Source organism: Pongo pygmaeus, chromosome 19 (genome assembly GCF_028885625.2).
Source record: "Pongo pygmaeus isolate AG05252 chromosome 19, NHGRI_mPonPyg2-v2.0_pri, whole genome shotgun sequence".
Lineage (NCBI taxonomy): Eukaryota > Metazoa > Chordata > Mammalia > Primates > Hominidae > Pongo > Pongo pygmaeus.
In genome coordinates, this window is record NC_072392.2 from 100,875,476 (window position 1) to 101,441,182 (window position 565,707).

The 565,707-nt window shown below is 52.8% G+C and overlaps 8 protein-coding genes and 5 long non-coding RNA genes across 47 annotated transcripts; 8 read left to right on the forward strand and 5 right to left on the reverse strand.

Moving 5' to 3' along the window:
- Window positions 1-7,902: 7,902 nt before the first annotated feature.
- On the reverse strand, window positions 7,903-42,781 carry WDR45B (WD repeat domain 45B). Of its 3 annotated transcripts, XM_054459890.2 has the most exons (10): window positions 42,288-42,781; window positions 37,765-37,839; window positions 24,317-24,418; window positions 20,610-20,697; window positions 18,805-18,899; window positions 14,973-15,163; window positions 12,417-12,502; window positions 10,677-10,778; window positions 9,862-9,983; window positions 7,903-9,364 (listed from the first exon to the last, which is right to left on the reverse strand). In XM_054459890.2, exons 1-10 carry the CDS (start codon window positions 42,352-42,354, stop codon window positions 9,258-9,260), a joined length of 1,035 nt encoding a protein of 344 aa, XP_054315865.1. In that variant the 5' UTR covers window positions 42,355-42,781; the 3' UTR covers window positions 7,903-9,257. The 3 variants fall into 3 exon arrangements, with proteins under 3 accessions (XP_054315865.1, XP_063512459.1, XP_063512460.1); XM_063656389.1 differs by lacking the exon at window positions 24,317-24,418 and having other exon boundaries at window positions 42,288-42,598; XM_063656390.1 differs by lacking the exons at window positions 37,765-37,839; window positions 42,288-42,781 and adding an exon at window positions 28,633-28,752.
- Window positions 42,782-43,086: 305 nt separating this feature from the next.
- On the forward strand, window positions 43,087-50,188 carry LOC134738730 (uncharacterized). The gene is made up of 3 exons (XR_010124696.1): window positions 43,087-44,697; window positions 47,077-47,467; window positions 49,675-50,188. It is a non-coding gene; the product is annotated as an uncharacterized LOC134738730 (long non-coding RNA).
- Window positions 50,189-51,326: 1,138 nt separating this feature from the next.
- RAB40B (RAB40B, member RAS oncogene family) lies at window positions 51,327-91,444 on the reverse strand. 2 transcript variants are annotated; one of them, XM_054459891.2, is made up of 6 exons: window positions 91,199-91,444; window positions 58,552-58,612; window positions 55,313-55,373; window positions 53,843-53,920; window positions 52,744-52,966; window positions 51,327-52,390 (listed from the first exon to the last, which is right to left on the reverse strand). In XM_054459891.2, the coding sequence occupies exons 1-6, from the start codon at window positions 91,338-91,340 to the stop codon at window positions 52,119-52,121; spliced, it is 837 nt and encodes a 278-aa protein (XP_054315866.1). In that variant the 5' UTR covers window positions 91,341-91,444; the 3' UTR covers window positions 51,327-52,118. The 2 variants fall into 2 exon arrangements, with proteins under 2 accessions (XP_054315866.1, XP_063512461.1); XM_063656391.1 differs by having other exon boundaries at window positions 52,604-52,966.
- A 3,573-nt stretch (window positions 91,445-95,017) lies between these two features.
- On the forward strand, window positions 95,018-97,879 carry LOC134738660 (uncharacterized). The gene is made up of 2 exons (XR_010124578.1): window positions 95,018-95,178; window positions 95,300-97,879. It is a non-coding gene; the product is annotated as an uncharacterized LOC134738660 (long non-coding RNA).
- A 10,775-nt stretch (window positions 97,880-108,654) lies between these two features.
- FN3KRP (fructosamine 3 kinase related protein) lies at window positions 108,655-123,732 on the forward strand. The gene is made up of 6 exons (XM_054458250.2): window positions 108,655-108,892; window positions 114,515-114,666; window positions 115,950-116,041; window positions 118,450-118,532; window positions 122,198-122,320; window positions 122,548-123,732. Exons 1-6 carry the CDS (start codon window positions 108,680-108,682, stop codon window positions 122,884-122,886), a joined length of 1,002 nt encoding a protein of 333 aa, XP_054314225.1. The 5' UTR covers window positions 108,655-108,679; the 3' UTR covers window positions 122,887-123,732.
- An 8,036-nt stretch (window positions 123,733-131,768) lies between these two features.
- On the forward strand, window positions 131,769-146,782 carry FN3K (fructosamine 3 kinase). 2 transcript variants are annotated; one of them, XM_054456071.2, is made up of 7 exons: window positions 132,095-132,227; window positions 134,682-134,882; window positions 135,230-135,381; window positions 137,513-137,604; window positions 138,061-138,143; window positions 144,596-144,718; window positions 146,159-146,782. In XM_054456071.2, the coding sequence occupies exons 3-7, from the start codon at window positions 135,239-135,241 to the stop codon at window positions 146,495-146,497; spliced, it is 780 nt and encodes a 259-aa protein (XP_054312046.1). In that variant the 5' UTR covers window positions 132,095-132,227; window positions 134,682-134,882; window positions 135,230-135,238; the 3' UTR covers window positions 146,498-146,782. The 2 variants fall into 2 exon arrangements, with proteins under 2 accessions (XP_054312045.1, XP_054312046.1); XM_054456070.2 differs by lacking the exon at window positions 134,682-134,882 and having other exon boundaries at window positions 131,769-132,227.
- A 522-nt stretch (window positions 146,783-147,304) lies between these two features.
- On the forward strand, window positions 147,305-338,074 carry TBCD (tubulin folding cofactor D). 16 transcript variants are annotated; one of them, XM_054456073.2, is made up of 40 exons: window positions 147,305-147,892; window positions 151,667-151,717; window positions 159,464-159,561; window positions 161,108-161,209; window positions 163,270-163,416; window positions 167,310-167,365; window positions 175,336-175,468; window positions 192,410-192,455; window positions 195,953-196,085; window positions 200,640-200,776; window positions 202,377-202,437; window positions 204,313-204,387; window positions 210,531-210,625; window positions 266,279-266,435; window positions 280,589-280,646; window positions 286,047-286,076; window positions 289,906-289,991; window positions 296,610-296,690; window positions 299,126-299,199; window positions 300,777-300,894; window positions 302,674-302,734; window positions 304,347-304,369; window positions 306,615-306,646; window positions 316,244-316,306; window positions 317,212-317,288; window positions 319,531-319,612; window positions 320,931-321,049; window positions 322,386-322,477; window positions 323,171-323,308; window positions 324,088-324,171; window positions 325,517-325,675; window positions 325,804-325,942; window positions 326,949-327,070; window positions 327,670-327,747; window positions 332,971-333,060; window positions 333,746-333,833; window positions 334,749-334,858; window positions 336,773-336,857; window positions 337,168-337,286; window positions 337,556-337,697. In XM_054456073.2, the coding sequence occupies exons 1-39, from the start codon at window positions 147,709-147,711 to the stop codon at window positions 337,213-337,215; spliced, it is 3,612 nt and encodes a 1,203-aa protein (XP_054312048.1). In that variant the 5' UTR covers window positions 147,305-147,708; the 3' UTR covers window positions 337,216-337,286; window positions 337,556-337,697. The 16 variants fall into 16 exon arrangements, with proteins under 16 accessions (XP_054312048.1, XP_054312051.1, XP_054312052.1 ...); XM_063655860.1 differs by lacking the exons at window positions 147,305-147,892; window positions 337,556-337,697 and adding exons at window positions 148,259-148,474; window positions 337,848-338,074; XM_054456072.2 differs by lacking the exon at window positions 147,305-147,892 and adding an exon at window positions 148,259-148,474.
- On the reverse strand, window positions 228,275-238,807 carry ZNF750 (zinc finger protein 750). The gene is made up of 3 exons (XM_054456078.1): window positions 238,712-238,807; window positions 229,873-231,490; window positions 228,275-229,731 (listed from the first exon to the last, which is right to left on the reverse strand). The coding sequence occupies exons 2-3, from the start codon at window positions 231,306-231,308 to the stop codon at window positions 228,996-228,998; spliced, it is 2,172 nt and encodes a 723-aa protein (XP_054312053.1). The 5' UTR covers window positions 231,309-231,490; window positions 238,712-238,807; the 3' UTR covers window positions 228,275-228,995.
- Window positions 337,528-434,039, reverse strand: B3GNTL1 (UDP-GlcNAc:betaGal beta-1,3-N-acetylglucosaminyltransferase like 1). 16 transcript variants are annotated; one of them, XR_008494923.2, is made up of 14 exons: window positions 433,954-434,039; window positions 430,823-430,939; window positions 430,625-430,724; window positions 417,769-417,833; window positions 399,521-399,586; window positions 388,646-388,741; window positions 360,185-360,280; window positions 356,219-356,343; window positions 352,702-352,837; window positions 352,524-352,592; window positions 352,045-352,119; window positions 342,264-342,368; window positions 339,211-339,464; window positions 337,528-338,480 (listed from the first exon to the last, which is right to left on the reverse strand). XR_008494923.2 is itself a non-coding variant. In XM_063655876.1 (14 exons), exons 3-13 carry the CDS (start codon window positions 430,853-430,855, stop codon window positions 342,288-342,290), a joined length of 942 nt encoding a protein of 313 aa, XP_063511946.1. In that variant the 5' UTR covers window positions 430,856-430,939; window positions 432,376-432,493; window positions 433,954-433,992; the 3' UTR covers window positions 337,528-339,464; window positions 342,264-342,287. The 16 variants fall into 16 exon arrangements, 8 of the variants coding, with proteins under 8 accessions (XP_063511946.1, XP_063511944.1, XP_063511942.1 ...); XR_010124589.1 differs by having other exon boundaries at window positions 337,528-338,477; window positions 339,211-341,134; XR_010124588.1 differs by having other exon boundaries at window positions 339,211-341,134.
- LOC134738673 (uncharacterized) lies at window positions 372,951-375,204 on the reverse strand. Its single transcript, XR_010124595.1, has 2 exons — window positions 375,112-375,204; window positions 372,951-373,945 (listed from the first exon to the last, which is right to left on the reverse strand). It is a non-coding gene; the product is annotated as an uncharacterized LOC134738673 (long non-coding RNA).
- A 25,915-nt stretch (window positions 434,040-459,954) lies between the features above and the next one.
- Window positions 459,955-475,606, forward strand: METRNL (meteorin like, glial cell differentiation regulator). Its single transcript, XM_054458251.2, has 4 exons — window positions 459,955-460,335; window positions 465,329-465,714; window positions 473,631-473,690; window positions 474,739-475,606. The coding sequence occupies exons 1-4, from the start codon at window positions 460,166-460,168 to the stop codon at window positions 475,056-475,058; spliced, it is 936 nt and encodes a 311-aa protein (XP_054314226.1). The 5' UTR covers window positions 459,955-460,165; the 3' UTR covers window positions 475,059-475,606.
- Window positions 475,607-494,238: 18,632 nt separating this feature from the next.
- Window positions 494,239-503,256, forward strand: LOC134738670 (uncharacterized). Its single transcript, XR_010124585.1, has 3 exons — window positions 494,239-494,961; window positions 495,204-495,288; window positions 502,402-503,256. It is a non-coding gene; the product is annotated as an uncharacterized LOC134738670 (long non-coding RNA).
- Window positions 503,257-525,505: 22,249 nt separating this feature from the next.
- Window positions 525,506-534,478, forward strand: LOC134738623 (uncharacterized). Its single transcript, XR_010124493.1, has 2 exons — window positions 525,506-526,303; window positions 532,109-534,478. It is a non-coding gene; the product is annotated as an uncharacterized LOC134738623 (long non-coding RNA).
- The last annotated feature ends 31,229 nt before the right edge of the window (window positions 534,479-565,707 follow it).

The window sequence follows — 565,707 nt, forward strand, 5'->3', positions numbered from 1 at the left end:
ACTTGGAAAACTAGCCTGACACCAGAGTCACAGCTCCAGGAGGCAGGTTGGTACATGCAGTCAGAACATAGCTGGGTTACTTGCCTGCTGAGACAAAACTCAGCATCCTGCAGAGGGTTTTCATGGACTTGGAGTCTCAAGGTATGCCAAATGTCTAGAATACAAGATTACTACACGTAAAAAGAGCCAGAAAAATCCCAGCCCTAAAATGAAAAGACCGAATGCCAACTCTCACATGACCCGAATATTGGAAATATCAGATAAAGAACAGTTATTATAACCATGCTCTGTGAAATAGGGGCAAATGCTCTTGAATCAAAGAAATGAAAAAATTCTGTGAATGAACAGAAAAACATTTGGAAACAAAAATGAACTGGGACTTGTAGGACAAGATTGAAGGGTCTACTGTGTATGTCACTAGATTCCTAGAAAACAGAAACAGCCTATACAATTTTTTTTAAAGAAATATTTTAGTCTGGGCGGGCGTGGTGGCTCATGACTAATCCCAGCACTTTGGGAGGCCAAGGCGGGTGGATCACGAGGTCAGGAGATCAAAACCAGCCCGGCCGACATGGTGAAACCCCATCTCTACTAAAAATACAAAAATTAGCCGGGCGTGGTGGCACGCACCTGTAATCCCAGCTACTCGGGAGACTGAGGCAGGAGAATCGCTTGAGCCCAGGAGGCGGAGGTTGCAGTGAGCCCAGACTGCACCACTGCACTCCAGCCTGGGCGACAGAGAGACTGTCTCATTAAAAAAAAAAAACTACATATATATATATTTTTTTAAATTAAATTAAATTTATTTATTTTTTGAGACGGGAGTCTTGCTCTGTCGCCCAGGCTGGAGTACAGTGGCGCGATCTTGGCTCACTGCAAGCTCTGCCTCCTGGGTTCCCGCCATTCTCCTGCCTCAGCCTCCTGAGTAGCTGGGACTACAGGCGCCCACCACCACGCCCGGCTAATTTTTCGTATTTTTAGTAGAGACGGGGTTTCACCGTGTTAGCCAGGATGGTCTTGATCTCCTGACCTCATGATCCGCCTGTCTTGGCCTCCCAAAGTGCTGGGATTACAGGCGTGAGCCACCGCGCCTGGCCTGTGTGTGTGTGTGTGTGTATATATGTATGTGTGTATATATATATATATATATTTAAATAAATACTTTAAAGATTCATGAAGGTCAGTGAATTCCAGTAAGATCATCTCAAGGAAAACCATGTTGAGGCAATAAACTAAAGAAAACACATTTTTTTTTTACCTGGAAAGCAGCCAAAGAAAACTGACTTATCCAGGTTGAGTATTCCTAATCTGAAAATTCAGTAATCTAAAATGCAAAACTTTCTGAGTGTTGACACGATGCTCAAAGGAAATATTCATTGGAGCATTTTGGACTTCAAGTTTTTGAATTAGGAATGCAGGTCGGGGCACGGTGTCCCATCCCAACAGTTTGGGGGGCCGAAGTGGGAGGATCACTTGAGCCCAGGAGTTGGAGACCAGCCTAGGCAACTTGGCAAAATCCTGTCTCTACTAAAAATAAACCAAGTGTGGTGGTGTGCACCTGTAGTCCCAGCTACTCAGGAGGCCCAGGTGGGAGGATCACCTGAACCCAGGAAGCTGAAACTGGACTGAGCCGTGACTGCACCACCACACTCCAGCTTGGGCAATAGGAGTGAGACCTTGTCTCAAAAAACAGACAAACAAGGATGCTGAAATGGAAAGTACATTGCAAATATTCAAAAATAAAAAAAAAATTGCATTCTGAGGCCGGGCACAGTGGCTCACGCCTGTAATCCCAGCACTTGGGGAGGCCAAGGTGGGCGAATCACGAGGTCAGGAGATCGAGACCATCCTGGCTAACACGGTGAAACCCCGTCTCTACTAAAAATACAAAAAAATTAGTGTGGTGGCGGGCGCCTGTAGTCCCAGCTACTCAGGAGGCTGAGGCAGGAGAATGGCGTGAACTTGGGAGGCGGAGCTTGAAGTGAGCCGAGATCGTGCCACTGCACTCCAGCCTGGGTGACAGAGCGAGACTCCGTCTCAAAAAGAACAACAACAAAGTAAATGTAAGGCAAGCAGGCAACAAATTGAAAAAAATCAAAATTGAGGGGAAAAAATAAAACTTTTTTTTATTTGTAGAGACGCGTCTTGCTATGTTGCCCAGGATGGTCTCGAACTCCTGGACTCAAGCTATTCTCCTGCCTTGGCCTCCCAAAGTACTGGGATTACAAGCATGAGCCACCATGGTTGGCCAGTTCTAATTAAAAAAAAAAAAAAAAATAGAAAACAGGCTGGGTGTGGTGACTCACACCTGAAATCCCAGCACTTTGGGAGGCCAAGGTGGGTGGATCACCTGAGGTCAGGAGTTGAAGACCAGCCTGACCAAGATGGTGAAACCCCATCTCTACCAAAAATACAAAAACTAGCCAGGTGTGATGGCACGCATCTGTGATCCCAGCTACTCAGGAGGCTGAGGCGGGAGAACCGCTTTGAAGCCAGGAGGCAGAGGTTGCAGTGAGCTGAGACCTCACCATTGCACTCCAGCCTGGGTGATAAGAGCAAAACCCTGTCTCAAAACAGAACAAAACGAAACACACAAAGGAATAGGAACAATGAGCCATTCATGAGGTTGGGGCAGGGGACATAGTGACAGAAACCATCCTTGAAGAAGCCTGGAAATTGGAATTACTAGACAAACCCTTTGTCTTAAATATGCTCAAGGAGCTGAAGGGAACCAGGGACAAAGAAGTAAAATAAGAATAAAGCCAGGTGTGGTGGCTCACGCCTATAGTCTCAGCACTTTGGGAGGCTAAAGTGGGGAGACAGCTTGAGCTGAAGAGCTCAAGACCAGGCTGGGCAACATAGTGGGACTCTGTCTCTACAAAAAAAAAAAAAAAAAAATTAGCTAGGCATGGTGGCATGTGTCTGAGGTCCCAGCTACTCCAAAGGTTCAGGTGGGAAGATTGCTTGAACCTGGAAAGTTAAGGCCTCGGTACACCGTGATCACACCACTGCAGTTCAGCCTGAACAACAGAGCCAGACACTGCCCCTCCCCCCGCCCCAAAAAGAAAGAAATATGAATGATGTGTGAAAAATGTGGAAATAGCAGAAAATAGAAATTAACTAAAAAGAAAGTCTAGGCCTGAAAAGTAAAATAGCTAAAATAAGAAATTCACTAGAGGAATGTGGATTTCAGCAGGCATCAGAAAGCAGCCGTGAACCTGAAGGCAGGTCAGTGAAATTACCCAGTCTAAGCAGCAGAGAAGAAAAATGCAGGGAAAGTGAAAAATAAGGGGCCTATGGGATACCATCGAGCAGAACAACACAGGCATTATGAAATTCCAGAAGTAGAGAAAGAGAAGAAGAAACACTTCAGGAAATAATCAATGAAAACTTCCCTGATCTGATAAAGACATGAATCTGCACATCCAATAAGCTCAACAAAATCCAAGCAGGAAAAATGCAAAGAGACCCAGAGCTAACTGTATACATACTCAACAGTAAAAGACTGAAAGCTTTTCCTTTCAGATCAGGAACAAGAATACCTGCCTTCACTACTGCTGCTCAGCACTGTACTGGAAGTCTTAGCCAGAGCCATTCAGCAAGAAAGGCAGGCATGTAAATTGGAAGGGGTGAAAACGCTACTTGCAGATGGAATGATTATGTATAGAAACTTGCACAGAATATACACACACTCAACCTACTAGAGCCTGACACATGAATTCAGCAGTGTGGTAGTGTACGAGATCAAGACAAAAATAAGTTGTATTTATATGCACCAGCAACGAACAATCAAAAAGGAAATTAAGGCCGGGCGTGGTGACTCACGCCTGTAACAGTTTGGGAGGGCAAGGCAGGAGGATCGCTTCTGCCCAGGAGTTTTTGTGTGTGTGTGTGTTTTTGTTTTTGTTTTTTTTTTTGAGACGGAGTTTCGCTCTTGTTGCCCAGGCTGGAGTGCAGTGGCGCGATCTCGGCTCACTGCAACCTCCGCCCCCTGGGTTCAAGCGATTCTCCTGCCTCAGCCTCCCAAGTAGCTGGGATTACAGTCATGCACCACCACGCCCGGCTTATTTTGTATTTTTTTAGTAGAGACGGGGTTTCTCCATGTCGGTCAGGCTAGTCCCGAACTCCTGACCTCAGGTCACCCGCCCACCTCGGCCTCCCACGGTGCTGGGATTACAGGTGTGAGCCACCACGCCCAGCCCCACCCAGGAGTTTGAGACGAAGCTGGGCAACATAGGGTGACCCCCACCTCTAAAACAAAATTATAAAATTAAGAATTAGCCAGGTAGGCTGAGTGCAGTAGCCCACACCTGTAATCCTAGCACTTTGGAAGACAGAGGCAGGCGGATCACCTGAGGTCAAGAGTTTGAGACCAGCCTGGCCAACATGGTGAAACCCCATCTCTACTAAAAATACAAAAAATTAGCCAGGCCTGGTGCACACCTGTAATCCTAGCTACTCGAGAGGCAGAGGCAGGAGAATTTCTTGAACCCGGGAGGCAGAAGTTGCAGTGAGCCGAGGTTGAGCCACTGCACTCCAGCCTGGGAGACAAAGTGAGACTCCAATTCAAAAACAAACAAAAAAAACCATAAAGAAATTAGCCAGGCATGGTGGTGCATGCCTATGGTCCTAGCTATTTGGGAAACTAAAGCAGAAGGATCACTTGAGCCCAGGAGGTCGAGGCTGCAGTGAGCCTTGATTGCACCCCGGCACTCCAGCCTGGGTGACAGAGCCAAAAAAGAAAAAGAAGCATGGCTGGGCATGGTGGCTCACACCTGTAATCCCGATACTTTGGGAGGCTGAGGTGGGAGGACTGCTTCAGGCCAGGTGTTCAAGACCAGCCTGGAGAACATAGACACCGTCTCTACAAAACAGTAACAAAAATTAGCCGGGCGTGGTGGTGCACACCTGTAGTCCCGGCTACTCAGGAGGCTGAGGTGGGAGGATCACTTGAATCCAGGAGACAGAGGGTGCAGTGACCTGAGATCGCATCACCACACTCCAGCCTGGAGTGAGAACCTGTCTCAAAAAATAAAAAATAAAAAAGGATAGGCAACTGTCGTATATGCTGATAATGGTAAAAATAATGTGAGACATGAAGTTCAAGTCCCTTGTGCAAATACTGAAACTGAGGTAGAAAAATGCTGATTTTCTGGAGTTACACTCTGCTATCAAGGTCAGGAAGACCCTTTTCCACAGTATCTGGCCAGATCCTTGCCTGTTTTTTTCCACATACCCATGAGAGACTACGAGATAATTAGCCCTCAGCTCGCATGCCCCAGAAGCGTCGTCAGACTCACCATCTGAAACATCTTACACAGATGACAGGATTCTGGCTGGCAGCCAGCATGGACAACTCAAGATGGGGCCGCAGGTGTCTGTGGGAGGCTCAGAGCAAATGTCGGGGAATTCACGGCCTCTACAGATGGTGGCGTTTCTCTTGAACAGAGCTATAAAAGAAATGACATTTCACTAGGTGCCGCCTCAGTCTCAAGTCTACATTTGCTTTTGTTAAAACCCATTGTATGTCTACATTTTGGTGGATGTTGCGTAAGACAAATCATTTTAAAATTAATGCCAAAACCACAAAATCACTAACCTGATCCGAAATTCCAGAATGCGGCAAGAATATTACAAGCAAAATTAGAAATAAGAATCCTCTATACATATACGTCCAAAAATCCTCTATACATATACATCCAAAAACAATCCCCAAGTATTAGTAGAATTCTTTTTTTTTTTTTTTTCCTGAGATAGAGTTTCTGTCACCCAGGCGGGCGTGCAGTGCTGCAATCTCGGCTCACTGCAGCCTCCATCTGCCCGGTTCAAGTGATTCTCCTGCCTCACCCTCCCGAGTAGCTGGGATTACAGGCACGCGCCACCATGCCTGGTTAATTTTTGTATTTTTACTAGAGACGGTTTCGCCACGTTGGCCAGGCTGGCCTCGAGCTCCTGACCTCAGGTGATCCACCCACCTCAGCCTCCCAACGTGCTGGGATTACAGGCGTGGGCCACTGCGTCTGGCGAATTCAGCAGTATTTAAGGATAACACACTATGACCAAGTGGGCTTTCCCGCAGGACAGCAAGGTTGGCTGAACATTCAAAAATCAACGTGATGCTCCACGTTAACAGAGTAAAAGATACGTGTGATCATCACAACAGATGCAGAAAAGTCACTTAACAAAATTAAACAGCCATTCCTAGAGGCAGGCAGGGTCACCCCCAAGTCCCGGCCCCACCCATCCCTGCCCCAGGGGAGACTCGGAATGCAGAGTTCAGTCTCAGCACCTGCCTAAAACAAAAAGCCCATATTCCTCAGATGTACAGAATCCGTATCGACAACATACCATCTGCAGTGTTCCCTGTAGAACCCATAGTTAGTAGACAGTGAGGCAAGTGTGTCCCCACTCAGAATAAAGGAAAATCAGCAGACGAGGATTTCAAAGCGTAGAGTGCGTACAAATGGGCAGACATAAGTCATCAGCCACGAATTAGAAACCAACTTTAGAACTGACAAATGTATCTGAAATAAAAGTGGCCAGGTGTGGCGGCTGCAATCCAGCACTTTGGGAGGCCAAAGTGGGAAGATCGCTTGAGCCCAGCGGGGACGAGAAACCCCGTCTCTACCAAAACAATTTTTTAAATAAAAATAGATGTTACATTCAGGTGTGGGGTTGTCCAGGAGTGATCTTCTCTGGAGGTGGAAACATGGGGCAATTCTGCTTACAAATTTATATTTTTCTATTATGTTATTTTACAAGGAACATTTTTTTTCATTGTATTCTCTGATCCATCTGGAAGATAAAAATTTTGGTTCAAGTTCAACAATGTCATCAACCAAATGCCTCTGACACAACACAAGAGAGGTGAGGACTAAGTCACGTGAAAGAGCTCTGGCATTCAGGGGCTTGGTTTGGTTGCAGAAAGAAAACACAAATATAAAACTCTGATCACAGAAGGCTGCAGATGGCCAGCGCCACCGACTACAGTGGTGGGAGGGGGAGGGGGCCAGGGGTTCACACAGGCATCACCGCCAAACACAGGGTGGGTATGGGTATGGGTCAGGGCTGCGTTCCACAGGGCACAAGCTGCCTGTCCCCACAAGACATCCCAGGGCCACGGGCAAGGGCAGGCAGACCAGAAACGCAGCCGGAATCATCCGTGCCCACGCACCTGTAAGATCAGACAGGAAAGCTGCTGAGTAGGCACCGTCTGAGGCAGTCGCTCTGGAGTCCCTTCACACCCACGTCCAGGGCGCAGGAGGTTCGTGGGGGAGGCAGCAGCCCGGCCTTGTTTCCCACACACTGCGCGTCCCATCAGTTCCATTTGAAAAGCAGCTGCGCTCCCGACAGTCCGCCGGCACTAGGGACACCGCGTCCTTGCCGCTCTACAGTGATTTTTAAAAAGCACATGCCCGGGGAGGGCCGGTGCCACCAGGCACGTTTATCAACTGGTAATTACGCTCCTACTCCCCCACCCAGAGTCAGATCTCAAGTGTTAGACAAGCCAAGGTGACCCCGGCTCACTTGAAGCTGCCACTTCAACATGCAGGGACATTGCTGCTGACAGCCACTCTCCACCTCTGCAGGCCAACAGGAGCCTCAGACCTCCCAGAGCCACACAGGCTTCCTACAGATGCATTTCCTCCCTCCCTCCTCCAGAAGTGCCCTTGGGGTACAGGGAGTGAGGAGGGCAGGCCGCCCCGTCCCCGACACAGGGAGTGAAGCTCCAGGCTCCGCACCCAGTGGCCCTGGCTTCCACCTTGTCCTGTCACAGGCCGGCCCCCCCTTCAGTCCCACAGACTGCTCTGAAGCCTACAGTCCAACCAGATTCTCACAACAAGGGGGGAAGAGTGTTTGGCTTCATAAGACACAATTCTACTTCCCATTACAGGTCCAGAGTACAACAAAATCAGTCACTTTTATTTAAAAGAAACATTACAAATAAGTGTGCAAAATTAAACATGATTAAATACACATAAAAGGAACATGCATACTTTACATCAAAATCCACATACAAAGTTAGTTGATTACATGACAGTGACAGTAAAGGAACTGAAGGAACCGGAAAAACCAAGAACTCGCTGCTACGCAGGTTTTATATGTTTGCGATCTGAAATCAAAACCATAAAATAGAGTTTCTTTAACGGGAATTTAAGAAAATTAAATATATACCCCAAGTAGCTGACAATGTAGAGCCCATAACCTATTTTAGTTACCAAATGTTAAAAAAAGTTATGTGCCTTTCCTTCCCAAAATGTTAGTGTGTAGCTATTCTTATAAATGAGGCGAGGGGAGGGGAGACGGTGCACTTGGGGGCTTGGAGGCCAGACCAAGGCATTTCCCTCCACACCAGCGGGAACTGCATGGCCCCTCCCAGACCCTGCTCTGGCAGACGACCCCGAAGTTAAAGGATGTTTTCCCCCATAACGAATGTTCAAAGTTCGTGCATCACTCTGCTGTTCCCTACACATAACCGGGAAACAGATTTAACCCAGAACGTAACCAGGAGACCCCCCGTCCCTGTCCCGCACACGCCTGAGGTGTGACGGCTCGGCTTCTAGAGTGGCCTGGTGTCTGCCTCATTCTAATGGCCCCAACAGAGATGGGGACGCCACGCACGGGCACAGGTGACGTTATGGGCACAGATGACCACGTTGCGGGTATGGAGAAGACCACAGGCTGGGCTCACACGAGGGGAAACATTCACGCTTTGTTCTCTCTACAGGGTCAGGTCGTTTTTCTTCATGTTCGGGTGGGAGAAGGAATTCCTTTCTCCTTTTCTAAGGCAGGCTGCTGGTGTTCTATTAAATCTGCTTATCATGTTAAGAACTTACATTTGCACACTTGTTCACTTCTCCGGTGCAGACTCAGTAAGAACGATGGAATCTGTTGCAAAAACAAACTTGAACTCGTCCACCCTGTCAGCCCAGTCCCCAGGTCTGTATGGAGCCCCCGTCAGTGTGAAGATGCGGTGGAGCCACTGAAGCTAACGTCACAGCTGAACTCAAGGGAACAGCCAGTGGCCACTCGAGCTGGTCACAGCCACTGAGTACCTACGGTGCCTTGATGATGATTCTCTCTTTAATACTGGAAATGGGAGTCCTTAGGAAAGCAGACAACCACGTATGGCTTCGAGACCAAGGTCCCTGGGCAGCCCCTCCAGCCCGTGGCCCAGGAGGCCCCTGGGGCACTGGCACCAGCCCCGAGAGCCTGAAGGCGGCAGGTGGTGGGTGCTGTGGCGCCCCCAGCTGGAGTCACAGCTTGTCATCGGTCATCTCTAGAAACTGCGCGTAGACATCTCGGATGCACTCCCCCTTGGGGTTGAACAGGAATTTGTAGTAGCTGCCGTCTGCACAAATTGCTGGGGTAGAAGGAGACCATTTTACCTGTGTGTTTCTTTCCCTCAAGTTAAAAGCAATGAGTCCCACTGAGCTGAACTGCAAAGGGCCTCTTGGAGCCAGGCAGCTGCTCTGAAAGCCCTGAAAGGCCCCAGGTCCCCACTGAGTGCACTCGGTCGGCACCGTAGCCGGGAATCCTGACTGTCTTGGGGTGAACATCTAATCACCCAGTGTTGGCTACAGGGTTAAGAAACACTCTTGGTCATCTATACAAACACTGGAAGACCTGTCCCAGTGATTTCCTGGGGGAAACTGGAGGGATGGGGGCTGAAGACATCCCAAATGGCCGTGCAGACCATAAGCGGGACACACTGAGTCCACAGGAGAAATAAGGGGAACTGGGCGGCCATCGGTGCCACAGCATGGTGGTGGGACGTCTATGGGAAGTTGGGTCCGACGCTCAGTGGATGGAGCCCAGGTGGGGTGGGTGGGGACGTTCTCTCCAGGAAGGACCACTCACCAATGACGGCGTTTGGCTCTGTTCCAAAGGCACAAATGCATGGAGAGCCTGAGGGAACCTGAAACTTGGAGAAACTCCACTTGGAACTGAAGTATTTTGGAAGGAAACTGGCTGAGGCCAAACTGTGAAGACAAGAAAAGAAAGTGGTTCAAAGTTTACAGGAAAAAAAAATCACCTGCGTAAGCTCAGAATATGCTGCTGAAAATACTAAAATGCTCCTTCATATGGTTTGAGCTTTAATGAATTTTTTTTTGCCATGCATGACAAAGCCTCTTGTACAATTTTATTTTTTTATTTTTTTATTTTTTTTTGAGACGGAGTCTCACTCTGTAGCCCAGGATGGAGTGCAGTGGTGCAATCTCAGCTCACTGCAGCCTCCACCTCCCAGGTTCAAGCGATTCTCCTGCCTCAGCCTCCCGAGTAGCTGGGACTACAGGCGCCCACCACCACGCCTGGCCAGTTTTTGTATTTTTAGTAGAGATGGGGTTTCACCATGTTAGCCAGGATGGTCTTGAACTCCTGACCTCAGGTGATCTGCCCACCTCGGCCTCCTAAAGTGCTGGGATTACAGGCATGAGCCACTGTGCCCAGCCTGCACTGATTTTTAAACCCCAACAAATATCAAATTAAATGAAAAAGATTTCAGCACTGATAGCATATGAGGTCTGTCCACACCGCCCTGATGGCATGGGGGGGTCCGTCCTGGGTCCATCCACACCGCCCTGCTGGCGTGGGGGGTCTGTCCTGTCCACACTGAAACACTGGGGACTCCTCTCATCCCTCAGCTTTTCCCCAGCAGGCATCCTAACACCTACCTGGACTGTTTATTCCTTTTTGGATCTTCAGCTGCAAAAATATGCACTGTGCCGTGGTCGCTGGATACGCAGATGAGGGACGCATCCTGATTGAAGTTAATGCTGCAGAGAAAACCAGCACAGCTCAGGCCTTGTGTGGATGTGGAGAAGTTCAGAGACTTAACCCACAGCACTTGTCAACACTGTGGAAGACCTCAACATTCCCACTCTGGAGGTGCCAATCCTGAATACTGCCCTTTCTTTAACAAGCTGACAGCCATCCCCACAGCACCACAGGTTGAAGCCACAAAGCCACAGCCACAATCCAGTGTATCACGGCAAGAGTCTTCCTCGGGTGCAGCACAAATGCAGCTGATGAGCTGTGTGTCTGGGAGAGGGAAGGGGCTTCCTGCAGACCACCCCCTACATGCCACTCAGGGCTGCTCTCACAAGACTCGGGTGAGAAACACACATTCTCTCCAACGATCCTGGCCTCAGGAGGTGCAGGCTGCCCCTCTGGAGGTCAGCTGGGCTGTGGCAGCCATTGGCCGCGTGCTGTCTGTTCTAGGAGCAGACAGGGGTGTGCTATGCACACCACAAGGCCCAGGACCTCACGGGTAAAGCTGCCGTATTTATAAATTAATTACATTTTCTTTCTTTCTTTCTTTCTTTTTTTTTTTGAGATAGAGTCTTGCTCTGTTGCCCAGGCTGGAGTGCAGTAGCATGACCTTGGCTCACTGCAACCTCCACCTCCTGGGTTCAAGCGATCCTCCTGCCTCAGCCCTCCCTAGTAGCTGGGATTACAGGCATGCGCCACCACGCCCAGCTAATTTTTGTATTTTTAGTAGAGACGGGGTTTCGCCATGTTGGCCAGGCTGGTCTCGAACTCCTCAGCCTCCCAAAGTGCTGGAATTACAGGCAGGAGCCACTGCGCCCGGCTATATTAATTACATTTTCACCTCAAAGACCCAAATGCTGCTCAACACTAGCCAAGGAGGAGGCACCAGGCCTCCTGGCCTTGGCCACAGGGCATGAGATCCTACCCAAGTAGGGCTTCAGCACTAGGCACCTGGGGGCTGTAGGGACACCACTGTGGGGTGGCAGTGTGGCCTCTCAGACTGTATAACAGGCTGGAATCAGACAAACCAACATGGTCTCCAGCATTGCCTTAAACACACGCCAGAGCGCTGGTGACGAGATGAAACTGGCAAAAACACCAGAAAGACTAAAAATAAACAGGGATGAACCCAAGCCTGCCAGCCAGGGCCAGCAGCGAGACCCCTCTACAAAAACACAACAATTAGCCGGGCGTGGTGGTGCACAACTGTGGTCCCAGCTACTCAGGAGGCTGAGGCAGGAGAATCGCTTGAGCCCAGGAGGTTAAGGCTGTAGCGAACTGAGATAGCGTCACTGCACTCCAGCCTGGGCGACAGAGCAAGACCGTCCCTCAAAATAAAAATCCCAAAAAAACAACAAAAAAAAACCCACCAACAACAAAAACCATCAAATACTGATACATGCTGAAGCAGGGTTAATTATGATATTCTTTCTACTTCTGTGTAATTTCCCACGATAAAAACTTAAAATTAATCACAATTTAAAAAGTGGAAACCCAACTCCCTAGCAGCCCAACCTCTCCCTCCTCTGGCCTTACAGGGGGGAGGAGGGTGGCTGCTCCTACCCCCTCTCCCAAATCCCAAAGGCCCACTTCCGTGCCGTCAGCCCAAAGCTCTTGTCCGGTGAAGTTGGAGGTGCCCTTACCAGTAAATATTGGCTGCTTGAGATCCTCTTCGCAGTTCCTGGATTAAATGCCCTGATGAAGTATCAAATATTCTTATAAGGGTCCCCTTTGAAAAACAGTGAAGTGTTTCATTATCAAAGATTCAAAACTTTTTCGTTAGTTTTTTGAAATGATTTACATTCACAAATCCATTAGTCCACACAAGCCTTTCTCAAACTCACCCACATCATTTAATACTTAACTTTCTCCTCCAACTGCCAGCACACAGCCGTGCCCCTGAGAACGACTTGGTTGGTGGCTCCTGGTCCCATGGCACTGGGCACAAGTCAAGAGAGGCTTCCAGAGACAACCTCCTGACCGGGCAGGGTGGACTGACCCTGGACGCCTGCATCCCTGGCTGAGACCCAGGAGGAACACCCAGGCCCAGGCTCCCTGCTCCTGCTACACAGGGAGCTCATCTGAGAAGCATTGTCCAAACCCTAACTCCCTCAGACAGCTAGGAAAAGCAGCACGGGAATCTGGCCATCAAAAAGGTGAGGCAAAAAAAAAAAAGTGAAAGGACTGAAAACCATCCATGTCAGCTATGCTGGCTTTCCCAAGAAAGAGGCGCCCAAGACCCCAGGGGAAGTTTTTAACATCTCCTCCAGAACGAGGAGGACTCTTCAGCTGATTCTGACAGCTGGGAAAACGAGAACTGCTGCATCTTTTGTCAAACACTCTGACAACATCCAGCAAAAAATCTTTATATCCTTCAACCCAGCAGCCCCTACTCCTAGGGGTGCAGTAAGGAGCTAGCTTGTGGGGGACAAGGCAGGAGCAGCCTCACGGGGTGACCGCCGACAGCACGGGATGGGTCGCAGGTGTTGCAAGGCTCTGCGTAATCCCATCTACCTGGCTAACCCGGAGGGCACTGCTGAGCTAAGAAAGCGGGAAGCAGAGAAGCATCCACATTCGTAATGGGGATTCTATCTAAAGAAGAAAAGTTGCAGGGAGGTGGGAATGGAGAATCTGAAGATAAAAAGGATAAGAAAAAATGTACCAAAAATACAGAAGAACCATATTTCCAATTCATACAAAATTATATCTGTTTTGTTGCTAATATAATACCATTCTAAAAAATACTACCCAAAGGGCTGGGTGCGGTGGCTCACGCCTGTAATCCCAACACTCTGGGAGGCCGAGGCGGGCGGATCACCTGAGGTCAGGAGTTCGAAACCAGACTGACCAACATGGTGAAACCTCGTCTCTACTAAAAATACAAAAATTAGCCAGGCATGGCGGTGGGTGCCTGTCACCCAGCTACTTGGGAGGTGGAGGCAGGAGAATCGCTGGCACCCAGGAGGCAGAGGTGGCAGTGAGCCGAGATCACGCCACTGCACTCCAGTCTGGGTGACAGAGCAAAACTCAATCTCAAAAACCAAAACAAAACAAAAACTACCTAGAAATAACTAAAGCTGTTCTCACCTGAGTCCCAGGAGTGAGCAGGACACGCCCCAAGCCGCGTGTCCCCACGTGCTGAGGAGTGACCCTGGCACTGGCACCGTGTGAAAGGGCAGGAGCAGGGCCGCCGCACTGAACCTCAGTGCACTGTGCCCACAAAAGGATACCATCACTGGCTTCTGGTCTCACCTCCTTAACAATTTATAATTTCCCACAAAGTAACACTGGGTTTGCAGTCTTCAATGAAAACTGTAGTAAAAGATACCAATTTTCTTTGTAAAAATCTGAATTCAGGCAAAAGGAAGTATAAAGAACCCCAGATTTAAAATTATTTTAAAAAATTAACAGTTCTTCTGACCTCGCAAATTAAAGGACAATGTGTCCAATATGTCAATATTTTCAGTTACAATCTGGTGGTAATTCAATGAAGACATGTAACTAAGCAGGTAAAAAAGGGTTTTGAGCTGTTTGTTATCAGGCTGTGAAGACAGGAGCACAGAAATTGAGTGGTTCTGCAAAATCTATGACAATATGACAAAGCTGTCATATCTGATTACTGTAATAAACTTGGGTGTGTATGTATTTTTGTTTTTTTTTTTTGAGACGGAGTCTCACTCTGTCACCGGGCTGGAGTGTAGTGGCATGATCTCGGCTCACTGAAACCTCCACCTCCTGGGTTCAAGTGATTCTCCTGCCTTAGCCTTCCGAGTAGCTGGGATTACAGGCACACACCACCATGCCTGGCTAATTTTTGTATTTTTAGTAGAGACGGGGTTTCACCATCTTGGCCAGGCTGGTTTCGAACTCCTGACCTCAAGTGATCCGCCTGCCTTGGCCTCCCAAATTGCTGGGATTACAGGTTGAGCCACTGCCCCTGGCCCTGTTTCTTTGGCTTATCATATTTTACAAGACACTGCTTTGTAAATAATTGGAAATAAAACCAGTCCCTGGGCACAAGACGACCTGTGAAGACTTCAACCTCTCTGGTGACATGACCAGCCAAGTCCACAGGCCCCTGAGGGGCTCCAGGTTGGGGCAGGCCCACTGCCTTTTGAGTCTTGATACAGGGAATGGCCATTTTGCTGAACCTGCTGCTCCAGGAGGCACGACGCCAACAAGGTGAGGGGCACACTTACTTTCTCGGATGCAGTTGCAATTCTTGTTCCCTGCAGGTTGAGTGCAATGCAGCTCAGGACACCCTCGTGTGCAGGAATGTCCACGGGTGGCTTCTCCGTGCTGGCCAGGTCCACGAGCTGCACATGGCCCGTGTGCGTGCCCGGAAAGGCCAGGAGGGAGTTGTTACTATTGGGACAAAGGACACAGAGGCCTGCGTGGAGACAGAGGACACCAATCAAGAACTACCTTTGATTTCTCACAGCCAAAGTCCACTTTCTGCCCCCAAGTTCTCCGAAAAAATAGATGTATATCATTTATAAATATGAGAACCACAAATTCAATTTAAAGACTTTTCATTGTAAAGAAAGAGTATGAGAGGGCTAAGCAAAGCTACCTTACATGAGACCTCCTCATAATCAAGACATGTGCTGAACAACTTTACCAACTGTCCATCCATCAAGGTACGCGCTACCGAAAATACAATGCAAAATTAACGACTTTACCAACTGTCCGTCCGTCAGGGTACGCGCCACCGAAAATGCAATGCAAAATTATAAAATTTAAAAGCAGGTCCATCAGCAACAGTGTAAAAATATTAAAAAACTGAGGAATAAGTTAACAGATGTACAAGACCTATCCATGGACTATAACATCTTGCAAAGGAAGACCACAGAAGATCTGAGACAGAGCTGGTCTGTGATCGTGGGCCGGAAGATTGGCTATTACTCTCTAACTCATCTACAGTCAGTGATCACAGCTAACCTCTCAGAAAGGGTTCTTGAAGAAAGACAAGCTGATACTAAGAATTATAAGGAAAAATAAAGGCACTAGAACAGCCCAAATTTTTTATTTTTTTGAGACGGAGTCTGGCTCTGTCACCCAGGCTGGAGTGCAGTGGCACGATCTCCGCTCACTGCAAGCTCCGCCTCCCGGGTTCACGCCATTCTCCTGCCTCAGCCTCCCAAGTAGCTGGGACTACAGGCACCTGCCACCATGCCCAACTAATTTTTTGTATTTTTAGTAGAGATGGGATTTCACCGTATTAGCCAGGATGGTCTCAATCTCCTGACCTTGTGATCCACCTGCCTCGGCCTCCCAAAGTGCTGGTAGATTACAGGCGTGACCAGATATATATATGGTTTTTTTTGTAAAGTAAGAACAAGATTGCAAAACTTATATTACCTAATTTCAGATTTACTTTAAACCTCTCATCAAGGCAGGAAGGTACTGGGATAAAGATAGAAACACAGATCAATGGAAGAGAACAGAAAGTCCAGAAAAAAACCTTGTATTTATTTAATCAAAACAAAGGTACCAAGTTTAGATATCCACATAGAAAAGAAAGGAACCCAGGCTTCTGCCTCACACTGAATACAAAAATGTACTTGAAATGGATCAAAGACTTAACTTTAGGTGAAAAGCTACTAAATGTGTAGAAGAAAACATAAAAGAAATCTTTTAGCAATACTTGCAAAAGCGTGCCAGGGAAAAGGCTAAATCTGCAACATATAAAGAATTCTTACGGCCAGGCGCAGTGGCTCACGCCTGTAATCCCAGCACTTTGGGAGGCCAAGGAAGGCAGATCACCTGAGGTCAGGAGTTTGAGACCAGCCTGGCCAACATAATGAAACCCCGTCTCTACTAAAAATAGAAAAATTAGCCGGGTCTGGTGGTGCCTGTAGTCCCAGCTACTCAGGAGGCTGAGGTGGGAGAATTGCTTGAACCTGGGAGGCGGAGGCTACAGTGAGCCGAGATCACGCCACTGCACTCCAGCCTGGGCAACAGAGCAAGACCCTGTCTCATAAAAAAAAAAAAAAAAAAAAGAATTCTTACATCTCATTCTAAGATAAACAACCAGCTAAAAAATGGGCAAAACATCTGGGGCACTTCCCAAAAGATCTCGAAAGGGAAGAACCACAGGGAAAGATGTCGCCACTGCCAGTCCTCAGAGAAATGCAAACCAAAACCACAAGGAGATGCCGTTACCAGTGAGATATCATCACACATGCACGGAACGGCTACAGCTAGAAAGACCGACGATGCTGGAACACTCATAAATCATGGATGAGACGCAAGAGGACACAGTCACTCTGGAAAATAAATGGCCGCATTTTATAGAGTCAGACACAACCACAACATGGTTGTGACCGGGCAGTCGAACCCTCAGTATCGATGCAAGAGAAATAAAACTACCCACACAAAGGCTGCTATGGGAACATGCATGACACTCCTTCTTCATAATAGCCAAAAAATGGCCGAAGGGACCAACAAAGTAACACACAAACACACACAGAGGACAAATACATGTAAAAAAAAAAAAACCTGAGGGTTGAGTGGGGAGGGGACTGTCCCAAGAAAGTTTTCCAGGAGATGAGACTGTTCTTTTTTTCTTTAGAGTCTCACTCTGTCACCCAGGCTGGAGTGCAGTGGCACAATCTCGGCTCACTGCAAGCTCCGCCTCCCGGGTTCAAGCGATTCTCCTGCCTCAGCCTCCCAAGTAGCTGGGACTATGGGCACCTACCACCACACCCAGCTAAGTTTTGTATGTTTAGTAGAAATGAGGTTTCACCATGTTGACCAGGATGCTCTCAATTTCCTGACCTCGTGATCTGCCCGCCTTGGCCTCCTAAAGTGCTGGGATTACAGGCGTGAGCCACCGCACCCGGCCGACTGTTCTGTCTTGACTGTGACGGTGGTTACACAACTGTTTACAATGACTGAAATTTATCAAATTTTTTTTTTTTTGAGATAGAGTCTTGCTCTATCGCCCAGGCTGGAGTTCAATGGCGTGATCTTGGCTCACTGCAACCTCCACCTGCTGGGTTCAAGTGATTCTCCTGCCTCAGCCTCCCAAGTAGCTAGGATTATAGGCACCTGCCACCACCCCTGGCTAATTTTTTGTATTTTTAGTAAAGACAGGGTTTCACTATGTTGGCCAGGCTGGTCTCAAACTCCTGACCTTGTGATCCGTCCGCCTCAGCCTCCCAAAGTGCTGGGATTACAGGCGTGAGCCACCAAGCCTGGCCACAAATGGTATTCTCTCTCTCTTTTTTTTTTTTTTTTGAGACAGAGTCTCGCTCTATCGCCCAGGCTGGCGTGCAGTGGCATGATCTCTGCCCACTGCAAGCACCACCTCCCAGGTTCATGCCATTCTCCTGCCTCAGCCTCCCTAGTAGCTGGGACTACAGGTGCCCGCCCCCACGCCCGGCTGATTTTTTGTATTTTTAGTAGAGACAGGGTTTCACCGTGTTAGCCAGGATGGTCTCGATCTCTTGACCTTGTGATCCGCCCGCCTTGGCCTCCCACAGTGCTGGGATTACAGGAGTGAGCCACCGCGCCCAGCCACAAATGGTATTCTTAAAACGAGTGAGTTTTATGTAAATTTTACCCTAACAAAGCCAGAAGCAAAACCCCCAAATTTAAAAAGATACGAAGATGGTACAATAAATGACAAAGTCAAACACAATCAATCCTCCAATTCAGAAGACAAGGGAAGGAAATGCTTGAGTCCAGAACTCAGTGGCTCCCAATGTGGTGAAAACGTAGGTTCCTGGTTCACTGTGGAGGTTCTGAGAGGCCACAGTCACTGGGTGGGAGGGGACAGGGGCCCCACTCTGTGACTCTGGTCAGAAGGTAGTTTTGGGATGCTGAGCTGTGGGTCCTGGAAGGTCCTGGGATGCTGAGCTGTGGGTCCTGGAAGGTGCATCTCCTCTGGAGGCCCCTCTGTGCTCAGGACTGCTCTCGCCAAGGCACCCTGCTCAGACAGAGACCTGCCTAGAGAAGGGAGTGCCCAGGACAGGCATCTCCACGTGGACCCATTTCCCATCGCCACCCATCTGCTCAATCTCTCACCTTTGGGGTTATAGCAGGTTTCGAAGACGTGCAACTGATGGGGATTGTGTGTGAATGTGAACACCTTAATCATGGAGTCCAAAACCACCACAATTCTGGAAAGAAAAACATGATCAGTTGCTTTCCTCAAAAGTCAAACCCAAACATTTTATGCTTCTGTTCTTATCATACTGAAACTGAGAAACACTGAAAATACCACACACAAAAGGAGCGTTCCTGAAGAAAAAGCTCTGGAGGCAGGTAGCCAGCGCCAGGCCTGGAGCTCGGCGAGTGCACGTGGGCTGGCTCTGCCGAGGGAGTGTTTCTCGCCTGGGTGAAGGTCAGCCTAAGAGACGTCTCTGAGGTTTAGAGAGACATCATCAAACACTCCATCTAGGTTCAGAACTGAGCAAAACACACAGAAGTGATATTTTTATGCTACTGTGTCTGGAAAAAATAAGAAAAGTCTGAAAGTAGAAGATCCTCGATCTGGCTCAAGCGTTTGCATTATTATTATTACTTTTTTTTTTTTTAATAGATGGAGTCTCACTCTGTCGCTCAGGCTGGAGTGCAGTGGAACAACCTCGGCTCACTGCAACCTCCACCTCTTGAGTTCAAGCGATTCTCCTGCCTCAGCCTCCTGAGTAGGTGGCATTACAGGCATGCACCACCATGCCCAGCTAATTTTTGTATTTTTAGTAGAGATGGGGTTTCACTAGGTTGGCCAGGCTGGTCTCTAACTCCTGACCTTGTGATCCGCCTGCCTTGGCCTCCCAAAGTGCTGGGATTACAGGCATGAGCCACGGTGCCCAGCCGCATTTGCATTACTAAGGGCCTTTAAATATTGACGTTATTAAAATGACAAACCCACACAAAAATGCAGGAAAGCTGGCCGGGCGCAGTGGCTCACACCTGTAATCCCAGCACTTTGGGAGGCCGAGGCGGGTGGATCATGAGGTCAAGGGATGGAGACCATTCTGGCCAACATGGTGAAACTCTGTCTCTACTAAAGATACAAAAATCAGCTGGGCTTGGTGGTATGCGCCTGTAGTCCCAGCTACTCTGGAGGCTGAGGCAGGAATTGCTTGAACCCGGGAGGCAGAGGTTGCAGTGAACTGAGATTGTGCCACTGCACTCCAGTCTGGCAACAGAGCAAGACTCTATCTCCAAAAACAAAAAAAAGGCAGGGAGGTGAAATGACCTCTGTTTACATCCAACTTGCTCGGCTGCTGTCCTCCCACAGCTGACAGAGATGGAAATCTTAGAGTAAAATATGCAAATCGTATTAAATAAAAACCCAAATGAACGAACTCTGCGCTATCTTGCTCAACGTACTAGGACAAACTTCCATATTCCCCCTAAACGCCCCTGAGGCCATGGCTGACAGAGCCACCTGCTACTTTCAACACAGAAAATTCAATTTTCCTTTACTTTCAAACCGAAAACCTTTATTGAGAGGCAGCATTTGGCAAAGCATGGGCTAAAAGCCCAGGGTAATTCAAGGCTCAAAACTCATGTCCTCAGCTCTGCACATGTCGGAATGGGACAGAACTCACCATGGTGAGACCCATTGGCTGGTCCACTGTGGCGCACGTCATCCACGCCACCACCTACTTACCTCCAGCGGAGCCCTGGAAACAAATACAATTCGCTGCCTTTCTTGCAGCAATATAAATAATCCTTATATCCTTATGGTCATAAAAACCAGGGCCAACATTTTAATACATCATTTCCTAAACATTTTTCTGCCAAAAATAGGAAAGTATTTCAGCCATCTTTAGACACAGTGAAATACCACTTTAAAAAATTACTGACACCAAACCCACCTATCTCGCCGCAGTTTGACTGCCTTGACTTCTGTAGAAAATTCTATTTCAATAACAGTCTTCTTCTTCAGGTCATCCCAGATCATTACTGAAATATCAGAAAGAACAGATGAGTGCAGTCATAAACAGGCCGTGGTGCTGGGATGCAGCGATGCCAGCTTGACGCCTAAGGTGTTTTCTCTTTCCACTGTTACAGCTGCACCCACCCTCAGGCCTCAGACACACACCCGCACCTGGGAGGAGGCCTTGGGGTCCAACTCAAACCGTGAGCTGTGCCGGGGATTCGCCCTCGGGCCCCTTCCCCACTCAAAGCGTCTCCCCTTCTTGGTAGCTGGCTGCCCACTTGCTCCCTCCCCGCCCGTTCCTCTCTCAGTGTGCACAGCCCGGTCCCGGTCTCAGGCGACCCGCTGGCCTCGCACACAGGCACGCTAAGCGCGTTCATCTCTCTCTGCCAACCCTTGCCCTTGCCTGGTTACCTTCCTCTCCCTGACCTTCCTTGATTCCACCCGACTGAGCCCACAGGCAAAGCCCGACCACAGGCAAAGCCCGACCATAGGCAAGCCTGACCACAGGCAAAGCCTGACCATAGGCAAGCCTGACCACAGGCAAGCCTGACCATAGGTACTGATGTTAAAAGTGCTGGAGATAAACCCGCATCAGGAAGGGAGGTTTCAGTTTTAAAGTGAAATCAGAGGGACACAAATCAGGGCCAACGAGTTCTTCACTCCACTGAAGATCCTGAGTTGTTTTTGCTCTTTTTTCGTTTTTTTGAGACAGGGTCTTATTCTCTCGCCCAGACTGGAGTGCAGTGGCGCGATCTTGGCTCACTACAGCCTTGACCTCCCAGGCTCAACAGATTCTCCCACGTCAGCTTCCCAAATGGCTGGGCTCCCCAAATGGCATGCACTACCATGCCCAGCTAAGTTTTGTATTTTTGGTAGAGATGGGGTTTTACCATGTTGCCCAGGCTGGTCTCGAACTTCTGGGCTGAAGTGATCTGCCCACCTCAACTTCCCAAAGTGCTAGGATTGCACATGTGAGCCACTGCACCCAGCCCCTACTCCTTTTTAAGTTTAAAATTTCTTCTGTCTTGTTTGTCTGCTAACATTGCAACATTCTATTAGGATAAATTAGCAGTTTGTGTTCTAAGGGCTAATGTACTGACAAGCTTCAGGGATGAGAATGCCAACCAGCACCGTGCTTCTGAAGAACCACAGGAGGGATGAGTGCAGTGGCTCACGCCTGTAATCCCAGCACTTTGGGAGGCTGGGGTGTGAGATCGCTTGAGGCCAAGAGTTCAAGACCAGCCTGGGCAACATAGTGAGACTCCCATTTCTGAAAAAAAAAAGTTATTAAAAATTAGTCACAGCCACTCAGGTTGAGTCCAGGAGTTTGAGGCTGCAGTGAGCTATGATCACCCCACTGCACTCCAATGTGGGCAACAAAGGGAGACCCTGTCTCAAAAAAACACACAAAAAGCACAGCTGGGTGTGATGGCTCACACCCGTAATCCCAGCACTTTGAGAGGCAGAGGCAGGCAGATCAATGGAGCTCAGGAGTTTGAGACCAGCATGGGCAACATGTCGAAACACTGTCTCTACTAAAAATACAAAAAGTAGCCGGGTGTGGTGGGTGCTCCTGTAGTCCCAGCTACTTGGGAGGCTGAGGCGGAAGGATCACCTGAGCCTGGGGAGGTAGAAGCTGCAGTGAGCCAGGATTGCACAATTGCATTCCAGCCTGGACAATACAGTGAGACCCTGTCTCAAAACTAAATAAATAAAAATCAAGTTTACTAGTAAAAAAAAGTACCTTTAGACGCTACAAAAAGTACATTTACTCAAAAACCTGCCGAATACTGCTTTCTTCTAAGTCTGTGAAGTTTCTAAGGCTTTTTCACCTCCTAGAAACTTTATAATGAGAATGAGACCTGAGATTATCTCATGCAAATGGCTCCCTTGTTAGCACCTGGGGTCCCCCAGCAGTGCCAGAGGCAGGGCAAGGGAGGCGGCCCTCTAGGCCTCCTGACTTCCATCTATAAGCTTCCTTTCCTCCTTAATGGTCGATGAAGTTCTCCATGACAAGACACAGACCAATTCACCAGCAGGATTTCTGCCCATCCCCAATCAGCCAGGGCAAAGTCATCCTCCTGCAAAGCCTGCCCTGCTCTCTCTGTGGAACCTCCGCTGTCCCTTCTGGGTGGGCTCCTCCAGAGGACTCATAAGCCACAGGCCTCTGACCCTCTGGGCTGTGCTAGCAGCCACTCTCAACTCTGCTTTAAAGCTGGCACAGACAAACCTTGTAAGACTACAGAACCACTCAAAGGCCAAGATCTCAAGCCCTGTCTTCCACTGTTTTTTCCTACCAATAATCTCTTCCCATTTCATTTCTCTGCTCCTAATTCCAAAACAAAAATAAATATCAGGCAGGGCCAGTCCTCACCTGAGTGTGGTCTCTCTTCCGCACATTCATGTTCATGCAGTTCACAGGGCTCTGCTGAGAACTGTGAGCTGGGCCCCAAAGCCTGTCACGAGTCATCTAGAACCTTCTGCCTTTCCACACAATCCCTTTGTGCCTGATCTGGCCTGGGCTATTCTATTCCTAAGTACGTACGTGATCTCACCCAGATCCTAGTTCACCCACTCACTTCCCACTTGGCATGCGGCACCCCCAGAGCCCCATCCTGGTCTTGATTCTGAACTGCCTCCCTCACTGAGCCTCTCCTTCCCTCCTCACCTCCTCCCACCTACCCACCCACCACTGGGTTCCTACTCAGCCACCCTCTGAGACCACCGGCCACCTTCAATGTCACCAGAACCAGACAGCTTTTCTCAGGCCTCCTCCCGCCTGGCACTGGGCTCAGACGAGGATGCTTGCTCCATTTTTCCTGCCTCTCCCCACAAACGGGGGCTTCCCACGCCTGCCTCATCCTCTGGTGTCTCTTCACTCACCTCATGCACTGCGTCTAGACCAGAACTTTCCCCAAACGCAGATCCGACGGCATCTCCTTCCTGGCCACATGTTACCTGGCATTCAAGCCTCCCCCAGCCCTGCCTCCCGCCTCCCGCCCCCAGACCTGCCTCCCACCTCCCACCTCCCACCTCCCGCCTCCCGCCCCCAGCCTCCTGCCTCCCACCTCTTCCCTGTGTTCTGCCCTCCATTCCTGGATCTTTCGCCTTGAGCCCTCTCTCCTCAACCAACAGCGAGGTTAAGCTGGCACGAGGCACACGGCTGTCAGGAAAGCTGTCTACTCCTCCCTCTACTTAAAAGGGCCAGAGCTCTTATGCCGCGTCATCTGCATCCACACGCACGTACTCCCACCCAGACAAATATATCCCGAAACCCAGAGCCAAACTGGTGTTTTGTTCTATGTGGCGATGAAACGAACGTTCCTTTAAGTAAATGGCTCTCAGTAAGGAAAAAAAACCCTTCTACCTTGCTTTAAAATGAATTCATGACATTTACGAGGTCAACCGTTTACTGACTGAAAAGCCCGTGTTCTATGACAATGCAAGCAAGTGATGCACTTTAGGTGCTCCTTATGGGGACAGAGACCTGGCGCCCTCTCCACCTGCTTCCTCCCCAGTGACCAGTCCTGGATATTTCACAGAACTACCAGAGAAAATCACACATGGCCACAAACAAACACATTCAAAAAAAGACTGGGTGGGACATGTGAGGCATGATTCTTAAATACACAATTACAGTACCTTTGTTGGGAGGGTATTTCGGCTTTTTTCCACCACCAACTAAAGCTAAATAGTTGCAGCGAAATAACATTTCAACATGGCCAACTCCTCCTTCTAGAAATTCTGAAATGATAGTTTTAAAAAGACAAATGTTACAATATGTATATTTTACGATAAAAAAGAAAAGAGAAAGTCAAGACAGGTAACTCAGCAATTTTCTATTTTTTTGTAAGAGACAAGATCTCACTGTGTTGCCCAGGCTGGAGTGCAGTAGCTATTCACAGGTACAATCACAGCTCACTGCAGCCTTGAACTCCTGGGCTCACATGATCCTCCTGCCTCAGCTTCCCAAGTAGCTGGGAATACAGGACTCTTTTTTTTTTTTTGAGATGGAGTCTTGCTCTGACACCCAGACTAGAGTGCAGTCACGTGATCTCGGCTTACTGCAACCTCCACCTCTTGGGTTCAAGCCACTCTACTGCCTCAGCCTCCCCAGGTAGCTGGGACTACAGGCATGTGCCACCATGCCCAGCTAATTTTTGTATTTTTAGTAGAGATGCGGTTTCACCATGTTGGCCAGGCTGATCTCAAACTCCTGAACTCAAGCGATCAGTCCGCCTCGGCCTCCCAAAATGCTGGGATTACAGACATAAGCCACTGTGCCCGGCCTACGGGACTCATTTTTAATCAGCAATTTATATCTAACTGTCATCAGAAATGAGAAAGGTGACTGGCTAAAAAATAGTGAGTGCTCGGTTTCCAACTTCTCTCAGTTTACTGTCATCATGTTCACTGTTCCATAAAGGCTGAGCACACAACACCCTAGGAAGCTAACTCAGCAAAATGTATGAAATACTTGAATTCACATTTCAAGAGGTGGCAAAACCTGTCAACTCCAAGAAAGTATACTAAAAGCTTTAATGCTTGGGAGGCTGAGGCGGGCAGATGATGAGGTCAAGAGGTTGAGACCATCCAGGCCAACATGGTGAAACACTGTCTTTACTACAAATACAAAAATCAGCCGGTGTGGTGGCAGGCACCTGTAGTCCCAGCTACTCAGGAGCTGAGGCAGGAGAATCACTTGAACCCAGGCGGCTGAGGTTGCAGCGAGCCGAGATCACACCACTGCACTCCAGTCTGGTGACAGAGTGAGACTCCATTTCAAAATAAATAAATAAAAACAAACAAAAAAAACCCCAAAAACTTTAATGCAAAAGCTGAGTGACTTTTATCATTTCCTTTTTTTTTTTTTTTAAAAAGAAACAGGGTCTTGCTGTGTTGCTCAGGCTGGAATGCAGTGAAGTGATCATAGCTCACTACAGCCTCAAACTCTTGGGCTCAAGGACTCCTCCTGCCTCAGCCTCCTGAGCAGCTGGGACTACAGGCGCACGTCACCGCGCCTGGTTAATTTTTTCAGAAAACTTTTTGTAGAGGCGAGGTCATACTGTATTGCCCAGGCTGGTCTTGAACTCCTGGTCTCAAACAATCCTGCCATCTCAGCCTCCCAAAATGCTGGGATTCTAGGTGTGAGCCACCGAAGTCTGAAATGCTCCAAACTGTTCATGAATTATGTAAGAGGAAAATGTCCACAGATTTTCAGAGGTCTTCCATGACAAAAGGATGAACAATGCTCTCTGAGGGCAGCAACAGGGGAACACTGATGAGAAACTTCCACGTTCTGTATGGTTCACGTACAGACAGTTCATAGGACTGTCCACCCAGCTCTCTGTCTGCAATGACTCCCATGTTCTGTATGGTTCACGTAACTCAGGAGGACCGTCCACCCACCCAGCTCTCTGTCTGCAATGACCATGAGCGCTACCTCTCCAGTCACAGCTGCACAAAATGACTCAAAAGTGCCTCAGCTCGATCTTCGAGATACTTAAAATTCAAGGCAGCCGGGCACAGTGGCTCACACCTGTAATCCCAGCACTTTGGCAGGCAGAGGTGGGAGGACTGCTTGAGTCCAAGAGTTCAAGGCCATCCTGGGCAACATAAGGAGCTCTCTTCTCTACCAAAAATAAAAATTAAAAAATTCGCCGGCCGCGGTGGCTTACGCCTGTAATCTCAGCACTTTGGGAGGCTGAGGCAGGTGGATTACTTGAGGTCAGGAGTTCGAGACCAGCCTGGCCAACATAGTGAAACCCCGTCTCTACTAAAAATATAAAAATTAGCCGGCTGTGGTGGCAGGCGCCTGTAATCCCAGCTATATAGGAGTCTGTGGCAGGAGAATCACTTGAGCCCGGGAGGCAGAGGTTGCAGTGAGCAGGGATTGCACCACTGCACTCCAGCCTGGGCGAAGGAGGGAGACTCCATCTCAAAAAAAAAAAAAAAAACCCCAGCACGGGCAATGTGCTTTTGGGACATCAAACTTTTGTGCACCAAAGGACACAATCAACAGAATGAAAACACAACCTATGGAACGGCAGAGCATATTTGCAAACCACACATCTGATAAGTGCATAATATCCAGAATATATGAAGGACTTTTACAACTCAACAATAAAAAAATTAATAATCTGATTTTAAAATTGGCAAAGGATTTGAGTAGTATTTCTCCAAAGATAATTTACAAATGGCCAACAAGTACAAGAAAAGATGCTCAACATCATTAGGCATCAGAGACATCCAAACCAAAACCACAATGAGATCCCATCACCTCATACCCATCAGGATGACTAATTTTTTTTTCTTTTTTTGAGACAGTGTTGCTCAGGCAAGTGCAGTGATGGGAACAGGGCTCACTGCAGAGGATGGCTAATATTGTTTTTTAACCCAGGAAATAACAAGTTCTGGCCAAGATATGAAGCTATGGGAACTCTCATGCACTGTCTGATGCAGCTGTTCTGGAAAAAAGTATGGCAGGTCCTCAAAAAATTAAAAAGAGGCTGGGCACAGCAGCTCACTCACACCTATAATCCCAGCACTCTAGGAGGCCAAAGCAGGACGATGACTTGAGGCCCAGAGTTTAAGATCAGCCTGCGCAACACAGTAAGACGCTGCCTCAATTAAAAAATAATTAAAAGGCCAGGTGTGGTGGCTCACGCCTGTTATCCCAGCACTTTGGGAGGCGAGGCAGGTAGATCACTTGAGGTCAGGAGTTTGAAATCAGCTTGGCCAACATGGTGAAACCTCATCTCTACTAAAAATTCAAAAAAATCAGCCAGGCGTGGTGGCAGGCGCCTGTAATCCCAGCTACTTGGGAGGCTGAGGCAGGAGAATTGCTTGAACCCAGGAGGCGGACGTTGCAGTGAGCCGAGATTGCGCCACTGCACTCCAGCCTGGGTGACACAGTGAGACTCCATCTCAAAAAAAAAAAAAAAAAAAAAAAAAACACCTAATTTTTATAAATCAAAAAGTTACCCCCGTCTGGGAGGTGAGGAGCACCTCTGCCTGGCTGCCCCGTCTGGGAGGAAGTGAGGAGCGCCTCTGCCCGGACACCCTGTGGACGCCCCGTCTGGGAAGTGAGGAGCGTGTCTACCGGGCTGCCCCCGTCTGGGAAGTGAGGAGCGTCTCTGCCCGGCCGCCCTGTCTGGGAGGAAGTGAGGAGCGCCTCTGCCCGGCCGTCCCGTCTGGGAGGAGAAATTCTTCTGCCTTGGGATGCTGTTGATCTATGGCCTTGCCCCCAGCCCCGTGCTCTCTGAAACATGTGCTGTGTCAACTCAGGGTTAAATGGATTAAGGGTGGTGCAAGATGTGCTTTGTTAAACAGATGCTTGAAGGCAGCATGCTCGCTAAGAGTCATCACCACTCCCTAATCTCAAGTACCCAGGGACACAAACACTGCAGGCTGCAGGGACCTCTGCCTAGGAAAACCAGAGACCTTTGTTCATGTGTTTATCTGCTGACTTTCTCTCCACTATTATCCTATGACCCTGCCATATCCCCCTCTCCGAGAAACACCCAAGGATGATCAATAAATACTTAAAAAAAAAAAAAGTTACCATATGACCAGATGCAGTGGCTCATACCCATAAACCCAGCACCTTGGGAGGCCGAGGCAGGCGAATCACGAGGTCAGGAGATCAAGACCATCCTGGCCAACATGGTGAAACCCTGTCTCTACTAAAAATACAAAACTTAGCCAGGAGTGGCAGTGCACATCTGTAATCCCAGCTACTCGGGAGGCTGAGGCAGGAGAACTGCTTGAACCCGGGAGGCGGAGGCTGCAGTGAGCCGAGATCTCGCCAGTGCACTCCATCCAGCCTGGGCGACAGAGCGAGACTTTGTCTCAAAAAAAAAAAAAGAAAAAAGAAAAAAAAAGTTACCATATGATCCAGCAATCCCACTTCTAGTCATATAAGCAAAAGAACTCAAGACAGGGTCTGGAAGAGATACCTGCACACCCACGCTTACAGCAGCATCATTCATAATAGCAAAGATGCAGAAGGACCCGAGTGTCCACAGATGGAGAAATAAACAAACAGCACATGCTCCATAAGTGCAATGATTTATTATTCAGCCTAAAACAGAAACAATATTTCTCATTTATTATTTTTTCAAGATAAGGTCTCACTATGCTGCCCAGACTGGTCTCAAACTCCTGGTCTCAAGCAATCCTCCTGCCTCAGACTCTGAAAACACTGGGATTACAGGGGTGAGCTGCGGTACCCGGCCTGAAACTCTGACACAGGCTACAACAGAGATCAACCTAGAGGACACTACGCTAAGTGAAATCAGCCAGGCACATATGACGGCGTTCACAGGAAGTCCCTGCAGCAGTCAAGTTCATGGACACAGAAAAGCGGAATGGTGGTTGCCAGGAAACGGGGGAGAGAGAATTGATGGATGCAGAGTTTGGTTTCCCAAGATGAAATTCTAGAGGTCTGTTTAACAACAACGTGAATATATTTAACATTACTGATCTATACGCTTAAAAATGGTTAAGATGGTAAATTTTATTTTACATAATTTTTTACCATAATTAAAAAAAAAAAAAAAATGCTGCCACCAAAGACCTTCTTTGCCCCAAGTGTTAGAAGTGTAACTATTTCCTCAATGTAGGTTCAGTAAGTTTTAGAAACACATCTAAGTGACCTGAGAATTATATCAAGGTCACTAACATATTCTTCAAACACTATTCAACCGAGAGACAATGTTTAGCCCTTTTATAAACTACATGATCTTGCCTTATTAATAAAATTATTAATGCTTGGTTCTGTCTTAAGTCTTTTCAGGTTTTTTTTTTTTTTTGAGATGGAGTTTTGCTCTTGTCGCCCAGGCTGGAGTGCAGTGGTGCGATCTCGGCTCACTGCAACCTCCATCTCCTGGGTTCAAGTGATTCTCCTGCCTCAGCCTCCCAAGTAGCTGGGATTACAGGTGCCCACCATCACACCCAGCTACTTTTTGTATTTTTAGTAGAGATGGGGTTTCACCATGTTGGCCAGGCTGGTCTCGAACTCCTGACCTCAGGAGATCCACCCACCTCGGCCTCCCAAAGTGCTGGGATCACAGGCATTAGCCACTGTGTGCAGCCATCTTTTCAAGTTCTAAAAGCAACAAGTCATTCCCTTAGCAAGATGTGATTCTAGCTAATGGTTAAGTAAAGAAATGTTGGCTGGGTGCAGGGGCTGATACCTATAATCTCAGCACTCTGGGAGGCCAGGCCGAGGCAGGTGGATCCCTCAGGTCGGGAGTTCGAGACCAGCGTGACCAACATGGAAAAACCCCGTCTCTACTAAAAATACAAAATTTGCCAGGCGTGGTGGCGCATGCTTGTTATCCCAGCTACTCGAGAAGTTGGGGCAGGAGAATCGCTTGAACCCAGGAGGCAGAGGGTGCGGTGAGCCGAGATCACGCCATTGCACTCTAGCCTGGGCAACAAGAGTGAAACTCCGTCTCTCAAATAAATACATAAATAAAAAATAAAAATACAAAAATTAGCCAGCTGTGTAGTCCCAGCTACTTGGGAGGCTGAGGCAGGAGAATCACTTGAACCCGGCAGGCAGAGGTTGCAGTGAGCTGAGATCACGCCACTGCACTCAAGCATGGGTGACAGAGCAAGACTCCGTCTCAAAAAAAAAAAAAAAAAAAAAGACAAACACAGTCACTCACAGGCACAGTAGTTAGCTATGCGGTATGCAGTTTCTGGGTTTTAACCATGGAAAGAAAAAAAAGAAAAACAGATTTTTCAGAATCAAGGGAAGAGGCAGAGAAGGAGAGTTAAGGCCTTTCCTGGAATGAGAAGTAATCAAAGATAAGAGCCAAACTTCAGGAATTAGAGAGGACTTCTAAACCCCGCCAAAGAGATTCTCCCACAGTACCTGACCCCCACCTCCTGCAGCTGAAGAGGGGGAAAGGGTCTCCCCACAGAAAGACCAGGGTTACATTCAGAGCCTTCTATGTTCCAGACCCCAAGGGCTGGTACTGAAATATTACAAAGGACATTCCTTGTTACAGAAAAATGTAAGACACAATACATCTTTCTGAGTTTCTCTTCGAAGGGTTTATTTAGCCTGTTAACTTCCTTATCCTTTGTTCTCAAACTCAACTTTCTTGTTCTTCCTTGCCCCTAGTTACTGTAAACAGCTTACCCGCTTCCCGTCAACTCTAATCAATAACTCACACCTGTTCCCTTGGTTACCTGTACCCATTGTTCCCCCGAAACTGCACATCTCACACGCTCCACCTCTGTACCTCATGTCCCCCTCCCCTTCTATATTTAGAAAAATTCGTACAAGTAGCCAATTGGGTCAGCTCAGATTGTGCAGTCCGACCCCAGCCCATAGGGGAGTGACACAGAGATAGGGACTGCGTTCAGGACAAAAACCCCCTGGTCTCCCTTGTTCTCTGTGCTCTTGCCACCTTGGCTGATACGAGTGGCACCCTTCTGCAGAAGTAAATTGCCTTACTGAGAGAATTAAACTTTCGCCTGAGTGCTGGTTTTACTTCACAGCACCGAGCATTTATTCCTGGAACATTTTATATCCACAAAAAGAAGAAATGCCCAAGCCTGCCCAGGATGTCAGCGTCTACATCTCTAAGGGTCCCTGGCGGTCGGACTTGTCTGTAACAGCAACTAAAATTGCAGCAATAGGTTGCGTAGGACACAAAACAGGCTCCTCCTAAACATCAGCTGAGGAAAACTTGAGGTACACCCCAGTTGCTGTGGTGCAGAGAAAAACCCTCTCCTCGAATCATGGTCTCTATACTCACACAATCACCAACACAGAAGACTTCTGTAACTAAAGCAGAAACCGCGCAGCAAACCCCAGCTGGGCTTCCTCTAACTCAGTTCTGACACCATCTACCTGGAGACAGTGTCAGATCCCACAGGTTGAAGGCTCGGTCCCCAAGACTGACCGTACCACACACCAGTCGCAAGTCAGAACCTTCAAAACTTCTGACTGACCAGCTTCAAGTTGGGGTTCCCGTGACCCTTTCTTTGGGTTCAATTTGCTGGCACGGCTCACTGAACTCAGGGAAACACTTCCTTATGTTTACCAGTTCATAACAGACAATATTACAAAGGATACAGATGAAAAGATGCATAGGGCAAGGCATTAGGGGAAGGACGCAAAGCTTCTGTGAAGCTCTCTGAACCCTGTCTCCTCGGGATTTTATGGAAGCTTCATGACCATCAGCATTCCTTCCCCAGGGGCAGAGGGTGCGGCCTTCTCTGAGGAGGGTCTTAAGACCCACAATTAGAAAGGGTGGGGGTGTGGTGGTTAATGTCTGTAATCCCAGCACTCTGGGAGGCCGAGGCAGACAAATAACTTGAAGTCCAAGAGTTCAAGACCAGCCTGGCCAACGTGGTGAAACCCCATCTCTACTAAAAATACAAAACAAACAAACAAACAAAAAAACGTAGCCGGGTGTGGTGGCATGCGCCTGTAATCCCAGCTACTTGGAAGGCTGAGGCACGAGAATCGCTTGAATCCATGAGGTGGAAGTTGCAGTGAGCCAAGATGGAGCCACTGCACTCCAGCCTGGGAGAGATTCTGTCAAAGAAGAGGGGAGGGGAGAAGAAGGGAGAAGAGGGGAGGGCAGGACAGGGCAGGGCAGGGGAGGGGAGGGGAGGGGAGGGGAGGGGAGGGGAGGGGAGGGGAGGGGGGAGGAGGAAAAGAAAGAAAAAAGAAAAGGAAGGAAGGTGGGGTGGCGGTGGGGAGACAGGACACGTTAGGGTGAAAGGGGGGTAGGAGGTCAGAGGCCTCCCCTGAGGGCCAATATTGTAACAAAAAGACTAACCAGGTCTGTGGGAGTTACTGGCCAGGGTGAAAACCAAAATATATAATTACACCACACCTTGACAGGCCCAGACTCTCCCAACAGAGCCTGCTGCAAAACACAAGAAACTAATAAAAGAAAATGGGGAAAGGGGATGTCTGAATACTGGCATAATTTCTATTCCATTAAGAGATGCCTGAAAAATGAATCACTTTATACAAATGAGTGAAAATCAACCATTCTAGCACTTGAGGCTAATAAGCTTTTTATTTTTGCCTCTGTCCTGTCGTGCAGTCCGTTTCTCCTTCCTATTGCTGTGGAGTTTTATTTTTAAAGAAAACCTTATTTCCCATTATGAAAATTATGCATCATTTCTATAAAACAACACAGAAAAGCATAAAGTAGAAAACACTGTGAAACAACATCATGTACGTACTTTTTTTGAGACGGAGTCTTGCTCTGTTGCCCAGGCTGGAGTGCAATGGCACTATCTCGGCTCACTGTAACTTCCGCCTCCCGGGTTCAAGTGATTCTCCTGCCTCAGCCTTCCAAGTAGCTGGGACTACAGGCACCCGCCACCATGCCTGGCTAATTTTTGTATTTTTAGTAGAGATGGGGTTTCACCACGTTGGCCAGGATGGTCTCGATCTCCTGACCTCGTGATCCACCTGCCTCGGCCTCCCAAAGTGCTGGGATTACAGGCGTGGGCCACTCTGCCCGGCCACGTATGTTCTAAACTTTGCGCATAGATATCTTGTTCCTATAACACCATCTATGCTATTCTCTACGTTCTTTTTCCTTTAACAGTGCCATGGCCATCTCTCCACATGAGGACTCAGATTGGTCTCGGCATTCTTGCCGCATGAGGCACCATTTTGAGGATGTGCCACAACCACAGTAATCAACCCCTTCAGGACAGTCATTCGGGTTCTCCAATTTTCCACTCTTGGAAACAGTGTTGCAAGTAATATTGGTATGCCGGCACCAAACAGTACATCTATAATGAACACAGCTTGCCAAATTACTCCACAAGACTCTACCAATTTAACCTTCTACCACCAGGTTACGAAACTTCCCCTTTCCACCTCCTTCCCAAAGCTACCCACCACCTCTGTATCCTCCCTGTATCCTCCCCACCTGCAGGGACCACCTGCTACCTACACATTGCAGGCCTCCCATTTCTCTAGCACCTTCACCTGGCACGCTAGATGAGCACACAGCACCAAGCCTGCAAGACCTGTTGTGAAGCCAGATGTGCTGAGGCTGCTGGGCTGTGTGTGTGTCGGGTCGGGCGGGCTGCTGGGCTGTGTGTGTGGAAAGAACAAACCTGGGTGTACAATGGATACAGGACCTATGTCGTGGAGCAGGGTGGGAGAACGCTGCCCCCAAGACTGAAGGAGCAGGGATCCCCAAGAAGGCTTCCCTGAACTACCAGCTTCCTGTTCCTGCCAAGTGGCAGAAGGCGTATCTGGAAGAGGCAGCCTGCTCAGAGCCCATAGTCTCCTTATTCAATGCCAGAGTCACACTGGACAGAACCATGCCACAAGCCCAGATCCAGGACACACTGTAATGCAGGCTTCCTTCCCCATCACTCAGGAAAGCAAACTGCTACAATTAAAAAAGAACAAGGGCAAGTCTGCTGCTGCTCTTCACTGGGATTTTTTTCTTTTTTTTTTTTTTTGAGACAGAGTCTCACTCTGCCATCAGGCTGCAGTGCAATGGCGAGATCTCGGCTCACTGCAACCTCCGACTCCCTGGTTCAAGCAATTCTCCTGCCTCAGCCTCCCGAGTAGCTGGGATTACAGGCACGCACCACCAGGCCCAGCTAATTTTTCTATTTTTAGTAGAGAGGGGGTTTCACCATGCCGGCCAGGATGGTCTCAATCTCCTGACCTTGTGGTCTGCCCACCTTGGCCTCCCAAAGTGCTGGGATTAGAGGCCTGGCCTGCTCTTCACTGTTAAACTGTAAGCTGCCAGACGCAGAGCAGCAGATGAGTCTGTAAGTGCAGAGCCAAACTGTTTAAATGTGCCATCAAAAAGACAGTGTGGCCCTACTGTACCCATTTCACATTAGGGCCTATCTACTCACGTAAGCTGGAAACGGGAGCACACCACACACGCACATGTGAGAACTCACTGCATGCTAAGCTCAGGGACAGCCTGCCCCAGACACGGCCGAGCTGGCAGACGCACAGGACCGGGTACAGCCTGCCCCAGACACTGCAGAGCTGGCAGACGCACAGGACCGGGTATGTGTGTGATGCGCTAAACCATGACAATGGTATACTTTTCTGGAATTTAGAAGTTTTAGATGTTTCTCGTCTTTTTTTTTTTTTTTTTTTTGTTGAGACGGAGTCTTGCTCTGTTGCCCAGGATGGAGTGCAGTGGCGCAATCTCGGCTCACTGCAACCTTGGCCTCCCGGGTTTAAGTGATTCTCGTGCCTCAACCTCCCCAGTAATTTGAATTACAGGCACGCGCCACCACGCCTGGCTAACTTTTTGTATTTGTAGTAGGGATGGGGTTTCACCATGTTGCCCAGGCTGGTCTCGAACTCCTGAGCTCAGGCCATCTGCTCGCCTCAGCCTCCCAAAGTGCTGGGATTACAGGCGAGAGCCACAGTGCAGGCCGTCAAACTCATTTTTATAAGAAATGTTGAATTTACTGTAAACACCTTATTAATTAGGAAGCAGTTGTTAATATGCTGTTGTGGTGTTATGAGAGAGACACAGGTTTTCACCCACGGTTCCTGGCTCGTAACTCCCAGACCTTGTTACAATCTTTTGTTATAATATTGGGTGTGTTAGCCCTCAGGAACCAGAATCTCTCTCCTGCCCTCCTTTCACCTGCTAAGAACTCAAATCTTCTCCACCTGATTGTGGGTCTGAAGACCCTCCATAGAGACGGTCCCACCCTGCACACTGGGAGAAGCAATGCAGATACTATGAAGCTTCCTTAAAAATCCAAGAGGTGGCCGGGGCGCGGTGGCTCATGCCTGTAATCCCAGCACTTTGGGGAGGCCGAGGTGGGCGGATCACGAGGTCAGGAGATCAAGACCATCCTGGCTAACACAGTGAAACCCCGTCTCTACCAAAAATACAAAAAAAATTAGCCAAGCGTGGCGGCAGGCACCTGTAGTCCCAGCTACTCGGGAGGCTGAAGCAGGAGAAAGGCCTGAACCCGGGAGGCGGAGCTTGCAGTGAGCCGAGATCATACCACTGCACTCCAGCCTGGGCAGCAGAGCGAGACAATGTCAGAGATCTATATATATATATCTCCAAGAGGTATTTTCTGTAACACATGTGGAAAAAAAGAGAAAAAAATAAAAGAAAAATGAATTTTGAAGTAAAAAAATAAAAAACATAAAAATCCAAGAGGTCAGCTGAACACATGGAAGGTCCTGGAGGGTGGCAGCCCAGGGAGGGCTTGGAAACTCCACAGCCCATCCCCCTACACCTTGTCCCGTGCTTGCCCTCATCTATATTCTTGGCAATATCCTTTACAATGGGTCTGCAACCCCGGGGCAGTACTGGTCCGTGGCCTGTTAGGAACCAGGCTGCACAGCAGGACGCAAGCAGCAGGCGAACAAGGCTCCCCACCGAGCTCTGCCCCGTCAGATCAGCGGCAGCGTACGATTCTCACAGAAGCATGAACCCCACTGTGAACAGCACACGCGAGGGATGGAGGCTGCACGCTCCTCCTGAGACTCTAATGCCTGATGATCTGAGTGGGAACAGTTTCATCCGGAAACTATCCCCCCCATGAAAAAAACTGTCTTCCATGAAACCAGTCCCCGGTGCCAAAAAGGCTGCAGACCGCTGCTTTATAATAAATTGGTAAATGTGCTTCCCCAAGTTCTGGGAGCCGCTCCAGCACACTAATTGAATCCAAGGAGGGGGCTGTGGGAACCCCAACTTGAAGCCAGTCAGTCTGAAGTTTAGGAGGCCCAGACTCATGCATGGTGGGGACTGGGGCAGTCTTGGGGACTGAGCCCTCAACGTGTGGGATCTGACTCTATCTCTAGGTAGATGGCGTCAGAAATGAAAGGACACCCAGCTGGTGTCCACTGCTTGGTGTGTGGGGAAAAATCCCCCACATTCAGTCACAGAAGTCTTCTGTGCTGATGACTGTCGTGCTGTTAAGAGTGAAGAGAAAACATGGTTGGGGGGTTTTTCCCACACAGCTGCTAATGATTCAACTTGGACACCAAAGTCTACAACTCTTCTGTAAGCTTCTGGGTCAATTTAGTAAAAAGTATCCTGAGATTTGCAAGTCCAGCTGTTTTAAAATGTTTTGCAACTACTTATCGGCATAAATCCCATCATTATCCCATCATACATTTATCTGCATAAATCCCATCATACAGTGTATGTGGCATCATATACTCCACAGCACCTAATGTGTGTGCAGGCATTAATCTGCGTGTCTTACGCACCCTGACTCATTTTTACGATAACTCTGAGGCAGGCACTGTTATCAACCTTATTTCACATATAAAGAAAGTGAGGTGGCCGGGCATGTTGGCTCATGCCTGTAATCCCAGCACTCTGAAAGGCCGAGGCGCATGGATCATGAGGTCAGGAGTTCGAGACCAGCCTGGCCAAAATGGTGAAACCCCGTCTCTACTAAAAATACAAAATTTAGCCCGTTGTGGTGGTGGGTGTCTGTAATCCCAGCTACTCGGGAGGCTGAGGCAGGAGAACCGCTTGAACCCGGGAGGCGGAGGTTGCAATGAGCCGAGGTCATGCCATTGCACTCCAGCCTGGGCGACAGAGCAAGATTCCGTCTCGGAAGAAAAAAAAAAAAATAGAGGCCCAAAGAGGCTGAGAAATTTGCCCAAGGTCGCACAGCAACCTGGTAAAGGGCAGAACCAGGACTCAAATGTACACAGCATGGATGCAGGCTGAGGAAATGCACCCTGACTTACAAAATAAACTCCCAGACATAAAGCACCACTTACTGTTCTACATCCCAGAGTTACAGGTAAGACTTTACTTGAAAAGAGGTTTCTGCTGCCAAAAATCCCTGACGTGACAGGGGAAAAGGCACAAGAAGTTCATGCTGATCAATAATTCACTAGAGAAATCAGGCCAGTGAACAAACCTGCTCAACACACTCCTGTATCCCTCAGCACCTGCAGAAGCTCAACGAAAGAAAGAGGACAGCTCCCTCCAAGTTTATGAGGGGCCATGAACCCTACTTACTTCTCGAAAACAGCCATCCCCTCCCTGCTCCACCTGCAAGGTTAAATTTAGACTCTGAGGGTTGGAAAGGGGAGAAACCAGGAAATGTCCGTTAATTCTTACCTTGTTTCTCTTTTTCTTTTAGTGGATCAGTGTTATAGACTCGGAATCCATTTTCCATCCCACACGCAAAGCATCCTAAAGCAGAAGTGTAAAAGAGACATTAATCCCCAGGCCTGGAGTAGGTAAAAGTAAGAGGTCTGGAGAAATGACAACTACTGAGAACTCTTGCAGATGCTCAAACCACACAGACATGACAGGTGCTAAGTCACAACTCCTGTCCTTGTAGAAATGTTACTAAGTGACAAGCACATCCATGCGGGACATTTTGTTTGTCCTTTAGCAAAGGAGTCTTGGAGTTGTTCATGCAATTTCTCCACTGCAGGGTCCTTCTGTGGCATCCCTGTGGCCCAGGCTTGGAGGACGATGAGTAACAAATGCGAAGGACACATCTAGAGGAAAGCCACCAAGCAGGCCATCCCGCCCACTGTGGACACCAGGTGAAGGGAAGGGCAGGGTGCTGGGGAGACAAGAGGTAGTCCTAGACTCCCGGAACCGGGAAGGTGAGGAAAGGATGCTCTTTCCCATTTACAGGGTGGTCTCCCGTGACTTTGCTCCCACCTATAAATCATCCTAACTCCTTAAAACCCTGTCAGAGTCTCAATGAGTTACCCAGGTCACTCATCCTGGTCACTAGACAGTGACCAAGTCACACAGCAGGCTGTTAATGGTCCAAATAAACAGCACTGTCAGAAACTGAACAAAGCACTTAAGTGCGCAGATGATAGTGTGTTAATGCTTGTGTGTGACCCAAGGACTACATCCATCTCCTTAAATGCCATGTCCAACTGTTGGCTCTATGAAGCTGTGGCTGGAAAGAGAAAAAAAAAAAAAAAAACCCAATTATTTTTCACATGAAATGTTGCCAAGTCTGGATCCTTCCAATGACTGCACAAGTGGTGTGAAAGCCCAGCACAAAGGCCTCTAAAACTCCCATTCGAGGCCGGGCGCAGCAGCTCACGCCTCAAAACACGAGACAAAACACGAGACAAACACGAGACAAAACACGAGACAAAACAGGCCAGGAGCAGCGGCTCACGCCTGCAAACCCAGCTCAAAACACAAGACAAAACAGGCCAGGAGCAGTGGCTCACGCCTGCAATCCCAGTTCAAAACACAAGACAAAACAGGCAAGGCGTGATGGCGGCTCACGCCTGCAATCCCAGCACTTTGGGAGGCCAAGGTGGGCGGATCACCTGAGGTCAGAAGTTCGAGACCACCCTGGCCAACATGGTGAAACCTACTCTCCACTAAAAATACAAAAATTAGCCAGGCATGGTGGCGTGTGCCTGTAATCCCAGCACTCTGGGAGGCCAAGGCAGGTGGATCACCTGAGATCAGGAGTTCGAGACCAGCCTGACCAACATGATGAAACCCCGTCTCTACTAGAAATACCAAAAAATTAGCCAGTCGTGGTGGTGAGCACCTGTAATCCCAGCTACTCAGGAGGCCGAGACAGGAGAGTCACTTGAACCCGGTAGGGGGAGGCTGCAGTGAGCTGAGATCACGCCATTGCACTCCAACCTGGGCAACACAGCAAGACTCCCTCTCAAAAAAAAAAAAATAAATAAAAAATAAAAATAGAAATACCCAAACCACCTCCTAGAAATCCACAAGAAAAAGGCAAACTCCTCAATAGAAAAATGGGCAAAAGACTTAGACATGTCACAAGAGGATATCCAAGTAGTCAAGAAACACAAAATCAGGAAAATGCAAATAAACAAGAGAGAGATGTACACAGCCACCAAAATGACCAAAAATAAGAGAAAACATCAAATGTGAGCTGGGTGTAGAGCCACGGGAACTCTCAGACCTGCTAGTTGAGGGCAAAGTGGTACAACCACTTTGGAACACTATTGGTACTATCTACCATACTCTCAATTCTACTCCTAGGTATACAGAAGTACATGCCTGTGGAAATGTGAACATACGGTCACTGAGAGACATCTTCTAGCATAAGCATTACTCTTATTACTCATATTATGCTTATGGTAGCCAAGAACTGGAACGTGCCCAAATGCCCAACCATGGCAGCATGGATATATGCATTGCTATATGTCTGCACAAAAGAACACTATACATCAAGAATGATCTGGCCGGGCATGGTGGCTCACACCTGTAATCCCAGCATTTTGGGTGGCCGAGGTGGGCGGATCACGGGGTCAGGAGATCGAGACCATCCTGGCTAACACGGTGAAACCCCGTCTCTACTTAAAATACAAAAATTAGCCGGGAGCGGTGGCGGGCGCCTGTAATCCCAGCTACTCAGGAGCCTGAGGCAGGAGAATCGCTTGAACCCAGGACGCAGAGGTTGCAGTGAGCTGAGATCCTGCCACAGCACTCCAGCCTGGGCAAGAGCAAGACTCCGTCTCGGAAAAAGAAAAAAAAAAAAAAAAAGATCTACAACTACACTCAACAATACGGAAAAAAAATCACAAACATGACGTTGAGTAAGAAACCTAGAAACAGCCTGGCGTCGTGGCTCACGCCTGTAACCCCAGCACTTTGGGAGGCCGAGGTGGGCGGATCACCTGAGGTCAGGAGTTCAAGACCGGACTCAACATGGAGAAACCCAGTCTCTACTAAAAATACAAAATTAGCCAGGCATGGTGGTGCATGCCTGTAATCCCAGCTACTCGGGAGGCTGCAACAGGAGAATTGCTTGAACCTGAGAGGCAGAGTTTGCAGTGAGCCTATAACGCGCCATTGCACTCCAGCCTGGGCAACAAGAGGGAAACTCCGTCTCAAAAAAAAAAAAAGCTAGAAACAAAAATAAGTACAAAAATAAAGTACAGAAGTAGGCAAAACTAATCTATGACGTCACAAGTCAAGTAGGGAGCATTCACTGGGCTCAAGGGTGGCCAGGTATATTCAATTTCTTAATTGTTAGTGACAGGTGTGTTCAGTTTAGAAAATTCATCACCTGAACACTTATGATATATCCACCCTTCTACAGGTATAGCACACTTCACTAAAAAGGAGGCATTACAAACACCAGATGGTTGGAAACCACCCTCTGAGAAGGCTAGGCATTTCCCTTACCATCTCAGCAAAACTTTCTTCCAGAGAAACCCCAGCACACAACCCTGGGTAAACTGGCAGCACCCAGGAAGCCTGACTGGCCCCAGGGCATCAGGCATCAGAATCACTGAGAAGGAGTTCTTTTAAATATGTGTAATCCGGCCGGGCACAGTGGCTCACGCCTGTAATCCCAGCACTTTGGGAGGCCGAGGCGGGCGGATCACCTGAGGTCAGGAGATTGAGACCAGCCTGGCCAACATGGTGAAACCCCGTCTCTACTAAAAATACAAAAATTAGCCGGGCATGGTAGCCGGGCGTGGAGGCAGGCACCTGTAATCCCAGCTACTCGGGAGCCTGAGGCAGGAGAATGGCTTGAACCCGGGAGGAGGAGGTTGCAGTGAGTCGAGATCGCAACAGCCCGGGCGATAGAATGAGACTCCGTCTCAAAATGAAATAAATAAATAAATAAAATTGTCTTCACAAATACGGGATCATACAGCACCTGCCTGGATTCTCTTCAAAAACAAAACTTCCAAAGCCAACATGTAAAGCCTCGCAGAAGTCTGTCTCGGAATAACGAACATTCCTTTTCTTCCCCATCATGACTTTTGGCAAGTGCGCTCTTCAAACGGGAGGTGAGGAGGCGACTATCCGAATCCAGGTCCCGCCCGCCTCCCGAGGGAATCCGACCGCGCCGCCCCGGCCGCATCCCCGGCAGCTCTGAAGCACCTGCGGGGAAGGAGGTCGCCTTCCCTGGGCACTTTAAATCATCCAGTGCTTACACCTGGATTCCGACGTGGGAAAAGAAGTAAGATTTCCCTCAAAGGCCTCCCTTAAGTCCTTTACTCCACCAAACACGAAGAAAAATCCCGGGGAGTGGGGGTGGGAAGAGTGACATTTTCCGATGGAAACCGACGGGAAAGGTGAGACCCGCACCCCACCCGCGCCACTCGCCACCAGAGGCGTCGGAGACGCCGGCTCCGCGGCTCCAGTGAACCCAAACGAATTCAGCTCAGCCACGGGCTACCTGCTAAAGACCCTGAAAAGAATAGGGGGCAAAACGGGGTTCTGGGCAGGGCGTCAATCACGCTGCGAGGAAAATCCGATAACCGTGGAGCCCACAAGGAGCCAGGGGACCCGAGTGGGCGTGGCGCGCGGGGAGGGGCCGCCGCGCAGGAGGCTGGGGTTCTGCGCCGTCTCCCACCGACCTCGACCTCGGCCCGGGACCGCTGGCTGGGAGCGGTCACAACCCGGGGGGTGGGGGGGCGCGAAAGGCCGGGAGGGTGGGAGCCGGTTCGGGCCTGGTCCGGACCCCGGCTCGGGCTGGGAGCAGCGGCGAGGGCCGGGGCCGGGGGCTTCGGAGGGGAGCTCGGGCGGGGCTGGGGTCCCGGGTGGAAGGCCTGGCCGGAAAGGGGCGCCCAGGAGAGGCCTGAGAGTCAGGGACTCTGGGCTGCGGGAAGGCCCGGCCGAACAGGGCGACAGGGCCGCGCCTCGCGCCTCCTCACCGTGGTCCTGGTTGAAGCCGGCGTAGAGCAGCCCGTTGCCGTGAGGGTTACACGGCAGGAGGTTCATGGCGCTGCCGTGCTGGGTCGCCGCTCCTCAGCGCTGCATGCCGCTCGCGGGGGCCGGCGGTTTGGTTCCTTCGGGCCGGCGCTGAGGCCGCCGCGGCCGGAAGTGCCGGACGTACCTGCGTGCGTGCTGGACGTGCGTGCGTGCTGGATGTGCGTGCGTGCTGGACGTCCGTGCGTGCGTGCGCGCGCGCCCCACCAGGGAGCCTATGGAGCGCCGAGCGCATCTAACCGAAGCGAGGCGAGGCAAGGCAGGGTAGGGCGGGGCGAGGCAAGGCAAGGCAAGGCGGGGAGGGGCGGGGAGAGGCGAGGAAAGGCGGGGAGAGGCGGGGAGGGCGGGGCGGGATGAGGCGGGGCGAGGCGGAGCGAGGCGGGGCGGGGAGGGGGTGGGGACGAGGCGGGGAGGGTCGGGGCGGAGGCGGGGCGGAGGCGGGGCGGGGCGCGGAGGGGCGGGGAAGAGGCGGGGAGGGGCGGGGAAGAGGCGGGGAGGGTCGGGGCGGAGGCGAGGCGGGGCGGGGCGCGGAGGGGGCGGGGAGGGGGCGGGGAGGCGGGGAGGGGGCGGGGAGGGGGCGGGGGGTGGAGGGGGCGGGGAGGGGCGGGGGGGCGGGGAGGGGCGGGGGGGCGGGGGGGGCGGGGAGGGGCGGGGGGCGGGGGGGGCGGGGGGGCGGGGGGGGCGGGAGCGCCGAGCACGTTCGCGGGAGGGCCTGGCTTTGTCATGCACGGGGTCGCCGCGGGAAGGAGGATGGCTCCTTGAGGGCTTGGCACGGATACCTGACGGTCAGAGGAAGGTGGGAGAGCCTGTAAGGGAGGCTGACCCAAAACTGAGGCCCAGTGCATCATCCCTCATGAGAGGCAAGCCCAGAAGCGCCACAATACTGCCCCCTTCAGGAGACAGAGACCCCCAGGACACGGAGGCCCTCCAAGTCACTCAGCCCCCGCCAGGACACGCAGCTCCTGCAGGACACAGAGGGCGCCCAAGACACACAGTCCCCAGGACAGAGACCCCCCAGGACACAGAGGACCCCCAAGACACGCAGTCTCCAGGACACAGAGCCCCCTACCCCAGGACACACAGTGCCCCCAGGACACAGAGGTCCCCCAGGACACAGCACTCCTAGGACACACAGCCCCCCCGTGACACAGAAACCCCCCCAGGACACAGCCTCCCCCAGTACACAGAGTCCTTTCCAGGACACATAGCCCCCCAGAGAACACACAGCTCCTCAGGACACAGAGGCCCCCCCTAAGACACAGCCCCCCCACGACACACAGCCCATAGAGGACACAGCCCCTTAGTACCCCACCTAAAGGACAGGTGGCCCTCACACAGCACAGTCCCCGCAGGACTCCGGGGTCCTCAGGTCACATTGTCCATGAGACACAGCCCCCCCAAGACACGCAGCCTCCCCAGGACACAGAGCCCCCCCCAATACACGCAGACCCCCAGGACACAGAGGCCTCCCAGGACACAGGACCCCCAGGACACGCACCCCCAAGACAGACCCCCAGGACACAGTGGCCTTCCAGGACACAGAAGCACCACCGAGGACACGTGCCCCTCCCCCCAGGACAGAGGCCCCCCTCCAGGTCATAAAGGCCCCCCCCCGGACATAGGGGCCCCCTAGGACACACAGCCCCTTAGGACCCCACCTAAAGGACAAGGTGGCCCTCACACAGCACAGCCCCCGCAGGACTCCGGGCCCCTCAGGTCACGTTGCTCACAGGGCACTGTTCTCCTCCACTCTTAGGGTCAGGCTGCTGGGGGCATCTTGGTCACAGAGCTTTGTCCCTGGGCTTGGCTCATGCAGTGGATGGCTGTGGAGGCCTGAGTGCTGGCCTTCGTGTCTCCTGCCCAGGGAGTCCTCTCCACCCCCCCTCCTCACTTTCCTGACCCCTCTTGGGCTCTCCCTGTTCCCTGCAGCACACCTGATCTCCTAGGAGGTTCTGACACCGTCCCCTCGCAGCCACCTGCCTCCACCCCTGTCTGTCATCCTCATTCCACCCTCGCCACTTGCCTGAGCTGGTGCTGACCTCTCAGCCATGGGGAGAAAGGAGCTGGACTGTAAGCTGAGATCACTGGCCCACTTGGGCCAGGCGGTCCCTGCGTCGTGGGCATTGAACACCTCGATTCCCATACAAGAGGGGCTCCTCCCTGAGAGTGACCAGGAGCCTTCCGATGGCGGAGCGAGTTGGGCCGCCCGGGTCCAAATCACAGAGCTGGGGAGAGACCTAAGTGCGGTCCAGGGGCTCAGCACCGTCTTCCCTGGAGGGCACTGGGTTCTCCTCTCTGCACACGTACCGGTACCTGCTGTGAGAAGTGTCACGTGGGGGAAGGAGAGAGGCGTGGGTAAGGGACATTTCCCTTCATTTTTCTGCTTGCCACCCTTGGGGCCTCCCTCAGTTCACATTTTACTCAGTCTCCCAGTGGCTGTACAGCCGGGGGCGGGGGCGTGTGTGGACATCCACACACAGCGCTGGTTGTGTCCTAACCAGGAAACTCAAAGCAGCCTTGCCCACCACAGTGGGTTAAATGGTGGCCTCAAAACATGTGTCCTGGGGGGCTGAGGAGGGAGGATGGCTTGAGCCCAGGAGGTTGAGGCTGAGGCCGCACTGAACTGAGATTGTGCCACTACACTCCAGCCTGGGCAACACAGCGAGACTCTGTCTCAAAAAAAAAAAAAGATAGGTCCACCTAGAACCTGAGAATAGGGGCTTCTTTAGGTAAAGAGTCATTGCAGAAGTAATTAAGGATCTCGAGATAAGATCATCCTGGATTTGGGGTGGGCCTTAAAGCTGAGGACCGGCACCCTTGGAAGAGACAGGAAGGGAGGAGATACAGGGGGAAGGCCACCGGCGGCAGCCAGTGGGACTGGAGTACTCAGCCCTAAGTCAGCAAGTGCAGGAATCGTGGGGCCACCAGGAGCCAGGAGAGGCATGAACGGTTCTTCCCCAGAGCCTCCGAGCCTGGGAAGGAACACCGGCTGTTGTCCAAGCCACCAGCCTGTGGGGCTTTGTTCCAGCAGCGCCAGGAATCCTGCCGTCCACTGATAGCTCAGAGGTCTCCACATGGAAGACCTGAAGTGCGACTCAGAGTGAGGGACACGGCTCATCTCGCCCACCCTTCTCTAAGGCAGGCAGAAAGCAGAGTCTCGCCTCTGGGGGTGGAGAGAATAGAAATTACACACACACACACACACACACACATATATGTATTTTTATATATATATGTATATATCTCCTGGGCTCAGGTGATCCTCCCACCTCAGCCTCCTGAGTAGCTGGAACTACAGGTCCACACCACTATGCCAGCTTAATTTTTGTATTTTTAGTAGAGACAGGGTTTCATCATGTTGCCCAGGCTGGTCTTGAACTCCTAGGCTCAAAGGATATGCCTGCCTCAGCCTCCCAAAGTGCTGGGATTCCAGGTGTGAGCCGCTGTACCTGGCCTAACGATGTAGTGTTTAAAGATACAACATATTTGGACAGAAACATATAAAGAAAACCAGGAGGATGGTTTGCACGGAATTGGAGATGGTGGTGACTGCTCGGGGCAAGAGAAGAATCTACAGTCGGCCGGGCGTGGCGGCTCACTCCTGTAATCCCAGCACTTTGGGAGGCCAAGGCGGGCTGATTGCCTGAGGTCAGCAGTTTGAGACCAGCCTGGCTAACACAGTGAAACCCCATCTCTACTAAAAATAGAAAAATTAGCTGGGTGTGGTGGCGGGCTTCTGTAGTCTCAGTCTCAGTTACCTGGGAGGCTGAGCCAGGAGAATCGCTTGAACCCAGGAGGCGGAGGCTGCTGTGAGCTGAGATGGCACCACTGCACTCCAGCCTGGGTGACAAGAGCGAGACTGTCTCAACAACAACAAAAAAAGAATCTGCAACAGGGGAAGGGCGTGTGGTTGACCCTGAAGAACAGCCCCCAACGACACCCCATCCCCGTGCTCAGAGCTTGTGCATGTGTTGCCGTATATGGCAGCGGGGACTTTGCAGATGTGACTACCTCAAGGACCTTGAGATGGGGAGGTTAACCTGGATGATCCAGGTGGGATCACGAGGGTCCTTACAGGAAAGAGGGAAGAGAGTCGTTGAGAGAGAGGGGTGTAGTGTGACCACAGAGGCAGACTGGAGGGATGCAGCCAGGAGCCCAGGAATGCTGCTGTCTAGAGGCTCAGGAGGCCAGAGATTGACTCCTCCTGGAGATTCCAGAAGGAACCACCCCTACGAATACCTTTATTTTAGCCCATTCCTCCAGAACTGTAAGAGAATAAATGTGTGTTCCTTTAAGTCACTAACTTTGTGTTACTTTGTGATAGTTTGTATTAGACTGAAGAATGGCCCTCAAAGATACCAGGTTGTCATCTCTGGAACCTTTAAATGTGTTATTCCTGGCTGGGCACAGTGACTCACACCTGTAATCCCAGCACTTTGGGAGGCCGAGGTGGGTGGATCATGAGGTCAGGAGTTCAAGACCAGCCTGACCAACATGGCAAAAACCTGTCTACTAAAAATACAAAAATTAGCCAGGCATGGTGGCAGACGGACACCTGTAATCCCAGCTACTTGGGAGGCTGAGGCAGGAGAATCGCTTGAACCCGGAAGGCAGAGGTTGCAGTGAGCAGAGATCGGGCCATTGCACTCCAGCCTCAGCAAGAGAGAGACTCCGTCTCAAAAAAAATTAATAAAATAAATACTTAAAGAAGGTATTCTCTTATTTTGGAAAAAGGGTCTCTGCAGATGTGATAAAGCGAGAAGCCCTGAGACAGGAAGACTGTCCCGAATTGTCTGGACGTCCCCAAGTGCCATCACATGCTTCTTCAGGCAGAGGAAGGATTGACCAACAGAAAACACCACATGGGGACGGAGGTGGAGACTGCAGTGATGTGGCCACAAGCCCAGGAATGCCCAGGGCCCCCAGAAGCTGGAAGAGGCCGGAAGGACCCTGCCAGAGCCTCCAGAGGGCGCCATGCCTTGATCTCAGCCCAGTGATGCTGATTTTGGACTTGGACTCCAGAACAGTGACGGAACACACTTCTGTTGTTTCAGGCCCCCGGGGCTGTGGTAGTTTATTACAGCAACAGTAACAGACCTTGAAACCCACGCCGAGGGCTTGGCAGGTAAGACTCTACTTCTCCTTCCGCTTCAGCTGCTGCGTGTTGGGCACACAGGTGTTGATATTCATAACAGTACTACTGTTCATTCAGATAGACACACATGAGCTGTTACATGTAGGATCCATTTCACAAATAGAACCATTAGAGGACCTTTTAAGAAACCCATCTCCCTTATCCCCATTTCTGTAGTGGAATGTGGAGCAATGTTAAGATTTCAGCCTGGGCACTCTGGAACCTTTAATCCTCATGCCTGTAATCTCAGCACTTTGGGAGGCTGAGGTGGGAGGATCACTTGAGCCCAGGAATTTGAGACCAGCCTGGGCAACTTATGAAGACCCTGTCGCCAAAAAAAAAAAAAAAAAAAAAAAAAAAGGCCTGGTGTAATGGTGCACACCTGCAGTCAGCTACTCCGGAGGGTGAGGTGGGAGGACCACTGAGCCCAGGATTCAAGGCTGCAGTGAACTGTGATTGCGCCGCTGCACTCCAGCCTGAGCAACAGAGTGAGACCCTGTCTCTAAAAGAAAGAAAGAAAAACATTCAAGGCAAGGAATCAAGAAACCAGCAGATGGTGGCGATTGGCTTTGAGCAACACACGGATTCTTCCTCCAGCTGAATTGGAAGGTCAGCGTCTGTCCGGTCAAAGGCATGGAGACCGGTATGCCTGCACCAAGGAAGAGCAAGGCAGCCCCTGGCCACAGCGAGGCCTGGAAGGCTCCTGTTGGACCTGGCCCCGCGGACAAGGCTGCCCTGTGACTGAGGAGGCAGGACAAGAGCAGGGTCCCCTCTGCACACAGGTGGGAGCAGTACCCACCTGCCCAACGACCAACACTCCCCATCCTGCTGGATGTGAGTGACTGCCACTTTTCACCAATGACACCTTGCACCTTGCTCCACTTTTCTCACCTTATAGATAAGAATTATTAACATAGTAAGTCCCAGAGTCACCCCTGCTTCCTGACAGCCTCAAACAGGGTGTAGCAGTTGCCGTGAATGCTCCCCAAAACCTCCATGAAGCTGCCCAAGTCCCGCCCATCCTCCCCGACTCCCCAGCACCCTCTCGATGGTCGGGGGCTCCGTGCTACAGCAAGTCAGGGGCGTTCACGGTGGCCTTTGGCTCAAAGCCTTGACAGCACCTCTGGGCTGCTGGGAAGCAGCCGGTCACCTCGCCTAGAAGAGGGTGAAGGCTGGAGCAACAGAACTGCTTTGAGACTAGGTGGAGTTTGGAATCCCTCTCCACAGTGGCTCGGGACCCCTGTGCTCCAGCAGGGTTTGCTGTCCTCATGGGAATGTAGAGGAGAAGAAACAGTATCAGCTCGAGTTCAGCACTGCGGCAGGGTAGGGACAGTGGTTTTATTTTTATTTGAGATGGAGCCTCACTCTGTCACTCAGGCTGGAGTGCAGTGGTGCAATCTCAGCTCACTGCAACCTCCACCTCCCAGGTCCAAGCAATTTTCATGCCTCAGCCTCCTCAGTAGCTGGGACTATAGACATGCACCACCATGCTCGGCTAGTGTTTTGTATTTTTAGTAGAGACGGGGTTTCGCCATGTTGCCCAGGCTGGTCTTGAACTCCTAAGCTCAGGCAGTCCACCTACCTCAGCCTCCCAAAGTGTTAGGATTACAGACATGAGCCACCGCACCCTGCCAGGACAGTGGTTTCAAAAGGCAGGTGCCAGCCTTTCTTAAGAGAAGAAAGGTGTGTAAAAATCTGTAGATCTAAAGCAACAGGCCACACCTCTGAACATGACAAGAAAATGACAAAGTTTCTCTAAGATTTAATTTATATTTATGTTTTGTGTATATTCACCACCCAAACACACAGTTTTCTACTTAGTCCGGTCTGTATTAGGTTTCTTCTGTTTTTGATCCGCCTTGGTTTGCTGTGGCACTTTCTGCTGTGAGCGTAACTCACTTCCTTGTAGGAGTTTCCTGAGGCTGCCATAACAATCGCCACAAACCTTATGGCTTAAATAACAAATACTTATTTTCTCGTAGCTCTGGAAGCCGGAAGTCCAAAACCAATACCTTGGCAGGGCTGTGCTCCCTCTGGGAGATCTCGGGGAGCCTCCTTGCTGCCTGTTCTGCTTCTGGGGACTTCTGGTGGTGTTTCCCTGGAGGGCCAAGGCCTCCGGGCGGCCCGTGTGTTTCGTGAACACCTCCAAAGGGCTCTGAGTCACAAAGCCTTGGGAAACTTGATTTTATTCCTTCTAGGACATTCTTGGTAGTCCTGAGGAGCCGTCAATTACAAAACAAGAAAAAGGAAGGAAGAGAAAAATACAGGTTTGGCCTGGTTTAATGTTGCAAAGGGAGGATCCGTTTCCTTACCCTCCACCATCACCGAGCCGGGAACAGAGGGAGAAGAGGCCCCTCAACGTGGGTTTCTTCAACGTGGACTCTCCTTTCTTTGCATCTCAGTGTCCTTGTGTTTGCAGCTGGGAGGTCAGCCCTGTCGTCCTCACCCCGACCTGTGGCACAGCAGAGAGAAGGCTGCAGAGGTCTTCACAGTGTGTCTGCACAAGGCTGGCCACCCTCTCCAGACACTGTCCCCTCAGGGTTCACCTTCTGTTCACAGACCACACCCCTGCCTCCCCATGCACTTTGTCCCCGTGGCTGCCGTGCCCAGGTGGCCACACACCCCCCAGCCTGGCTCCACCCGCAGGGACCAGTGCTCCTCTCTCCTGCCTGGGCCTCAGTTCCACCATCTCTGAATACAGGCTTTGCCCCTATTCTAGGGTCCCTTAAATTTCTTTTTTTTTTTTTTGACGGAGTTTCACTTGTCGCCCGGGCTGGGGTGCAGTGGTGTGATCTCGGCTCACTGCAACCCCCGCCTCCCAGGTTCAAGCGATTCTCCTGCTTCAGCCTCCTGAGTAGCTGGCATTACAGGTGTGTGCTGCCATGCCAAGCCAATTTTTGTAATTTTATTAGAGACGGGGTTGCATCACGTTGGCCAGGCTGGTCTTGAACTCCTGACCTCTGATCCGGCCGCCTCGGCCTCCTGAAGTGCTGGGATTACAGGTGTGAGCCATCACGCCCAGCCAGGTCCCTTAAGTTTCTAAGAATCTACAGATCATCAGCAGGAACTAGGAACATCTGGGCATTTTCTCACTTTGTTTTTTTGGTTTAGTCCCTCATTTGCAACCCCCAGCCACAGAGAAACGTTCAACAGCGTGACCAGGGAAGAGCGCGGCCCCGGAGGTCTTTGGGGTCAGCCCTGCTCTGAAGCAGTCGGTGTCAGGGGCTGCATCTTCATGGGGAATCTCCAACAGCCCCTCGGAGCTCCTTACCGAGGCTCAGGAGCACGGCTCTGATTTCTCAGACAGGCACATGCCTGGGTGCCAGCTTTTAACTCTTCCCTCTCTCCTCCTCTGCACTTCTGTTCCGGAAAAGGAATCCTTTCTCAACAGGCGACAACAGTTCAAGGATTCAGCCTTGTTGCCAGTGTCGTGTATTAGCTCCGATATGTGATGTCTACACCAGGCAGTGGCACGGTGAAGTAAAGGGCTATAATAAATACACACAATCTGGCCGGGCGCAGTGGCTCATGCCTGTAATCCCAGCATTTTGGTAGGCCGAGGTGGGTGGATCACCTGAGGTTAGGAGTTCAAGACCAGCCTGACCAACATGGTGAAACCCCATCTCTACTAAAAATACAAAAATTAGCCGGGCATGGTGGCAAACCCCTGTAATCCCAGCTACTCGGGAGGCTGAGGCAGGAGAATCGCTTGAACCCGGAAGGCAGAGGTTGCGGTGAGCCCAGATCGTGCCATTGCACTCCACCCTGGGCAACAAGAGCGAAACTCTATCTCAAAAATAAATAAATAAAATAAATAAATACAAAATTCGAAAGAACCGGCCGCCAACTCTACCAACAGAGAAACAACTATACATTTTATTGTTGAGAAACATTTTCTTAGTAAGTGTTTTCACTTCATTCTTTACTGAAACAGCTCTTCCTTGACCTGTCGAAACTGCGTTGTCTGTGTTCAACATAACTAGAGGTATCTTTGGCATTTTCTTCCCTTAGCTTCATAACTTGTAGAATATCTTGTACAAAAAACTGTAGATTTACAGAAAAATATGCATATAAATGACTTATTAATCCCAAAGTGTAGTAAATAACTAGCAAAAACTTTATCAAATCCATTTCATACACAAACTGGACAGATCAGTTGCACATAACCTCTACATCTGCAGCGTTTTATAAATTGGTGCTTTGACATTAAAAAGGAGGTTTACAAAAAGACCCCTCTCATAATATCAGTGACTCTAAATTATCCCACTACCATTGCTTCTCAAATTCCACTGAATTTATACTAATCACTCCAATATCACCGTTCTTACAAAAGCAGTTATTTTAAGGAAAAAGTTGCAGTGCAATCATGATAAAGTAACATTCAGAATTTCATGTTACCAAGAGTTGAGCAGAGTACTAATTTTCCCTTTATAAACACATCGAAAACAAGAGCTTCATGCACATCCACGTAGAAATTCGAAGTCTGATGGTGTAGTGTGTTTCCATCACACGGAAGGCGTCGCACACATTTGCAAGCAGCATTCGCCGAGAGAAACCGGAATCTGAGATGCATCCGCCAGCTGCCGGGGTAACGCCGAGTTTCTCCTGGAGAGATTCCGCCGTGTTTCTTTCAGTGCCTTCCTTAAGAAATTTTGCAGCTGTTTCTGGTGCAGTTTTTGGGGGGGCTCTGGGGGGGGCGGACGAGCTTCACTTTACGGAGGCTGCTCCTTTTGTGGGTGGAGCTGGTGGTGAGGGAGTAGGAACGGCCGTGCATCATCCTGGCGTTCAGGCCGTTGGCCATCGAGAAGGACTTGAGGTGGCTTCTTAAGGCAATGGGGAGCGGGAGCTTGTCCACCAGGTGCACCGGCGTGCAGGACACGACCGCCCGGCAGCAGAGGTCTTGCAAGCTCAGCACTTGGGAGAGAAAAGATAAACCATGCTTAGTGGATGTCCCCACCTGGGCTGGCCATGAGGGGTGGTGCCCACACCTGTTTTCCCGCCTTCCCAAGGCTTGGATACCCGTGGCCCTGGCTTGTACATGCAGCAAGCCCCGCCACGACGTCCCCTCTGCCCCTACAGATCCCAGGAGCTCCCTCATGAGCTTTCTGACAAAGCTGTAGTAATTACTTCTCTCAAATGCCTTGCTCTGAGAACGGACACAGTGGCCTTGAGACGGGTCCCGGGAGGCAGACACTTATCCAGGGGGCCGCTGAACCACCTCGGCATCCGAGGGCAGAGGTGGCGCCCGGAATAGCCCCTGGGCCTACCCTTGCTCGGCCGCCAGAGCCGGTCCATCCCATGCCGCAGCAGCACGATCCTGGCCAGCTCCGTGAACGACTCCGTGATGTTGAAATTGCACAGAGGGCTGACCTCAAAGAAGGTCACGCCCAGGCGCTCGGCGTAGGCCTGGGCCTGCTCCGTGGGCACCTGCCGCTTGAACGCCAGGTGCAGGCGGTTCCCCACCAGGATCTTGGGGACTCCGGGGGCATGCTAGTGGGCAGGAGAAAGGCGAGGAGCATGGGTTACTTGAGTGAGATTTTGTTGTCGTCGTAATGTGGGTGCTTTGGGTCGAGGAACACCCCACGAGTTCATGTCCACCCAGAACCTCAGCACGGGACCTCGTTTGGAAAGACAGTCTTTGCAGACGTAAATCTTTAGGGTGCGGCCGCGCTGAATTAGCGCCCTCATCTAATGACTGGTGTTCTTGGGAGAAGAGAAGACACAGACACTCGGAGGAGGCCACATGACGTGAAGGCAGAGGCTGGAGCGGTGCAGCCACAAAGCAGGGGGGGCCCAGGGTTTCCGGCACCACCGAGAGCTGGGAGAGGCGGCTGTAGGGAAGCAGCCCTGCCAACACCTTGGTTTTGGGCTCTGGCCTCCAGAACTGTGAGAGAATGCATTTCTGTTGTTCAGGACGCCCAGGTTGTGGTTGTCGGTTCTAGCAGCCCCGGGACACTCATACAGTGGGCTTAGTGTTGACCACGCCATGTTGCCATTGCCAGGCGGGCTGGTCTGCGTGCCAGGAGGCACAAGTGCCGGTCACTGCTGGTCAGCCCAGCCCGACCACAGCAGGGAGTGAAGCAGGCCAAACCTGACCCCACGCACAGCCGAGGTACACCGTGGACGCTCGTTTCGTCTGGACCAGCTTCCTGAGCTTTGGTGATTCTCTGTAGCTACACTCGTGAGCCCAGCCCTATCCAGTGCTGTGCCGAGGTGAGGCACCCTCCTTCCTGCCGGAGCCCCATCCAGTGCCCTGGCCCGTGATCCATGGGTACCCATGAGCCCTGGAGGGCCCGGCCCTAACTCCTGGCCTGACGTCCTCCCAAGCTCACAGGGATCTTGGGCAGTGGCATTTCTACAACATACCTCATCGATCTCCTTAATCCATCGATCAATGCCGTCGAAAGACCAGCGGTTCGCAATGTCATAGACCAGGATCACACCCTGGGGGAGAGGTCACAGGCTCAGCACGCAGAACACAGATGCAGGCACAGCTGTGGCCATGCACACAGAGACATACAACTAACTCAATAACCACTTTCCTTATTTTAACACAAAGTACATAATTTTGATTTATCAACTGAATGTAGCAGTTTTATGATCATTTCCAATGATATTTCATAAGCTCAATGATAAACCCTCAAATGTCACGATGAGCTGGGGACTAGAACTCACACCCATGAGCCACTCCAGGAACACAGGATGCAGGGGCACTGCAGTAATTGCCACCTCTCGAGGAGTGTGGCCCACTCACCTGGATGGATTGCATGCATACACGTGCACATACACATACAGCTCACGCACACACAGGCACTCATGCACAGATGCATGCACACACAGTGCACGTGCCTGCACACGTTGCATACACACACGCAGGCACTCATGCACAGACGCATACACAGTGCACATACCTGCACACGTGTACACACATGTACTCATGCACAGACGCACACAGTGCATACCTGCACACATGTTGCATACACATACACGTAGGCACTCATGCACAGATGCACGCACACACAGTGCACACACGCAGTTCATGTGTGCACATGCATGCACAAACAGGCAAGCACACACGTACACGTTACACACAAGCAGGCACTCATGCACAGACTCATACACGGCACATACCTGCACACATGTACACACACATGCACAGGCACTCATGCACAGATGCACGCATACACAGGGCATGTACCTTCACTCACGTGTAAACACACACATGCACAGGCACTCACGCACAGATGCATACACAGTGCAAGTACCTGCACACATGTGTACACATGCACGTGCAGGCACTCATGCACAGACGCATACACAGTGCACGTACCTGCACACACATGTACACACATGCACAGGCACTCATGCACAGATGCACATACACAGTGCATGTACCTACACACGTGTACACACACGCACAGGCACTCATGCACAGATGCACACATACGCTGCACATACCTGCACACGTGTACACACACACACACACACAGGCACTCATGCAGACATATGCACAGTGCACGTACCTGCACACACGTGCACACACACACACATGCACAGGCACTCATGCACAGATGCACGCATACACAGTGCACGTACCTGCACACATGTGTACATGCACACACACTCCCGTAAATGCATGCTTACATCCCTAATACTGATGAAGTCTTTCAAACAACCAACCACTCTACAGCACGTTTTTAGACTCTCAGCACCAATTTATACGTCAGCTTAACCACCTTGTCCTCCAATCACCCATTGAAGGATGGTAAGTTAGGCATTGTAAATGTTATTATTCCAAGTCGGTTTGATCTCCCAGCTCGGGGGATGCTGTGTTACCTGTGCACCCCGGGAGTAGGAGCGGAATATGGTACAAAATCTTCCCTGGCCCGAAGTATCCCTGGAAAAGATGTTGGAGACCGTTAAGAAGAAACCAGTGCTTCTTCCTGACAACAGGTTCTGGGACTTCAGAGCCACAGCGAGTGCACCACACACCCGCCAGTCAGCGGCCACCACGCCGCCAGCGTGAGACCCCAACAAAACTGTCCCATGTCCCCGACGGGATCCAGGTGTTGGGATGTCCTCCCAGGCTCATGCTCTTCTCTGTCATTTAAAAATTCAAATTAGAAAAAATAGTGACGGTTTTAACATAATTCTCAGATATTTAAATACATTCAATGTAGGCTTTAAAAAACTTGTTGAATCTGGAGATAAATCTATGCAGTAAGGAGTGTGGGTCTACACCGGGGAGAGAGGCCAGTGGGATCCCCGCTCTTCCAGTTCAACTGTAAGAGCTCATGTGGAGTCAGCCCTTCCAATGTGCCCCTAGAAGGGGAGGGATACAGGGAACTGCGTGGCGTGAGCTGAAGACAGGGCTTGAGTTCTCAGATGATGGCACACACAGCAGGTACTGCGACCCACAAAGACCAGAACGGAGCTCCAAGAAACAAATGAAAGGCTGGGCTTGGCGGCTCACGCCGGTAATCCCAGCGCTTTGGGAGGCCAAGGCAGGCTGATCACCCGAGGTCAGGAGTTGGAGACCAGCCTGGCCAACATAGTGAAACCCCATCTCTACTAAAAATACAAAGATTAGCTGGACATGGTGGTGTGCTCCTGTAGTCCCAGCTACTCGGAAGGCTGAGGCAGGAGAATTGTTTGAACCCGGCAGGCGGAGGTTGCAGTGAGCTGATATCGTGCCACCTCACTCCAGGCTGGGAAACAGAGTGAGACTCTGTCTCAAAAAAAAAAAAAAAAAAAAAAGGAAACAAATGAGGGTGGAAAGAGTGCTCCCCAGGCATCAGTTCCCAGAGGAGGCGGCCTTGGGACAGCCAGCACTGTTTCCCGGAGTCTGCACGCGCAATTAACACACCTACATCAATGGGAGATTCCCCAGTGGGCCGGGGGCTGGCCCCGCACACAAGACACAGCCTCACGGATGAGCGGTGGGACATGGCATGGTTTTGCTGTTTGTGTTACATGCACCTGTGGTTGGTGACCACCCTCAGCACCAGAGAGAAGGGCTTGGGGCTCCAGAGGGGACCAGAGACACTGGCCATTACCAAAGCCTAGGAGTGAGTGCCTCATTTCCTGAGAAGCAAATTGATCTAGAATTCAAGCCTCAGCAGGACCTCAGGTGCTCAGGCTTTGCACACAGTGGGAGTTGCCCAAAAGCTATGGTCGAGGAGGCAGCGGGCCAGGTCTATCTGCCAGCTTTGCAGGGAGGCCAAAGGGCCAGCACGTGCTGTCAGAGTGCCCCATTGTGAAGTGGGAGCACTCCCTCCTCAGGTGGGACAACATGCCGGCCTCCTGGGCCGCCGCCACTCTGAAGGAGCGGAGCAGAGCCCAACCCCAGCCCCAGTGGGTGTGGGGAGGGAGGTGAGGGCAGGTGGGGGCAGGCAGAACACCCAGCTGTGGGCACCAAAAAGGACCACACTCTGGGGTCCACACTCTGGGGTCCACACTCCGGGGTCCACGGTGGGAGCGTGACCTTGCTCAGACGACAGCGTGGACAGAGCTGGCGCCGGCACCACATGCGAGCAGCCTCAGGGTCCTGCTGGGGCCTGGGGTGATTCTGAGCTTGGCAGAAGCCCCCTGGGATCTCACTCCTGAGGTGAGAGAGAGAAAAGTGTGAGGGTGACTCTTCGGCCCGCTGGGCAGCTGGAGTCAGGGAGGTGTTCGCTAAGGTGAGCAGCCAGACCCGGGGTGGAGCTGGGAGAGGGCACGCGCCAGCCCTGATGCCAAGCACATCTTTAGGAAGGCACTGAGCTCAGGGGCAGGCGTGGGGCCGTGTGCGGCCTTCGGGTGGTCTTGGCACCTCAGGAAGGAGTGGTCTCGGGGAGGGAGGGAGAGACTTGAGAACAAGGCCCTGGACCTGCAAGGCTCAGGGCCAGGAGGAGGCAGCAAAGGCCCAGCTGGCGGAGGGTGGGGAGCAGGATAGGGGCTGACAGCAACCGCAACACGAGCCTAGCGAGGGCATGGCCCCGGGGGAGTGGGGACCTGAGAGGAGACCGGGCGGGAGGCCTGAAGCTGTGCAGCAGGAAGGGTCGGGGCGCTCGGGGACACTGTGGAGACAGGCTCCCCCGGACTGGCCACTACTGGATGGGGCAGGGGTAGGAAGGGGACAGGTAAGAGAAGGGGGTCCCAGTTGCTGGAGGCACACGTGGCTCAGGAGTGGCCCAGCAGGCAGGAAGGGCCAGGAGGCTCGGGCGAGGGTCACCCAGGAGTGGCAGCAGTGCGGGAGGGATGCCCAAGAGGGAGGCAGCCCCAGGATGAGGCACCGCAGGAGCCGCCCATCCCCACCGCCCCAGAGCTGGAACCGCAGGAGCCCCCCATCCCCACTGCCCCACAGAGCTGGAACCGCAGGAGCCCCCCATCCCCACTGCCGGTCAGAGCTGGAAATGCAGGAGCCCCCCATCCCAAGCCAAGAGCTGGTGGAGGGAGAGGTGTTCCAAGCTGGACCCAAGGTGGGGGTGCTGGGGGAGGGAGAGGTGCCCCGGGCTTGCCCCAAGGTGAGGAGCTGGGATTCTCACAGCTGAGAGAGCGGAGCCAGGACCCCCAGGCTGGCCAGCAAGTCCTCACCTCCCCACGTCTGGCTCCTCCACCCACAGGTCCGACCACAGCCCTGCTGGCACCAAGACGCTCTGAGCTCCCTGCTGGGCGCTCAGTGGCATCACTGAGCCCAGCGTGGGGGACCCAGGAGCCCCGGGCTGCCTCAACCACACTGCATTGGTCCCCTCTTGGCATCTTCCCGCAGACACCAGGCCACAGGTTCTGACCCCAAAAGCCGATTCCCAGCCACAGCGCTATGTCCATTCTGGGGTCCCCTACTCTGGATGACGAGGGCACAGACAACCGGACCACCACCTCCTTCAGAGGAGCCCCGGTGCAGCTGGGGCTGGGGCTGCTCCCCGGGGCACTGTGCCGACGGTGGTGGGGCTGGGGGTGCTCCCCGGGGCATTGTACCGACGGTGGTGGGGCTGGGGGTGCTCCCCGGGGCGCTGTGCTGACAGGGGGTGCTGTGCCAGCCAGGAGGGTTACTCCCCGGGGGTGCGGGACGCTCGCACCTCCTCCAGACTCACCAGAGCTGCAGCTTCACCCGCCGCCCGTCCAGCAGGATGGTGGTCGTCTTGTAGTCGATGCCTGCGGAAAGGTTAGAGACGGCTTAGGCCTGAGGCTGCCGCTAACAGGGCGCTGGAAGTCTCACGTTCGGGGAAGAAAAGGGTTTCTCATCAGTGCAACTTTCAGGTTTACAAGGCAGGCGGATGGGACCCCCTCCCTGTGTCTGCCCGAGCTCCCGCCCCGGCCTCCCGCACCTGGGCCCCTCCTGTCCTCAGCCGCCTCGGCCTCTGTGGGGGTCAGGCTCGCATCGCCCTGGCCCAGGGGGCTCCCCGACAGGCACTGCAGGGCCCACGTGTGACCTGGAGGCCGGTGGTTTGCTGCGGGGCTGTGGCCGCTGGGTGTGCCCCCGTCTGGGCTGGTCCTTTCCTCCCCACCTCCTCCCCAAGCCTGCAGGCCTGAGAGCTCCGACTCAGCTGTTTCCAAGGGAACGGGGCTAAGGCAGCGGCTCTGCAGACGCTGAGACTGCGTCCCCCAGTATCACACTAGGAAAGTACAGTAAAGACAGACGTGACGCTGCGTGGGACGCCCGCTCTCAGCTGTGTACGTGTGCATGTGAACTATGCGTGTGCAGGGACACGGGGCTGCACGCCCATCCCAGCCACCTCTGGGGCGCAGATTACATACAGGTAGGCTGGAACCTTCTTTCCACATTTCTATTTTTTCAAGTTAAAAAAAAAACAAAAAACGAGAATGTGTTTCTTCTTCTTCTTTTTTTTTATTTTTTTTTTTTGAGACAGGGTTTCTCTCTGTCGCCCCGGCTGGAGTGCAGTGGCGCCATCAAGGCTCACTGCAGCCTCCACAGCCCAGGCTCAAGTGATCCTCCTACCTCAGCCCCCCTGAGTAGCCGGGACTACCGGTGTGTGCCACTGTGGCCAGAAAATTTTTGTATTTTTTTGTAGAGACGGGGTTTCGCTATGTTGCCCAGGCTGGTCTCGAACTCCTGAGTTCACACAATCCGCCCAGCTCAGCCTCCCAAAGTGCTGGCATGACAGGCATGAGCCACCATGCTGGAACACTTCTTCTAAAGTAAAAAGGTAAAATTAAAGGCCGGACGTGGTGGCTCACGCCTGTCATCCCAGCACTTTGGGAGGCCGAGGCAGGTGGATCCCTTGAGGTCAGGAGTTCAAGACCAGCCTGACCAATATGATGAAACCCCATCTCTACTAAAAATTCAAAAATTAGCCGGGTGTGGTGGTGGGCTCCTGTAATCCTAGCTACTTGGGAGGCTGAGGCAAGAGAATTGCTTGAACCCAGGAGGTAGAGGTTGCAGTGAACTGAGATTGTGCCACTGCACTCAGCCTGGGGGACAGAGTGAGACTCTGTATCAAAACAAAACAAAACAAAACAAAACTACCCTTAAAAAAATCTTTTTTTGAGACAGGGTCTCTCCCATCACCCAGGCTGGAGTACAGTAGCGTGATCACCGCTCACTGCAGTCTCTACCTCCTGGGCTCATAGGCACACCACCACATCTGCCACCACACCTGCCACCGCACCTGCCACCACACCTGCCACCGCACCTGCCACACCTGCCACCGCACCTGCCACCGCACCTGCCACACCTGCCACTGCACCTGCCACCGCACCTGCCACCACACCTGCCACCGCACCTGGCTAATTGACAGGGCATTGCTGTGTTGTCCAGGCTGGTCAACCTCGTGCATTCAAGTGATCCTCCCACTTCAGCCTCCCAAAGTGCTGGGATTACAGGCATGAGCCACCACGCCTGGCCACAATACATTTTTTTTTTGAGATGGAATTTTGCTCTTGTTGCCCAGGCTGGAATGCAGTGGCGCGATCTTGGTTCACTGCAACCTCGGCCTCCTGAATTCAAGCGATTCTCCTGCCTCAGCCTCCTGAGTAGCTGGAATTACAAGCATACACCACCATGCCCGGCTAATTTTTGTATTTTTAGTAGAGATGGGGTTTCATCATATCGGTCAGGCTGGTCTTGAACTCCTGACTTCAGGCGATCCACTTGTCTCGGCCTCCTAAAGTGCTGGGATTACAGGCATGAGCCGCTGCGCCCGGCCAATAAATATTTTTAAAAGGGAAATATATGTTTCTCTGTCCCCGTCCCCCCAGACACCAATGTTTTGCTTCTTTAGGAAACATCTCCTGTGTTCACTTCTAGTGCTTCTGGATGAGCGCAAGGTCTGTCACTGAGAACATGGAAAGACAGGGTTTGAGTTAAGGGGCTGGAGAAGACCGGGTAGGAGCACTGCCTTCCTAAAACTAGGTACAATGACACGTACAATCACAGGAGCCCAAACTGCTTAGTAACAAGACATGACGAGCCTTTGTGGAATTTGCTTGATTTATTTCATGTATAGGATTTACCTGAGAGTATCTCTCAAAGCACTAAACCTAGAAGAGACAAGCCCCGGCCTCACTCTTGGCTATGATCGGGCGTTGAGTGCTTTGACAAGTATGGCTGATGGCTGAATAGGGAATCAGAATTCTAAAGGGAAGCGTGCTGCCGAGAGGCTGAGGGGAGAAGCAGCGCTGAGGCTCATACCAGACCTCGCCCTGGAGACCATCGCGGAGCACACGGCCTCTGCAGCTCTCCTTCCAGAGAAGCCTGCGATGTAGCCAGTGAGCGCCCAGAAACAGGCTCCTCTAAAAATGTGAGGCTGCGCAGGCTATGGTTCTCAAGCAGCTTCTGCCCCCTCGAAGGGTCTAGAACCCTTCGACTTGGCCACAAGCCCCCCGCGTCCCAGGAGGCAGTGTGCCACGTTCCTGGTCTCCTTTCGGGCAGAGCGAGGTGTGCGGTGCCGGTGCCGCCGGTGGCCTCCCGCTCGGCTTGGAGAGCTGGTCGCCCACGTCTTCAGGCAGGCCTGGGCGTTGCAGCAGCTCTGGGCCTCTGTCCTCCACTTTCCACTGATGCAGCCGTGAGCGCGTGCATGGCACACCTGCCTGATCTGAGCACACCTGTGCAGCGCCTTCCATGAGATCCCGAGCACCCCTCCCTCCCGCAGCTGATGTGTCCAGCCTGTCCCCTACCCTCTGCTTCCTCCTCCGGGCCCTGCCCCCTTCCTGGACTCCAGAGGCTCTTCCTGCCGTGCCCCCACCAGAGCCCCAGAGACATGGAGTCCAGGCTTCCCGCATCCTCCTCTGTCTCCTGCTAAACTGCACACTCTGTCCACAGAGACTGCCCATCACGCCACCAGATAGATTAGACCGAGCAACACCAGAGCAAACTCCCCCCGTCAGAGGAGAGTGATTCAGAGGACAAAAGATGCAGCAGCATTGAGAACGCCTGAAGCACCCGCTTTGCAGACGCCACTTGCCCCATGATGAGGCTCACACAGAGCGGCCAAGCAGGCCTCTGACCCACCCAGTACAAGGCTTTCCTGGGCTGGCCAAATGTTTGCCACCGAGCCCAGTGGGCACACTGAGTGCACCATCTGTCTCTCTCTCCTTGGCATGGGCACTGATGGGGCACTGTTATGGGACCTTTGGGATGTTGCTCTACTGGCTGGAAACCGGTATGCAGACAAGTGGAGGGTGAGCGAGATGAGGAGGAGCTTTACTGAGTGTTAGAACAGCTCAGGGGAGACCCACAGTGGGTGGCTTCTCTCTGCAGGCAGGTCGTCCTGACAAGTGTTCAGCTCTCAGCAGACAGGGTAGCTCTCCGCAGCTGGTCATCCCGACGTCCGCGTTGCTCTGAGTCTGGGGTTTCTGTGGTCTTCAGGGTGGGGAAGTGCATGCTGACTGGTCCACAGGCAGCCCACACCAACCAGCATGCACAACCCCCTCCCACAAAAGCACCATGAGTCCTCCTTCCAGTCCGCAGGACTGGCAGTCCGGGCCCCAGGCCCCCTTGAAGCTTCAAGGTGTGGCTTCACCAGGTACCTGCCCCCTTCCACCCAGAAGCCTGTCTGCCTCCCACAGCTGTTCATGGCACCAGCTTGTTCATGCCAAGGGGCGCCTGCAGGCCAGCACGGAGCCACCCTCAGCCCCCCCTGAGCTTCAACAGCGCCCAAAGTCCCGAGGGGGCTGAGGTGGCAGGGGGCTGGCATGTCAGTGCTGCCCCAAGTGTGGACCCACCCGGATGGTCTGCAGCAGCACCTGGGCTCAGCCCCAACTGTGCTCCACGACTGGAGCAGGCGTGGGGGTGAGGAGAGGCCAGGCATTTGGAGCAGGCACTTCTAAGCCTGCAGGGGGCAGGGGTGGCCTTCCCGGGCCTCCAAGAGCACAGAGATGCCCGCATCTAGAGCTGCCCCAGGGCAGCGGGCGGCCGCACACAGGGAAGGCGGAGCTCCTGCCTGATCCATGGAGTGCGAGGCCCAGCCATGCCTCCCCGCTGCAGCCGGCATCTTGGCAGCAGCCACTCTAGATGGGCCACTGCTACCATCAGCATCCTGGCACCAGGAGCTTTACCTCACCACTGTGGGGTACGCAGTGTAGCCTCCATTGCTCTCAGACCAAAACAACACTGCTGCGGTTTTCCCAGGTGACCAAGTGAGCGTCGAGGAAATAGTGCTTTTATAGAAAGGAAAATGCTCAGCCAGGCACGGTGGCTCCCGCCTGTAATCCCAGGAGGGCAAGGTGGGAGGATCGCTTGAGCCCAGGAATTCGAAACCAGCCTGGGCAACATGGTGAGACCTCATCTCTACAAAAAATTTAAAAATTAGGGCCTGGGCGCGGTGGCTGACGCCTGTAATCCCAGCACTTTGGGAGGCCGAGCGGGGTGGATCACCTGAGGTCAGGAGTTCAAGACCAGCCTGACCAACATGGAGAAACCTTGTCTCTACTACAAATACAAAATTAGCTGGGCGTGGTGGCGGGTGCCTGTAATCCCAGCTACTCGGGAGGCTGAGGCAGGAGAATCGCTTGAACCCAGGGGGCGGAGGTTGCAGTGAGCCGAGATCGCACCACTGCACTCCAGCCTGGGCAACAAGAGCGAAACTCCGTCTCAATAAAATAAAAATAAAAAATAAAAAAATTAGCCAATCATGGTGGTGCACACCTGTCGTTCCAGCTTCTTAGGAGGCTGAGGTGGAAAGATCTCTTGAACCCGGGAGTTGGAGACTACAGTCAACTATGATCGTGCCACTGCGCTCCAGCCTGGGTGACAGAGTGAGAATCTGTCTCTAAAAAAAAAAAAACATAAAAGGAGACAAAAACACTTTTCTGGAACCTCCCAAATAGATAGTTCTACTAGCCCCAGCGCGGGAGCTTCAGGCCCTGTGAAATTACGCTTTGAGCGACAACCAAAAATCTCTCCAGTCCTTTAAAACCCTACTGAGCTCTCCGGAAGGCACCGTCACGTGCCAAGTCCTGCAGCCGTCAGCACTGAACACACTGAGCGTGAAATACACACAATAAATTAAAAAAGAACATACATATTTGCTCCATAATAGCAATCCTCAAAGAGAATTTTGGAAATATTTATTTTCCCTTGGCAGGCACGAGGCAATGAATGAATACACTTGGGAATCTATTTTTGAATGCGGAGATAACTCCAGCCTTGACATGTCTGTCTCCAGACGAAGGGACACTCACCCCCACAGGCTGAGAGGCTCATTTTTGTCCTTCCGGAGATTAATCCACTGCCTGGGCTTGGCTGGGTCCTCTGACTCAGAAAGTAGTATCCTCTTGTCCTGTCCTTGAGGGCCAACAATCTTTTTTTTTTTTTTTTTTTTTTGAGAGAGTCTCGCTCTCTTGCTCAGGCTGGAGTGAGTGACATGATCTCACTCACTGCAATGTCCGCCTCCCGGGTTCAAGCAATTCTCGTGCCTCAGCCTCCCGTGTAGCTGGAATTACAGGCACATGCCAGCAAGCCCAGCTAATTTGTGTATTTTTAGTAGAGACGGGGTTTCACCATGTTATCCAGGTTGGTCACAAACTCCTGACCTCAGGTGATCCACCCGCCTTGGCCTCCCAAAGTGCTAGGATTATAGGCATGAGCCGCCGCGCTCAGCCAAGGACCAAACAACTTTAAAATGTGTTCATAAATGTAAGAGAATTCCTGATTTTTTTTTTTTTTTTTTTTTTTTGAGGCGGAGTCTTGCTCTGTCGCCCAGGCTGGAGTGCAGTGGCGCGATCTCAGCTCACTGTAACCTCCGCCTCCTGGGTTCAAGCGATTCTCCTGTCTCAGCCTCCCGAGTAGCTGGGATTATAGGCGCCCGCCACCACGCCCAGCTCATTTTTGTATTTTTAGTAGAGACTGGGTTTTACCATATTGGCCAGGCTGGTCTCGAACTCCTGACCTTGTAATCTGCACGCTTTGGCCTCCCAAAGTGCTGGGATTACAGGCGTGAGGTACCGCCCCCGGCTTCCTGATGGTCTTTTTAAGCGCCCTATGAGTTTCAAAACCATCTTTCGTTTCTGTTTTCATGGAGTCATGGATGCTCACAGTCTGAAGTGCTGTCACGCTCCACGATGTTGGACCCAGGCCCACCTGAACCCCTGTCTCCCCCTCCCCATTTTAATCCTTTAAAATAATTTCTTTTGCTATGCATCTCCAAATTGATAAAGAACATACTTACATTCCTGCTTCCTGACATTTCAGTTTTAGGCATCCACTGACTTTCCACTATAGACGGTGAAAATGTAGCTCTCGGTCACTGACACACCGCACCCCTGTAACTCCAACACACAGTCACACGATCCCGGTACTCACTGACACACCCCACCCCTGTAACTCTCACACACACACTCACACACTCCCTGTAAAGTTTTGTTGCTTTTTAAGCTAGATGGGTATTCAGTTCTATACTGTCATAACCAGGTGCTATGGTTTGAATGTGTCCGCTAAACTTCACGTTAGAAACGTAAACCCCCAGTTCGTATGTTGATTGGAGGTGGGGCCTTTGCGAAGTAATTAGGATTAGGTAGGGTCAGCGGGGTGGGGCCCTGATGATGGTACTGGTGGCGTTACAAGGAGAGGAAGACACCTGACCTGACGGGCTCGCGCAATGCCCTCTGCCAGGTTATGACGCAGCAGGAGGCCCTCCCCAGATGCAGCCCCTCAACCTTGGACTTCCCAGCCTCCAGAACTGTAAGAAATGCATTTATTTTCTTTATAAATTACCCAGTTTGTGGTATTCTGTTACAGCAACAGAAAATGATACCAGGTAGACGCCATCCCCAGCTGAACCACGATATGGTATACAATGTTTATTTTTCCTTCATGTACGAATTTTTGTTTTTACTGGAGTTAAAAATTGCCTCATTGTACCAGGCATGGTGGCTTATGCCTGTAATCCCAGCACTTTGGGAGGCCAAGGCAGGTGGATCATCTGAGGTCAGGAGTTCGAGACCAGCCTGACCAACATGGTGAAACCTCACCTCTACTAAAAATACAAAAACTAGACAGGCGTGGTGGCGGGTGCCTGTCCCAGCTACTTGGGAGGCTGAGGCAGAAAAATCGCTTGAACCCAGTAGGCAGAGGTTGCAGTGAGCTGAGATCACGCTGCTGTACTCCAGCCTGGGTGATGGAGTGAGACTCTTGTCAAAAAAAAAAAAAAAAAAAAATTGCCCCATGTTTACTTGCTCAGTTTTCTCTGCATTTATTACTAATTCATCACTATAATTTTCCCCAACTATCTAAATCTGCTCTCGGTACCTGCAAACATTCAAGAATTTCACTTTCTTTGGGGCAACTTTCCAGACCTTCCGTCCTGCTCCCATCTGGACCGGGAGGACGGTTGCCCTGGGGCCCTCACTCGCTTACTGCTGGATTCCATCCTTCCCTCTCTTAGCTGACTCCTCTTTTCAATTCCTGAGAAAGGTGCATGGAAGAAGGTAGTATCTGAGACTTTGCACGTCTGAAAATGTCTTTAGGCTGCCCTCACTCTTCCTTGTGTTTGGACAGGCATGTCATTGAGGGAGAAGATGCTTTTCCCTTAAACACGTTCACGTCATTCCAGAGTTCCTTTTGAGATCGGCCGTAAACTCATTCTTGACCCTCTGAATGCAACCTGGTTTTCCTCCTGGTGGGCACGGAGGGGCTTCTCTGAAACCGCACGCCTTGTGGGTCTTGCTGTAGGGATCTCCGTGGCCAGGCTGACCACTCCGTGGGCCTTTCAATCTGGAGACACAAATCTCAATTTTGGGGAACCTTCTGGGATAATTTGTTCTCTCCTTCTGGGATGTGATTAATCAGATACTGGGCCTCCTGAGCCTGTTTCCTGCCTTTCTTGTCTGATTTTGCATCTCTCTCTCTTTTTCTCAGCATTCTGGGAATTCATCTCGTTTTAACTTTAATCCCTTGTTTGAAATTATTGTTTTCAATGTCCAAGATCTTTCTTATTTTGTGACTATCAACACTGGACAAACTAGAAAATGCAACAACCTGGCCGGGCGCAGTGGCTCGCACCTGTAATCCCAGCACTTTGGGAGGCTGAGGCGGGCAGATCACCTGAGGTCAGGAGTTTGAGACCAGCCTGGCCAACATGGTCAAAGCCCAACTCTACTAAAAATACAAAATTAGCCGAGTGTGGTGGCAGGTGCCTGTAGTCCCAGCTACTCAGGAGGCTGAGGCAGGAGAGTCACTTGAGCCTGGGAGGCGGAGGTTGCAGTGAGCCGAGATCACACCATTGCACTCCAGCCTGGGCAAAAAAGAGCAAAACTCCATCTCAGAAGAAAAGACCGGGTGCGGTGGCTCATGCTTGTAACCCCAGCACTTTGGGAGGCCGAGGCGGGTGGATCACGAGGTCAGAAGATTGAGACCATCCTGGCTAACACGGTGAAACCCCGTCTCTACTAAAAATACAAAAAAAAAAAAATAATTAGCCGAGTGTGGTGGCGGATGCCTGTAGTCCCAGCTACTCGGGAGGCTGAGGCAGGAGAATGGCGTGAACCCAGGAGGCGTAGCTTGCAGTGAGCCGAGATCACGCCACTGCACTCCAGCCTGGGCGACAGAGCAAGACTCGTCTTAAAAAAAGAAAAAGAAAAGAAAAAGCAACAACCTAAAACACTTGGGGAATGACTGACTGAACGGGGGAGGGGGGGCCTCCTTGTCACCTGCCTCACTCTGGCATCACAGGCAACGTTGTATAGTTTGGAGTTGCTGCCGGCCAGCTTCCTCCCCAGGTGGGAAGAACGAACCCAAGAATGAACCTAACACAGAAGAAAGCAGGGCCAGGGTGTGTGCAGGGAGTAGGCAGAGGAGAAAGAACAACACGAGATAATCCTGACGGCATCGTTCAGGCACCAGGATCCAGCCATGCCTGAAACTACACCTGCCCCTCAACCTGCCAGCTGTGTGAGGCAACACATTCCTCTGTGCTTAAGCTATTTTGAGTTCATTTTCTTGTTTGCACCAAAATGTCTGATAGATAAACCCACAAAGCACAATGACTGGAGAGAGAGACAGAGAACATCTGACCCCCCAAACTGGGAAAAGCTACAAAGGATGCATTTTCACATCTTCCCCAAGCAAAGTACAATGACCTCCACATCCCGGAATTTCACTAACAATAAACAAGAACTGGAAATAAAATCGAACTCAATGATAATGATTTCATTATTCACCATCATGACCAAAACTGAACTCAGTGACTTCTTCAGCTGGCAGTTCCCATTAGCACAGCCCGGATGCATAACCCACACCCACAACCTGCCCTGGCAAGTGACCAGCTTTGAAAGGACAATGACAGCCGCCTGTCTGACATGGTCTCCACCAAGCGCTGGCTTCCATCAGAGCAGCACTTGGCCCTTCTCCCGAATCTGTTCTGCTGCCATGGATGGCACTCTCTTTACCCCATAATTCAGAACTGGGGGTGGAGCAAGGCAGGGGTAGTGCCTTAGCCAGTGGGGTTGCCATAATGAAAATACCATAAACTAGGCAGCTCCTAAACAACAGAAACTCGTCATCACAGTTCTGGGGGCTGGAAGTTCTAGATGAAGGTCCAGGCAGAGCCAGTATCTGACGAGGGCTCCTGGTTCATGGAGGTGTCTTTTCCCCATGTCCTCCCCTAGCTGGAGGGGCGAGGGAGCTCTTAGACGCTTCACTCATCCCATCCACAAAGCCCCACGTGACCTAATCACCTTCCAATAGCCCCATCTTCTAACACCATCACCTTGGGATTAGGTTTCAGCACCCGAATTTGGGGGGTCACAAACATTCACTCTCTTGCAGACAGGTGGGGAGATAAAACCTTGAAAACACGTGGGTCCTTCTCACCGGCGGGGAGAGGCGGCAACGGCGACAACCTGAAGCCCCTGGTACCCTGAGTCTCCTGGTACGAGACGGTGAGGACCCCACAGGGCTGGTAAAGCACAGACGCTGCAGCCTGAGGCCTGGGATAAAATCCAGTCCCAACACCAGCGTCTTCCTCCATCTCCCCTGGGTCTCCGTTTCCTTGGCTACGAATGGGGAACCGACCGCCTCGTGGGATGCACTCACCACAGCTCCTCAAAGTCTGTGCACCTGCTGCCAGCAGTCCACGTCGGCTCAGCAAAGGCTCCAACTCCTCCCCAAACATCTGGGGTCCCACACAGTGAGGGCACCCCTCACCTTCAACAGCCTCTCCCCCCCACACAGTGAGGGCACCCCTCTCCTTCAACAGCCTCTCCCCCCCACACAGTGAGGGCACCCCTCACCTTCAACAGCTTCTCCCCCCCACACAGTGAGGGCACCCCTCTCCTTCAACAGCCTCTCCCCCCCACACAGTGAGGGCACCCCTCTCCTTCAACAGCCTCTCCCCCCCACACAGTGAGGGCACCCCTCACCTTCAACAGCTTCTCCCCCCCACACAGTGAGGGCACCCCTCTCCTTCAACAGCCTCTCCCCCCCACACAGTGAGGGCACCCCTCTCCTTCAACAGCCTCTCCCCCCCACACAGTGAGGGCACCCCTCTCCTTCAACAGCCTCTCCCCCCCACACAGTGAGGGCACCCCTCTCCTTCAACAGCCTCTCCCCCCCACACAGTGAGGGCACCCCTCACCTTCAACAGCCTCTCCCCACCCCACACAGTGAGGGCACCCCTCTCCTTCAACAGCCTCTCCCCCCCACACAGTGAGGGCACCCCTCACCTTCAACAGCCTCTCCCCCCCACACAGTGAGGGCACCCCTCTCCTTCAACAGCCTCTCCCCCCCACACAGTGAGGGCACCCCTCACCTTCAACAGCCTCTCCCCACCCCACACCAATTCCGAGGCGAGTCGCTCAGCTCTTCCCAGCCACCCCCACAAAGCACCATTCCCTTTGCATTCGGTTGGGTCCTATTTTGAGGCTTACCCCCGCCAGTTTGACATCTCTGCTTCAGTGGCCTACTGATTTTTCTTTTTCGAGATGGAGTCTTGCTCTGTCGCCCAGGCTGGAATGCAATGGCGTGATCTCAACTCATTGCAACCTCCGCCTCCTGGATTCAAGCGATTCTCCTGTCTCAGCCTCTCCAGTAGTTGGGATTACAGGTGCCTGCCATCACACCTGGATAATTTTTTATTTTAGTACAGATGAGATTTCACCATATTGGTCAGGCTGGTCTCAAACTCCTGACCTCAGGTGATCCACCTGCCTCAGCCTCCCAAAGTGCTGGGATTACAGGCGTGAGCTACCGCGCCCGGCCGGCAGCCTACTAATTTATTTATTTTTTTATTTTTTCTGAGATGGAGTCTCACTCTGTCGCCCAGGCTGGAGTGCAGTGGTGTGATCTTGGCTCACCGCAAGCTCCACCTCCTGGGGTTCAAGCAATTCTCCTGCCTCAGCCTCCTGAGTAGCTGGGACTACAGGCGCCCGCCAGCACGCCCAGCTAATTTTTGTATTTTTAGTAGAGACGGGGTTTCACCATGTTGGTCAGGCTGGTCTCGAACCCCTGACCTCGTGATCCACCCGCCTCGGCCTCCCAAAGTGCTGGGATTACAGGCGTGAGCCACCGCACCCGGCCAGCCTACTAATTTAAACAATTAATGTTCAAGCTATCTTTGAATTAATACCTTAACTAAAAGTTGAATTTCTTCCAAGTCCCAGGTTCTCAGCCCGTCGTAAAAGCTAATTACAATGAGATTCCCCACAGAAAAAGCTAAAACCAATGACTGGTTTCTCCTGTCCCAGCAGGGCAGAAAGCATTACAAGCCAAGCTGCTTCCAGGAGGTGGCCCGTCCTGCAGTGGCCAGCTCAGCCCACTCTGGCCCTTCCCTGATGCATCCCCCTTGCCACAGGTCCGAGGCCCAGAGGCGGCCTGTGTTGTGGCTCTCCATCAGCCCTGATGCTGCGTCTCTGTCCCTGTGGACTCGGCCTTTCCCATTGGGAACCTGCCTTCCCGTGTCCACCTTCCAATCCTCGTCCACCACCCATCTCCAGGGCCAGCACCCAAGCGTTTGGGGTTTCCAGGCACAGGTGGCCTGGCTCTACAGAGAGCCCGCATCCTCTTTGTGGAGGACACTTGAAGTCTGCTGGAACCCCCAGATTTGGGGTCCTCTGACCCCAGATGAGGGCGTCAGTGATGCTGTGGTGCTGCACCTGCCCGACCCCTGCACCTGACCCAGGGCCTCTTCTCCACCCCTCAGCAACGGCCCACAACGTCTGGACACTGGGCCCAGCGAGCAACGACCAATCTCATTTCAAGTCTCTCTTTTTTTCTCTAAAATCAATGCTGTTCCAAAGATAAACCCTCTAACGCAGCCATGTCTGCCTAGAGAAATCCTCAAACCATATCCTTTCATAGCTATGTTCAAATTCAATTTGTGAGAAGACTCTTCTTTTCATAAACCCATTGATGGAGCCATTTTGTTTCATTCTCTGCAGTGTCTTTTTTTTTTTTTTTTTTTTTAACCTTATCTCCCATCTGTGTGTTTGCTCTTTCGTTATTTACCGTTTCTCCTTCTCTGTGTTACCTTACATTTTGGTCCACAAGAAACTAACAAACATTTTTGACATCAGCAGTGTTAGCGTTAGGATAAAACAATTCAAGCTCACTGCACTTAGCTGATTAACTTACCACGTACTCTGTCCATCAAAATATAATAAAGATATACAAAGCTTTTAGAACAAAGCCCGTCAGAATGTTCACTGAGTGAGTCAGAAAACAGGGACAAAAAGATAATTTTAACCTTCTAAAAAAAAAGAACAAAAAAGGGGGAAGTCAAATGCCACACCATTCTCTACACTTGTAGCTGCATAATGAGTAAATATTTTAGGAATCCGTTTTAAGTCATCTACCACCTGCTTAATTCTATTTTAGTAAGTGGCATAACTCTGCCTTCACAAGCGAGGATCTGTTGATGGTGCAAATATTGATTCAATACAATGTACAGACGTATTCATCTCTCAGCCCAGCTTTTGAGAAATCTGTAACACCGGAAAGCCAGAAAGCAGACTGGCGGTCTCCGGCACAGAGGGCGGGGCAGGGCGAATGGCCACTGGACAGCACAGGGCTCCTGGAAGCGGCCGGTGCTGATGCTGCAGTGTGGTGGTGATTAAACGCCACTTTACACCTGCACTGTAAAATGCTCACATCTGACTTTACGTGTGTGGTTTTCGTGAAAGCAGCTCCCTTTCTGTGTTTTTTGGTTTGTTTGTTTGTTTTGAGCCGGAGTCTCACTCTGTCGCCCAGGCTGGAGTGCAGTGGCACGATCTCGGCTCACTGCAAGCTCCGCCTCCTGGGTTCATGCCATTCTCCTGCCTCAGCCTCCGGAGTAGCTGGGACTACAGGCGCCCGCCACCACGCCCGGCTAATTTTTTGTATTTTTAGTAGAGACGGGGTTTCACCGTGTTAGCCAGGATGGTCTCGATCTCCTGACCTCGTGATCCGCCCGCCTTGGCCTCCCAAAGTGCTAGGATTACAGGTGTGAGCCACCGTGCCCGGCTGCCACAAGCCTTATTTATTTTAAATCACCTTTGTCTTAGGACACTAAACTCCCAAAAGGTGAGGCCTGGGACCAGCATCAGGCTGGACAAGTGCTGCAGAGGCCACGCCAACCCTGTGCGGCCACCACTGCCCCACCCGGTCACTAAGCACCTGCAGGTCACAGTGCACAGGGCATGGGCCAGCCTCCACCAAGCACAGGGCATGGGCCAGCCTCCACCAAGCACAGGGCATGGGGCAGCCTCCACCGAGCACAGGGCAGGGGGCAGCCTCCACCGAGCACAGGGCAGGGGGCAGCCTCCATTGAGCACAGGGCAGGGGGCAGCCTCCATTGAGCTGTCACCACCACAGGACACCTGGAAACACGAAGGAACACGGCCCAGAAGCAGTGTCCTGGAGCGTGGCAGCTGCTGCGGAGTGAACGCAGTGGTGGGAGGCTCACAAAGGGACATCGTCTTGGGGAAGGGGGATCAAGGCAGCCACAGTGGCTCTGGGAGGGACAGAGGGGCCAGATCCCAGAGCTCCCCTCACAACCCATCAGAGTGCTGGATTCCCTGAGGATGGTTGTGGGGCTGGACATCTTGTGACCATAACTCCCAGGGCCTGAGAAGGGGGCAGCTGTCCTCGGGCTGGCCCATCCTGCTCAGACTGGAGGCCTGGCAGGGTTCGAGGGCTCAACTCAGGCAGGCCTGGGCTCTCAGGGTGGGGTGACCTCTCTCACGGAGGTCTCATGCAGCCTTGGATCCCACACTAGGGCCTGGGTCTCTCCTAAGTTCCCATACACCCAGGGGAGTGGCCATACGATCCAGTCTTGCCCTGGCCCTGGGTCGCAGGCAGGAGCCCCATCCGCCATGGCCACCACCTGCCAAAGAGGGGTGTGAGCTCTGGGCGGGGCCACTCAGGGGATGGGATGGCAGTTCCTCCACATGTGTGAGCTTCTCAACTCAAAGGCCTGGCTGGAGGCTGGAGGGTTCCAGGAGGCCACCCCACCAAGGCTGCCTGACACTCTTTGCTTCTGAAGTTAAAAAAATATTGTATATGAAAAAGCTTATTTAAAATCAAGTCATTCATGCTTGGCACTAAATATTTACCACTACAATCTTATCACCCATGGACAACCACAATTAATATTTCAGTGTAGTTCATTTCACTGTTTATGTATATATATGATTTTCTTTCTACATAATAGTAATACATACAATGATATATGTAATTTTAACATTTTTCATATGAAGTATTGATACAAATGTTTTAATTCTAAAATATAATTTCTGGGCCAGGCACGGTGGCTCATGCCTTTAATCCCAGCACTCTGGAAGGCCGAGGCAGGCGCATCACAAGGTCAGGGGTTTGAGACCAGCCTGGCCAACATGGTGAAACCCCGTCTGTACTAAAAATACAAAAATTAGCCGGGCTTGGTGGCATGTGCCTGTAGTCCCAGCTACTCAGGAGGCTGAGGCAGGAGAATCACTTCAACCCGGGAGGCAGAGGCTGCAGTGAGCTGAGATTGTGCCACTGCACTCCAGCCTGGGCAACAGAGCAAGACTCTGTCTCAAAAAAAAAAAAAAAAGAAAGAAAAAAGAAAATGATGTTTGAGAGAAAATTAGCTAAAAATGAAGGCAAATATATCTGCTTCATATACATTGAACACAGTTGCCAAAACACTACATGTGATAATATATTAACTCAAAAAACATGAGTTTTTGGTAGGTAAGCAGTAAATGAGCTCCCCCACCCCCAACTCCTTAGTGAAGATTTGGCTAAAAATCAATTTATATAACTCAAAGATTGCTGGCTCTCCTAGGGAACATAACTTACCTATGGTAGGAAATATTACATTTCTAGACAAAAAGGCAAACGAGAGTAATACCTCTGAACAGTTAGAAGCAGCCGTGTGGCAGAAGTCTCCTAATACAGGAAGCAGTAGTTAACCAGTGCAGTCGGACACCGTGTAGGGAAAAAAGCCCCTCTGCTTGGATGAGCACAGCCTCACCCAGCGACCCAGGCCCTGAGTGTGAGACAAACAACCCTGAAGCAAAGCATCTCAAGGCTCTGTGTGGAGGCTTTGGAGCCACCAGAACTGGGTTCAGATGGGGGATTTCTCTAGCACTGTGATTCCAATCATTAAAATAACTTACTATACAATAAATTAAAAGTAAAAATATAAAGTAAAAGAGATGAATCCGTCAATAAAAAATATACCAAATTCAGCAATCTGTTATCGTAGGAATGCAAAGTTGGTTCGACCTTTGAAAATCTATCAGTGCAATTTATCACGTCAATAAATCAAAAAAGAAAAACCCACGTGATCTCAGTGAGGCAGCATTTGACAAAATCCAACGCCTGTTCATGACAAAAGCTCTCAGCAAACTAGGAATAGAACTCCCTTAACCTGATAAAGTCCATCTTAAAAAAAGAACCTCAAAGCTAACATTTTACTTAATGGTAAAAAACAGAACGCTTTCCCCATGAAAATGAGAAAATATTTTCCCCATGAAAATATCCACTCTTACCACTCCAATTCAATGTCATTTTGGAAGTTCTAACCAGGGCAATAAGGCAACAAAAAGAAAGAAAAGGCATGCAGATTAAACCATCTCGATTACCAGATGACATTACTGTACACACACACACACATGCACGCACGCACACACAGGCACGCACGCACGCACATACACCTCTCCAAAAACCAATAAGAAAGCTATTAGAACTAATAAGTGAATTTAGTAAGATCACAATATACAAGGCCAACATGGAAAAAAACAGTTGTATTTTTAAATACTAGCAGTAAACAATCAGAAATTGAAATTAAATAGCACTAGGTACAGTAGCCCCCAAACCATGAAATACTTGAGTATAAATCTAAAAAAAAGTGCAAGATCTATATATTAAAAGCTACAAACCACTAATAAAAGGAATCAAAGACGACCTAAATAAATGGAGAGACATACCATGTTCATGATTGACAGAATCAGTATTGTTAAGATGACAAGTCTCCCCAATTGATCTATAGTTTTAGTCCCAACCAAAAATCCTAGCAGGACTTTTCTTGGTAGAAATCAACAAAGCCAACATTTAAAAGGAAAGTCAGAAGAGCAAAGCTGGAAGACTCAGACTCCTCAAACTGAAGACTTACTATATATTTAATCAACACAGTATGGTACTGGTATAAAAAATACATGAATAGAAAAATGGAACAGAATTGAGTCTAGAAATAGGTCCACACAAAAATGGCCAATTGATGTTTGACCGAAGTGCAAAGGCCATACAATAAAGAATAGTCTTTTCAACAAATGCTGCTGGAACAATTAGACATCCCTGTGCAAAAGTAACGAATCTCAATCTGTACCTCACACTATATTAAAAAACGAACCCGGCTGGGCACGGTGACCCATGCCTGTAATCCCAGCACTTTGGGAGACTGAGGCAGGCAGATCACGAGGTCAGGATATCGAGACCATCCTGGCCAACAAGGTGAAACCCCGTCTCTACTAAAAATACAAAAATTAGCCGGGCGTGGTGGCACACGCCTGTAATCCCAGGTACTCGGGAGGCTGAGGCAGGAGAATCGCTTGAATCCGGGAGGTGGAGCTTGCAGTGAGCCAAGATGGTGCCACTGCACTCCAGCCTGGGTTAGAGTGAGACTCCATCTCAAAAAACAAAACAAAAAAAACCCCAAATTGGACCATAGTCATAAATGTAAAATCTAAAATTATAAAATTTCTAGAAGAAAATCTTTGTGACTTTGGCTTAGGCAAAGATTTCTTAGATATGACATTAAAAGGATGGTCTATAAAAGAAAAAAATTGATCAACTGGATTTCTTCAAAAGTAAAAACTCTTATTCTTTAAAAGATACTAAATGGAAAGGAAAGGCACAGACTGGGTGAAAATACTTGAAAACACATTTCTGGGTAAAGACTTACATCCAGAACATATTTAAATATTCTCAAAATTCAATAAAAAAAATAAACAATTCAGGTTTTTCAAAATAAGCAAAAGAGGCCAGACATAGTGGCTCACAACTGTAATCCCACCACTTTGGGAGGCCGAGGTCGGAGGATCTCTTGAGCCCAGGATCTCTTGAGGATCTCTCAAGGCTAGTCTGGACAATATAGTGAGACCTTCATCTCTACAAAACTTTTCTTTGTTCAATTAGCCAGGCCTGGTGGTGTGCACTTGGAGTCCAGCTACTGGGGAAACACGGGGGAGGATCACTTGAGCCCAGTAGGTGGAGGCTGCAGTGAGCTATGACTGCACCACTGCACTCCAGCCTGGGCAACAGAGCAAGACACCGTTTCCAAAAAAAAAGAAAAGAAAAGAAAAATTGGGCAAAAGATCTGAAAAAAACACTTCACCAAAGAGAATACGAGGATGGTATATGAGCACAGGAAATGCAAATTAAAATTACAATAAAATACTGGCCAGGCGCAGCAGCTAACCCCTGTAATCCCAGCACTTTAGGAGGCCGAGGCAGGTGGATCACCTGAAGTCAGGAGTTCGAGACCACCCTGGCCAACGTGGTGAAACCCTGTCTCTACTAAAAATACAAAAATTAGCTGGGTGTAGTAGCAGGCACCTGTAATCCCAGCTACTCGGGAGGCTGAGGCAGGAGAATCACTTGAACCCGGGAGGCAGGGGTTGCAGTGAGCCAAGATCGCGCCTTTGCACTCTAGCCTGGGTGAGAGAGAGAGAGACTCTGTCTCAAAAAAAAAAAAAAAAAAAAAAAAAAAATTACAATGAGATACCACTGCACACCTATGAGTGGCTAACATTTAAAAAAACAAAACCAAAGAATGTTGACAATTGAAACACTCACACACTGCTGACAGGGATGCAAACGGTGTGGTCAGTGTGGAAAAGGGTTTGGCAGTTTCTTGTAAAGTTAGTCATTCATTTATCATATGACCCAGCAACTCCACCCCTGGATATTTTACCCAAGTGAAATAAAAACAAGTTTGCACAAAAACGAGTACATAAACGTGTACAGTGGCTTTCTTCATAGATCGCCAAAAGCTGGAAATCACCCAAACCCTCCTCAGAGGGTGGGTGGGTGACGGACTGTGGTTCATCTCTACTGTCCCACAATCAAAAGCAATGAGCTCTTGGCGCACCTGACAAGTCAGATGGCCTCAGAGGCTCAGGGCTGCTGAGTGACGGGAGCCAGGCTCAAAGGCCTCTGGGATGCAGGCACATTGGAGGCTGAGGAGCTGGGGCTGGGGAGGGGTTGCCTACAAAGAGGCTGCGGAAACTTCTGCATGGTGGAGGTGTTCTCCATCCTGACTGTGATGGTGATCACACAACTGTCTTTGTCAAAACTCAAGAAGGGGCCAGGCATGGTGGCCCACGCCTGTAATCCTAGAACTCTGGGAGGTCGAGGCGGGCGGATCACCTGAGGTCAGGAGTTCGAGACCAGCCTGGCCAATATGGCAAAACCCCATCTCTACTAAAAATAGAAAAATTACCTGGGCGTGGTGGCGGGCACCTATAATCCCAGCTACTCAGGAGGCTGAGGCAGGAGAATTGCTTGAATCCAAAGGCAGGGGTTGCAGTGAGCCGAGATCACGCCATTGCACTCCAGCCTGGGTGACAAGAGTGAAACTCTGTCTCAAAAAAGGAAAAAAAAAAAACTCAAGAAGGCAGAAATTTTACTGTAAGTAAACTATATCTCAATAAAACCAGAGAGGAAGCGGGAGAGGAAAGGAATGGGGAGGGGGCGGGAGGAGGGAGGGGGAGGGAGGGGGAGGGAGGGGAAGGGAGGGGGAGGGAGGGGGAGGGAGGGGGAGGGAGGGGGAAGGAGGGGGAGGGGGGAGGGAGGGGGGCGGGAGGAGGGAGGGGGCGGGAGGGGGAGGGGGAAATGGGCCAGAAGGGAAAAGGAGGATGGGGAGGGAGGAGGAGGAGAAACACCGTGGAAAGAGACAGCACACGCAGTGGTTCTCAAATGTGGCCGTGCACTTAAATGCACATTCCTGGGGCCTCCTTAGAGTCACCAACTCCTTCGCCGCACACAGGGACAAAGCTTCAGTGCTCCAACCCCAAGCATGGACGACCGGCAGAATGAGCTATGTAGCCCGTAGGGTCCCACGGAGACAGCCCAGCAGTGAAACACTCAGATGGGGCGGGCCCCAGGCACCCAGCCTGCCTCCGGGGCAGGTCCTAGGGGCCCATCCAGGGCCCCAGCCAACAGGAGCGAACAGGGCCAGGGGCTCCAGTGCTGAAACTCCAAGAAGAGGGGACCCACAGGGTCCCTGGGTGCCCAGCTCTTCCTTCATGAGAATGAAACTGTCCTCTCAGGTTTCACCATCTATCTATACTGGGTTGAAGTGTCCCCCAAAGGCTCACATTCACCCAGAACTTCAGAATGTGACCTGATTTGGAAACAGGATCTCTTCTCCTCTTTTTTTTTTTGAGACGGAGTCTCGCCCGGTCACCCAGGCTGGAGTGTGATGGTGCAATCTCAGCTCACTGCAACCTCCGCCTCCTGGATTCAAACGATTCTCCTACCTCAGCCTCCCAAGTAGCTGGGATTACAGGCGCCCACCACCACACCCAGCCAATTTTTGTATTTTTAGTAGAGATGGGGTTTCACCATGTTGGCCAGGCTGGTCTCGAACTGCTAACCTCGTGATCTGCCTGCCTCAGACTCCCAAAGTGCTGGGATTACAGGCATGAGCCACCGCACCCAGCCTTCTTTTTTTTGTTTTTTGAGACAAAGTCTCACTCTGTCATCCAGGCTGGAGGCTGGAGTGCAGTGGCACGATCTCAGCTCACTGAAACCTCCACCTCCCGGGTTCAAGTGATTCTCCTGCCTCAGCCTCCTAAGTAGCTGAGATTACAGGCACCTGCCATCACACCCAGCTAATTTTTGTATTTTTAGTAGAGATGGGATTTCACCATGTTGGCCAGGCTGGTCTCGAACTCCTGATCTCAAGTGATCCACCTGCCTCGGCCTCCGAAAGTGATGGGATTATAGGCATGAGCCACTGTGCCTGGCCAAGGGTCTTTTCAGATGTAATCAAGTTAAGATGAGGTCATACTGAGTTAGGTGGACCCTAAATCCAATGGCTAGTGTTCTTATAAGCACAGAGAGATTTGGGGACACAGACACCCAGGAGAGAAGGCTCTGTGATGACAGACAGCAGGGACTGCAACGGTGCTGCCACGGAATGCTGAAGGCTGCCAGCAGCACCCCAGAAGTTGGGGGAGTCAGGAAGGGTCTCTGCTTAGAGCCTGCCGAGGGAGCATGGCCCAGGCAACACCTTCATTCTGGGCTTCTGGTCTCTAGAACTGTGAGAGAGTAAATCTCTGTTTCAATTTGTCCAAAAACCCCTTCACTCGGCAGCTCTTTTCCATTAGTCACAGCAGCCCATCCAAAAGCCACTTCACTCAGCAGCTCTGGAGCCCCCCACCTTCCTCCACGCTCCTCCCGTCCAGTGCTGGGGGGAAGGGTGCTCAGAGCTCAGGGGCGTGGAAGACCCTCCCGTCCAGTGCTGGGGGGAAGGATGCTCAGAGCTCAGGGGCGTGGAAGACCCTCCCGTCCAGTGCTGGGGGGAAGGGTGCTCAGAGCTCAGAAGCATGGAAGACTCTCCTGTCCAGTGCTGGGGGGAAGGGTGCTCAGAGGTCAAGGGCATGGAAGACTCTTGTTTGTGGGCCCCTCCCACACCCCCAATGATGCCCAGATCTGATGATGCTGGCCTCTGTGTCTCTCCAACGTCAAACCAACACGACGGGATTTGAACCCGCGAGTGTACTACAGCGTTCTCTCCTCAAACATACATGGCATCCTGGGCTGGAAGAAACAGACTTTATTTCCAGAAGGATGTTATTAATCTAAGAGAAAATTTCATACTCTTCATACTTATCTATTTACTCTTTCTTATTAAGATAATAACTTCTGGCCTTATGTATTAGGGTCACTAGAGTTTAATATGTATATTTACGCCTCTGTAAACTTGTTTTTACTTTTATTTTTAGTCAAACAAAATGCCAGTTCTATCACAAGTCACAAATATAAATAACACACCAGTTGATTCAAATTCATGAGCAAACTTCGCTGAGTCACATTTCGGGGAGGGTAATTAATTAATTATCAGCTGCAAGAGGTCGGGATACATAACCCACATAAAGTAAAAACAGCCTGAGGCTCATTCCTAGCTGAGAAAACCCCAAGATCTGTTACAATGGCCTTGTTGTTCTCCACTGACAGCTTTCTGGGGCTCTCTCTCCAGGACATGGCCGCCAGCTTCTGTGAGAGGTGCTGGCATCCTCGGAGAGACTGAGAAGTGAAGCACAGGGTTCCCGGATAACCAGCTCTCCTGACTGGCTGCCGATCACGCAGGGCAGGTGCCTTCAAGACTTTACGCCTCCAGCCAGGCGCGGTGGCTCATGCCTGTAATCTCAACACTTTGGGAAGCCAAGGCAGGAGGATCGCTTGAGCCCAGAAATTCAAGACAAGCCTGGGTGGCATAGCAAGACCCTCTCTCTACTAAAAATAAAATAATTAGCCGGGCATGGTGGCATGCACCTATAGTCCCAGCCAACTGTGGGGCTGAGGTGAGAGGACTGCTTGAGCCCAGGAGGTCAAAGCTCCATTAAGCTGTGATCGCACCACTGCACTCCAGCCTGGGCAATAAGCCAGACCTGCTTTCAAAAAAGACTTTACATCCCTGAAAGTTTTTGTTTCCTGGTGCTGAGCGTCCATCAGTCCATCCTTCTCTCTGCCAGCTGGGGCCCAAAACACACTAAGTCACCATCACGCCCAGCTAATTTTTAAACTTTCTGTAGAGATGAGGTTTCCCTATGTTTCCCAGGCTGGTCTGAACTCCTGAGCTCAAGCGATACCAAAGTGCTGGGATTACAGGCGTGAGCCACCATGCCTGGCCCTCATGACCACTTTTAAAAATTGTTTTGGGCCGGGCGCGGTGGCTCACGCCTGTGATCCCAGCACTTTGGGAGGCCGAGGCGGGTAGATCACGAGGTCAGGAGTTCGAGACCAGCCTGACCAACATGGTGAAACCCCATCTCCATTAAAAATACCAAAAAATTAGCCAGGCATGGTGGCAGGCGCCTGTAATCCCAGCTACTCAGGAGGCTGAGGCAGAAGAAGTGCTTGAAGCTGGGAGGCGGAGGGTGCAGTGAGCTGAGAACACGCCACAGCACTCCAGCTGGGTGACAAAGCGAGACTCCGTCTCAAAAATAAATAAATAAATAAACAAACAGTTTTGTTTGGGCCGGGTGTGGTGGCTCACGCCTGTAATCCCAGCACTTTGGGAGGCCGTGGCAGGTGGATCACCTGAGGTCAGGAGTTCGAGACCAGCCTGGCCAACATAGTGAAACCCCGTCTTTACTAAAAATACAAAAATTAGCCGGGCATGGTGGTGCATGCCTGTAATCCCAGCTACTCAGGACACTGAGGCAGGAAAATTGCTTGAACCCAGGAGGCAGAGGTTGCAGTGAGCCAAGTCCAGCCTGAGCAACAGAGTGAGACTCTGTCTCAAAAAAAATTTAAAAATTGTTTTGTTTGATAAAGTCTAGATCTCTAATATTTTTATGCCCAAGGCCTTTGGATGCTGTTGCTCTTTTCAGGTTTTGTGTGTATAGAGCTAATTAAGCTGAAGAATCCTGGGAATAATGTTTAAAATAAAGGTTAAAAACATCTCGGAATGTGAACAGTACCCACAGCCAGCACATACCAGCTGATTCCACTGTTGCCTCTGACGCCCCTTGCCGCTGTCTTCACTCCAAATGCACCCAGCGCGGAGCAGCCTGCACTCCTGGGGCAGGAGGAGCAGTGAGCAGGTGCGGCTGGCAGGATGAGGCAGGACTGCGGGTCTGCCTGCTCCAGCGGCGTCCACTCTGCACCACGGCGGTGCCTGGTGCCAGGCTGGTGGACAGCCTGGTGACAGGGGACTCAGGGGCGATGGGTAGGCCGCCAGTCCCCAGAGCTGACCCTCTCTCTGCCTGGAGAAACCTGGCTGGCTTGTTTTGAGCCTCTCCCAGCCCGTCACTGGAAATCAGGTTCACCTGGGGCTGGGGTTCCAGAAGTAACGGGTCATCAGGGCAGGGAGAGGACCCTGCAGGACACAGGCGAGTTGCGGCCGAATTGAGGGCTTCTAATGGGAAAACTTGATACAATGCAATGGTGTTATTTTCAAACGCATAGAAACATTTATGACGCAATTTTTAAAACGCAATGTATTTTAAAAATTAATTTGCTCACAAGTGGTACCGCAGGAGATAAAGAAGTAGAAAACTGGCTGGATGCGGTGGCTCACACCTGTAATCCCAGCACTTTTGGAGGCCAAGGCGGGTGGATCACGAGGTCAGGAGTTCAAGATCAGCCTGGGCAAGACAGTGAAACCCCGTCTCCACTAAAAATACAAAAAACTAGCTGGATGTGGTGGTGGGCGCCTGTAATCCCAGCTACTCAGGAGGCTGAGGCAGGAGAATCGCTTGAACCCAGGAGGTGGAGGTTGCAGTGAACCGAGATCGTGCCACTGCACTCCAGCCTGGGCGACAGAGCAAAACTTCATCTCAAAAAAAAAAAAGAAGTAGAAAACCATCTCCTCCTTAAGAATTGCACTATAAAGAAGCAGGATAAAATATGATTTGACTTTCAGTTCAAACTTGAAAGCGATGACTTTAAAAACCGTGTTTTAAATCTCGAGGTGGTTGCCAAGGGAAACCAGAAGAGTAGCTGTATCAAGCGGCATATCTACCTCTGTCTGCAGAATTAGAGGGAGCATGGAGTGTGCATGCGTGTCCAGGGGAGCAGAGAGTGTGCACATGTGTCCAGGGGAAGATCTGCAGAATGGGAGGGAGCACGGAGTGTGCACACGTGTCCCCGGGGACCAGAGAGTGTGCACATGTATCCAGAAGATCTGCAGAATTGGAGGGAGATGGAGTGTGCACACATGTTCCCGGGGAGCAGAGAGTGTGCACACGTGTCCAGGGGAAGATCTGCAGAATTGGAGGGAGATGGAGTGTGCACATGTGTCCCCGGGGGAAGACCTGCAGAATTGGAGGGAGCATGGAATGTGCACGTGTGTTCCCGGGGAGCAGAGTGTGCACGTGTGTCCAGGGGAAGATCTGCAGAATCGGAGGGAGCACGGAGTGTGCACACGTGTCCCCGGGGAGCAGAGAGTGTGCACGTGTGTCCAGGGGAAGATCTGCAGAATTGGAGGAAGCACGGAGTGTGCACGTGTGTTCCCGGGGAGCAGAGTGTGCACGTGTGTCCAGGGGAAGATCTGCAGAATCGGAGGGAGATGGAGTATGCACGTGTGCCCCAGAGGAGCATGGAGTGGGCACGCGTGTCCCAGGGGAACATCTGTCCAAGGTAAAGAGGAAGGAGCAAACCCCAGCAACTGTGTCACTTTCCGTAACAGAGGCTCTGATGCTCCTCTCCGGGAAGAAAAGCTCCCTCAGTGGAGCCTTCTCCCAACATTAAACATTGGAAACAGAGGGGAGGGCCAGGCCCTGCACCTGCACCCCGGTGCGTCCACGTACTGTGTAGTCTTGAGGGAGTGGCTCAGCCTCTCTGGGCCTCACAACATAACCTCTCTCAAGATGATTCCCCCTCTCAGTAAGTGAGGGTTATTATTATTAGCTCTTAGCAAAAATGAAACTAAGAAAGAACAATGGGACTTTCATGCTGGGAAAAGGACACTGAAGAAACAGCCAGGAGAAAGGATTGGAGAAGACAATGAGGGCCTCATGCTGGGGGAAAGGGTGGGAGGCAAGACGTGGTGGCATCTGGTGTAGTTAATCCCCCTCCCTCCCTGTCACTAATAAACATGTGCTGGTGGCATCTGGTGTAGTTAATCCACCCCCCTCCCTGTCACCAATAAACATGTGCAAAAGGCTGGGCGCGCTGGCTCACGCCTGTAATCCCAGCTACTCGGGAGGCCAAGGCGGGCGGATCACCTGAGGTCAGGAGTTTGAGACCAGCCTGACCAACATGGTGAAACCCTTGTCTCTACTAAAAATACAAAAATTAGCTGGGCACGTTACACCTGTAATCCCAGCTACTCGGGGGGCTGAGGCAGGAGAATCACTTGAGCCCAGGAGGCAGAGGTTGCAGTGAGCCGATGTGGCACCATTGCACTCCAGCCAGGGCGACAGAGTGAGACTCTGTCTCAAAAAACAAACAAAAAAAAATGTGCAAAAGGCAGAAAACTCAGCACTCAGAGAAGGGACACAATCCGGTGTTGGAAACACCAGCTGGGATGGCAGAAAGGCAGGGCCCTGCTGTGCCCCGACCGTATCCTGGGCTAGCCTGGTGATGCCTTCCTTCTACCCCTGCCTGGAGAGAAATGGAACTTCCAAGGGGAAAGAGCCTGAACCGGGGACCCAGCTGCCAGACGGAAACGGGGTCCAGGCCACCAGGAAACAGGGGTACCAGCGTGTGTGAAGTGTGCTGCAGAACAGAAGACATTTCCCTGGGTAACCGGCAGAGCAGTGGGGTCCGCATGGTCCATGGACTCAGGTGACAGGCAGAGCAGTGGGGTCTGTCAGGTCTGTGAACTCAGGTGACAGGCAGAGCAGTGGGGTCCGCACGGTCCGTGGACTCAGGTGACAGGCAGAGCAGTGGGGTCCGCACGGTCCGTGGACTCAGGTGACAGGCAGAGCAGTGGGGTCCGCACGGTCCGTGGACTCAGGTGACAGGCAGAGCAGTGGGGTCCGCACGGTCCGTGGACTCAGGTGACAGGCAGAGCAGTGGGGTCCGCACGGTCCGTGGACTCAGGTGACAGGCAGAGCAGTGGGGGTCCGCACGGTCTGTGGACTCAGGTGACAGGCAGAGCAGTGGGGTCCGCACGGTCTGTGGACTCAGGTGACAGGCAGAGCAGTGGGGTCCGCACGGTCCGTGGACTCAGGTTGCCGACAGGGTCCAGGATCCAAGAACTCCACCCTCCAACTACAGACTGAGAGGAAGACAAATGCCCAGGAGGGAGAATCCAGGCCTCGCTGACTGTATCAGAGCAAAGGGAACACCTGGGCACAGCTGCCTGAGCAAGGACAAGATGCACCTGACTGCCCTGGCCAGCACAGGGCACGTCCATCCACAGAAGACAGAGTCTGCCCCGGGGCACACACACGAGAGACAGGCGGGCCAACGGTGCAGACCCAGACCCACAAGCGGGCTCCGGGCTGAGACAACGGTGGCCGTGCAATGCAGGGTGGGGGTGGGGGGCATCCAACTGAAAAAAGTGCGTCTTGATCCCTGCCTCAGGCCTCACCCCAGCTGGAGGCAGCCATTCATGTCAAAGGTAAAACGATGCTTGTAGACAACATTTTTTTTTTATCTGGGAGCAGCAAAGTTTTGTTAAACAGGACCCAAAGTCCTAACCACAAAACACTGATAATTTGGATTATGTTAAAATTAAGAGCTTCTGTTCATCCAAAAATACTATTGAAGGAGTGGAAAGGTAACGTGCAGATGAGAGTGGATATCCAGGATCACACAGCCGACAAAGGACTCACAGCCAGAATCTATATTTTAAACACTCCTAGCAATCATTGAAAGAAATTCAACCTAAATGAAAAAACAGACACAAGATGGGCATTTTTCTTCTTTCTCTTTCTTTTTTTTTTTTGGAGACAGAGTCTCACTCTGTTGCCCAGGCTGGTGTGTGATCTCAGCTCACTGCAACCTCCGCCTCCCGGGTTCAAGTGCTTCTCCTGCCTCAGTCTCCCGAGTAGCTGGGACTACAGGCACCCGCCACCACACCTGGCTATTTTTTTTTGTATTTTTAGTAGAGACAGGGTTTCACCAAGTTAGCCAGGCTGGTCTCGAACTCCTGACCTCTGGTGATCCACTCGCCTCGGCCTCTGAAAGTGCTGGGATTGCAGGTGTGAGCCACCAGGCCAGGCCAACTTGGGCATTTTTCAAAAGAGGAATTTCGCATAGACGTATGACAAAGTGCTCAATTAGTCATCAGAGAAATGCAAACTACACACCACAGAAGGACAGAGACAGCCCCGTGCTGGGAGGGAAGGTGACACAGCCGGGCCTCTGGCTTTGCTGGTGGGAGCACCAAGTGAAAAATGCTTTGGGAGAATCTACTACAGGGAAACCTGTGCAGACATTTGCATGCCTGATACCCAGCGATTCACACGCATAGGTAACTTTCAACACAAATGCAAAGGATATGTACCAGGAATGTTCATGGCAGAACAAGCCATAATAGTCAGAAAACTGAAACCACCCAAATGCCCGTCACCCGCAGGATGGAGAATAAATCATGGTAGAGTCACAAAAGGGATGTCACACACCATGAGAATTAACACCCCACAGCCTCACACAACATGGGAGAGTCTCATTCACATAACGGGGGCCAGAGACACAGTCACATAAGTGCATATAGGCCAGGCGCGGTGGCTCACGCCTGTAATCCCAGCACTTTGGGAGGCCGAGGCAGGCGGATCACCCGAGGTCAGGAGTTCCAGACCATCCTGGCTAACAAAGTGAAACCCCGTCTCTACTAAAAATACAAAAATTAGCCAGGCATGGTGGCACACACCTGTAGTCCCAGCTACTCGGGAGGCTGAGACAGGAGAATTTCTTGAACCTGGGAGGCAGAGGTTGCAGTGAGCTGAGATCGCACCACTGCATTCCAGCCTGGGCAACAGAGCGAGACTCCATCTCAAAAATAAAAAAAAAAAAAAGGAAAACTCCAAAACTAAGAGAAAATTAGGAGATGAAAATAATATCTTTACTAAACTAATCAATAAGTTAGAAACAGCTAGAACAGTTTACTGAAATCAAAATTACCAACAAATAGGAAAGGCATAAGATAATCAGAAAAATTCAGGCCGTGCACTGTGGCTCACACCTGTAATCCCAGCACTTTGGGAGGCTGAGCCGGGCAGATCACCTGAGGTTAGGAGTTCGAGACCACCCTGGCCAACATGGTGAAACTCCGTCTCTACTAAAAATACAAAAACAAATTAGCCCAGCGTGGTGGCAGGCACCTGTAATCCCAGTTACCTGGGAGGTTGAAGCGGGAGAATCACTTGAACCTGGGAGGTGGAGGTTGCAGTGAGCTGAGATCACACCACTGCACTCCAACCTGGGCAACAGATTGAGACTACATTTAAGAAAAAAAAAAAAAAAAAAAATATATATATATATATATACACACACACACACACACACACACCTGGAAACTCAAAGAATACATGCACACTAAAAGTTTAACACAAAACATTCAACTCTGAGACATGGTCTGGTTAAGCAGAAGAACTATGAGACAAAAAGAAAGAATTCCTCAGAAATTCATGAAGGGAAGGACACGCCTCCACAAGGGGAAAAATCAGCCGACCTCAGGCTTCCCCGCAGCACATGTGAGGCAGGGGATGGTGGAACGACAGCTGCAAAGTGTTGGGGAAGAAAATAAACCTAAGAGTATTATACCCAGCCAAGATATCTCTATATTGTTCAAAGATAAAGACCACGGGCAGACATTCTCAGACACAAAAAAAAAACACTCAGGAAATACTCGAGTCCTTCTGAAAAAATGACTGATAATGAAATCTAGCTGATTAAGAGGGACAGCACAATGAACAGACACAGAAATGGTAAAAGGACTTTGGTGAGCACTGACTGTATTTAAATGTTGAATTGATACTAAATTCTTGCGGGCACTACAGCCACGATACAGAAGCAAGGGCTATAAACCTGGACAATATAAAAATAACAGCCTGGGCTACAAAACTCAGGAGGAATTGAGTGGAGGCAAATGGAGTGTGGAGTTACGAACGCCCTCATCTTTCTTTCTTTCTTTTTTTTTTTGAGACGGAGTCTCACTCTGTCGCTGGGCTGGAGTGCAATGGTGCGATCTCAGCTCACTTCACCCTCCACTTCCTGGGTTCCAGCGATTCTCCTGCCTCAGCCTCCTGAGTAGCTGGGATTACAGGCACGTGGCACCATGCCCAGCTAATTTTTGTATTTTTAGTAGAGATAGGGTTTCGCCATGTTGGCCAGGCTGGTCTCAAACTCCTGACCTCATGACCTGCCCACCTCGGCCTCCCCAAGTGCTGGGATTACAGCTGTGAGCCACTGCGCCCGGCTGCCCTCACTTTTCAATAACAAGCACCTATACTGTTTCTCAGTGAAACATGTCATTAAAAAAAAAAAAAAAAACCATGGCCAGGGGCTGTGGCTCAGGCCTATAATCTCAGCATTTGAGGAGGCCAAAACAGGAGGATGGCTTGAACCCAGGAGGGTCAAGGCTGCAGTGATCTGCAGTCACACCACTGCACGCCAGCCTGGGCGACAGAAAAGACCCTGTCTCTGAAAAAATCAAAAACAAAACATAATGATCTCAACTTCTTACTATTTTTCAGAACACCTTTTCTTAACTCTAAAACAAATATTTGGTAAATCAAAAACCTGCAAGGGTTCACCCATGATATCAGTTTTTTTCTACAGCAGCTCATGCCAAGTAGACAACAAAGCTCTTGATAGGATTTTTTTTTTTTTAAGACAGCGTTTCGCTCTTGTTGCCCAGGCTGGAGTACAATGGTGCGATCTCGGCTCACTGCAACCTCCGCCTACCGGGCTCAAGCAATTCTCCTGCCTCAGCCTCCCGAGTAGCTGGGATTACAGGGATGTGACACCACGCTCAGCTAATTTTGTATTTATAGTAGAGACAGGGTTTCTCCATGTTGATTAGGCTGGTCTCGAACCCCTGACCTCAGGTGATCCGCCCGCCTTGGCCTCCCAAAGTTGGGATTACAGGTGTGAGCCACTGCCCCCGGCCCGGTGGGAGGTGTATTTTTAGCCTAAATCCTCCCTCGGTGTCAAGGGAAAGCCTTTATTACAAAGCATTGGTCCATGGTTTTGGGTCGTCCTCAGTTCAGCATGTAGCAACCAAAAGTCATGCAGCAGAAGCATCCCTGAGCCTCCGTTCAAACCAACCAGAAGGAAGTTTCACAAACATTCTGCGCGTGGCCCTTCTCAGACACGCCCCACGGCACTCACCTTCAATCAAACTCAACACTGTCAACCTTCTGCTCCCCCAAAACACGCACAGCTCTTAAAGCGCCACATTCGTCTGGGCGTACACGTTGTTGGGTGCTTTATTCCTGTAGCTCTGGCAGGGTTCATCCCTCACTGAGCCCAGACCCCGAGGGCACCGTGCGGACAAAGCCCTGTCCTCCAGGCGCTCAATCTCCAGCCCTGTCCTCCAGGCGCTCAATCTCCAGGGCAGCGCTGGCCCGCGAACTTTGCCACAGCGACATCCGAACTATCTGGAAATGTGACTAATGGAAGCTTTTTGTTCTCTTTCCTTCTAATTACACTTCCACAGCCACACGTGGCTCATGGCATCCTACTGGACACCACGGTCCTAAAGACCTGCCACCAAGCGGGAAGGGGGGTAGGACATGCGGGGGCAGTAGTGCCTGGGAACAGGTAGAGACGCAGGCTCCCCTCCTGCTCCACGGAGCACACTCTGCACCCACCGGCTGCCAGAGACTCCCCCGCGTGCTGCAGTTTCAGGAGGCCTCCGGGTGCTGGTCGGGAGCCCAAGCCCATCTCAGCTGCTCCCCCAAACTCTGCCCATTTCTCACCCCCTCCCCTAAGCTGAGGTGTGGCCGGGCACCTGAGTCCCACCCCACGCTCCACAGTCTCAGGCCGCCCCCTCCAGCCGTGCCACACTCCCTTAGTGCCCACGCCGCCTGCCTGGAGCTGCCCTTAGGGGATAGCCTGCACCCTCTACCGAGCAGCCTCAGATCCCGCTTCCTCCCACCCTCTCCCGCAAAGTTCATCTCTGGCAGGACCCTGGACCTGGGGCTTCCCAGACCCTTCCCAGGCCCCAGAGCTGACAGGTCCTTCCCACTAAGACTCCATCTCCACGCCCGGCTGCCCTCCTCCGCTCAGGACCCAGAGCAGGTCTCTGTTGGAAGTGTGGGTTCAGCCCCGAGGCGCGGCAGGAAGGTGGGCACAGGCGGGGCTCCTTCCACAGCCTCAGGGTCGGCCTTGTCCAGGCTGTTCCAGGGATGCGGGTGGGTGAAGGCCCCGCCTGCTCCTCACTCCCAGCCGAGGTGTTCGCCTTTGCGCGTTCCCCCTTCTCCTGGGTTCCTGCCCCCGCCTTTCTTTCCCCGGCGCCGTCCACCCCCTCGCCAGGCGCCGGCTTTCAAGCCTCAAACTTGGGGGATCCCCGGGCTGCCTGCCTGGGAGCTCTGGGCGCTCCGGCCTCCCCTCGCCCCAACCCCCTCTCCGGCCGCTGTCGTGGGGGGTCCCCTCTTCCGCACGCGAGTCACCTGTGCTCCTTCCTCTCCCCCGGACACGCGGGACCCCTGGCCTCGGGACCAGACCCTGGTCTCCCCTCCCCTCCGACCCACGCGCAGACCCAGCCCCTGGGCACCTGCTCGCCGCGCTCCGCCCCAGGCGCCCCGGAGCTCGCGTCCCCTCCCGCCCCTCCTGTTCCCGCGACCGAACGCGCACGTGCGGACTCGAGTCCTCCCCGGGTCCCCACAGCGGCGGCCCCAGGTCGGGAGGAGCCCAGCCCCCGGCCCAGCCGCGGGCTCCCGCTGCGCGCAGACTGCGGAGAAGGATGGAGACTGCGCCGCGGGGGCCTCGAGCGGAACCGGGGGTGCAACAGGGACGCCGCCGCACGAGGGCCAGGGCCGGGCGGAGAAAGGCCCGCCCGCGAACAGCGCTCCGCCTCAGCCCCGCGCCCCCGGACCCGGACTCCTACCCTCCCCGGCCACGCGCCCCGGCCTCTTCCCGACCCCCGCCCGGTCTCGCGCCCCCGGACCCGGACCCCCACCCGCACCCCCTCCCCAGCCCCGCGCCCCTCCCCGGCCCCGCGTCCGCACCCCGGCACGCCCTCCGCCCGCGCTCACCCGCCGGGTGGCCGTACGGGGACTCGGCCGCGCCGTCCTGCAGGCTCGCCAGGATCTCGCCCTTGCCCACGTCGCTGTCGCCCACCAGCAAGAACTTGAGCAGAAAGTCGTAGGCCCGGACGGGGCTGCCCAGGGCGCTCATCGTGCCGGCCCGGCGCCTCCACCCATGCCCGGCCTGCGGGGCTGAGCGCAGAGGCGGCGGCCCGGCCCCGAGAGGCGCCGCGCGGGCCCCGAGTCCTTGCTCGCCGCCGGCCCCGCCCCGCCGCCCAGCGCTGACAGCGCGCAGCCCCGCCCGGCCCCGCCATTGGTGGGCCGCAGTTGCTAGGGCAGCTGCGCGCTTTCATTGGCGTGGTTGTCCGTCCATCTTACTCTCGTCACCGCCTCCGGGCTGACGCCCACCCGCCCCTCCTGAAAGGTCGCTGTCGCCACAGCCAATGGAGGCCCGGAGACGGGGCAGGGGCGGAGCCAGAACAAGCAGGAGGCGGGGACTCTGCTTCCGCAGCCAATGGCGGGGCGGGGTGGGGGCGAGCAGGGGGTGGGGCCGGGTGTTTACACTCTCGCGTGCGCCCGTGAGCGCCACCAACTCGCTCCCACGGTCGTCGGGTCTGCACGCCCCGCGTCGGGAGGGGCGAGGGGCGGTGCAGGGTCCCAGCGTGGGGCCTCCCCACCTGCCCACCAGGGAGACCTCGGGCGCCGGGCCGGGTGGGGCTCGGGGTCGGTCCAGTTCGCGGACGCGGCCGGAAGGCCCCCGCAGGCCGCCTCGCCGCAGGAGTCCCTGTCGCCGTAGAATACAGGCTCGCGGTCTCTCCCGACGGTTCATCCAGGGCCTCGTCCTTGCCCCATTTACGCGGCGTGCCTGAATGCCTGTGTGTGCACATGCGCCTGTGTACGTGTGCATGTGTTCGTGGGTGTGCATGTCTGGGTGTGCATGTGCCTCTGCAGGTGTCTGCACATGTATGTGCGTGTGTATGTGTGCCTTTGCAGGTGTCTGCGTGTGCATGTGTCCCTCTGCAGATGTCTGCACATCTGTGTGTCTGCGTATGCATGTGTGCCTCTGCAGGTGTCTGCACATGTATGTGCGTGTGCATGTGTGCCTTTGCAGGCATCTTTGCATGTGTGTGTCTGCGTGTGCTGCTTCTGTCTATGCATGTGCTCCTGTGTGTGCGTGCACTTGCCTGTTTGTGCATCCACGCATGTGTTTGCGTGCGTGCTGAAGGAGAGCATTGGGTGAGACCCTCCAGCCTTTTCGCTTCTCCTCTGCTCTAGAGAGCAAGGGGTGCCAGGCTGAGTCCCGCCCTTCGCTCTGAGGGTCTCACCAGGTGCACATTGGTTTATTTGGTGCAGAATTCAGGCAGCAGGCAAAGGGCTAGCTCCGTCCAAGAAGAAGGATAATGCCCGCACTACTTCATCCCCTCCACCCTGCGCTGTGTAGGGAACTGCTCTAGACCCCATTAGAAATTTTTTTGTGGGGGAGGAACAGAAGAGGGAGCGGAAGAAGAATTACAAAAGAGACTGAAGTCAAGATTATTATATTTGTCATTTGCATTCATTTGGACCTAGAAAATGTTTACTTTGGAATGCCAATTTAGTTTGCAACACCTGTTGTTCATTGGTTGATTAGTTGCTTTAGTTACTAATGCAGCCACTTTTTTTTTTTTTTTTTTTTTTTTGAGACAGAGTCTTGCTCTGTTGCCCAGGCTGGAGTGCAGTGGCGTAATCTTGGCTCACTGCAACTTCCACCTCCTGGGTTCAAGCCTCCCAAGTAGCTAGGATTACAGGCATGTGCCACCACACCCAGCTAATTTTTGCATTTTTAGTAGAGATGGGATTTCGCCATGTTGGCCAGGCTGGTTGGTCTTTAACTCCTGACCTCAAGTGATCCACTTCGGCCTCCCAAAATGCTGGGATTACAGCACTATTTTTTTTAGAAGGAAGGTCAGAGGAAGAAAAGAGGATGGAAGATGGATGCTAGAAAACTATGAGAAAGATGGCATTTAGTCCCCAGCCCCACCACTCTGCCAAAAAGAATTCAGGGGAGTTTGCTTCCCATCCCTAACCCTCAGTCTCCATGTTCCAATCAGCTGTGGGTCACATGGATATTACCTAGTAAGGAAAGGGTACCTTCTTTTGCTCGCTCCCCACCTACACGTCCAGACTCACTGTACAATAGGGGTCAGGAGGCCCCCAGCCCACCCTCGGGGTCACACCCAGCAGTCCAGCAGTGTTCACAGTGGGGCATGGAGAGGGGTGGCCAGACCACTTCCTGCAGAGGACAGGTGATGGGGGAGCCCCTGTCTGCTCTTCTCCTGCCCCACAGAAGGTCCTCACCACCTCCTAGTTGTCACCTCCAAGCTGGCCTTGGCTGAGCTGGAACATGGCCACTCCCACCTGGAGGGCCAGGTAAAATAACCACATCAGAAGAGGGCTGTATTCAGATATGGCATCCATCTTCTTGCCCCAAACATTGCTTTCACCAAACAGAGATGTTTATTTCTAAAGCCAAAGCAGAAGTGTTCCTCCCACCAGGGCCTCCAGCTTCCTGAGGGACAGTCCTGTGGTGGGATACCTCTCCCTCCTCCCCAGTTTCAGTACATGTGTAAAGTCCAGGCAGAGGCTGGAGGTGTCTGGACAGCACTAGCCCACCTTCTGCCCAACTCAGAGCCAGGCTTCCAGACCTGTCCATCTCGGATCATCGGAATAGTCCTCCCTGTGGCCAGGCTGAAATCTCCTTGAACGTCCACCCACCCATGGCCTGGAGCTGCTCTGGAGACTAGGCCTCAGTGGGCAGAAGGAATGAAAGGAACATTTACTGATGCTTCTCCACGGGTAAAATGTCATCAGAAGGTGGAGGTGAGGCCGGGCGTGGTGGCTCATGCCTGTAATCCCAGCACTTTGGGAGGCCAAGGTGGGTGGATCACTCGAGATCAGGAGTTCGAGACCAGCCTGGCCAACGTAGCAAAACGCCATCTCTACTAAAAATACAAAAATTAGCTGAGCATGGTGGCGCTAGCCTGTAGTCCCAGCTACTCAGGAGGCTGAGGCAGGAGAATCACTTGAACCCAGGAAGCAGAGGTTGTAGTGAGCCACTGTCACACCACTGCACTCCAGCCTGGGCAACAGAGTGAGATGCCATCTTTAAAAAAAAAAAAAAAAAAAAAAAAAAAAGGCCGGGCATGGTGGCTCAAGCCTGTAATCCCAGCACTTTGGGAGGCCAAGGCGGGCGGATCACGAGGTCAGGAGATCGAGACCATCCTGGCTAACACGGTGAAACCCCGTCTCTACTAAAAATACAAAAAAATTAGCCGGGCGTGGTGGCGGGCGCCTGTAGTCCCAGCTATTCGGGAGGCTGAGGCAGGAGAATGGCGTGAAACTGGGAGGCGGAGCTTGCAGTGAGCTGAGATCGCGCCACTGCACTCCAGCCTGAGTGACAGAGCGAGACTCCGTCTCAAAAAAGAAAAAAAAAAAAAGTCATCTTATTTAGGCTTGTCTGCAATCGTGAGAAAACAGGAGACAAAGGTTCACCATGTATGAAGTGATGGTTGTCTGGGTTGAACAGAGTCCCTAAAAAGATTTATTGAAATCATACCTTCTGGAAGCTGTGGCTGTGACTTTAGTTGGAAATATTTTGGTCTTTGCAGATGTTATCAGGTTAGGAGGAGGTCAGTAGGGTGGGCTCTAATCCAATAGGACCATGAAAGGGTCTCAGAGACGTGTGGGGGTCCATGGGCCCCACTGTGAAAACTGCTCTGAGCCACGCCCATCTCCTGTGACCACGTAGGTGTGGCCCACGAGGAGACTCCAGCAGTGAGACATGAGGGCGTCTGCTGGGGGTTCGCAAACGGGAACCCCGCACTCCAAGTCCCCTCTCAGCGTCTGGGCACTGTAGGCCCACCCACGAGCCTCCTGTCCTGTGACACAGAGCAGCTCCTTGGTGCCACCTCCAGATGGATTTTCTGTTGCTGGAAGTTAAACCGGCCTCGGTAATTCACATAATATCTATTTCAGCATTTTCCCACGGAGGGGGCACAGGGAGGGGGCATTTTTCTTTTTCTTCTTCCAAATTTAGCTTAAAGGCTAACATGTTTTTCATTTTTAAAATAGTTCCGTCCGTGATGTGCAAACAGTGGAAATACAACTTGAACCAGCCTGAGCATGAGGTCGATGTTATGGAAGGATGGTTGGGAGTGTCTCCTGTGAGCTGGGAAGGGCTGATCGGCTGTGCTGTGGGAAGGGCCAGGTGTGGCCGGGCTGGAAGTAGCTGAGCCAGGGACCCAGTGCCGGCGAGGCCGGCCCACCTGCCCCTTTGTTCCTTCCACGGTGCCTGCCTGTCTTCCTGTCGCTGCAGAGAGGCTCCCTCCTTACAGGAGAAAACATGGCCCCCAGGTTTGAGAGAACGGCCTCACTCACTCTCAGGCCCAAATTCCCATATAAGGGAATTCCCCAGTGGGGATCAGCACCCACCTCCGGGTGAATCAGCTACATTGGGGGTCTCATCATGCTTGGGTCCCCACATCTCTGCATCTCAGTGCGTCCTCTGAGCGCACGCAACCGAAACCCCAGCAGATGACGCAGCTTCCAGCCGGGAGGGCCAGCGGGGGCGGCGGCAACAAGGTCACAGCTGGATGCGGCTGGTGGGCGAGGCAGAGGCCGTCTCCAGGCGCCTCTCTGCTCTCCCCTGCACTACGGGACCCCTGCACCGCTGCCCCTCACACAGTCTCGATTCCCCTCTTCCCTTCAGAAGCAGAGCCCCACGCCGGTGGTTCTCACGCTGGAGCGGCCACACCCAGAGGCTCCCATTCAGCACTGGGGGCCCAGGAATCTGCATTTCCAGTGTGGTTACAGATGGTGCTGATGCTACAGCTCCGGGAACCCCACTTTGAGGACTAAGTGGGGAGGGGACTCTCCAAACACAGCTGCACCAGCGCCCACCCCCAACGGGAGACAGCGCGTGCCTTCCAAATGCTCAGAGGGGAAGCCTGCGTCCGCCTTCCAGCCCTGTGGTCTCCGGTCTTCCCAGCGTGTGAGGGCCCCGGGCACTGGCTCCGCCCTTTGGGCACAGCAGGGAGAGTTCGGGGACGGCTGCTGGCCATGGCTGGGACATAAGAGACCCGGGGTGAGTGCTTGGGGGGCTTCGGGGGCTTCTCCATCCACCCTTGAGACCCCTCAGGCCCCACCTCATTGTCTCGCCTGACTTCCACCCAAACCCCACCTCAAACCTGACCCCCGCTCAACCCCCGCCTCTCACCCAACCCCCACCCAACTCCCACCTCTCACGCAACCCCCACTCGACCCCCACCCAACCCTCACCTGACCTCTTCACACCCCCACCTCTACTGCAGTCCGGCGGAGCCCACGTGCCCTGCTCACGTGCCCTGCTCACGTGCCCTGCTCACACTGGCCGCGCCTCCCGGCAGCGCCGAGCTCATGGCCCTGTTGTGGCTTCTGCTCCTGCCCCATGAGAGGGCACAGCCCACGTCTGCTCTTCTCAGCTGTTTTGCTGAGGACACCAGACGATGTGTTTCTGGAATACTTCGTGCCACTCCAGCACCTGAGCAAACCAGGCCCCCGTGTTGCACGTGCGTGGCCCTTCTCACTGGGTCAGCGCCCCTGGGTCCTTCAGGACTCCACCCGGGGGGGCGACAGCTCCGGCAGGAAGCCCCTCTGCCCTGGTCCCATCAGAACCATCAGTGGACACACCCGTCGCCTCCGGGGCGGGGCTGACCACAGGGCAATGCCACCGCACCTCCCCGGGGAATGACCTTTGACTTCTCCTCCACGCCGACTGCGCAGCCCTGGAAGGTTTGTAGTGAACTTGTAGAAAATGGAAAACGTGACCCTGCCTGGCCCAGCGGTTTTGGTCCTGTGGACCCAGCAGCCTGGCGTCTGACTTAGCAATTCTGGGTCACTGCTGCTTCTACCGGCTGCAGAATCGGAGCTTTCAGGAACGTCTCCAGCCAGCTCCTGAGTCTTTCCGGGCACCCCACTCGTGAGCCGGGTGAACCTAACGTGTGTTCACCTCCCATTTATGTGAGGGTGACGTTCTAACAGCTTGAGACCACGACCACGCCCAGGGGAGTGTGGGCTCTCTGCAGGCATCTGGCGCGTTTCCAGACACAGCTGAGGCCGGACGCGCTGGGTCAGTGAGGGCTGAGAAGTGCAGCCTCGGGCCTTTCCCGGGACCTGGCCGGTCCCTGGATGCCCCCCACCTTGCCTGTCGTCCCGACACTCCCCCTCGGCATTCCTACGCCCATAGGAATGAGTCCCGCACTCATAGGAAATGGGAGGCTCAGGCAGGTGGGTGGTCTGTCCTCAGGACAACCCAAATCCCGGACCCAAACCTCTTCACTCCCGGCTCGTGCTCACCACTGTGCAGCCTCTTAATGAACCACCTCCCACCCCTCGGAGCCAGGCAGGGCGCGCAGTGCACGGGGACATGTCTGAGCTGGTTTTGAGTCGGTGGAACCCTGGAAGAAGTGGCTCCATCATTTTGATTGCCATGGGCCATCTGGCCCTGCAGGTGTGGATTGGGGACAGTGAGGATGCAGGACTGGTCTGCAGCTGCAGAGTCCAAAGACGGGAGCTCAAAGTCCCCATCTTCAAAGACTATCACTTTGCAGGTAGAGTTCCAGTGGATTAATCTGGGGGCACACAAACATTTGGTCCATAAAAGACTATCACTTTGCAGGTGGAGTTCCAGTGGATTAATCTGGGGGCACACAAACATTTGGTCCATAATAGGGCCCATGGTGGGGCGGGGACCTGGGCACCACCGAGGGTGGAAGCAAGTTGTGGAATGTGGAGCCCACCCCATAGAGCCTGAGCAGGGAGGTGGGTGTGGCTGTCCCCTCGGCCTCCAGTCCAGGGGCCCTTGGATGGCCCTCAGCACTAAGCGAGGGTGTCTCCAACCCAGCCCGTGGATGCGTGGGGCCGAGGGTTCTTGGTTGGGGTGCACCCTGAGCACTGTGGGGTGTTGGGCAGTGTCCTCGCCCCCGTACGTTAGATGCCAGCAACACCGCCACCTCCTGCAACAATCAGAAATGCCCCCAGAATTGTCAGAGTGGGGGGTGCTGCCCTTCCCAACAGTTGAAGAGCACTGGTTGACAGAAATGTGATGTCCATGTGGCAGCCTCTCTCCCGAGATCGTCATCCTGTCCCTGCACTGCAAGGCATGTTCCCAAGGTTGGCCTTTGTCCTGGTGGTCGACGGGTAGGGACCACCTCAGGGCATCCGAGGTTCACCCACGTTCGCCTCCCAGAAACCCTGAGAGGTGGAGGTTATCATTCCTGCTGCTGCCTGAGGAAACAGGGACTCAGAGAAACCGTGCTGGTCACTGTCCTGCCTCGGCCTCCCTCACTGGAGCTGGTCAGCACTGCAGCACAGCCCCAGCCTTGTTTGGTTTTTATTTTATTTATTTTGAGATGGAGTCTTGCTCTGTCGCCCAGGCTGGAGTGCAATGGTGCGATCTCGGCCCACTGCAACCTCCGCCTCCCGGGTTCAAGTGATTCTCCTGCCTCGGCCTCCCGAGTAGCTGGGATTACAGGCATGAGCCACCACACGCGGCTAATTTTTGTATTTTTAGTAGAGACAGGTTTTCTCTGTGTTGGCCAGGCTGGTCTCGAACTCCGGACCTCAAGTGATCTACCTGCCTTAGCCTGCCAAAGTGCCGGGATTACAGGCGTGAGCCGCTGTGCCTGGCCTGTTTTGATTTTTACATGGTGGTAAAATGTAGGTGACATGAAACTTACCATCACCCTTTTCCAGTGCAGTGTCCAGGAGCGTTAAGCACATTCACACTGCGGTGCAGCTGTCACCACCTTCCATCTCCAGGTCTTCTCCATCTCCTCAAACAGAACCTTGGTCCCACCGAACATCAGCTCTCCATCCGTCCTCCCTCGACCCCTACAACATCATTTACGTCCCATCTCTACAGATTTGACAACTCTAGGGACCTCGTATAAGTGGAATGACACAGTATTGTCTTTCTGTGGCTGGCTTATTTCACTGAGCATAACGTCCTTCAGTTTCATCCGTGTTGTAGCGTGTGTCAGAAGCGCCTACATTTTGGGGCTGGGCGCAGTGGCTCAGGCCTGTAATCTCAGCACTTTGGGAGGCCAGAGTGGACGGATCACTTGAAGTCAGGAGTTCAAGCCCATCCTGGCCAACATGGTGAAACCCCGTCTCTACAAAAATTAGCTGGGTGTGGTGACACATGCCTGTAATCCCAGCTACTTGGGAGGCTGAGGCAGGAGAATCACTTGAACACAGGAGGCAGAGGTTGCAGTGGGCCGAGATCATGCCATTGCACTCCAGCCTGGGAGACAGAGCAAGACTCTGTCTCAAAAAAAAAAAAAGAAGTCCCCCTTTTTTTTTTTTGAGACAGAGTCTCGCTCTGTTGCCCAGGTTGGAGTGCAATGGCACAATCTTGACTCACTACAGCCTCCATCTCTCGAGTTCAAGCGATTCTCCTGCCTCAGCTTCCCAAGTAGCTGGGATTACAGGCACATGCCACCATGCCCTGGTAATTTTTTGTAATTATTTTTTCTTTCTTTCTTTTTTTCTTTTTTGAGACGGAGTCTCATTCTGTCACTCAGGCTGGAGTGCAGTGGTGTGATCTCGGCTAACTGCAACCTCTGCCTCCCGGGTTCAAGTGATTCTCCTTCCTCAGCCTCCCGAGTAGCTGGGATTAGAGGAACGTGCTACCAGGCCGGGCTAATTTTTGTATTTTTAGTAGAGACGGGGTTTCATCATCTTGGCCAGGCTGGTCTTGAACTCCTGATACCTCGTGATCCACCTGCCTCGGCCTCCCAAAGTGCTGGGATGACAGGCGTGAACCACTGCGCCCGGCCCTGGCTGAATAATATCATCATATGGAAATGCCATATGGTGTCCATCGGTTCTTTCCTCGATGGACACTTGAGTGGCTTCGTCTCTTGGCCACTGCAGGTTGAGCTGCTGTGAACACTGTATACGAGCCTCTGCGTGGATGTGTTTGAATTTCTCCTGGGCACATATGTAGGAGTAAAATTGCTGGATCACGCGGTAGCTCTCCGTTCGATGGTTTGAGGAACGGCCAGACGTGGGTTGTGTTTTTGCAGCAAGAACTCATTCTGCAGTTTGCCCTGCGGTGGGTGTTTTGCGGCATCAGTTGGCGGTCTCTGGCCTAGAGCACGGCTATGGGGCTCGGGGGTCCCTGCTGTGGAAGGTGGAGGGGAGGAGGAATACCTGCCACCTCTAGGCAATACACAAGGAATTTATTTACATAATGTGACATTTTTATACCATCGGACTATTGGAAAGCATTTCTTTCTTAAGTTTCATTCTCTGATGCCTAGATAAAAATAGACTGAGGAACTGTAAAAAGACACTGACCATATTTCCCTGAAAGCCAGGCACTCAAGCATTGCAATTAACTCTTCTTTTTTCTCTCCTCTGCTTCAAGAAGTAAATAGAAACTAACAGCTGAGCAGTTTGGATGTATGTTAGCTGATGACTCACGAAGCATTCACAGCCAGGGGGCCAGCTGCTCTTCTGCTATAGAAAGAAAACCTATTTTGGCCAGGCTTGGTGATTCACGCCCGTCATCCCAGCACTTTCGGAGGCCGAGGCGGGTGGATCACGAGGTCAGGAGTTCAAGACCAGCCTGGCCAAGATGGTGAAACCCCGTCTCTACTAAAAATACAAAAATTAGCTGGCCATGGTGGCAGGTGCCTGTAATCCCAGCTACTTGGGAGGCTGAGGCAGGAGAATCGCTCAAACCCGGGGGATCGAGATCGTGCCACTGCACTCCAGCCTGGGTGACAGAGTGAGACTCTGTCTCAAAAAAAAAAAAAAAAAGGAAAGAAAAGAAAGAAAGAAAACCTATTTTAAGCAAAACTGTAACCTCATGGATGCCCCGGATGTACTAGAGCCCTGAAGACAAAACCCATTTTCACACAGGGCTCCTCCCACAGCCCCGCCCACTGCCCCACCCACTGCCCCCATGCCCTGCCCCTGCTCCATCCCCCACTCCGCCCACTGTCCTGGTGTTCCGCCCCCTGTCTCCTGCCCCCATGCCAGGTCCCTGCTCCACCCACCCCGCCCCCTGTACCATGCCTCACCCCACCCGCTGCCCCCATGCCCCGCCCCCTGTACCACCCCTGACCCCACCCGCTGCCCCATGCCCCGCCCCCTGTACCACCCCTGACCCCACCCGCTGCCCCATGCCCCGCCCCCTGTACCGCCCCTGACCCCACCCGCTGCCCCCATGCCCCGCCCCTTGTACCATGCCTCCCCCCACTGCCCCCGCATTCCACCCGCTGCCCCCATGCCCCGCCCCCTGTACCACCCCTGACCCCACCCGCTGCCCCCATGCCCCGCCCCTGCCCCTGTGTTCCACCCCGTCCCCTGCCCCCGCACCGTGCCTGCCCCCTGCTCCACCTGCCCCACCCACTGCTTCACTCACCCCGCCCACTGCCCCCATTGCCCGCCCTCTGCTCCACCCATTCCGCCTCTGCTCTCCTGCCACGCTCTCCCGGTCCCTCTCTGCACACCCTACCTGCACCTGCTCATCCCCAACCTCAGCAGCCGGAGCTGTAGCTGCTGGACAGGTAGGGGAGGTCTGGGTGGGCCCGGGTGAGCCCATAGGAAGGGTGAGGGAGCAAGGAGACCCCTCAGGTGTGTGTTCACAGACCCTAGGGCGATGAGGCTCCAACAGCCCAGGAGGGCGTGTCCTGCATGGCCGGAGGAGCTGGGGGTGGGGTTGGCGCCGGAGTGGACAGGGCCTCACACAAGGCTGGACACAGATCCCCTTGGCCTGTACCTGGGAAGGGTAGCGCTCATCCCTGGGCAGGCTGTGGCTCGGGCCTGCCCAGCTCCACATGGCTGCTGCGTGTCCTGGACCCCAGGCATCCACACCGCAGGCCAGGTGTTCTCCAGCCTCCAAGGCTCAGACCCTGGGTGTACACACCACACTCCAGTGGACACTTGGAGTGTCCAGCCTCTAAGGCTTGTGTCCTTGAGTTCTTGCCCCACCTCCTGCCAGGTTTCTGCCCCTGACAGTTCACGGCAGGCAGACGCAAGTAGAGAAGATGGGATGGGTCTGGGCTCACATGGGTGCTCTATCGTTTCTGTTCTGGAAAGTTCCAGCAGGACCTCCTCACCTCCCTGTTCCCGCCTGGCTCTACAGTTCAGAGCCGCCAGGGTTCCCACTCAGGCTCTGGGGAGCTTGAAAACCCCGCAGTTGTCAGGGGGAGGGATGCAGGCTAAACATACAAACTTCAGTTGGAGCCGGTGCTGCAGTTGTTGGTGGCCAAAGGCGACCCGTTCTGAGCCCCGTGGCAGCTCTTAACCTGGTCACGGCCCCCGCAGCGGCCTGCATGGGCAGCCTCCCCCATGTGCCTGCTGTGGGGAGAATCTCGGGTTTTGAGTGGGTCAAGCAGGACCAGCTTCAAGGAGGGCGGGGGGAACATTGCTCCCTGGTCTTAGCCCAGGCCCCTGCCTGGGGAGGTCAGCAGGTGCGCCTGAGGGTGAGGTGGGGCTGCCAGAGGAGCAGGATGCTGGAGGGGAGGACACGAAGGAGGTGGACGGGCGGGGACCCTTCAAAAGGTGTCACTTTTCAAAGCCAGAGCAGGCAAAGCCATTCCCCAGGGTACAAGGGGGAACCCATCTGCTCTTCCCAGCACCACAGCAGCTTCACTTAGGATGGAGGTGATGCCGCAGGCTGGTGCGAAGAGATGGCCCCAGGCCCCTGCAGAGGCTCCACCAGCTGCGGGCAGCCCTGAGGCGGCCAGACCGCACACAGGCCGACAGGAGCCACGTGGAGGACACAAAGGCTCCTGCCGGCTCAGCTACGCCCCCTAGTTAGGGCCAACCCCCCTCTTGGGAACACCTGTTTCTGTCCGTTCATGTCTTTAATCCACGTCCCACCTGGTGAGTGTTGTGAGCTTCATTTTGCATACTTGGAGGTCAGAGGGAGTGAGAAATTTGGCTGGGGTGGAATCCTGACTCCACTCCTCCCAGCCAGGTTGCCAAGTTGTTTGGGCAGCAGTGCCCCCTCTGGGTCTCAGTTTCCCTGTGTCTTGGGTGGGAACGGCTCCTTGCACATGTGAGGTGTTTACAGCTGCCAGCACAGGACCTGCCCAGTTATATCAGTTGACGTCGGCTGTTGGGTGGAGCCTCAGTTCTGTGCCCGTTACCCTCCAACACCCAGGGTGTGCATTACCCAAGTCCAACAGAGTTTTGTTTAATTTTGGGGGATTGCAACACAGTAGCCAAACTTATCCTACTCATTAGCATATCCTGCGCATCTCAGGGAGCCACAAGATGAAAATGTGCCACGAGTTCCATGACCACCCTGGGCCATCCTGGGCACAGCAGACACTTTTTTTTTTTTTTTTTTGAGACAGACTCTCGCTCTGTTACCTAGGCTGGAGTGCAGTGGTGTAATCTCAGCTCAGTACAACCTCCACCTCCCGGGTTCAGGTGATTCTCCTGCCTCAGCCTCCTGAGTAGCTGGGACTGCAGGCGCCTGCCACCACACCCAGCTACTTTTTATATTTTTAGTAGAGACGGGGTTTCGCCATGTTGGCCAGGCTGGTCTCGAACTCCTGACCTCAGGTGATCCACCTGCCTCGGCCTCCCAAAGTGCTGGGATTACAAGCACAAGCCACTGCACCCGGCCGGCAGACACTTTCTGAGTGCACCAGGCTCTGTGGCCATGTCACAGGGGTGCCAGGCTACGGGTGCCAGGCTCTGCGGCGGTGTCGTGGGGGTGCCGGGCTCTGGGCGGGGGCACCAGGCGCTGTGGCGATGTCACGAGATCCTTGGGGTGTTGCTTCGCCAGCTGGAAACCTCTGTGGCCAGTCGCGCCTTTGCCCAAGTTTTTACTCAGGCTCACTGGGCTCATTCATGCTCAGCTCATGCATGCTACTGGTATGAATCTCACACCTGCCCGGCATGGAGTGGCAAGGGGTGTGTGAGTGAGAAATCATGAGGTCTGGCCACTGTGCACAGCCAGGCACAGCGGCTATGGTGGAGCAGGCCGTTTCAGGTGCCACTGGGGGCGCCGGCTCCCTGCGAGGCTGCAGCTGGACCAGGTGCACCCCGAGCAGGTTCCATGGCTGGCATGGGGGAATGCGGTGGCACCCAGAAACTTGGAGACACCGGGAGCCGCAGAGCCTCAGAGAGGGTGTCACAGCCCTGGCTGGGGGAGGTCCTAGGTCTGGGCTTCCCGAAGGGCCACAGCTCTTCTCTCCCTCTCTCTTCTCTCCTTCTTGTCACTCACAACATTGTTAGCAAGGGACGTGTTTCAGCCCTGTTTGTATGACAGCTCTTTTAGCCCTGCCATTTGGCGGGTCACGAGTTCTTGTCTTGCATCCAGGAAGAATGAGGTATGGGCACAAGTGGAGGGTGAGCAAGGCCAAGAGGAGATTTACTGAGGAACAGAACAGCTCAGAGGAGACCGCAGTGGGTAGCTCCTCTCCACAGGCAGGGCATCCCAGCTAGTGTTCAGCTCTCAGCAGAGAGGGGGCCCTGGAATGGGTAGTTCCTCTCTGCAGCTGGCAGTCCCAATGTCTGCTCAGCCCTCAGCAGAGAGGGGAGCCTGGAGCAGGTAGCTCCTCTCTACAGCTGGTAGTCCCAGCATCTGCTCAGCTCTCAGCAGAGGGGGGACCCTGGAGCGGGTAGCTCCTCTCTGCAGGCAGGTCGTCCTGTCATCTCCTCAAATCTGGCTGAGTCTGGGGTTTTCATGGGCTTCAGAGGGGAAGAAGTGCATGCTGACTGGTTCATGGGCGGCCATGGGTGGGCCTGGAGAAAGCACCATAAGTTCCCATTCTGGTCCATCAGCCCAGCTCCCAGGATTCAGGCCATCCCTGGCTTCAGGGTGGGCCTTCACTGTGGACCTGCCCTTTGCACCCAAGAGCCTCTCTGCCTCCTGCCATCATCTATGGCGTCCAGGCTGATTGTGCCAAGGAGCTGCCCTCAGCCCCTTCTCAGCCATGGTCGGGAGGCTGCAGCTGCACCCAGGAGGATGGGGTTCCTGCCCACTCCCACCCCCAAGAGCACAGGAATGCGCAGATCTGGAGCCATGGCTGGGCAGCTGCCACTGAACCTGGGGAGCACGAGGGTCTCTCCCTGCTGGCTTGGAAGGTGGGTGGCTTCTGCCTGTTCCTGGCTCCCACCAGCTCCGTGGAGCACACAGCCCCGGCGCCACCTCCCCACTGCTGCGGGCGTCATGACAGTGACTGCTCCAGACAGGCCGCCGCTGCCATCTGTGGGTGCCACATGCAGAGTGACCCAGGGGCTTGCCGCAAGGGGGACAGTCAGGCAGGGACTCCATGTGTGCACATGTATCCAAGCACAAGGCAGGTGTGGGCAGAGAAGTGAGTTGGAGCCATCCTCTGGAGGAGTGAATTACTGGGGATGTTGACCTTGGGATACCGGGAAGAGAGTCCCATTTGCAGAGGAGGAAAAAGCTGCCGGAACGGAAAGTCTGAGAAAGACAGCAAGAGCAGGCCAGAGCAAAGCAGGATGCAGGAGTGAAGGCCTGTAGCGCGGGTGCGTGTGCAAGACCCAGAAATGCGCAGATGTGTGGGGTCAGCAACACCACAGCCACATCCTCAGCCACAGAACAACACAGAACATCTCAAGAATGAACTCATCAACGCACCAACAGTTAGTCTCTCACCTAATAAATAAAGCATATCCCGGTTACAAATAATCAACACAGATGTTTCAATGATCTTGAGTAGAAAGTTGAGAGCTTGTCATTTGAGTCAGGAAATGGGACTCTGCGGAAATGATGGCCTTGAGAGAACCCTCATGTGTTCTTTGCTCAGTTGGCAATTCCATGTGGACAGGAAAAATGGACTGAAAACTTAAACTGAGATGATGAAGATAATATCATTTAATTGAAAATGAAAATGAAAAAGTCATTCATAAACCATTTGAATGGACAAAAAAGAAAATTGGTTAGGAATTAAATTGGCTTGATGAAAGTCACTTTTTTTTCTTTTTTTCTTTTTTTTTTTTGAGATGGAGTCTCACACTCTATCACCCAGGCTGGAGTGCTATGGTGCGATCTCGGCTCACTGCAACCTCCGCCTCCCGGGTTCAAGCGATTCTCCCGCCTCAGCCTCCTGAGTAGCTGGGATTACAGGCGTGAGCCACAGTGCCTGGCCAAAAGTCACTCTTTTTTTTTTTGAGATGGAGTCTCGCTCTGTTGCCCAGGCTGGAGTGCAGTGGAGTGCAGTGGTGAGATCTCGGCTCACTGCAAGCTCTGCCTCCCGGGTTCACACCATTCTCCTGCCTCAGCCTCCCGAGTAGCTGGGACTACAGGCACCCGCTACCATGCCCGGCTAATTTTTTTTTTTTTTTTGTATTTTTAGTAGAAACAGGGTTTCACCGAATTAGCCAGGATGGTCTCGATCTCCTGACCTTGTGATCCACCTGCCTCCGCCTCCCAAAGTGCTGGGATTTCAGGCGTGAGCCACTGCGCCCGGCCCAAAAGTCACTCTTAAAAGTACTTTCTCGGCTGGGCACAGTGGCTCATGCCTGTAATCCCAGCACTTTGGGAGGCTAAGGCGGGCAGATCACCTGAGGTCAGGAGTTCGAGACCAGCCTTGCCAACATGGCAAAACCCCATCTCCACAAAAACACAAAAATTAGCCAGGCATGGTGGATAGTGGTGGACGCCTGTAATCCCAGCTACTCAGGAGGCTAAGGCAGGAGAATCGCTTGAACCCGGGAGGCGGAGGTTGCAGTGAGCCGAGATCACACCACTGCACTCCCACCTGGGCGACAGAGCAAGACTCCATCTCAAAAAAAAAAAAAAAAAAAAAAGTTTCTCAACAAAAACTTAACGGTGGCATGGTTCTGATGAAGATGTTCATGTTCATGGCATGGAGTTAAAATGTCCAAACGGTCAAGGCCACGGATTAATACAGGGACATCCGCAGGCCCTGGCCCGAGGGGAGGAGCATACAGGGAGTGGTTCACCCACTCCACCGCCTTTGGAGCACCTTTTAATTCTCTCACTCTTCTCTAATGTGTTCCTTGATTTATCTATTACCATCTGTAGATTTTCATCTGCTCTTTTTTGCCTTTTTTTTTTTTTTTTTGAGACGGAGTTTTGCTCTTGTCACCCAGGCTGGAGTGCAATGGCGCGATCTCAGCTCACTGCAACCTCCGCCTCCCGGGTTCAAGCGATTCTCCTGCCTCAGACTCCCGAGTATCCGGGATTACAGGCGCCCGCCACCACGCCCCACTAATCTTTTTTGCTTTTTAAAATTGTGAAATGCGGTATACACACAGAAAAGTGCGTGAACACACAGATACGTACCATTTAATAGATAGTTATAAAGTGATCCGCCCGCCTCAGCCTCCCAAAGTGCTGGGATTACAGGCGTGAGCCACCGCGCTTGGCCTCAGGAGAGGATTCGTGTTTGATTCTCCCAATGTCCAGGGAAGCGACAGTTCCTATTTGCTCTAGACTAAAATCTATACTTGAATTTTTTGTTTACTGCAGGTAATATTAATTAGGGTTGCGATCCCTGGAAGGCCCGACTATGCGAACGGTTTCTATGAACCATCCTTTGCTGAAGGCTGAAACCTCTTCGTCCCCTGGGAGAGTTCCTATTCAGGCCGTCTTGTAGTTAGTTCATCCTTGTGTTGACAGCTATATTAGGGTTCTCCAGAGAGACGGATCCAGTAGGATATAGACGTAGATCCAGGACAGGAGATGGACTGGGGGAGCTGGCGTTTGCAATTACGGAGGCCGAGAAGTCTGTGAGGGGGAGACCCCGGGACTCGGGTAGCCGGGCTCAGCCCAGGTCTGAAGGCCTCAGAAGCGGGGAAGCCGATGGTGTGGCCCTCAGCACGACCCACCCCAAATCTATGCCTTGCCAGGTTTCTAGGAATTCCTGGTCCAGCCCAGCTGGCACCTGACACTGGCCGTAACAGCAGGGCCACTGTTAGCTGTTAGCCTCTGGGCCCCAGGTTCAGGGGAGGTGTCTCCGTTGCACGTGCACCCCGAGCGCGCCCGCCACTCCCCACATCAGGAGCTCTGTTCCTCCGGTTCAGCAAACGCCCGGGCAAAAGCAGTCTTAACATTCTGGGCTCCCGGCACCCAGACCTTGGGCTGATGTCCCTTGCTATTGGGTCAGCTGTTTAGAAAATATATTCTAACTATTTCCATCAGCATTTCCACTTGTTTTGTGCAGGAGAGTTGAACCCAAACCGTCCGGGTCGGGTCGGTCAGGCCCCGCCCCCTGACGTCACCTCATCCCCACCCAATCCCCCGCGCCTACCTGCCTCCCGGCCCCTCCCTTTCCCGCCCCTCAATCCCCCGCGCTCATCTATGAGGCCACGCCCCCTCCCGCCACCCAATCCCTGTGCTCGTCTCTGCGGTAAGACCCCGCCCCTTCCCGCTTTTCACCCAATCCTAGCGCTTGTCTCTGCGGCCGGGCCCCGCCCCCATCCGCCCCCGCCCAATCCCCGCGCGGACTCATGTCTGCCTGCTCGGCCGCCGTCTCTCGCGTCTCTGCCAGGCCGGGGCGAGTCCGCGGCTGCGGCGGGAACATGGAGGAGCTGCTGAAGCGCGAGCTGGGCTGCGGCTTTGTCAGGGCCACGGGCCACTCGGGGGGCGGGTGTATCAGCCAGGGCCGGAGCTACGACACGGACCAAGGACGAGTGTTCGTGAAAGTGAACCCCAAGGCGGAGGTCAGGCCGCGGGTCGGGCGGGCCGGGGGACCGGTCTCCTTCCGGAGAGGGGCGCGGGGCGAGGCCTGGGCTTCTCCTGCCGGAGGAGGGGGGTGGCTCTCCCGGAACTGCCGCCGCCGCCCCTTGGGGGGAACCCTTTACGCGGGGCGAGCGGTGAACAGTGAACAGGGGCGGTGGAAGCGTCCGGAGGAGTTTGCACCTGCGGGGAACTGTCCGGAGCAGGAACCGCGGCCGCCCTTCACCTGCTGTTCTCCGTGAACTTTCTCTCGGGGGCGCTGCGTGAAATGGGGCGGGTCTGGCTGCTGCAGTCTTGCTCCCGGGGTTCCTGCCCTGCGGTGCTTGTTAAGTGGGGTCGTTCTAGCCGGGGAAGCTGGTTAAGTCCTCAGCTTAAGTGGCTCTGGAGGTGTCCGTCCCCCGTGAGCCTCGGTCAGTGCGTTGTGAAACGGGCGAAGGTGCTGCCCCCAGGCCAGCTGCTGCGCCTCACCACACCCTGGCATGCTCTGTCCTTCTGTTAGAATCATTCTCGGGCCGGGCGCGGTGGCTCACGCCTGTAATCGCAGCACTTTGGGAGACCGAGGTGGGTGGATCACGAAGTCAGGAGTTCGAGACCAGCCTGGCCAACAAGGTGAAACCCCCATCTCTATTGAAAATACAAAAATTAGCTGGGCGTGGTGGTGGGCGCCTGTAATCCCAGCTACTAGGGAGGCTGAGGCAGGAGAATCGCTTGAACCCAGGAGGCAGAGGTTGCAGTGAGCCGAGATCGCACCACTGCACTCCAGCCTGGGCAACAGAGCGAGACTCTGTCTCAAAATAAAAAATCATTCTCGTAGTGATTTACATTTAATTCCCAGAATTGAATCTCACCTTCCATGATGTGGAATCATCTTATTCTGGAACATGGATGTTCTCTCGAGACTCCCCTTCAAACCTTTGTTCTGGAGAGATCAGCTACGGGTCATCCTGTATGTGGCTTTTCTAGGAATCCGTCAACTGTTTGTCCTTGTCCTTTTTTTTTTTTTTTTTTTTGAGATGGAGTCTTGCCCTGTCACCCAGGCTGGAGAGCAATGGTGCAATCTCTCAACCTCTGCCTCCCTGGTTCAAGTGATTCTCCTGCCGGAGCCTCCCAAGTATCTGGACAAGCGTGCACGTAGCTAATTTTTGTATTTTTAGTAGAGATGGGGTTTCACCATGTTGACTAGGCTGGTCTTGAACTCCTGACCTCAGGTGATCCGCCCGCCTTGGCCTCCCAGAGTGCTGGGATTACAGGTGTGAGCCACTGCGCCCGGCCCATGCCTGGCTAATTTTTAAACTTTTTGTAGACACAGGGTTTCACTATGTTGCCTAGGCTGATCCCAAATTCTTGGCCTCAAGCCTCCCAAAGTGCTGGGATTACAGACGTGGAGCCACCTCGCCTGGCCCGCAGTCCATTCTAAACACTTTATAAATATTATCATCACTCCTTAAGAGAGATAAAGTTACTGAAAAAGAAGATAAGCACTGTGTAAGCAGAATTTTCAAAGCATTATCTTTAGAAAATAAAGGGAAAACTGGGTCTTAGCTGTACTTTTACTAGAGTACTACTTGAGAAGAAAATAAGGGTAGTACTACAAACAAAATGCAGAGAGAGAGGAAGGAGGGTCTGTGAACCAGCTAGAGGCCAAGGCTCCTCCACAGAAATATCCACTTGGATGTAGCCCTGAGTTTAACTACTCTTAACTAAAGCTAAGAGTAGACCCAAGGTAAAATTAAGCATCAGCTGGGGTGTAGTAGTACAAAAGATTAACTTATGGGAGGAGGATGGGAGAAAACCAATTACACAAGGATGCCAGGGACAGATAAAAATAATCAAGAGGAGGTCAGGCACAGTGGCTTACAGTGGCATATAATTCCAGCACTTGGGAGGCCGAGGCGGGCAGATCACCTGAGGTCAGGAGTTTGGGACCAGCCTGGCCAACATGGCAAAACCGCATCTCTACTAAAAATACAAAAATTAGCTGGATGTGGTGGCGCACACCTGTAATTCCAGCTACTTGGGAGGCTGAGGTAGCAGAATTGTTTGAACCCGGGAGGTAGATATTGCGGTGAGCCGAGATTGTGCCATTGCACTCCAGCCTGGGTGACAGAGCAAGACTCTGTCTTAAAAAAAAAAAAAAAAAAAAATGCTGGGCGCGGTGGCTCACGCCTGTAATCCCAGCACTTTTGGCAGCCAAGGTGGGTGGATCATGAGATCAGGAGATTGAGACCATCCTGGCTAACACGATGAAACCCTGTCTCTACTAAAAATACAAAAAAATTAGCTGGGTGTGGTGGCGGGCGCCTGTAGTCCCAGCTACTTGGGAGGCTGAGGCAGGAGAATGGTGTGAACCCGGGAGGCGGAGCTTGCAGTGAGCCGAGATCGTGCCACTGCACTCCAGCCTGGGTGGCAGAGTGAGACTCCATCTCAAAAAAAAAAAAAAAAAAAAAAAAGGCTAGACACGGTGGCTCATGCCTGTAATCTCAGCACTTTGGGAGGCCAAGGTGAGCAGATCACCTGAGGTCGGGAGTTTGAAACCAGCCTGACCAACATGGAGAAACCCCATCTCTATTAAAAATACAAAATTAGCCGGGCATGGTGGCACATGCCTGTAATCCCAGCTACTTGGGAAGGCTAAGGCAGGAGAATTGCTTGAACCTGGGAGGCAGAGGTTGCAGTGAGCTGAGATTGTGCCATTGTACTCCAGCCTGGGCAACAAGAGTGAAACTCCGTCTCAAAATAAAACACACACACACACACACACACACAAATAAAAATACAAACATTGGCCGGGCATGGTGGCACGCACCTATAATCCCAGCTACTCTGGAGGCTGAGGCAGGAGAATCACTTGAACGCAGGAGGTGGAGGTTGCAGTGAGCCGATATTGTGCCACTGCACTCCAGCCTGCTGGGTGACAGAACGAGACTCTGTGTCAAAAAAAAAAAAAAGAGTGTTCTAGCAGCGGTGACATGGCAGCTGTGGTGGGGCTCTGAGGCTGAGGAGGTGGGGACTCTGAAGAACTGAAAGAAGGCTGAAGACAGCTGGAAGTCAGGAGCACAAGGAGAGTGTGTGTGTCTGTGTGTATGTTGTGTGTCTGTACGTTGTATGTGTGTATGTTTGTATGTTGTGTGTATGTATTGTGTGTCTGTGTGTAAAGGTGGAGCCCCAGGTGAGGATGAGAGAGTGGGTAGGGCAGTGGTGTGTGTCTCAGGAGAAAAGGAAAGGCCGCTGGCCCTGACCTCTTCTGCAGGGATCACTGCTGTGTATGTTGTGTGTGTGTGTGTCTGTGTGTTGTTTGTGTATGGTGTGTCTGTATGTCATATGTACGTGTGTCTGTGTATGTTGTGTGTGTTGTGTGTCTGTGTGTAAGGGTGGAGCCCCAGGTGAGGATGGGAGAGCGGGCAGGGCAGTGGTGTGTGTAGCAGGAGGAAAGGAAAGGCTGCTGGCTCTGACCTCTTCTCCAGGGATCACTACTGTGTATGTTGTGTGTGTGTCTGTGTGTTGTTTGTGTATGGTGTGTCTGTATGTCATATGTACGTGTGTCTGTGTATGTTGTGTGTTGTGTGTCTATATGTTGTGTGTATTGTGTGTATGTTGTGTGTGTGTGTTATGTGTCTCTGTGTGTAAAGGTGGAGCCCCAGGTGAGGATGGGAGAGCGGGCAGGGCAGTGGTGTGTGTAGCAGGAGGAAAGGAAAGGCTGCTGGCTCTGACCTCTTCTCCAGGGATCACTGCTGTGTATGTTGTGTGTGTGTGTTTGTGTGTTGTGTGTGTATGGTGTGTCTGTATGTCGTATGTATGTGTGTCTGTGTATGTTGTGTGTTGTGTGTCTATATGTTGTGTGTATTGTGTGTATGTTGTGTGTGTGTGTTATGTGTCTCTGTGTGTAAAGGTGGAGCCCCAGGTGAGGATGGGAGAGCGGGCAGGGCGGTGGTGTGTGTAGCAGGAGGAAAGGAAAGGCTGCTGGCTCTGACCTCTTCTCCAGGGATCACTGCTGTGTATGTTGTGTGTGTGTGTGTCTGTGTGTTGTTTGTGTATGGTGTGTCTGTATGTCATATGTACGTGTGTCTGTGTATGTTGTGTGTGTTGTGTGTCTGTATATGTTGTGTGTGTGTTGTGTGTCTCTGTGTAAGGGTGGAGCCCCAGGTGAGGATGGGAGAGCGGGCAGGGCAGTGGTGTGTGTAGCAGGAGGAAAGGAAAGGCTGCTGGCTCTGACCTCTTCTCCAGGGATCACTGCTGTGTATGTTGTGTGTGTGTGTTTGTGTGTTGTGTGTGTATGGTGTGTCTGTATGTCGTATGTATGTGTGTCTGTGTATGTTGTGTGTTGTGTGTCTATATGTTGTGTGTATTGTGTGTATGTTGTGTGTGTGTGTTATGTGTCTCTGTGTGTAAAGGTGGAGCCCCAGGTGAGGATGGGAGAGCGGGCAGGGCGGTGGTGTGTGTAGCAGGAGGAAAGGAAAGGCTGCTGGCTCTGACCTCTTCTCCAGGGATCACTGCTGTGTATGTTGTGTGTGTGTGTTTGTGTGTTGTGTGTGTATGGTGTGTCTGTATGTCGTATGTATGTGTGTCTGTGTATGTTGTGTGTTGTGTGTCTATATGTTGTGTGTATTGTGTGTATGTTGTGTGTGTGTGTTATGTGTCTCTGTGTGTAAAGGTGGAGCCCCAGGTGAGGATGGGAGAGCGGGCAGGGCGGTGGTGTGTGTAGCAGGAGGAAAGGAAAGGCTGCTGGCTCTGACCTCTTCTCCAGGGATCACTGCTGTGTATGTTGTGTGTGTGTGTTTGTGTGTTGTGTGTGTATGGTGTGTCTGTATGTCGTATGTATGTGTGTCTGTGTATGTTGTGTGTTGTGTGTCTATATGTTGTGTGTATTGTGTGTATGTTGTGTGTGTGTGTTATGTGTCTCTGTGTGTAAAGGTGGAGCCCCAGGTGAGGATGGGAGAGCGGGCAGGGCGGTGGTGTGTGTAGCAGGAGGAAAGGAAAGGCTGCTGGCTCTGACCTCTTCTCCAGGGATCACTGCTGTGCGGTGAGCAGGGGGACCCAAGGGAGGAGTCGCTGTGGTCCCGGGGAGTCAGATGGAAACGGCATCTCAAGATGAGGTGGTTTCCAGTGCTGGGTAGGAGGTGGCGTAGAACTTGGTGGTCTATTCAGGTGAAAAGTGACCCCAGGTCACTGGCATAGGCAGTCAGGGTGCCACCTGCACCTGAGAGGCCGGGTGAGTCTGTGTCCTGTAGGTGGAACAGGACTGCAGTTGAGGTGTTGTCTGAGGACACTGACAGGTAACCCATGTTCACAGTCCCACTGTTGCCGGATCTTAGTGGAATTAGTACCTTCGACTTTCCTCTCTCCAGAGAACCTCCCGATTCCACCATAGCACACAAATATAGTCCAACACTAGAAAGCTCAAGCCCTCTTCTTCCAGTACGGCATCGGAACCTGTAGCCTACCCTGTTGGCAACTGCCTTTGAAAACACTGTCCATGTATATGGAATCCTCAGTCAGGATAGTCTTGGTTTGAAGTTGTAATGGTAGAGGAAAACATGTCTACAGAACCTTTCCGGAAGTAACTTCGCCTGCCTCCATTTCCACTTCCTCTGGTATTTTTCTGACAGGCCAGAAGAATGTTTGAAGGTGAGATGGCAAGTTTAACTGCCATCCTGAAAACAAACACGGTGAAAGTGCCCAAGCCCATCAAGGTTCTGGATGCCCCAGGTGGCGGGAGCGTGCTGGTGATGGAGCACCTGGACATGAGGCATCTGAGCAGGTGTGTCTTCACAACCCCGCCACGCCCCCCCCAGGGTGGCTTTATTATCTGAGCAGGTGCATAGGTGCATCTCCACACCAGCCCCAGGCTGGCTTTATTATCTGAGCAGGTGTGTCTTCACCGCACCGCCCTTCCCCCGCCCCCGGCTTTGTTACCTGAGCAGGTGTGTCTTCACATCACCCCCTGGCCTGGCTGGCTTTATTATCTGAACAGGTGTGTGTTCACACCACCCCCCAGCTGGCTTCATGCCATCCCCTGGCTGGCTTTGTTATCTGAGCGGGTGCGCCTTCACACCAGCCCTCAGCTGGCTTTCTTTTCCACCAAGTGGTTCTCTGATGACTGAAGCTTGTACTGGGGGCATCATTTTGAGGAGTGTAATGCAAAGAACCCGTGACTCCACATACCGTGAGTTCTGCAGAATGAACGGCAGGCACTCTCTGCAACCAAGGGCGGAAGCAAGAGGAATCTCCCAAAGTGAGATGCTGACCGAAGGCCCCGCTGCGGGCCGGGCGCGGTGGCTCACGCCTGGAATCCCAACACTTCGGGAGGCTGAGGCGGGTGGATCACTTGAGGTCAGGAGTTTGAGACCAGCCTGGCCAACATGGTGAAACCCCATCTCTACCAAAAATCCAAAAATTAGCTGGATGTGGTGGCGGCGTGTCTAATTCCAGCTACTCGGGAGGCTGAGGCAGAGGCAGAGGTTGCAGTGAGCTGAGATCGCACCACTGCACTCCAGCCTGGGCAATAGAGCGAGACTCAGTCTCAAAAAAAGAGAAAAAAAAAAAACCCTCTTGCAAACTTGGATGAGGCTGGCAAAGATCGTCAAATAATTAACACCTTTATCCCCCTCTTGCTTCACCAGAACCGACTTTCTGTCCTCAAAATGTCCGACCTATTAGCCGGGTGCGGTGACTCCCGCCTGTAATCCCAGCACTTCGGGAGGCCGAGGTGGGCAGATGACTTGAGGTCAGAGTTTGAGACCAGCCCGGCCAACACAGTGAAAGCCCGCCTCTACTAAAAATACAAAAAATCAGCCGGGCGTGGTGGCAGGCGCCAGTAATCCCAGCTACTCGGGAGGCTGAGCAGGAGAATGGCTTGAACCTGGGAGGCGGAGCTTGCAGTGAGCCGAGATCGTGCCACTGCACTCCAGCCTGGGTGACAGAGCGAGACTCCGTCTCAAAAAAAAAAAAAGTTTGACCCTCTTTATGTGCCCTGAGACTGAGCAGTGGGTGTGTTGCCTTTCTGTGTGTCATCTGTTTAGTTGCTGTCCTTTGATTTGACAGTCATGCTGCAAAGCTTGGAGCCCAGCTGGCCGATTTACACCTTGATAACAAGAAGCATGGAGAGATGCTCCTGAAGGAGGCGGGCACAGTGGGTATGGCACTGCATGGGCCATGGGTGCTCCCGCCTAGAGGAGGACGTTCAGCCAGTGTGGGCTCAGAGGGGGGACCGTGCAGCAGCCGTGGGAGGGTCGGATGTGGGCTGATGCCGGAGCAAGGGAATGTCGACGTTGAGCCACATCTCACAGTGCACTGAACACAGTGAATGTGATGTGTCTGTTGTGTCCTAAATGCATTTGAAAGATGAAAACATTTGCTGGACGCAAGATGCCCCTAGTGTTACGGTTGCTTTTACCTCTTGTTCCCCAGAAGAGTGTAAGCAGAGGCTCTCTGGCTTTCTATAAAAAGCAAGACCTTTAACCACAGGGTCTGTTCCTATAAAACAGTCATACTTGAGGCTCAGAATTACAGCCATCATGTCTGACCTTTCCAGAACGTAACGCGCTGTCAGGATCGAGGGAATTTTCCAGTATTTTAATCTGCTGACATTTGGAATCTGTGCGCAGCCCACATGGTAAATGTGGGGAGATTAGCTGACGATCGGAACAGATCACCAGGGGCCTGCTGTACGAGACACAGACATGCTGTTAGACAGTCTGTTCTGTGAGGGTCCATGACGGATCCCCCCAGGCAGCCTGTGTGGTAAGGATCCACTGAGAGGCCTCCCAAGTCGCCTGTCCTGTCCCTTCCAGTCTTACGGAGTTTAGCCCATTGGGATTTTCCTTGAGTTAGGGAGACTGCAGAGGAGTGAGATTATTTCTTTTCTTTTCTTTTCTTTTTTTTTTTTTTTTTTGAGATGGAGTTTCGCTCTTGTCCCCCAGGCTGGAGGGCAGTGGTGCAATCTCGGCTCACCACAACCTCTGTCTCCTGGGTTCAAGCAATTTTCCTGCCTCAGCCTCCCGAGTAGCTGGGATTAGAGGTGCACGCCACCGCGCCCAGCTAATTTTTGTATTTTTAGTAGAGACGGGGTTTCACCATGTTGGCCAGGCTGGTCTCAATCTCCTGACCTCAGGTGATCCACCCACCTCAGCCTCCCAAAGTGCTGGGATTACAGGCATGAGCCACTGCACCCTGCCTGAGATTATGTCAAAGCACAATAGTTTATCTGACACACATGGCACCAGGTTTGCCACTGAGAGCCATCCTTTCTGATGGACTGGGGGCAGATTCTTTTTCCTCTTTATTTATTTATTTTTATTTTATTTTTTTGAGAAAGAGTCTTGCTTTGTTCCCCAGGCTGGAGTGCAGTGGCGTGATCTCTGCTTACTGCAAGCTCTGCCTCCCAGGTTCACGCCATTCTCCTGCCTCAGCCTCCTAAGTAGCTGGGACTACAGGCTCCTGCCACCACGCCTGGCTAATATTTTGTATTTTTAGTAGAGACGGGGTTTCACTGTGCTAGCCAGGATGGTCTCGACTTCCTGACTTCGTGATCCACCTGCCTCGGCCTCCCAAAGTGCTGGGCTTACAGGCTTGAGCCACCGCGCCTGGCCTGTTTTTTACTTTTTATGTTTTTTATGTTTTGTTTTGTTTTTTTTTTGAAACGGAGTTTTGCTCTTGTTGCCCAGGCTGGAGTGCAGTGGCGCGATCTCAGCTCACCGCAACCGCCGCCTCCTGGATTCAAGTGATTCTCCTGCCTCAGCCTTCTGAGTAGCTGGGATTACAGGCATGTGCCACCATGCCCAGCTAATTTTGTATTTTCAGTAGAGATGGGGTTTCTCCATGTTGGTCAGGCTGGTCTCAAATTCCCAACCTCAGGTGATCCACGTGCCTCGGCCTCCCAAAGTGCTGGGATTACAGGCATGAGCCGCTGTGCCCGGCCATTTTTATGTTTTTTTTTTGAGACGGAGTTTCACTCTTGTTGCCCAGGCTGGAGTGCGATGGAACGATCTCAGCTCGCTGCAACCTCTGCCTCCCGGGTTCAAGTGATTCTCCTGCCTCAACCTCCCGAGTAGCTGGGATTATAGGCGCCTGCCACCATGCCTAGCTAATTTTTATATGTTCAGTAGAGACAGGGTTTCACCACGTTGGGCAGGCTGGTCTCAAACTGCTGACCTCCGGTGATCCGCCCACCTCAGCCTCCCAAAGTGTCTTTCCTCTTTAAGAACATCCTCTTTTTTTTCCTGACACAGTGTGGTCTTCCCCCACACCCCCGCGTGTTGGGATGTGAGACAGGTCCCCTGAGAGGTGCCCGCAGGCTCCCTGTCCTGTGCGTGTCCTCTGGTGCCGCTGCTCGGGAGCAGCTAGTGTCTTTGATGCTGACGTCTGCTGGAGCAGGCTCTGTTCGGGGTGTTGTGTGAGCTGGTGGAGACCCAGGCCCTGTTTGTCTCTGGCAGGGGCCTAAGCTGGTAGGAGCTCGCTGGGGTCGTGTCTGAAGGTGACTCGGTTTCGAGAGTGGGCGCTGGGATCCCTGGAACTGATTTTCCTTCTTTCACTTTGCTTGCAGGGAGAGGAGGCAGGCGGGAGGAGCGGCCCTTTGTGGACCGGTTTGGATTTGACGTGGTGACGTGCTGTGGATACCTCCCCCAGGTGAGTGCACGGTGTTTGCTTCTATTTCACAATCAGGTCAGCTGTTCAGACACAGGGGTCAGGGGGACACACCCCCTTCCTTTTTTTGTGAGCTTTAGTAAAAGTATTTGCACCGTTTTCTCTTTGCTGATGTTTGAGAGGTTGACGTGAGATTGACCCACCTAATATGCTAGGTAAGCATGAAGAAACCGAGGAGGACCAGCAGGTTAGGAGCTGGATTTCAAGGTGGGTAAAAATGAGGGAATTTAACACATATTTTATTTTAGGTATACTAAACTCTCAAAGAGGGTGGAATGGCAAGGGTTTGTCACTTTTGGTTGTGTGATTTTGTGGTGGCTTCCCTCTGCATTTCCGCCTGGGGAGTTCTGCTTGGCGCCCAGCACGTGTGCAGTGGACAGGGCTCCTGTCCTGTCCTCGGGAGGAGGACACAGATGAACCCAGAAAACTTTCCAGGGTTTCCTGGCGGGCGCAGAGGGCAGTAGAAAGACTTGGAAATGTTGAAGGTTGTCCAGAAACCTGCTTAGGAGCGGGGAGTGGCGCCCTCTGGTCCTGCCTACTCCGAGGGGTTTTTCGCCAGCTCCACCCCTTCGTCTTGTGGCTGTACTCACAGTGTGTGTGTGCACGTGTGTGTGTGTGCATATGTGTATGTATGTGCATATGTGTGCATGCACACGTATGCACATCTGCGTGCACGTGTGTGCATGTGTGGGTGCATGGGCGCCTTGTGCATTGTGTATGTGTGCACGTGTGTGTGCGCACGCGTGTGTGCACACGTGTGTGTGCAGGCGTGTGTGCGCATGACTGTGTGCCTGATGCATGATGTTGGCATCGTGTGCTACTCCAGTCTTGTGTGTCTGTCTTGCTTCCCTCCTGAGTGGTAAGCACCTGTGACCTGGATGTCCTTTCTTGGGGTCCTTCTCCATGGGGCTCCATGTGACTTTTCCTGTTATCACTGTCTGGGGAGGGGCTGTCTGGACAGATGTCAGAAGTGAGCCATGGGGTCAAGGCAGGTCAGCCAGCTCTGGCCTCAGTACTCCAGCGTGAGTGTAAATTAAGAGGAACTGTTAGCCAGTTGCTTTAGCAGCAAAAAAAAAATTTTTTTTTTTTTTTAAATAAAAGAGCCCTGGTGGCTCACGCCTGTAATCCCAGCACTTTGGGAGGCCGAGGTGGGAGGATTGCTTGAGCCCAGGAGTTCGAGACCAGCCTGGCCAACGTGGCGAAACCCTCTCTCTAGTAAAAATACAAAAAATTAGCAGGGTGTGGTGGTGCGTGCCTGTAGTTCCAGCCACTTGGAAGGCTGAGGTGGGAGGATTGCTTAAGCTTGGGAATTCAAGGCTGCAGTGAGCTCTGATTGCACCACTGCACTCCAGCTTGGGTAATGGAGCAAGACCTTGTTTCACAAAAATGAGAAAAGAAAGAGAAAATGTTCTGGACCGGGCGCGATGGCTCACGCCTGTAATCCCAGCACTTTGGGAGGCTGAGGCGGGCAGATCACCTGAGATAAGGAGTTTGAGACTAGCCTGACCAACATGGTGAAATCCTGTCTCTACTAAAAATACAAAAATTAGCCGGGCTTGGTGGTGCGCACCTGTAATCCCAGCTACTCTGGGAGCTGAGGCAGGAGAATCGCTTGAACCCGGGAGACGGAGATTGCAGTGAGCTGAAATCACGCCATTGCACTCGAGCCTGGGTGACAAGAGTGAAACTTCATCTCAAAAAAGAAAAAAATAAAAAGTAAAAAGTAAAAAACTAAAAAGTAGTACAGTCAGATACCTTTTGTTACATATGGAACCTGTAAAGACCAAAAAGTGTGCTGCACGTGTGTCAGCCAGAGCACGAGGGAGCAGGCCCCGTGGCACCCTGTGATGCGAGTGTGACTTGGGGCAACAATCTTTACGGACAGCAACGTGGCAATGCCTATCAAAAAAAAATTTTTTTTTTGAGACAGAGTCTCGCTCTGTTGCCCAGGCTGGAGTGCAGTGGTGCAATCTCGGCTCACTGCAAGTTCCGCATCCCAGGTTCACGCCATTCTTCTGCCTCAGCCTCCTGAGTAGCTGGGACTACAGGTGCCCGTCACCATGCCCGGCTAATTTTTTTTTTTGTATTTTTAGTAGAGATGGAGTTCCACCGTGTTAGCCAGGACAGTCTTGATCTCCTGGCCTCGTGATCTGCCTGCCTCGACCTCCCAAAGTGCTGGGATTACAGGCATGAGCCACCGTGCCTGGCCAAAAATTTAAAATTTAGTTTTAATTTTAATTTTAAAAGATAGACTCTCACTCTGTTGCCCAGGCTGGAGAGCAGTGGCACGATCATAGCTCACTGCAGCCTCAAACTTTCTGGGCTCAAGCCATCCTCCTGCCTCAGCCTCCCATGTAGCTGGGACTACAGGCATGCACCACCACACTTGGCTAATTTTTTAATTTTTTTGTAGAGACGGGTCTCACTATGTTGCCCAGGCTGGTCTCAAACTCCTGGCCTCAAGTGATCCTCCCACCTCAGCCACGCAAAGTGCTGGAATTACAGATATTGGTCACCACTCCCAGCCCCCTTTCAAATTTTTAAATTTGTTTATTTTTTTTGAAATGGAGTCTCGCTGTCACCCAGGCTGGAGTGTGGTGGTGCGATCTTGGCTCCCTGCAACCTCCGCTTCTGGGTTCAATCAGTTCTCCTGCCTCAGCCTCCTGTGTGACTGGGATTACAGGCGCCCACCACCATGTCTGGCTAATTTTTGTATTTTTAGTAGAGACGAGGTTTCACCATGTTGGCCAGGCTGGTCTCGAATTCCTGACCTCAAGCAATCTGCCCGCTTCGGCCTCCCAAAGTGCTGGGATTATAGGCATGGGCCACCGCACCTGGCCCCCCTTTCAAAATTTTAAATGGACTTATGCTCTGACCCAGTAATTATCCTTTAGGATTGATACTACAGGCATACTTACATGTATGCAAAATGGCACAGACACAAGGGTATTTGCTGCGCCACTCTTGGTACTATGATAAGGAAAATCCAGAGGACCACTGGGTGAAGTTCTGGTGCATCATCTGATGAACTGTCGTCAGCTGCTACAAAACAACGTAAAGAGAGCGGGAGCAGGGCCGGGCGCGGTGGCCTACACCTGTAATCCCAGCACTTTGAGAGGCCGAAGCGGGCAGATCACCTGAGGTCAGGAGTTTGAGACCAGCCTGACCAACATGGTGAAACCCCGTCTCTACTAAAAATACAAAAAAATTAGCCGGGTGTGGTGGCGCATGCTTGTAATCCCAGCTACTTGGGAGGCTGAGGCAGGAGAATCGCTTGAACCCTGGGGGCAGAGGTTGCAGTGAGCCGAGATCACGACACTGCACTCCAGCCTGGGCGATGAAAGCGAAACTCTATCTCAAAAAGAAAAAAAATGTTCTAGAAGCCTTCATTCTTGGAAGGCTACAGAGTGGGTCCTGAAGCATCCCCATGCTTCCCACTGCTCTTGGGATAGGATCTGAGGTCTCAGCATGTCCATGAGACTCCGGTTCCCCTCGGGATGTGGTTCCCTCCTCAGCCTCCTGTGACTGCCAGCCCTCCCACGTACCGCCCCTGCAGCCCTCTCCACTTTGAGATGCTTGTGGGTAGCTGAGCTCTCCCTCGGTTCTGGCATTTTCCAGTGAACTGTGCTTTTGCTGTTACTGTGCAGGTGAATGACTGGCAGGAGGACTGGGTCGTGTTCTATGCCCGGCAGCGCATTCAGCCCCAGATGGACATGGTGGAGAAGGAGTCTGGGGACAGGGAGGCCCTCCAGCTTTGGTCTGCTCTGCAGGTGAGCGGGGCCCCACTGCATGCCCAGCACCTGCCACACGCCCCACTTGCCTGAGGTAGGGGAGGCACCAAGGCAGGTGAGGCCACCTCTGAGTCTGATTCTGGGTGGGAAGCGGGTGCCCGGCGGTGTCCTATCCGCTGCTGCCTGGGCTGGGGGCGGGCACCTGGAGTGGCGCCCCTCATGCACGCTTTGATCAATTTGCTGAGGCTCCATTTTGCTCCCTGCAGTTGAAGATCCCTGACCTGTTCCGTGACCTGGAGATCATCCCAGCCTTACTCCACGGGGACCTCTGGGGCGGAAACGTGGCAGAGGATTCCTCTGGGCCGGTCATTTTTGACCCAGCTTCTTTCTACGGCCACTCGGAATATGAGCTGGCAATAGCTGGCATGTTTGGGGGCTTTAGCAGCTCCTTTTACTCTGCCTACCACAGCAAAATCCCCAAGGCCCCAGGATTCGAGAAGCGCCTTCAGTTGTATCAGCTCTTTCACTACTTGAACCACTGGAATCATTTTGGATCGGGGTACAGAGGATCCTCCCTGAACATCATGAGGAATCTGGTCAAGTGAGCGGGTCTTGCTCTGGAAGGAGGCTGCAGAGGTTTCTCCACAGTCCTCTTCCGGGCAGATCCTTGCTTCTTCACATGGCCGGAGTAGCTTAAGACCAACGCAGTAGCTGATTTCCAGGCCTTGCAAAGTATATAATATCTAAGAGGAAAGGTTTCGTCATCCCACCGTTGTCCACTTTGTGGGGATTTGTAGGTAGATGGAGCCACGCTACAGGCAGGGTATGAGCAGAGGGATGTATGGAGTGTGGGTGACTCTGAGCCCCACTGCCGCTGCAAGGTGGAGAAACTGTAAGTGAACTCCTGTGGGTGCGGGGGAGGGTATCCGGTGTGTAGGGTGGTGGCCAGCGCCCCTGGGCACTGCTGCTCGCAGGTACCTTGCCGCCGCCTCCTCCTCCCTGCTCTCCTGTGCAGGAATGTCTCTGAGCTGTTCACGTTGATGCTTCTTGGTTGGCAAGACTTGGGTGTAGACATGAAACCGTCTTACTAAAAGCGTCTTAAAGTGACCAATTCCAAAATCAAGCATATTCCCTTTTCCTGCATGATCCTGGGCCCTGCCGCAGGCTGAGCGAGTCTGTAAACTGATTCTGGGAGAGACCAAGCTGCTGGCCGTAGGGTGTCCTTGGGTAAATCCAGGAGTCTTCATTGCTTCTGTTATTACCCCATCTCCTCTGCCATTTTCTAAAGCTTGCTGAGTTGTCATTCCTTTGCAACATTAAAATACATGCTGAACTAATATTTTTCGTTCCTTCAGTGTTGTAGTAATGAGAAATATTTCATGAATGGCATTGATGCTAATAAATCCTTTGCACAAAAATTTGAATAAACTTTCAGTGGTTTCGATAATGTACAAGATTGTATATTTCCCTCGTTTATTGTAATTCAATATTTATCTTAGTTGTTTGCTGAAAAACTTTTGTAATATGGTGTGACAAACAGGTACAACTAGTGTTTTTGTTGTTGTTTTTAGAGACAGGGTCTTGTTCTGTTGCCCAAGCTGCAGTGCGGTCACGTGATCATAGCTCACTGCAGCCTCAAACTCCCAGGTTCTAGCAGTCCTCCCATTTCAGCCTCTCGAGTAGCTGGAACTACAGGTGTGCACCACCACACCCGGCTAATTTTTGTATTTTTAGTAGAGATGAGGTTTTGCCATGTTGCCCAGGCTGGTCTCGAACTCCTGAGCTCAAGCAGTCCTCCTACCTCAGCCTCCCGAGTGCTGGGATTACAGGCCTGAGCCACCATGCCTGACCCAACTGTTCTTTCTTTCTTTTTTTTTTTTTTTTTTTTTTTAAGACAGAGTCTCACTGTTTCCAAGCTAGAGGAGTGCAATGGTGCGATCTTGGCTCCCTGCAACCTCTGCCCTCCGCCTTTTGGGCTCAAGCAGTTCTCATGTCTCAGCCTCCCGAGTAGCTGGAGTAGCCGGTGTGTCACCACGCTGGCTAATTTTTGTATTTTTAGTAGAGACGGGGTTTCACCATGTTGCCCAGGCTGGTCTCCAACTCCTGACTTCAGGCAATCAACCCGCCTCAGCCTCCCAACTGTTTGTTTTTTCTTTTTTTTTTTTTGAGATGGAGTCTTGCTCTGTCACCCAGGCTGGAGTATAGTGGTGCAATCTCAGCTCACTGCAACCTCTGCCTCCTGGGTTCAAGGGATTCTCCTGCCTCAGCCTCCTGATGTAGCTGGGATTACAGGTGTGTGCCGCCACACCTGGCTGATTTTTGTATTTCTAGTAGAGATGGGATTTTGTCATCTTGGCCAGGCTGGTCTTGAACTCCTGGCCTCAAGGAATCTGCCTGCCTCGGCCTCCCAAAGTGCTGGGATTACAGGCCTGAGCCACCATCCCTGGCCCAACTATTGTTTCTTAAAAAAAACTCTTTTTAACCTTGTCTTGTTGTTAGGATAAAAGGATAGCTCAGAGCTTCAAAGTAAGAGCAGGACTAGCCTAAGAACTGTCTGCGATATTTGACCAGAGGTGCAGCCTAGCTGCCATTCTTATTCACCTTGTGGAAGACGTTAAAGGGAGAATGAAAGTAGCTGTAGAATTACCTTTGGGGGAAGAAGCCACTTGGTGAACTTGGCAAACACCCGTGTTTGAGGGGTCACCCAGGGTGTCATGAACCGGGCTGAAGGGGATGGATTGATTACTTGTCTTGTTTGCTTGTTTCTGTTGTAAGTCAGGGCCCCTCAGCAGAAGGCAGAACAGAACCGAGTTCCTTTAGAATGCTGGTTTTTGTGTGGAGTGAGGAAGGACCGCGAGTGTGGTCAGTTTCCAACCTGACAGGTCCTGCTACCATTGGCCAGGACTGCAGCTTGTTACTTTGACCCTGGGAAGAAGGTAAGTGTTCCCAAGAAAAGGGACGTCCCAAAGCGGCGCCATCCCGATGGCACATGTGCTGCTTAACTCCCCACCAGGTAGGTCCATCCCGACAGCACCTGTGCCCCTCAGCTCCCCGCCGGGTAGGTCCATCACGACAGCACCTGTGCCGCTCGACTACCCCCCACCGGGTAGCTCCATCCCGACGGCACCTGTGCCGCTGGGCTCCCCACCGGGTAGGTCCATCCCGACAGCACCTGTGCCGCTCGACTACCCCCCACCGGGTAGCTCCATCCCGACGGCACCTGTGCCGCTTGGCTCCCCACCGGGTAGGTCCTACGGAGCGATGCAGTCGATTTCCAGGAGGGTTTTGGTTTTGGCGGCTGCCAGGCCTGAGGCCTTCCGCAGAGATAATGAGTCCACAACTGAAACCGTCCGGAAAGCACAGCCCAGGCTCCTTCTATCTGTGGTTAGTCACGCAGGGGCAGAATGGCCATCGGGCCAGGAAACAGTCGGTGGAATGTGGATCCGTTCAGCTTTAGGGAATTGGAAGAGACGTCTGGACGTGCGGCTCACACCTGCAATCCCAGCACTTTGGGAGGAGGCCGAGGCGGGAGGATCGCTTGAGCTCAGGAGTTTGAGACCAGCCTGGGCAACATAGTGAGACCTCATCTCTAAAATAAATAAAGAGAATCGGAAAAGAAGAGTCTCCATTTCCTGTTCCTGTATTTTACATAAACTATCAGTGCCTAGAACCCCATAGCCCTGAGAAGGTGAACAGCTTTTGGCTCCGATGCTGCTGCATTTGGAGAGTGTGAGGCAGCTTCCCTGGGTTGTTGGTCAGTGGAGGAGCTGACAGGACGGCCGGCCTGCCCAAGAAGGAGGATGACCCAGACTCCCTCCCCTGACAGAGTCCTCCCGGGGGCTGTGCCAGCCACAAGGAAGGGCTGGTGCTGCAAGGGGCCTGGGGCCCTGGACATGGTTCTGTGTGAGCACAGCATTGAGTGCTCAAGGCCCTGACATCATCCTTCTGCTCAGCACAGCATCAGGTGCCCGGGGCCCTGACATCATCCTTCTGCTCAGCACAGCATCAGGTGCCCGGGGCCCTGGACATCATCGTTTCGCTCAGCACAGCATCAGGTGCCCGGGGCCCTGACATCATCCTTCTTTGTCAGCATATCAGATGCCCGGGACCCTGGACATCATCCTTCTGTATCAGCACATCAGGTGCCTGGGGCCCTGGACATCATCCTTCTTTGTCAGGATATCAAGTGCCCGGGACCCTGGACATCATCCTTCCGTGTCAGCACATCAGGTGCCCGGGGCCCTGGACGTCATTCTGCATCAGCACAACATCACCAGTGACGAGAGCGTCCCCGAGTGGCTGATGGGAAGGATGGTTCGGTACTCCAGAGGCGGTGGCCTTCTCTTCCTCGATGACATTGCAGGGCTGCACCTTGTGAGAGGCCATTGCCGAGAGCACAGCCAAATGGAACCATCAGGAGGGGTGTCTCGGGGGTGTCGAAATGGTAAACAGTAGTGTGGTAGTTTTCAGATTTTGCAATGCTGCGGTATGTGTTAGCTTTTTATTTTTTATTTTCTTATTTAATTTTAATTTTTTTTAGATAGTCTCACTCTGTCACCCAGGCTGGAGTGCAGTGACACGATCTCGGCTCACTGCAGTCTCCGCCTCCCAGGTTCAAGGGATTATCCTGCCTCAGCCTCCCCAGTAGCTGGGATTACAGGCACCTGCCACCATGCCTGGCTAATTTTTATATTTTTAGTAGAAATGGGGTTTCACCATGTTGGTCAGGCTGGTCTCGAACTCCTGACCTCAAGTGATCCACCCACCTTGGCCTCCCAAAGTTCTGGGATTACAGGTGTGAGCTACCACGTCTGTCCCCGTGTCAGCATTTTAAATTTGTAAGTTGATGCAATACTTATTCTAAAATACTAATTTTGTATTATTTTAATATATGCATATTATATATTTATACATATACACACTTTTTTCATAAAGGGCTATCAAAATCCTATAGGCTTCAGGCACAATAGATGCCCCTGCATCTACTCAGACTTGATTTTTCTGGACGATTCTGTCCATGAGAGACCATACACATGTCATCAGAGGATGAACTTCTCATCCAAAGCTGTGCTGTTTTCTGGGCTGGCTCAGCTGGAAGAGATGGGGGAGGGGATAGGTTCTGATTTGGAGGCATAGTTTTTTGTTTTTTGTTTTTGTTTGTTTTTGAGGTGGAGTCTCACTCTGTCACCCAGGACATCTGGGAGTGCAGCGGTGACATCTCGGCTCACTGCAACCTCCACCCTCCGAGTTCAAGCGATTCTCCTGCCTCAGCCTCCCGAGTAACTGGGATTACAGGCACCTGCCACCGTGCCCAGCTAATTTTTTTTTTTTGTATTTTTAGTAGAGACGAGGTTTCACCATCTTGGCCAGGTTGGTCTTGAACTCCTGATCTCGTGATCCACCCACCTCAGCCTCCCAAAGTGCTGGGATTAGAGCCACTGCGCCCAGCCTGGAGACATAGTTTTAAGGGACAGCTGTGTGCTTTGTCCTTGCAGGCTGCTGTGTTGACATCTGAAAGCACAGAGGGAATGGGCTCTGGACACAGCTCCGAGACTCCTCGGTCAAGGGAACAGCTGGAAGAGGTTTGTTCTCTTTGGGCAGCCGTGAGCATTGCTAGGACCTCCGGAGAGGAAGTCCAGGGAAATGGTGGTTGCCCTGAGCTCCCATCCAGGACTCTCAGTTCTCATCTTTGGGATCTTGGGGGCAATGTGGCTCCACTTTTTATTTCTTACTGTAAGTGGGATTATATCAAAACACCTAATCTAACACTGTCAGGGCGTCAGCTTTTCCACAGAAGTGAGTCTTTAGATACCTGAAGTCAAGCCTTCTGTCCCAAAGCGTTTTACTTTTCATCCTTTTAATGAAAGTGCACCTAAAGCGGCCGGGCGCGGTGGCTCACGCCTGTCATCCCAGCACTTTGGGAGGCCGTGGCGGGCGGATTACCTGAGGTCAGGAGTTCGAGACCAGCCTGGCCAACATGGCAAAACCCTGTCTCTACCACAAATATGAAAATTAGCTGGGTGTGGTAACGTGCGCCTGCAATCTCAGCTACTCGGGAGGCTGAGGCAGGAGAATTGCTTAAACTCGGGAGGCGGAGGTTGCAGTGAGCCGAGATCGCGTCACTGCACTCCAACTTGGAGACAGAGCAAGACTCCATCTCGGGGTGGGGAAGACCTGTATCTTGGAAAGATGACGTAGGGGTGCACTGTAAGGGGTAAATTGGAGGGGGAATTCCAGGCGGCAGGGAGAGGCCTTGGTGGGGGGCTTTCCTGTGAGTGGATAAGCAGGATTGTGAGAAGGACAAAGGCCCAGGAGCCATGGAGGGGCCAGGACAGGGTGGTGAGAGAGGGAGCAGTGCCACCGGCTCGTCCACGTATTTCACAGAAGCCTGTGCCACTTCTGCACATCCCACCTCCACCCATCCACACCTCTGCTTGAACCACTCATTAACCAGCTGGCCTCTGCTTGGGGTGGCCCAGGGGAGCCGAGAGGAGATGGGGAGGGTGGATGAGGTTAGGATATTGTTCTCGGACTTCCTTCATCGAGCCCACACCCCAGGCCTGGGTGGCACCGGCTCTGTAGCCAGGCTCAGCTCTGTCCTGTGGTCTCCCCACACCCTGCCCATGTCTGTGCCAGGCCCCTTTCTTGGGTCCTCCTTGATTCCTCCAGCTTGAGGTCCACATCCCACCTCTACTCCGTCCACGCCTCTCCTCTGGGCTGATGGTAGGATCACAAGCATGGGTGGCCCCGAGACCTGACCAGCACCGCAGACCAGGCCCTGTGCTAAGACATCCAGGCGGACGGGGAAAAAGATGGGTGGTACCACTCCCAGAACGGGAAACCGGACAGAGGGCAGGTTCTGTTTTGTTTGCGACGGAGTCTTGTTCTGTCACCCAGGCTGGAATGCAGTGGCGTGATCTTGGCTCAGTACAACCTCCACTCCCAGGCTCAAGCAATTCTCCTGCCTCAGCCTCCCAAGTAGCTGGGATTACAGGTGTGTGCCACCATGCCTGACTAAAATTTTTTTGTATTTTTCGTAGAGATAGGGTTTCACCATGTTGACCAGGCTGGTCTTGAACTCCTGACCTTGTGATCTACCCACCTCGGCCTCCCAAAGAGCTGGGATTACAGGCATGAGCCACTGCAACCAGCCGATACAGGTCGTTTTAAAAACAGTATTATTTGCATACCATACAATTTACACTACTAATTCTCTAAGAAACTTGGGATCACTTAACTGCCCTGCCCTTGAATCTTCAACAGCTCTTAACCCCCCACATAGAGGACTTCCTAGCCTGGTGCCTGCATATCTGTTTCTTCATTCAGGCACCTCTTCTCACTGAGAGACCTGAGCACTCGTACGGTTCTCTGTGTGACGCCTAATATCTGACTGTAGACTCATGAGTTGTATGAAGAAAAATTACAAGGGGCTTTGAGAAGGTAACAGAGAGGACTGACTCTAGACCACAGTGTTGGAATTCCAAAAAAGAGAACCAAGAAAACAGAGGGAGAACGCCATAAAGAGCTAAAAGCTGTCCCACGATTGGAGGACCCACCAGTCCTGTTCAGGGGATGACAGGAGACTCACCCTAACACCTCCCTGGGGAATTTTTCACTGGTGTCACAGAGAAGACCCTAAAAGCCTGCAGAGATAGAACAGTTTCTACACAAAGAATAAGAACCAAAATGACCATAAGCTTCTCAACATCAAAACTGGAGCTGGCACCTTCTCGGTTCCTAAAGAACACGGTCTGATCTCCGAGGTGGAATTTGATACCCAGCCAAACTGTCAACTAGGAATAAAGAAATTTACAGATGTACGAGAGCTCACGTTGGCCTGTCATGAACCTTCTGTCAAGATACAATAGCAGGGTGGGCTTCAGATGAGAAAAAGCCAGGGACTGGCACATGCCCTTTCTGCAGACACCACAGCCATCCTCCTGTCCTACCTGCTGTTCTGTGGCAGCCCTGCCACTCCTGTCACGAGGTGGCTGCTTGGCCGGGTGCCATGGCTCACACCTGTAATCCCAGCACATTGGGAAGCTGAGGCAGGCAGATCACCTGAGGCCAGGAGTTTGAGACCATCCTGGCCAACATGGTGAAACCCCGTCTCTACTAAAAATACAAAAATTAGCGGGGCGTGATGACACGTGCCTGTAATCCCAGCTACTCAGGAAGCTGAGGTAGGAGAATCGCTTGAACCCGGGAGGTGGAGGTTGCAGTGAGCCGAGATTGCACTCCAGCCTGGGTGACAGAGCAAGACCCTGTCTCAAAAAAAAAAAAAAAAAAGGTGGCTGCGGATCCCCCTGCCTTGATTGTGGCTTTGGAGACCAATGGAAGGAGGTGGAAATGATGGTGTGTGGCTTCTGAGACCGGGTCAGAAAAGGCCTTTGCTTCTGCCAGCTGTCTGGGAGCCCTGGCTCTCCCAGTGCTCACTCTTGGAACCTGGCCTCCATGTTCAGGGAAGCTCAGGCCACACCAGGAGGCCACATGGACGTGTCCTGCTTGACAGTGACTGCTAAGCCCAGGTTCCGGTGATCCTGGCCGAGGTGCCAGATGTAGGAGTTAAGGAGCCTTCCGATGACCGCAGCCCAGCTGAGCAAGTGGGCAGGACGGCGGGGATAGGCAGCTCCCAAAGGCTCCCTCCCCGCAGCCGGACCCCTGCATTTCTGTGGGAAAAGACAATTCTTGGGGCCCAAAAAAAACATTTATTGATTAAAACCTCATGCACTGCCGGGCGCAGTGGTTCACGGCCGTAATCCCAGCACTTTGGGAGGCTGAGGCACGCAGGTCACCTGGCCAACATGGGGAAAACCCGTGTCTACTAAAACTACAAAATGTAGCTGGGCAGGCTGGGCGCGGTGGCTGACGCCTGTAATCCCAGCAGTTTGGGAGGCGGAGGCGGGCGGATCACGAGGTCAGGAGATCGAGACCATCCTGGCTCACATGGTGAAACCCTGTCTCTACTAAAACATACAAAAATATTAGCCGGGCGTGGTGGCGGCGCCTGTAGTCCCAGCTACTCGGGAGGCTGAGGCAGGAGAATCCCTTGAATCCAGGAGGCAGAAGTTGCAGTGAGCCGAGATCACGCTACTGCACTCCAGCCTGGGAGACAGAGTGAGACTCCATCTCTTAAAAACACAAAAAACAAACAATAAAAAAACCTCACGTCAAATGACTTCAGCATGGACGGGGCTCAGGTGCGCACCTGCTCGTGTGCACGCGTGTGTACCCACGTGTATGCATGCATGGGCGCGCGTGGGCATTCCTGTCTCAAGTCCCTTTCCCAGGACGTCCTGGAATCAGCGGCCCCACCGTGGGCCGGGTCAGCGCGGGCCATCGGAGCCCCCACGTCAGCCTCTCTCTCCGATTGGCACCTGGCACCCCCGTGCGCAAGCCCCACGTCATCACGGGGGCCGCCGGGCCGGCCTGGTCTGCAGTGTGGGAAGCCGGCCAGGCCTGTGACCCGCGCCCGGTCCGAGGGCCGGACCTGCGTCTGCGGCGGGGCAGGGATACCGGGTCCCTGCAGGAGCTCAAGCCCCAGCGCGCCCGCGAAGAGCTGCGCGGACTCCCCGCTCCTTCCCCCGAATCCCGGGCTCAGGAAGCGGGAAGCCGGACGAACGCAGGGAGCGCGCGGGGGAGCGCGCGGCGAGCCCGCCCAAGGCCGCCCCTCCCGCCGCCCGGGGTCGCGCGTCGCGCGGTCCCGCCGCGCGGTCTCGCCCCGCCGCGCGGTCTCGCCCCGCCCCGCAGCGCCTCGGCCGACCCGGGCTTCCGAGCGAGCAGAGAGTCCCGCGCCCCGCACCCCATGGAGCAGCTGCTGCGCGCCGAGCTGCGCACCGCGACCCTGCGGGCCTTCGGCGGCCCCGGCGCTGGCTGCATCAGCGAGGGCCGAGCCTACGACACGGACGCAGGCCCCGTGTTCGTCAAAGTCAACCGCAGGACGCAGGTGCTGGCCCGTGCGCAGGCGGGGGCTCTGCGGGTCTCTGCGGCGCCTGGGGAGGCGGAGGGGTCGGGGGCAGGCGCATTTCCTGGGGCTGGGCCTGGGGAGGGGTCGGCTTTGGCCCTTAGGAGGTGGCACCTGCTGGGTGAGCCCGGCTCAAGCGTTCTGTGAAGGTTTTGTGTCTGCACGATCCGTGACCTTCCTTTGGCCTCCATGCGCAGCGCGCAGGCTTTTAGGGGTGGTTTTAACTTTTCTATCCAGCAAGCGTCGGGGCATGTGAGGCTTGGGGTCCCTGGCTCAGCTCTGGGCCGCCCCTCTCAGCCCACCGTCCTCCTGCCAGTGGGGAAGAAGCAGAGACATGGCTGGGCCCCTGGCAGGGACCCCACGGGCCAGGCAAGTGTTCTCCTTCCCACAGGCCTTGCCTGTGTTTAGACCTGATTTCTATCTCCTGCTGAAAATAGTTCTATTTAAGAATGTATGGAAGGCCGGGCGCGGTGGTTCGCACCTGTAATCCCATCACTTTGGGAGGCCGAGGTGAGTGGATCCCTGAGGTCAGGAGTTCGAGACCATCCTGGCCAACATGGTGAAACCCCGTCTCTACCAAAAAATGCAATAATTAGCCGGGTGTGGTGGCACGGGCCTGTAATCCCCGATACTGGGAGGCTGAGACAGGAGAATCGCTTGAACCCGGGAGGCAGAGGTTGCAGTGAGCCGAGATCAAGATCATGCCACTGCACTCCAGCCTGGGTGACAGAGTAAGACTCCATCTCAAAAAAAAAAAAAAAAAAAAAAAGCCCGGGCGCGGTGGCTCACGCCTGTAATCTCAGCACTTCGGGAGGCCGAGGCAGGTGGATCACCTGAGGTCGGGAGTTTAAGACCAGCCTGACTAACATGGAGAAACCCCGTCTCTACTAAAAATACAAAATTAGCCGGGGTGGTGGCGCATGCCTGTTATCCCAGCTACTCGGGAGGCTAAGGCAGGAGAATTGCTTGAATCCGGGAGATGGAGGTTGCGGTGAGCCAAGATCTCGCCATTGCACTCCAGCCTGGGCAACAAGAGCGAAACTCCGTCTCAAAAAAAAAAAGTATGGAAAATGTTAACGGAGGAAGTGGAGAAGGTTAGCTTCAGCCTTGAGAGCCAGCAGGTGGGGAAAGGCAAAGGCCCTGCACACTCTGGTGGGGGGGGGGGGGCTCTCTGAGGGGCAGCGGGGGTCCTGGTGGGGAGTGCTGGCAGGAGGAACGCCAGAGCCATGCAGCCTGGGCGTGCGATCGGATCCTCCGGCATCATCTGCTCTGCGGGCTCAGAACCCAAATCCCTCAAAGTGGGGAGTCCCACTCACAGGGAAGCAGTTTTTGGTTCGGGCTTCCCACGGGCCCTGGGAAACTTCCTCGGCTGGTCCTGAAAGCTCTGCAGGGTGAGACCCCTCCTTCCCTCCCACCCCCGCGAGGGGCCTGCACACAGTAGCTGCTGAGTCCATGCATCAGAGCAGATGATGCTGGGGCCCCTGGGGCTTAGCAGCCCCAAGGCCGGGAGTTCCTGGCCTGGTGCATGGGGGGCTCGCCCTGGAGCAGGGCTGGGGTGTGCTAGCCGCCCTCCCACCTGTGGACTCTCACACCCACCCTCGGTGCAGGCTGGCCAGGGCTGCCAGGCTGGGGAGGCTGTGCCTGGGCTTTCCCTGGGGTACTTTGAAGGAAAGGGCGTTCTGTTCCCGTGCACCAGCAGATGCTTTGGTCTCATTCATGAGGTTTGATTTTTTTAAACATGCAATCCTACACTTTGGGAAACTGAGGCATGTGGATTACTTGAGGCCAGGAGTTCGAGACCAGCCTGGCCATCATGGTGAAACTCCATCTCTTTTTTTTTTTTTTGAGATGGAGTCTCGCTCTGTTGCCCAGGCTGGATCTCGGCTCACTGCAAGCTCCGCCTCCCGGGTTCACTCCATTCTCCTGCCTCAGCCTCCCGAGTAGCTGGGACTACAGGCGCCTACCACCTCGCCTGGCTAATTTTTTGTATTTTTAGTAGAGACGAGGTTTCACCATGTTAGCCCGGATGGTCTCGATCTCCTGACCTCGTGATCCGCCCACCTCGGCCTCCCAAAGTGCTGGGATTACAGGTGCGAGCCACTGCGCGTGACGGTGAAACTCCATCTCTAGTAAAAATACAAAAAAACACAGTGGGGTGCGGTGGCCTACACCTGTAATCCCAGCTACTCAGGAGGCTGAAGCAGGAGAATCGTTTGAACCCACGAGGCGGAGGCTGCCGTGAGCTGAGATCATGCCACTGCCCTCCAACCTGGGTGACAGAGTGAGACCGTGTCTCAAAACAAACAAACATGCAATTCTATAGCCCGAGGTATTCACAGACCACGTTCGTCAATGCATGTTTTCAACCAATGTGTAGTGTACGTGAGGTGAGAGTTCACCTAACTGAAAATTGGAATGTTTGTGGGAATATTTCAGAAACAGGAAGGCCCAGGTTCCGTGGGAGGCATTGGGGGCCGGCCGGGTGTGCGGTGCCTTTTACCTTCCCAGCCCCTGCCCTGGAGCTGAGGCCCTGCCTGATGGGCCCATCCCTCTTCTTCCCTGCCCGAAGTGTGTGCCCAAGTCAGCTGCACCGATGCCTCTGCTGTGGCTGCCCCACCCTAAGAGGCAGCAAGGAAGGTGGGTAACCCGGGGGTCCAGCTCTGGACCTTGGTTCACTCACACCTCCCCACGCCCTCAGTGCTCCCTGACACCCACACGTGGCCTGTGCATCCTGCTGTCACAGCAGCCTGCAGACCCCATACCCCTCACACCCCGGGCTCAGCCTCAGCCTTGCAACCTCTCGTCTCCGACGGGGGGGCCCCTCTGCATCCTGCCCTCTGCGGTGGACGCCAGCTCCCAGCCAGAGCCAGCTATCAGTGACTGAAGGTCCTTGTGACTCCCACGTGGTAGCTGCAGTCAAGGGTCCAGTGGGCAGAGGCCCTGGCTGAGTCAACAAGGCCGACAAGGCTGTGTTCTGGATGCAGGCCCGGCAGATGTTTGAGGGGGAGGTGGCCAGCCTGGAGGCCCTCCGGAGCACGGGCCTGGTGCGGGTGCCGAGGCCCATGAAGGTCATCGACCTGCCGGGAGGTGGGGCCGCCTTTGTGATGGAGCATTTGAAGATGAGGAGCTTGAGCAGGTGAGTATGTGTGAGACCCATATGCACACATGTGTACAGGCAGAGAGAGACTCAGAGACACACAGAGAGAGACAGAGAAAGGGATAGAGAGGGGGAGGGAGACAGAAACAGGGAGAAGCCTGTGGCTGAGCCGTCTATACAACTGCCCGGTTATCAGAGGCAGGGCCAAGAGTTCCACCCTGCCATTCTTAATGGAGATAAAAAGTTACTGCTTTCTGGTATATGACTGGTTTTCCTAGATAAGTTTGGCTGTAATGAGGCTGCATTATATATGTGTGTGTGTATATATATATATATATATATTTATTTATTTATTTTATTTTATTTTATTTTTTTTTGAAACACAGTCTCGCTCTGTTGCCCAGGCTAGAGTACAGTGCAGTGGTGCAATCTCGGCTCACTGCAACCTCTGCCCCCAGGGTTCAAATGATTCTCCCACCTCAGCCTCCTGAGTAGCTGGGACTACAGGTGTTGTATTTTTAGTAGAGATGGGGTTTCACTATGTTGGCCGGGTTGGTCTCAAACTTCTGACTTCGAGTGATCCACCCACCTCGGCTTCCCAAAGTGCTGGGGTAACAGGCCTGAGCCACCACACCTGGCCAAAATAAGTATATTTGAACCCATCATTTGCTTTGTACTTTATTTTTATTTTATTTTATTTTTTCTGAGACAGAGTCTTGCTCTGTTTCCCAGGCTGGAGTGCAGTGATGCAATCTCGGCTCACTGCAAACTCCGCCTCCTGGGTTCAAACAATTCTCTTATCTCAGCCTTCCGAGTGGCTGGGATTACAGGCACCCCACCATGTCATGCAGCTAATTTTTTTTTTTTTTTTTTTTTGAGACGGAGTCTCTCTCTGTCATCCAGGCTGGAGTGCAGTGGTGCGATCTCGGCTCACTGCAAACTCTGCCTCCTGGGTTGACACCATTCTCCTGCCTCAGCCTCCCGAGTAGAAGGGACTACAGGCGCCTGCCACCATGCCCGGCTAATTTTTTGTATTTTTAGTAGAGACGGAGTTTCACCGTGTTAGCCAGGATGGTCTCGATCTGCTGACCTCGTGATCCACCCGCCTTGGCCTCCCAAAGTGTTGGGATTACAGGTGTGAGCCACCGCGCCCGGCCTAATTTTTGTATCTTTAGTAGCATGTTAGCCAGGCTGGTCTCAAACTCCTGACCTCAGTGATCCGCCTGCCTTGGCCTCCCAAAGTGTTGGGATTACACAGGCATGAGCCACCACACCCAGTCCAATTTTTTCTTTTGCTTTTTCTTTCCTTTTTTTTTTTTTGAGACAGAGTCTTACTCTGTTGCCCAGGCTGGAGTGCAGTGGCGCGGTCTAGGCTCACTGCAAGCTCTGCCTCCTGGGTTCAAGTGATTCTTCTACCTCAGCCTGCTGAGTAGCTGGGACTACAGGCGCAACACCATGCCCGGCTAATTTTTGTATTTTTAGTAGAGATAGGGTTTCACCATATTGGCCAGGCTGGTCTTGAACTCCTGACCTCATGATCTGCCCGCCTTGGCCTCCGAAAATGCTGGGATTATAGGCATGAGCCACTGTGCCGCTGTGCCTGGCCCTGCATTTTCACTTATCATTACTTTTTCAGCACTCCTCCCTTAATTCCTGGTACCTCCTAAGACTTCTGTTGAAGCTCACTTGGTTAATTCCTCTTTGTGATTACATGATTTTATTTTCTGGAAAGAGTCATTGCCAGTGCTAGGCATGGTGGTTCACACCTGTAATCCCAGTATTTTGGAAAGCCGAGGCAGGAGGAGAACCCATCTCTACAAAAAAAAAAAAAAAAAAAAAAAAAAAATAGCCAGGACTGGTGGCACAGGCGTGTGGTCCCAGCTAGTTGTGAGGCTGAGGTGGGAGGATTGCTTGAGCCCTAGAAGTCAAGGCTGCAGTGAGCCATGATTGTGCCAACCTGGATGACTCCAGCCTGGATGACAGAGCAAGGCCTGGCCCCAGAAAAGAAAGAAAAAGGAAAAGAAAGAGTCATCGCCTGGTGTTCACTTTTTACTGTTTAAAGAATGGAGAGTAGTTTTTAATGTATTTTAAAATTTCTCAAAATGGAACAAACTGGGTGGTGTTATTTATTATTTGTTATTTTAATCAGCTGCATTTCTTCTTTCCTCAGTCAAGCATCAAAACTTGGAGAGCAGATGGCAGATTTGCATCTTTACAACCAGAAGCTCAGGGAGAAGTTGAAGGAGGAGGAGAACACAGTGGGTATGTTCAGATTGCTTTTGGGTACCCTTGACCCAGCCACATTGTCTACCCTAGATTGGTGCTCATGGTACTTCTTGGTGGCATTTCAATAGTAGGTTGAGTTGTATACCGTCTCTCTTTACACTACATTATGAAAATGAGATTATTAAATAAGAATTTTGATGTAGCTGATAAGCTAGTAGAATTGGCACATGATCCCCTTTATACCCAGCCCTCCTGTCTGGTGGGTTTGAGGTAATAATAACCCCTTTTATACCCAGCCCTGCTGTCCGTTGTGCTTGACGTAGGAGTGTCCTGGCAGATCTATATATTGACTAATTGCTACTGTATGTAGTACATCCTCAGACCACCTATATTCTAGCATGCGTAGCCCAGGCTTGTACTGATGCTCTGCTGAGGTCTGGCATTTAAGAGAAAGACAAACAGCTCCTTCAGGCCAAGGATCTCTGTCAACAGGCCGAAGAGGTGAGGGTGCTGAGCCTCAGTACGTGAACAAGTTCGGCTTCCACACAGTGACGTGCTGCGGCTTCATCCCGCAGGTGAGTGCCTGGGTGAGGGTGTTCCCTGATGCCCTAATGCTGGTCACCCACTCTTTATATGTGACAGAATGCCAATCCTCCAGGCACCAGCAAGATTGGCTACTTGATTTCTGAAAGCAGAGTAGAAGCTGTGATACCTGGAATGGGGAGAGCAGATGCTGAGGGTCACTGAGCTGAGCTGGGCAGGCTCATGGGACATGCTCGGGCAGGCAGATCAGCATTCCAAGCAGAGGGGGCCTCGAGTGCAAAGGTTGTGTTGCACAAGGCTTCTGACGAGTATGAGGGACTGGAGACAGTGGGTGATGGGTAGTGTGCAAAGTCAGGGATTAAGTCCTGATTACTCAGCTCCTCTCCTGAGGCCTTTACAAATTATTATTTATTTAGATACAATTGAGATATAATTCACATAACATCCACCATTTTAAAGGATTAGAATTAATTGGTTTTTAGTACATTCACAATGGTGTGCAACCATCACTGCTGTTTAACTGCAGACCATTTTCTTTCTTTCTTTTTTTTTTTTGAGACGGCATTTTGCCCTTGTTGCCCAGGCTGGAGCGCAATGGCGCGATCTCGACCCACCGCAACATCGGCCTCCTGGGTTCAAGCAGTTCTCCTGTCTCAGCCTCTCAAGTAGCTGGGATTACAGGTGTGCACCACCACACCCGGCTAATTTTTGTATTTTTAGTAGAGACGGGGTTTCATGTTGACCAGGCTGGTCTCGAACTCCTGACCTCAGGTGATCTGCCGTCCTCAGCCTCCCAAAGTGCTGGGATTACAGGCATGAGCCACCGTGCCTGGCCTTAATGTTGTATTTTTAGTAGAGACAGGGTTTCTCCGTGTTGGTCAGGCTAGTCTTGAACTCCCGACCTCAGGTGATCCACCCACCTCGGCCTCCCAAAGTGCTGGGATTACAGGTGTGAGCCACCATGCCTGGCCAGAACATTTTCATTATCCTAAAGCAGAACCCATTAGCAGTCACTCCCCATTTCCCCCTTTCCTGGTCCCTGGCAACCTCTAATGTACCTTCTGTCTCTTTGAATTTTCTGGATATTTCATATGAGTGGAAACACATAATATGTGACCTTCTACATCTTTCACTCAGCATCATGTTTTACGGCTCTTCCGTGTTGTAGCAGGTGTTAGAATGTTATTCTTTTATGGCTGAATAATATTCCATTCTATGGCGAGGCCACACGTTTCTTTACATATTCCTTTTTATGGCTGAATAATACCGGGGCCTCTTGAACCATCATCTTTGAAATCTGTGAAGTTCCAAAGAAGGCTTTGGACAGCCCAACTGCCCTGTGCTTCCCTCGAAGAAGCCAATATTGAACCACATTTTGGTTTTGTTAGGAACACAGCACCCATTATATAAGAGCTAGTTCAAAGTCACTGCTTCTTGAAGAGAGAATACTTTCAAATCTGCCTCCTCGTTGACGTCCGTCCTGACTAGTTGGGTCCCTGTGGACAATGACCAAGCTCTCCCTGGTGTGGGTGGAGGGCGATTCTCCCAGCTGGAGGTCACTTGGGGCAAGATCCTCATGAAGCCCAAGCAGATTTAGGGTTCCCAGCCAACAGGCAGTCCTCACATCTGGGCTTGCTAGAATTGCACGTGGAGCTTACCAGATTTACCGAGACCCCCGAGATCTCAGCCACAGCTGGCTCCCTTGGGGTCACACACCTGTCCGCAGCCAGTGAGCAGCACCCTCTTCACCTGTCCAGGTGAGCACGGCTGGGTGCAGCTTGTGGTCCTGCTGTGGATGCTGAGGTCAAGAGCTGCACGTGGCGGGGTCTACAGGACTTGGCTGGCCCAGCAGAGTGGTGTTTCAAAGAAATGAAGTGAAATCTTACCCAGAGCCCCTGTGTGTGAAGCAGACGACAAGGGGGCTAGTCTGTTTGGAGCACAGGGAGCCCCTCAATGCCCCTCGGACTCCAGGATCAAGGAACCCACCCAGATAAGGTGCAGCCTGGCTAGGAAGGGCCAGGGGCCAGGGAGGACAGCTGCCCTGCTTCCTGCTTGTGCCTCGGACAGCACCAGGTTCCGGAGGCTTCCCACTCCTTGGGAGGGCTCAACGGGTCCTGGGGGAGTGTGTGCTGCAGCCACTGGGGGACAGTGCTGAGCGGTGGGCTCCTCAGACACCTGGGCACTAAGGCCCCCTCGGGCTGCCAGCCGGGTCGGCTGTGGTGCTTGCCCCATGCTCTGTACACTGCCACATACAGGCACCCTTCTAAGCACTTCATTGAACTCAACTCACCCACTTGCCCTAGCAGGTAACCAGGCAGATAATGTCATTGATCCGTTTTATAGATGAGGAAAGTGACATGCAGAGTTCACGCCTGGGTCCGTGGAGCTTGTCAGCAGGGCAGCTGGGCTTCGACCCTCAGTCTGGCTTCAGACCACAGGCCCTGACCATGACGCAGCCCCTCTGTCAGGGGAGGCCTGGTCACTGGGACCAGCTGTGTACCCAGGTGGCACCTTCCCTGGGTAGCTTGGAGGATCATAGCCCCTCTATTCAGGTGGCGGGACTGGGCTAGCCCAGGCTGGTCACCTGCTCCCAACACTAAACCTGATTGTCTTCCAGAAAGAGGACAGAGCTCAGACGCTGGGAGCTTGGGCAGGCAAATGGGAAATGACGGGAGGCTGCACGGTGCACCTCTGAGCTGGGGATCTGACAGCCAGGCTATGGGGAGAGGCCTTTCCATCCTGCTCTTGAGGTGCACACAGCACCAAAGGGTGAGCCCGGGGGCCGAGTCACCACAGCACCCATGTGCAGGGAGATTCTTGGTGGGGGCCGCTGACCAGGGCGGTCCTCCCCAAAGGAGTTTTACAAAATAACCCTTTGTATAAAATCAGCTTCGTATTTTTCTCTGCTGAGGTGTAATTTGACATAAATTGCACCCATTTAAAATGTATAATTTGGTACATTTTGACGTTTGAACCTTTTATCACAGTCACGGTGGGTATACTGATTACCCCCAAAAGGTTCCTCGCGCCCTTCCCTGCCCCTGGGCAACCGTTCATCAGTATTGTCACTGTAGATTACTTTGCATCTTGTGGAATTTAATATAAATAGAATCATGTGGTATGTCTTCTGTCTGCTTGTCTCACTCAGCATAATCATGCTGATATTTATCCAAGTCTAAAATCCTTTGATATTCATCCGTGATACACATCCATGTTGCATGTGTCAAAAGCCCATTCCCCTGTATGGATCTAACACAGCCTGTTTATCCATTCACATGTGGATGGATTTCTGGGTCATTTCCAGTTTTCGCTCATACAAATAAAGCCGCTGTGAACCTTTGTGTACAAATCTTGGTCTGGACAAATGCTTCCACTTATCTTGGGTAAATACCTAGGAGGGGGATGACTGTGTCATACGGTAGGTCCATATTTAGCTCTTTAAGAAACTACTGGCCGGGCACGGTGGCTAGCGCCTGTAATCCCAGCACTTTGGGAGGCCGAGGCGGGTGGATCACAAGGTCAGGAGATCGAGACCATCCTGGCTAACACAGTGAAACCCCGTCTCTACTAAAAAATACAAAAAATTAGCTGGGCATGGTGGCGGGTGCCTGTAGTCCCAGCTACTTGGGAGGCTGAGGCAGGAGAATGGAGTGAACTCGGGAGGTGGAGCTTGCAGTGAGCCGAGATCTCGCCACTGCACTCCAGCCTGGGCGACAGAGCAAGACTCTGTCTCAAAAAAAAAAAAAAAAAGAAACTACCAAACTGTTTCTAAAGTGGTTGCACCATGTTACATTCTCACCAGCAGCATATGAGAGTTCCAGTTCCTCCACATCCTTGTCAACACTTGAGATTTTCTGTTTTAAATTACAGCCATCCTAGTGGGCGTGAAATATTATCTCACTGAGGTTCTATTTTGCATTTCCATAATGACTAAAGATGTGGAGCATCTATTCATGTGCCTGTTTGCTGACAAAATATCTTCTTTGGTGAACTATCTGTTCAATTATTTTGTCCAGTTTGTGAATAGGGTTTTTTCTTATTATTGAGTTTTGAGAGTTCTTTGTGTATTTAGGATATGAGTCTTTTACCAGATATATGATTTGTGAATAGTGTCTCCTAGTTTGTTGTTAGTGTATTTTCTTGGAATTGTCCTTCAGAGGCCGGGCACGGTGGCTCACGCCTGTAATCCCAGCACTTTGGGAGGCCGAGGTGGGCAGATCACTTGAGGTCAGGAGTTCGAGACCAGCCTGGCCAACATGGTGAAACCCCATCTCTACTAAAAATACCAAAAAATTAGCCAGGCATGGTGGCGGGCACCTGTAATTCCAGCTACTGGAAAGGCTGAGGCAGGAGAATTGCTTGAACCCGGGAGGCAGGGAGGTTGCAGTGAGCCGAGATCATGCCATTGCCCTCCACCTGGGCAACAAGAACAAAACTCGGTCTCAAAAAAAAAAAAAAATGTCCTTATCCTTTTTTATGTTGTTGAGATAGAGTCTCACTCTGTTGAGCAGGCTAGAGTACAGTGGTGCGATCTTGGCTCACTGCAACCCCTGCCTCCCGGGTTCAAGCGATTCTCCTGTCTCAGTCTCCCAAGCAGCTGGGACTACAGGTACCTGCCACCATGCCAGGCTAATTTTTGTATTTTTAGTAGAGATGGGGTTTCACCATATTGGCCAGGATGGTCTCGAACTCCTGATCTTGTGATCCGCCTGCCTCGGCCTCCCAAAGTGCTGGGATTACAGGCGTGAGCCACCACGCCTGGCCTCTTGCTTACATTAGGTTTAATGTGCTCTTCTTTTTCTGGTTGGTTAAGGTAGCAGCTGAGGTCATTACTGTGAGATCTTTGCTAACACAGACGTTTAGTGCTATACATTTTCCCCAAGTACTGCTTTAGTGGCATCTCACAAATTATAAGTTGTGTTTTTGCTTTCATTCAATTGAAAACACTTTCTAATTTCCCTTTAGACGTCTTCCTTACACAGATTTTAGAAGTGTGTTTAGTTTTAAAATATTTGAGGATTTCCCAGAATTTTTCCTATTGATTTTGTTTTGTTTTTCTGAGATGGAGTCTTGCTCTGTCGCCAGGCTGGAGTGCAATGGCACAATCTCAGCTCACTGCAACCTCTGCCTCCTGGTTTCAGGCGATTCTCCTGCCTCAGCCTCCCGAGTAGCTGGGACTACAGGCATGCACCACCGCGCCCAGCTAATTTTTGTATTTTTAGTAGAGATGGGGTTTCACCATGTTGGTCAGGATGGTCTTGATCTCTTGACCTTGTGATCCGCCCGCCTCGGCCTCCCAAAGTGTTGGGATTACGGGCGTGAGCCACCAGGCCCGGCCTTCCTATTGATTTCTAATTGAATTTCATTATACTTTGCATGCTTAAATTCTTCTCAATTTATTGAGATTTGGGTGCATGGAGAGAGAAATCTTACTCTATTCCTCTTCTTATAGGTCACTAATCCTATTGGATTAATAATTCACCCTTATGATTTTATTTAACCCTAATTACCTCCTAGAGGCCCTTTCTCCAAATACAGGTATATTAGGGGTTTAGGGCTTCAACGTAGGAATGGAGGTGGGCACCATTGAGTCAATAGCAGGATATGGGATTTATCTATTTTTCGTGCAGTTCTTTTATGTATTTTGAAGCTGTTATTAGAGGTGTAGGCATTTAGGATTATTATGTTCATTAGTCGACTCCCTTTGTGAAATGACTATACTTGATTTTCTTTGCTTTGAAATCTACTTTGTCTTGTATTAATGTAGCCACTCTAGCTTTCTTTTTTTTTTTTTTGAGATAGAGTTTCGTTCGTTGCCCAGGCTGGAGTGCAATGGCGAGATCTCAGCTCACTGCAACCTTTGCCTCTGGGTTCAAGCGATTCTCCTACCTCAGCCTCCCAAGTAGCTGGGATTACAGGCCCACACCATCATGCCCAGCTAATTTTGTATTTTTAGTAGAGATGGAGTTTCCCCATGTTGCTTAGACTGGTCTTTAACTCCTGGGCTCAAGGGATCTGCCCCCCTCAGCCTCCCAAAGTGCTGGGAATTGCAGGCGTGAGCCACTGTGCCTGGCCTCCAGCTTTCTTTTGACTAGTGTTAGCATGGTATATCTTTCCTATCCTTTCAAGCTTTTTTTTTTTTTTTAATAATGTCTTTTTGCACATAACTTATTGTTGGATTTGCTTTATTTTTCCAACCTGCCAATCTGTCATTTACCAAGAGTATTTATTTTTGACATTTGTATTTAATGTGCTTAGTCATATGGTTAGTTTTGCGTCTGTCATCTTGCAATTTGTTTTTTGTTTCATCTGCCCTTTGTTCTCTCTTTACCTGCCTTCTTTTGGGTTGAGTATTTTATGTTTCTGTCTTACCTCCTTTGTTGGCTTACTAGGTATCTTTGCTGTGTTTTGAATGGTCCCTCTAGGGTTTAGGCAGCACTTGGCTCTGAATTGCAGCACTGGCCTCTTTTCCCTTGTTGCCCAGGTGAATGAGTGGCAGGATGACTGGCCGACCTTTTTCGCCCGGCACCGGCTCCAGGCGCAGCTGGACCTCATTGAGAAGGACTATGCTGACCGAGAGGCACGAGAACTCTGGTCCCGGCTACAGGTGGGTACGGCAGTGACTTCTCTGGGAAAGAGCTGGTCCTCTCATGATCCCACCGCATTTGTGCGGGGTCCTCTGTAAAACGGAGCTGGAGCAGGGAACACTGAGCCCTGGAGCACACATCAGGGAGGAAGCCGGGGGCAGGGGCAGGGGGTTCCCCCGACAGGGAGTCCGAAAGGGGTGAGGAGTGAAGACACACTTGGCTCCTCGTGCCCCTCTCCACTGCTAGGTCACCAGGTATTTAGCCTCAGACTTTCCTCATGTGAAACACAGGTGCTTGTAAATGGTGGTGTTTACCATGATTACTGTTCTTATTATTAGTAAGACTTGTCCACTCCATCCTGTTCCTCTCCCATGGGAAGATGTGGGTACCAGATGATCCAGAGTGACTGATTTCAAAACATAACTCTCGGCTGGGCGCAGTGGCTCACGCCTTAATCACAGCATTTGGGAGGCCTAGGTGGGCGGATCACTTGAGGTCAGGAGTTTGAGACCAGCCTGGCCAACATGGTGAAACCCTGTCTGTACTAAAAATGCAAAAATTAACCGTGCATGGTGGTGCATGCCTGTAATCCCAGCTACTCGGGAGGCTGAGGCAGGAGAATCACTTGAACCCGGGAGGCAGAGGCTGCAGTGAGGGGAGATTGCACCATTGCACTCCAGCCTGGACGACAGAGTGAGATCCTGTCTCAAAAAGAAAAAAAATCAAAATATAACTCTCAAAATGTTAAAAAAGAATGTGCATGTCAATCTAGAGTGAGTATACATCAAAGAGACTTGAACTCATTAATGAAGAAGCTAGGCTGGGCACGGTGGCTCAAGCCTGCAATCCTAGCACTTTGGGAGGCCGAGGTGGATAGATTACCTGAGGTCAGGATTTCAAGACCAGACTGGCCAATATGGTGAAACCCCATGTCTACTAAAAATACAAAAATTAGCCGGGTGTAGTGGCGGTCACCTGTAATCCCAGCTACTCAGTAGGCTGAGGCAGGAGAATCACTTGAATCCGGGAGGCGGAGGGTGCAGTGAGCCGAGATGGCGCCGCCGCACTCCAGCCTGGGTGACAGAGCGAGACTCCCTCTCAAAGAAAAAAAACAACAAAAACAAACAAAACCTGCAGACATATATGTGTAGAGAAATAAAAGTGGCCAGAGTTTGCTAAGGTAGCGCAACACTGGTTCCTATTCTGTGGGTCGATTAAAACTATAACCTCGGAGGTTCTCCACTGTGTGGAGCTTCTAGACCTAAATCAGGAGGAAATCCTACGTTAGACAAAGCTAGACTCCCCTGAAGTCAGGTGGCCCCTATTTCTGGGCTTGGCAGGCAGTGCTGGGGCTGGACACCGAAGCAGATCGCGAGTGGGCTTTGCCTTATTTCTAAGAACGAGGTGATGAGACGGGGGCTCCCTGAGGCCAGCGATAACTGCAGCCGTTGCTCTCGTAGGTGAAGATCCCGGATCTGTTTTGTGGCCTAGAGATTGTCCCCGCGTTGCTCCACGGGGATCTCTGGTCGGGAAATGTGGCTGAGGACGACGTGGGGCCCATTATTTACGACCCGGCTTCCTTCTATGGCCATTCCGAGTTTGAACTGGCAATCGCCTTGATGTTTGGGGGGTTCCCCAGATCTTTCTTCACCGCCTACCACCGGAAGATCCCCAAGGCTCCGGGCTTCGACCAGCGGCTGCTGCTCTACCAGCTGTTTAACTACCTGAACCACTGGAACCACTTCGGGCGGGAGTACAGGAGCCCTTCGCTGGGCACCATGCGGAGGCTGCTCAAGTAGTGGCCCCTGTCCCCCCTTCCCCTGTCCCTCTGTCCCCGTCTCCGTCCCGCCGACCCCCGTCCCTGTCCCCCCGTCCCCGTCCCCCACCCCCATCCCCCCGTCCCCCCGTCCCCGACCCCCATCCCCATCCCCCCGTCCCTGTCCCCCCGTCCCCCACCCCCATCCCCCCGTCCCCCTGTCCCCGACCCCCATCCCCCCGTCCCCATCCCCCCGTCCCTGTCCCCCTTCCCCCGACCCCTCCCAGATCCTGGGGACCAATAAAGCCCGCAGCGGGCCTCGGCTGGCGCCCTGCGCCTCCTTTCTCCGCGCGTGGGGCTGCTTTCAGGGCCAGACGCACGGCGAGCTGTGCACGGACGTTTTTGCGGCGATTCAGGGGAAACGCACGCGGACCCGGTAGCCAAGGCCAAAGTCGGCGCAGCGCCCCTCGCGGCCTCCGGGCCCTGCTCCCGCTCTGGGGCGCGCCACGACTCGGCGCGGGTCCCAGCGTGGCGCGAATGGGTGTCAGGGCGGTTGGCTCTGAGGGGTGGGTCCCGGGGCTCGCCTCGCGCCCCCCACCGCGTGCTCAGGCCCCGCCCCTCCCCGTCCACGCGTGCTCAGGCTCCACCGTTCCCCGGTCCCACCCGCCCCTGCCCCACCCCCGCCCCGCCCCGCCCCGCCCCGCCCCGCCCCGCTCCGCTCCGCTTTCTCCGGCCCCACCGCAAGCCCCGCCCCTCCTGCCCACGCGTGCTCAGGCCCCGCCCCGGCGGCCCCCGGCCCCATCCCGAAGCCCCGCCCCCTCCCCGCCCACCGCCTGCTCGGGCTCTGCACCGCTGTTCTCCGGTCCCGGCCTCACCCCGCAGCCTGGCCCACCGCGTCTCAGGCCCCACCCCCTGTCCCGCCCCACTTACCGCGTGCTCAGGCCCCGCCGAGCTGTCCCGGCTCCACTCGCTCCCTGTGGGGTCCGCGGCGCGCTCTTCCAGAGCCTTTGGGACCCGTTCCCGCTCGCGTCCTCACGTGCACGGCGCCGTCCCGCGCGCGGTATTTTGGCGGCCGGCGCGTTCCGTAGCGAGGCCGGCGAGCGGGGTCGGAGGTCGCGGGGCGGGGCCAGCGTCGGTTGCCGCCTCAGCGGGTGCCTCCTTTTCATCCCTCATCCTTCATCCCCGGCGTTCGCGCTCTAGCGGAGTGGGAGCTGCGAACACGTGAGGCGGGGGCGCGGTCCCCAGGCTGCCGACATGGCCCTGAGCGACGAGCCGGTCGCGGGCGGCCCCGAGGAGGAGGCGGAGGACGAGACACTGGCTTTTGGCGCGGCGCTGGAAGCGTTCGGCGAGAGCGCGGAGACCCGGGCGCTGCTGGGCCGCCTGCGGGAGGTGCACGGCGGCGGCGCGGAGCGCGAGGTGGCCCTGGAGCGGTTCCGCGGTGCGTGGGCGGCGCCGCGTGCCCGCTTCCTCCCCGGGCTCGGCGCGCTGAGTGCACTTTCCCGGGCGGGGACCGCAGCCCGGCGGCGCCTGCCGCTTTGCGAGGGCTGTGGGTGCGCGGTCCCGCGGGCTGTGGTGGGGCGCGGCCTTCCTAGGCGGGAGAGGGCCACCCCGGCGCGGCGTTATGTGCACGGGGCAGACGCGCGCCTCCCTTGGAGGGACCGTGGCCCGCGGAGCGCCTGCTCTCGCACGGGGTGAAGCCTTTGCGGCCTCCCCGGGAGGCGGGGTGCAGAAACCCTCCGTCCTCCGTCTCCGTCACTGGAGGAGGTGCCTGGGCCGGGGAGACTCGGGCCACACCCCTCCGGACGGATGGTCAGCCCTGCAGTGTGGACTCCCAGGCTTGCCTCCACCGAGCGCGGTTCCTGTGAATGTTGTGTGGACAGGGAGATAGCGAATGAGAGAGGGGGAACGCAGGAAACAAACCTGCTGCAAACAAAGCGCGCTTCGGGTGGGGAGGGCAGTAGCCTGCCCGTTCCATGGACGCCGTGGACAGAGCGGGCTGGCCGAGTCCGTGCCTCTGCAGGTGGGGCGGGGTGTAGGTACTCCTGTGGAGGCCATTCGATGAGTCTAAATTCTCTGAGTTCAGACCCACCTTTACCGCTGTCTATAATGGGTTATTTGCAAACAAGTCCTTAGGAGCTCATAGCTAAATAGTTACATGGGGCTTTGTAATTCAGTAAAATCATCTTTGTAGACCCTTTGAGTAGGAAGAACTTCTGCATTATTTGGCTTTCCTCATTTTAGAATAACGGCACTTTGATTTTAGGAGTCAGGCAGGGTTGGGGGGCCTCGTGTGGGGAGCGCCGGCTTCGGCGTCAGATGCTCCTGCCTGTGAATTCTGGCCCTGTCGCTTGGACCTGATACTTGATTGCCCATTTCTTCGGCTGTAAGCTGGGGCGGATAACGATGCCTCTCGTGCAGAACTGTTCTGAGGGTGAGGGACCCTCATCCAGGGACCAGTGAAGCCAGATTTCTTGTTCCTGGTGTAACAGCCCAATGGCTTCTTCGTTTTTTTTTTTTGAGACGAAGTCTTGCTCTGTTGCCCAGACTGGAGTGCAGTGTGCAGTGGTGCGATCTCGGCTCACTGCAACCTCAACCTCTTGGGTTCAAGCGATTCTCCTATCTTAGCCTCCCGAGTAGCTGGGACTACAGGCGTGCGCCACCACGCCCGGCTAATTTTGTATTTTTAGTGGAGAGGTTTTCACCATGTTGGCCAGGCTGGTCTTAAACTCCTGACCTCAAGTGGTCGCCCGACTCAGCTTCCCAAAGTGTTGAGATTACAGGTGTGAGCCACTGCGCTTGGCCCCAGTGGGTTCTTTCTGCGGGCTGCCCAGATAGAGTTGATTTGTCAGAGCAGGGGAGTTGCCATGGAGAAGGTTTAGTTCACGCAGAGCCGGTTGAAAGGGAGACTAGACTAGAGGTTTTTTTTTTTTTTTTGAGGCGGAGTCTCACTTTGTCCCCCAGGGTGGAGTGCAGTGATGAGATCTCAGCTCACTGCAACCTCCACAACCTCCACCTCCCAGGTTCAAGCGATTCTCCTGCCTCAGCCTCCTGAGTAGCTGGGACTACAGGTGCGCGCCACCACGCCCACCTAATTTTTTGTATTTTTAGTAGTGACGGGTTTCATCGTGTTAGCCAGGATGGTCTCGATCTCCTGACCTCGTGATCCACCTGCCTCAGCCTCCCAAAGTGAGCCACCACGCCCGGCTGGAGTTTTATTATTACTCAAATCAGTCTTCCTGAGAATTTGAGGGCCAGGGTTTTTTAGAGGTAATCTAGGGGAAAGGGTGGGGGGTGGCTGATTGGTTAGGAGTATACAATCATAGGGGAGTCGGAAATGATCCTCCATGATGTGCTGAATCGCGTCTGCGTGGGGTCCCAGGAGCAGTGGGCGGGTCCAGGTGGAGCTATCATGGGTCGGTGGATCCTAGTGTAGGTGTCAGACATGGAAACAATCTGAAAAGATATCTTTAAAGGCCAGTCTCAGGTTCTGCAGTAAGTGGCGTGGTCTGCAGGAGTAACTGGGGAACTCGCATGTCTTGTGATCTCAAGAATAATGGCTGGCAATTATGTTGCACCTTAGCGGAATTCAGGCTCCTCTCCTCCTCCTAGCCTGGCGGCCTCTCATTAACTTTACAGAGGCAGTTGAGTTTTGGGGAAGGGCTCTTAGCATTTAAACTATAAATTAAATGTCTCCCAAAGGTAGCTTGGCAGCTTTAAGACTAAAGGCATGAGGGGGTTGGCTGGATCAGATCTGCCCCATTGCCACAATTTCCTCACTGATCTAACTTTTGCAAAGGCAGTTTTGCTGGTAAGCAGTGGGTGTGGTCAGATGTGGAGGTGGGAGCTGCCGGATTGGACAGAAGCAGTTTCAGCTGCTGAGAGGAGGAGAAAGTGGTGATTCAGGGTCTGGGAGGTTGTGAAGAGCTGGCCGCTGTGTGGAAGGGAGCAGTGCCTGGATATGTCAACCAAAAAGTATCTGAGACAAGTCTCAGTCAGTTTAGAAGGGTAAGGGTGTGCCTGTGAGGCAGCCTCAGGAGGTCACATGTTCCCAAGGAAGTCGGGCTACAGCTTAGTTTTATACGTTTTAGGGAGACATGAGACGTCAATCAATACCTGTAAGATGTACATTGGTCTCGTCAGGGAAGGCGGGACATCTTGGGTGGGAGGGCGTCCAGGGCATTGGTGGATTCAAATATTTCACGATTGGTGATTGGTTGAAAGAGTTTATCTGACGACCTGGAATCCATAGAAGGGATTGTCTAGGTTAAGATAAATTGTGGAGACAAAGGTTCTTCTTACGCAGATGAAGGTTCCAGTTAGCTGGTTTCAGAGAGAATAGATTGTAAATGCTTTTTATCAGACTAAAAAGGTACCAGACTTAGTTAATTTTCTCCTGGATTAGGGAAAAGACCTAGAAAGGGAAGAGATTCTCTACAGAATGTAGCTTTTCCCCACAAGAGACAACTTAACAGGGCCATTTCAAAAGATGTCACATATATTTTAGGGAAAAATATTTTGATTTCATTCGGGGCCTGCTGGCTGTCATGTGATGCTGTACTAGAGTCAGGCTGGAATTTGGTGTCTTATTGCTACTTAAGATCGGTTTGAATGCTAATACTGATCAGCTGTGCCTGAATTCCAGCGGGAGGAGGGTATAGTGAGGCGTACTGGGACCGCTCCCCACAATCCCTTCCCATCAGAGGCCTGAACTAGTTCTTCAGGTTAAGTTTGGAATGCCCTTGGCCAAGAGGAGGGGTCTGTTAGATGGCTAGGGGGCTTAGAATTTTGTTTTTAGTTTACAGGCATGTTTGGCAGGGGAGTGTGAGAGGAGTGCCAGGGATGTGTGTCTCACAAGGACAGAGTTGAGCTTGGCCCTTAACGGCTGGCAGAGGCAGGAGAGAGTGAAGGAAGAGGCGAGGAGGAGACTCTGTTAGGAAGAGTATAGAGGAAGTGGGAAAAGAGGAACAGTGTGCCAAGCAAGTAAACTGCACGAGGCTGGGCCGCAGTGGCCCTCAAAATGCTAGAGGGAGGTGGGGCATTCCCTCCAGGTGGCCTGTGTGGCCTCCGTGAGTGAGAGGGGAGGTGTGCTCTTGAGAGCTGGGGAAGAGGTGGAGCTGCCCTGTGGAAGCTAGCAAGGGAAGACGGGGTTTCTGAGGCTCATGGGTATGTTTGGCCTAGTGATAATTAATTTTCATGTTATATTTGTTTTTAGTAATAATGGACAAATACCAGGAGCAGCCTCATCTGTTGGACCCACACCTTGGTAAGAATAGAAGCTGCTGATTTTGATCATTCAATTACAGATGACCACAGAGGCCTTGGTGTATGGTGCTGGCACATGCATGTGCTTTGCCAGGATCAAATGCAAAGAAGTGTCCCTGTCTTACTTGCTTGCAGGGCCTGGCTGGTTGGTTTTAGCCGACCTGTGATAGTGGCTTGAGTTCCAGATGTCATTCTAGGCTGGGGGGAGATGTGTTTGAGCTACTTAATTCCTTTCTGCTAAGGAAACAACATCTGCTCCTTATGTTTTTTTTTTTTGTTTGTTTGTTTTTTCTGAGACAGAGTCTCGCTCTGTCTCCAGGCTAGAGTGCTGTGGCACGATCTCAGCTCACTGCATCCTCCAGCTCCCTGGTTCAAGGGATTCTCCTGCCTCTGCCTCCCGAGTAGCTGGGATTACAGGCATGCGCCACCATGCCTGGCTAATTTTTGTATTTTTAGTAGAGATGGGGTTTCACTATGTTGGCCAGGATGGTCTCGATCTCCTGACCTCGTGATCCGCCCGCCTCGGCCTCCCAAAGTGCTGGGATTACAGGCGTGAGCCACCGCGCCTGGCCTCCTCATGTGTTTTTAGTTTACATTAGTTTATTTTAGTTTACATCTGGTCACATGATGTCTTTCTGATAATAGTCATACAGGGTCAGGTGTTTTACATGGGTCATCTTTTAATCCTCACAGCAGCTAAGGAGGGCATCTGTTGTCATCTCCAGTTTACAGATGGGGACACTGAGGCTCGGTTTTCTTACTTTAGTGTAAGAGGTGTGGTTTCTTATTGTTTTCTTTATTTTTGATGTATTTCACACTGGTTAAAATTTTCCTTTTTCTACCTACAAATGTAACACATGCTCCTGGCAGTTAACCTGGGAAAGAGGAAGGTAGCAATATTCACCACGTTAAGAGGCAGCACCCTGGGTGGGGGCACCCTGGCTTCACAGCCCGGTTTCACCATTCAGTCTTTGAGCTGCTCTTTGCTGGGGTTTCCTCGCCCCTCTGTGGTGTTGAGATCTGTATGGGAGATGCTAAGGGTCAGCTTTTCGTGTGCGCACATGTGCCTCTTAAAGAGTAGCTGGTGCTGTGCATCCTGTTCTGGTTTTTTTACTTCAAATAACAGATTTTGGCTGGGAGCGGTGGCTCATGCCTGTAATCCCAGCACTTTGGGAGGCGGAGGCGAATGGATCACTTGAGGTCTGGAGTTCGAGACCAGCATGGCTAACACGATGAAACCCTGTCTCTACTAATAATACAAAAAATTAGCTGGGCATGCTGGCAGGTGCCTGTAGTCCCAGCTACTTGGGAGGCTGAGGCAGGAGAATGGCGTGAACCCGGGAGGTGGAGCTTGCAGTGAGCTGAGATCACTTCACTGCACTCCAGCCTGGGTGACAGAGTGAGACTTCATCTCAAAAAAAAAAATACCCTCTAAATTCTGGATTCAAGAATTCATTGGGATCAGCCTTGTCCTTCCGTCCTCTTAGAAAAATTTATAGGCCTTGTGAAGGAGACCAAAGATAGAGGTCCTTGGGAGAGGGTCAGCTGCAGGGAACATGACTGACATCTGGTGGAGGGGCTAGCCGTGCTGGATGGCGTGGCAGGCAGTGGGCTCCCCAGGCCATATCTTGTAGGAGGTCTTGGGTTCCTGGAGTTCCTGTGTGTGAGCGCTGGTTCCCAGGAAACAAATGTGATCACTGCTCACAAGGTAGCAAGTGGTGTTTTTATATCTCTTCAAGTAACAACATTGGACCTGTAGTTAAATGTCTTTATTCTTGCCAGACCTCTTTCCAGAGTGGATCATGGAATAGTCACACTTGTTGTGAGCTGCTTAGAGTGCTGCGAATGATTTTTAGAGTTATTTTCTTTCTTTGCAAAAACTTTTTGGCCGGGCGTGGTGGCTTATGCCTGTAATCCCAGCACTTTGGGAGGCCGGGGCGGGTGGATCACCTGAGGTCGGGAGTTTGAGACTAGCCTGACCAACATGGTGAAACCCCGTATCTACTAAAAATGCAAAAATTAGCCGTGTGTGGTGGTGCACGCCTGTAATCCCAGCTACTCAGGGGACTGAAGCAGGAGAATTGCCCGAACCCGGGAGGCAGAGGTTGCGGGGAGCCAAGATCATGCCATTGTACTCCAGCCTGGGCAACAAGAACGAAAATGTCTCGGAAAAAAAAAATAATAAAAATAAATAAATAAAAAATTTTTTTTTGTAGAGACAGGGTCTTGCCGTGTTGCCCAGGCTGGTCTTATACCTCTGGGCTCAAGCAGTTCACCCACCTTGGCCTCCTAAAGTGCTGGGATTTCAGGTGTGAGCCAGCGTGCCCAGCTGAGTTCATTATTTTCTGGAATTCCCTTTTAGAAAAAGGAAAATGTAGTTGTGGGATGCTGGTCCTTTCTCATTTGTTGCACATTTTTCCAGCCTTTTGCTTCTTTTTTTTTTTTTTTTTTTGAGATGTAGTCTCTCTGTTGCCCAGGCTGGAGTATAGTGGCCCAATCTTGGCTCACTGCAACTTCTGCCTCCCGGGTTCAAGCGATTCTCCTGCCTCAGCCTCCCGAGTAGCTGGGATTAAGGTGTGTGCCACCACGCCTGGCTAATTTTTGTATTTTAGTAGAGATGAGGTTTCATCATGTTGGCCAGGCTGGTCTTGAACTCCTGACCCCTAGGTGATCCGCCCACCTTGGTCCCCCAAAGTGCTGGGATTACAGGCGTGAGCCATTGTGCCTGGCCTGCTTTTGCCTTTTAATATTGTGTCTAGTGTATTTTATCTACTGAAGTTTTTTCGTGTTTGTTTTTTTTAAAGAGATGGGCTCTTGCTCTGTCACCCAGGCTGGAGTGTAGTGGCGCAGTCATAGCTCACTGCAGCCTTAAGTTCCTGGGATTAAGTGATCTTCTCACCTCATCCTCCTGCATAGCTGGGACAACAGGCACAAGCCGCCATGCCTAGTTAATTAAAAAACTTTTTTTTTTTGGCCAGGCACAGTAGCTCATGCCTGTGATCCCAGCACTTTGGGAGGCCGAGGCGGGTGGATTACAAGGTCAGGAGTTCAAGACCAGCCTGACCAACATGGTGAAACCCCGTCTCTACTAAAAATACAAAAATTAGCTGGGCATGGTGGAGCATGCCTGTAATCCCAGCTACTCGAGAGGCTGAGGCAGGAGAATTGCTTGAACTGGGACCCAGGAGGTGGAGGTAGCAGTGAACGAGATCGTGCCACTGCACTCCAGCGTAGGCTACAGAGTGAGACTGTCTCAAAAAAAAAAAAAAAAAAGTGTTTTTGCAGGGTCAGGGTCACGCTATGTTCCTCAGGCTCGTCTCGAACTTCTGGCCCCAAGCGATCCTGCCTTGGCCTCCCACAGTGCTGGGATGGCAGGTGTGAGCCACTGCAGCCAGTCTCTACTGAACTTGTAGAAATATTTAGCTTGTCAAACTATCAGTTTCTTTGTGTTTGGCGTTTGGTAGTACGGTTAGAAAGTTTATTTTTTCCTAATCAGTTATGTAAGCCTCATTTATTGGAAGATTTAGTGGCCTCTCCCCTGCTCGAAATGCCGTTTTAAATCTATATTAAATATTCAAATATATTAGCCTTTGTTTTTAGACTTTTTATCCTGTTCCATTAACCTATCTGTATGCTCTTTTTTCTGGGTCATTTTGTTTTTTTTTTTTTTTTTTGAGATGAAGTCTCACTCTGTCACCCAGGCTGCAGTGCAGTGGCGCGTTCTTGGCTTACTGCAACCTCTGCCTCCCAGGTTCAAGAGATTCTCCTGCCTCAGCCTCCCAAGTAGCACATGCCACCACGCCTGGCTAATTTTTGTATTTTTAGTAGAGAACGGTTTTCATCATGTTGGCCAGGATGGTCTCGAGCTCCTGACCTCAAGCAATCTGCCCGCCTTGGCCTTCCAAAGTGCTGGGATTAGAGGCGTGAGCCACCACGCCTGGCCTGGGTTATTTTGTTTGATGTTACTTTATATTTTGCCTGGCATCCTTTCCTCCTATTTTCTTGATGGGTTTGTAGCCCGTTCATTAATGCGGATGAAATCCAGAATTATTTTATCACTCTCCACCCTTTGGAATTCTATTAAATTCACAAATTCATCTAGGGGAGAAGTCTTTGTAAGATTTAATTTTCCTGTCTAAGATCATGGTATTATGTCTCTAATTATTCACATCTTTTGTGTTCCTCAGTGAAGGTTGGTGATTTTCTTTAGATGATTCTTGGAGACATTTTTTTAGGTTTATTTCTAGGTATGTTTTGTCCTTTATTGCTCTTGTGAAACTCTTTGTTATGTGTTCTAACTGGTTATTGCTGATGTCTAGCGAGGATATGTTTTGTATACTGTTTTTGTAAATGGCAACACTGTAATGGAATATGTATGTGTAAACATACATTTCTTAACATTTTTATAGGGATGTAATTACATACTATAGAGTTCACCCTTCTAAATATACACTTTAGTGTTATTTAGTGTATTTAGTGTATTACAGAGTTGTGTAACTATCACTACCACAATCTAGGCATTTTCATCATCTCCTGAAGCAACCCAACTCCCATCAACAATTCTTCCCATTCTCTGCTTCTGCAGTAACCACTCATCTGGCTCTGGGTTTGTGTGTATTCAGCATTTTGTGTGATGGAATCATACAGCAGGAGGTCTTTTGGGACTGGCTTTTTTCACTTAGCATCCTGTCTACGAGGTTCACTGTGCGATGAAATGTTTACTTCAATAGTTTTTCAGTCGTTTCTTTTTTTTTTTTGGAGACAAAGTCTTGCTCTGTCACCCAGGCTGGAGTGCGATGGCGCGATCTTGGCTCACTGCAACCTCCTTCTCCCGGGTTCAAGAGATTTTCCTGCCTCAGCCTCCTGAGTAGCTGGGATTACAGGCGCCACCTGTAAAATTAGCCTGGCCAATTTTTGTATTGAGTAGAGACAGGGTTTCACCATGATGGCCAGGCTTGTCTTGAACTCCTGACCTCAGGTGATCCACCTGCCTCGGCCTCCCAAAGTGCTGGGATTACAGGCGTTAGCCACTGTGCCCGGCCAGTTGTTTCTTTTGGGTTTTCTTAGCAGGTAAATATTATATAGTTTGTAAATAATGCTACTCTTTATCCACGATTATAAATTTTTATTCTTAGAACATTTTATTGAGTTTTAACTTTATCGAGTTTAAAATTTACCTACTATAAAATGCACCCATTTTAGTAAGATGTTTGAGTTTTGGTAAATGTATACACTCCGCGCTATCAAGATATGGAACATTTCTGTCATCCCAAGGAGTTACCTGATGTCCTTTTGCTGTCAGTCCCCTCACCCCAGCCCTAGGGAACCACGGTTGGTTAATGTTACTGTTCATTAGTTTTGCCTGTTCTAGAATCATTCAGTATGTGCTCTTTTTGTCTTCCGTTGTTAAAATAACATCTCCAGGACTTACCATTGTTGGTGTATCAGTAGTTTGTACCTTTTCTCTCGTGCTGATAAACCACAATTTGTTTCTTCTTCTTCTTTTTTTTTTTTTGAGACAGAGTCTTGGTCTGTTGCCCAGGCTGGAGTGCGGTGGTGCGATCTTGGCTCACTGCAAGCTCTGCCACCCAGGTTCACACCATTCTCTTGCCTCAGCCTCCCGAGTAGCTGGGACTACGGGTGCCCGCCACCACACCTAGCTAATTTTTTAAAATATTTAGTAGAGACGGGGTTTCACCGTGTTAACCAGGATGGTCTTGATCTCCTGACCTCGTGATCCACCCGCCTCAGCCTTCCAAAGTGCTGGGATTGTTTCTTCTTTTATCTGTTGATGGACATTTGAGTTGTTTCCGGTTTTTGGCTTTTATTAATAATGCTACTTTTTGGGAGGCTGAGGCGGACAGATCATGAAGTCAGGAGATCGAGACTATCCTGGCTAACACGGTGAAACCCCATCTCTACTAAAAATACAAAAAATTAGCCCAGCGTGGCGGTGTGCGCGTGTAGTCCCAGCTACTTGGGAGGCTGAGGCAGGAAAATTGCTTGAACCCAGGAGGTGGAGGTTGCAGTGAGCCAAGATCTTGCCACTGCACTCCAGCCTGGGTGACAGAGCGAGACTCCATCTCAAAAAAAAAAAAAAAAAAGTAATGCTACTGTGAAAATATTGATGTACAAGTCTTTAGGTAGAGGTTTTATTTTCTCTTGGGAAAATACGCATGCGTGGAATTGCTGAGTAGCAGAAAGTGTCTTACTCGTAGAAAGTGTATGACTTGGCCAGGTGTGGTGGCTCCTACCTGTAATTCTAGCACTTTGGGAGACTGAGGCAGGTGGATTGCCTGAGCTCAGGAGTTCAAGACCAGCCTGGGCAACATGGTGAAACCCCATCTCTACTAAAATACAAAAAATTAGCCGGCTGTGGTGGCGGGCGCCTGTAGTCCCAGCTACTCAGGAGGCTGAGGCACGAGAATTACTTGAATGTGGGAGGCGGAGGTTGCAGTAAGCTGAGATGACACCACTGCACTCCAGCCTGGGTCACAGAGTGAGACTCTGTCTCCAAAAAAAAAAAAAAAAAAAGTGTATGACTCATCATCACCTGCCATACTGATTCCATGAAGATTGTCCTGTTGACCATTTCTACCCACAAGGTATGAGGATTCCAGCTGCTCTGGGTTCTCTTTAGCACTCAGCGCTGCCAGTCTCTCTCATTTCAGGGAGTGTATCTCGTTGTGTCCTTCTCTGCGTTTCCCGGATGCCAGTTGCAGTTCTTTTCCACGTATGAAGACTTGCAGCCCGGTGTATGGTCTGTTTTGTTGAATGTTCCACATGCACTTGAGAAAAATGTCTGTTCTGTTGTTGGATAGATTGTTCTCTAAATGTCACGAAAGTAAGGTGGTTGATAGTGCTGTTTAGGTTTCAGTGGTTTTCTCTCACTTGTTCTATCAGTTCCTGAAAAAGGAGTGTCGAAGTTTTCAACCGTGTCTCCCTTCATTTCTCTCAGCTTTTTCTTTGCTTATTTTGAAGTTCTGTAGGTTGGTGTGTATACTTACAGAATTGTTAGTCTTCATGATGAATTGATCCTTTTATTATCATGAAACATTCTGTTTATCTCTGATGATAATATACTTGTTCTGACATTTACTTTGTGTGATATTAACAGAGCCACTCCAGCTCTCTTATGATTCGTGATTGGTTGGAATATCTTTTTCCTTCTGCTTACATTTAACCTAGCTATGTCTTTTTGTTTGTTTGTTTTTGTTTTTTAAGAGACAGGGTTTTGGGCCAGGCGCGGTGGGCTCACGCCTGTAATCCCAGCACTTTGGGAGGCCGAGGTGGGTGGATCACCTGAGGTCAGGAGTTCGAGACCATCCTGGCCAACATAGTGAAACCCCGTCTCTACTAAAAATACAAAAATTCGCCAGGTGTGGTGACGCGTGCCTGTAATTCCAGCTACTTGGGAATTCGAGGGAGGAGAATCGTCTGAACCCGGGAGGTGGAGGTTGCAGTGAGCCGAGATCACGCCAGTGCACATCAGCCTGGGGGACAGAGCAAGACTCTGTCTCAAAAAAAAAGAAAAAAAAAAGAGACAGGGTTTTGCTCTGTTGCCCAGGCTGGAGTGCAGTAGTAGGATCATAGCTCATTGCCGCCTTGAAATTCTGGCCTCAAATGATCCTACCACCTTGGTCTCCCAAAGTGCTGGGAAAACAGGCATGAGCCACCACACCTGGCCGGCCGCAGTGTCATGTTGGTGCTCACTTTTATAGTAAATGTTTCATATGTTTTTCCCTAGAATGGATGATGAACTTGTTGTTGGACATAGTACAAGATCAGACATCTCCAGCTTCCCTCGTACATCTGGCTTTTAAATTTCTTTACATCATCACCAAGGTAACATTTCCATAGCACTTCAGAGTTGACAGATACTTTTGTAATATACTTGGTCCAGAGGTTAGCCTCCAAAATGTTATTTCTCAAGAAAGATAGTTCTTAGACACAAGTTGTGGGTTTAATTCTGTCCCTTTTTACTGTATGTTGGGGATCAGAATTTAGTGATGTGGGCCCTTTGGCTGAAACAGTGTCAAGATATTTAGCATCTTGCATTTGAATACATTGAAGCACCGTGTAGATAGGAAGGGAATGGGGTGGAGATGAGACTAAATCAGAAAAATTTCTTACAAGGAAAAAGCAGGCTGGGTGCGGTGGCTCATGCCTGTAATACCAGCAGTTTGGGAGGCTGAGGCAGGTGGATCACCTGTGGTCAGGAGTTTGAGACCAGCCTGGCCAACATGGTGAAACCCCGTCTCTACTAAAAATACAAAAATTAGCTGGGCTGGGTGGCACATGACTCTAATCCCAGCTGCCTGGGAGGCTGAGGCGGGAGAATGGCTTGAACCTGAGAGGCAGAGGTTGCAGTGAGCCGAGATCGCACTGTTGCACTCCAGCCTGAGTGACAGAGCGAGACTCTGGAAATGGAAGTGCTTCTCACACTTTAATGTGCAGATGAATTTCCTGGGAATTTTGCTGTACTATAGATTTTGAGCAAGTAGGTCTAGGCGGGGGTCTCATAGTCTGCTTTTCTTACAAACTTCAGGTGTCTGTGTGCTGGCCCAGAGGCTCTCTGTTGGCAGTTTTGACTATGGGAGTACTCACAGCCATCTCAGGGTGGGGCTTGGGGTTCGTAGTGGCGAGGCAGCATTTCTGTTGTCTGGCGGGAGAGTCCTTGGCCGGCGAGAGGACACTGCGGGTGGGCTGCCAAGGACACGCAGGCCTCTGCAGCTCCGCTGTTTGAGGTTAGGATTTCTCCGGAAGGTGTGGTATCACTGAGCTTCAGGGAAGTGTTAATGAATTTGGGCCCTTGAGGTTTGTAGGCACTTATTCCTCATAAATGTCAGAGGACAGTCATATAAATGAACATATTTAATGACTGATTTCATAAATACAGTAATGAATAACACTAGCCAATTTAGGAAGGAAAGCCTTTTTTTCTTTTTTTTTCTTTTTTTGAGAGATGGGGTCTTGCTCTGTCACTCAGGCTAGAGTGCAGTGGTGCAGTCAGCTCACTGCAGCCTCGAACTCTTGGTCTCAAATGATTCTCCCTCCTGCCTCAGCCTCTCAGAGTACAGCCATGTGCCACCATCCTGTCTAATTTTTAATTTTTTATCTTGCCCAGGCTAGTCTCCAACTCTTGGTCTCAAGCTATTCTTTTGCCTCAGCCTCCCAAAGTGCTGGGATTACAGGTGTGAGCCATCGCTCCTGGCCATGGGTAGCTTTCTTGTGGTGACTATAGTCTTACTAAATTGTGTCACTGTAATGTGACAATTCTCTTTGATCAGTGGGTCGCATAGGTGGTGATTTTTGATGAAAGGGTAGAAAGGCAATTTTGCTGCTCTCTGTATTTTTAAATTGTATAATTCAGCATCTCTTTATTTGATAGGTTCGAGGCTATAAAACATTTCTTCGTTTATTTCCTCACGAAGTTGCTGATGTAGAGCCTGTTTTAGATTTGGTCACAAATCAGAATCCCAAGGACCATGAAGTGAGTGTCTCTACCTCCTCCCTCGTCTCCAGCCCCTCCGTGCCTGTCCTTCCTCCCTGCTTGCCCCACCCTGCTGCACCTTCCCCTTCCTGTTTCTTTCATTTTATCTCCCTTTGTTTTGTGTCACTCCTCTTTTCTTTCTTTTCTTTTGACTTTTCCTTTACTTCTTGTACAAGTTGCTTCAAATTATTTTCGTTTAAAATAGCCCCTTTATAAAAAAAAAAATTATGCCTAGATATAGTTTAACAATAAATCTGTCATTGTTTATATGTTTTTTTAACTTGTGGAAGTATAACTGTGTTGGGTTCCCAAGACCACCCCCAGGTTTGATACTTCCTGAGCAGGACTCACAGCACTCAGCATAGATTCCTCCTTTTGGCTGTCACTTGTTATGGCAAAATAATACACAGCAAAATCAGCAAAGGGAAAAGGCACATGGGTGGGGTCTGGGGAGAACCAGGTGGGAGCTCCCAGGGTCCTCCAATTGGGTCCCACAGGGCCTGTGTCCTTCCCCCAGCAGTGAGATGTGACCACACCTGTGAGGTGTCTATCAGGGAAGCACGTTTGAGACTTGGTGCCCAGAGCTTTCACTGGGGTCTGGCCACGTGGACACCTCTGCCTGGCACGAAACAAAATTCCAGACCCTCAGCAGGAAAGCAGGTGCCAGCATAAAGCACACGGTTTGTGCAGATTGAGCCAGCGAGGGACCTCATCAGGCAGGGCTTGGTGGGAACCCTGCTGGCGTTCAGGTCCCTGGATGCCAGCCCAGGGCCGGCCTCGCCAGGGGCCTTTCCTCAGACAGCAGCGGGGCCTGCTATGCTTGCTGTCGTCTGCGCGGTGTGTATTCGGAAGAGCACACGGTTTATAACCGTGCAGTGCGATGGCTTGTCTTGGCGTGGATGTGACTGATGAGAGCTGGGGGGCATTTCCCTGCTGCCCTGCACTCCGTGCCCTTCTTTCCCTGGTACTTCTAGCGGCCCCCAGTGGAATGATTGCAGGGACAAATTGGAATGTTTTTTACTAATTACTGAAAATAAGGGTACTCCTTTTTTATTAGAAGTTGATAATTGTTTTCTTTTATTTATTTATTTTTTTAAAAACAGAGTTTTGCTCTTGTTGCCCAGGTTGGAGAGCAATGGCACAATCTTGGCTCACTGCAACCTCTGCCTCCCAGGTTCAAGCGATTCTCCTGTGTCAGCCTCCCGAGTAGCTGGGATTACAGGCATGCGTCATCACGCCAGGGTAATTTTGTATTTTTAGTAGAAACGGGGTTTCTCCATGTTGGTCAGGCTGGTTTAGGACTCTTGACCTCGGCCAGGCACGGTGGCTCATGCCTGTAATCCCAGCACTTTGGGAGGCCAAGGTGGGCAGATCACGAGGTCAGGAGATCGAGACCATCCTGGCTAACACGGTGAAACCCTGTCTCTACAAAAAATACAAAAATTAGCCTAGCATGGTGGCACATGCCTGTAGTCCCAGCTACTCAGAAGGCTGAGGCAGGAGAATGGCGTGAATCCGGAAGGCGGAGCTTGCAGTGAGCGAGATTGCACCACTGCACTCCAGCCTCAGCAACAGAGCGAGACTCTGTCTCAAAAAAAAAAAAAAAAGAACTCCTGACCTCAGGTGATCCGCTCTCGTCTCGGCCTCCCAAAGTGCTGGGATTACAGGTGTGAACCACCACGCCCGGACTTTTTTCTTTATTCTTAGGTGTTTTTACTTTGTATCTGTTTTTCACTTTTTCAAAAGGCCAGTTTATATGTGGAGAGGTGCCAGCGAAGAGAAGCAGCTATACTGATGTATTATGATTTTTCTTTGTTCATTTTGATGTCTCTTTTGTCTGCTGAGCTAAGTTAGGGCAGTGAGTGTGTGTGGTGGGCATTCTGGGGGGATGTGGCGAGGAGTTGGTGAATGGCCTGCATTTCTGGCCCTGAGGGTGATGGCATTTGAATGGCTTTAGTAGGCATTGAGTGGGCATGGAGGGCAGTGACTTTAAGTAGATTGTGGCCAGTGGCCTCTGTTTTTCAAACAAGACTCATTCTTACTGTGATTTAATTTTTTAGACTTGGGAAACCCGCTACATGCTTTTGCTATGGCTCTCTGTGACCTGCCTGATCCCTTTTGATTTTTCTCGCCTTGACGGGAACCTCCTCACCCAGCCTGGGCAAACACGCATGTCCATAATGGACCGTATTCTCCAAATAGCAGAGGTAAATATCATGCAGATAATTAGCTGCTAATTAGTACTCACTTTCACACTCATGCTGTCTTGATATTAGTGTTTTACTCGGTAAGTTTTTGATACTTACATATTTATTCAACTGCTGTTTTTTTCAGTGGGGTAAAATCCGATATGATAACTTATTTTGAAATTGTGATAATTCATGTAGGGGTCAGGTTGAGTTAGCAAATCTCATTTCTTTGTAGATGATGCAAATACTCTGTTGAGGGTAATCATGGCAGATAAGGAAGGGTTTACTGGCAATGGTGAGAGAGAATAAGGACCCATTTTACATTTAGTTCTTAACGTTATATAAAAGATGTTCATTTGTAGGAGAACTAGAAAATAAAGATAAGCAAGAAAAATACTAAATTTAAATTTACGAAATTCTAGCGCCAAGAGATAAGTTGTTTATTTTCTTCAAACTTTTCTTGATGTAAATATTATGCATATAAACACAGCTTATTGTATTAGTTATCTATTGGATCATAAGTAATTACCTCAAACTTGAGTGTTTGACACACATTTATCCTCTTGTAGTTTCTGTGGGTTGGGAGTCTGGCATGGCTGAGCTGGGTCCTCTGTGTCAAGCTTGCCCACAGTTGCAGTTAAAACTCGACATGGGCAGGCTTCGCCCCAAGGCCGCTGGATTGAGGCCACCCTCAGTTCTTTGCCACCTGGGCCCCTCCAACTTAGTGGCTTATTCCATCAAAGCCTGCAAGGGGGGACTCTGCTAACGAGAAGGAAGTCATGATAATCTGTTACCCGATCATGGAAGTGACGTCCCGTTCCTCTGCCAGATCCTGTGGTTGGCAGCAAGTCACCGAGTCCAACCCACGCAAGCGAGCACTAGGAGGCTGTCAGGCTCTGAGCCATCTCAGTCGTTTCGGTCTTCCTGCCACGCTGACCGCGACAGCCCTGGTCAGCATTCACTGAGTGCCTGCTGTGTGCCTGGCACTGTTCAAACACTCATAGATTAATCACTTATGGATTAATAATTTAACCTATACATTGGGCTGGGTGTGGTGGGTCACTCCTGTAATCCCAGCACTTTGGGAGCCTGGGGCGGGCAGATCACGTGAGGTTAGGACTTCGTGACCAGCCTGGCCAACATGGTGAAACCCTGTGTCTACTAAAAATACAAAAATTAGCTGGGCCTGGTGACACATACCTATAATCCCAGCTACTCAAGAGGCTGAGGCAGAAGAATCCCTTGAACCTGGGAGGTGGAGATTGTAGTGAGCTGAGATTATGCCACTGCACTCCAGCCTGGGTGACAGAGCAAGAGTCCATCTCAAAAAAAAAAAATTTAACCTATACGTTGATGATTGATAGATCATCAGTGATTAATTAACTGTGATTAATAATCATTTAATTCTCCTTCATGAGGCTGTTGACAATTCTTACCCTCGTTTAACCGAGAAGGCAACAGGCATAAAAATTAATAACTTAGTTTACTTTGCTCATAAATGGTGGATCCATGTTTGAATCCAGGTGGTTTATCTCTGGAGTCTGTGCTCTTCATCAGGGCTCAACACTGCCCCATGACCTGCTGTTCTGAGTCCTTTTTACCCTCAGGAACACGTTCTTAGTGTCTCACGATGTCAGAAAGTGTCCCCCTCATAATCGTTAAGGGAAAAGATACTCCATTGTAATCTAATTTAAAATTCTCTCTGATAGATGGATGTTTTGTTTGTTCTTGTTTTGTTATGTTAGAGGTAGTGTGGTGATGGGCTGGGTGCGGTGGCTCACGCCTGTAATCCCAGCACTCTGGGAGGCCAAGGTGGGCAGATCACCTGAGGTCAGGAGTTCGAGACCAGCCTGACCAACATGGAGAAACCTTGTCTCTACTAAAAATACAACATTAGCTGGGCGTGATGGTGCGTGACTGTAGTCCCCTAGCTACTCAGGAGGCTGAGGCAGGAGAATCGCTTGAACCTGGGAGGCGGAGGTTGTGGTGAGCCGATATCACGCCATTGCACTCCACACTGGGCCACAAGAGTGAAACTCCGTCTCTGGAAGAAAAAAAAAAAAAAGTAGTGTGGTTTGCCCACCCTTGTTTACTTGCCTGTGGAGAGGGACTGCCAGGTCAAGGGAGCATGGTTTGTCAAGACTTGGCACTCTGTGATTGCCGTTAGAAAGCCTGCCCCGGAGGCCGGGCGTGGTGGCTCACGCCTGTAATCCCAGCACTTTGGGAGGCCGAGGCAGGTGGATCACAAGGTCAGAAGTTCAAGACCAGCCTTGACAAGATGGTGAAACCCCATCTCTACTAAAAATACAAAAATTAGCTGGGCATGGTGGCCAGCGCCTGTGATCCTTACATATTTATTCAACTGTTCTCCTACAAATGAACAGCTACTCGGGAGGCTGAGGCAGAGAATTGCTTGAACCCGGGAAGCAGAGGTTGCAGTGAGCCAAGATTGCACCACTGTACTCCAGCCTGGGCAGCAGAGCAAGACTCCGTCTCAAAAAAAAAAAAAACGCCTGCCCCAGAAAAAAAGATCTCTAAGTGTATCGTTTTGGGAAAAAAAAAACAAAAAACACTAGCCTAGACAAGCATTGGAAACATTTTAAGGCAGCCCTCCCAAAAATAAATCTAGCTGGGCATGGAGGTTTCATGCCTGTAATTCCAGCGCTTTGGGAGGCCAGGGCGGGAGGATAGCTTGAGCCCAAGAGTTTGAGAGCAGCCTAGGCAATATAATGTGACTCAGTCTCTACCAAAAAATAGAAGAAAATTAGCCAGGTGTGGTGGTACACACCTTTGGTCCCAGCTATTCTGGAGGCTGAGGTGGGAGGGTCACCTGAGCTGGGGAGGTTGGTGCAGTGAGTTTTTTTTTTTTTGAGATGGAGTCTTGCCCTGTCACCCATGCTGGAGTGCAGTGGTCTAATCTCAACTCACTGCAGCCTCTGCCTTTGAGGCTCCAGCAATCCTCCCACCTCAGCCTCCTGAGTAGCTGGGATTACAGGTGTGCGCCATCATGCCTGGCCAATTTTTGTATCATTAGTAGAGACGGGGTTTTACCATATTGACCAGGCTGGTCTCGAACTCCTGACCTCAGGTGATCCGCCTGCCCCAGCCTCTCAAAGTGCTGGGATTAAGGCGTGAGCCACAGCGCCCATCCTACAGTGAGCTTTGCTCGCACGACTGTACTCCAGCCTGGGTGACAGAGCAAGACCCAGTCTCAAAACAACAGCAAAAAAACCCTAAGACCAGCTACTGGGGAGGCTGAGGCAGGAGAATGGCGTGAACCTGGGAGGCGGAGCTTGCAGTGAGCCGAGATCGCGCCACTGCACTCCAGCCTGGGCGACAGAGCAAGACTCCGTCTCAAAAAAAAAAAAAAAATATATATATATGTATATATATATATATATATATATATATATATATATATATACATCTACTATGTACCCCAAAATTAAACACTAAAAATTAAAAACTAGGCATTTGTAGTAAATCTAGGTGCTCTTCAGTTTGAACAGGGCCTCTTATCTAGTCTGAATACTCCAATACTGATGGTTCCCTTGTGCTGGAAGGCATATTAGGTGCTCAATGAATACTCTCGATTCTTTGTTACAATTGGGTGACTCCTTTGTTTACATTCTCCTGCTCTGTTCTTGCAAATGTGTGTTTCAAGGGGGTGTGAGCAAACGCTCTGTGTAGCTCAGGCACTTACCTGGGTGAGTGTAGCGGTTGGCAGCTGTAGCCCTTGGCTCAGATTGAAGAGAGGTTTTTTTTGCAGCTTTGGACTTAGGCCTGTGCTGCTAAGGTTTGTGAACCTGGGCCCTCCGGGAGCTGGTGAGGGTGGGAATGGCAACCACGTGGGGTCCCCGAGGCTGGCGTGTGCAGGAGTGACTGTATCTGTGCTTCACCCTTTTTTGCAGTCCTACTTGATTGTCAGTGACAAGGCCCGAGATGCAGCTGCCGTCCTTGTGTCCAGGTAAGTTTCCATGGCACATTTCTTGGTGCGTGGCTGGTGCGTTCTGAGAAGGGTTTGTTTGGGTACGTGTTTCATGTGTGTCTTCAATCCTCAGACGAAGGACCCAGGGAAGTCTTTGGACTCTGTGGCTTTCTCTGAGGGAGCGTGCAGCAGTGTTTGGGCACAGAAGACCTCTGACCCTGAAATGACCACCCTCAGTGGTGGTTTGGGGTGCTGGTGGGGGTCACCTGACAGGCCCATCGACAGGAGTGCAGGTCTGGAAGAGGTGTGGCTGTCATCCCTGGGGCGCAGCCCCCCCTCACTGGGATGGGGTGGCAGTTATGAGAAACAGCTCGGGCTGTCTCCCGTAGAGATGATGGGTGGTGGTGGGCCTCTGTGACTGGGGATGAAAATCCCCCAACGTCCTGTGTTAACTGCACCCCCGTGTGCCCCAGACAGGGGAAGGCAGTTTTCTCTGCTGAGCGCAGCAGGCCTGCGGCGTTGGAAAGATACGAAGGATGTGTGTATAGACTGAGCGAACCTGTTTCATGAGATGCAAGAAGGAAGAAAGCAATATTTCTAATCAGTATTTTACATGACACCTGATTTTAAGTACGTATGTAGTTTACTGAGTCAGAACAGTTGATGTTTTCCCCCTCTGCAATGGTGAAAGTTGAAAGCTGGTCCTAAAACCTTTCGGTGGTTGTGGTTGGGAATACGGTCAGTGCCCCACGCAGCGTCACCTTCACTCGGGTGTGTAGCTACAACTTGCACAGCTTCTTTCCCGGAGAAGTGGGAGGAGAGAAACTTCCTTTGTGGGGCAGTTGGAGGTATTGGATGAGGGGTTTGTGATAGCCTGGAGCTGAGGAAGGAATGCCTGAGTCCCCTGGAGCAGGTGAGGCCCCTCCTGAGAGGGCAGAGGCTGCTTCCTGTCTTGTCAAGGACATGAAAAGATGATTGTCTAATTATAAAAGTAATCTGTATGTATTTAGATAATAGAGTATGAAGTACAAAATAAAACCTTTGAGTGCTTTCATCCCATGGGGGTGTGATGGCCCCGTCTCCCTACTGGGTGGCACTAACTCTGTCCATGGTCTCCCCGTGGGGTGGCACCAACTCTGTCCGTGGCTCAGTTGCTGCACTCAATTCTTTGCACCGCGGACCAGGAGATGGGCCTGGTGTGCCATTGTCTTCTTCCAAAACGAGATGACCTGGTGCGAGTGTGTCTTTTCTTTTTCTTTCTTTTTCTTTTTTTTTTTTTTTAATTGAGATGGAGTCTCACTTTGTCGCCCAGGCTGGAGTGCAGTGGTGCAATCTTGGCTCACTGCAAGCTCTGCCTCCCGGTTTCACACCGTTCTCCTGCCTCAGCCTCCCGAGTAGCTGGGACTACAGGCGCCCGCCACCACGCTCAGCTAATTTTTTTTGTATTTTCAGTAGAGATGGGGTTTCACTGTGTTAGCCAGGATGGTCTCCATCTCCTGACATCGTGGTCTGCCCACCTCGGCCTCCCAAAGTGCTGAGATTACAGGCGTGAGCCACCGCGCCCGGCCCGAGTGTGTCTTTTCTACCTGTCGTTTGTGGTGGGACATTTAGACTGCTGCCCTCCCAATTTGGTATTAAAACTCAGTGTTGCAAACGGTCCATGTAAAATTGTGTACCATTCTGAATGATTTCTAGGGATGAGTTTCTACAAGTGGAATGAACATTTTCAGGGTCTGAATGCAATTACTGGAGAGGCTGAACAAATTGAAAGTTCTTTCCCCATATTTACCAGTTGGATCAAACCTTAAGAATGTTTGCCAACTTCGTTCAATGGAAGATAGTATCTGCTTTTATTCGTACTTTTCTTAGCAGCAGTACTGAGGGCTGGGTAGGTTTTTGCCGAGCTTGGCTCTGCGGACTGCGGTGCCTGTGGGTGAGGGGGAGGCACCATCTGAGGACCTCTCCCTCCGTGGGGTCCTCTGGGAAGAGTGAGAGCGCTGGCTCGGGGTCCCGGGCGGACTCCTGGTGAGACACCGCAGCGCCACCTAGTGCCGGGAGAAGCAGGTGCTTCTCGGCCGAGCCAGTTTCAGTTCAGAACACCTGAGCCTGGGATCCAGGAGAGGTGGTGCCTGGGGCCGTGGGTGCCGTGGAGCTTTTTTCCCCTTGGTCTCGCACACTCTCGCACGCTGATTCTCAAGAGCGTTTGAGAGTGGCGGATGCCGTCAGTGGAAGAGCTCTTACAGGTGCTTGGCCGGTTCCCTCGACACCTCCCAGACTCAACCGCAGGTTCTGAGTTTCCTGTACTTCTCAGACCCCTTTTTGGTGAGGATTGTTCAAATAAGGGCAGGGCTGCGAGGGGTCCTGTGCCAGCATTTGTCTGCAGTACAGGTTCGTTTTCTGCTCTCCAGGGAGGAGCAGCCTGCTCTAGCCCACTTTGCTCTCAGGACTGAATGCTTCTCCGTGTCACTGTGGGTGGCTCTACAGCTGCACCCGTCTCCCTTGATTGACTGAGCTTGCCAGCATCCACAGCGTTGTAGGTGATGCTTGGTGTTATATTGTTGCTAGAACATGCAGATTGAGTGCTGCCTTAGAAACCCTTTAATAGAAAATATGCCTTTCGCCAGGCGCGGTGGCTCATGCCTGTAATCTCAGCACTTTGGGAGGCTGAGGTGGGCAGATCACCTGAGGTCAGGAGTTCAAGACCAGCCTGGCCAACATGGTGAAACCCTGTCTCCACTAAAAATACAAAAAAATTAGCTGGGCATTGTGGTGCGTGCCTCTAATTCCAGATACTTGGGAGGCTGAGGCAGGAGAATCGCTTGAGCCCAGGAGGCAGAGGTTGCAGTGAGCAGAGATCGCACCATTGCACTCCAGCCTGGGCAACAGAGCAAGACTCCATCTCAAAAAAAAAAAAAAAAAAGGTATGCTGTATGCAGAAAAGTTGGAAATCTTGGCGTGGCATGGTGGCATGCACCTGTGGTCCCAGCTATTCCGAAGGCTGGGTGGGAGGATTGCTTGAGCCCAGAAGGTTGAGGTTTCAGTGAGCTGTGATTGTCCCACTGCATTCCAGCCTGGACAACAGAGCAAGACCCTGTCTCAAAAAAAAGTTGGAAATCTTGAAACATAGAAGTTGGAAAAAAATATATGGGTAATTCTTATACCCAGTACGTATACCGTGTTTATCTTTTTTGTACCGTTATGACATTTAATGTGCACAGCATGATCTTAACAAGTCAGCATCGTGCTTTTTCACCTAATTTCATGTAACTGCTGATGAATGGCTCCGTCATATTCCGCTGTGTTTCGATACTGCCCTCAGCTCTGTCACTTCCCGCCTCTTACGAGCAGTCATGGATGCCTGGGTTTGGGTACAGACCCGTTCTCGTGTCAGGATTGTTTCGTGAGGATGGGCCCTTAGAGATGGACTTCTGGGTTCCAGGACACGAGAGTGGTGTTGGGGTCTGCACACCTGGTGGCTCTCAGCTGCTCTCTGAGCAGTGCCTTGGTGGCTGAGGCAGCCCCAGAAACACCCCACCCCCAAATTGGATTAAACATGGTGTCACTCGTTGCAGATATTTAATTGGCATCACACTGGTTGCCCTCACCCTAGGTGTTACATACTCCGCTTCGTGACCTGCCTCTGAGTGTCTGTGGGCTCCTTGGGGCCTTCTCTTCTCCACGAGTGTGAGTCTCCTCCAGTGAAGGACGATGGGGATTGCCCCAGGTGGTTGTTGGCCTTTTCCTTTTTTTTTGGACCAAAGTTTTAATTTTAATGTCAAGCCATTTTTTTCTCTTTTATTTAGTTATTTTTACTTTTAAGCCTGAAGTCTTATGAAGAGATTTAACAAGTAGTCATTTATGTTTTTCTCTACCTTTTATTGTTTAAACAGAATTATTGATTCATTTGGGGTTTCTTTTGGTCTACAGTAGAACCCCGCCCTTCCCAGTAGGTAACCAGTTGCTTTAGCGCCATTTTGTGTCTGTAGGGACCAGCGCCACAAGGTCGGTGGGTTTCTCCTCGTGTGTGGAGATGAGAGAGCGTAGAAATAAAGACACAAGACAAAGAGATAAAAGACAGCTGGGCCCGGGGGACCACTACCACCAGGACGCGGAGACTGGTAGTGGCCCCGAATGCCAGGCTGCGCTGATATTTATTGGATACAAGACAAAGGGGCAGGGTAAGGAGTGTGAGCCGTCTCCAGTGATAGGTAAGGTCACGTGGGTCACGTGTCCACTGGACAGGGGGCCCTTCCCTGCCTGGCAGCCGAGAGAGAGAGAGGAGGAGGAGAGAAACAGCTGACATTATTATTTCTGCTTATCAGAGACTTTCAGTACTTTCACTGATTTGCTACTGCTAACTAAACGGCAGAGCCAGGTGTACAGCGTGGAATGTGAAGGCGGACTAGGAGTGTGACCACTGAAGCACAGCATCACAGGGAGATGGTTAGGCCTCCGGATAACTGTGGGCGAGCCTGACTAATGTCAGACCCTCCACAAGAGGTGGAGGAGTAGAGTCTTCTCTGAACTCCCCCGGGGAAAGGGAGACTCCCTTTCCCGGTCTGCTAAGTAGCGGGTGTTTTTCCTTGACATTGATGTTACCGCTTGACCACGGTCCGCTTGGCAATGGGCATCTTCCCAGACGCTGGCGTCACCACTAGACCAAGGAGCCCTCTGGTGGCCCTGTCTGGGCATAACAGAAGGCTTGCACTTGTCTTCTGGTTCGCACTCTTGTCTTCTGGTCACTCCTCACTATGTCCCCTCAGCTCCTCTGTATGGCCTGGTTTTTCCTAGGTTATGATAGAGCGAGGATTATTATAATATTGGAATAAAGAGTAATTGCTACAAATTAATGATTAATGATATTCATATGTAATCATATCTAATATCTATAACAGGTATAACTATTCTTGATTTATATTTTATTATATTGGAACAGCTCGTGTCCTCGGTCTCTTGCCTCGACACCTGGGTGGCTTGCTGCCCACAGTATTCTGCTTTTCCATTCATTTCTAATGCTCTGTAGGAACTCTGTGTTTGTGCGTTTTAAAGGGAATAGGGTTTGTCACCACCTTAATGCTGCTTCCTTCTGCGATGAAGTTAACTGCCCTGGGCCCCTTTTGCAGATCCACTAAAGTTAACTCTCCTGGGGAGGACACATGAGTTTCTTTCTTTTTTCTTTTCTTTCCGAGACAGGGTCTCACTCTGTTGCCCAGGCTGGAGTGCAGTGGTGTGATCACAGTTTACTGCAAACTCCACCTCCTAGGCTCAAGCAGTCCTCCCACCTTAGCCTCCCCAGTAGCTGGGACTGCAGGTGCATGCCATGACACACAGCCAATTTCTTTTTTTTTTTTTTTTTGAGACGGAGCTTTGCTCTTGTTGCCCAGGCTGGAGTGCAGTGGCGTGATTTTGGCTCTACTGGAGTGCAATGGCGTGATCTCAGCTCCACTGCAACCTCCGCCTCCCTGGTTCAAGCGATTATCCTGCCTCAGCCTCCTGCGTAGCTGGGGTTATAGGTTGCACCACCACCCCTGGCTAATTTTTGTATTTTTAGTAGAGACGGGGTTTCACCATAGTGGCCAGGCTGGTCTCAAACTCCTGACCTCAGGTGATCCACTCGCCTTGACCCCCCAAAGTGTTGGGATTACAGGCGTGAGCCACTGCGCCCGGCCACGCCTGGCTAATTTTTGTATTGTTTTCTAGAGATGGGGTTTATTTATTTATTTATTTATTTATTTTTGACGGGGTCTTGCTCTGTTGCCAGGCTGGAGTGCAAAGGCGCGATCTCGGCTCACTGCAACCTCTGCCTCCTGGGTTCAAGTGATTCTCATGCCTCAGCCTCCCGAGTAGCTGGGATTACAGGCATGCGCCACCATGCCCAGCTAATTTTTTAATATTTTTAATAGAGACGGGGTGCAAGACAGGCTGTTCTCGAACTTCTGACGTCGTGATCCACCCACCTTGGCCTCCCAAAGTGCTGGGATTACAGGCTTGAGCCACCGCGCCTGGCCAAGATGGGGTCTTACCATGTTTACCAGGCTGGTCTTGAACTCCTGAGCTCAAGCTATTCACCCACCTTCGCCTCCCAAATTGCTGGGATTACAGGCATGAGCCACTGTGCCCAGCCAAATGACTCTTTACTTTCTGGAAATAGGGACTTCTTTCCCCATTGTTCATGCTGAGCCCCTCCCTAAGCGTGTTCCACACAGGGACAGTGGCGGAGGGGAGAGGTCCTTGCTGTTATGAGCAGTTGGCAGGTGCCAGCCGTCCCGTCAGCTGGGCAGCTCTTCTGTTTTGAGGGCCATGACAGAGTAGGACGGCACGTGCGTGGCTGTCTCCTGTGTGTTAAGTGCCCTGAGAGGGCTTGTCCCCATGGAAGCATGGAGCCGGCTCTCGTGCAGGCCAACTGGATGGATGTGCTGGAACGAGGGCCGGGAAGGTGGGATGGCCAGAGTTGAAGTTGCAGCGGAGATGACATGGGGGCTGGAGGGAGGGTGGGCGTCATAGCCTGGCAGCTCCACCTTCCACGTCTCACCCTGCCTGGGGTCTCCACATAGCTGTCTCGTGGGCGTCGCATGGGGCACTCCCCCACGTGGACTCTTCCACCTCCTGGCCCGCCCAAGTGTCCCTTCCGGGAAGTGGCCCTGTGGCTGAGGGAGCACCTTGTGCCTCCCTCCTGGCATCACTGCCATCTTCTTCCCCCCTCCCCATAAAGGTGTGGCCAGGATGCCAGTCAGACCTGCCGGCATGGCCTAAAGAGGAGGCGGGCAGGCTTGGCCAGTACTGGTCCTGCCCCCAGCACCAGTCCTGCCCCCAGCACCTCTCCCACTCGGCTGCTCTGCTTCCGACCATGTTGCGTTTGCAGTTCTTGAGTTTCTTTGGCTCCCTTCTGCCCTGGGCCCTGGCTCTCCTGCTTCCCTGGGCAGCAGCACTTTCCTACCAGGTTTTGCAGCTACCCTCGTTGAGCTCTGTGGCGTCACGTCCTCTCTTTAACGAGGCCATGCCCTCCCATTTCCTTCGTGACGTTTCTTTGCACTGTGGAAGTCCCCAGCTGTTTGTCATTTCTCTCCAGAGTGTCAGCTGTGGGAGGGAAGGGCCTTGTCTGTTCTCCGTGTGGCAGCACCAGTCTCAATCATGGCGGCAAGCTGGGGGCCTGGCCTGTGAACTGCTGGTGGAGAAATAAGGAGGATCCGGGCTAATTAGCTGGGCATGGTGGTGGGCGCCTATAGTACCAGCTACTCGGGAGGCTGAGGCAGGAGAATTGCTTGAACCTGGGAGGCAGAGGTTGCAGTGAGTCAAGATCACACCACCGCATTCCAGCCTGGGTGATAGCATGAGACTCCATCTCAAAAAAAAAAAAAGGAGGACTTGGGCTTTTGGTTTGGGAGCTCTGTGTGCTCAGGGTGTCCTGCACTGAGGCCGGGCTGCAAGAGGGGTGGGGGAGTGTGAGCACTGCCTGGAACATGAGGCTGAGTCCAACAGGGAAGACTTTCATGGGGCTACACGAGCGGCTGGCTGTGGAAACGGGCCTGTGCACACGACGCATGGCAGGTGTGGGGGAGGGAGGTCCGAGGGGCTGGGGCCAGCTGCTGGGGCCAGGCCTTGCACGTGGGCACGGTGTCCTGAGGTTAAGGGATGAAGAGTTGGGTCCAGGGAGGAGGTAGGGGCTGAGAAGTGGGCAGGGGCTCCCTGGTGGTGATGGGGACAGGTAAAACTGAGGGGTTGGAGGGGGCAGGCAGGAGGGGATGGGCAGTAGGCCTGGGTGCGACCTGAGAGGTTGTGGTGGGGAACCGGCTGCTGAGGGCCCTGGTCACGGCAGTGACTTGGTTTCTAGGGTTGGAGAGAGGAGGAACTAGCTGGAGGAGGACAGGACTCAGTACAGAGCTGGCATCTTGGTGTAAGGGTGCGTGAGGTGGGAGGGCCTGGGGAGGTGGGGGTGTGTGGGGTGGGCTGGTGAGGCGTGGGCGAGGCCTCAGTGTTGAGGCCTTGGTTGAGCTGTATCCTTTTGGCAGATTTATTACACGTCCTGATGTCAAGCAAAGCAAGATGGCTGAGTTCCTGGACTGGAGCCTGTGCAACCTGGCCCGTTCCTCCTTCCAGACCATGCAGGGCGTCATCATCATGGATGGGATGCTGCAGGCCCTGGTAAGTGCTGCCCGCAGGGGCCATGTTACGTGGCGACCACGGAATGATGTTACCTGTGATGCCATCTTGACGTAATTGGAACCCCGTGGGATTGATTTAACCGGACCGGGGTCTTGGGCAGTTTCCTTTTCCCTCTGCTTTGGGTCCTGCCTCAGGCTGGGCTGGTTTCTGCGCCGGTGCTGGTGGATGGGCCTGGAGCCCCACCTGTTGCCAGCAGAGGGCAGTGGTGCCACGCAGCTGGGGCTCCCCGGGGTAGGTTTCTCCGCATCTGGTCTCCTGCTTAGTTTCTGTGTAAAGTGCAGAGATTGAACGAGCTCTAATAAAACAAGGTGGGTGAGTTGAAACTTGATTCTGTTCCTTTGCACTGGGCTCGGGTTGGATGTTCCTGACTGCTTCGTTTGGACACAGACCGTGGCCTCTGCCTGCAGGTGCCTGGTTGGTGCCCTGGCTGCAGCCCTTTGCCAGCCCTTTCCCTGTCCTTTCGCTCTGGTTGTCTCTTGTGTTACCTTTTCTTGTGCTAACGAGGAGGAAAGATCAAGTCTCAGAAGAGAGCAAAGCCTCTTTTGGGTCAGCCTCCTGGAGGCTGCAGCTCCCTGGTCAGCCTTCTGGAGGGGGAGCCGGCAGCCTGCTGTGGCCTTTGGCGTGGTGGGTTCAGCGCCTTCCTCTCTCTTTCTTTAATTACAGTGGGTGAGGCTTTGAGAGCACTTCTCATCCTTGTCTCATGCTGTGGAGCCTGTGGTCCCTTTGAGGAGCAGGGCACTTTGTTCTTGTTTAAAATATATGTTTTATAGAGACAGGGTCTTGCTATGTAGGCCAGCGTGGTCTTGAACTCCTGGCCTCAAGTGATCCTCCTGCCTTTGTGATTATCCCAAAGTGCTGGGATTACAGGCTTGAGCTGCCGCGCCTGGAAGGACACTTTGGAGTGCGTTTTAGGGGAGATGACGAGTGCCACCTTGCTGCGGGGTCTTCCTGTCCGCGGCGTCGTCCTCCTGTCTGCGGCGGCGTCCTCCTGTCCGCGGCGGCGTCCTCCTGTCTGCGGAGGCGTCCTCCTGTCTGTGGCGTCCTCCTGTCCGCGGAGGCGTCTTCATGTCCTCATGTCCGTGGCGTCCTTCTGTCCGCGGTGGCGTCCTCCTGTCCACGGAGGTGTCCTCATGTCCGTGGCGTCCTCATGTCTGTGGCGTCCTCATGTCCACAGTGTCGTCTTCCTGTCCGCGGCGGCGTCCTCCTGTCCGCGGCGGCGTCCTCCTGTCCGCGGCGGCGTCCTCCTGTCCGCGGCGGCGTCCTCCTGTCCACGGAGGCGTCCTCATGTCCGTGGCGTCCTCATGTCCACAGTGTCGTCTTCCTGTCCGCGGCGGCGTCCTCCTGTCCGCGGCGGCGTCCTCCTGTCTGCGGTGGCGGCCTGTCCACGGAGGCGTCCTCATGTCCGTGGTGTCCTCATGTCCACAGTGTCGTCTTCCTGTCCGCGGCGTCGTCTTGCTGTCCGCGGCGTCGTCTTGCTGTCCGCGGTGGCGTCCTCCTGTCCATGGCGTCCTCATGTCCGCAGTGTTGTCTTCTTGTCCACGGCATTGTCTTCCTGTCTGCGGTGTCGTCTTCCTGTCTGCGGCGGCCTCCTGTCCGCTGCGCCCTCTTGTCCACGGCATTGTCTTCCTGTCCGTGGCATGCTGCTGTCTGCGGTGTTGTCTGCCTGTCTGTGGTATTATCTTCCTGTCCGTGGTTTTGTCCTGGCCGTGGCAGGTTCTGCCAGGGAGTGGGAGGCTGTCAGCTGGGTGGAGGGGTGCTGTGGGAGTGATAGCCTGGGGTGGGGGCGTACGTTTCTTGACGGGGAATTGGGAACTGTCCTCAATGTCTGCTGCTTCCCGGTCATGCTGCCGTGGTCTTCAGGAGGGCAGCCCTTCAAATGAGGAAAAGGTTTCAGACGTGTGAGAGAAAACTGCAGACGTGTTTCCTGGAGCCTGTGCTCTGCCCAGGTGATGTCTGTTTTCTTCAGGCCTCCCCTCAACCTCCACATAAATGTGACACATTCAGCAGTTTTCCAAAATCAAGATATAATTCACATACCACAAGTAATTCATCCTTCTAAGGTAAACAATTCTGTAGTTTTTAATATATTCACAAAGCTGTGCAGTCATCACCATTATCTAACTTGAGGACACTGTCATCACCCTGAAAGCAACCTTGATTGCAGCAAGCAGTCTGTCCCTCACCTTCCCCAGCCCCTGTAACTGTGGATCCATGTGCTGTCCCTGTGGACTTACTGGTTGCGGACATCTTACCTCACCAGAGTCGTACACGACATAGCCTTTTGCGTCTGGCCTTCATTGAGCCCGACGTGGCCAAGGTTCATCTGCGCTGTGGTGTTGTCAGTGCCTCGTTCCCTTTATGGCTGAATCATATGCCAGTGTGTGGGTATTTTCCATAAGCCAGCGTGTGGGTATTTTCCGCTGTTACAAATTACGCTGTGAAGAACTTTCATGTGCAAGTTTTTGTTTAAACTTAATGCTTTCAGGCCGGGCACGGTGGCTCATGCCTATAATCCCAGCACTTTGGGAGGCCGAGGCAGGCAAATTACTTGAGGTCAGGAGTTCGAGACCAGCCTGGCCAACATGGTGAAACCCCATCTCTACTAAAAACGCAAAAAATAGCCAGGCATAGTGGCGCGGGCCTGTAATCCCAGCTACTTGGAAGGCTGAGGCGGGAGAATTGCTTGAACCTGGGAGGCGGAGGTTGAGTGAGCTGAGATCATGCCACTGCACCGCAGCCTAGGTGACAGAGCAAGACTCTGCCAGAAAAAAAACAAAAAAAACAAACCCAACTTAATACTTTCAGTACCCTTGGGTACATAACACTAGTTTTTAATAAAATTTTAAGCAAAATTTGGAATGTTTCCATCTTTCTGAAGTCTTTCTGAAAAGATTTTTCTGATGGCATACCTGTCGCACTGATGAAATAGAGGACCTGCTCTTGCCAGGCATTTTTGGGCATTGCAGGTACAGATGTGCCATCTGTGTCCCCAGGTGCCCCTTGTTCCGGCTGTGCTGAGGCAGCGTCCTCAATGCCTAAAGAGGATTCATTGCTATCGTGGAGGTCAGGGCAGGCTGAGGCCTTGAAGGGTACGGGGCTGGAGGGGTAGGGCAGGGAGGACGCAGGTCTCAGATGTGCCCACTGTGCCATTGGTCCGTGGATCCTCAGGGAATGTGTGTTTTATGTTTTAGGCAATTCTGGTAAAGGTGGTGGATTTTGGTGCAATTGGATTCTTCATTTTTTGCCTTGAGTCCCACTGAGGAAATGTGAAGAAGGGGAAGATGGCAGTGGTCAGGGTGGGGGTCCTGGGATTCTGGTAGCTTCACCTTCATGTTTGTGATGCTGGGTGTGCAGACAGCCTCCCACACGACCGAGGACACGCTCTTAGGGCCCTAAGACCCCAGAAGAATGGGCCGCTACTGCCAAGAAGTATGACATGCGTGTGGAAGACCATGAGCCCTACCTGGCTGGTGGCATGGGGTGTGGCAACTGCCGCAGCTCCCCGAACGATTGCAGCGGGAGGGGGTACATGCTGTGACTGGGACCACTGGACCTGACCCATCGCAGCGGGAGGGGGTCCACGCTACGACTGGGACCACTGGATCCGCCGACCCATTGCAGCGGGAGGGGGTCCGTGCTGTGTGACTGGGACCACTGGATCCGGCCCATTGCAGTGGGAAGGGGTCATTGCTGTGTGACTGAGACCACCGACCCCACCCATCGCAGCAGGAGGGGGTCCATGCTGTGACTATGACCACTGGACCTGACCCATTGCAGTGGGAGGGGGTCCATGCTGTGTGACTGGGACCACTGGACCTGACCCATTGCAGTGGGAGGGGGTCCATGCTGTGTGACTGGGACCACTGGATACAGCCCATCGCAGCGAGAGGGGGTCCATGCTGTGACTAAGACCACTGGACCCGAACCATTGCAGCAGGAGGGGGTCCACGCTACGACTGGGACCACTGGACCTGACCCATTGCAGTGGGAGGGGGTCCATGCTGTGTGACTGAGACCACTGGTTACGGCCCATCGCAGTGAGAGGGGGTCCATGCTGTGACTAAGACCACTGGATCTGACCCATCGCAGCAGGAGGGGGTCCATGCTGTGTGACTGAGACCACTGGATCCGACCCATCGCAGTGGGAGGGGGTCCATGCTGTGACTGGGACCACCTGGCCTGAGGTTGGACTGGTGAAATGACAATGTTGGCACCTACATGTGTGTCAGGATCCATGTGGATACGTCCCCTACACCTGTTTCTTGGAATATGGTGTAAGCAGCTCTTCAGCTTCACAGCCTTCATGATCGTGTTCTGGGTGGGGAAGAATTGCCCAGCCTACCAGCCCGTGGGGCCAAAGCAGTGTCCTTATAATCACCTGCACCTGGAACCAGGTGGCGATCCCACCATAGAACCTGTGGCTCACAGGATCTCAGGCGGCTTCCTGGGCTTCTCTCTGCCCTCTAGGATTCCCTCATCCCTAGAGATTTAACCTTAATGAAATCCCTAATAAAACTCAGTGCTGTCTGGGAAAAACGTCTCAGGTCAAGGAGAGCACATGGGAGGTCTAACAGGATGTGACCGGAGCTGGTTGTCTCCAATGGCTCTGCAGGGGAGGCCGTTAGCCCTGAGTGTGGTGAGTGTGGTGCCTCTGCAGGGGAGGCTGTTAGCCCTGCCCCGAGCGTGGGTGCTGCTTTGGGAGGGGAGGCACATTTGATTTCTGTCCAGTCTCTTAACGGGCTTCTAGGGGTCTCCTGCAGCTCTCTTCAGCCTGGCCTGGGAGCCTCCGCTCCTCTCCCCTCCCCACCCCATGCTGTTGGGTCAGCAGGATACCCCAGCCTTGGGGCTGGAGCCAGCTGTGGCTGCCCAGGGACTTGTAGGCAGGTGAGGCGTGCCGGCTCCTGGCCAGGCTGGCTGTGGCAGAGGCAGCCTCCTGGTGAGGGGCCGTGGGCCACTGTGTTCAGGCTGCCTTGGAGGGCTCCACGGTGTCCCCTGGGTGCAGGACTCCGAGTCTTTCTCGGCTTGGGAAGGTCTTGTGGCCACGTGTGTCTAGTTCTGCAGTTTCTTTGTCGTGGGTTCGGTTCTTTACTTTTTTTTTTTTTTTTTGATGATCTTGTTGGTTTTCTCTAGATTGTTCCCAAGTTTTCTGTTCTTCCATCCCAAATGGGAGGCACGTGGTACACAGCCTGCATTTGGAATACCCAGAGGGTGGGCGGGCGGGCCGGCTCGCTGCCCCATTCCCCTGCTAGCTGCTGGGACAGGTGGGAATTCCTGTAGCAAAGTCAAACCAGCCAGGAGTGGGGAAGTGCTTTTTATTTTGACATCTCCAAGTTCCACGTTGAGGTGGAGAGATGTTCGTTTTTCCCCTTCCTCCCGAGGTGTAAAAAGGTCTTCTCAAAGGCTTAGGAGAGCCGAGCCTTGTGCCACCCCCTGGCATGTGCTGGCAAAGAGTGAGGCGTGCTGTCCTGCCGTTCAGGGCAGAGCACCCAGGCAGTTTGGCAGCAGCACCTCAGAACTATTCAGAGATTTGCCCTCAGCAAGAGTGAGCAATTGTCTGACGCAGCCGGCTGAAATCCCTGGGAAGGGAATGAATGAAACTGCCGTGAAGCAACGCCTGGCGGGGCCGGGCTTCTGGCAGCTCCTGGGGCCAGCACGTCCCTTCCAGAGCGTCTGAAGCCCTGGGCGGCTGCTGGAGCATCTCGAGTCTTTCCAGAGCCATGCGTGTTGTTTCCCTTCTGTCTCTTGGAAGGGTCCGTTTGGTCTGATCCAGTTTGCCTCAGCAGGAGGAAGTCGTGCTGGGTGCTGGGCGGGCGGGAGGTTTCACTTTGGGCTTGGCAGAGCTGCAGGCAGAGGCTGGGCGCCCGCTGTACATGATGAAACTTGCAGGTGGATTTTGCTTAGGGTTTCATCTGTTTCCTTTGATGCACTTGGCTTCATTGTCATCCACCTGTTCATTACTGTGGGCGAAACAGGTGAACTCTCAACAAGTACCATCGAAACCAGGATTTGATCTTCATTTCCCTCGAAGCGTAGTTCCCTTGCAGTGAGGGTTTTTAACTCCTGTGGGAGGGAAGCAAGTGTTTGGCAATGTAATTTCCCTGGAAGGCCCCTGTACTCCAGCTTTAAAAACACCCTTTGGTTTAGTCCCAATTTAAGCATTAAGATTAATGCAAATTGAGGAAATTCAAGGAAGGAGAAAAACACATTAAAAATGGAAAATGGGCTGGGTGCAGTGGCTCATGCCAGTAATCCCAGCACTTTGGGAGGCCGAGGCAGGTGGATCACTTGAGGCCAGGAGTTTGATACCAGCCTGGCCAACGTGGTGAAACCCTGTCTCTACTAAAAATACAAAAATTAGTTGGGCGTGGTGGCGGGCGCCTGTAATCCCAACTACTTGGGAGGCTGAGGCAGGAGAATCGCTTGAACCCGGGAGGTGGAGGTTGCAGTGAGCTGACATGGCGCCACTGCACTCCAGCCTGGGCAACAGAGCAAGACTCATCTAAAAAAAAATTTACAAAAAGGAAAATGTCATTTCGTGTGTGACTCTGCTTGCTGATTGATAGTTGTGCTCTCTTGGTTTCTAGCGCTCTGATTGGAAGACTGTCAACTGTGTGGAGTGGGTTTCTCCTTGTGTGTTCTCAAAATGGCTGGGAGGCGGCGGCGGGGCTGGGGGACTTGGACTGCGAGAAGGGGCTGTTGACTATGGAAGTGGTAATAGGGTGCTCTTCCCCTTATCGGCTGTTAGGCTTGAGTCTCCCCTTCATAGTGCAGTTTCTTTTTATTTTTATCATTGACAAAGCACAACTCTTGTTAAAGGATAAAATAGTCACACACAACAGCATTAAAAACCAAGAAAGCCAAAGAACGCTGGCACTGTCAGCCTCACCCCCAGCTCCCGCTCGGCCCTTATGAAGAGAGGTGCTGAAGCCACTCTGCTTTTTTATAGTTAATAAAAGCAGCCAGGTCCCCAAGTAGGAGTGGTTGTGGCCGAGAGTGTGTGGGCCGGGAACCAGAGCTTGAGCTGCTGTGAGCTGTGCCCAGGCCCTTTGCTGACTCCGTCTCTTCTGTGACCCAAGGCCAGGGTGAGCACCAGCGCCCGCCCCACCTGGGAGGGAAGCAGCAGACCTCTCACCGCAGAGGCTGGTGTGAGGCTAATTAGCACAGTCAGTCTTTGAAGATGAAAGAAGACAGCTGATTATCTAAAACATTTCACATTTAGGCTTTGATTTCTCTTCAGATTTAGGGAACAGCACCCTACTGTTCCATTTAGGGTTCAGTGTAGCTAGAGGAAGATGACCCACGTGGTCCTTTTTAGTTGTAGTGCTCTCTTGGGGCAAGGTTTTGGATGGAAAAAATAGGGCAAGAGCAGTTTGAATGTGGGTACTTTCCAGAGATCATGTTCCTGTAGCATTTGGGTGAAACGAGGTACCCCAAGCCACACTGGTTCGGTTTCCTTGTGGCGTTAAGGAAAGATCTGGAGCAGCCAGCTCTTAACACTCATTTCCCATCACTCAGCATTTTATGTGGGGCGGGCACAGTGCTGTGAGTCTTATAGAAACCTGCATGGTGAGCCGCACTCCTTTGAGTTCCTATCAGCCCTGGCCCATCCCTGCTGAGGTGGCACGACCTGCTCGCAGACATGTGCTCACAGGCAGCCCGTCGTGGGGTCATGTGCTAGATGGGGAGGGGGCTTGGTGGGTCACCAGCCTCACCCCCCTCAGTTCTTAGATGAGGAACAGACAGGCAGAGAGCTGGGCTGGGCTGGTGCTGAGTGGGCTAGAGCTGGGTCTCAGTGGCCCATGCCCCAGTTGTCCTGGCCTGTGGCCCCTGTGCAGGTTGGGGTGCCCGTGCCCCCTCACCTGCCCTGCCCTCACCTGGCTCACAGGCCCCTGATGCCTTACTGTCCACGCAGTCACCTCAGAGGCACCTTCCCTCTAAGGTAGATGTCCCTCAGGCTTTGGCCCTGGCTGTTGATATCTCAGCTCTGATTCACCCTTGACCTTTATTTCCTAATTTCTGCCCTTGGTTCTCAAGCCCTCCTTCTGTGGACCCGTTGGGTACACGTGTGACACTTCAGAACCCGCAAGTCCCAGGTAACACCTGTTGTACCGTCACTTTCCCCTCCCGGCCTGTTTACCCGGGAGCCCAGTAACAAACGGGAGCTTCTGTGCTGCTGTCCGTGCATACGGCCCAGGAGCCGGGCTCATCCCTGAGACACCGTATTCCCTCCCGCTGTCCGCTCACACCTGCCTGTGTGGATGTGGCTCTGACATGTCTCCTTTCCTGGTTCATTGCTCATGTGTTCTCATGTGGCTGCGCCGCCACCCTGTCCTGGGGGTCCTCGTCTCAGCACGTGGCTCTGTGCTTCACGTCATCCTGAGTCTGTCCCGCTCTGCCGCCTGGTCCAGGTGGGAGCCATTTCCCTCTGTGAAGTGTTCCTTCTGGAGGCCTGGGCTCCCCGGCTACCCTCCTGTGGCCGTCGGCTGCAGTAAAGGTGCTGGTGGAGGGTGTGAGCCGTCCACTCACAGAGTGCCAGGCTCTGTCCCATCTGCCTCTGTGCTCTTGATCCTGACAGCACACCTGCTGTCCCGTGGCCTGGGTAAAGGGTGGCCTTGGAAGCCTGTGGCCTGGGTAAAGAGTGGCCTCACCTTGGCCTTGGAAGCCTGTGGCCTGGGTAAAGGGTGGCCTCATCTTGGCCTCGGAAGCAGGAGGGCTCAGGCTGTGGCCCACGCCTGGGGCTCCCCATCCCCCCGTGTGTCCTGGTGTCTTTGCTTGGCTCGCCGGCCTCCACGGGCTCCCCAGGCAGCAGGCGGCTCTCAGCCATGCTCTCCGTCCTCACGCTTGTTTCTGCCCTGGCAGAGCTGCTCAGTGGCCATCCCGTGGGCCCCCTGTGCACCGTGCCGCCCCCAGCGTATGTCAGCAGCACTGTCTGGGAGATGTGGCATTAGCACAGTCTTGTCCATGTCTCTGCCCGTTCTTCCTGCCTTGCCTCTATGTGTCTCCTTTTTTCTCTTCCACATGGTGTCCACAGTGGATAACCACATCCACTGGCCTCTTGGTTGGTGGATCCTCCTCCACCTGCTGGGCTCAGAGCTGTGCCACCCCCACCTGCACTGAGAGAAGCTCAGACCCCTCTCTGACATCAGACGCTGGAGCCTGAGCCTCCCGCTTCCCAGACCAATGCCCCTTCAGGTCCCTGCAAAGCCACTGCTCTTTGTGGTCTCTCCTGCCGCCGTCACCCTCTCGCTGCCACTGAGCCCGTGGGCTGCTTGGTGGCTTGGGAGCTACATACGATTCTATTTTGTCTGGTTTGTTTTCAGGCTTTCTGTGGCAGGAATTGTGTCTCTTGCACCTTTTTTTTTTTTTTTTTTTTTTTTTTTTGAGATGGAGTCTCGCTCTGTCGCCCTCGCTGGAGTGCAGTGGCGCGATCTTGGCTCACTGCAAGCTCCGCCTCCTGGGTTCATGCCATTCTCCTGCCTCAGCCTCCCGAGTAGCTGGGACTACAGGCGCCCACCACGATGCCTGGCTAATTTTTTTGTGTTTCAGTAGAGATGGGGTTTCACCGTGTTAGCCAGGATGGTCTTAATCTCCTGACCTCGTGATCTGCCTGCCTTGGCCTCCCAAAGTGCTGGGATTACAGGTGTGAACCACTATGCCCGGCCATGGATCATTAACCTCTTTTCTAGCATCTTACCTCTGGGGGGGTTCACGATTAATAAAGGGCTTTTGCGAGCTTTTGCTGGGCCTTGGGAGGTGCGTGGGCTCACTGCTCCTCTCTTCTGTGAGAACTGTTGCCTTTGGGCAGGGGGCACACCCCAGAGGTGATCACACACACCTGAACGTGAGTGCAGTCATTGGTCCCTGTCATGCAAAGATGGGCTGTGCAGAATGAGCTCGGAATAGCAGCCAGAAGGCTCAGTGATGGGGGAGTTGTTTAAGCTGGAATACTGTAATGCTGCTGGCTGTTTATGGCTGTGACGTCACTACGTGGGCTGCTGAGAACATTTTAAAATGCCGAGTGAGTCATGAAACAGTCATGCGTCCCCTAACAATGGGGGTAGTCCTGAGAACTGCGTCGTTGGGCAGTGTCGTTGTGTGAACACCATAGCATGCACTTAAACATAGATGGTGTGGCCTGCTGCACACCCAGGCCAGGTGGTGTGGCCTGCTGCTCCCAGGCTAGGTGGTGTGGCCTGCTGTACACCCAGGCTAGGTGGTGTGGCCTGCTGCTCCCAGGCTGCAAACCTGTACAGCACCTGACTGTGCTGAATACTGCAGGGAACTGTAACACAGTGGTGTTTGCACATCTAAGCATAGAAAAGGTACAGTAACAATATATTATCAGCTGGGCACGGTGGATCACGCCTGTAATCCCAGCACTTTGGGAGGCCGAGGCGGGTGGATCACGAGGTCAAGAGATCGAGACCATCTTGGCTAACATGGTGAAACCCCATCTCTCCTAAAAATACAAAAATTAGCCAGGCGTGGTGGCGGGCGCCTGTAGTCCCAGTGACTTGGGAAGCCGAGGCAGGAGAATCGCTTGAACCTGGGAGGCGGAGGTTGCAGTGAGCCGAGATTGTGCCACTGCACTCCAGCCTGGGTGACAGAGCGAGACTCCGTCTCAAAAAAAAAAAAAAAATTATATGTATATACACACGTGTATACATGCGTGCGCACGCCCCCCCCCCATATATATGTATATATATAAAATCATTTTATGGGCCCACTATCAATATGTGGTTCCTCATTGACCAGAATGTTCTACGAGGTAGGACTCTAGCGCGATACACTGTCATGAACAGATTGATAAATGAGGCGAAGGATGATGCCTGTGAATGACAGACGTAGGAAGCCACAATCACTCTGTGTTTTCCACACTCTCTTTGAGAGCTGTGTTGCCTTGGTTTATGGATGAGGACATGGACTCAGGTCAGGGGCTGCCAGGTTGGTGCTGGGGTGTGGAGCTGGGCCTTGCGTGGCCCCCACCTGTGAAGGTAATCAGTGTTTACCTTACAGTCCAAGGTTTGGTGAAAAATAACACTTCGTTCTGGAAGGATAAAAGCTAGATGTGATTATTTCGATTATTGAAGCATTTTTGTGTGAAATTACCTTTTTTTTTTTTTGGCGGCAGTGGCATGATCTCAGCTCACTGCAACCTCCACCTTCTGGCCTCAAGTCATCCTCCCACCTCAGCCTCCTGAGTAGCTGGGATAACAGGTGAACGCCACCACACGTGGCTAATTTTTGTATTTTTAGTAGAGATAAGGTCTCGCCATGTTGTCCAGGCTGGTCTCGAACTCTTAGGCTCAAGCAGCCCTCCTGCCTTGGCCTCCCAAAGCGCTAGGATTCTAGGCGTGAGCCACTACACCCAGCCTGAAATTAGTTTTCATTTTGATATTTGTTTTCTTAAAATTCTTTATAATTTGTTAGAAATTTATTTTGTCAGAAACAGTATATTTTTTCACTCTGGGGTTCTGATTGTAATCAGTCATTTACCAATCCAGCAATGAAAATGTTCACTTCTGTCAGTGCCTTTTTTCCTCTGAATGTGTGGTGGTCCTGAGGGGAGTGCATTGTGCTCGCTCCTGGGGGAGGCAGTGGTCTGGCCTGGCCCCACCTGCGCCCCCCGGGCCCCACCTTGAGGACAAGCTCTCTTCTGTTTCCGAGTGCTCTCCCGTCCCGTCTAGGGCAACCGCTGCTCTTTCTAGGGGTGGTAGTGGGGCTCTTTAAGATGTCCCTCGCTTTGGTTTTTGCAGGCCAGCAAATGCACTGGAAGTTGTGATTTTTCTGGGCTCCAGTAGTGGTGTGGTGGGAAGGCTCTTTTCCTGCCCTGCTGCTGAGGGGAGCCTCGAGCGTACCAGAGTTCCTCAGTGAAGCCTTTGCACGTTCTGCAGGGTGCAGGCCAGCGTGGGTTTCACTGCTCTCCAGGAAAGGCCTAGCCGTGGTGGACTCGCTGCAGCACAGGCACGGACCTGGGGCTGTCTGGAGGTTGCTCTCAAGGCATTCCAGCCTGGAAAGGTTGTTTTGGTGTTAAAGATCCTCTTCCGTGCCTGTCCTGTGGCCCCTCAGTGTGGCATGCCCAAGAGTGGCTTTGAACAAGGCGGCCCTCCGTGTGCTGAGCTTGTGGGGGCACGGATGCCCTCCGTGTGCTGAGCCTGTGGGGGCACGGATGCCTTCCGTGTGCTGAGCCTGTGGGGGCACGGATGCCCTCCGTGTGCTGAGCCTGTGGGGGCACGGATGCCCTCCGTGTGCTGAGCCTGTGGGGGCACGGATGCCCTCCGTGTGCTGAGCCTGTGGGGGCACGGATGCCCTCCGTGTGCTGAGCCTGTGGGGGCACGGATGCCCTCCGTGTGCTGAGCCTGTGGGGCTACGGATGCCCTCCGTGTGCTGAGCCTGTGGGGGCACGGATGCGGTTGGTTGCTTCCCAAGGTACCATTTCTTGGTGTCGGAGCAGGACTCGGGATGGCAGAAAGGGGAACAGACTCGCCCTCCTCGTCTGCAGAGTCGGCATGGTTATGTGGGGCCACAGGGTGACCTGCTGGCCTGGAGCTAGCGTGGTCTCAGCCATCTGCCTCAGTGCCAGCCGGCACTTACAGCTTCTCGGAAGCCTGTGTTACCAGCCAGAGCCAAGCCTGAACTGGTGTGGTGTGGGGGGCCCTTCTCCCAGGGCCTCGGGTGGAGTTGCTTTTCTTGGCCTAGATTTGGCAGTGTCTTAAGGGAGCCTCAAACCAGCATCTCCTGCTTGGCAGCGGGTGAGCTTGCTCCCGAGTAGCTCGACAGCCTGTGATTTACTGGGCTTGGAGAACATGCCCCGGGGAGGGGAGCTGGCTGGCACGTTGCAGAGAAGCCAGCCATCGGAAGGTGGGGTTAGGGTTAGGATGATTGCTGAGAAACTCCTTTTGTTTGCACGTTGTGCTGTGCTGGTTTCTAGAACAACAAAAACAGACCTGGCAGTCATTCCTCATTTACCGTGCAGTGGTGTTTTTCTCTAATCCCTGGTGTCATTGCCTCTGTCTAGTGTATGTTTTTCAGCAGGTGGTTTTAATTTGGTTCCCATTATGCTTCCATGAAAGTGGGCTGTGCCCCCCATTTTATGACCTAGCTTATGAGCACTCAAGACCGTTGATGACTAGAGTGCACTCTCTCTGGCTGCGTCCTCCTGCTGACAGGTTCCGCGTCCCACCACCACGCTGAGCACTGGCCACTGCACACTGCACACTTTCTCAGGTGAAGACGGCCTCACTTTTCAGTGAAATAAATGGAAACAAAGCCCTGTCTTCATTGACTCATTCCTTCCCTGTCGTCTCTTTTGCCCTCCTGCGCCAATGCCTGGGAAAGTGGATAACTTTTGGGGCTTTTCTCTGTGTGTGCTGAATGCCCAGGAGGCTGCCTGTGTAATTCAGCTGGAAACTGTCCCCAGGGTAGAGAGAAGTGTGAGGAGAAAAAGAACCTTCAACGTGTAAACATATGGGGTGCTGGTTTCTCCCTTACTGCAGATGGTGGCGGGCCCTGGCCTTGGTGCTGTCTCCTGTGTGTAGCTGGGGACAGTGGAAGCTGGGCTGGGCCTTTCCAGGTGTGGGGCATCCAGGCCAGTTACAAGAGATGATGCTTGCTTTCCCGAGAACTCATCACCACTTGTATCTTAGTCTGCTGTTGATAATGTTGTACTACACTTCGTAGGAATTTAGTAACTAAAGAATGTTCATGTGTGAGGGCACTCTAGGAATTTCACAATGTCTTGGATTCTTTTTATTTAGTGAGAGAAACCAGACGACGTGTTAGCCCGTTGCCAAGTAAGACCGGGGGACACGCTAGCCCGTTGCCGAGAGAGACCGGGGGACACGCTAGCCCGTTGCCGAGAGAGACTGGGGGACACGCTAGCCCGTTGCCGAGAGAGACCGGGGGACACGCTAGCCCGTTGCCGAGAGAGACCGGGGGACATGCTAGCCCGTTGTTGAGAGAGACCGGGGGACACGCTAGCCCGTTGCCCAGAGAGACCGGGGGACACGCTAGCCCGTTGTTGAGAGAGACTGGGGAACATGGTAGCCTGTTGCTGAGAGCGGTTATTTCCCAGATCTTTGTCCTGCATCCACCCACAGCTGCACAGCTGCTCTTCTGGTTTAGGTTCTGGCCTTTCCCACTGGGGTTTTCCAGCAGCCTCTGTAGCGGTCTTCGTTGTTGAGCACTTCACTGTTCATCCCCATGTTCTCCATCCCGCTGCTGTTGGAATCTGGTCATGTGGCTGTGGCTGCAGGTGATATGGTGGTGCCCTTTGCCTGTAGGATGAGATTTCAGCTGCTCCCAGGTTTATTTGTTGTGGAACAATGTACTCCACAGCTGGTGGCATCAGTGACAGCCGCACTCTTGCATGGATCGATTCTGGGGCCTCACAGGGTGGGGTGCAGGGGGTGGTTTGTTACTGCCCTTTGATGCCTAGGCCTCTGCCGAGAAGACCACGTGGCAGATGCCTTGAAGGGCTGGGTGCGGCGGGGGCCCTTGACTGAAGCTGGCTCTTCCTGCATGGCAGCCGGCTTCCCGGAGGAAGTGTCTCAAGGGGAGGTGTCTGGAGAGACCCTGAAAGAGGCCGCCAGGCTTCTGACCTGGGATTGGGGGTCACTGGCATCGCTCCTGCCTGCCTCTGTTGGTTGTGGCAGTTGGAAGCCTACCAAGGTGGTGGGTGAGGGACCCTTGATTGTCCGTCTGGCAGACTCTGTTCCCTACTGAGCTGGCCAGCCGGCCGCAGTGACAGGTTCTCTGTGAAGTGTCTTGTCTTCTTATCCCCCAGGCGCGGTTAGGCTTCTCGTTGCACATTGGTGGGCTTCAGGCCGTCAGCCCACCTCCCAGGGAATTTGAGTGTGTGCTCGGCCCTGCGACTGCCCCCGAACCCTGCGTCCCGTTGGGAGCTTGTCTGTGCCCTACGGTTTCTGCTCAGCAAGTGTTTGCTCTGTAAACCGATGACTTAGGGTTAAAACACATATTAAGTTGGATACATCTGGATTGGTGTGACATAATTTAACTTTCAATTTTGTATTTCACACAAACTAAAGATAGGGAAGAGTTCTTAAAGTTAAATGAGAACTCATTTTGGGCAAACAAGGATCATCTCCATTCACTTGGTAGGGAACGTGTTACTATCCATTTCCCTAAAGAGCAAGGGGCTAAGTCTCTGATCACCTTGGTGAATGTGTTATTCTGAGTGGCTCAGTGAGGTGGGTGCTGCCACTGCCCTGTTTTACAGACAGAGGAATGGGAATGCAGAGACCCTGCTCTGCTCCACAGGTGTGACTGGTGGTCTGTCTGGCTGTCTCCTTCCCGTTTTGCTCATAGGTGTGGGATCTGCTCCACAGGTGTGACTGATGGTCTGTCTGTCTGTCTCCTTCCCGTTTTGCTCATAGGTGTGGGGTCTGCTCCACAGGTGTGACTGGTGGTCTGTCTGTCTGTCTGTCTCCTTCCCGTTTTGCTCATAGGTGTGGGATCTGCTCCACAGGTGTGACTGGTGGTGGTCTGTCTGTCTGTCTCCTTCCCGTTTTGCTCGTAGGTTTGGGATCTGCTCCACAGGTGTGACTGATGGTCTGTCTGTCTGTCTGTCTCCTTCCCGTTTAGCTCATAGGTGTGGGATCTGCTCCACAGGTGTGACTGGTGGTCTGTCTGTCTGTCTGTCTCCTTCCCGTTTTGCTCATAGGTGTGGGATCTGCTCCACAGGTGTGACTGGTGGTGGTCTGTCTGTCTGTCTCCTTCCCGTTTTGCTCGTAGGTTTGGGATCTGCTCCACAGGTGTGACTGGTGGTGGTCTGTCTGTCTGTCTCCTTCCCGTTTTGCTCATAGGTGTGGGATCTGCTCCACAGGTGTGACTGGTGGTCTGCGTGGCTTTGCTGCTTCTCCACTCAGCGCTTAGGAGACCCCCCCAGCGGGCTTCATGGAGAGAGTCTAAGTTCCTTCTCCTTTTAAGAAGATGTTTCTATTCTACACTTAAGAGATCAGGCAGTTTACAGGGTTCATAATGCAAATAAAAGACACCAGTATTTAGTGAAAGCCTCTTCACCTTGGCCGAGCATCTCCTTATGGGCGGCACCTGCTGCTTCGTTTTGCCGTGTGGTGGGTGACAGCAGGACGGGGTGGCGCGGTGTGCGGTGCAGATAGTCTGAGACAGACGCAGTTCTCACCTTGACTGTGAAATTCTGTTTTCCGAAGGAAAGGAAATTCATTCGCTTTTTCTTAGAAGGGCTCAGTTCTAGGATTCTTTGATTATGGGGCTTGGATATTTATGTGAATCATCACATTTGTCCTCCAGACTTTAAAGCAGAAGGTAAAACCTCAGGTTGAGAATTCAGGAGGGCTAGAACCAGTGTTTGAGAGAAAATCTGATATTCCTGTTTGGTCTGATGGACTCCAGGTGATAACGTCGGTGTGTGCACATCGTGGGGACTGGGCTGCCAGGTGTGTGTGTGAGACATGGGCTGAGCTGGTCACCCTTCTCATTTGTTGGTGAAGCATGGATGCAGATGGAGGCCTTTGTGCGAGGTGGTTTGGCCTGTAACTTTAATCCTTTGTAACTTTATTTATACTCAGAGAATTTTTAAAAACCTACTGAGATGTCTTCTTTTTCCAGGCTAGTAGTGCCCTGAACTTAAACTTGGGCACATTTTGTGATGACATCAATGAGGGAGGGGTGGAGAGGCTGCAGCCTCCATGAGGGGACTGGACTTATTATTGCATCCCTATTTTCAGATGAACTTTTGGAAGATGATTTCACTAGTCTTTCATAATTACTTTATCATGTACAGAAACTGTTTTCTTCATTATTAGGTGGTGAGTGTTTAGAATAAAAATTCTGAAAGATGTGATGAATTGTTTTCACAATTCGTGTTTATGTTTTAAACTTGTATTTGTAACATTAAAACCCTTTTTTTTTTTTTTTAAGGCACAAATATTTAAACATGGAAAACGTGAAGACTGTTTGCCCTATGGTAAGGTTTGTTTTTAAGAGAAGGTATCTTTGTGATGTGAGTTTGCTCATATACAATCAAGTGTCTTTCCTTAACATTTTATTCATAGATATAGGAACTGTACATTGGTATGTTTGGACACTATCATTCTTTTTTTTGTTGTGGGTTTTAGTAACTGGACTTTTTTTTTTTTTTGAGACTGAGTCTCCCTCTGTTGCCCAGGCTGGAGTGCAGTGGCACAATCTTGGCTTACTGCAGCCTCCGCCTCCTGGGTTCAAGCAATTCTCCTGCCTCAGCCTCCCGAGTAGCTGGGATTACAGGCGCCCGCCACCACGCCCAGCTAATTTTTGTATTTTTTTTTTTAGATGGATTTTCGCTCTGTTGCCCAGGCTGGAGTGCAGTGGCACTATCTCGGCTCACTGCAAGCTCCGCCTCCCGGGTTCACGCCATTCTCCTGCCTCAACCTCCTGAGTAGCTGGGACTACAGGCACCCGCCACCACGCCCAGCTAATTTTTTGTATTTTTAGTAGAGACAGGGTTTCACCATGTTAGCCAGGATGGTGTCGATCTCCTGACCTTGAGATCCGCCTGCCTCGGCCTCCCAAAGTGCTGGGATTACAGCCGTGAGCCACCGTGCCCGGCCTAATTTTTATATTTTTAATAGAGATGGGGTTTCACCATGTTGGCCAGGCTAGTCTTGAACTCCTGACCTAGTGATCTGCCTGCCTCGGCCTCCCAAAATGCTGGGATTACAGGCGTAATAACTGGACTTTTTGTCACTTTCCTAGTCCTTTGATAAAGAAGGATTGCTGCCTGGGGTCTCGTGAGGGAGGTCTGGACAAAGCCTGTGTCATGATCTGAGGTTGGACCTGGCTTCTTGGGGCCCAGGAGCAGCCATGTTCCTCTGATAGCCACAGCCACCACCTCTTTTGCCTTCTTCCTAATTCTCTTAATTTATTCTTTTTGAGACTGCGTCTTACTATGTCACCCAGGCTGGAATACATGACACAGCTCACTGCAGCCTCGACCTCCTGGGCTGAAGCCATCCTGCCACCTCAGCCTCCCGAGTGGCTGGGACTACAGGCGAGCTGTACCACGCCTGGCTGATTTTTGCAGTGGGGTCTTGCTGTGCTGTCCAGGCTGGTCTTGAACTCCTGGGCTTAAGTGATCTGCCCTGCCTTGGCCTCCCAAAGTGCTGGGCTTAAAGGTATGAGCCACCACGCCTGGCTCAATTCTCTTAATTTTAGATTGAGCCTCAGTTTCTGAAAATGAGGGCAGTGTTTCTCTCCACTCAGAGGTTTACCATCTGGAAAAAGAGTAACTCCTTAGAGCCTTTGTGTTTTAGAAGCTATCTGGACTGGGCGTGGTGGTTCATGCCTGTAATCCCAGCACTTTGGGAGGCCGAGGCAGGCGGATCATGAGGTCAGGAGATCGAGACCAGCCTGGCCAACATAGTGAAACCCCATCTCTACTAAAAATACAAAAATTAGCTGGGCGTGGTGGCGCATGCCTGTAATTCCAGCTACTCGGGAGGTGGAGGCAGGAGAATCCCTTGAACCAGGGAGTTGGAGGTTGCAGTGAGCTGAGATCGTGCCATAGCACTCTAGCCTGGCGACAGAGCAAGACTCCGTCTCAAAAAAAATAAAAATAAAAAAAAAGAAGCTATCCAAATATCAAATTTGAATAACTTTCTTTTTTTAGAAGTTTTTCATTATGGAAAATTTGAAACATGTATAAAGAAGAGAGAATGGCGTGCACGCCCCGTGTCTCTCTCAGGAGTGTGCGAGTTTTCGTGTGTGGCCCGTTTCATCCCTGCACCGCACAGGAGGGACACACAGTGCCATCTCACCTGTGTGCACTTCCATACGTGTCTCTGGAAGGTGGGGCTCTTTACGTCCTCACCACACCCGAGAACGTGAGTACGTCCTCGCCACACCTGAGAACGCGAGCAGCTGTTGCCAGGCCCTGTTGGCGGGAGGAGCGTCCTTGATGACGTGAACACAGACCTGCTCCCTCTCGGGCTGTCGTGCTTGTCACCCACGCTCGTCCTGCCCACTGTTGGAGCCTTCTGAGAAGTTACTCAGATGCTCTTTCAGCTGACCTGGTTTTATAGGCAAGCATTATGAGTTAAACGGCACCTCTGCCCAAGGTCACGGTGCCCACCTAAAACTGGTGAACGTTCACTTTCTGTCATTTCCCAGCCTCAAGGCAGAGCTTCCCGCAGGGCCCTGCAGCTCCAGCCCCCATCCCCCTCCTCTGTCCCCGCCCCACTGCCCCTTCCTCCATCTCCTTGTCTTCCATCACCTCACCTAACTCTCAGCTCTGTCTTCAGCTTCTCTTCTTTTCTCCTGTCCCTTGTCAGTTGGTTGCAGTCTTGTCCATTTCACTTCCAGCCCATCTCTGAGGCCGCCATGCACTTCCACTCCAGCCCTTGTCTGTCCCGGGAATGCTGTCCTCCTGGCCTCAGCTTGCCCCCCCCGCAGCACCCGGGCGTCTCCTGCTCACAGGCTCTCCCTGTCGTGCTGTGCCCAGCACTACCTTGAGCCTCCCCTTGGCTCAGCCTCCTGTCCTGCTGTTGTCATCAGTGCATGACACCGAGTATTCCCCCTGAAAAACAGAGCAAGCCATAGGAACCCCATGGCCTGTGTGTTCTCCCCAGCCGCAGTGCGTTCCATGGCCTCTGGGGTCGCCTCAGTGTGCCCTGTGGCCTGCGTGTTCTCTCCAGCCACAGCATGCCCGTGGCCTGTGGGGTCTCCGTGGCCGCAGTGTGCCCATGGCCTGCGGGGGTCTCCGTGGCCACAGTGTGCCCGTGGCCTGCGGGGGTCTCCGTGGCCGCAGTGTGCCCGTGGCCCGTGGGGTCTCCGTGGCCACAGTGTGCCCGTGGCCTGCGGGGGTGTCCGTGGCCGCAGTGTGCCCGTGGCCTGCGGGGGGGTCTCCGTGGCCGCAGTGTGCCCGTGGCCTGCGGGGGTGTCCGTGGCCGCAGTGTGCCCGTGGCCTGCGGGGGGTCTCCGTGGCTGCAGTGTGCCCGTGGCCCGTGGGGTCTCTGTGGCTGCAGTGTGCCCGTGGCCCGTGGGGTCTCCGTGGCTGCAGTGTGCCCGTGGCCTGCGGGGTGTCCGTGGCCGCAGTGTGCCCGTGGCCTCAGGGGGTGTCCGTGGCCGCAGTGTGCCAGTGGCCCGTGGGGTCTCCGTGGCTGCAGTGTGCCCGTGGCCTGTGGGGTCTCCGTGGCTGCAGTGTGCCTGTGGTCGGTTGGGCCTTTGTGTGTGCTGCCCCCTTCAGGTTGGCTCCCTGCCCTCTGAGCACTTGCTTTCCTGACCCCCACCGCTGTTGCTTCACAGCAAGGAAGTCGAGTAGGTTCAACTCCAGCAGCTCTTGGTTCAGGATTTGGGATGATGGGGGTCTTGGTGATGTCTCCTGCCTCGAGGCCCCTGTGGAGCCGGCTGTTGGTTTCGGGGACACAGGTGGTGCAGTCAGAAGATGCCCGCAGCCCTCCCCGTGCTGAGTCCAGCTCTTGTTTGCAGCTGCCACTGTCCTCAGGTGCCTCGATGGTTGCAGACTCCCTGAGAGCAACCAGACCTTGCTGCGGAAGCTGGGGGTGAAGCTTGTGCAGCGACTGGGGCTGACATTCCTGAAGCCGAAGGTGGCAGCATGGAGGTAGGCACCGTGAGGGTGGCGCCTGGGGAGGGCCACGGGGTGGGGAGGGGGTGCTGTGGGGGGCAGGTGCCATTGACCGGGCGGGGGCAGGTGCTGTTGGGGCAGGTGCTGTAGGGAGGCAGTTGCCCTGTTGGGGGTGGGGAGACAGGTGCCTTGGTTTTGGACACAGTCGGGGGCACTGTCTGGAGGGCAGGCCGAGCCATAGGTGAGTGTCTGGTGTGGCTGGTGCTGTGGCTTTTGTGTCCAGTGGTGATGGCAGAGAAGACGCATTAGTAACAAGTGCTTTCTGCTTTCATTCATTTCTTTAATCCTAGAAGTATTTCTGATTTTGAGAGAAACGATTTTCTTTTGGTTATTTTCTGACTGCATCTCCCAGTTGGAAGAACTGCAGCTGGCGTGACAGGAGGGCGGCGTGTGCGTCGTGTGGCTCAGAGTCAGCGTGGCAGGAGGGTGGCGTGTGTATCGTGTGGTTCGGAGTCAGCTCAGCCTCCCTGGCGTGGCGGCATGTGTGCGTTGTGTTGCTCAGAGGCGGTGCGGCCTCCCTGGTGTGGACGCAGTGTGGGGGAAAGCTGCGTCTGATCAGTGATGAGTCTGAATGACAGGCTTCCTTTCAAAGACTGTTGGAGAAAGTGAAACCGCCTTTCTTGCTGGTAGAAGTGATGTCTTAGCAGTCTGTAGCTGGCCGGTGTGAACGGGTTGGTTCTCAAGGAGACAGACTTTTCTAGTGTTCTTAGGGTGCTGTGTTTTAGCGACCTTCAGTTTGTTTCAAGTGCTAATACGTGTGGTTTGAGAAGGAATTATTTGGTTAAGGTCAGCTCACGCTCTGTCCTGGATGATGGCAAATTCCAGAGATGCGTGTTGCGTTGTAGTGTTCGGCGTGCAGCTCACTCTGTGGGAAGTTGCTCGTTAGGCACAGCGTTCATGGCTAGTTTCTCATGCTGCTGTGGGGAATGTTCAGTGCTGTACCAGGCAGGGTTCTCCAGAGAAGCAGAGCCCATAGGATGTGTGTGCGTTGGCGAGGCTGTGAGCTGGAGACCAGGAGAGCGCATGGTGGTTCTTGGCCAAAGGCCTCAGGGTGGAGACCCAGGAAGAGCTGATTGGTTTTAGTCTGAAGATAGAACAAGGCCAGTTGAGAGACTGACAGGCAGGAGTGCTTCTTCCCTCCTCCAGGAGGGCCAGTGTTTTGTTCTGCTGGGGCCTTCCTCTGGCTGAACAAGGCCCCCTGCATTTGGCAGGGTCCTCTGCCTGACTTTGTCTACAGATTCACATGCTTTGCTGGTCCAGAGCCCCTGACACAAGCACTGGAAGCAGGTGTGATGAAATAGCGGGGTGCCCCATGGCCCAGTCGGGTTGACATGTAAAGTTAAGCATCACAGGCACTGAAATGTTGGTACAGAAAATAATCCAGTATCCTAGTTCTCTCGATAATGATGTGCATGTTGCCACATACATTTCACGTAATTCTAACGTGGTTGGGTTTTAGTCCCCTTCTCATGTTTGTTTTTCTCTTCCGTCTTCCTTTACGTTTCCTGTTTCTTATGTATTTCTAACTTTTTTCCATTTTTATCTCCTTGGTTGGATTTTCGTTGTCTCTGTTAGTACCGTTCTCTTCTTGGTTATCTTCTGTTGAAGAGGATGGACGGTTGGATTTTCGATGTCTCTGTTAGTACCGTTCTCTTTTTGGTTGTGTTCTGTTGAAGAGGATGGATGGTTGGATTTTCGATGTCTTTGTTAGTACCATTCTCTTCTTGGTTGTCGTCTTTTGACGAGCACGGACTTACACTCTGGCGGGCTGTTAGATTCCTAGTTCATCCCACTCCTCCTGCCAGCCTTGGCTTGAAGCTTTGTTAGGGTGGGTCTTTCTCAGCTCTTTTCCTCCAGGGATTGGTCTTTCCTCCACAGCATGGTCCTTGCTTTAAGTATGTAGCCTTTCAGGGTCTTGGGTGGAAGTCATGGCTTTCCCTCCTGTCCTGCTGGGCCCGGGTCTCCGGGGCCCTCTGAGGGTCACACAGTCTCCCAGTTCTCTGCAGCACTCGGCCTCCCAGCCATTCTCTGACAGGTTCGTCTGAGTCTCGCCTTGTGCTTCCTTATCTTGGGGTGCCCAGGGATCCAAGGGAAGTTTTGGGCAGAGTTCTGGGGTCCTTTCTCAGCAGCTCTCTTCTCCCCAACATCCTCTCTCCCACATATGAGCCCTCCATCCAGTGAGACTGCTGCTTCCTAGGCTGTTTCCCTGGTACAGTGTAGAAAGTACCCGTGCGGGGAGGAGGTGGAGGTGGCCCACCTGCAGCTTCCCCTCGCTGGGGATTGTCGCCCTGCTTTGGTTGCCATCACCTGCTGGCCAACAGTGGCTTTACGCCTTCTGTCTGAGTCTCACCATTGTTGAGGTCAGGAGGGCACGTACAGAAGCAGCTTGAGGTTATTGTCTTTGTGGTGCCGTCTGGTCTTTGTGAGGTGGCTGAGCTGCACGCTTGCGTGAGGAGAGTGGCGGCTGGGGTGCACCTGCCTGTGGGGCGTTAGGGGAGACTGGGGGCTGGAGTGTGCCTGCCCGTGGGGCATTGGGGAGACTGGGGGCTGGGGTGTGCCCGCCCGTGGGCCGTTAGGGAATACTGGGGGCTGGGGTGTGCCTGCCTGTGGGGCGTTAGGGGAGAGTGGGGGCCCGGTGTGTACCTGCCCGTGGGGCGTTAGGGGAGACTGGGGCCAGGGTGCACCTGCCCGTGGGGTGTTAGGGGAGAGTGGGGGCCGGGGTGTGCCCACCCATGGGGCGTTAGGGGAGAGTGGGGGCCGGGGTGCACCTGCCTGTGGAGTTTAGGGGAGAGTGGGGGCCGGGGTGTGCCTGCTCCTGGGGCATTAGGCATCTTGCTGGGTGTCTGATGGTCTCCGCCACGGTCCTACGATGGCTGACGATACTCTCTTCATACCAGTTACCCTACATAACAGTGTACCCCTAAATTTAGCAGCTTAAACAGTGCACTTTTTCCTCACAGTTTTGGTGGGTCTGGATCTTGACGTGGCTCAGCCGGGTCCCCGGTCAGGGTCCCTCCTGAGGCTTCAGGAAGGCGCCGGCCTGGCCACTGCCGTCTCAAGGCCTGCATTGGTGGGGGGGGTCTGCTTCCATGCTCCTCATGGGTTGCTGTCGGGACCCGGTGCCTTGTGGGCTGTTGGTGGGGACCTGTTTGAAGTCCTTACCACGTCGGCCCCTCCGCAGGGCAGCGCACAGCATGGCAGCTGGCTTCATTGGAGGCTGAGAGGCGGGTGGAAACCATGGCTGTTTGCAAGGTGGCAGCTCTCGCCAGACACTGCGTATTCTGTTCTTTGGGAGGGAATCATTGGGCCCAGGCCACACCCTGTGTGAGAGGAAAGCTAGGAGGTGGGGGTCACGGGGCCATCTTGGAAACCCCCCCACTCCTTGTTTCCTAGACTTGGAAACTGAGTCCCAGAGGGCTAGAGCTAGGATGAGTCATTCGAGGCAGGTTGATGGCATCAGCACCAGTGTGTGAGTTCCGGTTCTGCCTCCAAAGCCCAAGTTGTTTGTCCTCTGGGAGGCTGTCTCAGGCTATAGCCGCAGCAGCTGCCCTGAACTCTCACTGGACACCTTTTCTGCATGAGGCCGGGGAAGCAGGGCCCACAGCCAGGCGGCCCGCCCTGCACTCACCCTTGGCAGGAGCAGCCGTGTTTGTGGGGGCCTTGCTCAGTGCAGGGCTGGGCTGCACTCCGAGCGCATACTCTGACTGCTGCTCACACAGCTGTCTATGTAGGACTCTGCATTCCCATTTTATAGAGGGGACATGGGGGCATGGAGCGGCTCAGGAGCTGTTCAGAGTCACACAGCAAGTAGGTGTAGAGCAGGCCTGACCAGGAGCCAGGTCCTGGGGCCTGTGCCATGGGCCCCTTCACGGCGTGTCCAGGGGATGACGATGCAGGTGCCCCACGTGGGTGTGAAGAGGGCTACACGTTGCTGTCTTTTGAGGGGCATTTGGGAGGCAGGATCTGTAGGAACTGGTGACGGGTGAGACGCAGCACCTGGTGATGAAGGGGCCGTGTGTGGCCTGGGCGGTGGCAGTGGTGGCCGTTCAGGAAGGGGCTGCCAGGAGGCAGAGAGTCCCGAAGGCTGGGTGCTTCCCCAGGGAAGGTGCTGGTCATTGGAACGCCTCTGGTGCTGGTCCTGTCGTCTGTACGCATCATCATGCCTTCTCTCCTGACTTTCCATAATCAAAACGACACCAGCTGAGGATGTCCTGGAATCAGGGCATACTTTGTGGCCCATGCCAGGATCTTCCTGGCAGTTTGATCAGGGCGTCCTTTGTGGCTCACACCTGGACACCAGCTGAGGATGTTCTGGAATCGGGGCATGCTTTGTGGCTCACACCAGCATCTTCCTGGCAGTTTGTGCTGTTGGCAGTGCCTCCAGGTTCTCCCTTCTTATCCGGTCTCTGCAAAGTGCGTGGAATTTTCACAGACATCCTTTAAGATTCAAAGTGACACTGAATGACTGATTCCAGTCATCAGGATGCTGTGAGTTGCAAAGCTGATGTGAGGATGCTTCGGTTTGCACAGGTATCAGCGTGGCTGCCGATCTTTGGCTGCAAATCTACAGCTCCTCACTCAGGGTCAGAGTGAGCAGAAGCCGCTCATCCTGACCGAAGATGATGACGAAGATGACGACGTCCCAGAGGGGGTGGAGCGTGTGATAGGTGCGTGGGGGTCTAAGCGGCGGCCTCTGCTCTTGGGCATCGTCGGGCCAATTCCCCTCCACTCCAGGACCACACTTCCTTCTTCCCTTGCTGGTGCTGGCACTGTCTGGCCACCCGTCCCCTTCGCCGAGTGCACGGTCGCTGCCCGTCCTCTGGCTCCTGAACCCAGGCCTGTCCCTGCCCGTGGACAGTCTCTTCCCGTGTGCCATAGAAACCCTTTTTCCCACCACCTCCCCACCTTTCTGACCTGGGCTGCTTGCTCTGGGCACCTGGGTGTGTCCTCAGGAAACAGTTCTCCCGGGAAATTGAGTTGGGGTTCCTGGGGCTCAGGTCTCTGGCTCCTTGGCCCCTAAACCCTGCTCAGCTCCTTACCTCAGGAGCCATTTCAAACTCCCTTAAACCACGTTACACCTTGCAGGGGTCTCCATCCACTGCCCTGTTCTCCTCCTGTGGGGTCTCCTGCTGCACAGAGACAGTTAGAGCCGTCAGCAGAGCCCCTCATGGCGGCCATCCCGGGACTGGCTCCTGTCCACACACTGTCCTGCCCTCCTGCCACGGTTGGATGAGGTCTTCCCTGGACCCAGGCAGGGCCTCCTCATGTCCCCTCCCTGTGAGGCCCCCATCCTCCCAGTATCTCCCAGCTTCCTGATGGGCAGGCGGGGTCGCGCTGCCTGTGCTGTGCCGCGCTCTGCTCACATCCCCTCCGCTCCCTCCAGGGCAGGTTTCTCCCCAGTCATCCGCACCCCACCTCGACCGTGACCATCAGGGCGCCTGCGGCGCCGTTGCCAGCCCCGAGCCAGCATCCACTCCGGCCCTTCCCTTGACCTTTGCTTCTCAGAGCTCTCCGTGGTTGCGTGGTAGGCGCCCGCATCTGTGCTGGGCGGCTCTGAGTCCCGGGCGGGGCCCTGGGTCTGCCCCTTCCCCGTGTCCGCAGCCTGCCCCAGGCTCGTTCCTGTCTCCCACCCCCTGCGGGCAGTCCCCTCTGCCCGCATTCCAGCTGCTGTGCCGGCTCCAGACTGTCTCTCCACCCTCCCCTGTGGTCACTCAGCGAGCTCCTCTGTCAGGGTCTTCCCAGGGCTGCTTGGTGCCTTCGGGCCAAGGCTTCACCCCTGCTGGGGCTTGCAGGGCCCTCACCGTGTGACCCGACCCCTCCCCGCATCCTCTAGGCTTCTGTGTGGTTCTTAAAAGTTCAGCCTGCTGCCAAGGCCTGGTCCCTGGGAGAGATGTCTTCGTGCCGCCGCTGGCTGGGGTTTTTCTCTGGAAGCTTCCCAGCCCACTTTGGTCACCCGTGAGCTGCGGGCCCTTCCCCTGGCCTGGGTGGGGCTGTTGATGTTGGCCTTCACCTGGGGGCAGGCAGCTGCTCCCTGTCGCCTGCTTTAATGGGGTAGATCTGTTTCTTAGGAATAGAGAACTTAGGAACATGGCTGTATGTGATTATTTGAGAACAGAGAGAAGGAAATGTTCTTTTCCTGTCATTAATATTGTTAATGTAATTCCCTTCAGCGTATGCACTGAGTAGCATACAGGATGGGTCACCTTACAGCTGCGAAACTAGGAACTTTGTGTGACTCTGTCATGCATCACCTTCCTCTTCCTACAGAGCAGCTGCTGGTCGGGCTGAAGGACAAGGACACTGTCGTGCGGTGGTCTGCAGCCAAGGGGTAGGTGTCCGCGGCCGCAGAAGCACCCCGGGGAGTGGGCCCACCTCTCATGTGCGATTCAACAGCTACAAATACCCAACAGCTTTGGAGTGGCAGCGCGGCCCCCTCCGTGGCCCCCTCCAACTTACGTGTGTTGCTTTACGCGTTGGCGTGAAGATGGTTCCCGAGGCGGAGCTGCAGGCTCTTCTGTCCTCCTGCCTCTGGCTGGCCCTGCCAGGCCAGGTTTACCTGTTTATCTTCAAAATGTTCGCTTGTTTTTCTATATCCTCATCACTGTGCCCCCCACCTATCGTTCCCCAGAGATGGGGGTCACAGCTCCTACAATGATGGTGCTCAGGGAAGAGCCCTCTTTTGTGGGGTGAGCAGGTGCCAGCCCCTTATTTACCCCTCACTAGCACTTGTCATACCTGTGGGAGTCGACATGCACCCTGCACCCCGGGCCTCAGTGGAGGTCGTGGGGCAGATCCAGCAGGACGTGGCCTGGAGGAGCCGGTGGCCCTGTGGGCTCGGGCTGTGCAGGGACAGTGATACACGTGAAGAAGATGCTGAAGTGTTGGGGAGGCCCCTGATGTGGAGGGGTTGAGGCAGGTCGAGGGGCTGGCAGGTGCTGGGGGGCAGAGAGAACCCTGCTGTGGAGGGGACGAGGCAGGTGGAGGGGCTGGCAGGTGCTGGGGGGCAGAGAGAACCTTGCTGTGGAGGGGATGAGGCAGGGGGAGGGGCTGGCAGGTGCTGGGGGGCGAGGAGGCCCCTGCTGTGGAGGGGATGAGACAGGTGCAAGGGCTGGCAGGTGCTGGGGGGCAGAGAGAACCCTACCCTGCTGTGGACGGGATGAGGCAGGTGGAGGGGCTGGCAGGTGCTGGGGGGCAGAGAGAACCCTGCTGTGGAGGGGATGAGGCAGGTGCAGGGGCCGGCAGGTGCTGAGGTGTCGCGGGGGGCCGGCAGGTGCTGAGGTGTCAGGGAGGTCCCTGCTGTGGAGGGGACGAGGCAGGTGGAGGGGCTGGCAGGTGCTGAGGTGTCAGGGAGGTCCCTGCTGTGGAGGGGATGAAGCAGGTGGAGGGGCTGGCAGGTGCTGAGGTATCAGGGACAAGGCAGGTGCAGGGGCTGGCAGGTGCTGGGGGATGAGACAGGTAGAAGGACCAGCAGGTGCTGGGGGATGGGGAGGCTGGTTTTTGCCCTTACTCTCCCATGCATCTGTGCTGGGTCCATCCATACCATGAGCTCTGGGAGGAGCTCCACAGGGCTGTGCAGGGGCTCACATAGGCCTTTGTGTTGCTATACACAGGGTATGGCTTTTCAGCCCAGAGCCTTGTCTGGTTGGGTGTGATGGGCCCACGCAGTGAGAGGCTGTGCAGGCCTTCCCAGTGTCCTTCCTGGAGGCCCCTGGCCAGGACCTTCCCCACGGGGCCATCTCCAGGGACTTGGACCCTGTGAGCTGGCCTCAGGCAGCCTCCGTGTGGGGCTGTGAGCCCGTCACCTGGCCTGATGGGAGCCTGCACAGTCAGCATTTGGGGTGGCACAGAGGAAGCCCGGCTTCAGTAGGGAGGGTCAGGGTGAAGCCCTCAGCGTTCGCCTGCTGCCTCGGTGCCCTCAGCCGTCACTGGTGGCCTGCAGCGTCCACGTTACGGTGGTACATGGTGACCTGCCCTGTGCCCCATGTGCTCACTCGTCCCCTTTGAATCTGGCTGCAGGCTCCTTTACCCTGCAGCGTGTTTTAGTGCGGGGGATCCAAGCAGGGTGTAGGCTTGCCTGGAGTTGGCCCCTTCTCTCCTGGTCTCTGGAGGAAGGGATGGGTGTTCAGGCCATTCACACGTGTCACGCATGCCCTTGGCGACAGGCTGGTGGTGCCCCTGACGGACTGCTGCGTTTCTCTTTCAGCATCGGTAGGATGGCTGGCAGGCTACCCAGAGCCCTGGCGGATGACGTGGTCGGGTCTGTGCTGGACTGCTTCAGGTATGTGAGAAGAGCAGGGGAGGCGTGTGGGCCTGACCCTGAGTTGAGAAGCCCTGGCTTTCCTTATATCCTTTCACGCTTGCTTTTCATTGAGCTGTTTGTCAGAAATCCAGAAGCTCTTTTTTCCCCCTTTTGAAGTTAAACTTGAGAACTCTTGTTATTTCTGGTATGTTGCTTTTATCAACTCCTTCTATTTAAAAACCTTAAGGAAAAAGAGAGTCAGTTTAGACATACACCCATGTAGATGTTTATTCTGAAAGGAAAAGCTCTATTGAGTGAGTTGGGGCTGCTTCGAGAGCTTTCTGTGGGAGGTTCGGGTCTGCCCCTCGCCTGCCCATTAGCCACGTGTATCACTCAGACCTTAAAGTGAGGCTGGTGTGACCAAGGCCTGAGTTTGAAGTTGGATTTCATCTTAATGAAATGTGAGGTTTTGGGAGGCCAAAGCGGGAGGACGGCTTGAGCCTGTGAATTCGAGACCAGCCTGGGCAATGAAGCGAAACCCCATCTCTACAGAGAGTTAAAAAATTAGCCGGACGTGGTCCCAGCTGCTCGGGAGGCTGAGGTGGGAGGATCACTTGAGGCCAGGAGTTTGAGGCTTCATGAGCCATGATGGTGCCACTGCTGCACTCCAGACTGGGCAACAGAGTGAGACCCGGTTTCAAAACAAAACTGAGTGTAGACAGCCACGTGTGCTGTGCCGCATTTGTCTTGTCAGCCTTCAGGGAGTTCTGGGTCTTGGGACCGTGTGGCTTGTGGGTGGTAGAGGTGTGGGCTGGGATGTGCGGGTGGCAGGGCCTGGGGTTTCAGCCTGGGGCCTGCAGACCTGCCGTGGTGTGCTCACACATGTGAGGCATCGATCTGTGACCTCCCCAGGGTTTCTTCCTTTTGCTTGTGTAAATGTCTCTCCCAGTTTCAGCAGCGGAGGGTTGAGAACAGGCGTCCAGCTTGCTCAGGACCCCACTTTTGCTTGTGTAAATAACTCTCCCAGTTTCTGCAGTGGAGGGTTGAGAGCAGGCGTCCAGCTTGCTCAGGACCCCAGGTGTGCTTGTGTAAATGTCTCCCCCAGTTTCAGCAGCGGAGGGTTGAGAGCAGGCGTCCAGCTTGCTCAGGACCCCAGGTGTGCTTGTGTAAATGTCTCTCCCAGTTTCAGCAGCGCAGGATTGAGAGCAGGCGTCCAGCTTGCTCAGGACCCCACTTTTGCTTGTGTAAATATCTCTCCCAGTTTCAGCAGCAGAGGGTTGAGAGCAGGCATCCAGCTTGCTCAGGACCCCAGGTGTGCTTGTGTAAATGTCTCTCCCAGTTTCAGCAGCGGAGGGTTGAGAGCAGGCGTCCAGCTTGCTCAGGACACCAGGTGTGCTTGTGTAAATGTCTCTCCCAGTTTCAGCAGCGGAGGGTTGAGAATGGGCGTCCAGCTTGCTCAGGACCCCGGGTGTGCTTGTGTAAATGTCTCTCCCAGTTTCAGAAGCAGAGGGTTGAGAGCAGGCATCCAGCTTGCTCAGGACCCCGGGTGTGCTTGTGTAAATGTCTCTCCCAGTTTCAGAAGCAGAGGGTTGAGAGCAGGCATCCAGCTTGCTCAGGACCCCAGGTGTGCTTGTGTAAATGTCTCTCCCAGTTTCAGCAGCGGAGGGTTGAGAGCAGGCGTCCAGCTTGCTCAGGACCCGGGGTGTGCTGTTGCTCTGGAGAAAGCTGTCCTGTCAGCACTTGGGAGGCTCCAGTTCGCGTTGCCTGTCAGTCACCAGGGACAGCTCCGTAGCCGTCCACAAAGCCTTGTTTTCCTTCTGGAGCAGATTTCTTGTGCACTTAGCCTCCAGCCTGCTCAGTGACAATTTCAGGAGCACAGGAAACAGTGTGTCAGATATGGGTCATGTTTTTCAGAGCAGTGCGCATGCATGTGTGAGAAATATTCTTCCAGTGGAAACATTGCTAGCAGAAAACATGTTCTTTATCACAACTGCTTGATGGGAGGGCAGGGGTTGGAGGGTGCTAGGTGCTTGGCTTCTCTGTAGCGACCTCCAGCCTTGTTTCAGGCCTGTCCCTGGAGCTCCTTTCTGGTGGTCGTGGTGGGCGTAAGTCCTCCTGTCGCCTGGTGCCACCTGTGGCCTTCACAACAGTGTGGTGGGCTCCAGGCCAGGCTTGCCTGTGCCCGTCTGGTCTTTGCCTCTCTCCTCCGGCCGCTGGGCCGCCTGCTCGTCAGGCCTTGTGCGCTCCTCAACTCACTGTGTGTCTTTCCCTCCACAATGTGCAGCCTCTCTGGACTGTGTGTTCCTTACTCCAGCTCACCATCTTGGTCTAGTTTCATTTTTCCTGGCTGGTTTAATCTTCAGGTGCTTTTTTACCTTTATTTTTGTTCTTTTTGTTCTTTTTTTTTTTTTTTGAGACGGAGTCTTGCTGTCGCCCAGGCTGGAGTGCAGTGGTGCGATCTCGGCTCACTGCAGGCTCTGCCCCCGGGGTTCATGCCATTCTCCTGCCTCAGCCTCTAGAGTAGCTGGGACTACAGGCGTCCGCCACCTCGCCTGGCTAATTTTTTGTATTTTTAGTAGAGACGGGGTTTCACCGTGTTAGCCAGGATGGTCTCGATCTCCTCTCGTGATTCGCCCGCCTCAGCCTCCCAAAGTGCTGGGATTACAGGCGTGAGCCACCGCGCCCGGCCTATTTTTGTTATTTTAATGTGCTCATTCCATTTTTGTAGCTAGGTTCTGGGACGGGGTGGCCTTTTTACTCTTGATTTCGCAGGGCCTTCATCTCAAAGTAGCCGCAGGGCCGTCGTCCCGAGTCCTCACAGGATGCAGCTCTGGTCAGCGCCTGCCTTCACTTTCCCTGGGTGCTCAGCATGTGATTGTCAACAGTGGCATAAAAAGGTGCAGCCTCAGAACAGGATGTCTGAAGACACCAGGAAGCCAGGAGTTGCTGGGGGTGGGGTGGCCCGCAGCCCTGCATGGTGGCTGCTTCAATCTTGTCCTTCCCTGGGACATGTGGTGAGCTGCCAGCCTCTTCTGAAAAGGGTCGGAGAAAGGGCATTAATTATATTAACTGTAAGAACACCCAGCACCCAGGAGGGTTAACTTACTCCCCGCTCCTTTCCTGGGCTGGCTTATGCAGTGAGTGGAGCTGCACCCATCCCTGGGGGTTCAGGATCTGTGTGGCTGATGTGGCTGTCCCCCAAGCATGCACGACTCCCTCAGGACCTGGGGCCCCCTCCCGACTCCCATCACCAGCCCTGCAGCATTACCCAGGACCTAGGAAGTAGCGCCAGACCCCAGGCTGTGGCACAAGCAGGGTGCCTTGGAGAGGAGTGTGTCTGTGTCTGTGCCAACCCCATTGGGTTCTCCCGTGAGCAAACCAACTGAACCTGAGCCCGGGCCCAGCTGTGGGTCCTGCTGACTTGCCCGAGAGCATCTTCTAATACACTCGGTGTGGAGCGTCTGGAAGCCACGGCACTACGCTGTGCCCCCTGCCTGCCACCTGCCCCTGCCCGAGAGCATCTTCTGAGACACTCGGTGTGGAGCATCTGGAAGCCACAGCACTATGCTGTGCCCCCTGCCTGCCACCTGCCCCTGCCCGAGAGCATCTTCTGAGACACTGGGTGTGGAGCGTCTGGAAGCCACGGCACTACGCTGTGCCCCCCCTCGCCCGCCACCCCGTGTCAGCAGGAGCCTCACCACGTGGGTTCCTTTCTGTTCAGCTCTATGGTTTCATTGAGGTTTTGGACTGGGTGATGTGTTCGTTCAAAATTCAAACCGAAGGGAAGAAGACAGCCTCCCCAGACCCCAGAGCCCCCCCGCAGGTGACCTGGGGCACCCGTTCCTCATCCCTCCGGGGACTGATGCAGGTGTGAGCAGATGGATACAGAGGTTTTCTTGTTTTGTTTTTGAGATGGAGTCTCGCTCTGTCGCCAGGCTGGAGTGCAGTGGTGTGGTCTTGGCTCACTGCGATCCCCGCCTCCTGGGTTCAAGCCATTCCCCTGCCGCAGCCTCCCAAGTAGCTGGGACTAGAGGCGTGTACCACCAAGCTCGGCTAATTTTTTGTATTTAGTAGAGACGGGGTTTCACCATGTTGGCCAGTCGGGGTCTATCTCCTGACCTTGTGATCTGCCTGCCTCAGCCTCCCGGAGTGCTGGGATGACAGGCTGAGCCACTGCGCCCGGCTGTTTTGTTTTTAGAGATGGGGTCTTGCTCTGTTGCTCAGGCACCATGATAGCTCACTGCAGCCTCTACCTCCTAAGTTCAAGTGATCCTCCTGCCTCAGCCTCCGAGTAGCTAGGACTACAGGTGTGCAACACCACACCTGGCTAATTATTTTATTTTATTTTTGTAGAGATGGGGTCTTGCTATGTTGCCCAGACTAGTCTTGAACTCCTGGCCTCGAGCAATCCTCTTGCCTCGGTTTCCCAAAGTGCTGGGACTATAGACCTGAGCCTGTACCTGGCTAAAATTCTCTCTTTCATTTTACACAGATAATGGCTTACTTGTCACACTTTTCCACCAAACGCATCCTTGAGATCATTTTACATTAGTGCTGTTCCCCTTGCTCTTGATGATCTGAGACCCGTGTACCTGCGACACTCTTTGCCTGCCTTCTCTCTCTCTTCCTCTCCCGCTCATCCGCCCACTCATAGCTTCCGCCGTTTTCTGTTGTCTTCCCTCCTCTTGAGACCCCCCTGTGCTCCCAGGAGTGCCTTAAGCTTGGATCTGAGGGCAGGAACTTGCCCCGGCTGCTTGGCTTCTCCCTGTGCCCCTGGTGTCCATGGACAGGGTCCCCCGTCTGGTTCAACTGTGCCGTGGTGGTGCTGGGCCTCTCAGGCGAGCCTGATGGATGGACGGCACCCCCTGGACCCTGCCTCCCTCACCACCGTGCTACAGTAAACACGTGTCTGATTTAGAAGTAGACATTGGCCTGACAGGCATTTGTTTTGGTATTTTTAAGTCACGGTAACCTTGGTATTTTGTCAAGTTCATTCAGATGTTAACTAAATCTTTGTGAAAGGTGTGAAGCATCTTTCTCCAATGAAAACCCTAAAGGACCAAGTGCTGATGTGAAAATATGCAAAAGGGCTCACGGAGCCTCTGGGCAGACAGTAAACATCTGGAACTTGGACAAAGTTTACCTGTGATTGAGTCCATCGGTGACAGCTCTGAGGAGCAGCTGGTGGACGCTGGTGTCTGTCTCAGCCCCTCCTCTCCTCTGGGCCGGGCACGCAGGAGGTGAGGTAGCCGTCGGGCGGATAGGCACTCTCCGATTTTCCTAAGTCTTCTTGTCTATATTGATTGCCAGCTAGTCATACAATTTAGTGGGTTTTCCTAAATATTTATTTGCTGTCAAATCAATTTAATTAGAATCAGGAGAGCTTCTGAACTACCCCAGGGAAATTAGTACATATAAAATATTATGACTTGATCGATGGCCATTGCAATTGTTCATTAAAAGTTCATATTTCAAATACTGTGAAAAATCTTGAAATGCCAATTCATTATTCTAGCTTTTAATTCTGAGTTTGACTAAACAGTGGGGTGTCATTTAAAGAAGATCTTCCTGCTCCCTTTTCTACTGATGTCTTCCTGTGCTAGGATTCCTGTTTTAAGTTCCTACTTTTCTGAAGTGTCTTATTTCTTTCTATGTGAGCATGGGTGTTGCCCGTACTTGGAGCGACACCGCTGTGGTGGGAAAACCCCACCTGGGACGGCACGGACAGGACGGTCTCTTTGTTTGGGGACTGACCAAGACTTGTCCTCACTCTAGGGAGATCTGAAGAGGCCCTGGGGTGGGCATGGCTGTTGTCTTCGTACTCAGTCGCAGTGTGTTATTTCTTCAGCCAACTGATTATTTGTTTTTTTATTTTGAGACGGAGTCCTCGCTCTGTCACCCAGGCTGGAGTGCAGTGGCTCGATCTCAGCTCACTGCAACCTCTGCCTCCCCGGTTCAAGCGATTCTCCTGCCTCAGCCTCCTGAGTAGCTGGGATTATAGGCGTGAGCTGCTGTGCCCAGCCTTGATACTTTAAAAACTTAGGAATGGGTTTTAGTGAGCCTTACGTGAGCCTTACAGGCACAGGATATGGACCTGCCAGGCTGTGCTCCTTGCCATGCTGTGGGCTTTGAACCAAAAGCTGACATGTGGGCTGTGGTCTCAGGATCTTTGTTGCTCTCAGTTTCCAGGAGACTGACAAGGCGTGGCACGGGGGATGTCTGGCGCTGGCGGAGCTGGGCAGGAGAGGCCTGTTGCTGCCGTCTCGACTCGTGGATGGTGAGTAGCTGAAGCACGGTCGGGGGGATGTCTGGCGCTGGCGGAGCTGGGCAGGAGAGGCCTGTTGCTGCCATCTTGACTCGTGGTTGGTGAGTAGCTGAAGCACTGTCAGCTGCGTCACCAGGCTGCCCGTGGCAGGCTGTAGCCCTTCGTCTGAACTCATCTCTGTGGTGTGGCCCTGCTGCAGGCACGCCCAGAAGAGCTTGAGAACAAGGTCTGTCTACCTTTTTCTCGCATCGGCCTTCGTAATTTCCTAATTGCCTCTCTTTTCTGCTGTGAAATTTTAATGCCACAGATTACCCTGTGTAGCTGGTTTTGGAGGGCTACGAATCCTTGTAATGTCTGATTTTCTTACTCCTCAAAACTAGTTTTCATTCTTGAGGGATGTTGTTGCCCCTTAAGGACACATGCAGTGGCACCTGCTTCAGTTGTAGAACCAGGCACCCCTGGCAGCATCCTGGATCACCTGGAGTGATGTGGTGCTCCCTGGAGATGAGGCTCACGCCAGCCTGAAACCAGGGTGGGAACTGGGGTGGAGGGCCAGGGGAGCTCTGCAGTGGCCAGCAGTGGGGTGGGGACAGAGGGCACAGCATGGCGGATGCAGAGGCACTGCCCCAGACCAGCTCTTGTGCCGTGGCCACACGCAGCCCTGTCTGTGTTTGGTGAGGAGAGTCCCTGGGTGTGGCTGGCAGTGCCCTCTGAGGGCAGGAAGGAAAGGATGTCTGTACAGGATAGAGTGGGGGCCCATCCTGAGAGAGCCCTACCACAGAGACTTGATTCTGTCCAAAATAAAGACACCTGAGATGTGGTGGCCTCGCGTCTTCCCAGTGTGGAGCTGTGGTGGCGTCTGAAGTGACCGCTTTGCACTTGGCATTTTGATGTATAGGGAGAGCTTTTAGAGCCTGCAGTTCTTTTTTTTAATGTCTCTGCTTATTTTTTTCAGACTTCTTTAATTTGTAGACCTCTTTATTGAGATCTAATTTACATACCATAAAATGCACTCATTTAAGTATACAGTTAAGTGGTTTTTGTATATTTACAGAGTTGCGCAACTATTGCCATAATTTAATTTCTGAACATTTTCATTGCCTCCAAAGGAAACCCTGTGTTTAAGAGCTCTCTCCACTCTCCCCAGCACCCCCGCCCTGGCAGCCACATCTCCAGTGTCTCTGTGAATTTGTCTTCTATAGACATTTCATAACAGTGGAACCTACAACGTGTGATCTTTGGTGTCCGAATTCTTCCACTGAGTTTCTCTGTGTCGTAGCCTGTGGAGTGCCTCCTTCCTTCCTGTGGCAGAGCCTCGTCCTGCTGTGTAAATGCACCACACACCACGTTCTGTCCATCCTGTTCATCAGCTGACGGACATCTGAGTTGTTTCCACCTTTCACTGTTAGGTTAATGCTGCCGTGAACATTATGTACACGTTTTTGAGTGGATGTTGGGTATAGACCTAGTAGAAATGCTGGGTCATACGGTAACTCCATGTTTAACTTTCTAAGAACCTGCCAAACTTTTTCCAAAATGATTGCACCATTTCACATTCCTGCCTATAGTGTATAAGGGTTCTGCTTCTCTGATCCTCACCAACACTTGTTTTTATCTTTTTTTTTTTTGGACGGGGTTTCACTTTGTTGCCCAGGCTGGAGTGCGGTGATGCAATCTCTGCTCACTGTAATCTCCACCTCCCAGGACTAGGCGATCCTCCCGCCTCAGCATCCTGAGTAGCTGGGACCACCGGTGCACACCACCACGCCAGATTAATTTTTTTTTAGTTTTGTTAGAGACAGGGCTTCACCACATTGCCCAGGCTGATCTTGAAGTCCTCAGCTCAAGCAGTCCACCCGCCTTGGCCTCCCAGAGTGTGGGGAATACAGGTGTGAGCCACCACACGTGCCCCCTGCTTCTTTAAAAAAAAAAAGCTGTCCTAGTGAGTGTGAAGTGCCCCCTTGTTGTGCTTTTCATTTGCTTTTCCCTAACGACTGATAACACTGAGCATTTTCTGTGTTTGCCCATTTGTATGTCTTCTTTGGAGAAATGTCTGTTCAAGTTCTTTACTCATTTAAAAAATTATTTTTTAATTGTTGTAAGTAGGAGTTTTTTATGTATTCTGGGTGTAAGTCTCATTGGATATATGAGTTTTTTTTATGTATTCTGGGTATAAGTCTCATTGGATATATGAGTTTTTTATGTATTCTGGGTGTAAGTCTCATTGGATATGTGAGTTTTTTTATGTATTCTGGGTGTAAGTCTCATTGGATATGTGAGTTTTTTATGTATTCTGGGTGTAAGTCTCATTGGATTTATGAGTTTTTTATGTATTCTGGGTGTAAGTCTCATTGGATATGTGAGTTTTTTATGTATTGTGGGTGTAAGTCTCGTTGGATTTATGAATTTTTTATGTATTCTGGGTGTAAGTCTCGTTGGATATATGAGTTTTTTATGTATTCTGGGTGTAAGTCTCATTGGATTTATGAGTTTTTTATGTATTCTGGGTGTAAGTCTCATTGGATGTATGAGTTTTTTTATGTATTCTGTGTGTAAGTCTCATTGGATATATGAGTTTTTTATGTATTCTGGGTGTAAGTCTCATTGGATATATGAGTTTTTTATGTATTCTGGGTATAAGTCTCATTGGATATATGAGTTTTTTATGTATTCTGGGTGTAAGTCTCATTGGATATTTGATTTGCAGATGTTTTATTGCATTCCATGGTTGCCTTTTCACTTTCTATTGATTGATTGACAGAGTCTCGCTCCGTTGCCCAGGCGAGAGTGCAGCGGCCCCATCACAGCTCGCTGTCACCTTGATCTCCTGGGCTCAAGCCGTATTCCCACCTTAGCTTCCCAAGTAGTTGGGACTACAGGGGCGCACCACCATGCCTGGCAAATTTTTTTCTTTCTTTGAGACAGGATCTCATTCCTATCGCCCAGGCTGGAGTGCAGTGGCTTGATCTCAGCTCACTGCAGCCTCCACCTCTCAGGCTCAGGCGGTCCGCCTACCTGAGTCCCCTAAGTAGCTGGGGCTACAGGTATGTGCCACCATGCCCAGCTAATTTTTGTATTTTTTGTAGAGGTGGGGTTTTCCCATGTTGTCCGGGCTGGTCTCGAACTCCTGAGCTCAAGTGATCCCCCCGCCTCAGCCTCCCAAAGTGCTAGGATTATAGGCATGAGCTATTGCACCTGGCCTTCATGCCTGGCTAATTAAAACATTTTTTGTAGAGATGGGGTCTCGCTATGTGGCCCAGGCTCGTCTTGAACTTCTGGCCTCCAGTGATCCTCCTGCCTCAGCCTCCCAAAGTGCTGGGATTGTAGGCTGTACCTGGTGTGTTTTCAATTTCTTTGATGGTGATATTTGATCCAGGTTTTAAATTTTAGTTAAGTCCAGCTCATCAGTCTTTTCTTTCTTGTGTTTCTGGTGTCATAGCTAAGAAATCATTGCTAACCCCAGAACATGAAGTTGTGGTTTCATTTAACATTTTGTTCCATCCCAAGTAAGTGACTTGTAATGTTTATTTGTGACACTAGATGTGTGTGAGGGTGTGTGTGTGAATGTGTAGCTGGGATGGAATGAAGTCCCTGCCTGTGGGTAGCCAGCTCCAGGTTCACTCGAAGGAGACAAGAGACCCTACTGGCTTATGTGTGTGCTCTGTCGTGTCTAATGGCAACACCCACTGACCCCAGGCAGCTGGAGAGGTTATGGGTGTTGGCGTCATAAACGAGAAGGGTAAAGCTATTGTTCAGAAACGGATACATGATGTGGAATACACTGGCCCATGACCTTCGCATGATTGGCTGGCCCCTTCTACCTGGTGGTGCCCTCCACGTGAGCTGAACCCTCTTTGCAGCCCCCATTCTGTACCTGGTGGGACATGGAGAAGCTGTGCTGTCTCTGGGCAGGGCAAGGGTTCTTTCAGGCAGGGGTGAAAGAGATCCTGTCTTGGGGCTAACTCAGGAGGTGACAGGGCTAACATTTGATGAGCATTTGCAGCATACTTTTTATGTTTTTGTTTTAGACCTCACACCATTCCTCTGAGAGCCGTCTTGTTTATATAAAGCTATAGTTGGGAGCCACGTGTGGTGGCAGTGCCTATAGTCCTAGCCTCTTGGGAGGCCAAGGCAGGAAGATCACTTGAGCCTAGGAATTTGAGACCAGCCTGGACAACATAGTGAGACCCCATCTCTAAACACACACACACACACACACACACAAACACTGCAGCTGTGGGAGCCAGGAAGTCTTTCTGGAGTCACAGCTCATGCTCAGCCCTTCGGCCTCCTCCATGTCACATGGCTGAGCTGTCCCTGCACCTCCTTGTCTCCTTGGAGAGTTACTGTGGTTCTCTGTCAGTTTAGTTTGAAAAGTGAAAACAGGCTGGGCACGGTGGCTCGTGCCTGTAATCCCAGCACTTTGGGATCACCTGAGGCCAGGAGTTCGAGACCAGCCTGGCCAACATGGTGAAACCGCGTCTCTACTAAAAATACAAGGATGTGGTGTTGCATGCCTGTAATCCCAGCTACTCAGGAGGCTGAGGCAGAAGAATCGCTTGAACCTGGGAGGCGGAGGTTGCAGTGAACCGAGATCGCACCACTGCACTCCAGCCTGGGCGACACAGCAAGATCCTGTCTCAAAAAAAAAAAGCGCGAAAACAAATGCTTGACAAATAAATGTTGTAGAAAGACACAATATAGATGAGCATGTTTGATGACTAAAGCTTTTGTTTGTCTTAGAGGAAATGTGGAGCTTCATTGGTGCAAGCTAAAGGAGGAAGAAGTAAAACTAGGGAAGTCAGGTGGGCAGGCAGTGATGCAATGTTTGCCTTGAAGGCACCCTGGGTCTTTTTGCCCTTAGTCCTCTGAATAGGGACTCAGGAAAAAAGCATTGCATTTTCTTTGGGTTACTTTTTAGGGAATCCTGCTGATTCTTCTCCACACATGCAGTGCACACACACACACACACACAGAATCGCCATCTGTTGTGCTGTAAGCCTATTTCTTGGTCTCTGACTCTGTGCACACCACCACGCCCAGCTAATTTTTTAAAGAAATTCGAAAGCAGTCTGGGCAACAAAAAGAGATCCTGTTTCTACAAAAATTGTTTTAAAAAGGTAGTTGGGTGCAGTCCCAGCTACTCAGGAGGTTGAGGTGGGAGAATTGCTTGAGCCCAGGAGGTTGAGGCTGCAGTGAGCCATGATTGCACGCTGCACTCAAGCGATCCTCCTGCCTTGGCCTGTGGACAGTGGGCCATGTTCTTTTTCTCTTCACGTCATCACCTCTGTTTGAGGACTACTGTTAAAGGGCTACTTGGTCTTTATTTTAGGTGATTCAAATTCCAGGACTTTTCTTGAGTGGTCCTGGCGTAGGTCCTTTCACCTTTTTTGTGGCTTCTCTTTGAATGCCTCTGTTGTTGTGGCAGGAGGAGGTGGGCACTCCTCACCATGAGTAAGCTCATATAACGTTTGTGAACCCTTACGGTTTCCTTTGTTGGATACAAGAAGCACAGGTTGGGGGATGCATTTGGTTTAACTTTACCGTTTTTTTTTTTTTGAGACAGAGACTTGTCTGTTGACCAGGCTGGAGTGCAGTGGCGCCCTCTTGGCTCACTGCCAGCTCCATCTCCTGGGTTCAAGTGATTCTCATGACTCAGCCTCCCGAGTAGCTGGGATTACAGGCGCCTGCCACCATGTCCAGCTAATTTTTTTATTTTTAGTAGAGACCGGATTTCTCCATGTTGGCCAGGCTGGTCTCGAACTCCTGACCTCAAGTGATCTACCTGCCTCTGCCTCCCAAAGTGCTGGGATTACAGGCGTGAGGCACTGTGCCCAGCCAACTGTACTATTTTGATAAAATGTACACATGTGCTCCTAATTATGCATTTTGTGGTTTTCATCAGTATTTTGCTTTTTGAAAAATGTCAAGTGTTCTGATCTCTTTGGACATTTTGTATGAACCCTATTTCCCTTGCTATCCTTATTGATTGACAATTGTGCATATTGGTTTGGGTAATAATAACTAGCATTTGGTGTTTTTCTGAGCTTCTTGGATGTGTAGATTCATGTCATTCATCAGACTCGGAAAGTTTTCAGTCATTGTTTCTTCGGGTATTTTTGCTGCCCCTGTCCTCTCCCTGTGGGACCCTTGTTATGTTAATACACATGTTGGTATGCTCGGTGGTGCCCTGTGAGTCTCTTAGGTTCTGTACTCATTTCAGCTCTTGAGTCCTCAGTTCCAGAATTTCTCTTTAATTTCTCTTTTAATAATTTCTTTTTGAGACAGGGTCTTGCTCTGTCGCCCAGGCCTGGAGTGCAGTGGTGGTATCATGGCTTACTGCAGCCTCAGCCTCCCAGGCCCAAGCAGTTCTCCTGCTTCAGCCTCCTGAGTAGCTGAGACCACAGGCCTGCTGCACTGAAAAAAAAAATTGTAGAAACAGGATCTCGCTTTATTGTCCAGACTCCTTTCAAATTCTTGGACTCAAGTGATCTTCCTGCCTTGGCCTCTCAAAGTGCTGGGATTATAGGAGTGAGCTGCTGCGCCCAGCCTCTTTTTATAATTTCTGTCTCTTTATCAACATTCCATGTTAGTTTAAATGTTGTTCTTTTGGTCTCCTTTAGTTCTTTGTTCACAGTTTTCTTGAGATCTGTGAGTGTAGTTAAAGTAGTTGATTTAAAGTCTTTGTCTAAGACTGAGCACAGTGACTCACACTTGCTTCCCAGCACTTAACCTTTGCTTTAAAGCCTAAAAAGGAAGAAATCTTTGCATACGTGTTTCCCAAATAACAGATTTGAGGGCTGTGTTGGCGACGTAGGTCTGTTTATACACACTGTGTGGCCAAAGCAGGTCTCTGTTAAATTAGCGTCTACAAAGCTTTTCTCATGCCTTCCCTCAAATTTAGGAAGCTGCCTATGCAATCTTCAGGCTGGGGTCCTTCACTGCCCTCTCTCAAGGAGGCCTACCCCTTCCTCCAGAAGGTGCAGTCTGTCACCCCATGTCCTATAAAGTGTAATTGTCTGGTGTCCCACAGCCATAGAAAAGCCCATTCTAACCTTCCTGCAACTTTCTGAAGGATGGAGAGCATGTTTGTTTCACTGCTAGGAGGCTCAAGGTCCCTGTGAACCTGCATCAGGTAGTAAGCCCTGCATGTCGGAAATACAGGCTGCCTAACTCTTATCTAAGGTGATGTTTTGAGAAAATTTTTCAATGTCTAATAAATTGTATAAATTTTGAAAAAATTTCAATAAACATTAAATTTTTATGTTTATATAAATGTTATAAATTTTGAAAAATGTATAAAGTTGCATTGGAGCACACGCTCTCAGCGTTCATCGAAGACGTACAAGCAGCATTTTATGACGATGTTGCTGCAGCTGTGTTGGGGTCTTGTTAAAAGCACCATTCAGTAGATTAATTCCCACCTGTGGACTATATTTTCTGGCTTCCAAAAGAAACTGTCATGTTTTTCTCTCTGGATGACGAAAACTCTGCACGTCCTTCCTACAACAAATGTGATTGGCGCCCACTGCCCTTGGCAGTGGAGGTGAGGACACAGCGTTTCTGTGACAGTGAAGGGGACAGGGTTTGGAGGGAGATTCAGACATTAAACAAGGAAACAAAGAAGGGAGCGATTTCAGAGAATGGATAAAGTCGTTAAGAAAATACAAAAGGGCGGTGAGATCCTCAGTGATGGGACCAACCAGTGACTTGAATAAGACTTGGGGAAGACCTCCTGGGGCGACATTTATGCTGAGAGCTTCTACCGTGAAGGAGCTGAGCAGGATGGATTCCTGACCGCAGCATCTCCAAGAGGAACGAAGGCTCGCGTGAGCTAGGACGGCGGAAAGAGCCGAAGAGTGGGCACAGAAAAGCGCCTGGGGGCCAGATCCTAGAGGGGCTTCAGGAACACAGTGAGGGGTTTGGAAATTATTCAACATAAAGTCGGATACTGGGGAATACTCGGGAGCGCGGTGGAAAGGAAGAACGAGGCCATTCGGGAGCTGCCACAGTGTTCGGAGTGAGACCAGAGCTGTGAAGGAGGAGAAAAGGAAATACTTACGCTGCATGTAGGATTCTGAACTCAACAACTTTGCTGTTCTAGTCAGTGGAAGAGAGTGAGATAGTAAGAAGGTCAGTGAGTGACATGTTGGAGCCGTCCACATAGAAATGGTCTACAGAGTTATGGGTTGATCAGTTCGCACAGGAGGGAGTGAGAGATGAGGAAGGTGAATGGGTGGAAAAGCTCGAATCGGGTTCCCAGGCTCACTGGCATGGGGAGGTGGAGAAAAGGGGAGGAAGCAGCCGACATGGAAGGAAGGAAACCCTCAGAGGCTCCTTCAGAAGGGATATTTTATAGGAGAGGAGTCCGATTCTGCGAGGGGGAGGGGGTGGAGGACCAGAGTTTCCCCACAGGCTCTGGAGCACGGAGGTGGATGGTGAATTCCAGGAGAGCAGCTCCAGCTGAGGTCTAGGGACAAGGCGCTCCCTCCCTAGTAGAGCCGTTGGGGCTCAGTGCCAAGGCTGGCTCAGGCTCCTGTTGGGGGCCCCTGGCTGTGGCCTGGCCTGACCCTGCTGTCCCCCGCAGGCCTGTGTACCTCAGTTCCCAGGTGATCAAGGGGGCCTGGGAGAGGCTGGCTCCGAGCACGTCCTGACATGGCCCCAGTGTCCAGTTCCCCGCCTGTTTTTGTTGGTTTGTTTAATCTTGGAAGGCTTTTAAGCTTTCAGGTTTTCAGGAAAATGAAAAGCATGAAACATCTTTAACTTTGTACGTGGACCGATTGTTCTTTTTTTGTGTTAATGGTGTTTTTTTCCATGTGTGAACATGTGTGTTTTGTGTTGCACTCCGCCCTGCTCTCCCTCCCTCCCTATAGAACGTGGCATTTTGGCTGAACGTTAACACTGGTGGGGGCAGACGGCAGTGGGCCTCTGCTGAGACTGTTTAGAAAGGGCATTGTCGGCATCTTCTCTTACATGTGAATTCAAGGATCCTTTATTTTTTTTCAGCTTTATTGATATACAGTTCGTCTACCATATAATTCACCCATTTAAAATATATAATTGTATGGTTTTTAGAATATTTTATTATTAGAGAATTGTGGTAAAATATGTATAACAAATTTTCTCTTTTAATTGTTAAGCAAATTAATCCGGTGGCATTAATTACACTCTCACTTTGGTACAACCATCACCATTGTCTGGTTCCAAAACTTCTCATCACCCTGGATTACGAAGTCACTCGCCCCTGATTCTCCTTCCCTTCAACCCTTTGTAACTGTAGTCTACTTTCTGCTTGAAAAAGGACTTTGCCTGTTTTAGAGATCTTGTACAAGTGGAATTGGACAATATTTGGCCTTTCATGTCTGGCTTATTTTATTTAGCATCATGTTTTCAAGGTTAATCTGTGTTGTAGCATGTATCAGAATTTCCTTTCTTTTAAAGGCTGAATAATTCATTGTATGGACATACCATATATTTATTTTATTTTTACTTTTATTTTTTTTTGAGACAGAGTCTTGCTCAGTCGTCCTGGCTGGAGTGCAGTGGTGCGATCTCGGCTCACTGCAAGCTCTGCCTCCCGGGTTCACGCCATTCTCCTGCCTCAGCCTCCCGAGTAGCTGGGACTACAGGCACCCGCCACCATGCCCGACTAATTTGTTTTGTATTTTTAGTAGAGATGGGGTTTTACCATGTTAGCCAGGATGGTCTCGATCTCCTGACCTCATGATCCACCCCCTTGGCCTCTCAAAGTGCTGGGATTACAGGCGTGAGCCACCATGCCTGACCCGTATATTTATTTTTTAAAGATGGGATCTCACTGTATTGTCCAGGCTGGAGTGCAGTAGCTGTTCACAGGCTCAATCATAGTACACTACAGCTTCCAACTTCTGGGCTTGAGCAACCCTCCCACCTCAGCCTCCTGAGTAGCTGTGATTGCAGGTGTGCACCACCGCACCTGGCCATATTTTCTCGATCCATTCATTTGTCAGTGGACACTTGGGTTGTTCCCACCTTTTGGGTATTGTGAATAATGCTGCTGTGGACATGGATACAAGAACCTGTTTCAGACACCTTTTTTTTTAGTTCCTTTGGGAATATACCCAAAGTGGAATTAGTGGGTCATGTGGTAATTCTATGTTCAACTTGTTGAGAGCTTATCACTTTTTGTATGTAAAAATTACGAGTGTTTAGTTCTTAAGTCGGGTCATGCGTAAATGCAGAAACGTAGTGTAGTTAAAAAATAAGTCTTGAAATGTCCCTCTCTGACAGCTTTGAAGAGGATAGTGGTTCTCCCAGCATGTAGCTTGAGATCTGAGAACGGGCAGGCTGCCTCCTCAAGTGAGTCCCTGACCCCCGAGTAGCCTAACTGGGAGGCACCCCCCAGTAGAGGTGGACTGACACCTCACATGACCGGGTACTCCTCTGAGACAAAAATTCCAGAGGAACGATCAGGCAGCAGTATTTGCAGTTCACCAGTATCCGCTGTTCTGCAGCCACTGCTGCTGAAACCCAGGCAAACAGGGTCTGGAGTGGACCTCTAGCAAACTCTAACAGACCTGCAGCTGAGGGTCCTGTCTGTTAGAAGGAAAACTAACAAACAGAAAGGACATCAACACCAAAAACCCATCTGTCTGTCACCATCATCAAAGACCAAAGGTAGATAAAACCACAAAGATGGGAAAAAAACAGAGCGGAAAAACTGGAAACTCTAAAAATCAGAGCGCCTCTCCTCCTCCAAAGGAACGCAGCTCCTCACCAGCAACTGAACAAAGCTGGATGGAGAATGGCTTTGACGAGTTGAGAGAGGAAGGCTTCAGATGATCAAACTACTACGAGCTACAGGAGGAAATTCGAACCAATGGCAAAGAAGTTAAAAGCTTTGAAAAAAAATTAGACGAATGGATAACTAGAATAACCAATGCAGAGAAGTCCTTAAAGGACCTGATGGAGCTGAAAACCAAGGCATGAGAGCTACGTGACGAATGCAGAAGTCTCAGTAGCCGACGCGATCAACTGGAAGAAAGGGTATCAGTGATGGAAGACGAAATGAATGAAATGAAGTGAGAAGAGAAGTTTAGAGAAAAAAAGAATAAAAAGAAACGAACAAAGCCTCCAAGAAACATGGGACTATGTGAAAAGACCAAATCTACGTCTGATTGGTGTTCCTGAAAGTGAGGGGGAGAACGGAACCAAGTTGGAAAACACTCTGCAGGATATTATCCAGGAGAACTTCCCCAATCTAGCAAGGCAGGCCAACATTCAAATTCAGGAAATACAGAGAACTCCACAAAGATACTCATCGAGAAGAGCAACTCCAAGACACATAATTGTCAGATTCAGCAAAGTTGAAATGAAGGAAAAAATGTTAAGGGCAGCCAGAGAGAAAGGTCGGGATACCCACAAAGGGAAGCCCATCAGACTAACAGCTGAAGTCTCGGCAGAAACTCTACAAGCCAGAAGAGAGTGGGGACCAATATTCAACATTCTTAAAGAAAAGAATTTTCAACCCAGAATTTCATATCCAGCCAAACTAAGCTTCATAAGTGAAGGAGAAATAAAATACTTTACAGACAAGCAAATGCTGAGAGATTTTGTCACCACCAGGCCTGCCCTAAAAGAGCTCCTGAAGGAAGCACTAAACATGGAAAGGAACAACCGGTACCAGCCACTGCAAAAACATGCCAAATTGTAAAGACCATCAAGGCTAGGAAGAAACTGCATCAACTAACAAGCAAAATAACCAGCTAACGTCATAATGACAGGATCAGATTCACACATAGCAATATTAACTTTAAATGTAAATGGGCTAAATACTCCAATTAAAAGACACAGACTGGCAAATTGGATAAAGAGTCAAGACCCATCAGTGTGCTGTCTTCAGGAAACCCATCTCACGTGCAGAGACACACATAGGCTCAAAATAAAGGGATGGAGGAAGATCTACCAAGCAAATGGAAACCAAAAAAAGGCAGGGTTTGCAATCCTAGTCTCTGATAAAACAGACTTTAAACCAACAAAGATCAAAAGAGACAAAAAAGGCCATTACATAATGGTAAAGGGTTCAATTCAACAAGAAGAGCTAACTATCCTAAATATATATGCACCCAATACAGGAGTACCCAGATTCATAAAGCAAGTTGTTAGTGACCTACAAAGAGACTTAGACTCCCACACAATAATAATGGGAGACTTTAACACCCCACTGTCAACATTAGACAGATCATTAAAAAGTCAGAAAACAACAGGTGCTGGAGAGGATGTGGAGAAATAGGAACACTTTTACACTGTTGGTGGGACTGTAAACTAGTTCAACCATTGTGGAAGTCAGTGTGGCGATTCCTCAGGGATCTGGAACTAGAAATACCATTTGACCCAGCCATCCCATTACTCCGTATATACCCAAAGGATTATAAATTATGCTGCTACAAAGACACATGCACACATATGTTTATTGTGGCACTATTCATGATAGCAAAGACTTGGAACCAACCTAAATGTCCAACAAGGATAGACTGGATTAAGAAAATGTGGCACATATACACCATGGAATACTATGCAGCCATAAAAAATGATGAGTTCGTGTCCTTTGTAGGGACATGGATGAAACTGGAAACCATCATTCTCAGCAAAATATCGCAAGGACAAAAAACCAAACACTGCGTGTTCTCACTCATAGGTGGGAATTGAACAATGAGAACACATGGACACAGGAAGGGGAACATTACACACCAGGGACTGTTGTCGGGTGGGAGGAGGGGGGAGGGATAGCATTAGGAGATATACCTAATGCTAAATGACGAGTTAATGGGTGCAGCACACCAACATGGTACATGTATACATAGGTAACAACCCTGCACGTTGTGCACATGTACCCTAAAACTTAAAGTATAATAATAATAAAATAAAAACAAGAAAATTTTAAAGCAATAGATTCATAGAAAAAGATGTTGAGTTAAAATTTTGGGTGGAGATGTTAACTTCCAGGAGGGCAGTGCAAAGTCTATTAAAAAAAAAAAAAAAGTCTTTTTTTTTTTGCTATAAAGCTCTAGGAATCGATTTTTCTTTTAGAGATAGACACAAAGAGCTTATCCTGGTTGCAATGGGTGAGCTATTGCAGATGACCTTTGGAGGAATTGTGTCGGAGTGTAGAGTTTTCACAGTGCAGCTCACCACGCATCAGGCGCATGTAGCCTGTGCCGTAACCATTGTGCCTGGGCTGGGTTCCCCACACTGCCCTGTTGCAGGAGGATGCTCAGCTGCCCCTGCTTCTCCCTATTTGCCATTTAAAATGATTCCTGGTGCTTTCTGGTGCACGATCAAATGGTGTTCTCAGAATCTTTGGGCCCTTGACAACGGAGGGCTGTGTTCTTGGGGGTGTGGTGTGAGAGCTCCTTGTCTGCAGGGTGTCAGGCTTTGGGTCCTGAGCGTGTACCGCAGCATGTGATGTCTTGTCACTGCTCCCTGCACGGCTGTTTAGTTTCTGGAAAGCTGGAGGTATAATATTTTTGTTCTTTGCCAAAACATACTGGTGTATATAAACAGAAGTGCCCAGGTGAGCGACTCAGCACGGCGCCTGTGTTTATGGTTCTGCGTCTGACCGTGTGCCTTTTGGGCTGGTGTAGTGGTTGTCTGAGGTGGGTGCCCGACAGGGCTGGGGGACCTGCTGGTGTCCTTCCTGCTGCTTTAGGGACAGCTTGAAGCAGTGGCCTCAGATACCCCTTGGAATTGTGACAAACTCTGTATCCCTCTTGTAAGTTTTACAGAACTCTAACCAGTTGCAAATAACTATTTGCCATCCTGAGTATTGTCATTTTAGAAAAAACTATTGCATCACTCACCTAAATAATTCCAGGAGATTGAGGTAGAATAATCTACCATTCTTCATTAAAAAATTTACAGGGCTGGGCGCCGTGTCTCACATCTGTACTCCCAGCACCTTGGGAGGCTGAGGTGGGAGGATCACTTGAGCCCAGGGAGGTTGAGGCTGCAGTGAGCTGTGATCGCACCACTGCACTCCAGCCTGGGCCAGTGAGTGAGACCCTGTCTAAAAAACAATTTCATAGGCAAGTTTTTCTCTCACAGAAATTTTATTCTTCCTTTTTCTCCTTAAGCCCATATTTCCATTTACTTTTTTCCCAGAGCATTTTACCCTAATGTAATATATTTCTGTGCCTAAGAATCTTTATTGATCTATCATCTATCTGCAACAAAAGAAAATAACATGAACGTAAACTTCAACTTTTGCGTTTTGTATGGCCATAAGATGCTAGTTATTTATTTGTTTTTTCCACAGGTGTTCATGACTTTATTTTTTTTAGTATTTTTTAAATTATACTTTAGGTTTTAAGATGCTGGTTATTTAGAAGTTTTTCTAGATTGGGTTTTAAAAAATTATTAGTACAGAGTTGACCAAAACAACATAAAATAGCATATTATTGAAATTTAGCTCTTAATAAGATAGCTGTTTAGTTTGAGTTGTCTTTTGATGAGTCACGCTTTTTTTGTTTTTATTTTTTGAGATGATTCTTGCTCTGTCACCCAGGCTGGAGTGATGTGGTATGATCTTGGCTCACTGCAGCCTTGAACTCCTGGGCTCAAGCAATCCTCCTGCCTCAGCCTCTTAAGTTGCTGGGACTACAGGCAAACACCACATTGCTCAGCTAATTTTTGTATTTTTTGTAGGGATGGGGTCTCCCTATGTTGCCCAGACTGGTCTTGAACTCCTTGGCTCAAGCAGTCCTCTCACCTCAGCCTCCCAAAGTGCTGGGATTACGGATGTGTGCCACCATGCCTGGCCATGAGCCATGCTTTTAACTAGAATAAGGCAAGGTTCTGTAACAGTACTATTTTTGCTTTTTATTTTTTTTTGAGAAAGGGTCTCACTGTTACCCAGGCTGGAGTGCAGTAGTGTGATCATGGCTTACTACAACCTCTGCCTCCCAGGCTCAGGCCATCCTCCTGCTTCAGCCTCCCGAGTAGCTGGGACCGCAGGCGTGTGCCACCACAGCCGGCTATTTTTAGTAGAGACGGGGTTTTTCCATGTTGCCCAGGCTGGTCTCAAACTCCTGACCTCAAGCAATCCATCCGCTTTGGCCTCTCAATGTGCTGGGATGACAGGTGTGAGCCACTACGCCCGGCCCCTATTTTTACTTTCAGTTTTAAGTGCTAAGAAGTCTTATTCAAGTCTTATTCAAGTAGCTAGGAATGGCAGAAATTTTGCTTTAGCAATGCTGGTGTTTCAACTTTTTCCAAGCTCACGCCTGACCTCTGTGCTCCGTCACTGAGCAGCCTCAGTAGGGCGGCCTCAGTCCTGTGAAGTGATGCGTTAACAGCCACCTGCATGGGGAAGCATTTTCCAGTCACTGGAGCAGTTCCCATTGTAGCATCCACTGCATGGTTTCCAGTGTGTTGGGTGAGAGGCTGCCTTTCTTGAAAAGTGAGAGAAAGGGCTGTTGTGAGAGGGGACATGGGGATGGAGAGACCCTTTCTCAAGCAGAGCCTTAGGGGCTGAGGCTCCAGAAGTGTACGCTCCTAAAGCACTCTGAAGCCTGAGGACTCCATGGATGGCCTTTGAGTAGCCCCAGGGGTGCTTCGCACATGCCTGTACTTGACCACTGATTTAAACCCATGTGCACACATGCACGCTCACACACTCATGCACAGATGCAGAAGTGCATACACGTGTACATGTGCACATCGACACATGCACGTTGACACATGTACACCCAATCTCGTGCACACCCACCCCCACAGATAGCACACACGCACACCCACACAATCGAATGTGCATACATCCACAGATATGCACACGTGCACACCCATACAATCGAATGCACACACACCCCCACAGATGTACACGTGGACACCCACACAATTGTGCATACACCCACAGATACACACACGTCCACACCCACACAATCAAGTGCACACCCCCCCGCAGATATGCACACGTGGGCACCCACACGATTGAACGTCCATACACCCGCAGATACGCACACATGCACACCGACACAATGGAATGTGCATACACCTACAGATATGCACATGTGCACACCTATACAATCGAATGCACACACACACCTGCAGATACGCACATGCACACACCCACACAGTCGACTGTGCATACACCCATAGATACACGTGCACACCCACACAATCGAATGCACAGAAACACCTGCAGATATGTACACGTGCACACCCACACTATTGAATGTGTATACACCTGCAGATACGCACATACGCACACCCAATCGAATGTGCATACACCCATAGATACACGTGCACACCCACACAATCGAATGCACAGAAACACCTGCAGATATGTACACGTGCACACCCACACTATTGAATGTGCATACACCCACAGATACGCACACACCCACACAATCAAATGCACACACCCGCAGATATGCACACGTGGACACCCACACGATTGAATGCGCCCCCCCCCCACAGATATGCACATGTGCACACCCGCACAATTCAATGCACACGCACACCCCCACAGGCACACGTGCACACCCACACAATCTAATGCACACACACACCCGTAGATAAGCGCACGTGGACACCCACACGATTGAACGTGCATACACTCAGATACGCACACATGCACACCCAACCGAATGCACACACACCCGCAGATATGTACACGTGGACACACACGATTGAACGTGCATACACTCAGATACGCACACATGCACATCCACACAATCGAATGCGCACCCCCCCCTGCAGATATGCACACGTGCACACCAGCACAATTGAATGCGCCTCCCCACAGGTATGCACACATGCACACCCACACAATTGAATGCACACACACCTGCAGGTACGCACACGTGCACACCCAATCGAATGCACACACACCCGCAGATATGTACACATGCACACCCACAGAATGGAGTGTGCACACACCCATCCATATGCACATGCACATACTCATATGATCAAATGTGCACACACCCACAGAGATGCACATGCACACATCTAATCAGATGTGCACGCCCCCACACAGATATGCACATGTGCACACCCACAGGATCGAATGTGCACACCCACACAATCAAATGTGCACACCCCTACCACACATGCACACTAACAAATGTGTACACACCCACAGGTATGTACACATGCACACCTACACAATCGAGTGTGCACTCCCCCCACGGATATGCACACGTGCACACCCACACAATCACGTGTACACACCCCCACAATCACGTGTACACACCCCTGCAGATGTGCACACACGCACACCCACAGGATTGAATGTGCACACACCCACAGATAGCACACGTGCACACCCAAACAGTTGAATGCGCACCCTCCACAGATGTGCACACGTGCACACCCACACAATAGAATGTGCACACACACCCGCAGAGATGCACAAACGCACACCCGCACACACCCGCAGACGTGCACAGGCACACATCCACATGAGTAAATGTGCACGCGCATCTGCAGACATGCAGAAGCAGAGAGCCACATGCACTCGCAGACATGCACACCCACATGGGCGAATGTGCACACACATCACCCCACAGATAGCACACGTGTACACCCAGACAATTGAATGTGCATACACGCACCCGTTCACAGGTTAATTGCTGCCTCAGCTATCAGCTCTTTTTCACTGACTGTTATGGCAAAATATTCTAAAAGATAACATAGATTTATGTTTATCTTCATTTTGTGTTTCCTTATGGTTCATATGAGTTTATTGGAAAATTAGCAACATACACATCATTTTGGGGAATGGAAAGTGAAGCAGAGTAAGTCAGAACGTTCACTGTAACATTATAAGCAAGTAGAATAAATTGATAATACCTTCGCCAGTAATGCACTTTCCCTAGTAGAAATAAATTATTTGTATAAATAGCCTCTTGATGTTTGTGTGTTATTTAGTTATAACAAATCACATTTTTCTTTTTTACATATGGCACTTTAATGTTAGTACTGAAAATGTTTTTTCTGACATTTTTTCAGTAATTGTCATTTACGTCAAATATGCAGCTAGAGCTAATGGAAAAACAGTTAAAACAATTTGTTGTAATGGTGAGATATTTATAAGGAAACATTTATAAAAGATTTTCTGTAAGACAGTTTAGACTTGAAAATACTTATCAGTCTTAGAGTCATTCAGATGTTTTTACAACCAAAAGTAGAAGCACCGTTTAATATTCATGCTTAATATCTTAATATTTATAAAAACTGAATTGGAGGTGTTTTTTTTTTGTTTTTGTTTTTTTTTTTTTTTTGAGAAGAAGAAGCTGGATTTGTAAAAATGTGAAAGTGCCAGTTCAGAGATGTTGCAGCTCGCCGCCTTGGAAGGCGTGTGTGTGGCCATAGCTCTGTGAACACACATGTGAACCCGGTGTTAGGACACCCGGGCCCTCCTTCGTAGTGTGAACACTCTGGCCGTGTCCTGCAGCTTCGCCTTCTTAGCTCCTTGCTGGGATTTTCCAGCATCCCTTTGACTTGTCCTCTTTTGTCCTTTGGGTCTGAGGTCACACTGGGCCTCTTGGCTCTCCATGGAGCTGAGTGTGGGTGTGTCTTGCTGGCAGGCAGGTTCTGGGGCTGCAGCATCCCCATCGCCCACCCGGATGTTCCTGGGGCTGTAGGCCGCCAGCTGGCACAGGGCCACGGCTGCTGTCTGCTTCTGCTCCTCGCTGTTGTCTACCGCGCGTGTGTCTGGAGCCTCCTCGCCGGGGCCTGTGGGTGGGGCCCCGTCACCGTCGAGGCTGCCTGGCTTGGTCTCAGGGTGGCTGGGCCCATCCTCAGAACCTTCTGTCCCAGTCTTCTGTGGAACAGCAGCAGCAGGTTCTGCAGCTCGTGGTCGACTGGAGAAGGCAGGCCTCGGAGCCTGGGCATTACAGGGGTCCTTCACTGAGAGATTGAGAGGAAGGTCCTGCAGCTCTGAGAAGCTGGTGGTTTCTGCCAGGGGGCTGCCTTGGTACATGGGTTCGTGGGTGGCTGCCAGGTTTATCTCTGATTTCTTGGAGAGGTTGAGGGGGCCCATCCTGGAGCTGTCGTCCGGACTGGAAGGCGCGGCCTCTGAGACGAGAGAGGCACTTCCGGTCGGAGCAGGAGGGTCTCTGTTCACAACGTTGAGGCTAGAAGAAGCCAAGAAAAAGCTTAGTAGGAGCTTGCTTAGAAAAGCAACTGCGTGAAGCAGTTTGAGCAAGTATAAGCCTGGCTCATGGAACCCAACCAGAAACATTCCCTTGGAGGTTTTGAAAATGACATTTTCTTACCTTATTGGAGACTCTGCTCTGGTCTCAGGAGCCTGGGCAGGTAGGCATTCCGTGCTTTTCTTAACAGGCTTGAAGGCTGTGAGGCTTTGCTCCGGCTGGTAGAGTCTTCCCAGTGCACTGGAGGCCGCCTTGTTGGAGAGGTCGTACAGGCCTTCGCAGGTCTGGCTCGTCTGCATGAAGTTGGTGGGGCTCGGCCTCCCTGGGGAGCCTGTGGCTGCGCTCCCTGCGCGGGGACTCATTTTGGACCCTTCCGTGTCTCTCTGCCCAGCCTTGGAGGAGTCTTTAGCCTCAGGAATTGGACTTTCGAACTCGACGTGTTTTCTGTTGGGGTCCGAAGGGTTTAACCTGGAAGGACTCGAGGCTGGATAGACCAGGGTGGCTTCTTCAAGCAGGTGAGAGCTCTGATCTCGGGTGAGGCCAGCGACAGGTGGGAGTCTGAGACCATAGGAGGAAAATGCAGACTCTGGCCTGTAAAATCCGTAAGGAATCGGCAGGTTAGAGGGATATTGCTGGAAAAACCTGTAATGATCGTATGTGGCTGGAGATGGAGTCAGGTGCTTAGGGATCGGCCCCGGGTGAGGCAGGAAGTGTCTCGGGTCTTGGGCTCCGTAGACTGACAGCAGGGGTGCGTCACACTCGGGCGAGCTCCCAGCCAGCAGGTAAGGCGAGTAGATGGTGGCCAGCCCGTGCTCTGTGTAAAAGTGAGGTGGGTACTCTGGGATTGTGGGGTGCATGTAAGGGGAAATGGCCCCAAGCCCCTTTGTAGATGAGATTTTATGTGGAAACTCTGGTGGGAGGAAAGGTGAGCCGGCTTTCCAGGGGTAGCCAGGAGCGTGGAAGGCCGACTTGGTGTGGAAAGAGGCGGCCTTGGCAGTGGGGTTGTGTAAAGCCAGTGTCTCGGCTGCCTCGGCGTTGTCTGGCCCCTTGAGTCTGTGCTCGCCGACTGGAACAAATGCGGAAGGCCGAGCTGCGCCTTCCAGAGCAGGCTGGGCACCGAGGGCGGCTTCCGGAGCTGGGCTCTCACACGCTGATGCCCTGTGGAGGGCTGGCTTCTGTCCCGGGCACCTGTGGGTTCCCCGGGCCTGCAGCTCCAGGTTTTCCTTGATGTCTTCCCTGGCAGAGCTGTGCTGAAGCTTCGAGTCGAAGGCGGAGAGTCCGTTTGCGACAGACTTGGAAGAGGCTGGCTTCGCCGTGGCATCGGGCTGGTTGGTTTGCTTAGGGTCTAGCGAGTTAGATTTAGGGCACTTGGGAACTCGATCCTGCTCTGATACTAAAGTAATCGAGTTTTTACAAAGACCATACTTCATGTGATTAAAAAGATGTGACTTCTCATTGCAAGTAAAGGGACATTGGAAACATTTATACTTGAAGGGCTTTCCTGGAGGCCTGGGGATGTAATGTGGCTTTTTTGGCTTCCGCTCTTTGAGAAGACTCATTTTCCTCCTTACGCCTCGGACTCTGGCTGTCCAGGTGGCGTGATCACTGTCGACGCCGCGGGCACTTCGTGGTTTCTAAAGAGGCACCTCCCGCTTTGCTTTCTTTCCCGAGCACTTCTACCAGAAGCCACCTCTGCGTGCTGAGGGTCTGGCGAGAGCCTCCGTCGTCTGGCGGCCGGGAGCTGTAATAAAGAGCAGAGTCTTGGTGTCAGGACAGCGAGTGAGGGGTCGGCGAGAAGCCGGCCTCAGCTCGCCACAGCGCCGCAGGATCCCTGAAGCAGAGCCCCTGAAGGGCCGAAACCGCCTGCTCCTGAGGGGAGCAGCTGCCGGTCACAGAAGCAGCCCTGCCCTTGGTAACCTGGCTGCCAACTCCCCACCATGTTTTCTGTTTTCTGAGTCTGATCTGAAAGAGTCATCTTGGGGCCTAGAGGTGGAGTGTGGTGTGTGGTGTGAGTGTCTGTTCTGAGAATGCCTGTAAGCCTTTGAGTTTTGGGAACTTTTATCCCGTGACCTGGCCCTTTCCTTGAGAGCGCCCTGCCGGGGGCTGAGGACGCCGAGCCCCCTCCCAGGGTCTGGACAGAGTCCTGTCCCAGGGCTGCCCGACTTTGCTTGGGGGTTACACGCTTGAAGCAGTGGGTGTGTGATCGGCCGCACTCTCACGTGAAATACAAAGGGGTTTGTGGCCGTTTCCCCTTAACGTGTACCCCACAGTCGCAGAGTGCCCCCTCACTTTTACACAGAGCATGGGCTGGCCACCGTCTACTTGCTCCTACTTGCTGGCTGGGAGCTCTCCCAAGTGCTGTGCACCCCTGCTGTCGGTCTGTAGATCCCAAGACCGTGGATGCTGCTGCCTCCCCTGGGGCCGATCCCTAAGCACTCGTGGCAGTTTCTGCCCACTTCAGCCACGTCGTTGGTGTATTCTAGTGTGCTTGTTTAAAAATGAAGAACATTCGAACACAAGACTCTACCCTACTGCTTCTAAAGGCAGCTTTATCATTAAGTAGCTTTTATGTTGTCTCAGATATGAATACAAATGCTATGTTTATGTTGACTTAAATGGTTGAAATAGTGTTGGTGAATTTGTACATCCTGTGAGTGACAGCAGCATTGTGAGACATGCTTTCACGGTCACCTAGTTCCTGCTGGCCAGGAGGCATGGCCAGCAGCGCCTGCCCATCCAGGTGCACCTCCAAATGGAAGAACCAAAGCTTTGCCACAGTCCTGCCCGAGAGGAGACCAGAGTGAGTAGTATCCGCTTTAGAGATGGTTGGGTCATGGGAGGAAGCTGTCCTGGCCCTTAACCTTTAGGGAGTGGGTTCAGCCCTCTGGCCATACCCTCTCAGGTCCTGGGACCCACCAGAGGCTGTGTGTGTGATGTCAGAGCTGGCCTGCTCTTTTGGATTCTTCCAGAGGGTCTCTGTGTCCCCCTTACCAGCCCCAGGTTTCCTTCAGATGCTGCGCCACACACCCAAGGCTGAGAACAAAGGCTATTTTTTTTGAGACGGAGTTTTTCTCTTGTTGCCCAGGCTGGAGTGCCATGGCGCAGTCTGAGCTCACTGCAACCTCTGCCTCCCAGGTTCAAGCGATTCTCCTGCCTCAGCCTCCCGAGTAGCTGGAATTACAGGCACCCACCACCACGCCCAGCTAATTTTATTTTGTATTTTTAGTAGAGACGGGGTTTTGCTATGTTGGCTAGGCTGGTCTTGAGCTGCTGACCTCAGGTGATCCATCTGCCTCAGCCTCCCAAAGTGCTGGGATTAGAGGCGTGAGCCACCGCGCCCGGCCCAGAACAAAGGCTTTGAGAGTCTGGGGCTCTCCACATGGCAGCTGGGCCTGGAGCGACTCAAGCAGCAGCTGTGCCTGGGAGACAGCATGGGTGGGAGATGGGGTGGAGGTGCAGTGGATCAAGGCTGAGCACTTTAATTCGTATTAAAAATGTAAAAAGGAAAAGGTCTTTAGGGTCTAAATATTTTCAAACAGCTTAAACATAAAGTTAAATGACCCAGATGCCTATCAGTGATAGACTGGATAAAGAAAATGTGGCACATATACACCATGGAATACTGTGCAGCCATAAAAAGGAATGCGATCATGTCCTTCGCAGGGAAATGGATGGAGCTGGAAGCCAGCACCCTCAGCAAACTAACGCAGGAACAGAAAACCAAACGCGCATGGTCTCACCCATAAGTGGGAGGTGAACAGTGAGAACACATGGACACAGGGAGGGGAACATCACACACCAGGGCCTGTCTGGGGGTGGGGGTCGGGGGGAGGGAGAGCATTAAGACAAATAGCTAATGCATGCAGGGCTTAAAACCTAGATGATGGGTTGATGGGTGCAGCAAACCACCGTGGCACACATTTACCTCTGTAACCTACACATTCTGCACTTGTGTCCTGGAACTTAAAGTATAATTTAAAAAAAAAAAAAAGTACATTAAAGTAAAGTTAAATGGAGGGCTGGGGGCGGTGGCTCATGCCTGTAATCCCAGCACTTTGGGAGGCCGAGGTGGGAGGATCCCTTGAGCCCAGGAGATTGAGGCTGCAGGGAGCTGTCGTCCCACCACCGCACTCCAGCCTGGCGGGCAACAGAATGAGACCCTGCCTCAAAAAAAAGCTAAATGGAAATGACTTAAGAAAACTGTTTCAACTGCAGTTTTTTTTTAAGGAATGGGCAGATGTGCCCATTCTTGAGTCTGCGAGGTTTTATGTGCAGACATCAGGGTGGCTAAAAGTCAAGTGAAAAGCCGCCCCTTGAAAATAGAGCAATGTGTGTGGGAGCCTAGGAGGCAGCTGTCCCTGAAGCGAGGTGCCACCCCGCCTCCCTGCACCCCTGTGTCCTCCCTCCCACACGCCAGGGGCCAGGGGTGGTGGCCGGGCTTTCATATGGCTGCCCCGAACTCTGGGGAAGTGCTCGGATTTTGTTCTCAGCAAACTGGTTTCTCTACTCATTTATTCATATTTCTTTCTTTTCTTTTCTTTTTTTGAGACGGAGTTTTGCTCTTGTTGCCCAGGCTGGAGGGCAGTGGTGTGATCTCGGTTCACTGCAACCTCTGCCTCCTGGGTTCAAGAGATTCTCCTGCCTCAGCCTCCCTAGTAGCTGGGATTACAGGTGCCCAACACCACGCCCAGCTAATTTTTTGTAATTTTAGTAGAGACGGGGTTTCACTATGTTGGCCAGGCTGGCCTCGAACTCCTGACCTCAGGCGATCCGCCCGCCTCAGCCTCCCAAAGTGCTGGGATTACAGGCGTGAGCCACCGTGCCTGGCTCATTTATTCATAATTCTTAAAAACACAAAGAACCACCCTTCCCCCTACAAACTGCCTCTATTAACATACTTTAAGTTCTGTAAGACATTTATTTACTAAGAAGTGGTTTGGGTAGAAAAGGGGCTCTGCTGACCTGCTACCTTCGCTGTGATGAGTTTCTGTGTAGCAGGGACAGTGAGGCACGGTTTGGATGAGGACAAGATGTTTGTTACCCTACAACCAGGGAGGGTGTCGGGTGACACCCTGGGCTCAGACCCTGCGCTCAGCACCCCCCTCCCACCGTGGGCTGCCACAGAAGCTACAAGGCACCGGGTCAAGGCCAAGCAAATGAAGCATGTAATGATAGCTTTGTCTTTCTAATTTCCCCCTATTAGAAGAAAGAACGTGAAATAATTCTTTATGGGCTCAGTCCCTACCGTGTGGGGCAGACCTGCCCTGGGTGATGAAAGCAGTTTCCCTGCCTCCCTTCAGGAAGTAGAGAAGCCGGGTGCCTGGTTCCAGCCAAACGCTGGGCCAGCCAGATCAGTCAGTGGGGCCTGTGCCGGCACGCCTCGCTGCGCTCCCTGGTTCTGAAGGCGTGAGAACCTCTGCAAGTCAGGTTCCCATGATTGTATAGGATATGTTATGGCAGGGATCTGAGAACTGATGATTTCATCACTAGCTGGAAGCATCATGATCGAAACGATGACAGTTGCAAAATGTTCATCAAGTGAGAGCTGCGTCCTCGCGAGACCGAAACGCCACCTCGAGCGCCTGAAACACAAGCCCTCAGAGGAGCAGATGATTCCCTCAGGATTTAAGAAAGTGAGGACTTCAGTTTTCGAAGCAGCATTATTTCACATTGCTGGTACCTCTAGCGCCTGAAACACAAGCGCTCAGAGGAGCAAATGATTCCCTCAGGATTTAAGAAAATGAGGACTTTAGTTTTCGAAGCAGCGTTATTTCACGTTGCTGATACTTTTAGGCAAAACAAAAAAACAAAAAAATCCCACAAAACCCGTGTTGGTTAGATTTTCTCGAACGCTTTACAGCAGGCAAGTTACATGTAAGCTCTGCTGTTGCCCAAAATAGTAATTAGGGAAATAATTGCTTTTATATTAATATGTCTCTTTTCTAGTCAGATGTTATTGTCTGAAGTTTTGAGCGATTTGCCCTTGTGTTCTTTGATCAGTTAGTTTACGTAAGCGGGTGTGGCGGGGAGGAAGCCCCTGGTGGTGAGAGTGTTTTGGAGCTCAATTGCTCTCAGAGAATTGGTGTCAATATGGAGTCTCGGGCAGTGGTTTTAGTAACCTTGGATAAACTGACCTCTCAGCCTTGCACAATTTGCTAATTAAAACAGGGAGCACAGCTGCTTCAGTTGTAAGCCGGGCGTAGTTCACCTGATCTATAAAACTACAATAGTGTCAGAGAAGTGAGTGGGATAACATTGTTGCTTTGGTAAGCTTTCAGATGATGATGTCAGGCTGTGAGTTCTGTGTCCTGCTTAAGTGAGGTTTATGAGGATGAAGAAACCAAAGCCGACGGCCGGTACCTCAGGCTGTCACAGCTGTCTGTGAGCACAGCGTTTGAAATAGTCTCTGTGTGGTCAGTTTCTACCAGCCCGACTTTGTACTCTGGCAGCTGCTGGTGTTAAATATTCCCAAAAGAGTATGTTGTTGCCCAAACAGTGTAACCCAGAACTCTAGCTGTTTACAGTAATTTGGATTTGCATTTAGAGGTGCAGTTTTTCTCTAGAGGGGATAAAGAAGTGCGGAGCATCTTTCTCTCCTGGGGGAGGTGTGTTTCCATTTTAGTTAATAACATGCCCGGAGAGCTGTCTATCTGTTAATAAAGCAGAGTCTCGTTCATTATCTGCTTTCATTTGAGAACTGCAGTGCTAGCGTGTTTTACAGTGAAGACCTCGGTGTGATCCTGAGGGAGGGTTTCATCCTCCTCTCATTTGCCACTGGATCGGCAGGAAGCGTTAGCAGGGTGGACATTCCACAGAGCTTCCAGATCTGGATCAAAGGTGGCTGTTACTGAAATACTTATGCAGAGTCTTCCCTGCCTGCTGCTGGATAATGTGTGCCCTCTTCTCCGACACACCTCCTCTGAGCCTGGCCTGGCACAAAGACTTCTTTCTCCAAATTATTTCAGATCAAGCAGCCAATGTAGACAGTGTCTACACTAAAGGGCGTAAGAACAGTGGGGTGCAGTGGCTTAAAACATGCTCAGGATCCAGCTGAGCTTTCACCAGGATTTTCTTGCTATATTTACAGATGCCACTCTGTGCCTTTCTAAATATTTTAAATGTTGTGTGCTCAGCCGAGGCACTTGGGGCTTCTGGAAAGTGCGCTGAGCTGAGAGCTCGCTTCTCTTCCTGCTCAACGTGCCCTGGGCCAGGTGTTGGGGCGTAGCTGCCCACACAGACAGTGCTTTGAAGAGTGAGTGGTTTCGGTTGGCCACGGGGTTGTGTCTGTCTTGTTTTTAAAGTTCTAAATTGCCAATATACTGTCTTTCCAAAGGTTCCTAAGTGTGGACAGTTAATGCAGCGGACAGTTAGGATAATAGTGAGAAGTTGGGATGCTTAACAAGCTTCTAAGGAGTTTGAACTTTAAAAAATAGACAAGAGAAAGAGTTCTTAAAAAAAAAAAAAAAACTTTGATAGGACACAGTGGAGGTAATTACAGTTTAACTTTATGGGACGTTTCTGTGACAGGCTGGGTAACTATGCTTGTCATGTGTCCTAACCTGTGCCCTGAGATTGTGCTGTAATGTTCCTTTTGGTGGTGTCCAGCTGTCTGGCAAGGAGCCTGCTCGGCTGGAGCATTGTGAAGGGCATGCTGTAATTACAATATTGTGATGTGGCGTTGTTGCATAACTCAAGGACACACCATTGTCGCCTACCCACTGTGATGTCGCAAGAACGAGATTTGTGAGTTTTACTCCAATTGAGCTTTTCCAGTGATTGACTGCCACTCCCTCCCAGCCTTTCGGTTCTTTAAAATGAAAGATAAACCTCAGGACAACCAAGACCTGGGGAAAAGATAGTCTTTGGGAATGTAATTTGAAAGAATGGATCCAGAAAAACAACCAGGGGCTCTTAATTCTAGTTTCGGCAGGAGATCCCGAGTTACAGACCTGAGCTCGTAAACAAACGCTCACCACTTTACAGTCGCCGCCTCATCCTGAAACTCCGGTCAGAAATGCTGGAAGGCCTTTGCTAATGCGCGGTGAAAATTAGGGGCACAAACGTGGACTGATTGTGCTTGGTCAGTAATTGTTCTCCTCCAAATCAGATTTAGGAGAAATTTCATGTAAGGAAAAAAACCCTTTTTGTGTCTGTGTCTATATGTACAGAAGACCTTAATAACCAAACAGAAACTTAACCCCTTTGGTTTGGTTTTGTTTTTGAAAGCTTATGTCCAATTTTAAACTTTACGTAAGCTTATGTACTTATTTTAAACTTTAAAACTATTAAAAGTTAAACTAGATATTAAATTCGGCACTGTCTAATGTGCATACACCACACACATATAACCCTAAATTCAGCTGTGTCTAATGTACATACACCACACATATATATAACCCTAAATTCAGCCTAATGTACATATACCACACATATATAACCCTAAATTCAGCCTAATGTACATATACCACACATATATATAACTCTAAATTCAGCCCTAATGTACATGCACCACACATATATATATAAACGCTAAATTCACCCTAATGTACATACACCACACATACATAACCCTAAATTCGCCCTAATGTACATACACCACACATATATATATATGACCTTTACCTCTTGTTAGCATTTATTGTAGTTTTTGAGGTTAGGAACAGTTAAGCAATAATATGAATTTGTGTTGGTTTAACTTTTATGAATTTTAGGGCAGAACAAGGAGTTAATTTCCAGATAAGCTTGTTCATGTTCTTAGAATAAAGCGTCAGCCTCATTAGAAGTTTTGTAATCGTGGTCTGCATCCCAGCCATGCACCTGCTGGGTCCTGAGTAATCCTCGGAGCCCAGAGCAAGGCAGAGCAGACACGGGGCAAACGCTGCGTTCAGCTGGGTATTTTAGATACGTCTGAGAAGAGTTTTAAAATAAAACTTGAATTTGAAAAGAAATAGTAAGTACTTACCAGAGGTGGGCAGTGCTGGGATGTGGCCGGTCTTGGTGCCGGTGGCTGGCGGTGCTCAGGAAGCAGTACCTGTTCTCACGCTTGCTTGGTGAAACTGGAGCCTGCTGTTCCAGTGGGAGGGATTTAAGTGTAGGAGTTGAGCCCTCGGGGCGTAGAGATGCACCTGATATTCCTCCTGCCCGCAGCTACGATTCATGTGTTTGCACCCACCGAGCTGCTGCGGGCAGCCTCCCCAGCACTGGACCCAGTGAGCAAGTATCTCGCAGACTCCCAGCGCTCTCTCCAGACTCACCGTCTATGAGTGCGGTGTCAGTGCTGCCTGGACGGCCATATGTCAGAGGGCTTTCGATGTGTCCACAGTTAGAATAGAGATTACTATATTCATCACACCCGATGAATATTTGGCGTTGTGATAAAGACATGAGACTTTCCTTTAGAACTTGAGCATGTGCACACAGGAGGCAAACACTTAGATCGATTCTCAAGTACGCATACCCTGGGAGGTACATGGCGTCCTTGCCATGAAGGGTCCAGTGAGGCCTTTGAGGATCTGTGTACCTTCCACCCTCTACCCTGCTCCTGAGAGTCTCTGTCCCTGGTCCTCCTCAGGAGCTGAGCCGGCAGGGAGGGAGCTTATCCCAGCGCCTGGCTGCAGGGACCTGCTGGAGCTTGCCCGACACCAGGCACCGCAAGAGCTGCGGAGCAGGGTGTGTGGGTGCGGGGGAGGGGGCCAGCTGTGCACTCCCGCAAACCAGCCTTCCCCCACTTTAAATTGCAGAGGCACTTAACTTGGGGGCCAGTTTTTACCTCCACACCCCCCCCAAAACTGCTTGCTTGCTTATTTAATCGGAGGCCGCACCCCAGCTGTAGTGAAGGCTGGCATGTGGTGTCGGTTTGAGGACTGGGAAAGGAGGTGGGATGAGCTGGTGTCAGGCCCTTGGATGAGCCTGAGGCTACAGGGCACAGGCTGCAGGGCTGTGGCATAGGGACGAGCTGGCCAGGACAGACATGCTTTTTTTTTTTTTTTTTTTTTTGAGACAGAGTTTCGCTCTTGTTGCCCAGGCTAGAGTGCAATGGCATGATCTTGGCTCACTGCGTTTCTCCTGCCTCAGCCTCCCGAGTAGCTGGGACTACAGGCTCCTGCCACCACACCCGGCTAATTTTTTGTATTTTTAGTAGAGGTGGGGTTTCACCATGTTAGCCAGGATGGTCTTGATCTCCTGACCTTGTGATCCACCCACGTCGGCCTCCCAAAGTGCTGGGATTACGGGTGTGAGCCACTGCACCCGGTCTGTTTTTTTGTTTTTGTTGTTTATTTTTTTCCTTAAGACTTAAGGTTTTACGTGGCTTTGCTTTTACTTTTATATTTAATTCCTTTTTTTTTTTTTTCTTTTGAGACAGGGTCTTGCTCTCACCCAAGCTGGAGTGCAGTGGTGCGATCACGGTTCGCTGTAGCCTCAACCTCCTGGACTCAAGTGATCCTCCCGCCTTAGCCTCCCCAGTAGCTGGGACTACAGGCACGGTCACTATGCCTGGCGAATTTTTTGTAGAGACAGGGTTTTGCCTTGTTGCCCAGGATGGTTTAATACCTTAAAATTTTTTTTGGTGGCTTTTGTCCATTGAGACATCCATATACTTTATGAAGTCAAAAAGAGTTACGTAACTCTTACAACAAAAAACAGCAGTTCCCTGTTCCTCTTACCTATTCCTGGAGAGCAAACTATCCCAAACTTAGTGGCTTAAAACAAACACTGTTTTATTACGTCTTAGGATATATTGTGTCAGGAGTTTGTGGAGGGCCTGGCTGGGTGCTGCTTCTGTTTCGTGGACACTGACTGGGGTGGCTCAGTGGGAGAAAGCTGGCAGGTGACTGGTCTGGAGGGTCCAGGACAGCTTCACTCACCTGCCTTCTGTCCTGGAGGGGTGGCTGGAATCCTGAGATCAGCTGGAACCTCATCCTCACTTAGTAGCACTTCAGAGGCCTCCTTAGGAGGGTGGCCAGCTGTATGATGGCTCAGGACTTAAAGAGAGCAAGGTGGAAGGTTCCAGTCCTCCAGAAGGCTGGGCTGCAGATTGTCAGGGCGTCCCTTCTGTCACCTTTCTCTGCTGAGGCAGCCTCGTGCTGCCCAGATGCAAGGCGGGAGCTGAGGGCTCCACCTCTCAGCGGCAGGAGTGCCAGGTGTCTGCACTACGACTCCCTCTGCCCAGAAGCCCCACCTTGGCCTTTCCTAAGCTGAGTGTTCTGACCCTTGCCATGAAGGGTCCAGTGAGGCCTTTGAGGATCTGTGTACCTTCCACCCTCTACCCTGCTCCTGAGAGTCTCTGTCCCTGGTCTTCCTCGGGAGCTGAGCTGGCAGGGAGGGAGCTTATCCCAGCGCCTGGCTGGGTGTTTACCTCCTCGATTCCAGCCGTACTGATCTATTGGTGGTTCTGTGCCCTCTCTCCCCCTCTCCCCCTCTCTCCCTCTCTCCCTTCTCCACTCCTGGTCGTGGTGTTGTTTGGTGGCTTCCCTTCATGGAAGATGGGGATTTGCCTCTCTTTGCCCCTTCTGTCCCATGTCTGCCTTCCCCGTCATCCAGGGGGTTTTGCCTGCCTCTCTCTCGCACTGGAAGGCCTACTGCTCGGATCCTATGTCGTCTTTCTCTTGAGTTAATCATTTAGTTTGACATGAGGCACACACCTTTTATAGGCTCTTGAGAAAGTGCAAGAGAGATTTTTTTTGGAGGTCTTGAATTATTGAAAATGTTTTTATCTACTCTTCAGCCTCACTGATAGTTTGGCTGAGTCTAGAATTTCAGGCCAGAAATCATTTACCTTCAGATTTTTGCAAGTGTTCTCCATTTTCTTTCTTTTTTTTTTGAGACGGAGTCTCGCTCTGTCGCCCAGACTGGAGTGCAGTGGCGCGATATCGGCTCACTGCAAACTCCGCCTCCCGGGTTCACGCCATTCTCCTGCCTCAGCCTCCCAAGTAGCTGGGACTACAGGCACCCTCCACCACGTCCGGCTTATTTTTTGTATTTTTAGTAGAGACGGGGTTTCACCGTGTTAGCCAGGATGGTCTCGATCTCCTGACCTTGTGATCCGCCCGCCTCGGCCTCCCAAAGTGCTGGGATTACAGGCGTGAGCCACTGTACCCTGCCACAAGTGTTCTCCATTTTCTCTGGCTTCTAGTACTGCAATTGAGAACCTTGATGCCATTCTGATTCCTGATTCTTTCTCTCTTAACATTTTAGTGTGAAAATTTTCAAAATACAGACAAGTTGTAAGGATGCTCCAGTGAACTCACATACCCAACAGCGGGGTTCTCCAGTTAACACAGCTGTCTGCGTTCCCTTCCCTTCCCCTCGCCGTCCAGCTTACTTACCCTTCCCTTCCCCTCCCCGTCCAGCTTACGTACCCTTCCCTTCCCCTCCCCGTCCAGCTCGTCTTGCTGCATTTCCAGTCAGTTGCAGACATCAGTCTGCTTTGCCCCAAACACTTTGCAGGCATATTCTTATTAGTTTATGATTCTTCTTTCAAAGGTAAGGTTTACATTCAGTGAAGGGCACAGGTCTTAAGAGGATCATTTAACGAGTTTTGACAAATGTGTTCTCCCATTATGGCCCCAGAGAGTTCCGTCACACCGATGCCACCCTTCCCCACCCAGACCGTGGCAACTGCAGGCTGATACTTTTCCACCATGGACTAGTTTTATGTGTTGTAGAATTTTATGTCAGTAGTGATTCCTGATTTTTATGGACAGCAGTTTCTCACCTTCAGGTTCTTTCCTTTATCCTCAGTAGTCTTAGTTTTCTTAACTTTATATTTCAACACTTCTGTTAAGTACTTGGTTCCTAATTTTGGTTTCCATGAGCTCTGTTTTGTTCTGAGTGTTCCTTTTGTAGCATCTCATTCTCATGCAGTAGTTGCAGTAGCTTTTCTTATCTAAGGATTTTAGTGATAGCTTTCTTTGAGTTGGGGGTGGAGGAGTGGGGGTGGATGTTCTCCGTGTGTGTGTGTGTGTGTGCGTGTGCGCGTGTGCGTGTGCGTGTGTGCGTGTGTGTGTGTGTGTGTCCGTCCCCCAGGCTGGACTTGAACTCTGGGTCTCAAGTGCTTCTCCTGCCTCAGCCTCCCAGGTAGCTGGGACTGCAGGAGCACCACGCCATACCTGGTGCCCTCCCTGCATCTTCAGCGTGGCTGCCTGCCTTCCAGGGCCTCTGCTGAGCACCTCGGAGAGTCAGCCCTGTCTCCTGCCCCAGTGAGCACCTCGGAGAGTCAGCCCTGTCTCCTGCCCCAGTGAGCACCTCGGAGAGTCAGCCCTGTCTCCTGCCCCAGTGAGCACCTCGGAGAGTCAGCCCTGTCTCCTGCCCCAGTGGGCACCTCGGAGAGTCAGCCCTGTCTCCTGCCCCAGTGGGCACCTCGGAGAGTCAGCCCTGTCTCCTGCCCCAGTGGGCACCTCGGGTTAGGCCTATCCTGCCCCACCCCCCAGAGTTCTCTGGTCCCACAGATCTGGAGCTTTTTAGGGACCTGTCCTGTGGATCAGGGGGAGTCTGGGTTTCCTCCCTTCAGGGGAGGGCTGGGCTTCTCGGTCTGAGGCATTTCCTGCTGTCCCTGCACTTCCAGGCTCCTCCGTGGTCCTGGTGCTGCCTTCCCTGCCCTTCCTCTTCTACCCTGTAGCTTTTCCCTTGAAAAAGAAAACGGTCTGTTTCTACTGTTTTTAGTGGGATTTTACCCGCTATTTTTTACATGTTCAACCCCCTGTATTACTCAGAAGTCTTGCGATTAGGTTTTTGACCAAATCTTAGGAACCGTCATGGGGGTGGCAGCTGGTGTTTCTTGCGTGTTGATGGTGTGGGGCACTGTGCCAAGTGCACCACCTGCTCTGGTCCATTTACTCAGAAGCACCACGCACCTGGCCTGTGGAGTCCCCCACACAGGTCGGGAACGTGGCCGAGGTACCCAGCCCAGAGGGTGATGAGCAGAGTTACACCAGATGTGGGGGGTGATTCCCTGTGGGTGCAGACCCTGGGTGGGGAGGGAGGGGTGCCTGGGGCGGTGGCTGCTCTTGGGGGTAAGCACTGGTGCCAGTGTGTGTTGGGGGGTGCGAGGGACCTAGGCAGGTGCTGGCGCCGCGGCCTCTATGTCAGGGCCTCTTTCCCTAGGGGCACACAGGCTGGAAGCGCAGTCCTGGTTGAGCTTTCCTAGTTTCCAGGTCGGGGGTGAGGCACAGGACATGGCCGGCTCGGCCCCTTCCTCTCTGTTCTGTCCAGCTCAGCCCCTTCCTCTCCATCTGTCCTGTCCGGCCTGGCCCCTTCCTCTCCGTCCTGTCCAGCTCAGCCCCTTCCTCTCCATCTTGTCTGGCCCGGCCCCTTCCTCTCCGTCTGTCCTGTCTGGCCCCTTCCCCTCCATCTTGTGAGGCCCGGCCCTTTCCTCTCCGGCCCGGCCCCTTCCTCTCCGTCCTGTCCAGCTCGTCCCCTTCCTTTCCATCTTGTGCTGGCCCGGCCCCTTCCTCTCCGTCCTGTCCAGCTCAGCCCCTTCGTCTCCGTCCTGTCCAGCTCGGCCCCTTCCTCTCCATCTTGTGCGGCCCGACCCCTTCCTCTGTGTCCGACCTGTCCGGCTCAGCCCCTTCCTCTCCGTTCTGTCTGGCCTGGCCCCTTCTTCTCCATCCGTCCTGTCTGGCCTGGTCCCTTCCTCTCTGTCCGTCCTGTCCGGCTCAGCCCCTTCCTCTTCGTCCTGCCCAGCCCACCCCGGTCCCTTCGCAGCATCATCCTCTCCAGTGCACTGTGTGCTGGGACTCGAGTCTTGGCTCTTCCGTCTTCACCCTTTGTGACTTGGGGCAGCAGCAATTGCTGACTTCCCTGGGCCTCGGTCTTCCTTTCCGTGAAAGGGACTTGTGAGCATCTCTCACAGAACACCTGTGATGAAGGAAGGGCGTCACATCTTTGACCTTCTTAAAATACAAGATTGTTTTTGTTTTAATCTTTTGTGTTTCTTGTGGGGTGCTTCATCCAGAGGAAAGGAGAAAGGAAATGAAAACTCTGCAGAAAATCGGCAGGCCTGGCATCAGCCTCGCAGTCTGATTTTGACACGGCTGTAGGGGAGACACGGCAACATTCTGTCCCCCGAGGGCACAGCTTCAGGAACGGCTCCGGGCCCGAGGGCACCTCTCGCCTGGCTGTGTCTCAGTGCTCTGCCCTCCTAAAGGGACTCAGGCCAGTGGGCAGGACTGTGGGATGGGAGCGGGAGGCTTAGGGGGTGAGGGTGGCAGGCAGGCTCTGGCTTCCCTTCCCAACCAGATTCCAGATCCTGGGGGCAGGGCATCCCGGGTCTGTCTGCCGAGCACATGTAAAGAGGAAGAGGAACAGAAGGTGTAGGAACCCCCATGGGCCTGTCCTGTCTGCTGCCCTCCCCTGACCTGCTCTAGCTCTTAAGGGGTTTTGAGTACTTGCCCCTCCCCTTCCTTTGGAAAGTGTTTCTTAGGGTTTCTTGGTTGTCATTCATTTCTGGTTGGAATTCCCATAGTGAGACCGTCTTGGTTTTGCGCTGGCCTAGGGGCTGCTTTGTGCCCTGTGGTGCTGAGTGCGCCATGGCTGTAAGCCCTGTGCCTCCCTCCACGTGCTGCGTCTGGCGTGCCATGTCCGCTTGTCCAGCCCTCTGCTGCCCTCTCCACGTGCTGCGTCCAGCATGCCGTGTCCTCTCATCCAGGCCTCTGCTGCCCCCTCCACACACTGCGTCCCCTGTGCTGTGTCCTCTCGTTCAGCCCTCTGCTGCCACCTCCACGCACTGCGTCCCATGTGCCGTGTCCTCTCGTCCAGCCCTCTGCTGCCACCTCCACACGCTGCGTCCCGTGTGCCGTGTCCTGTTGTCCAGCCCTCTGCTGCCCGCTGCTCTCTTTGGGACTTCCATTGTTTCCCCTTGCCCTTCCTTTCCTGGTTTTCTTCCCTAGTGAGCGGCCCTTCCTGCTGCTGCGGGGCCCTGCTGTGGCCTCTGCCTTCCGTCCCTGGTGGTGATGAGACTGGCTGAGACCCAGGGGAAGCCTGGAGACTGTCCTAGATTTCAGGGATGGCGGTACACAGGCTTGCTGGCTTGGGTTAGGGCCCTAGGCCCTGCCTTCGGGTTGCCTGGAAGCCGCCAGTCAGGCCCGGACACCTCTCTGCCCCCTGTCACCTCGGAGCAGCAGCCCAGGAGCAGGTCACGGCCCTTCCCCTGTGTTACATGGTCACCTGCCTGAGAACCCCTGCAGGCCCCTGTGTTTTGGGAAGTCGATTTAACTGAACAGAGCGCAGCTGAGAAGGGGCTGCCTCCCTCCCCACCCACCCTCATTGCCTGGGACCGCGTGTCCAGGAGCCGGGCCTCGGGTGTCTGGTCTCTGGGCCACACATGCTAACATGGCCAAGCCCAGCAGCACCCCCGGGGTCCTCACCCGCCATGTGCCTGTGGTCGTGGCCAAGGTCTGGGCCCGACCTGCTCTCGGCGCTGTGGGCACCACTCAGCCATTTTCTGCACGTGGCCGAGGAGACATTTGGTTTCTCATTAAAAAGAAACAGACCGGGCGCGGTGGCTCACGCCTGTAATCTCAGCACTTTGGGAGGCCGAGGCGGGTGGATCATGAGGTCAGGAGATCGAGACCATCCTGGCTAACACGTTGAAACCCCATCTCTACTAAAAATACACAAAAAATTAGCTGGGCGTGGTGGCGGGCGCCTGTAATCCCAACTAGTTGGGAGGCTGAGGCACGAGAATGGCGTGAACCCAGGAGGCGGAGCTTGCAGTGAGCTGAGATCATGCCACTGTATTCCAGCCTGGGCAACAGAGCGAGACTCCATCTCAAAAAAAAAAAAACAACCCTGGGAACATCAGTGGGGTTTTATTGACTGTGTCAGACAACTCAGCGATGCAGAGAAATGAAAGTGGAGTTGATTTGGCTGTTGTGGTGAGATACAGCCAAGGTGTATGAGAGAATTTGGGTAAAGCTTTCTTTCTGGACATTTGTTGATGTTGATGAGTAAGTGGAGGGCTTTATTTGTAACTTGAAGTCTGAGATTTGTCATGCCAATACCTAAATTTTAATTTGTCTGTACAAATAATGCCACGATTTAATTTTTTTTTTTTTTTTTGAGACAGAGTCTTGCTCTGTCACCCAGGCTGGAGTGCAGTAGCGTGATCGCCGCCTCCCAGGTTCAAGCGATTCTCCTGCCTCAGCCTCCCGAATAGCTGGGATCACAGTTGCGTGGTACCACGCCCGGCTAATATTTTATATTTTTAGTAGAGATGGGGTTCATCGTGTTAGCCAGGATGGTCTCGATCTCTTGACCTCGTGATCCACCCGCCTCGGCCTCCCAAAGTGCTGGGATTACTGGGATTATAGGCGTGAGCCACCGGGCTGGGCCCACGATTTGAATTTTTATGCAACTGGAGCTAATTAATTTTTTCAGACAAGTGGGAGTGGAGTAAACTGCCCCTCTCTGTTGCCCCTTTTTCCTACCAAGGCCCCTCCAGGCTGTCTCTTGCCTGGTGAGTGTGAGGGAATGGGTGGGCGCAGCCCTGTGGGATGGTGCTCTGTGGCAGGGCTGGCAGTTTCTGGGTGTGTGGCCTGTGGGTAGCCTTTATACCGGGTGCACAATCCCCAGCTCCTCCCTTCCAACACCTTTGCCCTGAGCGGCCTTGGAAATGGGGCTCCTGGTGGCTCTGCAGGCACCGTCAGAGTCAGAGGGAGGGCGAGCGGCTTTTGGTTTCTGTTTAAACAGCGTCTTTTCACTCCCTCCTCTCCCAGTGCGGATTGGCGCTGCGGCTTCTGTGTTGAGAGGGAAACTTGAAACCCTGAGCTATGGCTTGTTTTGTCTTTGATTGGGAAACCCAATTCAGGTTTGTGAACTTGGGCCAAGTTTAAGAATTCCCACAGTTTTCTTCAGCTCCTCTCCTCCCCGAACCCCGACAGCGAGGTGTCTTATGCTTCGGCATTCTCGCTCGCCTGACTCAGACTTGTTAGTTTTCCAGAGCAACTTGTGTGGCCGCCGTCTAGGGAGTTTATTCAGAGGGTGCCTCTGCATGCACAGCAGCCAGGTACAGAAGTCATTAGTTAAATTGCACAAGGACAAGTAAAATTAAAAAAATTAGCACTCAGATCTTCTTTTTTTTCATGCTACAAATAACAGTGAAAAACCTAACGATGAAAATAGATGCGAACAGACGAAAGGCCGATGGGCTTGATCCCTTCTCATCCTCTCTCTTGTGTCTCCTGGAGGCTTCTGCACCTCTGTGTCTTCCCCCGCTCTGCTGCTTCTTCTCCACCTCGACGTCCCCCTCTGCCTGCTGCATCTTCTCCACCTCGACGTCCCCCTCTGCCTGCTACATCTTCTCCACCTCAGCGTCCCCCTCTGTCTGCTGCGTCTTGTCCACCTCGATGTCCCCCTCTGTCTGCTGCGTCTTCTCCACCTCGATGTCCCCCTCTGTCTGCTGCGTCTTCTCCACCTTGATGTCCCCCTCTGCCTGCTGCATCGGGGCTGCCTACTGGGCTTGGTCTTCAGGGCCACTGTTTCTCCTCAGCTAAGTCCTGAGAGTCACATTTCCATCCATTGCAGTGAAATCTTTTCCTTCAGGTATTTCCAGACCTTGGTTTTGGCCCCTTTTCATATCTTCCTTGTTTCCTCACTATGGTTTTCATTTCCCCTTTCATCTCCTACCTGTTTTTTGATAGTATCTTTTTAGGTTATCTCAAGTTCATTTCAAGCTCTGAAAGTAGGAATTAAAGTAAGAACCGCGTTGCACTAGCAGGCACTAGGCATTGTTCCAAGCACGTGGATAAATTGAGAATCCTCGTGGTCGTCCCGGTGGTGGGACTGCCATTGTCCAAAGAGACCTGCTTTTGCCCTTGGGGCCACACGGGTCCCTCTCACAGGATGCAACCATGGTGGCTTTGCATCATGTCACCTCAGCCAGGCAGGGCCTTCTGCGGGAACCCCCTTCCCTGGTAGTTCTCGGAGAGAGCTGTGCACAATCTGGAGGCAGAAGCGAAGCAGCAGCCCCCGTGTGCGGCAGCTCCTGGGGCTGTCCTGTTGTTGGCTGTGCTGTTGTTGGCTGTGCTGTTGTTGGCTGTGCTGTTGTTGGCTGTCCTGTTGTTGGCTGTGCTGTTGTTGGTTGTGCTGTTTTGCTGTTGGCTGTGCTGTTGTTGGTTGTGTGTGCTGACCCTGGACCCCTTACAGTATGGCTGTGCATGGACTGGTGACTTGGCCCCCATGGCCTCATCAGCCCTGATCCATCCCTGCATTGAATTCGTATGGGGCTTGTGGTGAGTCTGGACTGACTCAGCTTTCTAAAAGCTGAAAAGCAAAAGTTCGTAGGGCTGCAGAGATAAATGGGCAGACCCGGTATCCTCCTGAGAGCTCAAAACACCTCCCAATTATTGATAACTAAATATGTAGTGGAGATATAGATATGTATAAAATGCACATTACATACCATGTGTGTCCATACAATATTTCAACAACAGAGGTGACTGGCATGATTCCATAATTGATATAGAATCATGTAGCTAGCCGTTGGAGAATACACCTTTGTAGACACCTGAGGAACATTCACAGATATTACACAGCTAGGCTAAAAAACAAGTCTCGAGACATTTCAGAGACTCACTGGCGTACAGATGGTATTCCATGCTCACAAAGTAATGAAATTAAAAACTGGATACAGAATGATAAAGGAAAGGTGATAATTTTTAGTTAGAAGATATACAAATGTCTAAATCACATGAGTCAAAGAAGTCTCAGGAGAAGTTTTAAAATAAAAAGTTAAAAAAGTTTAAAAATAAAAATAGTCACAAAATTATTCTATCTAAAATTTTGGGATGCAGCTAAGGAAACTTAAACCCTTAAACAGGTGTGACAAAAATGTGGCCTGCAGGCCCAGTGGGGCCTCAGCCTGTTTCTGTACAGCTTTGGAGCCAAGAAGGGTTTTCACATTTTAAAAATGTTATCAATAAGAATAAACACAACCAAGCAGAGTCTGCGATGTGGACTGCATGTGGCCCACAGGGCCTGAGGTTCTCTCTGGCCCTGGCAGGAATTACTTGGTGACTCGGCCTCAGACGCATGTACAGAAAAGGAGAAAGGTTCACTCTGCACAGGGCGGGTGGGAAGAGGGCAGTGAGCAGAACCCTAGAAATGAAGGAGGTGGAAGACAAAGATGAGAAAGGACACACAGAGCCAAACGCAGCTCTTCGAGAGGGATGATGGGACCGATAAACGCGTGGCCAATGGGCAGAAAGCAGGAGCCTTACACACGGAAGGGAGCCCTTGCACAGCCACCGTGGAGATGGAAAATGGCATGTTAAGAATACCTTTTGCCAGGAAATTTGGTAGCTCAGGCAAAATAGACATTCCGAGAGAAACGTAATTTATCAAAGTTGACCCAAGTAGGAGTAGAAAAGTGACTCCTCGCTGCTTCAGCGCGTCTGCTTGTAAGCGGGAACGATTACTGTTGACCCCATAGGATTTTTAATGATTTTGTTGAGACGCAATTCACATGCCATTCAGTTCTGTCATTAAGTATACAGTTCAGTGGTTTGTAATGCATTTGCAGAGTTTTGCAGCCATCGCCAGAGTCAGTTGTAGAACATTTTACCCCACGCTCCTTAGCTGTCATCCCCAACCCCCCCCGACAGATGGATAAACCCCCCCATCCTAGACACCACAGATGGCTCACTCATTCTGGACATTTCCCGTGAATGGAACCGTGCCACCTGTGGTCCTCTGTGGTGGCTCCTTGCCCCGAGCATGGCGTTGGCGCGGCCCCGAGCGTGGCGTTGATGTGGCCCCGAGCGTGGTGTTGGTGCGGCCCCGAGCGTGGCATTGACATCCTGAGTGTGGCGTTGACGTGGTCCCGAGTGTGGCGTTGATGTGGCCCCGAGCGTGGCGTTGGCGTGGCCCCGAGCGTGACGTTGATGTGGCCCCGAGCGTGACGTTGATGTGGCCCCGAGCGTGGCGTTGGCGTGGCCCCGAGCGTGACGTTGATGTGGCCCTGAGCGTGGCGTTGGCGTGGTCCGTGGGCGACGCAGCCCCCAGCAGTGCTCCTTTTCTTTTCCTTGTTGAAGCCTGTTCCATCATGTGGCATCTTAGTCAGCTCAGGCTGTGGAAACAAGACACCACAGATGGGGGCTCAAGCAGCACAAATGTATCCCTCACAGTTCTGGAGGCTGGGTGTCCAAGGTCAAGGTGCCAGCAGGCTCGGCAGCAGGCTCGGTTTCTTACGTGTTTTCCTGGGCCTGCAGGCGCTGCCTTCCTGCCGCGTGCTCGCCGTTCGGTCTGTGTCTTGGTGTCCTTATTTCCTCTTCTTAGGAGGACACTGGTCATAGCAGATCCGGGCCCCACTTGCATGGCCTCATTTTTTCTTACGCATCTCTAAGGGCCACATCTCCAGATACAGGCACTCGGGGGCACTGGGGTTAAGACTTAAGTATGTGGATTTCAGGGAGACAGAATTTGGCCCGTGACATATGTGGAGGCCGCATTTTATTTATCCATCTGTCAGTTGGTAGACGTTTGGGTTGTTTCCCATTGTAGGCTGCTGTGAATAAAGCATTTGTGTATGAGTTTTTGTGTGGATGTGGTTTTTGTCTTGGGTATAGGCCTGGGCTTGGAGCATAGGACTGTTCGGAAAGTTAAGGGAACGAACATATCCAGAGCTCAGAACCATATCTGGCGTGTGATGCATTCTGTTTTGAGGTTAGTGATGATGATGCAGAGCGGCTCTCGAGGATGAGAGCTCGTGATGGAGCGTGCCTCTTTATGCCCGATGTGAATGTGGCTACTCAGCTTTCTCTTTTTTTTTTGTTTTTTAATTAATTTATTTTGTTGAGACAGGTTCTTGCTCTGTTGCCGAGGCTGGAGTGCAGTGGTGTGATCATAGCTCACTGCATCCTTGACCTCCTGGGCGCAAGTGATCCTCCGACCTCAGCCTCCTGAGTAGCTGGAACCACAGGCATGTGCCACCATGCCCAGCTAATTGTCGTATTTTTTTTTCTTTCTTGTAAGGGTAGGGTTTTGCCATGTAGCTGGTCTCAAAGTCCTGGGCTTAAGCAGTCCACCTGTCTCAGCCTCCTAAGGTGCTGGGATTACAGGCTTGAGCCACTGCATCCAGCACCTCCCCCCGCCTTTTTTTTTTCTTTTTTTTGAGTCAGGGTCTTACTCTGTTGCCCAGGCTGGAGTGCAGTGGCTCACTCACGGCTCGCTGTAGCTTTGACCTCATGGGCTAGATCCATCCCCTGACCTCAGCCTCACAAGTAGCTGAGACTACAGGTGTTTGCCACCACACCCAGCTAATTTTTTCTTTTTTTTTTTTTTGTAGAGGCAGGGTCTCACCATCTAGCCCAGGTTGGTCTTGAACTACTAGCCTCAAATGATCCTCTCATCTTGGCCTCCCAAAGTATTGTGATTACAGGCATGAGTCTGAATCTGAAAAAGCAAAATTCAAATAGTAAGACAAAGACACCCAAACATGTCAGTGAAGTAAATGGACTAAACTCACCAGCTTAAAATCATATGGTAGATTTTTACTCAACATAGATCTAAAATGCAAGAATATAATAAGATTAAAAGAAAAACAGAAAAGAATATACTGAGAAAACTAACCAAAAGAAAGCTGGGGCCAGTAATAGTGGCTCATGCCTGTAATCACAATACTTCGGGAAGCTAAGATGAGAGGATCATTTGAGGCCAGGAGTTCAAGACCAACCTGGGCTAGATGGTGAGACCCTGTCTCTACAAAGAAAAAAAACCACATGCCCCAATGCTTGTGTTCCCCAAAATTCCTGCTGAAATCCTCACTCCCAAGGGCATGGTGTTAGGAGGTGTGGCCTTTCGTAGATGATGAGTCACAGGGACAGAGCTTCGTGAATGCGATTAGGGCCCTTACATAGTTGATGGACACTTAAGTTTTCCCACCTTTTGGCCCTTGTGAATAATACTTCTGTGAACATTTGCGTACAAGTGTCTGTTTGAATCCCTGTCTTCCCCTCTTTTGGGTGTGCATCCAGGGTGGGATCGCTGGACCGCGTGCGGACCCTCGGTGCGCATCCAGGGTGGGATCGCTGGACCGCGTGCGGACCCTCGGTGCGCATGCAGGGTGGGATCGCTGGACCGCGTGCGGACCCTCGGTGCGCATCCAGGGTGGGATCGCTGGACCGCGTGCGGACCCTCGGTGCGCATCCAGGGTGGGATCGCTGGACCGCGTGCGGACCCTCGGTGCGCATCCAGGGTGGGATCGCTGGACCGCGTGCGGACCCTCGGTGCGCATCCAGGGTGGGATCGCTGGACCGCGTGCGGACCCTCGGTGCGCATCCAGGGTGGGATCGCTGGACCGCGTGCGGACCCTCGGTGCGCATCCAGGGTGGGATCGCTGGACCGCGTGCGGACCCTCGGTGCGCATCCAGGGTGGGATCGCTGGACCGCGTGCGGACCCTCGGTGCGCATCCAGGGTGGGATCGCTGGACCGCGTGCGGACCCTCGGTGCGCATCCAGGGTGGGATCGCTGGACCGCGTGCGGACCCTCGGTGCGCATCCAGGGTGGGATCGCTGGACCGCGTGCGGACCCTCGGTGCGCATCCAGGGTGGGATCGCTGGACCGCGTGCGGACCCTCGGTGCGCATCCAGGGTGGGATCGCTGGACCGTGTGCGGACCCTCGGTGTGCATCCAGGGTGGGATTGCTGGACCGTGTGCGGACCCTCGGTGTGTTACTGAGGCGTCCCCAAGCTGTTTCCACAGACGCTGTGCTGCCCTGCATTCCCACCAGCAAGGTGCACAGCTTCTGGTTTCTCCGTGTCCTCACCAACACCTGTGTTTTTCTTTTTAAAAAAATTATAATCAGCCTCGTAGGTGTGAGGGGCTATCTTGTGATTTTGATTTGAATTTTTCTTAATGACGAATGACATTGAGTATCTTTTCATGTGCTCATTGGTTGTTTGTGTATTTCTCTGGATAAATGTCTAGTCAAGTCCTTTGACCATTTTTAAATTGGATTGTTTGTCCTTTTGTTGTTGAGTTGTAAAGCTGTTTGTATCTTCTGGATATTAAACTCTTATCAGATATATCATTTGCAGATATTTTCTCCTGTTAGTTGTCTTTTTTTTTTCTTTTGATAATGTCTTTGTATTGTGTCGTGTTTAATGTAAACATTTCACCATTGTTTTAATTCCTTCTTTTCAGTTCTTTTCTCTGTGTGTGCAGTTTTTGGGTGTGTGTGATGTGTACATACACACATGCACATATACAGGTGTCTAAAAAGTATTTTGATTTTTTTGCTTTAAATATTTGACACTTTTAAATTGGAGTTGAGATTCTGTATGGAGTAATGTATTGTTGAATGACAGGAAAGTGTGAAGCTTCTCAGAGTGTTACTACTTGACATATCCACAGGAGCCATACAAATGATACAACCTTGCTGCTTGTGTCTTATGGTTTTACCTTTGTTATTTTAATTTGTTTTAGTTTTTTTTTGAAACAGGGTCTTGCTGTGTCTCTCAGGCAGGAGTACAGTGTTATGCTCACAGCTCACAGCAGCCTTGACCTCCCGGGCTCAAGCAGTCCTCCTGCTTCAGCCTCCAAGTAGCTGGTGCTACAGGTGCACACCATCATACCTGGCTAACTTCTGTATTTTTTTGTAGAGATGGGATCTCCCTATGTTGTCCAGGCTGGTCTCGAACTCCTGGGCTCAAGTGATCCTCCCGCCTCAGCCTCCCTAAGTGCTGGGATTACGGGCATGAGCCACTGTGCCCAGCCAGCCTTTGTTGTTTTTAAAAGTCGAAATTCGTGTTTTTGGGTCAAAGCTAAGCTGTGACATATGAACATGATCTAGTTATGTTTGGTTATACACCATATGCAGAAAGCAGCCTCTTCATGAATCTTTTAATGAACATCTTTCTACCTGGAAGAAACCCTTTACCTACTAAACTTATTTTCACACCTTCCTAATTTTGTTGTCTTCCGTGTTTTTGCTAGCTCCAGGCCTATTCGGCATTTAAAATAAAATGCAGGTTGGCCAGTCTGGCTGGGCAGTTCTACAGGTACTACGGCTGGAGAATCCCAGTTGACTTGAAATTCAGGTTTTGCTTGTGAAAGTAGCTGGCTGGGGCTTCTGTTGATGACAGTGCTGTGTGGACAGCCTGGTTCGCTGGGTGTGCCTCACAGACACAGGACACTTTTTAGGGTTGCTTTTGAATGTGCCTGAGGTGAGGTTCCCGTGTTTTCCTTGTACTTACCTTCATATTTTCTGACCCTCCTGTGGATGGAAAATCGACTGAGTGTGTGAAGCGCCTGTTGGTGTGAACGGGCCCCGCTCAGCCCGGCCATGGCTGTCTTAGGATCCCGCTTGGTGGCAAGGAGGGTGCGGCTCGTGGGTGGCTGCCCGGGGCTACCCCGTGTGGACTTGCTGGGACTTTGTCTTGATGTGAGAACTGCTGTCAGGTGGTGCTTCCTGCAGTGGGGATGAGTGTGGCTCTCAGCGCCTCTGTGGGGCTGGGGGTCTTGGGCAGCGAGGCCGGGGCCAGGCTGCGTGGCAACCCTGAGTCCCACCCTCATTGTCTTTGCTTGGGATCCCGAGAGGCCATGGGGAGCCTGTTGGGTCTGTGTCCTCCCCGCACTGGCTTTCAGGGAAAGGGAGTTTCGTGGGTCGTCCGGCCTGCCGGCTCTGTGTTCTCCCTACACCGACACACTGGCTTTCAGGGAAAGGGAGTCTCGTGGGTCGTCCGGCCTGCAGGCTCTGTGTCCTCCCTACACTGACACACTGGCTTTCAGGGAGATTGGGTCTTGTGTGTCCTGTTGGGTGAGCAGACACACAAGCTGTGACTTCGGGGCTACGGAAGTTGCTCTGTGGTTTCCGGCAGTGTAGACTCCAAGTGTGAGCCCTGTAGTGAGGACAAAGAGTGGAGGTTGGAGTTCAGAATTGTGGACAGGCTCCTGAGGACCAGCAGAGGCTGGAGGCCAGGGCTTGCCCACTGCGATTGTGGCTGTGGAAAGATTCCAGTCCACAGCGGGGGCTGCCTGCTGCCCAGACTCACCCTGAATAAAGTGTCTTCAGAGCCACCTGTCCTGCCTGTTCATGGCAGTGACCCAGAAAGATTCGTCAGTGGGCGGTGAGTTGGGAACAGAAAGAAAACCCTTGAGATAACTGGGTTGGAGACAGGCAGCAGGCTTGTCATTGTGCACTGGTGACATGGCCTTTGGCCTCCCCAGCTGTCTGGCCTGGGCCTCGTGGTCTCGCTCTTTCATTGTGCACTGGTGACGTGGCCTTTGGCCTCCACAGCCGTCTGGCCTGGGCCTCGTGGTCCTGCTCTTGGGCTTCATGTGTCCTTGGGTGTCAGCTCCAGCACTGCGTCCTCTGGGCCCTGCTGCTTCTGAAGTGCCTGTGCCAGGGACACTGTCTTGGGGCCAGTGGAGGTCTGAGTATGGGGGCTGGGAGTCCCAGGCAGTGAGTCATGGCAGAACTGGCCCCTGACTTCCTGGTTAAGCCTTTAATTCTCCCGAACGCCTGTTTTTGCTTCTTTCAAGTTGTTGTGCTTGAGCCACTCTGTCATTAGCTGTGGGCGTTTCGAGTGCCAGCGCCTGGTGTTGAGCAGAGCGGGTAGGAGCGCCCTGGCTTCAGGGAGGGCCCCCGCCCCCGCATGGCGGTCACGCTGCTCTGAGTGTCCCCTCCCCTCTGGTGGCCTTTCACAGTGGTGGAAGCGCAGGAACTGACTGGCTCTTCTCCCTGTGGTGGCTGCTCGGGTGGCAGTGAGGGGACAGCGAGGGGGACAGACACAGGTGGAAGGAACCATGGTGGGTTTCATTAACAATGACAGTGGCTCAGGAGATCCTGAGGCTGTTTAATTAGCAAACAGCAATTACCTGGGATTGCTTGAAAAGAAAGTTCTAACTTAGAACAGTAACCTGAGCAGGGCTGGCCACGCTGGAATCCAGTGCCCACTGTGACAGTGGAGAACCAGCAGACGCCACTGGCTTTGATGGATGATGGAGAGGGCACTGGCGTCTTCTGCCATTTGTGGTGGGTCCTTGTGTGCTGTGTTTGCAGGCACCATGGGTCTCCCTGGACGGGGTTCGGTTCCACCCCAGCGCCCTTGTCTTGTCTCATCGCCCATATCCGGGCTGTGTAAGAAGCATGTCCATTTGTCTCGAGCTGGAGGATCTCTGCTCCGCCCCTGAGGGAGGCCAGGAGGCCCTTGTTGGACGCTCTGGGGGGCGGCACTGGGACACGGCCATTGCACCCGGCCCTGGACACAGGGTGGCCACTGCATCTGGCCCTGGACACAGGGTGGCCAGGGACTTGGGGGAGGAGCTCTTCAGGATCTGTCACGTGCACGTGAATGCTTTATGCCTTTGGTATTCTTTTGTTTAATTTTAGTAAAACCGCGGCTCGTCGCAAGAAGAGTGTGGGCGTTGGCAGCTTTGTCCCAGGTGCCGCAGGGTTGGGGGTGGTGCCTGTCACCGCCTGCTGCTGGTGGGGGTCAGCTGCACGGGATGCACGGCCTTGCGCCAGCGGCAGCCCCAGAGGCCATGCATAGGGCAGGCCCCGGTGGTCAGGGACCCACCCAGTCCTGCCAGGCATTGGGCTTGGGATGTGCGGCCGGCTGGGGGCACACATTCATGCCACAGGTCCCCGTGAGTCTGGGCCATGTGCCTGGCGAGCCCTAAATTCCACCTCATGTCAGCTGCTGGTTCACGTCAGCTGCTGGTGTTGGGTGTTCGCATGATGCTTTTCTTTCTTGGGGGATGGATCAGTGGATGGAGAAATAAAGCTGTGAGGGCATAAAATCAATGTTTGTTTATATCGATAGTCGTCCCTTAAACTCAGATCCAGGGGTGTCAAGAGACCTGAGCCCGGCCCCGGTGTTGCTGCGCCCTGGCCGTGTGTCCAGAGAGGGCTGTGATTGCGGCTGTCAGCCCTGCCCATTGGAGCTGCAGCTCGGTAAACTCAAAGATGTATTTTGACAAGGTTTTCCTCTAAAGATGTGGGAGTCTTTGCACCTCACCAAGCTGTGCTGGTGCGGCCGTGGCACACACTGGGCTTTTTACGTCTCTCTTCTAGGGAGTGAGTCAGTGGGCCTAGGATGGTTAAGGTATAGGAATTTTAATAGGGAATTTTCAAGTAAATGGTTCTGTTAGTATTACAGCTTATTTTAGAAAGTAAGGTGCTTTCATAGAGAATGTTTAAAATTATTAAGAGGTAGACAATTCTTTTAAAAACCTGAAGGTCTTTTATTGTGGTGTGAGTTTATATTTATTTCCATCATTTTGTATTTGTCAGATTTTTATGCAGGGGGGTTGCATAATGTCTGCCTGGAGAGCCTGAGCCTCTGTGGAAGAGCTGGGCCAGGAAAAGCCTCTCAGCGGAGGAGCCAGGGGGAAAAGCCTCTCAGCAGAGGAGCCTTCACCCAGAGACCAGCCTGGGGGTCCTTGGCCCAGACGGGGGAGGTGGGAACATGGCCTTGGGTTCTTTCCTCCTTGCAATTTGGGTGAATAATGTGTGATGAGGCCTAAGAGGAGATTTATAAAGAGTATAATCTCTCAGTCTTAGAGAAGAGTGTTTCAAAGTATGGGTTCTCAGTGTCTGTATTGAAAAAGTAAAAAATTCAGTAAATGGGTAGGTTATTTTTCGATTTGAGGGTTATTTCTAAGCAAATGATTTATTTTTAGCACAGGAGAGTGATGCTCCACCATGTCTTTTTAGCTTAGGAACTGTCTTCTGCAGTGAGTTGGCCTTTCTGCCTACGCACGTGTGTTGCTGGCCCTGGCTCAGCTGTGGCGGAAATCAGTCACCTGTGGAGTTATGGAAGTCCAGGTGGCCGCCCCAGGCCGGGGGCCCTCATTCAGTCAAGCGGGGCCAGGCGTCTATATCCTCTCATGCGTCCCAGGTGGCCGCTGGCATGCGGGTGTGACTTTGTCAGGGAGAGCTCTGAGCTGGGGTATCTGGTGACGGCTGCCCCTGCTTGGTCTTGCGGTGTGGCTGGGGAGAGGATTACTGGGTGGAATGTAGCTGTCCACCTTTTGTGTTGACCTCTTGACCTCCCTTTTGGGAGGCTTATTAATGTCAAAAAGTGAAGGTATGAGGATTGGATGGTAATTTCTTTGTGTTGCTTTCCAGTAGCCCAGGGACCAAGCCGTGGGAACCAGGCCTCCATGTGCTGGCCCCATCGTCCTCGTGGTGCCTGTGTCTGTCCAGGCTTTGTCCTCAGATCAGCTGCTTCACCACATTGGCTGCAGACTGGGTGGCAGATGCCCCCAGGAGGAGGAGAAGCATTTCTTCCCAGGGCTTTGGACTGTGCTGTGTGCCTGGAACCTTTAGGTGCTGTGGCTTCGCAGACCTGGACGCAGCGTGGAGGCCAAGCGGTGTCTGTACAGGACCCTTCAGTGATGAGGGTGACCATGCTCCAGCCAGGTCCTAGGGAAAGCTCTCCGAGAGCGACGGCTTAAGCAATTCTTAAAAATTGCAAATGATCTGTGTTCTTGGAGAAAGAATGGGAGAGAAGCACTCACTAACAATAATGTTGCACCTACTGTGTGCGGGTAGAGTGATAGTGGAGTTCCAGGCGGTGTGGTCCAGTGTGAGTGGGGAGGGTGCTGGTTGGGGGGTCAGCGCTCAGGATGCAGCCTTTGGACCCAGTGCCCTCCCAAAAGTCTGCTCATCAGTGCCCCTGAGCTCAGCATTGACCCCTGGAGGAACTGCGCGCCTTCCCTGGGCTCAGACTGTAAGCCTCCTCGGGAAGCAGCACTTGGCTCCTGATGCAGCTGGCCTCAGATCCTCTTGGGAGAGCAGGATTGGTAAGGAACCTGGAGAGGAGTAGGAGGTGCTGCCTGATAGCAGAGGTGGGTGATGGGGGCAGAGAGGGTAGCAGGGGCCCAATTCAGTCCTGTCTGGTTTTCACGTGGAGGCTTTTATAGAGTTGTGCTTCTCAAGCCTTTTAAATGCCTCACAGTGGCAGTCCGACGTGCAGTCAGTGACAGCTAAGTAAATTCACACCCTCAGGATTAAATGCAAAAGCATCTTCACTGGGTGCAGCATTTACAGTTTTGGTGCTGGAAGCTCCTAACCAGTGTTCTTAGGGGCTGTCTTACCAGTGAAGGGAGCTGCCTGCTGTTGACGCTCCACAGGAGGTTTGCGGCATGGCTGCCATCTGTGTTGTGGCCTGGGACTTTCTTAGAGAGTGGGTAAAAGATGAGTCATCTCTTGTGTGATTTATCAGCTTCACTTGTGCTTCTAGGGCTCTTTGAAGCGTCTAACTTTTTAATTTCATGAAGAAACAAGTGTAGTGCAGAGAACAGAAAGCTGCTGTGTGACCTGCGGGTGCCCAGCCTGTGGGGCTTCCTCATCGCCGCCATCCAGGCAGATCGAGTGCCGGCTCTCTGTGCTCTCCAGGACGTGGCCTTTCACAGCAGGGACGTTCTGTGCTCTTATTTTAACAACTGTTAAGAATCTGAGCTTGGTGACAGTTGGGTGACCCGGGCTCTATGTCTTCGTGTTGGATAGGGTGTGTCATACACCTGGCCTGGCCTGCGTGCCTCACGTGTGGTGGGGATTTGTGACTGTCCCCAGCATCTTGACAGAGGGTCCTTGACTCTTAGACCCCGCACAGCGGGTGGTGGCAGGTGGGGTCTTGGTTCACAGGCACAGATGGGGAGAGTTGCTGGGCCAGTGTGGCCGGGTGACTTTCCTGTGGAAAGAGTGGGCTTGGGGCTTGGTGCGTGATCCCACCGAGGCTGGGGTTGTGCTTGGGGCACTGGGAGAGAGCAGAGCAGGTGATGCATATCCGGTTGCTCACCCCTAGCAGCACAGGGAGGTGCTGGGATCACCACTCCCCTGGGCACCATGGTGACAGCGGGGGTCTGCTCACTCCCCTGGGCACCATGGGGACAGCGGGGGTCTGCCCACTCCCCTGGGCACCATGGGGACAGCGGGGGCCTGCTCGTATTGGCGGGTGGGGCTCCTTGCCCCCCCAAGGGCAGGCCGAGCACCAAGTCTGTGCTTGTCCCGCTGTGCAGCGTCGCAGGTGCAGCAGACATGAGGCCAGCTGCTGCTCCCTGCAGGCAGCTGAGGGCCTCTGGGAAGGCTTCTCTACGACGTCCTGTGGGAACTGGAAACCCAGATGTCAGTGGAACCAGGTGTTCTGTCCATCACTGCCTCTTGCCTCCTAGCAAATTCAACACTGGCGTTTTTTTTTTCTGAGCAAGTTGAACTGCATTTTTGGGACAGGAGCCATGGCTGTGTGTGCTGGTGCTGAAGGGAAGGTCTGCAGGGATGGCCACACGGATGGCTGTGTGTGCTGGTGCTGAAGGGAAGGTCTGCAGGGACGGCCACACGGATGGTTGTGTGTGCTGGTGCTGAAGGGAAGGTCTGCAGGGACGGCCAGACGACTCTTGGGAGCTGTTTCCTGCGCTCGGGCTCTGCACCCGCAGGCTCCAGGCCGAGGGTCCTTCCACATCAACCCCATTGTGGGAGGGTGGCTCAGTGCTCTGGAGGGGCCCGAGCAGTCAGGGAGACACCCTCTGCCGACAGCCACCCTCTCTGGGCTATGTGGGAGGTGCCCACGTTTCCACACCTTCCTCACAGAGGGTGTGGCGGGATCTCTGTGCCTCGGGGGTACTCGGCTGCACTGTGCACAGCCCTCACCACCCAGTGCCGAAATGGGAAGGCCTGACAGGGCGATGCGGTCTGCACCAGCTACATCTGCAGGAGTCCAGCACGATGCAGTTTATGCCTGGCAGTGATGTTTGTTTTTAAAATTAGTAAAACCTCATTAGTTATCAGAAGGCATAACTATATGATGATTTTTTGTGGAGGGATTATTTCTGCCTTTTGTGCAGAGAATGCCTGGATCTCTTCTGCCCCTTGGGGTCACATATTGCAGTGGGGACTGTGGTGCTCTGAGGGTTAAGTTGTTTCTGTCACCTGGAGGCTGCTTTTTCCTCAGGCAATTGGCGTTCAACAAATGACAGGCTGTCTAGAGAGAAGGGTTTTTCAACTACATGGCTGGACCTGGGTTGCCAAAAGGAAGCCTCCTGGGGTGTGTTCTATACGCGACATGCATTTGCTGTGTGTAATTGGAACCATGAGAAAGGTTTTTGTTCAGAGCTATTGGATAGTTTCCTTATTTTAAACCTGTTGAATCTGGAAAGAGTTGTTTTTGAAATTTTTTTCTGATAATAACGTTATATAAAAGTTTATGGCAGAGGAGTTTCTGTTCCACGTGCCCCTCCCCGAGCTTTGTGGTCGCCCAGAAGCCTGGCTATCGAGGCTGGCCTGCCCCTTGTGTTCAGGGTCCCGAGATGTCAGAGCTGGCAGCCCAAGACCTCCCCTTTATCCTGAGCAGGAGAAGCAGTCCTCACTCCGTTTTTCACCCCAGGGTATAGCAGCACCTACCACCCTGGGATGAATCAGAGCCAAGAGGCTTGGTTTTTCTGTTCTTGTTAAGGAAATTGATCATCTCACACCCTCTCAAGCTGTTTTACTTTGTGCAGATCAGATTCCTTTCCAGGGACCTGCGAGGAGAAACATCCTCAGCTTCTAGGACTCCCTGGGATGCCTTGGCAGCTGCCGCTTCACCTGTGCTGGCGTGTGGGGCCCTGACGTCTCTTGCGGTTGTCATGGAGCAGGATTGGAGGTTTCTGAGCAGCAGGAGGGCAGGAGAAAGGCCCCAGGACTTTGCGCTGTGGCCTGGCCTGGAAGGAGGCCGGCTGGGCCCTTCTGGATGCCTGTAGCAGCACTGCCACTTGGGCAGAGGCCCCAGAGGCTGAGGCAGGCTTTGTTCTCTGCTGCTGGGACTCAGCCCTGCGGGAGCACAGGGAGGACAGCGGGAAGCCCAGCCTCTGCGTGGCTCTGTCCACAGCTGGGGACGGCAGTCCAGTGTGCACGGGCCACCCACAGCCCTCTCGGGAACTGGCCTCTTCTCTTTAAGGCAGAGGAGTGGGCCAGGTGGGTCTCTGGCTGGACCTCTTAGGCCATCAGTTTTCCCAGCAGGAAGTGCTGATCAGACTGAAGGAAGGCCTGCGTGTGTGTTTTGGCCCAGATGCCTGTTAGTGGACGTCGTGTCTGCACAGCTGTCTCTGGGTGGCTGATTCATCCCAGCAGCTGACTACGATGGTGCTAAAGAGAACCATTTTACACGGGCTTGGGGACAGAAACCTGGGCTCCCCTACCGAGGTCAGGTCCTGGGGGTGTGGTGGGATCAGCTCCCCCAGCACCTCAGTGGCCTGGGGTGGGGGGTGGGGGTCTGTGTCCTCCCTTGGGGGCTTCTCACAGGGCTGCCAAGCAGTGTCCAGGTGCATGGGTTGGGCGTGGGGGAGGCCTGAGGCCAATGTCCATGCTGGCCACTGCCACTCGCGGTTGTCTGTTGGGAGTCGGTCTGTCCAGTGGATGAATAAATTGGGACTCCAGATGCCCGAGGCTATGGAGTTGCTGGGTGGTCGTGCCTGGGGCTGCCTGGAGTGGCGTCGCAGTGACTGTCCCTGGGGATCTGGCCTGGCAGGGATGCCACATTTGTGCGACGCTTTCCTCCTGAAGGTGCCACAGCCTGTTAGTTTTGATGTGTGTTGGCCATGAACAGGCTGCCCTGTTAGCACAGAAAGTGAACGTGAGCAGTACGAGAAGGCTGAGTGGACTTTCCGGGGCAAACAACTGAGGGCCTTTTGGGCGTCACAGGTTTGGTTTAGTTCAGATGGAGATGATCATCTTGAACCCGCTTATTGGAGTCAGTGGCTTTTTCTCTCTCACAGCCGCCCTCTTGTTTGGTTTCGCATCTCACGGCGTCACAGGTTTGGTTTAGTTCGGATGGAGATGATCATCTTGAACCCGCTTATTGGAGTCAGTGGCTTTTTCTCCCTCACAGCCGCCCTCTTGTTTGGTTTCGCATCTCACACACATTCCATGATCCTCACTGTTTGACTTTTTAGAAGGAAAATGTTTGACATTTACAAGAAGTGAGAGATACTCTTGCAAATCATCCAGCAGTTTCTGGTTTGCAGATTGATGGCGGCCCTGGCCGTTACCCTCAGTGCCTCCTGCCGGTGATGGTGCTGCCGGCTCTGACCTGCGTGAGGAGGGCCTTGGAGAGCACAGGCCCCCCCGGGTGGAGGAGGCTCTGGGAGGTGCTTTGCGGGAGGGAACGCGGAGCTGCTGTGTGTGGCCATGCAGGGCCTTCCAGAGTGAGTTGTGGGGTCCTGGGGGTGAGAGCTGGTGGTGGTCTGACCACGGTGGGAGGTGGTCCGGTCCTGTAGAGGCGTGACTGCCGCAGTTGAGGTGGGCTCTGGGAATGGCGCGGCGTCTGGATGTGGAGGAGTGAGGAGGAGCCAGTCCTGAGCTGCACCCAAGGGGAGGGCTGGCCATGGCGGGGGCACCACACCGGAGGACAGCTCTGCTCTGGGCACTGGGCTTGAAGAAGCTGCAGCGCAGCCAGGTGGGGTATCCTGAGGAAATGAGGCTTGGAGAGGGGTGGGCCCCTGCCTGGAGCCCTGGCAGGCTGGGGAGACCTTGGTGTCTGGCAGGGACCCCGGAATGTCCTGCCGCTCCCCCGGGCCTCTGTGTGCAGCGCCCTGCGTCGTGTCTGGGCTGAGAGGAGGCAGTTTCCCTAGCTTCTCAGTCTGGCGAATTTCACATCCTTGATACCACGATGTCTTTGAACTTTCTATTTTGAGGAAAGTTCATTTTTATATAGTTTAGTAAGTGTATAAACGTAATAATCTTATTAAAAGTAATCATATGTATATAAAATACACTGTGCAGAAACATCCATTTTTATTGCTGTTTATAGAGAATAAAAGATCCTTAGATGCAAAAAGTCAGAGGGGAAATTTGCATATAATATTCGTAGCCCTACAGTTGTTGCTTATGGTGTTTTGCCTAAGACCATTTCTAGGTGCATTTTTCTTGCAGATAATGTATCTGATGACAGTTGCGTGTGCAGATAACCGGCCTCTCATGTATCCATGCCAGGAGCGCCTTTTCTCAGACTGTGTGTGGTGTCAGTGAACTCGATTGGTGGGTGTGAAGTGGACAGATGGCGTGTGCGTGGAGCGGGTTGTGTGCAGGGCCCTGAACGAGGCCCTGGCGTGTGGGTGCTTCAGCGTGAGGGCCACCTGGGGAGGAGTGCTTGTCCGGGGAGGCGGAGCTGGGTTGGAGGCTTGGGTGCTCCTCCTGGCTCCGTGGGTCTCCACTGCTGGCTTCATAGCTGTGTTCCGTTTTCTTTGTTCAGCAGTTGATCTCAAGTGTTTATTCCAAGGCACTTAAAATACATGAACCTAATAAATCGAACAAATACAATAAAACTTTAGCTCCTTGGAACATCCCAATATACTTACACCACATCCTAAAATCCTCTCATGTCTTTGTAAAAAATCGTGTAGCCTGGGTAACATGGTGGGATGCCATCTCTACAAAAAATTTAAAAAGTAGCTGGGTGTAATGGTGGCATGCCTGTAGTCTCAGCTACTCAGGAGGCTGAGGAGGGAGGATCGCTTGAGCCTGGGAGGTGGAAGGTGCAGTGAGCCAAGATTGTGGCACTGCACTCCAGCCTGGGAGACAGAGCCAGACCCTGTCTCAAAAAAATAAGAAATAAATGAAATAACACACGTGTGTGATGTCAAATTACTCATTAACTCACTTTTGAATGGAGCCGGAAGGATAATCCACACCTACCTCGGATTTCCCTGTGTAGCTGTTTTGCATAGGAACCCTGCACAGATTATTCTTGAAGTCAGCACTGTAGAAGCCGTGGCCGGCTTTGCATTTTCATCCTGGTTCACCCCAGACCTGCTCTGGGCAGAGCCAGGCATCCCCTGGGACGCTCTGCCTTTGCGTGTCCACGACAGTACAATTCCAGGCGCTGCCCGGCATCTGCGCCTCTCCTTCCCCTGAACCTCCTCTCCCTCCCCTGAACCGGCGGCTCCTTTTCCTCCCTGCCTGGCGGGAGCTGCGTTTCCTTGAGTCTCCTCAGACTTGGCAGACCCCTGGGTGGCATCATGTGCTGTTCTGAAGGAGCTTTTGCTTCATGTCACTTGAAAAAAACCCTTTCACTGGATCTGAGTGGTGAGCGTGCGTCTTCCTTTCACTGGATCTGAGTGGTGAGCGTGCATCTTCCTTTCACTGGATCTGAGTGGTGAGCGTGCGTCTTCCTTTCAGTGGATCTGAGTGGTGAGCGTGCGTCTTCCTTTCACTGGATCTGAGTGGTGAGCGTGCGTCTTCCTTTCACTGGATCTGAGTGGTGAGCGTGCATCTTCCTTTCACTGGATCTGAGTGGTGAGCGTGTGTCTTCCTTTCACTGGATCTGAGTGGTGAGCGTGCGTCTTCCTTTCACTGGATCTGAGTGGTGAGCGTGCGTCTTCCTTTCACTGGGTCTGAGTGGTGAGCACGCGTTTTCCTTTCGGAGGTTTGTTGTCTGACCAGGCCGTGGCTCTCACAGGAGCCCCGAGCCCCTGGGTGGGCTCCATGTGGCTTGCGTGCCTCACTCATCTGGCACCATGATTGTGCTCCGGCCCTGAGCCCCACTTCTGTGAAGCCTCATGCGTTGCCCCTGTGGTCTGCTCCTCACCGTCTTTTCTCTTGTCCTTGCCCAGTTGTCGCCGTGATCCTGAAGGCGCTGACCTACGACGAGAAGCGGGGTGCCTGCAGCGTGGGCACCAATGTCAGGGACGCCGCCTGCTACGTGTGCTGGGCCTTCGCACGTGCCTACGAGCCTCAGGAGCTGAAGCCCTTTGTGACTGCGATCTCGAGGTAGGCCCATTCGTCGAGGCGCATCGGATGCGCCGTGCCCCCTGACGGCGCTGTGTGTCGTCTGCTCTGTGAGAGGTGTGCGCAGCAGATGCTCATGAACAGGTGAAATTACTTGGCCAGAGGATCTGTGACAAAGCCACCGCTTGGAGGTTCAAGCTCCTTTTCTGTGGGTGAGCAGCCAGAGCAGAAGTGTGTGGAGGAACATTCCGGAGGTCTTGGCCACCCTGCAGGCAGTGGATTCTTGGGCGCAGGTGATCGGCACCCTGGGTGGCGTGGGAGGAAGCAAGTGGGGCACGGGAATCGCCTGTGCGTGCTCCCTGCGGTCGTGGGTCTTACTGAGAGGCGAATTCTGTCTCTATCTCCTTTCAAGTTCCTCTGGAATACAGCAGGCATGTTGGACATGGCAGTCTTCAGATGGTGTTTATTTTTGTTGAGGAGCTGGATTTTGTGTTTTTGTGGACCAGCACTTGAGAGAATATTCAGTAGCAATAGGCTTCGCTGGCATGCCTGATTTCAGCTCCTCTGAGATGTAAGTGAACACTTTAGAACCTCTGGGAGGTAGGAAGACACTTTTTCCCTCTGATGAGAGAACTGAAGCCAGCAGGTTTCATGTGGTCACCACAACCCCAGAAGCTGTGCGGCCTGTGGCGGGCGGGGCTCCTGCCTCGGTGTCCAGTGCGTGCACCCAGCTGAGCCCCTAGTGGTGTCCGGTGCCAGGGACTTTTAGGATCTGATACTTTTTGCTTAGGAAACATGCAAAACAGATGTGCCCCCAGCATAGGAAACGATACGATTCAATTCAACCGTGTACGCTGGTTTTGTACACTGCTTTTGGACTGAAATGAGTTCTTTTGTGCTGAAGAAGGCAGCTGCTTCCTTTCTTGTTGTGCATGAAGGAGCTGGAGGCGGGACACCGAGGAAGGCGACTCAGCGTCACTGTCCGTCATGGGCGTGTGAGCCCACGGCTGAATCATCACGAGGTTTCACACCCGCACTTCACCTGACAACTTTTACTAGGAAAATGAAGTAGGGAAACTGACTTCAGAATTATGCCTGAGTCCTAGAAGCTCCTCCTCCAGCTGTTGAGGAGCCGAGCGTCCCCCGCTCACTACAAGACGCCTGAAGGGGTCATGGGATGCAGCGTCCGAAGCTCCCACCTGCTCCTTTTGGTCTGGGCGGGGCGGGGCGCCGATGGCAGATGCCCCTGGTGGCAGGCTCAGGCTACTGTGCTGGGTCCCCTCTGCCCCGCACGCCCCGCGAGCACTAGCAGGGCCTCCCCGGCATGTGGCGGGGCCAGCGTTGGCCTGGGGCCTGCTTGGCTTTGATCTCTTGGGGCTTCGGTTTTTGGACGTCCTGGGTGCACCTCCACTGTGGCTCCCGGGTTCCCTCACGCACCCAGGTGTAAGCGCCACTGGCTCTGTCTGACAAGCAGCTCGTTGTGAGGCACACGCTGGTGTAGGCTCCAAAGGGTCTTGGTGACAGGCACTTTCTCTTGTTCTGCCCACTGCTGTTCCATCTTACCAAATACTCAGCAGCGTCCGGAGAGGGACCTCAACCCTGTTACTTCCCTGGGCGTGCAGCACGTGGCCGGTGTCTCGTAGTCTAGATTCTTGCATCAGAGTGAAGCCTGAGAGGAGCCGAGGGGTCCTCCTCCTATCCAGGGAGACCGTGTGTTTCCCGAGGCAGCTGTGAACACGCACGTCCCTCCTGTCCTGCTTCTCTTCGGAGGAGAACAGCGCGGCTGGAGGGTGCTGGTGCTGGCCAGTGTGTTATGGAGAGTGTGGCTTATCTGAGGCCAGGGAGGTCTGGGGTGACTGGGAGCAGGTGTGGCCTCTGTCCGCTGCTCTCCCCAGTGGCTACTCTGGCAGCGCTGCTGGGCAGGGGCTTGGCTGCTGGTGGTCTTCAGGGAGCAGTGCCTTGCAGAGTGGAACAGAGAAGACAGAGAGGTCCAGCTTTAGGCCCCTGCCGAGCTCCTGAGGCCCTGCCGCGTGCCGGTGCCGGCCTGCAGCCCTGCTATCTGTGTGCGGGAGCTCTTGTGTGTGATCAGCCTCAGGAAAGGCTCTTCCTGTTACTTCCTTGTCCTGCTCCTGCACTTTTAGGAAGTTGATCCTGCAGCTAGGAAGTGAAAGCAAAAAAATGTATCTTTCTTATCGTTTATATGAATAGTCACAGAACGAGAAAACTTCCTTACGTTGATATCTCATTGAGTTTCCTTAGCAACCCTGCAAGGTGGGCAGGGGCCACCGTCATTCCGGTTTCATTCAGGACAGCACTGAAGACACTTGTCCGGCACCTTGTGCTGATGGCTTCTGAGCCAGGCCCATCACCTCGTGGCCGACGGCTTCTGAGCCAGGCCCGGCACCTCGTGGCGACGGCTTCTGAGCCAGGCCCGTCTGGGCAGCAGCTCCCGGGCCCTGGCCCGGGGCTCAGCGCTGCCTCATGGCTGAGAAGCTCCTTACCACCTGCTGTGAGGCTGTGGAAAGACCCTTAATTCAGATGTGTGACGGCTGCAGCTGAATCTGGCTCCTCAGATTGTGGTTCCCATTTCAAAGTGAAAATCCTCACGGATTTCCTTTTCAGACTCATATTTTGTCTAAGAGCTGTCAACATCACTGGAACCTGGGCCTGCCCTTCGTCCTGGGGGGGACTCCCTGGTCCAATGTCACAGGAGGAGTCGGGCCAGGGTTGAGGGCTGGCACAGGACATGGGGGTGAGACGAAACCTCCACTCACCTGGGAGGGTGTCTAGGTGGGCACGGAACCCAGGGCCGTGTGTGGGCCATCACTCATTGGTTCTCTGTTTTGGGGGAAAGCTGATCCCACTGGACGGTGACTGTAATGAGAGTCTCCAGATCAGGTGCCCACCTCGGAGAGATGCAGGTGCAACTGTCCGAACAAATCAAGTCCCCCCTACTGGACAGGGCTGGCGGCTCAGCTGGGGCCAGAGAGAAAAGTCACAAGCAAGAAAGTTCTTACCTAAGGTCCTGGACAGGCAGATACATAACTTCTGCCTTTGGCAATGTTAGATGTCATCGTTCCAGAGTGAAATATCTATAAAAACCTGCCGACGCGCGGGGAGCCTGGCCGTGGTCTGGGTGTGGAGGGCTAGGGGCTGGCCGGTCGGTAGGTCCTGGTGCAGGCGGGCCCCGTGCTTCATGGAGGTTGGCACCGCTTGGTGGCCTGCTCGCTTATTCTTAGGCCTGATTCACAGAGGCTGGGGCCGCTCGCTCAGTGATCTGTTCGCTCGTTCTCAGGCATGAACCTTCAGGGCTGGACTCCTGTTCTCTTGCGCAGTTTCCACAGGGGACCCTCTTGCTCCAGGGTCATCTTTCTCACTTTGGAGCCCCTTCAGAGGGGCTCCTGCACAGGCTCCTGTTGGCCCCGTGAGGGTCCTGACTGGGGCTCCTCTTTTGGAGCAGCTGCCACATGTGGACCGGCACGGGCATGGTCGTGGTCTGCCCAGCTGGGTGTGGGGTTGAGCCCATCATGCTGTGGGGGTCCCCCTGGGGGTTGTGTGGGGGGTCCCATGGTGGGAGGTGGGGTCGGGGTGAGTGTGACTTCTGTCTGGGGCATGTTGGGCGGGCGTGCAAGGGGGCCCTGGGACTCCTGAGTTTCTCGGTTAGGCCTGAAGGACTGTAGGATGCACTGTGGGCTGCAGGCTTGAAGAAGGATGTGAGTTTCTGGAGTAGCCTGGACTACACAGCCAGGGCCTCCCCCGGCATGTGGTGGGGCCAGCGTTGGCCTGGGTCCCACCTGGCTTTGATCTCGTGGGGCTTTGGTTTTTGGACGTCCTGGGTGCGTCTCCACCATGGCTGCCGGGTTCTCTTGCGCGTACTGCGCACACCGAACCAGCAGCTGCTGGGGCCTCAGGGCTCACAGCTCACAGGCTTCTGACGCCTCAGCCTGGAGCTGGCGTTGTGCCCCTCGCCCCTTTACCTGTGCCATCCTGGCCGCAGACCTAAGGGTGCCCTTGGAGCCGTGCCTGCCGGCCTGGGTGTCAGGCTTGTCCAACGGGTTCTTAGAGAACCTGGGCCCCATCCCTCCTTGGCCCATGCAGACTCCAGGCATCCGGCCGGGCGGGCTGTGAGTCAGGCTGCGCCAGGTGAGCGTGTGGGATGCTGCTGGTGCGAGCCTCCCTGCCCAGGAGCCCTGCGCACCCGGGTATCGGTTGGGGTGTGCCCTTCCAGATCTGCCTCCCTTGGTTTGTCATAGGTGACCACATTTTAATTACCAGCTTTTATGCCCGTCAATTTGGGAACGTGATACAATCTTGATTTCTCTAACTTTCACAAGCTCTTCGGTGGGTCCTGTAACAGTGGGTGCTTGGGATCAGAGCATCAGAGTGGAATTTTCGCAGGGAAATGGAAATGCCTGATCGAGCTGGGTGGTGGCAGCAGCTGCTCCTCACTCTTCAGGTGCCTGGCTCTTCTGGGAGTCAATTCGGGCGTTTAGTGGCTCACTTTTTCTAATTGTTTCCTAGCTTTTTGCTAAAGAAACTTGGATTAACTGTTCTTTTGCCTCACGGTGTGAATTTATACTGTCCCTGTTTTATAAATACCAAAAGGAGCTTCGTAGGTGTGTTGAAGGTGGCATTGGTTTTGAAAACCCGACTTCCTCAGTGTTGCACACAGGTAGCTTAAGAGGTGGGATAATTGTTGGAGTAGCGAATGGATTTCCCTGAGAAGCCGAGTGCGATTTAGGGGCAGTGACAGTGCGAAGTTAAAGTGGGACAGAGTGGTTGTGTGTTATCTACAAAATCCCTCCTAACCAGTAATCACAATCTAATTTGCAAGAAGGAAAAGAAAGCCGAGCCCTACGCTGCTGCCATTGTGCGTCCAGTGATTTCCTCACCTGAAACTCTTTTGTAAGCAGCTCGTGTTGACATCAGCTCTGCCCAGGCAGCCACGGGGCCCTCCCCTGCCGGGGGGCAGCCTCTGACTCTCGGCCTCCACCTGGAGCAAACCTGCTGAGCGGCGCGGTCCAGGGAGGATCCGCCGAGGCCTGCAGATCCAAGATCTCTTCCTCCGGGGCAGGATTGTCCTGGAAAATCAGGAAATGGCAGGCATTGCTCAGAGCTACGTCTTGTTCTCTCTCACTGGTGTTTCTCAGTGGCACAGCTTCCAGGGGAAGACGATTCGTGTTTTTCAAGAAAAGTTAAGTGGCCATTACCGAGCAGAGTCCTGACCCCGCGAAACCCGGCAAATCCTGCCTCCACGTCAGCTCAGATGTGACTCGAAAGCACTTAAAAAATTCTCGTGTTTTACCACTGTGTTGATTAGTGTGAGCTTTGGTTCTTGGGGGTTAGGAAAATTCAGCCATAGACAGGTCCGCTATGATTTGCAACTTTCAAAAAACAGGATGGCTAAATAACAAGTTACCAGTCTGATATCTTTTAAATGTTTGACTTTCAAATGACACAGAATTATTGTTTCTTAAGGTAAAAACAGTGTATTTGGCTTTTTATTGCTATAAAATATTATATAAATAAGAAAACTTGAGCTGGGGTGAGGTCTGCACTTTGCTGTACCTGCCGAAAATGAGGTGCCTGGAGCTTGGGGCAAGTCGCGGCGTGCACTTCCCCTCGACTGGGACAGGAAAGAGAGTCCCTTTCTGTTTGACACAGACCATTTCTCTGTGTTGGGAAATCCTGGTGAAGTATCACATGAACTCCAGCGCAAGCAAACGGGCGAGGACACCTAGGGCACGTTTCAGCGCAGACAGGCCGGCCCTTCTCGCGGTCTTACAGTGTCTCTCTCCAGGTTCCCGGGGACGGTAGATGAACGTGGTGAATCACTCAGGGTGTTCCTGTGAAGGGAAACTGAGAGGCCACGTGGGACGTTGGGTGCCCTGTTGGAGCAGTCCTTAGGAAGGAGCTTTTATATTTATATTTAACCAGCATCATTAAACCTGTTTGTATTTATTTCTCGATGAGCCAGTTTTGTTCTGAGAATGAGAAAATAGAGCCGTTTTAATAAATGTCCAAATCAGGACAGTGTTAAATTTGTTGTAGGTCCATATAGAGTTGATTGGTTGAATTCGCTTGGGAGTCTGTATTTAGTTAAAAGCAGTGTTTTTCAGGCGTTGCTGTATTTTCTGTGAGGTTCAGTAAAATATACACACAGCAGCAACTATTTTGACTTCTCATGGCAGGAGCCAGCTCAGCTGAAGTGGGCCAGGCTGTGGTCATTCCTCCCAAGGCCAGCTTTGCCTGCTGCAGCCCACATGACTCCCCAGAAGCTGGCCTCTGCACCACTCTTGCTTCAGATGAGCTGCCCAGCGGTGTGGCTGTGGCTTTGCGCAGCCGTGTGGTCTGTGTCCAAATTGCTGAGTACTGCCGGGAGAGGGAGCCGGGAGCTCCTGTGTCTCCTGCTGTCAGCTGGTCTGGCTGCCTGAGCGGAGCTGTTGAAGTGGACTGAACAACAGTAACCTTAGAGGGTTAGACCTGGTTAGGGTGGTAGATGATTTTAAGTTTCTTCTCTTTTTTCCATTCTTTCTTCATTAATCAATCTTCCATACTTTAAATATAGTAATTTAAACAAATAACACATTTCAAGAATTCAGTGTAAAATGTGACCTTTCAGTATTATTGGCTGGAGCCAGAGTCAATAAAGATATAAGCCTGTGTTCCTCTAGTGGCAAATGTTAAAGGAAACCAGAAATTCTTGATTAATATTTTTCCCTAGAACACGTGACTTTACGGGTTTTAAAAAATGAAGCTCTTGTTCATATGTTAAATATGACACAAATTTCTATGCATTCTGAAAAGATTTAGAATAAACTGCCATTTGTTGTTAAAAATAGCAGTTATATAACTTTTTTTTTTTTTTTTTTCCCTTGAGACGGAGTCTTCCTCTGTCGCTCAGGCTGGAGTGCAGTGGTGTGATCTCGGCTCACTGCAGTCTCTGCCTCCCGGGTTCAAGCAATTCTTCTGCCTGCCTAGTAGCTGGGATTACAGGCGCGCGTCACCACACCCAACTAATTTTTTTGTATTTTTAGTAGAGACGGGGTTTCACTGTGTTGACCAGGCTGTTCTCGAACTCATGATCTCGTGATCCACCCACCTTGGCCTCCCAAAGGATTACAGGCATGAGCCACCGCGCCCGGCTGTAGTTCTATAACTTTTAGTTATTAAAAGATCACATTCATATGTCTTGATCAGTTTAATGATTTCTAAGCTATCATTAACAAAAGCCATTATGATGTATTGAAACAGGATTGATCTTAAAACGTTCGTGCTAACGTAACATGAGTTCCCTTTAATTTTAAACCAGTATTTTTCTCTTTTTATTTAGGCTATAGTTTGTTATAAAGAGTTTAGAGAGGAAAAGGGAGTGCTTTTCTGTTCATAGAGTTTTTCTGAAATTAAAATTTTCAGTTTCAAGTAGTGAAAGCAGTGTTAACAGAAAGTTTCCCAGATACTAATCCTGGGTCTTTTAAGATCTTTAGATAATTAGTTGCTTTCCAAAATAACTTTTAATTCTGAACTCATTTTAGACTTAAAGAAGAATTCCAAAACCAGTGGAGTTCTTCTAGACCCTCCACAGCGTTCTCCAATGTGAACATCTCACATTTGGAAGCCAGGAGGTGCAGTGTGGGATAAAGGCCACTAACAGGCTGGTCTGCCCGGGACCCCGCGTGGCATCTGGTGGTCCTGTGCCCTCAGCCTCCTCTGCTCTGTGAGCTCCTCAGTCTTTATCTTTCTTGATCTTGGGGCACTTAAAAAAATAGGTTTTATTGAGATGAATTCACTTGCCATAAAATTCACCCCTTTAGGGTCCACATTTCAGTGGTTTTTAGTGTATTCTCAGACTTGAGGAGACCTCATCCCAGACAGAAGCCATGTGCACCAGGTCCCGTCATGCGCTCCAAGCCCGGCACTGCCAGCTTGCTTTCCGCCCCTGTGGATTTGACCCTGAGACCTCCAGAGAGGACTGGCCAGGTGTTCTGTAGGACGCCCCTCTCTCTGATGTTTTCTCGTGTGTTACTGGAAAGAGTGATGTGAGGTGACCTGCCCTCCTCCATGTGCTGTTGGGCCCATAGCGCCCCACGACAGGTCCTGCGTGGTCTGAACCTTGATCCCTGGTCAAGATGGGGCCTGCCAGTTACCTCCACTTGAGGGGACTGTGTTTTCCTCTGGAACTAGCAATGTTCTTGTGGGGGTACTCAAAGGTTATGCAACATCCTGCTGTTTGTCCTTTGGTTTTCACCCCATCCGAGCTCTGTCCAAAGACCTTGTTGTGTGGTCTGGTGGTGGTTCCTGTGTCCCCACCCCGACGTTCAGTGATTGCAGCTTGTTCTTAAGGAAGGCTCGTTCCTCTCCCCGCTTTATTTCATCATTCGCTCCTGCCAGTGTGGACTCATGGGTGCTCATCCTGTTTTGGGGGTTATCATCTAACACTATTGTTATTAATTTTGTTTGAGTTATAATCTAACACTAACTATTGTTATTAATGTTGCTGAAATTGCTCCAGCTTTGGCCACTTCAGGTTGGCTTCTGTGTCCTTTCAGCAAGATCCTGTTCTTTTTTTTTTTTTTCTTTTTTTCCTGAGCGTTTTTTTCTTTCCTTCTGGCACCACAAGATGCACCTGGCTTATCTTTTTGCCCCTGCCCCAGCCCTGGCATCCACCACTTCTCAGGAGTCTCACATCCTCTTGGTGGAGAACAGTATTTGGAATCCAGGACGCCGGGCTTGGCCTCAGCTGCCTCCAGGTCCTCTCCCTCTGTAGCCGAGTGTGTGCCCCTCTTCACAGTCCGTGTTTGCACAGACACCGGCTGTAGCCCAGCTTCCTCCTGGCCTCCCTTCGTGTGCCGCTTCTGGGCCTACTGTGCGGCATGCTCTGCTGTCATGCATCTGCCGTCATGCATCTGATGTGATTTTGGAGCTGCCAGCCCACACCTGTGTGAGCAACAGACTCACCACTCAGGGTGGGACGCTCTGTGCATCCTCCTCACCCTGGGCCTAGCGTTGCCAGGGCCATCGCTCGGGTGAGCCCTTCTGGTGCTGCTGGTCTGGGATGCAGACATGTCTGCCGGTTCCCTCTGTGCTGGTCTGGGATGCAAACACGTCTGCCGGTTTCCTCTGTGCTGGGCTCCCCAGGTCTGTGATTGTTGCTTCTTCGTTCTGCATGTGGTTGTGTTCTACAACTCAAGCACCAAACAGGACAGTCCATCTCCCCCCAAAACTCCCCAGTCTGCTCCCCAACCCTGGGCCACCATTGGTCTGATTTTGGTCCTGATAGTTTACCATTTCTGGAGTATCTTATAAACGGAAATAATCAATAGGCTTTTGATTCTAGCTTCTTTGACTTGGCACAGTGCCCTTAAGACTCATCCCAGTGATCTTTCGTTTTTTTTTGGAGTGGTGTATTGTTGGACGGACCTGGCAGTCACAGGCCTACCCGTCTCCTTTGGTGTCTCCAGTCCTTTCTGGAGGCTCAGGGGGGCTCAAGGGAAGACTCTGCTTCCCTGCCTGAGTTGCCCACATTCCTTTGCTCATGGGCCCTTCATCCACCTTCACAGCCAGCCACGTCCACGTCTCGCTTCATCCTTTGCATACCCTATGCCTGTGGCCCTTTCTTCTGCCTCCTGTGTCCATCCTTCCTTCCTCCTTCCTGTATGTATTTATCTCCTTACCTGTCTACTTATCAGTCTGTCTAGATGGGGTCTCGCTGTGTTGCCCAGACTGGACTCAAATTCCTGGGCTCAAGGGATCCTTCTGCCTCTGCCTCCCACAGGCAGATGGAGCACAGGTGTAGCCACGGTCACTGGTGTGTACCACTGTGTTCGGCACCTGCTGGGCTGCAGGAATAATCCAGGGCTCTCTCCCCATCTTAGGGTCAACTGATTGCCAACCTTAATTCCCCTTTGTCATGTAAAGGAACATATTTGAAGTGGGACACTCCTATCTTTGGGAGTGGGTATTATTCTGCTGAAGACAAGGGTGTGGACAGATGTGCTGTGACCAGGGTAGTTGGGCTTATGACTTTGTTGTTGTTTATGTGGAGGAACTGAAAGACCTGGGTGTGCTGCTGGATGCCCCAAAGATCTGGCAGGAGGAGGCATCCAGGCCCTCAGGGCAGGTAGCGGGTGGGCCTCCGTGGTGTTGGGAGGTGCTGGGCCCGGAGGTATCAGCAGGAACTGCAGGGCCCCTACCGCAGGCTCCCCACACAGTGACGCCCATCCATCCTCAGCAGGTACTGCAGGGCCCCTACCGCAGGCTCCCCACACAGTGACGCCCATCCATCCTCAGCAGGAACTGCAGGGTCCCTACCGCAGGCTCCCCACACAGTGACGCCCGTCCGTCCTCAGCAGGAACTGCAGGGTCCGTACCGCAGGCTCCCCACACAGTGACGCCCATCCATCCTCAGCAGGAACTGCAGGGTCCCTACCGCAGGCTCCCCACACAGTGACGCCCGTCCATCCTCAGCAGGAACTGCAGGGTCCGTACCGCAGGCTCCCCACACAGTGACGCCCGTCCATCCTCAGCAGGAACTGCAGGGTCCGTACCGCAGGCTCCCCACACAGTGACGCCCGTCCATCCTCAGCAGGAACTGCAGGGTCCCTACCGCAGGCTCCCCACACAGTGACGCCCGTCCATCCTCAGCAGGAACTGCAGGGTCCGTACCGCAGGCTCCCCACACAGTGACGCCCGTCCATCCTCAGCAGGAACTGCAGGGCCCCTACCGCAGGCTCCCCACACAGTGATGCCCGTCCATCCTCAGCAGGAACTGTAGGGTCCTTACCCCAGGCTCCCCACACAGTGACGCCTGTCTGTCCGTCCGTTTGTCCGCAGGAGCAGGAGGGGCTGGGCAGGGAAGACACAGGGTCTGTCTGAGCATAGCAGTGACCCATACGTGAGGGACTTTGTTGTTGCCGTCTCCCCAGGGTGCAGAGGGTGGTGGTTTGTGGCCATCCTTGCAGTCTGAGTGAGCAAGTGGCCGAGGGGTAGACTTTGGATGGCTCCAGGCGGAACTCAGGGAAGGAAGCCGTGTACTCCCATAGCTCTGGGCTCTGTTTGTGGCTGTGGCCACACAGGGCAGGGCCTTGGGGCAGGGAGGTCAATGCTTTTGGGAAGGGCCTCCCCCATCCCTCAGAAGCCTCCCACCCTATTCCCCTTGGGCTCCATCCTTCTGTTTTTTTTCTGGCTCTGGTTCCTGGTGTCTGTTTGCAAGGCTGGCTGGACACTGCAACCACCTGGGCTTGCTGCTGTGGCCTGGACGCTGGGGTCTCTCTCGGCCCGGTGGTGGTCTGTATACCAGAGCTGAGAAGCGGCCCTGTGGTAGAAGGGGGCCTTTCTATGCTGAGACCACAGATTGTCCCTGCAATAAGCAAACATTTCTCTGAAATGTGAGATAAACGCTTTATCCACTGGTGATCCGTGGTTGTTAGTAATTAAACCAAGTAAATGGTAGCTCATTTGGTCAGGCCGCTTGCCGTTGATGAGGGGTGCGGAGCTTCTGCAGCATCCTGGGGAGGTCCCGGAATGTGGGTGTGGGCTGTGCTGATGCTGGAGCAGCCAGTGGGGAGAGCTGCCAGGCCACTCCTGACAGCCCCGCACCCACTCTGGATGGAAGCTTCTCGCTCCCAGCCGATACGGGCCTGCTGCCTGCTGCAGGGGCTGGAGGGGCCCCTCTGCTTGAGCCTCGGGGTACCCCGTGCCTGTGTGCCCTCCTGGCTTTGCCCGTGGTTGGTGGCCGTGTTTTGGGCTGCGTTGATGTCATTGTGGAGCCCACTCTGGGCCTCGGCACGTCTGAGCTTGATTGGGGTGGAAAATGCACCTGGTGGTTTGTATTATGTTATTTCTGTTTTATTTAATTTCATTTGCCATTCTTATTTCAAAAGATGCTTCCTACGTTTGTGCTATATTGTTAGTTTAACTTCCTACCCTTTCCATCTACAAATTTCTGTTTTTATTGTGGTTCTCAGTGACCACAGTCTAGGGGTTCTCTCCGTCTCCCCTCTCCCCTCTCCCCTCCTCCATCCCTCCTCCCTCCTAGGCAGAGCCTGTGAGACTTGCAGGCATTTCCCCAGAACCCAGGCCCTCTTGGCCATCCGGCTGCTGCCCCACCCAACCTTTGGCCTCTCCTGGGGCTCCTGGATGGTTGGGCGTCCGGAATCCCCAGCAGCAGAGCGCTTGGTCACAAGGCCCGAGTCACATGCCCCAGCTTCTCCAAGGAAGTGCAGAGTCCAGCCGCAGGGAGGACTTTCTCAACCGGCCCTGGGGCCAGCTGTCCTGCTGCTCCTTGTTTGCTGTGGGCTCACCTCTGTGGGCTTCTCACTCAGACCCACTTGCACCCATGGGACCTTCCCACCCATTTCTCCTGCCTCCTTCAGTCTGTGCCCAGCACCCCGCTGTCAAGCCCCTTCCCCCCCAGCCCCTGACGCTGGACACGCTGGAGGAGACTGTGGCCCTGTGACATGTTCTGGGCCATCTCCAGGGCCTGGAGTGGGCACCTGTGCCCAGTGCTGGAGGCTGGGGGACAAGTGCTCTCTCTGATAAATGCCTCCGAGTTTCAGTTCTGTGGCTGTAGTTTGTAAGTCTCCTAGCTCAGCATCCCCGAGCCCACGCCCTGGGGACTCATGGGGCCGAGGAGAGAGGAGCGCAGAGAACATGAGGATACGTGAGCCCCTTGCCTGAGAGGTGTGCTGTGAACCTGGAGAGCAAGGCCAGTGGGTCTGGGGTGACAGACAGTGCGAGACGCAGGAGAACAGGCTCGGGATGCTGTGAATCCGGAGAGCAAGTGGGCCTGGGTCTGGGGTGACAGACAGCGCGAGACGCAGGAGAACAGGCGGGATGCTGTGAACCCGGAGAGCAAGGCCAGTGGGTCTGGGTCTGGGGCGACAGACAGTGCGAGACACAGGAGAACAGACGGGATGTCATGTGCATTGTGGCCGGTGGGGCTGGCGCCTCACACACACGCCCCGGAAGTCAGGGTGTGGTGCTGACGGTGTCCGCGCTGCCAGGCTGGAGCTGGTGACGATGTCTGCACTGCTGGGCTGGAGCGGAGCTTGCTCTCTCTGCAGTGGGACCCGCTCACTTTTCCTTAGCTGGATGTATCTTTCACATTTACCTTGTTTAACAGCAGAGCTGGTGAGAGGACGCACACCTGGCGTCACCATTGTCCCCCGTGCATGTCCCCAGCGTCCTTCATGTTGACGCGGGCCCCGCCCCACGGCTCAGGTCTGTCAACTTCCCAGGAACAAAGCAGAGCACTTGGCCCCTGGAAGACCTGGAAACCAGGAACGTCGGAGGCGCTGGCGGCCTTGGAGGCCGCTTATCTCCGCGTGTCTGAAATTCTGTTTTCCACCTTTTTCCTTCAGGCTGGTAGGAGGCACAATCTCTCAAGCCTTCCTTAGAAAGGATGATTGTCCTCCACCCTGCCCCAAACCCCCTGTGTTCTTTGCAACGTCTGATGAGAGCATTCTGGGTTATTCACAGTAACTAAGCTGGGTGATCTCACGAGAGGACGTAATGAAGCCCAAGGAGCCTGGCGGGGGCCAGGAGAGGCCTTGCTCTGAGTGTGGCTCGCATGGGGGCAGCGCCTTGGCGTCTGTGTGTGGTGTGGTGGTTTTCCTGCCAATCTCTGGAAGGGGCCTCTGCAAGACGCCTTGCCTTCAGGGCCTCAGGCCCCTCTGGGCACGGTGGGTGTTCATGTGTTTCTACAGGGTTAGGCTCTGTGCACGGCGTGGTCTGCAGGACCTGGACAGCCCCTGCCCTGGGGCATTTGTGTTGGCCACGTTGGTTTGCCCTCCTGTCCAAACGCTGCCAGTTCTTGTCCTCCAGGGCACCCCGTTTCTGTCTTTTCATTCACTGGACCTCCCCACCTCCTGCGCCGCACCACCACAGCCGGCCAGGTGCGTTCTGCCCCCAGGCCCTGTCCTCGCGGCTCTTTGATCCTGTGCCCTCAGTGTGCGCTGTCTCGTGGCTCTCGTTAGAACCAGGGTCAGCCACCCCCAGCTCCCACATGGCGTCCGGTGTCTTGGGGGTCACATGTGTCTGTCTGCAGTCCCTAGGTGCCTCAAGCTGCGTGTTGCCTGTGGGGCATGTCTGAACCTCAAGTGGTCCTGAGTTGTGAGAGAAAGGCTTTCTCATCGATAGTGTGGTCTGTACTGTTTTGCAGAATCTTTTTAATTAATCCTTTCTCTTTTTCACAGTGCACTGGTGATCGCTGCGGTGTTTGATCGAGACATAAACTGCAGAAGAGCAGCCTCTGTAAGTTTTCTCATTTTGATATTTCCTTTCCTGAAGGTGGGGGGCAGGCCTGGTCTCCCCGATGCTCCTCTGTGCACTGCCGCCTGGCCAGCTCACCTGTCCACAGCAGGAGCCGCGAAGGAGCTGCTGAGAGTGCCAGCTGCGGGCAGGCCCCTGCTTCTTCCAGTCTCTGGGTGTCGGGAGAGCCGTGGTCTTCAGCGTTTGGAGGGCAGTCAGTGTTAAGCCTCCCGAGAGCTGCAGCCGTCACTGCTGGGGGTTGATGGGTGATGCAGGCGAGTGGGAGGTGCCTGATGACAGGTCTCGGTGCAGGCAGCTGTGCGCAGAAGACACAGAAGAGAGTGGGTTCTGCGAGGGTGGCCAGAATGTGGCGGCGGGACGGGTCACTCACCGGGTGGCTTTGAACCTCGGGAGGGGCTGTTGCGAGCAGTGGTCAGCTCTGCTTCACCTGGCCACCCTCGCCTGGGCCTTGCTGGATGTGGGAGCTGCCTGCAGGACTGGGTGCGTCTTGAACACAGATGGCTGGTTTCCTCTAGAGAGAGCCCTGTGACGTTTGGGGTGAATTCTGGGTGTGAGGAGCTGTAGCAACTGCTGCCGCGCCAACCAGACTACTTCATTTGGTTCAGAGCTGGGCTGGAGTGAGGCCTGTGTCTCTTGGGACCACAGAGAGCGGGCAGTTGAGACGGTGGACCAGTCTCAAGAGTCTTTATGTCAGATACAGATAAGACACTGAACACGTTTTAAGAGGGTAAGAACAGAGAGGCAGCACTTTGAGAAAGATGGAGGGGTGAGGTTGGCTTTTGGTGATGGGGTGGGCCCCACAGTTCCTCATGGGCTCGAGCTGCTGGAACTCTGTTTGCAGGCTCAGCATAGCTGGCTTAGTGGGAACCTGTTGAGGGAGCCGTTCACACTCCCTGATACTGTGAGACTTGGGGGCCAGTGGACCAGGTGGAAGGGGTGCTGGGACTGGTGAGGGTTTCCTGTCAGCCCTGCAGTGTGTGGCCCCTGGTGAGTGGGGCCATGCAGGTGCAGTGTTGGTTCTCTCTCTCTCTCAAATGCAGGAGCTCAGATGATACCCTGAAGTCTTTCTAGCTCAAAATGTCTGTCATCTTCTATAGCTTCTGGTGGTCTGCCTGCTCTCTGTATCCTGAAGTAGTTAGAAGTCTTTCTCTGCCTCAGGTCCTTTAAAACTAGAGAGAATTCACCAGGAGAGCTCAGAAGCTCTTCTCGGTCCCTGAAGCTGCTCTTATTTTGTCTTCAGCATCAGTAAAAACCTCATAATTTTTTGAGGAAGTCACATTTTTGCCCTGCTATTTACCCAAAGGCAGTAAATGTAAGACTTTGAAATATCATACAATTTTATGTTAAATCTGTACTTAAAATTAAGCTTTTAGATTTTCTTTACTGCAACCTAAGACATTTCATGGGAAGCAGTAATAAAATTAAAGTACTTAGGCTTCTATGAACCCTGAATATGAGGTGAAATAATATAAATCATTTTTCACATTAAAATCCCTTTAAATTGGCAACAAATCTTTTCTGATAAATACCACCGAGTGCACTCTTTTCTGATAAATACCACCGAGTGCACCTAGCTTACCCCGTAGCTTGCAAAATTAAAACAGCCAAAGGCAAAAGATACCTTGTTTGAAGCTTATTTGGAAATGTGAGGATTGAGGGCCTCATAATTGGGAATCATTTTTTCCAGCTGTGGAGCTGCTGCTTTCAGATAAAGATGTCTCGGTCTTTCTGGCTCAGCTTGGGTTCCTGTTTGACGCTGTCTCACTGGGTGAGGTCACCCCTGTGAGGCCCTGAGGCCTCTTCAGCACCGGCCAGGAGGCAGCAGCGAAAGGTGTTGAAGTCCTGTCCCTCCTTGGGGCTGGACACGGTCCCTTGCCCCTGAACTCCAGACGCCCTGCATTGCCTTGGTGCTCCCATGTCGAGACTGGCCACGGCAGCAAAGGCCGCGGTTGTCCCTCCCGTGGTTTGTGACCCTCCCAGCAACGCTGCGAGGAAGGTGCTGCAGCTGGTTCTCAGCATTGGCAGGAGCATGGCGACTCAGGCACTCAGCGTGTTAGTGAGTTTGTGAAAACAGTTCCAGCTGTGTTCATTGCTGAATGCTGGTTTTTCTGCATATTGGAAGGAATCTAGCAGACCCCCAAACGTGCTGACATTGCAAGAAGACATGTCTCCCGGCGGGGAAGGAAGGGGCAGTAGAGGTGGGGTGTGGTCGTGGCTTCTTGTTCACCATGAGGAAGGGGGATGGGGCCCCCATTCACTCACAGTTAAAGTAAAGGCACTTAAAGCCTCCATTTAACTGAGAAGATTTTAAATCTTTTTCTTCCAGCATTTCGTTTGATACATAGTGTCTGACCTCTATTTGTGACTTTTTATTTTGGGATAATTGAGATTTATATGCAGTTTTTCCTTCCTCCCCTCCCTTCCCGCTCTGTCACCCAGGCTGGAGTGCAGTGGTGCGATCTTGGCTCATTGCAACCTCGGCCTCCTGGGTTCAAGCAGTTCTCCTGCCTTAGCCTCCCGAGTAGCTGGGATTACAGGCGTGCACCACCATGCCAGGCTACTTTTTGTATTTTTAGTGGAGATGGGGTTTCACCATGTTGGCCAGGATGGTCTCGAACTCCTGACCTCAAGTGATCTGCCCACCTTGGCTCCCAAAGTGCTGGGATTACAGACGTGAGCCATTGCGCCTGGCGGGGATTTACATGCAGTTTTAAAGACTGATGCAGGGAGAGCCCATGCGTGTTTCACCATTGCCTCCATGATAAAATCTGGCAAAACCGCAATGGAACATCACAGCCTAGAACATCGAGCCAACCCACCAGTCTTATTCCTACTTCCTTGGTTTTACCTGTACTCGTGTGTGTGCGCGTGTGCGCGTGAGCTCACACATTTAGTTCTGTGTGATTGTATCACATACAAATTCATGTATCCACCACCACACTCAGGATACACAGCAGCCCTGTCTTCCCGAGAGGCCTGTGCTACTGCTTTGCCCACAGCCCCTGCTGTTTCCCTCTCCTGACCCTTGGCAGCCACCGGTGGGCTCTCCGTTGCCTATTCTATTCTGTCATCTCGGGAATGCTGTGTAAATGGACTCTGTGGCCTCTAACGCTGTAGCTTTCTTCTCTCGGCACAGCTCTCTGGAGACCCACCCCGAGCGTGGTGGGTGGTGCTGGTTTGCTGCTTCTGTTGCTGAGTGGGTGCCGTGGTTTGTGTGACCGTTCGTGTGTTAGGACATCAGGATGGTTTCTAGTCTTTAAGCTGCTGTGAACATTCGTGCTCAGGTTTTTGTGTGAGTGTAACTTCCATTTCTCTGGGATAAATGCCAGGAGTAGTTTCTGGGTCATGGTAGTTGGACATTTAAACTGCTTTCTAGAGCAGCTGCACCATTCACGTTCGCACCACCACCTGCCCACAGCCCTTCATTTCTCTGTCCTCTCCTGTGTCTGACATGGCCACTGTTTTCTGTGTTGGCCTTTTTGACAGGCATGTGGTGATACGTCTTTGTGGTCTTTACCTGCGTTTCTGTCATGCCTGATGGTATGGAGCATCTTTCACGGGCTTACTTGCCATCTGTACCTCCTCTTTGGTGAAATGTCTGCTCAGGTCTTTTACTCATTTCTAAGTGAATTGTTTTTTGTAGTTGTTGAGTTTTGAGCACTCTTTACATATGTAGGATTCTGGTCCTGTGTTGGATTTGTGTTTGGCTTTCTCCCAGTCTGTAGCTCATCTTTCCATCCTCTTCATAGGGCAAGAGTTTTTAATTTTTAAATTTTGCTGGGGTCTCGATCAGTTTTTTGTTTTTGTGGCTCATGTTTTTAGTGCTTTTTAAAATGTGAAGACTTTCTTAAGGTCTGGGAACTCCGCCTCGCCCGGTCCCAGGGATGCTGTCCCGTGTTTTCTGTTCTGTTGGTTGGTCTGCGTGTCTGTTCTGCCAGCGCACACTGTGTGACAGGCTGTGCTGCGACGCTGCTGTGCGTAGTCAGCCTTCGCACTGGGCAGGGAGATGCCTCCCAGTGTCTTCTTTCTCAGGACTGTTTTCCCTGTTTTAGGGCTTGTGCTTTTCCACATAAATCTTGAATTTTTAAAACATCTTTTAGATAACCACTGGAATGGTACATGTCTTCCTAATAGTGTATGTTAAATTGACGTTACAGTATATCTTTGTTGCGTTGCCTTTTGGCAGGTTTTGTTTCTTACTTTCCTAATGAATTTATTGCAAAAGTTACAAAATTGCAAAGCAGCAGTCAGGCCTCCTCCCTCCCCTTGTAAGAGCTGCACAGGAGCGTGCTGCGAAGCACCTGTTTCCTCCAATCTCCAGCCCAGCCCAGGGGTCTGCCTTGGAGCCACCTGCACGTCTGGTTTCTGTGTGATTGGCCAGAGGTGGCGGGCGTTCCTTTTCCCGGGGGGGTGAGGGCACAGACCCTGGGTGGCTGTGTTTCGGCTCCTTGACTTGGTGCCCGTCTGTGTGTGCTCCTCCCAGCAGCCCTCGCTCAACCTTGCTCTCAGGAAGCCCCCAGGTGAGTGTTGGCAGGAATCCTGCCAGGTGGGAGGTCGCTCCTCCAGAGCATGGTCCCTGAAGCCGCCAGCCTCCCTGGCCTCACCCCTTGCTGGTGGTGTCTGTGGTGTGGCCGTGGGTGCACTTTGCTGGTTCTTCCTGGGACGCTGAAGTCTCCTGTGTCTCTAGCCCTGAGAACTCGGAGCCCGGGTGCTTTTGGGAAAGACGGGGCACCAGCTGGTGACACATGAAACTGGAGATGTGGTTGTCACCTTGCCCAGGTAACCTGCTCTGCCTGGTCGGTGCGCCTAAGGAGGGCAGGGTGTGTGGGGAGGACATGAGAGGCCTCCTGGAAGCACTTCATCCTGTTGAAGTTCACATTTCGACCTTTTCAGCAGCCCTTGCTCTGGGCCTGTGCCCGGCCCTGGGACTCGGCCTGGAGAGCCTGTTGACACTGTACCATGGGTGCGGGCAGGGCACCCTCCCTGGAGGGCGGCACGCGGTGCCAGTTGGTGACCATGAGCTGCCTCACTCCTGAGGAAGAGTGTTCGGGCTCTGGGCTTTGATTTAACCTGCCTGTCTGTCTCTCCGTGTAGACAGTCTGGGCCTCCGAGTGGGTGCTGCTGGGAGGCTCAGTGGTAAAGGCCACTTTTCAGGATGTGTCTGATTTTATAAACTTGAATTCTTAAATTGTGGTTTTAAAGAGCACCAGGACGTAGAAACAGAGTGACGCACCTTGAGGCTCTGTTCAGCCAACAATGAGGGCTTTTATTTAAAAAATAAAGCCTTGGGTCATTAACGTTGTGCTGTTTGTTCTGAACTTGCCTCTGGTGTTGGCGGAAGCTGACCTCGCTCACCTGCTGTGTTTGTTCTTTGCTCCGCAGGCCGCCTTCCAGGAGAATGTGGGGAGACAGGTATGGCTGCTTTTAAACACCTTTATTCCAAAAACTTCCTGCGGGTTTATAGGTAGGAATCTTGAGAGCTGTAACCCTGGTGTCTTCTTGCACTGTGAGATGTGGTGTGGCTACATCAATGCCAGGGTCATGAGTTCACTATAGGACGCACATGTTAAACAGCGAGTCCTGTTTCACAGGGAACCTGCACGTACAGTAATTTACATACACAGGCCGGAAAGCTGTGCTTTACGGGTTGCCAAGAGCCACATAATGTGGCTCTGCAGGGTGGGGCGGGTCCCTGAGACCAGCCTGGCCTTGCAGGGATGCAGGCCTGACCCCGCCTCATCCCACACAGAGCAGGAGCTGGCTCTGTTGACGTCAGCTTGTGCCTCATCCAGACCGTAGACGGGCCCAGAAGTCAGCTCCCAGAAGCTATGGACCCCACGACCCCACGTCATGCTGGGGCTGCTTTTGCTGTGCCCTCTGACCCTGACATCTGGTCACTGGTCAGCTTCGCCTGTAAATGGGGGGCCCCAGGTTATTCATGTTGTGTGTGATGACATCACATCTTGGGCGTGTGGTCGGGTCTTGCAGGACAGTGGGACAGAGGCCAGAGAGGGGACCAGAGTATGGGCTGGACCTGGGCGGGGAGCAAAGTTCCCATGAGAAGTCAGCCGAGAAGGCTCTGGAGTTCCCGGACAGCAAAGCAAATGCAGCTGGGGTCAGGGCTGTGGCTGGGTGGTGTGGGGCGGCATGGGGTGGATGTGGGCCTGTGGACCCTTCTGACCCGTGGGGAGCCCTCCAGGCAAGGTATCTGACCTGGAGTGGAAGCATCGAGGCCAAATGAGTCCAAAGGAAAAGCCGGATGCCAGAGTCAGCTGGAGAGGCGGGCGGACGAGGACTTGCGCCTGTTATTGAAATGGTTCTGGAGGAGCCTGGCGTGAGTGGTGTGGGTGGCTTGCTGTAGACGGAGCCCAGGAAGGGGCGTGACTTCCTCTTGTTGGCCCGAGGCGGCCGAGGCCCACCCAGCGTCCTTGGGGTGCTGTGGGGTCTGCATGTGTTCAGAGCCCTGAGCCCTGGTCGGAGCCAGTTCACTAGGAAGAGACACCAGCCTTGGAAGGGGAGCCTGGGTGTGCAGACAGCAAGAGCCGCCCAGGCCGAGGAGAATGTGAACGAGGTTTGGTCTTTTGAGTGGAGAGTGTGGCTGCTGTGAGGAAGAAGGAGCTTGTTGGAAACCACTTAGCTGAGCCGAGGGACTTGCCAGCTTCCCGGAAAGTGACAGCCCAGGAGAAGAAGTCTCCCTGTCCCTGGGCTTCCAGCCCCTCCAGAGCCCCCACTGGAGAGGGGCGTGCTGAGGCCAGAGCCCGGGGTGGCAACCGTGCTGGGTGGGCCCTGGGGCACACTCCGCCGTCACACTCTGTTCTGGGTTCCCAGATGCTGCTTCCTGGGAGGAGCAGCCTGGTCGCGTAGAGAGCCATGGGGCCCTGCAGCTGAGCTGACCAGCCTCCCTGTGTGTGTGGCTGGATTTGAGCCATGTTACCTTTGTCGGAGCAGCTCAGGTTGGGGATTGATTGACAGGGAAAGGAAAGGTCTTTACACTTGGTCTAAATTTAGGCAAGCAGCCAGAAAATGGGATATTCTCATGGGTGCAGGAGTCTTGCACCTCAGTCCTGAGCCTGAGCTGTGTGAGTCTCAGAGCATCCTGCACAGTGACCAGCATGCGGACGGCAGCGGGAGCCTCGTGGAAGAAGCTGCACAGATTTTGAAGAGACACAGACTTTGAAAGAAATGCAAGACGTGCAGGTGCGGAGCGTCTCCCAGCCCCGCATGGCCATGTCCTGATGAGGTTGGATAGAAACATTTGAGAAGAACGTCGAGAACTTGGCAAGGCAAAGCAAACGGGAGTGGACGTGTCACATATCACACAGGGAAGCAGCCTAAAAATCCTCGGATTTGGAGAAGGCTGTTTCTAATACACAGATGTGGAATGAAGTTGTAAGAAATGCATTACAGTAGAGGCCGCTGGGTAACAGCAGCAGGGATGGGGGGTGGTTGGGGAGCGGCCTGGGGGACACAGAGGGGGCTGGGGGCAGAGATGAGGGACCAGCTTCTCTGTCCAGGTTCATCTTGGCTGGAGTTGGAGACTCTGGTCCTGAGTGGTCTCTGCCTTCTCCCCACTGAGCCCAGGGGCTCTTGAGCAGGTTGTGACTAACCCATGGGCAGCTTCCATGTCCAGGGCCTGTCCGACATTCCAGCCCTATGACCCTGCTCCTAGGCGAGTGCTGTCCAGGCCCCCGACACCATCAGGCCCTTGTGGTGGCCTGTCCACACCCAGGCCCCCCACTTCCCCCTGCACAGGTGAGGAAGTTGAGGCTCAGGGCAGCTGAGCCCGCCTTTGTCTGCTTGGAGCCTGTTGTTCCAGCCCTAGCCTGGCCAGACAGAGCCTTGGACCCTGTGTTGGTCTTGCTTTGTTCTCACCGTGGGGGGATGCTGGGCACAGAGTCCTTTTGTTCTTGTTCTTGGTGAGACCTGGTCCTGGGCCACCCTGGACATTTCCCTGGGCTCCTGCCTGCTGTGATGTGGGACATGGAGTTGTACCCCAGTGGGCGACATCCCAGGTTGTGGCACCTGCTGTCTTTCTGCAGAGTGAGCCGCAACACCTCCACCCGGGTGCAGGTTTCTCCCCTGTTCCACGGTTCAATGAAGGACGCTTGTGCTGTCACCGATTCCAGCAGCCTCAGGCAGAAGTTTATGGTATCTCCATCAGCCCAAGCTCCCAGTGTAACCCTTGGGAGAGATTTGCTGGAAGAAAGCTGCATGGTACCTACTCATTCCGGCCTCTCCTGGTGGGAAGGAGGGATGTGGCCCTGGGTGTTCTCAGGAGTGCTGGCTGCTCAGTTACGTTTACTTGTGAAGCTATTACATGAAGGTGTGAAGTTTTAATGATCAAGTGCAGGGTGGTGATGAATGTGCTAAAGACGTCAAGGAAGGATCTGAATCCTGGCCTCGGAGGTGGGCAGGCTTGGGAGACCTTTGAAAAACCCTGCTGTGGTTTATAGCTGTAAGGCTTTCTGTGTTTGGTTTAAAGTTTGTCATTTGTATTTTCTTAGGAAATTATTTATGTTGTTTCCAGAATTTCACATCCTGGAACCTGAGTGGTATCAGTAACACCATGTAGGCTTCGGGGCTGGAGCTGGGGCTCCACTGGGAGGCTGTCGTGGTGAGGTGGGAGGAAGTGCCGCCTCTCCCATGTCAGAGCCTCAGCGGCTGCTGGTCCTCGATGCTTCTGGGGTCAGCTGTCACTACCCCCAAGAACCGGCTGGGCCGGCTGCCCCCAGTCAACGTCTTGCCTGCCTAGGACAGCTGAGCGAGGCCTGGGCTCTGGTCCAGGCTTTGTAGACCATGCAGGCGGCTGCATCCCCGACCTAACCCAGGTCTGCTCGCTCTGGTGTGCACCGACCTGCCAGCTTTGTGGCATGGGGCTCAGGCCGATGGAGGTCAGTGGCTGTAACACTGTTGAGACCTGAAGACCGTTGACGGTGTATGTTTTCAGGAAAGGTCTCTTACAGCATACTGAAGTGGAAATGTTTGAGTTGTTTGAAAAAGATGAAATACTTGTGAGTGGTTTCAATGATTTAGCGTGGTGTTGCCTGGGTAGACCCTCAGGAAGTCAATGTGACATGGAAGTCCTCGGTGAGCAGTATCTGTGGTGTGTGCCTCGCTCGCCACCTGCCTCAGGGCTCGGGGTTCATGAGTGTAAATGTCTGTGGATATGATTATTGAACTTGGTGAAATGCCTTTGTTCATTCAAATTCTTCTTTTTCCCCCATTTCCACTTTCTTATTAGGGCACTTTCCCTCATGGTATTGATATTTTGACCACAGCTGACTATTTTGCTGTCGGTAACAGATCCAACTGTTTCCTGGTTATAAGGTAAGTTTTTAATGTATATCACAAAAATAGAATACCCTAAAATCAGATTGGATGTCAGAAATCAGCTTCCACCATTTTCTTTTTTCATCCTGTCACATCCACTAAATGGAATGCAGTTTTTGTGTGAAAAATTAAAAATGGAATTGGGAACAGTGACTGAAACTTGTGTTTCATGTTGAGTGGACACACCTCATGCTTTACTACGCTAGATAGGGGACATTTACTCAGTGTTAAAGAGGGGCTCAGCTTCAGGAGTGCGGACTTGCAGTGAGTGCTGTCTCTGCTCATGATTTTTCTCCTGGTCGCCCCGTTTTACCCGTGCTGGTTCTGTGTGGGGCTTGGAGTTTGACAGGAAGCAGCTGCAAGCACGGCCACACCTCCTCCTGTTGCTTCCGTACTGGATGTCCTAAATGCTTTCCCAGCGTGAAATCTTGGATTGGAAGGGACTATTTCTTTTTCTGTTTCGGTAATAGAAAGTGTTTTGAAGTTGAAGTTATCTGTAGATTGTGAAATGAGTAAGAGGTATTTTAGAAATCAGGTTAGAAACAAATGTTTAGCACCTCTAATTGCAGTTTACAGAATTATATCAAATTGTTTTAGTTGTGTAATTAGGTACTGGGGAGGTTACTTCAGTTATCTTAGTTGATCCATTGCAGCAGAAATGTGAAAAAGGGTGTGACTTTATTTATTTATTTTTGGAGACAGAATCTAGCTCTGTTGCCCAGGCTGGAGTGCAATGGGGTGTGACTTTATGAAGTGATTTATTTGCCTTAAATTAGGACCAGAAGCATGCCCGATGCATTTTTAACATTAACCATTAAATACCCTAAAGATCGATTCCCCAACAGCCCTGCTGTGTAGACCGTGCAGAAAGGATGTTTCTCCATCACCAGCCTGGGCAGAATTTTGAATATGTAGCATTTGGCCTCTTTGCCAGGAAGGATCTTGGAACACACTTATCTGTATTTTTATACCCTTTCAGTTTTCCTCAACATTTAATGTCCTTTTTTGCCTTATCAGTTCTTTCCTATTAATACTTGGCCATATATTTTATGTGGAAAATCTACTGGCCTGATGCAGTGGCTCACACCTGTAATCCCAGCACTCTGGGAGGCCAAGGCGGGCAGATCACCTGAGGTCAGGAGTTGGAGACCAGCTTGGTGAAACCACGTGTCTACTAAAAATACAAAAATTAGCCAGGCGTGGTGGCAGGTGCCTGTAATCCCAGCTACTCAGGAGGCTGAGGCAGGAGAATCGCTTGAGCCCAGGAAGCGGAGGTTGCAGTGAGCCGAGATCGCACCACTGCACTCCATCCTGGGCGACAGAGTGAGACTCTCTAAAGAAAAAGAAAATCTACCACCTTTTCCCGAGTTTCCTGGGTAACATACCTGACAGCTATGGGAAGCTTCAGCATATTTCCCTTGTTGCTGAGGTTTCTAAGTCAGCCTAACACTTGCATGTAATTTGCTGTGTGTGTTTTATAAAAACATTTGCCAACACAAGACCTGGGTCCAGGCATGTCTCCCCCCAGTGTGTTTGGCTTCCTCACGATTCCAGGCCCTGCGTGCAGACCAGATGCCACCTGTGAGGACGCACCGGCAGGCAGGCCCCTACAATCCCGAGGGCGGCATCTCCGTAGCAGTCATGGCTGCACCCTAGCACTGCGGGGCCCTCCCTGCACCCGAGGCAGGGTCCTGCTGTCAGCCTGGACCTTGGGGTGAGGGAGGCGGTGGTCCTGTTCAGCAGAGGGCATGGGACTGAGCACAGCCCAGCAGGGAGGAGAGTTAGCAAGGCCCTGGGCCCTGGCGGGGAGCTGTTGGGGGCCTTTGAGCCATAGTGAAGAGTGTGGATTGTCCTGAGGTCATGGCACTTTGATGGTCAGGTCTGTGTTTTGAACATATCCCTGTGGCTGTATTTGGTGACTGGAAATAGGGAGAGGGCTTGGGGGCTCTCGGGAGACGGGAGAGGGCTGGGGGCCTGGAGGTGTGCCCGCTGGAGGAAGGTGGGAGTTGCCAGGGCATTACAGAGGGTCTCAGAGCAGTGTTGGCATCACTTCGCAGCTGGAGGGCACAGCTGAGGGCGATAGTGTCGTTGAGTGCGAGGAGGTTGGGGGCTCAGCTTGCACGTGCTGGCCTGCGAGGAAGCATTAGCCTTGCTGACACGGAGATGTTTCCTCTGCAAATTGGAGTTTTAGACACACAGACTGGAATTGAACTAACAGAAGGGCACCCCGGGAAAACTGTGGGGCGAGACAAGGAGGATGGGGGGACCAGCCGTCGCCCTGCTCTCGCGTTTATCATCACAGCCTCTTTGAGGTGTAAATGACACGCAGTAAGCTGTGCATGTTCAATAGGTACATTTTTGTAAATGTTAACATCTGTAAATTCGTACCTATCACCACAATCAAGATGAGAAAAGACTCAGGTTTCCCCTTTCCCTTTTGGGGTCCCTCCCCTCCCACACCCCCTTCTTCAGGCACCCCTGGTCTGTTGCTGTCACTGCAGCTGTGTCTGCATTTCCCAAAGCTCTGTGTGAATGGGTTCAGGCAGTGGGCGCCCTCCTCACTCACACTGGCGTCCTCTGCTCCATGCTTCCTGCAGACTGTCCACCTGTGGGGACCATCCACGGAGCCTCCAGGGCCAGGGGTGTGGTGCATGGTGTCTGTCTCCACTCACCTGGTGAGGGGCTTCTGCGCAGTGTCCTGTCTGGGTTGTCACAGGTGCAGCTGCGGTGAACATGTGTGTACACGTCTGTCTTTGGGCCTGCGCTCTTGTTCTCTGGCACAGATGCCCAGAGCTGGGTGGCTGTGCTGTCAGTTTTTTTTTTTTTTTTCCTTCTGAGACAGAGCCTTGCTCTGTCACCCAGGCTGGAGTGTGCTGGCGCAATCACGGCTCACTGCAGCCTCAACCTCTTGAGTTCAAGCGATCCTCCTACCTCAGCCTCCTGAGTAGCTGGGACTACAGGTGCACGCCACCACGCCTTGCTAAGTTTTCTATTTTTTTGTGGAGATGACAAATCGTGTTGCACAGGGTGGTCTTGAACTCCTGGTCTCAAGTGACCTGCCTGCCTTGGCCTCCCAAAATGCCGGCCTTACAGGTGTGAGCCATCACACCCTGCCTGTAACTTCTTAGGAAATGGCCACACGGCTTTCGACGTGATGGTGCCATGCGCCCCCGGTGCTGGATGAGCTTTTTGGGGTCCGGGGTCTGGGGTCCTTGCCAGCGCTGGGGGTGTTGGTCTTTCAAGCTTGGCCACTGTCGTGGGGGTGTGGCAGCAGCTGACTAAATTGTGTTCTAGTGACTGATGATGCAGTTTCAGTCATCCATTTCAGGGGCATGTTTAACAAATCTTTCGCCCATTTATTTATTAGGCTAGTCGTTTTCTTCCTGTTGAGAATTTGAGAATTCTTCATGCATTCTGCGTACAATTCCTTTTTCAGATGCTTCCTTGCTACATATTTCCTCCTGCTCTGTGGCTTTCCCTTTCAGTATCCCGTATATTCCTAAGTCAAAGCCTTTTTTAAAAAAAATCAGCTTTGGGCCGGGTGTGGTGGCTCACACCTGTAATCCCAGCACTTTGGGAGACCGAGGCAGGCAGATCACGAGGTCAAGAGATTGAGACCATCCTGGCCAACATGGTGAAACCCCATCTCTACCAAAAATGCAAAAATTAGTCGGGCGTGGTGGCGCACCCCTGTAATCCCAGCTACTCGGGAGGCTGAGGCAGGAGAATCACATGAACCCGGGAGGCGGAGGTTACAGTGAGCCGAGATCGTGCCACTGCACTCCAGCCTGGGCAACAGAATGAGACTCCGTCTCAAAAAAAAAAAAAAAACCAAAACAAAAAAAAAACAGCTTTATCTTTGTACATCTACTTTATTACATCTAGTTTACACATAGTAAAATGGCCAGTTTTCAATATGGGTTTCAGGGTGGCAGCGGGTTTGGCAGATGTGAGCTGTTGAATGACCACCACCGTGGTCGATGTGGGGCACATGACCCTCCCTCCAGGAGGCGCTGTCCTGACGGACCTGCTGTCCCTGGGGTGCCACCATTTTAGAATCTGTGTGGGTAGCTTCCTTCATCCGCTCCCTGCCTTCTCAGCTGCCTGTGTTTCAGGGTTCCTCAGTGGTTCCTGCTGCGTGGATGCCCCACAGTTGAGGGGCTTTGAGCCCCCGTGGGTTTTGGTGTGAGCACACGGCACAACTCTTCTCCCCAGCTGGTTTTCTGTTTTTCGTGAGCATTGAGCCCCTGTGGGTTTTGGTGGGAGCACACGGCACGGCTCTGTTCTCCCCGGCTGGTTTTCTGTTTGTCGTGAGCATTGAGCCCCTGTGGGTTTTGGTGGGAGCACACGGCATGGCTCTGGGTTTTGGTGTGAGCACACGGCTGCTTCCTGCAGCTCTGGCTGCAGACCCTGGGGCTTGGGCCATTGGACAGCTGAGCAGAGGCTTCGTTTTCTTGTCCTACGTGCAGGAGGCTGAACGCTGCTTCAAGTGGTTGAAGTGTGTGTGTATTTTCTGTAAACTTTTTGATGATATTTCTACTACACTATGTTTTTTTAATTGATTCAGAAGAACTGGTTTATTTTAGGGAAGCCTCCTGTTGGTAAGACCAGTTGCGGATGCTTTTTCTAGATTTGTTGTTTGACTTTTGACTTTGTTTTTGGTGTTTTCCTGGTAGACTTTGTTCGGCATATGTGTTTGTAGGGATCGATTGCTTCTGTGGCTGTGGGTTTCGAGTCATAATTAGAAAGGCACATCCTACTTGGAGATTATTGTTTAAAAGTCTTCCGTGTTGTTTTCACAAGATGTAACTTATTTTTGAGACATAATTTACATGCTTTCAGCTGCTCCTGTATGGAGTGGACGGTTGTGGAGGGGCTGACAGTGTGTCCACCTGCGTCACCTGCGTCTTCCTTGGGAGGGGAGCTCCCACCACTTCCACGGCCAACACCGCTTCCTCCCAGCCCTGCCCTCGACATGGAGCAGGGCTGCCCCTCGGGGACAGTCGTATCCATGGAACCAGAGGGAACATACTCCTGTGTGTCAGGTTCTTTGCTCAGCGTAGTGCACCTGGGGCCCGTCCACAGCGTGTGTCCTCAGTGTGTGTGTCCTCAGTGCGTGTGTCCTCAGCGTGTGTCCTCAGCGCGTGCGTCCTCAGCTCGTGTGTCCTCAGTGCGTGTGTCCTCAGTGTGTGTGTCCTCAGCGTGTGTCCTCCGCTCGTGTCCTCAGCGCATGCATCCTCAGCTCATGTGTCCTCAGCGCGCGTGTCCTCAGCGCACGCATCCTCAGCGCACGCATCCTCAGCGCATGTGTCCTCAGCGCACGCATCCTCAGCGCATGTGTCCTCAGCGCGCGTGTCCTCAGCGCACGTGTCCTCAGCGCGTGTGTCCTCAGCGCATGTGTCCTCAGTGCGTGTGTCCGCAGCGCGTGTGTCTGTACCTCCTTTTTGTTGGTGAGTTGTGTGCACTGTTCTGTGGCTATACAATTTTTCTGTGAGTTTGCCTGACATTTAGGTTATTTTGAATTTTTGGCTCTGATGAATAAAGCAGTTGTATATATTTATTTAGAAGTCATCTTCACGTGGATGTCTATTTTCATTTCTTTCAGATAAAGAATTAGAAGAGAATTTTTGTATATTTAACTTTATAAGAAACTGCCAAACTGTTTTGCAAAGTGGCTGTATAATCTTGTACTTTCACCAGAACGTATGCAGCCTCTGGTTTTCCCACATCTGTGCCAACACTTGGTATTTGCCAGTCTTAAAATTTACCCATTCGAGTGGGGGTAATGATTTAACAATGAGCATTCCTGGCTGAATACTGATGTTGGACATCTTTTCATGTGTTTATTGGCCTTTTATTTATTTTCTTTTGTGATGTTTATGTACACATTTTGTGCCAATATTTTGTTTGGGGTTTATCTTTATATATTCTGTTACAAGTCGGCTTGCCTTTTGATTTTCTTAAAAGTTTTTAACAGCTTTGCTGAGGTATAATGGGCACATGTTAACTGTATATGGAGTGCAGGGCTTTACTGAAGTGCAGCTGGCACACGCTAACCAGAGCACACAGCTTGCTGTGTGTGATGTAGGTATGCACCTGTGAGGCCTGAGCACAGCCATCACCCTGGAGCCTCCCCGTGTCTGCTCCCTGTAATTCCTGCCTGGGTCCTCCCCCACCCTGAGGCCACTGATCTGCCTCTGTGGGTGTAGATGAGTTTGCACGTCCTTGAATTTTGTGTGAATGAAACAAAGCTGTGTGCACTCATTTTGTCAGGCTTCTTTGGCTTAGGGTAGTTGAGATTCAGATTGTATGTGTTGCTGCTGAGTATTCGATTGTGTGGATCAACCACGGTTTGTTTTCCCCGTAGATGATGTCAGGGCGGTTTCCAGATTTCGCTGTTACACATGAAGCTATGTGCACGTTTGTGTAAAGCCTGTGTGTGCACAAATGCTCTTTTCTTTTGGGTAACTGCTCAGGAGGGAATGGCTGGATCACGTGGTAGATTTGAAGAAATGGGCAAACTGGTTTTGAAAGTAACTGTGCTGAATTCTCACCCACAGGCAGTGAGTTCTCGTTCTTCCGCGTCTCACCACCTCTCCATGCTGTCTTTTCTAGTGTGTTTATTGCCGGCTTTCCTGAGTACACCCAGCCAATGATAGACCACCTGGTTACCCTGAAGATCAACCACTGGGATGGGTAGGTTTTCTGGTTTTGTTTTTCTAAGAGTTTTTTTTTCCCCCAAAGGAGAGATTCAGTTGAGCTTATAAGCCTTGAGTGTATTTTCTCACTGTGGATGTCGTATTTTAAAATAACTTCTGAGAAGTAATATGAATTCCAGTTTTCATGCCGGATGTGTTGAGTCATGGTCTGTCTCCAGTTCCACTTCTGGAGAGCTTGGTCCAGTGTGTCCGACGTGTCGGTGTACCTGTGCGAATGCCCACGCTGGCGTGTTGTGGAGTGCCGCTGCCGTCCGAGGGGGCACGGGCGTAGCTTGCAGGCGGACCCTGCGTCGTCTCCCTCAGCAGTGCTTCCCGCTGACTCTGCTCCATGTGGCTTCATCGGTGGTTTCTGCGCTGTCTGCTGGGAGCCCAGCAGTTTTTAGTGGCCGTTTTCATCATTACAGTAGCAGCTTCAGGGTTTCCTTGCATTTCATAGGCAGTTAAATGTGTCTCAGAAAGGAAAAGTGAAGTGCGGTCTGGAGCATAAACAGAGTGTTAGGGCTGTGACCGCCACCCCGAGGAGGTCAGAGGGTCCCCTTCTAGGACAGTGCCATGCTGTGGCACTCCTCACGGAGCCCTGAGGAGCGGCAGATGCCTGTGGGTGGAGGTGGTTTTGTGAGGGTGCGAGTCCAGAATCTCAGTTTCAGACTTGATGTGACGTGGAGGAGGTCCTTTCTGATCCATGGGGGATGCGTTTGCTGCTGCCTGGGGAGTGGCCCGGCTACCTGCCGTGGTCCTGCTGCCTGAGGAGCGGCCCGGCTGCCTGCCGTGGTCCAGGCAGGGCCCTCAGGACTGGGAGCCCCTGGGAAGGGAACTCCTGGGTAGCACTCGGGCTGCCGGGGGAAGACCCTCCCTTCATTCGCTTACAGAGAGGGGTGTGAGTTCCTTACACTCGGGGTGTCCCCGCAAATGTTACACCAAAACTCTCTCCATTAGGTACAAGGTCCCCTAAACCGAACCTGGGGAAAATTAATTAATTTGTCTGTTGTATCAGCCGATTAGTCAATAACGTCTTTAAAACCAAAGTTACATATATATGCCCATGGTGTCGGAGCTGTGGGACTCTCCAGCTGTTGCTGTCTGTCTCTGCCTCAGTTCTGTCGGCCTTTCCTTCATGTGGAAAGGGGTCACTTATTGGAGGCAGATACACTTTTAGTTTTTGTCTCTTCCTAATGTATTGACCCTTTATCTTTGTGGAATGGCCCTCATTGTCTCATGTTAGATTTCTTGCTTTAAAGTAACTGATGACTGGTGTAGTACCTGGGTTGGCAAGCCTTTTCTTTAAAGGGCTAGATAAACATGGTAGATCTCTGTTCCATATGCTTTGCTTTATTTTATTTTATTTAGTTTATGTAACCCTTGAAAAATGTGAAAACCATTCTTAGCTGAGGGCCGTCCTTACACCAAGACACCTCGGGCTGGTCTTGCGGCTGTAGACTGCATTGCCTCCGCTTCTCAGGTGCTTTGTCTTTTCTGTTCCCTCAGTTGCGGGCGATGGTCTTATAGACAGCATGCAGTTGGGTGTTGCTCAGGGTGTGGAGTTTCCTGGCACATGAGACACCACCTGCCTCGAAGAGCTCTTTGTTTACTGTTGGAAGTGGATCCTGATCAGGGCCCTTGGCCGACACTGGAGGGGCTGTGGCAGGGGGTGCTGCCAGCACAGGCGTCTGCCGTTGTGCCTTGTTTCACTGTGGTGCTGTGGGTTTGGTGTTTTTAAATAGAGAACAGACACCCGCCTTCACATTTTGCTTCTTTGTTGTTACATGGTCACCCTCATGATGATTCCAAGTCATGACCACTTGCTGCTCCATCTGGGTCTGGAGGGGCTGGGGCATGGGCTGTGCAGGTCACTCCCAGCTTGACCCTCTGCCTCTGTGTGGAGCTCTGGAAGGAGAGGTGGGCTCAGGAAGGGGCTCCAGCCTCTTGAGCCGGTGCTGGGTCAGCCTTTCGCTGTCCACGTGTTCAACCTTTGGGTGCTTTCAGTGTGTGTCTGATGAGGCAGTTACTGGATATGTGCCCCAGATTTGGTGGGTGAGCCTTAGGAAGTTCCTTCTGTTCACCCCTTGTAATCGTGGAGGGGTGGTTTCACGTGGCTCTCTCTCAGACTCACAACCTCAGAGTAGCGTGGGGGTGGGGAGGCTGGAGACCCAATTGCCACCTGGCCCTGAGAAGGAAAGGCAGCTGTGTCCCAAGAAGAACCGTGGTTAGCTGTGTGACCTCGCCGTGGTAGACTGTCCTTGTCATCTGTTGGAGTCGGAGGTTCTTGTGCTGGTTCGTGTGAGTGAGTGAGCCTCTGCTAAGTGGCCGGTTGAGGACTCACTTGTGTCGTCTCCCTCACTTTCTTTTTATGAATTGAATAAAGCTAGAATCATCAAAATGAAGGCACTTACGACATTCTCTCCTCACTCTCAGGGTCATCCGAGAGCTGGCTGCGAAGGCGCTGCACAACCTGGCCCAGCAAGCACCCGAGTTCAGCGCCACGCAAGGTGGGTGTGCGTCCCGGCCGGCCCGCGGGCCCCGTGCACGCACCGCAGAGAGGCCTGGCTTGCTGGTTTCAAAGGCTGGGGGCTGAAAATAAGGTTGTGCTTCTGTCATGGTGAGAAGCATCTGAGGAATGAGCTGTGGACTTGATCGGGGGATAGGCTGTGAGGACGGATGCGGTGAGTGTGTCCGCCTGCAGGGCAGGGAGCAGCTGAGCTGTGTTACGTACACCAGAGCCCGTGATGGTCCTGCCGGATGCCTGACACGCAGTGCTGCTTCCCTGGTCTCTAGTTGGCGCGCACCTGCCACACGTGAATGCACTTTGGAATTGGGCAGCGTGTATAGAAAGAAAGGGCCTAAATGGGAGACTCAAAGTCTGCCCAGGACTAACATCACCTTGGAATGGCTCAGCTAAGTCTGTACTTCTTACACTTCATCAGTGAAGAGAGAAATCCCGTTTGTTCTGTCTTGTTTTTTTTGTACTTGGAATAAATAATCATCTGACTTAAATGTGGGGAAGAATACACACATTTCTCAACATTACCCGCACTCCCCCGACATGTATTATAGGGGCTACACTGGAGGCTGGATTGTGGCTCTTTGGTGGAGTTGCTGATGTGACGCCTGTGTTGAACATCCTGTGGGTGCTCGTTAATTCCTAAGGGATCTTTCAGCTTCATGATCTGTTAATGAGGCGTCCACGTCACGGGTTTAGTGTGGCGCTCCGCTACTTTTCAATGCATAATTAACCCTTGCTGACACTAAGGGGGCTCAGCTTTGTCCTCCGCCCAGTTGAAGAGCACGGACGCCCAGGACAGGACTGTGACCTTTTGTAGATTTCTCTGATTCTCGAAAATCCGATCACCCCCAGCCACCACATCTTAGCCTCTCTGATTCTCAAACCATCGCAAGCCTGGCAGCACTTGGGGAGGCTGAGGCTCGGGGAGCTTGGTTTCCCAATGCAGGTGTGGCAGAGCCGCCTCGCTCTGTGTCCGCAACGCCCCCGGGGGCAGCCCTGCCTCTGTCCTGCTCCGCCGCCTCCACCGCCCAGGCAGCCAGGCAGAGCTCCTGCCAGGACCAGAGGCCACCCTACACCGACAGGGAAGGCCTGGGGAGTGTGTTCTCCTCCTCGCTCCCTCTCCTGTCTGAGTTACCCACCCCGTCTGGGGCACGTGGGAGCGGGCCGTGTCCAGCACACCGCAGCCTCTGTCCTGTTGCCCTTGGTGTCTCAGAGGCCATCCGCATCACCATGGGTGCCATCCTGGGCACTGGGGTGATGACCCTGAGGGATGCCAGTGTGGGTGGGTGCGTGTGGGCTTCCCACAGGTCGTCTGTGTGTGCACGCTGTCGCCTGCCCTCCCGGCCCTGTGTGGGTGCGTGTGGGCGTCCCACAGGTCGTCTGTGTGTGCACGCTGTCGCCTGCCCTCCCGGCCCTGTGTGGGTGCGTGTGGGCGTCCCACAGGTCGTCTGTGTGTGCACGCTGTCGCCTGCCCTCCCGGCCCTGTGTGGGTGCGTGTGGGCGTCCCACAGGCTGTCCACATGTACACACCCTCACCTGCCCTCTTGGCCCTGTCTCTTGCAGTTCTCCCGAGGCTGCTGTCCATGACACTGAGTCCAGATCTACACACGAGGCATGGGTCGATTCTCGCCTGCGCGGAAGTTGCCTACGCCTTGTACAAACTTGCAGCCCGAGAGAACAGGTAGGAAGAGCGGGTCTCGAGGAGACACAGGGCTCCGTTCCCGATCCCCTCACCGTATAATTACAGTGCTCTCCAGTTCGAGACTGTCTCATCCCTTCTAATTTGTGTTTATTTGCACCAGTGTCACAGTCGTTAGGCCCCAGGTTGCGTTGATGGAGTGTGTAAGTGGCCCCCTCTCCTGATGGTTGTGCCGGGGGTGGACCACCCACCTCTCTTCAGCGGCGCGGGTGCGGGATGGGCCGGGCGTCTCCCCGCGGCCGCCCTGCCCCTGCTGCCTCCTTGTGCACCTCTTGGTCTCAGAGGTGACAAGTGAGGTCATAACAGCAAAGGTCCTTTTTCCGAGGCGGCGTCGAGCGACTTGCATGTTCGGTATCCTTTCTTCATCACGTTCGATAGTTTAAAATGCCAGAGAATATACACGTTTCTTTTGAATTTTTCAGTTGGCTACGTTTGTACAAATAATAATAAAGCATGAAAAACACGGGGTCACTGGGAAGTTGTGTGCAGGAGGCTGTGAGGCATCGACTGTCTTCTTAAGTTTCTTCCCAGTCGACTCTTCCTCAAGAGTAAACACTCCCGGACTTACCATAGTGACGGCAACCTGCTTCTCCAACTCCAGTTTAAGAAACGTTTTTAAGTTCATGCCCTGTGTTGGAGACAGTTCCCTGGGAATGGGTTGAGAGCAGGGTACGGGCCCACCTCCCACCCAAGCCTGAGGGAGCTCTGGTTGGCCCCGAGCTCAGAGGCACAGTGCAGCTCCTTCAGGGACGCTCGCTCGTGTGGGTGCAGCCGATGCCCACGCAAGACCTGGCCTTTATGGCAATGCTCTGTGGTTGTGGAAAAGGCACATGGGGTGAGGTCTGGGGAGAAGCAGGCGGGAGCTCCCAGGGTCCTCCAATTGGGTCCCACAGGGCCTGTGTCATTCCCCCAGCAGTGAGATGTGACCACACCTGTGAGGTATCTATCAGGGAAGCATGTTTGAGCCTCAGTGCCCGGGCTAGACTGGGGTCTGGCCACGTGGACACCTCCGCCTGGCACGAAACAAAATTCCAGACCCTCAGCAGGAAAGCAGGTGCCAGCGTAAAGCACACGGTTTGTGCAGATTGAGCCAGCGAGGGACCTCATCAGGCAGGGCTTGGTCCAGGCCCCCGGTTGCCAGCCCAGGGCTGATCTCGCCAGGGGCCTTCCCTTGGATGGCAGTGGACATGGGCTCTCGTCTCAGCCTCACCTGGACATGTCTGTTTTCCAAGGTGGCCACATTGGCAGGGGTCACAGCTTTAAGGGGATGCCCTGACATCCTCTTCCTTTGACCAGGCTTCATCTAAAATCATAAATGGGCCGGGCATGGTGGCTCACGCCTGTAATCCCAGCTCTTTAGGAGGCGGAGGTGGGGGGATTGTTAGGACCCAGGAGTTTGGCACCAGCCTGGGCAACATAGTGAAATCCCATCTCTAAAATAAAATAAATAAACAAAACAATGCAATATAAAACAATACAATAGAATACAAAAATAATCGGAGGTATGTCCTGCAGAGGTCTCCGGGACCCACCGGGACCTGAACAAGCTGAGACCTTGCTGAGACCATGCTCCTCTGAGTGTACTCAGGGTTAGGGTCTTGGGGAGTGTGGCCTCAGCTCCTCCCAGTGTACCCAGGGTTAGGGTCTTGGGGAGTGTGGCCTCAGCTCCTCGAGTGTACTCGGGGTTAGGGTCCGGCGGAGTGTACTCGGGGTTAGGGTCTGGCGGAGTGTGACTTCAGCTCTGTGTTTGAACTTCTGCAGGCCCGTCACGGACCATCTGGACGAGCAGGCAGTGCAGGGCCTGAAGCAGATTCACCAGCAGGTTTGTGTGCAGCCTCTGGGTGTGCCCCTCAGGAGGCATCACAGGGCCTGCCCCCTTAGGGCCTCCCACCCTCCCCAGGCAGGGTCTGCAGTCCTGGTGGCCACTGTGCACCATCAGTCCTGGGCTCAGTGGGGGACCTGGGGTGTGATCGCTCTGGGAACAGGCTCTCCGCTGGCGTCATGCTTGTGAACAGCCACCTTGGGGGGTTGCCCTGGGAGGGGAAGAGACTCCTAGGAAATGAGTGCAGGCTTTCTGTGCACGTAGCCAGCATGTCCTCGGGGGGTTGCCCTGGGAGGGAAGAGACTCCTAGGAAATGAGTGCAGGCTTTCTGTGCACGTAGCCAGCATGTCCTCGGGGGGTTGCCCTGGGAGGGAAGAGACTCCTAGGAAATGAGTGCAGGCTTCCTGTGCACGTAGCCAGCATGTCCTCGGTCTCCGAGGGAGGCTTATGAAGCCAGTGCAGTGGGTGGAGGTTTCGGCTACAGCTGGAGTGCGGTTTCGCTCCGGTGCGCTCGGCTGTGGTCCCAGGATGGAGCGTGCAGCCAACTCTGGGTGGGGGCATTGGGCCCCGTGCTCTCGTGGAGTTGGGGGCACACAGAATGAGCACAGAAGCCTCTGGTTTCCGGCCGTGCATCTGCAGCTGGGGTCTGATGTCTCCTGAAAGTAAAGCAGAATTTTGTGTGTGCGTCTCTCGGATTTCTCTGGGGAGATGGTCTGTTCATCTTTCTGGGCTTTGAGAGATTCTCAAAGGCTTCTGTGACCCAGAGGTAAAGTGTGAACTGTGGATCTTGGTGTTACAGGAGAATATGAAAACTGTTCACAAGGGATTACATGGTTTACTTGTCTGTTGTTCCAGATAGCTTTGTATTCTTTAAGATTCATCTCTTGGATTCTTATCCTATTTTTGCCATTAACTTGCTTTATGATTTTGGCAAAGCCATTTTGTTTGCTTACATTTTTCACTTTTAATGTGTGTGGCCTCCCCTTCTGACCGAGACAAGCATGGCTGCAGAGTGCAGATGGGGAGGTGGCCCCGGGCAGCAGCCGTGAATGTGGGCTCCCCACTGAGGCTGAGCCATGGCTCCCTTTTTTGGTAAAATATAAGCAGTAATAGAGCCGATCTCCTTGAGTTTTTGTGAGAATTAAAGAATGCATTTTAAAGAATTTAGGAGAATTTTTGGCACAGTGTGAGCATTCAGTAAATTTTAGTTGTAGTGGCCATCACAATGTGGCTTTTAAGCGCTTTTAAAGAAAAAGAAACATCAGCATCCTGTTTGGCACAGTTACTTTTCTGCACAAGAGGCTGCCTGGGTGGGTTCTACATCGGTCCCTGGGGCCAGAACGCAGGTGGCTCCAGCTCCCTACTCTGGCCCTCTCTTCGTCCTCTCTGTGCCTCAGTTTCCCCTTCAAGGGAGCTCTGGGCCTGTCTGGAGGTTAAACAAGGCCATCTTCGTCAGTAGGGGGGCCTCCGTCCTCAGCACCCTAGGCGGCTCTCCTGGCTGGCGTGGCGTCTTCTGCCATTTTCTCTTTGTTCTTGTTTTTGACAGTTGTTAACATATACGTATTATTTTAAAATTTAAATCATTAAATAACTTTCAATTTTTTATTTTCAGCTCTATGATCGTCAGTTATACAGGTGAGCTTTACAAAACCAAAGTTCTTATATCTGTGTCCTAATAAAGAACTGCGCTGTCAGGAGCAGGTGGGGCGGGTGTGTTCGCTGCCCTCGCCGCCTGTGTGTGTTTGGGTTGAGCGGGTGTCACCCGGCCTGCTGTGGGAGGCGCGTGAGGGTCTGACCTGGTCATGTGATTGGGTTGAGCCGGTGTCACCCGGCCTGCTGTGGGAGGCGCGTGAGGGTCTGACCTGGTTGGGTTTTCAGCTCTGCAGGTGTCATCGCGTTTCCTCATTCCCAGGGCTTGCTGATCATAGGCGGGGGTGTGGCCTCCCCAACCCCGAGATCTGGCCGGGCACCTCCCTGAGGGTTTCCCTCTGTGCCTTTGCAGCCCAGGCAGCCTGTCTGCTCTGACAGATCGCTTTGCTTTTTCTAGAATTTGCTACCGAGGGTGTCACACAGTAGGAAGCCTTTGGGTGTGGTTTCTTCCCCTACGCGTCTTTGAGATACCTGTGTCGCTGTGTGTTCCGTGGTGTGCATGTACGGTGGTGTGTTATCCACTCACCAGCCCGGGTTCATCTGGGTTTCCAGCCTTTGGCTATTGTAGGAAAGCTGCTGTGCACATCTAGACATACAAGTCTTGGTACGTTTCACATCTCCTGGCTGACTACCAGGAGCGGCATCGCAGGGTGTGGGGCACATGTGTGACTTCCTCAGCAGCCGAGCCAACTTCTCAGACCCTGCTGCTGCACGTCCCCATCCGCAAGTGACCCCTTGGTGTGGTCGGCTCTGAATGTGGGCCCTCTGGGTGAGTAGAGGCCTCTCGCTGCTGCTGGAGTCTGCCTCTCCCCAGGGCTCCTGGTGCTGAGCCTCTTTCCCTGTGCTGACCAAGCATTCCTGGGTCTGTCGTGAAGTTTTTTGCTCATTAAAAAGTTCAGACGTTTTGCTCATTAAAAATTTTATCATCTGTCTTATTGAGCTGTTAGAACTCTTCATATATTCCAGATGCCAGCTCTTTGTCACACACAGGATCTGCCAGTGCTTTCTCCAGCTCTGTGGTTCACTTTTCTTTTCTCTTAGTGACTTTTTTTTTTTGGAGAAGCAGTCTCACTCTGTCGCCCAGGCTGGAGTGCAATGGCAGCATGTCGGCTCACTGCAAGCTCCACCTCCCAGGTTCAAGCGACTCTCCTGTCTCAGCCTCCCGGGTAGCTGGGACTACAGGTGCCCCCCATCATCATGCCCACCTAATTTTTGTATTTTTAGTAGAGATAGGGTTTCACCATGTTGGCCAGGCTGGTCTCGCACTCCTGACCTGAAGTGATCCGCCCGCCTTGGCCTCCCACGGTGCTGGGATTACAGGCTGAGCCACCGCGCCTGGCCTCCTAGTGGCTTTTTACTGGGACTTGTGTGGGGTAGTGAACCTCGTGCTGTTCTCCTTTACCATCGAGGGGTGAAGCCTTCCTTCCTGCCTGCTAGTCCTTCCAGGCTGCTCCCAAGAGGTCCCTTGGCGCTCCCACGAGTTTCTGGCCACCTCCTCAGTCAGCAGGGTGGGTGGTCCTGTTTGGGCTCTACCCCACACACTGGGCCTGGAGGGCTCCTCCAGGTGCTCCTTGGGGTACTGGAGGACCCCTTGGGCCTCAGTCCTGCACTCTTCACCTCCTGGTGTTGGAGCCAGCATTTCATATATTGTATTCTGTCCAGTTTTCTACTTGCAGGAGGGGACATCCGACCCTGCCAGTCTGTGTGGGCCAGAAACCAGGGTCTCAGGAGTGAATTCCTTGCCCTCCCCAGGGCAGCGTGCCTGCCCTTGTGCACCAGGGTCCCGCTGTCAGCGCCAGGGCTGGGGCAGGTGTCCCAGATGGGCAGAGCAGCCCGGAGCCCCGCCTGGCTTTGCTCATGGTAGAACCGCAGTGCGCTGCTTCTCTAGGCTGGATAGGGGGCTCTTTCTGGCATCTGAGGTTAGTTTTTGTAAAGTAAGAGCTGAGTGCTGCTTGGAATTAGTTCTGTGATGGGATACCAGTCAGGACTAGAATGTCCAGTAAAAATTAAAAATCAGCATCACCCCCCGCTAGGGTGGGAGACCTCTGGAAGATGGCTGTACCACGTTTTTTCCTTTCTTTTCATAAAAGGTAGCTCATGCTCAGTAACACATTCAACTAGTTCTCATTTTAATGCTTTTTGGAGCCTGAGGTTACATTGGCAAGCATATTTCATGGTGTTTTATATGTCAAGAGGTTCTTCTAATTCTGATGTTTTCATTCCTTTTCAGGGGTCTGGGAGGACAGCTCATGAGACAAGCAGGTAGGTCTGAAGGCTGAAGGCTGCAGCCCTTTACCGCAGCCATCGATGAGGGAGGTGTGCTCGTGGTGTGCAGGGCGGCCCATTAGCCCGCCAGGGCGCAGGGCTGGGTGTGTTTCTTCTGTGGAGGCAGCATCTGTGATGTGCTTGGTTTGCCCAGTGGTGCCTACGAGGGAGAGATTGAGAGACTGAGATTGAGAAAGAGAGGAAGTTGTGAGCTGGGAGGGGTTGCACCCAGGAGCCACTGGTTCTGGAAATTTCTCAGGAAGCAGAGGCAGCTGGGGCAGTGGGGCCAGTGCTCGCCTGTGGACCCAGTGGACATTGCAGATCCCTCCGAGCACGGCCCCAGCGTGGACAGAGCAGCCCCGGTCCTGCCCTGGTGGGCTGAGCAGCGCAGGCACCAAGAGCCGTTTTGGGCGAGCATGGGAAGCTCAGGCGGGGGCAAGAGGAAAGCTGAGCAGAGGCGAAGCTCCTTACACACCCAAGTCCAGGCGAACCTCTGCGCCTGATTCCCAAGCCTCTGATACCCCCCGGGGGTTAGCACAGTCGGGCAATGCCTCAGTTTTTCTTTGCTGATTCTTTTTTAGCATGTGAGGAGGGAAGCGTAGAACACATTTTAGACAGTTCCACAGAGTATTAAAGGAAAAGCCTGATTTCATAGACATTCCTGATGGCAGCAGCCAACCCCAAGGTCCAGGGAGCTGGATTCTCCGACAGCTCCCGGGGCCCTGCTGTTGAGGACAGCCCATCCCACGCCACCCTCAGCCCCTCGCTGTGGGACTGTGAGTGTGAGTGTGGAGGCTCAGCTGGTGAGGAAGCTTGGAAAAATCGCTGTTGTGTGCAGACTTTTGCTGAGGTCTGCGTGGTCTGAGCAGAGGAGAGCAGGCTGGGATTCGGGGAACCCACGGCCAGATGTCAGGGCTGTACCAGCCTCTTGTGCTGTCTGTCCACACCTCCCAGTCCTGACCTGATGGGGACCTGCCCGAGGCCTGCAGCCATCTACCTCCGGCCGGGCCGGCAGGGCTTCTGTACTGAGAGCAGCCAGCTTGCATTTCTGCTGGTGTCAGCTCAGTATTCTCATGAGTCTGATGTACGTCACGGGAAAGTCAATCCTAGAAATGTGAGCCAGTTTCTGTCAGCTGACGTCGGAGGCATGGGACTGCCAGTTCTGCAGGTGGTCCCTGTTGGCTAAGACCGGCGTGTCATGTTTTGGATGTAGACTTGGTCACTGTCCCTCAGATGCCTCCAGAGCACACGGTGCAGGGGTGTCACCTTTCCGACGTACCCATGGGTGCCCAGAGTTGCCTCCTTAGTGGGATCAAGACCATCCCCCACATGTCATGGACAGCTGGTGACCTGTAAGCCATCTAGGAGTTTGGCTTGGGATGGGGTGGGGTGTCGGGTGCTCTCAGAGGGGTTCACTGTCCCCCACTTCCCACCCACGACACGGGTCGTGCCCTGGAGATGGCAGTTGGAGGCAGTCCTATGACCTTCACACGACCTTCACGTGCTCCCCGTGTGCTGTGGGGTCTGCTTTTAGGGTTGCTCTTGGTGTTTGTGCAGTAAGTCTACACAGGAGCCACTGCCCACCAAGGCGTTCCGAATCCCTTTGGCCAACGACAGAGTTAAAGGTGTTCCGAGTCCCCGTGGCTGGCGGTGACAGAGTTGAAGGCGTTCTGAGTCCCTGTGGCCGGCGGTGACGGAGTTGAAGGGATTCCGAGTTCCCGTGGCCGGTGACAGAGTTGAAGGCGTTCTGAGTCCCCGTGGCCGGTGGTGACGGAGTTGAAGGGATTCCGAGTTCCCGTGGCCGGTGACAGAGTTGAAGGCGTTCTGAGTCCCCGTGGCTGGCGGTGACGGAGTTGAAGGGATTCCGAGTTCCCGTGGCCGGTGATGGAGTTGAAGGCGTTCCGAATCCCCGTGGCCGGCAGTGACAGAGTTAAAGGCGTTCCGAGTCCCTGTGGCCGGCAGTGACAGAGTTAAAGGCATTCCGAGTCCCTGTGGCCGGTGACGGAGTTGAAGGCGTAATGAGTCCCCGTGGCTGGTGGCAACGGAGTTGAAGGCATTACGAATCCCCGTGGTCGGCAGTGACAGAGTTGAAGGCGTTCCGAGTCCCCGTGGCCAGCGGTGACGGAGTTAAAGGCGTTCCGAGTCCCCGTGGTTGGCAGCAATGGAGTTAAAGGCGTTCCTTGTCCCTGTGGCCGGCGGCGATGGAGTTGAAGGCGTTCCGTGTCCCCGTGGCTGGCAGCGATGGAGTTGAACATGTTCCAAAGCCCTGTGGCTGGCGGCGACGGAGGTGAATGCGTTCTGAGTCCCCAGGATGCCATCTCTGCTGAATTTCCTTTACCCTCCTGCTTCGTGAAGCGGGGCCCATCGGGGAGGTGCTGCTCTGTAATCTGCTTTTCTTCTTGAATGTGTGGTTAGGGCATATGCGTTGATGTCCCCCAGGCTCCAGAGTGACTGCCCCTTTGGGGTCCTGCTGGGCGTTGGCCGCTGTTGGCCGCAGGGCACCGTTGGCCTGTGCACTGCTGCCACCTACCCATGATGGGCAGAACTGTCACGAGCCCAGGAGGAAACCATGGAAAAACCGCAGGTCCTGGAGCCTCCGTGTGGTTGTCGTGGGCAGCTTTCCACGCGACGTGCCCGCCCTGGGCGTGAGGCTGCATTTGCACTTAGCGGGGAGAGGGGGAGTGTTGTGGGTTCTAGTTGGGCTTTTTGATGGTGATATTTGGGAAGACTTGAGACAAAGTAGCCACCCTGTCCTGTCCGTTCCTCGCCCACCACACCCACTGCTCCCCGCTGGCTGCACTGCAGGCCGCACAAGTAACCGTGGAACATAAGCACGGATGTGCTTCGTCCGGGTTTTAAAAAGGCGCCCTTACCGCGGTTTCAGTGTTTGGCGTCTTTGCGCCATCCGGGTTCTCGGTGCTCTGCTCTGAAGGATGGCGGTGGGCTGTGGTCTGTTGTTGGGGGTGCTGGGTGCAGGGTGGTTTCTGTCTGCCTCTCTCTACCCGCAACTCCAGCTTTCCCACCCCGCCCTCTGCTCTGGGGCACGTGTGCTGTTGGGGTGCATCCCTCAGGGTTCACGGCAGGGTGTGGATTGCTGGGAGGCATCGTGGAGAAGGGCATCTTTATGGGAGGCATCCCTGCTCTGGGCCCCCTGCCGGCCTCCAGCTGTGTCTGCACCATGAGTGTGTTTGCTGGAGTGCCGTGTTTGTACTCCCTCACACCGCTAAGTGTAAACGCGGCACTCCTGCACATGTGGCCTCGCACCGTGGCGGGCATGTCCCGTGGAAAGCTGCCCATGCTGCCCACGCCCTCCCTGGGGGCCCCTTCGCTGCCTGCACTCCCCAGCCGTGACCACAGCTCCCGGTGCCGGCCCTCCTTGTGCGGCTCCTTCCCCTCCACAGCCTTTGCTGGCCCCAGGAGACTCTGTGGCCTGCAGGCTCTGAAGCCGGCTGTGTCCCTGGTGACCCTGACTGAGCCTTGGTGTCAACTCAGGGTTTTTTCTCCTCCTCGTTCATTTTTACACTTCGTAGGAAATTATTTTCCCTTTCAGCTTTCAAGTAGGAATAGTGCAGAAGGTGAAATGGTTCTGCATAGCGTCTGTGGTCTCGGCCCCGCATCTCCCAGTCCCACATTTTTATTTTCCAAAGGCAACCCTTTCAGTTTTTTAGCTATCTGTTTTCCTTGCTTCTGTATTTCTGAGTTCTGTATGTACACAGCTGTTTCCTGATATCCTTAGTTTTAGATGTGTTCTTTCAAGTGAGACAAGACTCCAAGCTCTTGTCGGGGTGAGAAATCCGTGGGTTCATGGGCTGCATGTGGGAGACAGGGAGGGGCTGCTGGTCACTTTCTCACCCAGGCCAGATGATGGCGCCCTTACCCCCAAGGACGCCGGCACGTTGGTGACATGCCGCCTGCAGGAGCATCAGGTGCGCCCTAGTCGCAGGTACCCCGGAGGTGTCGAACCACAGATTTCTTCTGGCACGTTGGTGACGCGCCGCCCGCAGGAGCATCAGGTGCGCCCCGGTCGCAGGTACCCCGGAGGTGTCGAACCACAGATTTCTTCTGGCACGTTGGTGACGCGCCGCCCGCAGGAGCATCAGGTGCGCCCCGGTCGCAGGTACCCCGGAGGTGTCGAACCACAGATTTCTTCCGGTGCGTCAGTGACATGGCGCCTGTAGGAGCATCAAGTGCGCCCCGGCCGCAGGTACCCCAGAGGTGTTGAACCGCAGATTTCTTCAGAAGTTTTTTGCACATTTTGTGGGAAAAGTGGCTCAACCCTTGGGAGTTGTCCGAGTCCCCATATCAAAGAAATGTCGTACAGGTTGGCCTTTGTCATGAATATTCACGAGAGGAGATGAACATCCTGGGTGTCCTCAGCGTGGTCCGAACTGAGCTGCTTCCCCCGGTGCCAGGAAGACGAGCGTCCCCTCGTCTCCATCTTAGTCTCAGTGGCTCTTGCATTTCATGCTTTAGAATCAAAGGAAAGAAACAGGAGCTCTGTTTAGTAAAGCAGAGATGAAGGAGGGGTTCGTCAGTCAGGGTGGGCTGCGTTTTGCTCTTGAAACAATCCCCAAGTTTCAGTGTCTTAAAACCACAGGTGTTTTTTTATCCTGCTCACATGTGGGTCACCGAGGGCAGGAGCTGGGAGGAGGAGGGTCATCTGGCTCACAGCCTGGCACCAGAGGCGTCACGAGAATCAGGAAAAGTTCTCTCCTCTCATGCCGAAGACGGGAGGGAAACCAGAGGCATTGGTGGGCCTTGAGTCAGCCACAGGTGTGTGGAGGATCGTGACTTAGCAAGCCGGGGACACGCTGTTAATGGACTTCCTGCTGTGGGGGTGAGGGCTCCGTGCTCCATCCCTGATGTCCTGAACACACCTGCCACCTCCCCTGTCCCCTCAGCAGAGACATGGCCGGTGCTGTCGTGCCTTTCGCTTTTACCTGTATCTTAAATCACACAGGACGTTATGTTGTTTTACGTAGTCAGAGTTCATTCGGATTTACCCGTACAGATACCCTGTTCTCTTTCTTGTTCCGTGGGAATTCACTGGGATTTACCCACACAGCCACCTGCTGCTTCTCCTCCTTGTTCTGTCCTGCATTTCTCACCTTCTAAGAGGACCATTTTCTCTTTGCCTGGAGAACACTCTAGTGCTTTCCATAGTGTGTGTCTGCTGGTGGCACCCTCTTGTTTGTTTATCCCAAAATGGCTTTTTCCAAAATTTTTTTTTTTTTGAGACGGAGTTTCATTCGCTCTTGTTGCCCAGGCTGGAGTCACAGTGGTGCGATCTCAGCTCACTGCAACTTCCATCTCCCAGGTTCAAGCGTTTCTCCTGCCTCAGCCTCCCGAGTAGCTGGGATTACAGGCATGCGCCACCATGCCAGACTAATTTTTGTATTTTTAGTAGAGACGGGGTTTCACCATGTGGGCCAGGCTGGTCTTGAACTCCTGACCTCAGGTGATCAACCTGCCTCGGCCTCCCAAAGGTGCTGTTTTTTTTTTTTTTTCCCACTTTGATTCTTAAAGGTTATTTTTGCTAAGAATGAAACTTCAGTTTGCATTTATTCATTCGTTTGTGTTTGGGCACTTTAAAGATAATAGTCTCTTGTCTTCTGGAGAGGTTAGCTGCCAGTCTACTTATTACTTTATTGGAAACAGTCTTTTAAGTTTCTCTGGCTTCTTTCGAGATTTTATCTTTATTTGGTTTTCAGTACTTTTACTGTGATATTCCTAGAACAAGTTCCCTTTGTGTTTATCTGACTTGGGGCTCTAGGGTTCATACTTGTTTCATAATCTGTATTTTCTGTCAATGTTTTGTTCACTTTAGAAAAATTCCTAGCCATGATCTCTTTGAACATTGCTAACTGGCCTCTCCTCTCCTTTTGGGACTCTTATTACCCACGTCTCGTCTGGATCACCGCACTTAATTCTTTACGCCTCTTACACTCTCTCTTCTGGTTTTGTCTGATTCAGTTTGGACATTTTTTTTCCTTTTCTTTTTCTTTTTTTTTTTTTTTGAGTTGGAGTCTTGCTCTGTCACCAGGCTGGAGTGCAGTGGCACAATCTCAGCTCACTGCAACCTCCGCCTCCCGGGATTAAGCAATTTTCCTGCCTCGGCCTCCTGGGTAGTTGGGACTACAGGCATGCGCCACCACACCTGGCTAATTTTTGTATTTTTTGTAGAGATGGGGTTTCACCACGTTGGCCAGGCTGGTCTCGATCTCTTGACCTTGTGATCTGCTCACCTCGGCCTCCCAAAGTGCTGGGATTACAGGAACATTTTCTTTGATTTAAATTTCATTGTCACAAATTCTTTCAGGTGTGCCTTATCTGCCGTTAAACGCATCCTTGAATTTTTTTTATTTTTCAGAACTTATTTTTTATAGTTTTCATATTCTTCTTAGTTTTCATTTTTTTCACATCCTGGAACATACTAAGCATGGTTTAAAATCTTTGTTTAATGTCATCATCTGGAGCCTTTGTGGCTCTGTTTCTGAAGGACGGCATATCATACATGAAAAGCATCTCCACCAAGCTACAGGAACAAAACATTACAGAAATGCTTTGAGGCCTGGAATGTTCTCCTGTCCCAGAGAGACTTGACATTGGCTCTTGACGGGAGGCGGGTGCTTGCTGCTGGGGTCACCTCCGTCGGGTTTCGGGACGTGAGAGGGGTCAGTGCTGGGCTGGCCCACGTTTTACACCTATTTCTAGGTGTGGTCCTCTGGGTTCAGAACCTGTGGTGAGGGCTTGGTCGTCCTGGACTCCCGTTCTCCCGCTAGCTGGAGATGCTCCTGGATGCACTGTTGGGGGTTTCTGGTTCTTGTGGCGCCCCCTGGAGTCAGCCGTGAGCCGGGGAGAGTTGGCCCCGCTGCTCCGTCCCCCTCAGGTCTTCGTGAGCTCTCTGGTGACTGCAGGCGTTTCCTGTGTGTTTTCATTTTGTCTGGCTTTTAAAAATGTCTTAGTGGAGGGTTGGTCTGCGTTATCTAGTCTGTTAGTTTTTTAAAAATATTCTTCATTTTGAAATAATTATAGACTTCCAGGAAGTTATGAGATGAGTCGTAGAGCCTGGCTGTGCTTCCCACGCTTCCTCCGCGGTGACTCCGGGTGCGGCAGCGTTGGAGCCGGGACTGCGCTGTTGAGGCCCTGCCCCTAACTGGACTGCAGGCCCGTGTGGTTTCGCGGCTTCACGTGTGTGTGGAGTGTCCATGTGTGTCTGGTTTCGTGCAGATTGATGCCCTGTGTAGATTTCTGTAACTAACTCCACACTCAATCAGAAACCTGCGTCCTTCCCACAGAGACAGCCCCTGCCCTTTGCATTCTCACCCTGCCCCCCTGCCGCCAGTCTGTCCCTTCTAGAATATGCCATGATCGACTCGTACAGTCGTGGCATTTTGAGGTGGGCATTTTCTGTGAGCGTGGTGCCCTGAGACCCCATCCAGCTGTCCATGTGTTCACAGTTTGTGCCTTCCTAGCCCACGGTTGGGTTTTACCAGAGTGTGTTCAACCATCACTCAGTAAAGTACACTGGGGCTATTTCTGACTGTTGCTGTTGTGAACAAGGTTGCCAGGAATATTCCTGTGTGAGATGTGGGTACAAACCTTTTCATGTCTACCACTAAGTCCCGTTTCGTGAGAGGCCGACGCCCCGCTTCATTCCCCCGCTGAGCCCCGCGTGCCGTTTCGTGAGAGGCTGAGGCACCGCTTCATTCCCCCGCTGAGCCCCGCGTGCCGTTTTTAACTTGATTATAAAATACATTTAAAGTTCACATGCAGGTGCATCTCCAAGAAAATTGTTTTAAAAACTAGTTAAGACTTTCATTTCCCAGTCCTTAAAACACATCAGAGCAGTACTCTGTTCAGAGCTGAAAGGATTCGCACTGTGACAAAGGCGTGTCTGGTTTTGGTGAAAAGGGGAACGCATTGAGTGAGCGATGATGTTACAGGTGCCCACGTGGAAGAAGGTAAAATCGTATCTAAAACTAAACGTGAGAGTAACTAAAAACTTACGCATAAAAACTACCATCATAAAAATCCTTGAAGAAATTTTAGGAGACATTGTAGGACAATGTCAGTCTCTGAAGAAAACTTCCTGGTTTAGAAATTTTCAAATCTGCACAGAAGTAAAGAGAAGTAGTTTACGGGGCCCAGAGTCTCGCCTGGCGTCCCTGAGCACAGACCCTTGTTTCGTCTTCCCAGTGCTTCCTTTCTCCTCCCCTCCCCCGAGTTTAAAGCAGACCCTGAATGTCAGGTCCCAGCAGCCCCTCGCTAGGTTTTTCTAACTGGTGGTAAGAACTGGTTTTCTGGGGTTTTTTGTTTCTTTTTGTTTCCCCCCTCTTGGCATGTAATCCCCAGCTAACAGATTTTATAATAATAATTCCACAAAGTAGAAACAAAAGGAAATAATTATGTTGGGCCTTATATTGAAGAATAGACCATGTATAAGTTGGTAGGGAAAACAGAGATTGAGAATAAACGTCTGTTCTACAGTCGAAAAGGTAAAAAGTTAATTAGTGTACAAGGACTAAATTGTAAAATTGCCTGTGACGAGGTAAAGGATCCAGTATGAAATGGGGCAGAGCAGACGTGTGGGCATTTCGTGCAGGAGAGGAGCAGACTCACGTGGCCGCGGACGGTGAGGGTGCCGGCCTCACCTCGGAGGCAAGGAAGTACCAGGTTACTTCACGTCGAGAGGACCGTTTTCCTCTTTCCAGTCGGCTGCGGTTGGCACTGAAGAATCTTGGTGCTGACAGACACAGAGCAGGGTCTCTCGTGGAACAGGAGTTGTCCGGTCTGTTGAGTTTGCTGAGTGGCAGTGCCTGTGATGATGGGAAGTGTGTGTGGTCCCTGTCCTGTGCGCAGGGATGCCGAGTGGACCGACGGCCTCCGCATCTGTAGCACGGTCAGGCCTCCTTGTTCACGGTGACAAAAAATGGAAGGAGAGTTTAGTCCCTCAGGAGAAATAGCAAATACCATGAAAAAAAGCGTGCAGGAGACGTCTGCGAGTGGGTTCCGTTGTTAGGTAGAAACGGTGGGAGCCAGAGCAGTGTGTGGCCGTGGGAGCTGCTGGTTCTGTTCAGTCGTCTGTGTCTCGTGCGTCCCGGCCCCTCGTGGCTGGTCGGGGTCGCGTTTCTGGTCATGGAGAGCGTGAGTGACGAGCTATGTGGGGAAGTGACAGGCATGGCCTGCAGTCTGGAGCAGTGCAGATGATGGCTGGCTGTCGCTTGGGTCCTGAGTGACAGGTCCAGGAGCAAAAGCCGCTACGCTTCCCGTACAGCCTGTCACAGGGACGTCTGCAGCTCCCTGACAGGCTGGCCCGGCTTCTCCGAAGTGCACGTGGGCTCACACGTGGGCCTTTTGCCACGTGGCTGGGTCTGCAGCACTTTCTTCCAGCTGCTCAGCGGAGGAGGCGTCTCGGGCTTCTCGTGGTGGTTCTGAAATGGTTCTGGGATGTTTCCGGCCCTGGCAGCAGGGTAGATTGGGCGGGCGGGGGCAGGAGCTGGCCGCACACAACTCAGAACGCGGCAGGGGCAAGGCGCTGTGGCAGGCGCTTTTGGAAAAGTAACATTGCGTCTATCCTTTTATTTTTTCCAGTGTGCGTTTTAATAGAAAAGTTGTCACTTTCCAAAATGCCCTTTAGAGGTGACATCGTAATTGGTAAGTGCTTTTGTTTTTAATAATAGCATTTTCTTCCAGAATGACTTCAGATTATAAAGGTAAAAATGAACCTGTTAGGATGGGGGCGATAAAGGATTATAGCTTAAAGGTTCACGATATTAATCGGATACATTGCCTTGAAGTTGCTACAAGAACCTGCTTAAATAATGGGTACCTACCACCCTCTCTCCCCCCACACAGGAGGGCCCTTCCCCGCCATCATCTCAGTACCCCCCATCTCCTCGCTGCCATGCCCGGGGCCCGGCACTCTGGGTCAGTTCTTCTCCCAGGCAGACAGTTGGGAGCTGCAGCCACCCAGGCCCTCATGGACCAGGAGCGTGCTGGCCGCCGACACCACGGACCCCGTGGGCAGAGGCGGCTCCAGTCCCTCAGCAGCCCCCAGCACTGGGCTGCCAGAGCACAGTGAAGGGAGCCCCCAGGGCTGTGATGTCCCGGGGCTGTCTCAGCAGCCTCAGAAGTTAGGACTTTTGTTTTTTGTTAATTGAATAGCCTTCACATTTGTTGCTTGTGCAGGATCTAATTGAGTTAAAGATTTGGGTTTATATTGGTGGGAGCCGGGGGAGACCATTTGAAGGAAAAGATTTAGGGGTAACAAAAGAATAAAAGTTTCCCAAAATGTGATGTATAAAAGTTGACAGAATGCTGATATTTCCCTCAATAAGAGTTTAACAATTTAACAGCCATGAGAGGGCCTTTTCCCTTCAAATGGAAGGGGCCTTAGACTTACCACAACGTGGAGAATGTTCACTTTTGCTTTTCCACAGGTTCCTCTCAAAGGTTACCGTTGACTTTAAGATTGGTATTAATAGAAGCCGTTTTTGCTGTTGTTTTTGATTTCATGGTGTTTTTAATTGCCGGGGTACGCTAACTTGTTTCTTTGACAGATGGTTGGCAGTGGCTGATAAATGACACTTTGAGACATCTCCATCTCATCTCAAGTCACTCCCGACAGCAGATCAAGGTACGGTGAGCACGGGCGTTCCCGGCGCGGCGCTGTGGCGGTATTAGTGTGTTAGTTACGGATGGTGTTTGTGTTGGCGACTGTGCATCATGAGGCTGTTCCTGCGCTAGCCTGATAACTGACAAATGGGGGCATTCTATTTGGAATCCCAGATGGTAGTGTCTACATGGTTTATAACCAGAAAGTCCGATACAGCCATTGGAATCAGAATGTTTAATTTTTTATTGTTTCTGGCTGTTTTAATTATAGTCACCTTTGAAACACTTTTTCTGCATCGATAGTAACTGTGCTCTGTTGAGTTCCGTGTCCTGTAGGATCCGAGGTTTGGAAACTCCCTTTATGATGCTCTTATGCAGATGAGAAAACAGCACCCCAGGACCTCTGCTCGCACACATTGACCTGGTCATGTTGTGTGGGTGCCAGTGTGTGTGTGTGTGTGTGTGTCCCCAGCCACCTGCCCTCCCCTTCCGTCCTGGGGGATACAGGTGGACTTTGGACTCACAGAGCTGTAACGCTGATCTCATTGCATAGATAAGAAACCATGGGCCCGGCGCAGTGGCGGGTGGATCACTCGAGGTCAGGAGTTCGAGGCCAGCCTGGCCAACATGGGGAAACCCCATCTCTACTAAAAATACAAAAATTAGCGGGGTGAGGTAGCACGCGCCTGTAATCCCAGCTATTCAAGAGGCTGAGGCAGGAGAATTGCTTGAACTTGGGAGGCGAAGGTTGCAGTGAGCCAAGATCACGCCATTGCACTCCAGCCTGGGTGACAACAGCAAGACCCTGTCTCAAAAAAAAAAAAAAAAAAAGAAACCATGGTTACCAACGTTGACTAGGTTTTGATATTAAGGATGAAGAACGGAAGTACATTTAGGTGTCTTGTAATTCTCTGACTTCCTCCATGCTTAGCATTTCTTTTTCCTTAGCATCTTCAATTTCCTTATTTTTTTTTCCTTAAGGAACTTGAACATTCTGTAGGATCCAAGTACGGTTCTACTAATTGAATTTGAATGCATCGTGATCAGTGCCTCAAAATTTTCTTTCAAAAGTCCCTGACTAATTCACGCCGGCCATGATGCTGGTACACTTTGCCCCTGGGATTGGCACAGATGGTGACTCGTGGAATGCAGCACCCTGTGGACGACACACCTCCTCTGCTCATGGCCCCCGCCCGCCCCGCCCCCAGTGCCTCTCCAAGGCTGCTCTGTTGGCCTTGGCTCCTGGGCTTTGGGGGAGCAGTGGAAAGAACACGTGGGTTCGGTGTTTGCCACTTGCTGGCTGTGTGGTCACGAAAGGCTCCTCCGTAGGTGGCAGAAGTGGGGGTTCGAGGAGACAGTGGCACTGAGCCCCGCACGCGGCGGGACTGGTGACTCTCTGCACGCTCCTGCTCTGTGCAGCAATTGCCGTCCCTCCCACCACAGCTCCTGGTGGCGTTGGGATGGGTTCCCGAGGGTCTCCTGCTGTCCGGCCCCAACTCCTGTTCCCAGTGCGCCCCCGGAGCCCTGTCTCTCTGAATGAGGCTGATGTGGCTTGGCCTGGAGGCCCTGCCCCATTACTCTGGGTGCACAGTGTGTGCCTTTTCCTTCATAACTATTTCTGGGAAAGAAAAATATGCTCCATTTTATTATTGTTCCACATTAGAAGACAGGAAGTGTGGAAGGAATAATCAGGTTATCCATTCAGTTTCTTAGTTGTAGCGGTAGTAAAGTGATGTGTGTATCTGACAGATGATGGTGAGCAGGCATGCTGGAAAGGAGTAGCATGACTTAGGGGTTCTTTTGGTTTGGATCGAAAGTCATCGCTGTGCCCAGACCTCAGGGTGACCCACTGTGTCCCTGGTCAGGGGCTGCTCTGACCTCAGGGCGACCCACTGTGTCCCTGGTCAGGTCCTTCTCGGACCTCAAGGTGACCTTCTGTGTCTTTGGCCGGGTGCTTCTCCAACCTCAGGGTGACCCGCTGGGTCTCTGGTCAGGCAGGGGCTGCTCTGACCTCAGGGCGACCCACCGTGTCCCTGGTCAGGTCCTTCTCTGACCTCAGGGTGAGCTGCTGTGTCCCTGACCGGGTGCTTCTCTGACCTCAGGGCGACCTGCTTTGTCCCTGGTCAGGGGCTGCTCTGACCTCAGGGTGACCACGGTGTCCCTAGTCAGGTGCTTCTCCGACTTCAGAGTGACCTGCTCTGTCCCTGGCCGGGGGCTTCTCCGAGCAGAGCTGCTGTGTGCTCACCATGCTGCCTTTGTTTTAGGATGCAGCAGTCTCGGCCCTGGCTGCTCTATGCAGTGAATATTACGTGAAGGAGCCGGGGGAGGCAGATCCCGCAATTCAGGGTGAGTGGGGGGCCCTTTCCTTGAAGACTCCAGGGGCTTCCAGGAGGAAGCTGCTGGGGAGTGTCTGGGCACGGAGGAGGCCTCAGTTGTGCAGTGGAGCAGAGCTACCACGATCATGGCTGGAGTGGGACTGTTGGGGTCTCAGGTTCCCAGCCGAGGACCTGTGGGCAGGTCCTGCCGCTGCCCAGGATGTTGCATCACCTCTGAACAGGTGGCTCTGCAGGGACGCGTCTCTGTTGACGGCACCCTGGCAGCTGGTCCTGGAGCACAGCGTTACTCTTTGAAGCGCAGAATCACGCTTTCAGTTGTGTTTTCTTACATTACATATATATATATTTTTTATTTTTTATTTTATTTTTTTGAGACAGAGTCTTGCTCCATCGCCCAGGCTGGAGTGGTGTGGCGTGATTTGGCTCACTGCAACCTCTGCCTCCCGAGTTCAAGCAATTCTTGTGCCTCAGCCTCCTGAGTAGCTGGGACTACAGGTGCCTGCCACCATACCCGGCTAATTTTTGTAATTTTAGTAGAGACGGGGTTTCACTACATTGGCCAGGCTGGAATTGAACTCCTGACCTCAGGTGATCCACCTGCCTCAGCCTCCCAAAGTTCTGGGATTACAGGTGTGAGCCACTGCACTCGGTCAGTGTTTTTAGAATTTTTGTACGCACCGTGACATTTTTCTGGTGTGTGTTTCACTCGTTAATATATTTTGCTGTTTTTTCCTTCTTTATGAAAGTAGCATGAGGCTGGCTTTATGCCGTGTCCCATGCGTAGCTGCTGTGCCGCCTCACTGTACATCCTGCACCCCTGTGCTGAAGTTCGGGCTTGCTTCTCGCACATCATGTAACTGTTGGAGGGATCTGCTTCATGAATCGTACTTTTTATTTTTAAAGTGTCACATGCACATATGTTGGCCCACAGTGTTCCTTCATGTCATGTGATAGAACATGCATTATTAATCACATCAAAAGTGTGCGAATCACCACTTAAAATTATTATAAGTATATAAAAATCATGCATTAGCTTGGCATGGTGGCACACGCCTGTAATCCCAGCTACTTGGGAGGCTGAGTATGAGTTTGAGGCTGCAGCGAGCTAAGCTTGCACTACTGCACTCCAGCCTGGGTGACAGTATGAGACTCTCTCTTTTTGATTCCTATTTGAGGTAGGCCACTTTGGAAACGTGTCTGCTTTGGGAACCTCAGGCGGCTCCTCCTTTGTTCACTGTGGCTTTGCTCCTGTTTGGGGCACACGTCGGGTGTGGCTGTACACGATGGGCAGCAGAGGGCCTCTCTTCACACTTGTTGCTTCCTTTCAGAGGAGCTGATCACGCAGTACCTGGCTGAGCTTCGGAACCCCGAGGAGATGACTCGCTGTGGCTTCTCGTTGGCCTTGGGCGCCCTTCCAGGCTTCCTTCTGAAAGGCCGGCTCCAGCAGGTGAGGCTGGCCACACGCAGTGGACGGGGCCTTAGGGCGAGGGTGTGGGAGCCTCGTGTGTTGGGGCATGAGGTAGGCCCAGCCGTTAATAAACCCATCAGTGCTTGTAGCTGGGAGGGGGTTCCTGGAAACCGGCACCTGTGGCCAGGAGGAAGGGGGGCAGAGGGCACCCAAGGTCTGTGGCCCCTTAGGGCCCTGGCGAACCCTTTGCTGTCAGAGGACAGACTTCGAAAAGCTGAATTCTGGGAGGGAGGAGACGCTGTTGTTTGTAGAAGCAGCTGCCGAGAGTGAGGAGAACACAGTTGCCTTTGCGGGTTGTGGAGCCGGGTCCTATTTTGGCTGCGGCCGCGCATCCAGGCGGGGGCAGAGGTGGCTCCACATCCTCCCACAGGTCAGCCCCACGCTGGCCTCGGTGACCTGCTCTCTCACGCTTTCCCGTGGTGCTGGTCCCACTGACCAACTTGCCGGGAACTCCTGCTTGTCTCCCCTCCGGCCACCTGGCGTCTGAAGCTGGAATAGGCCCTGGCCACTGTGTTCCCCATGCCCTTCCCTCCCCATGGGATCCAGCCTTGGCACTTCAGGATCTGCAGCTCCAGACGGACTCCTGCCTGTGTGGCAGGTGGGCCTTGCAGCCGCTATGCCATCTAAAACTCGCGTGTGGGGGTTTATCCAGTTGAAACACAGATAAACGTGAAACAGGATCACTTGGAGACGTGACAGATGAGGTTGTTGGGACCCAGCAGCTTCCTTTGTCCCATACCCCAGGTCTCAGCATAGGACAAAAGGGGGGGACCTCAGGTAGGGTGTGGCCAGACCCCCAGTGACGCCCTGGGGTGGGGGCTGGCTGTGAAGAGGCTGGAGGTGACCTCTCCCCGGTGTCCCTCCTGGGTTGTACCGGGGGCTGTGGAGAAGCTGGAGGTGACCTCTCCCCGGGTGTCCCTCCTGGGTTGTACCGGGGGCTGTGGAGAGGCTGGAGGTGACCTCTCCCTGGGTGTCCCTCCTGGGTTGTACCGGGGGCTGTGGAGAAGCTGGAGGTGACCTCTCCCCGGGTGTCCCTCCTGGGTTGTACCGGGGGCTGTGGAGAGGCTGGAGGTGACCTCTCCCCGGTGTCCCTCCTGGGTTGTACCGGGGGCTGTGGAGAGGCTGGAGGTGACCTCTCCCCGGGTGTCCTTCCTGGGTTGTACTGGGGGCCGTGGATGGCCGTGAGGAAGGTGGTGCCAGGAGCTGCCTGTCTCATGGTGCGTGGTCTGTGGCTCCGGGCTGACATTGCCACCTCCCTAAAGAGTGCACTTCGTTATAGCTTATGGTTCTTCTGTGATTCTTTATTGCTTTCCAGGTTCTCACAGGTTTAAGAGCAGTTACCCACACTTCCCCCAAGGACGTAAGCTTTGCTGAGTCCAGGAGAGATGGCTTGAAGGCCATTGCTAGGTGAGTCCCAACGGTTCCTCCCTAAAGTCGTAAGTCTCTGAAAGGCCAGCAGATGAACGCTAAGGGGGATGTTTTTGCTCAGAGGCAGGATTTATGATTCTTCACTTCCTAGGTTTCCTCTCTTCCAGAGGATTGTCAGTCCCAGCTGCTGGAGGCTCTTTCATTCTCCTGCTGTCATAGTCATAGTGAATGTTAAACTTCTTTAGGAACACTGGGCCCCTTCGAGAATTGAGGAATGTGTCCTGGCCCAAGGTTGGCAAAGAGGAGGTGACCCTGCCAGCCAGTGTTTGGAATTATCTCTGCACTCGTTGACAGACACGCACCCGGGGCCACGCCATGTGCCCTCTCCTCCCTGCAGGCACACAAGAGGAGCCGCCCCGCGGGGCCACACACGCCCCCTTCTCTCCTCCTATGCCAGCATCCGTCCCCGCTAGTCAGGGTGGGAAGTGGGAGGGATCAGCCGCAGGGGGCGTCCCCATCCACCTTTCAACCGGAGAGACGGCAGAGCGTGACCTCGGGGAAGCACGTCCCACGTTCCGTACGTGTGGAAGGAGCTCTGGATTTCTGATCTACCAGAGGGTCCTGGACTGTTCTGAGCGTGTCTCAGGATCAGAAACACATATCAGACCTCTGTGATGTGGAAGACGAGGCTCACAGATGTTTGTTCATTAGCTCACACATTTTAAATTTCAGGATTTGCCAGACTGTCGGTGTGAAAGCAGGAGCCCCGGACGAAGCTGTGTGCAGAGAGAACGTTTCCCAGATTTACTGTGCGCTGCTGAGCTGCATGGACGACTACACCACGGACAGCAGAGGGGATGTGGGTGCCTGGTACGTACGTAGCAGTGGGTGAGCTCTTCTTCTGAGAAGCCCGTCTATTCCATGGAAGCTCGGAGGCCCCGGGCTTTTCTGCAGGGAGAAATCTTTGTAGATTTGTGCCATGTTTTGCGTTTTAAAGGCTCTGGGGAAGATGAACTGTTCTGTGCTCCCGGGTGAGCCTGCGTGGCAGGGCTTTGCAGGTGCTTGTCCAGCCCGTCCTCAGGTGTTGGGCCTGTGTCGTCCTTGTTGACAGGGTGTGAGGGAGGACGTGTCTTCAATGAAATGCTGCCCGCTGCTTACATTGGGTTTTGCCAACATTTCTTGCTGAAGTGGGATTGATAATCCCTGAAACTCCTGTGTGTGTAGGATGCGTTGGGGCCCTGGTGTGTGTGGCTGTGGGTCTCCCTTCCCTGCACACGTTCCTGTAGTGCACAGGGAACCTCCAAAACGCCTGTGTGTGTAGGATGCCTCGGGGCCCCGGTTTGTGTGGCTGTGGGTTTCCCTTCTCTGCACACGTTGCTGTAGGGCACAGGAACCTCCAAAACTCCTGTGTGTGTAGGATGCCTCAGGGCCCCGGTGTGTGTGGCTGTGGGTCACTCCCTGCACGCGTTCCTGTAGCGCACAGGGAACCTCTGCAGGCCCCGTGACTTTTCTCCATGGCAGCGTGCCTGGGCTCTGTGTGGGGTTAGTCACGGGTGTCGAATTCACACAGGCTGCCGGCGTGGTTGGCAGAACCAGGGTTGGAAGCCCCCTCTCAAGCTGGGTGTCTCTGCCTCTCCTTGTCCCATCAGGGTCCGCAAGGCTGCCATGACCAGTCTGATGGATCTGACACTTCTGCTGGCTCGGAGCCAGCCTGAGCTGATTGAGGCCCATATGTGAGTGTCGCATCGCAGCTCTTCTGCATCCTAGAGGGCAGCCCCGAGCTTGGGGAGGCTGGCGGGGCGGGCGGTCCTGGTGCTCAGTGGCATTTGCACTGCTGGGCACACATCCTCCTCCCAGAAAGCCTCTCTGGTCCCTGACCCTAGGTTTGTGCAGGCCCCTCCTCCTGTCCCCGTAGCCGTGGCTTGAGCTGGGGCCCCTCCTCCTCTGCCCAGTGCCCCCAGGACAAGGCTCTGCTCCCCAGCCTGGGCCTCCAACAGTGCTCTGGCCAGTTTGATGACAACCAGCTTCCTGGGGTAGGGCCGGGCAGGAGGTGGGGACTTCTCAGCTTAGGGCCCTGAACCTGGGGGTCTGCTCCTGCCAGGACCAGCTGAGCCATCACTCAGTTCCCTGCACTTGAGGCTGCCATTGGGGCCTGCCCTTGTTGTGCGTCTCTGTCGGGGGCACTGGGTTGTAGGTACCCCCAGGCCCTGCCCTTTCTGTCGGTCTCTCTGTCGGGGGCACTCAGTCATGGGGGTCCAGGCCCTGCCCTTGCTGTCGGTCTCTCTGTTGGGGGCACTGAGTCATGGGGGTCCAGGCCCTGCCCTTGCTGTCAGTCTCTCTGTTGGGGGCACTCAGTCATGGGGGTCCAGGCCCTGCCCTTGCAGGTCTCTGTTAGGGGCACTCAGTCATGGGGGTACAGGCCCTGCCCTTGCTGTTGGTCTCTCTGTTGGGGGCACTCGGTCGTGGGGATCCTGGGGCCTGATTTCCTTAGTTCTCACCTCTTTCTCCTTCCCCCTCCCCATCTCTTCCCCAGCCCCAGCTTCTCTGTCCCCATCCCCGGCCTCTCTGTCCCCATCACTCTTCTCCACTCACTCCTGTAATCCTATTTGTTGTCCCTGCTTCAACCCTAAGACCTCATCAGCACGCATATAACATGTAGCACATGTGTAACATGTACATAGCATGTATTTGCTGCGCACCTGTAGGGTTGGGCTCCTGGGATGTGAAGGTAACGGAGTGTGGTCCTCCCAAGCCAGTGTCCTAGTGTCAGCTGCCAACTCAGCCGCCATGTCCCAAGGAGCCCGCATGTCCTCATGGTGCTTGGGCTGGAGTTACAGCTCGGACCTCCTGCACTCGGTTTACCGCCCGTTCTTGGTTTACCGCCCGCCCTTGGTTTACCGCCCACCCTTGGCTTACTGCCCGCCCTTGGTTTACTGCCCGCCTTTACCACCCGCCTTTACCGCCCACCCTTGTTTTACCGCCCGCCCTTGGTTTACCGCCCACCCTTGGTTTACTGCCCGCCTTTACCACCCGCCTTTACCGCCCACCCTTGGTTTACCTCCTGCTCTCGGTTTGCAGCTGTGAGCGCATCATGTGCTGTGTGGCCCAGCAGGCCAGTGAGAAGATTGACCGTTTCCGTGCTCACGCCGCCAGCGTGTTCCTGACGCTCCTGCACTTTGACAGCCCTCCCATCCCCCACGTGCCCCACCGAGGAGAACTGGAAAAGCTGTTTCCCAGGTACTGTCGGGGTGTAGGCCCCCCGGGCTGGCTTCCAGGTACTGTTGGGGTGTAGGCCCCCTGCACTGGCCCCGCAGCCATGGCAAGATCATCGGCAGCCCGGCCTTGTCCCACTCACTCTCTTGCAGGTCCGACGTGGCCTCCGTGAACTGGAATGCACCTTCCCAGGCCTTCCCACGCATCACCCAGCTCCTTGGGCTGCCCACCTACCGCTACCACGTCCTGCTGGGGCTAGTCGTGTCCCTGGGTGGCTTGACGGAGTCGACGGTGAGGAGGCATCGGGCTGGCTGGGGCAGGAGGTGGTGGCTCTAGGGGTGCCTGGTGCTTCCCCATCTCTTGGGAGCGTGTATGGAGCTGGGCCTTTTTTTCCATTGCTTTCTATCTCTCTCGGGCATATTTGGTTAGGGGGTCAGGGGCCCAGTGTCTTCCTCATGACCCAGGAGGCTTAGGGCCTGTGGGATGGTTGAGTCTGATGAAGGTGGAACAGCACGTTGAGTGGAGGCCAGCAGCAGACTTTGAAGTGGGCCGGCGCCACTCTCTTCCTGTGGCCGCAGCCCTGGAGCTCCCAGCATCCCCTCGGGGTTCAACCCTCCAGGACCTGTGTCTTGACGCCTGCATGTGGGTACCTGGGCTCCATCGGGTTCTGGGTCTGCCTCCGCCCTCCACTTCCAGGGCTCCAGGCCCAGCTTTCCATGTCTGTGGGGAGGGTCTCCAGAGCGTCAGTCTGTGGCTGAGCTGTGGAACTTGAAGGCGTCTCTGCCTTGTCACTCGTGGCCCCTGCGCCTTGGGTCTTGACCTGCTTCGTGTGGCAACGCTGTGACGGCTGCTGCGTCCTAGAAAACACGTAACAGGACGTGAGGTGCCCTCTGTGCCGTGCGGGCGTGTGGGGAGACCCAGGCCACATGCGAGCATGGCCCCGAGACATTGTGCACACAGGGGGAGTTGTGGGGATTGTCAAATCCCGCTTGAGTGGGAAACGTGAGTGAAACCCAATGGGAGTGGCCACAGCCTTTCGTCCTGTGCGCTCCCCCACATCCTAAGTGAGAGCTCAGGCTGAGCTGGCCGCTGCCGAGAGCCGTGTGTCTGCTTCGGGTGTCTGCACCGTGGGTGGCTCTGTGCTGGCTTCCGCACCAGCCGCTGGGGGCCAGACCTTCGCGTCTCTGCAGCTCGGAGCAGTTCTGCTCTTCAGCAGATGCTTGACCGGCTGTAGTCAAGCCTGAGGGGTGGCAGGCTCGGGGGTCCCACTGCCTTCTGAGGTGTCTCCGTGTTGCAGATCCGGCACTCCACCCAGAGCCTCTTTGAGTACATGAAGGGCATTCAGAGTGACCCGCAGGCCCTGGGCAGCTTCAGCGGGACCCTTCTGCAGATCTTTGAGGACAACCTTCTGAATGAGAGGTGAGTGGTGTGTCTTGGGGCCTCAGAGGTGTGAGTGGTGCTGGTGCCTCTCACCACGTTCCCACAGATCCCCGGGGTCTTGCAGGGTCTGTCTGGGGTCTGAAGGGAGAAGCGAGACACACGCTTTACCAGTTGGTGGCTCAGTGAGGAGAATGTGCCTGCAGCACATGGTTCTCTGGGCGGCCAAGCCTCAGCCCCTGCACCACCTCTTCCAGCCTCCACGTTAGGCAGGGAAAGAAATGACCGTTTTGTGTACACTGGACGTAAAGGTAATATGAGTAGAAGGTGGTCCCTGTGTGTAGGAAGGCGTCGTGGGGAGCTCCTCCAGCTTGGTGCTCCCGGGGACGTGCTTGCGGACGCTCATCAGCCACCCGGGCGAGTAAGAGCTCTGCGTTCCTGCTTTACCATCATCTTCGAAGTTCAGCGTCAGCTTCCAGCCTTGTTTCTTCCTGCCACAGTTGTTTTGTCTTTTCCTGAAGCTTTGCGTTTCCACAGTGGTGCCAGGGTTTCCACTGGGATCGTGCTGACTCTCAGCTGTTCAGGGAGATGGGCGTCCTCGTTGCTGGTGTCCAGGGTCTCACAGCTCCTTCTCCCCTCAGGGTGTCCGTGCCGCTGCTGAAGACGCTGGACCACGTGCTCACCCACGGCTGCTTCGACATCTTCACCACGGAGGAGGAGTGAGGCTCTGCTTTTCATGACTTCCTTTCCGATTAAGCCTAAGTAGCTCACGTATTAAAGAAAAAGTCATCAGGCACAGAGATCAGAATTCCAGGAAATGATCTTCCAGTGCATTCCGGGTCAGTTATGATGACTGTAAATACTGTCATCACAACTGGCCCTCAGAATAACGGAATGATAACATATTTACATAATGACATATTATGACTGTAAGTGCAGTCAGCCCCATCTGGGGCTGAGGTGGGGGCCCTGCTGTGCACTCTGCCCTCAGGTATCCCACTGGGCCAGGGGTGGGCCTCAGGGTTGTGCTGGGAGCTGCGGGAACCTGAAGGGGCCTCGGCTGTATGGGGATGAGACTCGCAGGGGAGAGGGTAGAGGCCAGTGACCTGGTGAGGACTTGCCCAGGAGATGGGAGCTCCTTGCTTCTGCGCCATGCAGATGTCCCTGGCCAGTCTCAGCTGGGTTGTTGGCTCTGAGTGGTCATCTCATTGTTGCCATATTTTCTTGCTTCATTGAATTTTACCGTGTTGGGCCAGTCTTTTTTTTTTTGAGACAGGGTCTAGCTCTGTTGCCCAGGCTGGAGTGCAGTGGCACAGTCACAGCTCACTGCAGCCTCTACCTCAGCCTCCCAAGTATCTGGGACTACAGGCATGCGCTGTAGTCTAATGTACGGCTAATGTTTGTATTTTTAGTAGAGACGGGGTTTCCCTATATTTCCCAGGCTGGTCTTGAACTCCTTGCCTCAGGTGCCTGCCTTGGCCTCCTAAAGGGCTGGGATGACAGGTGTGAGCCACTGCGCCTGGCCTGGATATATTTGTATCTGGGGCACGTTGGGTCATCTGGAGACAGCGTGGTCTTTTTTTGGGGGCACTGCTTTTTTTTTGTTTGTTTTGAAATGGAGTCTTGCTCTGTTGCTCAGGCTGGAGTGCAGTGGCTCGATTTCAGCTCACCGCAACCTCCTCCCGGGTTCAAGCAGTTCTGTCACAGCCTTCTGAGTAGCTGGGATTACAGGTTTGCACCATCACACCCGGCTAATTTTTTGTATTTTTAGTAGAGATAGGGTTTCACTACATTGGTCAGGCTGGTCTCAAACTCCTGACCTCAAGTGACCTGCCCACCTCGGCCTCCCAAAGTGCTAGGATTACAGGCGTGAGCCACTGAGCCTGGCTTGGGCGCTGCTCTTAAGCTGTCAGGTGGACCCAGAGCCGTGCTGGTCTCTGGGGTTTTCTGCCCCTTTAAGGTCTCTGCTCCCTGGCGCTTCCCTTCCCACCGCTGCTGGGGCAGTGCCGGGGCTTCTGGCCATCTTTTGGGTGGTTCCTCCCCAGCCTTGGACAGCGTCCTCGTACTCAGGCACTGGCTGACCCAGGCCCAGGTGAGTCCTCAAGGGCCCCCAGGAAGACCCCTCTGGTGCTGAGAACCTGAGCGAGCTCTGCAGACTTGGGATTCCCCGTTTCTCACCACGGGCTTCCCGCTGGAATCTGCCACCTGCTGGACTTGGCTCTGCCTTAACCTTCGGGCGGGAGGCGGATCTGGTCTCTGTTGCTCCATCTTTGCTGGACGCTGCACATGTTTTTTAATCTAACACCATCGAAGGGTTTCCCCTTTTAATTTCTTAATGGGGCATCACTGACTGATCTTATACCTGCTGTTGGAACAACCTCCATGTTCACAGGTGCACCCAGCTCGGTTGTGTTGTATTATCCTTTAATACAATGCTAAATACTCCATTTAAATTTTTTTTTTTGAGATGGAGTTTTGCTGTTGTTGCCCAGACTGGAGTGAATTGGCGTGATCTCAGTTCACGCAACCTCTGCCTCCTGGGTTCAAGTGATTCTCCTGCCTTAGCCTCCCTAGTAGCTGGGATTACAGGCATGTGCTGCCATGCCCAGGTAATTTTGTATTTTTAGTAGAGATGGGGTTTCACCACGTTGGTCAGGCTGGTCTCGAACTCCCGACCTGAGGTGATAATGCCCACCTTTGCCTCCCAAAGTGCTGGGATTATGGGCATGAGCCACTGTACCTGGCTTAAAATATTAATATATATTTTTATGGCTTAAAAATTTCAAAATAAGCCTGGGCACCATGGCTCATGCCTGTAATCCCAGCACTTTGGGAGGCCAAGGCGGGTGGATCACTTGAGCTTCGGAGTTTGAGACCAGCCTGGCCAACATGGTGAAACCCCACCTCTACAAAAAATACAAAAACATTAGCCGGGTGTGGTGGTGCCTGTAGTCCCAATTACTTGGGAGGCCGAGGTGAGAGGATGGCTTGGGCCTGGGAGGCAAAGGTTGCAGTGAGCTGAGATTGAGCCACTGCACTGCAGCCTGGGCAACATAGCCAGACTCTGTTTCAAAAAAAAAAAAAAATTTTTTTTTTCCCAAAATAGGATGGTTGGTAGAGAAAATACCTCCTGCCACGTCCTGCTATGAATACAGCTTTGTATTTCTCTCTACAGTTTTGTCAGTTTTGGCTTTTCAGATTTTGAAGCTGTTTGTGGGCTGAATCTTGCCCTTTATCACCCATTTCTAGGATGCTTTTTGCTCCACTCATTCTTTGTCTTGCTTCACTTGACTTTGAACGTTTTTCCATCCTTTTACTTTCAGTATCTTCATACATGTGTGTTTCTGTGCGTCTCTCATAGAACAGTGTATAGTTTGTAAAAATTCAGCTTGTAGCTTTTAGCTGCGTCCTTCATGACCTTTAGAATCCCCTTGGTTCTCAGCTGCCACTCACAGGACTTTTCCCCGTGCTGCGTTCCCAGGGCGCCCCCGCCACTCACAGGACTTTTCCCCGTGCTGCGCTCCCAGGACCCCCCCCCCCCCCCCCACTCACAGGACTTTTCCCCGTGCTGCGCTCCCAGGACCCCCCCCCCCCCCCACTCACAGGACTTTTCCCCGTGCTGCGCTCCCAGGACCCCCCCGCCCCCCCCCTCACAGGACTTTTCCCCGTGCTGCGTTCCCAGGGCCCCCCCCCGCCCCCCACTCACAGGACTTTTCCCCGTGCTGTGTTCCCAGGGCCCCCCCCCGCCACTCACAGGACTTTTCCCCGTGCTGTGCTCCCAGGGTCCCCCCCACCCCGCCACTCACAGGACTTTTCCCCGTGCTGCGCTCCCAGGACCCCCCCCCCCCCCCCCCACTCACAGGACTTTTCCCCGTGCTGCGCTCCCAGGACCCCCCCGCCCCCCCCCTCACAGGACTTTTCCCCGTGCTGCGTTCCCAGGGCCCCCCCCCGCCCCCCACTCACAGGACTTTTCCCCGTGCTGTGTTCCCAGGGCCCCCCCCCGCCACTCACAGGACTTTTCCCCGTGCTGTGCTCCCAGGGTCCCCCCCACCCCGCCACTCACAGGACTTTTCCCCGTGCTGCGCTCCCAGGGCGCCCCCGCCACTCACAGGACTTTTCCCCGTGCTGTGTTCCCAGGGCGCCCCCGCCACTCACAGGACTTTTCCCCGTGCTGCGCTCCCAGGACCCCCCCCCGCCTGCGCTTTTTGTTGGATTAGTAGAATTGCTTTTGACATTCCATTATTTTCATATATTTGTTTGGGACGTTTTACTCTTTGTTCTGTTCTGTTAACGCTTACCCTAGAAATTAGAAATGACACCACATATTCTTAGCGAAGTCCAGTTTTCAGCATTTTGTCCTTATTGGACAATAGCAAGGATATTAGAACGTGTTGGTTCCGCGTGCTTCCGTCTTGAGTTATTATTGTCGGATATTTTGTCTTAGATGTACGTAGTTTCCTGTTCATTGTGGTATTGTGTAATTTGCGTTACTTTGAATTTTCCATGTTTTTACTTTCTTTGTCTCTCATCACTTAGTGATTTTGGGACCCCCCCCGAATTGGGGTTCACATTCCCTCTCCCTAGAGCACACTCCTTTGGATTTCCTCGAGTGGGGTCTGCTGCGGTGAAACTTGCCCATTTTCTGTGCAGATTATTTTCAGAGGGTATATAGAATTCAGGCAGCTGTTTTGTTTTGGCACATTAAAAATATTTTCCCATTTCCTCCTGTGTCACCCCTGAGTCCGCCTGTGCTCCCTGGAAACGGCCTGGGTTTCCCACCTCCTGCCCAGGTTTGCTCCTTCCCTGGTTTTCCTGTCATTATCACGCTCACGTGTTTCCCTCGGTCACCCCCTCTGCAATTTTCACACGTCTTTTCCCTCTCTCTTTGCTTCATTACCTTTGGCCCGCCTGCCAGCTGCTGATTCTCTCTGAAGATGTCTCTAAATGACTTTTAACTGTGATTTGTGGAATTCTTATTGTGGAGTTTTGCGTCTTTTCAGGTGCAGGTTGTCTCGCGTGTTTCCATGTCTGCTTGTAGCGCTTTCCGCTTCGCCGTTCGCTGCGGCCCTTCCTTCCGTGCCCGGTGTTCATCCTCTTGAACACTCTTTTCCTGCCTGTTTGGCTGGGTGTGTCCGAGCTGCAGCCTGAGCGGGTTTCTTTGTCTTACTTGTCTGGCATTGTGTTCTCTCTGGATGTTGTGTTTGAGGGGTTGCACCTCACAGCAAGCTGAGGCCTGGGCTAAGCCTGCGCTTTGGCAGGCAGGACCTTAGTTTGCCTTTTCTGGGCACCTGCGGGAGGGTCGCAGCAGCCTGGGGTCTCCTTGACCCACGGTCAGCAGTGAGGGTTTCCTGGCCTGTTGGGTGGCTGGAGCTTGGCTGCATTCCCCACTGAGAGAGGCAGGTGCGTGTCGTCTCCTCCCTGGAGTGGCCTTCCAGGTGCCCTCTCAGAGCTGCTCATCAGGGCTGTGCCTTTATCAGCACCAAGCCTCGGCCCTTGTCCCTGCTGCCAGTGAAGGCTCAAAACAACACTGCACAGCCTTGTGTGTCCTCTGTGCGTCAGCAAATTCCCCCGGCTCTGCAGCAGCCCAGGCCAGGCCGCCTCTGGAGAGGGCGGTGGAGGAGCACGGGCATCCTGGCTGCTGCTGTGTTCGGGACAGACCCTGGGGCCTAGGAAGGGAGATGGGGCCCCGTGGGGGCTGCTGCACCACAGGTGAGAGACAGCAGAGGCCGGCCAGGTGGTGGCACAGCTGCTAGGAACCAGGCCGGCCTGTGGAGGTATCGGGATGGGGACCAGCGGACTTGCTGGCAGAGGGGCCACAGGGCTGCAGGCTTCTTGGACTGAGCCACTGGGAGGACGGAGTTGACCTTCTTTGAGACAGGAAAAGTGTGCATCCCGGGGCTGCATGTGAAAGCCCATCTCTAAAGTGTGTGTTGTTCTTCCAGCCACCCCTTTGCTGTGAAGTTGCTTGCGCTTTGTAAGAAAGAAATCAAGAATTCAAAAGACGTCCAGAAACTCCTGTCAGGCATTGCAGTGTGAGTTTCAAGTGCTACTGGCCTTAGACGGAATGGCAGGGCGCAGCTTCCCTTGGCTGAGGGCAGGAGTCCGCGGCTCCAGGCAGGAGAGGAGCAGTTAGTGTTACTCCTCACGCTAAGCTAAGATCGTGCATTCCAGTGTTCAAAGCAGTCGCAATGGGAGGTGAGGCTGTCCAGGTGCTGGTGGAGGGAGTTCCCGCTGAAACAGGCGAGCTCCGCCCCTGCTGCCCTCGCGCTCTGCCCTGGGGGGTGGGGAGGCCCCGGAAAGGAGGTGCGTGGTCAGGGGCTGCCTCCCCAGTTCTCCTGTGTGCCCTGGGGGTCGCTGTTGAGTGCCTTGCTCTGCGGCGCTCAGGCGGACACTGGGCAGGTGTGCCAGCCAGCGACAGGCACCTTGGCTGCTCTGTGGCTCCTCGAGGCGGGGGTCCTCATGGCGGGCGAGCGGCCCTGCAGGAGATCCTGTGAGGCGTCCTCACTTCCCACAGTGGCTTTCCCAGTGCGACACTCGCGTGTGTTGGCACAGTGCACATGTGCACACACACACACCTCTGGCTCGGGGCTCCAGGCCCGCACTGTGCTCACGGATCTGCTCTCCCCAGGTCTCTGCATGGGCCTTTGGGTCTGGGGTTTCCTGGGGTTGGCCCGCGCGGGGTGGGGCTCACTCGGAGCCATGTGCTGCTCTCGGCAGGTTCTGCGGGATGGTGCAGTTCCCTGGCGATGTGAGGAGGAAGGCCCTCCTGCAGCTGTGTCTGCTCCTCTGCCACCGCTTCCCGCTGGTGAGTGCCTCCCCTGCTCACGTGTGTTTGCCGTGTGGACTCAAGCCCCTCGGTGACAAGAAGTCCTTCGAAGGCACTGTTGTGTTGGTGTGCTTTCCAGCCGAGCCCCTCTCTTGTTAACATTCCTGGGTGATGATGCATCCCAGGCGTTCTGGCTTCAAGGACGGGCTGTCCAGCTGGCATTTCTGTGGACATAAATTGAGGGGTGACCTGGCAGTGGGATCTGGCTCAGGAGCTTCCAGAAGGACCCAGGCTGAAGTGGTTCAGCCACACCTAGGGGCAGTGCCCTTCATCCCCAGCACGCCCCCACTGTTAGATTTCTAGGATTTCTTTTCTCCTGGCTGCAAAAAAACCTCAGATGATCCAAAGGTGACATTTTCCTAAAAGGCAAAAGTAACTTCACGTTATACAGTGGTCCTCGAAGCGGGGTGCTGGACCCTCAGCCTCGGCACCTCTGGGGCTTCAGCAGTGCAGTTCCTGGGCCCTGTCCTGCTGACTCAGGACCTCCAGGGGTGGGCCTGAGGCTCTGACCACCAGTGCAGTGAGACGTGATGACCAGGGCACCGCTAGAAAAGAGAGCAGGTGAGGTTGCTTCCCTGATGAAGACAGAGCAGGCGAGATTGCTTCTCTGGTTGAGGGAGCAGGTTGGTTAATAAAGCATTTAAACAAGAATGATGTGATCTTCATTGCTGGGATCCTGCAGCTAGCTGTGTCTGTGGAGGGAGGAGGTGGTTAATGGGCCTGGAAGACGCCTCCAATTGGTTGCAGCCCTGCTGTGGCTGGGATGGGATGCAGGGTCAGCTCCCTCCTCCTGACGCCTTCCACTGTCGGGGCTCCCTGGCCTGGCTCCTGTCGTCTCTCTGGGGTGGGGCGGTGGCGCTTCCCTCCGGCAAACGCACTGCATCCCTGTCCCAGATCCGGAAGACCACGGCTAGCCAGGTGTACGAGACATTGCTCACCTACAGTGACATCGTGGGCACGGACGTGCTGGACGAGGTCGTGACTGTGCTCAGTGACACCGCGTGGTGAGTGAAGGCCCTTCCTGCACGGCCACCTGGGCCTGGCACCGCCCCCTTCCTGTCCCCACCGTGTCTACTCGTCTCTCCCAAAACCCTCTGACAGGAGGAGGAAAGAGGGTTCCCAGGCCTCGACAGCCTCTGCTTAGATTTTACGAGGCAGCAGTGGTGCTGTAGCCGAAACCTCTTCTCAACCGCCCTGTCCCCGAACAGTGTCAGGTGTCAGAAACACAGCAAAGTCATCCATCCCACCAGGGGAGCGGGCACCTGTGCCACCACAAGGCTATGTCTGGTGGCCCATGGAGCAGAGGGCACTGAAGGCCTGGCAGGTGCTGCTGCCCCAGACCTCTCTTAAGTTTTCTTGGAATAGGCCGTGTGAGCACCTGTTGGAAATCAAGAGGCACAGGCGGAAACAAGAAAAGCTCTCCCCACACCTCTGCTCTGATGTCCACCCCCTTCCTCAGGGCCATGAGGCCCTCAGGAGGCCATAGTGCCACTCTCCATGTTTATTGTGGCAGGCACAGTTTCTGCAGCATGGGCTGGCTTCTTTACCGTGGGTGGATTAGAATGGCGGTTTTGAAAGATGTGTGTATTGAGTGGGGGGTGGGAGGGTCTGAATGAGAGAGCAGAGTGGGGAAAGTGCAGGCTCAGGTGTCCTGGGCCAACCCGTGTGGTCCTGGGAACAGCAGTGATGGTGCCTTACACATATGGGCATGGTCACCCATGCTGGCTCACACACATGCTCACTCGCACACGCACACACTTCTAAAAGGGGAGCAGTCTCGTCACCCCGTGTTGGAGATCAGGACTGAAGCAACCAGAGGCTGTGTGGGTGTCCACATGGCGTACCTGGGGTGGTGGAGTCCCAGGTGTCCTGCCTGTGGACGCTGCTCTGTTTAGAGCACCGACTGTGAGGGCCTCTGTGCTGATCCCGGTGCATTGCTACAGGTCTGTGGGGTCCGTGCCCCCTGTTGAATCCAGCAAGGACGTAGGTGATGTTCCCTAGGTGTCTCCTTGGAACACTGACCTTCCGACAGGGCTGGGTTCCCATAGAGCTCATGCCCCGGGCAGCCGCTGTGGCCTCGGAGGACAGAGGTGGCCTCTCCAGGGCTTCCGCGAGGTTTTCTGGTTTGGGGAGGAGTGAGTGTCTCTGCTCCTAAACAAACACGTGGTCCCAGGAGAAGAACCGGGAGCAGCTGGGCTGTCTTCTCAACATCCATTGAGAGAATGGCCATCTTAACTACTGCTCTGGAGACACGTTTTTACAATGATGTTTTTAAAAAAAACACCAAGGTGCATTCTGGATCAGATTCTAAAATAATTGGCTTTAGGTCTGAAGAAGCCAGGTGTCCCGAGCGGGGCGAGGCCTCCTCCAGTGAGGCTGGGCCGGGGCGGCCTCCTTTCCTCACGTCAGGGAGGGAGGAACTAGCAGGGTGGGCCTGGGGGCTTCTCCTATACTTTAATCCCCTTTCTGTTAAAAAAAAAAAAAAAAAATCCTTAGAATTTAAAGAGAATCTTATTAATTACAAACAAAAAACATGCCTCAGATATCTCCACAGCATTGCTAGAATTTTTATTTTGCATCAACAGCTAAATTAAAACCTCGAAAACCCTTGTCAGCCCCTCCTTGGCCTCGCCTGGTCTGTCCTCCCGCAGTCCCTGCGCTGGGCGTGGTCCTTCCCGAGGGGCACCCCTTGTTGGGAAGGGAGCATCCTCCTGCGATTCTGGAAAGGGTTCAGGCTCGATGCTCTGCTGGAGAACGTGCTCCTGTGATGTCTTTTCTGCCCTCAGCCTGGCTGCAGATATCGGGGGTGAGGCCTCCTTTCCCTGACGACGGCCATGGAAGCTTCACGCGGGGCCTCTGCACACCGGAGGTTCTCAGGTGGGCACTCGAGAGACTCATGGCTCTCCTTCTCCTCACAGGGATGCGGAACTTGCAGTGGTGAGAAAGCAGCGCAACCGTCTGTGTGACCTCCTGGGCGTGCCCAGGCCCCAGCTGGTGCCCCAGGTAACCCTGTCACCTTCGCAGCATGAGGTGCCTGTGCTTCCCTGAGCTCTGGAATGTTCTGGGGCCAGCGGCTATGCTCAGCTTCTGTCAGTGCGTCCACATGGCCCATTCCCTCGTCTCATGTCAGGACCCCTGGGATTACGGGACCAGCAGAACTGCCTTCTCTGGCCACTGCCCACACCTGTGGGCCCCTGTGGCATCCAGGCCACTTGCTCTAGGGCGTGTTTGGGGGGGCCGGGGAGTGGGTGGGGCTGGCACCAGCTTGATCCAGGCTCCTCATGCCTGGCCCTGGGGTCTGTTTGTGCTCCAGGTGCCAAGAGTGCCGCCCTACCCTTCCTCATCTGCCTCCCGTGAGTAGGGCCAGGGCTGGGTGAGAGGCCCCAGAAGCTGCCCCCGTGTACCTCGCCAGCCCATCACTCTTCTTCTAAAGTAACAACAACAAGTACCTCAATTCTCACGGGGGCTGGGGCCCAGGGTTGCTGTGCTGTCTCTCTGGTTACCAGGGTTGGCTCCTTCCTCTCAGCCTCCTTCCAGCAGGAGGTTATATCCGAGAGGGAGGAGGAGAACCACATCCAGATACATGGGGGCAGTGGGGATGGGCTGAGCATCAGGACACAGCCTCTCCCATTTCTGTGTGTGTAAAGGCTGAACTCAACAGCAGACTTTGGAATTAAATGTGCTTTTTACATTTTTATTAGGAAAAATTTCAAACGTGTGAATGCAGGTTAAGAGCAGTGCAGTGAACCTCCCTTCCCGCTCCCCAGATGCAGCATGCCCAGATGGGGTGCCCTTCTGAGGACACGTTAGTCATCAGCACCTGTCAACCACATAGCTCGGGCTCCCGGGTGTGTGGGAAATGGCACAAATAAGAGTTTCCTGCAGGAACCCAGTGTCAGTCCCCACACAGGGCCCAGAGGGGCGAGGGTCCCCTGGCTGGGAATGGTGTGTGAGGGAGCTGACCAGCCTGAGCTTGTCTTGTCTCTTCTTCAGCCTGGTGCCTGCTGAAGCCAGTCCTGGAGCCCATACCGGAGCCCATACCTCACCCTGCTTGGTGAGGATGTCTTGTTCCTGAAGGAGGCCGGTGTGGAAAGCCTGGCACAGTGGTGCCACCAGCTGACAGCTTTTCCTCTCTGCACCTGTGCTCTAGTGACCTGGGGTGGATGCCTCTGCCTTCACTTGAACACAAATGTGCTTCCTATAAAATCATGTACCAAGAAGTTCCTGCCTTTTGTCTCTGAGCCTGATGTGTGTAGGGGTGATGGAGAGGCTCACTGCCCAGGGGTCAGCCAGAGGGGAGGTGGGCTCCACTCCCCCTGCCTGGAGACCAGGTCCCCTTCTTGCCTGGTGCTGTCCCTGCTGTGGGAGACGTCTGGCCACAGGCGGTGCCCCGCCCAGTCTTGGAGAGAGATGAATGTTAAATCAGAGGTTCAAATGCCAGAGAACTGAGAAGCCCTGGTGGCAGGCGTGGTCTGGAGTGCTGGGCAGATGCTGTTTCTGGGCCTGTCTCCCTGGTGGGGGTGCCGTCCTCCCCCCTGTGCACATGTGAGCATCGTGCACGTGGTCCCTCTGTAGTGCAGGAGTCATTGATTGATGGGTGTGCAGACCAGCAGCTTCACACGTCTGCTGCAAGGGGAATCGTCAGAGTGAGTCCAATGTGTGCCTCTACAATAATGTGGGAAATACCATTCTTGAAATGATTACACTGTCTGTCTTAGGAGAGCCTGGGCAGAGTCTACACTTGGGTTTTTAAGCAAAGGGCAGGAGGCTACCTTTGTCTCCGTGTCTGAGCTCGTGCTGATCCATCCCAAAGCTTGGTGAGGGGAACGTGTATAAAAATTTCACTGTGATAGCAACCCACACCCATCTCTGGGACCTGTGCTGTGCTCACAGGGCTTGAGGTGCAGAACCACGGCCAGCAGCCCCAGGTGTGGCCACTCGGAGGCCCAAGGGCTTGGGTGAGCAGCCCTTTCCCGTGTGAGGAGCCCAGGGGTGCCAGGTGCCGTGTGCGTGGCGTAGATTAGGGTGGCTCCCCGGCCTGCTCTCAGGTGGGGATGGGGCCTGGACACAGGAACATGGGCAAGCCAAGAACTGGGAGGTGCCACCCACATCTGTGAGGCAAGGCTCAGTTGTGGTTCTCACTTGTGAGGTCACCAGGACCACAAGGCCAGGACTGTGACAGTCCATGCTGTCTTTAGCAGACAGCTCTTCACGGGATGTGTGTGATGACCTGGCCACACAGGAGTGTGGGGTTAACACACTACAGTTCTTGTGTTTGACCTGGTGGCCAATAGTCTTTATCCCTTAAAAGAGCCTTGGGTTACATTTTTACAAGATTTAAACATTTTATTCCAACCTGTCTAATAGGGGTCTCCTCCTTGAACTGTCCCCTCGATTGGCTGGGGTCACATGGTGAGGATCCTGGGTGACCAGGCCCAGCCTTGGCTGCATGAGTCCACATGCAGGAAAAGGCTCGGCTCCTGTGGTCAGCACACACAAGACTGGTTGCGCCTGCTGGGTGTGGAACTGGGGTGCACTGTTGCCATGCCTGTAGCTCAGGAAGCTCCTGCTGGCCTGGGAAGCACCGAGGATGGAGGGAATAAGTGGCTTCTGAGAAAAACATGATGAACTGTTCTTAGTCCAATTAAAAGAAGATTCCAGATAAATCGCATTTTAAGACATGCAGGCAGGTCGATTACCCACCCAGACCCAGCAGTGACACTATGTGGCAAAGCAGTTCTTCTTTCAATGTCGGTCTAACTTAGCAACCCGAGGAAAGTGGATCACTCCACTGGCCACTGCTTCTTTCCCACTGGATCCCATCCATCACTGGGGCACTTGTGCTCACCAGACACCTGGTGGCCTGGAAAGCCCACTTTCATTCAGCAGCCGTTTCTGGAGCCCACCAGGGTCCAGGTGATGGAGTTTGGCAAGGAACCCCTTGCTCACATGATAGCTGGGGCAGACAATAGCAAATAACAAGCAAGTACCATCAAGGCAGGCAATACTGAGTGCTACGAACAAAGATAAAGTGGGCAATGGAACGGCGTGTTGGGTGTTGACTCCGAGAAGAGGTGTTCAGAAAACACTCTGTGAAGGGGCAGCATTTGGGCAGAAGTCCAAACAAACTGTGCCCAATGGCAGAAAAGAGAATGCTTGTGGTCCCAGAAGTGGAGCAAGCTTTGTGAGTTTAGAGAGCAGCAAGAAGCCAGTATCCCTGGGACCGGGGAGCTGATGTGGGATTTGTGCACCCACAAACACGTTCTAGGCGCTAACCAGAAACCCTCCATGTGACAGCAGAGACCTTGGAGATCCTGAGGGTTTCTGCTGAACCCTGGAGTCTAGTCATGCTATTTTGATAGCAGAATGGATGAGAGAATGTAAGGCCCAGGGCCAGATCTAATGGACCGCTATATAAAGCTGGGACCCTAAATAAATCTTTTTCAAAGGAACAGCAGCAAGACTCTTACCTCAATCTCCCCTGAAGTGGCCTGAATTAATACTACCTGTATGATCCCCAAAACTCCTAAAGTGGAAAATTTGATTGACTTGGCCCTGACCAGTGGTATTCCCAGACAAGGGGCAGAAGATGCAAATACAAAACCTCTCTGGTAGAACGTAGGCTATAATATGAGTACATTTTTGAAAAGGGCTAGAAATTATCAAGAAGAGATTAGAAAAAAACAGAGCCCCTAGAAATGTAAGAAGTGAAATTAAAAGCTCAATGGATAACTTAGACACAGCTGAAGACAGAATTAGAAAACTGGAAGATCTGAAAAAATCCAGAGAACTGGAAGATACGAAAGCAACATCAAGAGACACTGAATAATGTCTAACCTTTGGGTAATTGGGGTCTCAGAATGAAATGAAATGATGCAGATATTCCATACTGACATGCAACAGTCCCCAGATACAGAAGCCTAACAGTCTCACACATTTAGACTTGCCACGGTGAAACTGCAGAACTGTAAGAAGGACAGAGTGATATAAACGACTACCAATTTCCCAGCAGCAGCACTGGAGTTGAGCAATGAGTAGACCAAGATCTTCATTATGCTGAGCGAAAATAGCTGTCAAGTTGCCTGAATTGTGCCCACAGCATAACATTAAAGAAGAGAACAAAATTAAGTCATTTAGATAAAAATATGCCATTCTTATCCATGTTTGGTTTTTTAATCTTGGCTTAATATTTGGGGTTGAGTCATTTGTTTTGAGAGCTGTCTTGTGTATTGCAGGGTGTTCAGCAACATCCCAGATGGCAGCAGGATCCCCCTACCCAGCTGTGACAAAAAGAAAAAAAAATGTCTCCAGACATTGCCAAATACCTTCTGGGGGTGCCCCTGGTTGAGAACCACTGCTTTAGTGGATAAACTTTAGGCAGGACGGAAATGATCGCAGTTGGATAGTTGGAGGAATGTGGAGAAAGGGAAGCAATAAACTGTGACCATAAAAACATAGAAGGATGGCTTATATGTGGATTTTCTTTTAAAGCATGTAGAACTGCTTAAAATGGACAACAGCAGCATATAAATCAGTGGCAGAGTTGGTGGCTGAATTTAGAGCATCTTAAGTCTGTATGTTCTCCTGGAACAGAGTGCGGATAATTCAGTTATCAGCTTGGCGCTAGGTACATGTTGAAGTATTTAGTCACACACAGTTAATATATGGAGAAGATAACTTCTATACTAGTAGGAGAGAAATGGAACAAGAATAAAAAATACACTATCAAAATACGCAAGAATGGCAAGAGGAAAAGGCAGAACAAGCTGTGAAACACACACACACACACAATTAGAAATAAATATTTTGGGACACAATAAATGCAAATGGATGAAAACCTCTATGTTAATGACAAAGTTCTCCAGTTAAAGGAAAGCAAATAGTGTTATTAGGAATAGATTACTATATGATGATGATTAAAGGCTCAGTTCCACAGGAAGATGATAGAACTTTCCTACATTTGTAACACAGTCTTAGAAGATATTAAAGCAAACATTCAAGAAGAAATTGATGACCTAGTACCACAGTGTATTTTACTGAATTGGTACATTTCAATAAAGTGTCATAAGGCACGGTTGAAGGAGAAAAGCTTGACCCAGTGGACAGTTACAGAACCCAAGTGTGTGTGTGTGTACACACAAATTTTAAAAAGATGTTTTTAAAAACATCTCTTTAAAAGAAATAATGAAAATTATAAAAGTTAATCACAACAGATAGAATTCACCTAAAGTGGTGCTTAAGCGATTCTGAAGTCGTGAATTATACATTAGAGACGAAAGGCTGGAAATTAGTGAGCTGAACATAAGCAGAAGACTAACTGTAAAGAAAATTAGAATAAGAACAGAATGAAAAGGAAATGAAGTATAATAAAGGAACAAACCCAGAGGGTGCTTCGATGAAAAGACCCACCTGGGAGCAGCTGCCATGGGTCCGTCAGCTGAAGTGAAGGAAGTCCTGGCCCTCCTGCAAGTGCAGCGACCTCAGGTTGTCCTCAAAGGCGCCCCCTGTGAGGTCCTGTCGGGAGCAGTAGATTCAGCTCAGTCCAGTCTCCTGGATCTAGGAGGCCACTGTGGAGCCTCCTCCAGGGCCAAGGGTTGGGGTTGGCCCATGTCCACCTGTCAAGTGTTCTGCTCCTCTGCTAATAGTGGAGAGGCTGGAAGGAGACAAGGGCCAGAGAAGGCAGCAGCCGGCACTGCTTGTACCACAGGCCCTGTTGCTCACCAGAGGGGAGGCCTCCCTGCCTTCTGGCCTTGCCTCTCTACATAAGGTGGCTGACTGTCCCTGGGGGCACTCGGAATGGAATGAGACTAACTGGCAATGCCTCTGCTGTTCGACCAGGGCAGACCTACCTTCCCTCCACACACCCACCCCTCTGCAGAGGCCAGGAGTTGGAGGAGGCCCCTCAGACAGAAACTGTATCTCAGAACCATCAACAGCTGCCCCTGTCTGATCCCCTCTGGCCTCTGTCATCCCCACCAGACCAGTGAGGGCTGTGACCCCCGGTCGCTGGATGCTTAATCTTGTCCTGTGTGCTAGCCTTGGCCAGGTCACCTACTCTCCTGTATGAGGCCACAGCAGGTATCCAGAAATGCCTTTCAGACGTGCCCTGTACCCCAGCACCTCCTGAACAAGTTGCTGAAGACAGCCCGGCAGAGTGGTGGACACAAGTCTCTGGCCTCTGGCAGGACACAGGAGGGACTATGCATTCCTGTCACAGTCCTCGGTCCTTGGGCCGAGCAGGAGGAATCGGAGCTTGGCTGCACCCCCTACCCCCACCACATAGAATCCATTACACCACCTACCACTGTTGTCACTCAAATGATGCTGTCACTGAAATGAAAGCCATCCTTCCTGGAAAACATTTCCACACGCTCTGCCACTATCTGTCCTTCCTCCCTTGTCTCTCTGCTCTAGAGTTTGCAAAGGAAACACACCTGAGTTCAGGGACCAGGCCAGCCCAGTGCGTGTTGACACCGTCTTAAAACAAGCCTCTGTTAAAACTAGATGCTTCTGTAAAGCAACATGTTTCATTAGGAGAATGAAAAGGCAAACCACAAAATGGAGGAAGACATTTGCAAAACATTAAACCAACAAAGTCGAGCAGCCAGAGGCGTAGAGGACTCTTGCAGGTCAGGAGAGACGCAGCGTGCAGTAGGCCAGTGGGGAACCCTGATGAAAAACACCGCCAGAGAGGAAAGAACTCCAGCGTCCAGCGGACACGGGGTTGGTGCCCAGACTCACACCTGAAACCATGAGAACACATTCCCCAAACTGCTGGCAACCAAGTGCCCAGCCCAGTGTGAGGGAGCCGTGCAGCTGGGCCCTCTGGCTCTGGGCGTGTTCCTGGGCCAGCCTCTTTGCGGGCATCATCCAGAGAAGCTGAGGATGCAGCCACACCCACGACCTGCCTTCCACTCCCAGGATTAGACCCGAGGCAGGGACACTCACGCAGAGGACACAGCGTCCTTGCAAGAGCAAACTGGGAACCACTGCCCACAGGCCTGGGTCCTGGCGTGGCCTCTGGGTGGGGTGGCGTTTGCACACGGGACGTGGAGAAAGTCCACACCATGCACAGCGATATGCGCACACCCCAAACACGTGGAGTGAAAACCAGATGCGAGAACACAGACACTGGATTCTGCTCACGTGAACTACAAAAATAGGATAAATTAGACTATGGTTTAGGGATGTGTTCACGCACACGCCACGAGGGTTGGCCCTGCCAGGTGCCAAATGCACGTTCACAACCAACATAGACGGCATTTCGTTCCTGGAAAAGCAGTGATGTAAACGATGTTGGGACAGTTAGTTATACAAATAGAAAAATTTGCATCTGTAATCAAAAGAAATTCCAATTGTATCAAAGATGTAATTAAAAACTAGAAATCCCAGAAGTAAAATGGGACAATGTTGTTTTTTAAATTTCACAACCAGGAGTGATTGTCTTGGAATGAATCAAACTCTATAAATGAAAGTCACTTAATTTGATTATATCACAATGGGAAAAATATAAAAATATCAAATGGCAGGAAAATTTGCAGCACGTCGGAGAGTTTTCCTTATGAAAATACTGACCAATAGAAAAATTGGCTAATGAAAAGAATAATTTACTAAAAGGGAAATAAAGCAGTTCATAAATATGTGAGAAGATGCTTTCCCTCCCCGTTAAGGGCATGAGGCAGGTGCTCCATCGCTGGTGGGTTGGGTTGGCACAGCAGCTGCAGGTGGTGAACAGCCAGATTGGGACTGAATGCGTGTGCTCTTTGACCCAGAAATTTTTAGAATTTATTCCACATAGAGCCACTTGAGCGAAATTATGTATATATACAAATACTCACTGCAGCAGCATTTTAAACAGCAAATGATTAAAAATGGCCAAAAGGTACATCAGTAAGTAACGGTATCACAAATGCATGAAACATCCGTGTAATCGAAGAGCGGGTGTTTTAGTGATGAACGTGAACCTTGGGTTTCTCTTTACTGTTCCAGCTAACAGTGAAGGAAGGCACAACAACAGCGCCACCGAGGTGCCCTGAGACCCGCGAGGTGCTCCTGCCAAACAGAATCGCAGGGGGGCCTGATGTGGCCTCGGTCTGACCACCTCTCAGTAGGATGGAGCAGAACACGCAAAACCACAGGGAACCGGTCGGCAGAGTGCAGGATACACAAGCCCCTTCTTCAGCTGAACTAAGAAAAGAGCGTCGGCGTCGGGGAGACAGAAAGGTCATGTCGTCAAGTTCACACGGACGCTGCCGGATTCCAGCAAGCAAATTAAAACATGAAGCAATTTATAAGGCAATTAGGAAGATTTGAACATTGATGGGATATTTGGAATTCTGTGGTGGGATGGTGGTTTTATGGTCCTTTTAACGGTTTTTATCCCCTTGAGATATATCAGGGAAACAATAATGGATGAAATTAGGCTAGAATGAGTGTCCCAACACCAGCGTGGGGATCTGGAGGCGTGGAGGACACATAAGGTGGACACGCTGGCTCCGGGGATGGGTACGTAGGGCTGGTTTCCCGTCACTTTGCTGATACGGCTCAAATAAGCTGGAAATTTCCCTGAACAGAAAGGTCACAGCAACAGGAGAGCCCGGGGGCTCCAGTGGCTTCACACGGAATAACCTCCAATCTACATTACGTGAAAAGACCAAGACATGGAACGAGCATGTGCTGTGAGGCCACACTGCCAGCTGCCCCTGGAAGAACACACAAGAGACAGGTGACCATGGGGGCTCTGGGCCCTTCAAGGACACGGTGTGTGCAGGACGAGGAGGAGCCTCCTTTCCCACGCTCAGCCCGCTCCCTGGGAAAGGTTTTCACCAAGTGCCTTGGGGTTCATATGAGCACCCCAAGATACTAGTGACACCACAGGTCACCATAACACATACGATAACAGTTTGATGTATTGTGAGAATTACCACAAGGAGATGTGGAGTGGGCGTACTGCTGGAAGAGTGGCACTGATGGGGTTGGAGAGGGGGTCCCTGAGAAGTAGATCCTGAAAAGGCTGTTTCTGAAAAACTAAACCAGATATGTGTAGAATTTGCATTTTATAACTGCTTCTCAGAGCCTCCCATTTACTCATCTAAATGTCCCTGGTAACTTGGACAATGGTTATTCAAAGTTTTTCATTAACTTTGCTCAGATCCATCAGAACAATCACTATCTTTGGCGGCTACAGCCTTAGAAAATTTCTTCAATAAGACTTGAAAGTTGGAATGACTCCTGGACCCATGGGCTGCAGAACGGATGCTGTGTCAGCGTGAAAACACGAACCCCTCGTACATCGGCCTCAGAGCTCCTGGGTGACCAGGTGCACCGTCAATGAGCAGTCGTATATTGAAAGGAATCTCCTTTTCTGAGCACTGGGCCTAACAGTGGGCTTACACTATTCCATAAAGCATGCTGTGCACAGATGTGCTGCCACCTGGGCCGTTCCATTTCCAGAGCCACAGGCAGAGCAGATTTAGCCTCATTCCTAGAATCCTAGGATTCTCAGAATGGTGAGCACTGCCTTCAGCTTAACCCATTTATGCCTGAGGTTGCAATTTTTTGAATTTTTGCAATCAGACCTTGGCAGTGACCTTAAGCAGAGTATAAACTCGCACATGCTTAGTGTTCCAATAATGGAACACTAGGCATAAATGGGTTTTAAAGTCGCAGCAGCATTAGCCTCTAATAAAAGAGTCAGACTGTCTTTTGAAGCTCTGAAGCCAAGCATTGATTTCTCCCTACCTATGAAAGGCCTGCATGGTGTCTTCCAGTTCAAGGTTGCTTCCGTTACACTGAAGATCTGTGGTTTGAGTGCGGCCACCTCCATTGTGACCGTAGCAGGATCTTCTGGAGAGCCTGCTGCCTCACCTCACACTCATATTACGGAGATGACTTCTTTCCTTAAACCTTGTGGACCAACCTCTGCTAGCTTCAAACTTTTGTTCCCAGCTTCCTCACATCATTCAGCCTTCACAGAATTGAAGAGAGTCAGGACCTCGCTCTGTATTAGGCTTTGGCTTAAGGGAATGTTGTGGTTTGCTCTGTCAGACCACTAACACTTTCTCCCTATCCGCAAAAGCCTGTTTCACTATCATTTGTGTGTTCACTGGAGGACCACTTTTCCTTTGCATTCACAACTCGGCTAACCGTTAGGCTGAAAGCTGGGCCTCTCCTGCCAGTCTTGGCTTTCGACATGCCTTCCTCACTAAGCTTAAACATTTCTAGCTTTTGATTTAAAGCAAGAGACGTGTGACTCTGTGGGGTTATTAGCTGACCTAATTTCAATGTTGTGCCTCAGGGAATAGGGAGGCCTGAGGAGTGGTGGGGTAGGGGGGAGCGGGTAGGGGAGAGCCGACCAGCGGAGCCAATCAGAACATTCACGTTTATCAAGTTCACTGTTTCATATGGGCGCCCCGAGATAGTAGTGACACCACAGGTCACCGTAACACATACAATAACAGTTTGACATATTGCGAGTTACCACAAGGAGACATGGAGATGTGGACGGGGCGTGCTGCTGGAAGAGGGGCACTGATGGGGTTGCTCTAGTGGGGCTGTCACATGCCTTTAATTTATAAAATGCACAATGAACTGCAATAAAATGAGATAGGCCAGTAATTGCCAGAAAGCTGTGCCCATGAGGCTCTGCTCACGTTGTTCTGCCTGGACTCTGATTAGTTGTGTGACAGCTCACTGCGGGCCGGGCAGTGTAGACCAACACACACTGGCTTCACGGCTTCTGTGGGGCAGGAACCATGACCCGCCCTGGTGTGGCGTGCTTCTAACTGTCACAGGTGCCCGTGTCTGTGTGTCCCCCCAAAACCCCCCAACAGTACCGCTTGGGGCCTGGCTCACTCTATCAACCACTCATCCGTGGTTATTTACCAAGAAAAGGCAAAGCAAAAAAAGGGGTTGCAATCCTAGTTTCTGATAAAACAGACTTTAAACCACTGAAGATCAAAAAAGACAAAGAAGGGCATTATCTAATGGTAAAGGGATCAACGCAACAAGAAGAGCTAACCTAAATATACATGCACCCAATACAGGGGCACCCAGATCCATAAAACAAGTTCTTAGAGACCTACAGAGAGACTTAGACTCCCACACAATAATAATGGGAGACTTTAACACCCCACTGTCAATATTAGACCGAGACAGAAAATTAACAGGATATTCAGGACTTGAACTCAGCTCTGGACCAAGTGGACGTAATAGACATCTACAGAACTCTCCACCCTAAATCAACAGAATATACATTCTTCTCAGCACCACACAGCACTTACTCTAAAATTGACCACATAATTGGAAGTGAAACACTCCTCAGCAAATGCAAAAGAATGGAAATCCTAACAGTCTTTCAGAACACAGTGCAATTGAATTAGAATTCAGGATTAAGAAACCCAAAGTTGCAGAACTGCATGGAAACTGAACAACCTGCTCCTGAATGACTACTGGGTAAATAACGAAATTAAGGCAGAAATAACAAAGTTCTTTGAAACCAATGAGAACAGAGAGACAACGTACCAGAATCCCTGGGACACAGCTAAAGCAGTGTTAAGAGGGAAATTTATAGCGCTAAATGCCCACATCAGAAAGCAGGAAAGATCTAAAATCGACACCCTAACATCACAATTAAAAGAACTAGAGAAGCAAGAGCAAACAAATTCAAAAGCTAGCAGAAGACGAGATCAGAGCAGAACTGAAGGAGATAGAGACACAAAAAACCCTTCAAAAAAAATCAGTGACTCCAGGGGCTGTTTTTTTTTTTGAAAAGATTAACAAAATAGACCGCTAGCCAGGCAAAGAAAAGAAGAATCAAGTAGGCACAATAAAAAATATTAAAGGGGCTATCACCATTGATCCCACAGAGATACAAATTACCGTCAGAGAATACTATAAACACCTCTACGCAAATAAACTAGAAAATCTAGACGAAATGGATAAATTCCTGGACACATCCACCCTCCCAAGACTAAACCAGGAAGAAGTTGAATCCCTGAAAAGACCAATAACAAGTTCTGAAATTGAGGCAGTAATTAATACCCTACCAACCAAGAAAAGCCCAGGACCAGATGGAGTCACAGCCGAATTCTACCAGAGGTACAAAGAGGAGCTGGTACCATTCATTCTGAAACTTCCAAACAATAGAAAAAGAGGGACTCCTCTCTAACTCATTTTATGAGGCCAGCATCATCCTGATTCCAAAACCTGGCAAAGACACAACAAAAAAAATTTCAGGCCAATACCCCTGATGAACACTTATGTGAAAATCATCAATAAAATACTGGCAAACTGAATCCAGCAGCACATCAAAAAGCTTATCCATCATGATCAAGTCAGCTTCATCCCTGGGATGCAAGGCTGGTTCAACATATGCAAATCAATAAACGTAATCCATCACATAAACAGAACCAAAGACAAAAACCACATGATTATCTCAACAGATGCAGAAAAGGCCTTCAATAAAATTCCACACCCCTTAGTGCTAAAAACTCCCAATACACTAGGTAATGATGGAACGTATCTCAAAATAATAGCTATTTATGACAAACCCATAGCCAGTATCATACTGAATGGGCAAAAGCTAGAAGCATTCCCTTTGAAAACTGGCACAAAACAAGGATGCCCTCTCTCACCACTCCCATTCAGCATAGTATTGGAAGTTCTGGCCAGGGCAATCAGGCAAGAGAAAGAAAGAAAGAGTATTCAGATAGGAAGAGAGGAAGTCAAATTGTCTGTTTGCAGATGACATGATTGTATATTTAGAAAACCCCATTGTCTCAGCCCAAAAACTCCTTAAGCTGATAGGCAACTTCAGCAAAGTCTCAGGATACAAAATGAATGTGCAAAAATCACGAGCATTCCTATATGCCAATAATAGACAAGCAGAGAGCAAAATCATGAGTGAACTCTCACAAATGCTACAAAGAAAATAAAATACCTAGGAATACAACTTACAGGGGATGTGAAGGACCTCTTCAAGGAAAACTACAAACCACTGCTCAAGGAAATAGGACACAAACAAATGGAAAAAAAAATTCCATGCTCGTGGATAGGAAGAATCAATATCATGAAAATGGCCATAAAATAATGTATAGATTCAATCCCATTCCCATCAAGCTACCATTGACTTTCCTCACAGAACCAGAAAAAACTACTTTAAATTTCATATGAAACCAAAAAAGAGTCCGTATATCCAAGACAATCTTAGGCAAAAAGAACAAAGCTGGAGGCATCACGCTACCTGACTTCAAACTATACTCCAAGTCTACAGTAACCAAAACAGCATGGTACTGGTACGGAAACAGATATATAGATCAATGGAACAGAACAGAGGCCTCAGAAATAACACCACACATCTACAACCATCTGATCATCAACAAACCTAACAAAAACAAGCAATGGGGAAAGGATTCCCTATTTAGTAAATGGTGCTGGGAAAACTGGCTAGCCATATGCAGAAAACAGAAACTAGACCCCTTCCTTACAGCTTATGCAAAAATTAACTCAAGATGGATTAAAGACTTAAACCTAAAACCATAAATACCCTACATGAAAACCTAGGCAATACCATTCAGGACATAGGCATGGGCAAAGACTTCATGACTAAAACACCAAAAGCAATTGCAACAAAAGCCAAAATTGACAAATGAGATCTAATTAAGGAGCTTCTGCTCAGCAAAAGAAACTATCATCAGAGTGAACAGGCAGCCTCTGGAATGAGAGGAAATTTCTGCAATCTGTCCATCTGACAAAGGTTTAATATACAGAATCTACAAGGAACTTAAATTTACAAGAAAAAAACTTCATCAAAAAGTGGGCGAAGGACATGAACAGACACTTCTCAAAAGAAGACGTGGCCAAGAAACATGAAAAAAAGCTCATCACTGGTCGTGAGAGAAATGCAAATCAAAACCACAGTGAGATATCACTGGTTGTTAGAGAAATGCAAATCAAAACCACAATGAGATACCATCTCACGCCAGTCAGAATGGCAATTTTTTAAAAAATCAAGAAACAAAGATACTGGCAAGGCTGTGGAGAACTAGGGATGCTTTTACACTGTTGGTGGGAATGTAAATTAGTTCAACCACTGTGGAAGACAGTGTGGCGTTTCCTCAAGGATCTAGAGCCAGAAATGCCATTTGACCCAGCAATACCATTATTGGTATATACCCAAAAGAATACAAATCATTCTGTTATAAAGACACATGCACGCATATGTTGACTGCAGCACCATTCACAATAGCAAAAGACATGGAACCAACCCAAATGCCCATCAGTGATACACCGGATAAAGAAAATATGGCACATATATACCATGGAATACTCTGCAGCCATAAAAAGGAATGAGTTCATGTCCTTTGCAGGGACATGGATGAAGCCGGAAACCATCATCCTCAGCAAACTAACACAGGAACAGAAAACCAAACACCACATGTTCTCATAAGTGGGAGTTGAACAGTGAGAACACATGGACACGGGAACATCACACACTGGGACCTGCTGGAGGGTGGGGAGGCAAGGGGAGGGGGAGCATTAGGACAAACACCTAATGCATGCGAGGCTTAAAACCTACATGGCAGGTTGATAGGTGCAGTAAACCACCACAGCACACGTAAACCTATGTAACAAACCTGCGTGTTCCCAGAACTTAAAGTAAAATTTAAAAAAATCTACTCACCTCAGCCCCCCGCAGCCAGCCTGGACTCCCCACGCTTGGCGAAAAAGGCTGCATTTGGAGCCCGAGGTGCCCGTCACCTGCCCACCCCTGGCAAGGGTCGTTCACACTCAGGGGCTGAGGACATCCCTGGTGCAGCCACCTCAGTCCACAGGAGCTGGAGGTCCTGGCCTTGGCCCCTCAGACATGGCACCGTAGGGCCTCGTGCTTTGCAAGTTTCTAACAAATGTTGGCTTTACAGGTATTTAAAGACAGAAGAGAGACCGGAATCCATCCCCCCCACACCCGTGCAGGCCACCCTCCAGCTGCCTCCTGCCCCCAGGGCAGCGGCCACCACCCCACAGCCCAGTCTGTGGTGCCGTTGTGGACGGCTGTGGCACCTGTCCCCATGCCCACCATCAGCTGGGGTCTCATCCCACGCCACACAGTCATTGCACAGCAGGGCGGGCTGTCCACGTGGCAGAGCCTGAGACCTCCAAGCCCCTCCACGGCCAAGGGCCCCACACTCACCAGCTTCACACAGATGACGAAGGGTGGCTGGGCGGCTCGGAAGTGCAGGATGGGGATTCGGGGCTTGGGTCTTTCCTGAGAGTGCGAGTGGCCGTCAGTCCTGCCCGAGCCTGGAGCCCGTCCCCGGAGAGACGCCCTCAGGGTGCAGCCGAGTTGGCTCACACAGGAGCCAGGGCTTAGGCAGCAGATAACGTGCCAGGGTCACAGACTGCGGCAGCTGCTCAGGGCAGGACCCCGGCTCCCGCCACCCCCGCCTGACACCCGACTGCGGAACTGACCAGGGTGGGCTACCCCAAGGCCCAGACCCACGAGGGACAGCGGGGCCCTCCCCCAAAGAATGGGGGCTGGGCTCCCTGGAGGCCCCGAGGAGCCGGCGTGGCCCGGGTGGATTCTGCCAAGGGGGAAGGCTCTGGGCAGCTGACCCTCAGCCCCGGAGCAGGGAGGTGATCCCGAGGGTGACACCGTGCGGCCCTGCACACCTCAGAGTCCTCGTGGCAGTAGAAGCCTTTCCTGATCTTGTTCTCGTCCACGTCACAGAACGCCACCACCTGGGGACAAGCACAGAAGGGCAGCTCTGGACAGGCCGGGGCCGGGGCCTGTGCTGTGGGACAGTACGGGGGCGGGGCAGGCAGCGTTGGAGGGCGGCAGGATGCTCACCTTGCGCTTGCTGGTGGCAGTCAAGCTGCGGTACAGCCGGCGCCCCTGCTTGCCGGCATTCCAGATGGTGAAGGCCGCCCAGCGGGGCAGGGCCCGCTCTTCCAGGAAGCGGACGCGGTGGGTCCAGATGGTCGTCCTGCGGTGGAGAAGAGGGTGACGGGCAGGCCGGGGGCCCCACAGATGCACACGGATGCTGACATACAGGGACATGATGTGTGCTCAGCTTACGTTGCCAGTGGAGTGGACACCTGGCCTAATGCCTAAGAGAGACTGGCTGTCCTACAGTCAGGCTACCTGCCCCAGCTGGACGTAGCCACATGCCTAGGTGGGGACCCGCCCCTTCCATTAGACCCCAACAGGTGGGGACAGATGAGAAGCTGTCACTTAAGAATCTAGAAGGTTCTGGAAGGCAGAATTTCTGTAGGACACAGAGGACTGGACTTGACCCAAGTCCAGTTTCCCAGAGAAACCTTTGTCCATAAGGGCACATACCAACCATCCCATAAAATCACAGCGTTCACACTTGGACATAATCTTCTGCCTCGGGGTCGCTGCCCTGAACCCTTCCACTCCCCTGGGAACCTGGTCTCTGTTCTTTCTGCCTTTGCTGCCCCGGGAGCAGGCTCCTTCCTATGACCTGCTACTCTGCCCCATCACTGCCCGGGCCCTTCCTAGCCCCGCCCTCTCTCCTCCCGCCCCAGCCCCTCCCCACGTGCCCCCATCGCTGTCAGCTGCCTGCCTGTGGGCGCCTCTCCCTCAACCCTGCTCCTGGAGCTGCCCGGGCTGACCCCGTCTCAAAGCCCCAGGAGCTGGACAGGCCAGAAGCTAGAGGGGCAGGGGATGCAGAGGCCAACGGGGCCAGAACGGCCTGGGATGTGTCCCAGATGCTGTCCTCCCCAACTGCTGTGATGCAGCCACGCTGAATCCCTGTGCCCCGCAGACCCTGCCCTGGCTGAGTCCTGGGATGCCCTCTGCTCTGTCAAGGGAGCTGTGTCCGTGGGAGCCTCCTCCGGGGTGGGGTCTGGGCCAGACACAACGCTGGCTGGTGATGGGCCTCCCCTGAGCAGGGCCCTCGTGGGTTCAGCCTCGGGATCGTGGCAGGATATGGCTGTTCTACGACTGCTGCTGCCTCTGCCTCCCGGGATAAACCCCCCCCCAACCCTGTGGCACCCCGTTTGCAGCAAAACCCCCACAGGCAATGGGATGGGAGGGGATGGGGGGACATGGGGTCGCCTCTGTCAGCTCAGGGAGCTGCAGGGCTTAGGCACTGTCAGGGAGATCCTGCCTGGAGTCTACCTTTTCCTCCCCCACCCTCTGCAGCCACCTCAATAGTCCCGACCCAGCCTGGGACACAGGGAGATGCCCGTCCCAGTCAGTGACTTCAGGACACTGAAGCATGTGTGTGTGTGCACACTGTGTGGGAGTGTGTGGTATGTGTGCACAGTGTGCATGTGTGTAGTGAGTGCATGTGTTCAGAGTACATGCCTGTATGTACTGTGTGGATGTGTGTACATGCATGTGTACACGTGTGTGCAGTGAGGGCCTGTATGTGCAGTATGAGTACATGTATGCAGTGAGCGCACATGCCTGCATGTGCTGTGCGGATGTGTGTGCGTGCAGTGTGTGTACATGTGTGAGTGCATGTGTGCAGTGAGCGTGTGTGCAGTGAGTACATGCGTGTGTATACGTTCATGCATGTGTGTGCGTGCATGCTGTACGTGTGGTCTGTGTGCATGTGCAGTGTGTGTGTGTGTGTGTATCTGGGTGAGGACGGCTCTTTGTGGTGTTGTGGTGTGCATGTGTGGTCTGTGTACATGTGCAGAGTGTGTATGTGTGTGTGAACCTGGGTGAGGACAGCTCCTGCAGACAACTGTGGGGACTTTCCCACCAGGTGACGCAGCCTCGCCGGGTTTTGCCATCTTGTCCTTAGCAGCCCGGGTCTGCTGGGTGTCTCGGCGGGGGGGGGGGGTGGTGGACAAGCCCGATCCTCCTCATCCATCGACATCAGCTCAGGGGCCCCATGGGGTTCACATGAGAGGAAAGCAGTCAGGCTCCAGAAGAAAGCAGGTGGCCTCTGTGGCCGTGGGTGGCACGTGAGGTTTGGGGAGCCTCTGACACCGGCCTCCTCAGCCTTCCTAGGGGTCTCTGGTCTGAAAATGTTGGCCCGTCGTAGGAAGATAAAATTAGAAGCAGCCATGATGTCTGTATTTGGTTCATCTCATTTTTCACATTTTAAAAAGTTCTCATTTAATCAGGGAGAACAGGCTCCCCAGGGCCCCCTATGCCTTTCTTTTTACATCCTCATTGGAAGCCGTGGCCCCGCCTTAGCACTGGGAAAGGTGGAAACCCAGTTTTTCTCCAAAGCACAAGTCAGCATTTCTGGAAATGTTGCAAAGGAGCTGAAGAGTCAGGGACATGTCACCGCATGAGAAGGGAGAGGAGCGCGGACGCGGGAGAAGGGAGAGGAGCGCGGACGCGGGAGGGGGGAGAGGAGCGCGGACGCGGGAGGGGGGAGAGGAGCGCGGACGCGGGAGGGGGGAGAGGAGCGCCGACGCGGGAGGCCCCAGCATGCGGGAGTGAGGATGATGCCCCCAGTGGGGAAGCTCCTGGCCCTCCTGCCAACCCCCCAGCCTGGGGAGCTGGGATCTTGCCGAGAGTCTCAACCCTGTCACGGCAGGCCCGGGACCATGGCGGCTCCCACACCCACACATGACCCTAGTTCGGGTCTTGAGACTCCGGGGACCCTGAGTACCCGTAGGGGCCGAGATGCAAGCCCCGGACAGCGGCCTGCATTCCACTTAACGCTGCGGCACGCGGCAGGCAGGTGGCCGAGACCTCTGTGTCCTCACAGTTCTAAGGAGGGAACTGTCTGCCCAGATCTAAGGAGGGAACTGTCTGCCCGGATCTCAGGAAGGAATTCCAGATGCAGTTTCACCCCGATTTGCCTCACCCCTGCCACGGCTCCAATGCAGCCACGCGGCAACCCCAGACCCAGGCCCACGTGGCGGCGCCTGACAGTGACATGGAAAAGGGAGGCGGGAGAGGGACCCAGGCCCACGTGGCCGCGCCTGACAGTGACATGGAAAAGGGAGGCGGGCCCTGCAGCACTGGGTGCTGTGATTCCCGGGCCGTGCCTCTGCCACCCTCCACGGCAGCTGCGCCCCCCAGGCCTGTGGTCCCAGCCGGACCCCACTCATGAGACTCCCATTGGGTTAAAGGGAGCACAGGGTTTCAAAAGGACCCAGCGCATGGTCATTTTACCTCTCGGAACTAGGGAAGGACGTTCGGCCTTCACCCTGGTGCTCCCTGGCGCCCTTGGGAAATGCCCCTTCGTGGACGCCGAACGCCCCCCCGCCTCGGGTTGTACTGTTTCCCCGTGTCCCACCAGACCCTGGGTCTCAAGGCAGAGCCTGACCACAGCCTCTGGGGTCAGCCCCACCAACCCCAGCCCCGACCTTGGGCGCCTCCCGCGTTCCTGGCCTCTCAGGCGTCCCGGGGCCGGGTGGGGCTGACTCACTCGAGGATGGAGTGCGTGGCTGCCTGTGGGTGGTGGCGATAAAGCAGGAGACTCTGGTCCACGCGGATGACGCCGCCGCCCTTCCTGAGGTGCTCGTAGAAGAACAGCAGGTCCTCCGGGACGCCCTGCAGGGCGGGAGAAGCAGAGGCATCACTGGGGCCCCAGAAACGTGTGCTTGCCCCGGATGCACCACACCTGCGCTCAGCCGGCCAACCAGGAACTGGTGGAAAGGCTTTTGTTGCAAAGAAACCAGTTTAGAGGCTCAACAGGGACGTGGGTCGGCAACCACAACAGATGTGAGCAACTGAGCTTCTCAACAGGTGGGAAAGAGGGGAAGGGAGGGTGGGCTGGTTCTTGGTTCTGTCCCAAATTCCATTTTGGGCAGCAAAGGTCTCAGGGCAAAGAGGAAGACAGGCAGCAGAGAAAAGGGGCTGGGGGAGGAAGACAGGCAGCCGAGAAAAGGGGCTGCGGGAGGAAGACAGGCAGCCGGGGAAAGGGGCTGGGGGAGGAAGACAGGCAGCCGGGGAAAGGGGCTGGGGTGGGTCAGGGTCTCGCAGCCACGGCTCCTGGATGGCTGGTCCGGTCTCCATCCCCGTCCTTTCCTGCCAGTGGCCGCGGCCCCAGAAGCTCAAGGGACTCAAAGTGCCGACTGTGGGCAGAGGACAGTGGTGCTGGGTGGGCGCGTGGGGCTGCGGGCAGGGGAGCCAGCAGTGGGGAGGCAGCCCCGGGCCTGTGCCGGCCCTGCTCACTTGTCCAAGCTCAGAAACTTGAACCTCAGCCCACGGGGCTGATCCACGAACACTCCTCCATGTCAGTGGGGACTCTGCTCCGGAACATTCTGCAGGCATTATTCCCACCAGACTTTTCTGTCCTGTGAGAACCTGGGCCCTGCTTCCCCCAGCCCATGATCCCAATGGCCCCTGCCCTCTGCTTGCTCCTCTCCTGGGTGACCCCAATCCTCAGCCCAGGGCTGTGACTGAGCCGTGGGTCCGTCTGGGGCCGGCACTGGGCCTTGTTGCTTTCTTAAATTCAAACAAAACTGAGGGAGGAGCAGGATGTGGAGTCTGGCCTCCTCGTGGTTCTCTGCTGGAGCTCACCTGGGTCAGCCGCCCGGAGACACCTTTGCTCCAGGAAAGGGCGGGTTTTCTGAGAGCCTAGCAGCAGGGCCAGTCTATCACCAAGTCCAGCCTCTTCTCTCCTTGGCTGGCACACAAACTTCAAGTGCAGGTAATAAAGTCCCCAAACTATCACAGCCCGACCACTGGCCTGTTTGCTCCCAGGACAGACAGGCAGTGCTGTGGTTCCGCGTCCAACAAAAATGCACTGTTTAATCTCCACCTCTCCAGAGCAATCCCTTTTACAAAAACCACGACGACATGGAAAGATTTGTAAGATGCTGAGTCAAAGAACAGACCTCAAAATCATGTGTACAGCCCTGCTAAAAGTTTATCCACCATAAGATAAAGACAAAGGAATCACTGAAGCCCACGTGCTGTCTCACACGGGTGATTTAGCGTGGAGGCTCCGGGGCGGGGGGTGGTGGACACGGACCCTTCACAGGGGTCATTGAGGTATTTTCTCTAATTTTCTGTTTTCAAAGGCAGCTCTAAAGAGCATTGGAACTCTCAACACGTTATAAGTTTAAGAAGAGAAAAAAGGTTTCTCTCTTCCTATCACCAGAAGAGCCCGACCCTTGGGGTTTTCTTATTTTCTGGCAGTAAAGTGAGAATTTAGTCAACAGCCGCTCCCGGGTGGTGCCTCTGCCCCGGGAGGAGGGGGACACAGAGGGTCTGTCCCACTTTTCTCTCCCCTCCCGATTGCTGCTGCTGAGACCTGAGAGGCCCGAGATGGCCTCATTCCTCCCTCAGGCTTTTCCCAACCAGCCTCCAGGTGCCTGGACTGCCCTGTGGTGTGCAGGGCCCCTGGCGGGGCGCAGGGAAAGGGGGAGAGGTCACGCCCAGAAAGGCATCAGGGAAGATGCCAAGCGGAGGAAATGTGGCCGCCCAGCCCCCATCTGCTCACAGAACCATCCTCGGGCAGCCTTTGGGGATGGAGCACCCAGAACTGCCTGGAGGAGAAAAGCATGAGCTAAAGCCACTCCCAGGAAGGCTGGGCCAGAAGCTCCGGAGACTCGGATCCTGAGAGGCAAAAGCAAGCCGAATCAGGGACGCGCTTCCTTCCCCAGGGCTCGTCCCCAGCGCCACCCGCCCTTCTGCAGAGCCCCGTCCCCAGCGCAAACCTCCAGGAGGAAGCAGCAGGCACCACGCGGGGACAGAAGGGGGAAAGCTCGAGCCAGGGCCCAGCGATCGGAGTCCGCGGAACGCAGGGACACAAAGTCCAGCAGAGAAAACTAAAAACTGGAAACACTCCCACAGATAAAAATTCAGCCTCTCCCTCTACAATAGCAACAAACCCCAAACCAGGAAACAGAGACCCCTGTAAATAACCCACCAAGATAAATTCCACACCCTCCACAAGTGTTTCAGGCTATGGGGTGGGATGTGTAGGGAGGTGGCGGAGACCCATCTTGAATCAGAAATTCAAGGACTAAGGGCAAAACTGGACCCTAATGGGGTGGGTCTAAATACAGCATTGAAGAAAGTGCATTAGTGCTTGGCTAGGGCTGGCAGGTGGCAGATGAGGTGCGCCCCTGGGTGCAGGAAGTGTTTCTTGGGGGATGACAACTTCCTAACATTAGATGGTAGTGGTGACTGGTGAATGTACAGCCCTATAAATTTGCTAAAAAAACATTGAATTGCACATTTTAATAGGTGAATTGTATGGCATGTGAATTATACCTCAATAAAGCTTTTATGTAAAATTGGATCAGTTAAACTAAAAAAAGAAATTTTAAGAAGAGACAAAATTGGTTGGGTGTGGTGGCTCACGCCTTTAATCTCAGCACTTTGGAAGGCTGAGGTGGGGGGGTGGATTGCTTGAGCCCAGGAGTTTGAGACCAGCCTGGGCAACATGTCAAAACCAGTCTCTACCAAAAATAGGAAAAAAGTAGCTGGGCCTGGTCGTGTGCACCTGTAGTCTCAGCTACTCAGGAGGCTGAGGTACAAGGATTGCTTGAACCTGGGAGGCAGAGGTTTTAGTGAGTGAGCCACTGCACTCCAGCCTCAGCAAGAGAGTGAGACCCTGTCTCAAAAAAAAAAAAGGAACAAAATATATGAAAAATGAAGACTAAATTACGAAATCCTTAAGAGAAAATGATTTTAATTAAAAAGTTAATAAGGAACACTGAAGAAAGGAAAATAGAAATTATATAATGAAAGAAGTGAAAAGGGTTAGAAAGACGAAGAAAATCTAACCAACGTAGAATTGGAGTTCTTAAAACACAAAAAACTAGACATAGCTAGTATTTAAAACGGACGCCTGCAGGTGCACCCCCACGGGGAGGACGGGGACACGGACGCCTGCAGGTGCACCCCCACGGGGAGGACGGAGACACGGACGCCTGCAGGTGCACCCCCACGGGGAGGATGGGGACACAGATGCCTGCAGGTGCACCCCCACAGGGACGGAGACATGGACGCCTGCAGGTGGACCCCTATTGGGAGGACAGGGACACAGACGCCTGCAGGTGCACCCCCACGGTGAGGATGGGCTCCCCTTCTCCCTCCATTGTCCCAGAGACAGCTCTGCCAACAGCTTCCGTGTCCTGTGCTTTCCCACACACAGCTTTTAAACCAGGATGCAGTAACCTGGAGCCGGTGTAGGTCAGGTGCAGATGCCCAGGGCACCCACAGCCTTCACACAGAAAGCCCCTGCTTTCAGCAAAACAACTAAGATGCTGGCAGGTTCCAGGAGGGGCACCAGGAGGACCCTCAGGCAGGGGTTTCCTAAATCTCCAGAGCCCTCGAGGCACGGCAGGGCGGAGGGTGGCCAGTGTGCGGAGCCCACACACAGAGGACAGGGCCCCAAACCCAGGGGAGGGAGCTGATTCCTGCCTTCGGCCCTTACCTGACCTCCCTCGTCAAAGGGGCCCACGTGGGAGAACCACGCTCGTGAGCAGAACCAGCTGGGCATGATCACCGTGGGGCCATTTGAGGTGAAAACCTAGAAGCAATCAACGTTGACAGAGTTAGCAGAAAAGAACAGCTTGTCACAAACAACCTGCAGTTTATTTCCACAAAGTGTCACGAGAAAGTGACAGACAAATCCGTGTCCCTTCTCCAGAGGGACAGGGCCTCAAGGGGCTTCACCACGGGGCCGACGTGTCCCTTCTCCACAGGGACGGGGCCTCAAGGGGCTTCACCACGGGCCGATCTGTGCTCATGGGACGTTTCTATCAGACAGAACTACCCATCTGTCTGCAAAACAGCTCAATGCATTCTTTAGTGACAACGACCCAGAAACAAGAGCATAAGGACGTGCCCAGACGCCGTGAGGACGGAGCAGGGACACGGGCTCCGCCAGCTCCAGGGAGGGGCTCAGTCAGCACAGAGCACTAGGGGCTGCACCTGAATGCCCAGGCGCCCGGCGAGTCCTCCAAGCACGGGCAAGCGCTGGGGTGGGGGCAGCTCCGTGGCAGCGACTGGGGCCAGCCACGCGCCGTCTCCTCCCTGGGGCCTCCGAGTGGGAAACCAAGGTGAGGACCAGCAGAAACAAAGGCTGGGAAGGAGGTGTGGGGGCTACTGTGCCAACCACACCACACCACAGGGGCCAGAAGGACCTGGGGCTGTGGGCGGGAGGAAGGGGCCGGAGAGTTCTGGAACGCTTCCCCGAAGGAGGGGGCCCCTGTGTCATGCACAGCACGGAGCTCTGATGCCTTCGTGTGCTCCCGCGGCTGCCAGCCTGGGCAGGGCCATGTGCACAGCCTTGGGGCCACCGCCCACTCACAAGCCCAGGCCTGGGGCTCACATGGGACAGAAAATGGAAGCACAGACACTGTACCGAGACCAAAGGAACCGAAAAGAGAAAAGGGCAAATCCACAATGAAAGCTGGAGACGCCTTGGGGGTCTGTTAACAGGAGGACAAGTAGACAAAGCAAATAATGACCCTGAAGATTTAAAACACCTGAGACCATCTGTGGGGTTTTTAATTTCATGATTGATAATTGATTAGAACAAGGTAAAAGCGCTGAGCTATGAAGGACAAACTTTTAAGGAAAAGAAACACTGAGATACGGAACTGATGACATTTCAGTCTTTCATACAGACCAGGTCGGTTTTCACGGTCTTCCCGGGGAGCAGTGCTCCTGAGAATGGAAAAGGAAATGAAAAGCTTTTTCCAGCAGCACATGACACCCGGGCAGGACTGGAGGCCGGTTCTCACCTGGCACCTGGTCCTTGGGTGTCGTGGAGGCAGGCGGGGCGGGGTGGGGGTGGACTCGGCCTCTTCCTGCTCCTGGGACACAGGAGGAAACCTGGTGGAACCGAAGCCTACACCACGGGAACCGCACGCTGAGTTCAGAGCCGGCTAAGAAGTTACCTGTGTGTAGTTGTGCTAAACATCAAACGAGCGGGCACAGAGCAGCCAGTACCCTTGAATCTTACGAACAGTCGGACTGGGTCCCAGAGAAGTGACCCAAAGGGGACGGAGCTCAGGGGCTCTCAGGCAGTGGTCCCACAATGGCGCTGGGGCCGCTAAGAGATGCCTTAGGATTCAACCCCTCTCCCGTGTGGACAGGAGACCCAGGTGGGCCCCGCGTACCTGTGTGTTCCCATCCTGCCTGCCACTGACCAGCAAGCAGCCCAGCCCCTTGCCCCGTGGAGCGTGTTTCCCCGTGGGTCGAGGGCGCATCGTGGACCAGCATGCCACGCTCCGTGGGCGACTCAGCCCAGCCCCTTGCCCCGTGGGGCGCGTTTCCCCGTGGGTCGAGGGCGCATCGTGGACCAGCACTCCACGCTCCGTGGGTGACTGCCACTGCAGCGCTGTTTCTGCCCCTCGAGGTGCCTGGTTCTCCTGCCCCTTGGGCCTCCCTGCCTCCAGTCTTAGCCGGTTCCAGGCTGTCCTCTACGGAGCTGGCAGAAGGTCCCACTTCCGCTCTCCTGGTCCTTCCTGGGTCCTCATCAACCCTCAGCACCAAGCGTGGGGCCCCACAGGTTTGGGGAATGCAGTGCTGACAGAGGCCGCCCGGGTGGCCAGCGCTGACAAGCTGACCCTGGACACTGTGCGTGAGAACCACACAGGCCCCCTGAGGTGAAGGATGAGCTTGGCTGAACGCTGCCCACCCCGAACAGAGGCCCAGGGCCCAGAGGTGGCTCAGTCTCAGCAGAACACAGCTGCCCTCAGGAGCTGCCCGCAAAGGAGCCAGCAGATTCAGGTGGGGCGGAGTCAGGGCGGACTTGGTGCCTCCCCAAGGGGTCAGGCAGAGCTGCGTCCCCTCCTGAGGGACAGGAGTGAGGCAGGAGGCTGCCAGCTGCCTGTTCCCATCCTGATCATATTTGCGGAGTGAGCTCAGGCTGTAAATGACCCTCTGACTGCTTGTGTGTGGGATCCATCCAGGGTCTAATCAGCACATTCACACCCCACAGTGAGTGTCCCTGGCCCCACATCAAGGCTGAGGGTGTGGGGGCCACGTTCCCTTCCAGTCTGAACTGGACCCTGGGGGTGAGCTGGGTCCCCCCACAGCTTGGAACAGCGGCAGGAGGCACAGGCAGGCTGGGAACCAGTGTCTGCACGGCGCAGATAGGCACAGGTGGAAGCAGGCAAAGAACGTGGGGCCGGGACAGAGCCCTACTCCATCCTCCCAGGGACCAGAGGCCACTTATAGGGGAACCAGGGCCCCCGGACAGAGCCCGACGCCATCCTCCCAGGGGCCGGAGGCCACTTATAGGGGAACCAGGGCCCCCGGACCGAGCCCGATGCCATCCTCCCAGGGGCCGGAGGCCACTTATAGGGGAACCAAGGCCCCCGGACACAGCCCGATGCCATCCTCCCAGGGGCCGGAGGCCACTTATAGGGGAACGAGGGCCCCAGGACACAGCCCGACGCCATCCTCCCAGGGACCAGAGGCCACTGTGGAGAGTCAGGGCCCAGGGACAGAGCCCGACTCCATCCTCCCAGGGGCCGGAGGCCACCGTCAGGGAGCCAGGGCCCCAGGTGGCCCCAGGCAAGGAGGCCGGAAGACGGTCCTGCTGACCCGCAGTGCCCACCTCGAAGGCCACAGCAGGGGAGAAACTTAACGTAAGCCAAACGCTGGCCCACTGAACAAAGGGAGCCAGATGAACACTTGGAAACATATTCTCTATTAGAACGAAAGATGGAGGACGCCCACGAACAGAGGCCGGAAAGCAAGAGGAAAGGCGCTTACAGGCCGCGAAGTCGGAACCTGCGTGAATAAGGACAGCTGTGGCACCGCCCCGATGCGGACCGTGTTTGCACCCGTGACTTCAAAACGGCTTGAGGATGGAACCCCATAAAAAGTAACACCCCCCACCCACCGGCGTGTTCAGCAGGGACTGAGGTCGGGTCTGGGGTTGCTTCGAAAGACTCCGGGTGCTCAGTGTTGGGAGGGGGTGAGTGCCGTTACGTGACAGTGGTCTCTACCCCTCGGCGTACTTAACATTTTCAATTATAAAAAAACTTTTCTTTGTTTAAAAGCACTCACGGGTATCTGGAACGCAGCTACAGTGGGGAGCGAGCAATGCCCCAACCCTCAGGCTCTCCGGGGACTCTGGGGTGCAACTCGAAACCCACCGCTGGTGACTCCCACTTCTGGTCACTGTGAAAGAGCTGGACCACTCTCCCTCCTCAGACAACTAGAAAATCAGACAGAATCTGTGAAATGGCGATGTTCAGGCACAGGACGCCGGGCAGGACGGTGACCCCCGAGAGAAGCCGGCTGATTCCAGCCTGGGGCCGAGTGGGGTGGAAGGAGCTAGGTCTCGGAAGAGCCTCGTTTTCACGCTGCCCGTGTCACACACGAGAACCGAAACGTACGCTCTGGTACTTCCTGCGGTTTCTGTCTTCTCATCACCGGGGTTTGGTGCCTGGCGTTTCCGCTCCATCCCAACCAATGTGCACTCGCGTTTTTCCGTTTCCCAAGCTCCTCCTGCCCTGGGGCTTGGCTGGAGGTTCTCACAGGTGGTGGCAGTGGGCGGTCACCCCGCGACCCGGGCCACCTCTGGTTACGTGGAGGGCATCAGGTGTTTTCCGTTGCTCCCCGAGTAATTCCGTAATTTTAAAAAAGGCAGGTGCTGTTTGTACCTAAAATCCTTTATTTCTATAAAAATAAGCCATGCGTGGCCTTTCCTTTCCCAGCTCCCAGGACTGAACTCCCTTTTGCCTCCTCCTGGGGTCCCTTCTGCTTCTCCCCCAGGCTGCGAGTCTGTGAGTCCCATCTCACACCTTCCTCAGTTTGCTTCCTAATTTTAGGGACTGGCTTCAGCAAATCCCTGAGGAAGGTTTTCTCGGAGATGGATATTTTGAATCTGAATATGAAAGGTTCTTATATCTCTGCACTTGATTGACACTTTGGTGAGGCATAGAATTCTTAGTTCAAAATCTTTTCTGTGAGAAATCTGAAACTAGTGTCCTCGTGTCTCCTGGATTCCGCTGCTGTGAGTGAGGAATTCCGGGCACTTCGACTCCTGCTCCTCGGTGTTCCTCCCTCTGACGGTGCTTGGGCTCTGAAGCATCCCGACTGTGAACCTGGATGCAGGCCTCATTTTCTACACGCAACTCCAGGTGAGCCCTTCTGATCAGGTCACTCGTACTTTTTGGTTCTAGGAAAATTTTTCTGTATTATTCTTAGTTAATTTACCTCCTTCTATTTTTTAAAAAATCTGATTTGCTATGTCGGACCAGCTGAAGCTGGGAGTGAGGTTCCTCAGAATGCCCTTCTCAGCACGAATCCAGTTGAGTCTGGAGACAAGGAGGAAGACGCCACTGATCCCACATGTCAAGGGCCTGGTGAGTCTTCTCCGCGACCCCGACAATCAGCAGCAGCCCCACCCACTTCCCAATAATCCATGGGCCAAAGAAGAAGTCGCAAGAGAAATCTAAAATGTATTGACCAAAGTGAAAATGGAAGTACATTGAAAACCTGTACAATGCGGCTAATGTAGTACGTAAAGGGAAGTTTGTGGCTCTACGTGCTTACATTAAAAGAGAAGAGAGGTCTGAGGACAAAAAACTCAGCTTCCACATTAAAAAAACCACAAAGGAAGAGCAAAATGACACCTCAAAGCAAGCAGAAAAAAGAAATAATAAAGGCAGAAATGAATGAAATTGAAAACAGAAAAACAATAGAGAAAAGTCAAACCAAACCCAAAGCTGGCTCTTTGAAGAGATTAATAAAATTGATAATAAACCAAGACTGATAAAAAAGTGAGAGGACCCAAATAACTAACACCTAAAATGAAAGGGGATATTACCACAGACCTCACAGATACTAAACGCATCATAGAGAATACTATCAAATAACTCTAAACATACAAACTGGACAATTCAGAGGAAGTGGATCAATTCCTCAAAAATCACAAGCTGCCAAAGCTGTAAGTTTCATGATACCAAGATGAAATAGAGTCTGAACGGTCCTGTAACTTTTAGGTATATGTTTCTGTAAGTTAGCAGTGGACAATTACAAACCCAAATTAAACACACAGTAGCATATGTATAAATGCCTAAAACAACAAACCCAGAAATGCTTAGGTATAAATCTAACAAATGTACAGGACTTGTACACTAAAAACTACAGCATGCGAATGAAGGAAATAGAGGAAAATTTCAATGGAGGAAGGGACAAATCGTGAATTGGAAAACTTTATAGTAAAGATGTCAATTCTATACAAATTGATTTATAAGTTTAACTCACTTGCTATCAAAATCTCAGCTAGATTCTTTGTAAATATAGGCAAACTGATTCTAAAATTTATATACAGAGGCAAAAATACTAGAATAGCCAAAAACAATTTTGAAAAACAAGAATAAAGTTAGAGGAACCACATTAACCGATTTTAAGAGCTGGTCATCAAGACGATGGCAGTGGTGGAGGGACAGACACACAGGTCAATGGACTAGAACAAAGTCCAGGAACAGACAGACCCACACTCTGTGGCCAGATGGTTTTTTGACAAAGGCCCAAAAGCAACCAGTGGAAGAAGGATTTTCAGCAAAATCAGTGTAGAAACATGTGGGCATTCCTAAGCCAAAACAAACAAACAAACAAACAAAACCCTTGACTTAAACCTCACACTAACTCAGCCTACAAGGACATAGCTCTAAATGTAAAATGTAAAACTATAAAACTTTTAGAAGAAAATCCTTGTGTCCTAGGGTTAGGCGAAGTAGTCTTGGGTGTTGACACTCAAAGCACATTAAAAAAAATACATTAAAAAAATCAATTAATTGGACTTCATCAAAATTAAAAACTTTTGTTCTGTGAAAGATTCTACGTGGATGAAAAGAGAAGCCCACCATGTGGAAAAAGGCTGTTTTTCCTCTGCTCTCCCACCACAATGTGTGGGTCTGTTCTCCAGACACCAAGCAAACCATCGGTTCTGCAGTAGATACTAGTCAGGCATCCTCTAACTCAATCCCAACACCATCTACCTGGAGACAGCCTCAGACCCCCCAGAGTGAGGGCTCCGTCCCCGGGACCCCTTCCCTTCACCTTCCAATGCCAACTGAAGTCTCAGGCTGTTTGACCCTCCAGCTATAAATCGGGGTTCCCACGACCTCTTCCTTGGATTCAGTTAATTTTCTAGAGGGACCCACAGAACTCAAGGAAACACTTACACCTATGAGTTTATTAAAAAGAATGTTATTCAAGGATACAGATGAAGAGATGACGGGGAAAGGTACGGGGGAAGTGGGGTAGACAGTCTAGGTCCTCTTGGGGCCCAGCACCCTCCAGGACCCTCCATGTGTTCAGCCATCTGGAAGTCTCCGAGGCTCGTCCCTTTGAGTGACTATAGGAGTTTATGATGTAGGTGAGGTTGCTTAGATCGTGGGCCATTGCTGATCACCCTAAACCTCAGCCCCTTTCCCTCCCCGGAGGTTTGGGGGTGGGGCTCGAAGTTCCAACCCTCTGAGCACATGGCTGGTTCCCCTGGCAACCAGCCCCCCTCATCCTGCGGTATCTAGGGGTGTTCCAAAAATGCCTCATTAACATAAACTCAGGTGTGTTAGAAGGGACTTGTAAACAAAAAACTCTTCCAGCTTTATCTTTCAGAAGTTACTTCAGAAACCAAGGACAAAAGGCCCAATACTTTAAAAGATATTCTTATTGCTCTAGTTACTTAGGAAATAATTACAGGGGGTCAGAGTCGGGGATCCTGGACAAAACGCCAAATCCATGATCCTAGTTCCAGCCACAGATCAGGAGAAAATGCAGCTGGCCCTTTAGCAATACAGGGTTTAGGGCCACCCACTCCCCGTGCAGCCGAAAATCCCAAAACTTAACCACTGAGAAAGAAAAGTGGCTCAGAGCAGTCGGCGCCATGCAAGGTATTCACCAGCCCCAGCGGAGCTGCGAGGGTGAGACCTGCATCCTCCATCATGCCTCCCCCACCGTGCCCATGCGGGGCCAACTGTTTAAAAGCATTTGTCTTCCTTTCCTTCCCTGTCGTTTCCAGTCTGGCTGAAAAATCACAAGAAATGCTACACAAGTTACACAATGTGACCTTCACCCATTATCTTCATGTTCCTGGAATCTGTGATACAAAGAACCATCTATAGCCAGTCAATAGCTTACGTTATTTTAAGGAACCAATGTGGGAACTGCCCCTTCTTTTTTTCTTTCAAACCCACTTGTAACTGCTGCTAACTGGAGCATATGTTCAGAGCCACCTGAATCTACGTCCCCCAGGATGCAGTCCTCAAACGTGGCCCAAATAAACCCTCCACGTGTACTAACTTTGCCTCAGCATCTTTCTTTAGGTTGACATAGCTGAGAGCCTACTGTTGACCGGATGCCTTACCAATAACATAAACAGGTGATCAACATTGTTCTGTACATTCTGTACATTTTGTGTATTATATACCGTATTCTTACAATGAAGTAAGCTGGAGAAAAGAAAGTGTTACTAAGAAAATCATAAGGAAGAGAAAACACATTGACTATTCATTAAATGGAAGTGGATCATCACAAGGATCCATCCTTCTCGCCTCCGTGACGATGGGCCGAGCGGGCGGAGGAAGGGGGGTCTTGCTGTCCCAGGTGTCAGTTCATCTGCGCGTTTTTTCAGATTGTCATCAATCTCCAAAACATTTTCCAATATATTTATTTTTAAAAATTGTGTGTAAGTGGACTCCCAGTTCACACTCGTGTTATTCAAGGATCAAATGTACTTGCAAGTTTTATATCCAACGGAGGTCTTCTGTCCAGAAGAAAACGCTCAGATTCAACAACCAAACCAGTAACGTAATTGGAAAATGAGCCCACGATGGAAAATGAGCCCACGATGGAAAATGAGCCCACGAAAGGGCCCCACAGAGATCCTCGTCCCTCCCACCACGTGAATGGGATGAGAGCCCACGAAAGGGCCCCACGGAGATCCTCATCCCTCTGACCACGTGAGGACACGGTGAGAACCAGGAATCAGGCCTCACAGAGACCAAATCTGCTGGTGCCTTGATCTGGGACTCCAGCTTCCAAAACGGTGGAAACAGATGTTTGTAGTTTATAAGCCGCCCACTTTATGGTATTTTTGTCCTAGCAGCCTGAACAGGCTAGGGCAGGTCAGGAGAAAATGTGACTCTAAACGCAGTTTCTCCGGGTGATGGGACCCTCGATGTCCTGATTGTCGTGTTGATCTGGAAACATGGGGACGTCTCACAGAACTCCCTCCACCAAGAATAAGTGAACTGCATGGGGTCTGTGGCTGCCAACTGCATGGGGTCTGTGGCTGCCACATCGTACCCACGTGGAGTTTCTGGTTTGGGTCCTTGTTCTCTCGTTATATAAGATGATAGGAGCTGGTGGGGAGGAGATGGGGGATACACAGGAACTCTCTGTACTATTAATATTTCTGCAGTCTTTTGGCCGGGCGTGGTGGCTCACACCTGTAATCCCAGCACTTTGGAAGGCCGAGGCGGATGGATCACCTGAGGCCAGGAGTTCAAGACCAGCCTGGCCAACATGCTGAAACCTGGTCTCTACAAAAACACAAAAATTAGCCAGGCATGATGGCATGTGGCTGTAATCCCAGCTACTCGGGAGGCTGGGGCAGGAGAACTGCTTGAACCCAGAAGGCGGAGGTTGCAGTGAGCCAAGATCACGCCACTGCACTCCAGTGTGGGTGACAGAGCGACACTCTGTCTCAAAATATATATATGTTTTAGTTCTGCAATTGTTATGTGAGTCTAAAATTATTTCAAAATACAACATTCTTTAATTGCGTAGACTTTGTCAAAATGACTCTACCATCCTGGGGCGGAAGCAGTTTTTCATGCAGACTTCGCCAGAAGCCTGACCTCCACGTGGACTCGGTGTGACACATTCTCAGAGTCCATTAAAAACACTCAGTCACGCGTTAGAGATGCACATTCCCAGCCCCACCCAGAACCACGAGACCAGAAACTACAAAGAGTGGGTCTCATTTTTCTCACTTCTCATTCCTGCCGACGTGTGGCAAGTGCCGTTCAGATGCTGGGGGAAGGAAAGGAACAGCTCAGCAATGGTGACAGGATGGGCGCCGCCAGAACAGTCACACAGCAGATGCTCTGTGGGGGCAGCGGCTCCCGTTGTGCAGCCCCAGAGCAGGCAGGGGCACCAGGCAGGGCGGAGGCCCCAGGGGCGGAGGAGGGTGACCAAGTGCTGAGGACTGAACTGTGTGCCTCAGATTAATGGGTTGAAGCCCTAACTCCCAATGTGACTGTATTTGGAGATGGGCTTTTAAGGAGGTAGCTAAGGTTATGTGAGTGCCAAAGGTGGGGCCCTGGACTGTTGTCCTTATAAGAAGAGGAAGACACACCAGCAGTGAGCACACAGGGGAGAGGCCATATGATCATGCAGGGGAGAGGCCACGTGAGGACGCGGGGGGGGAGAGGCCACGTGAAGACACAGAGAGGCCACGTGAGGACGTGGGGAGGCCACGTGAGGACACGGGAGAGGCCACGTGAGCACGCAGGGAGAGGCAGGGAGAGGCTACGTGAGCACACAGGGAGAGGCCACGTGAGCACACAGGGAGAGGCCACGGTGCCATCTACAAGCCACAGAGAGGCATGAGGAGGAACCCACCCTGCCAGCAGCCTGAGCTTGGACCTCCAGACCCCAGAACTTTAAGAACATAAACGTCTGTTGTTTAAGCCGCCCTGTCTGTAGTGTTTCTTTATGGGGGCCTGAGCTGGGACGGCGGGGAAGCAGGGATCCCCCGCAGGAAACGTGCAGGGCAGCAGGGGTCCGCGTCACACCACTGTCTGCCTTCCTTTCTTGGTGAGTGCGGCCCACTCCGGGTAGCCAGAGCAGGAGCATGCATCTCAGCCCTGTCCACTTCCTTCAAGCTGCCAGGACCTCTGAGTCCCCTTCGTGGCCCTGCTGGGACCCCCTCCCTCCAGTTTCCAGAAGGGCCCAAGGCAACCTGGAAACTGGGTGGGGGTTCTGCCCATGCCTCCCCTTTGGGCCTCCCTGGAATCAGGAGATGCAGCCCCCTGGGGAAGGGACAGAAGGTACAAAGAGGGCCTGTCTCAGACAGGGGTGCTTTCAGGGAGGCACCACCCCGGGCCATTGGCATAGACAACTTTCTACCTTTCAGTTTGTCTGGAATTAGCGGAGTGTTAATTTTAGACAGCTCTGATTTAACGTTGTATGTGGTGACTATCCCATCAGGCATGTCAAGGAGACACATCAAAAGTCAAATCAAAATATGCCACTTCCCACATCACAAACGTGACTCAGACAATGAACATAAAACCTTGACTTGGTGGCTGAGTTACCTTATTAAAATAGTTTGTTAATGTAACAGCTGAGAAATGGTTTAAATGAGATCTCTTCTTTGAACTTCACACGTTAATTCGCACTAACTTGCTAAAGGAAAATTCTATCTAAGAGGACCCTACCTGATTTATTTGTTACGTCTGGGTCTTCATGTTACCCCTCGATTTGGAACATGAATTTCTGGTTGAACGTGTGCCTGTTCCACTTCAATTACATCCTTGGTGTTTAGTGGCACCGTTTTCATGTCACTCCTTCTACCCGAGAATCAAAAGCAGCAGAAGCCCGTGCTCAGCAGGTCCTGAGGCTGCGGCGACCCCACGTCTCCCACTGCTCTAATACGCAGGACTGAATCTCCGAAGAGGAAAACCAAAATCAGGAGCCCAGGGTTGATCAGAGGCCAAAAGCTTCCACAATGAATATGGGATTTTTACTTCCCAGTTAAGAAGGAGAGGCCTTTACCAGGTTTTCCATTTCCCTGCCCTGTGAGACAGCTGGCATTAAAGAAAAAGCCATTTTTAGGAAAAGCATTAAAAATCATCGTGTATTCCAGGAAAGTGTGTGTCCCTGACGAAGTGGCACATCCCAGAATCTCTGAACTCTGGTGATGGGAGGACCCAGGAGGGCTCCTCGGGAGGGTCCGGGCCTGTTCTCTGTGCACTCCAAGTGCCGAGTGCCTGGAATCAAAGCCCTCATGCTGTGTCTTCAGGATCCCTGCTCAGAAACCTGACACCGGGCCAGGAGCTCAGGGCGAGGGACTCTGCACACCCTTTCAACGTGGGGGACCCTTTCCACTTCCCAGCCAGGAAGCTGCACCAGACACTCACAAAGGTGACTTTGTGCCTGTGAACTCGGCTGCAGCCCACAGTTTGCACTTGCTGCCGCCGGTGCAGACAGGAAATAGCTGCTCTGTGGCAGCTCGACCCGGTGGCCACAGAGCAGCCTCTGTTCCTCGGTAATCGTCAACATCTGGCGGGCACCTCCACGCTCCTCCACCCCCACCGCACGCTGCTGGCTGGAGGCTCCCGTGCAGTGCCAGGTGTGTTGGGAGAGGCCAGGCTAGACCCACAAGCTGGGCTGGAAGTAAGGAAATCGCTTTAAAAGCAGGAAAACAAATTCGCTTCCCCACGCTTTAACCACTCGTACCTGTAAGAGGCCATCAATGGAATATTCATCTTCTCAAAATGTAAAAAGTAAATCTAAATGGAAGAAGGTCTTTTCCTTCCCCCGCTTTTCCGTGTGACACAGGATGTTATGCAATAGAACTTGAAAGCTGGTGAAGCAGATTTGATGCGGAAAGCAAAGCTCATCAAGGAACCCTGTTCACTGTGAACTCACTTAATGGAATAGTTGATGCCATCATCCTAAACAACACCAACTTTAGAAGCCAATGATCCTTATACTAAGGTTTCAGTTTTACTGCAGATCAAAATTACATCTTCAAAATTCAGAAAGCATTTCATTACATGGTGCGATCACAAGAAATCCGTAATGTTGGGGCGTATTACTCCCACAGCCTCGGTATTAGAGGCGGACGTCCTGGCACCCCTCATGGGGTGGAGAGCACCTTTCTCCTCCTGGATTGAGGCGTGCAGCTGGCTGCCCCTGCTCCTCCCTGTCCCACTAACCTGACCATACCCCCACCAGGCAGAGTGCCTTCCTCCCGCCCTAGGGTGGGGCTGACACAGTCCCGAACACCATAATCCAGGATGCTGAAATCCTGAAAGATCAAAATCCCTAAAGTCTAAAATCCCCCAAATCACAATCCTGAAAAATGTAGTTCTTGAAAAAATAATTTAAAAAATTCTTTACCCCATTTACCCTAATAGTTATTATACTTTGCATGCCTTTATCAAAATATCTCATGTACTCCATAATTAAATACACCTACTATGTGTCCATGAAAATTTAAAAAGTTCTTTATCTCAAATGTTAGGGAGAAAAAGGAAAAAATAAATAATGATTTGAAAGACATTTGCTTACAATTTTAAAAAGAAGACTTATTTGAGAAATGTATAAAAACATGACAGAATGCTTCATAGGCCGCTTTACACAATAAAACAGACAATACTAACACACACATTTTTACAAGCATCAACACTCAAGTACACTAATGACAGTCACATGGGTATAACAGTTAATGAGCAGGTGAACCATATTCATAAAGAAATAGCTCCTGTCATCTGAAATATTGTGTTGGACAACCTAAGTCTTTGGACAAGATCCATCAAAAACCATGATCGTTGTATATGTGTGGTCTTATTTCTGAGATCTCTATTCTGTTCTGTTGGCCTATGTGTCTGTTTTGGTACCAGTACCATGCTGTTTTGGTTACTGTAGCCTTGTAGTATAGTTTGAAGTCAGGGAGTGTGATGTCTCCAGCTTTGTTCTTTTTGCTTAGGACTGTCTTGGTTATACAGGCTCTTTTTCAGTTCTACATGAATTTTAAAGTAGTTTTTTCTAATTCTGTGAGGAATGTCAATGGTAATTTAATGGGAATAGCATTGAATCTCTAAGTTACTTTGGGCAGTATGGCCATTTTCACGATATTGATTCTTCCTATCCATGAGCATGGAATATTTTTCCATTTGTTTGGTCCTCTCTTATTTCCTTGAGCAGTGGTTTGTAGTTCTCCTTGAGGAGGTCCTTCACCTCCCTTGTTAGCTGTATTCCTAGGTATTTTATTCTCTTTGTAGCAATTGTGAAAGGAAGTTCATTCATGATTTGGCTCTCTGCTTGTCTGCTGTTGGTGTATAGGAATGCTTGTGATTTTTGCACATTGATTTTGTATCCTGAGACTTTGCTGAAGTTGCTTATCAGCTTAAGGAGCTTCTGGGCTAAGATGATGAAGTTTTCTAAATATAGGATCATGTTGTCTGCAAACAGAGTTTCGACAAACCTGACAAAAACAAGTAATGGGGAAAGGATTCCTTGTTTAATAAATGGTGCAGGGAAAACTGGCTAGCCATATGCAGAAAACTGAAACTGGAGCCCTTCTTTATACCTTATACAAAAATTAACTCAAGATGGATTAAAGACTTACATGTAAAACCCAAAACTACAAAAACCCTACAAGAAAATCTAGGCAATACCATTCGGGACATAGGCACGGGAAAAGATTACATGACAAAAACATCAAAAGCAATTACAACAAAAGCAAAAATTGACAAATGGGACCTAATTAAACTAAAGAGCTTCTGCACAGCAAAAGAAACTATCATCAGAGTGAACAGACAAGCTATGGAATGGGGGAAAATTTTTGCAATCTGTCCATCTGACAAAGGTCTAATATCTGGAATCTACAAGGAACTTAACTTTACAAGAAAAAACAAACAACCCTTCAAAAAGTGGGCAAAGGACATGAACAGACACTTCTCAAAAGAAGACATTTAGGCAGCAACAAACATACGATAAAAAGCTCAACATCACTGATCATCAGAGAATTGAAAATTAAAACCACAATGAGATACCATCTCAAGCCAGTTAGAATGGCGATTTTTAAAAAATCAAGAAACAACAGATGCTGGCAAGGCTGTGGAGTAGTGGGAATGCTTTTACACTGTTGGTGGGAATGTAAATTAGTCTAACCATTGTGTAAGACAGTGTGGCGATTCCTCAAGGATCTACAACCAGAAATGTCATTTGACCCAGCAATCCTACTACTGGTATATACCCAAAGGAATACAAATCATTCTTTTATAAAGGTACATGCACGCGTATGTTCATTGCAGCACCAATCACAATAGCAAAGACATGTAATCAACCCAAATGCCCATCAATGATAGACTGGATAAAGAAAATGTGGTATACCATGGAATATGATGTAGTCATAAAAAAGAATGAGATCATGTACTTTGCAGGAACATGGATGGAGCTGGAAGCCATTATCCTCAGCAAACCAAAACAGGAACAGAAACCCAAACACTGCATGTTCTCACTCATAAGTGGGAGCTGAACAATGAGAACATATGGACACGGGGGGAACAACACACACTACATCCTGTTGTGGAGGTGGGGGAAGGGAGGGCATCAGGAAAAATAGCTAATGCATGCAGGGCTTAATACCTAGGTGGTGGGTTGATGGGTGCAGCAAACCACCATGGCACAGGTTTGCCTGTGTAACAAATGTACCCCCCGTCCTGCACATGTTTCCTGGAACTGAAAAAAAAAAAAAAGATGGTTACCACCACAAACACATTGACCCCAAAAGCCAAGATCTCAAGAAATTTCATCTTTCATAAATGCAGATGTACAAAAAGGACATCTCTTCATTTACTGAGGAAGTTTCAACATTTTTATGGACACACACAATGCTTACAAAGTCAACATTGTTGATAGTGCACCTTTGTGGAGTCGAGTTTGCAAAAAGATGCATAAATGAATTAGAGCTCTGTAAAAGAAATGATGCAAAGGTGAAACACAAGCATAGTGATTGTAAAACATAATGCTGACAATTTAAAATAGTAAGAAAAAACAAACAAAAATAGAAAAAATTACAAACAATAAAAAACTAAACAGAAAATCTGATTTATGAAAAAGTATACCACAGGAGTATATTACAGGCAACTGCACAGAAACAGTCCCTAAGAGCTGGCTGACTTTCACAATCATTAAGTGTATTTTGAAGGTTTGCATCACAATGGATAACTGCTTTTTTTTCTTTTAAGACATGGCTTCCTTGGAGAATGAGCTCACATTCATCTTCTCTGCGGCACTGCTCTTTTTGAAACTCCTCTGTGATTTGACGCACACCAGGATAAGCATTCTCCTTACGTTTTCCTGTCTTCCATGCTGTGCTTCTGTGTTGTTTTGGGTACATGGATATGCATTCTGCATGCCCTCTTGTACAGACCACAGGTTTAATACAAACAATACTGGTGACGGAACAGAACACTGTTGTGTTAAGTGTCTTCTTATCCTACCATACACACAATTATTTTGAAGCAGTCATTCACTTTGCTGGTTTCTTTGGGCAAATGTGGCCATGATTCCCTAAAAGCCCCCAGTGTGTGATCAGCTGGGAGGAACGCCAACGCAGGCAGTGTCATCAGCAGGAACACCAACGCAGGCAAGAGACTCAACTCATTTTTAAACAGAAGTTTCTGTCACTGCCATATCACGTGGCCAAGCCACTCATCTGGATTTTCCACCAAATGCATTGGACTGAATGGAAAAAACAAACTTTATTGGTAACAACTTGAAATTCACTTATAGAAGACTTGATGGCACCTAATTCCAAAACCATCATTATAGTTTGGGGATTCAATTAGATGCTAAGAATTTTAGACTCAGGGATTTTGATCTTTAGGGATTTCAAACTTCAGAATTACAGCATTGGAGATTCTGTCTTCCAGGACTGTGACAGGCACTGGTTGAAGCCCTAACCCCCTATTTGAGGTATTGTGGAAATAGGGCCTCTGGGAGATGATTAGATTTCACGTGAGGGTGGGGCTCCACTGGGATCAGTGTCTTTATAATAAGAGACACCACAGAGCCTGTTCTCTCTCGCTCTGTCTCTGCCATATCAGGGTCCAGAGAAAAGGTGGGCGTCTGCAAGCCAGGAAGAGCCACATCAGAAAGCAAGCCCTGCCAGGTCTTGATCTAAGACTTTCCAGCTTCCAGAATTGTGAGAAAATAAATTTCGGTTGTTTAAGCCACCTAGCCTTTGGCATTTTGTTATGTCAGCCTGAGCTGATTAAGATAATAACCCAGATCACAGACGAAAATTAACTAAAAAATGGATTGTAGATCTGTATGTAAAACCCAAAACTATACACTTTTTAGAAGAAAACAAGAGGAAAACTTTTGTGAACTGGATTAGCCAAAGATTTCTTAGATACAATATCAAAACTACATCCATGAGCGGGGAGAGGGGAGCAAGGTGGCTGATACGGTTTGGCTGTGTCCCCACCCAAATCTCATCTTGAATTGTACGCCCATAATTCCCACGTGTTGTGGGGAGGACCCAGTGGGAGATAACTGAATCATGGGGGCAGTTTCCCCCATACTGTTCTCATGGTAGTGAATAAGTCTCACAAGATCTGATGGTTTTATACGGGGTTTCCGCTTCTGCTTCTCTCTCATTCTCTCTTTGCCTGCTGCCATCCACATAAGCTTGGTCCTCCTTGCCTTCTGCCATGATTGTGAGGCCTCCCCAGCCAAGTGGAATGCAGATGCAGCTTAGATCACAACACTCAAGTCCTACTGACTACCTGGAAAGCCTTCCCAAGAAGGACAGGTATGAACAAACACAGACTGCAAAGACTATATGACAAATACCTATCTCTTCAATGCCCAGACACAGATGAACATCCATAAGCATCAAGACCATCCCAGAAAAGGTGACCTTACCAAATGAACTAAATGAGGCACCAGGGACCAATCCTGGAGAAACAGAGATATGTGACCTTTCAGTCAGAGAATTCAAAATAGTTGTTCTGAGGAAATTCAGAGAAATTCAAGACAACACAGAAGGAATGCGGAATTCTATTTAAAAAATTAACAGAGAGATTAAAATAATTAAAAAGCAGAAATTCTGGAGCTGAAAAATGCAGTTGACATACTAAAGAATGAATCAGAACTTTTTAATACCAGAATTGATCAAGCAGAAGAATTAGTGAGCTTGAAGAAAGGCTATTTGAAAATATACAGTCAGAGAAGACAAAAGAAAAAAGAATAAACAATAATGAAGCATGCCTACAATATCTAGAAAATCACCTCAAAAGGGCAAATCTAAGAGTTATTGGCCCTAAAAAGGAGGTAGAGAGATAGGGGTAGAAAATTTATTCAAAGGGATAATAACTTCCCAAACCTAGAGAAAGCTATCAATATCCAAGAATAAAGAGGTTATAGAACACCAAGCAGATTTAACCCAAAGAAGACTACCTCAAGGCATTTAATAATCAAACTCCCGAAGGTCAAGGATAAAGAAAGGACCCTACAAGCAGCAAGAGAAAAGAAACAAATAACATACAATGGAGCTGCAATATGTCTGGCAGCAGACTTTTCAGTAGAAACCTTACAGGTCAGGAGAGGATGGCATGACATATGTAATGTGCTGAAGGAAAAAACTTTTACACTAGAATAGTATATCCAATGAAAATATCCTTCAAACATGAAGGAGAGATAAAGACTTTCCCAGACAAACAAAAGCTGAGGGATATCATCAACACCAGACCTATCCTACAAGAAATGCTAAAGAGAGTACTTTAATCAGAAAGAAAGGGATATCAATTAGCAAAAAGAAATCACCTGAAGGTACAAAACTCACTGCTAATATGAGTACACAGAAAAACACAAAGTATTATAATGCTGTAACTGTGGTGTGTAAACTACTCTTAAGTGAAAGACTGAACGATGAACCAATCAAAAAGAATAACTATAATAACCTTTCAACAGATAGTACAATAAGATATAAATAGAAACAACAAAAAGTTAAAAAGTGGGGGACAAAGTTAAGGTATAGAGTTTTTATTAGTTTTCTTTTTGCTTGCATGTTTGTTTATGCAAATAGTATTAAGTTGTTATTAGCTTAAAATAATGGGTAATAAGATAGTATTTGTAAGCCTCATGGTAACCTCAAATAAAAAATATACAATGAATACACAAACAATAAAAAGCAAGAAATCAAATCATATCACCAGAGAAAATCACCTTCACTAAAAGGAAGACATGAAGGAAGGAAAGGAAGAGGAAAATACCACAATACAACCAGAAAACAAATAACAAAATGGCAGGAGTAAGTCCTTACTTATCAATAGTAACATTAAATGTAAATGGATTAAATTCTCCAATCAAAGGACATAGAGTGGCTGAATGGATTAAAAAACAAGACCCAATGATCTGTTGCCTACAAGAAACACACTTTGCTTCTAAAGAAACAGGTTGAAAATAAAGCAGCAGAAAAAGATACTCCATGCCAATGGAACCAGAAAAGAGCAGGAGTAGCTATACTTATATTGAGGGTCTATCTCAGATGAAATAGGTTTCAAGAAAAAAATTATAAGAAGAGACAAGGAAGGTCACCATATGATGATAAAGAGAATATAATAATCATAAATATATATGCACCCAATATTGGAGCACCCAGATATATAAAGCAAAATATTATTAAAGCTAAAGAGACAGACCCTCGATATAATATCTGGAGACTTCAACACCTTCTTCAACACCTTCAATTTTCAGCACTGAACAGATTTTCCAGACAGAAAATCAACAAGAAACATTGGACTTAATCTGTGCTACAGACCAAATGGACCTAATAGATATTTACAAAATATTTCATCCATTGGCTGCAGAATACACATTATTTTCCCCAGCACATGGATCATCCTCAAGGACAGATCATTTGTTAGGTCACAAAACAAGTCTTACAACATTAAACAAACAAACAAACAAAAAACACCTGAAATAATATCAAGCATCTCCTCTGACCACTAAAAATACCTAGTTTTATTTAATGGAATAAAACTAGAAATCAATAAGAGGAATTTTGGAAACTACACAAACAATGGTAATTTAACAATATGCTCCTGAATGACAAGTGGGTCAATGAAGAAACTAAGAAGGAACTTAAAACATTTCTTGAAACAAATGATAATGGAAACACAACATACCAAAACCTATAGGATATAGCAAAAACAGTACTAAGAAGAAAGTTTTAAATAGTTATGTGTCTACATCAAAAAAGAAGAAAACCTTCAAATAAACAACCTAACAATGCATCTTAAGCAACTAGAAAAGCAAGAGCAAACAAAACCAAAAATTAGTAGAAGAAAATAAATAACAAAAATCAGAGCAGAAATAAATGAATTCGACATAAAGAAAATACAAAAGATCAATGAAACAAAAAGTTGGTTCTTTGAAAAGATAAACAAAATTGATAAACTTTTAGCCAGACTAAGAAAAAAAGAGAGAACACCCAAATAAAATCAGGGATGAAAAAGGAGACATTACAACTGATACTGGAGAAATTCAAAGAAATTAGTGGCTAGTATGAGCAACTATACACCAATAAATTGGAAAATCTAGGAGAAAAATCTAGAAATAAATCTAGGGGAAGAGATCTAGAAAATCTAGGAAAAAAATCAAAATTCCTAGACACACACAGCCTACCAAGACTGAACCATGAAAAAACCCAAAACCTAAATAGATCAATAATAAGTAACAGGATCAAAGTCATAACAAAAAGTCTCCTAGCAAAGAAAAGCCTGGGACCCAATGGCTTCACTGCTGAAATCTACCAAACATTTAAAGAACTAATACCAATCCTACCCAAATTATTCAAAAAAACAGAGGAGGAGGGAATATTTCCAAACTCACTCTACAAGACCAGTTTTACCCTGATACCAAAACCAGACAAAGGCACATAAAAAAATTAAAACTATAGGCCAATATCACTGAAACCACTGAAATCCTCAACAAAGTACTAGCAAAAATCCTCAACAAAATACTAGCAAACCGAATTCAACAACACATTAAAAAAATCATTCATCATGACCAAGTGGGATTTATTCCAGGGATGCAAGGATAGTTCAACATATGCAAATCAATTAATGTGATACATCATGTCAATAGAATGAAGGACAAAAACCATATGATCATTTCAACTGATGCCAAAAAAGCATTTAATGACATTCAACATCTCTTCATGATTAAAAATCCTCAAAAACTAGGTACAGAAGGAACATCCCTCAACATGATAAAAGCCATATACAAAAGATCCACAATTAGTATCATATTGAATGGAGAAAAACTGAAAGCCTTTCCTCTGAGATTGGGAACATGACAAGCATGCCTACTGTCACCACTGTTATTCAACAATGTACTGAAAGTCCTAGCTAAAGCAATCAGGCAAGAGAAATAAAGGGCATCCAAATTGGAAAGGAGGAAGTCAAATTATCCATTTGCAGATGATATAATCTTATATTTTTAAAAACCTAAAGACTCCACCAAACAACTATTAGACCTGATAAACAAACTCAGCAAAGTTTCAGGATACAAAATCAACATACAAAAATCAGTAGCATTTCTTTTTCTTTTCTTTTCTTTTTTTTTTTTTTTGAGATGGAGTCTCACCCTGTCACCCAGGCTGGAGTGCATTGGCGCGATCTCAGCTCACTGCAACCTCTGCTTCCTGGGTTCAAGCAATTCTCCTGCCTCAGCCTCCCAAGTAGCTGGGATTACAGGCATGTGCCATCATGCCTGGCTAATTTTTTATATTTTAAGTAGAGACAGGGTTTCGCTATGTTAACCAGGATGGGTCTCGATCTCCTGGCCTCATGATCCACCCTCCTCGGCCTCCCAAAGTGCTGGGATTATAGGCGTGAGCCACTGTGCCCGGCCATCAGTAGCATTTCTATATGCCAACAGTGAACAATCTGAAAAATAAATCAAGAAAGTAATCTCATTTACGATAGCTACAATAAAATAAAATACCTAGGAATTAACTAAAATAAACGAGTGAAAGATCTCTACAATGAAAACTACAAAACACTGATGCAAGAAATTAAAGAAGAGTAATCCCATTTACAACAGCGATAACTAAAATACCTAGGAATTAACTCAACCAAAGGAGTGAAAGATCTCTACAATGAAAACTATAAAACACTGATGCAAGAAATTAAAGAAGGCACCAAAAAAATGGAAACATATTCCACGTTCACGGATTGGAAGACTTACATTTAAGACTTCAAACTACGAAACTATTGTTAAAATATCTATACTACCCAAAGCAATCTATAGATTTAATGCAATCCCTATCAAAATACCAACGGCATTCTTCACAAAAACAGAAAACACAGGCTGGGTGCAGTGGCTCATGCCTGTAATCCCAGCACTTTGGGAGGCCGAGGCGGGTGGATCACGAGGTCAGAAGTTCGAGACCAGCTCTGGCCAATAATGATGAAACCCCATCTCCATTAAAAATACAAAATTAGCTGGGTGTGGCGGTGCGCTCCTGTAGTCCCAGCTGCTCGGAAAGCTGAGGCAGGAGAATCGCTCGAACCTGGGAGGCGGAGGTTGCAGTGAGCCAAGATTGCATGACTGCACTCCAGCCTGGGTGACAGAGCGAGACTCCACCTCAAAAAAAAAAAAAAAAAAAAACAGAAAACACAATCCTAAAATTTATATGAAACCACAAAAGACCCAGAATAGCCCCAGCTATCCTAAGCAAATGGAACAAAATTGGAGGAATCACATTACCTGACTTAGACTGCAGAGCTATAGCAATCAAAACAGCACGGTACTTGCATAAAAACAGACATATAGATCTGTGGGACAGAATAGAGAACCGACAGATAAATCTATACATCTACAGTAAACTCATTTTTGAGAAACATGCCAAGAACTTACATTGGGGAAGAGATGGTCTCTTCAATAAATGGTGCTGGGAAAACTGGATATCCATATGCAAAAGAATGAAACTAGAACCCTCTTTCACCATATACAAAAATCAAATCAAAATGGATTAAAGACTTACATTTAAGACTTCAAACTACGAAACTACTGGAAGAAAACATTGGGGAAACTCGCCAGGACATTGGACTGGGCAACGATTTCTTGAGTAAGACCCCACAAGCGCAGGCAACCAAAGCAAAAATGGGCAGATGGGATCACATCAAGTTAAAAAGCTTCTGTACAGCAAAGGAAACTATCAACAAAGTGAAGAGACAACCCACTGGATGGGAGAAAATATTTGTAAACTACCCATCTGACAAGGGATTAATAACCAGAATATATATGGAGCTCAAACAACTCTAGGAAAAATAGAATAATCCGATTAAATGTGGGCAAAAGATCTGAACAGACACTTCTTAAAAGAAGACAAATAGCAAACAGGCATATGAAAAGGTGCTCAACATCACTGATCATCAGAGAAATAAATGCAAATAAAACATACAATGAGATATTTTCTCACTCCTGTTAAAATGGCTTTTACCCAAAAATCAGGCAATAACAAATGCTGGTGAAGATGTGAAGAAAAGGGAACCCCTGTACAATGTTGGTGGGAATGTAAATTAGTACAACCACTATGGAGAACAGTTGGGAGGTTCCTCAAAAAACTAAAAACAGAGCTACTATATGATCCAGCAGTCCCTCTCCTGGGTATATGCTCAAAAGAAAGGAAATCAGTATATCAAAGAGATGCCTGCACTCACGTATTCATTGCAGCACTATTCACAATCAATAGCCAATATTTGGAAACAACCTAAATGTCCATCATCATATGAATGAATAAAGAAATGTGGTACATACACACAATGAAGTGTTATGAATGAGATCCTGGCATTTGCAACAACACAGACTGCACTGGAGGGTCATTATGTTAAGTGAAATAAGCCAGGCACAGAAAGATAAACTTCACACGTTCTCGCTTATTTGTGGGAGCTAAACATTCAAACAATTGACCTCATGGAGATAGAGAATAAAAGGATGGTTACCAGAGGCTGGGAAGAGTAGTGAGTGGTGGGAAGGAAGTAGGGAGGGTTAACAGGTTAAAAAAAAAAATACACACACACACACATATATATATATATATAGTTACAAAGAATGAATAAGACCTAGAATTTGCTGGCACAACAGGGTGACTATAGTCAAAATTAGTTTATACACTTAAAAATAACTGAAAGAATACAACTGTATTGTTTGTAACACAAAGGATAAATGCTTGAGGTGAAGTGATGGATACCCCATTTACCCTGATGTGATTATCATGCACTGCATGCCTCTATACAAATATCTCACATAACCCAAAAATATACATACTTACTATGTACTCACAATAATTAAAAAAATGTTAAATCTAAAAAAGCACATCCATAAAAGGAAAATAGATAAATTGAATTTCATCAAAAATTACAACTTTGTTTGTTCGTTTTGTTTTGTTTTGAGACGGAGTTTCACTCTGTCTCCCAGGCTGGAGTGCAGTGACAGGATCTCAGCTCACTGCAAGCTCCGCCTCCCGGGTTCATACCATTCTCCTGCCTCAGCCTCCTGAGTAGCTGGGAGTACAGGTGCCCACCACCATGCCCGGCTAATTTTTTGTATTTTTAGTAGAGATGGGGTGTCACTGTGTCAGCCAGGATGGTCTCGATCGCCTGACCTCATGATCCGCCTGCCTCGGCCTCCCAAAGTGCTGGGATTACAGGCGTGAGCCACCGTGTCTGGCCCAAAAATTACAACTTCTACTCTTTGAAAGACATTGTTAAAAGAATGAAAAGACAAGCCACTGACTCAGAAAACATATTTACAAAGTCTGACAAAGGACTTGTGTCCGGAATATATAAAACAACTCTTAAAATTCAACAATAAGAATGCAAACAATTCAACACAAAAATGGGCAAAGGATGTGAACAGACACTTTACCAAAGAAGATACATGGATGGCAAATACATCCACGAAAAGATGTTTCACATTATTACCCATTTGGGAAATGCAAATTAAAACCACCACGAGATACCACTACATACCTACTAGATTAGCTAAAATAAAAGAAAGATCATACCAAGAGCTGGCAAAGGTATGGAGGAACTGAATTCTCATACACGGCTTGAGAATGTAAAATGGTGCAACCAATTTGGAAAACACTTTGGCAGTTTCTTTAAAAGTGAAACATACCCCTACCATATGAACCAGCCCTTCCACTTCTAAGTATTTTCCCAAGAGAAAAGGCCGGACATATGTTCACTGTCATGCACACACAAAGGCTTGTACACAAATGTGCAGCTTTACTTATCACAGCAAGGAACTGGAACAACTCAAGTGTCCATCTACAGCTAAGTGGATAAACAAATTGTATATTCACACCACAGAACACAGCTGACCCCTGAACAACACGGGGGTTAGGGGTGTTGACCCCCTGCACAGCTGAAAATCCATGTATAAGTTTTAACTCCCCAAAAACTTAACCACTAATACCTTCCTGTTGATGGGAAGCCATACCAATAACATAAACAGTCGGTTAACACATATTTTGTATGTTATATGTACTATATGCTGTATTTTTACAATAAAGTAAGCTAGAGGAAAGAAAAGGTTATTAAGAAAATCACAAGGAAGAGAAAATACATTTATAATACCGTACAGTATTTATCGATACCCTAAGTTCACATCGTCTGTTTACAAGAAGAATCATCTGTCTGAAATGACCGCAGCTGCAGCCCTCAGTCTACAGTACATAGCAAGGAATTCAGCTTTTTCTTGTAATGTCACGACTTTTCTCTGCTTTTTGGGAGCACCTCCAGCATCACCAGTGGCACTGTGTATGGGTCCTAGGGTGTCTGTCAGTCAAGATTTATAGGATCGCCTTAAACATGATTAAAACGGTGTGAGAACTGTGAGAGGTCACTGGTTTTTTTGTTTTTGTTTTGTTTTGTTTTTTTGAGACAGAGTCTCGCTCTGTCGCCCAGGCTAGAGTGCAGTGGTGCGATCTCAGCTCATTGCAACTTCTGCCTCCTGGGTTCAAGCGATTCTCCTGCTTCAGCCTCCTGTGTAGCTGGGATTACAGGCACCTGTCACTGCGCCTGGCTAATTTTTGTATTTTTAGTAGAGACAGGGTTTCACCATCTTGGTCAGGCTGGTCTCGAACTCCTGACCTTGTGATCCACCTGCCTTGGCCTCCCAAAGTGCTGGGATTCCAGGTGTGAGCCACTGCGCCCGGTCGAGAGATTACTTTTTACTGTGATTTGTGATTTACTGGAGGGATGAGCTGTGCTTGCGGAGATGATCAGCCTCACCCAGCGTTTTAAGCACTCGCAGCATCTGAGCTCGTGGCTGTGCCGGCAGGAGGGGTTTGTAAAATATCAGTCGTGCAGTACGCACTGCAGTGAGTTTTGTGCAGTTGTGATTCATTTCTGCATCTCTACATTTGTTTAATTTCTCTAAACTGTGAACGACCCTATATATGGTCTATAAGTGTTTGTACGCACGTAAGTTTTGATAAATTTTAACTTTTTATAATAGACTTGTGTATAATTTTTGGTATTATACGATTTAAAAACACTAGAATCACTATATATTTTATGTATTCATGACACATCTTTTTGTTAGTGTTTTCAGTATTCCTAGGCCATGCCGTTTGTCTGAAAGCTTTTTCAAACTGTTAACCATCTCCAAAAACCTCTCCAATACACTTGCTGAGAAAAACCCACGTGTACCTGGGCTGTGCAGTTCCAACACGCTGTTCGAGGGTCACCACTGCTGCTGCGAGCAAGCCACGTGTCTGGACCCACGGTAATTATGCTGAGTGAAGGCGGCCAGACCAGTGAAGCACACAGCACATGACTGCATTTACCTGAAACTCCAGCAAATGTAAAACTGCTGGAGTTTTACACATGCACAAAGTGGGTCATGGTTGCATGGTGTGGGGGGGGCTCCGGGATGGACAGGAGGAAACTTGGGGTGTTGGATATATATGTGCACTGTGTTGACTGTGGTGGGTCATTAGGGGTACAGATGCATGTCAAAACCGATCAAACTGTACATTTGAAATAGGGGCCATTTGCTGTATGTCAGTTATACATCAACAAAGCTATACATCAACAAAGATATACATCAACAAGACAAATGGACAAATCACTGTAAATCCCATAAAGCCTCTAGCTCTAAGTACTACTTTGCAGGAACTCCAGGGACAGAGGAATCTGTTAAATGAGACCAGGGAGACGCAATCAGCAGAAGCCGGACTGCTGAAAGCACGGATGGCAAATCATTCAACATCGTCCACAACATAGTCAAGGAAAAGGATGATGGAGGAATCTGGATATTTAAAGGGATTTATCAACAACTGCAATGTATGGACCTTCTTTGGATCTCAATTCAAACCAGAAACTGTAAAGAAAAAAGGAAGAAGATGAGAAAGTGGACAAGGAGGAGAAAAACAGAACTTTATGAAACAGAAAGTCCCAGGACGGAACACTTCGGCATCCTTCAAGTCAACACAAGGTGTAGGACTCCATTTACATAAAATTCCAGCAAACGTAAACCAGTCTATGGTCACGGAAAGCAGAGGGGCAGGCGGGGTGGGGGACGGGAGCCCCTCTAGGTGCTGGTGTGTGACCTGCACACAGAAACATCTGAGAGGAACAAGTGGTGGGTTTGCAATAACATCATTTTTTCTTTGTAATTTTTTATATTGCTTGACTTTATAAAACAGTGAAGCATAACTTTGACAAATGCAATAAAGTTTTTCTTTTTCTTTTTTTGAGACAAGGTCTGTTGCCCAGGCTGGAGGAAAGTGGCACAATCATGGCTCACGGCAGCCTTGACCTCCTGGGCTCAGGCGATCCTCCCACCTCAGCCTCCCGAGTAACTGGGACTAAAGGTGTGAACCACTGCACCCAGATAATTTTTCGTGGAAACAGGGTCTCACTATATTGCCCAGACTGTTCTTAAATCCCCAGGCTTAAGTGATCCTCCTGCTTCAGCCTCTCAAAGTGCTGGGATTATAGGCGTGAGCCACTGCGCCCAGCCCCCTTTTTTTTTTTTTTAATTTCCCACACTACACTGGCATAAAGGTCTATTTTAAAATTGTTTTAAGTGAATACAGTATGTAACTGATAAAAGAACATTTTCTTTAATTAAAAAACATGAAAATAAAAAAAATCTTCCATGGGCATCAAAGCTAACACTCAGGAGAAAGCCTGCCCCCATGTGGCAGCTCAGCCGTGGCCTCCGGGGAACCCGCTCTCGGTGTCAGCGCTCTGACCGCCGTCTGGAGCTGGTTGGCAACGCCGAACCGCATTCCGGTTTGCACGAAGTGCACGTTACTTAGAAAAGTAGCCACAGTCTGACTGAGTTCCTGTTTTAAGTATTTTCACAACTTCACTGAAAAGCACATCACCTCATTCACAGTGTGCAGCCTAGTAACCAGGACACCCGCCCTCGGCCGCTAGCTCGTACAGGGAAGGACTGTAATGACATGACCACGAGATGGTCTCTGCCTCCCCCAGGGGCAGCCAAGGGCCCCACAGAGGATGGCAGGGACAAGCCACCCATGTGGCAATGGCCACGTCCCCTCTCTCAGACGGCAGCCCCCCATACCCGAGGCGGCACTGCAGGCGACCCCGTGTCCAGTCTCACACCAGCACAGCCCCACTGCTCAGCGCCCCGTGTCCTCTCACAGAAGCACAGTCCACTGCCGGGTGCTCATACCCGAGGCGGCGCTGCGGGAGGCCCCGTGTCCAGTCTCACACCAGGACAGTCCACTGCTGAGGACACCCTGTTGTCCACATCGCATGAAGCAGCCTGGCTCTTGGAACGTGCTGGGGGCACACGGGACACGGAGACACTGAAACACTAGCTGTGGGATTCCTGAGCTCGCCCTCCCGCCCTCCATGTGTAAGTGGACCTGTGCCGTCGGGTTTCCCAGCTCAGAACTTGAACCAGCCTGAACTGCCAGCCTGAGACCAGCGTAGCGCATGTGTCCGCTCGGGCCACCCTCATCTCCCACTCTGTGCGACTGACGGCATGTGAGTGAAGGCGAGGACAGAAGGACCACGGCCCACGACGACGCAGACACAACAGGCCACAGCATAATGCAGGAGATGGCGCCCAGAGGCGACCTGCGCACCTGCCCCAGACAAGGCGCCAGGCGAGGTACCTGGGTCAGGAGCTGCTCGGGCGTCAGCTGGTTGATCCAACGTGTGTATCGTTCGGTGGAGTTAGGGGGATCTCTCCTCACTCGGCAACCAATGATCTGTGAAAAACAACAACAAACAGCTCAAAACAAAGTCAGGTACGCAGGTGCATGTGCACACCTGTGTGTATTCATCTCATGTGTTTTAGGCAGAGATATCCAGACAGGAAACTGAAATGCCACAAATCTGGGTCAGGCAAACACCGGGAGTCGAGGGCGAGGAGGAGGAGGGATGCCTGCTCTTGCTTGGGGACAGCATAGCGACGATGGGCATGACAGCAGACGGCCCTGGACGTGCGTCTCGGCGGTGAACTGCAGAGCTTCCCTGGGCTGGATTGAGAATATGGAGCAAGGATGGGTGCTATAGCAGACAGCCCCCAGACGCGCATCTTGGCGGTGAACTGCAGAGCTGCCCTGGGCTGGATTGAGAATAAGTCACAGATGACATTTCCCCTTAATGAACTCAAATCAAATGACCTGTATGCAAGGTGAGTTATTTCTAAGAACTCACTTCTTGAATCACATGCAAAGTGGATGTGAGGAAACCGCTGCCTGTCCGCAGGCCTCCCGTCTGAACCTGCTCCATTCATTTCAGGAAAGCAGCGTCCCTAAGTGGAGAAGAGCCTTGCCACCAGCCGGCTTCCTCCAGGGCCGACAACCCTCTCCCCGGGCATCCAGGCCAGCACCACCTCCCTCAGGTGACATCCTGTCAGTAGCCTTGACCCCTTCCCGGGCCCTGCAGAGCCTCAGAGCATCACCTGCCTCAGCCTTTCTCAACCCTCCCCTTGTCCTCTGCCCCACCAGGCCCCCTCCGGCCTGACCTCTGCCCCAGAGTGGGCTCCCCGCACTCAGCCCTGGCTCTGTTCTGCTCCTGAGATCCAGAGGTAGGAGGGCAGGTCCTTCAGGGCTCACGCTCACCTTGCAGCGGGAGGAGCTGGCTGGAGAGAGGGCACCTGGGCGCGTCCGCAGGAAATAGCACCCACCCCAAGTGAGGGCCCAGGGCCAGCAGAGCCGCCCGAGTGGACATTCTCACAGCGCAGAGCCCAGGCCATAAGTCCCAGCGGACACGGCTGATTCCACCTCACCCAAGACCAACAAGGAGACAACAGTGAAAATGTAACCGTGGTCCAAAGAGCAGTATCAGTGAGCCAGTCTCCTAACTCGGAAGCGATGGAGTTACACTGAGGTATCTGAGGCCCCTGGATCTGGCTTCAACTTGTGTAGCGTTTACATGTAGAGAGTGATTCGTTTCTACCGATGCAGTTAATGAAGTGCTTGGGGGAGGCTTCTGTTTGCATTTGTTGTTGTTTTTTTTCTAATTAAACTTACTTTGAGAAAATTGTGAATTCACATTGCAGCTGTAAGAAACAACTGTACAGAGACCCTCTGTGCCTTTCACCGCTTCCTCTGGTGGTAACGTTATGAGGACCCAAGGTCAACGCCGCACCAGGAAAGGGACACGATGGAGTCCAGATCCAGACGTCCCAGGGCACGAGGACCCGAGGCGCCCCATACAGCCACTGGCAGCCCCTCAGTGGCAGCCACTGTGCTATCCTGACGCCGTGGCTGTGCTCTCCAGAGCGTGATCCGGGAACGTGCAGGAGGCGGCCTTCTGTGCCTGGCTTTCGCGCTGCTCCTCGGCTCCCAGGACAGGCTTCCAGTCGCTGCATATAACAGTAGTCAGGTCCTGTACTGGCGCTCCCAAACATTCAAGTTCAGGTTTTTCTGTGAACAGCATCTTCAATCCACTGGGATAAATGCCCAGGAGAGCAACTGCTGGGTCACAGAACAGTTACATGTTTAGTTTTTACAGAAACTTCCAAACGGTCTCCAGAGTGGCTGCGCCGTCTCTCACCCTCAGTGATGCATGAGGACCCAGCTTCTCTGCCTCTCGCCAGCACTAGGTGTCTCGGTTTTCATTCCATTCTGATGGCACCGTGCTTTAACACAGGCACCCTGAAGGCTGGCGAGGAGCATCTTTTCGCGCGGTTCTTTGCTGTCTGTACACCCTCCTTAGTGAAATGTCTTTTCATGTATTTTGCTCATTTTCTAATTGGAACAAAACGCACTCGGCCATGGCTGTGTAATTCTTTTCATATGCTACTGAATTCTATCTGTGAACCTTTCATGTCTCTCTCCTAAAGCACATGCTAAAAATAGTTATGAATTAGGACAGCTCTGGAGCTGCCGCCCTGCCCAGCGAGGTTTCCCCACACCCAATCTGACCAAGATGCATTTCTAAACTGTTTGGTGTGTGTGTTTCTGTCCACCCTGCACAGCATCTACCTATGTACCATTGCATCTGTTTCCTGGTCTTGTCTATACTGTCTCATGTTTGACTGCTGAACAGAAAAGATTTTGAGGGGAGACAAAGGAAAATGCTGATCAAAAGCTGGAGGTAGACGTCCTCTGTTCCAAAACATGAAGACAGAGAGGCTCGGCATCTACATACAAACACCGAGACCCTGAGGCCAGCACTGCTGGGTCCTGGGAGGCAACCGTAGGTGACAGGTGGTGTGAGTACACGCCAACCCACTCCTGAGAGCCTGGCTCCCGCCGGGGCATGAGAAGCGCCTCTCGGACGGGGGCTGGTTGACGCCTGCTTCCACTGTGCGTGCCCGACCCCTCCCCACGACTCCCCCAGCTTCATGCTTCCCAGGAAAGGTAGAGCCACACTGGGTCTCTCACCAAGAGTGAGGGCGGGGTGGGGGATCCTGTGAAACTAGAGGCCTGAGGCTGGCAATTCCTGTGACTTTAATTAACCACGAGCCACGAGCATTGGTCTACAAACGGAGGAGGTGAGAGGATCTTTTTTGGCCTCAACATTTTTTAATCTTGGAAGAAGGCAGCAAGCTCTCTCCCATGCAACTGCATCTAAACAGCAGTAGGAAGGCGTGGATTCCAGAGAGACCAACTGCTCCCTCCTGGGCACCACAGCACCCAGCTGCGGTGCTGCCGGCACCTTCCTCTGCAGGAGACCTCGTGCTCTCAAGAGGAGGCACAGGGAAGAGGCGCGCTCTGCGCTTAAACCTGCACTGAGACGTCAGATTCTCAGGGCAGGAGCTTTTGTGGGTGCCGCGCCTAGCAGAGGGCCTGGACCCAGTGAGCAGATGTGAATGAGAGGGCTGTGCGGGGCCCGAGAGGCTGGCTAACTTCCTCCAGGTTCCTAAGATGTGAATGAGAGGGCTGTGCGGGACCCGAGAGGCTGGCTAACTCCCTCCAGGTTCCTAGAAGAAGCCACTTTCAAGGCTCTCGAGAAATGTTATGAGCTAATTCATTTGAAAGCCTCTGTGCCAACAGGCGGAGCAGAAAGCGCAGGCCGGTGGAGTTGATCCCAACAAGCAATCTTGGAACTCTTTCTGAATTTATACGGGGACCACCAGGATCTGGCAATTCCACTGAAAAAAAGAGTCAGAACGTTGAAAGGATAGGATACTGACAGACGGGAGGTGTGGGGGGACATGGGGGACTGTGTTCCCTGAGTTACCCACCACAGTCCCTCCCTGCCTGCCCTCCTCATATGGCCATTGACCCTCAATCACTGAGAGGTGAGGTCTGCGCTCCCTCCCCTCAAATCTGGGGTCAGCGTGATACCACGTGACACGGTGCTCTGGGGCTACATTGTCAAAGGCAACGCAGCTTCCGGCAGGCTCTCCTGGACACTTGTTCTTGCAGCCACCACACTGCGAGGAAGCTTGAGCAGCTTCGTGGAGAGAAAGCGCCCGGCCCGGATCCCTGCTGCCGAGCGAGTGCGCAGGCTCGAGATGATCCCAGCCCGGCAGTCCAGAGGTGAGGACGCCTGTGAATGGAGACAAGTGGCCCCTCCTGACCCACAAAGACGGAAACTCAGACCTGCAAGATGAACCCATCACACAGAAGGAAACTCACACCCCCAGGTGAACCCATCACACAGAAGGAAACTCACACCCTCGAGGTGAACCCATCACACAGAAGGAAACTCACACCCTCGAGGTGAACCCATCACACAGAAGGAAACTCACACCCTCGAGGTGAACCCATGATACAGAAAGAAACTCACACCCTCGAGGTGAACCCATCATACAGAAGGAAACTCACACCCTCGAGGTGAACCCATCATACAGAAAGAAACTCACACCCTCGAAGTGAACCCATCACACAGAAGGAAACTCACACCCCCAGGTGAACCCATCACACAGAAGGAAACTCACACCCTCGAGGTGAACCCATCATACAGAAGGAAACTCACACCCTCGAGGTGAACCCGTCACACAGAAGGAAACTCACACCCTCGAGGTGAACCCATCACACAGAAGGAAACTCACACCCTCGAGGTGAACCCATCATACAGAAGGAAACTCACACCCTCGAGGTGAACCCATCATACAGAAGGAAACTCACACCCTCGAGGTGAACCCATCACACAGAAGGAAACTCACACCCTCGAGGTGAACCCATGATACAGAAAGAAACCCACACCCTCGAGGTGAACCCATCATACAGAAAGAAACTCACACCCCCAGGTGAACCCATCACACAGAAGGAAACTCAAACCCCCAGGTGAACCCATCACACAGAAGGAAACTCACACCCTTGAGGTGAACCCATCACACAGAAGGAAACTCACACCCTCGAGGTGAACCCATCACACAGAAGGAAACTCACACCCTCGAGGTGAACCCATCACACAGAAGGAAACTCACACCCTCGAGGTGAACCCATCATACAGAAGGAAACTCACACCCTCGAGGTGAACCCATCACACAGAAGGAAACTCACACCCTCGAGGTGAACCCATCACACAGACGGAAACTCACACCCCCAGGTGAACCCATCACACAGAAGGAAACTCACCCCCTCGAGGTGAACCCATCATACAGAAGGAAACTCACACCCTCGAGGTGAACCCATCATACAGAAAGAAACTCACACCCTCGAAGTGAACCCATCACACAGAAGGAAACTCACACCCCCAGGTGAACCCATCACACAGAAGGAAACTCACACCCTCGAGGTGAACCCATCATACAGAAGGAAACTCACACCCCCAGGTGAACCCATCACACAGAAGGAAACTCACCCCCTCGAGGTGAACCCATCATACAGAAGGAAACTCACACCCTCGAGGTGAACCCATCATACAGAAGGAAACTCACACCCTCGAGGTGAACCCATCGTACAGAAAGAAACTCACACCCCCAGGTGAACCCATCACACAGAAGGAAACTCACACCCTCGAGGTGAACCCATCATACAGAAGGAAACTCACACCCCCAGGTGAACCCATCACACAGAAGGAAACTCACACCCTCGAGGTGAACCCATCATACAGAAGGAAACTCACACCCCCAGGTGAACCCATCACACAGAAGGAAACTCACACCCTCGAGGTGAACCCATGATACAGAAAGAAACTCACACCCTCGAGGTGAACCCATCATACAGAAAGAAACTCACACCGTCGAGGTGAACCCATCATACAGAAAGAAACTCACACCCTCGAGGTGAACCCATCACACAGAAGGAAACTCACACCCCCAGGTGAACCCATCATACAGAAGGAAACTCACACCCTCAAGGTGAGTCCCCCATCATAAAACATAACTCAGGGCTGGGACGTAACTCAGGGCCGGGTATGGTAGCTCACGCCTGTAATCCCAGCACTTTGAGAGGCAGAGGCGGGTGGATCACGAGGTCAGGCGTTCGAGACCAGCCTGACCAACAAAACCGTCTCTACTAAAAATACAAAAAAATTAGCCGGGCGTGATGGTGCACACCTGTAATCCCAGCTACTCAGGAGGCTGAGGCAGGAGAATCGCTTGAACCTTGGAGGTGGAGGTTGCAGTGAGCCGAGACCGTACCCCTGCACTCCAGCCTGGGAAATGGAGCAAGACTCCATCTCAAAAAAAAAAAGTAACTTAGATTCACGAGGTAAGCCCCCCACACAGAAAGGAACTGAGACCCTTGAGGTGAGTCCCCCCCATTGCACGGCCTGGCACAGTTTGCAGGGCACTTGGCTCTAAAGACCTCAGGGCTGCTGGGGCTGCAGCTCAGGCTCCCTGTGGATTCGCCACAGAGGTTGAGTCCTGAAGACAGCAAAGGGGCGAGACCTCCAATGGGCAGTGCAGGAGGGTCAAGTGTGTCTGGGTGAACCCGGGTGAGGCACCCTCGGTGCATGGCGCTGGGTGCGAGGGAGGAAGGAGGGGCTGGGCTGAGGCGGGAGGCAAAGCGTTAGGAACGCAGAGAGAGCTCAGAAGGGCCCCTTCCCAGAAAGACACGTTTCTGGAACGGACTCAAGAAGTCAGCTTCTAAATTACACTGAAGGAAAGAAAAGAAAACAGTTGCATTTTTGACACTAACATCAGCTCCCTGGGGCCACTGCCTTGGAGTGAACGACTTGCTGTCCACTGCTGCGGGGGAGGGGGGCTGTGGAGACCCCTGGCGTGGGGGGCTGTGGGGGCCCCTGGCGTGGGGAGCTGTGGGGGCCCCTGGCGTGGGGGGCTGTGGGGGCCCCTGGTGTGGGGGGCTGTGGGGGCCCCTGGTGTGGGGGGCTGTGGGGGCCCCTGGTGTGGAGCTGTGGGGGAGGAGGGCTGCGGGGGAGGGGGGCTGTGGGGGCCCCTGGCGTGGGGGGCTGTGGGGGCCCCTGGTGTGGGGGGCTGTGGGGGCCCCTGGTGTGGGGAGCTGTGGGGGCCCCTGGTGTGGTGGGCTGAGGGGGCCCCTGGTGTGGGGAGCTGTGGGGGCCCCTGGTGTGTGGGGCTGTGGGGGCCCCTGGTGTGGGGAGCTGTGGGGGCCCCTGGTGTGGGGGGCTGTGGGGGCCCCTGGTGTGGGGGGCTGTGGGGGCCCCTGGTGTGGGGGACTGTGGGGGCCCCTGGTGTGTGGGGCTGTGGGGGCCCCTGGTGTGGGGAGCTGTGGGGGCCCCTGGTGTGGGGAGCTGTGGGGGCCCCTGGTGTGTGGGGCTGTGGGGGCCCCTGGTGTGGGGAGCTGTGGGCAGCCAGGGGTGCACGGGGAGCTCGTCCAACCACCAGGCAGGCGGCTCTCCCCCAGCACTGCTGCTGCTGAGCCACGCCCCAGGGTCCAGAGTCGCCAGCACTGGGGGCTTCGACTGTCACTCCTGAGCAGCGATGGCGAAGGTGAAGGAGGAGCACCCAGGGCCGACAGCCCGAACTACAGCCCAGCAGAGCCCAGAGGCACCCGTCCGATGTGACTCTGTCACTCCCTGCCCCCGGAGCGAAGAGCACTGTCAGAGGAGAGCCCACAAGCACTCCAACTTCAAGAGCTGAGTCAGTCACTGCAACAGCTTCTGCCTCTCCAAGGCCCAGTCTGGCATGTTCTGACCCCTTCCAGCTTGGGAAGTCACCCACCGGTCTGGGCATGGGCTCACAGGGCTGGGGGCCGTGGCCCTCCCAGGCTACATGTGCAGAGGGGCTGACGCCCCAGCCCTGTGCTCCGGGACTTCCTTAGACAAAGGCTGCAGAGTGCAACGCGGATTCATTTAAACAGAACACCTGGAAGTCCTGTTTATTTAAGTTAACATGCAGCTTCTTGTGGGGGCAGAAGTGGAAGCAGGGAGAGTCGGCTGCCGTGCCGTCCGGATGATTATGGCACAGGTAAGGCGCGGGGAACAGCGCCCAGGATGCAGGGCACGGCGGCTCCACCCATTCCCCCGACAGGCAAGCTGTGGCTCAGGCTGCTTCACAGGAACCTCCTGTCTTTGTTCCTTTGCTTCGCTTCCCTACACCTCCCTGCACGCTCCATCCCAGTGGACAGGGTCGGTGAGGCTGTACCCTACGGTGGAGCACCTGCTCTCATGGGGTCGTACCCTGAGGACCGGTCTTGAACACTGGGAACAGAGATCAGTTCTGGAAAGGAGCTGGGTGGAGCCAGGGCAGCCTTCGTGTTTGGTCTGGGGTGGTCTAGAGGTGACCAAGAATGCAGGCTTTCCTCTCCGACGCCTCCTGAGCACAGGCACAGAGGCGGGAAACCAGAGTGCACAGCGTCAGGAATCCAAGGGTCAGCCGGGGCGAAAGGAGGAGGAAGGACGGGGGTCAGCTGGCCCTCAGGAACAGGGGCAAGTTACAGGGCGCAATACGGGTTCCCTGTTCTTGCTAACCTTGCATAATGGTGCCCTACATGCAGGATTCCTAAAGTTCTGCAGTGATTTATTTACATGCAAATGCACGATTTATGAAAGCTGCCATCAAAGGTCCTTCCTAATTAGCTGGTTTCTTGTAAAAGATCTTAAGAAAACAACGACCAAGTACAAGTATCTCAGCATTTATTTCATTCTCTCAAGACAAACTACACAATGTAATTCACGTAACCACTAACCAGCAACTGCAAATTAAGATTTTTGTAGGTCATGATTTCTAAAAAATGCAGCCACGCAATAACAGCCTTTCTAAAGCTGACTTTGTTTTAGTGAAACAAAACTGTGATGACATCCCTAAGTTTCCTCCAGAAGAGCTTCGACGTGGAGAAACGGTGTGGATGCTCTACCTAACTGCGCCACTGGGAGAAGAGGAGGCACCTGGAGCAGAAGCTTCTCTCCCAAGTGCACAACAGAGCATCAGCGAAGGCAGTGAGAAGAGTAGCAAGAAAAAGGTTTAAAATCATCGACGAAAATGGAAATTAAGGTTGTCTTATTACAATTAAGACAAACTGACCATGTGCATTTTCCCCACATTCCTGTGGGGAATCCCAACTCGTTTGAACACATGCCACGAACTCCTGGTATCCGTAAGTATCCCAGCTCATTTGAACACATGACATGAAGAACTGCCAAAGGCAACTCCATTAATGAAGCCAATCTGGGCTTGTTTTTCAGTATGGAAATGAAAACATATCTGAAAGTATCTCCTCCACTAAAATGTCAACACTCATAACAAAATTCCTTAGACGTTTGTATGATGGATTCTAAATAGCTGGCAACTATCATTTCTAGCTGTGTAAAAATCGCTGTGGCACCTCACATACGGACGGCTCAGTCCAGCCACGGTTTGCAGCTCATGGGCTGGCACAGGGTCTGCTCCACCTTTCAGTCCACAGGACCACACAGCTGCAAGAGCAGGGACGCAAAGGGAGCCGTCGGGCAGCTAACGTGGCAGGGACTCCCCTTTCCTCTCCAGCCTCCACGTGCGATATCTCACACCTCTCTGCGAAAGGCCCTCCTGGAAACCCCAGACTCTGCACTTTCCTCACATAAGCTGTCCACAGAAGTCCATCCCGAAGGACATTTTCCCCCATTTTTCCCCACAAAGGAACTGGACTGGAAAAACCGTCTGTGATCACTCTCTGTTTCCACGTGACTGAAACCCCACAGCACCTGTGGCTGGGGGAGAAATCACCCCTAATCCCTAGATCCCTGGACCCCCCGTCCCGCCCGACACGCAGACACTCTTGGATGTCTCTCCCAGGTAGTCCATGCCTGTAAACTTCCAGAAACTGACTTCTGGAGCCTGTGGCCCCGACTGCCATGGATATGCTCTCACACTCACACATATTTGTGGTTGCTAAGGAGAAACATTCAGACATATTTGTGGTTCCTAAACTTTGTAAACACGTGACCCTTTTAAGAATCTGCTACAAGCCACAGAGCTCTCTCCTGCCCTCACAGAAAATGTGCCCCCACAGAAGGCCCTGCAGCCACGCTGGGGCCACTGAGCCCAGGACCCAACACACCCCCAAAGGAGGCAACCGTGTGGGTCCCTCTGCATCCGAGAAGGTGGTCTGTGTCTCAGTCTGTCTCCTGCCTCACGTGAGACGCAAACCTCCGTGCAGCCGGCTGCACCCCCAGCACCGCCCACCCCCAGCGCACCAGCCCTGCCCCCGTCCCAACTCCCCTCTCCCTAAATGCTGCCCCCCCCAAACCCCCACACCCTTCCCCCCTCCCAACCCCCTCTGGTTCCAACACCCAGGCCCTCCCCTTCAGACGCCCCCAGCACACTAGTCCTGCCCTTGCCCCCCTGCCCCTGACCCCCCACAGGGTGAACCGTCGCGAGCACCCACTCTGTGGGGAGCCGGGCTCCCAGCACCGTGTGGGCCAGACCCTGCTGTGACCGGGCCCGTCTGTGACCTGACTGGGATGTGACCAGAGCCGGCCGTGACTGAACCGTGTGGTGACCCAACCGTACACGTGCCCACGACGCACAGCCCCACGGAGGGAGGGCAGAAGGGCCTGTCCAGGGTGAGCACCAAACTGCCTGGGGGACGGATACTGTGGGCGCTGGACAGTTATGGATCCCTTGGTGTTAAAACCCAAGTGATCACCGTTGTGATTCAAAGTCTTCTAAAACTTGAGTGAGATCTCTGAGGACACAGTCACCTTCCCTGAAGCCAGCAGGAGCCTCACGGTGGCTGAGACACCAGCTCCAGGGATCCCTGGGCCATGTGTCCCCACCATCTGCGGTGGGGGATGGAGGAGCCTAGGGGGCACTGCTGGGCTCAGGAGGGGCCCGAGGAAGCCTGGCTTTGGAGGGGCAAACCGAGAAGCCATTCTAAAGATAAAAACCATAATTTAAGGTCGTCTAAATAAGAAAAACGTTTAGCTGAGAACACGGTATAGCTCTCAGCCTGTGTTTTCATGTCTAAGGTGCTCAGCTTCTAAAACACTGATTAAAAACAAACAACACAACCACCTTTGCACCCTATGAAAATAACAGGAGAAAAAATCAGGGGTGTGTTTTTCTCCAAAGGAAAACACCCTCCAGGGCTCAGAGACATGCCGGCCACAGATCCCTCTCCATGACTTGGCAGTCTCACCATAGCCTGATTCTTTCCACCCCTAGGAAAACTCTTTATTTAAAAAACCACAGTGGTAATTTCACTAAAGGTAGTAACGACACTAAGGAGGCCAGTACTTACGCTCGACGGGTGCTGAACGGCAGCCTCGTGTTGCAGCCTCACCCGCTGGGGCATCATGACGTCATCCTGCAGTAAAGAACACACTTTCCGTTTGTTTGTTTGCATTGATTGATGGATGGACTAATACGGTCCCGCTTTATTGTCCAGGCTGGAGTGCAGCGGCACGATCATAGCTCACTGCAGCCTCAAATTCCCGGCCTCAACTGATCCTCTTGCCTCAGCCTCCCAAAGAGTTGGGATTTCAGGCTTGAGCCACCATGCCCAGCCCCAAGAACATATTTTAAACTCACATAAAGCAATTCCTACAAGCAAGTGAGAAAACGATAGACAATCCAACAGCAAAACAGGCAAGGGCCTTGAACAGGCCATTCAGACAAGAGGATTTCCAGTGGACCAACCACCTCATCAGCCATCAGAGAAATGCAATTAGTTATGCAGCGGAGAAGGAAAAATAAAAAACGCTGACAATTCCAAGTGTACTTGATTAGGCAGAACAAGAGCTCCCACGCACTGCTGGCTGTGGTGAGGACCTGCCACCACCGTGGAGCGGGACCGTCTGCGGTGAGGGCCGCACTGGCTCCGAATGGGCCTCTGGGACGTGGAGCTGTTTCTCCCCAGCCAGGGCTCACGGGGCCAGGAATCGAGCGGCGGACGTGGGAGTGGCACTCACTGTCACCCCTGGCGATGTACTAGGGGAGCTCCTGCTTCCTGTCCCCTGACGTTGTGGTCTACAGGCCGAGAGGTCTGAGTCCCAGGGGAGGAACACTGCCACCAGGAGACGCACGCCGCCGCCTCCAGAATGGAAGTTAAGACCCCACCCGGCCCCTGTGGGCTCCTCATGCCTCTGAGTCCACGCCCAGAAAGGGATTGTCTGTGCTGGCCCGGGGATTGATCCTGACCACCCGGGGGAATTGGCCTACGTGGCCACAACGGAGGCAGGACAGAGTCTGTGATGCAGGAGAACCCTGGGGCGTCAAATTACTCCACAGAGAACGGTTCAAATAAAATGGCCAGTACGCAAAGACAGCCAGGCTTACAAGTAAAAACAGACAAAATACCAGACAACAAAAGACTTGATATATTCAAATTATCACGCACAAAATATTTTAAAAATCTACGCAAGTTGTATTTAAAAAACGAAAAGATATAAGACATGAGCCAGTCATAAAAGGACAAATATTGTCACAGGAGGTCCCTCAGCAGAGCCAGTCATGGGGACTGGATGTAGAAGGGTGGAAGCCAGAGGCTGGGGCCGACAACGGGCTGTTTCATGGGGACAGAACTTCACTTCGGGAAGACGGGAAAGATCTGGAGACGGAGGCGACAGAGGCTGCACAGCAATGTGACTGTACTTGACACCACTGAACTATGCACTTAAAATGGCTAAAATGGTAAATTTTATGTTATACACATTTTACCACACACAAAAACTAAAAGACAAACTTAAACAATAGAACTCTTTTTCTTTTTTTTGAGTCAGAGTTTTGCTCTTGTTGCCCAGGCTGGAGTGCGATGGTGCAATCTCGGCTCACCGCAACCTCCTTCTCCTGGGTTCTAGCGATTCTCCTGCCTCAACCTCCCGAGTAGCTGGGATTACAGATGCCACCACCACGCCCGGCTAATTTTCACATTTTTAGTAGAGACGGGGTTTCACCATGTTGGCCAGGCTGATCTCGAACTCCTGACCTCAGGTGATCCACCCGCCTCGGCCTCCCAAAGTGCTGGGATTATAGGTGTGAGCCACTGCGCCCGGCCAAGAATAGAACTATTAGAACTAAAAGACAAATCCCAATTAAGCATAACACAGACAAATTTAACAGAAAAACAGATTTTCTAAAGAGATAGTGAATTTGAACATATATCAAAATAAATTATTCAGCATTCAGCATGGAAAGACCAGAAGATGGAAAGCAGGGAAAAAAAAAAGAAGAAAAACCAAAGCGATATAAAGCGTAAGAGGGTCCCAGAAAGAGAGAGAGAAAAGCTTACTGGAAACAAGCAAACTTTGAAGAAACGACGGCTGAGAAATTTCTGAGACCGATAAGGACGCCAGCACACACAATTACAAAGCCCAGGCCAGGCAAGTCCCAGAAAACCCAGGTGCCGAGTCCACTTCCAGGAACGGATGAATAAGTTGCTTCAGAACAATAGTTTCCATAGGATAGCTGGAAAAGCTAGAAAAATACTAAAACAAAACAAAATGCCTGTTGAAAGGCACTGGAGAACCACAAAGGCCACGAGGACCAAAGACCGAGGTCTGCAGCGGAGAAGCCCAGAGAGGTGAGCAGGACGCCCCCGGGGATGTGATGGGGTCTCGGGGCCCAGCCCGCCAGGCCACCAGCCCACCTGCCCGTCGGGAGCCAAAGTCAGCCCCAGGGGAGGTGATGGTCATCCCGACCACCCGGTTATTTCTAAAACCAGCGTCTCAAAGAGTCACTGATTCTGACGCAGTGCGGGAGAGGCCACCCCCGCATGGCACTTCTGCCGCTCCCAGGGCTGGAAGGAAACACGGGGTTCAGGGATCTGTGAGGACGGGGACTGGAGAACACCCCGAGTTTTCTGCTGGGACCCACGAGAACCAACTGCATTTAATTTGGGGAAGACAGAGAAAGAGGTCATTGGGAAGAGGCGAGAAAGGGGCTTCCGAGGTGGTTATCTTCTACGGTGGCCACAGGAATATTTGCTTTACGACACTTTATAGAGTCGTACATTTGTGTCCCACACGAGTATTTGCTTTATGAAGCTTTATGTACATTTGTGCTCTACATGAATATTTGCTTTACAATACTTTAATGATACTTTATGGACATTTGTGTTTTGTGCTCTTCTGTGTTTTTCTTCGTCACGAAAATGATGAAACAAACAAGAATTTTGAACATGAGGTTGTTGCTAGAAGCACTTCTGTTCAACACTGTACTGGAGGTCCTAGTCAGTATAATGAACTGAACGAAGAACGTGGAATAAGTAAGATTGGAATAGACATTGGAGAGGGGTAAAAGGATCCTTATTCACAGGTGACATAATCATTTCATAGTAAATTGTAAAGAATATGCAAAAAAAACCTCTACTAGAATAAGCCAATGTAGCATATTTGCAGCAATAAAACTTGGAAATGAATTGTTAATACCACTTTTCAATAGCACTGAAACCCACAAAATACTTAGAGATATATTTTATTAAATTTATGTTGAAGACCCATACCCTAAAAACTACAAAACATTCCACAGAGAAATTTAAGAAGGCATAAATACACGGAAAGATATACTATCTTACGGATTAGAAGACTCAATACTAAGATCCTCAAGTGGATTTATAGATTCAATGTAATCCAAATAAAAATCAGCAGGCTTGACAAGTTCATTCTAAAATTTTGCAGAATTCAAAGGACCTAAAAGAAAAAAACGAAAAAAACCAACACAACCATTTTGAGAGCGGGAAGAACAAAGCTGGAAGACTTACAATCCCAGATTTTGAGACTTACTATAAAGCTACACTGTAGTTTTATTACTGCAGCTGCTAGAATAATCACGTAATAGTAATCAAGACAGAGTGGAATTGGTATAAAGAGAAATATAAAGATCAGTGGAACAGAACAGAGCACAGAAATAGATCAAATAGATTATGCTTTTTTGGATCCACTGATTTTCAACAAAGGTGCCAAGATAATTCCATAGAGAAAGAACAGGAATACTGGAAAAACTGGACATCATCCAGGAAAAACAATCCTCAGCCCCCATATACACCATCTTCAAAAACTAACCTGAAATGAACCACAGGTCTCAATGTAAAAGATAAAAATAGAAGACATCCAAGAGAAAATGAAGAAAACTTTGGGGCAGACAAAGGTTTCTTAGGTTCTTAGACGGGACACAAAAAGCACAAATCTTATTTTTTTTTAAGTGATAAAATGGTCATTATCAAAATTTAAAACTTCTGCTCATCAAGACACCGCCCCACCTGCACCAGAGTGAACTCACATTAGCTCAGCACTGTCCCCGCCCCACCTGCACCAGAGTGAACTCACATTAGCTCAGCACTGTCCCCGCCCCACCTGCACCAGAGTGAACTCGCATTAGCTCAGCACTGTCCCCGCCCCACCTGCACCAGAGTGAACTCGCATTAGCTCAGCACTGTCCCCATCCCCCTACACCAGAGTGAACTCGCATTAGCTCAGCACTGTCCCCATCCCCCTACACCAGAGTGAACTCACATTAGCTCAGCACTGTCCCCATCCCCCTACACCAGCGTGAACTCACATTAGCTCAGCACTGTCCCCATCCCCCTACACCAGCGTGAACTCACATTACCTCAGCACTGTCCCCATCCCCCTACACCAGAGTGAACTCACATTAGCTCAGCACTGTCCCCATCCCCCTACACCAGCGTGAACTCACATTAGCTCAGCACTGTCCCCATCCCCCTACACCAGAGTGAACTCGCATTAGCTTAGCACTGTCCCCGCCCCACCTGCACCAGTGTGAACTCACATTAGCTCAGCACTGTCCCCATCCCCCTACACCAGTGTGAACTCACATTAGCTCAGCACTGTCCCATCCCCCTACACCAGCGTGAACTCACATTAGCTCAGCACTGTCCCCGCCCCACCTGCACCAGCGTGAACTCACATTGGCTCCTCTCCGCTCTTTTCTAAAGTTGCAGCAGATTCTATACAGCTGATACCAACATTCTTTTCTAAACAATTCCAGGCTAAAGCCGACAAGTCAAATATAGAAGTCAGGTGGCATGTGATAAAGAGATGAGGAAAAACACACTTCCTCACTCAGCTAGCAACATCTGCATTTAATCAGTTACTGACCAGTGTGCCATTCTAAATATAGGGAAAACAGCATGATTCAGGAATCTCTTGGTCACCACCATGCTCTGTGGCGAAACGTTCTGCTCTCAAAACCACCCAAGACAAAGCATGTGGCCTCGTGTCCCCCTTCTGTTAGACGCGTGCTGGGGAGGCGCCAGATCTCCTTCCTTCCGCCCCCACGTCTCCCGACCTCCAGCAGCTGCAGCGAAGAGCTGGAAGGGAAAGTGGAAACCCAACCTTCATGGGTTAAATGGGCCGACGCTTCTATAACACTCACTAGCAGTGGGACAAAGTGTTTCATCACAAAGGAGGCTGAAATTGCCTTTCTCGATTTTCTGCAAATTAGCCATTTAAAAGTGCCTCCTCCCCTACTGATTCTGCACCGGTTCCTTCTACCTCGCCAGAGAAAACGCCGGACCGTGTGTCTCTAACACCGGAGACGCCGGAGGGTACAGTGTGGGGAGGACTCGCCTGATACGAGGTCCTGTGTCCCCACATTTCCTGTTGGACCTAAAGGCTAAACAGGGGTGAACACACAAGAGGCTCCAGGTGTCCACTCCTGGAGGCAGAGTCCCTGATGTGCTCGGGCAGCAGAGCGGCCCTCCTGGTCGTCTGCACAGGAGCCCCCAGCGCAGGCCTCAGGTGATCCCGGCCGCAGCTACTGGCCAGCTCAGCAGCAGCCTCCGCGCGGAGTCCTCCAGGCTGGCAGGCCCTGCTTCTGAATTCAGCATCGACTCCCTGCTAGAGGTGCTGCTCCACGGTTTCCCGAATAGTTTCTTCAACTGGAAATCAAGTCACCTCCAAGACCACACGGCAGTTCAGATGGAGTTCGCGAGACCACGCACGAGACAGGCGCGGACGTGGCCAGCAGAGCCCTCTCTCATCCGCCTCCAGTCTCCAAGTGAGGTGGGTTGCGTGGGGGGGCCGCAGCTGTTGAGGGATAAACATCTGTGTCCTGTGTAGAGACCGGGCTCTGTGTGTGGAGGGAAAAGCTGGCAACTGTGCAGGGCCCCAACCCCACCAGGAGAAGAGGACTCTGGCCCAGGGGCGAATCCACGCGTGTCAACATGCCCCCGGGGCTGAGCCTGCGGAAGCTGCGGGTTCCTGGTGTGGGTCAGGCCTGGGTAAGGGGCCTGAGGTCCATGATGCCCCCGACACTCGGCATGCCCTGGTCACCTTCTGCAGCCAGACAGGCAGATGCTGTGATGCTGAGGAGTGACCAGAACGCCGTAGCCATGGGGCCTGGGCCGTGCTGCTCAGGTGTGCAAAGCACTCCAACTGCTGCCAGACCCCCTGCTGGACACATCGGCCGGCACAGAGGGCAGCAAACGGCTACTGCTGGCCAGGATCTCCAGAGCCGAGAGCAGCCCGCAGCCGCAAGACCACAGTCCTTGTTCCAGGAGCAAGACGTCCTCCAAGGTCGTGGGGCCTAGTCAAAGGGCATGGAGGCCAGTCTGAAAGGTCCCTCGCTGGCCAAATCACAGACAGTGTGAACATCACAGTAAGTGACAGTAACTAATGATAACTCAAATAAAACAGAAACCGCGGAGTCCACACACACACACACACACACACAGACACTGTGGAGTCCACACACATAGAAACTGTGCAGTCCACACACACATAAGTGCAGGTGTCCATTGCAAGTCTGATGAGGAGCAGGATGTGTGCTTGGTCTCGCCTTTCCACAGAGCAGGTGCAACCTGCCCCAGGTGCTGGAGCTGAGCCCCCTCAGCAAAGAGGCAAATCAAAACCACATGTTCGACAGAGAGAGCTGCACGGCCTAACCTCACTGTGAGGAAACAGACAGCATGAGTGTTGGGGCGTTCCACGAAGAAAGTGCCTCAGAACCTTCAAAACATCAAGAAGAGCAGAGTCAAGGCGGGGCTGAGGGTATTCCAGGCGGAGGAGATTACAGAGACACAGCAACTAAATGCAGGGCGATTCTGAGCAGGGGCTTCTCCAACGGCACCTCTGGGACAGCCCGGCCCAGCACCAGGTGTCAGTTGTGTCCCGGTGAGCACATCCCTGCCGTGACGGGAAGCTGTGGGCTACAGGAGAACGTTCTCTGCAGGACGTTCACACACGTACTTGGGATGACACACACGATGCTGGTGGCCTAAGCCAATGGCTCAGGGAGAACAGAAAATTCTTTGCAGTATCCTTGAAACTTTCTGTGAGTTCTGATGGTTTCAAAAGGGAAAGAGAAATGAGCAAAAAGATGCAGACACTTTTCACAGAAAAGGAAACCCACATGGCCAGAACAGAAGACGATGCTCATCATAACCCGTGACCAGGAAGTGCAAATCCAGGCGCGGCAAGGCCCCCTTCGCTCCTGCTCAGCCAGCAAAAGTGAACTCCCCGGAATTCTAAGTGCTGGAGAGCCAGCGAGAGTGCGGGTGTTCGCAGGCATCTCTCTTCCGTGCCCTGGGAGTCGGCAAATCCACTTCCAGGTACAAACCTAAGAGGAACACACATGCACAGCCAGAGGTGTGTGCACAGACCACAGCAGCACCATTCCTAAAAGCAAAAACCTGGTGGCAGCCCAAAAGCCCGTCCACAGGAGGAAAGATGGACGTATGTGGCAGGTTTGCTCAGCAGAATGCTGTACGGCAGAGAAACCAAACAAACTCAGACGACAGATACACAGAGCGGGGCGGGGAGCCTGGCAGACAAACCCACCCTCCACAGACACACAGAGCGGGCGGGGAGCCTGCAGACAAACCCACCCTCCACAGACACACAGAGCGGGGCGGGGAGCCCGCAGACAAACCCACCCTCGACAGACACACAGAGCGGGACGGGGAGCCTGCAGACAAACCCACCCTCGACAGATACACAGAGCGGAGCAGGGAACCCGCAGACAAACCCACCCTCCACAGACACACAGAGTGGGACGGGGAGCCCGCAGACAAACCCACCCTCCACAGATACACAGAGCGGGGCGGGGAGCCCGCAGACAAACCCACCCTCGACAGACACACAGAGCGGGACGGGGAGCCTGCAGACAAACCCACCCTCGACAGATACACAGAGCGGACCAGGGAGCCCGCAGACAAACCCACCCTCGACAGACACACAGAGCGGGCGGGGAGCCCGCAGACAAACCCACCCTCGACAGACACACAGAGCGGAGCAGGGAGCCTGCAGACAAACCCACCCTCGACAGACACACAGAGCGGGGCGGGGAGCCCGCAGACAAACCCACCCTCGACAGACACACAGAGCGGGACGGGGAGCCTGCAGACAAACCCACCCTCGACAGATACACAGAGCGGAGCAGGGAGCCCGCAGACAAACCCACCCTCGACAGACACACAGAGCGGGCGGGGAGCCTGCAGACAAACCCACCCTCCACAGACACACAGAGCGGGCGGGGAGCCTGCAGACAAACCCACCCTCGACAGACACACAGAGCGGAGCAGGGAGCCCGCAGACAAACCCACCCTCGACAGACACACAGAGCGGAGCAGGGAGCCCGCAGACAAACCCACCCTCGACAGACACACAGAGCGGGCGGGGAGCCTGCAGACAAACCCACCCTCGACAGACACACAGAGCGGGCGGGGAGCCCGCAGACAAACCCACCCTCGACAGACACACAGAGCGGAGCAGGGAGCCTGCAGACAAACCCACCCTCCACAGACACACAGAGCGGGCGGGGAGCCCGCAGACAAACCCACCCTCGACAGACACACAGAGCGGGACGGGGAGCCTGCAGACAAACCCACCCTCCACAGACACACAGAGCGGGGCGGGGAGCCCGCAGACAAACCCACCCTCGACAGACACACAGAGCGGGACGGGGAGCCTGCAGACAAACCCACCCTCCACAGACACACAGAGCGGGGCGGGGAGCCTGCAGACAAACCCACCCTCGACAGATACACAGAGCGGAGCAGGGAGCCCGCAGACAAACCCACCCTCGACAGACACACAGAGCGGGCGGGGAGCCTGCAGACAAACCCACCCTCCACAGATACACAGAGCGGAGCAGGGAGCCCGCAGACAAACCCACCCTCGACAGACACACAGAGCGGGCGGGGAGCCTGCAGACAAACCCACCCTCCACAGACACACAGAGCGGGCGGGGAGCCTGCAGACAAACCCACCCTCGACAGACACACAGAGCGGAGCAGGGAGCCTGCAGACAAACCCACCCTCGACAGACACACAGAGCGGAGCAGGGAGCCCGCAGACAAACCCACCCTCGACAGACACACAGAGCGGGCGGGGAGCCCGCAGACAAACCCACCCTCGACAGACACACAGAGCGGGCGGGGAGCCCGCAGACAAACCCACCCTCGACAGACACACAGAGCGGAGCAGGGAGCCCGCAGACAAACCCACCCTCCACAGACACACAGAGCGGGCGGGGAGCCCGCAGACAAACCCACCCTCGACAGACACACAGAGCGGGACGGGGAGCCTGCAGACAAACCCACCCTCCACAGACACACAGAGCGGGGCGGGGAGCCCGCAGACAAACCCACCCTCGACAGACACACAGAGCGGGACGGGGAGCCTGCAGACAAACCCACCCTCCACAGACACACAGAGCGGAGCAGGGAGCCTGCAGACAAACCCACCCTCGACAGATACACAGAGCGGAGCAGGGAGCCCGCAGACAAACCCACCCTCGACAGACACACAGAGCGGGCGGGGAGCCTGCAGACAAACCCACCCTCCACAGACACACAGAGCGGGCGGGGAGCCTGCAGACAAACCCACCCTCGACAGACACACAGAGCGGAGCAGGGAGCCTGCAGACAAACCCACCCTCGACAGACACACAGAGCGGAGCAGGGAGCCCGCAGACAAACCCACCCTCGACAGACACACAGAGCGGGCGGGGAGCCTGCAGACAAACCCACCCTCGACAGACACACAGAGCGGGGCGAGGAGCCTGCAGACAAACCCACCCTCACAGACACACAGAGCGGGACGGGGAGCCTGCAGACAAACCCACCCTCGACAGATACACAGAGCGGGCGGGGAGCCTGCAGACAAACCCACCCTCGACAGACACACAGAGCGGGGCGAGGAGCCTGCAGACAAACCCACCCTCACAGACACACAGAGCGGGACGGGGAGCCTGCAGACAAACCCACCCTCCACAGACACACAGAGCGGGCGGGGAGCCTGCAGACAAACCCACCCTCCACAGACACACAGAGCGGGCGGGGAGCCTGCAGACAAACCCACCCTCACACAGACACACAGAGCGGGGCGGGGAGCCCGCAGACAAACCCACCCTCCACAGACACACAGAGCGGAGCAGGGAGCCTGCAGACAAACCCACCCTCGACAGACACACAGAGCGGGCGGGGAGCCTGCAGACAAACCCACCCTCGACAGACACACAGAGCGGAGCAGGGAGCCCGCAGACAAACCCACCCTCCACAGACACACAGAGCGGGGCGGGGAGCCCGCAGACAAACCCACCCTCGACAGACACACAGAGCGGGGCGGGGAGCCCGCAGACAAACCCACCCTCCACAGACACACAGAGCGGGGCGGGGAGCCTGCAGACAAACCCACCCTCACACAGACACACAGAGCGGGGCGGGGAGCCTGCAGACAAACCCACCCTCGACAGATACACAGAGCGGGCGGGGAGCCTGCAGACAAACCCACCCTCGACAGACACACAGAGCGGGGCGAGGAGCCTGCAGACAAACCCACCCTCACAGACACACAGAGCGGGACGGGGAGCCTGCAGACAAACCCACCCTCGACAGACACACAGAGCGGGACGGGGAGCCTGCAGACAAACCCACCCTCCACAGATACACAGAGCGGGCGGGGAGCCTGCAGACAAACCCACCCTCCACAGACACACAGAGCGGGCGGGGAGCCTGCAGACAAACCCACCCTCCACAGACACACAGAGCGGAGCAGGGAGCCCGCAGACAAACCCACCCTCGACAGACACACAGAGCGGGCGGGGAGCCCGCAGACAAACCCACCCTCCACAGACACACAGAGCGGAGCAGGGAGCCTGCAGACAAACCCACCCTCGACAGACACACAGAGCGGGCGGGGAGCCTGCAGACAAACCCACCCTCGACAGACACACAGAGCGGGCGGGGAGCCCGCAGACAAACCCACCCTCGACAGACACACAGAGCGGGGCGGGGAGCCCGCAGACAAACCCACCCTCCACAGACACACAGAGCGGGGCGGGGAGCCCGCAGACAAACCCACCCTCACAGACACACAGAGCGGAGCAGGGAGCCTGCAGACAAACCCACCCTCACACGACCAAGTGATTTTCCACAAAGGCATCAGCACAATTCCATGGAGAAAAGAAAGCTCTTCAATAAATGGTGCTGGGACTGAATATTCACATGAAAAAAACTAACCTTGCCATTTACTTCACGCCACATACGGAAATTAACTAGAGATGGACAAGAGATGCCGATAGGACAGTCAAAACTAGAAGCTACCAGAAAAACACAACTTCTCCTTTGGGGTAAGCAAAGGTTTCTTAGGAAAAAATTTAACTAGAAAACAGTAAATAAGTTGGACTTCACTGATGTTAAAATCTTCTGCTCAAGACACCATTAAAATACGAAGAGGGGCCGGGCACGGTGGCTTATGCCTGTAATCTCCATGCTTTGAGAGGCTGAGACAGGAGCATTGCTTGAGCCTGGGAGGCTGAGGCTACAGTGAGTTGAGATCGGGCCACCGCACTCCAGCCTGGGTGACAAAGTGAGACGCTCTCAAAAAAAAAAAAAAAGCCACTTACAGGGAAAAAATATCCACAATCCATATACCTGACTACCTGACGAAGGACTTGTATCTAGAATATGTCATAAAACTCTTTAACTCATTAATAGTAAGATAAACAGGCCAGGTGTGGTGGCTCACGCCTGTAACCCTACCACTCTGGGAGGTCGAGGTGAGCAGATCACCTGAGCTCAGGAGTTCAAGACCAGCCTTGGCAACATGGGGAAACCCCATCTCTACTAAAATACAAAAAATTAGCTGGGTGTGGTGGTGGGCGCCTGTAGTCCCAGCTACTCAGGAGGCTGAGGCAGAATTGCTTGAACCTGGGAGGCAGTGGTTGCAGTGAGCCGAGATCGCACCACTGCACTCCAGCCTGGGCGACAGAGTAAAACTTCATCTCCCTCGGAACGACCTGCACGCTCCCGGCTCCGGTCCCCAAGGCAGCCGGGGATAAAAGGTGAGAGGTGAGATGTGGGCATTTCATGAAAGAAGATTTATGAATGGCCAATAAACCCATGAAAAGGTGCTCACCACCACCAGCCATCAGGAAAATGTCAAACCACAGTGAGACACACATCAGAGCTACTAGAATCATGAAAATTAAGGCCGACAGTGTCAACGCCGCAGAGCCCACACACTGCTGACGGGAAGGCAGAACAGTACGAACGCCGGAAAACTGTTCAGCAGATTCCTTTAAGGTAAAAATACCTTTCCCTATGATGTGCCAATTCCACCCCTAGGTATTTCCCAAGAGAAACGGAAAGGTACATCCACAGAAAGACAGACAAGAATGTTAATGGCATCTTTATTCTAGTAACCCGAGCTGGAAACTACAGCATTGACGCAATCATGGTGCAGTCACACAAGGATAAGGAAACAGTAAGGAGCCACCAACACACAACCTGTAACGCATGACCATTCGGCTGAGTGGAAAGAGAAACACGAGGGCGCAGCGTGCGGTTTCACGTATGCATGAAATTCAAGAATTCAAGAGCTGGCAACGGAAGCCCTGGGGCTCCAAGTCAGGGCAGTGGCTGCCGTGGGGACCGGAGCTGGGAGCGTGCAGGCCGTTCCGCGGGACAGAAGTCTCTGCACCTTGACTGGGGTGTGAGTTACACAGGCGTGTGAGCTGTCAAGACAGATTATCCATGTTGTACACAAATTTCACACGGAAATCCTGCGCTTTGCTACATGTAAATTCTACCTCAATTCTCGAAACCTGAATAAACTATAATGAGATGCAGCAACACGGATGGACCTTAACAATTATAAGGTTTGAAAGTTCCAAAATACTACGGTGGTACCCACTTTATAAAGTTAAAAAGGACTGAAGTTAAAATTTTTTTTCCAAATTTGTATAGATACCAGATAGTTATTCTAAAAGGACAGCAAGGGATGGTGAGCGCAGAATTTGGGCTGACGGTTACCCGGGCGGAAGGAGGCAGGGGATAAGCGTCGTGGTCACCTGCGAGACGTGAGAGGACCGACCTGGCTCTTGTGTCAGGTGGCAGGTCCATGGGTGTTCGTAACACCAAAAATACAGGTGTGGAGTCCTAATTAGGGAAGAGAAGTCAGGCTGGGGGGAGCAGGGGAAGCAAAAAGAATTCGCAAATTGGCTATGTCTGCCTTTCCTCATGGTTCAGGACATAGCACGTCTGCACAAATAACTCACCTAACTCACAGTCTTCCTCCGCCCAACTTATCACCAGACCCTCGGCTGAGAGAAAAATGCAACTTAGCTCCCTGCAACCTTGGCGTTACCAGCACTGCTCGTGGCCCTCTCCAGCACAAGCACCACCTTTAAAAACCCCGGCAAGGCTCTGTCTGCTGCCAGTCAGCTCCTCTCTTGCTGATGCGCCCTTTGCTTTCTTGCAACCTATCTTCCTGCTTTCTCGAATAAATCTGCCTTTCTTGACCTACAACTGTCTTGGTAAATTCCTTTACCACCTGCACCTCTGGCCTCAGTTAGTCGCTACCCATGAAAACAGGTACAGCTATAATCACAGAGACAAATAAAACGGGCCATGCATGAGCAAATGAGGAGAATGTGTCCTGAACCAAAGGTCGTGATTAATTTGATTCTGGGCTCCTGAGATCCTAAGATCTAAATTTAAAAAGAAGAAAAAGAAATCATAATGGAAATTAGGAAACACAACTGAATAATAACTAGGGTTTTATATTCAAACCTTACGGACACCCCTACAGTACTAAGTTCTCCATAAGAGGAAAATCTTATGTTAGAAACAAAAGCCTGGAGAGGAGGGCCCAGCTCAAGGGTTAGGAACACAACTGCAGAATGAGCGCAAATAAAGCAGAAGCAAAACCACAGGTGGGAAAGTAAAGAAATAAAGGGATTAGCGGAGAAGGAGGTGAAGGGCAGCTGTAGAGGTGGAAAGGAGAACAGCCTCTGACACGGGACAGGCCTGGGGCACTGCAGGCTGTGCTCAGAGCACCTGGCAGCTTGCGAGGGTTCTAGACGCGCTGCTGCTCGGGGTCTGGGGCATGGCTACAGCCATATCCCTGTCCCCTCGGTTCAAGGATCGGCAGCGAGGATGAGAACGGTCAGGCTTGTCTGTAACCCTCCCCACAGCCCCGGCGATGCCACGACAATGCTGCAGAGCTGGCCGAGTGGATGCAGAGCCTCTGGGCCGTCCCCGTCTACAGCGCCTGCCCCGCCTTGGCCCTTCTCATCCCAGCCACATGGGCCCCTCTCCTCTCACCTGAGGCCCCAGTTCAGAGGCCTCAGGCGGTTCCAGGAAGGCCATGTGGCTTCCTGTGCACATGGACAGCCACGTGGCCGGTTCCCCAGCGAAGACGGGAGTCGGGGGACAGGAGGGTGGCAGACAGCGCCTCTCCACCCTGGGAACCCAGAAGGGCGAAGGGAAAAGAAAACCTGGTCGGCTCAGAAGTAAGCAGCGCTCTCACAACCACCAGACCTCCTGGGTGAAGCTGCTCTACAGATGTTTTCATAGACATTATATTTGAACATTTCTAAGAGGCCTGGAATCCGAATCATTATAATGAACGAGATATTTAGAGGCTAATTTTGTTAAAAGCCACGCTTCTTGTTTACTTTGTTTTATTCTACTAAAGTTTCCAAGAACACAAACAACTGAGACGAGAACACAGCAGTGTGTGCCAGGAGGAAACGCCACGTCAGGCACTCATCAATCAGAGGCCGGCAGGGAAGGGTGTAAATTCAGCGACGGCCGCCCGAGCACCCACGGGTCCCTTGCAGGACCGGGGTCACGTTTAGACAGGGCTCTGCGAGGCCTCACCCCTGTGCCCCTTAGGAACCTGGCCATGGGACTGTCACGGGGGAGGCCTTCCACAGCCTTTCTGGACACCTGAGGCCACCTAACAGGCTCGAGGACAAGCCGTCTAGGCGGGTGTCACATGACGAGAACGGTGTGCAGTGAGGCTCCACTCTGACTGCAGCGGGTGTGGGGTGGGTCCCAGGGAGGATGGAGATGCTTCATGAGCAAAAGGTGAAGATCTGTTTAAACCGTCCTCAGTTGCCAACCCTAGAGATCAGGAACCGAATCTATTAGACTCTAACGCCCTCTGCACATACTGGATCCAGAATGAGTTTCAGGTGACGTTCACACTGGTCAGCCGGGCAAAACCCCAACGTCCTTCAAGGATGTTCACTCTCATCCTCATCAACTCCACAGAGCACCCGGCACCCGGGAAGGTGCCCACAGGCCCAGCCTCACAACATCTGCAGACCTGCTCCTAAGCCAGGCACGGAAGCTGAACAACCGGGTCAGACCAGGCCAGGCCTCCGACCCAGACCGAGCTCAGGAGCTGAACAACGGGTCAGACCAAGCCAGGCCTCCGACCCAGACCGAACTCGGGAGCTGAACAACGGGTCAGACCAGGCCAGGCCTCCGACCCAGACCGAGCTCGGGAGCTGAACAACGGGTCAGACCAGGCCAGGCCTCCGACCCAGACCGAGCTCGGGAGCTGAACAACGGGTCAGACCAGGCCAGGCCTCCGACCCAGACCGAGCTCGGGAGCTGAACAACGGGTCAGACCAGGCCAGGCCTCCGACCCAGACCGAGCTCGGGAGCTGAACAACGGGTCAGACCAGGCCAGGCCTCCGACCCAGACCGAGCTCAGGGGCCCAGCACACCCTAATCCTGTCACCCAAAGACAATAAAAAGCACTATTTTCCATGTGGTGGGTTGAGCCGTTCTTGGTGGACACTGTCTTAGCAAGGAAAACATTGGATGGACCATCTGAGCATGAAAACATGAGCCCAGGGAAGGGTCAGGAGAGAGGGCTGAAGGTTCTGTGTAAGGAAACAGGAGAAATCTGAGGCGTTTTGGTCTAAGAAGAAAAGAGAAGAAAAGAAAGAGATCCAGGCAGCAGGACAGGAGTCACAGCAGCTGGTGCCGCCCTGGGGCTTCTGCCTCCCCGAGCCGGGCCGATGAATACGCAGTTTTACCCCGTCTGTGCGCGGGCACGCCTCTCCCAAACCTCCACGTGTACCAGAAGCGTGTGCGGAGGCTTCTGGTGATCAAGGAAAAGAGCTGGGCCAGGAGGAGAGGAACGGTCAGCTCCTGCGTGAATCCCTGTGTAGGCAGCAGCTCTGGGCCAGAGCAGCCTGGAGACGCTGAGCGGCATCCCCAGGAATGCACAGAAGCCCTGGAACCCAGCCGCAGAGGAGGGACAGATACAGATAAATGTTCTTACAGTTTATTTTAAAGTAATTTTTAAAATATCTATAGTCGAGTGTAGACTATACAAGCGACTACCTGTTATTCAGTCATTTGTCCTGCTATTGAAAGGTCTTTATAAACATCACAGTGACTCCCCCACGGAGACCTGCCGGAAACTTCTCCACCGTGACCCTCCCGTCCCATGTTAACGTTTCTGTTTTCCATCACAGTCAACAACCTGAAGCTTCTTCATATCCAAATCGTTCTCAGAGATGCCGAGAAGGAAGCTGAGGAGTGAAGGACACTCTTCAGGCTCTTGATAGAAAATGTAAAGTTACGCTGTCAAGATGGATGACATCAACTTAGACTGTCCAAAATACTAAGTTATCTACTTTTTTTTTTTTTTTGAGACAGAGTCTTGCTGTGTCTCCCAGGCTGGAGTGCAGTGGCACGATCTCGGCTCACTGCAAGCTCCGCCTCCCAGGTTCACGCCATTCTCCTGCCTCAGCCTCCCGAGTAGCTGGGACTACAGGCACCCACCACCATGCCTGGCTAATTTTTAGTATTTTTAGTAGAGATGGGGTTTCACCGTGTTAGCCAGGATGGTCTCAATCTCCTGACCTCGTGATCCACCCGCCTCGGCCTCCCAAAGTGCTGGGATTACAGGCGTGAGCCACTGTGCCCAGCCTAAGTTATCTACATTTTTAAAAGGGTTATTAATTCAGTTTTTAAAAGAATCTCACTAATCTGTGTTTGAATACAAATGACTTAAATTCTTAGAAAGTTTATTAGTTGTTTGTACATCCACTTCTGAGAGTCTGCTTCTGTCCTCTGCCTACTTATCTATTTTTCTTAGTGTTTTGTTTGTTTGTTTCAGGCTGGAGTGCAATGGCGCAATCTCAGCTCACTGCAACCTCCGCCTCCTGGGTTCAAGCGATTCTCCTGCCTCAGCCTCCCGAGTAGCTGGGATTACAGGCGCACACCACCACGCCTGGCTAATTTTGTATTTTTAGTAGAGACGGGGTTTTGCCATGTTGGCCAGGCTGGTCTCAAACTCCTGACCTCAGGTGATCCATCTGCCTCGGCCTCCCAAAGTGTTGGGATTACAGGTGTGAGCCACCGCGCCCGGCCTTTTCTTAGTGTTTTCTTATCAACCTTTATAAATCAGTAAGGTTATTCATCTTTTAAGTACCATATTTTCCGATTTCGTCCCAGTTTATCTTCATTTTGCTCACATCGCTCTCTGCTGTGCAATTTTACATTTTTATATAATCTTACTTATCATGATTAACTCATTTAGTGCTACAGCAATTAAACAGCAACAACCTATTGACCGTAATTTTTAAGGTTGTCTAATAACTATTTGATAAGGTTGGGCTGTGTCCCCACCCAAATCTCATCTTGAATTAATAATTATTTGATAAGGTTGGGCTGTGTCCCCACCCAAATCTCATCTTGAATTAATAACTATTTGATAAGGTTGGGCTGTGTCCCCACCCAAATCTCATCTTGAATTAATAACTATTTGATAAGGTTGGGCTGTGTCCCCACCCAAATCTCATCTTGAATTAATAACTATTTGATAAGGTTGGGCTGTGTCCCCACCCATATCTCATCTTGAACTGTAGCTCCCACAATTCCCACGTGTCGTGGGAGGGCCCCGGTGGGAGGCCACTGAATCACGGGGGCGGGTCTTTCTGTTCTAGTGATAGTGGGTGAGTCTCAGGAGAGCTGATGGACTGCAAAGGAGGAGTTTCCCTGCACAGCTGCCTCTCTCATCGGCCACCACGTCAGACATGCACGACTGTGAGGCCTGCGCAGCCACATGGAACTGTGAGTCTATTAAACTTCTTATTCTTTATAAATTACCCAGTCTCGGCTATGTCCTCATCAGCAGCATGAAAACAGACTAATACATTATTAGTCTAATAACCATTAGAAAAATGATTTTCAAGAACTGCACTAAAATGTAAGATCATTTAATTATTCAACCAACATGTACACATTTATAGATTACAAAAAAGAAAGTTACTTACCGAATCCAAAAAGCAAAGGTAAGACCCTGAGCTCTGGGCAACTGCTTGATTTTTAGAGTATCCAACTGTGGAAAAAACAAGAGCAAAACTCTATTATAATTCAGTTTCCAGCAGCCTTCTCTTTCATAGAGCTTAGTATACGATATTCTTTTTTTTTTTTTTTGAGACGGAGTTTCCCTCTTGTTGCCCAGGCTGGAGTGCAATGGCGTGATTTTGGCTCACTGCAACCTCCGCCTCCCGAGTCCGAGCGATTCTCCTGCCTCAGCCTCCCGAGTAGCTGGGATTACAGGCGCCTGCCACCATGCCTGGCTAATTTTGTATTTGGGGGTTTCTCCATGTTGGTCAGGCTGGTCTCGAACTCCCAACCTCAGGTGATCTGCCCACCTCGGCCTCCCGAAGTGCTGGGATTACAGGTGTGAGCCACCACGCCCGGCCAATATACGATGTTCTATAAGAAAGCTAGGAACATTTTGCACTGCCACCAAAAATGTGGGTCAGCTTTCAAAGGAATGAAAGGAAAGTCAGAGAGAGACAATACTCCACCTTTGGTAGGTGGCATAACGAGAACAAGGATAAAACACAGAGTCCACCAGGCACTTCATTAAAGTCTGATATGCTCACTGAAGGAAAAAAAAATGAGATGGACCTTTACTGAGTATAGCACTAAGCTAAGTCCTGGGAATATTTTTTTAAACAAAATTAAAATATCCCTGGAAGGAAGTCTGTAAAGTCTACTCTGATGAAAGTCAGGATCTGGTCACAAGAGAGAAGTTGGGGGCTGGCACGTGTGTGACAGGCTGGTGGAGGTCACTGAGGTAGACACTCGGAGGGCGGTTTGCACGTGTGTGACGGGCTGAGGGAGGTCACTGAGGTAGACACTCGGAGGGCGGTTTGCACGTGTGTGACGGGCTGAGGGAGGTCACTGAGGTAGACACTCGGAGGGCGGTTTGCACGTGTGTGACGGGCTGGGGGAGGTCACTGGGCTGGACACTTGGTGGGTGATCATCTTGGCGTGCATCTCTGTGATGAGCTGAATGTGCTGCCAGCATCTACAACACCAGAGTGGGTGCACATCCCATGACCCAGCTCTGATCGTAGCAGACACTGTGCAGCGTAAACCCAGCAGAACTTAATCTGCACGGCCACCAAGAGCAGCACCGTCATCAGAGCTCAAAACTGGGAACTACCCAAGCGCAGAACGGAAAAGCTGGAAACATACATGACAAGAAGGCACCCTCCAGGGCTGTACACACCGTGTGGGTGCTTCTCCCAGGCTGCTAAGCACAGAAGGGAGCAGCTGCTGGGTGGGGGCACTGGCCCAGAGCACGAGGGCAGCCGAAATTCTTCTGTGCTGTGAGAAACTAGGAAAGCAGCTGCCCTTGCGGAAGGGGGTGACCAGAGGGGCCCGAGGGGGCTTCTGGTGGCTGTGATCTTCTGTTCTTCCTCAGGGTGCCGGTTACATGGTGTGTGCAGCTTGCGAACCTTCATCCAGCAGTAAGACTGTGATATGAACTTTTCTGTATGGATATTATATTTTAAGAGGAGTTTCAAAAAATCTCTGTCTTCAAAGACATCACAACTGAGCTGGAAAAAGAGCTGAACGATGACCTATGGTTAAACGCCAAATGAACGGGATTGAAAACGGGGCGAGGGAGGCTTAAAGGGTCCCTGTTAGGGAGCTGTGGCAAGAGCCTGAGGCTGTTAAGAATGTAAACCAGCAGAAGCAAGGCAGCCCAGGGCAGACCACCATCCTGGGTGCCGCCCTGCGGGCGGTGGGCAGTCTGGGCAGACCTCATTATTTGGGGCAACCTATGTTTGGGAAAGCAGGCACTGGGCAGCTTCGTGCGAACTGCGTGTTGGGCTAAGAAGGCTCAACTTCCCCCTGCCAGCAGGGGTAGCCAAGGAACGCTTCTGAACAAGGAGTAACAAGCAGAAATTGATGCACGGCAAGCTCAGCCTGGATGCCGATGGCAGGGTGGATCAGAGGTGGCATTTAGCCCAAAATGAGGGTGCTGAGGAGGCTCCAAGGGGCAGGATACCCACTTTCCCTAGAAAAGACGCTGGCAACACCGGACAGTTACAGACATGATGGCACCCAGGAAAGTCACACAAAGCAAAACAGACATGTGCAGAATTAAGCAACAGATCTCTCTGGTATCCAAATCAAGACAAGCTGCACAAAGTTGTCGGTCGGAGGGGACAGTGTGCATTTCGGCCACACCCGTGGCACTCTCCCGTCTCCACTGTAAGGAGGGGAAGGCAGGGCTCCCACCCCACGGGGGCTGCCTTGTTCCGGAGGGGCATCGAGCAAGCTCACAGCACCACCGGGACCGCACGGCCGCACAGAAGCGAGACACACAGAGTCTCCCACCCTCTCTGCGTTCTCCAACCCAGAGCAGTGCCCCTCTTCATACCAGGTAGCAGTTTAATTTCTAGCATTAATCCCTAACGTTTAGCCAGCTCAACCCAGTTAGCCAGAGGGTCCCAGATGTCAAAAAGCCAGGGGCATAAACAGGTACAGGGAGGAAATGCACCCGGGGAGGTGAGCGTCTGTTCTGCCCTGGGAGGGACGGTGGGCCGTGTCTCCAGGGCCGCTGCAGCCAAGCCTCCATCATCGCTGCAGAGCAAGGTGAGTGCCCTGAAGCTCCTCACGAGAAACACAGGCGGAGGCACCTGTGAGGACGAAGGGCCGGAAGGGGCCTTCCACAGGCACACCACAGTCACCAGGGGCTCTGCTCACAACGTGGCTTGTTAGCGTCAGGTTTCAGGAGAGAAGGGTATCCGTGAGCCTGGGTAACGAAGGAAGACTTATCTCACTAAGGAAGCTGGAAGTTTCTCACAATGAATCCTGTGTTTGGCAAAGACAAGGAATTTGCTTTAATATTATTGCCTTGAAGAAAGTCAAATGTTTGTGTGGGGCTCCTGCCTGGGGAGGCCAGTCCCTTTGTGAGGGGATCTGGTTGCCATGGTCTCAGCAGGAAAAACTCACACAGCGGAGAGATATTAACATTCCTTCCTCCTGGAGAGAAGAGGGGGGATTGTACTTCATTTTGGTTTTAGCAAGTGGCGACATTATTAGGAAAGTGGGGCTCCGTTAGTGCATGAATCATAATAAGTGAATCAGCCCATTTCAAATACCCAGCACTTCTGAAAAGAGACACTTTGGATCTAATAGTCAATATAACTCTCCCTATTCAAGAAAAAATATTATTACAGGAAAATACGTCCCTTTCAGCTATAACCAAACCAACATATTTTATTAAAGTGTAGAATAGGGTCCCCACGAGGTCTCCTTACCCACACTTCAGACAGGCAGCAGGATGGCTCATTTCAGCCCTTCACCTTGGTCCTTCAGAACTTTACAATGGATTGTTTTTATTATTGATAGAATTCATACAAATGGGATGTGCCTCAAGTTAGAGCTAATCTATAAAAAGTATTTTATGAAAAGCAAAATGTTTTCAAAATGGATGAATGTTTTTAGACAAGGAGTGTCACAACAGTCACCAAAATACTTTAAATTTGTTTTCATCCAACTATAAAAGATGCAAAACACCCTCTAATATTCTTTAACTTAAAAGCATATTAGGCCAGGCACGGTGGTTCACACCTGTAATCCCAGCACTTTGCGAGGCTGAGGCAGGCGGATCACGAGGTCAGGAGATCAAGACCATCCTGGCTAACACGGTGAAACTCCATCTCTACTGAAATACAAAAAAATTAGCCAGGCGTGATGGCGGGCACCTGTAGTCCCAGCTACTTGGGAGGCTGGGGCAGGAGAATGGCGAGAACCCAGGAGGTGGAGCTTGCAATGAGCCGAGATCGCGCCACCGCACTCCAGCCTGGGTGACAGAGTGAGACTCTGTCTCAAAAAAAAAAAAAAGAATATTAAAGGATGTTTATAGTAGTTTCAAAAACCAATTTGTTTACACACATTTCAGAAGCAAGTTGAAACAGACATTCTATAATAATCAATTTATAAAGAGTTTTCTATTTCAAACCAATGAAAGATAATGAAAACAAGATATAACTTGGGAAAAAACATCTTGCAAATACACAAGATGATGATGATGATAACAGCAGTGATGATGACGACAGCTGCCAACACCTCCTGAGTGCCTGCCGCCCACCATCCATCCCAGGGCAGAACAGGCACTCACCTCCCCGGGTGCATTTCCTCTCTGCACCTGTTTATGCCCCTGGCTTTTTGACACACTGCTGAGTGCCCGCCACCTGCACCTGTTCTAGACACACCGCTGAGCGCCCGCCGCCCGCACCTGTTCTAGACACATCGCTGAGCGCCCGCCGCCCGCACCTGTTCTAAACACACTGCGGATTAGCTCATTTCACACCTCACAGCACTCCAAGACGGGTACTGACTACCATGGCCTGTTCACAAATAAGAAAACGGAGGCAGAGCAAGGTGGCCGTGGAGCCGACCCCACCAGCCTGGCCCCACACCCGAGTCTACTTTACTCCTGCATCTTCTGAGCCCCAAAGCGCTGCAGGAGAAGAGCCGGGGCCAGGAGCTGCTCCTGTCCACTGAGACACCCCGCGGGTGAGCCTGTGATTTTGTGAGTCTCACAGATCTGAACAGGACCCAACAGAGGACTTAACTCCCCAGGCTCTCACATGGGGACATTCCAGAGGGACCGTAAACGTAAACCCTCAGCCACTTGCCCCTGAAATACATCGTAGCTGTAAGACTCCCTCAGGACCAAGTCCACTAGAAAGTGGGGTGATGCCACCCATTCCTGAGCACATTCTAAAGCAGTGGCTCCTGATCCTGGATGTGTCTCAGAATCTTCTAGAAAGCTTTTAAAATCTCAATGCCCATGCTGCACCCCAGACCAATTACATGAGAATATCTTAGGGTGAGAATAAGGCACTGGTTTTATAAAACTCACTGATGATTCTAAGATGCAGCAAAGTTGACGACCCTTATTTTAGAGAAGCTGTGACTCCTAAAATCTGTAGGAACCTGTCCACCAACTAAAAACATATCATCTGCCAACCTCGACTTTCTCAGCCCCATGCAATATAGGCAGGCATATTTTTTTCAAGTCTTATATGGAAAGTTTAAAGTCAAACTGAAAGGACCCCGATCTATTACAATCAAAGCTAATAACACAAGCTCATCATTCAACATAAAAACAGAGGGTGAATGAAGAAACCTCGACACACCTTGACCCAGCATCATGAAATTTCAAAATTCAAAAGCACAAAAAGAAAAATCTTAAATACTTTGAGAAACAATACCTTTAAAATAACAAGAGTCAGACTGGCATAAGATTTCTTATTAGAAACATGGACACTAGAATATAAAGAGGCAATCCCTTTAAAATTCTAAGAAAAATTATTTCGCACCTAGAATTCTATACCCAGCCAAACTGTCAATTGAGCGTAAAAATATTCTTGAGCAAGAGAAATAAGCAGAAAAAAAGTTTGAAAAAATAATGGCTGAAGCCGGGCGCAGTGGCTCATGCCTGTAATCCCAGCACTTTGGGAGGCCGAGGCGGGTGGGTCACAAGGTCAGGAGATCGAGAACATCCTGGCCAACATGGTGAAACCCCATCTCTACTAAAAAATACAACAAATTAGCTGGGCCTGGTGGCGAGCACCTGTAGTCCCAGCTACTTGGGAGGCTGAGGCAGGAGAATGGCGTGAACTCGGGAGGCGGAGCTTGCAGTGAGCTGAGATCATGCCACTGCACTCCAGCCTGGGTAACAGAGTGAGACTCCATCTCAAAAAAATAAATAAATAAATAAATAAATAAATAATAATAATAATAATGGCTGAAAAATTCTCAAATTACTAAAATTTTACTGGAGGAGCTCAAGAGTATATTTAAATATGCAGAAGAAACATTAGCAAACACAGAGATAGATGGATAAGTCTGAATCTGAAAATGGAGAGAAAGAAGAACGAAGAAAGTGAAAAGCATCTCAGAGAAGCTGGAATACCAGTAACTGTACCAACATATGCACAATGCAAGTACCACAAGGAAAGGCAAGAGAAATAAGCAGAAAAGTTTGAAAAAATAATGGCTGAAAAATTCTCAAATTATTGAAAAACATTCATCTACACATCCAGGAAGCTCAACAAACTCCATGTAGGATAAACACAAAAGATTCGCAGCTAAACACATCACAGTAAAAATGCTGAAACCAAAGATAAGGACAAAATATTGAAAGTGACAAGAGAAAATCACTTGTCACTTACAAGAGACCCTCAATAAGATTAACTGCTTACTTCTCATCAGAAACAATGAAGGCCACAGGCAATGGGGTCACACACAGATGCTCCTCAACTTAGGGTGAGCCTATGTCTAGGTAAACCCACTGTAAGTTTAAAACATCTTAAGTCAAAAATGCGTGGGGGACTGGGAGCTGTGACTCATGGCCACTGCCTGGCATCGTGACAGAACCAGTTTCTACTGAATTTGTATTGCCTTTGCAGCATCGTAAAGTAGAAAAATGGTAAGTTGAACTATCATAAGTTGGGGAACATCTGTATTCACAGTGCTCAAAGAAAAACACTGTCAATTACGAATCCTATATCCAGCAAAGCCATCTTTCAAAAATGAAGAAGCAATTAAGACATTCCAAGATAAACAAAAACTGAGGGAGTTCATTGTAGGGCTGAAACTAAAGGGCACTAAACAGGAACTCACAGACAAAGAAGAAATGAAGAACAGGGATAAAGTTTACTATTCAGGTAAATATAAAAGACAGTATTATTTTGGTTTGTATTTTTTCCTATATGCTTTTAAAACAAATACAGAAAACAAGCCGGGTGCTGTGGCTCATGCCTATAATCCCAGCACTTTGGGAGGCCGAGGCGGGTGGATCACTTGAGTCCAGGAATTCGAGACCAGCCTGGGCAACAGGGCAAACCCCCTCTCTACCAAAAATACAAAACTTACCCAGGCATGCTGGCAGGCACCTGTATTCCCAGCTACCTGGGAGGCTGAGGCACAATAATCACTTGAACCCACTGGGTGGAGGCTGCAGTGAGACAAGATCATGCCACTGCACTCCAGCCTGGGTGACAGAGTGAGCCACTGCCCCCTACTGCCACACACACACCAAGAAACAATTATAAATCTATGTTCATGAAAATAATTTATGAATTTATGTTAATGTTACATGATTGAAGCTAAGTGTTAATTCAAACTACATTGTTATAAATTTAAGATGTTCACTGTAATCCTCACAGTAACCACTAAGATGATCACTTAGAAATATACAGAAAAGGAAATGAGGGAATCAAAATGGCACATCAGAAATAAGCAATTAAACAGAAAAGAAGGTAGTAATACAGGATTGAGGAATAAAAAAGCCATAAGACATAAAGAAAGCAAATAGCAAAATGGCAAAAGTCCTTCCTTGTCAGAAATCACTTTAAATGTAAATGGAGTAAATTCTCCAATTAAAAGGCAAAAACTGGCAGAATGGATCTTGAAAATTATGATCCATCTAAATGCTGTCTATATGAGGAATTCACTTCAGATCCAAAGGCACAAGTAGGCCGAAAGTGAAACAAGGGAAAGAGATATTCCACGCAACTAGTAATCAAAGAGTGCTGGCGTGGCTGTACTAATATCAGACAAAATAGACTTCAACTAAAAAATTATTAGAAAAGACAAAGAAAGACTATATATTGATAAAAGAGTCAATTGATCAAGAAGATATAACAAGTATAAAACCGTACACATCTAACAAGAGGGTCACAAAATTAAGTAAGGCAAAGAATGACTGAACTGGAGGGAGAAATAGTTCTACCCTAACAGTCGGAGATTCAACATTCTACTTTCAATAATGGAGAGAACATCTACACAGAAGATAATAAAGAAACAGAGAACTTGAACAATACTATAAACCAACTAGACTTAGCAGAAATATACAGAATACTCCACTCGACAGCAGCAGAACACACATTCTCAGGTGCACATGGCACATTCTCCAGGACAGATGACACGTCCGGACATAAAACGTACCTTAAACATTTTTTTAAAGATTGAAATTATATGAAATATCTTCTCTGACCACAGTGAAATGAAACTAGAAATAAATAACAGAAGTAAAACTGAAAAATTCATAAATAAATGAAAGCTAAACCATATACTCTTCAGCAACCAATATGTCAAAGAAGAAATCATAAGGCTAATTAGAATATACTCAGACAAACGAAAACAAAAACACAACAAACCAAAACTTTCAGCATGTAGAAATATCAGTGCATAGAAAGGAATTTATAGCTATAAATGCCTACGTAAAAGAGGTCTAAAATCAAGAACCTAAAAGTACACCTTAAGAAGCTAGAAAAAGAAAAACAAACTAAAAACACAGCTAGCAGAAGGAAGGAAATAGTAAAGACTAGAGTGAAAATAAACAAACAATAACAAAACAATAGCAAATCAACAAAAAAAGCTGATTCTTTGAAGAGGGTCAACAAAATTGACAAACCCAGCTAGACTGAGAAAGAAGGAAAGACAGCTCAAAATGCTGAAATAAAAAGTGGTACATGACTCCCAAACTTAACAGAAACTAAAAGGATTATGACAGTGTGAAGAATAACGTATGCCAAAAAATTAGATAACCTAGATGAAATGGACAAATTCCTAGAAACAAACAAACTACCAAAATTGACTCAAGAAGAAATAAAAAAAAAACTCAACACACCTATAACAAATAGAGAGATTGACTCAGTAATAAAAAAAAACAAAAACTCCCAACAAAAAAGCCCAGAGTCAGGCGACTTCACTGATGAATTCCACCAAACACAGAGAACTACTAACACCAATCCTTCCCAAACTCTTCCAAAACACAAGAGAAAGAAACACTTATTCTATGAGGCCAGTATTACTCTGATACGGAAGCCACACAAAGATATCATATGAATAGGAACCTATAGGCCAATATCCCTTAGAAATATATATGCAAAAATCTTCAACAACATACTAGCAAACTGAATCCAGCAGTATACCAATAATGCAAGGGTGGTTCAACATAGGATGTCAATCAACTTAATATAACATCTTAACAGATAAAGGGGAAAACACTATATGATCATCTCAAATTGGTGTAGAAAAGGCATTGGACAAAATCCGACACCCTTTCATGATTTAAAAATTCAACAAACTAGAATTAAAAGGGACCCTCCTTAGCGTAACAAATGGCATTTATAAAAACCTACAGCTAATATCATATTCAATGGTGAAAGACTGAAAGCTTTTCCCCTAAAATTGCTTAGGAGAACCTAAGCAAGGATGCCCACTTTCACCACTTCTATTCAGCACTGTCCTGGAAACATTAGCCAGAGCAATTAAGAAAGATAAAAGCCGGGTGCGGCAGCTCACACCTGTAATCCCAGCACTTTGGGAGGCCGAGGCGGGCGAATCACCTGAGGTGAGACATTTGAGACCAGCCCGGCCAACATGGCAAAACCCCGTCTCTACTAGAAATACAAAAAAATTAGCTGGTTGTGGTGGCGCACGCCTGTAGTCCCAGCTGCGCAGGAGGCTGAGGCAGGAGAATTGCTTGAACCCAGGTGGCGGAGCTTGCAGTGAGCTGAGACCGTGCCATTGCACTCCAGCCTGGATGACAGAGTGAGGCTCTGTCTCAAAAAAAAAAAGAAAGAAAGAAAAAGAAAGAAAGAATCTAAATTGTAAAAGAAGAAGCAAAACTATCTCTACTCATAGATAATATGATCTTAAATACAGGAAATCCTAAAATCCCACAAAGAACAAACTATTAGAGCTAATAAACTATTAGAGCTAATAATTGTAGAATACAAGGTCAACACTAAGAAAAATCAGTTGTTTATCCCCTAGAAATGAGCAGTCTCAAAGGAAATTAAGAAAACAATTCACAAAACTTGTCACAAAGCTAAAGTAATCAAAACAATGAGGTACTGGTGTAAGGACAGACATATAAACCAACGGAATAGAATTTGGAGTCCAGGAATGAATCCATACGTTTATGGTTAATGGATTTTTGACAAGAATACCAAGACAATTCAGTGGAGAAAGAATAGTCTTTTAAATGGTGTTGGAAAAACTGAGTATCTACTTACAAAAGAATGAAGCTGGACCTCTGCTTCACACCATACATACAAGTTAAGTCAAAATGGATCAAAGGCCTAAATATAAGAGCTACAAGTATAATTCTGAAGAAAACATACAGATAAAATCTTCATGACCTTGATTTAGCCGTGGCTTCTTAGAAATGACACCAAAAGCACATGCCACAAAAGAAATAATAAATTAGATTTTTGTCTTCATCAAAATCATAAGCCTTTTGTGCATCAAAGGACACTCTCGAGAGGGTGAAAAGATAACCCAAAGAATGGGAAAAAAATTGCAAATTATATATAATAAAGCTCTAGTATCCAGAAGATATAAGGAGCTCTTACAATTCAACAATGAAAACACATACAGCTCAATTTTTAAAATGGCCAAAATACTTGAATAAACATTTCTTCAAGGAAGATATATATATATATATATATTTATTTATTTATTTATTATTTTTTGAGACGGAGTTTCGCTCTTGTTGCCAGGCTGGAGTCCATGGCGCGATCTCGGCTCACAGCAACCTCTACCTCCTGGGTTCAAGCGATTCTCCTGCCTCAGCCTCCTGAGTGGCTGGGATTACCGGCGTGCGCCACTATGCCCGGCTAATTTTTGTATTTTTAGTAGAGATGGGGTTTCACCATGTTGGGCAGCTGGTCTCAAACTCCTGACCTCTGGTGATCGATCTGCCTTGGCCTCCCAAAGCGCTGGGATAACAGGCGTGACCCACCAAACCAGGCCCATTTATCTTTTATTATTTATTTTGAGATGGAGTCTCACTCTGTCACCCAGGCTGAAGTACAGTGGCACCATCTCAGCTCAGGGCAACCTCTGCTTCCTGGGTTCAAGCGATTCTCCTGCCTCAGCCTCCCAAGTGGCTGAGATTACAGGCGCCCGCCACCACACCTGGCTAATTTTTTGTGTGTGGTATTTTTAGTAGAGACAGGGTTTCATCATGTTGGCCAGGCTGGTCTCAAACTCCTGACCTCAGGTGATCCACCCGTCTCAGCCTCCCAAAGTGCCGGGATTACAGGCGTGAGTCACCATGCCTGGCCCAAGGAAGATAGATAAATGGCCAACAAGCACATGAAAAGAGGCACAACATCTTCAGTCAACAAGGACATTCAAATTGAAACCACAATGAGACACCACTTCATACCCGCTATCATGGCTATAATTTAAAAACAGAAAATAGCAAGTGTCGATGAGGATATGTAGAAATTGGAACGTTCATACACTGCTGGTAGGAATGTAAAACGCATCCACTGTGGAAAAGTTTGGCAGCTCCTCAGTATGTTAAACACAGAATTACAATATGAGCCAGAAATTCTACACCAAAGAATATACCCAAAGGATTTGAAAACCAGTGTTCAAACAACTGTACACAAATGTTCAGACTGTCACCATTCACAGCAGCAAAGGGTAGAACAACTCAAATGTCCACTGCCTGACAAACGGACACACAAAACATGGTACTTATGTACAACTGAGTATCATCCTCCCAGAAAAAGGAATGGAGCACGGATACACGCCACAGCACAGAGGAACGTTAAAACGTTATGCTAAATGAAGCCGGTTACAAAAGAGCACGTGGAACCTGACTCCATTCATATGAAACGTCCAGAACAGGCAAATCTACACAGACAGAAAGCAGAGGAGCGGTTGCCAGGGAGGGAAGAGCCTGTGTGACACTGTGTGGCACTGCAGAATACCCCAGACTGGGTGGCAGAAGGGGCTTCTCACAGTTCTGGTGGCTGGGAAATCCAAGAGTAACGCTCCAGCAGATTCGGTGTCTGGTGAGGCCCCTTCCTGGCTCACAGAGGTGCCTTCTCTCTGTGTTCTTACAGAGCAGGAGGGGTGAGGGAGCTCTGTGTGGCCTCTTTTATTAGGGCACTGATTTCATTGGTGAGGCCCCACCCTCATGTCCTAATCACCTCCCAAAGTCCCCACCTAATGTCATCCTAATACTATCACCCTGGGAGTTCCAAATATGAATTCGGGGGTGGACACAGACATTCACATCATAGTAATAAATCCTACCAAAGAATAAGAAATTTAGGTCTATAATAAATCCCTACCAAAGAATAAGAAATCCAGGTCTATAACAAATCCTACCAAAGAATAAGAAACTTAAGTCTATAATAAATCCTTTTCAAAGAATAAGAAATTTAGGTCTATAATAAATCCTTACCAAAGAATAAGAAATTTAGGTCTATAATAAATCCCTACCAAAGAGTAAGAAATTTTAGGTCTACCAGGTTCTTTCTTTTCTTTCTTTTCTCTGTCTTTCATTTTTCTCCTCCTCTCCTTCCTTCCTTCTTTCCTTCCTTCCTTCCTCTCTCTCTCTCTCTTTTTTGAGATGGAGTCTTGCTCTGTCACCCAGGCTGGAGGGCAGTGGCATGATCTCGGTTCACTGCAACTTCTGCCTCCTGGGTTCAAGCAATTCTCATGCTTCAGCCTCCCAAGTAGCTGGGATTACAGGCATGGCCACTACGCCCGGCTAATTTTTGTATTTTTTGGTAAAGATGGGGTTTCACCATGTTGGCCACGCTGGTCTTGAACTCCTGACCTCAAGGGATCCACCTGCCTTGGCCTCCCATAGTGCTGGGACTACAGGTGTGAGCCACCACACCCGGCCTCTACTAGGTTCTTAATAAGTGGTAGACCCAGTTACCACCAGGATACTTTTTGTCAGTATTTGAACAACATGAAACTGTTTCAGTATGTAAGTTGATAAGAAACCACGAATTATAGTTTAATAAACTAAGCATCTTTACTTACCGCCTCGGGGAGAAGGAGAATCGTGCCCCCCAATGATCACGTGGACACCGGAATCTTCCAGCTTCACTCTCCATTTTTCAATGATAGCCCCAGACTTGTCCTGAAAGCAGAACGCTGGCAGGTCAGGAAACTTCCCTCCAAACAGTCAACTGTTGCTTACACTGGGGCTAAGTCACCCGACAGGAAGTTCATACAAACCTTACTGGCATCATTGAAAACAGACAGCTCCATGGTGCCTTCAAAATCCTGTTGCAAAACAGACCTCAAACATTCATCCAGCCACGGTTCAGCGTTGTGGACTGGAAGGATAATAGACTGGAATTCAAAAGAAATGGATTAATAGAAGTGTGAAAACCTAGTTCCCTTTCCATGGTTCTAATTTAGCTCCCCTTCACCACCCGCACACATGCCGTGACAAACCAAAGGTGTCCACTCCTTTTCTCCAGGCTCTTCACATGCTCGTGAGATTCTTTATGTCTTAGCTTTCCCTGAACTGCCTTCTATATGTTTTTGAAAGCGAAAAAAAAAAAAAAAAACTGAAAGGACTTTGGGAGGCCGAGGCGGGCGGATCACAAGGTCAGGAGATTGAGACCATCCTGGCTAACATGGTGAAACCCCGTCTCTACTAAAAATACAAAAAATTAGCCAGGCATGGTGGCAGGTGCCTGTAGTCCCAGCTACTCAGGAAGCTGAGGCGGGAGAATGGCATGAACCCGGGAGGCGGAGCTTGCAGTGAGCTGAGATCGCGCCACTGCACTCCAGCCTGGGAGACAGAGCGAGACTCCGTCTCAAAAAAACAAAACAAAACAAAAAAACTGAAAGGCATCAAATTGTTCCCAATTCAATGGTAAATCATGAGTTTTCCAATCACTGATCAGAAACATCATTTTGGTTGAAGCAAGTATCTGGGTACCTTCCAACTCACTCATGAAAATAACTGGTTGGTTTTTTTGTTTTTGTTTTTTTTTGAGACGGAGTCTGGCTCTGTGGCCTAGCCTGGAGTGCAATGGCGCGATCTCGGCTCACTGCAAGCTCTGCCTCCCGGGTTCACGCCATTCTCCTGCCTCAGCCTCCTGAGTAGCTGGGACTACAGGCGTTGATTGGTCATGTTCTAGGTGGAATAAGCATTTCCGCAAACCATGTTAGAAAACCTGCAACAAAGTAACCCCTTTAAGTAACCCCTGGCCCACAAAAAACAATGTTTTAACGAAGTATCGGGCAGGAGGTGTTCAAAGAACCCAGCTGAGCAAATGGGAGGCCTGACGTCCATCTCTAGATTCCTTTGTCCTACACGTTGTTTTGGGCTGGCTTGCCACTAGCATTGTCCTTTTCTCGTGCAGCCCAAAACAAAATGTCTAAAGTGGGATGGAGTAAAACCAGTGAAACTCAATGCCAACAAAACAACCGATTAGAGGAGTTAAGTCTTAATTTTATACATCATAATATTAAGTGATACGGAGCGATACTCAGAGATTAGTCTGTCCTCACCCTTAATCTATATCCAAAAAAGAAAAGTTGAAATTGTGTTGAAAACACAATTTAGTCAAGTTCTTTACAAATGAAACCTCACTTTATCTCTTCCTGGACTTAGGTTTATAAGAATAAAACGAGTTCTGGCCAGGCGCAGTGGCTCACGCCTGTAATCACAGCACTTTGGGAGGCCGAGGCGGGCAGATCATCTGAGGTTGGGAGTTCGAGACCAGCCTGACCAACATGGAAAAACCCCGTCTCTACTAAAAATACAAAATTACCCTGGTGTGGTGGTGCACGCCTGTAATCCCAGCTACTCGGGAGGCTGAGGCAGGAGAAACACTTGAACTCAGAAGGCAGAGGTTGCGGTAAGCCGAGATCGCGCCATTGTACTCCAGCCTGGGCAACGAGTGTGAAACTCCATTTCAAAAAATAAAAATTAAAAAAAAAACAAAACGAGTTCCCTAATTTATTTACAAATTTACCTTAGTTTGGATTTACTTAAAGGAAAAGAAGGAAATAATTTTTCTCAAGATCTACAAAATATAATGTTTCTATCAAAGATAGACCTTGATTCACCTGTCCCCAATTTTAGTAAGACTAGAATAAAAAAGAAAAAAGTCTGGAAAAAAGAAAAAAAAAAGAAAAAAAAGAAAACATCCTGAGCCTTTGGGCGACTGCTAATACTACACCCCTGTGGTTGTTCACTGCATCAGCCTATTGCCTCGGTCTGAACCCTGAGGGCCTTTGCTCCAGCCTCTGCCAGAGCACGGAGAAGGTGTTCGGGGCTTGTGGGCAGGTCTTTAGGGCACGTGTTTGGGGTAAGTGTGCTGGGCACACAGGCAGGTGTGTGGACACGAAGCAGGTGTGCAGGTAGGTGTGTGGGATGTGCAGGCAGGTGTGCAGGGCAGGTGCACAGGCAGGTATGGGGCACGGGCACGTATGCAGGACGCAGAGCAGGTGTGTGAAGCAGGTGTGCAGGCACAAGACGGGTGTGTGGGGCATGGGCAAGTGTGCCGGGAATGTGTGACGGCAGATGTGTGGGGTGCAGGGTTGTGTGGGGGCACACGGACAGGTGTGCAGGCAGGCGTGGGGCATGGGGAGGTGTGCGGGTGCGGACAGTGTACAGGGTGTGGGGCAGGTCTGCGGACCAGGTGTGAGGGGTGCGGGAGCAAGGCAGATGCGCGGGGCAGGTGCGCGGGGGCGAGGCAGGAGCGCGGGGCACGTGTGTGGGGTGTGGGGCAGGTGCGCGGAGGCGAGGCAGGTGTGCGGGGGCGGGGCAGGTGTGCAGGGGCAAGGCAGGTGCGTAGGAGTGCGGCAGGTGCGCAGGTGCGAGGACCAGGTGTGTGAGGTGCGGGGGCAGGTGCGCGGGAGCGAGGCAGGTGTGCGGGCGCGGGGAAGGAGCGCGGGGCAGGCGGGCGGGGACGGGGCCGGCGGGCGGGGACGGGGCCGGCGGGCGGGGACGGGGCCGGCGGGCGGGGACGAGGCAGGTGCGCCGTCCGTCCACCCCACGACCAGGTGAGGGCGAACGGGGAACTGCATGAGCTCCGAGCCCGGAAGCTTCAAAATCAGAACGAGGAAGGTCGGTGAGGAGGCCACGCTCGCGGGACGGGGAGCAGGAAGCGCAGCCGGAGCTGCAGATCTCGGCCGCGCCCCGCGGGGTCCAATCCCGAGCGTCCCCCGCATGCGCAGCCGCGCTCGCCCGCTGGGCCTAAGGGCTGCTCAGGGCGGAGACCCCGTAGGTGAGCCCGAGAGGCGGTGCGGGGCTGCGAACCCCGGAGCGGGAGAGGACTGGAGGGCGGGGTGAGGGGACGCGAGGACCAGCCTGCGCGGCGGGACACCCTCCCCCGGGCACCTACCACGTGGGCCTTCATGGCCTGGCGCTCCTCGGACGCCCCGCCCACGCCGGCTCTGCTCGTCCCTCCGCCTCGGCCTACGGCGCCTGCGCGGGCGGCACCAGGAGGCGGGTCTGAGGCCAGGCAATCTCCGATTGGTGCAGAGCGGCGTCCATCGGGGTGGGCCTGCCCGGCGGGGCGTGGCAGGGGCGGGGCTGCTACGCGCGGGGCGGGGCCGGGAGGTCGCGGCCTCCGTCTTCCGCCCTGGGCCACGCCCCGGTCCCGGGTCACCTCTCGCGGCCTGCTCCTTGGCTGGTGGAAGCCTCTTGCTAGGGCGCGCGTTACGATCTCTGGTCCCCTGTAGACGCCGCCGCGGGGAAGGCGGGGCTGTGCGAGGGCGCCGCGCTGCAAACCCGAGCCAGGCGGCCTGGAGGTTGCTGTAAAGCCTTAAACAAGGCTGATGTGTAAAACAGTCGTTGCGTTTCACGCGGGCTGTGGGCTGTGCTACCTGACCTGGGAGGACGAGGGGAGTGCAGGGTGTCCTTTCAGACAGACGCGGTGGGGAGAGCAGGGCGTGCAGGACACGTGACGGTCCCAGGTGACGGGGGAGGCCCTGACCCCACCGGGGTGTCCTCCGGAGGAGGAGTGCCCGGGGTGAGGTCCTGATCCCACCAGGAGGTCCCCCAGGAGAAGTGCCCAGGGCTGAGGCCTTGACCCCAGGAGGAGGGGTGCCCGGGGTTAGCTCCCATAGGAGGAGGGGTACCCGGGAGTGAAGCCCTGACCCCACCGTGAGGTCCCCCAGGAGGAGGGGTGCCCGGGAGTGAGGCCCTGACCCCACTGTGAGGTCCCCCAGGAGGAGGGGTGCCCGGGGTTAGCTTCCCCAGGAGGAGGGGTGCCTGGGAGTGAGGCCCTGACCCCACCAGGAGGTCCCCTAGTAGGAGGGGTGCCCGGGAGTGAGGCCCATACCCCACTGCGAGGTCCCCCAGGAGGAGGGGTGCCCGGGAGTGAGACCCTGATCCCACTCTGAGGTCCCCCAGGAGGAGGGGTGCCTGGGAGTGAGGCCCTGACCCCACCAGGAGGTACCCTAGTAGGAGGGGTGCCTGGGAGTGAGGCCCCGACCTCACTCTGAGGTCCCCCAGGAGGAGGGGTGCCCGGGAGTGAGGCCCTGACCCCACCAGGAGGTCCCCCAGTAGGAGGGATGCCCGGGAGTGAGGCCCTGACCCCACTGTGAGGTCCCCCAGGAGGAAGGGTGCCCGGGAGTGAGGCCCTGACCCCACTGTGAGGTCCCCCAGGAGAAGGGGTGCCCAGGAAAAGACATGACCCCAGTGGCTCCGGGTACCCTCCACCTTTGCCCTCATTTCCGCCTCTGCACGCAGCCTTGGGAACTGCAGGACTGGGAACCCGGAGAAGGCGGCGGGGCTCTGGGGGAGCTCAGAGGTGGCCTTCCCTGCCAGGAACACAGGCCAGGCCCCATCTCTATCTAACCTTATACTTGAGAAGCACAGAGTGGATATCTCCAGATTTGAGTCCTGAACGCGCGGCCAGGAACCCCAGCAGTCCTGAACTTGTCAAGGGAGCGGCCTGCCATGAGGGGTCTCCCAGGCGGCTGTGAGGCCTCTGGAACCTCCCTGCTTGGAGGAGGTTGACTGGGGACAGGGCCGTGGGGGTCAATAAAAAGGACTGCTGCCATTAGCCCTGGGCTGCCTGCACACAGAGATTAAGCCCACTTGGGATTTGTTCCAGCTGATCTGAAGTAATGAGTAATTCACAATTAATGAGCACGGCTGTAAGCAGCCCTTCCTGGACAAATCCTTGGCTGTCCAAAACTAAGATTAAATGCAAATCATTCTATCAATTAACTGTTACAACAAAGCCAAACTTCTGTTAAGCATCACTTCATAGATGATTTTTTCCCCTTAAATTGCCTCCTTGTTTGCAAAGCCTGTTTTACAAGTGGAATGCTTAAGTCACATGAGTGAAAATGCAGCCTTATTTACTGTTCAGCAAAAGCTATCTGAGAATTTGCTTCCAGGGACCTCATGTTCTCCAGAGGTTGGGGTACTAGGAATCATTTCATTGTAAAGGACTCGGTAAAAAGTAGCCCTGTAGCTGCCAGAATGCGCCGTAGGCTCATGATAAGGTGGTAAGGGCAAGAGGTCAGGGGTCACAGATGGCTTCTGCGCCTCCACAGCGCATGGTGTCCAGAACTGGGCTTGCCTTCCACCTTCCTTCCTGTACATTTCCTGGTGCCAGAAATTTGCTTTTCACTGACTTCCCCCTAATTCAAATTTGATTAGAATCTCCTTTTTGGGAACATTCAAAGTGCCAAGGTGCATTTCAGAAACACAGGGTTGCGGAGGTGGGGTCCTGAAATCCAAGGGTGGTGGGGCCTGAGATCACTGCCCTCGCAGTAGGAAGATCCTCGGGGAGCGGCCAGCAGAGGGCATGGACAGAAGGCACTGGAGAGAGACAGGAAAGAGGACCTGGGACCTCAGAGCTGGCCAGGTTGAGATCGTGTGTTCTTCATTCAGAGGGAAGTGAGGTGCTGATGAAAGATGATTGACGTCACGTGGGCACCAGCAGAGGAAGTGACACAAAACGCCCCACAGCTTCGGGTTCACTGAATGGGCAGTTGTATTTATTATTTATTTTATTTTATTTTTGTAGAGATGGGGTCTTGCTGTTGCTCAGACTGGTCTCCAGCTCTTGGCCTCCCAAACTGCTGGGATTACAAGTGAGAGCCATTGCAGATAGCCAGTTTTCTTTATTTTTAATTGTTGTTTGTGCAAAAGGTTTTGGCAAATACTGGCTATATTCAGAGGACTCAGTACCAGTTGCCAGGGGCCTGGAGTAGGTGCTGTGGTCTCAATGTGTGTGTCCCCCCAAACCATATGTTGACACCTAACCCCCAAGGTGATGTGGTTAGGAGATGGGGCTTTAAGGAGGTGACTGGGGCGTGAGGGCTCTCCTCTCATGACGGATGAGTGCCCTTTTACGAGACTTGAAGGAGCCCTTCTGTCCCTTCCTCCACGTGAGGACCCACAGAAGGTGCCATCTCTGGGGAACAGGCCATCACCAACCACCAAGTCTGCTGGCGCCTGGATCCTGGACTTCTCAGCCTCTAGAACTGTGTGTGATACATTTCTATTGTTCATCAATCACACGGTCAGAGGTATTTTGTTACAGCCTCACAAATGGACCAAGACATCAGGTCTCCAAATCGAAGAACTGCACAGCAGCCTCTCAGTGCTGGGTGGGGGGACACAGGTTCCCTGCAGGTCTGCACGGACGGTGTTAGACTCGGTGCTGGGTGGGAGATTTCCCTGCAGGTCCCCACGGACGGTGTTAGACTTGGTGCTGGGTGGGAGATTTCCCTGCAGGTCCCCACGGACGGTGTTAGACTCGGTGCTGGGTGGGAGGTTCCCTGCAGGTCCCCACGGACGGTGTTAGACTCGGTGCTGGGTGGGAGATTTCCCTGCAGGTCCACATGGACGGTGTTAGACTCGGTGCTGGGTGGGAGGGTTCCCTGCAGGTCCGCACAGACGGTGTTAGACTTGGTGCTGGGTGGGGGGGTTCCCTGCAGGTCTGCATGGACGGTGTTAGATTTGGGGGACACTGGGTCCCCAGTAAGAATGATCTGCCGTGAGTGCAGCTACTGAGGGCTGAGTTCAAACTTTAAAGACAAGAGCCCGACGGGTTCCTGCGACAGCCTGATCCCCAAGACCTTCCTGTGTCCAAGTCTCCAGAGGGGATGAACCTCAACAGACATGGTTCGACCTCCCCTAGGCAATGGGTGCTGCCTGGAGGTCAGGGTCGCTCGAGACTGTAGGAGACTCTGCACGTGGTGACTGTAGCACCCCCATAATAACGCAGCCCATGAGGGCAGCCTGGCTGTTTGGAAGCATGTGCACTGAGGTCAGCTCTCCTACTCTGTCTCAGCTATTTAAAGGCTGACTGTGACTCACCATGTGGATTTAATGACTCATTAAGGAGTTGCAGCCCATGCTTTTTAAAAAAGTAATCTACAAAAAAATAAATGAAAAAGTCTCCGGGACAGCAGACTAAGTGCGGATGTGGTCCCTCGAGTTCCATTTTTCAGCCGCCCACGTTCCTGGGATTCAGACCTGTTGGGGATTCTAGGATGCCAATTGCACAGGGAAACCCTGTGTCGATTCAGGGGGATAATTCTGAGCCGGGGGTGGGGGTACCGGCCTGGACCTCCGGGGGCTACGGGCTGATCCTACGAAAGGAGAGTCAAGCCTGTGGATTGCAGAGCCTGGACAGAGAAGTTGAGGTGATGGCGTTCTGCAGATCCCTGAAATTCTATTACACATCAGAGGGAAGGGACGGCCTCATGTGGCCCCTTGGAGGAACCGGCCCTACCTAGCACCTTGCCCAAGGCAGCACGCTATCAGTGTTGGCTCCACCGACCTGCGCCGTCAGGCCTTCCGGAAAGAGAAGGAGATCCGACTGACTGAGCGTCTCCAAACTTCCAAGCAAATATTACCTCATTAAAGCCCAGTGCCACGTGACTGACCTGAAGCCAGAGCCTGCCCTCCTCCCCTGGGCCTCCAGGAAGGGGGAGGTTCCTGTCACAAGAACCGTTCTGTGATCAGCCGGGCAGATGCTCGCTGTGGGTTCTAGGTGAGCATCAAGTACCAGGGACCATGTTTGTCTTGGATTCCCCCGTCCCACCTGAGCCCAGAACGCAGAGCCGGAGTCAGGGGCTTGCACATGGAGCGTTTCATGCCCAGGAGGCTGGGACAGGGGCCGGGAAGGAGCGGGGAGGGGGCCAGGAACAGTGTGCTCTGCTGAGGGTCCACATCGAGGGCTGGACCCTGGACCTCCATAAGCCTGGAGAATTCTCCATCTGAGCAGCAAGGAGCCTCTGCTTGTTGTCAGCTGGAGCTGCGCCCTGGGGCACCTGCTTCCCTGGCCCTGGGGTGGTGACTGCAGGATCCCACAGGTGTCCCGAGGCCTGAGGCTCTTCTCACTGCGGAGGCCACCCTGCAGGAATTGGAGTTAGGACCCGGAGGGTGGGACAGGGTGACTCAGAGGAGCCAGCTCTCAGGTTGGCAGGAGGAGGAGATGCACAATGAGACTGCAGCCTCACCTCCGTGGGACAGCCCTGCAAGCCGGGGCTGCCCTGCTGCACACTCAGCACTCGAGGCGGATTTGGAGGTGACCTAAGCCCACAGCTCTCCAAGTCTTGAGAGAATCTACGGTGGATGGCAGGTGCCTGCGGACGCCAAGTGGGTGCGGCCCCAGTTACGCTCAATGCAGGGGCACCTGTGTTGTTAGCAGCTTACGTGGACGGGAAAGGCCTGTGCTGAACAACGTTCTGTGTTCAATTAGACACTCTCCTCCTAAATAGGGGTGGAAGATGTCTCATGGGGGTTCCAAGTGTGATTTATGGAACTCACTCCCATGAGTTACACAACATTTTTCACACGTGGGAGAAAGGGCTGGGATCGACTGGTGCCTGAGAGAACGCTGAGGATAAATGGGAAGCAGGACATTCCAGGACACCTCTGCGTCTTGCATGAGACCTTGTGAGAGCCCTGTGGTGCCCCTGACATCACTGTCGAAGTTGGAGCCGCCCCCGCATCCGCCTCGGCCTCCCTCGGACGTCCTCCCCAGCTGGCCCTGCCAGCTCACGTGGAAGACAGCTGCTGAGAAGCAGGTGTGATGCCAGCCCATGGGAGAAGCCACGTCAGGACAGTGTGTGAAGCCAGTCCAGGGGCCACACCGGGACCTGCCCTCAGCTTTGCCATGTCCTGGCCAAGTGGCCCTGGTGTCCACAGAGGCATCCATTCCTCATGGCAAAGTGGAGTCAAGTCGGCCGATGCAGGCGAGACACCTGGCCGACCTGGGGAGCCGCACCAATGCTCCCCACATTGCACTGCTGGCTGAGGGGCGCTCGGTGCTGCGGCTTCACATGGTCGGTGCGCAGACATGACCGCTGGACTGAGAAGCCGCCGCGTGCACCTGGCCCGCCAAGTCACCAGGGAGGCAGGGGCAGTGTTGGCGTGGATCACCGAAGAAGCTGGCAGCCCGGCCGTCCCCGTGACTGGATGGAATCTGCAAGCGTTCCTGGGCATCCACTCTGGGAAGGGCTCGGTGCCAGGGCCTAGGGTAGTTTTCAAATTGCAGGTTGTGGCCGGTATACCAGGGGTCATGGGGTCAGTACACTGGGCTCTGACTGGCAATTCCTAAAAATAAAGTCTGAGTCTGTCCCATATAGTAAGAGCCGCATTGATTTGTAAAGCTTGTGTTGGTTTTGCACGTTCTATGCCAGTGTGCGCTGGACCGTGCTGAAAGCGCATTTCTTTCTGTGGTGCCTGCCACGGTCTGGAGGGGAAGATGAGTCCGTGGTTCTAATGTGGCGGGGTGAGTGCAGTCTACGCAGGGAGTGCTAAGAGCCCACATGGGGCATGAGAGGGGCTGGAGAGGCTGGGGCAGGGGAGCCCGGGCCAGGTCCTGAGAACAAATGTGGTTATTCAGCTACTAAAGGTGCAGGACTCAGCCCAGAGTCCCTGGTGACCCAAAGAGGACCATGTGAGTCTGATGTGGCTGTGGAAGGCGGGGCTCACAGCAGGCTGCTGGGGCACCATTACTGGGGGAGGGTCCTGTCCCCAGCGCATACGTAGATGGCCCTTCAGAACCTGCTCAGCAGTCAGTGCGGCCATGCAGCTGCACCCTGGCCTGGTCACCTGTGCCGTGCCCAGCAAGGAAGATGCCCCTGCTCAGCCCGTCCGTGCACCCTCCGGAGGCTGTCAGCTGCCTGAGACCCACACTGGCTCTTGCAGGCTAGAGGAGAGTTCAATGGCCATTTGGGCCCTGTCGCTGTGGAAACACCAACTTTGGGTACCAAAAGCCTGAATGTACAAATTCGTGGAGTATGACCTGCCTGGTGCCAGTGGGTCTTTGCGTTTTTCTGATGCCCTCTGACTTCTTGGGTCCCGGTTCTGGCGGATTTGATCCAGGCACCCCCAGCCCCCGGGTAGGAGGCACAACCCTGCTCCCAATGCCCAACACCTGCCCCACACACCTGAGGTATCTCCTGGGCGTCCCACACCGGGACAGGCCTGGAGACTTCCAGACACCACCGCCTGGCACACCCAGCACCATCCCACACCAGGACAGGCCTGGAGGCTTCCAGCCACCGCCGCCTGGCGCACGCAGCACCTGCAGATCCACCACCTTAAAACCCACCTCTACTGCCCCATGCCACAGTCCCTGCAGGGCCAGGCCTGCCTGGCATGTCCACCCCGGGTCTCCCTGCCTCACCCTCTTGCGTATCCACAGTGAACAGGGGCATCTTTCCAAAATGCAGATCTGGCCGGATGCAGCGGCTCATACCTGTAATCCCAGCACTTTGGGTGGCCGAGGTGGGCGGATCACGAGGTCAGGAGATCAAGACCATCCTGGCTAACACGGTGAAACCTGTCTCTACTAAAAATACAAAAAATTAGCCAGGCATGGTGGTGGGTGCCTGTAGTCCCGGCTACTCAGGAGGCTGAGGCGGGAGAATGGTGTGAACCCCGGAGGCGGAGCTTGCAGTGAGCGAGATCACGTCATTGCACTCCAGCCTGGGCGACAGAGCAAGACTCCGTCTCAAAAAATAATAATAATAAATTACATAAATAAATAAATAAATAAATTAATTAATTAATTACCCAGACTCAGGTATTTCTGGATAGCGATGCCAGAAGGGACTAATACACGTGTTATGTCAAAAGTTTTATTTAACTTACTAATTCATGGGGGAAGCAGGAAGATATTAAAACTGGTTCAAAGGAAAATCCACAGGTTTAGGCAATCAGGCTGAAACGAACTTGCTAATACAGTCGTCCCCCGTATCCCTGACTTGAGTTGTCTGTGGTCAACCCTGGAAAACAGGTGAGTACAGCACAGTAAGATACCTTGAGAGAGAGGGAGATGCCACATTCACATAATTTTTATCACCATAGAGTGTTATAATTGCTCTGTTTATGATTGGTGATTGTTAATCTCTTACTGTGCCTATTTTACAAATTAAACTTTATCAAAGAGCTGTACATATAGGACAAAACATAGTGTATACAGGGTTCAACACTTTCCAAGGTTTCAGGCATCCACTGGAGTGCTTGGAACGCATCCCCCAAGTCATCACCAAACCAGCCAATATCCGCAGGGCCTGAAACCTCCCCTTCGGATTCTCTCTTCTGCTGGTGGAAATCAGCCGTGTCTCCACTGGCAAGTGTCTTTGCACCTCTGTGGGCTCCTGTGTGTGGCCGTCACCTTTCTGGTGTTCAGGGAGCTGTCTCACAGCTCCGTTAAAGATGAGGAAGGCGCCGATCACTGCAGCACCAGAGAACCCAGGGGAGCCGGCTCGCCTGGCCCTCCACCGAAAGGATGCCCAGAAACCTCCTCACCCATTTTAATGTCTTTTCCACATTTTCCTGTTGAAGGCTCAGCACAGACGCTCACAGCATCACTGGGCACAACTGGGTCTGGCGGCAGAAGGCCCAGGGGGTGCACGGCCCCCTCCTGAGGCAGGTGTGTGGCGCTGGGGAAAGGCAGAGCACGAGGGCTGGGCTCTGGCCGTGGGACCCACCCAGCAGTCTCCCCTCTGGGGCAGGGAGGGGCAGTGAGAGCGTGGGGAAGGCAGGGAGGGGAGCCCAACGGTCCACTCTGGGAGGAGCCATCAGCCCCCAGCCCTCAACCAGGCGTCCTGTTGGCCCTGGGCAGTGACGCTGCCCTCTCCACAGGCCACCGGGGCCATAAAGGCATGTAGGACCCGCACCCACTGATGGGGAACGGCACCAGCAGCCACCCGGAAACCCGGGGCCTGTACGGTATTCCGTGCTGGGAAGGGCCAGCACCCGGCCCCCAGCTGCTTCCCTGAACCCCACCGTCTGAGGCTGTGTCAAAGCTTCCCCAGTGTTTCCTGGAAGATGCTCCTCCACAGATCCCTTGCTCCTGCCCATCTTGCTGGGCCAGGAATGCAAACCCCAATGGCTGCCCCGGGTCGTTTCTCAGGGGGGTGTGCACAGTGACCGATGCCTTTCTCTGGGACGAAGAGCTGGCACACTGTCTGCCTGCTGTACAGCAACGGCTTCCCAGAGCTGAGGGCCTCTCCTGTGGGGAGCCCCCTGCGTGGGCAGCATCTGTCTGAGCCCCCGCACATCGCCGCTGGGGAAAGGGCTTGGGAGCCCACTCAAGGTGCTGATCCTCTGGTTCTGCTTTTGCCGTGAGTGATAAGATCCTCTATCTCTGACCCCAGCAGTCTGGTGCTTCCTGCCAGCACCCATGAAACAGGCAGGCTTGTTAGCCTGAAAATAAAATCTCAGGCCCCTGCACAGTTCAGACAGCATCCAGCTCAGTCGAGCCTGGGCCCTGCCCTCACAACCGCCAGGGCCTGGGGTACCCCGACCAACTCCTAACTCCCAGGACCTGGCTCTGGGGCCATCTAGCCAGAGTTGTCCTAAGCTACGAAAGGTAATGAGGCAGCCCAGCTTATGAAGCTCCGGCTCATGCACAGACACACTTTACTCCTCTGTGCCTTACAACTGTCCCTGGCACCTGCCTGTCCATTTTGCAGGAGGTCCTTCTGCTAAGTGGTCTCCAGCTCTGCGTCTCTAAACTGACCTCCTGTTGGGGCAGGGACAGGGTCTTCTTGTCTACTGCCAACTCCCCGTGGCTGGCAGAGTCCGGTGATCACGTGAGCCGGTTACTGCTGCGGCGCCAGGATGAGGTGGCTGGGAACATCCCAAGCGGCAGCTTGAGGAGGGAGATGGTCCCTTAGGATGGGGTGTGGGAGGGTCTCCGACCAAGCTCCTTGAGAAGCAAGGCCTCAGCCTCTTCACACCTGCAAGGAGGGATGGCAGGCGTGGACTCCAGGGCAGGCTCATGTCCGGGCAGTCCCAGCCCTGTTAGCACATGGCCCACGGCCACACAGCACAGAGACCCCACACAGGGAGGTCTCCCTCCCTGCTCTCCCCTTCACCCTGGTGCCTAAAGTCCTGCTGTTTATTTGGTTGGTTCTGGAAGGAGCGCCATGGCTGCGTAGCTTTGCTGTGCACCCTGCGGGGCGGTGGCCAGCAGAGCTTGGTGCCCAGGAACTGCTGACGGACCGAAGGAGCGCCTGAGACAGTGCCAGTGAATCGGCCCCTGCAGCAAACATTACGACTGCGCTTACACCTACATCTAGTTAGATACAGATTCTATTACTGAAGTAACTCAAACTTTCCAAAATGCTTAAGTGAATTTCACAGGTGGGTGTGGAATTGCCAAACGCCAGGTGTACACTGCTGGTTTGGGTTGTCTGGTCATTTTGATCCTTGAAGTCAGGTGATAATTCAGGCCCTCCCAGAGTTTCCATTGTCCTGTTCTATGGTCAAGGCAGGGCTGCAAACCAACCGCACCCCCTCCCCGCATCCCCGGCTCCGTCTGGCTCCACATGCCTGTGGGGGCTGCAGAGTGATCGAAATGTCAGGTAATTCCACATAAATCCACATTTGGATTTCGGGCTTCTCTTGGAACTGACCATCTGTAACTCTGGCTCACGCTGTCCTGACGGCACCTGGCTGGGGCTCAGCAGGAGCTGTTCTCTCACTCCTTCCCGAGCCCCGTTGTCCCCCTGGACGAATGGGTGGAATTCTATCACGGCTGTGAACTTAAGAGAGCTCCGGAGCTGAGAGAGGTGCCGGCCGTGCCACTGGTGCCTTTGAGTAGCTCCTGGCTGCTGTCCATCCAGGCCCGGCCTCAGACCTGGATCCCTGTTCACCCTGGGAGTGGGCCACCCGTGGAGGGAGGTGCTCCCCACCACAGCACCCAGCCCTGCAGCCCCTGTACCATCTGTCCCCAGGGCAGCTGCCTCTGCAGCCAGGTCCAGGCCAGGGGAGCTGGAGGGTACCAAGCGGACCGCAGGTGAGGGGCCCGCGGGTCAGCACAGGTGGGTCAGGTCCTAGCCCGCTTGTCATACAGGTCATGCGGGACGTAGCCTGCTTTCCCCCCTGTTTAATATCTGCACCCCTGAATAGTGCAAATGCCCAGAGGGGGGGATCGGAGGCTGGGAGGTCCATGGAGGATTCAGGGGGCAGCTTGGGGGACAACCGGTGCAGTCGTGCCCTGATGTCAGACACGAGGATCCCACGAGGCCCTCGCCCAGGCGTCCAGAGAGAAAAGTCAGCTGGTGGCGAAGGCCTTGTTCTCAGGGCCGCATGCTGATTTTAACCAGTTCTAGCTCACCTTGGAAATGCTGATGCCAGCAGGACGACACCAGGTGCAGGGTGCAGGTGGGTGCTGGACCTCCCAGGTGGCAAATGAAAGCGCCTGCAGGGGACTCGGTCAGAGGGAGCCTCACAGAATGTTCTGGGCCAAATCTGGCCATCAGACTCGGGGCTGGCGTCTTCCCGACACGTGAATTTGGAGGGTGTGTGAGTCAGGATTCCTGGCTGAACTGGTTTGCACTGGTTTAAAGTCAGGCAGGTTGGCTGGTTGCCCGCGTCGCAGGAAGGTGGACAGGACATAGGTGCAGCCGTCAGGAACAGAGCCCCAGCTTCTGCCTGTGACGCCCCTCTAGGGGGGCGTGGGTCTCTCCTTTCCCCGGAGGCCCGGACAGCAGGTGCAGCCGTCAGGAACAGAGCCCCAGCCTCTGCCTGTGACGCCCCTCTGGGGGGACATGGGTCTCTCCCTTCCCCGGAGGCCCGGACAGCAGGTGCAGCCGTCAGGAACAGAGCCCCAGCCTCTGCCTGTGACGCCCCTCTGGGGGGACATGGGTCTCTCCCTTCCCCAGAGGCCCGGACAGCAGCCAGGAGCGGCTGAGCTTCCTGCTAACCTCGTGACCCCAAAGGTCGGAGGCTGAACTCCTTCCGGCTTCAGCAGAACCAATGTTGATCAACACATCCCAGTTGGCCTGGAACTTTCCTGATGTTAGCAGGGAGGGTTCTGAGTCCCAAGAAGCGCTCAGTCCCCAGCATGCCCTGTGCATCGGTCACCGAGCCCCAGGAAGAGTGTGCAGCCCGCAGCCTGGGCCTGGGCACAGCCGGCTGTTATCAGCAGCCCCATCCCAGCCCCACAGACGGGGGAAAAAAAGACAGGTTGGGGGCTGGGCAGACAAGACCATCCGGGGCCCAGGCTGGTCACCCAGGCTAAAACGGAACACATCTGTTTCTCTATACTCTAAACACTTCACACCAAATGTGCGGGTTTTTCACACCAAGCAACTTTCCACTTCCCAGTGGACACCAATGGGGTGTCCCACGATTCAGTTCAACTCTCACACTACCTGGAGGTAGCGCAGACCCCGCAGGCTGGGGCTCGGTCCACAGGCTGCCCCTCTGCAGGTGCCCCTCCCAAGTATCGGGTGCCCAGGGTTCGCACGCTTCCGTCCGACTTGGCTACAAAGTTGTGGGTTGCCACGACTCCTCCCCAGGCTTGATAATTTGCTCTAAGTCTCACAGGACTCAGGGAAAAACTCATTTACATTCACTGATCCACTATAAAAGATTAATAAAGGATACAGATGGACAACCAGATAACAAGGTGCACAGGGTGGGGTCTGGGAAGGACCCAAGTGCAGGAGTTTCTGTCCACCCCCGGCACTCCCATGCGTTCTCCATCTAGAAGCTCCCCCACCCCCACAACCCCATGAGCCAGCCATCCCCTCAAGAGTCCCTCGCCCTGGAGGACACCCCAAAATGCCACCCCTGCTGTTACCTCCTGCAGGTTTCAGGATATTCTTATGTCGTTCTCTGTGTTCATCCACATTTTCTGTCGTGAAAGTGAATTTCTTTTGTCGTAAGAAATTGTGTTTCTCAGCCTCAGGCTGCCTCACCGGGCTTCACCCTGGGCGCGGCTGCCCGCCCTCTGCACCCTCACCCTGCGTCCCGGAGGGGGTGTGCGTATTCTCACCCGGGGCCACCGCTTCACCCTGGGCGCGGCTGCCTGCCCTTTGCACCCTCACCCTGCGTCCCGGAGGGACGGTGCATGTTCTTACCTGCGGCCACGCAGGGCCTCTCAGGGAAGGCTGTGGCAAGACAGACATGCTTCTCGAGGCAGGTCTGGGTGCCTGGGGACTGCCCCCTAGGGACCCGAGAGACCCGCTGGGTAGGATCCGGGCCCCTGTCCGCCGCGCGGCCTCCAGGAGAGAGCTGGCCTCTCCGTGTCTGTTTTCTGCCTGTGAAGGAGGCGATGGTGAAGATACCAGCTGTGGGTTTCAAGGGGAGGTGACACCTGCGCACTGGTGGCCACGGTGTGGACACAGAACCATCGTCTGTTTCCTTTGCGGGATTCCACGCTGGGCTCCCGTTGGCAAGAGGAAGGTCCTGAGGGGACCTGAGGGGGGAGGCTCGGCCTCGCCTGCCCAGGTGGTGTGGGTGCCTCCGCCTGGGGGAGAGCCTGGGGTTCTCTCGGGACCCGCCTCTCCTCCCAGGGCCATTTCCATGTGCTGGACACTGCAGGCCCTGAGGCATCAGGTCTCGCTGGCTTTGCTGGCCGTCCGGAGCTCTGGCCCAGATGCAGAGTCCTGGGGGTCCTGGGGAACCCACCTGAAGCCCCCCCCCCCATGGCCCCTGTGGCAACACTGACCGGGCCTGACCTGTCCCCTCGTGTCACACTGACCGGGCCTGACCTGTCCCCTTGCGGCCCCACTGACCAGGCCTGACCTGTCCCCTCGTGTCACACTGACCGGGCCTGACCTGTCCCCTTGCGGCCCCACTGACCGGGCCTGACCTGTCCCCTCGTGTCACACTGACCGGGCCTGACCTGTCCCCTCGTGTCACACTGACCGGGCCTGACCTGTCCCCTCGCGGCCCCACTGACCGGGCCTGACCTGTCCTCTCGTGTCACACTGACCGGGCCTGACCTGTCCCCTCGTGTCACACTGACCGGGCCTGACCTGTCCCCTCGCGGCCCCACTGACCGGGCCTGACCTGTCCTCTCGTGTCACACTGACCGGGCCTGACCTGTCCCCTCGTGTCACACTGACCAGGCCTGACCTGTCCCCTCGTGTCACACTGACCGGGCCTGACCTGTCCCCTCGCGGCCCCACTGACCGGGCCTGACCTGTCCTCTCGTGTCACACTGACCGGGCCTGACCTGTCCCCTCGTGTCACACTGACCAGGCCTGACCTGTCCCCTCGTGTCACACTGACCGGGCCTGACCTGTCCCCTCGTGTCACACTGACCGGGCCTGACCTGTCCCCTTGCGGCCCCACTGACCGGGCCTGACCTGTCCTCTCGTGTCACACTGACCGGGCCTGACCTGTCCCCTCGTGTCACACTGACCGGGCCTGACCTGTCCCCTCGCGGCCCCACTGACCGGGCCTGACCTGTCCCCTTGCGGCCCCACTGACCGGGCCTGACCTGTCCCCTCGTGTCACACTGACCGGGCCTGACCTGTCCCCCGGCCACACTCATCTTACACTGTACTTTATCTTGTTGCCCTGCAGACATTCACCTCGACCCCTCCCGTCCCCTCTGGGATGAGCCAGGCCACAGATAAAGACCTCTTAGCGGAGCTACGAAAAGGATCACTTTAGCCCTTCCGGGAATGAGGGATTTAGGTTAAGTCAGCTCAGCTTAGATTCCAAAACGCTAGGACTGTCAGCCCGGGACCCAGGCGTTTGGGTGACACAAACGCCTTCTGGCCGGGAGAGCCACAGGCTGTGCAGGGAAAACTCAGTCGCTTTTGCTTTCTGAAGTCCGGGGCTTCCAGCTGGATGTTTTTGGAAGTGCAGGAAACACACGAGGTTTCGCTAAAGGAATGAACCCTGAGCCTCCACGGGGGTGAGAACGATGCAAGAACATCCCGAAATCCCACCTGCAGGAGGTGACAGCGGCGGTGATAACGGGGGTCATGGGAGCCGACAGCAGGGGTGATAACCCGGTCGTCCTCCCAGGGTGGGATCCGTGGGGGTCCATGGCACGCGGGCCCAGGAAGCCCAGCCGTGGGGGCTGCCATGGTGGAAATCGCATCTTCATGTGAGGACAGCAGGACCCAGCACCTTCCCGCGGTGACCCCAAGAGGGAGGGCTGGCGGCCGCCCTGCCAGAGTCCCCTTCCGGACTTAGAGGAGGCATCTCCTTAATTTCACCTTTTTCAGTAGAAAAACATCCCCGAGGTTCACCTAAAACCCCAATTTTTCAGGAAATGACTGAGGCTGCTTATCATTTGTGGAAATCACATGTGCAGAAGTAGAGAGAATGCAGCGGGGTGGGGACAAAATGAAGCCCAGAGAGCTTGCCAGGTCTGCACACAGGCCTGACCCCTGTGCTCCTAGGGGTGCCGTCGTCAGCCCCATGACGAGGGTGACTGGGTCAGGTGCCAACCCCCATGGGCAGGGCTCTGTGCCCACCACCCCACACTGTCGGAGCAGCCCAAAGGTGGCCAGCGCTGGACATGGGGTCCCGCCCCATCCTCTCTGAGAGCCGGGCTGGGTCGGGCGGGGGCTGGCAGGGTCTGGCTGTTCTCAAACAGGCCCCTTCTCAGAAGGTGCTAGAAACTGTGTCCCTCCCCAAAAGCTAACATGGGTGCCAGAGCTGGGACAAGGGCCAGTCCTTCCCCAACCTCCTGGGTCTCCCACATGCTCCCACATGCTTCCACACGCTCCCACACGCTTCCACATGCTCCCACATGCTCACACACTTCCACACGCTTCCACACGCTCACACACTTCCACACGCTTCCACACGCTCACACATGCTCCCACATGTGCACACATGCTCACTCATGCTTCCACACACTCACACATGCTTCCACATGCTCACACATACTCCCACATGTGCACACACGCTCACATACATTCCCACACGCTCCCACACGCTCCCACACGCTTCCACATGCTCCCACACGCTCACACACGCCTGCCGTGCCCCTTTGTCCAGCGGCTTCTCGCCCCTCTTCTAAGCCAGGGTAGGAGGGTCAGGGGCTGTAGTTGCCCCTGTAGTTGTCAGGCTATTATGGGCGCAGAACTCGCCAGGAGGGGTCTGCCCTGAAGTGGATGGGGCCCAAGTGGTGGGAGCCGCAGGACGTGAGAGGCAGACGCCCAGTACCGAGATGAGCCGTGTAGGATGCCTCCCATGAGGACGCTCCAGCCCTGATCGCTGGGGCCTTCCTTCCGGGACCACACTGCTGCACGACAGCCTTTGCTGCTGCACAAGCTTGCAGCCTCCGTGTGTGCAGGGCTGGGAGGGAGCGTGCTGGGCCCAAAGGTGGCCGGGACAGTCTGCCTCAGGGCTGTGGTCTGGGGCACGGGCTGGGACTGCCCCACTGCGGAGGCTTCTGGCGGACGGGGCGTGGGGAGTGGATGGGACGGGGACGGCTCCCCCCAGCCCAGCCAGTTAGCACGGGCCTGACCTCCACTTTGAGCGGCAGCTCGGCCTCTGGCCTCTCAGGGTCCCTGCTGAGCTGTGCTGATGACTCCTCATTGGCAGGGGGGAGGCTGTGGGGCCTTGGGGGCCTGAGACACCTAGAAAGGGTCAGGAGGGGACCACGGGGTGGGCAGGGCTGGGAGGTGGCCCAGCAAGCAGCCTGGGGACATTCAGATGCTGGTCACTCAGGGAGCTGGCAGCCGCTCTGCCTGCCCCTCACTGGACTTGAAAGCAGCGAGAACAGACGATGCCCAAAGACGCCCACAAAAGCGCTTCCTGTTGACATCAACACACTCTTAGGCCTTTCTCCTCCGCGCCCTCCAAGGCCGGCATCCCCCAGGCGACCACTGGACCACGAAAAATAAAGTCATGCCCCCCAGCCCCCACTCTGCCACTCATTATTTTCCTGTTGCCTTGTAGTGGACTCAGCCATGGTTTGTTTTTTGAAATTGAGCTTGAAATCCAGATCCTGCCCCACAGGCACTGGCACCAGAGTTGCAGCTGCTGACCAGAGCTCTGCAGAGTTTCTGCTGGAAATTAGAGTCGAAATGGAACCACTGTGGGCCAAATCCCATGCAGGGCTCTACACACATGCACACATGCACACATACACATGAGCACACACACACGAGCACACACACATGTGCACACAGGCATGTACACATACACATGAGCATGCACACGCTCACAATGCACACTCGAGCATGCACACACGTGCACACAGGCACACACACATACACATGAGCACGCACACGCTCACAATGCACACTCGAGCACACACACACGTGCACACAGGCACACACACATACACATGAGCATGCACACGCTCACAATGCACACTCGAGCATGCACACACGTGCACACAGGCACACACACATACACATGAGCATGCACACGCTCACAATGCACACTCGAGCATGCACACACGTGCACACAGGCACACACACATACACATGAGCATGCACACGTTCACAATCCACACTCGAGCATGCACACACACACACGCGCGCACACAGGCACACACACATACACATGAGCATGCACACGCTCACAATGCACACTCGAGCACACACACACGTGCACACAGGCACGCACACATACACATGAGCATGCACACGCTCACAATGCACACTCGAGCACACACACACGTGCACACAGGCACGCACACATACACATGAGCATGCACACGCTCACAATGCACACTCGAGCACACACACACGTGCACACAGGCATGCACACATACACATGAGCACGCACATGCTCACCATGCACACTCAACCATGCACGCGTGCACACACACACACACGTGCACACACGACACCCAGGGAGTCCCAGGGAGCCCGTGCCAGCCCTTGGACAGGGCCAGGAGGTCAAAGGGGAAATCCCTCTTTTCTCTTTTCTCTCAGAAACCCCGAACAACAGACTTTGTCAATAAGCATATTCACTTTTGTAGTTAAAAAGTATGTTTTTAAACATTTTAATTAGCTCTCTAGACTCAAATAATCATCTTCTTCCCCTTGTTTTCTCTGTGACACGCAAAAGGCTGGCAGTCAGGAGGCTCCTCAGAGTCAGGAGGGCTGGGGGGGACGGTGCCATCCCCCAACATGTTCTGGACAGGATGCAGACACCAGGCGCCCCACGGCCCTTCATGCTCCGGAGGGTAGAACAGACCCAGAGGGTGGTGAGGAAGGGGCAGATCCTGGTGGCTGCAGCCACTGCTGTGAGGGGAGAGGGACAGGCCTGCTGAGGTTGAGGCAGGGAGTGGGGAGGCCGGAGTGGGAGGCCCGTGCTCCACATTACACAGGAAGCTGGAGCTTCCGTCCCACTGACCTGGGCCATGAGCCTGCCCACAACCCTGTGGGGTTGGCACCTTGAAGTCGCTCTCACATGGGGAGCTGGAGGGTTGACTGCCGCCAAGTCACGCAGTTTAGCAGTGGACACTCCTCAAGGCAACCTGCACCACCTCACTAAGCCCAGCATGGGCTCCCAGTGCCCCTAGGCCCACCTCCCTGTCAGCCACGCCCTGGGCCTGGCCCCCCGAGAGGCCCCATGAGGCTGCAGTTGTTTTCTGGGTAAACTGTGTGCCCCCCCATCATTCATAACAATCTCTCTCTGTCTCCTTCCCTCTCTTCTTCCTCCATCTTTCCTCCCTCCCTTCCTCCTTCCTTTTGTCCTTTTTTACTTTTTAAATAATTTGTTTTCTCATCATAATAGCAATACCTAGTCATTGTAGAAAAATTGGGGACTATTAAAATTCCACTGCGGAGTCGAGGGGAGACTTCCCCTGGCTCCTGCCACTGCTGCCACGCTGCATATAAAGATCTGTGGTTTTGTTTCTTCAGTTCATGTGACCTCATCGCTTTACTCTCCCACTGGAGTCCCTCGTGAGCCTGGTGACAACAGCCTCATGACCCCAAGCTCCTCCACGTGGGGTCAGGCTGCCCCAGTCTCCTGCCCCAACTCCTGCTGGGTTGGGCCTCCTTGCACCCCCACAAAGTGTGCAGTGCCAGCTGCTCCTCCTCCTCACTCTTGCTTGAACAGTTGCACAAGCATGTAGGTCACCTCTTCCAGGCAGCCCTACGGGAGTGCACCCCACCAACACTGACAGCCCCCCAGACAGTGCTTAAAGACTGAAACTGCCAGCTAGGATTTGGGGAGGGGTCCCTGCCTCTGTGGGTCCTGTCTGGCTCTGGCCCAGGCTGACAAGGAGGAGCATCTTTTGGGGGAGCTGGTGCGGTGCAGGGCATGGTGGGGTGTGGGGGCTGGAGGGTGTGGGGCGGGGGCGGAGGGGGCTCAGTCATCTTTCGTGAGCCTGAACTGAGGCCCAGGACGCACAGTCCACCATCCCGGGTCTGGACAGCGGGTCCCTCTGGGCCATCTCACTTCCGCAAGCTTCAGCGGAGGCACAACACTGGCATTGGGGCTGCAGGGACCTCCTGGCATCACTGAGAGAGTAGAGTGGAGCCGCAGCACGGGCCTGGCCACCTCTCCAGGAGAAGGCACCTGGAGTCCTCAGGTCCTTGTTGGGACAGCTGGCGCCAAGGCTGGGACCACACGTTGCAGCAGGCAGGGTTGGGGTGGGGCGCTCAGCACCTGCCGTGTGGACGGGAGGGACCCCTCCACGCCCGAGGAGAAAGCCCACCAGCTGGTCTGGCTCCTGCCTGCCCAGAGGGGCTTCTGGAGGGAGTGTTTCCTCCACTGAGTCCAGGCAGGCATGGCTGGAGGAAGAGCGTGAAGCCAGCATCCCTGGGTGATCCTGTGCACTCCAGCTTGGCCCTCTGGGAGGCACACCCAGGCCCTGCCCCACCCCTGCCTTCACTTGCTCGGGCCCCACCCCGCTGGGCCCCTATCTACTGGACTCTGCGGGGGTCCGGTTCTCTCTCCAAGATCTGCCAAGTCCATGTGACCTGGCCGCGCGACGCTCCCTGCACACCCAGCCCCATCGACACCCTTCCCCAAACCCTGGAGCCTGGGGACGCAGTGGGGTGTCTTGGCACACAGGTGACTGGGGAGACAGATCCCCTGACCTGCCTGCCAGTGTGCCTGCCCACTGTCCGCTGAGCTGGGTGTCGCCTGCTTCTCCTCGTTCTGGGTGGGACCGTCTGTCCAAATGGCTGTCAAGGCCTTCTTCACTATCTCAGCGTGGGCAGAGAGGGACGGACACGCGAGAGAGCTGCCCTGTGCCGCCGGCGCCCCCACATCCCACGCACACTCCACAGTCAGAGCTCTCAGCCCCTCCAGCTGGGGGCAGCTCCGGGCTGCCCGGCCTCTTTTCAGGGGCAGGACAGCCAGGCTAATTACCTGCATGGGAGGGCCCCACCCGACAGGCTCCTGGTGAGGGTGTCTGCCGCCGCCCCTGCCTGCCTCGGCTGAGTCATCCAGGCGCAGCGTCGATGTGGGGAGGGCCTGTCCCTGGGGCTGTCTGTGGAGACTCGCCCTGCGGACTGGTGGAGGAGGCTGAACCCCGCCCAGCTGGGCAGGTGTGAGTGGTGACTGCGCCATCCACGGTCCTGCCCTTCCCTACGCGCTGGGCAGCTGCCCACCCTGGTCCAGGTTAGGTGCCCCAGCATCTGGACGTCCACCCTCCCCAGGACACCCAGCCCAGTGGGGTATGGGAGGAGAGAGCTCTGTCTGCCCTCAGCTTCCTGCAGCGTGGCTACTCCAGCCCATTTGACCCTGGGCGGTCCCCGGTTCCCGGCTTAACAGATGTTGACAAGGCCTTGCCTCCTTTGGGTGGTGCCAGGGGCAGAGGGCACAGCAAGAACAGGGCACGGCCCCTCGCACAACCCCACACGCCTCCGCTGTCGGCAGGTCCCACTGGGGTCTGGGAGATGCCTTCCCGTAGCATGAAACCAAAGGCCACAGAAGCAGAGAAAAGGAGCCTGAACTGTTCAGTGAGACACGCTGACCGATCCGAGCCCATGAGGAGCCCCACGCTGCAGAGCCCCCTCTTTCTGTTTATTCTAGAGGGTGGCCAAGGTAGCCCTAGGAGAAGTGCCCTCCAGAGTTCAGATGCCAGTGGGGCGGGCTGCCAGGAGGGCCACGGAGCAGGGCTCTGGTCTCCGGTGCCAACCGGTGAACCCTGGGAGGGACCACCCTGTGTCCTGCCCAGCCTGTCAGAGGGGGCCCAGCCCGGTTAGGAGCAGACAAGTGTGGGGCCCATGGGGAGCAAGGCGGCGTGCATTTACTCTACGGAGGGGCACCGTCTCCACACGGCTAGCTGGGTGTGCCGATGGCGCTGGATGGCACCATACGTTGTCCCCGTTGAGGGGTGACTCCTGCTCTCATGATTAGGGCCAAAGGGTCACAACCTCTGCAGCTCAGGGGAAGATGCACAAAACAGAGGAACAGCCCTCGGCTGCAGCCGGAGGATGTGTGGGTGCCCTGCACACTGGCCCCAGCGTTTGTGAGTTTCAGGCCTTCGGTAGTTGGCATATAGGACACTCCCTCTCCCCCCAGGCTGTGGGGATACCGGCTGCTTCCGAGGCATTTCTGCCATGAGCATCCTCCAGAACGAGTGGGCTGTGGCCCTCAGCTGATGTCCTGGGTGACCACAGACCTGTTGTGTGTGGCTGGCCGGCCGGACCTTAGCACGTCATCACTGGGCTCACAGTCCTGCCTCCAAGCACATCTGACTGGCCATGGCCAGGGTCCACGCAGATGTCCACCTCTGTGTACGAATCCACCGTGTCCTGTAGATGGCCCCTCCTGACACCACCCTGTGGTGGCCGAGGACCCTCCTTCCCTGTGGGGCCTGAGCGCCTGAGATGGCAGAGTCACTACAGCTCACCACCCCTGGGGCCATGGTCGGTTCATGGCGGGGCAGAGGGTGAGATGCTGCCGTGAGCAGCTGCTACAAACAACTGCTAGGACAGTGTGGGGTCAGCGTGCCACGCAGAACTGTCTCTCACTGCTGAGCTGGCAGCTGGTGGCCTCTCTCCCCCTGGGGGCAAGCACCACCCAAGGTCACAGAGCCGGCCAGCATCGGCCTGGACTTGTATCCGTCTCAAGGAAACTCCCTACTCCAACTTTTCTCTGATGCACAGAGAGCAGGACATGGCAGCAAATTAGGTTAAGGAGGGGTTTAGGGAAGAATGACATACTGAAGGTTATCAGGTGGAGGCTGACTGGCGTCCGTGGCTGTTTCGTGTAGTAATTACACGTTGCTCATTGAAGTTGCTGAATGTTGAGTTACAAGCATAGGCTCTCCATGTATCATTCACCCACAATTACGATAATTACGAGAAGGTTGGCGAAAATGGCCTGGGAGGGAAACGCGTAGCAAATGACTTGGGAGGTGGTGGTTGAGTGGGGCCGTGGGATGAACTCTTCTCACGTGAATGACAGACTGGGACGTCCTTCAGTATTTTTCAAATGCTTAAAGAGAAAATTTCCTGGACACATTTGGGGAAACCGTGTCATGTTTTTCTGGCGGAATCCAGCTACTCTGGGAGGAGTTGTTTCTTTAGCGAGTGGACTCAGGTGACTGGTCATCTTGGGCAGCACATTTGCCGTCAACACACATTTGAAAACCTCAAGACTGGCCCAAAAATAAAAGCATTAAAGCCCACTGGGTTGTGCCAGTGGCTCAAAGAACTCGCGGCTGTGGGGAGCACAGCGGGAGGGGGTCCCCCCACCCAGCCCCACAAGGGCCCCAAGGCCTGATGATAGCCCGGTGGTGCCTTGAACAGGTGGGAATCAGCCCCCACCTGCGGACATGGCATTGAATCCTGACATCGCAAACCCTGCGACGCCCTGGGAATCAAGAACGGATCCACTTTGCAGGTAACTGAGGCTCAGAAACAGACTCCAAACCCACCACGTGTGTGACCCAGAGCCGGGGGCTGATGTCCGAGCCAGGTCCGTCCACCACCCCACAGGGCCTGCAGGCACCCGGCATAGGAAAAGCCAAGAAAGGGGTCCAGTCCCACAGCCCCCCACCCCAGCAAATTCCCAGGTGCTGGATCCGTGCAATGCATGCGATAAAAACTCCCGGGTCAAATACACAGAGGTGACCCTGCCGAGGTCACTCGATCCTAACAGTAGGTCGTGGTCCTCGGATGTGGGAGGCCACGTCCTGCTTTCTGAGGCCTCAGACCGTGGTGGAGCACAGAAGGACTGTCCAGGGTGCACCCAGAACTTTTTATCACAGACGTCTGCCCTGGAGGCGTCTGAGAGCTGTTTCTCGAGGGAATGGATGGATGAGGAAAGAGAGAGGGTTGATGTAGACCTACGATTGGGCCACAGGCCCTCCTGGCCCAGGCCCCTTAGCTGCCATCTCCCAGGATGCAGAAGCATCACTGCAGTGCCCGCTGGTAGAGGGAATGGGCAGGTGTGATCCTGGTGGATTTTGGAGCTCTCCGATTCCACGGCTCAGCCTCAATGTTCCAACTCAGGTAGGAAGTATCAGAGCTTCACGCAAATCTGCGAAGACCAGCTCCTTCCCTTCCCACGAGTGGGTGGGTGGGACGATGCTGTGGCCCCTTCCTGGGTCTAACCCCGTGACATGCTCACTGGGAAGCAGCCCCTTCCCAGACATCCAGGGACAAACACACCCAAGGCCCTTTCCTCGAAGACCCTCCCAGAGGACCAAGGGGAGGGCCATACATTACGATCAGCTGGGATCCTTTGGGTTCATAATTGGCCCCTCGGGGTCTGGAGGTACAAGGGGCAGTGGCTGGGAACACCGCCAGACAGCTTTGACCACCTCAGCCTGCATCCTCTAGGAGCCTGATACCTCCTGACACCAGGAACCCCATCTACAGGGGACGTCTCACCTGTAGGTGGCCTCGCTGGGCCAGGACAGGGGTCAGCAGAGGTGCCCAGGAGCACCCAGTGTCTCTGGGGCATAAACCTCCTCAAGGGAACAGCTTGGGGAACCACAGCCCCAGGGTGGAAAGGGCCAGGCTCCTTTCCCAAGATAGATTAGCTTCTTCCAAGAATACTGGCCAGGAAGCATTCTTACCCTAGTTTTGTTTTGTTTTAATTAGCAGACTTAATGTTTTAGGTTTACAGAAACACCAAGCAGATGGTAGAGGTCCCCCACACCCCCTCTCCCTGACCCAGTTTCTCCTATGATTACCTTCTCTCATTAGGGTGTAGGCATGTGACAGTCAAAGAACCAATATTGATCCATTATTATTACAAATGTCTCAAGTCTCCATCAGGATTCACTCTTGTGTTGTATTTTCTACGGGTTTTGAAAAGTACATGTGGGTCCCATACTCACCATGGTACGATCCCAGTCTTAGGACAGCCCGCTGGGCACAGGAGGCTGGGCACCCCGCCAGGTGGCAGATCTCTGCCCCAGCCTAGGCTGGAACCAGCTGCCTGCTGACCAGAGGCGGCCTCTCCCCTTCGGTCTAGCAGCCACCAGGGGCTCTGAGACCCTGAGCAGGTCACGGCAGGTCCTGAGTTCCCCACGTCCGCACCTATAACTCAAGAGGTCCCAGCACTGCTCCTGCCTCTTCCGTGGTGTGATGATCTGGACCCTGATAGGCCATGTGGCCCTTCAAGGGTGGACCAGGCCTGGGGCGGCTGCTATCTTATGCTTGGTGGGCATGGAAAGCAGTTGCTGCGTACAGGTGTGAAGCCGCAGGTCCCTTTCCACAGCAGCCTGGGCACCCTGGTACCTGCAGTGATGGGGGCGGGGGGAGGTGCACTCCTAGAGCAGAGGGGGCTGGGTGGGGCAGTCTCCAAGCTCCAAAATGCACCTCCACCAGACCTTGAGCCTCAGGGTGATGTCACTTGATGTGCTGGGCAAGGTCCTGGCTCCAGGCTTTCGATGGGGTGGGTGCTCTGAACAGATCCTTACAATAAAGCTACCTTCAGTGGTCACCATCATCGCCTTCCAGTTCTTCAGATCCTCACCCTTGTCCCAGCTTTCCTGGGCTGGGGGCTGGGCTCCACCTGCCTTTGCCGGTGACTTCCATCCCTGCAGACTCACAATTTTCAAAGCCCTCTCCCCACCTCCTCTGGTAGTCACAACCCAGTTATTCAGACTTGCACAGGTCGTTTGCAAGTCCTCCTGGAACGTATCTTGGCTGGAAAAGGGGACAAGGCCAAGCTTCCCCACCGCTGGATGCTGCGCTCGGCTCTGGAGCTGACACCAGGCGTCTCGGGCAGGGCCCCTGACCCACAGCACAGAGAAGCCAGCTTTGCGATGGCAGCGGGGACGGTCTGGCGGGCCAGCTCCGCCCTCTCCTGCCTGGTGGGCCCTCGGCACCCTCTGGCTCCCCTTCTCTGGCCTGAGTCTCTAGGGCCTCCCCAGTCCGGGCGGGGGTCTCCGCTGTCCCCCCCACTGGGCCAGGCACGTGGTGGCCGCGGTGACCACCTGGGGAAGGCGCCGACTCCGAGGAACACCCTGGAGCAGGACGCTCCGCAGGTGATTCTGCCCCGCGGGCACGGTGGGGGGACGGGATTTGGCCAAATCTGCAGAGAGTTTAGGTTGTCAAAGCTGGGGCGGGGGTTGCTACTGATATCCAGAGTGCGGGGGCCGGGGTGCTGCTAACATCCCACCATGCGCAGGAGGTCCCCACCCCAAGAACCATCCGGCCCCGCGTATCCGGAGCGAGGAGTGGGCAGCGCTCGGCAGAGGCCCCGGCGCGGCGGCTGCACGTCCTCCGGGAGGAGGGAGCCGGGAACTGCCGAGGCACCAACTCTGCGGAACGCGGGGTGCCCGGATCGCCCCTGATCGCCGCCGGCTGGCGAGGCGCGGGGGACCCAGAACCGGCGGGGCCGGGAGCCTCCTTTACCGCTCCGCGCCGGCGCTGCCCGCAGGATGGGGCGCAGGATGGGGCCCCGGCACCGCCTCGCGGGGGTCTGCGGGGGGCGGCCGCGGCTCGCGTCGGCCACTACTTGGGGGTCTCGGGTTTCCGCCCCGCCCCCTCCTTGCACCCCCTCCCGCCCCGGACTCCGCTTTCCAGGCCGGGCTCTTCCCTCCGGACCCCGATCGCGGCCCGGCGCGGCCCCCTCCTCCTGCAGCGCCCCCGCCCCGGCGCCCGCGCCCCCGATTCGCTGCTGACTCGGTGTCTGCGCGTCCGGCCGGGCGCCCCGGGAGGAGTTTCCGGCGCGGGGCGGGGCGGGGAGGGGCGGGGCGGGGCGGGGCGGCGGGTGGGCCCCACCCCCCAGCTGAGCCCGGCCGGGCGGACTCGGACTCGCCAACTTCAGAGGCGGCGGCGGCGGCGGCGGGCGCGGAGCTCTGCGCGCGGCTCCAGCGGGCCGGGATGGGCGGGCGGCCGCGCGGAGGACGCGGGGGGCGCGCGACGTGACCGCCCGGACTCGAGGCCCGCCCCGCCCCCGCCCGGCTTGCCGCGGCTCCAGGGTCTGCTCCGGGGGGTCGCGGACGCGGGGCCGGGCGGCGGAGCCGGAGCCAGAGCATGCGGGGCGCGGCGCGGGCGGCCTGGGGGCGCGCGGGGCAGCTGTGGCCGCGACCCCCCGCCCCGGGCCCGCCCCCGCCGCCGCTCCTGCTGCTGCTCCTGCTCCCGGCCGTGCTGCTGGGCGGCGCGGGCGCGCAGTACTCCAGCGACCTGTGCAGCTGGAAGGGGAGGTGAGTGTGCGCGGCGCGACCCCGGCCCGGCCCCCTCCCCTCGCGTCCCCTCCGGTCCTGGGCCGGCCGAGCGTGCGGGGGCGCGGCCGGGGGCGGGCGCGGGGCAGGGGCTCCGGGGGCCGCTCTCCGGGCCCGGTCCGGTGCCCAGTGTCCCCCGCCCCCGGTTCTAGAACAAAAGAGCCCGCGGCGTCCCGGTTCCCGGCCCGGAGGACGCCCGGGGGAGGCGCGGCTGCAGCGCGGCGGGGTGGGGTCCCGGCTCCGCGCGTGTCCGAGCCTCGGGGGCCGCGGGTCCCGCGACCCCATCCCGGGGGCAGGCGGGGGTCGGTCCTCGGGCGCCCTTCCTTGCAGAGGCTCCGGGAGTTGCGCGCCCCGAGGCCGCCCCCGGCCAGAGCGGGAAGGGAGCGGCGGTTTCGGGGATCGGGCGCGGGCCGCAGCGGGGGCCCCTTCTGTCTCGGGGAGCCGCGGGCGGGCACCTGTGAGCCGGGCCCCCCGCCCCTGCCCCGTGAAGGTCAGGCCGCCCTTGGCCGCGGCGCGCGCTGCGCTGGGCGACCCCCCCCCCCGCCCACCCGCGGTGGCAGCCGCGGACTTTTATTTATTTATTTTTTTAACTCAAGTGTGGCCGCCGAGAGCGGCGCCAACCGCGAGTGCCCCTCGGGAGCCGCCGCCGCTCCCACGCGAAGCCCAGGGAGTCGCCGGTTCCGGAGTTCGCAAATGCGCGGGGACCCGAGTGACGCGCGCCTCCCGGAAAGCCGTGGCCGGGCCCGGGTCCCGCTTCCCCTCGGCCCGGTCTCCCCGCCCCGCCGCCCCCGCCCCGCCGCGGGCCGAGTCACGCGGTTATTTCGAGCGAAGCTGTTTTCCGAGAAGGTCGGGGCAGAGCCGCGGTGTCCGCGGGGCTCCCCGGAGCCGCCGCCTCCGTCCTCCGTCCCTGCGAAGCCGCGGTCACCCCCCAGCGCCCCCGGCGGAGCCTCCCCGGGGAAAGGGGCGCGGCGCTGGGGGCAGAGTCACCCCGAGGGCCGTGGGCGGTGCCCGGCTGTCCCGGGAGCGGCCGCCTCCCTGCTCGGAGAAGCCCTAACCCCGCCGGCCGAGCGGGGACGCGGGAGCCGAGGTGGGGCCGCGGGCGGAGGCAGGTCCGGGGGAGGGTCGTCCGGGAACGCGGGCTGGGAGCCTCCGAGGCTGCCGGCTCTTCTGGGGCCGCCCTTGCCCCCGCGCAGCGATTAAACCCCGGCTCGCCGCCTCCGCCCGGCGGGTCAGTGCACCCCTACACCGAGGCCTGGGGCGTTCTGCTTCAGCGAAACCAGAAAGGCAGCCCCCGCCGCCCAGGCTGAGTTTGTCGAGAAGGAGCCGGCACCCTTTTCAGGGTGTCAGGGGACCGTGTGCCTGGTCGGGGGGGGCGCCTCCTGGAGCCCGAAGGGAGGGCGCAGTAGGGACCCAAGGGTGGGTGGGAGGCCACCCCTCCACCTCCGGGGCGGGCGGCTCCTCCAGGCAGGTGATGGCAGCGGGACGGGAGTGCTTTGCCCTCCAGGACCTGTGCACCCTCCTGTGTACCTGGAGACCCTCTTCGCCATCGTTGCCAGCGTCCTCCTGGCCTCAGACTCCCCGGAGGGGACCCGCCCACACACCTGCAGAGCCTGGCAGAGGGCGGCTGTGGGGGCTGCTGGAGCTGCGGGTGTGATCTGGAGGGGACACGGGGCCCGGCTGTGTTTCTGGGGCATGAGTGAGACTTCCTTTTGTTGTAGTCACTGCCCCGTTGATCCACGCACGTCACGAATCAGTGACAGAGACTCGCGGTGGAAACCGGAGTGCGCTGGCCGGCCTGCCTGCCACCCTCCGGTGTTTGTGACTTTTTACCAGCTGCCCTGAAGAGGCACAGGGTGGAGCGAGCGCTGGTGTGTGCCGGGTGGATTTTCATCCCCTGATGGCAGGAAAGTTGCCCCTCATGACACTGGCCACTGCATCGACAGCCTCTGTTGCTGGGTGTTTCTTCTAAGCAATTAAGTAGGAGATGATGAAACCTCTCTCCCGTGGGGGGAGGCAGGACCAGCACCCCGTCTTTATCAGCCAGTGGGGCCATAAATGTGGACCATGAACTTTCCCACTTGCTGTCAGCCCAGGCATCGCAGGTGCGGTCACACCTGGTTCGTCTCTCCTGCAAGGTGGGGAAAGGAAAGTTAACCTGCCAGCGGGTTCAAAGCCCTTCCTGACTTTCATACAGGAGCCGGGCATTTTGTCCTGGTGACCCAGAGTTGTGGTGTGTGGGCTGGTGCCTCCACAACCCTCCAGCGCACCTGCGCCCCTCCTTCAGTGAGTCCCTTTATCCACTTGGGATTTGCCCTCCTTTCCATGAAGGTGCCCCACAAGCATGCCCACCTGGGTGGTAACCCTTGCTGACTTTTAAAAATGCATCTGTTCAGTCTGTTGATCCAACATCAAATCAGTCTTGTCAGTTTCCTGAAGTTGAACAGAACCACAGTTTTGTCTGCATGCCTTAGGTTTATCATAACAGAACTGAGTGTCACCTGCATCTCATGTGAAAATCACAAAATGCGCTCATCCATGACCATTAAAGATATGTTACATTTTTGCAGTGCCAGCAATTTTGCATAAACAGACTCTGTTTGCAGGTTTGCTGAGGTGCTGGATATTTGGAGGTGAGAGATTTGAGGCACTTGATTCTCTCGTAGGAACCAGCACAGACTATGAGTCTTGGACTTGGTGCCGAGGTCCGCTGGGTCCCAGGCTGAAGGACGCGTTGTTTTACTTTTTTTTTTGGTCTACACGGGTCTTGCGCATCATGTGCTACTGATTTTAATGTGAAAATTCCCGTGTCAGCGGGTCTGGTTGGAGTCCCGTTGGTCTGGATGTTTCGGAAGAATGTGAGAGGAGAGGGAAGCAGGCCCTGCGCTGGGTGCAGACCCCCCTGAGTGGGCTGAGAAGACATTAGGTGAAGGGTGAGGTAGCCGGGTGTCCTCTTTCTTCTGCATCCACCTTCATTTTGTCCTCTTCCTCTTTTTGCCCAGTGTCTTCTGAGTGGGTGGAGCCAGGTGTGCCCACCAGATGCGGGTAGCGTGTGCTAGGCCAGGATGGCCCCCAGGCTCAAGTCGGCCTCCTCCTGGGCAGAGGTGGGCTGGCTGCCTGTCCCCAGCTGAGTTGTGGCTGTTCCCCTCGCCTGCTCAGATGAAGGCAGTGCTGTCAGAGGTGACCAGAGCCCACTCCCTCGACCTTCAGGACCCCCTGAGAGGGAGGCAACGTGTCAGGACGTTGTATGTGGAGAGAGGGTTGAGGCTTGGTGCCCGAGCACGGGCAGGAGGACGGTGGCCTCGATGCCAGAGACGGGAGGGAGGGACGCGATGATGAGGCTGCATAAGAAGAGAGCTGACTGTAGCTGAGTGTGTCAGCCACTCACCACTGAGTCCAGTTTCCACACAGCACGATCATCATGCCCTTCCCCACACGTGTTAGATGAGCTGGTGTGAGCTTTATGGACTGTAATTTGTGAGTCTGTTCTGGGTGTGTGATCCTGGCAGCCGGCTCGGCCTGGCCACTCATGACCTGGGGCCTTGTGGGGGTGGGGAGAGGGTGAGGAGGGGTGCACCCTCGACACCACCCTCTGATGTGGCCTGCAGCCTAGGAAGAGTGAGGTTTGGGGGCCCAGAGTGTGAGTCACCAGCGGTAAATGCAAACCATATGTGATGCATTTTCTCTGCTGCAGAAAGGGTTTCTGGTGACTCGCTCAGGCCAGGGCTCTGGAAACAGCATTGCTTATTTCACATAAAAATCCTAAGAATGTGGGTGAACCTGTCTGAGATCTGCTCAGAACCCAGTTTCATGTAATAAAACACTTATTTGAAGTCACTGGGTTAGTTCCAGGCCCACTTGGTGGTTATGACGCGACTGTTAGCCACGAGCTGGCATTTACATTAAAGTGTTGAGAAGGAGAAGCGTGAGGGTTTTGATGTTTCAGTTTCTTGAAAATATAACTGTTTCTACTCAGGACCTGCCTCTCCAAGAGTGTAGCACACTTCATTTTTTTCTATTTAGCATGTATGAGGGTGAACTTAGCTTGCTACTCACACGCTAGTCTCCCACCCGAATCCTCACCCTGTGGAGGAAGTTCACCTTGCTTTTGTGGTGAATCTTGCTTTAATGATAGCTTATATTTACAAATACCGTCGGCAGTGCAGGGTCTTCAGGCTTGCAAAAAACGGTCAAATCATTACTTTGAGAAATGTACAAACATCTATGCTTAATGAGGTGCTAAAAGACAAAACTCATCTACAACCTCCTTCCCCCCAAACTGCCAACACTCCTGATTAATTTAAAATCTGCTCTAAAAGACAAAACTCATCTACAATCTCCTTCCCCCCAAACTGCCAACGCTCTGGATTAATTTAAAAGCTACTCTCTGGGCAGGTTGCATCCCAGGGTTCCTCCTTCACACGTGGTGGGGCCCCACCGTCGTTTTACCTCTAGCGTCCCAGCCCTCGTGGTCATCTGGAACCAGGGTGGGTACACAGGGCCTCCTGGCGTTCCCATGATACTCTGTGATATTCTGGAGGAATCCATCCCTTCCTTGGGGCTCCATCCCACTGCCCCAGCACCTCCAGCCACCCTGATTCAGGGACGTCGCAGAGATTGGTGTTTGACGCTAGGACAGCAGAAGCGCAGATTCTGAGTGTTGGAGGGCGCCTGGAGGGCCTGGGGGCCAGCACCGCCTGCACACCTGGGAGCTCGGCCCCGCCCCACCGTGGCTCTTGGTGCAGGTGCACTGGAAGGAACTGGGTGGGGCCCCTGTGCCGAAGGGCGGAGATGGTGCCGGCCTGCCTCACGGGCAGGGGTCCGTGTGGCACCTGTGGCCGGCAGCGGGTGGGTCCAGGAGCCGCCATCATTTGGAGCGGGTGTCATCCTTACTGACGCTCTGTGGGTGGGGGCAGGGTGTGTGACGGGAGCAGGAGCCTCAGCTCCGGGCCTGGCTGACAGTGTCTCTCCTCTGCAGCGGGCTGACGCACGAGGCGCACAGGAAGGAGGTGGAGCAGGTGTATCTGCGCTGCGCGGCGGGCGCCGTGGAGTGGATGTACCCCACAGGTGCTCTCATCGTTAACCTGCGGCCCAACACGTTCTCGCCTGCCCGGCACCTGACCGTGTGCATCAAGCCCTTCACGGACTCCTCGGGGGCCAATATTTATTTGGAAAAAACTGGAGAACTGAGACTGCTGGTACCGGACGGGGACGGCAGGCCCGGCCGGGTGCAGTGTTTTGGCCTGGAGCAGGGCGGCCTGTTTGTGGAGGCCACACCGCAGCAGGATATCGGCCGGAGGACCACAGGCTTCCAGTACGAGCTGATTAGGAGGCACAGGGCGTCGGACCTGCACGAGCTGTCTGGTGAGTGTCCTGCCTGGGGCGGGGGTGGTGGGCTGGCTCCCCTGTCCGGGGCGGCGGGCCTTGTCATTTATGGGGCTGGCGATCTGGCAGGTGTCTCTGATTTCCTCCTGCCTCCTCGTCTGCGCAGCCTTGGTGAAAACCCTTCTGTGTCTGTGCTTCGGACATGGCGGTTTTGCCTGAAGAGCCCTACAGGCGGCTGGGGTTGGGGGACACTGGCGCCCGCAGAGGGGCCCTCCTAGGGGGTGTGACATGGTGGAGGGGGGTGTGGGATGTCCGAACTAAACCATCTTGGAAATGCAGGCTTTCCAACTAAAACCACCTTTGAAAAGACTGGCCCATCTGGGTTAGTGTTTCGGGCGGCGTGGCCTTGGCGGAGCGGGGCCTCTCTCCCTGGAGGTGTCTCTGGGGAGCGTCCCCCTATGGCGGCCGGGCCAGTGCTGGGTCGGAGGCGCCCCCGTGCTTGTGGATCGTGTAGCGCCTTTGAAACGGGTGCTTTCGCCATTCAAACTGCCCTGGGAATTGGCTGGGTGTCTCTGGTGTCGGCCAAAGACCCTGAAACGTCCATTTTTGGGTGGGAGCTGAGGCTGACTCAGCCTGGAGCGGTGCTGAGCTGTGATGCCCAGAACGTGGGGCCACCCCCGTCCCAGAGGGGTCTTGTGGGTATGATAAACAGACAGGTGTCACATGGCGTCTGTGGACGCCTGCGGTTGGGGGAGAGGTCCTTCGTGGAGGGCTGTATTGGTCTCTAGAAAATTCTGTGGGTAGACACCAGGAGGCATGAGGTCCTGGGAGGCACCTGTGGGCCGTGTGACCTCCATGGTCTGTGTAGCCTCAGCCTCGGGTGTACAGACTTCTGTCCTGAATGGGAGTCCACGTTTTTGTGTTCTATGTTCTTGGCCTAGATTACTTTTCATCTCTCTCTGAAATCTCTCCCAAGTGGACTGGTCATTTACAGAGTGAGCGTAGGACCGTCTGCCTGGAGTCCTGACTGCCCTGAGTCCCAGCTGGCCCATGAGCTCTGACTGCCCCTTGGGCCTCAGCACCCACAGGGCTGGACGCTGATGTAAACTAGCTGTGCTGTGGTTGGTTGCACGCTGGATAAAACTTTAACCACGGCGGCCTTTATCTCGGTCACCAACAGTCATGGTGGTTGGGAGACCTGGGGGAGGGGTACCAGCCTTGCTCTGGGGGCCCTGGAGAAAAACTCACAATGAGACGAAACCTGGAGAAATCCAAGCTCCAAGTTCAGTCTTTCTAACCGGAGGTAGAAGAAGGTGCCAGGCCAGATATTGGGAACTTGCGAACGTTCTTTCTGCTGATTAAAGTGATGATTGGTCTTGAAGACGTTGGGCTGCAGGTCACATGCTCTGTGGCCTGAGCTTTGTTCTGCTTCTGAGTGAGATTCTTAAAGAGGCTGCAGCGCAGTCAGTTCCTGCCACGCACACCTGGACGTCCCCACTGGCACGGGCCCGATTTCTACATTTCCAGGGGAAAAATCAATGGTTCTGGTTGTCAGCTGGGGCGACCCTTACGGAGCCTGTGAGCTCACCTTTGGGAACAGAGACTTTGTCTCTCCTGCCTCTGGGGGTGGGGTCCGAGGCCTCCAGGCCCTATGTAGGCTGGGGCGGTGGGTGGGTTTGGAGAGGCATGGGAGGGTAGGGGCTGAGCTGCCTTGGGGTACTGTGGGGTTGCAGGGAGGCAGCGGCCTCTTGTGAGGAGTGACTTGAGCCCCAAGGGACCAGAGCAGGCATTTGGCTGTGGGTCCTCGCTCACCCTCTGTGTGCCTCCTGGGCCTGTGGGGTCCTGCACAGGACTGTGGCCCCAGTACACGTCAGGCTGGCTTGGGGTCCCAGAACTTTGCTGTGTCCTGTGAGGCAGGTGCTTGGGTTTCCTTGTTTATACTTGGTGACCCTGTGGCATCTGCTTAAACCGAGCCTGAGGTGATTTCCAGTGCCCTGTGGGTGGTGGGTTGCTTATCCGAGGAGGCAGATGTGCAGGGATCCTCGGAACTGAGGACAGGGGCCCAGACTCTGAGGTTCACCGGGGGCCCCCGGAGCTGGGACCCACGCCTGGCATCTCACGGGAACGGGCACAGGTGCCTGCCCCACCTGGGCCACAGGTACAGGGCCCCTCCCTGGGCTGAGCACCTCCAGGGCCCTCATGAAAGGCCTCTCCTATCCTGATAGGGTGGAGGGGCAAGAGGGATCCGAGGAGGCTGATGCATCTCCTCTCCCCAGGGTATTCGCCTTTCATCAGGGGATGGGGGCCCCTAAGCCTTTAATGCCGCAGGAATGGGTACATAATGTGGAATGTCGGTGCCGGCCATCTGGCAGCAGTGACGCCGTCCCCTGGGCCAGGCCGGCTCCCCAGCACTCTCCGGCCAGCGCCGCGGTTTCCATTGCCTCCCATTCCTGCACTTGGTGCAGCTGCGAGAGCCGACGGAGGCTGAGCCGGGCAGTGCCAGCCCCGCCGAGCCTGAGGTGTGGCCTGGCAGCGCGACCCGCCGGGAGGCGGACGAGCTCGTCTGTGAGTCAGAAGTTCCAGTTTGTGCTGACTTAGGAGGATAGAGGCTCCATGGACTGGAACCCTGGACAAGAGAGGGTGTGTGAGCCCCGTCCCCTGCCCAGCCAGGAGGAAACCCGCTGCTCCGGTGGTTCTCGTAGGTGTGATTGTGGCGCATTCATGCTGTGTAATCGGCTTTCTTGAGTAAACTGAGACACACCGATAACCAAGAGTTGGCCAGAACACAGGGGCAGGCTGCTCCTCCAGGGGTACACACTGGGGGCCAGGTGTGAGGGGACCCGGCCCCAGGACCTTGGGATTTGGCTGACTACAGGCAGGACCTCTCAGCCCTGCACCAGCTGCCTCCGCAGGTGACACGAACGCCTTCCTTGGATGCTGAGGAGACCCCGCAGGACGGGAGTGGCAGAGAGTGGTCACAGGTGCAGCTTCCGGCCGTGCCCAGACCTGTGCCCAGCAGACCTGGCTGAGGCTGTGTGGGGCTGCTGTTCCCAGGCCAGGGAATCCGGGAAATGGGCACCGCTCAGTGGCTTGGGGAATGTGGGTGGGAGCTGTCTGGTTCTGGGGAACACAGACCCGAGGCAGTCCAGGCAGGTTCCAGGATTCCAGTCTGTTCTTCAGCTTCTCCCAGGGCCGTGTGTCAGGTGCTCCTGGCTTGGCCACATCTGTGCTTGGGGTTTGGGGTGCATGCCCTGCGTAAGGCCCCCCAGTGCAGGCCCCAGTGAGCAGGTGCCCAGGGCCGGGCAGCAGCATTGTGAACACAGACAGTAGGAGGGGAGGGGATGCTGCCTTGATGCTGATCATGAACACATGGTGCCGTCCCTGGCTTTCCAGGACGCCAGAGTCCTGCAGCGTCTCAGGGGCCTCAGCGCCTCCCCCTTTAAAATCCTGCCCCTGGCTGAGCCTGTAGGTGAATGACCAGCTCGGCGGGCGCAGAACCCCTGCCGATGAGCCCCCTCCAGGAGCCTCAGAGTTTGGAGAAGTCCTTGATAGGTGGGAGGGATGGGTGGAAAAGTGTGGAAGATAATTCTCATTATTTCCTGGAAGTACAGGAGAGGGGCTGGTTTTTCCAAGGCGTCCCATCTCTCGTCCATCTTTGGCTTCCTGCTTGGTGGCTTCTCTCCGGCCACTGTAATTTTCATTTTAACCATCTCTGGGCTTGTGGAGAGGAAGGGTGTGGCCCTCGCCAGCTTCCTCACTAGGAAGAGGGAGGGAGAAAGAGAGGGAGGCAGGGGGAAGGGCAGGGGCCGTGGGGCCAACACCCCCGGGGCACCCCCGCAATGGACTGCAGCCTGGAGTGCGGCCGCAGCATGACGGTGACGATGGTAGCCTTGTGAGGAGGCTTTGGGAGCTCAGCCTTGGGTCCTCGAGCCCACTGCAGCCCACCCTCCACACCTACCCGCTGCTCCCTGTTCTTGGCTCCTCTGAAAGCACCTTGTCCCCGTCACCGGCTCCTCTAAAAGCAGCGTGTCCCCCTGCTCCCCCGTCACCAGCTGTGTGGGAGACCCAGTAATCGTGGCCACAGAGGTTTCCTGTCGGAACTGTGTGAGTCCCTCTGGCTGTCCTTACCTGGGCAGTCCTGCCTGACCGGTCGGTGTCTGTCATTCTCAGCCTCTCCTCGGAACCAGCCGGTCCTGCCTCTCCACTTACACCTGCCGTCCAATCTAAGTCCCCACAGCAGCTTCCCCAGCCCCACCCTGCTGGTCCCTCCCACGCTGTTCGTGTGAGCTCGAGCTCCCGAGTGACCTGCCTGAGATGTCACACCCCAGCCCTCCCGCTCCAAGGAGGATGGACCAGGATTCCAACCCTCTGCCGACCCTTCCCACCGCCCTGGAAACTAGATGCAATGTGTCCGTGAGCAGCGCATTCCGCAGCCTTTATGAGCCTGGCTCCTGTTAATAATTGTCTCCAGATTGTCTCCTGGCGTCCATCCTGCATTCTCCGTGAAGGTGACTTCTGCTTTGTAAAGCTCAGAGTCAGAACAGGGAGGTCTCCAGGGTGCTCGTTACCAGCTCAGCTGTTGATGGGTCGCCTCCGGAGGCTTCTAGCAGGCGCTCCCCGCCCCCGGCCCCACACCCCTGCCGTCAGCCGGGTGAGCCAGGGCGGGGTACCCAGGGTACGTGAGGGCAGCGTCTCCATCCTCCCCCTCAGCCGTCCGCTGAGGTCGTGGGGCCATGACTCACAGATGACGATGTGCTAGGGCTTGGATACGCTCACACGCCCAGGCCCCGGGTGGGACGTGTGTGGCTGGGCCTGTGGGCTCCCCTGCCCCAGGGTAAGAGCCACACACCCCCACCCTGCCCCAAGATGGGAGCCACACACACACCCCCCGCCCAGGGTGGGAGCCACACACACCCCCCCACCACCCCCACACACCCCACGCCCCACACACACACACCCCACCCCACATACACACCTCCTGCCCTGCACACACCCCCCACCCCACACACACACCTCTGCCCTGCACACACCCCCCGCCCCACACACACACCCGACTGCGCTGCTGACTGTGAGGATGGACTTCGGGCACCTCCTGCCTCCTGCCTTTGCAAGACCGCCTGGCCCAGCCCCAGCTGCCATGGCTGCCCAGCCGGAGGGTGCTGCTCAGTGAGGGGACCCTCGGGTGGGCTGGGGTCACCACGCTTCTGTCGTTGACCAGCTCTCTCTCAGCCAAGGCCACCCCCACTCACATGAGGCGCCCTGGGCTGGGACGTCTGGCCCTGTGGGCACTGGGCAGGTGCTGGCCGGGGTGCAGTCTCACCTGTGGAGGATAAAAGTGCTGCCTGAAATTGGAGTTTCCCCAGTGCTCCCTCCCTGTCGCTTCCGGACGTGAGTGGTGTGGTCTGTGCTGCTGGCCTCTGTCCAGCACGTGCCTGCATCAGGCCCGGCATGGTCTGCAGACCCCCAGCCGGCAAGTGGGATGGGGGTCCACATAGGTGAACTAAGTGTCAAGGGTGGGCCACACCCCCCATAGGAGAGCCCACCGGGCAGCTTCCAGCTTGGGGGTCAGGAGGCCTCAGTGGTGGGGGCTGCGGTGTGAGTCCGTACAAATCAGCAGGAAGGGGATTTGGCCGGAAGCTCCCATTCTGGAGGGTTGCTGGGATGGCAGAGGTGCCCCCAGTGCCAGGCCGGACCGGCCTCGAGGTGCCCCCAGTGCCAGGCCGGACCGGCCTCGAGGTGCCCCCAGTGCCAGGCCGGACCGGCCTCGAGGTGCCCCCAGTGCCAGGCCGGACCGGCCTCGAGGTGCGCCCAGTGCCAGGCCGGACCGGCCTCGAGGTGCCCCCAGTGCCAGGCCGGACCGGCCTCGAGGTGCGCCCAGTGCCAGGCCGGACCGGCCTCGAGGTGCCCCCAGTGCCAGGCCGGACCGGCCTCGAGGTGCCCCCAGTGCCAGGCCGGACCGGCCTCGAGGTGCCCCCAGTGCCAGGCCGGACCGGCCTCGAGGTGCGCCCAGTGCCAGGCCGGACCGGCCTCGAGGTGCCCCCAGTGCCAGGCCGGACCGGCCTCGAGGTGCGCCCAGTGCCAGGCCGGACCGGCCTCGAGGTGCCCCCAGTGCCAGGCCGGACCGGCCTCGAGGTGCTCAGCAGGCTGTGCTTGCTGTGCAGCTTCTTTTTCCTGATACCTTAATGGAAGCAAATGCAGGAGGAGATGGGTGGGCCGGTGAGTCAGGCACTGAGCCTGGCTGGGAGGCGCCCTCACCCCTGCCTGGCGGAAAGTGCTGGCCTTGTCTCTGGGTCCCTCCTACCTCCACCCTGAGGGGTCCACAGAGACCTGCGCTTGCCCAGTGCTCTGTAGACTCCAGGGTCTCCGTTGACCACATGTGCAGGCCTTGAGGGTCCATGCAAGTTCCTGACCCCAGAAGGCCTCTGAGCAGCTGTCCCCACATTGGCCAAGGTGGCAGATATGTGTGCTGCCCTGTCCCCCGGGGCCCCCAGTCACCAGCAGCTGGCTCGGGCCTGCACTCATCAGGCAGGCGACACGACAGCTCAGCTCACTTCAGCCCAGCAAGGGCAGCCGGCCAGGGGTGCAGACGGCGTTAGCTTCTTCCAGGGCCGGCGAACCCCAAGTCAAGGTCGTCCCGGCTCTTGGCCAGGGACGTTTCAGAGCCTTCAGAGTGTGAAATGGCAGCGAGGAAACCAGTGCCATTGAGATTTCACATCTCAAAGTTTCTGTTGCGTTAGGAGGCTTGGGGCCAAAATCTAGAGGCTCAGAACAGGTGAGGCGAGGCCTTGAAACCTGCAATAAGAGCAAATAATAAAACCGTGTTTCCCAAGTCCATCCCGAGCGTAGGAACGCGGGGCGTGCAGAGATTTCTGTTTCACAGGGGCCCGCCCGTCTAGGAAACTGGGGCGAAGGGCAGGGCGAGGGCTGGGCCCCGGGGAGAAGGTTGTTGGGAAAGCCTGGTTTGGCCGGTGCGGGAGCTCATTCTGAGAAGCCTCCGTGCTTTCTGCATTCTCTGGGGGAGGCCAGGCCCCGCAGGGTTCAGGGGCTTCAGAGGGGGCTCTGTGAGCAGGGCTTGGCTTGAAAGCCATTTGGGTGCACACCTCATCCTGCGGCCAGGTGGCGTCCAGGGAAGGGGCCGGGCTGATGGCCCTGACTGGAACTCACTGCCCTGTTGGGTGAGGCCCCACGCCGGTGGCAGGTGGATGTGTCGCTGCCTGCTTAGGGATCCCCTTCCTGAAATCTCGGCCTCACTGGCCCTTCCAGCCACATGGGGGGTCCCGTGGGATGTGACCCTCCTTTCGGGTGCCGCTGCCGTCGCGGCCCAGGGAAGTGGGCAGCAGAGCTGTGGGGAGTGTCTGCCCTTTGAGGGAGCTGGGAAATGAGGGTGGTCCCGGCGCTGTGGGCCGTAGAGGTGGGTTGGGGGTGACTCTGGGAAGTGGGGGTGGTCCCAGTGCCGTGGGGCGTGGAGGTGAGTTGGGGGCGACTCTTGTCTGGTGGGTTCAGTTCAGCCCCGGGTGGGCTTTGCATTTGCAACAGGCACGTGAGCGATTTCTCAGTGAGTCCGGCTCAGCCGCACTGAGGAGACAAGTGGGGAAAGAGCACAAAGACCCCTCCCCACGAAGGCCCTGGGACATGGCCGGACTGAGGGTCTTGCTCTCAGGACATGTGCCCATCATGGCCGAGGTGCAGGCGCCTTTGGTCCAGGTGGGGCCGAGGGGTGCCCTGGGTGAGACCCTGGCGTGGCCGAGGTTGTGTTTTCTGTCTCCTGCTCTGCTGGCCCCTCCAGCGCGTGCCGCCGACTCACCTTCGAAGTGGCGTTGGCCACAAAGGTGCCTTGACGTGGACACCCTTCCTGACTTGGCTTTGCTGAGTGTGAGGATCCTTTGACGGTGGTGGGCGGCGTCCCAGAGCCTGCCCCGTCCGGGCTGCTTCCTGACTCTGCCTTTCTTCTCCAGCACCGTGCCGTCCCTGCAGTGACACCGAGGTGCTCCTAGCTGTCTGCACCAGCGACTTTGGTGAGTGTTTGCTCGGCAGCTTCTACCTCCTGTGCGCCTGGTTCCTGCCACGTGGAGCTGTTTGGGCCCAGGAGTCCCTCTTCAGGGCCCAGGACAGCCTTCGGGTGCTGCGTGGACCCTCCTGGAGGGGCACATGCTTTGGAAGCCCTGGGCTCAGCCCTCCACCAGCCCTGGGGACAGGGACTCCACCACCCACACTTGGAGGGAGCTGGGTGTTGTTCTGGTGACTGTCAAGCATTTTCCCATTTTGTAAATGAGATCACTGCTCTTCGAGGGGACTCTTGAAGTCCACTGTTTCCCAGCAGCTCTTCTTGCTGAAGTGCTTTGTAAACAGCATTTTATCAGCAGCCCAGAGCATCCTTGGTGTTGAACACTCCCTGCCCCCACCAGAGTTCACGCTGTTCCAGGCCTAAGGCCCCCGGTGACTCTGCGGCTCTGCAGGAGGAGCTTTGGGGTCCCAGGGCTGCAGCCCCTTTGCTTGTGGTGTTTGCACAGACGCCCTGTGGGAAGGGTTTGGCCTCCCGTCGTGTGGTGCCGTGGAAGCCATGTCCCGGCTCTGCACCCCACCTCCAAGCGCAAGGACAGGCCCCTTCTCACTGCTTTCCCGGCGCCTGGCATAGAATCAGGGCCGGGCAGGGGTCTCCAAGTGCGGCGCGAAGCCTGTCCCCACGCCCACCCTCTCCTGTGAGCCGCACCGGGTCTGTCTGATCAGGACACAGAGCTGCAGGGGCACCTTGTGTATCAGCTGTTCTGACTTGAAAAACATCTGATACACACCTTGGTGTTTGTTCTGTTTTCCCACTTATGGGTCTGGCCCTTGGTAGAAAGGGCACCTGTTCTCTGACAAAGTCGAAGTATCTGGGACACCCCTTGGCAGCTTCCTGCTGTTACATTGTACTTTTCTGTGGGAATTTCCACGCTAGATGGCAGAGTCTGGGGTCAGCTGCCCGTTCCAGTACCCATCGATGCGGGGGCAGGGGGAGGTGCGGTGGTCTTGCCGTGTGCTTGCCCTTGCTCACTCCGTGTCTCCATCTCCTTCCCTGCACAGCCGTTCGAGGCTCCATCCAGCAAGTTACCCACGAGCCTGAGCGGCAGGACTCGGCCATCCACCTGCACGTGAGCAGACTCTATCGGCAGAAAAGCAGGGTCTTCGAGCCGGCGCCCGAGGGTGACGGCCACTGGCAGGGGCGCGTCAGGACACTGCTGGAGTGTGGCGTGCGGCCGGGGCATGGCGACTTCCTCTTCACCGGCCACATGCACTTTGGGGAGGCGCGGCTCGGCTGTGCTCCACGCTTCAAGGACTTCCAGAGGATGTACAGGGACGCCCAGGAGAGGGGGCTGAACCCTTGTGAGGTTGGCACGGACTGACCCTGGGGGTCCTTGGGGCGCTGCCCTCCCTCTCCTGATGAGTCACATGCTGCGGTGGGCGCTGTGGTCCTGGTGGGGCCGTGCGGTGGGGGCCGCGTGCTGGGAGCCGCATGCCCTGGGCCTGACCCTGGTACCCAAGCTGTGGACGTTCTCGCCACACTCAACCCCATGAGCTTCCAGCCAAGGATGCCCTGGCCGATTGGAAATGCTGTAAAATGCAAACTAAGTTATTATATTTTTTTTGGTAAAAAAGAAATGTCCATAGGAAACAAATTCCTGTGTCTTAAAATGCCTTGGTGTGCCATTTGATACTGTTCTCTAAAGACGTTTGGAGTCACGGCATCTGGCCTGGGGTTGGGTGAAGCACTGGCCGTTGGGCACAGTGGATGTGTGAAAAGGTGCCATTCAGAGTTGTTATTCTCATGACAGAAGTTTTGGAGCCAAATAATACGTTTTTTATTTTCATTTTATTTTTAAAGAATGAGCTTCGGTCCTTTTCGGGCCGCTGGTTGTTTCCGTTCCAGAGAATAAAGACCAGGATCCGACCAGCCAGGAGCCAGTCTATCTTTCGCCAGGTCAGGTGCCCACGGCCCTTATTCAAGGCCTCGCTAGACATCCCCCAGGGCGCCACCCTGCCTCGGCAGACACGCTTGCTCCTCCCGGTGACTGTCCCTCAGCACCTGCTGCTGCATTTCCATTAATGCAAGTTCTGCCCTGTGGCCCCAGCCTCCCCACAGTGCAGGAGCCCACAGCTAGTCTCTGGACGCCCAGGAGCTGGTCTGAACCCAGGTTGGTGACCCCATGTCCCCAAAGGGTGCGGCTGCCAGAACAAATCACCACCAGCTGCGGGGCTGAAACAACCTCGTTCTCTGAGTTCATGAGGCCACAATCCAAAGTCATGGTGTGGGCAGAGCCTCTCCCTCCAGGGCTTCAGGGGAGAATGCTTCATCTTCTCCTCAGCCTCTGGGGGTTCCAGGGAGGACCTTCATCTTCTCCTCCGCCAGGGAGGACTCTTCATCTTCTCCTCCGCCAGGGGAGGACTCATTTTCTCTTCAGCCTCCGGGGGTTCCAGGGAGGACCTTCATCTTCTCCTCCGCCAGGGAGGACTCTTCATCTTCTCCTCCGCCAGGGGAGGACTCATCTTCTCCTCAGCCTCTGGGGGTTCCAGGGAGGACCTTCATCTTCTCCTCAGCCAGGGGAGGGCCCTTCGTCTTCTCCTCAGCCAGGGGAGGGCCCTTCGTCTTCTCCTCAGCCAGGGGAGGGCCCTTCGTCTTCTCCTCAGCCTCTGGGGGTTCCAGGGAGGACCTTCATCTTCTCCTCAGCCAGGGGAGGAACCTTCGTCTTCTCCTCAGCCAGGGGAGGACTCATCTTCTCCTCAGCCTCCGGGGGTTCCAGGGAGGACCCTTTGTCTTCTTCTCAGCCTCCGGGGGTTCCAGGGAGGACCCTTTGTCTTCTCCTCAGCCTCTGGGGGTTCCTGGGAGGATCTTCATCTTCTCCTCAGCCAGGGGAGGACTCTTCATCTTCTCCTCAGCCAGGGGAGGACCCTTCATCTTCTCCTCGGCCAGGGGAGGACTTTTCGCCTTCTCCTTGGCCTCTGGGGGCTCCAGGTGCTCCTTGATGGTGGCTGCATCACTCCAGCCTCTGCCTCCGTGGCCACACGGCTTCTCCCTGTGTCTGTGTCCAGATCTTTTTCTAACTAGGACATTGGTCACTGGATTGGGGCTCACACCAGTGACCTCATCTTAAGCTGATTATGTCCACAAAGACCCCATTTCCAAATAAGGTCACACTCAGCGGTTCCTGGTGGACATGAAATTTGGGGTATACCATGCCCCAGCACAGGGGGTCCCTGGGAGTGTCAGTTAACCAGACCCAAGCCTGCATCCCGATTTATGAATCAGGCAGTTCCTCCTGTGCAGCTGCTAAGAGCAAAGGGGACCTGGGAGAGGGTGGTGTGGTCAGTGGGCACCATGCTGGCCATGCCAAATGCTCAGGTACCCCGGGTAAGCACTGTGTACCAGCTCAGCTGTTCACTGGCTCAGGTGTGTACCGGCTCAGGTGTGCACCAGCTCAGGTCTGCAGGCTTCCACAGGTCACAGCAAGAAGCAGGTGCTTCTGGGCGAGGACCTGAAGCAGCAGGCTGGGGCTGGGCCAGGTCCCACTGTGGCTGGTGGTCAGCACACTTTGCCAGCAGGCGCCACAGCACAGGTGCCCAGCCCACAGCGGGGTGGCAGGGAACCTGCTCCTGGAACCTGGGTTTTCTGGGCCGGCTCCAGTGGGTGTTGACTGATAGGAGGAGGCTGCGGAACAAGAAGGTCGGGTTTCAGACTGGCAGCCTCTCCTCAATTACAGGGATGCTGGGGTAGGCCAGAACCCAGTGTCAGGTGGAGTAGAGGTCACGCTTCACGGGAGGCTTCTGTTTTTTAAGAAGTGCCTGTGGGCTGGGGGGTTTTTGGTCCAGAGTCTAGGGGAAGGCAAAGCTTACCAAACAGAAAGTCTCCATTCCGGGGTGGGGGATGGGGGGCTGAGGTGGGAGGGGTCCAGGAGGCTGTTGTGAGAGGCAGCCGAGGCTGTCGGGGCCTGTGGGTGGGCGCCTGGTGCTGGCACGCGAGAACCTTCTCTCTGTGGCCTGTGAGCTTAGTACCACGAGGGAGCCTCCCCCAGCGGCTGCTGGTTTGGGGAAAGCGGGAAGATCCACATTTCCCAGCGCCTAAAGCGCCTGACCTCCCTCTAACCCGTGCCCTCCTGCTGCCCAGACCCTCCGGGATGCCAGGCCACGACGTGCTCAGGGACCCACCCTCCCTTAGTGCCAGCTCCGTTTGTCCTGCTCCTCCGACGCCTCCTCTGGTCAAATCCCAAGGCCTTAAGAGGCCCGGACGCCTTTCTTCTCACACGTTCCTCAAACACGCTGGTGCAGGGAGCCCCAGCCTGACGGGTTTGTGCAATGGTTGGTGGTCACTGCACTCGCTGGTCTGTTTGCAGAGGGGCAGCCTCACCTCTCCTCCACAACCCTGCCAGGCAGGGCCCCACATCAGAGCTGGAGACAGAGGGACTCGTGAGGATGCTGGACCCAGCTTTCTCTTCCCACCCATAGGATGCCCCAGAGGGCTCAGGCCTCTGTAGTTCATGGATGCTCAGGGGTGTCCACCTTCCTCCCATCCCCGACCAGCACCAGTCAGGCAGCCCCAAGGCCTCTGGCACAGGGCCCCTTGGGGTCCCACGCCTGCCTGCCCTGCTCATTTGGAGCCCTGTGTGTGGGCCCCCCATGCCCCGCTGCCCCAGCAGGATACCCTGAGGGCACTGGGGCCTCGTCTCTTCCCTGGGCCAGGACAGGGCTGTGAGGTCCAGCTGCCTGCTCAGCTCTGGGACCTGCCCTCCTGCAGGAGCCCACGGCCGTGAACATGCACACGGGCAGATCCACATGTCCTCCGAGGAAAAAGAGAGGGTCAGGGTTGAGTGTGTGGGTGCTAAGGGGTGCAGAATTCACTTCTAACTATGAGGGTTGAGGCAGGCTTCACAGGGGAGGTGGGCTTTGAGCCAGGCCTGCAGCCTGGCATCTGGAAGTGGCTTCCGGGCTCTCCCTGAGCTCTCTACTGCAGGACACCCCTGCCTGCAGATCTGCACCCCCAGCTCCTTCCTGGGGACTTGATATCATGACCCTGCCTGGCACCCCAGGGGTGAACGCTACACCCAGCCCTGAGGGTTCCCATCTGCTGGGGGCATCTGACCTGCGGGAGGGAGTCCAGCAGGGGCAGGTGCAGAGTGGCCAGGGGGAGACACTGCCCTGGCTGGGGCCTGGATTGACTAGGTCATCACTAATGCAGGGGGTCCTGGCTCCCTGGACTTTGCCACTAGAGAAGGTTGGGGAGCTCCACATGAAGGCAAGGAGGCCGGGGCTCAGGGTGTAACTCATCCCCGGCGAGCAACCAGAAAGGCCGTCGGAGCACAGCGCAGCCTGCTCTGTCCTCGCTGAATGCCTGGTCCTGCCCCACCTGGACAGCAACTGCTTCCCCTCCAGGGCGGCCCCCATCGTCCCCCACATGCTCCAAGAGCAGTGAGACTTTCCCAAGACAAGTCAGAGGCTTCGGAGCTCTCAGGGGCGGTGGCTTCTCCCAAGAGCCTCGTATCTGTCAGTGCCCCCATAAGGGAAGAGGGGTTGGCAAGGCTCCTCTTTGCTCCCAGCGTGAGGATCGCCCCCGCTTTTCCGGCCCCCACTTGCCCTCTCCACCTGCCCTTTTCTCTCCGGGAAGCCCTGGAGGTTTTCCAAGAACTCTGCGGGTCGAGGTGGGGCGCCTGTGCCGGGTGGCGGGGGGCCTCCTGCTTGTTGGATGCCCAGATGCCTCCACCTTTCACCTTGGGGTCCAGTCAGCTGATGGCCATGAGAGAGAAGCTGAGAGCAGCCAGACCCCACAGCTCCACGCTGGCCCCCCATCTGCAAACGCTGGGCCCCATGGGATCTGTGACTCGGTTTCCCACTCGTCACAGGGCTGGCCGAGGCCCCGGCATGTCAAGCCATCTCAGGTTGGGCAGGAATGTGGTCCGTGTTCACATGTGTCTCTGTGTGTGTGAGAGAGAGGCGTCAGCTGGGACGCTGGGGTGGCAGGGACGGTCCCGGCTAACCCCTCATCCTCCCTCGACCTCGACTCCCTCCACATAAGGAGCCCACCCCCTTCCTGGCTATCCTGTGAGTTGAGCTTCCTCTGCTGGGAGGGCTTTGTCGGAGGTTCCCTGCGGTTCCAGAAGGAAAGCTGGCTGCAGGGAGGGCCGGGCACTGGGCACCGTGTGGCTGAGCCTCTGGCGGGGGCTGCACAGCTGGGTTCCCAGCCCCCCTCCTTGCCCCTACCCCACCGCACTGGGAGGCCCTGCTGAGGGGCCAGAGTCTGGCTGCAGGTCCCACGGGTGGGGGTGGGGCCCCTCATTAGCACTGCAGCTGACACTGAGGGCTTCCACCTCGCTAATTGATTAAACTGTTCAGGAACCAGGCCGGCGTGCTGGGAATTGGCCCCGGCTGGGCCGTCCGCTCCCCTTCTGTGCAGGCAGCGGCCCCCGGAGTTCATCAGTCAGGCCGGTTGGTGGGGTCCCAGCCTTGGCTGCCCTCGGGAACCCTTCTTTGCTCCTTTGTGCGGTGACAATGGTGAGGGTCCTGAGAGGAGCTGGTGAGACCCCAGGGTCCTCTCCTCCCCTGGGCATGGGCATGTTCCCGGGAACCTGCCTGCTAGGATTAAACCAGCCCTTGTGAAGGATGGCAGGTGGGTCACTCAATACCAGGAGGGGCACGGGGCTGTGAGCAGAGGCCCGGGAAAGCAGCCCTCAGAGGCCTGAGAGCCTTCTGAGGAGGCACTGGGTGCTCCTGGGTCCTGCTCTCTCTCCTCTTCCTTCCTCTCCTGTGGGATTCCCCCAACACCCCCTCCCCTCGTGCCATTCCTTTCCCCACCATGCCTCATGCCTCCCCTCCCCAGTGCCCCCTACCCCCAGGTCTTCCCTCTAGGACATCAGCCTGGGCTGTGGGTCTTGGTCTCCCACAGAGACTGAGTCCTGGGAGAAGGGCAGAGCCTTGGTTCCCAGTGCAGCCCCTGTGCTAGCACGCAGTGGGTGCTGGTTCAGCTGGTGCACACTGGGTCCTGCCCCTGCCTGAGGAGCGGCCTGGGGCCTGGTCAGCCCTGCTGGTGTCTGGCCTGCAGCCAGCACCGGCTCTGCCATTCACACTTGGTTACAGGTGGGTGCCCATCCAAGCAGCCTCGGAGCAGAGTGGGTCGGGCTCCGGAGGTGGGGGCGGCCACTAACAGCAGGAGGTCGTGGCAGTGCAGCTATGGCAGGGGTTCTGAGGGACAGAAGCCAGGGGCGGGACGTGGGGACGCAGACCTGCAGGGAGGACGCCGGCTCACCCAGCGGGGAGGGGATGGCCGCCCAGGGACCCCTGGCCTGCCTGCTCTGCTCCCCCCACCGCCGGTGCAGGGGCCCCACGGGGGACGCCAGGGAACGTGAGGAATCCGGAGTCAACACTGGGCCACTGTGTGCTGCCACCCGGGCGGGCCGTGATTTATAAAAACAGCGGAGGCTTGGCTGGTATCGGGGTGGTGAGGTCACGGCGGCTGGGGGCTCTGGAATTTCTTCAGAAGAATTTTGCTTACCAAGCCACATACTTTCCTAGCCATCAGTTTGATCAGGGGCAAGATGAAAAATATGCTAAAAAACAAAGAAACAAAAAAACACCCGGAGGGCTCCGGTGAGGGGGAGGGGCGCTGTGGGAGGGGTGGAAGGTCCAGGGAAGGGTGAGGGGCCGGGAGCCACTCTGCCCGGCGCTGTCCGCCCAGAAACAGCCCAATGCCCCTTTCTTTCCCCTTTTAGTGCTGCTGAGCTGGACTAAAATGGCCAACAAGGAACTTTACTAAAAACTGAGGCAAGAAAGAAAACACAGATGACATAAAAATAGTCAAGGGTACATTCTTGATGGTAGATAACTGGTCTCTGGCCGCAGCGGCTGCCAGGTTGGGTGTCGGCCACCGGGTCTGCCAGTCCCACCCACAGACGCTGCCACTTCCCGGGGCCTGACGGGGGGTGGCGGGTCTGTGGGAGGGTGGACAAGGGTGGCGGGACCCGTGAGATGATGCGTGTGCAGCAGAGTGGGGCTCTGTAAGAAGGAGCCCGGGCGGCTTGGGCAGGGGCAGGCTGGGCGGTGCCCACCGGTCTCTGTCCACCGGAGCCTCTGTTCAGCCCGCCTCAGTGTCGCTCCGGATGTGGATATAGGAGACACTGTCTGGGCCACAGACCAGGTGCTTCCTTCATCCTGACCACACCTGCTTCTGCCCAGGAGACACTGCAGGGGCTGTGCTCCCCGCCCGGCTACTCTTGAATGGTCCCCAGGCTCCTCCTCCTCCCGGTTCCACCTGGAGCTGTGGGGCTGTGCCAGGGATGCCTCGCTGCAGCTGCAGCTCAGGGAGAACTCACTGCTGGAGCTTCTGCCTCTCCCGTGCAGTGGAGCCGGGCTGAGCTCCACCTGGGTCTGGACTTCTGCACGGGCAGCTGTGCTTCCCAGAGTGGTGGAGAGGGGTCCCTGGTCCCAGCCACTGTGTGACCTCGACCAGGACAGTTGACTTTCCTGACCCCAGAGGGTCTTGTCTGGACCTCCAGAGCCCCCAGGCTTGCTCACTTGGCTCTGCTTCTGGGCAGGGTGCCCTGGCATTGCTGTTGCTGGCACCTGCTGTGCCTTGGAGGGGTCTCCAGTGGGACCTCTGAGCATGGCTCTTCCTGTACCTCTCAGAAGTGAGCAGAGGGCGTTTGTGGGAGAACTGGAACCTGGGGAGGAAAAACCCCAAGGCTGGCAAAGACTCCCTGCAGTCTGTCCAGTTACCCACCGAGGCTGAGTGGTGGAGGACATGGAAGCCGACCCGGGACCTGGGGAAGAGAGGGCCTCAGTCTGATGAGACCAGCCTGGTGGGTGCACGCCACCCTTGCCTGTTGTCAGGGCCTGCCCTTCTCTCCGGCCTCCAGCTGCTTTGCCCCAGCGTTGAGGCACCTGAGCCGCCTCCCCCTGAGCCTGAGTCCAGCTGAGCTGTGTGGCTTTCCCGGTGGAGCAGACTCTGATTTCCCGACGGCCGGCGCCTCGCAGGGCTTGCTCCCTGCCACGGAACAGCCCCTTGGGGCCAGGTGTGTACTCCAGGCAGTGGCCCAGCAGTGCTGGGAAGTGCTGGTCATGGCTGCTGCACGTGGGTTGCCGTCTGGGAGAGGCCTGTGGTGTTTGCTGAGGGCGGAGGACACCGAGGACAGAGAATGGGCAACTTCCAGGGAGGGCCCAGATGCGGCCACGACTGGGGTGCATCTGGGAAACCTCGTCCAGAGACACCCCCCACCGTGGCCTGGTGCCCCTCCAGCAGGAAGAGCTTCAGGGCAGTAGGAAGGGGGAGTGGCCCCGGCTGCAGAGGGAAGGAGCTTGGTGGCAGGGCGGCAGGAGGGACGGGAGGTCAGGCTGACGTCCACTGGCGAGAACGCTTCAGACGAAGATAGTGTGGACCCCTGCCCAGTCCCAACACAGGCCCCAGACGCCCTGAAACCCCAGGGGCCCAGCCCAAAGCATGGGCAGGAAGCATTGCTTTACTGAGAAACCATAAAAATGTAGAATTCAACCTCAAACGCTGCTGTGGCCGATACTGAAGGTTAGAAATGAGCAGATGGGGCCGGGCGCGGTGGCTCACGCCTGTAATCCCAGCACTTTGGGAGGCCAAGGCGGGTAGATCACGAGGTCAGGAGATGGAGACCGTCCTGGCCAACACGGTGAAACCCCGTCTCTACTAAAAATACCGAAATAAATTAGCCGGGAGTGGTGGCGGGCGCCTGTAGTCCCAGCTACTTGGGAGGCTGAGACCTAAGAATGGCGTGAACCCAGGAGACGGAGCTTGCAGTGAGCTGAGATTGCACCACTGCACTCCAGCCTGGGTGATAGAGCAAGACTCCGTTTCAAAAAAAAAAAAAAAAAAAGGAAAAGAAATGAGCAGGTGGGTGCTTCCCGGGGGGGCCCTGTGGCCTGTGGCCCCATGCATGATGGTCCTCAGCTCAGCCACAGCCCCCAGGGCAGCTGTGGCTCCTCGAGTGGCCCAAGACAGCTGCCGCGTGGTGTGAGCTTCGCTCGTGACGCTAGGCAGAGGCTGGGATCCCAGGTGTGAAGATGGGCCTGGGTGGTGGCTGCTGGACCTTGTTGTCACAGATGTGCCACCTGCTTCCCCAAACTGAGCACCAGGGGTCTGAGAGGTTGCTGTGGGAAGGTTGCTTGCTCCAGGGGGCCTGCAGGGTCTTACACGTGTGGCTTAGCGTTTGCTCCCGGGTGGTGATGACGCCCCGTCCTGTGCTGCTACACCCTGGTCCCCAGATGGTAAACGGCCCTGGGACGGCCTGGTCAGGAGACACTGAGTGCTGTCTCTGCTGCGGAGCCGAGGGGCCGCCACACTCGGCCTCCGTCGGTCTTCTCGCAGCACCTGTGCTGGTGGACCGGGAAGAGTGTGGGTCATCCTTGTGACCCACCAGGGTCTTGTGACTGGGGCCCGGGAACAGTTGCTAAGTTTAACGCCCTGGCCCAGGTTCCACCTGTCCTGCTGCAGACCAGCCCTGCTCATTCCTCTCTCTGGCTGTGAAGATGGAAGCCCATGGGTTGGCTGCCTCAGGCCAGGGCTGCCACGCAGGGAAGCCTGGGGAGGGCTGTGGCACTGACCCCATGGGCCGTAGTATCGCCTCAGGGCCCCGCCCCCCTGGATCTCCATCTCCTCGGGGCTCCGCCCCCCTGGATCTCCATCTCCTCGGGGCCCCGCCCCTCTGATCTCCATCTCCTCGGGGCCCCGCCCCCCTGGATCTCCATCTCCTCGGGGCTCCGCCCCCCTGGATCTCCATCTCCTCGGGGCCCCGCCCCCCTGGATCTCCATCTCCTCGGGGCCCTGCCCCTCTGATCTCCATCCCCTCAGGGCCCCGCCCCCCTGGATCTCCATCTCCTCGGGGCGCCGCCCCTCTGATCTCCATCTCCTCGGGGCCCCGCCCCCCTGGATCTCCATCTCCTCGGGGCCCCGCCCCCCTGGATCTCCATCTCCTCGGGGCCCTGCCTCCCTGGATCTCCAGCTCCTCAGGGCCCCGCCCCCCTGGATCTCCGTCTCCTCGGGGCCCCGCCTCCCTGGATCTCCATCTCCTCGGGGCGCCGCCCCTCTGATCTCCATCTCCTCGGGGCCCCGCCCCCTGGATCTCCATCTCCTCGGGGCCCCGCCTCCCTGGATCTCCATCTCCTCGGGGCCCCGCCCCCCTGGATCTCCGTCTCCTCGGGGCCCCGCCCCTCTGGATCTCCGTCTCCTCGGGGCCGCCCCTCTGATCTCCATCTCCTCGGGGCCCCGCCCCCCTGGATCTCCATCTCCTCGGGGCCCCGCCCCCTGGATCTCCATCTCCTCGGGGCCCCGCCCCCCTGGATCTCCGTCTCCTCGGGGCCCCGCCCCTCTGGATCTCCGTCTCCTCGGGGCCGCCCCTCTGATCTCCATCTCCTCGGAGCCCCGCCCCCCTGGATCTCCGTCTCCTCGGGGCCCCGCCCCCCTGGATCTCCGTCTCCTCGGGGCCCCGCCCCCCTGGATCTCCGTCTCCTCGGGGCCCCACCCCCCTGGATCTCCGTCTCCTCGGGGCCCCGCCCCCCTGGATCTCCGTCTCCTCGGGGCCCCACCCCCCTGGATCTCCGTCTCCTCGGGGCTCCGCCCCCCTGGATCTCCATCTCCTCGGGGCGCCGCCCCTCTGATCTCCATCTCCTCGGGGCCCCGCCCCCCTGGATCTCCATCTCCTCGGGGCCCCGCCCCCCCGGATCTCCATCTCCTCGGGGCCCCGCCCCCCTGGATCTCCGTCTCCTCGGGGCCCCACCCCCCTGGATCTCCGTCTCCTCGGGGCCCCGCCGCTCTGATCTCCTGCACGCACCCGGCCTCGCCTGAAAAGCCCTACGTACAGCAAAGCGGCCGTGTCTTGGTGGCCTCTGCCCGGGGCGCCATGGGTGGCCGGTCTATGCCTCAGTTTCCCCATTCTTGATGAGAGGGAGCTGGGGTCGCTACTGGTCACTCGGGCCCCAGGCAGACCAAGGCTTACTTCTGTCCGCTCCCCGGCCCCCTTTCCAGGAATCCCACCGGTTCCTGGCCGGGGTCCGGAATCCGTTCTCCCAGTCCAGGACCTACCCTCCCCTCCACTTCCTGCCTGCAAGCTCTGTGGTCCTTCCTTGCCTTGAACCCAGGGGTCCCTGTGCTCCCGGTCCAGCCTCCCTACTCAGGGCCGAGGGCACCGGGAGGATGGTCGTTGCAAAAGAATATGGGAGGCCGGGCGCGGCAGCTCACGCCTGTAATCCCAGCACTTTTGGGAGGCCGAGGGGGGCGGATGACTTGGGGCCGTGCAACACCTGCCAGCACCAGCATTTGACAGGGAATCGAAGAAAACAGGCAGGACATAGCCTGACTACACTAGCACAAGTCATCGGCGTCTCGGGGTCCTGGGATTTAGAAATCACGCTGTCGGGGAGGGCTGGTGCCGTCCTGGGTTGGAGGCTGGAAGCGGAGGAATCGAGGCATAGGCAGAAACTTGAAGGAAGGGTCAGCCGAGCTGCCCAGAAGGGGCCTCCTCGCCACGGTCCCCAGGGAAGCACTTTGCTCATGGGCCCCGGCCCTGAGAGAGGAGCTCCTGCCTCTTCCCACTCGGAGAGGGCTGACAGAAGAGGCTTGGCCTGGTGTTTCCTGATGAGATAGTGGGCACGTTCCGGGAAGCGGTGAGCAGGCCCAGCAGACATCAGATGTGGTGCTTCCTGGCTTCTGTGAATGTGCCTGGCCCTTGAGAGGGGTCTGGGATGGAGAGTCGGGGGAGGGGAACCCCACTCCCCCTTCTCCTTGTTGTTCTTGGCAGCTGGACTCGGGCAATTGTGCCTCCACCCTCTGGAGGGGCCCCCCGCTGTGCTGGCTGCAGATCAGAGGAGCGATGGGGAGGGGTCCACTGGTCCAGGCGGGGGCCCGCCTGGAAGGCCCAGACGTGGGCGAGAGAGGTGCGTGGGAGGACGCCCGATGCCTCAGGGCCCCCGGTCACCAGCGAGGCACGGACTCTCCTCTGGGCGGTGATGGCCCTGCACGAGGTCCCTGTGCCGTCTGCCTGCACGGGGAGAGGAAAGGATCACGCGACCACGGGAACGTTGGCCACCTGAAGGGTGAGTCCCGCAGCCTAGAGACCGGAGTGTGGGGACCAGGAGGAGCTTCTTTGTGGAACTGGGCTAGGGCTCATCATGCAGCCCTCCAGGAGCCCCCGACGCGCCGCCCTGGCTCATCCCGGGTGATGAGGCTGCTGAGTCTGAACTGATGACAGTGGACGGGTGGCCGCCGGTTCCCAACGCGTGGTCGGGCCTGGAACCCAGGTGACTCTGGGAGATGTGTTCACAGTCACAGCTGAGTCACAGGAGACAGAAGGGAATCTGAGCTTGCGATTGCTCGTTCTTGTCACCCTCCCGGTTCTGGAAGACCCCTGCCATCTCCTACCAAGGGTACCCCGTTCCTGGCGAGTTGGAAAGTGGCCTCATGGGCAGAAAACGAGGGCAAAGGGAGCCGTGTGCTGTGAGAGACGTCCCCGCACCCACCCTCCCGCCAGCTCCCTCGGGCCTTTCCTCCCTCCCAGCCCCACCCACACCCGGGTGGCTTCCTTCACTGTCCCTCCTGGGTTTAACTCAGAGGCTGGCGAGCAGGGGCTGACCAGTGTGTGTCGGAGAGTCTCTCCGAGTGGCCAGCACGGGCAGGGGGCTCACAGGCTTGGCCCTGAGACCAGGTCCTGTCTGAGAAGGAGGCAGGTCCTGTCTGAGAAGAAGGACCCCCACCCCTCCTGCCTGGGACCCTGCCTTAGGCCCACTCTAATGACCTAATTTGAATTTGATTGAATGTAAATCTGAATTTGCTCGAAGACCTGATTTCATCTTTCCGGGTTCAGTAAACATTACATTCTCCGTGGGTGTTTATTTGTGGAACTCCCAGTTAGAGCTGCTGCCCCAGCCCAGTGGGGCTCAGCCACGTGCACTGGTTTTAGGAGTAAATCCGAAGCAACAGAAGCGTTTGCACTGGCTCTGGGTGCAGCCTGTGTCTTCCGCCCTGGGGCACTGATGCTGGGCAGCTTCTCGGCTTCACTCGGGAAGGGACTCAGGAGCGAGGTGGTGGGGAAGCCAGCAGCTTGGCTGACGCGGCAGTGGAGGTGGTCCAGCTCCACGACTGCTCCCACAGAGCAGGGCTGCCGCTCAGGCAGCGTGCAGAGTACAGCCGCCCGGGGCCAACTTGCCGTCATATTTATAACCACTTTTAATAACATGCTAGTTAGGGGGCGGGTTATTCAGATATAGCTGGAGGTTGGGCAGTTGCTTCCAGGTGTTACCAAGGCAGTGAGAGCGACAGGAGGTGCCCTTGGCGCCTCTTCCAGTTTTGGCCTGTCTTTGGTTGGGTCCGGGGACCAGGCTTGCCTACCACGTTTTCTCTGTCAAAACAGTCAAGCAGAAATAAACAGTGACAGCACTGTGATGAGAAAAGTGAAGAAACAACTTATTTCAACTTTCTGATTTGTTGTGACCTCAGCACTTTTCTTTGTGCTTAACATTGAAAACAGCGAGACAGTGTAAACTGTGAGATGTGATTTTTCATTTGGTAAGTGCAAATTTTAGTTCATTCATGAAACCAGTTTTGAAGATCTTTAAAATAGAATTTAGTAGACCTTAAGAACTGTTAATCGTTTACAACTAAAGACCAAAAATCCAAGAGAATAAAGCGTTGCACCAGTGGTAGGGTTTTGTAGTTGCCTAAATTGTATCTTTTACAGATGTTTCATTTCATTGAAACTCACTAGTCACTGGAGCTTCTATTCAACATGGTGATGGGATGAAATTATGTATGACGACTGTGTTCTCTGAAAAGACTTGTTTGCGTCCGATCCCCTGGGGCCTGTGAATGGGGCCGTATTTGGAAACAGGGTCTCTGTAGACGTGATCAAGTTAGGATGACACCATGAGGACAGGCCCTAATCCAGTATGACTGGTGTCTTTCCGAGAAGAAAACAGAGACACAGAGGGCGAGACCCACGTGAAGGCAGAGGCAGAGACTGCAGCACTGTGGCCAAAGGCCAGGAGTGTCCGAACCACCAGAAGCTGGAAGAGGCAGGGCAGGGTCCCCCAAGAACGGTCATGGGGAGCTCCCTCAGGCAGGTACCTCGCGGTCCTGCAACTCCTCGATCGCCGACTCTGGCCTCCAGCGCTGTGAGACAGCGCAATTCTGTTGTCTTAAGCTACCTTGTTTGTGGTCATTTGTGCCGGCAGCCCCAGGACGGTCACGCGTGCACCTTTCACTGCTGTATTGGGTTAGACCCTTGCACTGAGGGCTTTGGGAACCTTGACTGGGTTGGCTGCTGGACAGGGGACTGTGGGGGCTGCGGGGGGTGTCGGTGCAGGAGTGGAAGGTGCCCCTACTGGGATGGGGGTCCCTCTGTCCCCTTCTCCTTCTGGAAAGAGGGCCCTCATGGGGCTGCCCAGGACACAGAGCTACTTGTAAAATCCTGCCCCCATTCCAGCCTGGGGCTCCTGCTGGGAGCCAGGGTCCAGGAGCTTTGGGACAACATATGGACTCAGGGCCCGAGGTGGCCTTTATGATATCCAAGTCTCAAAGGAGGGGAGCCTGGGGAGCTTGGGATGAGGCTCGTCCCCAGCCCGAGTTTTCTTCCTTCGCTGTTACCTGTTGCCCCTCCGGGAGCTGCCGTCGAGAATGAGGAACGTTCCAGGTGGACTGTGCCAGCCACACCACTGCAGGCTCGGGGGAGGCGGGGAGACGGGCACGGGGTGTCACACACAGGTGCTGGACAGGAAGTGGGCTGAGGGCCAGCGCAGGAGGTGGGGGGCAGACAGGGAGGGGGCGGTGCACAGGTGCTGGACAGGAAGTGGGCTGAGGGCAAGTGCAGGGGGTGGGGCAGCCACTGGGCCTGGCTGACCAGAGCAGAGAAGGTCTATGAAGAGAGATGGGAGAGGAAGAAGGATTTAAAAACAGGGCTTTGTAATTTTCAAACAGCACACAGTATGCTATGAAAGAAAGGTTAGAAAAAATTTTTAAAGTTAGCTAAAATCCCATCACCTAGAGATAAACACAGATGACATTCTAAAGTTGCACCCGAGTTAAACAGTGGCTCTGAGCATCCTGAGTAGATGAGGCACTCTCTCTAGTTTTCTGAGTGGGGAGTTTAGTGACGAAGCTGTTGCTTCGGGAGGAGGACGAGGGCAGTGTGGGCACTGGTGGGGGTAGGGGGGATGGGGCTCTGGGTGAGGACAGGCAGAGGGAGGGAGGCTCACAGTGCCACAGGGAGGTCCCAGACTCTGCCATCAAGACAGACCAGACCCCTCAGCCTCTGAACTCTGTTCGGGCAAACGGGATTATGACTATGAGTGACTGGAAGGCCCCGCTTGGTGCTGAGTGCACTGGGACCCATGTTATGTCTGTGGCACAACCGCTCGATGAGGTCTGCACGATCATTGCAGATGATCACTGCACGATCACTCCTCGCTGCACAATCACTCCTCGCTGCACAATCACTCCTCGCTGCACAATCACTCCTCGCTGCACAATCACTCCTCGCTGCACAATCACTCCTCGCTGCACGATCACTCCTCGCTGCATGATCACTCCTCGCTGCACGATCAGTCCTCACTGCACGATCACTCCTCGCTGCACAATCACTCCTCGCTGCACGATCATTGCAGATGATCACTGCACGATCACTCCTCGCTGCACAATCACTCCTCGCTGCACGATCAGTCCTCACTGCACGATCAGTCCTCGCTGCAGGATCAGTCCTCGCTGCAGGATCAGTCCTCGCTGCACAATCACTCCTCGCTGCACAATCACTCCTCGCTGCACGATCAGTCCTCGCTGCACAATCCTTTCTCGCTGCACGATCAGTCCTCGCTGCACGATCAGTCCTCACTGCACGATCACTCCTCGCTGCACTATCACTCCTTGCTGCACGATCAGTCCTCGCTGCACAATCCTTTCTCGCTGCACGATCAGTCCTCGCTGCACGATCAGTCCTCACTGCAGGATCAGTCCTCGCTGCAGGATCAGTCCTCGCTGCAGGATCAGTCCTCGCTGCACGATCAGTCCTTGCTGCACGATCACTCCTCGCTGCACGATCACTCCTCGCTGCACGATCAGTCCTCGCTGCACAATCCTTTCTCGCTGCACGATCACTCCTCACTGCACGATCCTGTCTCGCTGCACGATCACTCCTCACTGCACGATCAGTCCTCGCTGCACAATCAGTCCTCACTGCAGGATCACTCCTCCTCGCTGCACGATCACTCCTCACTGCACGATCATTCCTCACTGCAGGATCAGTCCTCGCTGCACGATCAGTCCTTGCTGCAGGATCAGTCCTCGCTGCACGATCACTCCTCGCTGCACGATCACTCCTCGCTGCACGATCACTCCTCGCTGCACGATCACTCCTCGCTGCACGATCCTTTCTCGCTGCACGATCAGTCCTCACTGCACGATCAGTCCTCGCTGCACGATCACTCCTCACTGCACGATCCTTTCTCGCTGCACGATCAGTCCTCACTGCACGATCATTGCAGATTATCACTGCACGATCACTCCTCGCTGCACGATCCTTTCTCGCTGCACGATCAGTCCTCGCTGCACGATCAGTCCTCGCTGCACGATCACTCCTCGCTGCACAATCACTCCTTGCTGCACGATCCTCACTGCACGATCACTCCCCACTGCACGATCACTCTCCACTGCATGATCATTCCTCACTGCAGGATCAGTCCTCATTGCAGGATCACTCCTCACTGCACGATCAGTCCTCACTGCACGATCAGTCCTCACTGCATGATCAGTCCTCACTGCACGATCACTCCTTGCTGCACGATCCTTTCTCGCTGCACGATCAGTCCTCACTGCACGATCAGTCCTCACTGCATGATCACTCCTCACTGCACGATCACTCCTTGCTGCACGATCCTTTCTCACTGCACGATCAGTCCTCGCTGCACGATCAGTCCTCACTGCATGATCAGTCCTCACTGCACGATCACTCCTCACTGCACAATCACTCCTCACTGCACGATCACTCCTCACTGCATGATCATTCCTCACTGCACGATCACTCCTTGCTGCACGATCCTTTCTCGCTGCACGATCAGTCCTCGCTGCACGATCAGTCCTCACTGCATGATCATTCCTCACTGCATGATCATTCCTCACTGCATGATCATTCCTCACTGCATGATCAGTCCTCGCTGCACGATCACTCCTCGCTGCACGATCACTCCTCACTGCACGATCACTCCTCACTGCACGATCATTCCTCACTGCACGATCACTCCTTGCTGCATGATCCTTTCTCGCTGCACGATCAGTCCTCGCTGCACGATCAGTCCTCACTGCATGATCATTCCTCACTGCATGATCAGTCCTCGCTGCACGATCACTCCTCACTGCATGATCAGTCCTCACTGCACGATCAGTCCTCGCTGCACGATCAGTCCTCACTGCACGATCAGTCCTCGCTGCACGATCACTCCTCGCTGCACGATCAGTCCTTGCTGCACGATCACTCCTCGCTGCACGATCACTCCTCGCTGCACGATCACTCCTCGCTGCACGATCACTCCTTGCTGCATGATCATTCCTCGCTGCATGATCATTCCTCGCTGCACGATCACTCCTTGCTGCATGATCACTCCTCGCTGCATGATCATTCCTCGCTGCACGATCAGTCCTCGCTGCATGATCAGTCCTCACTACAGGATCAGTCCTCACTGCACCATTATTTCTCACCGCACAAGGGAGAAAACTACAGCACAGAGAGGGTGAGCCACTCGCCCACGGCCACGTAGCTGTGAGGGGGGAACTAGGAATTCTCATCCAGCCTTTGGGACAATTACACATGGACTGGATGTGACGGATCTTGAGCCAGGCTGACAATTGAGTCCCCATCCCTCAGCGGGTTTCAGAAGAGAGGCCCTCCCCTCTCCCACATCCCAGGAGCTCAGACGCCCTGGGATGGGCAGACAGTTCTTGGCCAGGTGGCTGCTCCTGGGGTCACATCACTTGGAGGTCTGGCCTGGCATGTAGACGCCCCCTGTGCCTGTGGGGTCCTGAGCCCCCTGTGCCTGTGGGGTCCTCTCTGGCTGGCCTTCTGGGGACGCTGGGAGGACCCTCACCTACCTGGCTGGCGCTGCCTGAAGGGTGTGTCTTCACCCTCCACTTCGCCTTTCAGAGCCCCCAGAGCACGGTCACCCGCAACCCCAGCCTGGCCTGGCCTCAGTCCCACTGGCCACCCTCACTCAGGGATCGCTGGGGGTCCTTGGACCTCAGACCACACAGGACCTCCCTTTGCAGAACAGGAAAACAGGACGGCCACCCTCAGGCCACCGCCCATGAGCATCACAGGGGCAGGTTCTTATCTCTGGGCTGGACGTGTCAAGGCCGGGCTTGGGGGCCAGAGGCTCCCCAGCAGGCCTCCCACTGGCCACAAGACACAGGCAGCCCCTCAGCCCTGCAGCCACGTCCTCTCCGACAGGGGCCCTCTTGCCCCAAGCCCAGCCGGGCCACTGTGGCCAGCTCCACGCACACATCTGGCTGAGCACACACACCAGGCTGCGGGGTGGTGTCACCACCCAGGAATGCAGGGAGACGTCTGGGGTTCTGGCAGAGAGGCATGGCCGTGCACCAAGAATGTGCCTCGAAGAGACATAATTATGCATTGGGGGAACACGGCATAACTAACCGGTGGATGCCACCGACTCCACTTACTTTACTGAGAGCTGAGAGGACAGCAAAGTCCGTCTCTGACCCTCAGGAGGGGAGGGCGCGGCTGGTGCCCACCGTCCTGCACGGGACTGAGGGATGCCTGGGCGTGGGTGGGGCACAACCGTGGGGGCGCTGGCCTGGGGGAGGAGGAAGGAGGCCGGGCGAGGGCGTGGGCGGCGCTGTCCTGGCCGATGGCTGAGGAGTCAGGGCGTGGCCGCAAGTGCGTGGCAGCGTGGCAGGGCGGCTGAACGACCCCATTGTGTGGAGTGAGGCCGAAAGGCCAAGTGGGGCAGGCGGGGGAAGAAGCACATTTCATAACTTCGGCCCATTGTGAAAGGGCTGCCTGCCCCTTTTAGAAAACTTGGAAATCACAGCAAGTCTCCAGCAGGGAAACAACGCCATGGGGGAGGGGTCTTATCGCTGGGCTGCGCTATCTCCCCACCCAAAGACCACGTCAGCCTTCCGGGCATTTCTTTCAGAACTTTAAGCCACACGTCTGTGTGTCTCTCTGTGTGTACAAACACGTCTGTTTATGTGTGTGCTCGCATCACTGGGGTCATGTTGTATGTGTTGTAAAAATTACTTTTTAACTTGTGTAATATGTATATATATATATAAAACAAACTCTACCATCTTAACTGTTTTCGAGTCTACAGCTCGGTGGCATGAAATACATTCACATTAACTGTAACTGTCAATTTCCAGGATGTTTTATCTTCCGTAGCCGAAACCCTGTCCCTGTTAAACACGAACTCCCCAGTCCCCCTCCCCCAGCACCCACCGTTCTGTTTCTGCCTCCATGAAGCTGACAACCCAGGGACCGCGTACGAGTGGAATCAGCAGGATTTGCCCTTATGTGTCTGGTTATTTACCTCGGCACAGTGTCCTCAGGGCTCATCCGTGTCATAGCAAGCGTCTGACTTTCCTTCCCCTTCCGGGCTGGGTAACGGCCCTTCATGTGGATAGACCGCGTTTTATTCACTCATCTGGCAACGGTCCTTTTGGCTGTTGTGAATAATGTGGCTGTGAACGTTTACGTCTTGTTCTGTTCAAAGCAAAACACACATTTTCATTCTTTCAAAAATGTCCTTATGTTTCCTGTCCAATGCCCTGGACTCAGGATTTGGGGGAGCCGGTCATTATATCACACCCGGGGTTTCCGCTGGAAAGAGCCTCAAGCCGTATGTGCTCTCCCGACGCCATCCTCCCCATAGTTGATTGTTCAGAATTTTTTCTCTTTGGAGGACTGGGGGGTCTCTCTAGCCTGGCCATCCCGAGTCCAAGTTTCTTTTCCCTGACAACAGACAAACAAGCGAGTAGCCCTCTCAGTCCACGAGCTGAGCCTTCGGAGGCTGGGGTTGCAAACCCTGATCCTTGGTGGGCTGGGGTCGGCCTCTGGGAGCCCCTCCTTCAGAGTGAGGGGCTGGTGCAGGTTTTCTCTTCTCCTCACCTGAGAGCTTTTTCTGCTGCCCGAGAGAAGAGGGCGAAGGCTCCATGGCTCTGCAGGAGTCCGGTAAAGAGGATGGGATGCCGGCTCCTGAGCCCACCGACGGCCCCGTCCAGCGCTGACCTGTGGGAAAACGGCCTCTTGGCAGGTCAGTCCAGGCAGTGGTTTCCCTGGAGCCAGGAGCTGGGTTCTAGAGCCCGGCCTTCCACCCCTACAGCGGGCAGGGCTGACGGGGGCAGAGCTGGGAGCGTAGCTCTGGGAGGTGGCCTCGGGGAACCATTTTCCCACCGGGCGGGCCCTTTCGTTCTCCTGTCTGTGCGTGCAGGGCAGCCAGGTCCCAGAATGGACCCTATTTTGAGAGATTTATTTACTTTCTTTTTCTTTTGAAAGGGCTGTGGCCAGGCAGAATATTGAAGCAGAAGGAGCCAGACAGTAGCCGCTCTCTCAGGGTCTAACGCAACAGAGAGCTCACCAGGTGTGTACAGAGCTGGGCGGGAGCCGGGTCTGCAGGACCGCCCGTGGGGAAAGGCCACGAGGTCTGCAGCTGGGGGCCTGGGCCGTGCTCAGCGGTGTGTGGTGGGGACACCAGGAAAGGCTGTGGGGGGTCTTGGGAGTCGACACCCTCCATGAGGGGCCCTAAGTCCCTGCCAGCTTGTGGAACCAGGGGGTCCCTGGAATAGTCTGTGTGGACCCCCAGGGGTCTTCTCTCCACCCCCGGGCGTTGACCTCCTGTGGGATGCTGACCTGACTGGGGTGTGTGGGGGTGTGCCCGTGTGTGCCCTTGAGTGCGTACGTGTAGGGGTGCGTGTGTGTGGGTGTGCGAATCTCCGACGACAATCTTCCGTCCGGGGAAATGGACGCCGTGTCCCTAGGAGGAATGCGGCTTTTCCTGTCCTGGGCTGGGGATGTGGGACCCCTTTTAACCTACTTTTGAGAACAGATTTTGGGGGACTTGTTTTTTAAAAATCACAAAATAAACATAACTATTGTTCTCCCACTGATGAAATTACCGATTTTCATGACCCAGGGACGATCTGTTTTCATCCTTTCGTGTATACCACCGTGGACCTTTTCTCCTTTTATGCACACAACAGTATGTTTTCAGGCTTTTCCAAATTAGGAGCACATTATACATATATATAAAATTTTCTGGATTGATTTTTAAAATGGAATCTTGTGGACAGACTTCCGTGACCTTAACTGTGGATTTACGTCAGGCTAATCGTTGTGAAGGTTTTTATTTTGTGAATACAATCAATGGATGTTGAGATTTTAGGTTCTCTTTTTCCTTGAGTTATAAACAATGCTTTTTCTCTCCTTCTCCCTTTGGATACACTCCCAGCAGTGTCAGTGAGCTGGGGCCTCGTGCTCCTGGGTCCTGGCGGGGCACGAGGCTGGTACCGGGAGCTTCTCCTAGACTGTGCGGCCCCTTAGCAACATTCCTACTGTGCAAAGGCCTTTCCTGGTTTACTGAAAAGATCTGGATGGGGGGAAGAGCCTCGCAGCCCACATGATGTTGGACCAGCGTTTGCCTCCTGCTGAGGCCCCCACCTCCCACCAGGCCTGGGGCTGCTTTCGCATCTCAGCCCCAGCCCAGGTCCAGCCTATGTCTGCAGGGCCTGCTCAGAGCGTGTCTGAGTGTGGACTCGCCCGCTGTTCCCAGCTCCAATCCATGATGTGAATAAAACGGAAACTAGAATTCGGGAGCCTGAGAGGCCAGGTGCCAATCTCTGTAACCTCAGGACAGAGGCCCGGGGGCAGGGGGGCCTGAGTGACAGGCCAGGGACAATGGGGGGCTGTGTGACAGGCCAGGGGAAATGGGGGGCTGTGTGACAGGCCAGGGACAATGGGGGGCTGTGTGACAGGCCAGGGGAAATGGGGGGCTGTGTGACAGGCCAGGGACAATGGGGGGCTGTGTGACAGGCCAGGGGAAATGGGGGGCTGTGTGACAGGCCAGGGACAATGGGGGGCTGTGTGACAGGCCAGGGACAATGGAGAGCTGTAGCTATACGCGGGCTGAGGCCCAGGGTGTCCCCTGGCCACTCTCCTCTGCATAGGCCCTGAGGCCAGGGACTCCTCCCACCTTGCTCTGGGCACTGGGGGCTCAGCTCAGGCCTGTTCCAGCCCCACTTTGATGCCCAGGAAGTCCCAGGATGAAATCGCAGGGACAGAAGCCGGGGCTACTGCTAAGACCCTTGGACATGGAAATGCTGACTCGGAGGCTCAGGGGCTTCCCACGCAGCTCCCTTGGGAGGCCCAGGCCAGGGCATCAGGGTGGGGTGCCCGAGCCTGTTCTCCGTGCCAGAGGGCCGGTGTCCAGGGGCCAGTGTCCAGGCCAGGGCTCACCCGAAAGGCCTGGAGCCTCACACGCTCTCAGGTAGGAAATGTCCTCAGGAGCCTGGGTGGCCCCTGCAGTTTTTTGGGAAGGTTTTGCTCTGATTTTTTCCTGCATAGCCAAGGTAAGTGCAGTTTTTGCCCTTTATTCATTGGAGAGTCTGGCCTGTCCCGCCAAGCACAGCGTTTCCCTCACGCTGGCCGTGAGCACCCAAGGGTGTCCAGGGGCCACGCAGGCTGCTGGAAAACAGATAGATGTCAGTGCTGTAACCCTGCTCCGGCCCACAGGACTCCGCAACCCTCCTTGAAGGGGCAGGTCCGCTGGTGGGGGGAGCACAGAGGGGCCCAGGCCGGGGCGTCTTAGAGGAAACCAGCTGCCCACAGACATGCTGGGAGCCCTCTCGGCCACAGCGAGGGATGGAGCCCCCGACGGACTCAAAACGTGAAGCCCAGAGATAGGCACCACACGGGAGCGCACGGGGGTCCCAGGACAGGCACAGGCACCCACATGGCCGCAGGTGGGGCCCCGGGGCAATATATATATATATATTTTTTTGAGATGGAGTCTCGCTCTGTTGTCCAGGCTGGAGCGCAGTGGTGCAATCTTGGCTCACTGCAACCTCTGCCTCCCGGGTTCACGCCATTCTCCTGCCTCAGCCTCCTGAGTAGCTGGGACTACAGGCGCCCGCCACCACGCCCGACTAATTTTTTGTATTTTTAGTAGAGACGGGGTTTCACCGTGTTAGTTTATCAGGATGGTCTCTTATCTCCTGACCTCGGGATCCACCCGCCTCGGCCTCCCACAGTGCTGGGATTCCAGGCATGAGCCACCGTGCGGCCAACACGGGGTCTTTCTTTATTGCCCAGGTGGGTCTTGAACCCTTGGGCTCAGGTGGTCCTCTTGCCTCGGTCTCTCAAAGTGCTGGGATTACTGGCGTCAGACACTGTGCCTGGCCACATTTTTTATGTGTGTGATTCACAACAGGGGTTTAGGGCAGGGAAGGGATAGCAAAAAGAAAAGTTCTCGTCTCAGTCAGTACCCCTGCCCCAACAGAAACCCCAACCACAAAGCCTCGCAGTAATTATCTCCAGGAATTTCCACCCTTTCTCCCTAAGAAATTTGAGTTGGGTGGTGGGTGGGAGGGCCTCTGCTCCCCCAGAAGCACTGAGGGAGAGGGAGGTGCCAGCGTCCGCCCTTTGTATTAGGTTTAAGCAAGTGCTGTCTCTGGTGCGTGGGGCCAGGGCCGGATGTCATCGAAACACCGGAGCAGCCCAGGATTCGTCGCAGAGGGGAGCGGCATGTATCTTACAGGGGCCGATGCAGTCAGACCTCAGGGTCTATGGTTTTTATGGTTGCTTCGAGTCTCGTCCAGGTGGGTTGTCTTGGAACCAGGTCTTCTGTCCAGTGTTTGCACGTGTCATTAAAAATCACAAACGTATGGCAGTGGTGGGCAAAGACTTTTCAGCTTTGGTGATTTTATTCCTCCCAACGGTGGAGACAGCTTGCAAAGTCAGGAGCTGGGTGATGAGCTTGCTGGAAGTTCAAGGGTGAAAACAGCCCTCGTGTGGCTCCCGGGTATGGCCGGCCGACCTGCCTAAAGCCAGGCATGGTGCCGAGGTGCCCACACTGCTTGGAGCTGGCGCCACAGGGCCCGGTGTCCCTTGGAGAATCAGATTTGCCTCCGTGGACTCACACCTCCTGTGTAAGTGGTGGGTTGTGTGCGTGGGGCGGCGAGACACGTGGCAGGTGGCAGAGGCTGCATCCCGGGGGTGACTGACTTGTGATTCTTCTTCTGAGTGGGTACCCAGCCTCCTCTGACGCCCCCGGTGGGGAGAGTGAGGGGCACGAGCTTGGCCCTGGTGCTCAGACGCTTCTCAGTTCATGCCGGGGCCGCACCCTCGGGCCGCTCCATCTTGGACAAGTCTCTTGGCCTCGCTGGGCCCTACGCTGTGCAGCCTCTGCCCTTTCCTCTCCAGGTTCCTGTTTCAAAGCGTCTCTCTGAGGGGCTGGGGTACCACAGGGGCCACCATATGGGAGGGTGGTGGCCTCACAGGAGCCGGCAGTGGGGCCATCGGGGCCTGGCTATGGGCAGCTTGGTGGCAGGAGGGGCTGAGGGGTCTCTGGTTGGGTCTGAGGTGAGGCAGGTTTGAATTGGGCGGGACCGGAGGGGAGGGGAGGCGATGCAGGGCCCATGGAGGTGGACTTGGTCCACCATCACCCCACACCTTCCTCCAGCACATCCTTCCTGTGGGTGGAGTCGCAGCCCTGAGCTTCCTCTCCCTGCAGCCCTGTGGGGGAATCTGTTCTGTGCTCAGGGCATGGCGCCCGGTCCTGGGGGCTGGGCAGAGCTCAGAGGGGCCTGCCCCGGCAGCTTTGGTGGCTCGGCACTGCAGAGCCCGGCAAGGGCTTCGGCTCAGAGCTTTGGTGAGATTGAGGCCAGCGGTGCAGCTTGCAGGACGCTGAGGTGGTGTGAGCCCCGGAGGCCGACTCCAGACTCTGGCCAGCGTCCTGGCAGCTGGGTGACCACAGGCTGTCTCTACAGCAGCTGCCACTCCCGACACCACTCTCGGGTCCTCCTGGTATCGAGGGACCTGCTTGGGGTTGCCGTGGAGCTCGGAGCTGCAGGGTGGCTGAGGCCAGAGGCTTAAGACCCCAGTGTCAGAAGTAAATTAAAGGTGGGTGAAGGATGAGCGTGGGTTGTAGGGGCAGCCGGGAGCCCAGGACATCAAGGCCTCGTGGGGCCGGGCGGCTTTGTTGGCCTCCTGCAGCTGACAGGTGCTCCCGTGGGCAAACACTGAGGAATTGTGATGGACATAGAGATGACTGACAAGAACGTGCAGGAAGGAGGTGCTGAGCCTGAGGAAGGCTCGGAGGCACAAGCCGCAGGAGCGCTGGCCCAGCTCAACTCCAATCCCTGCTGCAGCCGGGAGTCCTGGGGTATCCCACGCTGACACCGGGGAGGGAGCCGTCCAGAAAGCAGCACCCCGTCACCTGGAGAGGAGTCTTTCTCCACACATGAGCTGGGGGTGGCCACTGGCCCTGTCATCCTCAGAGACTCATGCCCCGTCCGCCCAGCCACACACCCCTCTGTCCAGCCTGCTCGGGTTAGGGCGGTGTGAAGCAGGCACTGTCGCTGGAGTGTCATGGCCACCCCAGGGCTTAATTTGGAGGTGCCAGATTTGATGGTTGTCAGCCTGGGCAGGATTGAGGGCTTGTCCCAGACAGTCAGGAGACAAGCTGGGAGAACATCACTGGAGACAGATAATAAAGGCACTGACAAGGCCTGCGTCAACATGAGGTGCTGTCTGGAAAAGGCTGAGCCTGGTGGGGAATGGGTCCCCTGGAACGCGGGCCTGGACTTGGAGGACAGACGTAAACCATTTGAAGGTCACAGGGTGACGCTGAAGGGGCAGCAAAGAGAAACTGAAGACTGAGCTTTCAGAAGCTGGCTCACCAAACAGGGAGGCCAAGTTCGGTTGCCCCGCAGGCGGCGGCAGATCCCAGCTTTTCGTGTTTTGTCCTAGTGCCCAAGGTCTAGGAGGTGGTTTTATTTTATTTTTAGTTTTTGAAAAATAGAGATGGGGTCTTGCTATGTTGCCCAGGCTGGTCTGGAACTCCTGGCCTCAAGGGATCCTCCTGCCTTGGCCTCCCGAAGTGCTGAACCACCATGCCTAGTCTGATTCTGTAAGCCACGCAGGTGAATTGTTTTGCAGCTCACAGCATGGGTGGTTGTCTCTCCAGCAACCTGACCCACAGAGGACAGAGCAACAGAAGAGAGGTCAAGGGGCCCCTGCCTGCGGGTGTCAGGAGGTGTCGTCTTAACACAACATCCGCGTTCATGGAAGACGTGTGCCTTCAATGGAAACTGTCCGTCATCTGGGTCAAAGTTGGCTACAAAAACCTTCTGGGGGCTTCCTGATCGGAGTCAACGTTTACCATATAGAATGTGGGCTTCTGGGCATAAGGACAGCCTAGAAATCTCTCTGTTATGTAGACATTTTCCCTTTTAGAATTTGACCTTGATGTGCAAAGGAAATAAGTATATTATCGAGGTGTTATCATTTGGTCCACAGTTTTGGAAGCCTCCCATGTGTGCCCTGTGGTCGGGGTTGTGTGCATGACACACGCGCTCTGCCCCTGAAGAGCTTGCCGTCTGCTTCCTCATTACCGTACACCGAACAAAGGCCTTGGACATATTGCTGTACATGTTCTATGTGCACATAAACTTGGAACTGGACACAATCAGACAGGTTTCTTACCTGCAGGACTGTCAGAAACTTTAATGAGCAAATGTTCATTGTGCATCTCCTTAGGCAACAGGGACGTTGGGCTGGGACAGGCTGTGGGGTCTTGGATACCTGGCATGATGGTTTAAAGTATATCTGCTACTTTGACAGCCCTCCTTCCAAAAGGTAGAGCCCAGTTCCTCTCCCCTGAACGCGGGCTGTGCCTCCGGACCTGCCTTTAGTGAGTAGGATATGGTTGGAGTGATGCTCTGAGACTTCCCAGGCGAGGTCAGAAAAGGATGGCTTCTGCCTGGTGCACTCTCTTCTTCACTTTGGGGGAGCAGCTGCCCTGTTGCAGGGCCTGTAAGCAGCCTGTGAGGCTCACCCTGTGGGGAACCGAGGCCTCCCCAGCCTTGAGAGGGGGCAGACAAGCTCAGCTGAGCAGCGTCAAATCCCTGAGCCAAAGACATTGAGGATAATCAATGTTCACTATTGTGTGAGTCACTAAGTGTTGTTCTGCGGCTGTAGCTAACTCATGAACCCAGCATGGAGGTTGGGTTCTGTTCTGCTGGAGGTGGGGAGGCCTGGGAGGTTACTGTGTGGGGAGGAGACACAATGAACAGCCAGTGAAACCTCAGAGATGCCCCTGCAGTAGCTAGAGTGTGAAGGGCGTAAGATAGTGGGAACAGAGGGGCTGGGAGAGCTCCCGGGGAAGAATATCCCACATCCGGGATGTCTCTTCCTCACTCATGTGCCCAGGCCGTGCCGGGAGAGGCACTTTGTGAAGCTTGGGTCCGGGGGAGCCAGGGCTCCAGGAGGGATTAGCTCTGCTCGTCTAAACTATTAACATCTCTGCCTGTCTGTGAGAATGTGGTGCTTGCACCTAAGAACAAAACATTCGCCCTCACCTGCGCTTGCATAGTGACCCATTGCAGTATATTTGACATAAAAGCATGTTCTTTGTGTTTATGCTTAATCATTTTATTATTTTAATAAAGAATCCTGAAAAAGTTGTTGTTCTGTGCAGGTGTGGCCGCAAGACTGGCAGCAGAAAGGCACTTTTGTAAGAAGAGGGATGGGAGAAGCACAGAGGTGGACCTGGAAAAGTCAAAGAGAAGCTGTGGATGGAAGCTCCGGATGGCTGACCCCGAGTTCCAGCTCAAAAGAACAGAGATGTGTGGGGTGGGAAACGCAGTGGAAAGAGCGGCCCGTGAACGAGGGTCCTCGGCAGCAGGACCGCCCTCCTCATGGACAGATGGCAAGTGCTGGGGAGGAGGTGGAGGAACGAGCCTGTCACCACCAGTGGGAACGTGGGCGGGTGCAGCCACTGTGCAAAACAGCCGTTCATTCCTCAGATAACAGGCACGGACTTCCCACACGACCCAGCGATCCACACCTAGATGTAGCCAAAGAGAACCAGAAACACGTCCCCAGTAATACTTGTACCTGGTGTTATTCATAATAGCCAAAAAGTGGAAACAGCCCCAAGTTCATCAACAGACAAGAAAATGTGGTACATCTACCAGGCGCAGTGGCTCACGCTTTAATCCCAGCACTTTGGGAGGCCGAGGCAGGCAGATCACCTGAGGTCAGGAGTTGAAGACCATCCTGGCCAACATGATGAAACCCCGTCTCTACTAAAAATACAAAAATTATCTGAGCGTGGTGGCAGGCACCTGTAATCCCAGATACTCGGGAGGCTGAGGCAGGAGAATCGCTTGAACTCAGGAGGCGGAGGTTGCAGTGAGCCGAGATTGCACCATTGCCCTCCAGAATGGGTGACACAGTGAGATTCTGCCTCAAACAAACAAACAAACCAACAAAAAAGTGGTACATCTGTGCAGCGATATTATGTGAAAATAAAAAGGAATGAAGCTCTGTCATATATGACAACATGGATGAGCCGTGAAAAGATCATGCTCAGTGAAAGAAGCCAGACACAGAAGGCCACATAGTGTGTGATTCCATTTATACGAAGAGGTGAGAAGAGGCAAATCCAGAGACAGAAAGTGGACACTGGTTGCATGGCCTGGGGAGGGGCTGGGAGGGGCGGGGGAGGGGTTGGGGAGGGACTGGGAGGAGCTGGGGAGGGGGTGGGTGGGGCTGGGGAGGGGGTTGGGGCTGGGGAGGGGTGGGCGGGGCTGGGGAGGGGTTGGGGAGGGACTGAGGAGGGGCTGGGAAGGGGCTGGGAGGAGCTGGGAGGGGCTGGGGAGGGGCTGGGGCGGGGCTGGGGCGGGGCTGGGGAGGGGTTGGGGGAGCTGGGGAGGGGGTGGGAGGGGCTGGGGAGGAGCTGAGGCGGGGCTGAGGAGGGGAGGGGAGGGGCTTGGAGGGGCTGGGGAGGGGCTTGGAGGGGCTGGGGAGGGGCTTGGAGGGGCTGGGGAGGGCTGGGCGGGGCTGGGGAGGGCTGGGCGGGGCTGGGGAGGGCTGGGCGGGGCTGGGAGGAGCTGGGAAGGGGAGTTGGGGCTGGGGAGGGGGTCGGAGGGGCTGGGGAGGGGCTGAAGAGGGGAGGGGTTGGGGAGGGGCTGGGGGGCTGAGGAGGGGAGGGGAGGGGTTGGGGAGGGCCTGGGGAGGGGCTTGGAGGGGCTGGGGAGGGGTGGGCGGGGCTGGGGAGGGGCTGGGGAGGGGCTGAGGAGGGGAGGGGAGGGGCTGGGGAGGGACTGGGAGGAGCTGGGAGGGCCTGGGGAGGGGCTTGGAGGGGCTGGGGAGGGGAGGGGAGGGGCTGGGGAGGGGCTGGGGAGGGGCCGCTAATGTTGTATGGGGTTTCCTTTTTGTGTAATGAAAACATTCTAAAATTAGAGAGTCGTACAACCTTGGGAATTCACAAAATACCACCAGATTCTACACTTTAAATGGCTGATTTTTATGGTACATGCATTTTTTTCCTCAATGAAGCTGTTTGAAAAAGAAAAGGGGAAAGAGAGGAAGAGAGAGAGGTGCCAGTGGGGGAGGAAAAGAGGAAGAGGAACCTTGTAGAGCAGAGTCCAGGTAGAACTGCAACTGAAAACAGGAACCTGCGGTGCAAACGGCACAGCGTGCACCGTGCTGCCCTGTGCTGCCCTGTGCGCTCCCCTGTGCGCTTCCCTGTGCGCTGCCCTGTGCGCTCCCCTGTGCGCTGCCCTGTGCGCTGCCCTGTGCTGCCCTGTGCGCTGCCTTGTGCGCTCCCCTGTGCGCTGCCCTGTGCGCTCCTCTGTGCGCTGCCCTGTGCTGCCCTGTGCGCTCCCCTGTGTGCTGCCCTGTGCGCTCCCCTGTGCGCTGCCCTGTGCGCTCCTCTGTGCGCTCCCCTGTGCTGCCCTGTGCGCTCCCCTGTGCGCTGCCCTGTGCGCTCCCCTGTGCGCTGCCCTGTGCGCTCCCCTGTGCGCTGCCCTGTGCGCTCCCCTGTGCTGCCCTGTGCGCTGCCCTGTGCGCTCCCCTGTGCGCTCCCCTGTGCGCTGCCCTGTGCTGCCCTGTGCGCTGCCCTGTGCTGCCCTGTGCGCTGCCCTGTGCGCTCCCCTGTGCTGCCCTGTGCGCTCCCCTGTGCGCTGCCCTGTGCGCTCCCCTGTGCGCTGCCCTGTGCGCTCCCCTGTGCGCTGCCCTGTGCGCTCCCCTGTGCGCTGCCCTGTGCGCTCCCCTGTGCTGCCCTGTGCGCTCCCCTGTGTGCTGCCCTGTGCTCTGCCCTGTGCCCTGCAGGTGAGCCGTCGTGGCTCGAAGCAATTTCACTTTCGTGTGTCAGGATAGAGGAAAAGACGAATTTTGCATGAAGCGCAGGTCTGGGGCTTTTCCTCCCAGTTGGTAAAGGAGCTGACAGAGAGGCTGCGTGTTGATGTGAGTGTGTTGCAGGCCTTTTGTCTAACCAGAATGATGAGGGTGCATCAACGCTGTCCCGGAGAGCCCAGGTGGTAGATTATTTTGGATCCGGTGTCCCTGAGAGTCCAGATCATAGATTATTTTGGACCCACGTCCCAGAGAGCCCAGGTCGTAGATTATTTTGGATCCAGTGTCCCAGAGAGTGCAGGTCGTAGATTATTTTGGACCCACATCCCAGAGAGCCCAGGTCGTAGATTATTTTGGACCCACGTCCCAGAGAGTCCAGGTCGTAGATTATTTTGGATCCAGTGTCCCAGAGAGCCCAGGTCATAGATTATTTTGGACCCACTGTCCCGGAGAGCCCAGATCGTAGATTATTTTGGACCCACTGTCCTGGAGAGTCCAGATCGTAGATTATTTTGGACCCGCTGTCCCGGAGAGTCCAGATTGTAGATTATTTTGGACCCACTGTCCCAGAGAGCCCAGATCATAGATTATTTTGATCTGGTGTCCCGGAGAGCCCAGGTCGTAGATTATTTTGGACCCACTGTCCCGGAGAGCCCAGATTGTAGATTATTTTGACCTGGTATCCCGGAGAGTCCAGATCGTAGATTATTTTGGACCCACTGTCCCGGAGAGCCCAGATTATAGATTATTTTGGACCCACTGTCCTGGAGAGTGCAGATTGTAGATTATTTTGGACCCACTGTCCTGGAGAGCCCAGATTGTAGATTATTTTGGATCCGCTGTCCCGGAGAGCCCAGGTCGTAGATTATTTTGGACCCACTGTCCCGGAGAGCCCAGATTGTAGATTATTTTGGATCTGGTGTCCCAGAGAGCCCAGATTGTAGATTATTTTGGATCTAGTGTCCCGGAGAGTCCAGGTCGTAGATTATTTTGGATCTAGTGTCCCGGAGAGTCCAGGTCGTAGATTATTTTGGACCCACTGTCCCAGAGAGCCCAGATTGTAGATTATTTTGGACCCACTGTCCCGGAGAGTCCAGGTCATAGGTTATTTTGGACCCACTGTCCTGGAGAGCCCAGATTGTAGATTATTTTGGACCCACTGTCCCGGAGAGCCCAGATTGCAGATTATTTTGGATCCACTGTCCCAGAGAGCCCAGATTGTAGATTATTTTGGACCCACTGTCCCGGAGAGCCCAGGTCGTAGATTATTTTGGACCCACTGTCCCGGAGAGCCCAGATTGTAGATTATTTTGGACCCACTGTCCCGGAGAGCCCAGATTGTAGATTATTTTGGACCCACTGTCCTGGAGAGCCCAGGTCATAGATTATTTTGGATCCACTGTCCTGGAGAGCACAAATCGTAGATTATTTTGGATCTAGAAGAGGAGGAGTTCTGCTTTCTGAATTTGTACGGCCTCCTCCACAAACGAAACGAGAAAAACTCCTGAAAACTGGCAGCCTATCTTTCCTGTAAGAAAGTGGTGTTGGCAGGCCAGGGAAATTACCTTTGTTTTGTCTGGGGAGAGGGGATGGCAGCAGGACTGAGGCTTGATGTCTGGTGGTGACCAAAAGCACATTTTCAAATTGGAAAACATAGTACTTAGTGGAGGAATAAGCAAAGGAGAGAAGCGTGAGCTCCTCCCAATGAGCCACTCGTCAGAGAGCCGGAACCTTGTCTCTATCAAGCTGTCCAGGGAAGACGTGCTTCGCCCCCAGGGCTGCAGTGCACCTACCGCGCACACACTGGTGCTTGAAGGGTCAAGCTAGAGCAAATCAGAGAATCAGGAGGTGCCTGTTTGTGGACCCAGGAGTGGGAAGAACGCGGCTGCCCGAAGTCTTGGCACCAACAGGGAGAGAACAGTCACCACTAAGTGGAGGCATCGTGCGTCGTGGTGCGATTGTGAGAACTGTACCATGGAGTTGTTTTTGGTTTTTAGAAAACTTTCAGGAACTCAGAAACAGAGCACAGAGCTCATGACTCGGGACAAGCTCAGAGCACAATGTGAGGACCACTTGATCGGGGTTCGGAGACCAGGACCCGGTGCGGTGAGGGCTTTGGGTCCCCTGGCTGCAGGTTCAATGCCAAGTTCAAGGCACTGAAGCCAGAACCACAGGAGGAGCTGGCGGAGCATATGCAGAAGGAAGAGGAAGGAGGAGCTGGAGAACATGATGCTGCTAACCCCGGATGAAAGAGTGTTTGCAGGAACCAGGTGGGAACTCCTGGAGATGGCAGGGGAACCAGGTGGAGGGTGGCTGCTCAGTTGTATCTGCACATGAGACTTCAATCAGCGCCTTCGCTAGCCCATTCATTCACCTGGCATTTGTAGAATGCTGCTGGTGTACAGGGTGAACACAACAGCCAAACATCTTGGTTCCTCCTCAGAGATGGCCGGCCCAGAGCCTGGACGTCCGACTCACCAATACTCCAGTCCGTCAAAAGGACACAGACCAAAGGGGAAGGGACCTGCTGGCCACAGGTGGGGCTGAAATAGGTTGAAATGTGTTACATAACTCACATCTCATGGGTTCATAACTATCCCCCCCACAAAAAAAAGAAAAAAAAAAACAGAAAATGACAACAACAAAAACGAAAAAGAGGAAAAAGCTGGAAACCAGAGAGAATGATGCCAGGAACCAACTCATTCTCCTGAAAATGCATAAATGAAGACAACAGGTGCTCCTCCTGCCTTTCCCGGACGCATTGTGACCAACCAGAAAGTTCTCATGGAAAACCCGGCTAACAGATGCGAGAGGAGTGGTAAGATTCGCTGTGGACAGCCCAGGACCGTGTGCTGGCGTCGACACCGAGAGCTCCTTGAAGGACATGCTGGGAAGCACACAGCCCTGTGAACTCACTCCTGCCGAGAAACAAATCTTATGTTGCCAACCTCTGGGTCTGTCCCAGGGTCCCAGGAAGTACCGGCTCAGAGGAGCAGGTGGCACCGGGGGGGCGCAGCCTGTGGTGCTGGAGGGAGGGATTCCACAGGGCAAACACCCAGCTCCTTCAGCAGAGCGACAGGGAGAAGAGTGGTAACAACTAATTGGAGAATTCTGGATATTGACTGTTTATTTGATTTTTTTTTTTTTGAGACAGAGTTTCACTCTTGTTGCCCAGGCTGTAGTGCAATGGCATGATCTCAGCTCACTGCAACCTCTGCCTCCGGGGTTCAAGCGATTCTCCTGCCTCAGCCTCCCAAGTAGCTGGGATTACGGGCGCACGTCACCACACCTGGCTGATTTTGTATTTTCAGTAGAGATGGGATTTCACCATGTTGGTCAGGCTGGTCTCGAACTCCTGAGCTCAGGTGATCTGCCTGCCTCGGTTTCCCAAAGTGCTGGGATTACCGGCGTGAGCCACCGCACCTGGACTGTTTATTTGATTTTCAGGCTACTTCGTGTTTAGGGGTGACAGTGTTATTGTGGTTACCCTCTTTAATACTCCTTGCGTTTCAGCAGCGTTTGCAGGGAAAATGATATAATGCATAGGATTTGCTTTTCCATGTATGAGAGCGTATGGATGAGCGAGATGGATGAGTATTGATAATTACTGAAGCCAGGGGACTGGACACTGGGGTTTGTCTTACTATTTTCTCTACTTTTGTATTATGTTTGAAATTTTTAATAACACAAATGTATCAACATTGAGGCCCTTGTGGAGCCTACGTGCTGGTGAACCTGTACGTGTGTGTGAGACAGATGAAACAAACGAGAAGACAGCCTAACGTGGTGCAGAAGAAATGCCGTGAGGAAGCTGGGGAGGAGCGTGGGGGCTGTGATGTTAGAAGGGTGGCCTCATTGAGAAAGCACAGCGCATGCTTTGCGGGTGGGGGGTCTAGCTAAGAAGCCGCTCGGCGGAGGCCATGGCTGGGACTGGAGCTGCCATGGCCCAAGGGGAACGGGGAGGGGGCCCCCCAGCCCTGGTTGGTCCTGGGAGACTGTGGACCAGGTGGGTGGGACATGGAGCCCCTGGAGGGCTCGGGCAGCTGTGGCACCATCTGGGGGCTTGTTGGGGGCACAGGGAGACCTGTTGCCCGGGCCCCGCCAGGGACCAGGCAGAGCTCATGCTGCTGGGCTGGGGCTGGCTTTGGAGAGCTTGTGTGTGTGGAGCAAGCGTGTGCCTCAGTCTGTTCAAAGGAGCCCGAGGAAGAGGAGCATCCCCTGGATGGGGCCCATGAAGCTCCTCCCTGGGAAGCAGCCTGAGGGCACCCCTGGCCCAGGGGCTGAGTCCTGATGGCATCTGCAACCTCTGGGCTGTGGTCTCCCCGAGCCGTGACAGCATCTGCAGCCTCTGGGCTGTGGTCTCCCGAGTCCTGACGGCGTCTGCAACCTCTGGGCTGTGGTCTCCCCGAGCCCTGACGGCGTCTGCAACCTCTGGGCTGTGGTCTCCCCGAGCCCTGACGGCGTCTGCAACCTCTGGGCTGTGGTCTCCCCGAGCCCTGACGGCATCTGCAACCTCTGGGCTGTGGTCTCCCCGAGCCCTGACGGCGTCTGCAACCTCTGGGCTGTGGTCTCCCGAGTCCTGACGGCATCTGCAGCCTCTGGGCTGTGGTCTCCTGAGTCCTGACGGCGTCTGCAGCCTCTGGGCTGTGGTCTCCCTGAGCCATGACGGCATCTGCAGCCTCTGGGCTGTGGTCTCCTGAGTCCTGACGGCGTCTGCAACCTCTGGGCTGTGGTTTCCCCAAGCCCCGGCAATCCCTATCCCTCTCCGCTCTCCTTCGGGCACACAGCCCCGCATCTCTCCTCTCCAAGGGCTCGTAGTGCCTCAAGCCAACACTCTCTCTCCTTCTGCACACACAGAGGTCGATGCCTTCTTGTTCCCAGAACAGAGCTGGCAGCAGCTGCGGCAGGAGCAACTCCCACTGATGGGTTCATGTAGCCTCCTTCCCACCTGCACGGGAAAAAAGCCCGCATCCATTCTGTGAGGAGCTAGAGCAGCTCTTTGGCATCCTGTACAGGCCTTGGAATGCTTCAGGGAAAAAAGATGATTTTGCATCAGAATGGCTGTGGTCAGACTTGCTGGCAGAAGCCTCCCCCAGGCTCTCGACATGTGGCTCCTCGTCCTTTTCCTGCCACACCGCTGGGTTCCGCGCAGGCCTGGGTCCTTGAAGAACTGAAATTCTAGCTCAACCTCAGCAACTCTGTAGCCATTCGCTGGAAATTTGCTAAGAGAATAATTTGCAACACAGTGAGGTGGATGGGCTGTGTTGGTTTATTTTTACCACGCGCTTAGTGCTATAAAGACGTCACCTTAAATCAGGAGTGTGCAGGCGTCAGTAGGAAATATGTGGTGTGGCAGGTGACGCAGGCCACACCCTCGACCTTGAACCCCTGGCTTCCTGCACCTGCAGCGGGTGGAGCCCAGCTTGACTCCAGCCCTGACGATGGACCTGGGTGCAGAGGAGACCCCTGGTGACCTGCAAGGTCCGACCTTCAGTCCCTTCACGCAGGGAACATGAGGGGCTGTCACTCCTGAGGGAAGCTCTGAGTCTGTTTATCTGGAGATTTACCAGGGGAAAAGGTCATCCACCTGTCGGCTGGTGAGACGGGTTCCCTGTGTGTGATGACAACTTCCTTTTAAAGCCAGCAGCTTGCACAGCATTTGCTCAGGTTCTCTGAATGGATTACCATTCATTCACCCCGCACCCCTGCTCCACTGAACGCTGGGGATGGCAGAGGCAGCTCTGGCCGGTGGGGCAGCCGCACGACTGTAGGGGTCAGTCAGGACCGGGAAGCCTTGGGCAGTGTAGGGTGCCGTGACCAGGGAGGGTCTGCTTCTTGCAACAGCCCCTTTCCCTGTGCACAGAAAAGAAGCTGAGGACAAGAACAGTGGCGTGGCTGGCATGGCTGGGGCTGCTCAGGGCCTCTGTTGTTCAGCTGGGCTCGCACCTGAGGCTGACCCCTGGTCTCTGAGACAAGCCGATGGCCGTCAGATGCCACAATCCCTGTCTGGACAGCCCCGAGGACGTGTGTCACCTCAAGGAGCTCAGAGAGGATGGTGGAGTGTCTGGGTCAGAGGTCAGGACCCACCTTGCACCAGCGGGCTTGGGTTTAGTCGTTTACCTAGGAGGTCGAGGATCATCCTGGCTTAAGTCCGGGGCACAGCACAGCAAAATCTACCCTTTGGGGGTTCATAAAGAACTGCACAGTTCTGGCCTCGTAGAGGTCGCCAGCTCTCCCAGGGTCCTGCTCTTCTCTGAGTGACCACTGGCCTCTGGTCTGGTGGACGCCTGGGCATCTGTTTCTATGAAACAGCCTGTTGGTTTCTGTGTTTCAAATATTTGTGTTTATTATGGAAGAGACATTATTTTTTCATGGAATTCTGAAGACTTTTTTGAAGGATGAGCAGGTTTTGGACAATTTGCAATTCTTACAAGTGTCTGTAAATTTACATTACTGTTATAAATGAGAAGACTCTTCTGATATTCAGACACCTTGTTAAATACTGGCTTGTCATTGATGCGTGCAGCCCAGTGTGGGCTTTGTGGTGGTTTGAAGTGTGTATGGTTTGTAGCACAGTCGTCCTGACAGCTGCACACGGACATTCCCCTCCCAGCGCAGAGGCATCTTTGGCACGAGCTTCAACCGTAAATCCGGAAGCAAACTTGCTGGCTTTGGACTTCATGGGCCGGTTAAGTAACCCCCATATCTGAGGACTGATTTAAATGTAGTTTTAATTTTGTCCAAAAATAAAAAAAAAGTAAAGCAAGCAACAGCAGACATCGTCACTTATGGGAAGTGCCTGGGGACAACAAAGTTGGCCTAAAGGATGCTGCTCCCAGAGGCAGGCAATGGCCCCTCTGGGCACAGACGCTTTGGACTCTGCCTGCCTCCCTGAGCAGCAGCGGCCGTGACCAGGTCCCTGTGTGTGGCCCTTGGTCCTGTGCCTGTTCAGACCACAGCCCACAGGTGTCCTCGCGACCCCAGGCAGACACTGACCACAGGACACTGAGAGGTTCAATGCAAGGCAGGCACCACAGCGTGAGGGGCTGAGTGCAAGAGCTCAGGGCATCCTCTCCGAGAGCCCCACACTGGAAGGGTGGGGTGTGGGATCTGTAGGGTGGGGTGTGGGATCTGCAGGGTGGGGTGTGGGATCTGCAGGGTGGGGTGTGGGATTGTAGGGTGGGGTGTGGGATCTGTAGGGTGGGGTGTGGGATCTGTAGGGTGGGGTGTGGGATCTGTAGGGTGGGGTGTGGGATCTGTAGGGTGGGGTGTGGGATCTGCAGGGTGGGGTGTGGGATCTGCAGGGTGGGGTGTGGGATTGTAGGGTGGGGTGTGGGATTGTAGGGTGGGGTGTGGGATCTGTAGGGTGGGGTGTGGGATTGTAGGGTGGGGTGTGGGATCTTCAGGGTGGGGTGTGGGATCTGTAGGGTGGGGTGTGGGATCTGTAGGGTGGGGTGTGGGATCTGCAGGGTGGGGTGTGGGATCTGCAGGGTGGGGTGTGGGATTGTAGGGTGGGGTGTGGGTTTGTAGGGTGGGGTGTGGGATCTGTAGGGTGGGGTGTGGGATCTTCAGGGTGGGGTGTGGGATCTGTAGGGTGGGGTGTAGGATAGCAGGGTGGGGTGTGGGATCTGCAGGGTGGGGTGTGGGATCTGTAGGGTGGGGTGTGGGACCTGTAGGGTGGGGTGTGGGATCTGTAGGGTGGGGTGTAGGATTGTAGGGTGGGGTATAGGATTGTAGGGTGGGGTGTGGGATCTGTAGGGTGGGGTGTGGGATCTGTAGGGTGAGGTGTGGGATCTGTAGGGTGGGGTGTGGGATCTGTAGGGTGGCAGGTCCCCCACCAGGTTCTTTAGGGCCTGTGTTTGCAGCCTGGGCCCTGAAAGCCAGGTGGTGAGCCCAGGTGCTGGTGCCCAGGCCAGGAGTAGGTATCTCTGAGAACCCAAATATCCCAGAGAGGCTCTGAGAACCCACCGAGGAAACAGCCCCATCACACACACACAGGAGGCAAAGCCAGAAGATCAGCTTAAAATGGTTTAGAGATGGGAGGTGGTGCAGGTCTCAGAGCTGTCCTGCCACCGTGCAGCAGTGTCCTGGGTAAATCCTGATCAACACATGGACTCGTCAGATATCGTGGACTCTTCTGAGTCATTCCTTGGTCTTTTGACCCTTCCCAGTTTGGGAGGGGGTACGTTACAGTCCCAAGTTTTTCTCGTAAAGGGGTGTCCCCCACAGGATGCACCCTTGAGATCACAGGGTTCTGGAGCCCCTTTCCAGGGGGTTCCAGAACAACGCTATGAAACATTTGTTCATTTGATTCGCATTTGTTGAATTCCTGCTACGTACCAGTCACTCTCAAGCATAACACGGAGCTGGTTGTTCTGCAGACTACAGCCAGGCATCTGGGAACTGGCACCCAGGAGAGCACCCGACGCCGCTGAGCTGGGCCGGCAGGTCGTTCTCTCTGATTCCCCATCAGCCTTGCAAGACCTGATTTGGGGGAGGGCCCCTGACGCCCTGTGGGCTGACCGTTCCCCGGTGCCGCTCGGGAGTCTCCTGTGGGGCCCTCACATTTGCTGTGGGATGTGCTGTAGGTTTACGGGATCTCAGTGCCAGACAGAGTGAGAGGAACGGGACATTCACGCTGGTGTCCGTGGGTCCTGCTTGTTGCCTCTCAGACCTCTCACCGAGCTTCTAAACAGGGGCTTCGCAGACCCTGGGCTCTTGGACCTGTGTTCAAAGGAGCATGGACTCTGGCCGGGGTTGCTAAAGCTTCAGACAACTGTCCAGCCCTGAGTGGAGCGGAGGCAACCCCAGGGGTGATGCCCAGAGGCAGCTTCCTGAGAAAATGAAGTTGCTGTTGTTTGAAGCCACTGAGGTTTTGCAGCAACAGGGGAGTGAGCACTGGTCTCCACCACGCCCGGGGCCGGGTCAGGCCAGGACGAAGGGTGATGTTTCCTGTAGGTGTAGTTCACCGTCACTGGGAGGCCTCACAATCATTGCTTTATTCACCTCGACAGGTCCCATGAGGCGAGCCCCCGCTCCTCCCTTATTTAAGCATTTTAAATAACAGGTTTACAAATTTCCAACTTCAAAATGTATTAAAAAATCTTCACTCCTCCCACCTTCTCTCCCATCTGCTCAGTCCTGCCTCTCGGAAGAGGCAGCCATTATCACTGGTGTCTTAGGTGACTTCCCAGAGGTCCCTTAATGCACATACAGTTCAATACAAATATATATCCCCTGACTTTTACACCAATGGCAGGATGTTACATACACTTTTCTGCTTGTTACTTTAAAATTTTCTTTCATTTTTATAATACAGTTTGTTTTTAGGGCAGTGTTAGGTCTACAGAAAATTGAGGGTATCGTAGAGTTCCCACATACCCATGTCCAGTTTCTCGCACTGTTAACAGCTTATGTTAGAATGATACTTTGTTACAATTAATGAACCAATGACACATCATTGTTAGCTAAAGTCTGCAGTTTATTCATGTCTTTAGTTTCCCCTAAATGTCCTTTCTCTGTCCCAGGGCCCATCCGGGGTCCCACATGACACTTTGTCCCGTGTCTCCGTAGGCCTCTCTGGGCTGGGCAGTTCTCAGACTAGCTTTTTTTGCCTGTTTTGCAGACTGGAACAATATCTTGCCCCCAGCCTGACAGACAGTAAGTAGGGTGTCGCCAAGCTTCAGACCCCAGGGTCCCATCAGGCGCCCCGCTCCTCCTGCCCCTGTGTTTATCTTCAGGGTTCCTTCTTCCTCTCATTGGTCATCGTTAGGAATGACTAGAAGACACAGCATCCCCGTTGCTTATCTGTGAGCTCAAACCAAAAAGGCACCAAGTTATCTGGGGCTCACAGAGGCGCCGCATGGTACCAATAGGCCTCGATACTTATCCCTGGAAAGAACTGTTTTCTGTTAAAGAACTTCACTAGATGGTTCTCTCACTCGAGGTGGAAGTTCGAGGTGGTCATTGTCTTCTGCTTCTCCCACACCCCTGCCAGCTGTCTGGCCTTGCACATCTGGGGTGCTGTTTGTCCCTCCCTGCTGGGATTTCCCCACCCGTCACCCACCTGTGGACACACAGCACCTGCTCCACGCCAGTCCTCTCGGAGACCCCCCTGACCCTGCAGGCAGAGTCGATGTCGCCGTCTCTTGAGGACCACTGGCCTCCTCATGCAGCTTCCGTGGGACTGAGATAAGGTGTCTGCATGTCTTCATCTGCCACCTGAGCCCAGAACACCTTGAAGCCAGGGCTGGGCTCTGTTTCTCGGGGTCTCCAGGGGTCAGAACTGCAGGTGACTGACTACACGGGGAACTGACTGAGGGGCCTCATGGCTTTTAGACTGTTTTATGAATTGCAGACATTTATTTAGCTCAGGACAAGCTGCATGCATGTACAGTTTTATTTAACTTCTAAATACCTGGTCTTCTGTCTGAGTCTGACCTCTGTGTTGCTGCACATCAAAGGTGGCTGTGCGTTGTCTGGCACTGGAGGCGTCTCTGTGGGACCTTCCTGACTCCTCACTGCCCCAGTTCTCCCCACACCCCTATGTGCTCAACACCCTACACCCACTGAGGCCCAACCTGGGCAGAATCACCAAGCAGGTGAGATTGGTTGAGATTGGTTGGCCATTCTCCCCAAAGCACCCTTGGCTGAGTCTCTTTCCTCATCCCTGTTCTCCCAGCTCATGGTCAGCTGACCCCTTAGGTGTGTTAGTGACTCATAGCTTGGGTGTTTTTCCTTCCTGGGGGTGTTTGTTTTCTGTTAGGAGACCCGAGAACATCAGGAAGTACCTCCGCCCCACCAGGTTCCCCAGCCAGCTACTGATATCGGTGAAGCCGAGGCCAGCACTTACGAGAGCCTCCAGGATCTGCAGAGGACCACACACCTCCAACTGTCAACTGTCAACTGTGCTGAAGCCACACGTTGGGGACAGGCAACGTGCCCATGCCCTCTGCTGGACTTGGCACTGTGTACGTGACACCCAGCTCGCCCCGGTGCAGCCTGGCAAATCCATCCACCCTGGTGTCTGAAGTTCGCCCATGGTCTTTGGCCAGGGGCTGTGGAAGGGCCTCCGGGGACTGAGGGTCTGGACCCATTTGGGGTCATTGAGAGTAAATCTACTTGTTAACGGGGGCACCCTCCTCAACCCATTCCACAGGGCCCCACATCCACACTCACCAACTGCACATGCAGACCCAGGAAGTGCATGAGCTGAAGTCTGTGGGCCACAGAGCTGTGGCCTCGGAAGAAGCACAGCCCACCATGCCGTGGGTCTCCACACGTGGTGTGGAGAGGGCCCTACACGGCCACATCCGTACAAGTTGCTTTTGTAAAGTGCACGTCTCACAGGCACTTTGGCTCTTCACAGCCCACGTGTGGCTATTCTCAGACGTCCACACCTGTGGGTTGCTCCAAAGCTGCAGCGTCACGCGCAGATGCCAGGTAGCGGTGATGGAGGCTCGGGCACAAGCTGTATTGCAACGGCTTTGTGAGTAAGACAGCAGTTTGTCTTAGCTGTATCTCGTTAGGGAGTTCCATCCCAGTCATATTAAAAGCACCATGCCGCATGGCACAGAGTGATAACAAATTCCTTCAAGATAAAGGAACCCTAAAACTGTAAGAACTCGAAGGTCTCGTCTGTGGTGCAGTTTGTCTGGGGCAGGGGAGGGGTCTGCCCGGTGTGGCTCCGGCCGCAGGCAGGAAGCTCCCTGGAGCCCAGTCACTCCCAGCCCCCATCCTGCACCCCCACATCCCACTCTGTGACTTGCATGATTAAAATGTCCGGGAATTAAAGGGGGAATCGGAGGACAGCTGCAGCTACACATGAACAAGGATGTGCTTTTCCTGGTGAACGATACTTGCTGGGTGCCCTGTCCCCTAAGGACATCTGAGTCAGAGCCAGACAAATGGGAGAAATTTGTCTGGGGATTAGGAGACCCTCCATGCCTCATCCCTGTGGAACTACATGGAGCTTATTCTGAAAATCACCTTCTCCTGCCTCCTCTGAGGTGACTTAAGACTCCGTTCTCCTCTAACCTGGGCTTCATGGGCCTTCTGTGGAGCCCCAGGCCGCTGGCTGCCTGGAGTGACCATGTCCACTTGTGTCAACCAACACGTGAGCCTGAGAGGCTGGAGCTCAGAATACACCCTGCGGCACGGGGACAAGTCCTGGGCAGTGGCGGGAGCTCTGTTTGTCATTTTCCTTCAACCAGCAAGTGTGTCTGAGCCAACAGAGAAGGATGGAGCAGCAATCCAGAAGCATCTCTCCTGAAGACAGAAGGCCAGCGCCCAGCTTCCTGTCACTCACTCGAGAGCATTGGGTGCCTGCTGGGGCTGCATGAGCTGCTACGCATGAGCTGCCAGTGAGCAGACAGGCAACATCCCAGTGTTCCAGGTACGCGTGTTCTATCCGGGCAGAGACAGCAGCAACAAGCAGACAAGAAACGCCACAGAGTGCTGTGTGCTGGGTGCTGGGTGATGCTCAGGGCAGCCGTGCGGGCATCTGTGTCAGAGTGCTGTGTGCCAGGCGATGCTCAGGGCGGCTGTGCGGGCATCTGTGTCAGAGTGCTGTGTGCCAGGCGATGCTCAGGGCGGCCGTGCGGGCATCTGTGTCAGAGTGCTGTGTGCCAGGCGATGCTCAGGGCGGCTGTGCGAGCATGCATGTCAGGTGGGCTGCTGGATGCTGGAGGGGGGGGTCACTGATTCACTCCTAGGGCTGAGGGGCGGTGGGTTGCTGGGCTCCACGTGGTGTGACAACCTGGCAGTGAGGGATGGTCATGCAGACGTGTGCTGGGCATGGAGCATCCGTGGTAGAAGCCCCCCCATGCCGGGCCGCGGGGCAGGGCTCTGGGAGAGGACGCAGGATCCCTCCCTGCATGCCTGTCTGCAGATCAGCTTCAGCTGCCCTCACCCTGGCCGGCACCGTTCAATCTACTGTCATTAGACCCACGTGGTTTCTTGGTGATTAAACCTGCCTGTTGCTCTCCGCACATCCAAGAACTGCAGAAAGAGGTTTTTCTCATTCCTGTGATACATGAAAGTGCAACTTTTTAAAAACAGTGAAACTATTTCTGCACAAGAGAACTGTGACTGGATTCTGCCAGGAAGGAGCTGTGACCAGCAGGGTGGAGACGGGGGAGGGAAGAGCCGGCCTCACCTCCAGGCCTCCTGCGCCCGAGGGGAGGGAAGAGCCGGCATCACTGGCCACGGGTGAGGAGGAGACTGGGTTGCCCAAGTAGGGTATGCAGGTCCGTTCACACGCACCCAGGGATGACTCATCCCCGCCAGCTGCTCTGACTTGCAAGGCCAGGGGTCTCAGAGCTGGTGCTGCAGCGGGCACATCAGCCCTCTACTCCCGAGAGATAGTCCACAGGCCCCATCAAGATCCCTGGTCACCATAAAATTTAACTTCATAACTTATTGATAATAAATTATAAACAAAAGCCTCATAATTTACAGGCTTGTTGACTACTGAGTGCTTATGCAGTGAGTGTGGCTGCTGCTGCACCAAAAACCGTACAGGTGAGAATCACTGTATAGGTGAGAGCCATGACTGCATCTGGTTTCTAGATGCAGCAACCGAAGCTCAGGAGTGCTTGCGACTCAGCTGTCTCAGCCTGCAGAGCCCTCCTCGTAACCTTGCAGAGTACAATTTTGTCTTAGCGACTCCCCTGTATTCCAGCTCTTCCCCCGTGGAACAGGTCACCCTGTCAACACACGCTTCATTAATACCCAGGGGAAGGTCCTGAGGGACTGAACGGATTATGAAGGAAAAACAAGCAGGAAAGCGAAAGGGGAAGAGACCAGACAGAGGACGCCCCAGTGCTAAAGTGAAAGATCCCTGATGAGCAGGGGCGGCGCGACCGGGCTCCCAGGACCAGGTCCTGATCCGGGTTTTCGCGTAGCATGGTCATGTGTGGAGACCGGGGCCCCGGGGCTGTGGGCTGGGCTGACGCTGCCATGCGTGGGGGAAAAGGCGGCACATTGTGGCCTCGGTCTCTTCTGAACTTTCCAGTTCAGTTACTTTTCAAAAAGGTGCTCAGCCTTCCTTTTCAGGCCAACTTTAGTGTGACCTCTTCATCTTGGGGTGGGGTGGGTGGCTTGTTACGGGGGCAGGCGTCACAAGGAGGAAGATGGTCTGTTTGGTTCAGTCGGGGGGTGGAGGGAAAGGACTTCAACCTCTTCTCAGAACAAATGTTCTCTTAATGTTGTGCCTCATGCCAGTTCACTGTTTTAATAATTAAAAAAAAGGAGCTAAAACCATTGAAAGAAAAATAAGTAAACACATAAAGAACCGAAGGCCCTGAGCGCTGAAGGACGTGCAAGGACCCCCGCGGTTCTTCGAGGGGTTTCTGGGGATTGCGGGTGTCCTGGGAACTAAGATGCCTGCTCTCGGAGTAGGAGAAGGAAGGAGGATACAGCTTTCTGTCCCAGATTCCAAAGACTGAGGAACAACTGGGGTGTGCCCACTCAGAAAGATGCAGGCAGACCATGCCCGTCCATCCACCCACTCATGCTTGTCGGGCATCAGTCACATGCACAGTGCTGGGGCAGCCGGATGTGTCCGTCGGAGCCTGACCCCAGCGTCTCCTGTTAGTGCATCTCATTGTAGAGATGCTTCCTGGACAGGCACTGGCAAGGATGAGCACCTCAGTGCAGCCAGGAGAAGTCCTTATCACAGACATTTGCCTCTGATCATCCTGTAAAAAGACTGTGTTCATTGCTGGGGGTTCCTAGTCCTGGGATTTTGCTTCCACCTTCAGGAAATGTGCCTGGTGACTCTGCTGAGATCTTGCTAAGAACTCCTATCGCCATGAGGAACACCTTGTCATGGGGACTGCTCTGTGAAAGGTTCCAGCTCCATCTCCTGCCACAGCCTCTGACCTGGGATGTGAACCACTTGGTGTCTGGCCATTATCACCCTGATGGTGAACTGGGCAGCCTTCAATTTCAATATTGAAGGGTCAATCACTGGAAACTATATAGACAAGTAGACATCAGCATAGGTAACAATTGTTGCACCCTTGTCTTAGGTCATTCTTGCCTTGCTGTAAAGAAATACTTGAGGCTGGGTAATTTATAAAGAAAAGAGGTTTGATTGACTCACAGTTCTGCAGGCTTTATAGGCACCATGGTGCCAGCAACTGTACAGCTTCTGGGGAGGCCTCTGGCAGCTTCCAGTTGGGGCAGAAGGTGAAGGAGGAGACAGAGAGAGCGGGAGGTGCCACCCACGTAAAACAGCCAGGTCTCAGAGAACTCACCCTCGTGAGGACAGCATGAGGTGCTGCTAAACCATTCGTGATAAATCCATCCCATGATCCAGTCGCCTCCACCAGACCCTGCCTTCAATACTGGGGATTACAATTCAACACGAGATTTGGGCGGGGACAAAAAATGCCAATTATATCACCCCTTGAGGCCCTTGTTTTCTGTTTAATTATCTTGAAGGTTCAGGGACTCTTAAGGCACGACAGGATCTTAGAAACCCAACCTTTCCTTTTGAACATAAGGAAACTGAAGTCTGGAATCAAGTGGCTTGTCTGAGTTTCAGCAGCAGGTTCTAGCAAGCTCTATTCTGTTCTTCCAGGACACTCTCTACCTCATCTCATGACCGTGGTCCTTGAATCCCAAGTTTTCAGAAGACTCAGATAGAGAGGGGCTGCTCAAAGCTCTGGGCTGGAACCCAGAATGGCAGCTGTGGACTGGGTGGGAAATTTACAGCAGGTGTAGACCTCACCCTGCTCCTCAGGACTTCAACACACTCACCCAGCCTATGCAGGCTTATGAGCTGTGAAGAAATTACATCAAGATTAGATGTATTCTCAGCTGATTTTTTCAATTTTTAATTTTTTTTTAATTAAATTAAAATTTTTAATTTTTTTATTTTATAGAGACAGGTCTCACTATATGGCCCAGGGTGGTCTTGAATTCCTGGGCTCAAACAGTCTTCCCACTTTGGCCTCCCAAAGTGCTGAGGTTACAGGTATGAGCCACCATGCCCGGCCTCAGCTGAATTTTAAGTCCATTGTTATTCAAGTTTTTCTAACTTAGTTTTATGAGCTTATTAATTAGTTCAATATGAAAGTCTGCTGCAGACAATCTAGAACATTCCTATGCCCCACTTTATTTTATGAATACAGATGCATTGCTTCCAAATGAGATATTCGAAAATAAAATTCAGTCCTGTATCAAAAATAGAATACACTGTATTAATGTTTGTTGTGTGACAAATTGCCCCAAACCTTAGTGGGTTAAATAGTAGATGGTTATCTCCTGGTATCTATGAGTCAGGAATCTTGGCATGGGCTCGGCAGTGCAGGGTCTCCCTCAAGGCTGTCAGGAGTCAGCTGAGACCACAGTCATCTCAAGGCTCAACTGGGGCAGAACGTGCTTACGTGCTTACAAGCTCGCTCAGTGGCTCGGCAGGGGTTATTGGGGTTCCCCAAGGCTGTTCGCCTGAGGGCCGCGGGTCCTCACTGGCTGTTTGCTGGAGGCTTCTCCTGAGGGCCGTGGGTCCTGGCCGGCTGTTCGCCTGAGGGCCGCGGGTCCTCACTGGCTGTTTGCTGGAGGCTTCTCCTGAGGGTGGCTCACAGCACAGCAGCAGGCTTCATCAACATGAAAGGGCGGGAGAGGCTGAGACCGAGAGTGTGTACCTGTAAGCAGGAGAGAGTCTAGGATGGAAGTCTCAGTCTTTTATAACCTAATCTCAGAAGTGACATTCATCACTTTTGTCATAATCTATTTGTTAGAAGCAAGTCACTAGGCTCAGCCCACGCACAAGGGGAGGGAACAAAAGGGAGTGAATACCAGGAGGTGGGATCATTAGGAGCCACTTCAGAAGCTGCTGATCACCTATACTCTGATCAAGTTAGGTTTATTCTGGGAATGGGTTAGGGTGGTTCAATAATGGATTATCAACAAAAGCATCACATCAATAATTTGTAAAGACTTAAATCATCGTATCAATATATGTTGAAAAGACACGTAATACAACTTAACAGCCATTCCTAATTAGAAAAAAAAAACTCTAAGTAAAATGGGAACAGAACAAGACTACTTAAGTGTAACAAAAACCAACCAACAAATCCCCTTTCAGTTGAATTTAGGAACTAGACAGGGATGCCTCAATTACTATTATTTAACATTGTGTTGGAGATTATAGAAAATGCAGCATAAGAAAACAAAAGGAAATATGTGGTATACATTTGGAAAAGGAAACATAAAACTACCTCTTTTGTGCTGATGACATGAATGTATATCTGGAAAACCCAAGAGATACTAATAACAAATTACTAAAATTAACGAAGAATTTGGTTAGGTGGCTGGATACAAAATAGCTGTATAAAAACCAATTGCTTAAAAACAAAATAGTCCAACAAACAAATAGCTTTCTTTCCACAAAGATGCCAAGAACACACAATGGGGAAAGGCAGTCTGTTCAATAAATGGTGTTGAGAAAACTGTATCTATGTGTAGAAGAATGAGAGTGAACCCGTATTTCACATCTTTACCAGAATCAACACAAAATGGATTAAAGACGTAACTGGAAGACCTGAAACTATCAAAATACTAGAAGAAAATATAGGGAAAAGGCTCCATGACATTATAAGGGCAGTGATTTATTGGATATGACCCCAAAGGCTCAGGCAAAAAAAGCAAAAACAGACAAAAGGAATTACATGAAGAAAAAAATTAATAGAGTGAAGCTGCAACCCATAGACTGAGAAAAAATATTTGCAAATCATATATTGCATAAGGGGCTACTTTTCAAAATATATAAAGAACTCAAATTACTTAATAACAAAAATAGAAACCCTATTAAAAGCAAAGGACTTCAATAGACATTTCTCAAAAGAAGACACACAAATGGCCAACAGATACATGAAAAAATGCTCAAAATTTCTGATCATTAGGGAAATGTAAGTTAAAACCACAGTGAGATATCTCCTCATACCTGTTAGAGTGGCCACGATAAAAAAGGTAAAAGATAAGTGTTGGCTAAGATGTGGAGAAAAGGGAACCCTGGTACACTTTGGTGGTATTGTAAATTAGCATAGCCATTTTGGAAAACAGTATGGAGGTTAGTAAAAAAACTAAAACTAGACTTATTTCATTCAGCAACTCTGCTACTGGGTATACACCCAAAGGAATTGAAATCATTTGTGGAAGAGGCATCTGCGTTCACATGTTCACTGACAGTTATTCACAATAGCCAAGTTATGGAAACAACCGAAGTGTCCATCAACAGGTGAATGGATTTTTAAAATGTGGAATACATACACAATGGAATACTATTTAGCCTTAAAAAACAGGAAATTCTGTCACTTGCAATAACATGAATACATCTGGAGGACATTAAGTTAAGTGAAATAAGCCAGGTATGGAGAGAGAAAATACTGTGTGATCTTACTTATATGTGGGATTTTTAAAAAGTCAAACTCATAGAAGTAGAGAGGAGACTGGTGGTTACCAGAGGCTGGGTGGGGCTGGACATGAAGAGAATGTGGATGAGGAAGGGGACATACTGGTCAGTGGTGCAAAGTTTCATTTAGACAGCAGGAATGTGTTCCGGTGTTCTGTTGCATGGCATGGTGGCCAGAGTTGACAATAATGTATTATATATTTGCAAATAGTAAAAGGGAGGATTTTAAATCTTCTCAACACAAAGAAACGGTAAATATTTGAGGTGATGACTATGCTATTTAGTGTGATTTGATCATTCCACAATGTATATGTGTACCAAAACATTATATTGACCCCATAAATATACACTATTATTATTTGTCATTTAAAAAATAAAATCACACCAGCTTCATCACAGTCAAACTGCCGAAAACAAAATGTAAAGAGAAAATTTCGAAAGCAGCCAGGGGAAAATGATACAACCATCACTAACTTCTCCTCAGAGACAATGGAGGCCAGAAAACAGTGGAATGCCACGTTTAAACTGCTGGGAGAACAAAACAAAGAACTGTCAACCCGATGTTCTGTATCAGGAGAAAATATTATTCAAGAATGAAAACAAAATAAAAATGGCAAGCAATATAAATCCTGCCAATGGGAGAATGGTTGAAAAATAATAGTACATCCACGGCATAGATACGTACCATTAAGCTCCCATTAAAAAGCGTGAGTTAGAACTATGTCAGTCGACACAGAAGAGGTGAGAAATAGTTTTACAAAAATAGGACGACAAAATCTAATATATTTGTCTATATTTGTGTGTGTGTGTTTATATTTGAGTGGCATGCCAAGGGGGAAGGTGGGTCAGTCTCTCCCAGGTGTTGACCACAATTGGGTAAACTGTAATGAGTTTAAAAACGATAGTAAAAATGGCTAGAAGTTGGCCTGCTTTTTGTCATCAGCGTACCTTCTAAACATGTCACGTGGTTTATATAAACATGAAGAAGAGCATAGAAGGGCATACAATTGGTTGTTAGCCCAGGTGACCTGGAAGGGGTTGGGGTTGGCATGGTGGAGGGAAAGTTGGATCGGGAAGCAAAAATGGAAGAGGAAGCAAAATGGACATCACTAAAATCCTGAACAGTATCATGATATAATGATATATACACAGTTCCTGAAGCTTACATACACGTGCATATAAAGGGAAATTTTAAAAAGAAAATTAAAAGAAAAAGCCCCAGATTCCCTTCTCAGAAAAACACAATTTCCCATTGAATTCTGAAGGGTTAGAAACCCCTAAAGGTCACGTGTGGCTCCACCCCGGAGTTGAGCCTATCTGCTGTAGACCTTGGACTTGTCTGGTCTACAATGTGATGTCTTCTCTTAATCTGAGGAACAGTTTTCCCATCTGCATAAGGGCACCTGCCTCACAGAGCAGCTTTGGGTCTCGTAAACAGATGGCACATGTGAGTTTACTGCCAGGCAGTCCTCAGTCTGTGCACGTCACAGTCCACTTCGGAACTCCTGAGAATGCTGTCTCCTCCTCAGACAGAATCTGCGAGGGGCTGGCCTACACAGCATTATCTTTTAAAAACTTTGCATATGAGGTGCTTGATAAAAGCTAGTTGGATTTGAATTTGGCCACAGCTCAGATAATCTGGGGAACTGGGGTGTCTGCTAAGGATATGTGACCATCTCCTGGTGTAAACCCTTCAAATGATGGGGAAGCCGGGCATCACTGAGAGCTGAGAAGACTCGCTTGTTCGTGCTTACTCGAAAGCAGCTGCGCCTCACTAAATTTCTCTGTGTTTTTAGAAATCTCTCATTCTTTCCTCAATCTCCCTTTCCCCACCCTGCCTATTTTCTCTCTTTCTCCCTCCACTTAATCTTTTCTTTTTTCCTTTTCCTTATTCCTCATCTTAACAGGTCCTAAGTGTGTGTTGTATGTATTTAAAAAGTTTTCATCTCTGTTTTTAATTAAAAGAAGAAGAGCTTACTCCTGTTTCCAAACCCTTGCACGTGATACTCAAGGAACTGGTGATGGTGCTTGCTGGGCTTATGAAGTGCAGCTGTGTCCTCTCTTGCTCTGTAACACCCTCTCTGCCAGAAACAGCTCAGCAGGAAGGCAGCGGGGCACCCTGGAAACGTGCCCCTGGGCCCCACCTTACAGCCTCTGCTCCACTCCCTTCGTGGCAGAGTGGTTCAGGAGCAGTCTGCATCCTCCTGCCAGGAGGCCAGGAAAAGCCACTCCTGGCCCTGGGCAGCTATGTGGCTCTTGGTGGACCTCGGAACTCTGCGGGGACCAGAGGGCTGAGTGAGTCAGGCTGTGGAGGGCAGGCACCATCCACATTCTCAGACACTTTGGGTTATAGTCTCTCTCTTCCTTGATTAGAAGAGGCCTGGGAACTTCAGGTGGCGACTCTGGTGTTTCTGACTTTGGCTACCAGCAAACACTGCTGGAGGCTCTGCCCCGTCCACACCCAGCGTCTGTGAGCACGGAGGAGGCATAATCTGCAGAGTCTGACACAGGCCATGCCTGACCATCCTTGGCTGGCTACCTCCAGTGACACAGAACTGAGAAGCAAAGACGCCCAGGAGGCTGCAGTCATTTAGCAGAGTGGTCGGATGCCAGGGCTGTGCTGCCTGCAGCCTTTGTGGGGCTCAGTGACCAGATGGGCAGCCCATGCCAAGCCCAGTCCCCAGGGATGCTGCCTGCGGTGCTCACGCATCTTATACAGGGACACACAAGAACTCTGGGCTCGACCCTGCAGCCTCTGCTCCAGCATGCGGTGGTCCCAAGAGATGTAGAACCAGCCCTTCCTCTGCAGTTGCACTGGGTAAGTGATGCTGTGGGCTGTTATCCATCAGAAATACACCACCCACTGCTCCACCAGTCAAAGTTACGCCTACTCTGGAATTTGCTCTCTTAGCCATTTGCTTGGTTTAGGAAAAGCCTAAGCTTCTGCCTCCCCGATTCACCACAGAAGCCCTCTATTATCACTCCTGTTACGTGTGAAGGCTGAGTTATCGCTAACTCTCAACAGGTCCTAGAATCCTTTATGTGCATTTGGGGGACTGGGGGAGGTCCTGGACACTGTGCCAGATGCTGTGTCTCAAGGTTCACTGGACCCGACAGGGAGACTGGGAACAAAGGCCCCTGAGAGATGTGGGGAGCAGCCTTCGTGTCTGAGCTGTCACTCAGCTCTTTGCTTTATGCCACTGGCGTACCTGCTGGAGGAACTCCGTGTGGAGGAAGGCTGGGCCCTGTGGGGGGCATTCGAGGGGGACACTCTGGTCGGCCTCAGGCTGGGTCCACCTAGCAGGGAGGAGGAGAGAAGCCACCTCATGGATGTTGCACACAGTGGCCCAAAAGTGACCTTAAAAATGGATTCAAGGAATAAACCCAAATCCAAATATAAGACACAAGCCATCCGAAGAAACAGCCTTGGAGATTGTCTTTGAACCTGCAGACTGTGGGGTGACTTGCCTCATACAAGCTGATACGAAGTGCTTATCTCAGTAACTTCACTGTGGTCTGAAGAGAAGATGTTTCATGGCTGGGTGGCCCGCATTGCATCTTAGAAAAGCGGAGCCCAGGGAGACCAAATCTGGCTCGTGTCTCTAGCATTGCTTGAGAGTGGGGACATTTTGGCCCCAGGCACAGGATTCTGACCTGTGCGGGAGGCACGTCCCTGTGTTGGAGGTGGGTGTCCCCAGCTTCTACATATTAATGATGTCCCTGTTAGGGTTACTTTGCCCATCCGCTTGGCACTGATTCTGTTAATTTTCTGATTATAACTTAAGGATTGTGGTTTTGGTGTGGCATCTAAGATTTCTTGTCTAACATAAGGTCACAAAATTTTTTTTCTCCTATATTTTCTTCTGAAAGTTGTAGAGATTTAGCTATTATGTTTCAGTCTGTATTAGTCCATTTTCATACTGCTGATATAGACATACCTGAGACTGGGTAATTTATAAAGAGAAAGAGGTTTAATGGACTCAGTTCCATTTGGCTGGGGCAGCCTCACAATCATGGCGGAAGGCAAAAGGCACATCTTACGTGGCAGCAGACGAGTGAGCTCGTTCAGGGAACCCCCATGTATCAGATCTTGTGAGACTTATTCACTGTCATAAGAACAGCATGGGAAAGACTCACCCTCATGGTTCAGTTACCTCCCACCAGGTCCCTCCCATGACAGGTGGGAATTATAGGAGCTACAATTTGAGATTTGGGTGGGGACACGCCCAAACCATGTCAAGGTCTATGATACCTTTTGAGTTACTTTGTGTGTATGGTGTGAGGAAAGGTTCTATATCCACCTTTCTTGCATATGGACATCCAGTTTTCCCAGCATTATTTGTTAAAAGACTATCATTTTCCCCATTGAACTGCCTTGGTACCTTTGTTGAAAATCAGTTTACTGTAAATGTAAGGATTTATTTCTGGGCTCTCAGTTCTGTTCCATTAACCTATAAGTCCATTCTTAATACCATTTCCACACTGTCTTGATTATTGTGGCTTTGTAGTAAGCATTGAAATTAGGAAACATAAGTCTTACAACTTTTTCTATTCCAAATTGTTTTGGTATTCTGGATCCTTTGCAGTTTCATATAAATTTTAGGATTGTCTTGTTATTTTCTGCAAAAAGAGCCTGCTGGGATTTCAGCATGGATCATATTGAGTTTGCAGACTGATGTGGGGAGAATAGCTATTTAACAACATTGAATCTTCCAATCCATGGATATTGGCTGTCTCTCCATTTATTCAGATCTTCTTTAAAGTCTCTCAGCAAGTTTTGTACTTGTTTTGTTAAATGTAACTTATCTTTTTTCACATTTTGATGCTACTATGAATAGAATTATTTTCTTAATTTTCCTACTCATTGCTATTATAGAGCTACAATTGATGGCATATAGAAATATAGTTGATTTTTGAAATTGTGTATCCTCTGATCTGGCTAAACTTGTTTCTTAGTTTCAGTAGTACTTTTGGTGGATTTCTTAGAATTTTGTACAAAAAGATAACTGCAAAGAGTTTTACTTCTCTTTTTACCAATACAGATGCCTTCATTTTATTGGTTACCTTGCTGCATTGGCTAGAACCTCAAGTACAATGTTGAATAGAGGTGATGAGAGTGGGCATGCTGTCCTCATTCTTGATCTTAGAGGAAATATTTTAATCAATCTTTCACCATTAGGTATTATGTTAGCTATGGGTTTTACCCACATGCCCTTTGTCAAATTGAGGAAGTTTCTTTTCCATTTGTAGTTTGTGGAGATATTTTATTATGAAAGAGTGTTGGATATTTTCAAATGCTTTTTCTGAGTCTATTGAGATCATCATGTGGTTTTTGTTCTTTATTCTGTAGTTAGTTTATTCCATTAGTTAAGTATTGGATGTTAAACCAATGTTTGGATATAAATCCTCCTTTGTTAATATTTTGTTAAGGATTTTTGTATCTATATTCATGACAGATATGGGGCTGTGCTTTTCTTTTCTTGTGATGTCTTTGGCTAGGATGTAAGGACAATATTGATCTCATCAGATGAATTGACAGGTATTTCTTTCCTCCTCTGTTTTCTTGAACAGTTTGTAAAGGATTGGTATTATTTCTTTTGTTAATATTTGCTAGAATTCACCAATGAAGCCATCTGACTTTTCCTTATAGGATGATTTTAATTATTCAATGTCTTTACTAGTTATAAGTCCATTCACATACTCTGTCTTCTTGAGTTAGATTTGGTAATTTGTGTATTTCTTCGAATTTGTCCATCTCATCTAAGATGTCTAATTTACTGGCATAAAGTTGTAATATTATTGTTTTATAACCCTTTTAACATGTGCAGGATCCATAGTGATTCTCCCTTCTTATCCCCGGTTTTAGTCACTTGTGCCCCATCTTTTTACCCCACTGTAAAAGGATGGGAGGGGTAAACGGGTTTTTATTTCACATCCCCAGCCCTCGCCCTGGGCCCTGTTGTTTGACCCCCAGCACCCTCTGTGGTTGCTCATCAGACCCAGGCTTCCCAGTCACTGGTAATGACGTGGTGACCCCACAGCACAGTGGCTAGCACTAGAAAGGGGCTCAGTAAATGTTAGCTTCTCTTCTGTGTTCGCCTTCCTTGACTCTGGGTCTACCAGGAGTTTGGCAAACTCCCCCCGTGGTCTGGACAGGAAAGCCCCAAGCACCTCTCTGGACTGGGGTGTGGCTGTCTCCCCACCACATACAGACAAACGCTCAGCAGTGCTGACGTGCAGATGCTCCGACACAGGGCTGCCCTCCACCCTGCTTCCTGCACAGAATGGGGATTGGAGGGGGCTGCGGCTGGAGTGTGGGTGACGGGATGGTCACTGCTGGGGACACGAGCCGGGTGCTGGTGCCAGGTGAGGGTGCAGGAGGGGCCTGGGTCAGGAGCCTGAGTACGGGCCAGGGCCAGTTGCCACTCAGGTGTTCTGTGCCTTTGTCCTGCGCTGGCCCTGAGGCACACTGGACGTGGGGCCCGGTGCACCGTTGCTGACTCCAGCAAGGGTGAGAGTGGGAGTAAGGGTGCCAGTCAGATCTGGGAAAGGGCCACCGACTGGTCCTCATAGCTTTGCTTTTCCACTTTCCTGTCCCTTAAAGAGCCACACAGAAAATGGTATCTGAATCAAATACAATCTCATTACAGATGCTTCTGGCCTGGAAACACACCCGCCAACTCTGCTGATTGGCTGGAACCATGCAGGCTTTGGCTTTTGTGCTCCTTGTTAACATTTTTGTTCCTATCTACACTAATTAGTCATAAACAGAGGGACAAAAACTCCCCAAATATGGGAGATGCTAATGGCCTGTTAGGAGGCGTCGCCTGCGGAGCTCATCTCATTCCTTTTGCAAGAACAGAAGTTGTGCTTTAGTTTAGAAACAAGGAATGTGGATCTTGTCTAGGCATTGAGTTTTCGGGTACCTCCGAGCTTTCAGAGCTGCCGGAGAAGATTTTCAGGGGTCTTGCTGGCTCCGTGACAAGCCCCCCGGAGTCTTGCTCAGTGCTAAAGGCACACCCCAACATGGCCGTCACCGGCAGGCCTGTCCGGCCCTGTCCTCATAGCGTGGCGCTGTCCTTGCCACAGTGAGTGAGTTCTCATGGATCTGGTTGTGTAAAAGTGTGGCACCTCCCTCCCCCTTGCTCCGACTCCTGACATGTGGGACGCCTGCTCCCCCTCACCTCCTGCCATGACGGCAGCTTCCTGAGGCCTCCCCAGAAGCAGATGCAGGTGCCATGCTTCCTGTACAGCCTGCAGAACCATGAGCCAGTTAAACCTTTTCTCTTATAAGTTACACAGCCTCAGGTACGTATAGCAATGCAAGAACAGCCTAACGCAGCCAGCCAGCGCATCCTCCACCGGGGCCACCTCAGCACAGTGCGAGGTGTCCTCCACTCCTCACCGCAGCTGCTCCCCATGGAATCTCCAACATGAGTCAGGGATCCCCACAGGCCCACGTGTGATGACGGAGCTGTGAGGAGCCTCGTGGCTTTCCGGGCTCATTCTCCACGGGCCTCCTGGTCTCATGTCCTGCTCACTCCTCCCTCCCCTGGTGGAGCAGCGTCTTGTGCTGGGACTTTCTGACTCCATTTCAGGGTCTCTCCTTGCCTGCTTGTGGCCCAGCTCCAGAGACTCAGAGGAACTCAGACGGGGTGCACGGGGGTCCTCTCAGGCCTGTGCCCAGGGAAGTCTAGGTGTGAGCCGAACAGAGCCCCTGGGACCAAATGGCCCACGACTGCCCCCCTTCAAGGACCGCAGTGGAACCCACTTGGTGTAGCTCTGTGCCCCTCAACAGACTGCCACAAAATCCTAAGCCCTCGAGAGCTTGGGTTCTGCCTCCTTTCTCCTGGAGCTTCCTTACAGAACCATTCCCTTTGTTCCGGAATCTACTTTACTCCCTTCCTTCTCTCCTGTGAACTCCATTGCTGTGGTTTAGGACAATCCCTCCTGTAGACATCAAGGGGGATGATAAGAGCATGACACATTGTCCTCAGATAGGGTGGGTGCAGCCCAGCTCCCAATCCCAGGCTCCCAGGAGCAGGGGCCCCCTTCAACCTGAAGGCAACAGAAGGGAGCGTTTCTCTCAGAACAGGGAAGGTGGGGATGGCTGTGGCCGCAAAGGGACCTGGTGCCATGGAGGTTCAGAAGATGACTTTGAAGACAGTCACTGCAGGCCCCACCTTGTGGCCTGGGAGACCACATCTGGGATAGGCCACGGTCCACAGGGATGGCCTCATCCACACAGCAGCGTCCATGCAAAGTCTAGGCCCTTTCCACACTGCATTGCTTCTCTCATATTCATTTTTCTATAAATAATATGTAATCATGTTAAGAAAATGAAAACAGCATGAAATGTCCAGTGCAAGCTCGTATTCCCTCTCGCCATCCTCAGTCTGGCTTTCTTTTTCCTTTTTTCTTTTGTTTTGTTTTGTTTTGTTTTTTAAACAGGATCGCAGCCTGCCACCCAGGTTGGAGTGCAGTGGTGCAATCAACTCACTGTAGCCTCGACCTCCTGGGCTCAAGTGATCCTCTCATCTCAGCTTCCCGGGTAGGTGGGACTACAGGTGCACGCCCTCACGCCTGGTTAAATGTGTTTATTTTTTATTTTTACTTTTTGCAGAGACAAGGTCTTGCTGTGTTGCTCAGGCTGTTCTTGAACTGCTGGCCTCAAGCGATCGTCCTGCCTCCACCTCCCAAAGGGCTGGGATTACAGGCGTGAGCCCCCACACCCAGCTGGACGTCAGCCCAGCTTTTTGCACCCCCATATGCATGTTTCTCTGTTGGAGCTTCTGTTTCTTATGGCAGAATCATCAAGTCTCCACATAATCCCTGCTTTCTGTGGCATGTCTTCCTACCAAACTCCTTCTTTCCCTCCCCGTGGACCTTCGTGTGATGCTCTGTGTTGTTTCTTCAATGAGGCCTGTTCCTCAGCGCAGCCCCCTTCAAAGCTGTCGGTCCACTGGCCTCTGCGGCCGAGGCTGGCCGCTGTTCTTGCCAGGACAGACGCGGTGGGTGTGCAGCTCTGGGCGTCCGAGCTCCCTTCTGGACCGGCAGTGAAGGAAGTCGCCACAGCACGCTGTTGAACTTCACACACCAAGACAGCAGCCCCGAGGCGCTCACCCAGCCCACAGGGCGAGGAGGGAAAATACAACGGGAACAATCATGTGCAGTGTTTCTGGAACCTGAAAGCCGTTGGCTTAAGACGCAGGCTTCCGTGTGCAAAAGCTGAGCTGTGTATTTTCATGAGACCAAAGACACATTGACGTCGTCAGGCATCGGGGGCTCCCTGCAGCTCAGTGTGAGGTTCACTGACCTGGGCCCGTCTGTGATGATTCCTTGTTTACATTCTGACCCGGACCTCCAACATTCCTCAAATTGTTGGGAACCAGGGAGTGAGATCGGCACGAAGTTCAAACCCTCCCCTGCTGTCTGCACAGCCACCAGCCTTGTGGCTGGAACACGCTGGGGATTTTATGCAGGAACTGCGGGTGGAGGGAGACAGTGGGCAGAACAAGCTGGTGACCTTGGCGAAAATGGAACCTCACCCTCCCGTGGGCAGCTGGGGGTCTGGGCCCTGCAAGGTCAAGGGGAGGACGCGTCTGCCGCCTTCCCCCACAGACGGCCAAGGACGGTCCGCACACCCTCTACTCCAGAGAAAACTCGGGTGTAGGAAGCAGGCGACTGTGAGGTCAGCTGCATCTCTCTCTGGCCTGGGTCCCAGGGCCGGAGCCTCTGTCCTGGTCCTGGGGGTCTCCCCGCTGCGCACTTTGGGCAGCCCTGGACTCCTCGGGCAGCCCTGCTGGTAAAGTGCCCGAGGAGGTGAATGTGCTGCTGGGCCGGAGTTCCGGTCGGGAAATCTCAGTGGGAACAGAGGCTGAGGACACACAAAGGGTCCCAGCAGCCAGAAGGGAAGGGGAGCAAGGGGAGCCCGGGACGGGCTGTGGGAGAAGACACCTGGAGCGAACTCGTGGGGTGACAGTGGACGCTGTCTGCGGGGCAGGAGAGGGAGATGGTCCAGGCCCCCAGGCCTCAGGTGGAACCAGGCAGGAGACCCACGCGTGCAAGGCAGGCCGATGGGGCCCAGTAGAGAGGGGTCAGTTGGGGCACAGAGCTCGGAGCAGGGTGGCCGTGGGGCTCCGCTCACGGGGAGAGGCACAGGGTCAGAGTGAGAAACCCTTCCTGCCTCAGCCAGGCTGGCCGTGGAGATGGGCCGTGGCTGCCACTGTGTGTTTATGGGGCCGAGAATGGGGAGGGCGTCCCCAGCAGGGCATTTGGGGTCAGGAGGCGCCCATGGGCCGGCAACACCATGGGCTGGAGATACCGCGTCTGGCAAAGGGAAGCCCCCAGTCGGGCAGCCTCACAGCCCACTGTGGTGTCCGGCTTGAGGCGGGGGCTGTGTGCATCCTCGGGGAGAACAGTCGGCCCCGGGCAAGGGGCTGCCCCTCAGGCCCCCATCACTGAAAGGCCACAGGCTGGGGATTCGAGCTTGGTCTCGGATCTAAGGCTTGGACTGAAGTCTAGTGAGGATCTGACACCGTCGGGGAGGCCTGTGGTCCCCGTCCATGGCCAGGCGGAGGGAGCAGGCATCCCCTGTTCACCCATCAGCTGCCTGAGCTCCGCGCACCTCATGGCCGGGTGCTTTGGTATCCGGGATACTTCACTGAAAAGAGATTTTTTCCATTGTGGCCGAGAACGAGGGATTTAAAAAACATCAAGCCAAACCCCGTCTTTTTGAGCAGCTGTCATGTCCGCTCTGCTGGCTTCGTGCCCGGCCACGTCACCATCACTTTCCAAAAGTGTCGCTGTGGAAGGCTCACTGGGAGGACAAGTGTCTGCCCCACCCTCACTTTCTCTGTTCCCTATTTTCTCACCACTTCTTGTTAATTTGGGGCTGCTTCTTCCTTTTGCTCCTGCTCAGGCTCTGGATTCTGGGCTCCGTCCTGTGGGCAGTTTTGTGAGCTTATGATTAAATACCTGATATTATGAAATACTCAAGAGCATGTGTGAGAGCCGCTGGCCCTGGTGCCCGGGTTACAGCTATGTGGGGACGTCGGTGCTGCCTGCCTCCTGCCCCCCTGGGGGGAGGGAGCCCCCCCCACCTATGCTGCAGGTGCGACGCCATGGAGACCAGCCCCTGGTGCCGGTGACTTCTCGGGGTGACAGGCAGGACCCCCTTGTCCTGCCTCCTTCCCAGATGTCTGATTTGGCCGGGATTTGAGGCTGTGGGGGCCACCGTCTCCTGAGGCACAAGGCGTTCCTGTGGCAAGGAGCGGCAGGGAGACCTTGCTTTCACCACCATGGCTGGTCTGTCAGTCAGGGAACTTGGGAACCCCCGAATCCTGCAGGCCGAAGGGACCTTGCCCTCGAGACGGGGTGAGGAACCGAGGCTGAGGCGACCTTTGCCAGTGCCCTTGGGGGGCGAAGCGGGATCTGGCCTTGGCGTCTGCCCTTTTCAAGGGTCCTCCCTGCATGCCCGGCGCCTGTCCCTCCCCACGGTGGGGAGCAGGGGAGCCCCACTCTATGTCCCCCATTTACTGTCCCCGGCGCCCTCTTCCCAGTCGAGCTATCCATCTCCTTCATAAGAAAAAACTCTTCCACCCAAGAAACTCCCCAGCAGCTGCCTCAGGCCTTCCCGTCACAGCCTCGCTGCTCCCCAAGCAAAGTGGGGGCCGTGGGTCAGGAAAGGCCCCAGCTTGGGTCCGAGTGGTGTCCCTGTGGGTCCCCTGCACCCCTCATGATTTGTGTGGAGTGGGAAGGGGCCTTCCAGGGCCTCTGGGACCCAATCCAGGAACTTGTTCTCAGAGAGTCACCTGGGCTTTCCTCCGCTGCTCTCACAGAGCCCTGGGCCTGGGAGGGTGGGACCACCCAGGAAGGGGACAATTCTGGGCCCCGGGATGCTCCCCTGCTCTGGGGACAAGGGGACGGTTTGTTAAAATCCCACTCCCGCTCTGTTGTAAAAGACGATTCTTGTCGTCCTGCCCCACTCGGCCTGTCTCTGAGGCTGCCGCCATTTTCCCAGTCAAGCCCTGACCTCCTTCACAAGAAAAACCTCTCCCAGCCAAGAAACTCTGAGCCCCCAGGAGCTCACCAAGTTCCCAGGCACCTGTTCCAGGGCCCCAGCTCAGTACTTCCATTGGAGAGCAGGTTAGAAAGCCTGGAACATCCCAGCTCCACCTCCCACAGATCCTCAGACCCCGGGTGACAGTGGGGTCCCTGGCTCTACTCCTTACGGATCCTCAGACCCCGGGTGACAGTGGGGTCCCTGGCTTTACTCCCCACAGATCCTCAGACCCTGGGTGAAAGGGGGGTCCCGGCTCTACTCCCCACAGATCCTCAGACCCCAGGTGACAGTGGGGTTCCCAGCTCCACCTCCCACAGATCCTCAGACCCCAGGTGACAGTGGGGTCCCTGGCTCCACCTCCCACAGACCCTCATACCCTGGGTGACAGTGGGGTCCCTGGCTCTACTCCCCACATACTCTCAGACCCCCAGTGAGAGTGGGGTCCCCGGCTCCACCTCCCCATAGACCCTCAGACCTCATATGACAGGGGGGTCCCCAGCTCCACCTCCCCATAGACCCTCAGACCCCGGGTGACAGTGGGGTCCCCAGTTCCACCTCCCACAGACCCTCAGACCCCGGGTGACAGTGGGGTTGTTGCTGGTCCCGCTTCCCACAGACCCTGGACCTCCTCAGGAAGGCATCTGGTGGTTGTATGGACCCCGGGTGTGGGAGCCCACATGAAACGGAAGTTGAGCCAACCTTCTGTTGTTCTCTCACCTGGCCCTGCCCCAGCTCAGACCTGAGCCAGCGGGTAGGTGCCCACCGCCAGTCCCAGGCAGAGGTTCCTCCAGTGCTCACAGCAGCCCTTGGCCCCGTCCCGGCTCTTTCTGTTTGGGAATCTGGTGAGTATAAAGTGGCCTTGCTTGCGGTTTACTTTGAGTTTCCCTGACTGTAAGTAGAACTTGCCATCCTCACGCATCCCCGCGAGTGCTGCCTGTGCCCTCTGGCGGGGCCGCCTCTCGCTTTCTGAGTCACGGCTCCCTGTGGCTCCTGACATGAACTTTGTCAGCTGCGTGTGCTGCAGATGTTTCCTCCCAGTTCGTGCCCTGCCTTTGCCCTTGTCTTTTGTCTTCTGATGGTAGATTTGGATGTAGGACGTGCGTCAGCCTTGTCTTTCACAATTTTCCTCGTTTGTATCTGAACAAACCTTTCCCGGCCTCGAGTGTGCTCGAGTGTGGGAGATATTCTCCTGTAGCTTTTACTTCCGTCATCTTGCCCCCGTCACAAGTCCTCATCCATCTGGAAGCAATTTCCTCGTGTTTGGTTGAAGATAGGGATCCAGTTTCGCTTTCCTAATGTGCGTGGCCAGTCCCTGGCACCGTGCGCAGGCCTGCTCCTCACCTCCGTCGGGCCCAGGCCTTCTCTGTGTGCCCGGCTGTTTCTGGGCTCTGTGGTCGGCTCCACTGGCCGCGTGCCTGTCCCTGCACCACTGCCCCCACATGCCAACCCTGTGGCTTGGTTGTCGGTCTCAGCGCCCTCCTGGGAAACTCTCCTGCCTTGCCCTTCACTGACTCACTTGCTCCAGTATTTATCAGACACCTACTGTGTGTCAAGAAAAGTGTCACCAAAACATCTGCCTTCTTGAAGCCCACATTCAAATGCAGTTATGTCTATGTGGGAGGGAGACAGACTTTGTGATGCAAGGTTCTCTGGACAAAGGTAATCGAGCATGACAGTGAGTGGCAGCTGCTGTTTAGATGGAATTGTCAGGGAGGCTCATTGAGAAGGAGGCATCTGAGCAAAACTTGAAGGAAAGGAGAGAGTGAGCCATGGACGTCCTCGGGGAAGAGTGCTCCAGCGGAGGGAATTGGAGGGAGAGTGCTCCAGTGGAGGGGATTAGAGGCAGAGTGCTCCAGCGGAGGGGGTTAGAGGCAGAGTGCTCCAGCAAAGGTCCTCAGGGAAGAGTGCTCCAGCTGAGGGGATTAGAGGCAGAGTGCTCCAGCGGAGGGGGTTAGAGGGAGAGTGCTCCAGCGGAGGGGGTTAGAGGGAGAGTGCTCCAGCGGAGGGAATTGGAGGGAGAGTGCTCCAGTGGAGGGGATTGGAGGGAGAGTGCTCCAGTGGAGGGGATTAGAGGGAGAGTGCTCCAGTGGAGGGGATTGGAGGGAGAGTGCTCCAGCGGAGGGAATTGGAGGGAGAGTGCTCCAGTGGAGGGGATTAGAGGGAGAGTGCTCCAGCGGAGGGGGTTAGAGGCAGAGTGCTCCAGCAAAGGTCCTCAGGGAAGAGTGCTCCAGCGGAGGGGATTAGAGGCAGAGTGCTCCAGCGGAGGGGGTTAGAGGGAGAGTGCTCCAGCGGAGGGGGTTAGAGGGAGAGTGCTCCAGCGGAGGGGGTTAGAGGGAGAGTGCTCCAGCGGAGGGGGTTAGAGGCAGAGTGCTCCAGCGGAGGGGGTTAGAGGGAGAGTGCTCCAGCGGAGGGGGTTAGAGGGAGAGTGCTCCAGCGGAGGGGATTAGAGGGAGAGTGCTCCAGCGGAGGGGGTTAGAGGCAGAGTGCTCCAGCGGAGGGGATTAGAGGGAGAGTGCTCCAGCAGAGGGGGTTAGAGGCAGAGTGCTCCAGCTGATGGGGTTAGAGGCAGAGTGCTCCAGCGGAGGGGGTTAGAGGCAGAGTGCTCCAGCGGAGGGAACAGCAGGAGCAGAGGCCTGAGTGAAGGCCTGGTGTGGTCAGGGTGGAGGAGGGGCCTGTGTGGCTGGCAGGGGTTGAGGGAGGACAGGTGTAGGAGATGAAGTTGGAAACCCCATGGGTGTGTCTTGCAGAGTCCGTGGCCTATTGGAAGTCTGTGCATCTCACTTGGAGTGAAATGGGGAGACAGGGAGAGTTTGACTCCTCCCACTTGTGATACTTTTCCTCCTCCCCGAGGTCAGGATGGTCCCTGCCTCTGCCGGTCTTGCATGTTGTTTTAACGTGTGTGAGTGGAACCCCTTGTTTTCATGCCGCAGCCCATTGTGTGAATAGGCTACACTATACCTGTCTGTTCGATTGTTGTATGGGTGTTTGGGTTGCTTAGTTTATGGCCATTTTGAATATGCTGCCATGGTTGGGTGAACATACGCGTTTCTGCTGGGCGTGTATCTAGGGCTGTGATTGCTGAGTCAGAGCGTGTGTCTGTTCAACTTTAGTTGGTAACGCCAAACCGTCTTTCTGAGTGGTTACGGATTCATGCTCCACCAGAGGCGAGAGTTCCCACTGCTCCTCATCCTTGGCAACTCCTGATTTTACCAGTAATTTAAATTTTAGCCATGTTGGTGTGTGTGGAGTGGTATCTCATTGAGGCTAATTTTCACTTCCCAGATAACTAAAGATGCTGATCCCTATTTCATGTGTTTATTGGTCATTCATACATCTTTTGTAAACTTTCTATATATTTTGCTCATTCGTTGAATTGAGTTGCTTATAAAAATTATGTATTTATTTATTTTTTGAGATGGAGTGTCGCTCTTTCGCCCAGGCTGGAGTGCAATGGTGCGATCTCGGCTCGCTGCAACCTCTGCCTCTCAGGTTCAGGTGATTCTCGTGCCTCAGCCTCCCGAGTAGCTGGGATTACAGGCAATAAAAATTATTTTGAATTGCAAGTGTTCTGTATATATTCTGGGTACAGGTCCTTTGTCTGATACATGTATTGCAAATATTCTCTTCAGTCTGTCTTTTTAAAAATTTTCTTAATAGTTCTTTTTGAAAAACAAAGGCTCTTAGTTTTGATGAAGTATAATTTATTAATATTTTCTTTTCACTTGATGATTTGTGTCCTGCTAAAAAACCTTTGTGAACACCAAAGTCACAAAGAATTTCTCCTATGTTGTCTTTTAGTAGTTTCATGGTTTTAACTTTAACTTTTAGCTCCATGAGCCTTTTTGACTGAATTTTTATGTGTGGTATGAGGTAAGATTTGAGACTGTCCTTTCCACATTGAATTATCTTGGCACTGTATAAAATTGGCTGTATATATATATATACTGGTCTGTTTCTGGACTCTCTGTGCTAGTCTGTGATCTACATGCTTATCCTAACACCAGTACCCTACTATTTGCTGCTTGATTGTATGTATTGAAATTAAGTAGTGTAAATCCTCCAAATTTGTTCTTCTTTTTCCGAATTGTTTTGGCTATCCTAGGTCCTTTGCCTTCCCATATAAATTTTAGAATCTGTTTTAGAATCAATTTTTATAAAAACAAATGCCTGCTAGGATTTTGATAGGGATTGAGTCTAATCTATCGATGAATTTGAAAGAAAAGACATCTTAACAATATTGAGTCTTCTAAGTCATAAACATGGTATGTCTTTCCATTAATTTAGTTCTTCTTAATTTCTCTCAGCAATGTTTTATAGTTTTTGGTATACAGGCCCCACACACATTTTCTTAAATTTATCCCTAAGTATATCATGCTTCTGGATACTTTTGTAAATATTTGTTTTTGTTTGTTACTTATTTTCATTTTCCAATTGTGCTGATATACAGAAATACAGCTAACTTTTGTACAGTTTTATATTCCGTGACCTTGTTAAGTTCACTTACTCATTTTAGTAGTTTTCTTAGATGCATATTTTAGGATTGCGTATGAATAGAATCATGTTACTTATGAATAAAGACAGTTAACTTCTTTTCCAATCTGTATGACTTTCATTTCTTTTCTTGGTTAATGGCAGTGTCTAGACCAATCTCTGCCTTTTTTTTTTTTTTTTTTTTGTGAGACAGTTTCGCTCTTGTCACGCAGGCTGGAGTGCAGTGGTGCAATCTTGGCTCACTGCAACCTCCGCCTCCCGGGTTCAAACGATTCTCCTACCCCAGCCTCCCAAGTAGCTGGGACTACGGGTGTACACCACCACGCCCAGCTAATTTTTTTGTATTTTTAGTAGAGACAGGGTTTCACCATGTTGGTCAGGCTGGTCTTGAACTCCTGACCTCAGGTGATCCGCCCACCTCAGCCTCCCAAAGTGCTAGGATTATAGGCATGAGCCACTATGCACGGCCCAATCTCTCTGCCTTTTTAATGGGAGTATTTGGTCCATTTTCATTTAATATAATTATTGAAAGTTGGGATTGAGTCTTCCATCTTGTTGTTTCATTTATTCTTTGTTCCTCCTTTTTTCTTTTCCATTTTTTTTTCTTTGGGTATACCGAGTATTTTTCCATCTTATCTCTTCTGTTGGCTCATCGGCTATACCTCTTTCTTTAATGCTTTTAGTGCTTTCTTAGGGTTTAAGGCATGCCTCTGTAACTTAATGACATTTCCTTTAAATGCTACTATACTACTTGACTTATAATGGAAGACTCTTCAATAGTATGCTTCCATTTTCTCCCTTATGTCCTTTTTGCTATTATTGTCATACATCTACTTCTATATATGTTATAATTCTCCATAATAAATTGTGATTATTTTTGCTTTAAAGAGACACATTTATGATAAAGACATTAAAAATGAGAAAAGGGGCTTTTATATTTGCCACATATTTACTGTTCCCAGTGTTCCTCGTTACTTTGAACAGACCTAGTTCCTCTCTGGAATCATTTTCCTTCAGCATAAAGGACATTTCCATCTCTTGTATTGCACATCTGCTGGTGACAAATGCTCTCAATTTTTGTTTGTCTGAAAATGCTATAATTTTATCATTGCATTTTTGAAAGATTTTTGCTGAGTCTTGGATTTTATGTTGACAGTTGTATTTTTTCCCCAGAACCTTCTATTACAGGTGTTATTCCATTGTGTTCTGCCTTTCATTGTTTCTGATAATAACTCAGCAGTATTTCTTATCATTGCGTCTTACCAAGGTCTGTTCACTCTGATTGGTCAGACTGCATCTCCTAGCCCTGTGGAGCTCTGAGCGTTGTTCAGATGACAGCTCCCACTAAGTGCTCTTTGCTTGGCCACACGGAGTCTCCCATATGTGCAGCTTAATGTTCAGCCAAAGGCACAAGGGGACCACCATGTAGATTTCTGGAGTTCTTTCTCCACATAGTTTTTCCATCTCTGGTACTTTGCCTGTACTTTTCAGGAGGCTTGGCCTCTCTGAGCTCTGGCACCTGTCTTCTGAGCTCAGTTAAACTGTTTTGCTCTCCTTGAGCTTCTCTACCTGTGCTGGGGCCAGAAAGTGCCTCCAGGAAGAATGCCACAGTGTCGTAGGGTTCACCTTGCTTGCTGCATTTGTCTCAGAGATCACAGCTCTGTTGTCTATTGTCTTAGAACAAATGTTTCCTATTTTTTTCCTCCAGTTTATAATGCTTGTGGTAGGAGGGATAGTCTCATACCAGATACTCTGTTGTAGCCAAAAGTGGGAGTCTCTTCTTCATGTTTCTTCATTTCATGTTACTATATTCCTTCTCATTGAGTGTCTGTTCTGCATTCTGGGTAACTTATTTAGATCTGTCTTCAAGTTCAATAATTCTCTTTTTATTTTTGCCCACTCTGCTGCTTAGTCCATCTAAGAGTTTAGCATTTTAATTATTATACACACCATCTCTAATCTTGTCTGAACCACTGACACTCAATTACTTGATAACTCTTCGGTCATTTACATCTTCTAGCTAACTGCTTCCCTAAATCCTTGCACCCTCTACCCAAAAGCTACCCCTCACTCTGAGCAAGGACCTCACCATCTCCTTGACATCCAGGAAAACCAAGGACATTACCATGGGACTTCTCTCCACAGTGTTCCACAGGACTTGCACTCCTGGTCCCCTTCTCCGTATGTCTCCTTCTGTCCCCGAGCCTTCTGCTGATGCTCCTGACACTGCCCCTCAGGCCTCACTGCTGTGTGCTCAGCCCGTCTGAGTCAATTCCTCTCTTCAGCTTCAGAGGCCTTCCCTGTCCCTCCAAGACTGCCTGAGCTTCTCTCCTCTGTGGGGCTTCCCATGCCTCCAGCGTGCCTTGAGTGAGACGCCCCCTCAGATGTCTGCTTTCACCTCACCCCAACCAGTCACTCTATCTAGCTCCTGCTGCAGGCTCTGCTGCTGGCTCTGCTCTCCCCCAGACCGCCAACAGACCCCTGCAGCTTTTCACCTGCATTATCTGTAAACTTTCTTCACTCTTTCTTCTTCTAGGAACTCTTCTCACCTTGGCTTTCATGACCATCAGTGCCCCGTCCACTTTGCTGTGGCCTTTTCTTTCTCAATGTACCTTGAAGTCTCCAGGTCGGGGGAGATGCTGCCCGGGGCAGGTGGCGGAGGGCTGTGGCCTAAACGGAGAAGGGGGCTGAGCAGAGACGGGGGGGTGGTTGTGAGGGTGGCAGGAGGCTGTGGGATTGAAGGAAGGGGGCTGGCATGGGCTGGGGCCCAGGGAAGGTGGTGTGGAGGACCAGAGGCTCTTGACTGGGAATGCTGGCCATGCAGGGTCTGGTGACAGGTGCATATCTGTGCGGGCCCAAGCCAGTGCTGACCAGAGCAGCCAAGGTGTCCCAATCACAGGGGCAGCTCTCCCTGCCGTGGTCCGCCACTGGACAGTGGCTGAGCTAGGGTTCAGCCGAAGCTGCTGATCTTGCCAGAGGCTTTCTTCTCACATCAGGGCCTTACAGCCACCCCAACCCTGGCCCAGGTTTGTCACGGTTGTTCTGGGATCCCCTGAGGTTTCCCTGTTTCCCCTGCCTCTTCTGGGCACACAGATCTCGGGGGGCTCTCCTGAGCTGTCCTCAGCTCCGGCCTCCCAGACACCACCAGCTTCAGCTTCTTATTCAGACCCCAGTGACTGCTGCCCCACGCCGGGTGCTGACCTTAAGCACCACTGTGCACCAGGGCTGGGTCCAGACACTTCCAGGCCTACCGTGTATCCTCCCCCTCCCCAGTGTTGACAAAACTGCTCTCCATGGTTTTGGCCTCTGTCGGAGGGGTTGCCCCAGATTTACATGTTTTGAAATGGATTTGTGGCTGCGGTGTTCCTCTGGGTCCAGGCTGTGGCCCCACGCCTGCGAACCATGTCCGACCCGAGTGTCTGGTGTCCTGTGCCTGGGGCGAGGCTCACACCCACCGCATCCCGCCAACTCAACACTGGAGGCCCAGCCCTCTCCCCATCTCCCTTCCGTTCTCATTGTGATTCATCATCTGTTTATTAAACATGTGGATTTTTTATTTGTAGTTTTTGGGGCTGTGAAGGCCTGATCCCACCAGCTGTTTACAATCTATCATCCAGCACAAATGGTTTCCACGTGGTTGTCATGCTGGCTTATGACTGGGAAACAGAATCTTAGTATCCAAATATTGGACTTTCGGCTTAAAAATGAGTGCAGTTCTCAGCATTCCCATCCCCGTATTGACAGCAAATTTGCATATTCTCCTTGTTTGCTTTGCGGCTCAAGGTCGATGCTGTAGCCAGGATGTCATTCTAAATGGGCGGCCCCCGGGAAACAGAACCAATGGCTGTTGCCTCAGCGTTAAATTGGGGGAGCTGATCACATGCTCCCGGCGGGGTGAGGGTGCTCAGGCCCTGGTGCCGTCCGACAGGAACAGGCTTCTCCAGACCTCGGGGGGGACATTGCTCCTCCCGTGACTGGTACAGCCCAGAGAGAGGCCCCTTTCCGAAGACCCTGAGTTCCTGTCCCCAGAGAACACAATTTTCTTTCCCAACAAGGAGCTGGGCAGAGGCCATAAGCAAATAGTTCAGAGCTATGAGAACCCAGTTGGCTAAAAACATGAAAAACATGGTCTCACCAGTAATCCAAGAAATACAAAACTAAACAGTACGGCCCTGGCATTTGCGAAACAGGCCCCGAGCCTGCGAGGTGTGGCCACGAGACCAACAGGCACCACAGCCCGGGGGGGCGTCGGCCAGCGCGCTCCAGGAAGTTCACACCTTCGACCTGTATGTTCCACCCTGGACAAGCCATCCCAGAGACAAGGGAGTGGACAAAACTCAACGCCCAAACACGTTCTCACAGCATTGTTCGTAATCAGGGAAATTAGGACACATTTAAATATTCAACATCAGAGCAGTGATTAAGCAAATTCCCCAGTGCCTCTCAGAATCATTATAATTGTTGAAAGAATGAATGACGGACTATGATGTAGCACGTAAGTCACGGGGGGGGGGGGGTCTGAAGATCACGGGGATGCCTGTGGCCATATCGAAGGAAGAGCATGATGGGAAAATCCCTCAGCGGCTCTCAAGGACAGAGCAGGGGAGAGTGACTTCCAGGAGGGGAAGAAGATTCCATATGCTGATGGGGTGCTGGTGAGCAGTGCACACACTTGTCAAAACTCATCAAACTGCACTAAAGGTCTGTGCTTTATATTGTATATGAATTATGTCCTCATAAAGTTGATTAAAATCTATTATGTAAAATTATATATAGACTTTCTCTCCATCTTAAATTATATAGGAAAAAGACAAAGGAAATAGGTTAAAATATCACTAATGGTTCATTTGGAATAATGAGATTTGGAGAGTTGGAGAATTTCTTCTTCTTACTTTGTTTTCCGTGGTAGGTTTGCTCAATGGTAGCCCCCGCAAAACAAACGTTTGCCGCCTACCCTCTGAATTTGAATGTCACCATATTTGGGAAAAGGGTCTTTGCAGATGTAATCTTAATAAGAGATCTTAATATGAGATCATCTGAGGTTACTTGGTTTTTAGTAAGTAAACTTTAATTTTTAGAACAATTTTAGGTTCACAGCAAAATTGGATAGAAGTTACACAAGTTTCTCGTATCACACCCCCACACAGGCGTCCAACCTCCCCCTTATCGATATTTCCCATCAGAGGGTACGTTTGTTACAGGGAATAAACCTACAGCGACACAGCATCGTGACCCAACTCCGCGGTTTACATCAGATTTACTCTTGGTGTTGTCCATTCTAAGCGTGGACAAATTTATCGTGATGTGGAACCACCGTGGTGGTGTCACAGAACAGCCTCGCTGCCCTAAAACCCTGCGCGCTTCCCGGGTCACCCCTCCCCCAGCCCCTGGAAACCACTGATTTTTTACGGTTTCCATAGTTTTGCCTTTTGCAGGATGTCATACAGCTGGGATCATACAGCACGTAGCCCTTTCAGATTGGTTTCTTAGTAATACATTTGAGTTTCTTTCATGGCTTGACATCTCATTTCTTTTCAGCGCTGAATAACACTCCACTGTCTGGATGTGCCACTCACCTACTGAAGGACCTCTTTGTTGTTCCCAAGCTTTGGCAATTTTGAGTAAAGCTCGTATAAACGTCTGTGTGCAGGCTTCTCTGTGTACATACTTTTTCAGTTCATTTGCCTAAATACCAAAGACAGCGATTGCTGGATTCTATGGGGAGAGTATGTTCCATTTTGGAAGAGACGGCCAGACTGTCTTCAGTGGTGCTGCACTGTCTTGCACTCCCAGCAGCTGTGAACAAGAGCTCCTGTTGCTACACATCCTGGCCAGCATTTTGTGTTCTCAAAACACATTTTGGCCACTCTAATAGATGTAGAGTGGTATCATTATTTTAATTTGCAATCTCTAGTGACGTCTGACATTGAACACCTTTTCATACGCTTACTTGCCATCTATATATCTTCTTTGATGAGGTATCTGTTTTGCCAATTTTAAAATCAAGTTGTTCATTTTTTTATTGTTGAGTTTTAATTGTTCTTCACGTATTTTGGATATCAGTTCTTTATCAGATGTGTCTGTGGCTTGCCTTTTCATTTTCTTGAAAGTGTCTTTCACAGAGCAGAAATTTCTAATTTCAAAGAAGCCCAGCCTATCAGTCATGTCTTCCGTGGATTGTGCCTTTAACGTTGTATCTAAAAAGTCATCACCTTACCCAAGGTCATCTAGGCTTTCCCTGTGTTAACTTCTAAGAGTTTTATAGTTTGCATTTTACATTAGGTCTATGACCTATTTTTAGTTAGTTTTGTGATGGGTATAAAGTCTGTGTCTGGATTTAATTTCTGCATGCAGATGTCCAGTTGCTCTAGCCTCATTTGTTGAAAAGACGATTTTTGGCCACTGTATCGTCCTTGCTCCCTTGCCAAGATGAGTTGACAAAATTATGTGAGTCTATTTCAGGACTTTATTCTATTCTGTTGCTTTATTTGCCTATTCTCATGTCAGTATCTTGATTATGGTGTCTTTTGCCTCTCTATATAAACTTTAGAATCAGTTTGTCAATGTCTATAAATTAACTTGCTGGGATTTTTATTGGGAGTATGTTCAATCTACAGATTAATCTAGAACAACTGACTCAACAATATGTGAGTGGGTCTCCAAAAGGTTCATGGAAAATGCATGTTATGAAAAAATGCATAGATTTCAATTTCAAAATAAACTCATACTACCTTGTTACAACACATCTGAACAGGCTCTAGTTTGAGGCACTAAGAAGAATAGGACAGCAGTTTCAAAAGAGCCCCTATCAGGGCAACATGAATGCTGCCAACTGAATCTTTGAGTTTCTCACCATTAGGTAGGATGTTTGTTTCAGTTTTTTGGTAGATACTCTTTAACAAGTTGAAAAAATTCTCCTCTATTCCTAGTTTGCTGAGAGTTTTTATCATGAATAAATGTTAGATTTTGTCAAATGCATTTTTGCATCCATGGATATGATGATGATATTTTTCTTTTTTAGCCTATTGATGTGATTGTTATGTTGACTGATTTTCAAATGTTGAACCAGCCTTGCATACCTGGAATAAACCCTACTTTTCATAATGTATAATTATTTTTACATATTGTTGAATTTAATTTGCTAATATTTTGTTGAGGATTTTTACATGTATGCTCTTGAGAGACATTTGTCTGTAGTAATATCTTTGTCTGGTTTTGGTATTAGGGTAATGCTGGCCTCATATAATGAGTTAAAAAGTATTCCTACTGTTTCTATATTCTGGGAGAGATTGTAGAGGACTGACATAATTTTTTCCGTAAATGTTTGGTAGAATTCACCAATGAACCCATCTGGGCTTGGTGCTTTCTGTTTTGGAAGGTTATTAATTATTGATTCAATTTCTTTACTATAAACAGGCTTATTCAGATTATTTGTTTCTTCTTGTGTGAATTTTGGCAGATTGTGTCTTTCAAGGAACTGCTCCATTTTATCTAGGTTATCAAATTGGTGGGCATAGCATTTTAAAAAATATTCCTTTATTATTCCTTTAATGTTCGTGGGATCTGTAGTGATGTCCCCCTTTCATATCTGATGTTAGTAATTTGTCTCTCTCTCTTTTTTTCTTAGCCTGGCAGAGGCTTACCAATTTTATTCATCTTTTAAAAGAACCAGCATTTGTTTTTGTTAATATTCTCTATAATTCCTGGTTTCAATTTTATTGATTTCTGCTCTAATTTTTTATTATTTCTTTTATTATGGTTAGTTTGGATTTAACTTGCTCTTCTTTTTCTAGTTCCGTAAGGTGGAAGCTTAGACGATTGATGTTAGATCTTCTTTTCTAATATATGCATTTTTCAGTTTCATAAGGTGGAAGCTGAGATGATTGATGTTAGATCTTTATTCTTTTCTAATATATGCATTCAATGCTGTAAATTTCTAAGCACTGCTTTAACTGCTTTAACTGTTTCCCATAAATTTTGATAAGTTGTATTTTTATTTTTATGTAATTAAAAAAATTTTTTTAGAAACAGAGTCTTGCTCTGTCACCCAGGCTGGAGTGCAATGGCATAATCATGGCTCACTGCAGCTTCAAACTCTTGGGCTCAAGTCGTCCTCTTGCCTCAGTCTCCTGAGCAGCTGGTACTACAGGCACATACAACCATGCCCAGCTAATTTTTAAATGTTTTTGTAGCGATGGGCTCTTGCTGTGTTGCCCAGGCTGATCTCAAACTCCTGGCCTCAAATGGTCCTCATGCTTCAGCCTCCTAAACTGCTAATTCAAAATATTTTAAAATTTCTCTTGAGATTTCTTTTTTTTTTTTTTTGAGATGGAGTCTCGCTCTTATCGCCCAGGCTGGAGTGCAGTGCCACAATCTTGGCTCACTGCAAACTCTGCCTCCCGGGTTCATGCCATTCTCCTGCCTCAACCTCCTGAGTAGCTGGGACTACAGGTGCCCACCACCGCGCCTGGCTAATTTTTTGTATTTTTAATAGAGACGGGGTTTCACCGTGTTAGCCAGGATGGTCTCGATCCCCTGACCTCGTGATCCGCCCACCTCAGCCTCCCAAAGTGCTGGGATTACAGGCGTGAGCCATCGTGCCCAGCTGAAATTTCTTCTTTAACTCATGTACTTTTAAAAGTGTTTTGTTTAATCTTCAAGTATTTGGGAATTTTCCAGCTATCTTTCTGTTATTGATTTTGAGTTTAATCCATTGTGGTTGGAAAGCAAATGTTCTATGATTTCTGATTTATAAATCTGTTAAAATGTGTTTCATGGCCCAGAATGTGGTCCTCTTGGTAAATATTCAATGCAAGCTTGAGAAGAATGCTCAATCTGCTGTTGTTGGGTGTAGTATTTGGGTGTCAATTATATCCAGTTGATTGATGGTGTTGTTGAGTTCATCTATGTCCTTATGGATTTTCTGCCTGCTGGATCTGTTCATTTCTGATAGAGGGCTGTGGAAGTCTCCAACTCTAATACTGGATTCATCTGTTTCTCATTGCAGTGCTATTAGTGATGTTTTTACCTTGTATATATTTGACACTCTGTTGTTAGGCACATACACATTAAGGACTGTTACATCTTCTTGGAGTATTGATTCCTTTATCACCTGTAATGCCTCCCTCTGTCTCTGATAACTTTGTTTGCTCTGAAGGCTGCTCTGTCTGAAATTACTATAGCCACTCCCACTTTCTTTGATTAGTGTTAGCATGGTGTATCTTTCTCCATCCATTTACAGCAGATTCTCAAATAACATCATTTCATTCAACATTATTTTATTTAGTTATAATGATGATAAGTTTTGTGCATTCTCCCCATGTCTGTGTGGGTTTTCTCTAGGTTTTCCAGTTCTTCCCACACCCCAAAGATGTGCACGCTAGGTGAGCTGGTGAGTCTCCATTGTCTCACTGTGAGTGTGGGTGTGTGTGAAATGTGCCCTGCAATGGAAAAGAGCTCTGTCCAGGATTGGTTCCCACCTTGCACCCTAAGCTGCCGAGAGAGGCTCCATTTCCAGCCACCTGCAACCCTGAGCTAGAGTAAGTGCATTGAAAAATAAATGAATTATTAGTAAAGTATTTTAAAATAACAATTCATAAACTATACGACGATCATAAAAATGCATGACCACAGATCATGTGCACAGAAGTGCTCATCAAGCCTGCCATGTTTGCTACTGTTTGTTTTTGAATTGAGTGGTGGTAGGGGGTGCTCCTTACAACTTTCACTTTACAAACATTTATTCCTTGATTTAACCACCACCACTATGACTGTCACTGATGATTCATCAAAATTGAGTAAATAATTATCTTACTTGTTTTAATCTTTATCTTACATTTATTTCAATATTTAATATTATAAGTATTTTGAGCCTATATTTAGAAGTTTGGTGATATTGTTGTGACCAGAAATATGTCATAAAAAACTTAACTCTTGTGTTTATCAATTAGCCTATAGGAAAAGTGGTTTTGTTTTACATCACTTTACTCAAAAAGCCACAGTTTCCAAGAACCTATCACTGACGTTTAGTGAAGACTTACTGTACTTTTAATGTATCTGTGTCCTTCTATGAAAGTGGGTTTCTTGTAGATGACATATAGTTGGGTATTGTTTTCTATCTACTCTGATAATCTGTCTTTTAATTGATGTGTTTACACCATTGACATTTCAGGGATTATTAACATAATTGGGTTAATAGCTGCTATATTGTTTATTGCTTTCTATTTGTTGCCCTTGATCTTTGTTTCTAATTTTGTCACACGTTTTCTACCTTTTATGGTTTCAGTTGAACATTTTGTATTATTTCATTTTCTCTCCATTCTGAGTATATCAATTGTACTTCTTTAAAAATTTTTTGGGTGGTTTCCCTTGAGTTTGCAATATACTTTATACAATAATCTGTAAGTCTACTTTCAAATAACACCATACAGTTTCATGGGTAGTGCAAATATCTTATAATAACAAAATATTTCTAATTCTCAACCCCTTCTTCCTATATCATCACTGTCATTCACTTCATTTATACATAAGCATATAGATGCATACATAATCCAATTCATTGTTGCTATTATTATTTTTCACTGTTTTCTGTTAGCTAAATTAAGAAAAAGACAAAGTTTTTATTTTACTTCATTTATTCATGTTCCAGTGCTCTTCCTTACTTTATGTAGCTTCAAGTTTCTGACCTACATAATTTTCCTTCTCTCTAAATAATTTCTTCTAATATTTCTTGTAAGGAAGTCTATTGGCAACAAATCCCTCAATTTTTATTTGTTTGAGACTTTATTTTTCCTTCACTTTTAAAGGATAATTTCGCAGGGTACTGAATTCTAATTTGGTGTTTTTTTCTCTCAGCACTTTAAATATTTCACTCCACTCTCTTCTTGCTTATACAGCCTGCCTGCCTGCCTGCCTGCCTGCCTTCCTTCCTCCCTTCCTTCCTTCCTTCCTTCCTTCCCTCCCTCCCTCCCTCTCTCTCTCTCTCTCTTTTCTTTTTGAAAGCCTGTTGCACAGGCTGGAGTGTAGTGGTGCACCCACAGCTCATCACAGCCTAGACCTCCCTGGACTCAGGTGATCCTCCCACCTCAGCCTCCCAAGTAGCTGGGACTATAGGTGAACACCACCACACCTGGCTAATTTTTGTGTTTTTTGTAGAGATAGAGTCCTGTCATGTTGCCCTGGCTGATACTGAACTCCTGGGCTTAAGCATTCCACTTGCCTCAGCTTCCCAAAGTGTTGGGATTATAGGCGTGAGTCACCATGCCCAGCTGCTTGCACAATTTCTGAGGAGAAGTCAGGTATGATTCTTATCCGTGCTCCTCCACAGGTAAGGTGATTGTTTCCCTCTGTCTTTTTTCAAGACTTTATCTTTGACTTTCTAAAGTTTGAATGGGGTACACCTAGGTAGTGTTTTTGGTTGTTTGGAGTTTTTTTTTTTTGGCATTTATTCTGCTTGATCTTCTCGAAGCTTTCTGGATTTATGGTTTGGTGTCTGACATTAATTTGGAAAAATTCTTGGTCATTATTGCTTTAAATTTCTTTTTTCTCCTTCTTGTATTCCCATCACACATATGCTACACCTTTTGTAGCTGTCCCACAGTTATTGAATATTCTGTTTTTTTATTTCCTTTTTCTCCTTGCTTTTCGGTTTGGGAAGTTTCTATTGTCATATCCTTAAGCTGAGAATCATTTCCACAGCCAAGTATGTCTAGTCTGCTAATGAACCCATTAAAGGCATTCTTCAAATCTGTTTTAGTGGTTTTAATCTCTAGCTTTTCTTCTTTATTCTTTCTCAGAATTTTCCACATCTCTGCTTACATTACCCATCTGTTCTTGTCATTCCTGATCTGGTAATTTCAACATTCCTGCCATATCTGACTCTGGTTCTGATGCTATTCCATCTTTTCAAGCTATGTCTTTTGTCTTTTAGTATGCCTTGTAATTTTTTGTTGAAAGGCAGACATAATGTACTGGGCAAAAGAAACTGCAGTAAATGGGCCTTTAGAAATGTAGTGATCCAAGCTGGGTGCGGTGGCTCACGCCTGTAATCCCAGCACTTCGGGAGGCTGAGGAGGGCGGATCACGAGGTCAGGAGATTGAGACCATCCTGGCTAACACAGTGAAACCCCATCTCTACTAAAAATACGAAAAATTAGCCAGGCGTGGTGGCGGGCGCCTGTAGTCCCAGATAATCGGGAGGCTGAGGCAGGAGAATGGCGTGAACCCAGGAGGCAGAGCTTGCAGTGAGCCGAGATTGCACCACTGCACTCCAGCCTGGGTGACAGAGCAAGACTCCTTCTAAAAAAAAAAAAGAAATGTATTGGTCCAACATGGGGCCAGGAGAGGCATTCTCTAGTCCCCTGAACAGGTCTCAGCCTTTTGAACCTGTGCCCTGGAGTGTGAACTTCAGTAAAGCTTTTCAGTTTCTAACCCCCTTAAAGGTTGGACAGGATGACTAGAAAGGCTTGGGGTTCTGTATTTCCCTTCTCCCAGGTCGTCTGGGCTCTGATAAAACCTCAGCAGCCAAGGCTGATTAAACAGTTTCTCTTGGGGGCAGCCTTGTTAAGAACAGAAGGCTCTGGCAGACTTTAAAATGACTCCTTTCCGCCTCCTCGTGCTGAGAGCATGAGGGGATTTTTCTCTGACATTCACTGAGGACCTGGTAGAGCTCCTGGAGATAAAATCCACAAAGGCGTGTTTCCCATAACTGGGTCCCCTCGAGTTTTTAACTCTCAAAGTTGTCCACACTGAACCACAACTCATCAACTTCATCCAGATTTTCTTATCCCGGCACTGGTTCCTGCGGAGGTTTCTGCTCTTGGGAAGCTGTGATTCTCTGTATCTGTCAGTGTTTCTCTTCAATTTGCCGGGGGGCAGCAGTTTGTCCTGTGACCTAATTTCTCTGAGAGATTTAAGAAGAGTTGATTTTTCAATTTTTTTCAGCTTTTTACTTGTTAGGACAGAGTGACAACTTCTAAGTTCTCCATGTACTTTTAATTTTGTGCATTAGATTTTTGATTTCTAAAAATCTTAATTGGCTGTTTAACAAATCTATCAGTCATTTTCATAGTTTTCTGTTACTTGCAGGTATTTTCAAGTTGATCTTTTACCTCTTTAAACATAATGATAACTGAAAATAATATGTGTCTGATAATTCCATTTTTTAAAGCCTTTGTGGATTTTTGCTTACTATTTTTTCTGCCAGTTCTAACTCATGGTACCTTGTGTCTTTGTATACGTAGTTATTTTTCACTGTGAGCTGCTCATGTTGCTTATACAATTATTCGGGGAAATTCTTTGAGTTTGAGATGAATGTGCTTCCCTTCACAGACTGTATTTGCTTTTCCCAGGCTCCTGTAGCCCCATCAATCTGAAATCTTTTTAAACTAATTTCCCAGCCTAGAGATTTTTGGACTCCCAAGGAACAGAGTCTCTGTGCTTAGAGGAACCCCAGGCAGCCTGGCTTGTCCAGATGGAGCTCACGGCCAGGGCCTCGCCTGTGACTCGGTGTGGGCAGTGGCCAGGATGTGACCACGGTGAGACCAGGCCTTGCCAGAGCATGGACTTGGCAAACACGGCTCCTCACTTGTGTGCGGTGGGAGATTCCGGTGCGTTCCTTACGCTGGAGCCGGCATGGAGAAGCAGGGCGGTCCCTGGGGACCAGCTCCTCATTTGCACCCCTCTTTTTAATTAAGTACACTGTTTATTTTTGGTACCTACTTGTAGCCTAGTTTAGGGCCCACCGCATATTCTAAAGTGATGCACCCAATGGTGTCCAGAGACGGACTAGCCTGGAGTTGGTTGGGGGGCCTGTCTGGGGATGCAAAGGTCTAGAGAAGCCCAGGCCAAGGGCAGGCAGAGCAGGCTGGGAGTGGGAGCAGGAGGGGATGCTGGGGGCAGTGGCAGCACATGTGTCCCAAACCACTGCCTCCGAGGTGGGGCACTGCCTCCGAGGTGGGGTGGGACGGGCCCAACACACTACCTGGCTGTGCCCCATGCGGGTGTCAGGGGTGCAGCGAGGAGGGCTGGGTGAGCAGTGGGATCAGGGGTGTGGCGAGGAGGGCTGGGTCAGCAGTGGGGTCAGGGGTGTGGTGAGGGGGGCTGGGTGAGCAGTGGGGTCAGGGGTGTGGTGAGGGGGCTGGGTCAGCAGTGGGGTCGGGGGTGCAGCGAGGGGGGCTGGGTCAGCAGTGGGGTCAGGGGTGTGGTGAGGGGGCTGGGTCAGCATTGGGGTGAGGGGTGCGGCGAGGAGGGCTGGGTCAGCAGTGGGGTCGGGGGTGCAGCGAGGGGGGCTGGGTCAGCAGTGGGGTCAGGGGTGTGGTGAGGGGGCTGGGTCAGCAGTGGGGTCAGGGGTGTGGTGAGGAGGGCTGGGTCAGCAGTGGGGTCAGGGGTGTGGTGAGGAGGGCTGGGTCAGCAGTGGGGTCAGGGGTGTGGTGAGGAGGGCTGGGTCAGCAGTGGGATCAGGGGTGTGGTGAGGGGGGCTGGGTGAGCAGTGGGGTCGGGGGTGTGGTGAGGGGGGCTGGGTCAGCATTGGGGTGAGGGGTGCGGCGAGGAGGGCTGGGTCAGCAGTGGGGTCGGGGGTGCAGCGAGGGGGGCTGGGTCAGCAGTGGGGTCAGGGGTGTGGTGAGGGGGCTGGATCAGCAGTGGGGTCAGGGGTGTGGTGAGGAGGGCTGGGTCAGCAGTGGGGTCAGGGGTGTGGTGAGGAGGGCTGGGTCAGCAGTGGGATCAGGGGTGTGGTGAGGGGGGCTGGGTGAGCAGTGGGGTCGGGGGTGTGGTGAGGGGGGCTGGGTCAGCATTGGGGTGAGGGGTGCGGCGAGGAGGGCTGGGTCAGCAGTGGGGTCGGGGGTGCAGCGAGGGGGGCTGGGTCAGCAGTGGGGTCAGGGGTGTGGTGAGGGGGCTGGATCAGCAGTGGGGTCAGGGGTGTGGTGAGGAGGGCTGGGTCAGCAGTGGGGTCAGGGGTGTGGTGAGGAGGGCTGGGTCAGCAGTGGGGTCAGGGGTGTGGTGAGGAGGGCTGGGTCAGCAGTGGGGTCAGGGGTGTGGTGAGGGGGGCTGGGTGAGCAGTGGGGTCGGGGGTGTGGTGAGGGGGGCTGGGTGAGCAGTGGGGTCGGGGGTGTGGTGAGGGGGGCTGGGTCAGCATTGGGGTGAGGGGTGCGGCGAGGAGGGCTGGGTCAGCAGTGTTGGCTTCTTCCCCGCTCTGTCCAGTACCTAGAGTGCTGCCACGTCTGGTGAAGACTCAGTAAATACTTGGAGAAAGATCAGATGAAGAAGGAAAAGTTGTCAGTGCTGAGGCAGGAGAAGCTGACCTCAGCATCTGAGCCTGAGTGATGGTGGGACAGGGTCCTGCCCAGAGAAGGGGGATCCCCTTCCTGAGGGAGGGGGCTGGCAAGGTGCTCAGGAGCAAGGGCTGCAGGACCACAGGAGCTTTGTTCGTCTGACCTGTGTCCCCCATGCCAGGCTCTGTCCCAAGCGGGCTGAGGCGGATGGCCTAGGCAGCCGTCAGTGAACCCTCCCTGGCTCCAGAGACGTTGCAGGCCCTGTGGGGGTCAGGCTGCCGTGGGGGCGCTTGGGGACCCCCACTTTTGGCCCTTGGAGGTCCCGACAAGGCAGCCCTTGATGTTCAACTGGACAGTATTCCCCTGAGCAGAGTTGGGGCATCAAGACCCCAACAATGTGGCCAGTCCTGGGCTGAGATTAGGTGCCCTCCTTTGGTGGTGTGTGCGAGTGCCCACAGGCCTCACTCAGCCTAGAGGAAGGTGAGCGTGCGAGCTGGGGCCTGTCTCATGCTTTGCCTCAGTGGTATTGGCTGCGCCTCACTCCTGCACTGTGGCTTCCATGTGTTGAAAGACGATTTCCATAGGTGAGAACAGCTCCCTCCCAGCACACCACCGGCCTTTGCCCGTGTACGGTATTTACCCAATGCCGGTGAACAGGAGCAGCCTCCATATTCTTGCACCAAGGCTGGAGAAGGACCCAGCCCGCAACACACAGCTCACGAGGCATCAGGGGCCGAGCACCTACCGTCCTAATGACTGGGGGATGGTGCCCCGGTCTGTCTGCCCGCACCGTCTAGTGGATGGTGTGGGAAGGCATTTCAGTCTGGCTGAGCAGGTTACATAACAGTGTGCACATGGGTTTACTTTACTTGAAACCCTAAACCCTCTGCAAACAGCCCCCTCCCTAATCCCTCCCTGTTGACTCTGCAGATGAGCCCAGGGTGCTGAAAGATGCAGCTGCAGCTACATGCCTCTGCAGCCAGGCCCAGGGCCGGCAACATCCTTCAGCCAAACGTGGGTCCCTGGGGAGCCTCTGTGGCCTCACTGGTTACGATGAAGGCCAGAGGACTGGGTGCACGGGCTGTCTCAGCTCTGCCTGCCTCTCTGTTCCTGCCTCTCTCCTACCTGGTGGGGGTGTCTCTGTTGGCCTCAGGGGTGTCGCTGGTGCTCACCCCAATCACACTGAGCACTGGGCACCCTCCCACCCACTGGGCCACTTCTGTCTCTGCACTTGGCTTCCCTGCCCACGGCATGGCACCCAAACAAAGCCCACAGAGAGGCTGGTGCCCTCCTCATCCAGATGCCTGCATTTAATAGAAGATGCAGAGACACAATCTAAGCCAAAGGAATGAATCTCTAGTGGTGAAATAGCATCTGGTAAGAGGAGAGATTCTGAAAGGAGGCCCCTTTCTCCTTCTCGCCCCTCCTTGCTCTGGAGGCTGAGTCCAGCTGCCCCTCCCATATGGCCCTGCCTGGAGGGCGACGTGCACCAGGGTCTGAGAGCACAGATAGGTCTAGGTGGGATCCGTGTCAGCTTCGCAGGGCACACGAGCGACTCCACGGGCTCCAGAGGTTGGCTCATTTTCTGCTTGGTCCCTTTTTGATGCCTGTGATTTATTTATAACAATAGTTTGCATAATTCCAAATGTAGTGACACAGCATGCAGACGCTGAGTGAAATAAAGACAGAACAGATTTTTCAGAGGGGAAGTGGTGTGGAGCAGACAGGGCCGCGAGTGATAGAGCTGAGCCCCAGGTTGTGCTCGGAGTCTCCTGGTGCCAGAACACTGGGCTTCCATGGGACCTGAGGGGCTGAAATGGTGCTGGACCTGGACCCTTCCTCACAGTCACCCTCAGGCAGCCCATCTCAGACAGGAGGGGACCCCTTGTCCCCCATCCCCATGTTCGGAGCGTGCTGAGCTGCACACAGTCCTCCCTGGGTCTGAGACTGCTGGTCCTGCCCCCACCCCAGCTCTCTCCCCTCCGGGTCTTGGGTTTCAGCTGTGATGTCATCCTGCTTGCCTGGAGTCCAGAAGGGTTAGTTGAAGGGGCTCTTGTTTGCCCAGAATTCCTTATGGCTGTCCAGTCTCAGTGCCCACTGCGATGCCTGACCCTCCGTGAGAGCTGGCACTCGGGTCAGAGACAGTAACCTCCCGAGTGCTGAGTGTCCCCGGCGCCGCCCAAGCTCAGGGCATGTTTGTGTCTCAGTTCAGGGCATATTTATGAATCGACAAATGAAGTTTCGGAAGAGGACAAGTTGACCACCGAGAGATAGAGGGTTTCACGTAGCCCTCTACCGTGGGGGGAGTGGTTTCCCCCCGGGGCCCAGTGTGTGGCCCTGTCCAAGCTCACCCAGCCTCCCCTTGAGGGAGCACCATAGATTCCAGATGCTCAGCCATGCTGGAAGCTCAGGCCCTTGGAACACCTCAGATCCTACTCCAGCCTTTCTAGAAGCTGCAGTTTAATGTATCCCAGCAGATGGGAACGTCCTGTCACTCAGAGAAAAGGCTGGGCAAGGCGTCTCTGGGGATGAAACCGCTTAGCGCTCTTCTTTTGGGTGATTTAAGTGCAAATGATTCAGAAACACTCAGGCTTCATTTCTTGACATGGGGCTGGAGGAGGTGAGAAGGGCGTTGACCAAATGAAATTTGGGTTTGGTCCAAGTCAGAAATGTGTGAGATGAATGGGGACAGGTTTCCCAAGCCCATTTAGATCCGTGCACGGTTAACAACAGCAGCAGCGGAGGCTGGGGCACCAGGGTGGGGCTCCTCGATGGGACATGAAGAAGGGGTGCCCCTTCTGCCATAAGCAACAGACAGGGCAGATTTTACAAAAGCATTTTCTAGCATTGTTTCTTTCAGCCCAAAAGAGCTCTGTGAGTTCATCTTCAGAAATCAAGTTTCTGAGAGGTGAGGACACCCAAGGACCCTGGAGATTGGGATGGCCGGGAAAACGGGGTCTTCAGGCCCGACCTCTGCCCACCTTCCATGCCCTTTCCCCAGCCTGCCCCTCCAGGGCGCAGTCTCCTCATGCCGACGGGGTTCCCTGGCACAGCAGGCTGGCGTGCATGTCTGTGCTTTGGCTGTGGGAGCTGCAGAGAGGGCTGATGTCGGGTCCGTGTTGTGTGTAGAGAATTCCGACATTGCCCAGCAGGTGCTCAGGTGCCATGTCCAGCAGCTTGGTGGGCTTCCTCAGCCCCTCAGACCCCAAAAACTATTTTCTTTTTTTGCATCCGTCAGCGTCCCGCACAGGAGCAGGCCCCTCCCAGGTGAGGTGGGCTTGGATGCAGGAGGGAAGTGTAAAGACCCCTCCCAGAGACAGTGCAGAATTGGCCTACACGGGTGGGGCTCTGGAAGCCAGCTCTGGGGGTACTGACTCAGGAAGATGTGCCTCAGCTGAGCCCCGGGCATTAGGAATTGGCTGCAGGCATGGACAGTGGACACGGAGCAGGGAGGCCCAATGCTACCTGCCTACAGGGGAGCCCGGGACGTGGGCTTCTGTTCTGCAGCCTGCAGAGCCTGCTGGAGCCTGGCTGGTGTTGAGGACCACCTGGCCCCCACCAGGCCCCCCTGCGGCTTGTTTTCTGGGAAAGCAATGGACTGAATGCTTGTGTCCCCCCAAATTCATGTGTTGAAATCATCCCTCAAGGTGATGGCATTTGGGGGTGCAGCCTTTAGGAGGCGATGGGTCATAAGGGCGGAGGCTCATGAATGGGGTTAGTGCCCTTACAGAAGAGGCCTAAGGGATGCTCCTGTCTTCCTCCACATGACACAGTGAGAAGGGGGCTGTCTGCAAGCCAGGAAGAGGGCTCTCACCAGAACCCAACTCAGCTGGTACCGTCTCCAGCTTCCAAACTCCAGAACTGTGAGAAATAAATGTGTGTTGTTATTAAATCGTCTTGGTGTTTTGCTAGAGAAGCCCTAGCTAAGGCACCTTCCGTTCTCCCACCTCTTCCTCCTGGGGCAAGGCCTGGTGAGGCCTCATAAGCCAGCGAGTGGCTTCAAGCTGGTGGCACAGCCAGTTTCAAGCCGTCTCTGGGGTACGTGGCACACACGAGAGCCGGGCTGTGTAACCTGCAGCCGACAGCTCCACAGAGGGGCCGTGCTGCCTGGGGACACTTTCTCTGCAGGTCTCTGGCTTCAACCCTCCTTGCCGCTTGTGTGCCGGGGTGCACTTTTGGGGCAGCTGGCAGCCTTTTAGCCTCAGCTCCTCTGTGGGGACAGAGCCAAGACCGACCGCAAGGCCAAGACCTAGGAGTCCAGGGGAGGCCCTCAGGTCTGTCCTTCCTGCGGGCCTGGATCCTACTCATTCCGCTGACAGGCATTTCCCTGATGTGAGTCCTGTCTCGGCGGCAGCTGCTCAGAGCACTGGGCTATCCTCTGGCCCCTCCGGAAGCATGGCCTTGAAGCACTGGGGAAGCGTCACCAGGCAGAGGTGGCTCATCCCCATGGACCTAGGCCCCCGGGTCCCTGCCCCCCCAGCCTGGCCAGCACCTGACGCTGCTGTGAGGAGCATGGTCAAATCTGTACCTGCTGCCGGCCACAAGGGAGGAGCAAGTGCTGAGTGCCCCTGGGCCACCTGACCAAGGGGTGCCCTTGTGTCCCTCACCCTCTCCCCCAGACGTGCCTCTCAGGACCTTCAGGCCACGGTGCTATTTATTACCCACTTGAGGACAAACTCGGAGCCAACCCACAGGCCTATGTGGCAGGACCGGCCACACCTGGGCCCAGAAATGCTGCAGCTTTGCGACTCCGGCCACAGATCCTGGGGACTGACTGGGGTTGCAGGCCTTGGGCCACCCCCTGAACCTGGCCGTGCCTCACAGAGCTTTGGTGGGGATGACATGAGTGGATACATTCAAAGGGTTTAAAACGGTGCCTGGCACATTGCATCCGTGTTGCTGTGATTCTGTTTGAGTTGGTGCTTTCCAGATCGGTTTCTCTCTGTGACGATCCAGGATCTGTGTTCTGTGCCCAGGCCCAGGAACGAGGAGAGGCCAACAGGGAGGAGAGGAGGGCTCCTGCCTCAGGGAAACGGAGCCCGTGCAGGAGGTCCTGGCTGGGCAGCGTGGGGCTCGGGACGGATGCCCGTGGTGGGTCATCCCCAACAGCAGTCACAGCTGGGGGGCCCCCAGGCCTCAGGGTTCCACGGAGCAGGTTGGGCGAGTGTGTTAGGACCATCAGCAACCTGTGTGCAGCCAAAGACAGCAAGGACAGAGCCAGGAACTCCAGCTTCTGCCTCCTCTCCCTGTGCCGCCTCTTCCGGCTGTGAGGGCTGGAGGGAGAAGGCCACGGAACGAGAGCGGCAGCCCTCAAAGGACGCAGGCTCAGTGCCGGCTGCAGGGGAGCTGCGAGGGCCTCAGGTGAGGGAGCTGCGAGGAGGCCCCTGCGGCCCAGTCCATCTGTTCCCTGAGCTGATGACAAACCGTTTGCTGTTTTCTATGAAAGGTACTTTACTGGGAGAAAGGCTAACAGTGATGCAGCTCTGAAGTGCTTTTATTCTGTTTCCTCTATTGCTCAAAGACCACTTCACATTTCTTTTTATTTACACGGATAAGGATGGATGAGCTTGATGTTCTCCCACCTTCCTCTTGGCATAGCTTTCTTCTCCTCCCTCTTGGAAGGCCTTTTGCTTTTTATTATTATTTTAAACGTTTTAAACAACAATCTCCCAGGCGCCCAACAAAGGCGCTACTGGTGCCAGGTGCTTGGCGCCCGCCTTCCCGGACAATACACGGGCCACATCCTCAGCCCCCCTGGCCAGTGGCCTGTGACTCCTGCCCCAGTGCCAGACTCTTTATTTCATTTTGTTGGCATGGTGGGAAACACTGGCTTTCCAGGAGGTGACCCTGCTTTCAAGAGCCAACCTTTGGAGAAAACAGGACACAGAAGCTGGTTTTGGCTGTGAGGCCCTGACGCACGGATGCAGGTTGCACAGGCCCCACGTCCTCCTCACAGCCTGCCTTTCCAGCTGGCTCAGGGGTCCCTGCAGCTTGAGTTTGTCCAGAAGCTTCCCTTTCTCTCGCAAGAGCTACTTGTGGAAGAGACCAATTTTAAGTGATTTTGCTGCATTTGACCTTTTGGGTATTTCAGTGAAAACAAAACCTTTTCCATAATGCAAAAACTTGGATTCAACAACCATCGATTATTCCCTCCGGGCGCCTCACAGAGCTGGGATGAAGGCCACCTGGGGTTCACGGGACTCACCGTTGGGTGTCGGCATTGAGTCTTGTAGAGCAGGGACTAGCAAAGTCAGAGCACAGGGCCTGGTGTGAATCCCACCTCCCTCCCTGACTGGCCGGGGGACCTGCAGCAAGCGCTCAGCATCTCTGAGCCTTAGTTTCTTCCTCTGCACAGGGGGCTCAGCGGCGGCACCCACTTCATTTCGGTGGTGCCCCCTTAGTCGTGGATGATATAAAAATGTTGCCACAAAAGTAACCAAGACAGGTCGGGATGAGATATGCACGACTTCTAAACCCCATTAGGGATTAATTAGGAACATACAATAAATTCCCCCAATTCATAAGAAAAAGACAGGAACTCCAGTGGATGAATAGCCAAATGATATTAATAGGCAATTTTCAGAGGAATTTAAAGCAGCAGACAGATTCATCATACCTGCCAGACAGGTGTGTGCTGCCAGGTGTGCGCTACCTGCCTGCTGGAGGCAGTGAGGGCAGCAGGGATGGCAGCACCTGGCGGCCAAGCTGAAGTTCATGCACCCAAGAGCCACAGCCTCTGCCCCAGGCAGGGATCAGAAGTAGATTTACAACCCGCTCTGAAAGAACAACAACAGAGACAACACACAAAGCACATTTTTCAAAACCCCGGGCATCAGTCGCCCGCACTCCGCCACCGTGAGTACACTGTGTGGACGAGGAAACTTGACTCCTCTTGTTTCTGTGAGGCTGGGACTTACGGGTGACGCACAGAGGGGCCAGAGCCGGTATTTAGAGAGGAAATTTGGGGGCAATTTAAATAGAGGTTCTTGACAAGTCTGGCCTCCCTGAGCCCGGGACCACCGCAGAGCTCTGAACACAGCAATGAGGTGGTTGCCGTGAGAGGAGGCTTTGCCAGAGCCGGGCCGGGGGGAAACAGCCCGTTCAGTCAGGACTTGGGGGTGGGACTGGCTTGGGGTTGGCTGGTGTGGGGCAGGGAGAAGGAGATGGCGAAGAGTCCTCGACATCTGACATTCACGTCACTGGAGGGGGCCGATCGGAGGGGTCAGTGATGGGCTCAAATTTTGTGCCCTCTTGAGTTCGAGGTGTCTGTGGGGCCTCCAGCTACAGACATTTGCGTGTTGGAAAAGCTCTGCAAACCCTGAAACCTGGGGAGGCCCCTGGTCTTGTCTGATGGTTGTGGGTCATGGTGACCTCCACTAGGACACGCATCTTCACTCCCCGAGCCACACTGAGACACCGGGTTTGATTGAGACTCTCCAGCCATGATGACAAGGGTTCAGCTCTGCTAAGCCATGTGCAGCCTCCCCCTCAAAGACCAGAGGCACACCCACCCGGGGCCCCAAACATCCTAGCCCAGCGGGTCTGCTCACTCCTTGATGAGCTTACCTTCCTCGATCACCCCAACATGCAGAGAGAAACCCTTTGCCCTTCTTGGAGGGAGGGGTCAGATGCTCACTCTGCAGGATCCCTGAACACAAGCAGATGCTCCCTGAGTGGCCTGTCTGAGGGATTCAGCTGGCAGCTGGGTATCCTCATGTGTGCAGCTCCTGAGTGAGCGCTGGTGGTGGGGAACTGGCCTGGCTTTCCATGCCTGGGGGGTGCAGAGGGGAACCGGCCTGGCTTTCCATGTCTGGGGGGTGCAGAGGGGAACCGGCCTGGCTTTCCACGCCTGGGGGGTGCAGAGGGGAACCGGCCTGGCTTTCCACACCTGGGGGGTGCAGGGGGGATGGGCCTGGCTTTCCACACCTGGGGGGTGCAGAGGGGAACCGGCCTGGCTTTCCATGTCTGGGGGGTGCAGAGGGGAACCGGCCTGGCTTTCCACGCCTGGGGGGTGCAGAGGGGAACCGGCCTGGCTTTCCACGCCTGGGGGGTGCAGGGGGGATGGGCCTGGCTTTCCACACCTGGGGGTGTATGTCCACCACCCAGATGCCACCTCTGTGTCATTCCTGGAGGGCATTCAGGCATCACCTGAGGGTGGGGAGCACTGCCCTGACCCACATGGCCCCCAGCAGAAGCTGCCACTGTCGGCCCTGGGCTCCGGGTGTCAGCGTGGCGCTCTGGGCTGTTCCCACACTGGGGGGCCGTTTCAGGATGTGGATCCCTCCAGGAAGGGCTTGCTGAGTGGCTGCTGTTTGCTGGGATGGGTGAGGGGTAGACAAAAGGCACTCAGGAGCCATGGTTGGAACAGAACTTATGTTTGTCAGCCACCTTGGAGGGGCAACCTGGAGAGCTCGGACAACCCTGCAGCACCCGCCAGAGAGCTTAGCACCAGGACCCAGCAGAGCTCTCCCACGTGCACATAGACTCACTGCTCGTGTGTGAGAGGGGGGATAACTGTGACTGAGCCTTCTGGAAGTTAGGGCCTGGCACAGAGGGTCCCAGATGGCCCAGAGAACCAGGTCCTGTGCAGCTGTCCAGAGAAGGACAGGTCACCAGAGGCAGACAGCTGGAGTGCCAGGGTCCTGGAGGTATCAATTGCCTTTGTTTTACATGAAGACATTGAACTTCCACAGGAGGGCAAATGCCCTGGCTAAAGTAACTGGCGGGGCAACATCAGGAACTCACGAGGCCCCTGTGGCCCGTGCAGGGTGCCGTCAATTTGATGAGCACAGCAGGTCCAGGCAGAGAGACGCTCACCTCCAGCTGCGGTAGGGGTATGTCTGGGAGGCCTGTGGGGTGGCTTTGCTCCTCCACCTTGGGCCAGGGTAGCCTGTGGCAAAGACAGTCTCGCAGTGTGTAGTCTCCTTGAGGTCTGGGCCTGTCCGCAGACAGGAAATAAGGAGACCGGCTCAGGACAGGGCCAGGCTGGCCTCTGTGTTTTGTGAAAGTTCGAGTTTCCACACCTGAGAAGATGCTGGGCCCTGAGGGAGGGTGTGGACTAGAAGGAAGTCACAGGGTGAGTGGAGGGGAGGGAAGCTTATGTGCCATTTTAAGAAGACGACAGCAAAAACAGGAAAATCCTATTTATCTGAATCCTATGTGATTCCACTTGAATTTTCAATAATTTAGACAAAAGTAAATTGGCGTTTACTTTTGCATTAGCCATAAGGAGCAGAGGGAGAAATTTGCTCCCTAGAATATGAGTGTTGACGTGTTGCTGACATCCAAACAGAATTCAAACTTTGAGCAAAGAGAGATGCCAGTGCCGCCACAAAGGCACCGACGCCCGAGACAGCAGGGCTCGTGTTTCTTCACGCAGACCATTCGTGCTGCCGTTGGCCATCTGAGGTAATGAAACTGGGCTTCTTCCAATGCATTCCAGAATGTAAACCCCTCACCGTGTTTCTTCCTGCTTTGATCCCTGGAGTGCCTGTGCTTTGTCTTCAAGTCACACTTGGGATTTTGCTAGTTTTCCAAGATTATCCCATTTTTTTTGAACGAAGTAAATCAGTTTCTGACAATGCCACTGTCGTGTTAGGGTTTCTCGGCGTGTCGCCTGGCTCTGGCCGGGGTTGTGTGTGACGCTTCCTACCCATGCTGCCTTGTGCATTTATGGAGCAGGGGTTCGGCCGGCACTGGTCTTGGTTCCTTATAATCCTGATATCGTCCTCGTCATCAGCCCCCTCCTTCTCCTGCTCTTCCTTGTCATCAGCCCCCTCCTTCTGCTCTTCCTCTGTTGCCCCAGCAAGACTTTCAAAGAACCAGCTGTTGCTCAAGTGGTCTTTTAGAGAATGTGCACACATCTCAACCACTCCACAATACCTCAAGATTGCAGTGGTTGTGTTTCGGGTTCACATACATGTAGATTGAGACTCAGGGAAGTCCAGGGCCACACAGGAAGTGGCAGAGCCAAGATTTAGACCTGATCCATCTACAAATCCCAGCTTTTCTGTTGCTTGCCACGCAGGATGAGCTCTGTTTCCCAGGCAGGTCGAGCAAATGTCCAGGATGGCAGGTTCTGGGCAGGGCCTTGGGGGCTGAGGCCACAGAAGGCCTCCTCACAGGAGTGGGGGTGAAGGGCCCCAGGTCCAGGCTGGATGACCTTCTGCCCTTCCTGATGCGGGTGACCTGGCTGTGCTGGTTTGAAGTAAAAACGCTGTTGGCAGAGAATTGAGACGCGGGGAAGGTTAGTTCAGGGCAGGGATGTTGGTGTCTGAGGGTGACGACTGCAGCCTCCCTGTGTGTTATGTTTCCCAGTTGGCACACCTCTGTTTATTGTCTGCGCCAGCCTCATACCCCCTTTCCCTCAGCATATTTCCTTCATAACAGGATGGCAGA

Coding starts and splice junctions, on each gene's coding strand:
- WDR45B (XM_054459890.2), bottom strand. CDS start 42,354: ATGAACCTCCTGCCGTGTAACCCTCACGGCAACGGGCTGCTCTACGCC. Junction 37,840..42,287: donor CGGCTTCAACCAGGACCACG/GTGAGGAGGCGC, acceptor CTTCTGCTTTAG/GATGCTTTGCGTGTGGGATG. Junction 9,984..10,676: donor AAAAGGAATAAACAGTCCAG/GTAGGTGTTAGG, acceptor TTGTCTTCACAG/TTTGGCCTCAGCCAGTTTCC.
- RAB40B (XM_054459891.2), bottom strand. CDS start 91,340: ATGAGCGCCCTGGGCAGCCCCGTCCGGGCCTACGACTTTCTGCTCAAG. Junction 58,613..91,198: donor CCCGTACGGCCACCCGGCGG/GTGAGCGCGGGC, acceptor ACCTTTCCGCAG/GCATCGACTACAAGACGACC. Junction 53,921..55,312: donor CCTACTCCCGGGGTGCACAG/GTAACACAGCAT, acceptor CCTCTCCCCCAG/GGTGTGATCCTGGTCTATGA.
- FN3KRP (XM_054458250.2), top strand. CDS start 108,680: ATGTCTGCCTGCTCGGCCGCCGTCTCTCGCGTCTCTGCCAGGCCGGGG. Junction 108,893..114,514: donor AAGTGAACCCCAAGGCGGAG/GTCAGGCCGCGG, acceptor TTTTTCTGACAG/GCCAGAAGAATGTTTGAAGG. Junction 114,667..115,949: donor GACATGAGGCATCTGAGCAG/GTGTGTCTTCAC, acceptor TTGATTTGACAG/TCATGCTGCAAAGCTTGGAG.
- FN3K (XM_054456070.2), top strand. CDS start 132,087: ATGGAGCAGCTGCTGCGCGCCGAGCTGCGCACCGCGACCCTGCGGGCC. Junction 132,228..135,229: donor AAGTCAACCGCAGGACGCAG/GTGCTGGCCCGT, acceptor TTCTGGATGCAG/GCCCGGCAGATGTTTGAGGG. Junction 138,144..144,595: donor GCTGCGGCTTCATCCCGCAG/GTGAGTGCCTGG, acceptor CTTGTTGCCCAG/GTGAATGAGTGGCAGGATGA.
- TBCD (XM_063655860.1), top strand. CDS start 148,261: ATGGTCAGCCCTGCAGTGTGGACTCCCAGGCTTGCCTCCACCGAGCGC. Junction 306,647..316,243: donor ACAGCTCATGAGACAAGCAG/GTAGGTCTGAAG, acceptor TATTTTTTCCAG/TGTGCGTTTTAATAGAAAAG. Junction 333,061..333,745: donor CTCCTGTCAGGCATTGCAGT/GTGAGTTTCAAG, acceptor TGCTCTCGGCAG/GTTCTGCGGGATGGTGCAGT.
- ZNF750 (XM_054456078.1), bottom strand. CDS start 231,308: ATGAGTCTTCTCAAAGAGCGGAAGCCAAAAAAGCCACATTACATCCCC. Junction 229,732..229,872: donor AGAGCAGAGTCTCCAATAAG/GTAAGAAAATGT, acceptor GGCTTCTTCTAG/CCTCAACGTTGTGAACAGAG.
- B3GNTL1 (XM_063655874.1), bottom strand. Junction 388,742..399,520: donor CCGTTCAGCACCCGTCGAGC/GTAAGTACTGGC, acceptor TGTTTTTCACAG/ATCATTGGTTGCCGAGTGAG. Junction 352,593..352,701: donor CTGCCACCAGCAAGCGCAAG/GTGAGCATCCTG, acceptor GCTTGTCCCCAG/GTGGTGGCGTTCTGTGACGT.
- METRNL (XM_054458251.2), top strand. CDS start 460,166: ATGCGGGGCGCGGCGCGGGCGGCCTGGGGGCGCGCGGGGCAGCTGTGG. Junction 460,336..465,328: donor CTGTGCAGCTGGAAGGGGAG/GTGAGTGTGCGC, acceptor TCTCCTCTGCAG/CGGGCTGACGCACGAGGCGC. Junction 473,691..474,738: donor TGTCTGCACCAGCGACTTTG/GTGAGTGTTTGC, acceptor TTCCCTGCACAG/CCGTTCGAGGCTCCATCCAG.